The 574,184-nt window shown below is 38.4% G+C and overlaps 14 protein-coding genes and 1 pseudogene across 27 annotated transcripts; 7 read left to right on the top strand and 8 right to left on the bottom strand.

Annotated features, from left to right (window-relative positions):
- Nucleotides 1-141,180: 141,180 nt before the first annotated feature.
- On the bottom strand, nt 141,181-162,125 carry st8sia1 (ST8 alpha-N-acetyl-neuraminide alpha-2,8-sialyltransferase 1). The gene is made up of 5 exons (XM_030150339.1): nt 161,328-162,125; nt 159,274-159,418; nt 155,750-155,859; nt 152,249-152,341; nt 141,181-144,030 (listed from the first exon to the last, which is right to left on the bottom strand). Exons 1-5 carry the CDS (start codon nt 161,504-161,506, stop codon nt 143,550-143,552), a joined length of 1,008 nt encoding a protein of 335 aa, XP_030006199.1. The 5' UTR covers nt 161,507-162,125; the 3' UTR covers nt 141,181-143,549.
- Nucleotides 162,126-167,361: 5,236 nt separating this feature from the next.
- LOC115430368 (E3 ubiquitin-protein ligase TRIM17-like) lies at nt 167,362-169,615 on the bottom strand. The gene is made up of 2 exons (XM_030150352.1): nt 169,502-169,615; nt 167,362-169,008 (listed from the first exon to the last, which is right to left on the bottom strand). The coding sequence occupies exons 1-2, from the start codon at nt 169,584-169,586 to the stop codon at nt 168,464-168,466; spliced, it is 630 nt and encodes a 209-aa protein (XP_030006212.1). The 5' UTR covers nt 169,587-169,615; the 3' UTR covers nt 167,362-168,463.
- A 7,133-nt stretch (nt 169,616-176,748) lies between these two features.
- On the top strand, nt 176,749-180,336 carry LOC115430369 (troponin I, slow skeletal muscle-like). Its single transcript, XM_030150353.1, has 7 exons — nt 176,749-176,854; nt 177,543-177,593; nt 178,040-178,081; nt 178,255-178,386; nt 178,472-178,561; nt 179,569-179,751; nt 179,915-180,336. Exons 2-7 carry the CDS (start codon nt 177,573-177,575, stop codon nt 180,014-180,016), a joined length of 570 nt encoding a protein of 189 aa, XP_030006213.1. The 5' UTR covers nt 176,749-176,854; nt 177,543-177,572; the 3' UTR covers nt 180,017-180,336.
- A 15,056-nt stretch (nt 180,337-195,392) lies between these two features.
- On the top strand, nt 195,393-290,973 carry iqsec3a (IQ motif and Sec7 domain ArfGEF 3a). 2 transcript variants are annotated; one of them, XM_030150317.1, is made up of 14 exons: nt 195,393-196,131; nt 217,336-217,416; nt 242,721-243,384; nt 249,118-250,394; nt 257,763-257,924; nt 266,854-266,976; nt 270,950-271,116; nt 273,008-273,147; nt 278,917-279,042; nt 280,315-280,414; nt 280,780-280,938; nt 282,234-282,323; nt 282,695-282,738; nt 287,423-287,600. In XM_030150317.1, exons 1-14 carry the CDS (start codon nt 195,530-195,532, stop codon nt 287,483-287,485), a joined length of 3,798 nt encoding a protein of 1,265 aa, XP_030006177.1. In that variant the 5' UTR covers nt 195,393-195,529; the 3' UTR covers nt 287,486-287,600. The 2 variants fall into 2 exon arrangements, with proteins under 2 accessions (XP_030006177.1, XP_030006176.1); XM_030150316.1 differs by having other exon boundaries at nt 195,530-196,131; nt 287,406-290,973.
- Nucleotides 290,974-291,128: 155 nt separating this feature from the next.
- On the bottom strand, nt 291,129-306,135 carry slc6a1l (solute carrier family 6 member 1, like). Of its 2 annotated transcripts, none has more exons than XM_030150336.1 (15): nt 305,821-306,135; nt 303,598-303,969; nt 301,961-302,092; nt 301,316-301,416; nt 300,491-300,600; nt 300,223-300,355; nt 296,788-296,922; nt 296,573-296,676; nt 296,333-296,457; nt 295,612-295,724; nt 295,383-295,514; nt 294,904-295,006; nt 294,471-294,571; nt 292,314-292,476; nt 291,129-292,001 (listed from the first exon to the last, which is right to left on the bottom strand). In XM_030150336.1, the coding sequence occupies exons 2-15, from the start codon at nt 303,836-303,838 to the stop codon at nt 291,901-291,903; spliced, it is 1,794 nt and encodes a 597-aa protein (XP_030006196.1). In that variant the 5' UTR covers nt 303,839-303,969; nt 305,821-306,135; the 3' UTR covers nt 291,129-291,900. The 2 variants fall into 2 exon arrangements, with proteins under 2 accessions (XP_030006196.1, XP_030006195.1); XM_030150335.1 differs by having other exon boundaries at nt 291,129-291,996; nt 292,309-292,476; nt 305,821-306,133.
- A 4,125-nt stretch (nt 306,136-310,260) lies between these two features.
- On the bottom strand, nt 310,261-336,066 carry LOC115430358 (sodium- and chloride-dependent betaine transporter-like). Of its 3 annotated transcripts, none has more exons than XM_030150330.1 (16): nt 335,939-336,066; nt 325,180-325,372; nt 324,780-324,914; nt 323,729-323,869; nt 323,483-323,597; nt 323,115-323,165; nt 322,196-322,325; nt 321,468-321,602; nt 316,464-316,567; nt 316,254-316,378; nt 315,001-315,113; nt 314,779-314,916; nt 314,404-314,506; nt 312,749-312,849; nt 311,410-311,559; nt 310,261-311,301 (listed from the first exon to the last, which is right to left on the bottom strand). In XM_030150330.1, exons 2-16 carry the CDS (start codon nt 325,358-325,360, stop codon nt 311,140-311,142), a joined length of 1,884 nt encoding a protein of 627 aa, XP_030006190.1. In that variant the 5' UTR covers nt 325,361-325,372; nt 335,939-336,066; the 3' UTR covers nt 310,261-311,139. The 3 variants fall into 3 exon arrangements, with proteins under 3 accessions (XP_030006190.1, XP_030006191.1, XP_030006192.1); XM_030150331.1 differs by lacking the exon at nt 335,939-336,066 and adding an exon at nt 335,641-335,854; XM_030150332.1 differs by lacking the exon at nt 335,939-336,066 and adding an exon at nt 333,605-333,649.
- LOC115430372 (uncharacterized) lies at nt 330,131-333,169 on the bottom strand (annotated as a pseudogene).
- A 1,459-nt stretch (nt 336,067-337,525) lies between the features above and the next one.
- On the top strand, nt 337,526-348,318 carry parp11 (poly(ADP-ribose) polymerase family member 11). 2 transcript variants are annotated; one of them, XM_030150340.1, is made up of 9 exons: nt 337,526-337,707; nt 337,960-338,084; nt 339,799-339,919; nt 340,079-340,154; nt 342,947-343,019; nt 343,246-343,373; nt 343,715-343,866; nt 343,960-346,417; nt 347,396-347,530. In XM_030150340.1, the coding sequence occupies exons 2-8, from the start codon at nt 337,968-337,970 to the stop codon at nt 344,274-344,276; spliced, it is 984 nt and encodes a 327-aa protein (XP_030006200.1). In that variant the 5' UTR covers nt 337,526-337,707; nt 337,960-337,967; the 3' UTR covers nt 344,277-346,417; nt 347,396-347,530. The 2 variants fall into 2 exon arrangements, with proteins under 2 accessions (XP_030006200.1, XP_030006202.1); XM_030150342.1 differs by lacking the exons at nt 337,526-337,707; nt 337,960-338,084; nt 339,799-339,919; ... (2 more) ...; nt 343,246-343,373; nt 343,715-343,866 and adding exons at nt 347,614-347,765; nt 347,860-348,318 and having other exon boundaries at nt 344,273-345,850; nt 345,942-346,056; nt 346,147-346,216; nt 346,354-346,417; nt 347,396-347,529.
- Nucleotides 348,319-353,065: 4,747 nt separating this feature from the next.
- Nucleotides 353,066-403,855, bottom strand: tmtc2a (transmembrane O-mannosyltransferase targeting cadherins 2a). Its single transcript, XM_030150325.1, has 12 exons — nt 403,484-403,855; nt 378,574-379,189; nt 368,030-368,870; nt 366,247-366,361; nt 365,350-365,435; nt 364,610-364,794; nt 364,300-364,378; nt 363,191-363,312; nt 360,795-360,876; nt 358,851-358,965; nt 357,233-357,296; nt 353,066-354,466 (listed from the first exon to the last, which is right to left on the bottom strand). The coding sequence occupies exons 1-12, from the start codon at nt 403,564-403,566 to the stop codon at nt 354,278-354,280; spliced, it is 2,577 nt and encodes an 858-aa protein (XP_030006185.1). The 5' UTR covers nt 403,567-403,855; the 3' UTR covers nt 353,066-354,277.
- A 10,485-nt stretch (nt 403,856-414,340) lies between these two features.
- mettl25 (methyltransferase like 25) lies at nt 414,341-427,003 on the bottom strand. 2 transcript variants are annotated; one of them, XM_030150334.1, is made up of 11 exons: nt 426,700-427,003; nt 425,440-425,622; nt 425,114-425,214; nt 424,386-424,979; nt 423,936-424,083; nt 419,984-420,078; nt 419,666-419,695; nt 419,057-419,130; nt 417,633-417,801; nt 417,095-417,166; nt 414,341-414,653 (listed from the first exon to the last, which is right to left on the bottom strand). In XM_030150334.1, the coding sequence occupies exons 1-11, from the start codon at nt 426,914-426,916 to the stop codon at nt 414,546-414,548; spliced, it is 1,791 nt and encodes a 596-aa protein (XP_030006194.1). In that variant the 5' UTR covers nt 426,917-427,003; the 3' UTR covers nt 414,341-414,545. The 2 variants fall into 2 exon arrangements, with proteins under 2 accessions (XP_030006194.1, XP_030006193.1); XM_030150333.1 differs by having other exon boundaries at nt 425,114-425,220; nt 426,700-427,002.
- Nucleotides 427,004-427,011: 8 nt separating this feature from the next.
- On the top strand, nt 427,012-430,655 carry ccdc59 (coiled-coil domain containing 59). 2 transcript variants are annotated; one of them, XM_030150349.1, is made up of 4 exons: nt 427,012-427,428; nt 428,725-429,079; nt 429,190-429,301; nt 430,240-430,655. In XM_030150349.1, the coding sequence occupies exons 1-4, from the start codon at nt 427,281-427,283 to the stop codon at nt 430,402-430,404; spliced, it is 780 nt and encodes a 259-aa protein (XP_030006209.1). In that variant the 5' UTR covers nt 427,012-427,280; the 3' UTR covers nt 430,405-430,655. The 2 variants fall into 2 exon arrangements, with proteins under 2 accessions (XP_030006209.1, XP_030006210.1); XM_030150350.1 differs by having other exon boundaries at nt 427,049-427,428; nt 429,193-429,301.
- Nucleotides 430,656-430,694: 39 nt separating this feature from the next.
- cracr2ab (calcium release activated channel regulator 2Ab) lies at nt 430,695-442,742 on the top strand. 2 transcript variants are annotated; one of them, XM_030150327.1, is made up of 18 exons: nt 430,695-431,230; nt 432,116-432,462; nt 433,400-433,511; nt 433,877-434,066; nt 434,213-434,359; nt 435,192-435,282; nt 436,007-436,102; nt 436,478-436,665; nt 436,838-436,909; nt 437,165-437,213; nt 437,319-437,401; nt 437,836-438,424; nt 438,526-438,664; nt 439,083-439,164; nt 439,267-439,381; nt 439,542-439,643; nt 441,215-441,291; nt 441,441-442,742. In XM_030150327.1, the coding sequence occupies exons 2-18, from the start codon at nt 432,307-432,309 to the stop codon at nt 441,526-441,528; spliced, it is 2,376 nt and encodes a 791-aa protein (XP_030006187.1). In that variant the 5' UTR covers nt 430,695-431,230; nt 432,116-432,306; the 3' UTR covers nt 441,529-442,742. The 2 variants fall into 2 exon arrangements, with proteins under 2 accessions (XP_030006187.1, XP_030006186.1); XM_030150326.1 differs by having other exon boundaries at nt 437,743-438,424.
- On the bottom strand, nt 442,396-453,858 carry prmt8b (protein arginine methyltransferase 8b). Of its 2 annotated transcripts, XM_030150338.1 has the most exons (11): nt 453,353-453,858; nt 452,994-453,117; nt 452,151-452,375; nt 450,273-450,428; nt 449,474-449,537; nt 447,924-448,066; nt 447,534-447,621; nt 446,048-446,163; nt 444,280-444,430; nt 443,217-443,338; nt 442,396-443,096 (listed from the first exon to the last, which is right to left on the bottom strand). In XM_030150338.1, the coding sequence occupies exons 2-11, from the start codon at nt 453,060-453,062 to the stop codon at nt 443,013-443,015; spliced, it is 1,218 nt and encodes a 405-aa protein (XP_030006198.1). In that variant the 5' UTR covers nt 453,063-453,117; nt 453,353-453,858; the 3' UTR covers nt 442,396-443,012. The 2 variants fall into 2 exon arrangements, with proteins under 2 accessions (XP_030006198.1, XP_030006197.1); XM_030150337.1 differs by having other exon boundaries at nt 452,994-453,858.
- Nucleotides 453,859-462,722: 8,864 nt separating this feature from the next.
- On the top strand, nt 462,723-479,264 carry tspan11 (tetraspanin 11). 4 transcript variants are annotated; one of them, XM_030150345.1, is made up of 9 exons: nt 462,723-462,850; nt 464,607-464,716; nt 466,291-466,482; nt 470,807-470,881; nt 471,804-471,908; nt 473,710-473,868; nt 474,513-474,599; nt 476,124-476,195; nt 477,594-479,264. In XM_030150345.1, exons 2-9 carry the CDS (start codon nt 464,630-464,632, stop codon nt 477,651-477,653), a joined length of 837 nt encoding a protein of 278 aa, XP_030006205.1. In that variant the 5' UTR covers nt 462,723-462,850; nt 464,607-464,629; the 3' UTR covers nt 477,654-479,264. The 4 variants fall into 4 exon arrangements, with proteins under 4 accessions (XP_030006205.1, XP_030006207.1, XP_030006208.1 ...); XM_030150347.1 differs by having other exon boundaries at nt 476,075-476,195; XM_030150346.1 differs by having other exon boundaries at nt 462,727-462,850; nt 464,613-464,716.
- Nucleotides 479,265-537,793: 58,529 nt separating this feature from the next.
- sema3aa (sema domain, immunoglobulin domain (Ig), short basic domain, secreted, (semaphorin) 3Aa) lies at nt 537,794-568,422 on the top strand. 2 transcript variants are annotated; one of them, XM_030150323.1, is made up of 17 exons: nt 537,794-537,899; nt 549,930-550,090; nt 551,599-551,661; nt 554,547-554,666; nt 556,097-556,187; nt 556,292-556,411; nt 558,316-558,458; nt 558,587-558,701; nt 558,814-558,883; nt 561,246-561,390; nt 561,594-561,813; nt 561,922-562,013; nt 562,156-562,197; nt 562,422-562,579; nt 564,311-564,378; nt 564,464-564,612; nt 565,577-568,422. In XM_030150323.1, exons 1-17 carry the CDS (start codon nt 537,794-537,796, stop codon nt 566,306-566,308), a joined length of 2,595 nt encoding a protein of 864 aa, XP_030006183.1. In that variant the 3' UTR covers nt 566,309-568,422. The 2 variants fall into 2 exon arrangements, with proteins under 2 accessions (XP_030006183.1, XP_030006184.1); XM_030150324.1 differs by lacking the exon at nt 537,794-537,899 and adding an exon at nt 547,157-547,190.
- Nucleotides 568,423-574,184: the final 5,762 nt, after the last annotated feature.

The following is a 574,184-nucleotide window of genomic DNA, read 5'->3' as shown; positions in this document are numbered from 1 at the left end:
ACATGATGCTGATGCCACCTATTTCTCCTTCTCTCTGTTTTTCTAGTCTGTCCATCAGCCTGAAACTCCTTTATCACTCACTGCAGAAGCAAAGGAATGCCTTTGACCACAGTCAGAATGAGGAATGTAGGAACTTTATTTTTTATAGAAAACATTTTGATATTGAGATTATTAATCAACACACACAACACACGATAGACAGCAGACACAACTATAGCAGGTAATATAAAGTCATACTGTTTGCATAAGGTATAGATGGCAAATGGCATTCAAAATATAAATGAATAAAGAAAATAAAGAAACTAAATGAAATAAATGCATGCACACATGCACATACATACACTCCACATTTTAAGCCTTCATGTGTATCAAGAAACAGGGACGGATGTTTGTCATGTCGGTCTTTTATCTAAATATGACATGGAATTTGAATTTCGCCACCATCATTTGTTCAGCTGAATCCACTTAATCTTTGCTTCAATCCAGTTAAATACTTTGGGACTGCTGAAGTGAGAAAGATGAAAATCCGCACACGATGATTCTTTTAGCAACAACTATTTTGGAACAGTACAGTCTTGTGACTCATTTATGGAGAAATTTTTGACTGCAAATCTTTGACTCCTGCCAAATGCATCTTCTTTCTTTATACAAAGAAATAGTGGGTTTAGATCTGTTTTTATAATTTAACTCTCATAACATCATGTCAGAGGTTTTGTTAGGACTTTTAGGATTCTTAAATGCGGGGACCAATTATTCTCCCCACAGCTGTTGTCTGAGCCTTGCTGTTGACTCAGTTTCTTGGTGGAAATTTGCCATATGCTCTGGAGCATCTTGTGAACTACAGTAAATGTCAAGTGTCATTAGGCTTTGTGCATGCTAATGTGTTGTTCGTGTTGTCTGACTACGCTTGACTCAGGGCAAAACTCTCACAAAAGAGGATGTTCACCTCAAAGTAATGTTACTGTTTATTAAAAACACACTCAAAACAGAATCATTATCATCAATTTGACATGAAACACAACAAAAGGTTTTGTCACAGGCGAAGACTGTAGAAAACACAAGGAACAAAAGTTACACAAATGTGTTTGTCACTTTTAAGAATAAAAAACATAGCTTTAGTTGAGTGTGTGTGTGTAGATGTGTGCGTTCATCCCAACATAGAACTTTAATTACTAGGGAAGAGCTATACACACATGAGACAAGATAACTTGACAAATAATTGCAGGTTCAGTCTAAGAGTGTCTAGCAACTGGCACTGCAAGAATGTGTCTGCTGTTCTAAGAGAGGAACTTAGTTGCAGACTCTGCATCTTATCACATTTTGAGATAGCAAGGTGCTGTGAGCAGATGAAGCCATTTACACAAGTAACAGTACACAATGGAAACCTAAAGGGAATGGAAAAAATAAAGCCCAAGCCACAGAAAGATTATCAGCTATTTCCTAAATAATTTTACATAAACACATGACTGTGATGGAACTGCCTAGAGAGATCATGTGTCTCTTCAAGCCAAGACAAGTGGAAAATGCTCCACAATGATGTTTCACTCTTAGTCAACTAACACAAGGGCAAACAGGTCTCTATCAGTAAGGGCACGTATGAATACCACTTCCTTTGGTCAAGTGATCTCTCTACACCAACTTTGTTTCTTGAAAGGACGTTGGATTTTCCACTGGCTCAGCACATTGGCAAAGGGTTAGACATCGAGGGTGGGGGGGGCTTCCTCCTCTGAAGAGGAAGAGGAAAAATTGTGTTGCATACTTTAGAAAAATACTGTTGGTGTTTGTGCTTGATGATGTGTGAGAATTTTCCAATTGCAACTTAATCCGAAGTTCAGTTGTAACCACTTCCCTAATACAACGTATGCATATATTTCTCATTTACACAACACACTTTAGTCCTCATGTAGTTTTATGGGCTGCATTACCAGATTACTAAGAAGTGGACAGTGGATATATCAATCAGACATAGCCAATATTAGTGATGGGTCTGGCACATTGTAATAACAGGTCATTAGTGTGTCACAATTACTGTAATCACATTTTTCCTGAAATCCACAAGAGTCTAAACATTGATTTATGTCTGCTGTAGGAGGCTCCAATTACATGATTAACATTCACACTGTGCTGACTGGCAAAACAAGCACCACACACAGACAGACACACAAATTACACCTATGATGCAGGTAGCTCTACAAGCTTCACAACAGAAGATGTGAAGAGACCTTGTGAAGTAGCAACACAAAGACGCCTTGTGAGATGGAAAGCTGAGTGAGAGGTGCTGGGTGCTGTGGTGGTTATAAGGAGGGGTCTACCTTCACTGAACTGCTCGGAAGAGGCTCGAGCATGTTTGTGTTTCCAACTACCACTGGAATTTACTGCAGGCACTGGTGAAGGCAGTCGCAGAGAGGTGAACGGCCTGCAGGATAAAGGCCAGAGTTGTTGAGAAAAGAGTGATGGAGGGAAATAGAAAAAGGAGGAGGGGAAACAGAGTGCATAAAAGAAAGAGAAAGATTGAGCGAAAGCACAGGCAGACAAGGATTTATTATAAAGAGAAAAGAGTCAGTAAGTGTGAACTGAAATTAGAGTTGGTAAAACAAAAGCTGTGTGTGTGGAAAGACCATGAGTGTGTGTGTGTCTAGGGAGGGAGACAGTGGTCTTACTCAGTCCTAAGCAAGCAGCACTACGATTATCTGTCCAAGTTTCCACTCGCAAACAATAATTCACCTCAAGTGCCCATTGAGGGTAGACTTTGTCAGGGCAGCGACCCACCCAGCCCAATGTGAGGGTGTGTGAGTGGAAGAGCCTGTGTATGGCCGTGGTATGCCTAAACTGTATAAACTTGCATGTGTGGAGACATAGAAGAGCCATAGAAGGGTGTTGGCAAGGTTGGGGGTTGTGCCACTGCCCCTGTAGGACATGTTTTCCATGGTCTGTTTTCCGTCGATATCTCCTGTATTTACATTTGGCTCAGCTTGCTGCAGAGCTGGAAAGTGTATTTCATTCAGGCCAGTGAACATTTACATGTCATAAAATGTAGGGCATATAAATAGTCTTGATTCAGTTACCGCCAAGGCACAGAAACCACCTGAGATTCCACATTTAGACTCATGTAAAACGCTACCATTAGAAGTGGAAACTAAAACATACAGAACAAAAAGATTGCAGAATCAAACACTACTTGTGTGGTTTAACCAGACCAGAATGTTTGTAATACAGAATACATAAAAATTTAACACATTATCAAAGAGAGGAAACTCGTAAGTGCTGTCAGTAAGTGCTGGTTCACTCACTGGCAGAGGTGACTTTGGCTAAATTAGTGGCAACAGGCAGTAATTAAGAATTGTTTTAACTCTACTTAGTTGTTCAGTTAGGCGTGGAGCCCATCAGCCCTATAAATCTGATGTTCTTCCCCCCAAAGTCTGAGCCGTGCCACTGGGGACCAGGCAAAACAATTAATGGCAACTTAATTACAGTGCCGCATCAGATTTTTGCTTTACCCGCAGAATGTGCAGAGAGCGAGAGGCAGATTGAATGTGCTTGCTTTCTCAACCCAATTCAGAGCTAGAGTTGTGTGGCACAGACTGGGCACAGATGGGGCACTGAGGACTAGATCCAATGGGAACTTGGTGCCCTTTACACCCCTTTTCTTCCCTTTCGCATGGGGGCTGTTCCCCTGGGAGTTAAAGAAGGCACAGGGTAGAAGAGAGGCAGAGCCCTAGAGAAGGACCCATGCTTCTTGGTGCTTAACAAACCAAGGGCATGTGTGTACACACTCAAGATATACACAGATAAACATCCAGGCCTGCTGTAGGTAATGGCCTTGACATTTCAATAATACAAATAAGTAGGGTTATGTACAGCCCTAAACAGAAAGTTGGGACAGTATGACAGATGTAAATTAAAAAGAAAGCAGTAATAGTAGTGATATTGAAATGTACTCTGACCTATATTTCATTGTAGACAGGAACACTACATATTTCATATTTTGTCAGGTCAACTTAATTTCATTTGTAAATACACATCCCTTCCTAGCATTCACAACTGCATCATATTCAAGAGAAAGGTGGAACTGGGGCACTTTAGGGTGAGTAAGAGGTTAAAATAATTCACCATCATTATGTTTTGAAACAGGTGATGTAAACAGTGTAATTATGATTTTGTGCAAAAGCAGTACACAGGTCACAAAACCAAAATATTTAATACAGTATTCCAGGTATCATTTTGATTCAGTGTTTGGGGAGAAAAAAATAATACAGTCAAAGCTTTGTTTATTGGAAAAGAAAGCAAATACCAAAAAGTGTAAGATGAAATTAGAGCTGATTAGTCTTCTTTAAGAAAAGGCCATTGTTCATCTGATGAAGATCTACTGAGGTGAAGAGAACGTTTTAAAATGACATTGTTCAAACTGCTATATTTTTCAGCTTTTATTTAAAGCATGAAAAAAAAAGCAATCACAATCAGGTAATATGGAGTGTTTTGGCTTGTTAACCCGACTAAAACAGACAAGGGGTAGGAGACAAAAAGCAAGACTTGAAAAATTCAGTAATAGACACAATGCATAGTAACCACAATCCAATTGTCACTCACCTTCATGAGATTAGTACATTTTGAGGATTTCATCTGTCTTTTCATTTCCTCAAATAAACCTTAGGAAACATGACATCTTGGTCCAGAGAGAAGTTAATGTGGATAAAATCATAGCTCTGCTTGGTTACCAAGCTGTGACCAACCCCATGATTACATGTCATGTCCCCATCATCATAACCACTGGCACACCCCTCACCCATATTTAGAGAAAGTGAGAGTGTGAGAGAAAGAGAGAGGGGCAGATCCAGCATGATCCCACTGTAGCAGATGGATATGTTAGATATGCCTGCTTGGGCTTATGGAGATGCTTAGTGGTAAATGTAATGACCTGTGTGTGTGTAGGTGTGTGTGTGTGTGTGTGTGCGTGTGCGTGTGCGTGTGCGTGTGTGACTGTGTGTGTGCATACCCCTCAATCTACTGTTCCAATTATCCTGGGATCGTCTGGGGAAAACTCACTTTATAATGACTAAACAGCATGACAGTGACAGAGCTAGTTTTAACTTCCATAGTTCTTTATTCTGATAGAAAGGGTACTTTTGACAGTTTTTGGACTAAATAAAGCACCAACACCGCACACTAAGTGGGTTAAAATGGAAAATTAGCTGCTACTTTGGCAAAGAAAATGATAGAGTGGAGAAAATGCTTGTACAAGTGCCCTCTAACAAAAATGTTCAAGGTTGTAACCGACGGTGTCCATGACCACTGCCTGTAGGAGTGTGTAGGAGCATCAGCTGGATAACTAAAATGTAAACAGATGTGTGAAATTTGATGGGTTCAGCTTTTTAGTTTGTGTAAGGATTGCTACGCAACAGATTCACACAAATAGAGCAAGAAGTCTCTGGCCAATCAGAACCAACAAAAACAGTCTTATCAAATGATCACACAAATGCTGGCCTGATTTAATGCAATTCAGTGAGACAGTTTGGTCTACTTAAAAGAACATTAAAAAGAACACACATGAGCCCTGCAAATTAAATGACAGAACATATTGACACAGTTTGATGGGTTGTGCTCAATTCCTGTAGCTCATTACACGCACATGGTACTGTGTGTGTGTGTGTTATGACAAGTCATCTGAAGAAGTGCAATTTCCAGCCTTTGTTTTATTTTTTATTTTTTAATTTGTTTACAGCTGACCTCTTAGAAAGACTGAGTGGAGGAGTGACTGATGTTAAGGCTTTCTTCCGTCCATCTGTTTATCTTCGGCTACTCTAAGATTGCATAATAATCTTCACGCTCAAAACTTTAACCTATTTATCTGTTTCATTTTCCTTTGAAATATTACAAACTCTGAATCTGCTCTTTCTTGCTTTTCAGCCTTGCTTCCCTTGTAGAGTCACAACCTTCAGCTGCTGTCCAGTGGTTTATGGAAACTTTCCTTTCTGTTAGTGTGTCATGTGAAGGGCAAGGCAGGAGTTTCCAGTGCTGTCTGCAGAAAAACACCCATCCCTCCATGGTGTGATGGATCAGGAGCCTAAAGAAAAGAGGGGATGTTTGTCGAAGCTGTTTCGGTGGGCTTCCTGTTTTGACCTGCAGGAGGGTAAGTGTATGGGTGCGTTTGTGTGAATTCAGTTTGGAGGGAGGTGTTTCTGCTAACATTGTGCATGTTCTCCAGTTTTTTTCTTTTCACTATGCCACCTGTGATGTAACAGCTACACCTCATTTCACTAATGAGCAGCACAATGACACAAGTAATAACCAAAATGCTATCTATGAAACAGTGTACAGGCACAGAGCATTAAAGTTGCACTCTGTCATCCTATATCTCCTTGGTATTTTGTTAAATGTTGGCTGGTGCAGTCTATCCATTAGCCTTGACTATGTAAAATTCCACTCAAATCTCCAGTATGTGAGAAACCATAGAAACAGACTGGCCTTTGTTTCTTGCACTTGGGAAAGTGTCCTGTGAGCTGAACTGAGTAATACTGCTGCGGCAGATGACTGGCCCACTCACACACATTCACTGTGGAAGAGAAAATATGAGTGAAAAATGACATTAATAAAAGGTGTGACATTTTGAAGAACTGAAGATGATTTTCCATCAGTTCTTCTTTTCGATAAACTCTCCTTTCCATTTCATCCAGGCAGTGTCTTCTAATAACATTCATGTCACAAACTGACAATTTGTGCTTTGAAGAAAAGTTTGTGCAAATTGTTTTTGTTGGTAAGGTGTCTGCCCTGCACACATTCATCATGTCTCATCCAAAATGTTCTGACATAACATGTCTATTAAATGTCTTTATGTCATGTTTAAGTTAGACAAGTTGGTAGTTAGATGCACTTTTTGGAAATAGACCTTAACCTCATTAAAATGACCAGACTACAAGAAGCCTAGTTGGAGTAGTCTGTATATAGCCTAGTTAAGGGCTACCCTACTTTCGGCTCCAATAGCCCAGTTACAAAAACACCCAGAAGAGTCAGTCTCTCCATGAGAACAGAGTCCAAATAAGTAATGGCAACTCTGAGCTAATGCTGAAGCTACCCTCGTCCTAAAATAAGGAGGAAAGAATTGGGCAGAGTTGTCACAGAGAACCAAAACTGGGATAGGATGTATTACATTAATATTTCAGGCATCTATCTGACAGTTTAATCCTCTGTGACTTACTGACTCTTCCACAAGGACACCTTGACAGGTCATACAGTTGTTAATGAACACTGACTGCAGCTGTCGGGACAAAATCTGTTAAGTTATGAGATGCGATTGCTTAACACGAACTTATCCACATAGTGCAGATGTCTGACTCACTTACTTCTCCTAAAGTTAAAATACGCTGGAATAAAATAATTAAATTAATCCAAAAGATCCTGTTCTATGTCTTGCAGACAAATTGGTAAATTTAGTAGTTTAATTATACTTAAGACTATAATCCATCTTTAACAGTATGACTAAAGTATACTCCTAAAATTTATTACAGAATTTTAAATTCTTTATTAACAGCACATCTAAATGTTTTCAAGGTCTGATTGCAAATATTAGTCAAGACTGTTGATGTGCTCCAGGCTGGAATGAAACATGGGTTCTTTCCAGTTTACTCCCAATGTCAAACAAGTACCTCTCGACTGTCAAATGTGGGGAAGCAGTGACTAAAAACATTCCCCAGAGCAGTAGCATCAAGGAACTCCTTAAAGGGAGAAAAGGACAGAGAGGAGTGATGGTGGTGTCTCTGGTTAAAGGCTGCAAGTCATCATTAGCGTTATTGTCTGGAACTTAACACTGGATGTGCTGCAAGCAGGCGCAAAGCCAGTTTTAGGAGACGCTAATTGCTATCATTATGGATAGTCAGTTTGCTTAAGGTGTAAACTGTGTGGGAAATGGAACCCATCAACTGATAGGAACACCAGGCCAGATATAATAAATGTGAGAGTATTAAATCAACATTGTCATCTTCTTTAGATCGCATTCTCATTTTTCCTTTAGTTATAAGTATTATAACCCCCCCCCCCCCCCCCCCCCCCCCTGCTAAGTTACTGCCCCCTGTATGTTTTCAGTCCTCCACTTCCTCCTCTTGTTTTTTGACTCACTTTCCCATCTTCTCTCTATCTCTCTGAAATGTTGTCCCTGCTCCTCGTTTATGTAGGTCACAGTCCATGGAGATAATAAAGATGCTTCATGGTGGTGGAAGTTTCTGACGGGGCGGCAGCACTGGCAGCGGTGTTAGTAGTGGAAGGGGAGAGCATTGGGAGTGTCGGTTCCGGAGCCATGTGGCATTGTACCTGCTCATCCATAATGGATGAGAGGGAGCAATAATGGATGAGGCTGGTGAGTAACCTGAGGATGCGGTGGGACATGGAGACTTACTTCGGCCTTAGCCTCCTTTTCCTCCTCCTCCTCCTCCTCCTGTTGTCAGCCAACGAGCCTTTCTCAGAAAACACGGAACATGATGCTCACCCGGACACGGACACATTGAAAACAAACATGGGGCACTCAAATAAATCCATATTAGGGAGCCAACAAGCAAGATGACAAGGGATGTATTTTGAGGGAACACATCATTAAAGATGGGAAGGCTGACTAATTGGACACATTTTTTGTTCAAAATATATAAGATTTAGAGCCTCTAATGGTCAGAGTAAACAATTTTACAAAGGATTTCCCTGCCATTATATCCTCATTATATCAAGATGCAGCTCTGAATCCAAACGACCACATTCTGCCGTAAATTGTAGTTGAAATCTCTTCATTACAGTTTAACCACTGTCTTTTTGTGATGATTAACTTTTAAGTGTGTATATGTATTTGTCTTTTTAAATAGAAAAACAATGATAATATATATAATAAGTGACAAAGATTAGAACCGTACAGAAAAAGTGAAACACATGAGCACAGATCCACGTGCAAATCATTCCACAATTATGCATATTGTAAAAAGTCTTTAGAGCATTCAATACAGTTTTGCAAAGAAACATTTTTTTAACCCATTTGTCCCTGTTCTTGTTGGTCTGTCATCTGCCTGAGTGTAGATAATTTACTGTCACCTATTAGGTTTGAGTGTGGACCAGAGTTAATATCTCTGAAACTAAAAATCCCAGAGTGAATAAAACAAACACTGGCTGCAATGAGAGACTTCCACATTTTATGCAACGACTGTAGGTGAGGGTGGGAAATTATTGAGTTGGTCACAATCTCCAACTTCACTGCTAGAGATCACACAATAAACCTTTTATTCATGGTTCTTTTTTTCCCCTTCTAAATTATGTAAGTGTAATGTGAAAAGTACAAATTTAATTTTTGCAGTTGCAATGATAGTAGTTTAAGATAATACAAAACTGTATAAGATTAAAAAAAAATATATATAAAAATCTGGTTAATGATCTATTGATAAAATATAGATGATGTATTCTTCATACTGTAAAAGCCTTCATGATTCAATTCATGAGGCGAAAATGGTACAGTATATAAATCAGTATTCAATTTAGCCATTTAGCTGTTCATAACTTGTACTAGAAGGGATGAATCAGCCTGTGATCCAACAGATAAGTATTAACTGTCCATGATGAGATCTTTGTGTCAGCTGGCCCCCGCAAAGAGGACCACTGTACCCAAACAGCTGCCACTGTCTACACCAGCCCCATAGTTTACTGCAGTCATTCGTAATTCAATACCACAAGGCCTGTCCCACCTTACAGTAGCAATCAATGACCAGCACTTTTTGACAGGCAACACTGCTGTCTGCTGAGTTGAGGGTGACAGATGGGAAACAGGGATGGCACTGTGTGTGTAGGAGGAAGGGTGGGGGGTGGTTAGGGGACTAGTGAACTAGTGAGGCTCATCCACAGTCACACCAACAATGGCAAGCTTAGTCACATACCTGATGGACTGTGAGAAAGAGTGTGCACACATGCAAGCAAGTTAGGGTGACTGACTCAGCGCTGCACTGAGGGTGGGATTCCAAAACAACAGATTTTACTCTCCCTCTTTACCATTCTACACTTGACAGTTTCGTCCCCTCCTCAGCTCCGGCAATGATGTGCCCCATTTATTTAATTAAAGCCCCCTCACTTTTAAGTGTCTGTCGATTGATTTCTGCAGGAACACCAAAGCAGAGGCAATGTCTTTGTGCTGGTGAGTGGGCCAGAAGCTGATGAACCTTTAGGTGTGAAAGTAAAAAGGATTTCCAACATACTTTGTGTGATTACATAGCAAAGCTTTTGGCTGTGGGAGTGTAGGCACAAATCTGCCAGGAAATCGATTATTCACTGGCAGCATTAAACCATGTGAGCATATGAATCATGCGTCAGTCTGAGAGAAATAGGTGTTGTATAGAGTGAGTGGGATTATTAGAATAATGAAAGAGGTAGGAGCAGTAAGCAGATCCCCTGACAGATTAGTAGATAAAACACAAAATGTAACAATGGGACGATCATTCACAAAAAGACTCCAGGGGAAGCCACGTAAGGCATGTGGCCATACACTGTTATGTAGAAAAATAACAAAAAAAAAAAAAAAAAAAAATCACATTTTCAGTGTTAATTAGGTCACCAACATATGTGGAAAGTGAGGGATACAGGAGAACAGAAGGAAAGGTTTTAGAGGTCAAAGGTCAGCTAAAGTGGTCGTTTAAAGCAAATGATACCTTTTGTAGGAAATACAAATTAAGCACAAAGAGCACCTTCATAAATCTAAGAAACTCCTTTCATTGATTTCAACTGAACCCAGAATTCAATGCTTTTGACTACCTGAGTCCTCATTATATATTATGTAACACAAACTCTGATATTTCTAATTCATAGCTTGAAATACTGGCAAAATTACATAGTAGGGAGTTGGCGGCCAGAAAATTGAAGTGAAGTGTCAAAAACTGCAGTAACTTGAATGGTCACTGGGGGCTGGCTCTAAAAGCAAGTCAATCCCCATAAAACCCTCTGATATGTCCCCCACATGGTAATCTTTACAGTAGAAATGAGGAAGTTTACAGCCTGCTACCAAATCATTGTTATGGAGCTAAAGGAGTGGTTGCTGTGATTTTTACAGGTCAGCTGTGTCTGCCATGCTGTGTTAGCTTTGATTGAATTAATTATGCAGTTCAACCCCAGTACATATGAGATGCTCAAGACATTCAGGTAAATATGAGAGTGTAACAGTGCTGACATCATCAGTGCAGTCCAACCACTTAAGCACATACAATTCCATACAATTTTTCTGTGTATCAATGATTTCATGTTATCTTGTAAATAAATAAATAAATAAATAAATAAATAAATAAATAAATACACAGTTTTGTTTTTGCTGGGGCTGTGAAAATGCAAGGTCACGAGATCTCACTTCCATTCAACACCCTAGAATTGCACAGTCTGTGTCATAAATCTTGCTCCCAAGGCATTTCACATTGTGTGACTGCCTGTGAAATACTTCATTAGTACAGGTCAAGGGCATCATGGAATCCAAAATAATGTGGCATCTATCTATCTATCTATCTATCTATCTATCTATCTATCTATCTATCTATCTATCTATCTATCTATCTATCTATCTATCTATCTATCTATCTATCTATCTATCTATCTATCTATCTATCTATCTATCTATCTATCTATCTATCTATCTATCTATCTATCTATCTATCTATCTATCTATCTATCTATCTATCTATCTATCTAATCTGTCTGTCTGTCTGTCTGTCTGTCTGTCCGTCTTTAGTTGTATGTATTTTTTGTGCACATAAATCAGAGTGTGTGGCACTGTTTCTGTGCCTTCACTATAATACAGTAATATAACTTGCACTGTTCACTTCTCCACACCTTCTATTTGATGGTTGTGATCTGTGAAAAATTGAGACAAACTATATTAAATATCTGTCAGATGTTCTAAATAAATGCATTATTTTGAAAAAGTATTCCCTCACTGAAAATAAAATGAAATTGTGTTTCAAAGATTTAAGCACTCAAAATGTGCTTAAACCTTTATTAAATCTTCAGGAAAATAAATATTTGACATCTTCAGTCTGATTAAAAAGGAAGATGAAAAATTCTCCCATCAATTGAATTGGGCATGACACCAGCAAGGTCCCTGTGATTGGATATTTAACTACTGACAGTGATTGATGAGTTATTGTAGACAGAATCCACAAAGGACACCCTGGGGTCGATTTCAACAGAGATGAAAAACCAGTTGGATTGAGGGTTTGCAAGTGTTGGATATTACTCGAGGAAGAAATTCGAACATGGCATCCGTGTTCAAATGAAAATCTTTATGCAGATACAGTATATTCATGGGAAATGACAGCTATCCTCATCTTACAAATGAACACAGAGGACCAGATACACACACACAGATCACACAGCTTTTGAGACCACTAAAACTGTACCAGTGAATAAAAACAAATAGCATGTAATTGACAAAGCACTCTTAAAAGGAGGATTCACAACACATTTTGCTGCAAAACAAATAGTGACATGATGCAGTGCAGTGCAATTTGCAGTATTCATACAATCATCCCTTTTTAATGCAAAAACTGGATTGTAGCAAAGAGCTCCTAATTCACTAAAGACCACCACAAATTATCACTTGCAGTTAGAAAGATACAATTAACCCTTTATAGGGCAAGTGACTATTTTTGGTAATTTCCGCATACATTACAAGACTGTGACAGCAATAGTTCCAGTGAGGACAGTGAGGCAACAATCTCAGGTCCAATGTGGTCTACAGGGTCTGTAAGGTCCACCTCTGCATGAACAGTGAGTGTACCTGCTTTGTTAGGTACCATGAAGTAACTAATGTACTAATGTAAGGAATGATGTTCAAAGGGATAATGTAGATGTGGACAGGGGTCTGGATCAGAACTGATGATGGTCTAATGTTCTAAAAGTGATGTTCTAATGTTCTAAAATGCATGTTCCTTTCACCTTACGTGTGTTTTTGTTGTATTTTTTATATTTACTTCTTAGATCTTTTATTGTCTCTTATGAGTAAGGAACCAAATATGGTAACTTCATTAACCTTGATTTTCTACATAAAAAAATAAATTAAAAAATAGAAAAACTTCACAAAAGCAATAAAATTGTGCTATGTCCTCCAAAAACACACTAAGGTTGAAATTTTGAATTTTAGAGTATTTCTGAGTGCCCTATAAAGGGTTAACGTCTGCAGAAAGCTGGTGTTAAATGCATGAAAACTCTCTCCTCACTCACTTTCTCTCACTTTCTTCATCTCTCTCTTTTTCCTCAAATCTTCAAATGTGTGAGGCCTGGACAATAATGAATAGGTTACTTAATGATCCCAAGGATGAACTCCTCAGTCAGTCATTGGAGTGGGACTGGGGCCAAGCTTGGACTTTCACCTACTAAAAAACTAAATTTAAATGTAAGGACAGTGCTAATGCACAGCAGGCTACTTTATTACAAATACTCTACCTTATAAACTTGGAATCTGAGTGTAAGAGTCATAAAACACACATGAATTACTGTCAGATGCTGATGCACAGTCAATGAGATTTCTGCTGATATGCGTAAATACACAGTCTCTTTGGAGACACTTATAATTTCAGCGGCTGTGTGATGCTACAGTCAGCAAAGTAGATCAGTATTAATACTTCTGCAAAATTTTGGTCAATCACATTTATTGCTGTAGTCTATTTCAATAGATATTTCAGTTGATTATGTTGTCAATACAAAATAATAGTGGAGAAAACAAATACATGAATGGATGTGTGCATCTCTGCTAATTACAGAGACACTTTATAGAGAATTGAGGCTTTTTGCTCTTAGCAGTTTCATTGTGGATAAATCAGAAAATATGGAGAAAAGCCAGACACACTGGGAACAGCTCTGCAGCCTCAACAATACAGACATGAAATAAGGGAAACTTACACTCAGATGGAAATCTTAATGGGTGTATTTGTACTGACATATCTGTCTGGCAGAAGTCATGCTTCTATTAGGAAGAACAGTCCATTTGTTGAGAATTTAGTATTTATACACAGCCTATACATACCGTTTAAGATATGTACCTTAAAATACAAAGGTAGACATGTCAACTGCTGCTTATCCCTACAGGTCATTTCATTTCAGTTGTAAGGGACAGCTTAACAGAGCTCCCTGAGCTTAACTGCTCCCAGCACAGCTACCTTAGCACAGCATCATCATTCACATGCCTCCCCATCCCCCATACAGATGGATTTTACACTGAACAAGTACAGCCAATGGAAATACTTTAAATATGCAAAGGGATGTGCAGTTATTATTGAAATAATGAATTCTACTGAAGCTGAAAGTGTTAAATGTCTGCAATTATCTCACCACCCAAAAAGCTTGCACATGCAGACATTGATGAATACTCATGTAAGGAGTCTTTTGCCAAATTAATTATCAAAGAAAATATGTGATTTGTGTGTATATAGTCATGTGGAGATGAGTAATAAAAGCGGAAACAACAATTAATTAATTATTCTGTGTGAAATATTTTATCCAGTGTGTAATTTTTCACTTTCACTGCGACACTGAAAGTTTCAACAAATGAGTGAAACAGACTGCCTGTGAATTCTAGCTCCCAAATCTCACAAGTTTTCTGACCACAGCAGCATTTTGGTGTTGAACAAAATCACATTCTGAGGCATGAAGCACTGCAGTTTCCGATCTGGTCACATTAGACACATCATCAGAAATGTTTTTATTGTCACCAAATCCTCCAGTTAATTTTCAATATCTAATGTCCTGATGGGATGTGGCTGCATCTGGTAATCCACAATGATGTGATTGGTGAACATCTCAATATAGTGACCTATTTTCTAGTAAGTTAGCAGGGCTGGCATGCTAGCATGGCTTAACTGATCATATAAACCCATGACTGGATGGTCTCTTGTGTTGCAATAAGGTGACTTCTGCTGTGCTATGTGTTTCTAAGTGAGTGAAAGGGTTAAATGCATGTGCTCCCTGTGCTTTGTGAATGTCTGCATGTAAGATATAGTGCGTGCTTGTCACTGTGTGTCTGTTTCCATGTGATGACGTGAAAGACAAACACAGCTTATGGCTTTGAGGATGAAAGTAGCTTGTCCTTTTAGTGTATGCAGGGGTGCCATGGCAACCCAACAGGAAGCAGTGTACCTGTAGAGACAATGTGACCCCTGTGATAAAATCAAAGGTAGCATCACTCTCTTGCAACTCTGCAACTCTTTCTGTCAAGCTCAAATACACCTACACACAGACATGTACAACAGTATTAAAAAATAAATGTAAAAGTTAGGTTAGCTAGGCAAACTATTTTTAACCAAAGAGATTACAACAGTGTCTTTATATGATTACAGGTCTGACAGACCCAGGACAACCCTGGAAAGCAACAGGAGTGTGTACTGTGTCCTCTTCAGGGCACTGATGAAACAAGATAGGGGGCAGTTGTACATACCCTTGAGCACAAAACACTTTATAAATAACAAAGAGACACATGGCTGCTGCTCATTAACATTATCATTCCAGCACACAAGTACGCACACCCAGGGTAACACATAGAGGACATTCAAGATATTAATAACTGTCAACATGCAGACTTATGCAGACAGGGGCAGTTACTGCAAAAAACAAACAAACAAACAAACAAAAAAAAACTTTGTTGACTTAGAATACTAGTCATATTCAGTATGTGTGTTTAAAAATCCACTCTCCACTATAGGTTACAAAATGCTGTTGTGGCAGCTATACTGCACTTGCCTAATGCAAATCCCTTAAACTATTAAGTATATCTAAAAATTAAATGAAAAAAAAAAAAAAGAAAAGAAAAGAAAAGCTTTGGACATTTTAAATACATAGTAAATCAGGCTAGTGTGGTAAATTTCACTAAGCAAGACACTATAGATTTATACAGCAAATTTATAATACAAATAATAGATCTATTTATAAAAGAAAATAATCAACACATTCCTACTCAGAGACACTAGTCGTGAGAAAAAGAGAAATGTTTTATGAAACTACCAAATATCCACAAACTACAATGTTTAAAGATTTTTTTGGTAATATTAAGGAACCACTCAGCCACCTTGTAAAAGGAAGGGGATGCAAGAATATCAAATTTTATGGATGGAAGGTAGAATGGTGATCAGTGTGGATGGGGTGGTGGAAGTGCTCAAGCAGTGAAGATGTCAAAAGATATGACAGAAACAGCTGTGCAAGAGTGTAAAATATTGATATTTCATAAGGATGAACCTGTAGAAATGTATTTTCTGATTAAAAAAAAAAATAGGAACATATACATATACATCAATACTATCATTTCAAATATGTCTGGCTTTGTTTCTTGTAACTACATCATTACCCACAGTAATGCTTCCATTGTTCCTACAGGTTTCTACAAGTTAAATTTAAGACTTTTTAAGACTTTCTAAGACTACTTAGAACAGAATTTAATGCTCATTTTACAGCCTATTTCATGGCCATACTGGCAAAAAAATTTGTGACTCAAAGAGTTTAGGAAAATGTATTCATTTACTCCAACACCATGAGTCATTTCTCACTGGGGGCTGCAATGTTAGTGATAATTGGTTCCTAATTTCAATATAAATTGTCGGCTTGGAACGGGTGGAACAGAGTAGAACATTAATTTTTTTTACACCTTGAACATTTCCCAGACACATTTAAACACAACACAGCCAACACGTTTATGGCAACATAACTTAAGACCTACCATATCAAATTTAATATCTTTTTAAGACTTTTTTAAGGTATTAAATGCAGATTTGTAAATTCAAGACTTTTAAGACTTTTTAAGACCCCATGGGAACCCTGTGTTTCACTCTATTTGATATACACTGCCTTGCCAAAAAAAAAGTCACATATGCAACATTTCACTGCACCACCTTTGGTTTTGATTACAGGAGACATTCACTGGATTCACCTAAGCAACTAGTTCAGATCCTTCAATGGGTAAGTACTGCAGTGGTTAATAATGTTTCAGCTGTAACAGGTTATTTAACTCTAACTGATGCAGTAAGTAGCCTCTCATGTCTCTAATGTCACAAACATTGGACATTGCCAGGATTGATCAAGATCATCAGGCTTATGACAGAATGGTTCAGGGAGAATAAGGCATCATTTTCACACATGGATTAGCCTCCGTAAAGTCCAGACTCTAATTTAAGATGTGGTGAAGACTTGATGCAGCAGTTCGATTCATCATCATTCATCATCAGTAATCATAAATTAATGCAACTATGGATGGAAAAAATGTTATGGACCTTATTGTTACACTACGTAAGCATGATGTGGCACAAAAGATGTCACAGTGAATGTGTCCTGTAATCAAAACCAAAGGTGGTGCAGTGAAATATTGCATGTGCGACTTTTTTTTTTTTTTTTGGGCCAGGTAGAGTATTTCTCTGTTCTTGTCATATGTTGTATTATTTGTTGTTTGCTGCAGGTTACTGTCAGTTAACCAGTCCTTTGTTTTGGGGTAGGTATTCATGTGGGGATTTGCTTGAATCAATGAAAACATTACTGTCACTCGCGCTTTTGTAGGTGAGACGCTAAAGAATGATATGGGGATGCTCTATAAATCTACATCATCCATTTCATTGCCATGAAATTTATGAGATTACCTGACTTAAGTTATTTATATCCCATTAATAAATGCACTGCAGTTACCAAACATATTCTTTCTGGTGAATGTTAGTATCTTAAATTCCTTTCCCTTCCAAAGAAAAATATGCACATTACCAAGTGTGTTTAAGTGTGTGTACAGTAGGTCTGTGGGGGTCTGTCCTGAACTGACCCTGGTTCAGAGATAACATCATTATACTGTGGAGCTGCTACCTCCAACGGCCAGCCTGCCGTTTCCATGGCAACGGACAGGGCCACTCACATTCCACTGTGGCTGCATTACAAAACCTGTGTGTATGAGTGTGCATTTACTCTGTGTTGTCCTAGATATTGCACATGTGGTACGTATCAGCGGTACTATGTATCTGCAGGTAGCTGGATGACTTTGTTAAGACCATTCATTCCTAATGATCAATAAGTCAGCATTCTAAACACTGAATTTTCTGTCTCGTAGGCAGTGTTGTGCAAGTTACTTCCAAACTGTAATTCATTACAAATTACTTGTCACTGTTATTTAAAAGTAATTCCTTACCTTACAATATTACTATGTCAGAATTGTAATGCGTTACATGACTCCTGTATTACTTTTGAGTAACATAAAGACTCTCGTCATAATTGGTATTGCGCAGTAGAACCAATGGCAAATAATAACACCCCCTACCCAAGAGACAGGACAGCCATGGGACACATAAATTTGCGCCTTGAAGTACATGTGGATGGATAGCTCAGTAAGTGACGCTATGGTGTACGTGTTCGAATCCAAGCAGGAATGATTGCCTTTTTTCATTATTTTACATGTTCAAACAGGGGGTGTGGTGCCGAGGACGCCAGTAGATAAATCCACTGTTAATAAAGAAGTCTAACTAGTCATAGAAACATTATCTTACCTTGTCATTGCTGATCACAGGGATCATGCTAACTAGCTTCTGTAAAGCAGGGTTAGGGTTAGTGATGAGCACATGCCCATGTGGACAATGTACTGTCTTCTGCCGTCGTCACCCATTGGCTGAACACCAACAGGACATAGAACTTTCCTGCTGCATTTTTGATTCCTTAAGTTTTCGTCTTGCTGTTTTTTTTTTTTTCCTGATTTTTTTTTTTTTTCTTTTTCATTTGAGCAATTAAATTATGGGTGAAGAGTGTATTGTATCATAAGCATTGTGAAAATTGATTAGCAATGCCTTACACTAATGCGTTACGTAATCCATTTACTGTAATGCATTACTTTTGTAACACGTTACTCCCAACACTTCTCATCGGATGGGGAAAAACATTTTTGTGTGTGCACATTAGAGTCACTTTGACTGTCTAATGGTGTACTGAATAGAAATCTGTATCAATGTAAGTCAATACAGAGCTCTGAGGCAAGAGAGAAAAAAAATTAAAAACACACCAATGCAGTCACAATGTAGCAGCTGGAGTACACAGCACAGATAGCATGTAGTACTTCAATGAATATGGCCTCCTCCCTCTGCGCATTCCTTCTGGCTTCTGATATAAGATTTAAAGGCCATTTTACAAGATGCGGTTCTGACACCAAGCATTTTCCACTCAAAACAATTTTAACCAGGCCTCAAATTAGTGAGAAACCAGCCATAGGTGTATTTGTGTGTGTACAGGGCAAATGAGAACCAGGCCACCATGGGTAATGACTGCTGAAATATTGTGTACCTATTATACACTTGCCTCGGAGTCTTTATGATAGATTTAATTGGAGATACTTCATGTGAGGAATGTGAGTTTGTGTGTGTGTGTGTTTGCAGAAGGTTTTTTTTAAACAGTTGCGGTTATTGATCAGTAATTAACCAAGGCTAAACTGCTGGAAAAGGCTTGTGGGGCCCTGCAAAGTAGAACAATGTTCACTGAGGAAAACAGCAAACGTGAGGTAAGTTAAATACTAACATATTAAACACTGGATATTTAAGTAGGTTAAATAGATTTCATACAGTTACATGACTGTTATATCACTAAAATTGGATCACTGCAAAAAGAAAACTGATCAGTTTCATGTATTGTTACAAATACATGGGCAGGCTTTTGGGGAGTTAGCAAAGCAACAGTGAGAAAAAGTAAGCCGTTAATGATACATGACAATGCATCGCAAAGAACTAAAATAAATTACACTCTTCAGTAACATTTCTCTAACTGAAGTGAATTTGGCATGTTCTTTGACACTGCAGCTGCAAGTAACTCTCCAGCTATGTGTCTGTTTGTTAATGGTGTCAAAGGAGCTCAGGAATCATGGTGGGAGTAGAAAAGCCGTGCCATTTCCTCAACACAAAAGTAAACAAAAGCTGTCTGTGTTCAGTAAGAACAAGGCAGTATGACTGCAAAGCAGCATGGCAGATATGCAGGACTAACAGCTGCAGAGTTATGTTAGTAATGCAGGTTCAACAGCGCACCCTGACAGGTGCCTATACACCAAGGCCCCATCAGGAGCCCACCTGTCATGACAATGTCCCAAATTTCGCATAATTTCTTTAAACCCAGCTGAGTTAACTATTTTGCAAGGTAACACAGAACAATTTTATGGCAGGAAAAAAATCTTGAGTACTTATTCTCATACAGTAACAGCACAAACTGGGTATGTAAACTGCAATTTACTACTGACAAAAACACTTCATTTTACTGTTATAGCTGATGTTAGTCATTCATTTGACCTTGTTCTCATACATAAAAGCGTCACATAAATGCTTTACGACTGTAATTCAAATCATCACAATAGACTGTTCATGTTGAGTATTCATGATTAGAGCTGCATTCAAATATTGCATGATTAGGAAAAAAAAAAAAATATATTCAAGGTTATCTATGTTACAGAGGTTATCTTGACTGACCGTGGACACAAAGAATGAATGTCTGTGCATTGTCATTTTTGCATCAGCTTTGTCTCCATGTACTACATCCTCTCAAAACACTGTAAATAAGCAAGTGATGATTGGTGTGCAAACAAGCAAGCAGCCGGTAGGAAAAAGACACATACCCGGGGTTGGGTAAAAGCCAGGCATGCTGGGATTGATGAGTCTCTGGGTAAACAGATGTCCTTCCACAGCAATGGTGGCAGTGAATATACTGCTTGGTGAGAAAAAAATGTGAGAAAAAAAGTGAGAAAAGAAGACAGGAAGTGAAAAAAAAAATACACATGAGACTTAGGGGCAATGTGTTTCACAGTGAAAGTATAAGTTCACCTCAGCCAGAGTGACCTCAAAAAACACATTTTGGCCTAAACTGTGAGTAATTGAGAGGCATCCAACAGATTATGATGCAAAGATAGTGGATGTATCTCACTGAATAGACCTTTTTTTTTTAATGAAATGTTGATTATTTTGGAAGCAATGCTTTTTTGTCATTGATTAATAATATGGGCAATGTCTGTCATCAAATGATTTTTTAATCAAACTCACCTTTCCAACGATATCAACAAACACATATGTTACTCAGGTGTGACTACTTTACATACTGCTATGTACTTCTGTTCTTTGTAAATTTAGCTATGAAAATATGTTAACACTAATAAATACCTCCTGTGTCATATTTTTTGCCATCTGCGGAACTTTCATAGATTTAGTTTGGAAACTTTACGGTCAGCAGATTTGTGCAGAGACAAGGTTCATGTAAGAAGAAAAAACTGGATAAGAAAAAAACTGCAGTGGATTTTAGATTCAATCTCAGTGGCAGATCTGTGAAGATTCAGCCCGTGGCAATGTCCTGTGGGCCTCCCACACAGCCAGAAGCCAACTAGCTGTGTAGGAGTGAGACAGACTGATTGAAATTCTCCTCAAAGGGCTGCTCGGCCCTTGCTGACATGCAGAGGGTAGACTTCATCCGATTACTTACGAAGAGAAAAAATAAATGAATAACAGGCTGTGTTACATTCACTGGACTATTATATGCTTGTGTTTTACTGACTGGTTCTGAGTAAAATTAAGACAAAGTTTGTATAGTGAGATAACATTGAAGAAGACAAACAAAAAGAAAATAGAGTAGAGGATGATGGGAAAATGCTAATAATTTAGATGAGGTAAGAGCAGTATATTTCAGGAGATTTTTGCTTGGTACTCTAAGTCATTTCAAACAGGAAATGTCCAACCCTGAGCTTATTTTGAAGACGGCTCTGTACTCTAACTTAAAAAAAAAAAAAAAAAAAAAAAAATCTGGTGCTTTTGGCTTTCTGATGGACAAGTCAGTGATTCACTCTTACTCACAGGAAAGGTGTAGCAATGCAGGAAATAGTTTTACAGAAAGCTACAATTTAGCCATAAAAGAATTTCTGTAGCTGTAGCTATAATTTTAATCAAAATTGAATGTAAAATGTGGACAAGAGACGGTGTAAGTGACACAACAGAAGGGAGCTGAAGTGAGAAAACAAATGAAATGAACAGTACATGGAAAACTGAGTTTTGAACATCACTTTTATTATGTTTTATATATCTACATTTCACATTGTAAAGAGGTTGTTTGTTTCAGTAACTCATTTCAGTAAAAGTGATTTCACCATTGTGTAGTGTGCAGTGTACACGGTTTTGAGTGGAGTCAGCCTATGTGAAGGTTTGAAGCATTTAAAGGACTTCTGTTTAAACAGTTTGTAAACATTGAACATAATCTCCTGACATATGTCATAGCAAAAAAGAAAAACTATCAGCTCTCGTCAACATACACTAATTTGCCCAACCTTTGCTGTTTTTGCGCAATGCAATGGAAACACAATGTACTGCAACAGCATGTGTAAAATGGGCTATTTCCTAATTCTGCTTGTTCCGTGGTTCCTGTTACTTTGACTGAGATACCCACTTGGGACTTCTGACTCTCCAAACAACAGTATGAAACAGAGGTTCCTGTCACCCTGAGAACCTCATTAGCTGTGCTAATTATCATCCGTGGATAGTTTATTTGATCTCACAGACTCGATCAAAAGTATTTTTTTTGTGTGCTGTGTACAGTAAGTTCCTCCATCTAACCCAGAGGGAATCATTTTCTATTTTCATCCTTCCAGTTAATTTTTGTGTTCAAATTCTGAGTATAAACACCTTTTATTGGGTCTAGGGAGTTCACAGAGGGCTTCTTATAGAAGTATGGCTTTGATTAGAGCACTGTGTGTGAATGTGAGTGAGAAGGAAGAGGGGGAGATACTGTAGACAGCTGATTCTATCACAGGGTCTACTTCCTCTCCACAGGCTTTCTGCTTCCTGTTGTGTTGCCATGGTGCTGGATACAAAAGAGGACAAGCTACTCTTCTCCAGGAAGCCATAAATAATTGATTGGCAAGTGGCTTAATCAGCCCTGAGGCTGCCTGGCTATTCCACGGCTAATTCCACAGCTGGCTATAAATAACTCATTACGCTAATTATGGTATGTGAGCACACAGCTAGCCTCCGAGCACAAACACAGTCAAGCATGACTACTGTGGGTTCAAATACGGTGTCTGTATGGCAATGTTCAAGTCAGAAAAACTCCATCGGCAGCTTGTTAATGCAGTTCTCCTGCTAAGATGAAGGAGTCAGAGGAGCTGCTTTCACTTGCGCTTGGAAACTTTTTGGACTTCTGTGTCTGCCTTCCTCCTAATTTTTGATGAAGCAATCCTGACATCTTATGTTAACTAAAGATAAACTGCTCAGATCCCCTTATGTTTGACAAAGACAGTGAATGTGATTCTCTGTGACACTGGCCAAGCAGACCTCTCTAACCATGATAGGCATCTCCTACTGTGACTTTGACATATCTCAATACCACTCTCATTTTGATGGAGGCTGTCTTCCAGACAGCCAACGGTGACAAGACTATTCTGATGGCAAAGTAGAAAGAGAAGCACTTAAGAGACCCGGGAGAGGTCTCTGTCCTCTGGGCAAAGCAATAATGACCTTACTGTCTCTGTCTATGTCAATAGAGTCCATCTATTTCAATCACATCTAGACTTCCTGCTAATGACAGGAAGTGCTGATAATGCACAGGAAAGAGTCAAACAGTGCACAGTGAAGGGTGCATTTTGGAGACACTACCAAGTGCAGATGATTTTTCTGCTCCGAAGATATGCCGTACAAAACATGCTGATGTCAACAACTGCATCTGACTGATCGTTAAACATTGTAAGTGACTGAATCAAGAGCACACGTAGAAACAACCGCACACAACCTTTTAGTGCACTTATCTCCTAGGGGCAGAGTGGTCCTTTTTGGAGAGAGATTGAGGACCCTCTATTATAATCTGCTACCACTTATCCAGTCTTCTTCCACAGAATTGCAACTTTGCCTACTTTCCTCTATTCATCCGTTTCTCTTCCTGTTTATTTACAAACACACAATGTTCAACAGAGATTAATTCAAAGATCTTAGGGCAGAATCTCTTGATTCTCCATGAAAGGGCCTGGAACACAGAGTTCTGTGCTGGTTCAAGTTTTTTTTACGGCTCAATATACCTTTGCATTGGCTATAACATTTTTCCATTAAAGCAGTGTATGACTTTCATCACAAATTCTTTTTCAAATTTGTAAAACATCAGTGATAGCCTAATAATCAAATCCATTAGTCTTTCCGTGCTTATACACTTGAATCACTTCCCTCATGGTGAACAACTTTGAAGATGACTCCATTGTAAACACAGTCCGCTTGTTTACATAATAAACTGGAACGTCACAGCTTTTTCACAAATTTTGTCGCAAAGTGCATTGTGGGAATGGGAATTCTGCGCAGCAGGAATTTCACTGTTTCTTTGTGAGTGCTGAACCTAAATATCACCTTTATCTCCATCCACCGACTACATTCATTCTTTATAACAATCCTGGCAGACTGTATAATTTTACGTTGATTTACGTTGGCTTGTTTTCTTGCCGAATCTGTTAGAAACCGCTTTCACTTCCCACACTGCATTTCGCGACAAAATGTCCGAAATGGTCTGAGTGATGTTTCGGTTTGTTATGTAAACAAGCAGACTGTGTTTATGATGGAGTCACCTTTGAAGCTGTTCACCGTGAGGGAAGTGATTAAGGTGCATAAGCAGATTAATGACTAATGACAGACTAATGGATTAGTGATAATTAGGCTAACACTGGGGTTTTACAAATTTGAAAAAGAATTTGTGATGAAAGTCATACGCTGCTTTTAAGTATTTCAAAACAATTACGCACATACTACATATTTTGATGAATTATCTTCTTACATTATCAAATGCATATACTTGAGTGTATTTAATATTACTTGTGGCTATTTCATTACACTGAATAACACTGAAATGACATAATACAATGCTGAATGTATTGTGAATAAAACTTTGAAACACTGATACACATGATTTCTGAGTCCCGGAGAGAATTTAATTCGTAAATGTGGCTTAATGACACAAGACTACTTAGTGATATCATTTTGAGAGAGTCTCTATGGCAAAAGTTACATAATGTGAATTTAAGAAGGCTACTGACCAACATAGCAGGGTAAGTGTTTACACAAATATTTTCCCATAAAGTAAAATACTATATCACTGTGTGAGTATTTATTTTTCTCAAGACATTGTGCTTTTTCTCCCAAACTTTTAACACGGCTTCCCAATCTCAAGGCTGATTTCAACTGACACGAAAGGAACAATGGCGCAAAAACACAACAACACCTTGGTGAAGGGAAGAACAGTGGATGTCACACATGGCAAACATTGTGATACAAAATAAAGTAACAAGACAAAACGGACAGAAAGAGGCAGAAAAGGTATCTATTTACTGAGATGTCCAAGACCAGGACAACTTATACTGATGATGAGGTTCAGTAGCTTGAATGTAGAGATCATCTAGAACCACAATCAATCAATCAACCAATCAATCAATCAATCAATCAATCAATCAATCAATCAATCAATCAATCAATCAATCAATCAATCAATCAATCAAAGTTTATTTATACAGCACTTTACAACAACATAACAAAGACCAGTTTGCTTTACATCTAATAGTTTGATTAAATTATAAGATAGCACAGTTTAATCAAATACCATGAATATGCATAAAACCACAAGACACATCACACAGTGATGAAAAAAGGCCACAGATTAAAACCTAAAAGTGTCTCTGTGCTAAGGGCTAAAAGCTAGTCTAAAGAGGTGTGTCTTTAACCTGGACTTGAACAAGGACAGGTCAGTGAGGACTCGTTAGTCAGGAGGCAGCGAGTTCCACAGTTTTGCAGCAACAGCAAATGCACGATCACCCCATTTGTATTGGGACCTGGGCACATTCAGAACCATCGGAGAGGATGATCAGAGGGCTCTGCTGGGACGGTGAACTGATAAAATCTCCGATAAATAGAGAGGAGCGAGACCATTTAAAGCTTTAAAAACAAACATTAAAATTTTAAAATCAAAGCGATAGCAGACTGGCACTATGCACATTTACCTTTTGAGACCATACCAGACTTTGATCGTCTGAGAGTAAAGAATGTGAACTACTTTGTCCTATTTTTACCTCCACCAAGGAATGATGGAGGTTATGTGTTCATCGGGGTTTGTCTTTATCTGTCTGTCTGTCTGTCTGTTTGTCATTTTGTAAGATAACTCAAAAAGTTATGGACAGATTTGGATGAAATTTTCAGGAAATGTTGATAATGGTACAAGGAACAAATGATTAAATTCTGGTGGTGATGGGGGTGGGGGACTGATCTGCCCTGGCGGAGGTCTGCCCTCTCCGAGTGCTTTTCTAGTTGTTTGTCATATTATTTATACAATCTGTACTTCTACTTATAGTAAAGAATGTGTGTACTTTTGCAACCTCTGACCCTGACCTTACACATTACTAGAACTGGAAAATGTTTTGATTGAAAAAAAAAATCCCTATATTCACTTCTGTCATTCCTTCATGTTAAATCATGACATCGAATCTCTCAAATCATTGCACAAAATTAATGATACTTTTTAAGACATGTTGATCATGCCAGGCCTGTAGATGGCAGTGTAGTGGGACAATCGAATACCATTAACCAATCAGAATCCCGAAAAGAATCACAATGAAATGTCACTTCTGCTATGATCCTATGGAGATGTAGTTTAAAGAATGTAGCATGAAAGCCTTATTTTACATCAAGTAAATACACGAAGATCCTGTTAAGCAGATGTAGCAGGTACTAATTAGCTAAGATGCTAACATTCGCTACCAAACGTCCTTATTTTCTCATTTAATACTTGTAACTTCACTTACCAGCTCCCTCCTTTTCCTCTAAACTATATCATCACATGTGAACTTGGTAGAATATTTCCTTCAAAAAACTGTGATGTCCGTCCGAGAAGCTCTGTTTTCACATTTCCCTCTGTTTATACGCAAACATGAAAACAGAGATTTGCAGAAATGTCCACATTGGCTGGAGTTTTTAGAAACATTTGTTTTCAGTGGGCATGCCCATTGTTGTTGGGTAAACGACAGGCACAGACACAGAGAAAAATCTCTGTTTTCTAAAATCCCCAGCTATGAGTAAACAGCCTCTGTACAAGAAACACTGCATTTGTTGATAATTTCAGCTGACTCTACTGTTGTACTACATTAACATGCATTAATGTGTCAGCTGAAGTGAACTGTGTAGAGAAAGATGTTTTCTTAAAGCAGGCCTGTGAAAAAGTCACTCAGGTACAATATGTCTGTCAGGTGTGAAATTAAGGTGGCAAAGCGCCTACTTATCATCAACACCAACATATGATAATTATGAGGCCTCTCCCAACAGTGTGCCTACTCATGAGGAAGAGGTGCCAGTGAAAACAGGAAAGATGAAACGATAATGACACAAGTAACACAGTATCATTCACACAACTCCCACTTAACCATTGAAATGAGCAGTTTGCACACGTCAACAGCTCTGTGTTAACTTTTAAAATTATTTTGTTGTTTTGATGGCTAACATCTGGCCAAGGGACATCAGTGAACCATTTAACTAAACACTGGCACATTTATGGTATTTCTGAACAACAACAATAAAATGTGGTGCCAGGCACAACAAACCCCGCCCCTCGCATGTATTGTGCTTATTTTGGCATCAATCCAGCTGATGTCATCATGTGCATGCATGTGCTGATGTCAGTATATCAATTGCCTCTATATATGTGCATGTAAATTGAAACAAAATTTATGTTTTTAGAAACATTTTATAGAAATTTCACTGATCATAAGTAAATGGGGGAAAAAAGATTTAAAAACTTCATCAAAAATTTAAACTTTGATCTACTTTTGTAGATCTTCTGGTTTTACTGCTACATACATTTGAAATTTAACCCATTATAAGTAAATGGGGAAAAAAAAAAAGATTTGAAAAATTCATTAAAAATTCTAACTTTGACCTACTTTTCCCAAAATGTAACCGAATCTATTCTGGGTCACTGGCAATCTATAAACCCAATTTGGAATGAATTAAACCAATACTTTTTCTGCTGGAGTGTTAACAAACAAACAAACAAACAAACCAAAAACAATACCCCTTGCCTCCCCTTTAGAGAGCGGGGTAATGATAATAATGATAGGTGTGGTGCAGTGGTTTGCACTGTCACCTCAATTCCAACACCAGCCAGTGAAGGGACCTTTCTGCGTGGAGTTTGTATGTTCTCTGCAAATCATCCAAAGATATACACTGAATAGGTCAATCTAAAATTGTCCATAAGTGTGAATGAGAGAGTGAATGGTTGTTGGTCTCTATATGTGAGCCCTGCAAGAACTGGTGACACATTCAGGGTGAACCCCACCTTCACTAGATGGTAGCTATGATAGGCTCCAACACCCCCAAGGATTAAGCGCTTCAGAAAATGAATTAAATTTAATAATAGTAATAAAAATAATAATGATCATAACACATAGAATAAATGCTAGCCTAGCCTAAAAAGATCATTAAAGTTACATTACCTCACTTTTCCTTTGCATGAAACAACGTGGCTGCAGACAATCATTAAAATGTAAAAGACAGACTAATATAGACAGACCCATTTACAGGAATAGAGCTGGGGTGTTGTACACATTATGTCACTATTATGCTTTTAGTTTAAATAGTAATGATTAAAACATATCAAATAATAATCTGTTTTTTTATTTGATAGTCTAATGCCCTGCCCACACTAATATGGATATTTTTCTACATGGGCTATTTTTTTAGCAAACATTTTGTCCACACAAATGTTTAAAAAAAATGCTGTTTGGTTCATTTCCCAAAGGAGGCTGACCTCAGTCTCCTGCAGGTCATCTGTTGACTTAAACAACTACATATATTTAATGTTTCAGGTGCAGGTTCAACACACAAACTGACAATAGACATGTGTTTTGGGGTTTGTAATGATCTCACATTCCCTTTGTCCTATTTTTAAATGTCTCAGTTTTTGTGACCTAAAATGCCATTAAATGTGGGTGAGGCCCAAATACAGAGGAAAATATCCATTTTGCAAAATATCTGCATCAGTGTTAACAGGGCATAAGATTCCACTTGTGGGGGAAATCAAAATATGGAAATTTCTTATTCAAACTAATCCCCATACCTCCCCAATGACCAAAAAAAAAAATCAATAAATGGTACATGTTACTGATCTTAGTATAGTTTCATTGATTTCCCTCACTGACAGTAAGGGACTTGAAACATTGTAGAAAATAGTACCTTTAATCTGGTTGCACCATTAATATGAAGCTGAACTGCCATGACAGCTGCATCCCATGGACGGACAACAGAAAGAAAAGAAAAAGGAACCACGTCAACACCCCTTCAGCTGACACATTTGAACACATCTTATGGAAAATATCTATTTCCCAGTTATGCTCTTGAAACAATATGACAGACAGACATGCTGACCACTGTATTGCTTATTATGTGCTGGGGGCATGAATAAATAAATACAATAAATAAATGATTTAGCATGTCTTGCGGAGCTCTGCGCTGCAATTATTGCTCATTAATTTTGACCCGACCTAGTATCCTATCTGAAGATATGGAAATGTAGACCAGCTGATGATGTCATTTAGGACTGCAACCACTACTGCCTAAAAAAAAGACAATTATTTTGATAACTGATCACAAGAAAAGTAAAAAGACATAAATCCTTTGCAGCTATAACCAGTTGTCTAATTTTCTGGCCAATTTTTCTTCAGGCAGTAACACATCTTTAGGTTTGGACTGTCATGAAATACACAGTCTGAACACATCGCATTAACCTATAGGAGACTTTTACCTCGTTATACAGGAAATGATTAATAGAGAAAATAATCTGCAGATTAAGCGATAATGGAAATAATTGTTACTTGAAGCCCTGTGGGATTTGTTCAAAGTCACCGAGATTTACATGATCTGATTTATATCATCCGACCAAATTGACATCCAATCTTAGAGCCTTGCCGCTAAAAATATAGCAGCTCTTATATGAAACATGCAAATGGCCTGTCAAAACTGTAGTCGGTGGCCATGATCCCATCATTTTATGCAAAAGAAAAGAAAATGAGCAAGAGGTTGTTGGTGGTAGCTCGAACATTCTGAGACATCCATCACAAGGAATATTTTGAAATGATTTTTTTCCCCCACCTTTTTGTCGGTGTTATAAATGACCCTCTGGTGTATTGGATAGGATGAATAAATCAGGTTGACATATAATGCAATACATGTGTTCTATAAATAGAAAGCAGCGCTGAATGTGTGGTGAGTACAAATAATTATGCAACTATGCTCGACGACCTTATTTCATGACAACCCCTAAGGTTAAACACAGCCGCATGCAAGTTGTAAATAAAGATTAAGTTTCATAGTCAAGTGTGCAGGACGAGTTAACCGCTGGGCATGCATAATGACTGCATCTTACCACTCATCTCTGAAGGAATGACTTCAGCGGTACTTCAGGCCATAAAAATAATTTTGTTTAGAGTTAAAAAAAAAAAACCTGTTTGATGTTTATCAAAAAGAGTACAGAGGAACTTGGGGTTAAGGGAGCTGTATGTAGAAGGTCAAAAATAACCAGCGTGGAAAGGAGGGTGACATGGGTAGAGTTATTTCCTTTTCCTGAGGTCACTGCCAAATATGGTCATGGTGCTAGAAATAGGCATTTTCCAGCTCTTAGCAGTGATTGTACCATCAGTCGTTTGGGTAGAGGTGCATTAAAACATACTGTATTTCCAGTCCAAGAGTGAGTTATTTTTGCCCAAGGCCCATTTCAGTCAGAGTGGGGTCCAAATCACCCATCCTGCTCTGCGGCTGACCACGTCTCCATCTGGCATTACTGCTTCCTTCCCAGGGTGCACGGCAGCACAGAAGATGAGAAGGACTAAAAGGAAAGTGTTTTTAGGAGATGGTGGGTAGAGTTAAAGCTCAGTATTTACTAACACAGTATTTGGTGCTGAAATAGATGTTCAATACAAATGTGGGGTGGGGGTTGGGGGTGCACAGCCACACGTGCCTTAACCTTCTGACCTTTCTCCCTAGTGACAGTTGTTTTCCCTCAGGACTCACGACAGGCTATGTGTGTGTTTGTATGCGTGTGTGTGTGCTGTGACGTAACATAAGCCCTCGCTATGCCCAGATTCTGCACAGCTGGGCTTCTCAGTATTCCAGATTACAATACGTCACTGCTTTGCTCACCCCCCCGCACCGCACACGCTCCAGCACACTCACATCTACTTTCAACACATGCATGCTTACACAAACCAACACCAGTGATGTCATTGAGTTTGCTTGTTTCTTTCCTTCTCGTTCCATCTGCCTTCCGATCTCAGTCTTTCTCATGAATACACATTTCTTTACCTTTGCTCCAGTCAGTTAAGCTCTGCATATTTGCCCAATATCTCCTCCTCATCTTTATTTTATCCCAGATTTTTTTTTTCTTTTGCAAATTTCCCTCTGTCACTGCACCTATTTCTGTCTTTCCTACTAACCCACACAGTTTGCATCAAGCATTGCCAGAATGTAGCAAACCTCAGGCCACATATCAAAACTCTGTATGGGTTATTTGTGCCAAAACCCATTCTGGAAAGGAAAAAAGCCCTAAATTTCAATTAAATTCTATGTTTTGGAAAAAAGGAACGACTTAAAATGTCATCTTTTTACACACTTTTCATTATGCGTGCACAGCTTTTTCACCATTTAGGTCTTCTATACCTGCAACACGTTTGGTATTTTTCAAAATAAAATTATACCCTCATCATTTAGGGTTGCTTTCAACATTCATTCCAAGGTATAATGATGCCTTAGTTTATGTCAGAGTAAGTGAATGAAAGACCTGTGGATATGACACATAAACTAATCCATTAAGTGTAGAAAAGTAGTTAAAAATAGATCAGCTCTTTCCATTGGACAGTTACTGCAGTGATTATTATGTTTCAATTGGTACCAAGTTCTTTAACCCCAACATGCAATGAGTAGCTTCTCATTTCTTAAATAACCATCAGATTGGTCTGTGCTTACTGGAAAAACTCATGTGAGTCCAGATTGACCCTGTTCCAGAGGGATGGGTGCTTCACTTTGAGAAGAAAGGCAGAGTAAATGATTACCCATCATGCCTAGTGCCTATAGTACAAGCCTGTGGGGACAGTATTATGATCTGGGGTTGTTTCTGTTGGTCATGTCTAAGTTCAGCAGGTCCATAAAAGGAGGTCAGCTGGACTGAAAATCAGTGGATTTTTTTTCTTCCCTGGTGGCACATGTATATTCCAAGACGACAACACTGGGATTCAGAAGATTCCAAATGTAAAAGAATGGATGAGGGAGCAGAGGACATCATTTTCACACATGGTTTGACCACCACAGAGTCCAGACCTGAACTCCACTGAGAATCTTTGGGATGAGCTGTAGAGGACTGAATTCACTGGTCCAGCTCTCCTATCATTACTGAACAATTAATGCAACTCTGGATGGAAACAAAAATTTGTCGTTTGAAGCATTGTGATATTAGAATATCTTTTTAATTGATTATTCTGTAAATGGCATGGTATACTGAATGGAATTGGAATGGATTTATCCTGTTTTGTCCTGTCTACTGCTTACTTGCTACCTCAAAAACTAATACTCAAACACAAATGGAAGAGCAGAATTTAAGCTACAAATTCACCCTGTAGAGATTTGCATTGATGTTTCCTGCCCTTTAAATTAACAAAGATGAATGCATGTCCAGGAGTGAAACACACAAATGACACAATCCAATTTCATTCTGTCTTTCTTCTTATCTTTTTTTTTTTTTTTTGTTCACTGTGATGACCATGTGACTCAGACAGCGCATCCTGCTCCTGGACACATCTATTTTCTACAAGATTACGCCAATTTTCTGGAGGATTGTATCAATTTAACCCAGCTAGCTGACTCTCTCACTCTCTCGCTCTCAGCTTGACAAGCCTTCAGTTTGCTGGCAAGGTCATTGTCTACTCCATGTATGTAACCCGTCATTAAATAACTCCTCCTCAAGAGAAGAGAGGACTGAGAAGAGAAAGGAGGAGAAAGATGCTGAGAGGTGTGAAAAGTGGAGACTGGAGGGAAGGAAGTGGGGAGTGGATAAAGATATGGTGGGGAGGAACATGTGAAGAACACACAGTACACAATAATACAGACACACACACATAGGGCATATGTACACACAAGCAGAATTGTTGGCTAAGCTGTGGGCCATGCCAGGGAATGGGATGATAGTGGACTGCGGGGGGTTTGATAGAGGCATTTGGCTGTGCTGATCCCAGTGCATGTGCATGTGTGTGCAAATGTGTGAAAGACAGACAGAACAAGTACATAGACACACATTCATATCATTTGACTATATCCACATGGACATGGTTAGATACAAAATACTACAGTGCACACATGCAAAACAGGCAAACTGACGTACACATACAGGGATACAGATAAGTCCTGCATCATCAGACACACTAGGATTAGATTCCTACTACTGCACATACACAAACAGAAGAGATTACAGTGCCACCACAGCTATCCTTGTGTTTAATGGTTTTCGAGGCATCATGAGAGTATCATCACTGTCAAACCATGATGTCATCTCATCAGTGTAAACCACAGGAACGCATACAGACAAACTGACAGTTGTTTGTGTATGGGATTTTTGCTGAGGTTACAATCAAAACCTGAGGATTTTTTTTTTTTTAAGCAAATGGTTATGCACACAAATGGATGGAATTAGACACAATAATTTCCAAATGTCCATATGCAAAGTCATTTAAATCATGTGAAGCATTAACCATACCTGCATGGGCGATGAGTCTACAAATTACAGGATTTTAAAATCATAGCTCATGGTTTTGCAGTAAGGATTAGTCTACTAAAACACTGGTTTATGTTAGGGAAAGGTCATAGCTCTGTTTAATCCTTCAAGTTAGCCTTGACTAGACCATTTTTACCTCACTCCAACAAAGTGCCCGAAAACAACTGCAAACAGAATGTTTATTTGCCACAAAAGCAAACTCAGTGCAAAGGCACTTCCTGCTGATATATTCATCACTAATTTGATTGTGTTTATTAAAATTTAGCTGGTTTAGAAAACACAGAGGGGACAATCTCCAGATGTAGCCACAGTCACCACACACCTGCCACTATGGTTGCAGCTGCTGCTTTGTGGTCACCGCTTCGTAGATATCTAAGTATTGCTGTAACTATTGTAGAGGGCTATTAATATAGCTGTTACATTACAGTGCTTTGAATATGACTAGCACCACATAAGATAAGAAACATCACTGGTTATTGTAGTGTAAAGCAAAATCTAAGGTCGGAAAGTCCTATTATTCAGGTCCAGGTTTTGTAACTCATAATTCTGTCACTTATAACAGATGCGTCATCATTAAAAGTTCAAGAATAGTTTACATTGAGTTACATCTATAAGTAACCTAAACAGTATAGTGAAACGTCAATAAAGGTATAGCCACAACCATCATAATCACAGCATCAGGAAAGTTCAGTCATAACTGCTACTCCCATTCACAACTACTTCAGAACTAGTCATAAAAGTTAAGTTGCTGTTATCTGAACATTAGCTACAATGACATAAACCTGTTCCGTTACTGACAGTGATCATCGTACACTGTGTTACAGCCTTTCATCACTTCATTAAAAAGGCAGCACTAGCTTGTATTAATTATCAAGCTAAAACTGATATTTTGTCTTGACTATTTTAAGCAAAGTAATCTCAGAAATAATAGAATAAAAATCATAAATGTCTGGTTTAGACCAGATCTAACTGTAAAGTGTCATGAGATAACTTCTGTTATGATGTGACGCTACATAAATAAAATTTGATTGATTGATTGACTGAGAAATAAAATAAAATAAAAACTTTTACAGATTAAGTGTTAAATAAAGTGTTTAGTTTTGATTATAGTATATAAGACAGTCAAAGCACCATATTTTCACTTCATTAAAGATAATCAGAGCGTGTGAGTAAACTAAACTGAGTAGGCTGTATATTTGGCATGCATGCTACTAAACAGCAGCATGCATGCAGGGGTCCAGGTTAACTACCATGAGTCAACACAGAGGCAACCACTCCAACACACTCCAGTGGTTGAACTGTGATAACTGTTTGATTTATGGAGATGCTACTTAAGTTCAGTTATGAGTACACTCCTCATACCTGGAGCAGGCGGTGTGTTACAACAGTGAACGCGTCTGTCTGTACCTATGAAACATTACAAATCCTTAGTTAAAACATCAACTGCCACCTATTTTTTAATTATAACATGACTCACTTGTTATGCAAGTACAGCTTAGTTGTTTTCTTTTCCCTACTTAAAGCCAATGTGTGAGCTGTTTTGAAGTTGAAGTGAAACTCAATGATGGTTGAGTGCATTTGACTTCCTGTTTGCAGTGTGTTTCAGCTGCACAGTAACTGCACAATCTGTTGTTAATGTTGTGGAGTAACAGATTGCACATACAGAAATGCTTATATGCATATAGACACACATTGAACTTAACTATGTAATTATGCTGTACACACATCCCTAAAATACAGGACTGGCAAGTAAATTTAGTCTAACAAATGCAAAGCTTTTTTTCCTCCTCTTTCATCTTCCTCAAATCATCCCTTGGGTTTAGTTGCTAACATTGCTTTACACATACTCACCACCTATCCATAAATACAGACAGGGAAAATGATATCACAACAAGCTGTAGCTGCAGTGACTGCAGGGAGGCTTACATCATTACCTGTCTCAGTGCCATGGCTCATCATGCTGTGCTTGTAGGCTCAGCACAAGTGTTAACGTGTTGCCACGAAACGGTATCGCTGTCGGGACATACAGGGTGGCGAGCCTGTCATGCCCTGACACAGGCGAGCAACTAAACTAAGTGCTGAGTGAGTGGAATGCCAAGGTCCAGTAAGCCCCCAGGGCAATTAGGGAAGGAAGTGGAGATTCTAGCAGAGACCACGTGTGTGTTTTTGTGTGTTTATGAGTAAAAACTGGGAGACACTGCAGGGGTCAAGTGTTCAGTGTAAGCCAAAAGTGTAACCAGCAAACAAAATGGTTCATGTACAGTCAAGACGTCAAGGAAAAAAGACAGCAATTCAATCTAAATACACAAAATTTCCTGTCACTCTCTTACAGAAAACTGCAGTAACACACAGATAGAGTCCACCATGCAAAACAATCACAGGATAAATCTAACCACAGTACATATTTAGGACTAGCAAATCCTTGCACACACATTCATTATTCACATAGGCTTATTACTTCTTTAATGATTTTTCTAGCTTCACCACGAGTTGACGTTTATGGTTTTGAGGGAGATGTCTTATCAGTGACATTCCAACAAGCCTCAGACACACTTTAGGCTTACCACATATTATACATATGTATATTATTCTATATATCATAAATTACAAATATCATCTTGGTAGCCTCAAAGCATGGCAACGTCAGACCTCAGAGTAAGTGCTAAAGACTCATTAAATAACAGAAGGGAGTAATATAACATAGTAATAAAATGCAGTTGAATAATGATAATAGAGATAAGAGTGTCCCAGCAGGCGACTGGTCACCACATTATGTCCACAGTCCAGTCCACATCTCCATTTCAACTTGTGTAATAAATGTAATAATATCAAAAGGAATCTACAACAAAGTAAAACTGCTATACACAATGTTTGAATTATTACTGAACAGTGGACCTTTGAACCAAATAATCCCTTGATGGTCATTAGCATTTTTACACAGATTATGTATGTTAAAATCAGAGCTGTTAATTAACATACAGTTAATAGCTTAATTTACGTCTCATACTAAACACATGTCAAAGAGGATACTTTGATCAAACTTCTGCAGATGTAAAAAGGTTCTGCTAAGTTAAATAAGGTTTGGAAAGTTAAATGAGTTCATGGTTTTGGGTCATAAATTAAGACTCAGCTTCTCCCTTGCCTCACTTTCTGGAGGCCTCGTCAGTCTGCTATGAGTCAACAGCAATTGGAGCAGAGGGATATTATACACATGGTTAACTAGGTCAGTCGGGGACATACTGTAGCTGTCTTGTCAATTCACCATAGGCTATTTCCATACTGATTGGGGTTAACCTTTTGCAAACATCAACACACCCACACAGAGATTAAAACTTAACCAACGCTAACTTCCCACAGCAGTAAAATCTCATGCTTACCATAGATTATTGTTGCTTTCTAAGTTATGAAGATTAAAGCTTGAGCTTTTAAAGGCTTATTGACATAGTGTATTAGCACAACAAGTTTACTTAGCTCTTAGGCTTAGGCTGAACTCACATCCCATCCCCCACAACATTTATCAAAGTTCAAAGGGCACAAAGCAGGTTTTTTTCAATAAACCAACTGCAGATAGATGAGCTGCTAGCTCGCTTCTAACCAGAGGGTCTGAGAGGGGGCGGACAAGGGCAAGTATCTTCAGTCAATTTAGTAAGGAGGCACACTCTGTCAGACTCTGTCTAACCCTCTTATCTTCTTTTACTACACAGTCAAATGTAGAAGCAAAGAGGATTTTTTTAATAGATACAACTTCTAATATATTCTACAGCAATAGCAGTGAACCCTGTGACTTGTGAAGTAAAGCACACTTTGCCCTAAGTCAAGTCACTGCCCTTCCACCTTTGGTCTTTGAGGCACATCAAGCTGTACAACCCCTGCATGAGCCAAAAGCTGGGTCATGCTTATTTGACAATTTCCCTGGCCCTTGATGAACGGTTGATGGTGCAATTTGGAAACTTAATGCCTGTTTATTGCAGGGGAAGGAAACAATTCAGTAAGTGGGATATATTTGATGAGTGAAAGGGATAAGAGATAGTGGAACAGTGGAAACATTTATGTTTATTAATTTTTCTTGGCCAGAGTCCAATAATTAATTATTTTGCCATTGTAAAACCATATCATTGGGCAGTATTGACCTGTAAAGAAGCCAGGAAATTCTGTTAGTGTTTTATAGCTGTGCAAGATCATTTATGACTGCTGTCAAAAAACTTTCTGGGTTAAGGAACTGAAAGAGGAAGCACCTCTCGCTGAGTTATAGTTCCCTTCCTGTTGGTGAGAAAATGCATTTGCTGAAATGCAACATAACCAGAATACAGATTGTGGGCCACAGTAAATCGGTACGAAATAATCTTTAACAGTGGCTGCAGACAGTATCACTGATGTCAAGAATAAGCAACCCTGCGTTAATATTCAGCACAGCATCAGCATATTTGATGATGTTGAGGAGTCTGGCATTAATGTTTAAGCTCATGGATAAATGATTTCACAAAGCAGCTCTGATGCCTGCTGCCCTCTGTGGTTTTCATTTTGGGATCAAGCTTGAGACACCATGTAGGTTATGGCCTGTTTTCTGATTGACTAAGGCAAAACATGCATTATTGTGGCTAACCAGGAACAAGAACAAAAAAAAAAAAAAAAACAGCCACGGTGGGCTAAACACGGGAGAAAATTGTTGACGCACACACCAAACTCCATCCTTGCTTCCAAAGGTGTTTAACACCTTTATTCTATTTCTCATCAGTGCAGAAGCTCTGATTGCTTACAGTCGTCTGTGCAGAGATAATAAGGCAAAGCAAAGTATAGTGTAGCGTAGCGCTCAACAGAAAATTTCTCTCCCAACGCTCACCCCACACCATGTTCAAACCAGCCCAGGAGAACAGGCGAGTGCAATTACAAGTAACCACGGATGATGCACTTACAGTGACACACCCCTCAGCTGAGCACCAATGCAGTATACAGACACAAACCAAAGCCATGAATACAAAAAGGAAACTTATGTATGGCCCCTACATGCATTATAATAGGACAAATAACACAGCATTCACTGCCCCTTAGGTCAGTGTATCTTTTGATAATCGGATTTTCTTTCCAGAAACAAAAGAAAAACTAGTGGTTAATTGAGTTTTATTTTAAAGTAGAGGAATTAAAATTTAATTTCAAGGCGTTTTTCTTTTTCAGTGTAAAAACAGACAAACCAAAAAAAAAAAAAACCTGATTGATTTTCTCTTTCTAATAACAAAAAAGAAAGTTACTACCTGACAGAAATGGAAAAACAGACCAAAAACAAAGAAGGAAAGAGTGCTAATGGTTAGGTCACAAAGATTCTTACGAATGATGGGTTTGTACGAATCTTCCAGTTCATACTGGAAATCTGGAGTTTGTAGACATTCATGGAGGGAGCATGTCTACGATGTCCAGATTTCGTTCCTTGAAATTCAATCTTAATTCCTCTATTTTAAAATGAAAATCAACTAACCACTAATTTTTCTTTTGTTTCTGGAAAGAAAATCCAATTACCAAAACATAAACTGACCCCTTCAGCTCCATGGCAGTAGACACATGACGCAGCATGTAATGAAATATGCCCTCAGTGCTACACTTTCTGTCAAACTGAGGCAGTCCAAATTGTAAAATGGCTGTTGAGAAGAGATTCTTTTGCCAACTACAGTTTGGACAGGTTTGTAGCCAGACCTTGAAATCAATCATCACAGCTGAGTGAGGAGGGGAAGTTAATTCCAGTCGAGGTACAAGCGACAAAGTCTGCTGAAGGATTCACAGTGGGCTGCAAATTGTTTGCACAGGTTTGTGGCCTCGGACCTTGGATTCTGCTGCAATAAGGACAATATTTCAGATTTAGTCCCAAATGCTCTGCAGTGATTTTTCCTGGTCATGCTTTCAGACTACCTTGAATTCTGCTCTAGTAAGGACAATTTTTAACATTCAGTCCCAAAAGCTCAGCTGGGATTTTTTTTTTGCTTTTGGTCATGCTCTATCTTTTCTGATAAATCTCTACTCGCCTTTTTTTGTGGCTGTTAGTAGACAGAAAGAAAATACAAAAAAAACAACAACTGGAAATAGCTTTTTATTCAAATGGACATTTGGGCTCAGAGGCTTTATTACCAATTTACAAGGACCTTCCAGATTTATTTTTCTACTCTCGCCCCTGATTTCCCTGCTGTGTCCCTTGCTCACTCTCTTATACTTCACCCTGCCTGCCCTGCCATATCAGAGCTACTGTTTCTGTTTGCCCTGAAGCGTAGTCACAAATTGACATGCTGAATTCTCAACTGGGACATTAAGCCATGGGGGTCAAGAATACACAAAAAGCTCCTTTATGTCATCTCCCTTTGGAACTTGTTTATATTTATCACAAGGTACATTGGGTGGATTTCACAACAAAGAGCCAATATCCCGCATCTCAATATCTGGCTTCAAGACAAAAAGACAGTCACTGCCACTAATTCTGCATGTTTACACAAAACCATGAAGGCCACCTACAAACTGTGAGGAGATTATCGATTAAAATGGGTATGTCCACCTCCATTCCTATAACCAGTCAGTTTCATTTACATCTCTCACGCTTGTCCTTATGTCACCGCCCCTCACCTGCCTGCAACTTTATAACTGCCGCCTCCTCTACATTATTAATATGTTTTTGAAGGTAATGACTTATTTTTGCAGCAAACAACAGTTGTTACACAGAGGAACAGAATATCTTGAAAAAATGCATCAGTGCCAAATAGTGAAAATATATTGTTGATGTACAGTAGTGTTGAATTTGTATATTGTACAAAGGTATGCACAAGCACAAAGTATTAGGAATATGTGAGAAAGACACATTGATATTATATTTTATGTACATTTTGTCAAACCTATACCCATAATACACATACATACATGCACACGCATACACACACATCTTGTCTTTTCAGGTCAGCTCAGTAGAGAGCACTCTGCGATAATGAGCTGCTCTACTTTCATGACAGATGGAAAATGTGCAGCATGCCGTGCTCTACTCCTCCCTTTCCTTCTCCGCTCCTTCGTTCAACTCGCCCGGCCATCCACCCGACAGCCCAGTTGGTGCCCCAGCACAGTGTTGTATCAAATGATTGGGACGAACCAACGAGAGGAGGAGCTGTGAGTTGAGGCAGTGGAAAAACCTCCTCACCCTTCTCATCAATATTGCAGTATTACCTGGTGAAAGCTAACACCAGCCAACATATTCCATCATGTCATTGGAAGAGAGGATCAGATGCCTTGGCTTGACATGCCAACATTGTTACCTGTACAAATGATGACGCAAAGCTCGCTTCATTATTCATGGTTTTTTAAAAGAAGGTGGAGAAGTTTGAAGCGATTGGAAAGCAGAGGATGTTCAAGAGCCCGATTATCAACAAGTAGGGCATGTCTGTTTTCGTCTGAAAAACTGGGGAGCATCAGAAATGCGAACACGAGCTCCTCCTGGTGCAAGGACATAGACTTTCACATGGATCCCAAAATCGAATGCTAGATGTTTTCCACTGGTGATCAATTCACAAATATTCAGAAATGCCTAAAACAAACAGTCATCCAATCAGCAAATATGTTCCTTGTGTCATAGAAGTACTTATGCCATCCCATATTTTGTTGTGTGACTGAAAGAAGAGTATGTATTTGTGTATATTTACATTTTCAACTCTCCATTAGAATGCGTTCTGGCTTGATGTTCTTCATCCTTTGTTGCTCAGGACCCCCAAGGTAAAAGTACAAATACATGCAGAAAAATATAACTTTGAGAGTAACAGAATAGAATAATGGTCAGAGTTCCTTAAGCACACTACAGACTAAGAAATCCACTCACTGACAGATTTCACCTTATTCTGCATCTAGACAAGTATCAACATGGACTGAAAACATAAACTACAATATAGGGCAAGTGAATTGGTGCCATAAAGCATACCCCAAAAAATCAAGTGACTAAAGAACCTCATGCAATTGTTAAAGTTTTATTATCAAAATACATTTTTGCTTGTTTCATTTTTTTCCCCACAGCATTCTCAAATCTAACACTCAAGCTAATGTTGAATCCCCACTTTCCCCTCTGTTTCTAATTTGTATAGAATCTTCTTGCTCAGATTGGATGAGCATGATCTAATGTTAAACCAGCTGCTGGATGTCAACAAGGCACTGGTGATCTGCAAACAGCACTAACTGCACTGCATCCAACAATGAAAGTAACTTGAGCACAGTGGATTTAAAACAGACACACAATGACAATTTTCTGTTACGAAGAGTGCTCCAATGAGCTCCGGTATCTGTCGCTTATCTCATTGGTCAGTGGGGGAGTGTTGTCATCACAGTAGACTGTGTGCATGTGAGTGTGTGTTTCTGTGCATGTGTAGGAGTGTAACATGGTCTGACTGAGGTCAGGGTTGGTGCACATTTAATCTGCTCTCTGTTTCCAGGCCACTCCAAGGACTTTGACACATTGCTTTTGTATATATTATTCACAAGTGGTCTGAGACTTTCGAATGCCAGTGACCAAGTATGTGAGAGAATATGTAGGTGAAAAAAATTATCTTACAACAGTAGAACATGCCTAATATTCCTCTGAATGTTACTTGCAGCTATAATATCAACCCTGTTGCATAATAGCACAATTTCTACCACATACAAATAGTCATACACACACACACACACACACACACACACACACACACACACACACACACACACACACTACTCCCACTCCAGTTGCACAACCCCTGAATTTTAGGGATAGAATGGCCTGGTTTCATAAGCAGTCTGCTGCCTACTGGCAGCTGTGTTGTCAGATGAGGTCATTACTTGGGGCGGGCCACAAGCATGGGGCATAATGTTGGACCCATTGGTAAAAATCCACTGAGTGTGAATGAGAATGACAGCCAGGGGCAGGCACACAGCTCTGGTGATCCTGCCCGGGGAGGTTGTAAGGCTTTTGTATTGTGTCTGTTCAGAGTCGTGTTACCACGCTGGTGGCGCAGCAAGACACTGAAGTAAATAGAGAACAGAGGAGTTCAATGATGCTTGCGTGGTGGTGCATGCAGGCTGATATTACTATCAGCTTAGTGCCAGCGTAGGGTAAATGGCCTAAATGCTATCGCAAGAGCACAGCTTGTTTACCGTAATGAACCCAACTCCAACTCCACCCCAGCCAACTGCAAAAAGGGTGTTTGTCTATTGAAGCTGGACATCACGAGGGTTATGAATATAAGGCCCACTTACATGCATTTAAATAAATTAATATTAATTTTAACAATTACCAGACACTGACATTTCTGATCTGTCCATCTCTGATATCCACTGCACAAGTTATTCAGAGATCATTTGCTGCCTCTTTAAAAACCTTTTGTCTGCAATCAGTGCATGTAGAGCTGCAAAGTGCTGCTCTCAGCCCAAAGCGCTTACTTCAACATCTGTACCAGAAAACAGCTCCGACTCTTTCCATGAAAGTAAAGATTTAATTTAATGTCATTATTCAACATGTCCCTGAAGAAGACTTCTGCTAATACAGCAGGAGAGTAGAACACTCAAATCGTTTCATCCAGTAGCTAAATCTTCTTTAAATCCCTCTAAACATGAATTTGTGACCAATAGGAAAATGGTTAATATGAGGGGAGTAAAACACCACTCCATCCAATTGTTGAGCACCTCAGTTGTTTACTCAAATCTCTGAAATCCCTCCGTAAATGTTTATTCGGCCAATGTGAGGGCAGCTGCTGCAGTGCACAAGGACGAATGTCTGTCGCTCTGTGGGTCTATGGTGATGTTGTGCTGCATAAGTCTGTGCAATGGCATGCGTGAGACCATTACATCATGGCTAGTCCCTGGCCGGGTTTGAACCATGCACAATCATGTGACCTCCCTTAGACATTTCAGGAGCATGTGCTGAATTGACGATGACTGTTGTGGTGAGACAACTTCCCCCTGGCTATCCCACTGTGTGTCCTAATCCCTTTGTGCAGTCTTGTTTGTTGAAGAAAGTGACCAGAGTATGACAGAGATTTTGAAAGTTAGACTGTTTATCATGCCCCTATTGTGGATCATTTCTGTTTCACCTCTATAACCTCTTGCCAATCCAACCCCTTCACTGTGCACCCCACCAAAGCTGCTTTGAGTTCTTCGCTCTGACATCACCACACCATAGTCATCATCAGTTGGCATGGGCTAAACCACTAGGTGAGTAACGGGGGGGTATTACAAACAAATAGGAGACCTATGGTGCAGCTTTAGCCCAAGCGGAACTCTTACAAACCAGTGAAAGAGTAGGAAATAGTTACTCATCAGTTGGGGATTTTTGTTTCTAACTATTGTTATAAAAAGCTGATTCTTTAATAAAGAAAACATACATCAACAACCCTTGAGCCTGAAATGACTTCTCCAAAAAAGAAATCTCTGCATCAGCAGAGTAAAACTGCCAGCCTCCCTTTGGCTGCCTCTCTATCTTTTTGTTGTGAGTTGTTGTTAAGTGAGAGGTCATGACCTGTGGATCTGTGCTGACATGTGTTAGAGTTAGACACAGAACACAAGATAAAAAGAACGAGACAGAGAGGGTCAAGACTGAAAAGAGGCAAAGTATGTAAGTGTCTCTCAATGAGTCTGCGTGAGAATGTGTTGAAGTGTCAACATGACGGCCCTCAGCCCAGTCTAGGCTCTAGTACCATGATACCATGGCAGTTTGGGACAGGGCCAAAGATGGACAGTGGAAGTTTCCATTTGCACTGCTAAGCCATCTTCTATTAGGCCTCGCATTTGACTTGGGAGTCAGGACCACTGTTTGATGTTTGACATTACGCATTGACTGACTTCACTGTAGTTAAATTCCCAGTAGTTCTTAACCCAGCTATGATGTTGTAGGACAAAAATAAACAAAATATGAATGTACTCAGTGTTCAGAAAGTTAGTTTTGAAGTGTAATAGGTTATTAAAAAATAATGCAAATGTTTTAATTATTTGATGAAAATAAAGCATCATAATATATTTTAAGGTTTAACTTTTTGACAAAGGCCCAACAACTTGGAGGACCGATGTCAGAGTAATGTCAGAGGTCTTTACATATGCATCTGTGCCTGACTAATCATTTGAGAGCTAAAACAGATTTTTTGATAAACTAAAAATGAAAACATTTGGTAAATATCATTGCAGGCAAATGGATGTGACATGTTCACCTCATGTTGCGTGGATGTTAGAACTTATTAAGATAAAACATCCATTCTTTCATTTTCTGAACTACTTGTGGTGGTGCTGGAGCCTATTGTAGCTACCATCAGGCATAGGCAAGGTACACTCTGGATGTGTCATCAGTTCATTGCAGGGCTGGGTAAAATAAATGATTGCAAATGTTTACAAACACTGGTTGACCATCTTCTACAACTACCATGAATGCAGGTGCTCACAAATGTTCACCTACGTCAGTCCACAGCTGGGGAGGCCCACGCAAATACACCGATATCAGGACAGAGCTTGTTCACTCCTTCCTTCATTCCTCCACTATCTGACCTCACAAGGTAGCAGTCGATAAACAAGAGGCTCCAAGTTTCCACTGGACAGGCACATTCTCACACCAACAATCAAGCATATCCTAAATATACAAGAACATTTACTAACACACTGGAGAATATTATTTGGGCTAATGTCTTCACATGAGATGCCAAAAAGAGTGTATTCCTGAAAGCACATGGAAACTATTTCAGCTACAAGGAACTAAAAGCTCTAAATTAAAGCCATCCATACAAACAGATGCAGAGACACAGACTAATATTTAAGATTCATAGATTTTTTTTATTGTCAATTCACTAGATGCACAGAAGAATTGAGATACTTTTTCTCTCTCATCTTGTTAAATGTAATGCATTAAAAAAAAAAAAAAAGAGGTAATAAAAATAGAATATGAAAAAGAATAAATAAGCGGTATGAAGACTAAACTATAACAGAATATAAAGTGTACATGTCAGTCTATTTACAGTAGCAACAGCAGTGCAATACAGTAATGAGTGCAAACAGCAGCAGATAGGGCAATGGTGCAATGTTTGTATCAAGTGCAAAAGACAGTCAGCAGCTAATGTGAGAATATCACAAATGGGAGTCCACTGAGTCTCATGTGCAAAAACAATTGAGATGGAGTTCTTGTGTAAATGAGGAGGTGGGTTACAGTCCGGGGGCAGGGGCCAAAGGGGGAGGTAGTGGACAGACTTCAGCATCCTGACAATCTGATGGACCTGAAAGCTGTTCAACAGTCATGTGGATAAGGCCTGGAGGCTCCGCTACCTTTTCCCTGAAGGCAGGATGCTGAAGAGGGAGTGGGTGAGGTGGGAGGGGAGGGGACGTGTCACTAGCAATGCTGATGGCTCTGCAGGTGATGTGGGTGTGATAAATGTCTCTGAGGGTGGGAGGAGGGACACCGATGATCTTACTGGGTATATTCACTCTGCGTTGCAGTCTTTTGGCAGGAGGCAGTGCAGCCTCCGTACCACACAGTGAAGCAGCCAGTGAGGATGCTCTCACTGCTACCCTGGTAGAAGGAGCACATGATGGGGGGTGGGACTTGTGCTCTCCTTCGTTTGTGGAAAAAGTAGAAGTGTGTTTGAGCCTTCTTGACGAGTGATGCGGTATGATTTTGTGTTGTGTTGGCACTGTCGTTGGTAAGTGGGGGATGTTGTAAGTGTCTTCTCCTCACGTCCACCACAATTTCTTTGGTTTTCCCCACGTTCAACAAGATATTGTTGTCCTTACACCACTGGACCAGTTGTCTCAACACATTTCTGTAGTTGGCGTCATTGTTGTTGGTGATGAGGCCCACCGTAGTCGTATCACCGGCAAACTTGACAATGTGACTGGTGCTGTGGGTTGGTACAGTCGAGGTCAGCAGGGTGAATAGCAATGGGCTGAGCACCCCTGAGGGGCCCCTGTGCTCAGTGTGATGGTCCTCGAGGTATTACTGCTGATCCACACGTTTTGTGGCTTCCCCATGAGAAAGTCCAGCACCCAGTTGCAAAGAGAGGTTTTGAGTCCCAAGTGTCTGAGTTTTTGCATTAACTGCTGGGGGACGATTGTGTTGAATGCTGAATAATATGTACACAAAGATCCTCAAGGACAAATTCATTTCTGTACTATTGTTGTCATGTGGTTGAGAGAACCTTTAACACTGTAGCCTAAACATTAACACCAGCTTTATCAAAGGAAATGGAAAAACATCCACTAGCCCAGTTGTTACAACTATTCCCTAAAGGTCTTTCCCGGATACAGCATGTATCCAACACTAGCTGACATAATGCTGCATTAACAGATCATGTGGATAGATGATTCACATTCCTCCTAGGACACCCTTGGCATGAGATCATTGCAGCTGGGAAGCCCCACTCTGGAAGCCCCTAAAAGTCCCCATAACTTCCCCCATGTGGCTTGACTTTAGCCCCCATTTCAGTGTACTAAGCTGGCACTGGCAGCAGCAGGGCAGTTAAAAATAAACCTCCAGGACGCCACATTAGTCCTGTTGACATATGTCTCCATGGAAACCTGAGATGACAGGTTGTTGGGGGTCAGAGGTTGGATCTTAAGAGAATCATGTGACCTTGGGGAGTGGAGGGGTGCTGGCATTGGAGGGATGGTGCCCAGGAAAAGAGGAGCAGGACACTCAGTCAGAAAGGCAGCTGTAGCTATGACAAGGAAAATCCCCTCAGTGAGAAAGCAACGGCAAGCCTCTCTTACCATCTGTGCCCTCCACTATCAGTCACATGGAAATATTAACATGCCCTTTACAATTGAGCTAAAGTCATTATGTCATTAAGCAAGAGGGGGATTTCATCTGGACTTTTTCAGTTATGTAGAACTCAATAAGGAGGCCATTCTCTCCCCTCATCTTTCATTGATCAATTTTTTGCACGTAAGATATCTGTATGTATGAAATGACTCTGAGAGAAGAAAAATTCTTCAACTAATCAGGCCAAGTAAGCAATAAAATCTTTGTAAATATAAACATCAAAGTTTTGTAATTATGGATGGAAAATGAAACAAAAAACTTACAGGATTTATGATGAAGGGATAAGCCAAGAAGAGGATAGTGGGGAATTTCATTTTTTGGAAGGTTAGATGGAAGGATGAGCTGGGGGGAAACCCTAGGTACTAATGTCTGTCGTTGTTCCACAGCTGCAAACCACCCCCCTTCACCCCCCACCTCATCTCACACACTTTCACACTCCCACCCCAGCCTCCCATACCTTCATCCCCCAACTCATGGATATTTTGAGCATGTGTGGATGACCCTACCACTGGTGTTAAAAGAAGAGAATCACATGTCTGAGTTGTGTAAGGCTTTCACCCCACTGAAACTCAGACTCTTTATTCACAAGATTTCAGTCAGATACACATGTACACGTATTCCATTCTTCACAACAAGGATGTTGATAAATACGTCTGACAGCTCAGTAAACAACCAAACTGTCAAACTATCAATTATAAAACTCTGTTGTTGACTGCTGCCAGATTTCCCTCCACTTCACTTTCAGTGTTAGCAAGAACAAGATCTATTTCTATTGATTTCCTGAAGTTTGTTACGGCAAAGTTATTTGTGGTGGGATTTGTGAGTGTGTGTGTGTGTGTGTGTGTGTGTATGTTGTTGTATTATGTGTACTAAGAGTCAAAGAAGAGAGAATGAATGGAAAAAGGACAGAGTGCTTCAGAGGCTTAGCTTTTATTTGTCCCTCATTTGATAGACTTATTATGCTTTTATCTGAACTGTGCTATATTGAGATGACCAGTGACTATGTATTTTTCCATTACAAACTCACACCAGAGGGCAGCTACGCCAAGCCATGGTGATCCACGTCAAGCTACGGCCAAACACAGCGAAACCCAGTACCACAGTTGTGCTTGTGAGCAAGGCTGAATTTCCCCTTCAGCTGGATCTTATCAATGCAGGAACATATTGTAAGTGATGTGCTGAGAACTGGGGAATCAGAACAATTACATCTCCTAACTTCCTCATAAAACTGTCCGTCTTCAAAAATAATGCCTACCCAAGACAAACATACATACTCTGCAATGAAACCAAAGACTGAAAACAAATGTGTAACAATTCCACATGAAAATAGCTAAAACAGGCGAGGCCATGTGCTATATATTTTGTTGTCTTGTGTGCTAATTTAATCACTGTAATGGCCCATGGTCATTTAGTTGCCAGTTAATGATTTCATATCCCCTTTAGTAACAGAACATTTAGTAACACATTGCAATATCATTAGCATTAAATGACAGGATGTTCCAAAGAAATGGCATTTCATTAAAAAAAAGAAAGAAAAAAATTATATATACATATATATATATATATATATATATATATATATATATATATATATATATATATATATATGTACAGGGTGGGGAAGCAAAATTTACAATGAACATTTAGTTGTTTTTTCTCACCAGGCACTACGTCAGTTGTTTTGAAACCAAACATATACTGATGTCATGATCATACCTAACACTATTATCCATACCTTTTCAGAAACTTTTGCCCATATGAGTAATCAGGAAAGCAAACGTCAAAGAGTGTGTGATTTGCTGAATGCACTCGTCACACCAAAGGAGATTTCAAAAATAGTTGGAGTGTCCATAAAGACTGTTTATAATGTAAAGAAGAGAATGACTATGAGCAAAACTATTACGAGAAAGTCTGGAAGATACTATTAAAGAAGAATGGGAGAAGTTGTCACCCGAATATTTGAGGAACACTTGCGCAAGTTTCAGGAAGCGTGTGAAGGCAGTTATAGAGAAAGAAGGAGGACACATAGAATAAAACCATTTTCTATTATGTCAATTTTCTTGTGGCAAATAAATTCTCATGACTTTCAATAAACTAATTGGTCATACACTGTCTTTCAATCCCTGCCTCAAAATATTGTAAATTTTGCTTCCCCACCCTGTATATATATATATATATATATATATATATATATATATATATATATATATATATATATATATATATATATATATATATATATATATATGGGTGTGTGTTTTAACATACACTACTGTCCTAAGATATGTATTAAAAAATATTATTTATGTTTCTTCTCTTCATCTCACAAATCTAAAACAAACTTAAGTTGATCTCTTCCCAACTTTAAAGTCCTAATAACCACTGTTCTATTCTACAGAACAAAATCAAAACTGGGGCAAAGGAGGTATAAAATTAGTCACATTAGAAAAAGTTTAGGGTGGCAAGAGTTCCCATGTTAATACTTTGAAGGAGATGGTTGAGAATAGAGAGTAGAAATATGTGGTGAATGAGTGGCCCAAGGTGTGAATGACTACAGAGGTCAAAGGTCCTTTAACACTCCAGATCACTTTTTACACACAGTCACACTGACACACTCATTTATGGATCCCTCACTTTTGCAAAGACACTCAACAAACACAGTCTCTGCACACATGCAGAACAGAGACCTTATCAATAATCTCACATGGGATCACAGAAAATGCAAAGAAGACTTAGTGCACAAGATGCACACAGATAATACTACCTTATTCATGTGTTCACAGGAAGCCTACACTGGCTGCTCACGTATGATCTGACTACAACCGAATGGAGGCTTGGCTTGGTTAGATAGTGTAGGAGTTCACCATCCAATTCCCAGCCCACAATAATTGAAAGTGAAAGCTAGGTAAGTAATGTATTGCCGGTGTTCTTGCCCCAAGCAATTATACCCTGGGCTCTAAGGTATGATTAGACAGGCCTACAGAATAAGAGATGTGCACAGGATGCTCCCTCTGTATCCGGAAAGGGGGTGCTTGGGTTTCTCTCACAGTGGACTGTTTCAGTATGGGTGTAGCTTCTCATGTAGCTGAGTTTCCCCATTTACCCCAAACTATAGCCATCAGTCAAACAGGTGAACGTTGTTAAATTAGGTCACCTTGTTGCTTTTTTCTACTGAAAGATTTCTTTGCTCAGACTGGGTTGGTCAGCAGACAGGAATTCAGAGAACTTAGACTGGAGATAAACCTGCTCCTCACCTTTGACCCTTGTACTCCTTCCCCCCGACTCAGAGACTCTGAAGTCTCTGAAGTCTCTTATCTCTCTGAATGGTTACCACCTTACTGAGCCTGGAGTATGTGCAGACTTCTGCAGTGTTTAGGAAATGATAAGAGGTCAGTAGGTATAAATCAAAAGCATGATAGGGCTATTTATGCTTTTATTGTGTACAGAGTACAGACAACACAGCAAAGATGCACAACAGGGAAAAACAGAGCATGGTCACTGCTTCTTTGGGTGGGCTCAATAAGTCTGTTTGAAGGAAATCAGGACAGAGACCTTTAAGGACACAGCTTCCAAGAAAAGGCATATTCAATATATTAAGGGTTTTACTGTGAACAGAAAAAAAAAGAACATTGGTGTGTCTTTAGTATTTTCAAATATCATGTTTCTTTAAAAAAAAAAAATCTCACAAATATCTTGGTGAAGAAGAATACACAATCATTTGGTTCTGGACATGAAGGTGCCTAGTTTCTGATATTTTATGGTCCGGGGGAACAGTCAGTAGAAAATTATTGATATTGCTTTAAAAGTATTTTTGGTAGCAAACTGTTAAATGGAAAAAGACAAGATTACCGTCTGAGGGAGGCAGCATGCAAAAACAAAAGATCATAAATAAATAATGAAAATTGATTAACATGCTGGAAATGGAAATTCTACACAGTGTATCTGATATACAGACTGGTGTTTTTTCCTTTATTCCTTGATGTATTGCTGACAATGACAGTTTTTAATTGTAAACATATACCAGTATTAGCTTGGAGTCTTGCCACATTTGGTACACTACTCACTAACTACAGCATAGTCAGTGTCACATGACAGTTATACGTATATTTACCGTTTTCCTGCACAAAGCTACAGAGAGGTGAAGAACAAACTATGAGTGAGAGAATTAATCATGAGCATTGGTGTCAGGCTTATAGCAGCAGAACTAAGGGATAGTTCAGAGTCATTTGAGCCAACCTTAACTATAAGCTTTATCAAAACTTCTCTCTCAAACTGAAGCTGGCAGCAGATAACACAGATGAGCCTGGTAGCTAAAGGATTTACCTCCTAATTTGGGTCTAGAATATCTAGGAACCTCAAATAAACCTGCACTATGAGATCAAGGTGTTATAGTGGGATAATATGGTACTATGAGATATTTAATATTATAATGGAACGTAGTCATTAAGGGCTTTGTATGTAAGGAAAAGGGTTTTAAATTCTATTTAGATTATTACAGGGAGCCGATGATGAAAAGCTAATATGTGAGAAATATGAGCTCTCTTGATAGTTCCTGTCAGTACACAGCATTTTGGATTAACTAGATTAACTGGAGGCTTTTTAGGGAATTATTGGGACATCCTGATAGGAAGGAATTACAGTAGTCCAGCCTTTAAGTAACAAACACACAGACCAGTTTATAAGCACCACTTTGGAACTGGATGTTCTGAATTATGTCATACTGAGCAGGTGTAAAGAGACATTCCAAAAGATTTGTTTAAGGGTGGGTTGAATGATACGTCCTGGTCAAAAATAAATCAGAACCTCCTCACAGAGACACTGGAGAACATAGCCAATACCACCTAGAGTAACTGATTTTTTTTTTTTTATTTTATGTCAAAATATAATAACTTCAGTTTCATCTGAATTTAGAAGTACATGACAAGTCATCCTGGACTTTCTATCTTGAGGACACCCTTGAAGTTCATTTAAATGATTCATTTGGCCTCACAGATGAATATAGCTGTGTGTCATACACAAAGGCGTAGACTTTGAGGGGGGGTGGGGGGAGGGGGTATGTACTCTCCAGTATTTAGACCAACTACATTTGTTTCCCCCAAATAAAAACATGAAACAGAAGCAGGACTTTTATTTTGACAAAAACACTATAATGCTACAATTATTTCCTCAAATACTGGCAGCACCATAGGAGGTACCAGGCCTTTACTCAAAAGAGGACTGTAGTAGAGCCAGGCTTTTATTTGTAATGAATTCTGTTACTATCAGAAGTAATTGTCATGTTTAGAACAGAGCCTTGTTTAGATTTACTCCTGTTTGTGATGCTAAAGTTTTGCAATACATTTCTCTACAAATATCTAAACACCTAACAAGACAAGTAAGTGAGTCTGGTGTTTGGTGCCTTTCACTAGTTTTATTATTGTTCTACTATGCATTTTAAAACCTGACAGAAAAGATTTTTGAGACCAAAGGTAAAAGATTGAAGTCACTGTGACCTCAGACAACATACAACATAACTCAATGAAAACTCAAAACTCAATGTACACATTGAGTTTTGAACACACTTTCACACACATGCAATAGGATCTAATGATCTAATGCCATTTTATATCCAGAAGGTCAAATGTCAACTTCACTGTGACATGTCTAAGACAATGTCTGAGACAATTGTCTTAGACAATGTCTAAGTAAGAAATCATACGTAATAAACACTTTCTTTTTCTCTGGTGTATTTGCACATGTAGTAAAGATTCATGTTTACACTTCCTTAAATTTGGTAATAGAATTATGAGATAGACCACAGTTGTCAAACATGCGGCCTGGGGGCCAAAACCGGCCCACCAAAGGTTCCAAAGGTTCCAGGCCCGTGGGATGAATTTGCAAAGTGCAAGTTAGGGCATCAAACTAAAAAATAATATCATAATAACCTATAAATAATGACAACACCTATTTTTTCTCTTTGATTTAGTGCAAAAAACATTAAATTATGAAAATATTTACATTTACAAACTATCCTGTAACAATAAAATGTGAATAACCTGAACAAATATGAACAAAGTGAAATGTCTAAAGAAAATTAAGTACAATTTTAACAATATTCTGCCTGGTACTGAAAGTTTTGAAAGAAAATTAAATGCAATTTTAACAATATTCTGCCTGGTACTGAATGTTTTGTGCCTTTGTAGATCAGATCTGTAATGCACATGTAGAAATGATAAGTTGAGGCATAATAATGATAAAATTGTACTTACTTTTCTTAACAAATTTAATTTTTCACGTTATTCACATCCATTTTATTTGGATAGTTTGTAAATGTAAATATTGGCAAAATTGAATGATATTTTTTGCGCTAAAATAATTTGGAGTTGTCATTATTTGTTGGTTATCATGCTATTATTTTACTGGTCCAGCCCACTTCAGATTAAATTGGGCTAAATGTGGCCCCCGTTAGAAAATGAGTTTGACACCCCTGAGTTAGACACTTGTAATTGTTTCTCCCAAACATAGTCCATTAATTTAAGTTCAAATGTTGTTACATACAAAAGAGGGTTTTGAACAAAAATATTAAATATTCAGTTCTCTGAATATCTTGGGTGGTGGATATATTTCTGGATATATTTATTTGTTGCTTGCTTCAACAGAGTTTCAGGAAGACAACAAAACAAAAATCACTTACTAAATCATTTACTAACACAGATTTGGAGTAAGATCTGATATTCAGTAGTCTAGTTTTATGGTCTGTTAGAGTATTAAGTTTTGTTCTGCTCTCATGAATAACTCCTCTTGTGTAGATTTTTGATGTATGTCGTCTAGAAGCAGACAGTCTCCAGGGCTTTTGGGAGTTTTGTGTTATTTGTGAACTTGATGGGAACATCCAGAGTTATTTAGGATGTCAAGTCATAGCCATTCATGATGTAATGACGATGGTAATATTTCCATCCATGATATCACTCTAATATAAGAAGTCAAACATCAAGACTTTAAACAGATTTCTTTGCCAGTTCTCATCTGATTCTGCACTGAGATCACATGGAAAAAAAAAACCTCTCTAAAATATAACAACCAACAATTGTTAATATGTTTTTGTGCATGCATGTGAGTCTGCAGTGAAGTAGGGAACTAACAAATCATCTGGGTTTAAGGGAGATTAAACTGCATTAAGAGACAATGAGATAGAAAAGGACACATGCACCCACACACATAACCACAGCCTGCTGAGGTAACTCCTCTCATTTCACAACCAGAGACTGTTAAATTCAGATACAACACACACAAAAATCAGGGCATGACTATTTCTTAGACTGAAAGTATCTCCGCCGGCGACAGCCCAGCACCGGCCTTTCGGTTATTGTTAAAAATCCCTCTGATTGGTCGGCCTTGCACCAACCCCTGGGGACCTGCAGGGTTGTGAAGATGAGGTGGCTGCTAAGAGACTGAGTCACAACAGGCAGCGCTCTCTGCTTACAATGTCTCCCATGCACACCAGTGACAGTTACATAAAGATTGGAGGACAGATCCAAGCCAAACACATTACACTCATTTCAAAAGTAGTTTGGGTCTGTCAGTGTCTTTATGTCAGAGTATTATGAGTAAATGTAGCTTTAAATAAGCTTTAGGAAAATGCATCCAAATGTGTCAGATCTCCCCCGTACCTCTCCTGATGATAAACTGCATTGACACAATGCACTATGGCTAAAAGACAACCTAAGACAAGAGGACAGGGGTCATCCACACTCAATCAATAGCAGTAAATAAGTCATCTCCTAGCCAAACACAGGCAAAATCTGCAGTTACAAGTGTCGTTCAGCTTTAGAAATCTAGTTTATTCTTGACCTTGGGATGTGTTAGCAAAACAATCTCACCACATATTTGCTTGAGTAGCTGTTTGCAGCTTTCAGTCTTCAATCATATCTCTCCCATGTCAGATGCAGCTGGGTGGTGGTTGTCATTATAATTGTAGATGACACTGTTTGCATATGTATACATATATGATCATTGTGTGGTAAATGGAGGGCATACTAACATAATGCTGTTGCTGTTGTAGTACAAGTTCACATTTCATTAGGAAACTTGTTCAACCCCATTAACTTTTACTCGATCAGTTTTTATAATGGATCACAGACCCAAAAAAATGGTGCAGTTAAAATAAGGTAAAACAATTGGGGTTGTATACTTCTTAATGTCTTGGCTCAGTGCTCTTAATGATGTGGGTATGAAGAGACACAACCATTATCAAAAAAGACTGTCAACTTCAGTTAGAAGGCACGCTCATCCCATTTAGAGGAAAGGGAAAGGGACGGTTACTTTGTATTTGGATGTCTGTTTCAACAAGGAACAGATTCATGATGATTTTAACAAACATAATTTGCCCAAATAAGTATGACTCTCTGAAATCATGATTGTTCACACAATGGAGACTTGCAAATCCTCCAAGCAATAGATGTATACCTGATAACACCTTGATATTATTTACATACAATACACGTGCAGTTCAATAAATTTAACATGACATGGATATATCTTGTTTGTAAATTTTCATCTGATGTGCACTTTAAAGACTATTGCTTGCAGTTCAAAAACTTTTAATTTACCTCACAGTGGCTTGTTACCACTGCCTGGAACAGATTGTTTTAGCTTTGCCTCCCTCTGAAAAGTCCACTTTGTTGAGATAGTTCATCTTCCACAAGATTGAACTACAGTAAAGATTTAAACTGGTAAATATTTTCAACTCCCCTTTTCATTGTGTAACATAACTGTGGGTATGTTTGCCCCTAACGGGCCTACATGTTGGAAACACACCAACTTTTGTGTTGATGTGACCATGTATTTAGTATGTGGGTTTTATGTACAGGGTGGGGAAGCAAAATTTACAATATTTTGAGGCAGGGATTGAAAGACAGTGTATGAATTTACAACAGTTAGTTTATTGAAAGTCATGAGAATTTATTTGCCACAAGAAAACTGACATAATAGAAAATGGTTTTATTCTATGTGTCCTCCTCCTTTCTCAATAACTGCCTTCACACGCTTCCTGAAACTTCCGCAAGTGTTCCTCAAATATTCGGGTGACAACTTCTCCCATTCTTCTTTAATAGTATCTTCCAGATTTTCTCGCAATAGTTTTGTTCATAGTCATTCTCTTCTTTACATTATAAACAGTCTTTATGGACACTCCAACTATTTTTGAAATCTCCTTTGGTGTGACGAGTGCATTCAGCAAATCACACACTCTTTGACGTTTGCTTTCCTGATTACTCATATGGGCAAAAGTTTCTGAAAAGGTATGGATAATAGTGTTAGGTATGATTATGACATCAATGTATGTTTGGTTTCAAAACAATTGACGTAGTGCCTGCTGAGAAAAAACAACTAAATGTTCATTGTAAATTTTGCTTCCCCACCCTGTAGATTGGATGACCATTCACAAACATCTATGATAAGATGATATTAGATGTTCAAAGTAGAAAAACAAAAAAATGTTAAAAAGAAAAACTAAAGATAAAGACATAGCTTTTGTCCGAAAGGGATTGCTTTTACGTTACAACATCATATGTTTCAGAAAATTGCCGTTTAAATGTAATGAGAGCAGAGAGCTAAAATGTTAACCAGTGTTAGTTCTAACCAGTCACAGTATACAGCTTCTCTGAAGTCCATTCAGATGAGCTAACTAAAATGCTGAAGCACAACTTTTAATGTATTTGTTCTAAATGAGATTAGCCCAAACGGTTTTGTTGTCTCTCCCAGTCTCCTTGCAAGATGCAAAGAAGGCACAAACTAAAACACAGAAACACACAAACACACACACATACAGAATGAGCACATAAGTTACACAGTGAAAAGGAGCAAACAGAGTGAAGAAGGCACACTCTTTCTTTCTTACTGGCATTTCCTATTCCTCCCTCCATCCAAACAAGCCTATGGGGTCTGCAATTATGGGAAGGAAACCATGTATTTATAGCTAGGCGAGGATCAACGGCAGAACAACTAGCTGTGTGGCACGGGAGGCGGTTATATTTAACATGCTGTGATGTCAACACGTGGCTGGTACGTTTCCATGGTTTCTCCTCTGAGACAGGGCGGGCACTTTCTTATCAGTGCAGCACAGAGACAGTTGAGATGGAGAAGGAGTGGAAGACAGACACAGACAGACAGACAGACAGACAGACAGATAGGTAGACTGACAGACTGACAGGCTGACAGCCTGACTGAAAGGGCAAGGCTAACAAAAAATAAAGATACTGTTGTGAGGACTTAAATAGGAAGTACACATATTAACATCTCTTCACAATGGGTATTGTTCAGCTGTTTCACAGTATAGACTCTGCATCATCCACTGACCTTGACCTGTCCATATATACAGTCACCATAGGTAGAACTGTATATAGGACTGTATAAACTTCTTTCTTCTCCTCCCTTGTTCATAGCCCACTTCACGTCTTCCACTCACTCCTACTCCTTCCCTCCCTCTGTCTTTTAAGGTTATCTGAGATGCTATCTGCAGCCTGATAAAGGTTAAAGAGGCTTCTAGCTGGCAGCACCTTCAGTCTCCAGCTTGCTCCACATCTCACAGCCTCCACAGTGATAATCCCTTGCCTCATAACTGCACAGTGGATAGTGAGAGAAGAAAAGGCTTCTGCAAGAAAACAACAAGATCTGCAGGCAACTTCAGCTAGCTAGTTTTTTTTTTTTGTTTTTTTTTTAAGTAGGTTTATGTCCAGAGGGTATGGTCACTGTGATGTAGCATTTGAGAAAAACAAATGATATCCTCACTGGATTATGCCAAGAGCGTAAGTAAATTATGAAGTAAATTATGCTGAAAACCAATTTCCCCAGGGTTATAGTCTTAGAATTGCTGAAATGCTAAAACTTGACTCATTGTGCCTGCTGCCACTGCTCCCTATTCTCCAAAAGCTAAAACACACCCTGTCTCTGTAGTGTAAATAGTGATGATGGGAGCGGACAGTGTGATACACACAAGTCTATGCCTACATCAAAGACAACAAAGCTGACTACAGTAATGAACCTAGCACATTAACTCCCTTTAGCCAGATTCAGCTAACAAACCGTTTAGTGTTTGCCCTGTGTGAAATGGCTGTGTGTAACTCACACTCCCCATCCACTGGGCCTACAGTAGGTGTCAAGGCTCATGTCATGCCTGCACATTATGCCTTCTATAATGCCGCAGTGACAGATCCCCAATATTCTGAGCCAAGGCTGTGTTATCTACAATAGCACAGAGGGCTGAGGGTTGGATTTAGCTGGAATGGGCAATAAACTGAGCAGAGGAATGGGAGAGAGAGTAAGGCAGAGAGAGCTTCAGAGAGATGGAAAGGGAAGTAAAACCTTAAAAATGCAGCGATTAGTCAAAGCTCCTTAACTTAACTGGTTTCATTAGCAAGATGCTACAGAGGATGAGAGGTGTCAGAGCTGAAGATGCTCAGGCCAAAGGAGATGCTAAAGTAGCTATAAAACCACGGGAATGGTTTAGGAGACAGGGGATAGCTGTGGCTGTAAAAGGCAGGCAATGGGCACCGTTTTCTTTACTTGTGATGTTTAGGTCCTGCTCTTTACAAAGTGGGTGTAAACAATACAGTTAAAATGTAAGAGTCTTTATTTGTCTGTATATATTTTCCATGACACACATTGAAATTTTACCTCTGCATTTAACCCATCACTCAATAAACATACAGGAACTCACCACACTCTGCAGACTAGGAGTATGTGCCTGGGAGCAAATGGAAGTGGTTAGGAGCCTTGCCTTGCAAATGTTTCAGTGCCTTGCTCAAGGGCACATCAGCCAACAATTCCTCTGCTGGTCTAGGGAACTGAACTGGTGACCTTTCGGTCACAAGTTTATTATCCAACCAGGCCTTGGTTGCCCAATGTACTGTATATTATCACCTATTATTATTATTATTATTATTATTATTATTATTATTATTATTATTATTATTACTACTACTAATAATAATAACAATAATAATAATAATAATAATAATAATAATAATAATGATAATAATAACTCAGGAAAGAGAAAACCATTTCATTTTCTACCAGCTTTGAATTTGTATGAATTTGTCTGCTTTACAATATTGTCTTCTATGGATATCATTCCATTGTCATTCCAAGTCACTGATTTTGATTGGTATTAACATTCAGTTAGCAACACGAAGCTGGTCTTTTTGAATTTTTTATGTTAATCTTGTTTGGGGATGTATTTTCCTTTTCTCTTTCTCTTTCTATATATTTAATGTTATTCTTTCTTTTGTAAAATCCTTCAAATGATGGAAAATATCTGTTCATTCAACATCTCATGATGCAGCTCCACTGGAAAATTAACTTAAATTATCAACAGAAGATCCCACACATTGCTCGTGTGCAGTCTCATATTTTTTTTATTGATAGTGTTAATGTCTGGACTGAAATATTAGTGCTATCAATAAATAAGTGAGACCAAGCAAAAACTAAACCAAACAAAATCTAGAAATAACAGGCTTTTAATTGATTCTGCCCTTGGATTTTACAATTTGATAAAAATAGTAATAAGATTAGATAGTGTTTTAACTGCATCAGTGCTACAGTTGCTTGCTCTGGTTCCTACAGTGTATTGTCCTTTTTGTTTCTGTCTGCATGAGGGGGTGGTTTTATGACAGACAGAAGATATGTCATGAATCATTCTTGTGCAGGTCTGACAAATAGTCAAGATTGATAATGGCAGATTCAAAACATGATGGAAACAGGGTGACATGGAGTTAAAAAAAAAAAAAAAAAGAAAGAAACCCAGCATCACTGACGATCGTGAGAATGTTTTCCTTTCTCCTCATTCTCCTGTCGGCAGTCCACTCCATTTCTATCTATAATCTCCTGCTCAGCCCCAGTGACATGACTCTCACATACTATTACATCACAGACGGTGCTCAGGGTGCGCTCAGAAAGGAGAAACGGGGTGAGGCCAGGAAGGATGGGAATGGCAATTACAGACAGTAGAAGGGGTAAGAAAGAAAATTGAAAGAGGGGTCATGTTAACTATTAATTGTGAGGGGAACAGGTATTTCTGCAGTGAGAAAAATGTTTGGAACACAAAAATGGAAGGAGGAAGGACGGGGAGAAAGAATGACTGAACAACTGAATGACAAAGAAAATCAGGACAAAGATTGGAGAATATAGAGTAGATGTTGGAGAGCAGCCACAGTGAGTGATTCACATCTATTTTCCACCAGCAGGCAAACGAATTGCACTGTCAAAAAGAAAAAAAGTAATCTCAAAATAGTTTTCCCTCATTATGTATGCATGTGCAGCTTTTTCTCACTCTATGAGACAAAGGGCACACATCAAGGGCATTTTATTACCATGCACGTGAGTCCCATGTGCTGTTGCACAAAAATAGATCATAAGTCTTCTCCAATGGAGCTTTGCTTCATCAAAGTGAATCTCTTCTCCATAAAGGCTGATTCCATAAATAAAATGCACTGCTCACTGGAGAACTGGAAATAAAGCAAGTAGGGGAAATGTGAATGAAAATGGTTGAGTGACAGGAACGTGAAGGTCTATTTAGGGATGTTCATGAATAAGCCAATTACGTATTCACAGGAATGATTCAGTTATTCTCTGACCTTTGGATTGACAATGAATAGACACAAAGGAGTAGACAAACAGAAGCCCGAAGTAAACAGGCCTGGGAGAAATATTTTCCTCACCAGCATCTCCTCTACCGCACAAAACAATAACGAAGAGCTGAATTAGTTCATTAGTACGCAATATATATAGAAAATGAAACTGAGCTGCATCTGAGAGAATGGGGAAACAATAATTTAGCTGCAGAAGTTTGTCATCTCACACAGCTCTGAGTTATGTAAGGATGCTCTTAAAGTCAGTGGATAATTGAGCTGATGAGAGTGACATTTGGAGCCCAGAGACGAGGGTGTGGTGTGTGTAAGGGAGGGGTGTGTAGTGGAAAGAGATGTAATTACTTAGTATGTTACAGTGGAGGAGGAGAAGGAGCCAGGCGGAGGAAGTTAGATCGTCATCTTAACTGGTATTAGACAGTGGATTAAAAACAGCCACACAGACAAACATTCACTAGGTCGCTCAAAATACTCCATCTATACTTGGAAAATTTGGACTTTCTGTGGCTACCTGGTGTACCAAATTGGGTACTTTTCCATTCATGCCATTACTATTATTGTTATTATAAATATTTGTCTAGTCTAAAAATGGTCAAAATAGTAGAGCCTATGATGGAAAGTGGCAAACCCCTGACAGGAATGGCAATTAAGGGTGTGATCTCTGTCACAGCTTCTGTTATTTACTGTCTGTCTTTAGAGACAAGATTTTAATTATCATCTGGAAGTGATAATGTAAAATGATTGCACAAACTATGCATAGGCTTCTATTTACTCTTAAACTGTATCATCAGAGGGTCTAAAAATGTACTGGCTGGATGTGAGATTGATTTTGCTATGAAATGGTTTTCAGTCGCTAAAGTCCATTACGCAGTTATACAACTGAACAACATGTCCTAAATAGTTGCCAGCAACCAAAAGCATCTACTGATCTAAAATGTTTAATAACTTTTCTTTAACTAACCCTATCAATACATATAAATAATTCAGGTAAAATGCAGGTTTCATCGTCATCAGATGTTCAGACGCACCATAGTGAATGTGACAAATGACAGAAGTTGTAGATGCTTATTTTTATGTTCAGTTAATGATGTTTAGATGAAAAAGTCTCTTGTTTCCCCCAATTTTCTCTGTTCTTATATAATAATGTTTGAATTTACTTTTCCTGTTTTTTTTTTTTTACTTTTATGAACATCTACATGATCAGTCATCTAAATGCAGGGAAATACCTGATGTTCACTGAAAAGTACAAAATACAGAGGACAATATTACTACCAAGTAATATACAAATTTATTTTTTACAATTCAGGAGAGTACTCATAATTTGAGAGGTTTTGGAGATTTCACATTACCTAAGTTTCAAACCACTTGTAGATGTTGTTGTGTGTCTGTATGTGGAGTGAAACTTTGAAACGGTCTGGATATCCAACACAAGTGATGCCAAAATATTCACTGATTTAAACTGTTCTGTAAACATATGGTCTGGTCCCAGTATAAAGATAGAGGGATAGAGGGTTTTTCCTCACCACTGTCACCAGTCGTAAGTGTTTGCTCCTGGAGGATTCTGTTGGGTTTCTGTAAATTGGCTTAAAATTTGATTTGATTTGATCTATCTCCCCTTTATGTGAAGCACTTTGTAACATGTCGTTTTAAAAAGTTGTAAAACACGTAGACTCAAGGATCTCAGGAAGAGACTGTTGTTCCAAAATTTTTTATATTTGTTCCACCGAAAGTGTACCTTCGCAAAATTAGGAAACGTCTACATGATGGGAAGGACAAAACAGTGTGTCTTTATCTGCCCAGGAGCCCAATAGAATCTAAAGAGCCAGGGTAAAAACCCCAACTGCTGGGAATGGGGGGTGCACTACATTTTAAAAAGGACTTACCACTTGAAGTCGGTGTTGGGGGAACACAACAGGAGAATGAAGAAAAAGTCACCAAGAGAAGGGTTGAGTTTTAAAAAAGTTTAGTCCAGAATCTGGTTTATTAAAACAGCAAACGTTTACAAAAAATCAAAACTTGTGAATTATCAGAGAAGGCAGTTTACCACTAGTTTCTCTATAAAACACACACTTGTCAAAACAAGAAAAAAAAAAGGAGGGACCGCCTCACAGGGAGTCCCCTTCATTACGTTTTATAGTCTTTAGTGACTGTTGGAGACTCCCATTATTCAATGACGTTATTCGTCGTAGGCTTATTATTGGTTAATCATAACACATGGGCAAAACATAACAGTTATACGTCATTTGTTCAGCATTATTTCTAAGAAAAGCTCATAACAAAAGTTCATCTAAGTTCGGCGTGTGCTTTGTATGCCTGTCAATCAACCTTGGTTAGGCATCTAAGCCCAAAAAACCCATAAAATAACTATCTTTCTACATAGTCTAGCTGCAAAGCGATCTAAGTCTCAACACCTGCATTGTTAGGCTAGCATGTCTTGACCATACAAATCCCCTAGTTCATATTCTGTTTTTTCTGCTCTACGCTGTCTTTACCACAGCTACTTTCTAAAGATGTAAAAACAGAGCTTTTAGGTAGAATCTGACCTCTGCTCTGAGTTCATCGCAGGCAGGTGTTAGTTCAGTCAAAACCACACACACACATACGAATCAAACCTGACTGTTCAGTACCTCTTAAAATGAAAATACAAGATATAGTTGGAAAATATAACTCACAATCTAACTTAAGACTTGCAAAAATAAAAAGGCTCTTCAAGCAAAACAACTTTGTAATGTAAAGATTAAGCAGACAACTGATGATGTTACTTTTCCTCTCCTCCATTTTGGTTCATGATGCATGATTTATGACATTCACCTGACATTGTAAAATTTAAAGTCACATTCAACTACCATTTAAAATGATCCATTTAACAAAGTGCTATATAAATAAAGCTTTACTTACTTACTTACTTACTTAATACATATGTTACATCAATATTCTGTCTTACAATGTGAATGTGTGTTTGTTGTTCCTCATCTAGTTGGTATGTGTTGTCCATTACCTTCTGGTATTGTTCTTACCATTGTTGGAGTGTGCTGCCCTTTACTATTAGTGGTATTGTAGTTTTTGTACCATTGTTGGTATGTAATTACTATAATGTAAGTTAATGGTTAATTGTTACCTGTGGTAACACCACCATCAATGTACTTTGTTTCTATTTTTCTTGCACATTTTGGTTACATAATGCAAATACTGTCGAATGAATTTATTCTAATTTGGTATAGGCGTCTTTTGTTCATTGTCCTGGCTTTAAGTCTAAAGATAGGAGTGAGTATTTAAAACGTTATTATGTTAAGGTATTTGATGATGAACAATGGGGGTGGGATTAAATAAGTTTTTCTTCTTCCCACCCCTTTTCAAGTGTAAATGAATGATGTAGAAATTTTTAACTTGCATGTATTCTCTGAATGCTTGAAATAAATGAATGAATGAATGACTGAAGGAAATATTAAAATAAATTATAATAAATTCACTTGGAAGTCTTCACAAAAATAGTTCCTGCTCTTTAAGGGTTAACTAAGTGTGGTAGATGATTGAACATTATCGTTGTATAACATTTTTGACAATGTAAAACGTCATGTTATGGATTAAATGAATTATAGCCAAGCAGACTGAATGGGTGCAGTGAGGAAGAAACGCATGTATTCACTATATTCAAGACGATGATCGGTCTAGCAAACTCTCCTTTCTGTGAAACATAATGATAAAGTCATTGTAAGATGTTCTATTCTTGTTTCCAAGCCTCACATGAAAACGTCAAGTACCATTCAATAACACAGATACGTGCTGTGGCAACAATCCATACAATACAACAGAATATATGGCTGTGCTGATTGGACAAACTGCCCCATGTGTCTCTTCTGTCCCTTATGTGACGTACATGTAAACACTGTAACTTGAGTCACAGCATAGCTAACAGCAATATAAGACCAGGTTATAAAACCAAAACAGTTGTTGTGGAGTGAGACATTTGAAAAGGTATCAAATGTAGGTGAGACGTGACTGAAGCGTTCACTTTTTATTGAGTCCGAGACAAGACATTATCTAAAGCAGGGGTGTCAAACATGTGGTCCATGGGCCAAAAACCGGCCCGGCAAGGGGTCCAATCTGGCCCACGGGATGATTTGCTGGGTGCAAAGAGCAAAGACAAGATACACAACATTATATTACAAGATATTAACAGTCAGTTGTGTTGAAATGTTTTTAGTTCAGGGGCCACATACAGATCATAAGTAGAATAATAGCATAATAACCTATAAATAATGACAACTCCAAATTTTCTTCTTGGTTTTAGTGCGAAAAAAATAATGTTATATTATGAAAATACAATCTACATCTATCCTTTAACAAAAAAATTTGAATACCCTGAACAAATATGAACAACCTGAAATGTCTAAAGAAAATTAAGTGCAATTTTAACAATATTCTGCCTGGTACCAAAAGCTTTTTGAGCCTTTGTAGATCCGATCCATAATGCACATGTATAAATGATTAGCTGATGCAAAATACTGTTAAAACTGCACCTATTTTTCTGAAGTAATGTATGTTTTTTCAGGTTATTCACATTTTTTTGGTGAAAAGATAGGTTGTAATTGTGAATATTTTTATCATTTATAAGTTAAGTTATTCAGAACTTTTTTTTGCACTAAAACAAAGAGAAAAATTTGGAGTTGTCATTATCTATGGGCTATTATTTTAATGATCCGGCCCCCTTCAGATCAAGAAAATGAGTTTGACACCCATGATCTAAAGCATTAGGGAATTTGTTAATTTTACAGTGCAATACAGACAGCAGAGTGGCAGTGTGACTTGTCAAGCCACAAATATTTTTCCAGTACGGTCATTCCCTACTGTTATGTAACTGCTAGTACAATATTCAAGATAAACATCTGCTAAACTGTGTGCCCAGAAATAAATTTTTACCCCACAAGCGGTATTGTGTTTTCTTAGTTCAGCTTGTTTGTTTGCATCTTTGTTTCTTTCATTGTTAACACTCTAGCAGCAAAACTATTGGCTGAATTCATACCAAACTGGGTTTATAGATTGCCAGTGACCCAGAATAGATGTGGTTACATTTTGGGAAAAGTAGGTCAAAGTTCAAATTTTTTTTTTTTTTTTAAATCTTGTTTTTCTCCCATTCACTTATAATGGGTGACATTTCAAATGTCTATAAAACATCAATTTTGTTTCAATTTACTTCAAATTGGCCACATATATAGAGGCAGCTGATATACTGACATCAGCACACGCATAGACATGATGACATTAGCTGGATCGGTGCCAAAATAAGCTACAATACGTGTGAGGGGTGGGGTTTGTTGTGTCTTATGACATTACCTACTGACATTATACTCTTTAATTTAATCATGCAATAAATACATGTATTAATTATGTTAACATGAAAATGATGATATATAGTAGATTTTCTATTATGTTATAATTTGGTAAAAAGAGAAATCTGTCTGGTTTTTTTAATCTATTTGATCTCTACAGTGAATTTCACATTTGAGAAGAAAGCTCCCAATTTAAATACATTAAAAACACTGTCATCTGATCTTTTGCCCAGATCAACTATCCCCTTTTTATAGCAAAGATGAGTCATTACAGGCTCCCTCTCATCCAAACCTGCACTTGATTAATCTTATGCTTCTGCTATAAACATGTAGTATCTAAATTAATTTGCATGCACACAAATATAACACATTTGTGCATGTTAATTTTTTCTGTGTGCAGTATAGTTTGTGCATGACAACACATTATTACACACAACAGCTGGAGGCATGTGGACATACTCTGTTTGCATAAGCCTAACACATATGTGCACATGCTCAAGAACATTCATTTATTTCCCCCCGCAAGCCCTCAAATTGATTTGTCCATTTGATGATGCTTGGTGAAGTGTGAACCCAAGTCATACATAGGCTGTTGCTGCTCTTGGCAAAATGCACACTCATAAGCTTGCACATGACTAGCCATGAAAGTGAAATTCCAGAAGATCTATACTGTTGCTTCATTCATTTATACAAACCATCCTCACTAAAAAGAACACGGTCATCCTCCTAAAGTCCTGGTGATTTATAAATGAACCCCCATGTCTGTGTTTCATGCACTGCATTTTCATGTAATAAGTGAAGGTTTTATACACAAATTTACTGGCATTATACCCTGATCTAATATAAAGGCTCACAACTAATAGGATACTGTTAACAGATGACTGTCGAGCCTGATGAAAGATAGAAAAATTGTTCCTTACAGCTCACTGCAACACATTATTCATCTCATCATTTTTTTTTCTAGATTTTGCCCCTCTGAGGGATTTAACTTCGCAGGTTAAGTGGGTGAGTCTTCTTGCTATACTGTGATATGAGGCACTTGAATTTGCACCCAAAGCTTAAAACTTTAATTTATTATCACCAGCGCAGCCTCTCACAGTTCTCAACCAGGAAAAAAGAAAAGAAATGCAGAGGTCACAAAAAAAAAAAAAAACATCACCCCAAATCACAAAGATGTTGATTCACATGGGACTAATCTATTGCAAAATTACTATGTTGGCTGAAATAGCTCAGGAAATTTGCAGCGGAATTTTTACTTTACAAATTACACACATGGCAGATCACATGGGATTAAGATCACAGACGACTTCCTCAATTATTACAGAAGTACCAGAGGCCCACAGGTAATACTGGTCCTATGAAAATAGGGCTTAAAGCAGAAAGAGAGAGGAAATGGAGGTAAATTTAAGTAAAAGGAGAGACGGTTCCTGGTCTCAGGGAATACACAGAGAACATCTGTAACCACAGCAATAGTTAATGCACACCAAATATGTATGGAACCGTAATAGTCTGTCTGCGAGGGTTTGTGTGTCATTTGCACTTTGAACAACCAAAGGCTTAATGTTAGCAAATAAATCAGTGTCGACATAGGCTTCTGCTGAAGTTTTATGTAGAACACAGCAATTATATCACCTTAAAGCTGTGTATGACTTTTGTCACCAATTTTTCATCAAATCTCTAAAACCTGAGTGATAGCCTAAGTATCATGAATCTGCTAGTCTTTCCGTGATTACGCACCTGAATCTCTTCCCGCATGGTGAACAACTTCAAAGTGTACTCAATACTCATCACCAGCCATCTGTTTGTTTACATACCAAACTGAAATCGAAACCAAACCGCCACCTTTTTGGAATTCCATGCAGCCGCAGCAGCAGGAAGCAGTGAGGCCATATTACGTGTTTGTTGCTGCTGCGGCTGAGTGAAATTCCCATTCCCACAACGCAATTCGTGACAAAATTTCTGAAAAGGCCCGAGTGACGTATCAGTTTGACTGCTTGTGATGGAGTCAGTTTTGAAGTTGTTCACCATGAGGGAAGAGATTCAGGTACATAATCATGGAAAGACTAACGGATTGGTGATACTTAGGCTATACCTTGGGTTTTACAGATTTGATGAAAAATTGGTGACGAAAGTCATACACAGCTTTAAGTAGAGCTCTCATAAATCATTTGGCCAAAATACAAATTTTGGAATGTTGACAAGACCAAAAAAAAAAAAAAAATTGAAAGAAATAAAACACTTCAATTGCAAAATTACATATAAAAGGAAACTTGCTTCCAAAAATAAAACTGTATGAAATGTACCCTAGTGAGGATAAACTAGATTGAGAAGAGGAATGAATGTAATATACAAGTGGTAAAATAAGTAAATTTAATCCACCTTAACAAAAACAGATGGACACACACAAAGCCCTGCATCAGTGACTGGTGAGACTGAGTTGCCTGAGTTTATATTGTTCATTCATTCATTAGGGTTGCAGGGGGTGCTGGAGCCTATCCCAGCTACCGGTGGGCTAAGACGGGGTACATCATGGGTGGGTCGCCACTTCATCGCAGGGCTGACATATACAGATGAACAACCAATCACTCTCACATTCACAACTATAGGCAGTTTTTTTGTTTTTGTTTTTAGATTAACCAATTAACCTGTTAGTGCACGTCTTTGGATGGAGGAAGGAAGCCGGACTACCCAGAGGGAACCCACGCAAACACGGGGAGAACATGCAAACTCCACACAGGAAGGTCCCTGGTTGGAATTGAACCCAGGACCTTCTTGCTGTGAGGCAACAGTGCTATCCACTGCACCTCTTTTATATTGTGTTTTTGCAATTTTCTTTTAACCCTCCAGTATCCGGGTGCGCCTTTTAGGCACACTTTGCACTTTGCATTAAAAAACTTCATATTATTTTTCACAATTTAAATAAGGTTAGAATTCAAAAGCTGTTCATTTCTGCATGATCTTTAAAATTCTGGCAACCAACTAAAATTTGCACATTGTAAACAAAAGAAAATTATAAGACTAGCATCTGTCTCCCAAGTGTGCCTAAAACACACTATTTCTTCCATTATAACCACTGTTTTTGATCCGTAAGCCAATAAGGCATAAATCCTGCTTTTACTGATATCTGGGCTTCACTTGACAGGTGAGGGTCTAAATTAATTTATTAACGTTGTTAATGTTGCTGTTAATTATTGACATATGCCAGGCTGCAAAAATCAAATAATATGTAATCCAATTTTTATGTAGTATTTTGAAAAAAAAAAAAAAAAATTCATATTTTGTGTTTTTTGCATCAAAAAATGTAGTGACATCAGGATGAAAAGAGATTGTTTAAAGGGTTAAAAAAAAAAATCTGAAATGAATGATTATTTGATATGTATGATGATTAGGGCTGACCTTGATTTACAAAAATAAAATCAAATTAGAGCAGAAAAATAAATCAATATATAATATATAATAGTTTGATTTATAGCTGTGCCTTTTCGGCACACTTGGTGACAGATGCTAGTATTTTTGAACATTTGACCCAGTGCCAAAAATAATAATGCAATTTGACCAATGTTGGAGTTAATCATTGACATATGCCAGGCTGCAAAAATCAAATAATATGGGATCCAATTTTTATGTAGTGTGTTGAAAAAAAAAAAAAATTTTGTGTTTATAGCATTTAAAAAAAAGGTTTGTTTACATTACAAAGACAGCATTTAAAGGGTTAAAAAATGTGACAATTATTGAGTATTTGGTATTTTTATTTATAGCTCAAGTTAATGAAATAGAAAAAAGTGTAAAATAATTAAAAACAAACTGTATGAAATTTTTTTTGACATTATTCCACAGGTGTGCCAAAATTGCACACTTGGTGCTTAGTAAAGGCCTTGCTGGACGGGATACCGGAGGGTTAATATTCTAAAAATAGAGAGACAAAGATATGTAGATAAAATTTTAGCAATCGTAAAACTGCATTAAGTCAAAACCCACCCAAAAAGTTACATTAGCATCATGAGTGAGGGCCAGTCAAACACACGTGGACTTCCACAGGCATACTTACAAATGCATTAAGACATGTGTCCCACTCCGCCTTCCTCCTCCATGTCTCAGGGTTAGCAATCTTTTATAAACTATGCACATTCATTGAGATGAAAGGAGGAAAGTCACTGACAAATGATGGAGAGATGTCTGCAGAGTAACAAAAGAAAATACAGTTTTCCAGCATGGTCACTGGTGCATTTGCACTAGCTTGAGGGTACATGTATTGCTCCCATCTCTTAATTTGATTCTGTCAATGTGCAGTCACAAAATAACTGAGAACCTTGGTGGAGTAATGCAGCGTGGCCTCATTGTAACCACAAAAAAATCTTCTTTTTTAAGCTCTGTGACATGAGCACATCATACAGTCTTTTTTTTCTGAAACCACTGTTAGCATGCGTTTCAGTGGAATCAAACCTGAGTTTAGGTGACAGTAGTTCAAAAGGCTGAAAATGGATGTTATACTGTTGGTCCATGTAACTAAAGAAAAAAGAAAAAAAGAAATAGAAAGCTTCACATAATTTCCCACCTCTGCAAACTCATCAGTCCCTGCAGAAAATGTGTGTTTTTAGACTGTCAACACCAAAAATCTATAGAATTTGGTAGATACAGATCAGAAAATCTCTGAAAAGGTGTGGGCTGTGGGGTCCTGAAACTGATTCACAATAGGACAGACACCCTTTCTGCTCCATGATGGAAACCAAAAGCACTAAAAGTACACCGCTGTGAACACGTGTCTCCATGTCATGGTTAGTCAATGCAGGTATAACCACTGGAGTGTATTCAAATACACGTGATATGTCATTCACTGTTGATGAAAACTGGGATGTTCATTTAAAGTTCTGTCCGACACCCACCATAACATTCCTGCAAAAACAGCTACATTTATTATGCGGACAAATAATGCATTTATGTAGTTCTCTTAAGTCTGTGTCTGGTATTTGTCTTTTTTCTCCCTTTTTTTCACACCTTGTTTGCCATTTTCTGTGCTGCTCTTGCTGTTTTCATACCTGTGCACTCATAATGGTCACGCAGACGTAGAAGCTGGGCAGGAGGTAGATGTGAGAACTGAGCGCAGTCAGAACCAATTTTTATCATCTTCTTCAGCATCCCTACTGACATGGCTCTCATTTCCAAACTGTTTCCAATCTCCACCACACAACCACCCGCATGTGGTGCAGGCTCCTTTTAAAATGTAATCTGTTACGGATTACTGAGCACCCGCTTGAGATTTGACCCAGCAATATAATCCTTTGTGTTGATCTAACATAATCTGATTTCTCTCAATTACTTTGTCTCCAAAATACATGGAATATGACGCTAAATGAACATTGTACTCAGGTTATGGATTCATTTAAATAGCAATAGTCTACATTTAAAATTATTGCAGACTGTATACAATGACATACATTCATGAGATGAAACATGATTGTAATCACTAAGTCAAATGTGTCTGTTTGATCCAATATTTTTTTTTACATTTTTACACAAACACTAACGTATTAAAGTGTCCATTTTAATATACTCAGATTACTGTAATCCCAGTACATGTTTTCTGTTATTCATCTTACCTTTACACACATACAAAGACTACCGCTCACACCACAGCCACTCACTGTTTCTCCCCTGCAGTGATGTTTTTATCATCCCTCCTGCACACCAGGAATTGTCTTGAATTCGTTCTCTACTGTGGCTCCTATCTGACAGCCTGACGATCTGAATCACTGCTCTTTATCTCCCCAGGTTTGAGCTCAATCAGAGGAAGACAAAGAGCACCTCTAATCTTATCACTACGACTATAGAGACCCGTATAAAACTCAAGGACATTTAAAGATTTTTACAGAAAGATTCAAGAGCATAAATGTCATTTGGTTTTATCAGAGACAACTATCACATAATGAGAACTGGTTTAATAAGGCATATGTCTACCATATTTGCTCAGATTATAAAAGTGCAATTCACACCCTACAACAAGTTTGCAGACAGACTCGTAGTCTTTATACTTTATCTCAGAAATTTTCACATCAACTAACGCATGCTGTTACACTGTGATAAAACATGAAGTTCATTTTATGTTATCTGAAGCCAGAGGGTAACACAGCCCACATTTTTACTGATTTTACTGATTATGTTGCTATAATATCAGTTTGGGGAAAATTAATTATGACAGCTGTGCAGACATCACAGAGGACCCCCCCCCCAAACTACAAACAAGATTTATTTTACAACACATGATGCTGTGGTTTAACACACACAGAGGCTTTATTATTGTGGATTCTTCACTTTTAATGCAAGATGTTATATAAACACTGCTGTAAGGGTCAAAGCACCAACAGAGTCCGACTTAGTTTTTTCTTAGCTGTGCGCTTTTGTCAACACATTTTGGACTTTTACTGGGTATAAACTAAACACATAAGGACTGATTTTGACCTTTCTGTATTTCAAGTGTAAGCCAATACGTACAGTTCATGGCTTATTATACATCTGATATAAGCTTAAAGGAGTCAAGTCCGGCTGATTAGTCAGTGTAGCTCTGGGAAAAATTCTAGACAGGAATAGAATGGTCAAACAAACCACTTGGCTGGAGCAGCATTCATTCATTAGCCTGAGGGTGAGAGGAATATTTATAGACTTTCAAATACTAATACATATACAATATATAACGTATGCATACACAAAATGACTGCTATGCGTGTCTTGCAACCAGAGGCAGATTAACTATGACTGAACAAGCTGAACTAAACGTGACATAAAAGTATGTTTCAAAACCATTTTAAATCAATTATGTATTATGCATTCATAGATGCAGTTTACAACTGCCTTTAGCATCTGGAAACTAAATTAGAGTGACCTACAAGCAGAAGAGAAATTACATCAGGAGCCATGAGCTGGATGAGTACTGGACATTGAGGCTGCAGATACTGTAAAACCTAAGAATGATGGATGCACCAGAGCTTTATATAGCACCATCATTGTATTGACAACCAGTCCAGGTCTACAATCTATTGATATGAGCGTCAAAGCAGTTTCAGGCCAGATAGGAGTCTATAACAGTGCCCTTGTAACGCAATATGGGAGGCATATCCCTCATTTGTCATGGTAACCAGACTTAGATGAGTTAAATATAGAGGCTTCCGGTTTAGCAGAGGAGGGTTTTAAAATCTATTCTTAGAATTCAGAGCTGGTTTATGCACAGCAGCATGCAGGCTGCCCTCTGATATCAAAGAAGATGATGACATTTCATGAAATCACAATACAGAATGTATATTTGTTATTTTTCCTTTTCAAATGCAAAATAGACAGAGGTAAAATATCATGCTGCATCAATCTACCCCGACAGTTTGAAAATGCACTCTGTAATTACTGTTAAATAGATATAATTAGCATGTCACTCATGCACCCGAAGAATCAAGAATTACTATCATAACATGAAATGTCATATCAAAAACTTGTATCAGACATGCAGCAAAGTAGAGGGCTGAAAATTACACTTTAGAAAAGTTGACAAAATTTCAGGTGTTCATCTCTTAGGCGATGTGCCCTCCTGATTTTATCAATCCTTTAACTTTTCCTCTTGTGCCTCTAAAAGTTAAAGGCTAAGGTTAAGTCACTCTCGTATCCCCATCTGGTTGTTCAGTCATAACATCATTTCCTATTTCCAGGTTCCTTGCTGGACAAAACAGAGTGTTGTGACCTGAGTCCATGAAATACATCCTGTTGTCATTCTATCACTTTCCAAGTGATGATAAAGAGCAGAGGTAGTGGATGAAGTTGAGTGAAGTTACAAGTCTTAACTGATATAGAAAAGACAATGAAGTTAGCTCCTGGTCAAAATTAGCACTCTAGCGAACTAACATTAAAAATTCCCAATGTATCAGCCAAACTGGATCTTTATGGAGTCCCCTGACGTGAAATAGTGCTTTAATTAGATGATTTGCATCTTCACCCTTTGTGTCAGTGGCAGTTTAGGTTAACACACAGCTGAGGGATAAGTGAAGCCATGCTCTTCTGCAAACAGACTATCAGATGAAACAATATGTACACTTAAAATTGTGATCTACTGCAGGTAAAAATTTGCTAAAGTCCACTAACAATTTTATTTCAGATAAACGCAGCGGCTGTGGCTCAGGTGGTAGAGCGGGTCATCCAATGACCGAAGGATTGACGGTTTGAATCCTGGCTCCGACTGTCCACATGTCGAAGTGTCCTTGGGCAAGACACTGAACCCTAAATTGCTCCAAATAGGGTCTGGCAGTGCCCTGCATGGCAGCAGCCGCCCACTGGTGTGTGAGTGGGTGAATGTGAGGCACTTTAGACACCATGGAGATGTATAAAATGCACTATATTAGTTCAGTCCATTTACCATGAATGTGGTCTCTTCTTACTAAAAAATGAGCATTTAGGCTCAGCTTTATAGACTTTTTGGATCCACAAATGAGTTCTCAGGCACCATGACATCAGACACAACAACCATTTCCCCATCCTAATACACACATCACCCAGTATTAACATTAGCATTAACACTTAGCAGACTCAGGCCAGTGAGCTGCTATTGAAGGTGCTCTGAGACCAACCCCTGATCTTCATCCACACCATGGTCATCAGTGACACTGAATTATATATATTGTATACCTGTTTTTGATGGGGGTGGAAACTGGACAGAATGGAGAGAACAGGCACACAACACAGAGAGACCCCAATCCAAATGGGAGTCAAATAAAACCTTCTACCTATGGAAGATGATAGAAAGTTCAGTGTTTAATTTCCATGATCAGCTAATAGATTGATATGAAATTTTTTTGTGTAATATATCGACAGCAATTTGACAAATTGCAGTGAAATTTGCAACAAATACTCTAAAGACTTTGCTGGTACATGCAAAACAAATTTCCCCTTCTCCATCTTAGTATCAACTGCAACATTTAGTGCTATGTAGCAAAAAAGCATGTTATGGTAATGCTGAACTTGGCTAAAACAATGTATGTTAACTTGATTACTTTCACTATGATGTAAATGATTGAAGCCTAGTTTGAAGTGTATTTCTACAGACGATTTCCTATAAAATGGACTGGCAGAATACTAATGACCAATTACAGTGGAGCTGCTAAGAATAGCCAGATCGACCATCAACACCCAATGACAGGTGCAGTGATGAGGAGCTCACCCTTCAACATGGGAACCCACCTACGCACACGCACGCAAACACTGGGGCTCAGGTGTTTCTGAGACTTGCTAACCCACTCGCCATGTGCCATGTGTCTAGTTGTCTCCATTGCCAACAGCACATACACAAACAAGCACAAAGGCTCACGCTCCTGCAGCCTCAAGGCAGGTACATGCAAACCCATACGCATGCATGCAAACATTACACACAGTGACACTATTATCCTCTGGCCTTGGATGCCAAAATGAGTACAGGGGACCAGTACGTGTGTGTGTGTGTGTGTGTCTGTGTGTGTGTGCGTGTGTGTCTGTGAGTATCCGCAGCTTGTGTGTGTTGACAGATGATATGCTTAAAACTGACACCACCCACACTCGCACAACTGACAGCAGGCTTCATCACAACGAGCAGACCTTTGTGAACTTAGACAGTACACAGTGAATCGGGAACAAAACAATTTGTCATGGTCACCTCTTCACACATAAAGCTGTAGTAGAATATCTGTAATGGAAAATGTATTATTATTTTCCATGTCATATATAATTTAACACTTGAACAATTACAAACAGGCTGGATAGGAAGCTCTGTACATGAACAACGCAGTGAATCTTCCTTGTTTGTGTTAAAGACGATTGAATATGTGCATTTATTTATTCATTTATTAATTCATTTATTGCAGCATTTCATCCAATGGCGAACATACACCAAAAATTTGCTAAATAACAGAAGGCCAAACATTTTACAAGCTTATCTTGCAAAGTCCGCCCTTTCTAACAGCATTTTCAGACTATGCTAATGGAATCATCATTCATAAAAGCAGGAGTGTTGAAAAAAGGACATCTCAGGTAAAGCCAAACAGGGGCATTTTTAGTGAAGGCCAGAAATAATAAAAGAACCTGAGATGTATTTCATGTGTGCATGTGTGTCTATGCAGTGGCCTTTGGAGTGGATTAAATAATTTAGTGAATCAAAGCAGCATTATGAGTGTCCCCTGTTTTATTTGATGAAATTGCATTTCATAATCATGGGTGGTGAGATAGTAAATTTAACCTCAAAGCACCAGTGTGAGTCAGTGACCCCTTTTACCTTGGTATTTTATCTCACAGAGTAGAAGACTATTCCTTGATTCACACACATGCATGTTAATATTGCATAATAACACAATCTCTTCCCTCTTTACTCTCAGACTGGTAGTCAAGAATTGTGGCAAACAAAAGGTGGGAACACAAGTTTGACTCAATTAAATGTCACTTCATGACACTTAATTCCTCTCAAAGCCCTCTGTGAATGAATGTGAAAGGAAATGCTTCCCTCTCACACTTGTGTTCTGCCAGGATGTGACATGACTCCTGTATTGTCTGCAATGAAGGCACAATGTCACATTGGTTAAGGCAGTAGCTGTTGGTAGCTAGAGATGTGACGTGCTGGTAATTAGTTTTCCTTGGCATAGAAGCGTAAGGATAGGAGGGGTGCCTCCAAGTTGACAATACCAGCTGTCACTGTGCCAAGCGCTTCAGCTCCAACTCTGTCCCTATCCTCTCTGTTTTCCAGTCTCTCTGTTGAAATACCTTCCCCTTTCAACCTCTCTCTCATTCTCTTTTCTCTACCCCCTCGCAGAGAAAGATGAAAAGGTGATAGAGAAAAATTTACCACATAAGATAGCACATACATGTACGTATTAGATGTGTGGATTAACAATACAAACATCCAAAGCCAGGCTTAACTGCACTGAATATACAAGTACTCAAAACAGCTCTTAAAAAGGGGATCAAACAATGCTTTTTGGGACTGTGGCAAAAGCAGATTTGGTAATGATAACCTTGGTGAGTATTCGCAGGTGCAAATAAACTACAGTACCTGGGAGAATAGCAACAACACAATGTGAACCACAATGCAACAGAGCGGCTCCTTGATGCACTTTTAATAGTTTTTGTACAGCCATATAGTTTCATGGCATATCTACCAAAGGCCCATGTATATCTTGGATAACACTTCGCTCTATATAAGTCTATATCAAGAGAGGCACACAGACAAGTGAAGTATCTGTGGATCATAAGTGTCTGGGTCAAATTTACAGTGTTGTTCCTTTCATCCGCCCAGTATCGTCCCCGCAGACCTGCACAGCTACATTTAATCCTCAGAAGAAATAAGACAGTTGTGACCTTTGATACTAATCCATAATTCCACACAAACTCATTACTAACGTTGGTATAATCTATCTTATTTGAGCCAAAACATTGTGTAAAACACTAAGACAGTGACATAGATAACTGGGAAAGAATGGTGATCGGGTAGAGAAAGACAAAAAGGTTGATCTATTTCAGGACTGGTAATCTGTCTAGAACACACAACGTCAGCGACGCCACATGTGTCTTTACATGTCACCATGACACTGTGAGGGAAATAGCGGTGCACTCAGCAGTGGGGATGAGCTAGAAAGGAAAATAGATCGGAGAAATCAATGGATGTAGGGGCTTTTCTTAGCATGGATTCACTTCACAGACCTGCAGCACACATCGTGGGATGGCCACTATTGTATGTGTGTATGTGTGTGTACTGCATTGGAAAGGCAAACAAATTATGTGTAACAAAGCACATTTTATGCATGCAATAATCTATATTATGCCTCTGGAGTATGTAAAACTACAGGCATTTCTGTACATGAGAGAATTTAGAATCCAGTGACATTACAGTAGAGGTGGAGGACAGTCAGTAGGTGGTCTTAGGTCGATGTGTGTGACAGATGACCCGTGAACCTTTGGTATTCTCACATCAAGAACATCATTGGCAGCACCAGGAGAGAATAAATGCTAAGAATAAAATGTGGAGCAACTCCCCTGGTGCATGGTCTGTGTAGAAAATAGAGCAAATGAACACAGACAGTGGCATTAAACAGAGTGTGACTTTGACAGGGTTAAGATCACCACAGCACACAAATCCTCGAAAGCCATTCTTGCTCCTAAAAGTATTTTTTTTCCTACAAACAATTAACAGTACATTTGGTTGTTCTGTATTCTGTCACAGCTAAATTTTTCTATTATATTTTAGTTCATAAAATAGTAAAAAAAAAAAAAAAAGAGTAGTAAATAGTGGTTACAGCTAAAAGTCTTCTGGTTCTTAGGAGACAGTAATTTTGTCACAAGAGACTTAGTGGATGAGAAGCAACAGCAGAAATACAGGTTTCATCACGGCAGAGGCTTAATGGGTTGAATAGACTCATCTCTATGGGCTGAGCACAAACATGCAAATTTCAGGTTGTGGATCCCAAAAGATGAGTGTCTGTGCCCAAAAAGCCCTTAAGCTTCTTTCAAATGTCTAGCATAAATGCAAGATCAACAATAGATGTTTCTGAATGCTGTTAAAGTGCAGAGTTTTATCAGTTTAGGACTTGGTTGCCCTGTCCTGACCTTTCCTGCCCATAACAATTCATTAGTGTTTTGCTCAATGAGAAGAGGAAAGTTTGAGTCCATTAATAAAGGTGAACTATAGGGTGAATGAGCACTCAAAAGTCTACTGTTAATGGAAGAAACTTTCATTGTGTGCCTGCAGTTACATGGACTCTTCTGTCCTGTGGCTACTTGATTCCCTTCTACTATCTGAAAAACAGACCTTTACAAAGCCACATCTTAGGATCATGAAAATATAAAATACGTTGACATAAAGCAATACTAGACAAAATCAAAGGAGCATTAGACGTCCTATAACTTTTTCTATCAGGTCAAAGACATGCTGTAGCTGTAAGGATTCTGTTTGTCAGAATCCACAATCATAATTCACAATAAGGCAGCTCAAAAAGGAAGGCCGACCACACTGATGTCCAAATCTGTTTAAGCTCATCCAATCCTGGCTGGCTTTCACTGAAGATGAGTGCAATATGAAGAAGTCTTTCACAACACCCCATTTCTCTGTTGGATCTCCCAAAGTACAAGAAAATTATCACAGTCATCCAAACGATAATCCATCTTTTCAGACAATATTCTGTCTGCACACTGCTGACTGTCCCAGAGAACCACTGGCAAATCAAACACTATGAACTCGATCCAAACCAAGCTTCTTAAACAGCCCAGTCATTAGCCACCACAGTTGTTAATTCATGCAGCTCATTTGCATATGGTAATGAGGAGGATGATTAAAAAGTCAAAGAAGGAGTAAGTGCTTATTGCTCTCTGAATGTTCGTGTCACTTCTGAGATTTTGTCATCTCCCTTAGAGCTGAAACTATTCTCTTTTGTGTTCTTTAATAAGAGCGGGTCTCCCTCGAGAGGCAGGCCTCCAGACTGAGCATGCAATCTCAAAAGATTAATGCAATTGTGTAACTATGTTTCTAGTATATGTACAGTATTAGTATTGTGCCTCTGAGAGGCATTTTGTTTCCCACAGATAGCATGGAATATTCAATGAAGCCATCACTAAATCACATGGTTGACAGTGTTAAATTGATTTGGGAGCTGGCTAATGAACAGAACTGGTTTTGTTGTAGAGCCGCATTGGGTTTTATGCCATCAAGCACATTGTCCATTGATCATAATATACCATGTCATAACTGCGCCATAACAACACAGTGTACTGTAGAAAGCTCAAATGTGATGTTCATTTTCTTGAAATGCCCTTAGCATAGTACATTTGTAGAGTTCACATTCACTTTTCCAAGAAAAGCCAAAAATCCCTGCAGGAAAAGCCCGAGATGGTGGGCTATTTGAAATTACCATATGTTTAAATAGGGGACAGTAAATCAAGCTTGTTAAACGTATTCAAAATGCACTTTATCATGACGCATTTTAGAGTGAATGAAAGCCATCTTCCGAATAAAGACAGAGAACTACATTATTCTCAACTCTCTGGAGGGCATGCTGCCTCCCTGCAGTGATGAAAAGATTGTACCTTGGCAAATAATGAAGTGACTTTCTTTTTTAGACTGCTGCCGTCACTCGATTATGCGCTTCTTTTTCAATAGGCGCCTTCTAAAACATCAAATCTAATGCAATGCATGTATCCACCTTGGGTTTGATGGACATGTAGCTTTTTTTTCTATTTAGTATATATTTTGTAGAAAGTCTTTCAAGGTAAATCCAGTTCACTAGTGCCTTACATGACGATAAAGCAGTGCTGTCTTCTTGATCTTTCAAGGGCATTTAGCCAGCTATTGTTGCTATGTTTTGACAAACACCATGTTTTAAAGTGGTTGTCCTCAACACTGATGGTTCATAAGTGAGAATGCTGAAGGATGTAATGTTATACAAACACGACAATTTAGAAAAAAGCCCACTACTTTAAGTCAGCATTTATTAAGAAGTCAGCTGCTGTGATATGTGATCCATTTTATTGATGTTTTTAATTGATTCGGTTGTGTGTTTAGTTACACATGAAAACAGAGTAAACTTTTCTTGCTGACATTCACGACTATCTACAGTTTTGATGGGTGCAGAGTTTAATCTTTCACTGAATGTGTGCTTGAAAACCCTTTTCTCCTTGATATCTACGGTGGCCAGCAAGGGCCAAACACATTGCAATGGCCCAATGCGTCTCAGTCAGAGAAAACAGCTGCAAGTATAGAAATGATGAAAATTCACAAACTCAAACACAAGTCTAAAACAGGTACAAAAAGAGAAACATGGTTCAAAAGAAAAAATGTGCAGCAAGACATAAAAACACATACATAATCATCCAATGCTCTGCAAATAGAGAAATGATACAAAGCACAAAACAATTCAAACCAAGAAAACATCTGCAAATGAAAAGCGCTGCGTAACTAGTCACGACAATGGAAGTGCTCCAAACCTGTAGGGGGCGGTGTCAGCAGAACAACTCAATGCAGAGACACACAGGATGGAGACAGAGACAGAGAACAGCTGACTGAAAGTGTTTCAAACTACAGTGGGAACAAATTGAAGTTACAGCGTAGTGCAGTAATGTGACATTTATTTGATTCTATTCGACACTAGTCTGTTGTCTATAAACTCTGGCTGGCTACAGGTTTGGAGCACTACCACTGTAGTGATGGTTATGCAGCATTTTTCATTTGCAGATGTTTTCTTGGTTTGCATTTATTCTTTATTTGCAGAGCATTTGATGATTATGTATTTGTTTTTGTTTCTTGCAGCGCATTTTTTCATTTGCACCACGTTCCTCTTTTTGTTCCTCTTTTAGACTTGTGTTTGACTCTGTGACTTTCATCGTTTCTGTACTTGCAGCTGTTTTCTCTAACTGAGATGCATTGGGCCGTTGCAGTGTGTTTAGCCCTTATCAGCCACTATAGATATCCCATATCCAGAACTCCCAGTAAAACCAGCTACATCACAAAATAAAAGGGACTGACTTCATGATGTGTTTGTTTGTTACTGGCAGAGAGAAACCTTTCTTTTTCTTCTTGCTCAAGTTCAGGCACAAAAGTAGTTTGCTTAAATTGTTGCTTGCTGAATTGTCTGTGAAAATAAAGGAAAAATGGAAAAGGAGTCGATTTGGTGACATCAAAAATCTGACTCCACTTAAAATCATGGATACCAAGCAACAGAATAAAAATAGAAATATTGCATTACAACAATTTGCTGGAATCGATCATTCATATAAACCTACTGTTTCCATGGGAACAACACTACCCTTGGCAGCATGGCACTGACTGACAGCTGCACACACAAGGTAATAATGGATTGGATTTCTAAAGCCCTTTTCTATTAAGGCATACTGAAAAATAATGGATCCATTATTCAGTCACTCAGACATTCACACTCTGGTGGTTGTAAACTACCTTTGTTAAGGGGCAGGCTGATGGAAGTGTGGCTGCCAATACACACCAACAGCCCACCATCAAACATTCACACGCATTCATGTGAGTGGCACTGCAGGCAAGGTGGGTGAGGTGTCCTGCCCAAGACACAACACATAACTCGGACAGAGTGGGATTCAAACTGCCAACCCTTCAGTTATTGGACGACCCGCTCTACCTCCCGAGCCATGGCCACCTGATATGTGATGAAGTATCATTTAAGAAGCTGTTTTCTACCTCTGTCCTAACACAAATTGATCTGTGATAATACGCCAGCATTGTTTTGTGTCATTAACCAAACAATAAATCAAATGAGCACAAATGTAACAGACTCATGCAGCCGTTTATTGAGCACAGTTTGTGGCGCTTCCATCGATAGCAAAGAGCACCATGCCTCCAACTCTAAACACTCATTTAGACTTTCAGTCCTCAGCCACGGGTGACTTTGCCTCATGCAGAGAACTCAGATGGACCATCAGCCCCCCACTGATGGTCTCATTGTGACTTCAACATCTGAGGAGTACTCACATCCAAAACATCAGCCTGTCTGTTGTGCCAATAAATTGTTCTTTCAAATGGAAAATAAAAGAAGGACCACAACGGACACAAACATTTTTAATCACATAAGATTTAAAACTTGCAACTAGAAATGTATAAATGAAGGTGGTGTGTAGAAGCCAATAACGAAATAACGACCCATAATGTAATAAATTTGCCATTTTAAAAATGTAATAGACCAATAATGTAATAACTGGCCAATAACGTAATAAAAGTCCTGAACCAATAACGTAATAACTTATTACGCTATCGGCTGGTTATTACGCTACTGGCCTGGTAAAAAAAATTCTTTGCAAATGTAATAACTGAGCCAATAACGTAATAATACATTAATATCACTGTATTTAAGTTTAATTTATTAGATATAACTGTGATAAAATCTCTCTCTCTCTCTCTCTCTCTCTCTCTCTCTCTCCATCTATTTCTCCATTTAACGTGATGGTTAAAATGATCTCTAGTCTGCTGCTCCTTAGCTTTCCAAGCTATCTCTGAATGCAGTGGAAGCACACACGTTTACAAACATAGACAATGATATGACGTGAAATATGCATGACATGGAATTCACTCTTGAAGATAGTTATGTTTTTTTCACTGTTAAGGATTTTTTAATTTGCCATAATTGACCACTAGATGGCAGTGGTGTGACACTGACTTTCATCAGTTGTCCAAACTTCCTTTCTTGCACACATGTTGAAAGGTAATCAGTGATCAATTTTCTTTGGTGAACAGTTCATTTTGTTGAAATTCTTGCATATACCATGTACAATCTTATATATTTAGTGCAAGAGGATATAACATTACTGAGAGTGTATTCAGAGTTAACTGGCTATACCTAGTTAACTGCTGGCTAGTTATTAGCATTATTAACCATTACAGTTTGATAATATCAGGGGGTATAAACATTTTTAAAGAAAAGTGTGTATGTATGTGTGTGTATGCGTGTGTGTGTGTGTGTGTGTGTGTGTACATGTGTGCGTGCGTGCATCTGTATCTCTGTGTGTGTTTCAGCTGATGACATCTGGTAAATTTTGTGGAACGGAATGGATAAATTGAATAGACCAAATATGGGACAAACCCTTAAAAATGTTTATACCCCCTGATATTATCAAACTGTAATAGTTAATAATGCTAATAACTAGCCAACAGTTAGCTAGGTATAGTCAGTTAACTTTACACTCTAATAAGGTTATATCCTCTTTACCTAAACATATAAGATTGTGCTTGGTATATGCAAGAATTTCAACAAAATGAACTGTTCACCAAAGAAAATTGATCACTGATTACCTTTCAACATGTGTGCTAGTAAGGAAGAAAGGAAGTTTGGACAACTGAAGAGAGTCAATGTCACACCACTGCCATCTAGTGGTCAATTTTGGGAAATCAAAAAATCCTTAACCCTATAACACCAAACGTATCATATTTGATACATAAGTTTTGAAGCCCTCTACATGATCAGTGTGATTTTTTTCCCTGGAAAAACCTGATGTATACAATCAGATACATGCAATACACAGATAATCCACCAGGGGGAGAAATTCGTTCACCAGAGGCCTTTCCAGTGACACTACAAGACTGTCATTAATGAGGAAGGAGGCACAGGTGGTTTTTGAAGAAGAACTTTGCCAATTTTGAAAAGGTTAAGGTCAGAAAACATTTTTTTTTTTTAACTGAAACATCAATAGGAAGCGTTACTGGGTTGATGCAATGTAAAATTACAAGATATTTCATAATCTATGTTTTAGTAAAACAGTGTTGAAAAAGGTGCATCAAATTTGATACAGCAGATATATGAGGTCATGTAACTCTAAACCAGTCAATTGTAATTTTATTGATTTTCATGCATTTTACATATTATAAAGCAACATACAGTCTTTTTTATTTTTCAAGAATACTATATAAATGTTTAAATGGCATAATTTGGTACATTTCGTGCAAAAAATATAGATATGGGTACTTCTATGAAAGTGGGTTTGTTTTGGTATCTGGCACTTTTCCAGCTTTTTAGACCCAATAATAAAAGAGAAATGTAAACATATTTCCCCCAGAATATACCTCAGATAACTGCACAAAATCCCAAAATTAATGAATTTCTAATAAAATATCGGGACCCAATTTGGGACATGAAAAGCTACCTAGGTGTCATTTTTGATCTGAAAACATGTCTATAAATGGTCTTATACAGACTGTAAATAAAGACACTGTGTTAAATGTGTCGATCCTAGTGGTTTTTCTAATTCAGACATGCAGGTTTTTCATGAATCTCAGTCTCATTCCAGGTTTGGTGTGTAACCCATCGTGTCCACTTGTGTTACATGCAGAACCTGCCCATTTAAACACATGTATATTACGAGGGATATTGCAACAGCAGTCATTTTTATGAAACACTCTGCCTTACATATTTACTTCAATTCTCAAAATGTACATGTAAGAAAACAAAAAGACATTCAAAAAATAGTAGCGCATAATTTTCGTGTCCTTTTTACCGGGTGACATGGATTTTTGTATGCGTGCGTCAAATAAAAATGTATTTTATTTGAAAAATAATTTATTTTATCTCAGTAAATATTTATTTTTTAAAACAGACCCACAGTGCTTCCAACTTGCTTCATAACATTAGTCTACATCTGGTTTGAATTTTTAGCCCCCATGTCCTGTTTTTAGGTCCAGTTTCAGAGAAGCTCCCATATTCAACTTGTTGTATCATAATGAATGATGAGTAGGTGGGTGTTGCCATGGTACCATTGCTAGTAACTTCCTTTTTTTTTTTTTTTTTACTGGTTTTCACTAAAAACTGACCAATTTAGAGGAAAAAATACACAATAACCTGTTTTTGTGTGCGCACGTGTGCTTTTAGATGGCAAAAAAAATACAGTGTTGAAGGAGTGTTGAAAATGATTATGCTATGATTATAATGATATGATTATAAGCTCGCATGTGTACAGTAAGAAATACTGAGTGCACCTCTGTCTGAACAAGGACAGGAACTGTTCTCAGGCCTACCACCATGCAAAATAAAAAGTCTGTGAACCACAAAATTAGTAAAAATAACGGAAATGTTATGTGTTCCATACTTCCACTGCCAGTTCCAATGGTGGATTTCTCATTGCTGCTTGATAGTAGCACTGGAAAATGTTCTTATGTAGGTTTGGAATTACCAATTTGTCAGATATGTTTGTGTTACATTATATTTTTGTTTGTTCAAAAATAATAATATTTGAGCACTGAGACGCAATGTATCAAATATGATACAAACTGAAACTCATACATGGAAATTAGTACTTGAATTTTTATTTATTTATTTTTTCGTTGTTCAGAAGGACCAATAAAGGCTCCAGTTTCAAAGAACTGGAATTTTCTGTCAGTGATTTGATGGTTCAGACTTTACAGGGTTAACAGTGAAAAAAAATTGCTATCTTCAACAGTGAGTTACATGTCATAAATGCCATACATATTTCATATCATACCATTGTCTATGTTTGCAAACGTGCTTCCACTACATTTGGAGATAGCTTGAAAGGCAAAGGAGCAGAAGACAGGACTAGAGATCATTTTAACCATCAAGTTAAATAGACAAATACATGGAGAGAGAGAGAGAGAGAGAGGGAGATTTTATCACAGTTATATCTAATAAATAAAACTTAAATACAGTGATATTAATATATTATTATGTTATTGGCTCAGTTATTACATTTGCAAAGATTTTTTTTTTTTTTTTTTTAATCAGGCCAATAACGTAATAACCTACCGATAATGTAATAAGTTATTATGTTATTGGCCAAAAGTTATTACGTTGTCGATTCAGGGCTTTTATTATGTTATTGGCCAGTTGTTACATTATTGGTCTATTACATTTTAAAAATGGCAAATTTATTACATTATGGGTCATTATTATGTTATTGCCTTCTACATGGTGCATGAAAGCATTTGTGTCCTATCTTTAGCAATCTTGCTTTGAGAGTGGTTGTGCCTGCTATAACTATGACAGATGGATGTGAATATTAATAAAATGTGATCTGAATTCTATTTGCAAAAATAAGCTGCTGCAGTTTTAATTAAAAAATCTCCACCCCTACAGCAAAGATACTGAATTATCATGTATAAAAACACTTTATAACAAACATATAGCAACTGATTTATGTTAAGAAATTGTTAGATTCTGATGAAAAGTAACATTAGAATGTTTAGAATAAAGAGCTCTGAAGTTATGCTAAAGATACTATTGTATTGGATTGTAGAAATGCTCACAGTATCTATTCACACTGATGGGCCAGGGGATTTATGTGACCATTAGAGGGAGTAGTGAATCACTTTACTGGTGAGGTGAATTAACACCTCACCAACCTTTGAGCAAAACCTCAGAGAGGAAGGAGATGGGATGAGAACCATTAAATCAACTTTAAAAGTCAAAGAAAGTGCCAAAGCCACAAAAAATAGAAGCACTGTTGTTGTTTTCACCGGTGGACTCAGCTGTAAATTAAAAGAATAGTGTTTGATGCTGAAATCACAGCGATTTTTTCTACACTGAGGAGTTTGATCTATGGTTCCTACTGAACTGTGACAGTTCTGACCTTGTTTTGATTATTCCAAACAGATCTTTAGTGCAGCTATTGCCAATGAAATCTATACAGAAAACAGAGCTCAATGCATGTGTAGCTGTTAATCTGATATATTTCATTATGTCATATCTGCACATGTAAAAACAAATCGTAGAAAATGGAAGTGACATAGTCAAACGTGAACAGCAGAAAATAATGTGAAGTTTGAGACTACCATCACTACGTATGTACATACTCAGAGAGAAATCTGTTAATGGACTGAAACATCTAAACCAGTGTTCGTCAGTTATCAAGTTTCTGAAGTGCATGTAAACGTGTCAGATCGGATTCCAGTTATCAGATTTTTATGGCCATGTAAATGGGCTCAGTGACTCATCGTGAAGGATATACTACACAGTAGTTCTTGAGTCAGAAACATATTTAGCACTGTGTAGCTGACTTCCCTTATGAGATAATTTACTTAAATGAAGTTTTGCGTAAATAATTGCAGCAGATCGTCTCTGAATTTTAAATATAGCTTAAGCCTGCTTTCTTTTGTGACTTAATTACAAACACATAATGACTGCTGTTTATTATGCATCTATTTTGTCAATTAGCAACATTTAATTATTGTGTGCTAAGATTTTATAGAGCCAACCGGGTGATTGTAGATAGGGAAATTAATGAAAAAGCCTTGACGGGAAAGTGTTCTGGGTGCAATAGAAATGGAAATAAAGCTGAAGAGTGAGAAAACTTTGGCTGGTTTTTCTGGGCAAAGAGTGGACCCATTGTCCGTCCTTTCCCCTTGATGTGTGAGTTCTCATGTTTATTCATTTTGGCATTGTGACCAAGAGGTCAAAAGAGGGGTGTTTACAGAAATTCTCCATTCCCATAAAGCTATGCAGGGAAAAGATGGTATCGTAATAAAAGTTCAAGACCTTCGAGTTATCTTAATCTAAACGCTAATTTTGTAGAGTTTCCATAAAATTGTATAATCTACATTTTGCATTTCATTTCCGGTATGCCTTTGTTTGCATGCCTTAAGCAGTTTGTATAAGCACCTGCACAGCATTTACTGACCTTAAACATTCAATTTTAACAACTAGTGATGTGACCTTTGAGCTTGTAGTTCACAAGTGCAGATCTGAGGCAACACCCCAACAGTTAGGATACAGCACAACAGCCATTGGTTATTTCAAACAAACATCACCCTTGCTTTAGTAGCTATGTCAGCCTTTAACCAGACAGAAAAAGTAAGACACATTCTTCTGATTCTTTTTCTGGATGCTGTAGGGTCCAAATCCTCACACCTTGCCATATGCTTAGCTTCACATTCAATAAACACAGTAGACTGTGACACACACTCAGAGAACCGTCAACTTGTGCAACAGCTATGTGAATCATCTGTCACACCTATATGTCCAGTTAAATACTACATATGCCCAAAGACAAATGACATATCTACAATATCTACACTGACATCATGCACCCTCACGTAGCACCATCTTTCTTCAAATGTCATATGTGAAGTGCCTGCGTCCTAGGGACAATGAGGGGTATAGGGTTTCCTGGCAAGACTTAGCAGCACCCAAACTTAGATCTGACTCCCTAAGGATGTTGGTATGTGTGTGTGTTTCAGTGCGCATTCAACTGTTGATAGGAGGGAGATATACACCAAACAGTAAAATTAGCTTCTTGCCAACAGCCTTTGGCAGTATGTTCCAGTAATATCCTTCAAGTGTTACAAAGGTTAGAATAGCAGGACTACAAACACAGATAGTACATCTAATATTAAAAAAGTGTTTTAAGTTTCACACTTGATTAATATGTGAAGATTTCCACTGCTGGTAAATTCCAGTATTCCTCGCCAGAATTTCTTTTTATTTCATAAGACAGACTTTTAAATCGAGGTATGCAGGGTCTGTTATTACTAATGTAAGCAGATGGGATGGAGAAGGAGACATTAGAAAAAGACTGGCTTCACAGAGCTGTAATGTTCCCAAAAGGTGTGACCAAGATTTCAACCCTCAGATGATTTATATGATGATAATCAAAACCTTTAGGAGAATTATTCCATAGTCTGTTGCCTAAGTCTTGAGCCATCAAAAGGACAGACAAGTCCACCAAGCAAATACACATATATGCAATCTGACATTTTTTTTTTTAGCCATTAAAGCGATCATAGAGTATTTCCAGGTCACTCTCTTCCTTTTAAATACAGTCATTTACTTGATCTTCCAGTTACACTGATCTATCATTGTCACTCCCAAGCTGTCAAAGCACAACCATCAAGAGCCTGAACTTTGTGAAACTGAGGGACTCTAATAGCGGAAATGCAATGTATTCATTGATCATTATAGTTTCATCAGTGTTTGATTACTTGACAATAAGAAAGGCTGTGTATTAGTTACTTTAGATTGAACTGTTTATATCTACAGGGGAAGCTGATCCTCCCACAGCAGCTTAATGACAGCAATTTTCATTTATTAGTTGACAAAATATTAAGGATGGGCATTTTCATGACTTATTTTGGTTTGATATTAAGAGTTGCTAAGTCGTGATGTCATAGTTAGCATGAGTCTGCCTCCCAAAACAAAATAATACCAGCTAAGGTGTAAGTGAACCACAGGTATAACATTACATTTTTAAAAACACAAAGCATTTTTATTTAGATTCAAAACATGAGCCACTCAGGCAGAAACTGTGCAATTCTATGAAGTAAAAACAGACATTTCCTGTCAGCCCCACCTTAAAAATGAATCAGCTAATCCACTTTGACTAATCAACTAAAGCATTATTTGTGCACTTCCCTTCAAATGACTTACATTTCCGCAACATTATTTGTTAAATTAAAGTTTTGTTTTTTTTTCAGTTGTCACCGAAAAAAATCCTATTCTTATTCTATTTAGAGTGTATCTATAGTCACATATCACATATAATATCTAGTCATGTCTGCCTACAAAATACAAAAAAAGACAGCAAAAAAGGGAAAAAGATGTTGATATGAATATGTGTTTATGTTTGCATATTTATGTAAGTGAGAATTCTTAGAGCAAGCAGCAAGCAGGTGAAGAGGTAAACTGAGATAAACAAAACATATACATCAGTGACGAATTAAAACCAACAGAAAGTGTCTTATTAAGGTGTTGGACTACTATGTCTCTCCACAACAGCTTGAATGTACGTTTGGCACTGTTTCTACACGTCTGTGAACTCTGTTGGAGGTATGATCACCCTTCTATTCCCATATTTGGTGTTTGTTTGGTGTCTCAGTTATCTTTGCTTGGGCTGAGATCTGATGGTTGTGAAGGTCATAGTATGTGGATGACATCATTTACTTTATTTATTTTGTTCTTTTATTATATATAGCTACATATTGTATTTTATTTATTTATATGTATATATGAAAGTTGTTTGTTGTGCCTTTTTGTAACTGTATCTATGCTGCTCTCTTGGCCAGGTCAGTGTAAATAAAGGATGTGTATATTCATCTAACCGTTCCCTCAGCTCTCATTCTCAATGGATGAGGAAATTTTCATCCTTGTTTTTCTCATGTGTATGTTTATATCCTGTAGTAAAACACATAGACCTCAATCTATATTTCTACACAGCCTCAGACACACACCTTTAGGAGACAGGCTGTAGTATACCAAACATCAATACGTTTGCAGCACTCTAGGACATTAGTAAAAACATGCATATCACAGCTTAATAAACTGGTACTTCACTACCTGAGGCTTATTGAGCCTTCATCACATAATTGCAGTGTCACAGCCAAAGACACGTCCATGATGGGGAAAAACAAAGTGAGCCACACCAAAGCAAAACAGCCACATAGTGCAACAGACTGGAACAGATCATGGCACTGCAATGTTTTAGCATTGATCTGCGACTGCTGCCCCTTGATGTAAAGGAAAACAAGTCATTACCTAGTGAAGCACATTTAAGAGCACTATATTCCCACATGAATATCAAATGTAGAGACAAAATCTTAGGTTATGACTAATACACTGCAGCAATCCAAATCTTACTAAGTGTATTTTTCTCATTTCTAGTCAAAATATCTCATGACACTTAAAATAAGACATAATCACCTAGATTATTTTCACTTGTTCCATTTGCAGATTTTTTTTTTGCTTAATCAAGATTTTTTTTTTTTTTTTTTGCTTAATTCAAGAAAAAAAATCTGCCAACGGAACAAGTGAAAATTATCTTGGTAAGATTTCTTGAAAAAAGATTTTCAAGATCTATTGTCTAAAAATAAGTTCTTATATCTCACTGAAAAGTTACTCTTTAGGTGATTATGTCTTATTTTAAGCGTGATGAAATATTTTGACTAGAAATGAAAAAAAAAAAAAAAACTTGGTAAGATTTAGGTTTTTGCAGTGTAGTAATTAAAGTTAACATTTTCTTGTCCAGCAAAATTTTTTTAAAAACGATATCATACGTTATGTCCTTAAAGTTACCACACTGAAAGACAACTGCACAGATCAATACAATGTTTTATGGATGAACACATGATTAAACTTCAACCTTTTGCATAACAAACTCAACTTAGTAAGTGACAGACACCAAATTTTCAACCTATGCTTGAATTTATGCAGTAACCTGCTTCTTAGTGGAGATTTAATGACACACCTAAATGTGTAACTCATAACACATACAGATGAAGCTGCGCTATATCGTTTCGCTCATGTATTTAAAAACAATGGCCTACATAAGGTATAGTAGGCTATATATTTTTAATGGTTACACTGAAATGATTAAAATGTACACTATGCATATTTTATTGGACTCTTGCTCCTGGGACATTTTATCACAGTAACAGTTTTGCATTATTTTATCTGTGTTTTATTTTATTTTATAATTTTTCTTTAGCCCATTGCTTTTTTTTTTTTTTTTTTTTTTTTTTTTTTTTACAAAAAGGTGATATAGGCTGCAAGTATAAAGCATGGATTATTGCCACATTTCTATGCATTTACAGAATAAGCTAATTCACAAAACATGTCCTTACATTGGCTTTTAAAATACATTAAACTTTACAACATAAACATAGACTGTACAAAATACAAGCTCAATCGCAGCACCATACAGTACACATACAAACTAAATGACAGTAAATGTGCAATAGAACGCAAAACAGTGAGTTATTTAATATTAAACGTGTGTGACAGCAGGCAGACGCTGACGTAAACTGCAAAGAAATGATCACAATATATATTGCATCCATGTGCTTATGTTACAAGGATGGTTTCAGATGAATGTGTTGATAAAGGAGCAGAGGTAGTTAATTTTTAGCAATACAGGAGCATAAATCAATTTCGGTGCAGGACCTTATTGATTTCAGCAACATGCAGATGTAAATCGTTATTGACTATCTACACCATTTTCATGAAAAAATGAGAGTGTGACCAAAATAGAAATGGCCTCATTTACTGTGCAGACAAGACCACTCTCTATGAGATTTCTATAGCGATACCATGTTTGTTTTTTTCCATTGTGAAAGGCTAAAATGTGAGGAGACTCAGAATCCCAGAAAAGACAAATCAATCAGGAAATGATGGGCATCACTTTTAATGTCTTATGCACAAATGATCTGTTACAAGTCTGTGATTGACTCTGCTGGGGCATTAAAGGTTAATGTTCAGTTGTGTTCATATCAATGGGAGTTGAATTGAAAGACTCACATGCATCAATATTGTGCATGTGTGGTACCTCTAGTATAAGTAGAAGAAATGGAGACCAAAGCAGAGCAGAGGGGTGGGTAGATGTGGTATTAAGGCTGACTTATTGATTTTTCTCTTCCTTTTACTGTGTCTCCTCATCTTGATGAACTAACATCACTGCTCCCTTTTGTCTCCATCAAACACCTCTTCCCTATTGGGATATGAACAGAAACATGCAAAAAGCAGTAGAAAAGCTGGATTGTTCCACGAGATATGAATAAGAGACATTTTCTCCAAATTTTCTGAAATCCTGAGAACAATCTGATGAATCGTTCATCGTCCTCCTTGGCTTTGTGAGTGAGCGGGGGTAGGGGTCTGCACAGAGAGTACTAGGGTTTGATAAAGAGAGCGACAGTGGCTAAAAATAATCCTGTGAGTAGGCTATGTGTGTGTACGTATATATACTGGATTTATGTGTGTGTGTGTGTGTGTGTGTGTGTGTGTGTGTGTGTGTGAGTCCAATCAGTGCCAATCTACACTCCTCCTTTTTTAACTGAACACACACATCCAAATCACATACACAAACACAACCAAACACATCTGAATACCCTTATTAAAATCCCCCACCCTGGCAGAGGCATGCGAGCGCTGATCACACTGACTTTCCTTTCGTTGCTGCCCATGCCTCTCCTCCACAGGGCATTTCACTGTGCTCTCTGAAACTAGAAGAGACAAGCCCCCATGTTCTGACTGGGGGCTGTGGCTTCCAGCTCAGACAGAATTAACCAACTCTCACTCTCGCTTTTTTTCCTCTCCACCCCCGTCCTCTTCTCTCCATCAGTTTGGCTAAACTTAATGAAATTTACTCCACTCAGAGTTCAAATGAGAACATTTACCTGATACTGACTAATGTGACACAGTGACTGCTTTCCTATATGTGTCTCCTGATGACCAGACCTGGTTTCTCTGCCAGGAACTGCACTGATAAAACATTCTCCCTCATAGAGTCCAACATGCCATAGCAGGTGATGTGACATTCAGCCTCTGCCAACAAAGTACAGGAAAGTAAAACAAGCAGAAGATGACATGAGGGATAGTGATTGAGGAGAGAAGAAGAGGGGAATGAATCAGGTGAAATCAGGAGTAAGTGTCAGGGACTCTAAGAGAGATGTGATGTTGAGTCAGAGCACCACCATGTGGAGCGTGTGGACTGCCTGTGGGCTCTCCAGAGCTAAGCAAAGAAAGAGACATGTCATTGATTTTCCACACAGTCAACAAAATGATTTTGCCATGCAGGGTAAATACACAGCCTCCCATAGTAATTTCTCCAAAACACACACATGCACAGTCACACACACATAATCAAATCCCCACAGAGCTCTACCTGGCAACAGCACACAACAAGCAAAACCAAAAACCCTCAATGACTCGGTGTCTATTTATTCATGCGTACTCTCTGTAAAGAATCAAAAATACATATAATGAAAGCTGAGCTACAACTATAATAGCAAGAATCATGCTGCTCTTCAGCAGATCACAAGTAACAGAGCACTGGAAGGAATGTGTTTATGAGCTGCACAGATTAATCAGCATAAATTAAGTCAGCCACAAACCCGAGCCATGTTGAACTACATTTTTAGAGTCTCAACATCGAAATTTTTTTTTCAGCAATAATCCCTGTGTGGGTGGCTGCGCCGGCTAAAGTCACCTATCATGTAGATGCAGCTGTGACGTCCTCAGTTTGATGGAACTGGGACCTTTGTCACAGGGAATTTTGGTACAAGAATTTGGATTTAAAGAAGAAATACTCAGAGATATGATAACAGTAAGGAAAATGTAAACCTTATCTGTGATCACAGACTTTAGTTTTTCTGGAAAAAAAAAAAAAAAAAAAAAAATTGATTCAAATGGCAGTAATATGTTTGCTTGCTTTACTTATTTGCCATGTGCTGTGCTGCTGCTGCTTTAGCTCATGCAATAATATACTGTACTATTCATAACAACTTCCATCTAATTTGTTTTAATTGGTTTAATCAAATATCTTGGATTACTATATCTCAAAGTGAAGTCTGGTCATCGTTTTAAGTCAGGCACAGCACAGGAGTTGTTATACACTTGCCTGATGGGTGACAGAGAGGTGTGTGTTTCTGCGTTTGTGTGTTTTGTAATTGCAGTGCATAGGCCTCATTAGCATTTTAGCAGCAAGCCTGGCGGGGAGGCAGTCTCACAAGATTGGCTAATGACAGAGATGAGAAAATTTACAGAACGGGGTGAGGGTATGAGCTGCTTTCCTTCACAAACACAGGCTTATGCAATGTGTGTGATCTCCCTGTCACTATCCCTTGCCCTCCAACATGCATGAATTTGAACATAAAAAAGACATTTCAGGTAAATGCCACCCTAAGGCAATTAGTGCGAGCAGTACAAATTATCTCTGACTGAAGCCTACAATTTTATTCCCCAAGTACTTTTAATCATTTAATTATAAACATTTTGTCATGAGAAAAAATGCTTTACCTTCATGTGGAATGTGTTGGGATGAAAGTGTACTATGTTAAAACAGAAGAAAAAAAAAAAGAAAAGGGCGACAATAATGTTTTCTTCTACAAATAGTTTGGGTGGAAATGTGTTAATACATCATTAATGAGCTAACAAATCATATCAGAACATATAGCGCCTGTAACAAATCCATATATTGAGTGAGAATATGCAACAAAACAGTATTCGTACTTATTTCCATGTGTCTATTAAAAACAGATGGGTAAAGAAGATAAAAGGACAAAAACAACACTGGAAAAGATGGCTCAGGAGGAGATGGAAAAAAGGGGATACAGACAATGAGGATGGACAAAGCAAGTGGAGATAGTAGTTGAGAGGGCAATGAAAAACATTATCAAGGCTGCATCTACTGGCATTGAGTGAGGTGTCCTTGCTACAGCTTCAAAATGCTTTTAGAAGATAAATTAAATGGACTGAATTTCAGAACCGAAGCTGGAGAGATGAAGGAAGGAACTGCTGGATATAATTAGGGTGAGTCATAACTGTCTGCAGAATAGAGAGGATGAAACAAACACTTGTTCGTCTATATTGTATAACGTACAGGCACTGCTGGATGGGTGGAGCATCTATCTATCTATCTATCTATCTATCTATCTATCTATCTATCTATCTATCTATCTATCTATCTATCTATCTATCTATCTATCTATCTATCTATCTATCTATCTATCTATCTATCTATCTATCTATCTATCTATCTATCTATCTATCTATCTATCTACTTGTGGTAAGTTCAAGGCAAGAAAATGGAACTTAGGTGACACACTTGAGGTGTGAACAACTTCACGAACAGCCCAAAAACAACCTAACGTCTAGAGTGGTTCAATGGTTTCCTAAAGGACACTTTAACCACTGGCTCCTTGACAGATGGTTGCAGTTCTTTACTATTCCTGGATGGAGCACAATTACACTGATGGACGATTTAGGGAAAAATGGAAGGAAAGAAAGATCTGTTTGTTCTGCCTGGGAATGGAAGTTGGAGTGGAAAAAAACTATTTGGGTGGTGGGCTGATACAAACTATTAGCACTGATGGACCAGCAATGACTTAACTGACCATAGATTCAGAATAAATACAGCCCGTGGGGGAAGATTCTTCCAAAGTGTAGGAAGGAAAAGCAGAGGAACAAAATGTCACAGTGTAATAGTTATTTGCAATTCTGTCCATTTCTTGATCAGTAGGAGGCTTAAATTTGAAAAACAGAATTGCACCCACGCGTCCTTGCGTACCGTTAGGTTCATTTGAAAACTGACCTTTTGCAAATGTGGAAAAAGAAATGAGTTGTGACATTCAATTAAACTCATGCCTCCACTTTCAACTGTAATCACTGCCACTTTGGGTAGACAAACATGAGAATGGTTGAAGAGGTTGGTTGTTTATATGCATCTATTTGATCCAGAGATTCATATCATTTATAGAATAATTACGAAAAAGTGATATGGTTGTCATGGGAAACAGACTAGTGAGATGTGAGAGACAGAAAGTGCTGCAACGCAGGGCAATATCAGCCTTGAACAGTGTATTTAATCCAGAACAAATGATCCTCATAAATTGTAAATTAAATCCAAACATGAAGTTGAGAATCTGTTAACTATCATCACACTCCTAATATATTTAGACTTCAATAGACACAAGTCTGGTTTGGTGCTTGCTGTTACTGTAGTTGATTAAAGCTGCCCTGAGATGAATGTGAGAGGTTTATAAGTACAGCAAATGAATCTGCATCTTTCACTTACATGACATTCCAGTAGAAATACACACACAATACTCATGATGTGAACTAATCACAGAGCAGTATAAACTGCCTGAACCTAATCTAACCATGCGGCAGGGGAAACACAAAATGTAAACAGCTGAAATCCACTCAACATAACTCAGCCCAACCCTCGAGCCAGAAAACCTGCTCCTGATTACAACAGGCGAGAAGCCAAGTCATAAAGTGCTAAAGTAAATAATGAGGCCTGCCACCAAACTTGATGACTTTATCATACAAACTGTGATTTTTTTTAACATAATGTGTTGCATTACAACACCAAAAATGAAAAAGTTTTCTGAAAACATTAAGATTATTTAAGAGAATTAACCAATATATTGTAGGGACCTTTTGACAAATTGCTGTTAGAAATTAATTACTGTTCAAAATAAGATTAAGTGGAAACTCGTTCATTTTAAGCAAGAGATATGAAAAGCTTCTCTTTGACCCTGTCTGTTATATCATTAATTGAGGTCAAGTACAATTTGAGGACCTCTGCAGCAGTTTGGGCCCTTGTCTTCTTGTACATTAACACATAAAAGCCTCATAATGTTAAACTGGAGTCAATGAAAGTGTCATTTTAAGTAACAGAAAAATAGTGTGTCTTTTTCATCAGTGTTTTTCCAGCATAGACTTTGAAGGTTTAAAAATATATTATATATTTGACTATATGTACAATAATGAATATGTACATGTGTGCATATTGTGTACTGTTGCCCCATCTGTTTCTGTGTCATATGCTTTTTTGTTGCTGGCAATACTTCAATCTTTCTGCCTGACTCGTCTAACAAGTTGTTAGATACATACAGTAATGTTACATTTACAGCATCAAATTATCAAGGCTGTGGAGGCATTTGTGACTGACTTTGATAGAGATCCAGAATGACAAGTTGACACATTTCTTCTGGAAGAGCTCACAGAACCACAAAAGTCAGGACAAAACAGAACAAATTTAGATGTTGTCATCTAAAGAGAAACGGCAGGGACGTTTTTTTTGACAGGCGCTGTATGAGGGATGATAAGTATAACACCATCTCCAGGTCTGTGACATAGGCAGCATGAATAAGTGAACATGTGTTTTCTGTAGCATTTTAAATTCTACACGTTATGAAGGTTCATCGTCATCCATGAGAAGGCTGTTTGTGTGCTTTGATTCTGTCCCTTTTCAATTTTTCCTTTCACACCTCATCATAAGACAGCGAGACAGTGTGAGTCATCCTTAACTGCAGAGAATTTATCAATTTTCTTCTTTCATTTGTGGTACTGTCACGGCAAAGTGAGCGTGATCAATTCTGCAGCTTTTGTCCTCAAAGCTTTCATTTTCATCTTTAACGGTGTGCTCCTTTTATTTGTCTCATGAACATATGTGCACTGGTGATCACATATGATGAGACACAAGAATAACTTGACTTAACATTATATGCTTTGGTTGTTTTTGTGTGTATGTGTGTGTGTTTGTGTATCTGTCTCTCGATGATTGCACCTTACTGTGTGTGCACTGGGTGACAAATCGCTCACAAGCAGCATGTCCAGCTGCTGGCAATGTTTGAGGAGCAGCCTAATATCATCCTTGGCTCTCTCATCATATTGATCTTCCTCCATTTTATTTAGCTCCTGCCAAAACTCACAGGTCTGTATTGACTGAAGCTTATTACACCTAATTTTACTCAGCCACATGGCAAAGTAACAAAGCAGCTGCCTGTAGGTGGAATCTGCTCAAATGCCTCCAAAACAACCATTTTCATCAAAAGTTATTCAGAAATCTCAAGTGAATACTGAATGAGTTTTCTCTGAGGTAGATGGCTGTTAAATGGACCAAATCCAAAAAGTTTGAAAAGAGGGCACGGAGACAGTTTTAAGGGGGCTATATGTAGTACTTCTACTTTAAAATATTTTTTAAAAAAGACTTCCATTAGAAACAATGGAGTATTTAGAATGAAGAGCTCTAACTTCATGCCAAAGATGCCATTGTATTGGATTGTAGAAATATGAACTGAATCAATTTACACTGATTATCCAGCAGATTTATGTGACCACTAGAGGCAGTAGTGAGTCACTGCAGGTCTCCAATTATAAGCTGATAAGAAGGGATGAGCACAAGGGAGTAGGTTTGATTGATTCTGACATTGGTGGGGACACAAAAGTGCTCCAAGGCAGCACTCCTGAAAGTTGATGTTTTTTTTGCATTTGCGATCATAATTTCACGTCATGTAGAGCTGATCAAACAAGCAAACAATCATAGTCTGTCGGTTCTGGCTATTTTGGCATGCTTGGCAAGATGTGAATTTGGTGCCCCCCCCCCCCCCCCTTTCCCTTAAAAAACACACACATGCACACAAACACACACACACACATATGGGGGGGCACAAAGAGGAGATACATGAAACACGAGAGGAGATGCACAAAGCAGCCAGCAGTAAACCACATAGAAACATAGATAAATCAGATAGAAACATATATAAACCACACAGAAACATATATCAAACAGCCAACTAGCAGTATACCATATAGAAACAGAAATAAATCAGATAGAAACATTTATAAACCAGCCAACTAGCAGTAAACCATACAGAAACATATAAACTACATAGAAACATTTATAAACCAGCCAACCAGCAGTAAACCAGATATAAACATACAGAAACCATATATAAACCACATAGAAACATGTATAAACCAGTTCAGCAGCAGTAAACCACACTTTAGCAGATATGTCATATATCAATCATCTGCAGTTCCATTATTAGCCAACTTTGCTTCATTTCAGTTCAGCTAGCTGTTGCTAGCAACATCAAACGTTTTTTAACATTATAAAAGGTTACATACCTCTATAATTGGATTATTTTTCTGCTTCCTCTTCTCTCCTCTTCTAAACTGTGCAGTTAAGGCCTTGGAAGGCCTTTTCATGGTGATAAACTCTCCATCCTTTACCTGGATGCTTAGTTCTACACCTGTCTGACTGTCATTCAGCTCCACTCTGTCTCTGTCACTCACACACAGTGAGCATCGGTCTGGGAGAGCTCACCTGAGAAATTACAGGGGGGGGGTTGTTGTTTTGGTTTTTTTCCCCTCTCATTTCTTTATTATTAAGACAATGAGAAATTATCATGTTATCAGTTATCAGCCTATGCCACGAACCGGCCCTGCATGCACAGACACGAATACGCATGCAGGCAAACAGACACATGTACAAATGTAAATGTAAATGACACCTCTGATATTCAAATCCATCTAGCTGACGTGGCCCAGGCAGAACAAATGCATATATGTTGACAACTTAAGCTATGCGGCTTTTTTCCTGTCCTGTCCAACTAGCAGATAACTGTAGCTTTTACAAGGAGATGGAGTAACAGTGGGGCCGGCCAATCACATGTACGATAGCAAAACCGCAGAGCCAATCAGAGAGTGATAATTACGTTAGAGGCGGTACTTCTAGCAGAGACTGACTATTAACCCTTTGTGGGCCATAATCATTGACTAAACACTACGGACAGCGGTTGGATTGGTAGGGACAACACAGTAGTGGCTGGATATTGGTAGGGACATGTCCCCTGTGTCCCTACGAAATTCTACGCCCCTGGATGAGCGCCACTTAAACACAAATTTGAGAGACAAAGAAAGCTGTGCTGGAATCGCGGTATTTCTTCTACATGGTTGAGTTTAATTATGATGCTTAAGAAGGTATAAAGTTATCATTTGATTTTTTTTAATCTTTGCTAAATTAGACGTTTGTTGATCTACAGTTCAGACTAAACTGGGACAGTTCTAACCTTGTTTGGATAATTCCAAACAGACTTTAAGTACAGCTGCTGACAACACAAACCATAAACAGAAGTGATTTGCAGTTTTACTGTGGCTATTTTCTGTCTAAAAACAGAGCTAACAGAGCTATAATGTAAACTATCAGCCAATGCAGCATGTGAAGATTGGAAGATTATTTTGACCAAGTGGCAATGAGTTTTTATTTCAAAGAAAAAACTTGATCATACCATAAATGTGTGTAAACAATGATCTTCACAGACTATTCAGTGGCCGATACAGTCTGTGAATACATGTGTGCTCTGGTACATGCCTTCCCTCTGCTGTAGAGAGCCTGGAATATCAATACTTATACTACTACTATACTTTAAAACACTGACATGACATATGATATGATATGATATTTGATATGATATGATTATAAAATGAATGAAGAAAACAGATATTTTAGTGATTTTCTAAAATATAGAATATATATAATGTTATATATAACGTGTCTCATTCATGAGAGAAATGGCCAAAGCACAACCAGTGTGATACTGTTCAGTGTATATGCATGAAAAAATAAATAGATAATAGGTGTGGCAATGAAAACTCTTGTTCTCACAGTGAAAATACAATCCTGCAGCTGCTGAGCTCTGTAGATCTGCAACACAATGGGAACTTTGCAGGATGCCTTTGTAGGATATAGTAAAATACAGTGCCTGGTACCTGTCTTGTCTTTCACAAAGTTTCTGTCACAAGGAATGCCTGTCTTACTGGGCATCATGACAAACAGGTCAAAAGGGCCACCTTAGACACACACACACACACACACACACCTACACACACACACGCACGCACACACACACACACACACACACACACACACAACATAATCTGAACACCAAGTCATAAAACAACAACCCCAGAGAAAACACCTGAGCCCGTACAGAATCAGGGGGTACTTCTCTAATGTTCATGGTTGCTCACATAGTGACTATATCTACTGGCTGGCATCATGAAGCTGGACATGAAATAGTTGGAGTTGACATGCTGTTCAGGTACTAACTCAGCCATCTGTTGTTTACACACTGCTGCCCTTAACAGTATCTGACAATGACACAGCTGTCCCTGCCTCTGCAGTGACAAAGATACTGAGGCACAGGGGGAGCTGTCACTGATCCATTCCTCACTTCTCAGTTTTACTGGTCAAATGAACGCACACTAGTTAAAGGCACTATAAGCAAGTTATGTCATTTTAATCTTATTTGACCATAGTATGTATGATATAGTAAAACATGCATAAACACATATAGCAAAAGATAACAGAAAAATATTTGATCTTTAGTGTAATTCTTCTCTACTAAAAATCTATTTACAGTGCCAAACCTGCCTTTGAAAAAGATTATTTCAAGGGAGACTGATTTCCATTTCTAAAATAATAATGATACTCGTACATTATACTCCTGAACAATGAATTACACCATTATAAGCAATGACGGAATTAGGGCACAATCATCGTCATCTAACCTTCACACTATGCATGTGTACATTATATCTGCTGTATTGTACAATAGTACATTATGTTATTCTTATTGTGGGGGACTATAGAATGCAGCTATTGTGATTATTACCTTTTGTTGGTTGCTGAAGGTTAATAATTATAGTCAGTACAGTATGTGATATTTAGGGTCATCTGGTGGTGAAGTTGCAGTTTGCAACCAACTGAATACTGTCATCCACCCTCATCTACAGAAGCCTCAAAAATGTAGAAATCCCTTATCACAACCAGGTTTGGTTTGATCTGTTTTAGGCTTAGGTGACAGTAATGCTCCTTGACACCAGATGCTACCTGCTATAACATGTCAAAAATGAAGAAGATATAGCTACAGAAATATGGCTGCAACAGGTGGCAGGCTTGCAACCTGTTCCCAGTGTCGATATAAACATCTCATTCTGAGAAAACATAGTGATCCTCATTTTTATATTACATTTCTGCAATTAGAACCTCCTTAATCCATCTAAATCTTGCACACAGTGAATTGGAAATTGGAAATTTTCTACTAATTTTCTACTATTTTCTACTCTAACCCTACATAAACAAAGTGATTAACACTTTTTAATGAATTAACAACACAAATCCTATCCAATGAGATTTCACCTGCTGCAAATATCACTTGTTTTATCATCATAAAAGTAATATTTGTGCAATGTTGTATGTATGGTCACATAATTTGTATTTGACACTGTGTCAGGAAATAAGATTTTAGAAAAAAGGCTTTAGTCTAAATTCTCACCTAAGGGGTCTTTTTATTATATTTTTTTCATGGTCAGACAAAGAAAACCCACTTCTAACTTCTAATTAAAGTTCAAGATGGTTTTCTGCCAAGCTTATATGGCACAAAATCAATCTTAAGGCAGAGCCTAGTGCACCCCATTTACTGTATGTCAGTAAAAGACAGTGTAAATGCAAGTCCATAAGTTGCTCAGCCAGAAAATTACAACAGCTGACAAAAGCATGTCTGAATAGACTATATGTGAATACAGTGTGCAGCCTCTTCTCCTCATCCACATCTTCCAATTACTAACTATCAGCAGCCATGACTGACAGCCTGCCCCTCTGGCCTGGCGACCTGTCAGGACATGAGGTCTGACATGATTTTTCTGCACCAAAGTTAAAATGCAGTCACAAAAGTGTTGACAGTGGATTGTATTTATGTGCAAATGGATGAGTCAGACTCAGCATTTCAGTGTGATAACCACTTAACACAGAACTGAACAAATCCAGAATAATTGTGGGTACCTAAAAAAGCAAAAAACAAAATGCATGGCAAGTTGTGAAACTTGTTTGCATTTCCTACTTTCTAATCTACTTGTGTAACTAATTCTGGATGTACAAAGATTATTGTTGTTCATTAAAATGCCCATGCATATCACTGAAACGCAAGAAAATTAAAAGAGGTCAGAGATATGCTTGTGTTCAGTAGATCAGCAAAAAGGTTATTTAGGTTTCAGAGGAATGTTTGAGCTTCACATGTGCTTGTATATAATTAATTTGGGATGGTATGATTGAATCAGGTCTTCTCTCACTCTCTTGATATACCAGGTTTGTCTGTTTATGTCCTTGACATACTTAGAGGTCTGTTACAGCATGTGGCAAATTCCACCTCTGGACATAGTGTCAGCATCTCTAGTCTCCCTCTCTCTCTCTCTCACACACACATGCACACGCACACACACACACACACACACACACACACACACACACACACACACACACACTTATCTGTACCTGTCCAATTCCCCGAAACTGCTGGGTCAACGGTCATTAATGTCCTCTGCTCAGTCTCTGCAGAGAAGCAATGTGAAATAGGGAGCTGTGGACTGAAATAGATGTGGCACAAACATCCCTCAGTTCCTCGCCTCAGACTATTTTGACTAATGAGCCAGTATGCAGAGGGGTTAATTCCCAAAGGGTGCACAGGGTAACGTCAGTGCCCCCTTCTCCTTGCCCTATTTTTTCTGACTGTGTGCTTATCCGGGTGTGTGGTTAACATGAAATGTTCACCATGAGCTGGAAGCACTTGGTTCATTTGCTTTGAGTTGTAATATGTACCTCTTACTGATGGCTACACCAGGGATTTGGGCACAGTCTTATACATATAAAACCCTTAAATTTCAGGGACAGTTTTTGTTTTTTTTATTTAAGGCAAGTTGATTTGACCCATATAGAGCATCATATTTATATTTGCAGGGTAAAGGGAAAGGACACTTTCCGCCTCTCTAACTTCTATTTCTGAGGTGCCTTTGCACAGGATAATTAAACACATGAGACTGTGTTTGTACTGGGTCATTTCCAGGTGTAAATACGTGCAACTGTGAGCGTGCCACAAAGCATTCTTAGAAAAGATCATTCATGATTAGCAAACACATAGAAATAAGGTCAAAAAAGTCTTGTCTGAAGGTTAGAGAACAGCGATGCAACCCTTTATATTTTTACTGTTTTTATTCCTCTGTAAATGACAAGCGCAAATGACAAGATAAATGTATTAAAAATGTGTTCTTGTTTTTTTCTGTGTGCTCAAAGGTAAGAATGTGGGGGGTCCAGAGGATATTACATATGATTGGCAGTTCGGTCAACATGAGTGTCATCAGGTTGACATGACCACCTGAGTATCCTTTGGGATTTTTCCCTCTTATTTTACGGTGAAGGTCATGGTCACTGCAAACAAGATACAACATTCCTCACCTCTCACCCTTTTTTTCTCATTTCTCAAGAGATATACTGAGTACACTCTTTGAAGACAAACCCTCACATACAGAGCACCCAGAGTTCTTCACATCAGATCTGTAATCCATTTTGTATACACCAAAATCCCCAAATTGACATAAACAAACAGATCAAATGAATACAAACACTAAAATAACCTTTCACAGCCTTCACACTAATTTTGTGTGTCATATTTTGATATAAATGACATGCAAATTACACTGTGGAATATTGTGCCAAAATTATTTAAAACTACTTTGAAATTAAATTCATCAGACCAAGTTGGATGAAAAAATAAAAAATAAAACCGTGAGCATTTATCAGATCACACAAATGTAATCATCCATTTCTGCAGAGTCCTGTGTGCCTCAAGATGGATACTCTGTCAATCTTTCTACTGCCACCTACTGTACATGAAAAGTTTAAAATCCTCCACAATGAGATTCAGAGTTTCCTCAACAGGTAAAACTATCCATAATACCACGAGTTACCCTATTATTTAAATGTGTGTAATTGTGTTGCAAGATATTGCTGAATGAATTTTCTAAAGCCAGAGATATTCAAATCAGGGCACATAAACCACAGCGCTAAGCCTGTTGATGCCCATTTTTACCAATGGGTTTATATAAGTTTATGTGCTTAACACTAATCATTCAGCATGCTGATTACTCACCTACAGCATACTCCCACCACTCCCCAAATTCCGGCTGGAAATCACTTTGAAGAAGTGGAAAAATGCCCGTTTACTGAAATATTTACACTTTAGTCACTTCTCTCAACAAAGGATCTCTGCCAGAAATCTTTCTCATGGGTGCTTAAATTAATGCTGCTTCCTTTGTTTTGATTCATGTAATCTGATTTCTCCAGGGTGCGCCCTGAAGTTCACACCAAAACATTTGCCGTCACAGAGATAGTTATCAGTGGTTGTCAGCAAAGTATTTTGCCTTCATGTGGGGTGTAGAAGGACTTGAAGATGAAGATTACCCCTTAATTCCCTCCACACATACTGTAGCCTGACATTTATCCTTGATGTGTTTTCACACTTTAAGTAGGGCTCTAACTCTCACACACAAACATGTTCATTCACGCACCAGATTCTTTTAACAGTTCCAATTAAAAGGAGGCTGTGTCCAAAGTCCTGTCAGAGCCAAATCCCCACATTTGGCCACTTGCCCCTCTCTTTATGTGACGCCAAGAGCTCAAACTGCCTCCCTAAGATTTTTTTTAATCAAGGTGCAGACTGACAATGGATGTAAATGGCTTCATGAAAAATAAATAAAATAAAACAAGGCATGCAATAATGTCGTTAGAAATGCTGAACCTTAAGTTATTCCCTCTACACATTGATTAATTTGTGCTGGAACTGGGTTTGAGCACTTAGGTCCTCAGATACAGAACTTAATCTCGGCTGTGTCCTCCCCTACACAACTCAAACCCCTCTAAATATTTTCACAAATTTCAAAGTGAAAAGTAATAGACTTATCTTTATATTTTTAACTTTTAAGTGGAATGTATCTTACACGGTCTAAATGTTGATTCAAAGCCATGGTCCCAAAAATCTACCTGTAATGGAGAAAAACTAAAACCATATTGTTGGACTTAAGACAGTATGCATGTCCACTCTTCTTGCAGGAAAGTCTACTCAGTTCTTTCTGTCAGTTCCTGGCAGTTATGAACAAAAAGGTGTTTTGTAAGTACATGATGAGCTTGCATCAAAGGGAATATTTGAATCAAATTCAACAACATAATGCTAAAGTGTTCATGGTGTTTTTTTTGTTTTTTTTTTAATATAATGGGGATGGATAGATTAACAGATGTTCTCATAGAGACGTGCTAAGGAGGAATCTAAAAATGTACAAATGAGATGTTTTGATACTTTCATTTTCAGCTGAAGATTTAATTTGATTCTAATAATATGGAAGTGTGATTTTAGTGTTACAGTAAATTGCATTCTGCTTTGACTCAAAATACAATGTTCTTTCAAGGTCCTTTATGCATTCTTCTAAAATTTAAGCAAATAGGAACCAGCTACTGCACAATTTCTAGAACAATATTCAAATTAATTAGATTGTGTTGTTACAAACTACCGTTTCAAATGGACAGAGGGCAACAGAAGTGAGATGAAGTGATGTCTGGAACAGTAATTGCACCAATAACAAATGATCGATTCTGAGACAGGCCACAGGACCACCCATTAATCAACCAGCAGCAGCCCTGTCAACACACACACACACACACACACACACACACACACACACACACAGTGTACCTTTGAGTGTAATTGCTGCCCATCACACTTGGCAGCTGGACCACAACGCGAGTTCTTTAGATTGACTCATACTGAACCTATATTGAGCCCAGCAGCAATATCGGTGAAGCCGATGAGTCATTCCATAGCCACTACTGCAGCCATTTCTCAAGGCTATCAGCTTCTGCATCAGGCAAGCAGAGATTGAAGGAGAATTAAGATAAGTGCCCTGCAGCCCTTTCCTTTATTCTTCTCCCTTAATAAGACATGGAAGTCATGCTGTTCAGAGGCCCTCAGGGGACTAAACCAGCATCTATAACCCACTATCCTCAACCAGCTTTGCATGATCTTTGTCACAATTAGAATAGGAATGATTTGCTATTGGATGTTTCATTATGTTGCTACACAGGAAACATGAGTCGTTTGTCCCTTCCCACCACGCCGACATGCACATCTAAATAAGTGCCACAGTGTACCCCTTGCTGTAACAAATACCATGCAACATGATCTAAAAATGGACCACAAATAATCAACACCTCTTCCTCTGGTAGGAGCTGAGTCCAACCCTCAGTGGATCTACATTTAATAGACACCAGTGCCACCTTGTGTCATTTTTAAGCATGATTTTTTAGGAGGCTAGAGATAGGTCTTGGAAATACAAGACATACTGATCATGTCATAAGGTTGTGAGGTCAACTCCATTACAGTCCATTTAACAAATGAACATGGTGTTGAGACAGCCCTAGTTTATGCTTTTTTTTTTTTTTTTTTTTAGCTTTTATTGCTTTGCTCTTACAGAAACAGGTCTATTTGGTTCATTCTGGCAATCTTTAATTTAGTTTTCCTCTTCCTATGGATCAATAACGGTAAAAGGAGTTCAGATTACACTTAACTCACTATAAATTTTGTACTTGCAAGATAATTTAGGTTACATATTCTTCCCTGGTTGGCACCGTATTATAATTTAACCACTTTGAACTTCAGGTTATCACTTTTGGCCACAACAGTACCGACCAACTTTCCAGAAAGATCCAAGGACATTCATGGTGAAATGATTAGGACTATTTATCTAAGATTACTGGTTTAACAATGCTCATCTACTATAGCTGCAGTGGAATTCTTGTTCCACACTACTTTGCAAAGAAAGTCACACAAAAGTTTCAGACATCCCAAGCCCTTTTATTGAACAGTAATTCTTCAAACTTCCACCCTCATAGTCATTCCACAATTTAATATTTAAAGTACAATTTAATACATTTTTTTTTTTTTTTTTAATGGTATTTCTGGTATTTCTGATAGATTACCACATAGAACATCATCCAGATTTTAACCCTCGTATCAGTCACAACAGCCAAGAAGTGGCTGTTAAATGTCACCTTTTGCCTTGTGTGGTCTCCAGCTCCAGTGCATCTCAGCCAAACCATGAACAGGGGCAGCGTTGACCTGGAAAATGCTCAGACAACAGTGACTGTGGAAAGCACTTTAGCTGCAATCTACCACTATTGTCTCAAATGACAAAGTTGCACAATGCAATACCTTCCTGAGATCCCAGGTTTACCTGGACTTCACAATCCGTGGCCAGGACAGAGCTTGAGGGGCTTCAGGCTCGTTCCTCTGGAGGCGACGCAGGCTCAGGAGCGCTCCCTACCGGGCGGGCAGCGTCCAATGCGCCGCTGTGAGACAGATGAGAGCCCAACCATGAATCAAGCGACACATTACACCAAATATGAAGTGGGCAACAAAAATAAAAGAGTATAACAGATACAATATTATTCAACACCACATATTTACAATATAACTCTTCACACCTTTACATCTGTCCCTATCGGAAAGTCAGGGTAAGTTTGTCACGGCTTCGTAAACCGGTTCAATCCAGCTACCACAACATGCCGAACTCCGCCTCAAAGTCCCTCTGCTGAAAGGCAAGACAGCTGTGGAAGTCCGAGTCCAGGGCCTTATAAACACTGCCGGGGGACAGGGGCTGGTCGTAAGGGCTTACATGTGCCGGTCCTTCAGTCGAACCCTGGTCAGACCCAGGCTTGTTTCCCTGTTGGTGTCGCAGGTCTTCATACACTTTACTCATCAGATACTGGGTGGTGTTTTCCGGCGCCATTGCCCCAGCTGGATGACTGTGCATACAGGCCAGAGCCGTGTGTTCCCCGTAGACTGGCTGTTGTTCCCCCTCCTTCTCTCCGTCGGTCACATGTTTGGACAGTTTACCCAGCTGGGGCCGTCTGTGCTCCCGGCGGAGGTATTTTCGGACCGTTGTCTTCACCGCGGTGCTCCGCCATAGTTTCAGGGCCTCCTCCTCCGCCGACATACGGACCAACCTCCAGCCAAACTTAGATCCATGTTTCATGGTTGTACGCAGACAGTCTGATTTGACTCGTTTCGGCTGGGTATCCATTGTTTCTCGACACATCGCCGAACAAAAATAATTAAAGGAAAAAAAAGACTCCTGAGTGAATGCCTTTAAATAATCTGGTTTCTTCTCTTTGTCGAATAAGTTAAAACTCTTCTTCAACACATACAAGCATATCAGACGGCTTTAAAAAACACTATCTAAAAAAATTAATAAACAATACGATAGAAACCTATTAAAACTAAAAGAAACTCCTTCTGCACGTCCTCCACGTAGTCAACTCGAAGCAAAAATAAGTTAGTACGTAAGACTCACGTTGCGTTTTAAGACGCAACAAACTCCCACAATGCTCCGCTTTCACAAAGTCATCCGTTCATCTGACTGCTGCCACCTACTGGTGTGGAGGGACAAAAAACTACAAAACTTTTCTTCAGCAGTGGGTATTTGTTACATACCGTATTTCCAGTGGCAAATAGGTAATAGACGTTGCAAGAGCTGTCTAAAAATGTTCTGGAGTCAAAAATAATACGTTCACATGTGAAATGTACAGAAGTTAAAGGGGAAAATTCTATGGTGTTAACTCCATCGAAATTGTGCACAGGCAATATAAAGTAGGCTGCATGAATAGATGTGGTTTTGCAAGATCAGATCAATAGGATAGGAATAAATTACATGAAAAAACAACAACAGCATTTTAAAATAAAATGCAAGCACGGATGTCATTATTATTACTTATTATTATTTATTACTCTAATCACTGTTACTATTGATATTATATATATATATATATATATATATATATATATATATACACACACACACACACACACACACACACACATATATGCATATATAGACTCGACTTTGACTTTACCAACAACAAAGTTGATCTGAAAAAATCTGAAGTCACTAATGCACTAATATATATATATATATACACACACACACACACACACACACACACACACACACACACACACACATATATGCATATATAGACTCGACTTCGACTTTACCGACAACAAAGTTGATCTGAAAAAATCTGAAGTCACTAATGCCCTTATGTATATATATATATATATATATATATATATATATATATATATATATATATATATATGTATGTATGTATGTATGTATGTATGTATGTATGATTACTCGAGACTTTACTAGAGATACAAGCCACTGATATCAAAACAAGGACGCTCCTTACCATGCTTGGAGGGTTCCACCCTAAGTCCAGCATCCTGAAGCTGTATACAAAGCAAAAGGAGGGGGGGCGAGGACTAGTAAATGTCAGAACTACTGTCCAGGAGGAAACGGCAAACCTCCAGGAATATATCAAGAAGATGGTCCCCAATGACCAACTGCTGAGTGAATGCCACAGGCAAAAAAAAGACCAGTAAGGAAGAGAAGCCTGAGGGGCTATCATGGAAGGACAAGCCCCTGCATGGCATGTACCACCGGCAAATTGAGGAAGTGGCTGATAACGAGAAAACAGACCAGTGGCTGGAAAAGGCTGGACTGAAAGACAGCACGGAGCCACTACTCATGACTGCACAAGAACAGGCCCTGAAAACCAGAGCAATAGAGGCTGGGGTCTACCTCACCAGACAAGACCTCAGGTGTAGGCTGTTAGAGAAGCCCCTGAGACAGTGCAGCCCATCACAGCAGGGTGTAAGATACTGGCAGGCAAGGCATACATGGAACGACATAACCAGGTAGTGGGCATAGTGTACAGGAACATCTGTACAGAGTATGGACGGGAGGTCCCAGGGTCCAGATGGGAGACACCCCCGAAGGTGACAGAGAACGAACAGGCTAAGATCCTGTGGGACTTCCAGATCCAGACCGACAAGATGGTGATGTCCAATCAGCCTGACATAGTGGTGGTGGATAAACATCAGAAGACAGTGGTAGTGGTAGATGTAGCAATCCAAAGTGATAGCAACATCAGAAAGAAAGCGCATGAGAAGCTCAAGATGTACCAAGGGCTGGAAGAGGAGACAGAGAAAATGTGGGGTGTGAAGGCAACAGTGGTACCAGTAGTGATGGGGGCACTAGGGGCAGTGACCCCCAAGCTGAGAGGATGGCTCCAGCGGATACCAGGAACAACATCTGAGATCTCTGTCCAGAGCGCAGTCCTAAGCTCCTGCGTAGAACCCTCAGGCTCCCAGGCATCTGGTAGAGAACCTGAGTCTGAAGGAGGCACTGCCCAGGTGGGTGAGAAAAAGATATATATGATTGATTATTTATTATATATGAATATTGATTGATTGATTGATTGATTGATATCTTACAACTACTACTTAGTACAACTATTGTTGATTATTATTATATAATCAATCATATTATTATTATTATTATTATTATTATTATTATTATTATTATTATTATTATTATTATTATTATTATTATTATTATTCTGTGTTGGTTTTCATTAGCCCAGGTCATCATTCTTCTTGGTAGTTTTTCTAGGTTCAGCTGAACTGGTTTCTCTCTTTTGAAATAATAATACACCTTCTCTATGTTTAAGAGTAGGTTAAAAACGTTCCATTTTGATGAATCCTATAGTTAGGGTGGCTCAGGCGGCTCTTAGTTCTGCTGCTATAGGCTTAGACTGCTGGGAGACTCATCTGGATACACTGAACTCTACTCTGCTCCTCCTCCTCTCTGACCTCCTCTTTGCTCCTCTTTCTCCCTGACCTTTTCTCTCCATATTTTCTCTTCTATTTATGCCCCAGTGAATACATGTTACTGACTTGACTTCTTCCCCGGAGTCTCCGTACTTTATCGTCTCACAGGTTTTCCCAGGATCATCACAGGTTTTCCCTGGATCATCTCTGGACCTGCTGCTGTGGTCCTGCCTCTCTCCTGTCTTCATTGTCATCACTCACTTATCCATATAGTTATGATAGTGTTTATTATATAGTTCCATAGATGGTAGAGGTTTCTATTATTTGTACTAACTGTTGTAATAGTAATATATCCACTGTTGTATTTGTAGTAGTAGTATTAACAGTCATGGACCTTTGTTCTGGTTTCTAGTAATTATACTAACATCAGCTGATCTAGTTTTGACAGTTCTAGTTCAGTTATCTGTGCATCAACTGCATCCATGTGTCTCCCCCTACTTCCCCCCTTCTCCCCCTCTCCCCCAGTCTCTCTCTATCTCTGTCACTCTCTCTTTTTCTCCTCCTTCACTCTCTCTCTTTAACCCCAACTGGTCAAGGCAGACAGCCATCCTCCAGGAATCTGGGTCTGCTCCAGGTTTCTGCTGTTAAAAGGAAGTTTTTCTTTCCACTGTCACCAGTCACAAGTGTTTGCTCCTGGAGGATTCTGCTGGGTTTCTGTAAATTGGCTTAGAGTCTGGTTTTGACCAACTCGATATGTAAAGTGTCATAAGATACCTTTTGTTATGATTTGGCACTATGTAAATAAAAATTGATTTGATTTGATTTAATAATAACAATAGTGACAATAATGTTATTATTACTGTTTCTATAGTTGATGTTATTATTATTTTCTTATATTATTTTTTCTTTTAATTCTTCTTGTGGCAGTTATGTCCTGTACATACAGTACTGTGCTACTATTGTAACTTTAATTTCCTGGAATTTCTCTGTGACTTACAGTAATGTATCAGTCAGTTTTCTTCATGCTTACATTATAACTAACTTATATTATAATGATAATTTTTCACATTTTATCTTTTCAGAAGTTTCTTGTTTACATTTGTGCATGTTTGACATCATCTGCAGAGTAATGTAAATGTTTAATATTTTAATTGGGGGTTTATAGTCTTTTCAGTTTATTCATTTTACCATAATTTAAGGGTGCGGTAATGTGTCATAAAGTTGAGAGAATCACTTTTTTTGTTTTGATTTCACATGGTTCAGTGAAATTAGTTCCAGAGGAAAATTCTAATTTGCTTCTTAACTTTAAGCTTTATTGGAATATCTCCTGGGGGGATTTTAAGAGGATTGGAGTATATTTTACTGAGCTCCCGTACCACAGTAGCTTTAAGTAAACGCTTTTAAGTAAACAGCCGAGGGATATTTATTCTCTTTATGTACTGACTAATTTAGGGTTTTTTCTGTTCAGAGAGATTAGAGATTAAAGTGATTTCTTATTAGTTTGGGAAACCTTATGGGACAATATTTATACATGCAAGCTGCCACTGGATGGCAGTCATCCCCCTGATGTTCATATTGCACACACTGAGCAGTGTTCTCCTGGATCACCAGAGGGCACCATGTGGAAAACAGAGTGCTTATTGTGTTTAAAGTACAGAGAGTCTCTTCGGGATGTCTGTTACCCTCATAGTCTTTTATGCAGACACATTATCTTTGACCAGTGGCATCCTCAGTCAGCCTGCATGAGTGTATGAAATGCAATCTGATACATGTATTGATTTAAATGATATTTTACACCCTCCATTCTGTCTTGATTGGATGAGTCTGCTCTTCAGTTCAGCAGGATAAAGCAGCTCTATGGAGACCATCCAGAGACATGCACCAGTAGGTTAATTGGTTCATCTAAACTGCCCATAAGTGTGAATGTGACAGTGATTGGTTGTTAGTCTCTACATGTCCAGGTTGTTATTGAAAATAAGAATCAGTTCTCAACTATTCTCAACTAACTTACCTGGTTAAAAAAAGGTTAAATAAATAAAAAATAAACCGCTCTAAGAGAATGACTGAGCTTCTATTCCTAAATATTTTCATGAGCAAAATGCAGAACTCTTATCGGCGTTGTCCCACAGTTCACCCTGTACTCACTGGAAGGCAGACAGCCAAAGATGAATATCTTTGTGGGGGTTTTAGGAGGATTGGAGTATATTTCACCGAGCACCTCTAACACAGTGCACACTGTCTGCTACATGCTCCTTCCGTTTTCTAATTAGGGCATCAGCTTGGATAGCACAGCCTTGTTCCCAGTGCATGATAATTCATTTCACAGTCTAGACAGCAGACGAGTGTCTTTTTTTGTTCAGTTTCCCATTACTAAAACTGCAGTGAAAGGTTTGTCTTCAAGTGCATCTCTATACCTACAAGTATTTCTTCCTTGAGAAAAAAAGTAACTTGCTTGTTGCTTGAAAATGTTGTCCATGTTGCCCCACTTCCAGCTCACCTGCTGTGTCATCTTCTTTGCTCTTCTGTTTTGCTTTCAGGGATTTTGTCAAAGGTTTCATCCAACAGTGTTGCAAATCATTCTCAACACCAAACAGTGACTGACCTAGAACATTTTACATGAGGTGGCAGAGGAGTGGTCCTGGCAAGGTGCCATGTGAGATTAATATGCATCCATGAAAAAAACACATAAAAATATTAATGAGCTATTTAATGTTATATCATACCCTTTATTAACACATTAACAAAATATTCTAAATGCAAAACAGGATCAAGACCAGTGTCACTGTGTTTTGTTTTTTTGTTTTTTAATTAGTTCAATGATTTCTGTAAAGCCCCGTGAGGTGACTTCATTATGATATTGGGCTCTATAAAGAAAATTGAACTGAATTGAATTGTTCAAACAAAACACAATTATGCAGTTCTTAAAAAGGCAAAGCTAATAGCATAATACCAAAAACAGCTGTGATGTAATATACACATACATTTAATATTGCATTTTTTTATTACAATATTTTGGCATTTTTTGAGCTAAATACTTCAGTTTAGGTCAGTTCAGTTTATTTTGAATATGAAACAAAACAAAGTAATCCTATTTTAGTCCTTAGAAATAAAACAGACTGGAAGAAAACATGAAAAATGTATACATATACAGAAAAACAAAATATCACTTCATTCGCATGTTCGAAAAGGATTTGGAGGAAGTATAATTTATTTAATCCCACCCCTTTTCCACACAACAGTCTATTATTTAGCTTCCTATCAGCATAAGGCTGTATGACAAATCAATTCCTTTAGATCTTTTGTAATTAGTCAGCCTCACTTGTCATTTTCACACACACACACACACACACACGCACGCACGCACACACACACACACACACACACTATAGATAACTGCTGATACATCTAAGTAATAATGAATAAATTGAGTTTATAGACAGGTAACATTATATATCCCATTATTGTGTATTTTTGTTGATGATTGTCTAGATTGTTTTGGGTCATTTGTTCATTTTGTGCATAATTTTTGTACCAGATCAGAGGAGAGAGGCCCCAGGAAAAAGGACCAGTCCAGATGCAGACCAGACACAGATCAGGACCTGATGACATGAACCATGTGTTCAGTTCAGGTCATGTGTTCAGCTGGGTCCATCCATCGGTGGTGGTTTTCCATCAGAAGCACGAGGACCAGACGTCAGTACAAATCCACTTCCTGTCTCCTCAGGACCCACATTTAAAAAATCACATCATGAAATCAACTCTTCCACATCCACACAATGTTTAATGATTCACTCTTGACGTTTCTAGATGTGGGTGTGGATGACATCAGAGGAGACATCAACGATGGACCTGTGGGGGGAGCAGAGACCCCAGACTCTCTTCTTTAAACTCTTAAAGTTGATGAATCACGCACGCTCAGAAACTTTCCTGAAACTTCTCCAAACAGCGTAGCATGCTGCACAGTCCAGCCAATCAGAGACAGAGAAGGGCGGGTCTTGACATGACCATAGTAGGATTCATAATTCCACCAGCAGGTTACCTAAATCAGTTTATCTTTTTTTTCCTCCTTTTTTTCCTTTGTGTAAAAAATCAGAAGCATTGATGTGACTGCATGTGAAAGCAGTCGAATGTGAGAGTCTGAAGCTAAATGCGTTACAGTTGGCAACCGTGATTTATGGAGAATCTGGAGACACCTTTGCAGAGCTGGTTAGTCCAATCTAAGACCAAATAAGCAAGAACCTCCAGTAAAAAACATAGCAGCAAGAATTGGTTTACTTTCCAGCCACATTTTGCTAATATGTTTTTTTTTTTACATTTCAGTTTGTCGTTAGGTACAGCGTTCGTACAGGTGCTTCAAATTCTTCAAAGTGCTTGAATTTCAATGTTGTATTTTCAAGGTCTGAAAAGTGCTTGAATTTTAGTTGAAGTGCTTGAAAGTGCTTGCAATTATAGCCAAAGCTACTTAAAGAGAGGTGATAGATTTTGAAAACTTTATGTTAAAAAAGAAAATTAGCAGGTGTTCTCAGGTCGACTCCAGGTACATTTTTATCTTAATCTATGTCTCGGTGCAAGTGTGTCTGAAGAACGACAAGTGGATTCCCTTTTTTTGGATCTAACTTTGTGTTCTCCTTTAATTTCTAAACTTTTTGCTATTATGAAACATCATTTTACATCTTTATAGCATAATACAATGTACATCATTGTGATAAAAAGTGAAAAAAATGATCATGAGTCTATGTGTTCCTGTAGATATATGTTTGACCCCAGTGATAAGATACTGTGCTGGAAAAATTTTAAAATGACCCTTAAAAGTGCTCGAAAAGTAGTTGAATTTGATCTTGAAAAATGTGTACAAACCCTGTAGATAACTAGAGCAGAGGAAGAGAGACTGTCCACAATTACCCAGCAGGCTCAGGGGCAGTGGCATGTTCATTGTCAGTACAGCTCACAGGGATGAAGAGAAAAAATGAAGCAAAGTTCTTGTTTTACCAGTGGAACCTTTGAGAACAAGAGGCATGTTGAAGGGCAGGAAATCACAGTGGTTGCTTAAGAGATACATGCTTCTGAACACGACACTGACACACTGATGAACGCTGGCCTGGTAGTTCTAGGTCTACCCCGTTTTGTATCAACAGAACAGTTTTTTCCTTCCATGTCAGTGAATGCATAAATGTGCATGACACACAATGTCACACAAACATTTGGTAAGAGGCAGAATATTGTTAAAATTTTAAAGTTTGGGACAAAAATAAGAACATTTTCTACAATATTTCATCTCAGCTTATTATTATCACAATTTACAGATCACATTGAATCTACAAATACACAAAACATTTAGAAACAGGCAGGATATGGTTCAAATTGCACATTTCAGGTTGTTTGTATTTATTTATTTATTTATTTATTTATTTATTTATTTGTATTTTATTGTGAAATGATACTTTGTTCATGTAAATATTTTCATAGTGTAATGTTATTTTTTTTTCCACATTAGACCAAGAAGAGAATTTGTAGTTCTTATTATTTATAGGTTATTATCCTATTATTTTACTTGAGATCATATTGGTCTGTATGTAGAAGTAGGACACCCTTGACTGTTAACATCTTCAAAGTAATTTTTGCACTTTCACTCCGCGGGCTGGATTGGAACTTTTGGCGGGCTGGATTTGGCCCATGGGCTGAGTGTTTGTCACAACCTGGTACTAATTGTGTCAGTTGTCCTGCACTAATGCACCTTTTGTATCACAACCCCTTGTGTCAGACCCCCGTGTATTTCATTCTCACTATACAGTTGTGGAAAAAATTATTAAACCATCAAAAGTCATCAGAAACAATGGTTATGTAATCAAGTACTAACTCCTGTGTGTATCATGTGACTAAAACAGACAAAAAAGAAAAGATGGAATGCCTAAAAGCACTGTTTTTGTCAGTACAGTGCCATAGATATTGATGTAAGAACTGAAGTGATTTTGGTTATTATCAAGAAAACATGGAAAATGGATAGATATCAGCTCTGAAATTAAACTTTTAGCTATTTTGTAGCTATTTTTGTTGTTATCATTATATTTGTCCAAACAAATGTACCTTTAGTTGTACCAGGTATTAAAATGAACCAGAAATTTAAGAAAACAAGGGGTGGTCTAATAATGTTTTTCTGTGACTGTATATGGTCCCTGCTGTATATAGCTGTTAATGACAATAAAGATGATGAGTTCTATTATCTCACATCTACATCGTGAGATTTTTCACAGATATTTATTTCCTTTTATATTTCTTCAGTTTCAGTGAAACTTCTGTTGAAGTTATACCACAAACTAAATATAAATAGCCTCTTGGAATAACTCAGTTAAGCTTTATAGTTTGGTTGCTTCCACAAAAGAGTCAAGTTTTCTGTTTTGCAAAACCATCAGTAATGAAATAGAACTCACTTATCATAAATAACTAATACTCTATTATTTTTGTGTATTTTTGGGTCTTATATGTTAATAAAGTAAAATAAAGTATAAAAGATTATCAGATAATATAGGTGAAAAAGTGCTAGAAAAATTATACCAAATACGGGTATGCTTAACATTTGTAATGTGTTCTATAAAGGCAAAATCGGAAGTATTGAAAGATGCCAAAATAGGTTCAGACCCCTAAAGGTTCAACACCTTCTTTCACTACAAACCACTAGATAAGTGGGTACAAGCCACTCATGAAATGACATGTTCTATAAAATCAACTAAACCTTTGTCTTGGATCTTTTATAAAAACAGAAGAAAAAGATGAAGTTCATGCAGTTCATTGTAGTTACAGTCTCAGGTTAGTGTGGTCATTTTGGCTTTTTGTAGAAGGGTCTCGTCTGGGATCTGGGGTCTCTGCTCCCACCTGCAGGTCCACCGCTGATGTCTCCTCTGATGTCATCTACACCCACATCTAGAAACATCAAGACACAAAAATTAAACACTGTGTGGATGTAGAAGAGTTGATTTCATAGTGTATGGGTCCTGAGGAGACAGGAAGTGGATTTGTACCAACCTCTGGATCTACTGGATCTGATGGAAAATGACCACTGATGAATGAATGGCTCCATCAGGTCTTCTCCTTCACAGAGGATCTCCATCGTTGTTGTCTTTCCTGAAACACAGTCAAAATAAGACCCAGGTTATCCACTGTGACACACACTGACACACAACAAGACAAATGTACAACTGTGGTGGGCATTTCTGATTAGAGACACATCTCCTTCACCCACTCCTCCATCTCCTCCAGCCACTTTTCCTCCATCTCCTTCACCCACTCCTTCTTCATCTCCTTCCTCATCTCTGGCACCTGACAAAAAACAAAACAAAACATTGATGCATGACATGAGCTGTGGGACAAAATGGGATACAACAATAATTGATTTTGATGGTACGGTTATAGTCTGAGGAAAAAAGTAAGTTGCGCAATTATCAGGAGTATGGATGTATAAAATCACATTTGTAATCCCAGGTTTTATTGTATTTTTCCCTAAAACTTTCATTGTTGGTGTTTTTTAAACAATTGCTGCCTTTTAACACACAAATAATACATGAAAATAATAAATAAAAATAATCACAAGTGTATCTCTTTGGCATTAAATATAAACTTTAAAAAAAAATCTCTGCGTTGTTGAGGCTCTACAGTTATAATAATAACAATAGTAATATATTTTATATATCAGCACTTAACAATAAAACTCAAAGACACTTTACAAGATTACTGAGAGTTTTGTAATTGATGAGGAGGATCTGAAAGTGGATACGCTGCTTTATTTGGAGCCGGTGAAGGTGTTGCAGAATGGGTGTAACGCATTACTTTGAGTAACTTGTACTTTGAAGTCTCTTATATCGACTTTTCTTTTTTTGGACACGCTGGCTGTGCATAATTCCCAGTACACATACACACTCACACACATACTCACATCATGTGGGCACATGGACACCGATTCAAACAATAATGTAAATGAAACCTCTGATATTACAATCCTTCTAGCTGACGTGACCCAGGCAGAACAAACAACCGACATTTAAACAACAACTTACAGTGTCAGATTAACATGGTAGACAACTAGCAAACCGGTGTTCAACCTGAATGAGTGACAGCGGGGACAGCCAATCACACAAGAAACAGCAGAGCCAATGGAGGAGCTTGTGGTCGTAACATTGTTTTTGGACGCAAATCATATCTTTCTTATCAAAAATGTGTTATTTTACCGGGCAATGAAAATGTCTCTTTCGAAGTTCTTCCTAACATTAATTACAAGTAGGCCCGTATTTTAGCCTTAGTCTGTAGCTAAAATTTAGTTATGCTAACATAGCTAATGGTAATAGTTTTTATTTTTAAACTGCTGTCCTTACCTGTGCCACAAGATGGAAGCAACGAATGTCAGTGGTCCTCTGGTCCTCTAAACTGGTCCTCGGTGGTGGTGTGTCCTCTACGGTGGTCGCCGGTTCTTGTCGCTGCTTTGTCTTCTTGATGGTATCTGTCAGGTTCAGACCACCTAAATTCAAGGAAAGACACAAGAACACACAGGAGTCAAGTATCTCTTGCTCGCGAGGAGAGTAGTTGACAGAACACTGCTCAGTTACAATGTCCCAACTCACTCTGAGGGTCCTGCCCTTGCTCTCCTCATTTATTTCATTTGGGTGTTCCCTAGTTACATGGGTGTGATTAGTCTGAGGGTTTACGTATTGATCACATTGTTAGTACATGGGTGCATGATTATTTTCCTCTTATTAAATGTCAAAACTGAATCGTCCAGACCAGGGGTCGGCAACCCTGGTCCTACAGAGCCACTATCCTACATGTTTTAGATGTATCCCTCTTCCAACACACCTGATTCAAACGATAAGCCTATCATCACGCTCTGCAGAAGCCCGGTAATGACCATCAGGTGTGTTGGAAGAAGGAAACATCTAAAACATGCAGGATAGTGGCTCTGTAGGACCAGGGTTGCCGACCCCTGGTCCAGACACATCTGTGTAGCCTTTGTGTGAACTTCTGCTTTCGATCAGACGACATGGGTCAACTGGTCTCCAAGGCATGGTCCCCATCTTCCGAGGTGCTTTCACTTCTGCAAAACCTGTAAAAGAACTCTAAGAGCACTTTGCCCTCATTCAACATAGCATATAATAACATCATAAGTATGGCATGAATGTGATAACTTATGTACAATTATTCTAACAGTAGTGCTAGCCAAAAATTCTCTCAAGCTCAAGGGTCAGTCTTTCTCTCTCAAGATTCAAGATTGAAAGGGGACGTTTAAATCCCATCCAAGGTTTATATGCAGGCCACAGTAACCTAGCAACGGTAGATCTCCAGTGAAGTGTTTTTTGTCTATGGTTTTCATATAAAAAAAAAAAAAATCCTTTAAAAATAAACCGTTATTGATACATATTGTGTTATAATGCACCACTCTTCAGCGGAAATGTTTCCTAAATGTTAATTTTTGCTCAAGGACAATAATGAATTTATTGTTAATTAGGTCTATTCAATAAACCTAATAGAACATAACATCAATATGGAAATGGAAATGAATAGACTCTATTCATTTCCATACTGGTGCCCAGCGGGTCAAATGATTAATGAAAAGAAATACTGAAATAATCAGACAGAGACAAATATCCAGATGAATGACAAACTTGTTAGATATATTAGATTTTATGCCCAGTTGTGCCTGTAAAATGGTAAGTAACTGACTATTACACTATTATATTGATCATTTTGGATTCATTTTACTGCTGAAGTGAAGTACTTTAGATGCTATTAGGTTTAGAAGTTACCTTCCTTCATTAGGCCACAACAACATGCTTCAGAAACAGCTCACTAAACTGCTGCTACATTTTATTGTTTTATCATCATTGATCGTGTATGCTGTTATGAAATATGTAATGCACTGATTAAAACAAAAAACACAGATGATTCATTCAAGAGAAACAAAATCTATCAAATCTATGTCTTTTCATCCACAACATACAAATGTATAATATCATATAAACACCAAAGAAGAACTTGATCCTTTCTCTCCGGGAATTCAAAGTCCAAATGAATCCACATATACAGGATTTCTTTACACATCTATACTGACATACGAGAAAAATTAATAAATTAATAAATAAATATATGCATACATCCCTGAAGGTAAAACAAAATGAATACACAATAAAGTAAACAATTAAATAAAACGAACAACAACAGCAATCAAGCAAAACATAACTGAGCATAATGTAGAAATATGAAGCCATTGGTACATTAAGACTGAAAGTGTATTCTTTCATTCTTGGGGAAATGTCTCGCGCCCCCCTCCTCAAATAAAACAAAAAACACAACTCTACACTACAAATTAACAATACAGAAATTTACATATTTAGAGATTCCAAAATTTGAAAAGAAATTTGTGTTTGATTACATATATTTTTCTTTGCAAATTATTGTGTATTATGCAGTATTAAGTCTTACAAAAAAGAGTAGGGGATCTTTAAAAGATGATCATATTTTAACATTCAATACATTTCCAAAATAAGGAATAAACAACATTTTGATGGAAATTGTGCTTTAAAAGATATTAATACAGCTACTACTTTTTGGTAGTTTGAACTGACTAATATTATAACCAATATTCTTCTTTTCCTTTGTTTGGAAATCAAGTCATGATGTCTTGACTGTGCACCATGACATTTTAAATAAGTTATTCTTTTTAGGAGTATTCCTGCAATAAGGCATGATTCTTTGTTTGTTGTTTATTGTTGCAATGAAACCTGCATATCCAAGCATATTACTACCATTATTCATTATTGAAAATTGGTGCTAAGTAACATGAACCTTGTGGAGTCAGTGCATATACTGTAGTACCATTTTGGAATTGTAAGTTATTTCAGCCAAGGTTGTAGCTGTTTGGGTTTTTTTTTTTTTTTTGTTTTGTTTTTTGTTTTTTTTTACTTCTACAAGGCAAAAAGCTGACCATGCTAAAACTGTGTAACTAGGTTTACTATGATGGGAAGCAGTCAGCTGGTTCCAAATTAGGAGGATAAAATAACCATCTTGTATATTATATATAATACTTCTGATAAATATATACCATCACTTGAGTTCAGTGAAGCTTTTTTTCTCTTGTTGCTCTTTTGACATGGAAACCAAAAACAGTCTTTGACACTGTGTCTTTTTTGCAGTGTGTTTGTAAAATTCAAGTAGGTCTGTAAGTGTATTTGCATGGGCTGGTTTGTGCAAGGATTGGGACAGAGCTGTATGAGAGTGATATTTACGGCAGCTGGGCACAGTTCAAGTTTCCTCCGCAGTGCAGTGGCTTTGTAGAGAAAGGGAGAGACAGAGGGAGAGGGAAGGGCAGACGAACCGAGGGAGAGAGAGAGATGACGCTTGGCTTGGCCCTGCTGTGCACCCTAAAAACACATCACTCACTGCACACACACACATACACAACCACCACCCACAGCTTTATCAAGCTTACATTTGTATCATTTGATGTGACTCTGCATGTGTGTGTCTGAGATAAGACTGTACCCACTGACTGATGACGCCCTAAATTCAGCAGGACATGTTTGATGACCTTGAGTGACCTAATCTCACAGAGCAGAAACATGACAAAGTGAATTTAATCTCACGCTTTCCAATTTGCAGGCACTTGAACTTAGTTCATTTTGTTTTTCCATGTCTGTAAGCATCTACCATTAGTCTCTGTGCAAAAATTACTTTTTCTAGGTAGACATCCTCACGAGTCTTAGGTAGCCTATTTATCTACAGACTAGAAAGGTCACCTAAATATCAAAATGAATGATTTATATGATACGCTATCTTAAAAGTCTGGGACAGCATTTTCTGCTGCATTTGGCAGCCACCTAAATGATTTGTACCAACTCTCCCTGCCAGCATTAAGCAGTTTTAATGGAATGAAACACTGACAGAGAGATGTACGGTTTTAAGTAAATAACTTTATAGAGGGCAATCACCACAAACAGTAGCACTGATAAGCAGCCTGACCATTCCAGAAACTGTGGTATAATTGTATCATACACACACACACACACACACACACACACACACACACACACACACACACATACACACACACACACAGTACATTAATCAGTTTTCAGTAATATCTTACTTGGGACATGTTCAATAGTGCTTGCGTTACAACACACTTTTCGCCCATAATTTAATTGCTCAAATGAAAAAACAAAACAAAAAACAGCAAGACCGTGAGACCTTAAGGCAGTGGTTCCCAACCTTTTTTGGCTCATGACCCCATTTTAACATCACAAATTTCTGGTGACCCCAGACATTCAAAACAAAGACTTTTTTTTTTGCTCAAACTAATTTGTTTTTGATCATGTAATAGTTTGCTATACTATGTTGCAAATAAACAATAATTTTAGATGACATTTAGTCTATATAATATATAGTATTATGAACGGAGGCAGAAAAGCCAGGTGTAGATTACTGCACAAAGTGAGAATTTTATTTTCCTTGGTCAGGATATGTACAGTCAGTCCAGCTTGGATTTACAAGGCTGACAATTAATACTGAACAAACAAGAACTCAAATTATGAATTATGAAAGAGCTGCAGCATCTGAAACCGACCACAATGAACATTTGAAAGATAAACAGTACCACAGTGTTTCAGTTTCAGTTTCAGCTTCAGAGTTTGTCATGTCTTTTATGTATTGTGATTGTCTCTGTCAACTCATCATATATTTTTTATTAGTAATTTTTTTTTTTTATCAATTACTTGAAATTTCAGTTGACCCCATTTGAATTCCAGGCAGCCCCACGTGGGGTCCTGACCCCAAGGTTGAAAAACACTGCCTTAAGGAATCAAAAATGCAGCAGGAAAGTTCTATTTCCTGTTGGTGTTCAGCCAATGGGTGAAGATGGCAGAAGACAGTACATTGTCCACATGGGTGTATGCTCATCACTAACCCTAACCCTGCTTTACAGAAGCTAGTTAGCATGATCCCTGTGATCAGCAATGACAAGGCAAGATAACGTTTCTATGACTAGTTAGAATTCTTTATTAACTGTGGATTTATCTACCGGCATCCTCAGCGCTGTGGCCCCTGTTTGAACATGTAAAATAATGAAAAAAAAGCGGGCGTTCCTGCTGGGATTTGAACATCGTAGACTGTAGCGTTATTTACTGAGCTATCCATCCACATGCACAGGGTGGGGAAGCAAAATTTACAATATTTTGAGGCAGGGATTGAAAGACAGTGTATGACCAATTAGTTTATTGAAAGTCACTACAATTTATGTGCCACAAGAAAATTGACATAATAGAAAATGTTTTTATTCTATGTATCCTCCTTCTTTCTCAATAACTGCCTTCACACGCTTCCTGAAACTTGCGCAAGTGTTCCTCAAATATTCGGGTGACAACTTCTCCCATTCTTCTTTAATAGTATCTTCCAGACTTTCTCGTAATAGTTTTGCTCGTAGTCATTCTCTTCTTTACATTATAAACAGTCTTTATGGACACTCCAACTATTTTTGAAATCTCCTTTGGTGTGACGAGTGCATTCAGCAAATCACACACTCTTTGATGTTTGCTTTCCTGATTACTCATATGGGCAAAAGTTTCTGAAAAGGTATGGATAATAGTGTCAGGTATGATTATGACATCAATATATGTTTGGTTTCAAAACAACTGATGTAGTGTCTGCTGAGAAAAAACAACTAAATGTTCATTGTAAATTTTGCTTCCCCACCCTGTACTTCCGGGCACAAATTTATGTGTCCTAAGGCTCTCCTATCATTTGTATTGGGGGTGTGGGGGTGTGGGCTGGGTTCTACAGCACACACGCCATTTATGATGAAAGTATGTATGTAACTCAAAAGTAATACAGGAGTCATGTAATGCATTACAATTCTGACACAGTAATATTGTAAGGTAAGGAATTACTTTTAAATAACAGTAACAAGTAATCTGTAATGTATTAAAGTTTGGAAGTAACTTGCACAACACTGATAATAAGTGAAATACATCAAATGTGCTTTTTTCCAGTTTCAGTGAATATTGAATTTTTGTCATTCTCAGTAAAAATGATGTATAATCTGACAAAAAAATATCAGCTTTTCAGATCACGTTGAGCTGTTTGTACATAGCCATCACTCTATAAATGGGAAAATAAAGTGATCAGTCTACACAATGCAATTCTAGCCAGTCAGCAACAGGGACTTTCATCTTCATGTAATGACAGTTGCAAAAGGTTGGGGCTAGACTGGATCAGCATTAAGCTAGATAGATGCTCTACTTTAGTGTGATTACTTGTTTCACTAGAAGGCTCAGGTACTGTTATTTCACAACTACACGCAACTACACACTACTAAAAAAATAAATATGAATAAAGTGGTCCATTTACATATGCAGGTGCATAGTCATAACCCACCTAAATCTTAAAACACTGAATTTTTAAACAGCCCCTCCGGGAAGATGCGACTTCCTCAAAAACTGTTAACTCTGCAACAAATGTAACAAAGAGAGAAAACAATTTTTGCTAATGTTTTTTTGTTTTAATGTATTAGCTTGTTCAGCCCCTGATTTTCAGTTTTTTTTTTTTTTTGTTTGTTTTTTTACTGTGTATGTCATTTTCAGCAGGTAGGCTGGGAAATGGGTTTAGGGCTTAATAGGTTAATCTTCTCTTCTCTTCTCTTCTCTTCTCTTCTCTTCTCTTCTTACGGTCTATATTTTTTCCTCAGCATTTGGTACCTGTTGCCATGTCAACAGATTATTATCTACACAAGAATATCTCTATCCTCGTGTGTAGAAGCAAAGAGACCTCATCAACACCCCTAGTGTGAATCTCACAGAGAATTCACTCCTCCACCCCATATCTCTGTGTGTGTGTGTGTATGTGTGTGTGTGTGTGTGTGTGTGTGTGTGTGTGTGTGTGTGTGCGTGTGCGTGTGCGTGCGTGTGTGCACATCTAGTAGTTTTGTCCCATTCAATACATCATGTCTTGTGGGGCCCAGAATGATCCCCCATTCCTTACGCCCACTGGCCACCTGCTAAACCAAATGCTTGCTGGGATTTTTCAACCAGACAGACTGAACAGATGATCAGCTCAGACAGTGAATTTACATGCATGTCTGTGTTTCTGATTACATGCCAAAACGGGCTTAAAATACGAGCTTGGGGAAAGCATGTAATTCTGAAAATCTGAATTCTGGGTTAATTTTGCCCTCCACTGGAGATTTTTAGGATGAAACTGTACATTGTGTTCCTGTGTCATGTATGCAGTGTGTGCATGTGTTCTGCTGGTGTGAGATGAATGTAGTCTCTCTGTCTTCACCTCAGTGCGCTGTGACCCTGGCTTTAGCCGGATGTGTCTAATGAGAGCTATAAATATCTTAGAACAGACCTGGCTGGCGCTCACATGACCACAACCTCTGCACACACGTACTTACGTCCCTACACATGAACACATGCACGTATTCCGATCACTCCTCCCACAGAAGATGAGGGGAGAGACAGGGGGAGATAGAGCAAAACAAACAAATTATGAACAAAGCTCTTTGGCAGTCAGTTACAGACCTCTTTCCTGCTCTCCCACCTACTCATCCTCCACTCATGGGCCATTCTTCACCAAACTCTGCAAATGTGTATTACAGATCCAGCATTATGAGTCACAACCACATGTGTAGGAGGCAGATTTTTCTTTTCAATATTTGTGATTGCTGAAAAGTAGGTTAGAAGACTGGACTAAAGGAATAGCCATATTACAATGTTGAAGAACTTATCAATCATCATAAATTGCATCCTAGTTTCACACAAACATATGGCACATCAGTGGCAGCTAGTGAAATTATTTTTTGATGGGGCGCAGGCCGAAGTCTGTTGTGATAATCACTGAGCTATCTAGCTGATTACGGATAGCTCAGTAGTATTACTTACGGACAGTGGTGTAGTGGTCCCTGGAGAAGTAGGTATACTCTCAATTCTTGCCTTAAAAAAAAGTTGTCCAGAAAAAAATGCCCTGTTTTAGAAACAGTCACATGTAAGATTACACTATTTAGCTTACCCAAAAATCCATCAGTAGTATTTGCTCACTATTATAAAATTATCATGACTTGATCAAAGCAGTTTGTGGGTATTACTGGTCACACAAGCAGCTCCATGAATGTAAATGTATTCAACATGAGGCAAACACAGGATAACATTAGCCTGTCATAACGTTAGCCTGTCATAATGTTAGCCTACTCACACAGTTTAACTATTGGCGACAAAATCTCTTCTCCTCTAAATGTGCGGTCATATATGACCAGTAATTTAAAACAGTAACTCATTCTGAAACCACCTTTAAACTTTCCTCCGAATTATGTATTCCATGAAAGTACTGAAGGTTCTCTCGATGTGTCACTCACTTGAAAGACGTTTATTCTGCCTTTCTCATTCGCATTTCCAATAATGGCGCTCCTTTCAATGAGACGTGCAGTCACCTGTCAATCAACTGGGGTGGAAATGGCACCTGAGGTGTCTAGTCGAGTTCCAGAAGTGGCCAGCGCTAGTCAGAGCCCTATAAAGAGAGTTACAAGACGCTTTGATGTCACCACTCCAGTGATCATGTGGTTCATGTAAAACTGAATAGGTCCAAACAAACTAAGCACTCTCATGTTATTCAGACAGACAAACAGCAGTGAACATGGTAAATCTCAAAATAAACTGCACACAACCGCTGTGTCACTATCGTATGTACTGTTGTGTGTTATACTTTTGAGTAATGGGGTTGACCACTGAAAGGACTGCATTTAACACTATGAAAAAATAAATTTTGGGGGGAGAGGTTGGTGTTAGCTTTGGTAGGCTACTTATGTAAGTGGTGCTAGCTTTACAAGTTCATTCATTCTGCAATTGTACTGTACTTGTAAGGAGATGGACAATTTACCATTTGTAAGTTTTACTATTATAGGACTGTGGTCCAAGCAGAAAACAGTGGTTAGCTGTGAACAATGTGTGTCTGCCAAGCTCTGCTCTGATAACACACACAATAAGACATTAACCAGCGGAAAGCATGGTGGCTAACTTAGCATGTTAGCATTAGCACAGATGCTAAACTCATTAAAAACTCAGAATTAGCAAACTTATACTCAACAGAATTCTTATAGGATGAGTTGGATCTTAAAACGCCAAGTGACAGAGGTTTGTCTTCCTTTAACTCATGAATAATAACTTTAATGAACTTTTATTGGCAGAGCTCAGCTCTACAGTAACTCTCCTCCTAATTAGCTCATTACCTCAGCTGACAAACTTAACCAAACACCACCAGGTTCATGAAAACAACTAATAGAACCCACTGATAACAACATTTATACTGTTACCTTATCTTAAAAACTCCATCATTTGCAGTTATAGTGGTTCAGCCTCAACAGCTGGCCAAATCAAGCTAGCTAACTATAGGGCTACAGCTTAAAATCCTACATAAGAGTTGTTTAAGATATAAATGTATGCAAACGCTAACACATACCAAAGAAAACAGAACTTACAACATAAATGTCAGCTAATACAGGAAATACACTTGGTAATTTGAAAGATGACAATCTTATTAACTTAGCGCTGGAATTGCTAGATCAGCTGCAATAGAAATGAATGTGTTCTGATGGCGTTATGTTCAATGTAGGAACTACCGGCCTTGTCAAAACCCAGAAGTAGGTGCATATTTCGTCTGCCATTTTTTACAGTGGGAGTCTATGGAAGTGTCAAGACTCTGATATATATCAAAAATTCTGGTGCTAGTTAATGATATTTTCCTTGGCATGACCTGCCTTACTCTGCCTTTGATTGGCTCATCAGTCCTCATACCTAAAGTTAACCAATCTAATCAGTGAAGGAACTGACTACTAGCCAATTAGAGGCAGAGTAGGGAGGGTCATGGCCTCACCATCCTAGGGGAAAACATGGCCAGTTTGGCTCACAGATACAACTAAATGGTGCGCATCGGGGGGATTTAGAAATGGGTATACTGACTGAAAAATAAGTAGGTATACGTCGTATACCGTCATATACCGTCATATACCGTCGTATACCCTGAACTACACCACTGCTTACAGACCTATTCGCTGATGGCATTTCTAAGAAAGATCTTGATTCTTTATGGGATGTGATGTTTACTTCTGTAGGTGGTGGTTGGGTGCAGTTTTTTGCTCCCCAAAGCTCTCCAATCTCTTGTATTGAAGGGGGGTCCACTGTGCATGCTCCATTTATAACGAGAGTCTATGGAGTTCTCAGGCAGCGCCTCAAACAGAAAACACAAGACTTGACTGTTCATTAAATCACCAAAAACATTTTTAAAATACACAAGAATGGAGATTATACATGGTACTCATGGGTTGTATCATGTATTTTTCATTTATTTAAATATTAATGTTTTTGTAAAAATTATTTTAGATGATTGCTTTCATCTTCTTCATGTGACACAGGTGGGGCGGCGGCCTGGCACCCTCTATTGACGAGCTGCCACTGTGGTACATATTAACAAAAGACCATACTAATTATATCCCTGAAATCGAGTTTCGGGGATATGACGGTTTTACCCCAAACGCCGCCACCAGACGTCCTTTGTGTGAACACAATAACTAGGACAGATTTGGTTGGATTTCTTATCCCTTGATAACCAATATAGGGGACCCCTAGTGGAAGAACCCTATCGATTTCAGCTTTTCTATGAGTATTGTAAGTCATTCAAATGGGGGTGCTTTAGTTGAAAATCTGTTTTTTGGACATAAATCAAGCAATAATAGGCTGATTGAGATCAAATTTGGTCCATATTGATAATTTTATAAATGCCCATTTTCTTGCGACCATCCAGAGTTCGGTCATTTTCATTCACTCGGTGGAGTTTTGTGGGTAAAAATTTGTTCTCTGACCATTATTCTGCCACTATCAGGTCGATGTAGCTCAAATTGAGTTCATATTGATTGCCTAACAATTAGGCCTGTAACGGTACACAAAATTTTCGGTTCGGTGCGTTTTCAGTTTTCAAAGCCACGGTTCGTTTTTTTTCGGTTCAGTACGGGAAGAAAAAAAAACCCTCAAAATGTCTATTAATGCATTTATGAATTTTTAAACATTTTTCCCCCAATTTTTGGAGATAATAGAATAAAAAAAACAGGAATAATATAATTCTGCTGCTACAAATCAAATAGAAAATAAAATAAATTATTAATATTACTAAATGTATTTTAAACATTAGTATTGCTCTTTTCCCTGAAAGGTAGTTTCGAACAAACAAGAAAAATCTAATCACAGTTCTGTCAGTTCACATTCTGCATAAAAATAACAAAAAAAATTCCACATGAAGTGCAACATTAACAAGAGGGTAAACTGGTATTCTGTTGAAACAAACTGAAGAGAAACTTTGACAACACAATGAACCAAATTATTTATTTTAGGACAGAGAACAAACTGTGTTGTGTGCCTGTGTGCACGGGGGATTTATTTATTTATTTATTTTTTGTTGGAGCCGGGAGTAGGGGGGGCGCGCAGTTATATACCTGGGGGTGCGGTCCATAACTAATGTAACGAACGCTGTTGTGAAACGAAAGTGAAACTTTACACACTTTCAACGTTGTATTTATTCCTCTATTATACAGCATGTGTGATAGACAGACAGACAGACAGAGCTAGTGTAAGTGTTTTAGAACTACTGTAGTTCCTAGGGGCCAAACAACGTCTGTCTTATTAACGTCTCTTTCCTCGTTGTTGTCTTTCACCTGAACCTGAACTGATCCAAACCAGACTGTACTGATGGTGGAAGGTCTTCAGTCTCTTCCTTCCAGGTTCACGTCATATTTGTTGTTTTTTTTAACCTTATATCAGCTGCTATTTCATATTTTGGGTCAATGTGTGCGTCATTCCATATGCCCGTGTGAAACTTGCACGGATTTAAAGTTCCACATCGAACGACATCTTTCGTTCCTTTTTCTTTTTCTCATCATACTGTGCCATTTCGGTACAGCTGTGTACCGAACCGAACGGGTGTGTACTGAAACGGTTGAGTTCGGTACGTGTACCGTTACAGGCCTACTAACAATTATTGTGAATAGATTTATATATAGCAGAGGATTGGGGGAGATTTCAGGGGCATACCCTTGCTGTTGACCCCTGACAGCGTAAGCCTCGTTGGAAGACAGAGGGTTTGTTTTCTGCGTGTTCAATTAGGAGATTACAAACAGCAGCATGGTAGCAGAAGCAAAACATTAATTGGCCTGCCATGTTCTGCTGAGTAAAACATTTTCTCCCAATTGATTTCCACCAAAATCTGTTCTAAAGAAAATCAAAGTCTACTTACTAAAACTGCACAGATTTTAAGTGATTCGCAAAGGTCACACGAGATCAGTAATCACGAGAAAGTGCAAGGTCAGGTAAAAAATTGTCACAAGACAGCATGTGACAGGGTGGAATCTATGGCAATAAACCTGAGTCTGTGCCACAACGTGTATAACAAATTTGAGTTTTCTAAGTATTTTTTGATTGTTGTAGATTACATTCCTTTGGATTTTATGCTATTTACAGTGGGAAATGTCCACAGACTGGGAGAGGTACAGATGATTACATGCTTTAGAACTGTTTTAAACCAAAGGCATTGTGGTTACACACTGGTTACACAATACATCCCTCTCCTAGATTAGCCATCATGAAGCCCCTGCAACTCAGTTATGACCTGAACTTGCAGTGACACAAAAACAACATTACTGAAATAATCATCTGCAAAAAAAACTTTTACATTTCTGTCTCTGGCAAATTGTGTTAAAGAGAAAATCAATGTAGTTGGAGTTAATAGACTGAGCCAGATTTTTCAAACTGTTCCTTACTTAATGAAAGGTTTCAGCTTTGACTGATTTTGCCTCATCGTAAAAGCTTAGACTGGGATTTCTGGAATCTAATAATCCAAAATAACCTTGATCCACTGAACAATTCATCTTTTAGACAACGTAATGCTCTACTTAAGAAGCTCACATCACTTTATTTTCATCACTTTAGCTATTGAGTAGAATGTAAGATAAGTTTAATGTGTGAAACAATTAAGCCATCTTCATTATTACAAAAACACAATACTACTCCAATATACAGTGTAAAACACTAGAACTAAGCTCTGGTGCTTGGATGAAAGATAATCCATTGCTGATGAAAGATAACCAATTCTCTGTCCTCTCTGACTTTTAGAGTGCTGCACATTGATTTGTCTGTAAAGATCTCAGACGGGTGTCTGGATTTCTATGTCAATGGCTGCATTTTGTCATCTTCCCTCCAATTACTGGTGCTTTTAACCATATTGATTTTTCTGTTTGCCCAGAGGAAGGTCATACTTCACTTCAATCTAATAAGCACCTCTCATCCATATGCCTATTGCGTCTGCCCACGGCTGGCACCAGGCCAGGTAGTTTACTCTGTTACAGTGCATTCCTGATTCACTTAGCAGTGTGGAAGGGTGGGGTCTAAATGGACCAGGGAGAGGTGGAATACTTGTTTGGTCCATACACATCTTTGTCTTTTTGTTCTCCATGTCTGACTTGTTGAAGTAGCAATAAAAGCACAAGCTGTCCAGACATAATCATCTCCTGAGTCATATAAGGCGACTTAAAAATACCTAAACAGAATAACAATTAGGTCAAGAATGTTCAAGAGAAAAATGCGACAAAGGTTTGAGATGAGTTTGAGCTACATGCTGACCTAGTCCAGCAACTGAACAAGTACTCAAGGCTTGTAAGACGAAACTTGTAAACATGCTTTTTCTATTGACCATAATGTATTACTAAAATAACCTGAGCACAGGTTTAAAAAAAAACAGGTTTCTACAAAGGGTTTTACTCAGTGACTATGAAGAATGGGAATAAATCCTTGTCATTGCTACCAAACATATGTAAACATTAATGAATTAATATAACTAATTAAAAGACTACCCAATTAAATAATGTATTTTGCTCCGTCTTAGCTCAGTATATTTCCTAAGTACATGGGCTCCTTTATTAGGTCAGTCTTTGAATTACTGTCCAAGGCTTCAAGCTGCTAAATCAGCTCATTTCAAAAATGGCCTCAGTTGTACCACAGCCCCTAAATCTCATCTCCTCCCAGCCCTTTCAAATGGACCACATGGGCCATCTCCAAATTACCCTCTGTTCTTTGGAAAACATCCCAGAGGCTTTCTATTTCCCCCGTTGGCTATGTAATACATTATGGATAGGATGGAAAGAAAAATGGCACACCACCAGGGAGGATGTCAGATGACAGAGAACTCAAAGATGGTTTTCTATATTCTTCACAAAAGAAAAAATGTCTCCTCAAAGTGAAAGATTTTCCCTCTCAATATGGACATGTTTTTGTCCATAGAGAGTCAGGCTGACTATGGTCTGGTGGTGACTTAATATACAGAAAAAAGACTAAAAAGCCAGAAGGGTCCAAGACTGTTTGTTGCTATTATGTGGACTTTCTTTTCATCCTTGAGGAGGTGTGGTCTAAATTGGTTTTAATTAAATAGTTTTTTTTAATGATGATGACCTCAAAATTGTTCAATAAGACCTTTACGTATTCAAGTCACAGTCACTCTGATATGATCAGACAGAGATGCAGGACAGTGGTGGAGAACTAATTTAGTTTGTGAACAAAAGAACTTGGTCATATTACAGTGAATACATGGTTGGTCTTTGACTATATTATGTAATGAAGGAATTCTTACACATCGTTGCCATTATGGTTAGGTTGAACCTACATGACCTGCTTTGTGTTGACTAGCGTGTTGACCCGTGGGGATCCACGGGTTCTAGATGTGGTAGTTTTTATGCTGTTGTGTATTTATGCATGCTGTACCACACTTTTCCAGCAGTCACTGCCAAAGTTTTCTGGGTATAACAATGTGATTGTAAGGCTATTGCATTCCAAAATTACTAATATCTCCCAAAATATTAGTCCTATCAACTTGCCGTTTTCACTGGTCTGTTCCTTGACCGAAAATACATAAGTATGCCAAACTACAGCAGTCAGCCCTTTCCAGAGTTTGTGTGAATCCCCAGACACACATACACACACACAGAGGCCACTTGGCTTTTATAATATAGATTACAGTGCTGTATCTGTGTTTATCTGTCTGTCATGTTAAGGGAAAATGTAAAAAGCAGATTAAACATTAAAAGATATGTCCACAATTGTATACCACATGAAATGTTGCAGCACAGGTTTGATTCAGATTCCTTTAACTCTTTTCTGAAAACATTCCTGTGGAGCGCTCACCTCCCACTGCTCTCTCATATTATTCCTCAATAATGTCAACAGTAGGGAGGAGGTTCTAGCGACTAGCCAGTCACATAGCTTTTGGAAGTGCAGCCCCGTGCCCTAATTGGCCCAGGGGGCCTGCTGCTGGATGTAATGAGACCTGACACTGGGCGCCGGTGGGGAAACATGTTTGCGTTTGCATGTCTCAATGGCCACTCTCTCGCTTTCTCTCTTTCTCTCTCACTTTGCATTTACTGGCAGCCAGGGAACTCGGACACAGCCACTGTGTATGGATGTGTGTGACTACGCATCTGAAGGGAATAAGATTAACAAAGCACTACCCCACACTGGACAAAGATACAAGGGACAAACACTAAGAAAAAAGAAAATGTACATGTATATTTTATTTCTTATGTTATTTTGTCTGTTTATTACAGTGAACCCTTCACTACTGCACTATATGCATGTGCAATAGATGTCTTATTGTGCTATATATGCTTGATTTTGTTTTCATTGTAGCATGTTCTTTATTTATGTCGAAGGCTAATATGATAAAAGAAAAAACTCTCAAAGACAATCATTGTGAAGATGTCTGAGATCAGCATGACAGCAGAACTTATTTCTTCTAAGGCTAAATATTTGCACATACATTTCCTTCCGAGTTGTTTTTTGTGTGATATGCTTAGAGTACACCATTGCACTAGTGATGTGACAGCAAGTGGCAAAGCTGATTTTCTTATGAGGGTAGAGAAAGGAATTAAATTTGTTGTCCCTATTTATGGAAATATGGAAAATCTGTTCTACCAATGCTGCTTGTGTGCAAGAAGAAGAAAGGATGGCAGAGCAGAGAAGCCTGTATTTGTCAGGGATGCAGCACGTATTCAAATATATTATCCATAATTCAGCAGCCTTGTCACATATTTTACATGAAAACAGATCCTTCTCTGTTTACAGTGTTGTCAGTGTTGGATGTACCCCAGATTCTTTGACAAAGTCTCTCTCTTATGTGCCGTTGGTTCCAGATTGGCAGAAAAGTAAGGAGGTCTGACTTCAGTTTGAGGAAGAGCCTCTTGTGTGTATCAGTCCAAGTAGCTCTTGATCAATGATAAAGAACAAGTAAAATGCACATCAGTCACAGCCTAGCTCAGATACCTCTGTGATCTGTATTTGATAAGGTTAGCAGGGTTTCACCAGTCACTTCATTATAGAGAGACATGGACAGAACGGCTGGGTCGTATGCTTTTCTGTGGCTGTTTGAAGGACTGGAGTTGATTAGAAAGAAACACAATTTAAAGGAAATACATAAGCTGCTTTCCAAACCCCAATGTTTTAATGGCCAAATATTTGTGCAGGCAGTTGGATGCAACACTGCAGGAATAATTCATGTGAGGGTTTGTGGAAATATGTCTGCAACTCACTACCGACCGGCCTCATGTTGGTTGCTCTTGTAAGAGCCATTACTGATCTATTGAGACATTCTATAGAGTGCTGCAACTTATCAGTGAAACTTACTATCTTACAGCACATCTGACAAATGCACTAATAGGTGAAACTTCCTATGCATAATGTACTTATTTGATTTAACAAAAAATGAAGTTATTACCTTTACTCTACTGTATTAGAAAAATAATTACGAAAATAACATACTTTAATTACATATGCTGACACAGCAATCGTCACTAATAAAATCCAAAATACACTGCAGACTAAAACAGAAGTAAACTCAGTCATAGGTCACACCAGTCTTTCATTCACCTTGTCTACGATCTCCATCATAGACAATGTTGAGCACCCTCTCCACCATACACTGGACAGACAGCGGAACACCTTCTCAAAAAGACTGCTGCAGCTCCGCTGTTGAACAGACAGGTTCAGAAGATCTTTCCTACCACATGCCATAACACTGTACAAAGAACTCACCTCTGTCTGAGGTCTCCGGTCATAAATCCATTCACACTTGAATGTCTTTTGCACATTCCCAGTTGGAATATTTCAACTTGTTTTGCACCTTACAGTTCTATTTCTGCATATTACAGTTATTTTTCAGCACATGACAGTTATTATCGAGACTCTACCCAGATCTTTTATACTTGTAATTTATAGTGTACAGTGTATAGCCTGGTGATTGCTCTTATGTCATATTTCTCTTACTCATGTTTGCTGTGATATTGTATTGTTACTGAATGTATGCCATCTATCTATCTATCTATCTATCTATCTATCTATCTATCTATCTATCTATCTATCTATCTATCTATCTATCTATCTATCTATCTATCTATCTATCTATCTATCTATCTATCTATCTATCTATCTATCTATCTATCTATCTAATTGTTGTATTTCTAATGTAATTAAAAGTCAAATTTAAGTTTTGTATATTTTAGATCAATGGCGGATCGAAACTGGTAGTTCTATCACCTATCACGAGAATCAGTGGAGCCATACGCTATGGGAAAGCAAATAAAAACAAGACTTAGCCAAACAGCCACTCAGTTCCATTTAGCCTTTCATTATAGACTTAAAGGAGGTGATCAGACTGCCCAAAATAGTGTTTATAGTTTGTTCACTGTCCAGTCACAGCAGAACACACATCGCCTACAAACTGTGCTCTTTGCATACAGACATGTTTTGAAACATATTTGTCACATTTTTCAATAAATTAAGAGTTTGATAAGAGATTCACAAGTCTGTAATGAGTAGTCTGTGTGCAATGTAACTAAACATTGCTAATGAATCTTGCTGCAGTCACTAAATGGCAGCAACACAACGTACACAGAATTCCATATTTAGCTTTATGTAGTTTGCATTGTGGTCTAATGCGGGAGTACAACATGCTGAGTGAGTTTTGGATGCACACTATGGAAAAGTAAAAACACTCATCCATATCCAAGAGTTGCTATTATAAGCTTTAATAGTGCAGACGCTGTGTGCATGGGGGAGAAATACAGAGTTTCTTAATCCCACTCAAGTCTGAGTGTTTGCTACTTTGTAAGGGTAGGTTTCTCTGGTGCCAGAAATAGAAAAAAGATTTGGCAAGTGCAGTAAAATGAAGCATGGCTGCCCCTCAGAAACATATACTTGTTTCAAGAAGAAAAAGACTATAAAACTTAAAACAATTTCCCAATGCTAAGCTGTACCTTCATAAGTAATGCAGGATTTATTGAGTGTAAATACATACAGACATACCGACATATCTATTTTCTTCACACAGACCCATATTAAATCTATTACTCTAATATCTCTCTCCACCAGAAAGACAAATTAGGGCCTTGATCATAAATACACCTCATGTGGAGCTGAATGGTCCAGTGCGGAACTCAGGCTGGGAGACAGCTGTACAGCTGACACATCCTTAAAAATTTATGGCCCAGAAAGCAGGCCATGCAGACAGGGTTGAGGCTCCCACTGATCTTGTGCCTTTGGAGTAGAAATATTCCTAAAGTCTACACAAACTACACATACATGGACAGCGACATTCCCATGCACCTGCAGAAAAGGAAGGCATAGGAAATGAAGCCTAGAAAATAAGCTGTGTCTACTTGAATAAAGGCAGATGAATAAGAAGTAATAAAAAGGACATGTGCTCAGTGTTTTTCATAATAAGAAGTGGCTTTATAATACTACCTAAATGCCCAGCATACAGAAACAACACAGAACCGAAACAAAACCACACAGAGGTTGTTCATTATTTTCCTTCCTTTAATGCATTATCGGTGTTTGCCTTGTATGCAGTTGTTCATATTTGTTTCTTTTATTTATCCTTCACAGTTTAATCCAGGTTACATACAAATGTTATTCCATTTTGAACTGCAGCTTTGATTTACATATTTTTTAACATGCTCAGACAGGATCTTTCACATCAGATGACATAAATTAAATTGATAAAGATGGAGGAAGTCAACAGCAAGTTTATCTCTTCCATAATAAATAAATCAGTCAAGGCAAATAAAGTACATTTTGATTTTTGCTGTTTAAAAAAACACAACTTTGGTATTTTATAAAACTTCAGCTTTAAGAAAGGTATTCCTAGTATCAAATTTAGGGGAAAAAAAATTTGCAATTCATTATTTGTATTTGTTTTCACCCAATTTACTGAGCTATAAGTTAAATAGAAGACCACTGTCTAATGTATTTTGGATTACATATATTCGTTAAAACCACTTTATGAAGAAATTCCGGACTGTTATTCAGGTACTATATATATATATATATATATATATATATATATATATATATATATATATATATATATATATATATATATAAAAAAAGACATCCTTCTTTTATCCTCCCACTAGTTAATACACAGACACACAGAGACAACTTGCATTAAAAACAATGCAACAGAACAATTTTTTACATTTAACATAATCCTGTAAAAAGGATCTAAACAAAGAGGCTTTAACCTTAGGTTTCAGTAGTTTCATCACATTAAAACAAATGCAAATGCATGAACTTTGAACCATCGTATATTAAAGTTTTATGTCATCGTATGTCCCCACAGTGAAGACAACTGAGTGAACTTGGCTTAAAGTATATCATTTTTGCTGTGTTCACAAACAATAAGACATCAGCATGATCAGAGCTACAGGACAAATCATTTGACACATACACAGCGGCAGCATTTGCACTGAATTTAATTAGCACATAAAAGTTCAGTGCTTTGCTTAAGGACACCACGACTGATCATTTGGGTATTACAGAGATCAGACATGTGACCTATCCATGACAGAAGTGCAACTAATTGGTCACCCAGAAGTCACGTATACTGGTCTATGATAAATGTGACCATCTGGGCTCCACAGAATAGTGAGGGGAATGGAACACAACACTGCCATTGTGTACAAGTCATGCTTTATTTTGTTCTGTCATGTTTCACTGAACTCATGGTAGCACCGGCAGCTTAGCTTGGTCAAATATGATATTGCCAGTATGTGATACCACAGAAAACACACTGCAGTTGAAATTAATAAATGTTGCCGTGTTTGTCCTCTTGATAGAAAACCTGTTGCTGGAATGTTTAAAAATGTTGCTGATATGCTAGTAGATGTTCTTCTTCTGCTGGATGGTCTCAAACTAAGTACTTGTCAGTTGTCAGAGCATGTGTCAAAAATATTAAAGTAGGCTGCACAGGAAATATAAATAACATGAAGATGTAGCAGGAAGAGAAGAGTACTGATGATTCAAGATCCATTTTTTTCTTTTTTTTCTTTTTTTGTTACAACTGCAGTTTATTTGGACCTGTTGAGCTCAGCGAAATCCATGATTGGCTTGTCAGAGTATATTTTAACAGAATAACTCTGAAGATCTAAAACTAATTGGTGATAGCAGACCGATATTTACCAGGATGGAATGAAGGCATGAATCAGGACATAATGGAAATCTGCGGAGGTTTATATTCATCATGTACCAAAAGCACATATGTACACATTAAAAATCTCATGCTTACTTAAATCCACAGTCATATCTCATTCATTCACAATACTGGGCAGGAGAAAACAAAATAAAGGTGCAAATAAGAAACATCACAATAATTAAAACACGTCTTCATCAAGTTCAATTCCCAGTCTCCCAGAGTCACATGTGCATTTAGACAGCAGATTATTTGGGGAGACATTAGGTTTCGTTTCAGTTTCACTTCATTAACTTGGTCCGACAATGTCTATCTTACATTAAGTTCAATTTAGTAAATTCTGGCTCGTTCATATTTCACATATTGTCTGACAGATTGCCAAGTAAAGCCAAGAAAATCAACACAGACATGAGGATGATCAGCAATAGAAATATCCCTCGTTTCGATGATTCTTTTTGCCTTAGTACATCTTCAAGGCACTAGACCTTATTTGTCGTAACAGAACATCACTAACCTATAGCTAGTGTGTTCTGTACTTTGAAAGACTGACAGGTTATGGTACACTCCATGCACTTCTCCATGCAGAGTCATCCTTTGTTGCGGTATTAACAATATGGCACGGTCACATAAAAAACAAGTACATTGTTTTCCATCCGCAAGGCCTGAAAGTACGAAACTACATGCTTAAATCTGTCGGTCATCTTGGCTTTTAAAGTACACTAGCATGTTGGTTTTTTTTCCCCTTGTGCACAAAAAACAAAAGCAATCACGATTATAAAAAGAACACAGGACATACACTCAATTCTATCTGTACCTCAATGCAAAATGATAACAATAATAATGGCATAAATAATCACAACTTACCTCATAAGGTGTTCACAATGTCAAGAAAGCAAAGTATTCACGGTCACCCTTTAAAATGCCACTTTGTGACATTGAGTAATCAGTCTTTGTTTTACTTCTCTTTATATCAGCCATTTCAGAGCACAAGGACAGTGCAAAGACTGTGAATCAAAGAGACCACTGTTCCCCTTGGCTTGGCACTTGGCAAGTATAGTACAGTTACCAAGAGATGACTTCCAGCAGCCCCTCTTAAGAACTGCAATAGGCTGTTAGTGGGTTGTTTTTTTTAAGGAGCCTGCTTGTGACTTGCGTCTGTTTAAAGGTGAGGTACCTATGTGTGTGTTTTTTGCAGCAACTATTTATTTCTGATTATGTATGCTACTACCTTCTCTTCATGGCCACTGATGAAACAACAACAAAAAAAAAAACATTTCGCATTAATTCCAAAAAAATTACATTTGGCAAAAAAGCAATACACAGACACCAGGGTGTATTTAGTTTCCCTTTTCAGTGAAGGGCTAAGATGCAACTTGGCTAAACATTCTACAGGATATAATTCTTAAGACTCCGTTTCTAATGGCTCCTGCTTTGAACTATAGCTTTATTTGGCACAGAGAATGCCAATCAAGCGCTCGGTTGAAGAAAAGCAGAAGATAATCCTTCATACTGTTACCAGCCAACCCCCACCCTCTCACCCCCTGCCACTTCTTTCCTTTCATTCACTTTCAGTCCTATTCATGCTATGTACCAGAACACCATTATCTCTCCCTTGTTCCTTGTGTTTCGCCAGTCTTTCAATGTGTTTTATTATTCCCTCTGGTTCTCCATTCCTTCTGTCTCTGTTTGACAAAGACCCAGAGGGGGGTTTGGTCCAGCTGCCCCATATGTCAGTCAGATACAGTACTCCGCAGAGAAAAACCACCCGCCAGCCATCCAAGCCCAGACACTCTCACTTTTATTACTTCTAGCTGAGACTTTTCATAACCAAGAGAACTCCCCCAAAAAATACACATTCGTGCACACACATGACTTTTCTGGGTAAGAGATATGGTGGGTTTTGGGAATGTATGAATATCTTACATTGTCTGTATGCCTGCATGTGTCAGAGTGTGTTGTGTCCCTAATGTTGCTGGTCTGGGTGGACATTCTCATGATAATTAAGGATTAGATGGGGGCAAGGACCGCAGGACTATGTGCACACAGATACAGTGCTGGGTCTTTCCGAGGAAATAAACTTCCACCAATGTGTGTCATGACGTCAACTTCCTGCTGCATCACAAACCACATGTCTTCATCTGCGTCCTGTAACGTTAAGTTCAACTGACCACTATCACTCATCTCTACCCTGTTTACCTCCCCCCTTCTTGACCGGGGCAGTGTCCCACCCTCATGCGCAGTGTGCCACTTTTATGCAGGTGCCAAAGCTGGACAAATTCCTCAGGCATGGCGTGGAACCATTTATAGGGCAGGATGTTGTCGTAGTAATGATGACTGACCGGTTGCTCATCCAGGCCGACGGAAAACGGCCAGAAGCCGTAGGCTGTCACTTCCTCACACAGCCCCAAGGCCAGGCTGACCAGGAAGAGCCCTGTGGAGAGGCGCCTCGCATGCACACCGCGGGCCTTCCAAAATTTTCCTACCGTGCGCAGGAATTCAGGATTGGCAAAAAGCATTGTGAGGTTGGAGGAGGTGTCTGCCAGGGCATAATATGCCCGCAGTGATGGGTCAGTGCCAGGCTTCATAGAAAATGCAGGCATGTAGATGTAGCTGGAGCCGTAGACCTTCATACTGTCCACAAAAGCTTTTCTTGACCACAGAAGGTTCTGAAATCTAAGTGACAAAGACAATTGATGTAAGCTACATTGATAATCTTGCAGATAAAGAATTAAGAGGAAACAATTACTGTAAGATCTTATGATATGATGACCATTAGCAGCAACTCCAAATGGTAGCCATTTAGTTGGACTTTGCAGAACTAGGAGCACAAGTTGCAATTCTTTTCTTAATCAATACATACCATTGGTTTGTGTGAGAGATAATAAGTTGGGGTTAAGGCAAGGTTGTTGTCATTAAATGTGGGATTGAGACAGTTCTATCAGTCCTTACGTACTCTCCCTCCCTTCTACATTTTTCAAGAGAAAACACCAGAGAGCCTCTTGTGTCACAACAGTCACACATTTCTAATGAGGAAATTTCATACGAGGAATCGTAACCACTCTCACTTTCTGACCAACATTTGCTGCGAAAGGTTGTAGAATAAACCATAAACTTTAAGCACTTTAAAACTTAAATAAAAAACCATCTTAATAGTCAGGGAGCCAAAGTCTCAAAAATGGGTTGAACCTGACATGGTCTGCCATACTTTTTATTTGTGTTTTTTTGTTGATTTTGATCCTAAGGACCAAAATTTGGAGGGTCTGCTCTGCTGGAAATGTCGCGAAAAAAAATTGTGGCCTTATTAGTGTATGTAGCCCTCATTTTTTGATATAAAATTTTGAAAAATGAAAATTGTCCTTCAATCCTCAGTGAACTGGGTAAGCTGTCAATAAATGCATTCCAGATGCAAAAAACACATATGGCAACAACCTTCAATGAAAAAATTATTCTTAAAACACATTTCTGCATGATTTTGGCTCAATTTAATGCAAAAAAATTAGGCGTTTTCTCACTTTTTTCCAATATTTTCAACTTTACTTCATTGGCAATCAACTATTCACCCAAGTTATGACATCAGCCAATATGCCATTCTTTTCACCAAACAATATACTCATTCCACAGAAAAAATTATAAAAATCCAACCAGAATCAATGGATCTGTGATGATTTCTCTACTAGTTGGCAATACAGGCCTAGAACCTCAATAGAATTTTAAGCTACTCTCAAAATTCCGAAAGACATACTGGATATTTAACGTGGTTGTTAATGTCTACATTATTACAAATCATGGCCTAGGCATCTTTTTAATTTCAACATAACTCTGAGAAATCACTTGAGGTCCATGTACCCTGAGATGTCAATCATTGATAAAACAAACAAAAAAAAAAACACCCCCAGCTCAGATTTAGAAAAGTAATGGCCGTAGCTTAGGAAATAAAAGTCGGCTGATATAATGACAGGTGGAGGCGGAAATAAAAGAACCAGTGAAACTGGAGAAACATAACAGAACATATAAAACACTAATAGTAATAGTAATACACACTAATGCTGTGAATGTACAATTATTTATGAAGTCTTTGAGTCCCTTATTAACCAGCTAAAGCCAGTGTCATGGTTAAGGCCAGAGGCTGTAGTATCCATATCAAGCCGCTCATATTTTATCAGATAACAGTCTGAACCCTGATCCTTTTGGTCTGCAGATATTTACCAACTGCATGGTCATGGAAAACAATCATCCTCGTGAATTTTATTGCCTCAAGTGGGCGGCACCTTGCAGATACTGCTCTGAGGATAAACCTTCACCCTCACCACCTAAGAAGACAGCAAATAAGACTGGCAGGGTAGGTTAAAAAGCATTGTGATAAAAGATGCCCACCCCCACCCTCTAACACACACACGCACACAACCTACTCGGTGAATATGCTGGAAAGATTGCTGTATGGGGCAACTATACTTGTGTTCAGATGAATGAACACAAACACACTGTGGCCGAGTGTGGATGTAAAATGTACTGTAGTTTACAGTTGCAATAAAATGAGTCAACCATTCCAGTAACATGATCTGATTAGATGATAGAGATTAACCCTCAAAGACCTGAACAGCTGCAAGAAAAATGTTCAGCAACTTTTGATTCACTAATCCTATCAATACGTATAAATAATACAACTAAAATGCAGTTTTTCAGCTTTTCATTGTCATCAGTTGTGTTTTTTGGAAGCAGCACTGCAGCACTGATTCATCTGTTAAACCCATGGAGTGTTTGTTGCTTGTTTTTATGATCAGTTAATATATTTTTCTTCAATATTCTCTTTTTTTATATAATAAGCTTTGAATTTAAACATCAACATGATGCATAAGTTAAATGTAGGAAAATACCTGATTGCCACTAAAAATGCAAAGGATATTATTACCATGAATGGTCACAAATCACTTAGAAAAAGGTTGAATGTTTAAAAAAATTAATTTGTAAGTGACCACAAAAACAATTGTATGTCATTATGGGTTACATATTTTTCTTTAAGGGTTAAATATCTTCTTTGATAGATATCCTATCACAATTTAGCAATACTATGGCATGTCTTTGTTTTATATTTTGTTTTGTGTTGGCATATAACCTGCTGTCATGTCCTATTTCTCTGAAGTTTTATTGTGTGGACATGAATAGTTGTGCTTCACTGACATCCAGTTGAATCTCCTGTTAGTCTTGCTGCACCTGTTGGGGTGGGGCAAGTTTCAGCTCAACGGCACTGAAAAATGAATTTCGCTGAGATCAGATTGTCAGTGTAGTTCATCCATGTCCAACAAAAGAGATTCTCACTCCACACTAATGTGAGAAATACATACTGAGCAATTAACAATGAGCTGTTTGATCCACTAATGTACAAACAAGACAAAACCTTAGAGTGAAAAGGTTTAAATCTGTAAACACAATATGCAGTCCAAGAAGGGCTAAGATTTCATGCTTCAAACTAAAATAAAGAAGCAAATTTCTGACTGCGCTTGAAGAAAATGTAAAATCAGATATCTAAATAAGATAATAAAATAATAATAAAAAAAAAAAACATAACAGCACTCAGAGCTCTATTGTTGGTGCATAATAAATACTAGAAGCACTCAGAGAGCGCAGACCTCCGCCAAGGCTGATCAGTGGCCCCCCCCCGTGGGCCCCCCCACCCCCGATCACCACCAAAATTTAATCATTTCTTCCTTATCCCATTTCCAACAAACCCTGAAAATTTCATCCAAATCTGTCCATAACTTTTTGAGTTATGTTGCACACTAACGGACAGACAGACAAACAAACCCTGGCAAAAACATAACCTCCTTGGCGGAGGTAACAAATCCAAATATAACTTTTATGGAGCTGGACTTTGACTTTAACTTTACTGTTTCCTCAATAAACCTTTGGAGATGTTTGACTTTCACACACATATAATACTGGTTTTGCATTGATGAAGATTTCCATAGACTGTCACTGAAACCCTAGTAGTAGTTCAGTAAAAAGAGACGGCTTAATTAAAAAGATTTATTGTTATATGTGTGTGCATCTGCCGTCACTGCTGGTTTCTGTCTTTTCTCTCTTTATTCAACGCAGTTCTGCAATATTAGCCTCCTTAAAGCGCTTTAGAAAAGTGTGTATAGCAGTGACGAAAGGATGTTGGGTCAGTGTTTAGTGGAGTTTCAGTGGATTTATCTCAACTATTTCCATTCTTCTAAGCGTCAAGGTATCTTTACTCATAAATCATCCCAGTAAATAGTCCCAGTATTAGTCAGTAAATTAAAAAAATAATCCAGTATTGACAGTAATCAACATCAGTCATTCAACAACAGCAAATAGACACAATTCTGAGTGAATTACACTGCGTCATTTACAAGGCTCATCACAATAGGAATAACTGACTCTCGGATCCTGTTTGTTCTGCTTCATGGTAGACTGTATTTGTGTGCTGATGTTAATAACAAAAAATCACACCATAATGCAGTGGTTCCCAACCTTTTTTGGCTCGTGACCTCATTTTAACAGCACAAATTTCTGGCAACCCCAGACACTCAAAACAGGGACACTTTTTTGCCAAAATTGATTTGTTTTTGATCATGTAATAGTTTGCTATACTATGTTGCAAACAAATGTTAATTTTAGACGACATTTAGACTATATACTATATATAATGCACCTTTTTGGTGACTCCTTCCCAGTTTCTCTTGGAGATACCTTAACTGTGACTTGTGACTGCGACTGTGTTGAAGCGATGGTAACGCACATGGTCACATGGTTGGGTCAATCAATATATGTCCTCTCAGATATTAAATCCTGCATTTTATTTGAACTTAATTTTTACTAGGAAAAATGTGTGGTGATTTAATTATAATGAAATATATATTGAATTGTTAAACAATATTTTTTATTAGTAATTTTTTTTAATCAATTACTAGAAATTTCAGGTGACCCCACTTGAATTTCAGGCAACCCCACATGGGGTCGCGACCCCAAGGTTGAAAAACACATTGTATTATTAAACAGAAAGTGACCAGTGCCAGAAGGCAAAAGAAAGGGAAGAACAAATTCAGTGAAATAAGACTACATTTCCATAAACACAGTGTCAGCATTAAGTTCTTGTAGACTATTGTTGTGTGGCTTCAGTAAATGTTTATGAGGTGCTATTCAACACCTGTATATATTACCTGGTTATCTATGATCCCTGACATTCACGGATCAATTTCAACACCCTGCTTCTATAACAGTGGGGATTTTTTTGTTGTTTTTTTTACTTTTAGTTAAGATTTTATTGAGGAAGAAGGGCAAAAAATAGACAAGAAGAAGATTATTGCATGGTTATACTCATTGCACATAATTCACATGTGTAGGATCTGTATCACAGCAACAACACAAATACATTTTTTTCTGTAATTATAAATAAATTCAGGCACTTGGGGGTTAAAACTATGGTATTTCTGGTAAATATACATGCGCTGATGTGCTCTCTTACAGATAGTATCAACCTGGTGGTCAAAGTACAGATCACAAACCTAATCAGTCAACCTGAGTTCTAATTCACTAGGATGATGGTTTTTCATGACCCTGCAGTGCGTAAATATCTGCAGACCAAAAGGATCAGGGTTCAGACTGTTATCTGATAAAATATGAGCGGTTTGATATGGATACTACAGCCTCTGGCCTTAACCATGACACTGGCTTTAGCTGGTTAATAAGGGACTCAAAGACTTCATAAATAATTGTACATTCACAGCATTAGTGTGTATTACTATTACTATTAGTGTTTTATATGTTCTGTTATTTTTCTCCAGTTTCACCGGTTCTTTTATTTCCGCCTCCACCTGTCATTACATCAGCCGACTTTTATTTCCTAAGCTATGGCCGTTACTTTTGTAAATCTGAGCTGGGGGCGTTTTTTTTTTGTTTTAATCAATGATTGACATCTCAGGGTACATGGACCTCAAGTGATTTCTCAGAGTTATGTTGAAATTAAAAAGATGCCTAGGCCATGATTTGTAATAATGTAGACATTAACAACCACGTTAAATATCCAGTATGTCTTTCAGAATTTTGAGAGTAGCTTAAAATTCTATTGAGGTTCTGGGCCTGTATTGCCAACTAGTAGATAAATCATCACAGATCCATTGATTCTGGTTGGATTTTTACAATTTTTTCTGTGGAATGAGTATATTGTTTGGTGAAAAGAATGGCATATTGGCTGATGTCATAACTTGGGTGAATAGTTGACTGCCAATGAAGTTAAGTTGAAAATATTGGAAAAAAGTTAGAAAAACGCCTAATTTTTTGCATTAAATTGAGCCAAAATCATGCAGAAATGTGTTTTAAGAATACGTTTTTCATTGAAGGTTGTCACCATATGTTTTTTGCATCTGGAATGCATTTATTTACAACTTACCCAGTCCACTGAGGATTGAAGGAAAATTTTCATCTTTCAAAATTTTATATCAAAAATGAGGGCTACATACACTAATAAGGCCACAGTTTTTTTCGTGATATTTCCAGCAGAGCAGACCCTCCAATTATTGGTCCTTAGGATCAAAATTACCAAAAAACCCCCCACAAATGTTTATGTTTATGTTTACGCATTTGGCAGACGCTTTTTTCCAAAGCGACTTACAGGGGAAAACCAATTAAATCACTCAATCAATCAAATTTTATTTATATAGCGCCAGATCACAAAAAAAATTATCTCTTGACATTTTATATATAGAGTTGGTCAAAACCAGACTCTAAGTCTATTTACAGAAAATAAAAAGTATGGCAGACCGTGTCAGGTTCAACCCATTTTATTGAGCTTTTGATACTTTGGCTCCCTTACTATGAGCACATTAACAACATAATGAAGGCTCGCGCTGTGTGAACCTCCCAGCTGCCTGCAGCGGCAGCGCGAGCGTCCGTTTCCCACAATGCACATCGTGACAAAAAATTCCGAAGATGCCCGAGTGACCTCCTGGTCTGAATGTAAACACATGGGTTTTGTTTATGGTGGATGGCACTACAAAACTGTTCACCGTAATGCAAGAGATTCAGGTGAGTAATCACAGAAAGACTTACAGATTCGTGATACTTAGGCTATGACTGAGGTTTTACAGATTTGATGAAAAATTGGTCACTGAAAGTCTCCAGCACCTTTAACAGTGATGGGAAAAATGCATGGACGGAAATGCATTTCCTTTGTCAAAACCAGAGCAGCGGAAGCATAAGGGCCTGACCAAGCAAGTAACGGAGTGAGAAAGCACTGTGTAGCAATACTAATCATTCCATAGCTGTTTTTAAAAATTAATTTAGCAGCAACCATAATAGCTCAAATTGTAGGTCCAAGCAAGTACTTTAACATGCCATTAAAGAACAACAACAAAATTTTTAATAAAAAAATGAATTTCTCATCATTGACAAAGTAACGGAGTGAGGAAAAATATACAGCAGTTATTCAAGGTCTGGAAAAAATACCAAAAAGTGCTGTTCCTCAAGGAAAGTGCAAATATTTAGTGTACCACACTTTTATATATATTACATATATAGGAGAGTACATTATATCCAAAAATGAAACTGATATCATTTTTACTTTAGTTTTAAAAGTTAAAAAATTCATGGTAATGGAGTGAGAATCCAAAAAAGTAACAGAGTGAGGTGTTTGTTCAATGTGATGCACCAGAATAATAATAATCAAAAATTTTTATAAAGATACTGATAAAATTATCAGTCTTTGGCCACATATGTTTCATTACTATATTTAATACACATCTTTCTGCTGTTTTTTTATAATAAGTAACATTCAAAATCATTATAGTATTTGATTATTATGAAATATAAGATTAGACACAGGCATATATTTTGAACATATTTATTTACACATTGTTATTTACATTTTGAATTTAACCTGTATACATTTATTTACAACCCTCACTGTTCTTCAGTTACACTGTATTCTCATATATTTTCTTATATTTCCAGTTGTAATTCAGGTACAAATTAAATAAACACTGTTTTAGAAAGTAGAGATATATGTCTTTTATGCTGAGAAATCAAAATATTGTTTTAGAGAAAAATGAAACTCACCCTGATGTTCGCTTTGCTTGGCCTTGCCCATAAATACTATTTAATATTCCTATATATGTATCTACTGCAGAAGGGAACACCACTGTAATTCGAGTGGAAGTTTGTCAAAAAGTTTCCCTTCTGTTTTATAAAGAACAGTGTAATGATGAGGCTAAATGATGGATTTTTGAAATCACTGCTAAAATGTTTACAGATGCACATACATACCATGAACCAACGCTTGTATAAGATATAAAAAATAAATATATTGTATGTCACTTTAATTGTTGTTCCTAAAATTTTCAATGGGGCTCTTAAAAAGCTCACATCAATGCAACTCCTTTAATGTAGAGCACTGTTGAACTTGCCAAGCATCATCTACTCTCTTCCTTTAGGATTTTACAAAGGAAATGAGTATCCTGTGGTGTCAGATTAACCCTGAAAGAAGTGAGACAGTGAGGCAGTGCAGGATGAGGAAATATGAATAAAAATTATGAATTCCGGACTAATTTCAGGACATTAAACAACAAAATTTGATGAAGTAAATAGTCAAAAACTAAGTGATGGTGCTCTTACTTAATTTTTGTTCGGTTTTCTATCAGCCCTTTACCTTCCTGTATACATTCATGTGAAGTTCTATATAAACGTTTTTAAGTGCTATATTACATTTTCAATATTTTTTTCTTCAAAATAAGTATCACCAGTATATCCCACAGCCCTGAACAGAACGCCTTTTCTATGCTGAGCTTCTCAAGTATAATGATCTCAAATGAAGTGCACATTTAGATACTCAATAAATGCTATAAAAGATTCTGAAACAGAGTAAACTGTTGGTTACCTTTTCTCGATGATGCTGGGGTTGGCTGTAACTAGATGTGATCTGGTTCCCACATCCTCCACATATTCCTTTGAAAGTGGTGGAAGGTTACATCTATTTAAAAAAAAAAAAAAAAAAAAAACAAGTAAGAAGATGTTGTAATGATCCTGGCCAAGTGCTTTTGTGTCACTGCTGGGTGGACATTGCTACTTAACATTTTAAAGTTGTTTAGATGATCAGTTTAGGATTATCTAAGTAACAATTAAAGGATAATTGTTAATAAGCTTGACCTATACTTCATCAGAGCTGTTTACGTGCAGGAGGAAGAGGAAATGAGAGACATCTGGAAAGGATGCTTCTCCCCTGTTTAATGCACTAAACACTTCTGAAAAATACTATTGTGTGTTTGCTCCACTGTGGACAATCAGGCCTGCTGTGCTTCTTGTTTGGTAAAAGTCTGCTTTTGGTTTGAGTTTTCTCCTTCTCAGTCAACATTCTGCTATCGTCTAAGTCACTCCCTGTGATGTTACCATTTGATGGTTTCATTCCCCGGTCGGTTTCATTAGTTTGGCCCTTTTAGTCATTCAGAACCTGTTCCCTGGGGTGGCTGGACACATGTTACTGTTAATGAAGAAGTTGATGAGGCCGAAAATTGCTCAGCTCCAACCTTGGGATAAATCTGCATACATGATGAGAAACATTTTCTTATTATGACCATGCAGAATGTTTACGTGGTCTTCCTTGTAAAATTATTCTTTTTACACAGTCCATTCCAAACTCATGCATATCTATTTAGATTTATATACACTACTGGTCAAAAGTTTTAGAACACCCCAATTTTTCCAGTTTTGTATTGAAATTCAAGCAGTTCAAAGTGTGTTCCAACACTTCTTTTATGCAGACAGAAGGGGTTGGAAGGAATTCAGAAACACTGGGACACCTGTAGGAGTTGGTAGCACCAACTTTCGAGGCTTGATCAACCTCCATTGCTGCAGAACTGCTTTCAGTTGTTAACCAATTTCTTGTTCGCCTTTTTGTATAACTTTGAAATGTACATTATTTTTCAGGTTTATTTAACCTTACCTTTTTTTTTTTTTTTTTTTTTACCTCTGGCAGTTCACCGCTTACCTTTGTACCATTTGAAGCTGTTCATTGGACTTGAACTGCTTGAATTTCAATACAAAACTGGAAAAATTGGGGTGTTCCAAAACTTTTGACCAGTAGTTTATGTATACAGGGTGGGGAAGCAAAATTTACAATGAACATTTAGTTGTTTTTTCTCAGCAGGCACTAGGTCAATTGTTTTGAAACCAAACATATATTGATGTCATAATCATACCTAACACTATTATCCATACCTTTTCAGAAACTTTTGCCCATATGAGTAATCAGGAAAGCAAACGTCAAAGAGTGTGTGATTGGCTGAATGCACTCGTCACACCAAAGGAGATTTCAAAAATAGTTGGAGTGTCCATAAAGACTGTTTATAATGTAAAGAAGAGAATGACTATGAGCAAAACTATTATGAGAAAGTCTGGAAGATACTATTAAAGAAGAATGGGAGAAGTTGTCTCCCGAATATTTGAGGAACACTTGCGCAAGTTTCAGGAAGCGTGTGAAGGCAGTTATTGAGAAAGAAGGAGGACACATAGAATAAAAACATTTTCTATTGTGTAAATTTTCTTGTGGCAAATAAATTCTCATGACTTTCAATAAACTAACTGGTCATACACTGTCTTTCAATCCCTGCCTCAAAATATTGTAAATTTTGCTTCCCCACCCTGTATACATAGTTTCAAAACCAGATGTTATATTATTTGGAGTCTCTGTTCACTCAAAATCCAGGGTGAGTTAAGAGTCAGGTAGTGATAGGTAAAGTACACCCCGAACATATTACCACACACGCTAAGTTTCTTATTTTTATCAATTTAAACCAGGCCTATAAGTAATGTTAGTAGTAGAATGATACGTGGCCATCCAGACAGAGCTAAGAGGAGTATTTATGGGCACACCTCTGATACAAAACAGGTGCTCAGATGCATGAAAACTGGGTCTTGTGTGCACAGCTCTTTGAGCAATGATATACAGTACTCATAGAGCTTTTAGAGGCCCCTTTCTTAAAGGTAAACTAGCATGGGCATACATATTAGGACAGTGGAATAGGCTGGAAAAAAACTGGATTGCCTTCAAGTTCAGATGAAGGTGCTCTGGAATATTAAAAATCAACAAAGATCTGCAACACTATTCAGGGCAACAAGTCAAAAAGACTTAATTCTTATGGCTGTATCATAATGAAACAGATGAGTGGGTCTTTTTTTAAATTAAGTTTGAATTAAATTAAATTAAATTAAATTTCTGCCTCATAAGCCTTAATAGTGTAAACATCATGACATTCAGTTATTTATAATCTATAAAACACTAATGCTTCGCTGCTAACAATCATATAAAATTCAACTACAGTCGCAAACAACTGCATTTTTTCTGCTCATTTATGTCAATGAGGTAAAGGCTGAATAATTAAGGAGACAGAGACAAAAAAAAGACATAGATGGGGGATGTTTGTGGCGCTTTGAGCAGAGCAGAGAGTTGTCTGAGACTGAGAGAGCAGCAATCTGGATAAAATAAAAATATATTTTTAAAACGCTTTAGTTTAACCATATGTCATTTAAAGGGACACAAACATGTGAGACAATTAATCAAGTGAAAGGATAATGATAATGATCAGACAGGGTTATGAGTTGTGACTAACTGTGACAACCATGCACCAAGCAGCAGAACTGTAACTAAAGATCAGATGTTCTTTTCATTGGTTTTACTGGTGCAGTGTTTAGAATATTCTGTTCCAACTAATTGGGATTTATCTGTTGCAAGTGTATCTAATTGATATATATATACACTATATATATATATCAAATGTCATAACATTTAATTGCCTTTGGCTATTTGTTCTCTCATCATCATATTATTACTATTATTGCTCTCAGCTTTTCTTTGAGTTTTAATTCTCGTCATGCATTTTTCTTCACGTTAAGGGTCTAATCTGACCCTAACAAGCGTGGATTTTAGATTCAATCTTTTCAATACACTGGCTGAGATGTAGAACTCTGTGAGGATTGTTGATTTGTGATGCTCAAACTTACACAAACGCACCTTGCCTGTTTACTTGTTTCAAAAGGAGCACAATTTAAGAACATAATTGAAAAATTATAAGATTATTTTATTTAACCACAACTGGGTTTTATTTTACCTAATGTCTTTTTGCACATGTTTCCTTCCTCTCTTCTTTCTGCCTAGTCCTTTTAGCTTAATCATGCCCAACCTCTTTTCTTTTCTGCCCTTGCTGTTGCCCATTTTTCTTGCGGTCATTCTCTCGTGGCTTCAGTCAACATCAGCTCCAAAAAATCACTGGCAGCCGATGGTGTTTGGTTCTGCTGTTAGACGTGGCTGATCCACATTAGGAGGAGCGGTGAAGCAGTCATATACATGCATGCATTTGCACTTAGAGACTCATGTGTTTCTCACCTCATAATGAAGTCAGCCTGATCAATGTCCCGACCACATTTACTGTGCCGTAGGATGCCGCCGTTGCCCACCACAGCACACTTCTTCAAGGGCAACTGTAAAGGGTTGTCCTGGAAGAATATTATACAATCACTTATCTTGATTTACTCAACTTGGATTCTTGAAATGAGGCAGGTATGTGAGTCATAAAGCACTAGTAAGGCACAAAAAGCAGCTAAAGATCATGAATCAGATTTCACTTCTGGAATCAGTGTATTATATGTGGTGACATAATTCAGTAAAAATAGAGTAGACAGGGTAGACTGCAAACAACATGGATGTACTGCCAAGCAAATATCTGCAAAACTATATGAAAAAACCTAAAAGATATTAAGTCTTCAACAATTATTAAACCTACTATCCTCTTTTCTTTCCTTATATCTTCTTCCTCCACTGTGACCTACATGAAACCCTTTTACAGAAAACAATTAAGGTTGTTAAATAGTATGCTAAAATACTTCGCTTCATGTCTCAAGGACGAGAAATGCCCCTTTTGTCTGCCTCAGCTGCATCGCTTGCAATACACAGACATGGCTTAAGCAAGACATTGGAAACTAGTGTTCTCATTATTCACCTTGGAGTGTGCACACTTGAGAACAGAAACATCCACACAAATGTACATACACACACCACTTTCCCCTCAGGGTCTCTTTTGGACCATGACTGAGGGCTGAGTCAGAGAGGACAATACCCTGCTAACTGCACATCAACCAGTAATGGGACACCTGCAAGCTGGACGGACAACGCTTAAGAGTCACACATAGTCAAACTATCCATGAGGAAGCTTTGTTTAATTCAAATCACTGACGATTTCAGGACTATTTCAGCAGACATTAAATACGTTGTGGGGCTGCAAGTAATGAGCTTTCATAATCAGTTAATTTGTTGGTTGTGCAAACAAGGTTCTGACAACTATAAAGTAATTTTCTGAAAATGCTTGCTTTGCTTTTGTTACAATATCAAAAATATTTAATTTTTAGTAAATAAAAAAGTAGTTATTTAATTCAAGAATTTCCTGTGCTGGTTTCATAGTATCACCTCCTTTGTGGTCTTGGATAATATTCTCTGAAAACATAGACTATCTAAAGGATTTTAAGGCACTATTTCTTATGAAACTGTATTTTAGGATTTTTTCATATCTAAAAGAATAATTCCATGAAGTAATATCAGAAAATTAAGAAAGGGTCGCATGAATTGAGTGCACAGCTCAGTGAACTATATGTATGGGTGCTCTGTTTGAGCCACTGAACTAACCAACAATTAACAGTCAAAGCCCTAATTGGCACATTCCCTGGCAGATGCCCAGATACTGTGGCTGTTGCCAGCTTGGTGTAGCATGGCTGGTTGTCTGTGTTCAGACATGCAATCACAGCACTGGTAATTGAGAGGAGAATGAGTGTGTGCATATGTGTGTGTGAATTTTGACTGTGTCCGTCCCTTCTAACCACTAGTTACCTTCCTTTGGGGGAAACACAAGCACACACAACTGACCACATTATGCACCAGGCTTATAAAGGAAGTCCATCCACACTACTAAAAACAGGACATGCAAGATAGAGACTCACAAAAATAGACAGTATTTCTACAAAGCTGCAGTGCTGGTAAATAGACAGAAAAATTACTCCCAGTAACATCCCGGCAAAGGCAGTATAATGAATAGCTAACATCACATTAAAGGGCAAAGCAAAACACTCTCATTCTGTGCTGAATTTTTCATGAGCAATACAAAAGCTACAGTTTACCTTAAATCAAGTTCACTGAGACTAAAGCAGCAGCTGATACATAAGATGAGAAATACTTGAATTCTACTTCACGAGAACACATATTCATTAAGGCCTTTGCTGGCGAGTCAAGCACATTCATACTGCACTATAGCTCTACCACTCTCTTCATGTTCTCATTTCTTTAGTTATTCATTCTCGCCTCCCCCATCCTTCATGAATGAACATGCTCAGCTCATGGTTGCAAATTAGGGTCAGATATTCATCACATTTGCCAACCAGGATATTAGACTGCACATCTATGGCATCCATAATAGGGCTTCAATCTTGATTATTCGCGAGATGCGCCGCCCCTAGATACAAAAACCACGGCAACAGCACTCACAGAATAGGTTTTCAGTCTGTCCTGTTTCCAAGCACAAAACACAAACACCCTCATCCACACGCACACACACACACACACACACACACACACACACACACACACACATACCCACGCAGAGCCATGGAACCATGTAAAAATAACCCAACAGCCCTAATCTGATATACAGCACATGCACATAAGCATAAATGCACACATGGTCTATTTCTGCTTTCTGTCTGTGAATAATTTGAAGCTATCTTAGACTAGGGAGTAATTTTCCTGTCACAGAAAAAACAATAGAGAACATCCTATTGCACCCCCTTTCATCTGTAGCTATAATCTCAAACCCTGTCTCTATAAAAACTTTCATTAATGGCCTCTGTTTAACTCAAAGTAAAAGTGGAAGATACACGACACGAAAATAAAAGAAGCCAATAGATATTTTGCGCAGTAGCTTCTGCTCGTGAATATTACTGATGTTTGCAGCATTTGCAGAGATGATTTGTTTTAGTATCACAGGGTGAAAAACATAGAAAGAGGTTTAATTTTAAACAGCAAATGGTGAGGACTAAGGTAAAGCAAATGTGTATTTCTGTTGTGGGTGTCAGAATGTGGAATTCTTTGGCAATGGAAGAGAAGAACTGTACAAATATTTTTCAGTTTAAGAGGTTATATAAGGAAAGAATAGAGAAGCTTTATAAAAGCATGTAATGAAATAATTGTACTTATGGATTTTGGATTTGTTTTATTTTCTCTGACTATCATGTAAACTGTTTACTGTAATAGCTGTAACGGCAACTTGTCTGATGTAAGCAGATGTTTCAAGAAAGAGGGAGGTATTATAAGTTTTTTTCATCCTGCTACTTTCCAATCATTTATATTGGAATGAATAAATAACAGAAATGAAATGAAATGAAATTTTGAGGTGTTTTGTTACTACAGCCTGCTCTTCCTCTCACATTTCCACATCTGGGTCTCCTCTCATCACACCGGGACCCCTCTTGTATACCAGACATCCTTCCTTCATCCTTCCAGAGGTCTGCTCTCCAGCCCCTTCCCCGCCCCTTCAGCAGATCAATAACAATCTATGGCCAACCCCAAAGTCTCAAGAGTGTCATATTGCGCTGAGCTGGAGGAAAAATATTTCCTCCATATGGTCTTATTTACTTTTCAAAAACACAGCTGTCTTCAGAAGTCTGAGGCTTGTAGAAGACAAATACACCAACATCTGGCAACAGTGGTCAGATTTACATTGTTTAAAAGATGATTAATCAGTGAGGAAAGAATGTTAACATAACTATTGTTATCAGATAAAGTTGACTCTGATAGAAGGCGATTTCTAATATTGAGTGCAAAAAAACTAAACATTGCTTCCGTATGCGTCCTTTATTAACTCTTACCTGCACAAAGAGAGGATATGTCTCATTGTTGACAGTGTGTGAGTGGTAGAACTCCCCATCATACCAGAGGACTTTGCCAATTGGGGAGTTTTCCTTGGTCACGGCAAACATCCTCCGCGGATCACAGCATTCTGTCAGCAACTTCCTGTTCAGAAAGGATGTTTGAAATAAGTGCCTCTGTTGATCTCTGGACAGCATAACACACATTAAACAGTACGTCTGAGATTCTAGTAAGACACAGGCTAAAATATTTTCCCATTTTAACTTTTTTTTTTTTTTTTTTGCCTATGGGCAGCCAGAACCAGATATGCAATATCCAATTTCTAATAACACCAGAACACTCATGGACGATGTTAATGTCTAAATTAAGTTTGGCTTTAGTAATATTAGCCTCATAACTGAGTCATAAACAACACAAAGGAACTGCTTATCCACTCTGCTGGTGTCTTAAACACTATGAAAATGCATAGAATCCTGTGCTTAAAATGAACTACTGTCAAACCCCACCCCACTGGGACTGGTGTCACCTTCCCTGAATGATCCTAATCACTTTACCTTGAAGAATTGCTTAAGCTTACACAAATCCTCAACTGAATTAGAATTAATAAAGCAATCAAAACTGCCTGAGAGAGACTTAATACCCTCTAGTGATCATGGTTGAAAAGAAACATCTGAAAACCAATGGATGATATGATAGTGGTTGACAATTTAACTAATGCTGAAGTTAATTAGTCTATGAGATACAGGACATTTTGCATGGTTTAGTGATGCATTACTCCCTTTTTACATAGGACCTCCCAGAATCTACATTATCGGTGTCAAACATGCGGCCCGAGGGCCAAATCTGGCCCGCCAAAGGTTCCATTCCGGCCCGTGGGATGAAAGTGCAAAAATTAACCTGAACAGTCCAGGTTGTCAAAAATCCATTTAGTTCAGGTTCCAAATACAGACCAATGTGATCTCCAGTAAAAATAACAACACAATAACCCATAAATAATGACAACAACAAATTTTCTTTGTGAAAAATTATGTGGAAAAAATTTAAGTGAAAAAAATAACATTACACTGTGAAAATATTCACACTTACTTTGGGTGTCTAGAAAAGCGCTATATAAAATCCAATCCATTATTATTATTATTAAAATTGCACTAATTTTTCCAATGAAATTTCTGTTTTTTCCGGCTATTAACATCTTTTCTGTAAAATGTAAATATTTTCATAATTTAACCCTTTCATGCATAAGTCACTCCAGTGGACAGTTCTTCTCCAGCTGTTCTCTTGTATATTCATGGGTTTAGTTGTTTTAGTTCCATATCAGCCATCACAGTGGACACTTACACATCATCTCATATCCTTACATTCATACGATTACTGTAACTTTGCTGTTCTTGATAAACCTGATCTGCACTAACACGTTTGAGTGTAAATCAATTGTTATTTATTGGACAAGAAAGTTTTTTTTTTTTTTTTTTTGCACATTATCTTGATGAAGTGAGGAATTAATAGCATTAGAATATGTTAAAATGTGAGAAGACATCAGATTAGTAGCATTAAACATGTTTTTATTTAATTGTTTTCATATCCCTCTCTCATATTGGGTTTTAAACACATGTTTCTTTACTTCAAAAATTAAATGCATGGATATTTTTGTAACTCCACAGGAAAAAAAAAAACTGGATTGCATTGATTTTTTTCATGCCTAAGGAGGAATAAAAACACTGGAGAAAAAAATCTTGACTAAGGTTCTCACAATGAATATATGAAAGGGTTGTTTTGTTTTTTTTGTTTTTGTACTAAAACAAAAAGAAAAACTTGGATTTGTCATTATTTATAGGTGAAGTCATTATTTTACTGGTCTGACCTGGTTGAGATCAGACTGGGGTAAATATGGCCCCTGAACAAAAATGAGTTAGACACCCCTGATCCACATGAAGGTAAAGTGTGTGTGTGTGTGTGTGTGTGTGGGGGGGGGGGGGGGGGGGAGAAACACCTCTGGCCTCACTTATTGGAAACACAGCTTTACACCTACAGAAAACTGAGCTCTGAGACAAACCTGTACAAATCAATGCCGCTCTGGTTCTTCTGCCATGCCTCTCCGTGCCTCAGTACCTCTTCCACTATTTCTTTATCGCGTGGGAGTCTGTAGCCGGGGAAAATATAGAACCAGCAGAGCACCAGCACGCACAAAGCGGCCCACACCGACAGCTTCCCCCGGTAGCATCGTACCAACATGTTTGTTTGTTTGTTGTTGTTTCTGTTTCTTTTCTTGAATCTTTCTCTGTTGCACGGCTCAAAACAACCGGTGCATGCGCGTCGAAACCGGACGACGCAGGCTCTGTCGGTCGGTTGCAAATCCCCGTTTCATCCCTGGGTGGAGTATGAATGGAGCTCGAAGGTACACTGTCACCCGCTCGGTTGTTTGGCGCATCGGTGTAAAAAATTGGGTTCTTGTGCGTCGGTGAAACCTGGATGTGCACAAACAGGAGCGTCTATCCCTGCAGCAGCTCAGGGTGGTGGTGCAGTGTGGGGGGGTCTGCAGGAATCCGCCTGTCTGCTCTGGGGGCATCACCACCATCGTTAGAGCCTGCGGATTGTGAGAGATCATGCGGGCCCCCTCCCAGCCCGGTGTCCCGCTGCATCCCAGTCCAAAAAGGAGCTTCTCTCTGTGTGTGCGACCCCCCGATCGGCTCCCACCTCTCCCCCCCCTTTGCCCTCCGGTCCTCTCCTCAGGCCTCCGCTCCTCTTATTGCTGCAGGATCTGGGTGCAAGTGAACCGGGCCAGTCCAATTCAGTCTACATCCACCTCCCCCTCTTCCTCCTGTCAACACCCCCTCCGCAGAGACAAAGTGTTTCTTGTGTCCGTGAAGGCGCGTCAATTTTTTCTGGATTATTATAGCTATAAACGGAAGTGAGAAATCTACCAAAATAAAAGCATACTGGACAGAAGCATATTGTTGAGCTGAACACCTGCTCTGTAAAAATGGACAAGGATGCAGTGAAGATACAGGCCAGGGCTGTCAAAGTCATTTTGGTTCAGGGGCCATATTTAGCCCAATTTGATCTCAAGTGGGCCAGACCAGGAAAATATTGACTTAACCCCCTTATCCCGTCCAGCAAGGCCCTTACTAAGCACCAAGTGTGCCTTGTGGAATAATGTCAAAAAAATTTTCATAGAGTTTGTTTTTAATTCTTTTACACTTTTTTCTATTTCATCAACTTGAGCCATAAATAAAAATACCAAATACTCAATAACTGTCACATTTTTTAACCCTTTAAATGCTGTGTTTGTAATGTCAACAAACCATTTTTTGATGCAAAAAACACAAAAAATATTTTTTTTCAATATACTACATAAAAAGTGGATCACATATTATTTGATTTTTGCAGCCTCGCATATGCCAGTGATGAACTCCAACATTGGTTAATTTGCATTATTGTTTTTGGCGCTAGGTTCAATGTTCAAAAATACTAGTATCTGTCACCAAGTGTGCGTAAAATCCACACCTATAAATCAAAGTATTGAATATTATATATTGATTTATTTTTCTGCTCTAATTTGATTTTATTTTTGTAAATCAAGGTCAGCCCTAATCAGACATATCAAATAATCATTCATTTTAGATTTTTCGAACCCTTTAAACGATCTCTTTTCATCATGATGTCACTACATTTTTTGATGCAAAAAACACAAAATAGGCTGTTGTTTTGTTTTGTTTTTTTTCAAAATACTACATAAAAATTGGATTACATATTAATTGATTTTTGCAGCCTGGCATATGTCAATGATTAACAGCAACATTAACAGCATTAATAAATTCATTTAGACCCTCACCTCTCAAATGAAGCCCAGATATCAGTAAAAGCAGGATTTATGCCTTAATGGCTTACGGATCAAAAACAGTGGTTATAATGGAAGAAATAGTGCGTTTTAGGCACACTTGGGAGACAGGTGCTAGTCTTGTAATTTTCTTTTGTTTACAATGTGCACATTTTAGTTGGTGGCCAGAATTTTAAAGATCATGCACAAATGAACAACTTTTGAATTCTAACTTTATTTAAATTGTGAAAAATAATATGAATTTTTTTAACATGAAGTGCAAAGTGTTACTAAAAAGCGCACCCGGATACTGGAGGGTTAATAACCTATAAATAATGACAAATCCAAGTTTTTCTTTTTGTTTTAGTATTTAAAAAAAAACAAATTAAATGATGAAAATATTTACATTTTACAAAAAAGATGTGAATAACCTAAAAAAACAGAAATTTCATTTGAAAAATTAGTGCAATTTTAACAATATTATGCCTCGACTTATTACTTATACATGTACATTACACACAGTGTTACATAAACATTTGGTAACAGGCAGAATATTGTTCAAATTTTGGAGTTTGGAACTAAAATTTGAAAAATTTCTACAGTATTCCATCTCTTATTATTAACACAACTACAGATCATAGTGTATCCATAAATGCTCAAACATTTAGTATCAGGCAGAATATTGTTAAAACTGCACATTTCGGGTTGTTCATCTTTGTTTTTATTTATGTATTTATTTGCATTTTATTGTGAAAGAATAGTTTTGTAAATGTAATTATTTTCACAGTGTAATGTTATTTTTTTCACTTATATTTTTTCCACATAATTTTTCACAAAGAAAATTTGTAGTTTTCATTATTATGGGTAATTGTGTTGTTATTTTTACTTGAGATCACATGGGTCTGTATGTGGAACCTGAACCAAAACGATTTGGACAACCTTGATTGTTCAGGTTAATTTTTGCACTTTCATCCCACGGGCCGGAATGGAACCTGTGGTGGGCCACATTTGGCCCCCAGGCCGCATGTTTGACACCTATGGCATAAGCTGTTTCCAAATGCAATAGCCCTATGTGTTGAGTGAAAACATACATTACAAAACTGTATATTAAGCCTGTTGTAAATGAAGACAATTTAATACACACACACACACACACACACACACACACACACACACATGCACACATCCAGAGCATGCATGTGGTAATAATGTAGTTTTACAGATAACATATATGGGAACACAGCTGATATAGATGCACACCAGTATATCATACTGTATCACACTTGTGGGTTTTATTATTTACAATAGCCTAGATTATCCCTTAATGCTGAGTCTGTTTTAATGACTGATTGTATAGTAAGCCTGTTTTAGTGTTTTTTGTATTAGATTGTAATTGTGTTGAGATATGTATTGTTTTATTGTTTGTAACCTGGGACTACATATTCAAGTTAGCAGTTTCACTAACTGGGAGTATTTTTCAACCTTGGGGTCGGGACCCCACGTGGGGTCACCTGGAATTCAAATGGGGTTGCCTGAAATTTCTTGTAATTGATAAAAATAGAAATAAAAGCTTACTAATAATAAATATATGCTGAGTTCAGAGAGACAATCCCAATACATAAAAGACATGACAAACTGTGAAGCTGAAACTGAAGCACTGTGGTACTGTTTATCTTTCAAATGTTCATTGTGGTCAGTTTCAGATGCTGCAGCTCTTTCATAATTCATAGTTTGAGTTCTTGTTTGTTCAGTATTAATTGTCAGCCTTGTAAATCCAAGCTGGACTGACTGTACATATCCTGACCAAGAAAATCAAATTCTCACTTTGTGCACACACCTGGCTTTTCTGCCTCTGTCCATAATAATATACATTATATAGACTAAATGTCATCCAAAAATTAATGTTCATTTGCAACATAGTATAGCAAACTATAGCATGATCAAAAACTAATTAATTTTAGCAACAAAAAAAAAAAAAGTCTCTGTTTTGAATGTCTGGGGTCACCAGAAATTTGTGACGTTAAAATGGGGTCATGAGCCAAAAAAGGTTGGGAACCACTGAACTATATGAAGAACTTTTCGAAGAGAACTAATGTTTAAGAATCCTTTTGTACTGTATATATTGGTTTGTTTTTGTTTGTATGTTAAGATTGTTGTATGTTCTTGTGGCCTTGTCATTGTATGTTTGATCTTTATCAACTGGAATCTTTGAAATCTACACCTGGCTTTTCTGCCTCCGTCCATAATAATATACATTATATAGACTAAATGTCGTCTAAAACACTGGTCAACAACAAATTTATTGTTTAAGTTTTTTGAGCTGATTTAGGATAATTTTGGTGTGCTGAATCCAAAAATCATATTAATTTTGCTCAATCAGGTCAAGTTTCTGAACTAGGCTACATATTGGCCTTTTAACATTTTTGCTTACATTTATGGGCATTTTCACATCATATGATACAAAATTCTTTCATATTTCTTGCAATAAACGAGTTCTGAAGATTTTACTTTTGCCAATTTATGATTAATGTTTTTTTTAATATTACAGGTGAATGAAATGGCTTCGACTAGAAGATCTTGTAAAAATAAGCCTGACGTATTCTGCTACATCTGCGGTGAATACACCATTGTACCTAACAGGAATCCTGTTAGAAAATGATTTTTTTTCTCTTAAAACCTATTTTGGGTGAGAACTATATAAAAAATCAACTGATAAAGTCACAAAAATGTAATCAATTTTGTGAGAAGATCAAATTTTTCAAAATCAAATTAGCAAAAAAACCTGACCTGATTGAGAAAAACAGATGTCATTTTTGGATTTAGCGGTGCAAAATGGTCCTAATTCAGTTGAAAAAACCTAGACAACTTGCAAAAAACATTTTTTTTGTAACCCAGTGAAATGAATGTTTATTTGCAACATAGTATAGCAAACTATTACATGATCTAAAACAAATACACACACACACACACACACACACGCTGTCAAATACTTCCCTTTTAGTGGAAGGTTTTTATTGTGGTCCTGTGGCCTGAAACGTTCTGAGGTTCCAGTTCCATTAGCTCCTATTTTGGACCAATGACTGAGTTCAAATATTTGATGATATAATCTTTGTGCAACAGGATGTTGCACAAAGCCCTCCAGCGACCAAAGCATCTACTGATCTAAAATGTTCCATAACTTTTAAACCACTAATCCTATCAATATAGACAAATAATTCAGGTAAAATACAGTTCTTCATCTTTTCATGTCCATTAGATATGACCCATCTGGACGTTCAGAGGCTCCGTGGTTACCGTGGAAATGCCATCATTTTCTACAATATTGATTCCCCAGTAAAACACACAGATTTTTTTCACAGTTATCACATGCATAAACTCTTAAGATGCTACTAGTTTGTCCATTTCATGTATGAGGTCTGGGTGATCTGGACATGATGTTCTGTTGAAGTAGATTCACAATCGACAACCTGGATTTATTCATATAAGGCTTTAATCAGGCTGAAGGGGCTTTTTGGGGGGGTTTGACGGTAAAACTCTGCATTTTTGCATTGTTTACAACTAGACTATTACAGTGTTAGATTAAAAAAAGAAGAAACACAAGACAAATCTGTTTAGAGTTTAAGATATATTGAAGTCTTACATTTCACAAAGTAGAAATAATGTGAATATTTCAATTTGTTTCTTAATTTTTTACATGTAAATACATAGTTAAGATATTTGAGCAGAATCATCAAAATCAGTTGAAAGTTTGTGATTTATCAAGTGGATTAATTGGATTTCAACTTCAGTAAATTTAATCAGATTAAATATTTTCATAACTGATGAATCGTTTCAATGTATTTGGTCTTAAATGTGATCGTACAACCTCCATCTGAGCTGATGTGAAAATACAGTGTTTACAATAATTACATGCGTTTATCTATGAACAAATAGAAAACAAACATTTAATATTTAAAGGTTTTTAGCTTACCGGCCAATAGGCTGTAAGCTACTGTTGTCATGCGGCCTCTGGCGGTGGTGGCGGCGGCGTCTGTCGTCCGTTACAAAACTTTCAATCGTCTTCTTCTCCGAAACCACAATTCCAATTGACTTCAAACTTGGTATACAGCTTCTTTATGATGATGTCAACAAAAGTTAGTGAAATTATTTGGATCCGGATCTGATTCTGGATTTGGTGCAACTTTGAAAAATTTCCCCATTATACGAGATAGGAAGTGCTGGTAAGCTACAGGGCCATTGGTCCTATTTTTCTTATTTAAAATGAAGACAGTATATGACTGTATTTATTACAGTTGATGAAGATAATCTTTACTGTCATTGTTATTATTGAATATTGAATCCTCCTGAACACTTCTATCATTTGAATGTATAAAATCAATCACATAATGGAAACACATTCACAATCACAACATATGTAATTAAAGTTAACATTAAAACACCATCATTATCGTATTTAATCACAGTGCATCAGAATCTGTCAAACCAGGATAATTATCACCACAAATGCTAGTATTTCGGTGCATTTGGATACAGATTAATACACGTTCAAACAGTTTACATTGTCGCTAAGTTTAGTGACTTCAGTAAATCAGAGAAAATCTGTCCATTTGATGAATTTCTTACTCAGTGTCGACAGGAGTGATGATCAGAGGAGCAGAATTTTTACCTCCATCATTAAAATATGGACAGAAGAATGGGAGGAGTTTATCATTGAAGCAGCAGCCAATGAAGGAGTAGATGGGAACTGAAGAACCTACGTCATAAAAGGAGACCAGACCCTCCTCATAATCCACAAACACCCCCACCTTCTGAAGACCAGACTTCACAGACAGACGGACAGAAGGATCAGCACAAGCAAAGTACTTGTTTCCATTCCTCAACCAGATGGTCCAGTATCCGTCCTGAGGACTCATTATGATCAGTTTCCTGTCGATGGACTCTCTGGCCACTCCTAAATACCAGTCAGTTTTTCCTTTAACCTGAACTTTGAAGTAAAACCTGCCTGAAGAGAAACTCTGCTTCGCTAAGATACAAGGCCAAAAAGTGAATCTCTGTGGTTTGTCTGGAAGGTTCTTCTTTTCATCACCATCATGAACCTGTTTTCCATCATCAGACAGGATGAGTCTAGGATAAGCTGTATCTGGAACCAGAATCAGATCCACCTCATACTGTTGGACTCTCTTCAGCTCAGCTTCAAACACCTTCTTCATGTCTTCTGTGAGTTTGTCCTCCAGCTGAGACAAAGCTCTCACCACAGTCCCCTCATATGATGGTGGACAGATGCTGACCTTTGTCCAGGTCTTCATGGATGGAGCAGCTTTTCCACATGTGACCCTCTGGACAAAGCGGAGGTGGTCTTCAGAGCCTGAGATCTACTCCACCTCAGTGCTTCTCTTCTCCAGCTCATAGATTTCCTGTTCGAGCTTTTTGATGAAGTCTTCAGCCTTTTCCTTGGTGGTCCTCTGCTTTTCTTGGATCTCCTCAATGAGCTGGTTCAGACTTCTCTGAACAGTCTCCATCAGAGCAGTGTAGACCTTCACACCTTCTGCTGCCTCTCTGTCTGCAGCATTCTTACTGACCTCCACTGACCATTGGATCTCCAGGATCTTCATTTGTCTCTCCAGGATCATCTGCTCAATTTCACCCTCTGTCTTCTTCAGCTCTGCCTTCTGTTCTTTAGGTCTGAACTGAGCCACCATCTCTGAGAATAGAGTGTTGATCTTCAGCTGAGGTTTTGTGTCAAAATCCTCTTTACACATGGGACACTGATATGGGACATTAACCCTCCAGTGTTCAGAGATGCAGGATTTGCAGAAGTTGTGTCCACATGATGTTGTGACTGGATCAGTGAAGACATTCTCACAGATGGAACACAGGAACAGATCTTCAGATCGGACATGACCGGCAGCAGCCATATCTATGGACCAACAGAACAGATACAACACTGAAATATTCGTAATTATATAATCAGTGTTTATCATCGTGTGATCATTTATAATAAGGAGACTCATAAAAGTCCTTTATGGTCTTCATCTAAGTGTGACTGGTCTTCATCTAAGTGTGACTGGTCAGTCACATGACTACAGCAGTGTTTAAAATCCATGACGTCAGTCCAACACTTTGACTTTGAAATGTTCTGGAAGTTCATTAAAGTGTAACTGTAGAAAATGTTAGTGGAAACAAAAGCAGGAAGAGACGTCGAACCGAAGTCCAGACCATCTAAAGGACATGGACTGTAACAATATAGAATCTTTGTAAATCCTGTTGGTTTATCCATGTGGTTCAGTGATAGGAACCATTTCAGGAGAGTTGGTGTGAAATGAATAGAGTTCTATTTGTGTGTTTGGAGTTGAAGTGTGGTGTTCAGTGTGTGTTCAGTGTGTTCTGTGGGTCAGCTCAGTTGGACTCACCGCTGTTTGTCTGAGACTCTGCTGAGAATGGAAACAGATCTGATGAAGTGGGTTTAAGGTTTGTTTGACGGTTCCACAGACACATCTGCAGCTCTGATCACACTGAGAACTTTGACCTTTGCTCTGCTGAATGTGGCTCCACCTCTGATCTGTTTCCTGTTTGATGTTTTGCGTGTATTGAACATTTGTGAACAGGTCAGACAGGACCTGAGTTATGCACACATAAATACACACCCTGCATACACACACACACACACACACACACACGCACTCACACACGCACACACACACACACACACACACACACACACACACACACACACACACACACACACACACACACACACACTTAAAGACTTAAAGACATATCCATATCTGCCTTCCTGTCTCCTTTTAGAACCCTCTCCATATTCATGAGACTCAGTTAAGTGGATTATTTTGGAAGAATCTGAATCAAAGTCCTGTTCTTAATTTCGCTGACTTGACACTAGCTCTTGTGAAACGCCAGTCTCGCTCTGGCCTCCCGCTGGGGTCTGTGATATGAGTTGCTGTCGCCCCCTGCTGGATGTTTCCTGCATGGGCGACACCAAACCCTCAGGCATTAAAAGAACACAGACTGGAGTACCACGCCCTGACTTCAGAGGTCAGGTCTGATAATAAATACAATAAAACCATCCCCGTAAAACACAAATCAAACTGGAGGGTTTTCCTCTGCATCCAGTCAGGATTAGTTTTTATTTAATTTTTTTTTTTTTTTTTTTAATTTTTTGCCAACATAATTTATTGCATACAGCACTTTCGTTGACTGAGTTGTTTTTAACCCTTTCATGCAAAGTGGTCACTACAGTATACAGCTATTCTACATCTGTTCTCTTGTATATTCATGGATTTTGTTGTTTTAGTTCCATATCAGCCAACACAGTGGACGCTTATGCACCATCCCATAATACACTTGACATTCAGACCATTACTGTACCTTTGCTGTTCTTGATAAAAACGATCTGCACCAACATGTTTGAGTGTAAATCACTTATTTGTTAGACACAAAGGGTTTTTTTGCATGTTGTCTTCATGAAGGGAGTAATAATCAGTATTAGAATATGTTAAAATAGGAGAAAACAGTTTTGAAATCAGGTTTGCAGCATTAAAAATGTTTTTATTTCATTGTTTTCATACTACTTTCTTACAGAACAGGAGTATGGCCACTGGACTTTAATCTCAGAATTCTGGCTTTAATCTCAGAATTCTGACTTTTTTTTTCATAATAATAATTAAAAATATGCATGTACTGGACCTTATTTTAATTTATTGTTGTTGTTTTTTTGTTTTTTTTTGTTTTTTGAGTGGCCCTAATCCTCTTCTGTACTTTCTGATATTGGGTATTAAACACATGTTTCTTTACTTCAAAAATTAAATGCTGACTTTTTTCCCTCAGAGTTCTGACCTTTTTTCCTCAGAATTCTGACTTTTTCTCAGAATTCTGACTTTAATCTCAGAATTCTGACTTTTTTTTCTCCATAATAATTATTAAAAATATGCATGTATTGGACCTTATTTTAATTAATTTTTTTTTTTTTTTTTTGTTAGTTTTTTTTTTGAGTGGCCCTAATCCTCTTCTGTACTTTTTGATATTGGGTATTAAACACATGTTTCTTTACTTCGAAAATTAAATGCATGGACATTTTTGTAACTTCATGAAAAATAAATCGATTGCATTGTGTTTTGTTGTTGTTGTTGTTGTTGTTGTTATTTTTTGTTTGTTTGTTTTTCATGTCTAAGGAGGAATAAAAACACTCAAGAAAAAAAAAAAATCTTTACTAAGGTTCTCATAATTCATGCATGAAAGGGTTAAAGTGCTTTATAGCCTAAAGCTGAGCTGAGGTGAAAATACTAAAAATCAGTTCTGTTCTACTCAATTCTGTAAAAGTTTGATAAATATATTTAGAGCAAAAATTCTTGCATGAACGCTGCTGTAGCGCGGAGTAAAGTAAAGCTCTGCTGACCTCATGTGGACACAGTCAGTACTGACACTGTCTTACAGCCCATGGAAGGAAACACAAGGACATTTTTTAGTAATGTGATGCAAGTTGTACTGTCTGTGGAAATACAGTAGGCTGTGCTAAAGTCCCAGGCCAACATTAGGTGTGTTGGTTTATTAAAGTTATAATGTCCACATATATGCACATATTTCTAGTCTCTGTATTAGGATCCACTCTGGATATATGTGAAATATGTACAGCAATAAAAACAAGTTTCAGGAAAAAACAACTTCTGTAAACCAAATTGATAGTATTTAACATGACCTTTCTTTGCACTTAGCATGTCTTTAACCCTTTTGTTCAGACAATATGAGATGCATTGTAGTAATTTTCGGATGTTTATTTATTTATTTATTTATTTATTTATTTATTTAATTTATTTATTTCATGGTTGTGCATTTCATAATTAAACATTCAATAATCATCAAGTAAACAAACATGTACACACCCATGCTTGAAAAGGAGCAGGATGAAGAAAATCTTATATTTCCTGCCCCCTTGTAAATAATAATAACCTTAATGGTTAGCCATACACAACTAGCTATAAAATCATACTGTATAAAGTCGGACAAACCAACTAAATACATCCAAAGATAGTACCAAATGAATACAAAACCAATTTATACCAGGTTTCATTCAACACATGTCAGATGTTTTAACTGTTTGTGCTGCTTTGTGTCATGGGGTCAGAGGTCACACTAAACAATGACTTTAACCTTTAGAACCCATTTAGTTTATTTTTGTGTGTTTTTTAAGGATGTGCAAATATTTCATATATTTTTTTATTGTTATATGTGAAGAAAATAGAATGAAAAATAAATATGTGTGTTCATTTCAACCCTGCAAAAATCCCTGTTTATGAAGGTGGGTTATTCTAAAAGGGAGTAAAATGAAGAGGATTCTGGGCATGGCCATATCAAGTACTGTTGTTGTCCCATTTTCTGTATGATTATATTTGGAACAGAATTAAAATAAGTCAAAAATACAGACCGAATCGCTATTTGTACTGTTTCTTTTCTGTGAACAACAGACAGCTATAGCTGAAACAGTAGCACAGTTTTTCATTGGGCTTGTCAGGATCTCTTCAAAATCAGCTGCAGTCATGGATGCAGGCAGATATAAGGGAATAGCTGAGATATGTGGGCTACTTAGGGCAGTGTCAAGGTTAGACCAGTGGGACCAGGGATGCCATGGTAGACCGCTTGGCTGAAGTCATGTGTCAGCTGCTCTTTGTACCCTGTGTCCAAACAGAGGTGCCACTATGGAGGTCTGAACAAGATCCAAGAAGTTTTAGGAGACAGCTCAGGGCTGGTGTCTAGCAAGACTTGAAAAACTGCATCTTAATGATAACATAATTTCTGATTTTAAACAGATTTCTGGTTTAACTTCATCCAACTAACTTAAGAATAGATAAAAAGCTTTTTATGGTTTTAGGATTCACACAGTTTAAATGTGAAATTGTCCATCTACTATATTTAGGTTAAAAAATGCATTTCATGATGTTAAAGGGGAGTTTCCTTTTAATTCACTTTTTTTTTTTTTTAATTGAGTTTCCTTCAAATTTATATACCAGTGCAAAATATAAAATAGCAATTGTACACTTCTTTTTTTTTTTTTTTTTTTTTTTTTTACAAACATCAATGAACAGATGAACAAAATAACAGGGCATTTTGAATGTCACAAATTAAAACACAAAAATACTGATGAAAATGAAAATGTGCATACTTCTATAGATGAACATATAAATAAATGAAGTAAAAAAAAAAAAAAGAATAAAAAATAAAATAATAATATTATTATATATATATATATTATTATATTAATATTATTATTAATATTATAATACTATTATTATTATTATTAATAATAATAATAATAATAATAATGTTGCACTCCTTTTTTAGGTACAAAGTCATTTGTAGTGATAACATGGACAACTAAGCATCTTGTCATCTCATGGCTTTACTCGTCGGGTCATGATTATTGGTAGATGGATTACAGCAAACAACTGACATAACATGTAATTCTTTAAAGAACAGGTGGGGATAAACTATATGTATGCAGATCCTCCACAAACCACATACCAAGTTTGCCTTGGAGATTAACAGGATAACTATTTTCTTTTCATCTCAAAGGTGCAGAATAAGTTTAGTTGTCAGTTTTAGCACCACGTACAGAGAAGTATAGGGCGGCACAGTGAGCTGTCACCTTCCTATTTATGAAAGCACAAACCGTAGAAAGTGCATTACAAGCAGTTCCCAGATATCAAGGCCTCTCTATTTTTTATATGTATGTGTTTGTGTGGAGACAGAGTTGGGAGTTGGGTTGCATCAGAAATAGCACTCCCACCTGCTGAGGATCACTGAAAAAAATGATGACAGAACATTTGTTGTCCCCGGTGTCTTCCTCCTTTTATTGCTTCTCAGTGCACTCTGAGGTATTGTCCCTTTAGCTCCTGTTTCTGCTCTGTTACAAGAACTTTATATGTCAAAGAGAATATTAACTGTCTGACACACCCCATAAAAACTTTGAGAATAACATCAAACTAACAAGTGTGGGTAAGGCTGGTGGTGTTAGAATTCACAGCCAAGTTTCTATGAGAGTGTTTGCACATTAACAGAGTCATGACAAGTCAGCATGTCATGTCAGACTGCTGCAGACACATGTTGTCATTCCACATCAGTTTTTTAAATCTGTGACAAGATCTTACAAATCACTAAGACCAACGTACAACATAGACTCTTATATATTTCATGTGACTCTTCTGTAAATGTCCTTGCAGTTAATGCTTGGTTTACTAGAAACATCTTAGCACTTGCATCAGCTTTCCAGTGTAAGCCAGTGGAAAGAAAAGAAACTTGACGCTTAGGGTTAAGTGTCAGAACTCAGGCTGAGCTTCACAAACATTCTCTCAAACATTGGTCAGGTCAGCACAAGAAGTTGTTGACAGCTGAAGTAAACACAGTAAGACATTGAAAAATGCAAATAGATAGGGTCTAAAAATCCAAACGGATGGCATCTAAGACCTACAGTATCTGAATATATGCAATATATGTTTATCTTTACCGCTCTATAGGGATTTAAACATTACTGCTCTGCATAATTGAATTTAGAAATGTGTTGAGTGATCTGTGCCTTCGTGAAATTCCTCATCTAAAGTCACACCTGGCTGACAGTAGGGATGTAACGATATGAAAATTTCACATCACGGTTATTGTGAGCAACATTATCACGGTTATCATTATTATCGTGGTATTATTGAAATTGTGCTCAAAATGTTCAAAAAGTACTAATACACACTGAAATAATTTAACCAAGTTGTATTTAAAAATAAAATAAAATAATAGGCACTATGTACTTTCTGTTGGTAGAAACATTCAAATATTAATCCTCAGTGATCTGAGCCTATTTTGTCCGTTTTTCAGTACTTTTAATTTTGCCTTTATATACTATATAAACAAATGTTTACTATACCCATGTTTGGAATCTTTTTTTTTTTTTTCAGCACAACTTCATCTGTATCATCTGCCTGTTATTTTTTTCACTTTAATCTGCTATAAAAACATAAAAGGCCAGAAAACACAAAAAAATATATAAAATCTGATTTGAAAAATGTATGTAATTTATTGCATAAATAACACAAAGATGCTTAAGGAACCTTTTCAAAGACTTTAAAAGTGAATACTGGTTCCAAATATTAGGTATATAAAATTAAAATGGTAATAAATTCAAACTATACTCAAATATTTGACATAAAAGCAGATCTTTACATAGGCATTTTCTCCGGAAAAATGCGGTAATCAAAGACAGTTATTATGATAATTAGAATTTAAACGGTAATACAATCCATCTGCAATTTTACCATGGTTTATTATTATACCGGTAATCGTTACATCCCTAGTTGACAGATTAAAACATGTTTTTTGCCTGTGGATCCTTTAAAATTAAATTACATATTTGGAATAACAAACATTTGCTTTGGCACTTCTACATTTATTTTCCTCTCGGGTATGTGCTGTTTTTCTATTTATAATTTCTTGTTAACAACTGCCAAGCCATTTGCAGAGCATCAGCCATTACAGCTGAGTAACTAATTGTAATAGATACCCAGATGGGTAAGAAACAAGGTCAGAGACTGTTGGAACAAAGTCTTCATCACTTCATCTGGATGTATATAATTCAGCTTGATGTGCACCCCCCCCCATGTTTCAAGTTTTTGGATAAATTCTGACCTAAGAATTTGTCCTGTTATAAACTCCATCAGATAAATCCATCAGGCCTTACTGGCAGCTACTGATAAAGCCTCTTTCCTGCCTCTTGTCTTGGCTCTTTCTCCCTTTTTTCATAAATTACTTCACATTTGTTATTGTTTAAGGCGTTCTTCCTTTTCTCAGTCCGTATCCAGTTTCATAGGAGTTAAACCTCTTATTCCTCCTACTGATCTTATAATGAAGTCAAAGCTCCGAGAGACAAAAACAGAACCACCTCTTGTTGTTTTTAGGCTCACATAACTGCACTAACCAGTGTTTATTGTTTAAACATTTTCATAATAATATCTGTGATTAGAATAGATCAAATGTAGTAGGATCTAATTCCTTTCATTTAACCTTGGTAATGTCAGTGTATACTTTCCCTCTATAATAAATCACTTCAATAACTACCCCTCTCTCTCATACATGATCGTACATAATAGTCTGTGATAAACTCACAGAAAATACCCCCAAATGGTTAGAAATACTAAATAACTGTAGGAAATGATTTTCTAGAATCTGATTTTATGTTTTAACATTGCAACCACATTTATTACAGAGATAATGAAGGTTATATGTGTAGATCGGCCTAAGCTATACTTAGGATCTGATGTGTGCGTTTGCTATGCATTAGGGCTTTGGGTGGGTATTGTAATGATCAACTGCTTTATTTTTTAGAATTTTAATCCTCTCATTTGGGTCATTACTCCTACTCTAACTCTAATCCACTCATGTAATTACTCACACAAGAGAATCTATTCTTGTAACATAGATGCAGTGTTAATATATTTGTGGTTCTCATATAAGAATGTTTAAAATAATATTCCAAGCAAAAGGCAATACATGGGCAATACCATTAAGATAATGCTCATGATTTATTATTACTCTTCAGTGTGTCACAGTGTCAGGGGAGGTGATATTCTGTGCTTGGGCTCATGCCAGCACATTTTAGGGGGCAGACATTAGATATGTTGTGCAGTTGCCACCCAGCTCGCATAAAAGCCACCCATTGTCTTCAGTAGCTGCTGTTTGACTCACTACACCTCCACAGACAACATTCACAGGTAATAATGGGTTTTTTAAATTGTGTTTTAGAATTTAAGTAAGTAAATTGCTAACATTTTTTTTAGTGTGTAATTAATTCTATTCAATATCAAAACAATTTCACTTTGATCAGGTCTCAGTAAATGATATACTGTATTTACAACAGTTTTACTACATGATATATCTGCTATTGTGTTGATTATTATGATAATTTATAGAATTCGTTTATTAGCATTTGACCACACTGAGAAGCAGACATGCGACTTGATTTCTTTTGGTCACACACAGTTGTTGCAGCTGGAGTTTATAAGTTGTCAGTATAAATCAGTTTAAAAAACTGAATATAGTGAATGAAATTGTTCATGTCATATTCTTTAATCCTCTTGTCAAAGGATAGAGAGGATGTGTTCTGGGCAGTGCTTTGATAACTCAGTGTGTCTCAGTTCAACTTGAAACACTAGTATTCACACTTCCCTTTCTCTCATTTACTGTGTTTTTGTAAATATAATGCTTGACATGAGGTGACAATGTAGGTGTTTTCTTCTGTTCCTAAAAGCATTTGTCATATCATTAGTGCTGATGCAATTAACCGTACTAACATGGAGAAAAGTTTTACTTCAATTGCATAGACAATAATTAGTATTTTATTAGTGTAAACCTAATTATTATTGTACATGGGGGATTATCATCTTCATTTATCCCTTTTAGGTGTTGCAGGACCCTGACAGTCCCAGAGCGATGAATCCCAAGGGGGATAAGGTGAGTCAGATGCAATATATTCCACAGTGTTAATCCTCCACACATGGAGAGGGGACACATTGTCCTTATGCACATGGCAAAGATCTGGCAGTGGTTATCAGAGTTGTTATCAGCATCACTGAGAGTTTTCCCCTTGACTTCATCCTAATTATAAAGCATTATCTTTTCACATGGGTGGAAGGCAGTGAGTGCTATTCAATTTGACACACAGGTCTTTCCATACATTACTTTACGCATCATAGTTAATAAAGCATTAAGAAAGTAAGTATTAAATCAAATCCTGAAAAAGACCTTTGTGAAGCTGTCACAGTCACTGGTGGGATCCTCGTGTTATTCTATTGAACTGGACTGTATTTTGTTTTACTAAGGACTTGTTTTCACTTTTGTCCCCTGTGCATAGTGTGTACAGATTTAAAAAATTTAATTACAAATAACTTTATTTACAGCCGAAGTCGAAGATTTCGGCTTCTCGCAAGCTCTCCCTCAAAGTAAGTAGATGTGATAGAGTTTACACAGAATATTTCATTACTTTATATATTATCTGTTACCATTTCTCATATATTAAAGATATTTTTTTCCCATATGTTCACCCATGGGACAAAGTTTACATAACTATATAACAGTGTGTTTCTTTCACTTACTTGAATGTCTGTCCAATCAGATGCTTCTCCTCACAAGAGCTTGTGAGGATTTGGAGAAGGAGAGGCAAGAGAGGGAGGAAGAGAAAGTACGTTATCTAGGAGAAAAGCTGCCACCTTTGCAACTCTCTGGGATGTCTCTGGAAGAGCTGCAAGTAAGTGTCATTAATATAAACAGTTGATGGGCATGATCAATGATCTGTATAAACAAAATGTACAAAATCCTCTGTTCCACCTCAGAATCTATGCAAGCAGCTTCATGCAAAAATTGATGTTGTGGATGAGGAAAGATACGACTGTGAATCCAAAGTGAATAAACACAACAAGGATGTAAGTATTGCAACACCTACCACAAACACTGCTCTTCTTAATTCAGTCAACACTTTGAAATGAAGAATGCAATTTACACAAGAAATAAGAGATTAAAATCTTACAAACAGCCTGTACTGCCTTTATTTACTCTGGGTTTTCTACGCACATAAACCACTGTAATTACAGACTAGAACCAGAACATCATCTATACTCATTAGAAGTTAAGTATTGATTCAGTCTTGCGATGTTCATACTGTTAAAATGCCTTTGTACTTAACCCATAAAGACACAGTGCTACTTTTGTGGCAGGTCCCAAATGAATTTTTCTCTAGATTTAACCTTTCTTAAGTGATTCATCTGCATTTATTATAATTTATTTAACCTTTATTTTACCAGGAAGTCCCTTGAGATGAAATCTCTTTTTCAAGGGAGACCTGAATTTATTATAACCTGCATTTATTATAATACTATCCTCTGTTTGTGTCGTTTAGGTGAAAATCAGGTATTTTCTTATATTTAATTCACTGATCATGTAGATGTTCATAAAAGCTCAGAGTAAAGTTGAGGGTAATTATATCTGAGACAGAGAAAACTGAAAAAAAGTGACTTTTTCAGCAAAGACATCATTAATTGAACATAAACCCAGTGTGTCCACCCACTGCCATTGATCCAGCTCCATGGGTTTTACTGGGGAATCAATGTTGTAGAAGATGACAGTGTTTCCACAGCAACTTCAGAGCCTCTGAACATCCAAACGGGTCATATCTGATGACCATGAAAAGATGACAAACTGTATTTTACACCAATTATTTATATGGATTGATAGGATTAGTGGATGAACAGGTATTAAACATTGTACACTGGTAGATGATTTTTGTTGCCAGTGGTTGTTTGGGTCTTTATGGGTTAAAAGTCAGAACCTCATAATAGCTTTAACACAAGCTCCAGTTGTTGTACTGACTTTGTTTATACTTCTGCTTGTTTCAGATAGATTCAGATGTTCAAATATTCATATATTTTCATAGATCCATGAGCTGAAACTGAAGGTACAGGACCTTGGTGGAAAGTTCAAAAAGCCTGCGCTGAGAAAGGTGAGGGTGTCAGCAGATGAGATGATGAGAGCTCTTCTCGGATCCAAACACAAGGGCTCGATGGACCTCAGAGCCAACCTGAAGTCAGTGAAGAAGGAAGACGTAAAACAGGACAAGGTAGATTGGTTGCAAAGTTTGTAAGAATCTGAATTATTTTCCCAAACAGATGATGTTTATCAGTTTGCATAAAATTCACTGTGAAGAAACACACCACAATCAGGTGTGATTAGAGAGCAGAAACACTGGAGATTGATTTTAATGTTTGTCTTCCGCATCCCAGGTTCTTACTAATGAAGTGGGCGACTGGCGTAAGAATGTGGAGGCCATGTCAGGCATGGAGGGCCGCAAGAAAATGTTCGATACCGGTGGAGCCGCACAGTGAACTACACTGTAAGGAGTCCAGGAAAGGATGAACTCACCCAGCTAATAGTAGGGAAAAAGATTAAGGAAGATGCTCTGGAGAAAACAAACTTTTATTCTCTTAAGGCTAATTGACTTGAAAGCGTAGAATTAAGTATGGTCAGTAGCATGTACTATAACTATATGTCATCTCTACCTCCATTTGTTGGATGGTGACTTTCTATACAATAACTTACTTAAAGCTGTAGGATGAGTAGAGATCCATAGTTTTTTATTACCAAAGGACATTATTGTTTTGTTAGAGAATTACACTGGAATGGAATAAACAGTCTCAGATGCTTGTTTCAGTCTCTGCTTCCATCTTTGATGTTCCATATCTGTACCTGACTTTATCATGTTTCATTTCATTGGCACTCTTTGATTTATGAGGCATGTAAGAGGATGGAAAGCGGCTTAGTTGATGATGGATTAAAAAAGGAAGATGAAGTCCAATGAGGACACACAACAGGTGTTCCTGTACTCAAATTCAACTTCATAATGTTTAAACAGATATAGAAGGTATATCATTTACAGTGTTTGGAGGACAATATAATGTAAAATAAAAAAATATTAAACTAACAGTAAGACATAATATAATGTATTATTTTCAGGATGATAGTGAATTTCCTAAAATACAGATATATTTTTAGGCAAGAAAGGAGCAAATTTACATAAAAATCCATCTTGTTCCAGTAGATTTACTTTGAATTTTAAAGAAAAGAGTCATAGTAGATCCACAACAGTGATGGTAAAATAAAAGTCTCAGACATATGACTTTCTACCAGAGGCTGAAATCAGAATCTTTGCTGAGTATATTTAGCCATGATGTTGTCTTCCATAACTCTTACCCTTGGAAAGCAAAAACCTGAGCTGATAGCTCAGCCCACTAGTATTGTTATCCTACACATTGCATGCATGCGTGTGCTTCTTACTGGGATGATTGGCTGTTGTCACCGTTCCATTGTTATTTAAAGTCCAACTGTAAAACCAACAATAGCCACAAGTTCTGCAGTATACATGTGCATTTCACTTGGTATATATTATGTTTATATAAGCAGGTTATGGTCTGCATATACATACAAATAATTTGTAGCACATTCTCTGGGTTGTTAATGTACAGAGATTGAAATATGGAGAGAAGTCACTTACCTCTCAGTTTGTCAGGTCAGTTTCCGCTTGCAGATTGAGACACAAGCTGATAATAAAAAGTGACCCTATAGACTCAACACCTATGTATCTATATATGGGCACTGATTAGAGCGACCTTCACACAGAACCAAGGTTCCAGATGTGCTATGCAGAGTTCATTTATGTCAACGCGTTTATGTCAACACCACACTGATAGCAAAGGTTGAATTGTCAGAATGCTGGAACACTGTTCAGATGACAGACGGTAGGTGTGGGTTGATGTGACAAACAGCTCAGACTGCAGTGGTTATCAGTGATGGGCCACACAGACTCCAGTCAAACTGTGTTTTGTTCTCAGAGCCACTTGGTGGCAGTCCATCATCAGAGTGGTGCTTAATTTTATATTCACTTTGATTAATAAGTTGCCTTATTCAGTTCTGGAAAAATCAGTAAAGTATCAGGTAATTGTGTAAAAGTATGTGACATGTTTGAAATCATTCAAAAATGACCTGTAATAAACTGAATACTAATTCTATTCCCCATCTGGTAACTTTTGATTTATCTTCACAATGACATTCAGTTAATGCTTAAATCAAACCAATTTCACATTATGAGACTGAATGTTTCATGCAGTTTTTAGGTGTTTACCCACTTGAGGAATTCATGTTATATTTGATGAAATCACTATCACAAACTGCACAGATAATGCTTGTCTTAGGAAGTTAAAGTTTCCATAAAAGTAGTTTCATGATTTAAACCCTTACTCCATACCTTTGTGTTTTATGACTCTTACTCTGCTCTCTTAAAGGAGTAAAGAATCCTTTTTTTTTTTTTTTTTTTTTTTTACACATTTGAAGATGGAAAGAGGGAATCCTGGTAGTAAATAAATACCGATGTGGCTCTAAGGAGTGCCTGTTCATTTAACTCATGGAAAAACCCAAAGGAAAAGAAAAATATGACAACAAACATTGAAGCAGATTATACAGTAAGCAGTGTGTATGTGTGTGGCCTGATTTATAGCCTTATTTTTCACCACACAGCATGAGTAGTGTAGGGCTTATTCAGTGTTGTAGGGATGGGGGGTAGACGATATTGGACTGTATTTGACAATAACAGTGGGTGGTGTGGTGATTAGAGCGGATGCCCTGTGAGGCCCAGACTCCAGTCTTACAACAGCTAATGCTCTGTACGAACGCAAAATGAGTTTCAGCACAGGGACAACCCTCTCTACTTAAAGGCACAATTAATGGAACAAGCAAGAGTTGCTTTATATGACTAATTTCCTTATATGACTAATTTCCTCAGAAGATTTTCTGTAAATTCAGCTGTTTGGATGTAGGAAATAAAAACAGAGCAATGAGTTTATGACAGTTCTGCTGATGGCCAGTAAAGACGCTACGTAGGAAATAATGATCAAAACTGTCATGAGTAATCATTGTACACAACAAAAAAGCCCTGAAGACTGAATACTGTTTATAATTTATAGGTAGCAAAAAATGTTGGATAAGGAGCCTGTCTTGGACTCAAAAAGGTGATTTGTTTGAGCTGGTGTTTGGATTGGGAAATATACACTGAACAAAATTATAAATGTAACACTTTTGTTTTTGCTCCCATTTTTTGAGCTGAACTCAAAGACTTAAGACTTTTTCTCTGTACACAAAAAGCCTATTTCTCTCAAATATTGTTCACAAATCTGTCTAAATCTGAGCACTTCTCCTTTGCTGAGATAATCCATCCACCTCACAGGTGTGGCATATCACGATGCTGATTGGACAGCATGATTATTGTGCAGGTGTGCCTTAGGCTGGCCTCAATAAAAGGCCACTCTAAAATGTGGCGTTTTATCCCACAGCCCAATGTCACAAGTTTTGAGGATGTGTGCAACTGGCATGCCGACTGCAGGAATGTCCACCAGAGCAGTTCCCCATGAACTGAACGTTCATTTCTCTACCATAAGACATCTCCAAAGGTGTTTCAGAGAATTTGGCAGTACATCCAACTGGCCTCACAAACGAAGACCACGTGTAACCACGCCAGCCCAGGACCTCCACATCCAGCATCTTCATCTCCAAGATCACTGGAGACTAGCCATCTGGACACCTGCTGCAGCAATCGGTTTCATAACCAAAGAATTTCTGCACAAACTGTCAGAAACCATTCTCAATTTCTGGAAACTGAAGACATCCCAGTTCTTGCATGGCCAGCATACTCACCGGACATGTCACCCATTGAGCATGGTCCGGATGCTCTGGATCAGCATATACAACAACATGTTCCAGTTCCTGCCAATATCCAGCAACTTCACACAGCCATTGAAGAGGAATGGACCAACATTCCACGGACCCCCCAGTACACCAAAACTGCACATTTTAGAGTGGCGTTTTATTGTGGCCAGCCTAAGGCACACCTGTGCAATTATCCTGCTGTCCAATCAGCATGTTGATATGTCACACCTGAGAGGTGGATGGCAAAGGAAAAGTGCTCACCAACACAGATTTAGGCAGATTTGTGAACAACATTTGAGAGAAATAGGCTTTTTGTGTACATAGAAAAGTCTTAGATCTTTAACCCTTTCATGCATGAATTATGAGAACCTTAATCAGGATTTTTCTCCCTGTTTTTATTCCTCTTTAGTTATGACAAAAACAATGTGGTTGAAAATTTTCTTATGAACCTATTTTTCATGGAAGTTGCAAAAATATCCACTCAGCTGGACCCCATGTGTTTTATATTTGAAGCAAAGAAAAATTTATTTACTGATATATAGTGTGAAAACTATGAATCAAAACATTTCTAATGCTGCTAATCTGTTGTTTTCTCACATTTTAACATACTATAATACTAGTTATTACTCACTTCATGGAGATAATATGCAAAAAAAAGAAAACAACAGACTTTTGTTAATGACAGTCTAATAACAATAACAAACGATTGATTTACACTCAAACATGTTAGTGCAGATCAGATTTATCAAGAACAGCAAAGTTACAGTAATGGTATGAATTGCAGTGTATGAGATGATGCATACGTGTCCACTGTGTTGGCGGATATGAAACTAAAACAACAAAATCCATGAATATATCCTCCTGAGACCTTATAAGTAAACATTTTTGCCATTTTACATTAAATAATTGCCTTAATTGGAAACAGGATGATGCAACAGTTTTTTCAGATACATTTTTTTAATATTTATGTATAATGTCCTTTTCAGTGGACATTTTTTCATTTTTTAAGTAAAGATGTGAAACTCTTGTCCACTACAGAAGACAAAGATGCATTGCTGGGTCTCAGGAGGATATAAGAGAACATCTTTGAATAGCTGTCCACTGTAGTGACCACTATGCATGAAAGGGTTAAGTTCAGCTCATGAAAAATGGGAGTAAAAACAAAAGTGTTGCATTTATATTTTTGTACAGTGTATGTACTGTGACAAACTGGTACCCTTTGGACACTACAGGTCTCTGTCCAGCTTGGTGTTTTGCAGGTGGAGCCCTGCTTCTGAGTTCCTCGTGTGTCAGGTGTGGCTCGTCTATTTAAACGGCATGATGTTCGTTCACTTCTGGTTAATCTCTGATCTGGTCTGCTCCACCCGGGCCTACTCTGTTCTGGTGTTTAGCTGCTCTGCTTGGTCTGATCTGGTTCTCTGGTCTGGCTGTTTGTGTCTAGCACTGACCTTGGTCTTCACTTCACCTGGACGCCACAGCACTGATGACCAGCCGCAGCCTTTTGTGTTTTTTTTTATTTACGTACCCGCACTCACATACACCCATCCATGCATGCCTTACACTACTGACATACTGATGCTTACTGTATTCTGAGTAGCCTTTGTTTTAGTTACAATAAATTACTCTTTGAATTGGTTACCACCTCGTCCGTCTCCACTGTTTTGTCACAGTCTACAGTATGAGCTGGGATGTGACAGTACACTGGAATCAACAATGAACGCCAAAAAATATTAAAAAGCCTTTATTGCAATGCTTTATTTATTTTATTTTATCAGGTAGGTCAATTGAAAACCAGTTCTCATTTACAATTACGACCTGGCTAAGAAGCAGCGCAGTAGGCAGACAAAACAGAAAAAAACAAACAAACAAACAAGTCACAAACAAACCACAATAGTCCTAAAAGAGTGTATAAAAGTACAGTTGAAATACAGTTTTTATAGGTTTAATTTTAGCATGGGGTGATAGTAAAGTCATTTCAGTATTTCTAAAATTGGAGTTCATTGTTGTTTCCTGTGTATTTTTGTTATTTATTGTAAATATCAGCAGTTTCTCGTGAAGTCAGTATCTTGTTACATGTCACCCAGAAAGAGCAGATTCATACCACCACTGAAACTGCAAATCACATGTTTTAAGTAGGTGGTGACAGCAGTTCATGTCACTTCAGACCCGGTCATGAGACTGTTAGATGCTGGTTAAACCTGTGTTGTCCCCATCTGCAGGTCTAGCCCAGCTCTGCTGCAGTGTTTCTGCACACGTCACTGTCAACCTCATGTCACAACTGACATCCTCAGCTCAAGTTGACATTGTCTTTATTGCTCTACAAGCAGCTGTCGGAGAAGACGCTGCAGTTTTATAGCTCTGTGATACTGAGCCGGTCAGTCATGCTCTTCACTTATGTAGGATACTCATTCTAACTGGAGCATTGACCCTTATAATATATGTAGTTAGGACTATGTCATGATGATAACTGGAAGAAGGAGGGAGGCTACTGTTACTTGTTCTGTGTCTGTTAAACTATAGTCTGAGCCAGGTACAGACAGACAGGTTGCAATAGCTGGTCGATTGCGCAGTTTGGCAGCATATATGTTTTGGCAGCTGGTAAGAGGAAAGTGGCAAATCTATATAGACTTAGACCTAATTGAGCAATGAGGGACAGGTGTAGAGGCAGGTGGATCATTTGGTGATTGGCAAGGGTGGTGCTATTCAGTGGATTAGAAAATCCATGGAAAATTCCACAAAGAATACAAAATGAAAAGTGTGGCCTTAACCCTTTCATGCACGAATTATAAAAACCTTAGTCGAGATTTTTTTCCTGAGTGTTTTTATTCCTCTTTAGGCATAAAAAAAATTGCAATTGATTTTTTTTTTTTTTTTTTTTTATGAACCTGTTTTTCATGGAGTTACAAACACGTCCACTCAACTGGACACCATGCGTTTAATATTTGAGGCAAAGAAACATGTATTTAAAACCCATCATCTGAACGTCATATACTGTGTGAAAACTGTTCATTCATTCATTATTTTTGTTTATTTCGAGCATTTACAGAATACATGCAAATTCAAAATTCCAAAATCATTCATCTACACTCGAAAAGGAGTTGGAAGAAGAAAAACTATGAAACAAAAATATTTTCATGCAAATAATCTGGTGTTTTCTCACATTTTAACATACTCTAATACTAGTTATTACTAACTTCATGGAGATAATATGCAAAAAAAAAAAAAAAAAAACTTTTTGATTACAAAAACTGTTAATTATAGTCTAATAACAATTAGCAACTGATTTAAAGCATGTTACTGTAGATCAGGTTTATCAAGAACAGCAAAATTACAGTAACGGTATGAATGTCAACGTATGGGATGAAGCATAAGTGTCCACTGTGTTGTCTGATATGGAACTAAAACAACATAACCTATGAATATACAAGAGAACAGCTGTAGAATAGCTGTCCACTGTAGTGACCACTATGCATGAAAGGGTTAAATAGGGATATATTACAGCTATCAACATGATCAACACAGTCAAATGAAACCATGGCCAAGACCAAGATATTTGTGTTTGTAATGTAAAATGTGTCTCTTATTACATGTTTAAGGGCCCCCATTTATAAGCTGAGGACTGCTTCTGGGGTGTCCTATTACAAAATGTATTTTGTAGGTCAATTACTGATTTTAATAACTGGAATAATTTTGTAATAAATTTTGAATTGAATTGAACTGGCTCCAGTGACCCCCGCAACCCTAGTGAGGATAAAGTGGGTTCAGATAATGAATGAACTGAACTGCTTTTTCTACCACAAGTTCCATTTATGTCTGTGAAAACTCTACAAAGATAATAAAATGTATTTCTGAGAAAGGCTGTGAAGCAGGGGGTGTTTTCCATCTACTCGTACTAACACCGGAATAATCGTTTCATTTATACTGTTTTCCAACATGGCAGGGGAAAGATTTAATGATTTACTTTCCTAATTCCACATTTCCCTGCTGGTTTGGGGCTACACAGTAGTAACCCTCATGCATCATTCTATGTATTTGACCTCTGGGCTTTCACTGTACTAACTAGCTGCTGCATGTGTTCACAGCTTTCTGTGATGATGTGACAAATAAGCCGCTTGAGGTAAATCCTGTTTCTTTTCTAAATTATAGTCTATATTTGGAGGTAATGACACTGAAAAGGAGCTTTAAAAAAGCATTAGACTGGTGGATTCAAGGCTTTAAACAGACAGGAACACACACACACACAAATGCTTTATGCAAACCCCTAGTCAAAAATGTTAATTGGATTCAAAGTGAGGGGTGAACCTCTGTTCAGCCTCAATGAAACATTCACATTCAGCAAATAGAAATGACTGGAAACTAAATGATGAAGACATGCATTTGGTATTCCCTGTGAATGTATTTGAACTGAGTTACTTCACCTCACTTGAACTCACACTAACATAAAGTATTCAGTTTGTATATTCATTCACTCAAGAGTTTTTGTCCAATTATTCTGCATTTGTCTCATTTAAATATCCATACCATTATAGAATGGGTTGGTTGAATATCATTTGGCATATATTCAGGATTAGCATTAAAGAGGAGCTTGTTGCAGCAGAAGACTGAGCCAAGACAGTAAAACTTATTAAATTATTGCAGAATTTAACATTGCTACCTCAATGTCAAAATGCACCAGTCTGAGACTTCATGTTTTTTGCCACTTAATTACAAAATGTGCCACAGTAAGTCACAATTATTTCACACAGCACATGTTTGCTATTTGCAGTGCAGGTTTTATACAGAGCTTTTTTCAATACAAGCAGCCACCTGCTGCTGGTAATGGGATTGATGAGAGCAGTGAGACTGAACTAAATGGCAAAGTGTCTGGCCTTAAAATCAAAACAATCAGCTAAAAAATGTTAAAATGTTCATTTCATATCAAGGGAAACATAGAGGCAGGTGGTTTTTAATTCAGTTCAGGAATACTTATGACAGTTTTCACATTCCACATACCCATTTGAGCTCATCGTTGATAATATAAAAAACATGACTTCTCTTCCTTGCAGCTTAGTTGTGGCTTTTATTTTAACTCACTGAGGTACAACGTTTCATAGAGAATGAACAGGAACATGTTTAGTGAAAAGACTGTGCTCATAATGATGGTTTCAGACCTATTTCATCATCTTTAATGATATTTCACTGCAGGTCAGGTCCCATCCCACCTACCTGTGATGTGCTTTGGTCTTTTCCCATTTTTTAATTTTTTTTTTTTTTTTACATTTACTAGTAAAAAAGAGCATTCATAATCACAGAGGAAAGCATGGGGATGAGCTGCACAATACTGACTGATTGGTCTTAGTTGAAAAGTATATGAAAACAGCTTTTATTGGACTGTTTAAATCGATCAGCTCTGCTATGCTTACTTGTACACAGATGTGTTTATTAGTTTTTAAAGATGATAAAAGCTCAAAAGCATCCAGATTTGTTTCTGTCATTACTTTAGGGTTTTCAGTGTTAAACGCAACACATTATTCATTTATCTGCAGCTAAAGGCTTGTAATTTTACAAACAGACAGGGCATAAATCCAACAGCCAAACTAAATGTGGTGGAGATATGCCTTATAACTACAACAATTCATTTCACACACATTTTATCTCTTTATTTCTCACCATGGGACAATCATATAACACTTACTTTATAGAATGTGCTATGAAAATGCAGTTTCCAAACTTATCACCTCTAACGTTTTAAGCTAATCTACAATAGATACATGTGGCCTCTCTACCTTGTCATGATCGATCGCCACTGAGCCAACAGGGAAGGGGGGTGGGGTGATGGATATTGGTTTTGGACACCACACCAGGCCAGAGGTCAAGAAGATGCATACATTAACAGCTCTCCTTGCTTTAATCAGGTGGAAGGTTTCAAAAGAGCTTCAACTAAATATGAAACTTATTATAACAAGAATACACATCAACTTTACTTTTTAAGGCACCCATGGCCTAGATGGCTGGAGAGTCGGCTTGTGACCAATGCGCCATTGATTCGATTTCCTGGACCGGCGGATAATTACTAGCCGATGTGCCCTTGAGCAAGGCACTTATCCCCCCATTTGGTCCACTGGCACCTGATATGGCGAGTCCACTGCTCCTAGTTTGCAGTGTGTGTTAAAAGCATGATCTAGTGATGGGCTGAAGGCAGAGGACATATTTCGGTGTGGTGCATGTTTATGTGTGTGAACCTAATTGACAAGATAAAGATTCTTCTTCTTTCTAACATCAATTTCCTCCCTCATTTATTTCTTTCTATTCTGGATTTGTCAGAGGTAGAACTAATCTCCAGTTTATGTCAAATATGTGCACATTATGGAAAATCGTGCACATTTTAAACCAACTGTCTCATGTTAGCTTTTACTGATAGCTTCAGTAAAAACTCTCTCTGACAACTACTGCTAAAAATCACAACCTTTCGACTTAGAACACAGAGAAAAACCTGCTCATCTGATCTTATGATACTTGAAGTCTCCCTGGAGTGAGTGTGTGAACAGTCTGTATCAATAAATTATTAATAGCGATGTTGGAATTTTACTAAGATGAAAAACGTCGGAGAAATGGAACCACTGAGGTTGTAGGCCTAGTTTTCATAAACAGCTATGTCTTAGAAGCAGTTTCAGTCATTACATAATCTACTTAGGGGACGCTATCATTTCTTAAATGGGAGGCCTATGTACATTTTCCAGAAATGTGTCACCTCTGATATCACAGGCATGGAAAAAAAAACCCTCACTATTAAAAATACATGTACAAAATCTCGGTCCTGTTTTATAGTACACAATCCACTTCTTGCAGAGCTTAAACTTTGTCTGTTTTCATCCAGTCTTTATCTCTTTGTCCTGCTTGGTGTTGACTTACACTGGAAAATCAATACAGAATGATCACTTTTATCCGCTCTCACCTCAGCAACGAACTTCATAAGAAACGTCTCTGAATTTTTTGTGCTGTTCTATCTGTCATTAGTTATTGAACAAAAGGCCTTAACATTTCAACTCAAGTACCTCATGAAAAAACAAGGCTTACATTCTGTATTAAGACAGCTGGGGACTTTACAAATAATAAACAGCATTTGTTACCAATGGGCTAAACCATTTAAAGTGCTATTTCAAACAGATGCTCTTGGCGTTGATGACTTCCTGACTTGTTCACGTCTGCTCTAGAGTGTCACTAATGAAGTGTAGCTTTGTAAGTAATTAATCTCTACCTGACACTGATTGCTTTATCATATTGTCTGTTCTTATCGCATCTTAATGTCATTAAAGCTCCAAAGTCCTTGACAAAAGTCAGTCTTTTTTTTACTACCTAAACTGCCTTGACTTTTTTGGCATCAAGCAAAAGAAGACAATGACTCATTTTGATTAATCTCATCTTTTTTTAGTGTGTTTTTTCGTTCTATTTTTATGCCAAGGAGGTAGTGATGATACATAAAATATCCATAAGCAATGAGTCATCTCAGGGCATAAAATCGCTCAAATACTAAGTCAAATCGGGTTCACGCATCCAGCAATAAATCCATATTGATGAGAAAAGCTGCCCGAAAAGAGCCCAAGAACAGAGCAGTTTTCTTTTTACTGCAGAGTCTAAAGATTGAGGAAAAGTGACAAATCACTCCAAATGTGATGGTGATCGTGACAATTATGAAGCTATAAGATCAAACTTTTCAGATAGATGTGCCGCTTCTCAGTACTGCTGGCTACTCAAGACAAAAGCAGGAGCCTTTGTCTGTTGTGGTTGCTTCTTTTTGAAAGACAGCTCTCTGTTTCCTCTGTATCTTCCTTTGAGTTCACAAGAGTTCACAGTCTGTATCAAACTCAGCATCAATTCCACTGAATAATGAGATAGAATACAGCTGGTCTACTTTCAGCTTAGCAACAAACTCCAGATACAACTGCACTCTGGGGAGTAAGCCTATATTGATATAACACAGTTTGGAAATCAAAAGTTCTAGAGGAGGATCCGAAGACAGGGCAAAACTTTCACACTGCAAAGTAACTTTCAAACTTCTCTCTTGCATAAGTGAAAATTGTGAACCGGGACTTTGAATGTCAGTGGTTGCACACTTTAAATGTGAACAAATGTAAGCATTCACTGGCATGGTTTTCTAAAGGGCACTTAAGGGTCTCTCATCTCCACGTACTCAGTAACTGAGGTAAATAACTTGCCTATTCTCATCACACAACGTGACTTGTCCTTGTCGTTTCAGACCAAGGACGTGCGACCATCTCAGGTTTCAGCAGCTTCTGTAAGTTAATTGATGTTAAAGGTGGATTGCACTTCCTCCATCAGAGAGTCAATAATAAGTAAGGCTGGACTCTGCAGATGTCACCCCTGCGCCAAAGTCACTGCTGGCATCATTTCCATTTTTACAATCCCCAAACTCATTTTTGGCTCCGTCCAGCCATGTGTCGCTGGTCGGGTGAGCAAGCCATTTTTCACTTCATGCAGCTTGTAAAGCAGCCATATGGAAGGGAAGACCTGGCTGCACCCACATTGGCTCACTACTGTGGTCCTAATATTTCACTGTCTCAAGGTCATACGATATTTATATTTTTCCTCTGAGGTATTTTTAAAAAGTTCCACGAGTTCTTTGGTGTTCTTGTAAAAACTGCTATTAATCACTGCACATTATTGCCACTCCTGTTCTTGGAGAACTTGGCAGTCTGTCATTTGCTTCATTAGACTCTGACACTAATTAACACTAATTTACTCAAGCTGAATGCATGACTCCTTTCAATTTCAACAAATACCTATCTCGAATAAACACTGTTGTGACTGATGAAGGTTTAACAAATGTGTAGGCCTTCTCTTTTTCAGAATCTTGCTCATTTGAATTCTTCACATTCAGACATCATTATTTAGGCCTGTTACACATTTATATTCACGTTAAATAAAGAAGTATAATTCTTGAAAATTTTCACTGCACCAAACCATACTATAGATGCCACAAAAACAAGGCACCATCTATGTGAGATATCACTTTAGTCTGTATCAGGAGGGATCATCTCTGCAAACCCAAAACCCATTTCCTTTTCTTGCGCTGCCTTCATGCTATCTGTGTGGTTGACTTGTTTTTATTTCCCTTTTGGTAAACTCAGAGACACCACTTTGCAAAGTAAAAAGCACCCTCTTTTACTTTAACCAATTTATAGTAATTTATACAGCTATTTGTACATTAGTGTGGGAGGGAAATGTATTTACCCCAAACAGTCTGATTTCTTTGCATACTAAAATGTGGATGAAATGATAAAAATGCTCCAGTTGACCTGCATTTACCTTGTAAAATAATCTACATAAATGAGATTATTTTCATACTTTGCTGCTAAGTGAGCAACATTAGGATGGAGCTATTACATTCTCAGCCATGCCTTTTCCAGCCCTGCGGGGCAACAACCAGAATGACTTGCAATAACGCACAAAGACTTCTGTGTGACAAAAAAGAGCACCAGAAGCGGTAGTTATCACATCACACATCCAGATGGAGAACAGGGATTTGCTGAGCTTCATCTTCTCTAATTCACATGCACATGCTGAAATCACATACATAGTTGTGAAGTGAAGTTCATGAGATTTCATCAAAAATTCTATCTTTTTTTGCTTTTTCATATTGTGTTATTTTCCAGAGAAATTTGAAAATAGAGAAGTGCAAGGTCAAATGAAAAGATGGCAGACATCTTAATGTTGTGGACAGGACTAATAATTGGTTTAGAGGGGTATCAAACATCTGGTCCGTGGGCCAAAACCAGCCCGACAAAGGGTCTGATCTGGCCCATGGGATTAATTACACTGAAGATTCAAGGGTGTCAAGGTTGTTGTAATTCAGATTCCACAAAGCCCAGTTTGATCACAAATAAAATAATAACATAATAACCTACAAATAATGACTACTCCAATGCTTTCCTTTTTGTTTTTTTGTTGTTTTGGTGTGAAAAAAAGTAAAATTACATGATGAAAATGTTTACATTTACAAACTATCTGTTCACAAAAAATTTAAATAATCTAAACAACCATGAACAACCTGACATTTCTTTATAAGAATAAGTGTAATTTTAACAATATTATGACCGTTCCTAAATGTTTTATGCTTTTGTAGATCCTTTGCAATCTTTAAGTTGAAATGTGCATGTGTAGATAAGATGAGGCGTAATATTGTTAAATTGCACATTTCCTTTTTTTTGCATGAAAACAAAGAAAACAGTTGGGAGTTATGTAGTTGGGTGTTTATAAGTTATAATGCTATTATTTTACATAGTCCATAGTTTCCGCTTGAAATTAAATTGTGCTTTATGTGGCCCCTCAACTAAAATGTAATAGTTGAGAGTGGTTTATTTTAATGATTGGAGAGGTTTTATTGTTTTGGAGACAAAATTATTCAGATTTTGTCTAATGTCAAAAACATATAGTTTTTTTTAAAAAAAACTTTATTTCAAAGATTCCAGTTAACAAAGATCAAACATACAATGACAAGGCCACAAGAACATACAACAATCGTAACATACAAACAAAAACAAACCAATATATACAAAAGGATTCTTAAACATTAGTTCTCTTCGAAAAGTTCTTCATATAGTTCAGTGGTTCCCAACCTTTTTTGGCCCATGACCCCATTTTAACATCACAAATTTCTGGTGACCCCAGACATTCAAAACGGAGACTATTGTTTTTGTTGCTAAAATTAATTAGTTTTTGATCATGCTATAGTTTACTATACTATGTTGCAAATAAACGTTAATTTTTGGACGACATTTAGTCTATATAATGTATATTATTATGGACGGAGGCAGAAAAGCCAGGTGTAGATTACTGCACAAAGTAAGAATTTTATTTTCCTTGGTCAGGATATGTACAGTCAGTCCAGCTTGTATTTACAAGGCTGACAATTAATACTGAAGAAACAATAACTCAAACTATGAATTATGAAAGAGCTGCAGCATCTGAAACCGACCACAATGAACATTTGAAAGATAAACAGTACCACAGTGCTTCAGTTTCAGCTTCACAGTTTGTCATGTCTTTTATGGATTGGGATTGTCTGTCAACTGACCATATATTTTTTTGATAATTAAATTTTTTTTTTTTTTTTTTTTTTTTTTAATTTTATCAATTACTAGAAATTTCAGGTGACCCCATTTGAATTCCAGGCGACCCCACGTGGGGTCCCGACCCCAAGGTTGAAAAACACTGATATAGTTTGACAGTTTTATCACATTTGAAAGAGTATATAAGCTTAACGTCAAAAACAGTTTTTTTCTCCAACTTTATTGAAAACATTTAAGTATACAGTACAAAAATTTGAACAAACAACAAGATGTCAAAAGGGAGAAAGCTTTTGAACATATAAGATTGAGAAAATAATGAAAGATACAACGCATAATATACAAATAATAGTATAAAAAAGTAAGTAAATAAAATAATAATAAATAATATATAAATAACAGATCTTACAAATATAAATAAATAAATACAACAGAGAGTTCAGTCAATATTAAATAATTGTTTATAAATAGCCAGGGTGTTACAGCTTTTTTAAAAAATTTATTTATTTATTTATTTTTTTTTATTATGGATAAATTCTAAAGATTTAATATAATTTTCAAATTCCAATAGGAAGATTTTAAAATTTGGGCGTGTTTTAGTATATTTATTTTATGTATATGAAATTTTCCAAATAAGATAAACAAATTTACAAAAAATTCTAAACTGTGAATTTCGTGTTTAAAATATGTAATTACATTTTGGGATGTTATAGTTATCTTATTACTTTTAGATATAACGTCACAAACCTAGTTGACTGTTTCCCATGCGGGTGTTTACATCACTAACCCACTACGGCCCCGCCCCCTCACTCGGCTGATGCTGATCCCCCCCCCTTGCATCAGCACCATTTCTGGTATCCTCCGAGAGAGAGAGAGAGAGAGAGAGAGAGAGAGAGAGAGAGAGGAAGAGAGAGAGAGAGAGAGAGTACCCACCCCCTCCAGATCGTCCAGGCGTCAGTCGGCCGTCACAGCATCTCGGTTACTCACCGACTAGAGGCCCCGTCGACGGATTGCAGCTCCAGAAGCAGCTGAACCAGTCCACAAAGCCGGGTCCAACGGCCACAGCTACACTCAGTGATGGAGAGCCTGCTGGATAATCCAATGAAAGCCGTTCTGTACCTGAAGGAGCTCACCACTATCGTCCAGAACCAGCAAAGCCTCATCCAGACGCAGCGCCAACGCATAGACGAGCTGGAGCGGAAGGTGGAGGACCTGATAGGAGAGAACCGACAGCTGCGGGACCCCCATCACTACGTCCACCAGCCCGCACAGCATCATCACCACCACCATCACCCCACTCACCGCAGCGCCAGTCCCCAGGCGCCGGCCCACCTCCATCAGCACCCGGCCGGCAACAAAGCATCGGCTCACCTCGGCCAGCAGGCTCAGCAGCCTCCACCTCCTCCTCCTCCGGTGCAGCAGCAGCAGCAGCAGCAGCAGCAGCAGCAGCAGATCCCCGGTCTGTCGGCCCAGCCTCAGCATCACCAGACCCCTCCTGCGCCGTCCTCACACCACCCTCAGCAGCTGCAGCTCGTCCCCACCTCTCCGCAGTCGCCCAAAGCGAGCCAAGCCAGTCCGGACTCCGCCGAGGAGGACAAGAGGAGCCCCTGCTGCAAGTCCCTGGTTCCGCAGACTCCCACCACTCTGTGCCGCTCAGTTGGATTGGCCCGGAAAGCGGAGTGAGTATCCAGTTCCAGTTTTTAAGGTTTATTTACAATATTAGGCTGTTTACTTCCAAAACTAAACTAAATCATAGTGTTTATTGATTTGAACTCATTTCCAGGTAACATTCTATTGAAATAGTCGACGCTCCTCTGTTATGAGGTCACATAAAACACTCCTAAATGGCGGAATATGAAATTCACTGACCTAATAGCATGGATATTTATGCAGATCAGGCAGCCTAGCTCATGCACATTTGCTATTCTAAGTATGGAAAATGTGTTTCCACAGAAAACAACGTGATGCTCTGAACAGCTCTGAAGTGTTAGTTGAAATTCCAGACACATTCAAACTGGGAAAAAACTTGCATCTAAACACAAATATACATCAATATATATATATATATATATATATATATATATATATATATATATATATATATATTTTAAAAAGAAAGTAGCCTTCAGTGTGACTGTAACACACACACTGCGATCCCTGCACTGGAATGTAGGCTTCATGATTTCCCTTTCATTACGGACACATCCCTGTGGCTGAGGCTTAATTTTCTGACAGGTAATTCAACCCTCTCATTGTATTTTCACATTATTCACTTGGTTGTCCCCTGTTAAATCAATTGAATGCTTAATGGATATTGATTTTGAGAACCTAGGCTGGCATCTTAACTGGGGTGGTTTGTTAATTCTGCACCAAGGTAGACTGTCACTACTTAGTGGAATGAAGGACTGGGGATAAAGTGTGGGTTTACATATAGATATTTTTAAATATTTTTTGGAGGGGGACAAAAAAGTTTTGTTTAATAATGCACACAGCACTTCAGTTGACTTTATTTTTCCCTTAGGTTTGCTTGTTTTCCTGTGAGGTTTTTCCTTTGCCCTTTTGTCTTAGCCTACGCGCAACAACACTTTGAATGTCGAATGAGTATTTTTAAAATGCATCTGTTTTTAGGCTTGGCTAAGGTAGCGATTTCACAGGTGACAAGAGAGTGTGGCGACATTGTACACACATATTTTAATGCAATCTCCTAAAGGCGTACCACTGACTTTGAAACAACTGTTAACACTTGCACAGCTTCATATCTGAAATCACCTGCAGTGTAAGTTTAATTGTTAGACTGAGGTTTCACATTAAGACACTACCTGAATAATGTTACAATTGGAGGACTATATCAAAGGGCAATGAAAAAAAAAAAAGAATGAAACACCAGGCAGTTACTTTAAATCACCTTACAGCCACTGCAGATGTACTAATAAGGAACTGTGAGCACTAAAACGTAGCATCTCTCTCTCAAAAGTCTGTTATTTATCACTCGTAGTGGATGCTGCGGGTTTTGTCATCAGAATTCCTGTAGTGAGTCTGTCTGTTTGATTGGAAATTGATTTTTGGGCCGTGATAATAATAGGTGCACAGTGCTAGCCATGATGAAATAACCAGGCATTTACGCAGCGCCTCTCCAAGAATCCACACGACGGTTGCCACTTGGAAACCTTTTTATATTAGCCAGTTTGGAAGACATATGACTATAATTGTGTCATGCTAACATTTAAAGATGAAAAACATTCCCCCTATGCCTGTCAGCGGGCATCTGTAATAACAGGTATTTTTGTGTAAATATGTATGTATTTGCTTCATCCATAGTGCGGAATGTTCCTTGCTTCCCACGATCAAGGTCACATGAATTGCCTCTGCTAGAGCAGGACACACACATATGCACACAGTTCCACACACAGCATACCAAGCTGAGCCCCATCTGTTCCACTTGACCGCGTTTGCATTGTTTCTGTTAATCCAGATTGATTCATCATGCCATTAAGATATAATTCCTAAACAGTGCCGGTCAGAAATAGTATACATAAGCACATGAGTAGTAGAAAAAAACCCAAACCCGCTTTCACATGGGTTCACCCAGGCGTGGACAAGCACACATCCACAAGATATGAGTTGTACAAAATAAATGTCAAGAGGGATTCAATAAGTGGGTTCATTTGTGATTTACCAACCATGCCCCCTGACAGTTCTGCAGAATGATGAGCAATGAGAGAGAGAAGGAGAACAGAGAAACATGAGAGAACAAACTGTGTACTATCTTAACTGTAATGTAAGAGCAGTGACACATAGAAGGCAGGGAAAGTTAGTATAATTTCCTCTGAGAACAGTGATCCTGGTCAAACAAGATGCAGTGTCTGTTCTGTCAGTGCTGCAGGAGAGGTGACACATTTTTATTAGTGCAAGGATGACAGAGATTTGTCACAAACTTACCAATAAGGTACAGTATGTGCTATATATGTATGTGTACTTTTATTAGTTTATTAGTGAATGAGTGAGAAAACAATGAAGGTGAAGTGGAAACACTGGAAAGTACTGGATTTCCATCTAGCCCAGGGGTTGGTGACCTTTATAACCTAAAGAGCCATTTTTGTCTCAAAGAAAAAGAAAGAAATCTGACTGGAGCCATGAAAAAAATATTTAAACACATCTACATCTTATCATGAGGTGGCTGCTCTGCTGTAGCCTATTTGTGATTAGTTTGCTATTTAACTTTGTATTTCCATTACAATAACCTCTAGAGACCCAGCAATGCATTTTTGTCCTCTGTAGGGGACAAGAGTTTCACAGCATTACTTAACGCCCCCCCCCCCCCCCCCCCAAAAAAAAAAAAAAAACAAAAAAAAAACAAAAGAAAACAAAAGAAAACAAAAAAAACAAGCACATTCCATTAAAAAAACAAACTAAAAACCGTATCTAAAGAAACTTCCATTATACTGTTTCCAATAAAAACTATTATTTAATGTTAAAAAAACCCAAAAAACTTTACTTTCCTGGGTCTCAGGAGGATAATGCAATGTCTGCTGCATTTCTGAAATCATACAACTACAAGAAAGAAAACATTCAAGATTTGTACCATTTTTTTTAATGATGGACACTATCTCCAAAACATAATTATGTTGTGTAATGGAGAAAAAGCGCAACTTTCATGTATAGTGGCTTACTTACAAACTATGAACAAATGCAAATTGAGCATCTTGAATTGAATTTGGCAAGAAAATATTACATTTTGGTTTTTATACTGTCAAAAAATTATTCAAAGCCTGCACATTTTTGCAGATGGACAAAGTTAGAATAGATTTAGGCCTATAACAGAGTTAAAAAGTAATGACTCATTCAGTTCATTTCAAAATGTTCAGTATGTATTTTGACCAAGGGAGCCATAGAGAGATGCTAAAGAGCCATATGTGGCCCCGGAGCCACAGGTTGCAGACCCCTGATCTAGACCCATGCTTCCCCAATGCAATGGTTATTTCACTTTAAAGGAGGAGAATATCCATTTGCAATTCTTTAAAGGGGTCATATTTTGCTAAATCCACTTTTATTAGTCTTTGGTACATTTATTTGTGTATTTGGACCCTAATAGTTCAAAAAGTTTGAATTTGAACCCTCCAGGTGCTGTAAAGCTATCTTTGTATTCATTTTGACAAAAATGGAGTGGATTTCTACAACCTGTTTTAATTCCTTCTTCATTTGTCAAATCTATAACTAGTTCCATCACAACATTTGCACATATAAGGTCAAGACTTCCAACGAATATTTCTCAGAGTACGACATAATTGTTTATCACCAGCAGCGGTTGTAGTCCATACTGAAAATATGTCCAAACTTCGAGCCGATTACCTAAAATGTTCAGTTGTTGGTTGAACGGGACAGAGCAGCACAGCCAACAACCTGGAGGGGGTGGGGCATGAAGTGGCTCATTTGCATTTAAAGGGCTAGCGCTCAAAACCACCTTTCTGGTGTCATTACTCAGAAATAGGATTGAAGATGGACCTGTGGAGTTGAATTAATGAAGAATTCAGACCCAAGCATAGCATTTACAGTTTATGTAGACCAGGGGTGTCAAACTCATTTTAGTTCAGGGGCCACATTCAGTTAAATTTGATCTGCAGTGGGCCGAACCAGTGAAATAATAACATAATAATATATAAATAATGTCAACTCCAAACTTTTCTCCATATTTTAGAGCCAAAAAAATACATTTACATTATGTCAAGGTTTACATCTACAAACTATCCTTTCAAAAGATGTGAATTACATGAACAAACTGAAAAGATAAGTGTAATTTTAACAATATTCTGCCTCAGTTTATCATTTACACATGTACATTATAACTTACAGATCACAGTGGATCTACAAATACACAAAACATTTAATAACAGACAGAATATTGTTAAAATTGTACTTCTCTTAAGACATTTCAGGTTCACATTTTTTCAGGTTATTCACATTTTTTGCTAAATTAATTTTTGTTTTAGTGTAAATACATGAAAATATTTACATTTACAAAGAGAAAAAACTGGAGTTGTTATTATTTCTTTGTTATTATGATCGTATTTTACTGGTCTGACCCACTTGAGATTAAATTGGTCTGAATGTGGAACCTGAACTAAAATAATTGTTAATATCTTAGTGTAATTTTTGTATTTCACAAATTCATCCCAAGGGCCAGACTGGACCTTTTGGTGGACCGGATTTGGCCCCCGGGCCGCATGTTTGACACCTGTGATGTAGACCATTAATTCCATTTAAAAAAGCAAAATATCACTCCTTTAAGTTAAAAATGAAATGCTCACTTATTCTCATCACTCAATCCTCATCTGCTCCGTAATTTGAAGAATGCAAATCATGGCTATATTTATCTAGAGTGAAAAGCAGCTGAGAAGTTGTTGCCATCTCTGACAGACTTTTACGCCATTATAAGCTCAAACTTCCCAGACTAAGTCGAAAGTGTTGCGATTGTGTTACTCAGTCTGAGAAAGATTCTTAAGGGGCTTGTGTGATCTGAGGGAAGCCTTCAGCAATCCAGTCTACTTGCCTTTCTTCCTCCTCTCTCTGTCAAAAGCGCCTCCCACTCTCTCAGCTTCCATTGTTCATGTTCTCATTTTCACACAATCTTTGACTATTCCCTGCTACAAATGATACCTTTGTCCACCTTTCTCATTACTCATTCTTGTTTCTCGACCGTCCTCCATATCTGTTCTCGCCTTGATCGTAATTCATTTTATGTTCTGGTTTTCCATCCTTCCCTCTTCTGTATTCCCTCCTCTCTTCCACTTTGTCCTTTGCTGTAATTAGTGGTCTTTGCTACAGTAGCCACCTCTGCAGTCCGGATCAGTATTCACATCCATCCTTGAACCATGTGGCTCTATGCTACTTCAGGTTTTTTAAGTGTTTGGTCCACCCTGTCCTTCGGTTGTGTGCCTACACTTGAGGGCAGTCAAGGGTGTGTGTGTGTGTGTGGCAGTGTTAAAATTGGAGCCAGTAAGAGTGACAGTAATCAGTGGAGAAAACGTGGTGTGTTTATGTGTGCAGAGGTGTTCACATGTCTGATAGGCAGCTATCCTGTTGCCTGAGGTGGAAATCCCAGGGTTCTCATATAGCTCCAGGTGCTTCTCTGCTGCTTCCCTGCTTCACTCTCTCACAGATATATAAAGCTCTTGCCCTTACACACAAACACTGATTAGCACACACAAACCCTAACATGCCACATGCCACCTGGCAACCAGCATGTTTTTCCGCATTGGCCCCCAACTCCCTTTGCATACACCATGCCCTCGTTTTCCTCCTACTGGCCTTCTACCAACTGGATCGCTGAATGTATGCCATTTTGTTTGCCATCTCCCGCCTTTGCCTGTCTCCTTCAGGATTAAAGTGGTTATGTATGGATAGCACTTACAGCATGCACACGCATCCACTGTAGCATACATTACCTGGTCGTCCTGCTGAGTGCCTGCTGGATGCTGCAGTCTCTACTTGTTCGGATACTCTCAGATCAATGAGCCTGGAGCTTTTCCAACATAGACTATAACAACTATGCTAACTCTTTAGAGCCATGCTCACCATATCCAAGTGCTTAAAATGAAACCAGACTTTTTTTCTTTTCAATTCATCATGGACTTTTTTTTCTAGTCAACATATTCAGATTTAACTTAGAGGAACAATGCACAATCAACACAAGGTTATCTGCTGATGGAAAATCTGCCTCCCTCAAGAGGAGAGTAGAAATCAACATTATTGCCCGCTACACTGACTTTACAAGTAAGGGTGTTAGAAAATATCGGTTCTGCAATATATCGTGATGTTTAATTTCACAATACTGTATCGATATTAAAAAGGACTGCATCAATATTTTTAGGTATTTATTCAAATGCAGATATGGCGGAGGTTCATTTTTGTTTTTTGGTTTTCTTTATTGTTTATATCTTATTAATTATTATTTAACACTGTTTTATTAAATAATGGTTATTTGAAGCGTCCTAAAAGAACTTTTTACTGTCTGAGAGGAAGATGTTAGGTCCTTTGAAACAAGGAGAATTCAAAAAAATTTGTGATATAGCATTAGATCTTGTTCTGATCAAATAAAAATGTGTTTGGTGTTTGTGCAAATTTCTAGTGTAATTCAATTCTTCCAGGAAATAATCTTAAAAAACAAAAGTATGATATATTGACATATATCGTATCGTGATCCTAGTATTGTGATTTGTATCACATTGCCAGATTCTTGCCGATACACACCCCTATTTACAAGTGACTTCTTGTGGTCTTAAAGTATTCTGTTCTAATTTACAAAGACACAAGTGGAATGACATTGTTATGCTGTTGCAAATCCTCCTGAGTTTGTTACATAATAGTTGACTTCAATACTAAATACTGTTGTTCTTATCTCATCTTCTGCTGATTTCTTTCAGACAGCAATCATTTTCTAGTCTTCACCACCTTCACTATGTGTGGTTGGGTCAATTTAATGAAAAGACCAATACAGATGTTTAAAGAACAAGAGCCAGAAGTTCATTCAGATGCTTATTACCATCATCTTAAATGAGTTATTGGCCTAAATGTACAACAATGTCACAGCAAGCTTGACCTTTGGGCTCTAAATTCCAAATTCTGTTGGATCAAAAAAAACCCAAAAACATTCCTAAAATATTGTAGACAACTTCTGACCCTCTGGATACAAAGTGTCATCATATCACATTATTATATTACACATTTAAGTGAACTCAAAAGATGAACATTACGGTAACCTTTACCCTTGACCCCCCCAAATTGGGATCAGTTCATCGTTAGTTCTGATGAATGTTTGTGCCAAATCTGAAGAAATTCTGTCATGGTCCTGAAATGTCCTGATCATGAAAATCAAAATATATGAAGTCACAGTGACCTTGACCTTTGACCACTTCAACTTTTCTTCACTTTTTTCAAACTGTACAGAGGTATCTTGTGGACGCTTTGAGAAGACCGAAAACACTTATTTCATCTTTGAGTAGCAGTCAAATGGGGGTATATCAGAAAAGTCATATAATTTGTTGGATTCAACTGTAAAAAGAAACTCCACTGTTCTCAGTTAGTGGTAAATCCTTAAATCTAGCAGAAAAAAAAGAAAAACTCACTAATGACAGTTGGTGTGCAATTTATGTCACCTAATTTGTTTCAGAAGACAGCAGAAGGTATGATTTAGAAAAAAGTACAAGGAGGTCTAGGCTTTACTTCTTTCCTCTGTTCCCCTTCACCATCCAGGGCACTATTTCTCAGGGGGTGGAATATCCTTGTCTACTCTCCTTCCCCTCCCCTCAGTCTGAATGGGAATCACGTCTGCTTGGTTATGACAGTGTGGCTTGGCTCTGCTGCAGGAATTCAAATCATGAATATCACATTTGGTGTGTAGTGCTTTTAAATTGCTTCATTTCTCAGAGGATGTAGCTGCTGGGTGATTCCTGACTCCCTGGTAGAATATTAGCTATTTTCATGCACAAGTTGAGCAAGGCAAGAGACAGTCCCTATTGTCAGTAATCCAGCCTTGTGTGTTAATGTGAGTGAGTGTTTGTTTTTGTGTTAGGGTGTTAAGTGTGCATGGTAACTGCTGTTGTAAGGGGATATATGGGCTCAGTTTTGTCGTTTTTCATATACATTTGCATGTGTGGATATGAGAAATGTAATGCATTTAAGATTTTGCTCACCTTCTCTGGTCTGAGGTGTTGGTTTAATTCAATGCACTGAGTAGATCACTATTATTCAATTAAATTATACTCCACCAAGTACACATGAATAATTTAGCTCTGCAAAATGGTGGAGAATTGCAAAGGACAGACTGCTTATATCTAAGAACTGTGTTTAGAAGCACAAAAATAAATTTGAGCTCACATTAATCAACTGAAAATGCTTAGCTAAAAAAATGACAAAACTTCTGATACAGCAAGTATGAAGAATTGTATTCTGTGTATATTCTTAACCTATATTCTTATGAAACCGTAGCCCCCTTAATGCTATGGTTGTTAATTTATTTTGTAGATATGTGTGTTTATCGAGTAGCTGTACTTTGAGAATAAATCTTTTGCTGCACCATTTAGTCATTCATAGATTTTTTGATCAGAAGTACAGCACAAATGTATATGTATACAAAAGTAGCACACAGGCAAAATGATTAAAGAGATTTAAAGAGGGTAGGGTTTAACACTGGAACCCAAATGTTATTACATTTTTCACATAAGTTTACTACACTGCAGATCTTTTTCTTGTGTCCTCTGAGTCCACATTTGCAATTCAATCAAAATGACAAACTTTTGGCTCTTCCCAGATTTATTTTTAAATGTGGCTCCCAGCTGCCTGTCCTCTGTTACTTGGGCAACATGCCAAGGCACTGAATACGCAGATGTGTCGTTATCGCCCTTGACACTTTAGATCATTTGACATCACCCTTCATATGTAAATATTGGACACCCACATTATGTCCCTCCATAGAATACACATTTTTTTCTAAGTTTTGCTGTTAGTGAGGTTACACTAGTACATAGTCAGTCACCCTCTTTATGGTTGGAGGTAAATTATTCACACATCTGATGTATTTCATTTCTTCTTCATGCAAATGAACAGTAGGTTTAATGAGCTATCAGCAGTGTGAGTGCATCATTAGTATGCAATCAACATATTTCAGAATTGTGGCTGAAAATGGGAATCACATTGGGTTGTCATCTGGCTTCACTCAATCTGATTGCATAATATAAGCGGATTTAATAATTTAATAATCAAAGCATGTTTAAAGAATTGCTCTTTTTTTGTTGTCTGATTCTAATTCTGCATAAACATACTGTTTGTTTAGTACTCTGTGTCATTGTAAAAAAGAACATCCTCAGTTTGAGCGCTAATCTCTAACTCCTCTGAATTTTATTTAAAAGATGATATGTGAATGTTAGAATTAGCACTTGATTGAACACTCTCATATAACGTACTGTACATGTAATGTTGTAATGGATGCAATGCATTGCCATCTGTTTTAATGTAATGGTTTTAGTCAGTTTATGAAAATTGCAAGGTTGCAATAAAACAGATGAGATGACCGTAGACCAACATTTGGAAACTGCTCTGAAACTGATGCATAATGCAAGACCATTATTTCAGTCTTTGTCCTTCTCATCGTGGTCTCATTCCTCAATGGTAGATAATGCTTTCATGGTATTCTCATTACCTATTGAGTTTACATACTTTACGGATCAGGAAATCATTCTTTGAGAGAAGTAATAGTATCCAGTTATGGAAAATGTCTCCCCATCTGTTGCAGAGATTTCACCTCATGAAAGCTTAGTGCAGTAAATCCCTCAGCAGACAGTTCTAATTGTTTTTCACCATGTGTACCAGTGTGCATCTGTGTGTCCTAAAGAGGGTCAGCCATGTGGGTAAATGACAGGGTCATGCTGTAATGCCAAGGTTTATTTTATGTAGGTACAGTAATGGCTTCCAATGTGTATTTATGTATTATAGTTTAAATATACATGAGAGATTCCTCAGATAAGCAATGCAACATATGTGATGTATTGTATGTACACTGTCTATTCGGGTTCATTTGTTGTCCAGGGCTTTCTTTTCAGCCTGATTTTCACGTCTATAGTAGCATTGTGTATGTACGCAAACACACACATACATGTACACATATTTTCATGCACAAAGCACACTCTTGCCCAGGGAAATGTCAGGTATGGTTAACTTTACGACCCAGAGTAATGTTCAAAGCCATCCACCTAAGCCTGGGAGGCATTACAGAGCTGATCGGAACAGGCACAGCATGTCCAATTGGCTTTCCTAGTCTTCTCCAGACACCATACAAAGCCTCAACCCTACTGTATTGTGTGTTAAAAAACACACACAGCACACAAGCATATTTGCTACTTTTCTACTTATTTACTCACTGACTATCACTTCAGCATGCAGATACATGTTTGACAGTGGTGTCACACTCTTTTATCCACTTTCCTCCATGTACACCATGTCCATGACAACTGTTGACAGAGGGACTCTGCTTTTAGGTTCCGTACCTGAAAATCCTTGGGCCTCATCTCTGGAGTGCTTAGTGAGAATTTCTTCAAATCTGGTAAAATTGTTAATTGGGATTCAGAGATTAACTGAACTATGGCCATAGAGTTTGTCTGTTAAATAAGCCAAAATATCACTCAGATGTGTAATAGGTTAAAATGCACCATCATACTCTACACAAAAAAATTTCTGGCCATTATCTATTGGTTTGATCTCACTCTTTTCACTTCCTATTCCCAAACATGTGACGAACATTGATATTATTCTGTCAACAACTACAAAAAAGAACAGTCACTAAACTTTTTTACTCAGGACTGCTGCTCAAATATACAGTAGTAGAAGTACCATCCATCCATCCATCCATCCATTATCTTCCACTTTGTCTGGGGCCGGGTCGCGGGGGCAACAATCTAGGCAGGGATGCTCAGACTTCCCTCTCCCCAGACACCTCCTTCAGCTCTTCCAGGGGGACCCCGAGGTGTTCCCAAGCCAGCCGAGAGACATAGTCTCTCCAACGTGTCCTAGGTCTTCTCCGAGGTCTCCTCCTGGTGGGACATGCCCAGAACACCTCCCCAGGGATGTGTCCAGGAGGCATCTGAAACAGATGCCCGAGCCACCTCAGCTGGTTCCTCTATGTGGAGGAGCAGCGGCTCTACTCTGAGCTCCTCCCTGGTGGCTGAGCTCCTCACCCTATCCCTAATGGTGCGCCCAGCCACCCTGCGGAGGAAACTCATTTCGAACGCTTGTATCCAGGATCTTGTCCTTTCAGTCATGACCCAAAGCTCATGACCATAGGTGAGGGTAGGAACGTAGATTGACCGGTAAATTGTGAGCTTTGCCTCTCGGCTCAGCTCCTTCTTCACCACAACTGACCGATACAGCGACTGCATCACCGCAGACGCTGCACCGATCCATCTGTCAATCTCATGCTCCATCCTTCCCTCACTCGTGAACAAGACCCCAAGATACTTGAACACCTCCACGTGGGGCGAAGACTCTCCACCGACTCGGAGAGGGCAAACCACCTCTTTCCGGTCAAAGTAGAAGTACTTGTTTCTGAAACACAACACTAAAGGAACATTTGCATTGTCTCCTCATAGTGATCACATGTTTTAATAAATCTAATAACTGGTGACACACTACCAGATAATGGAAAATTACAACACTCAAGTCTGTAACCTTAATTAACCCACAATGTAGCAATTAGTCATAGATAATACTGTACCTTAACAAGTCAGCACCAGCCAGAATGATGCATAAATAGCCCCATCCCTACACTAAATTAAAAGATATCAACCTGATAAGTGAAAATAAATTAAACTGATCATCATTAGTCTGGGAAATAACTGAAAAAATAGCTTTTTTTAAATTTCTGTTGTAGCATCTGTGATAAAAAAAAAAAAAAAAAAAAAAAAAACCAAAAACAGAAGGCTGACATGGCACAAGAATTAGAGGTACATAAATAACTTAGATAAACAGGTGGTAAACAGAATACACAAGTGGTATCATCATTCAAAATATACAGTAACACAATCTTAGATGGAAAGAGTTCACAGTAGATTAGAAGTGTAATTTGTCCATAACATTGAAGAAAATTGCAATTTTTGTCACATCACCCTGCTCCATCCATATATGTCAATAAAGTGATAACTTCCATTTTTCCAAAAATACATTTAATATATTTAATTAAATTTATTCAGACTGATAACTACATATTTATGAGTCTGGACAGACATGGATGTAAAGTTCACCTTGACTGCTTGTGGAGAATATGGTAATTCTACTTTAGCATATTACTGAAGAAAAGGGTTTGTTTCCCAGTTTTAAATAAAGAATAAATTAATGCAAAATGGAATGCTCCCCTGTAGGCTACAGTTAAACATGAATAATCAGTGTACATCCTTGTGCCCATGTATTAATATGTATGTGCGTGGCCCTCATTTGTGGCATTTATGCAGCATTTTGGTGTGCTATGTGGTGTTGTTTCCATCGTGACCATAAGGGCATCTTGTCCCAGGCACCGTGGTTACATCAGCAGTTCCCGTCTGTCAACCCCCTGACAACAGGATTACATCATCAGGTGCATCGTGCCAAAGGGAGGAGTCAGTGACTCTAGCATGATATCTCTAGAGGCTTGAAATTGGAACAAACCCTAAAAGAAGCAAATGAGATAAGCAGCCCACAAAGCAGGAATGAGTCATATGTGTGGAAACTGGAGTAAAGAAGTCATTGTATGTGGATAGTGTGGTAGAAGAAGTTCTCTTTGTCAAGTATTTTTTTCATGCCCACCTCATCATCTCTTTCCCTTCCTGGTTCTCTTACTTGACATGCCCGTAGAATCTGTTCTTGTTCAAAACATATTTTTTACCTGAGCAGAATGGAACTATCAATCACAAACTTTCAAGACCTGTGCAGTGGTTCTGGCACAGTCTCTGTAATGTATAAATGAAAGTAATTTACTTCAGCCAAGAAATCTATGGCTACTGTTGGAGTAGATGGGATTTTCCTCATCAGTGCAAACTCCGGCTGATATATGACAACCGTGTCAGTTTGATAGCTGTCAAGAATCAGCGTGAAGCATGGAGATATCTGTGAAATTTGACCCACTGCCAAGTCTTCAGCAGATGGCCTGAAGCAACACAGTGTAACGTGGTGCACAATATGATCTGTGAAAAACTCCTCAATAGTGGTGGCCTCAGTTGGAGATTTGATGAAAACAATAGGGGAAATTGCAGGATTTGTGGAAAATGTCCTGTGTTTTATTCTTTGCAACCCTGCTTTTTGCATTTTATAATTGTTATTCTTAAAATGTCTAATAATATGACCTTACATGAGCGTCCACTTTATTCTATTTTGTTCATTCACTAACACGCCCTGAAGTCATGTTGGTTGATGTCATTTTGATGAGGGTGTTATGCTGTTTTGTTTTCTTCTACCAATCGAAAGTAAATCTATGTATCCACCCAGAGGCTATTACCTGTGAAGGAAGATATGATGCATTTGAATCACTCACCAAATTTAAGGTGGCGTTGGTTTTTTAAAGGTACTGAGCCAGCAGTCTACCCTAAACTCCAAAACTACATTTTCAGGGTTGTAAAACTGTATGTAAGCCAAGAAGACAGCCATACTGGGACCATCTTGTTCAGTAGAAATAAATCCAGCTCAGCGTCAGTGTTGAACCCCTTCAGCTGACTGAGATCTTTTTGACAACTGAATTCCAGGAAGTAGTTCGCACTTATTCTTCCCCAAGGCTCAGTTCTCTCCTATTCTGCTTGTTTTTTGTTTTTTCGACCAATCGTCAAAGGTTTCTTTTTTTAAGTTTTATTGAAGGCAGACCAACAGCAGGGAGTTGAGTTGAAGAACAATGAGCAAAATGTCGAAAGCTGAGAAAGAATAACCTCTTTGATTTTGAAGGTCTAGCATGGAAACTTGACATTTGTTTATATTTAAAAGAATTTCTAAGTTTTCCAGTGAAAAAAACCCTTAAGCTCTCTTAAAAGGATGTCTACTTTTGGTCAGATAGAGTTGCAAACTAGGACGGCAAGAATAATGCCATTGGATATAATAAGAGTAAATGGCTTAATCTATGAAAAATCAACTTGTAGCTGGTAATGATAAAGAGAGTGGTTGTCACAAGCTTACATTATGATTCCAAGAGGAAATAGAGGCTTGTTCAGACAGACATAATGTAGCATGGCTGAGCATGAAATTGCAATGGTACATAATTGTATCATATAGTTATAGTATAAAATGCTGCTGTGAAGAAGTAGGCCACAATGAGATTGAAAGAATGAAAATGGAGCTCAAATCTTGCAGTTTTCCTGCAACCAGCCCAGTGAGCATTTTTTTAGGTACCGTATAAAAGAACACAATGTTTTTCCTCCTCCTTTGTTAGGTTTTCTCATGGGAAAATTGGTCGTGCTCTCTCGTCCATCTCTAGCTCTCTCAGTACTGCTTGCAGAAGGCGAGCTAAGCCGCTTGGGACGGCCAAGAGTCCATGCTGACGCAAACCTTTCAAAGATGCTTTTTTTTTTATACCGCTGTGCGTGTTCGCAAAGGCGTGTTTAAGATCATTGGAGTGTTCATGTGAGAGATGTCTGACTAAATTTAAGGATATTTTTTAGTTCATATTCCACTGCACATTCATGTTCAACACATCATTTCCACCTCAGACTGCTATGTACACACCATTACAGAGCACTGTGTGGAGAATTCACTTTTCCCAGAAACTGCTACACCTGTAAGCCTGTAAAACACTGATAAACTAGCACTTAGAGCTACTGCCAATTTTCCAAATGGAAGTGAAGTATTACAAAAACATTTTGAGTGTCTTTGTAAATTTAATGTGATTAGAGTGCCTGTAGTTAAACTGCCATGAGATAGACCGACTTGTGAATGCTTATAGTGTATTAGTTGACCATGGAGTGCTTTGTTCTCTTTTTTTACCTGCATTTTTTTGAGGCATGAATTTTCTTTCATAACCATCAGAGCTTGTTGATTCAAAGCCCATCATCAATAAAAGGCTGTTTCACTCTAAATTGATTGTTTAATAGCAGTCATTTTATTTATTGATTTTTTTTTTTCCCTTTTTCACAGATGTCTCTTGATTTGACCTTGTCATTATGAAGCTTTTATTCCAAAGTGTTGCATCAAAACAAACATCTAAATGAAATAATGAGAACAAGCACAAAAATAATTTTTAAAGTAAGCTGCTGTGTAGCCACAACTGCCTCGGCCATACCACTTTTGTTAATGTTTGCTTCCTTCAAGGTCAAATTTATTTGTATTTACCATGTTTTGCCTTCAGGGGCAGACTCTGATATTCCATATTATGTTATTTCAATGAGAGAACATGTTCAGAGCTATGTTTTTCCCTCACTGCCAAGGAAATGGTTTGTGAAAACTAATCCGTCAATTATTGGGAGCTTTGATCCCCCTCTCCCTCTCTTCCCTTCTCTGGTCCCCTTCTCTGTCCTATGCTTCAAAGTGTATCACTTCAATGTGCACAGATCTTTTCTGCCTTGAGCCGAATTGAACCAGGCGTAGCTCTATTGACACAGTAAAGCTGAATTCAACACAGGGAAGAGCCCATCGACAAACACATTAGACACAAGAAGTTTAAACAAAATACAATGAAACCGTGATGTGCAGATTATACTCTCCCTCAAACAAACCTAGTGTGTAGAAGAGCTTATAAAAGCTTATAGATTTTTTATAGGTGGTATTAGTGAGCTTAGGCCATGACTGAGTCAGTGGTGTGGAAGATCAGAAAGAAGGTCATGTGAGTTCAGTTTAATCTTCAGCACCCACACTGATCAAACAGCATGTGATGTTCAAGGGAGGAGTGCATGTGGATGGGTTAGTGGTTTAACAAATTCTGTTATTCAGATGGGTAGAGAAGAATTTATGTAGTTGCCTCGTAGAGGAAATGTGTGTGTAATCCTAAACATGGAAATAGATAATTGGTGTTGCAGTGAGTGTGTGTGGGTGTGTGTGCATGCATGAGAGAGAAGAGGATGATTAATTAGAAATTCAGGACCACGGAGAGTTCCTATTCTCTCACATCTGTGTGTTTCTAACGTGAACAGGCACATAAAATGCTTTACTTGACTTTTATGTAGGATGAGTTGTATATGGACTAGCTCTGTAGCACGGGTGTGCATTGTAAAGGTTCCATCATAAACCAGAATCAATCATTGTAGAAGACTTGCAAGCTGTTTTTTGAGCAGAAAGTGAGGAGGTAGAGTAAAGCCAGGCAGATAAATTCCAATAGTAATGGAGAGAAAATCACGAGAAGCTGTAGATCAAAGAAGAAAAATGTAGAGAGTTGAGATGAATCAGAAGGAAGGTGGTTTGAAAGGAATAAAAGTTCATCCTCTCTCAACTCCAAAGCACTTTCTTGTGTTTTCCCCCAATGCTCACTTTCACTGTTCCGCTAAGTGTTTGAGGTTTACACTGTTTTGCCCGGTTTGTGTGTATGTCAGGTAAAGCTGTGTATAGATTTGTGCATCGGCTGCAGGTTTAGCATCAAAGGCAGAGGCAGAAGTAACGGAAACTAACCTTGACATACACTGTACCTTCTCGCCAATAATATGCATTGATTGAATTCAGAAGAGCTCTGTTGTCAAAGAAAAGAACACTCAGCAGGTTTTCAGTATCTGCGGTTATCCTGTCAATATGCATTCAGCAGAGAAATGCCCAGGTGGTTTGTATTTACTGTAGCAAAGGTTAGATAAGAGTAGGACTAGCACACTGTCCATCAGGTAAACAGTAAATATCATATAACTTAAGAAAAATAAGCATGACTCATCTCCAAGTTGAGTTTAATACTACTAAACAAATATCACTGAAATTGAACCGTGTCACAATGAAAAGCGATAGGGCTAGGGAATACATTTCACACAGTGAGCACAGTATGCTGCAGACAGCATAAATCTCCAAACCACTGATTTTGTGATTGCTCCAATATATTCAGTTTAAAAGGTATGCAGTTTTTATAATGAACAAAATGTGAGAATTACTGCTTTTTACGGAGTGGTGAGCAGACATTTGCTCTAGAGAATACACAAGTAAAGAAAGTAGGAAGTAAATAAAATGATGGCACAGTTTATCATCTACTATTAACCTGCCTTTTTTTTTTTTTTACCATGTCCTACAAAATATATACTGTTTATCTATGTGAATAAGTAGCTCCACTATTCCCAAAGCTCTCACTAATCTGTCTCAGAGACCGCCTGTGTTCTCGACCTATTAGAAACGACCACAGTGGTGTCATGGTCATTAAGCCAAACACAATTAGAAGAGCCATTAACAATGGGAATTAATTTGCTGTCATACCCTCCCTGCACTGTCTACTACTGTTGCTGTCAGATACTTAGCAACCTCCCTTTAAAGCTCCCTCACTGTTCCTTTCGCCATCCCTTTAGAGAAACAGAGATACCAAAGTCCAGCTAGTGTGAAAAGTGTAACATTAGATAGAGGAACAAGTCCTGTTTGTTAGGTGGTAAACCATTGCACTTCACAAGAGAGGGAAAGAAAAAAAATCGAGTGCTCCCTAGATGCACCACGAGTGGAGACCTTGGATGAGTGCATTAAAGAACATGCAGGTCTCCTTAGTTTCTCTGTCCACCTTCAGAAAAAGGCAGAAGGTCTAAGAGAGAAGAGTGAGGAGACTGACTGCAAGGTAGAAAAGATCAAACGGAAACACAGGACTGATAAGGGATAAAAGGGTGGTTGCGGTTCTTAATGTACTGTAGTATAACTGCTGCTGTACCTTACGTCTCTCCTCTCTATCCTTCTCCGTGTCCAGTTTCCACCGATAAGACCGAGCATATATCATGGTGCTGCCCTTTTTTTTTTTTTTTTACTGCCTGCATCTTCTGACAGCAGGAGTTATTGAGCAAATACCTTTCTTGCGCTGCTCTGTGCCTGTAGCACCATGAACAGGGGGATGGGGAGTCTTGGAGAGTGATGGAAAATCAGTGTAAGAGGGAGAGAGGTAAGGAGTGGGGGAAGGGACATATTCAAAGAAGAGATGGATGAAGACGCCATGTCCGAGTCAAAGAGAGGACATATTATTGGCTAGAGAAAAAAATAAGTGCACTCATACTTTTTCTCATGCGCACACATTAAAATTTGATCTCTCTTCACTTTCTGTGGAATATTTCAGTTTCAGCTTCACATGTTACTGTACTGTCAGTGTCTCTGCAGAATCAGATACGGTAAAATGAATGCATCTTTAATGAATTTGCAATAACGTGTGTATTTTCATAGAGAAATCCAAAGCTATGGAATTGAGAGGAATGTGTCAAGCAATCTCTTGCAAAATTAAAACAAAAAATTTGAAATGCAGAAGTTTTCTTTGACTCTTTTTAAAGTAAAAAAGTAAGAATTTATTTTGCAAACTTGTTTTTTAGCTGAACCACAACATAAGTCACTCATTCATCCAACCTCCATGGTGCTGATGCAGTCAAACTTTGCTCTGTCTGTGTTTTTCTCTGTACTGTTGAACCTGATGTCGAACTGTGTTGAGACTCTAGGTCTTTTTGTGTCGATCTCCACGGTGAGAAAACTTTCAAACTCAGTCTCTCTTTTTCTGTCTCTCTTTCTGTCAGCTGAGCACAGGCTGAATTCAGAGTTGAAAAAGGACATAGTTCCAGCACTTATAGTCCGACTGCTGTACGCGATACTTCGGTTACGATGATCGATGTGTGTTAGATTAGCTGGTTACAAAATCACAATTTCTTTTTATGTCGTGGCTCTGTGACATGACAGACTACGTGTTGCCAGTGCCAGAAAAATTATGTAAATCTAAAAGTCTCTGAGGGAAACTTATGAAGCTCATTCATGGCAAGAGTTGTTATTGTGAAAGCTAAGAATGGATGTGGGGGATTTCAGATGTGCAGCAGCTGACAAAGTGTGAAGCTGTAAAACATGCTGTTCCCAGTTCAGATTAGCCCATTATATTACAACTTTCATGAACAGAAGTTCAGTTCATAATCCTCAGCTACTTAAACAGTGTCAAAAAAACAGAATGATACCTGCAAAGAACTTGTATTGATGCTTCTCTACTCTTCTATACTTTGATACCATTCTTTGGTCACATGAGGAGGACAGTACTGGCTGTTAATAATAGAACTGGATGTAAAGGGTAATGATTTCTTTATTGTGTTTATAGCTGTTGGTAGCAGAGTGCCCTGCTCTGTGTTCCTATTGGCTAATATCTCATAATTGTCAGAACCTGATGTAGACAAATTAGACATACAAGACTTTTGTCAGGGCATGGTGAGGTTTCCCATATGCTGTGTCGGCTGTTGCCCACTATGTCACACCACACAAGATAAAATGATCAATTCCTGATAAAAAAAACAGTACCTTATATCAACCAGATGGAACTGGGCTGACATTGGCTTAGAGCACACATGTTTTATAACCTACAGATGAGATAATTCAAGACTAACACAGCAAGTTTAAAAGGTTCTGTTGTAGTTTAACAATCTATAAAATTTCACTAACATCCTGGCATAAAAGGGTAACATTTCTGGCAGTGGTCTGTAGCAGCTTTTGAGAAAATAAATGAGCACTTATAACATTAAAACTATGAAAACTATCATCTGTCTCAGTGCAGCGTTAGTAGGACTGCTGTAAATCATGCAAAAGCCGCCACTGGCTCATATCCAGGTCTCCTTTATCTTTCAGCCTAACCAACACTGGCCCAGCAATTTTATGCTACCAGGCTAATCCTGAAAGCCTCCCTACAAACAGTTCAGCAACACTGTATCTGTGTTAAGGAAAGTGATGTGAGGCCTTGAGAGGCTGATTTTGAAACATGGGCTCAAGGGTAGACACTGCAGGCTGAGGTTATTGAGGTAAATAATCAAGAAAGGGGTGCTGTCAGGACATCACAAATAAACTCTGACAGAAAGAGATATGCTGGAGAATTCACAAAAAGAAGAAACAGGCAAAACACAAACATGTCAAACAAACAAAAAGCTGTTCACTTACAAAGCATGGTACACAATCTGAGACTGATGACTAGAGAAAGCAGACTGTGGTTGATGACCGTTTTAGGAAGCAGGTGTTCAGGGATAAGACTGGCTTTCTATGTGATGTACTGTAAAGGGACTCACTGTGGACTCCTGGGACTGCAAGATCATGAATCACAAAGGACACTGGAAAAATTTTGCAATGGAGATAAGCAGAATTTATTATATGCAGCTGCATATAGAGATGTACTCAGTGTTCTCAAATTGCATTGAGGTTGCATCAGTGTAGAGACTAACTACTGTTATTAGTTATAAACTATTGAATTTTACAGACAACTTCAGACAAGAGTTGAGTGAGTTTGGGTTTTAAGGGACTTCCCTGCCCTTTCAATACATGGAGAGCCTAAGGCAGAGAGTGTAAGATCAAACCCCTCAAAGAGTAGACCTCAATGACAAGGAAGGCATTTCCACAAATGTATGTAATGTTTATGTAAAAAGCAAAATTAGAAAAAACATCCTGAATTCCACTGGTAGTTTTTGGTATTATTTGCTAAATAGTAAATGTACATAGAAGAAACAGAAACACCTTTTTCAAGTAAATTGTGGTTTGGTGAATCTTAAAATCCCATGATTTATCAGCTGACAGAACATCTGTTTGCCACTTTTTCCCCAGATATTTTTATAAAAATAATATGTCTGAAACAACAGGTCATGATGAGGAGACAAAGTTATTCCTCTATTTTATTCTTGAAAAAAGACATCACAACCATTTTGGATAGAACACAACAACAGAGTGCTCGACTCTAGCCTAGTGTAACACAGTCTATGCCTCTGTCACTCCACAGTGCAGCCTCCAATTACTTTCTCCAAACCACTTCATGGAAATGCATATAATTCACATTTTGGTTTTTGCAACTTTTCAAACATTTATCGCTTTTATCGACATTTTATGGATGCACAACCAGTGATTCTGTTATGCACATCATGAAAAAAATGACCTAATAATAAAATTGCAAAGTCTATTGCAAAGAAAGCAGAAAAGATAACTGTAAGCATAAAGGTAAGCTTTGCACTTAAAATATGGGACCCTGAAGGACATTTACCAATTTGATATGCAGAAGGGAATCACTTGTGCATAAGCTGATGTGGCCACTTATAAAATCAGCTGCTATCAGTGATGTACTGGAGCTTAGATATGGTGGCCTTCACAAACTAAAACTACGCTTGGTTGAATGGATATTGAATGATTTTCCAAAATTCCATGGACACTGTGCTGGAATATAACACTAAGATGTGTAAAATCAATAGAAGGATCTCTTATATTTTCTTTTAATTCTTCTATTTATGCTCTTTTTCCCTCAGAAACCAGACAGTTCTTCATCAGTTCTGTTGCCCAGCCCCAGAGGCCCCAGAGGGGGAGACCTCTACTGCCTGTGTCCCCAGGTAAGATGACTGCATCCTTTTTACACCTGCACAATTCTTTTTTTTTTTTTTTTTTTCAAAAACTTGCTTATTTATTTATTTGTTTATTTATTTATTATTATTATTGTTATTATTATTATTTTATTTTTTACATTTTTTTTTACAGTTAATTTCATTTGCTGTAAGTTTTAATTGCAGCCACTTACCATGCATCCTCTTTATGGCGATGCTGCAGTAGCTACTTTAGGCAACTCAAGAACTACCCCAGCAGCGTTATCTGAGTTGATGTGGTTCTCAATGCTTAAGGCTCTTTAAGGGGGAAATCTGGACTTCCCATCCAAGACAACGAGCAAATACGAAGAGGAGTGCCATAATCTTAAAACAAAAGCCGTCAGTGACATTTACTGAGTGACACCTCACAGTTTCAGCTGGAGTTCGTTACATCGGCTTGGGTTTTGAGTCTTGCGGAGGCTGCAAGATTATTTTCTGACTGAATCCAAGATAGACTGGATGTGATTTGTTATTTTCATAGTGCTAGAGCTTCATTTGTCAGACCATCGAGATAAATCCACTGGAACATAGAAGTAATATCCAAGTCAATCATATCAAGATCCCATTTCCCGGACAGTAATCAAGTCTATGGCAGAATTGAAAATTAAACAATTGGAAAAAATTACATTGAGTTTACCAACCGAAATAGGATGATGACACTGTTATCTTTTATGGTAGATTAGCACAAGATAGCGACAGAACAGTGGCTGGCAAATGGGGTCTTGCAAGTTTCTTGTGTACAAAGACTTGCATTTGGATTTCCAACTCTTTATAAGTTGAGCAATTTAAAGCTCTAATATTAGTATAGTGGTAATTTGCATTTTTTATCCTGAGGGAATATGAAAAGCCAGAAAACAACAATTATAATTAGCTGCTGCAATTACTTTACGTTTGTATGGCTATTAGTTAGCAGGTGGTTTTGAGGGAGCATAACAATTAATATTAAGTGTTGAGTACACCAACAGCATAGAATCAGAAAAGCACAAACAAAAAGAAAACACAGGCAACTTGGTATTATCTTGCCTCTCAAGCCGAATTGACAGCAAAAAAAAAAAAAAAATTCTGTTTGCCCCCTGTTTCTATTACATAATTGCACTCTCCCACCAGAATTTTACTGAAAATCATTGCATTCATCTGGACAAGACCCATCAATAGCAATTAAGCCACCCACCCCTTTGTTTGATATGGACTGCATGTTTCACAGAGTTGTTTTTTTCTGCATTGTCTGCACACGGCAGAAAATAGCAGCAAAACAAACACGTATTAATGGCAAATCATAGCCACCGTGGTGCTGGACTCAATAAGTGGCAAAAGGCTGCAAACCAACAAGCTTTGACACAGTCTCACTTTAAATACCGCAGAGGCTTGTGATGTATTAAATCAGCCACATGGATACACCGAGGGGCTTAAAAATATGAGGAAAGTTGAAAAATTTGCTTTGTTTGCTCCTTTAAAGAACAAAAAAAACTCCTAAAGCTTTGGATGAGATCAGTTGTCAGACGTATATTGTACACATACTCAAAACCCAAGTCTGTTGTCAGAAAAGTCACCTCACACCTCTTAAAGAGTTGAAAATCTGGACAGCGGTTAAAATTGAACAGGAGTGACTTTCATAAGATGAAAGCTGGAGAGGAAACTGGATAGGTAGACAAAAGAGACGGAGACAAAAGACAAGAATCGATCACAGTTCAGCACCTTGAACTTTGCTTGATAGAAAGTGTTTGGTGCTGTTGTGTTGTGTGATTGCTCTGTGCTTTGGGACCATTAGCTAAAGGTACAAACAAAGTGCACAACAGAAGGTCTTTGCTAACATGTCGACCCCTCCAACTCCTCAAAACACCCCCTTCCAATCTGCGAAACAAACCACTTCAAAGCAGGACTCTCTGGGGCTGAGAAAGATAGCAGCTTGTGGTTTTGTCTTTTTTTTTTTTTCTTTCTTTTTGTTCTTGTTGCGTCTATCTCTTTTTTGGAAGCTGTATTCTGTTGTTGATTTCTGTATTTCCGCATTGTTGTCAGTGATTTGTTGATCATTCACTCATGTGGCATCACCAAATCATATCACAGCGACATAACTCCACATAGCACCACACCTCATTGCATCCATTGTCATTCATGTTCACTTCATTTGGGCTTGTCTCTCCACTGTGGTCACATTAAGTATCAATATTACCATGTGAAAAAAGTGTAACTATGCAATGATTACAACAACCATAATGCATTGATGTGTGTAGGGTCTCTCCCATGCTGAAGATTAGTGAACCTTCTTGTTGACACATGTAATGCATCTGTGTTCATGTGAAAAAAAAAAGTTCTTATCATGTTGCATGCTTTGGCTTGGCAGTGATCAGAACATAGCCCCCTGTCTATATGTGTGTGTTAATGTACTGTACATGTGAGTGTGCCAGTGTGTCACGAAATACGGTAGATATACTTCACTTACACACAAGACACTGTGGACACCATTAGGTCTGCGGATCCATAATGATACACTGGTGAAATACACGAGTGAGTTATCATCTTTATTTAAGCCCTGCTGAAAAAAATAGGGCCTCTGAAAGATATTAAAGTTAACCGTTTTTTTTTTTTTTCCACCAAACAAGGACAAATTAACATGTAAAAAGGCCATGTCGCTGCCTCTGTATCTTCTGAATCACCACTCTAGGATCTAATGATGTCGTATTTCACACAGCAAATCTAAAGACTAAGTGCAGTCACTGATATTTCATTTGCACAGCTTCTTTCGTCGAGACTATTTCAAGCCTCTCCGTCACAGGGGTCATCTAGGAAAAGGGCAACGGCATGAGTTTCTGCAAGATCCCAGTGTGCTAATTTGAAGATACACTCGCACTTGGTTTGTTTCTGTCTGCGCCTCAGGAGTTTTATCTGATCAGTTAGGATGTGGGGAAACAAGCCATTAATAACACTGTGTACCTGGGATCATTTAAATGAGGCGAAAGTAGGAGGTTGTGAACTGAAAGGAAGAGTGAGGATTTAACTGTCACACATAATGAGGACCCTATGGAGGCTGGAAACTCACCCTGACTATCTGGTCACTCTCTGCAGGATTTAAGGAGGCACCAGAGGTTTAAACACTACACAGGATTTATGTGTCAGATCTATAATCACTCGGATCAGGCTGATTGTGTGGGATGGCTTCAGACTCTAACTTTTTAGTATGTTACCATCTTCTGCTGCACTGTGCTAAAATCACACTCATTTTTGTTGTTAGTTTTATAGTTCCATAGGGGACCATAGGTTTAGCTTTCTGCTTTGCAGCAAAACTGAGAACTGCTGTGGTCAACACACAGAAACCTAATAAAGGAAAAGAGGGAATTACTAATAGAATATTCCAAAATGGAGAATGGCAATGCAAAAGTATAAATAATGACACTCAGAAAGATGGATGGTGGAAAAGCTGGCAGGTAGAATTTTTTACTTTTTAAAGTCTATTCTATGTGTTTGCATAAGATTTTTTCCTTTAAAACAGCAGAAATATAAATAAATAGGTTTCCCTAGGGAGAGCAGATATGACGCACAGGCACTTTTTTTCCTTTTAAAGGTTTATACATGCACTTTTGAGTTTCTTGTTATACTCAAGCAGCTATATTTTTATTCCAGTAAGTTGCAAGCTGTTGATAATATCTTTAAGGTTCATATTTTTTTGATACTGTTTTTATGTTTGGGATTGCATTGAAGCTATTGAAGTGTTACAGAAAAATCATTGTCTAGTTGCATCACCTATGCACTCATGCTTTGGAACCATAAGTTCTGTGCAAGTGCTGCAGAGTCAATCTGGGGCAATTCTTAAAAAAAAAAACAAACAAAAAAAAAAATGGATGTGCATGTGTTAACACCCACAAATTTAAGACAGGCTGCAGCTTGTCATCTTGAGAAGTGAGTTGTAGTTACTATCATTTGTGCAGCAAGGGAGCAGCTGCTTCCTCAGCTATATTGTCAAGTGAAGTACTCAATGAAATGTTGGCCAGGATCAGAAAGAATTGCCATTTAAAGTTATAATGTCAAAGACGCATTACCTGGCACTGATAGAGAATGATACAGCAAAAACGCCTCAGAGAAAGGGCACAAGTAACTGGATAGATGAAGTCTTATGGAGACTAACTTCATAAAATGCTGTAGTCATTATGTGGATGTGGACAACTTCAGTTAAGGATAACCCCAGTACTAGACTTTACGCTAATTTATCTTACAGAGTGCCAGTAATTAAGTATAATGCAACAAATTAAACACAAAACACTTAATGCTGACTTTCCACGTTTTCACAGTACATCTTCATGAAAAACAGTTCTGTCAAAACAATTACCACTCATAGCTGAGTCAGTCTGGCCACATTCTGTGACGCTGGTAGGATAGTAAACAATCAGTCTTTTTGTCACAGTGTTAAATATAAACAGACCAGTCAGCCTTTGGCAGGTGATGGCGAGTATTTTTGGCAGGATAGTCAAGCCTGTCGGAGCTTCAGCTTCACCTGCCAAGCTGATTGTTTTTCCTAAGCTTCACAAACATCTTTCTCATCATCTGAAACTCCCTTAAATTAGCACTCCTGCTGACAAATGACTTGGACACACATACACATACTGGTACCTTAATGAGGTACGCTATGCTAATTAGCTCATACAATCTGCCATAATGATTTACCTTGTCAGAGAGGAAATTAGTGACCAGGTTCTCGAATCTCATCTACTTTTTGCTGGAGAATTTTTACCATGATGAATATATGACAGTCAAATGACACCTGTGATTCTGTTGAATAATACGTTTACTCATTCTAATGTTAAAGGCGAGACTTGTGTGTAAAATTAGGTTTGTCTGAGTAAATTAGTGCAGAATTGCCCTTTTGAGCCCACAGTGTAATTAAAGCTTAGAACCTTATCTTTTATGATAGGCAATAAAGAGAGCTGCAGTAGAGGTAAAAAAAAAAAATGGATTACACATTGCACCTGGTGAAGCATATGACATTACAGAAATAAAAGGACAACTTATTTGGGTCAGTGCCAAAACAGATTAGAAGTGTCATATTTTTACTATACCCCATTGTCATGAATGTGAATAAAATATCAATAAATGCAAAAACTGGGTAAGATGGGGCTAACACCTTGATCTCTCATAGTAGGGAAAATCATGGTGTTTTCTACTGGAAATTAATTCACCTCTGGACATGGCACAAGTAGACAGCTGTGTCATCTTGCTAAGACAATTTTTCTCTAATTAATCATTAGAATTAATAATAAACTGCACTAATTAGTGGAGTCATGCTGTTTGCCAAATGGAAAGGTGATGTTGGATGGATAAGGACACAGCTGGAAATGCTTTGTCACTTTTGGTAGCAACCGAGACAAATCGAGGTTCTGGCTGTGAGGGGGAGTGGCAGGACTACAGGGACCATGATGCATTGACGCAGAAGGAGGAACTGATAGAATGATTGATCCGTTTTGTTGGAGGACATTCAGGGGCATGATGAAAAAGTATGCCATAATCTTTTTTTAGTCGTTCAAGACTGCTGTGCTGTGTGGCTCCATACATATACCCATTCTTTGCAGGGGTGCGCTTGTTGGAGACATGCAAGATCACCTCTACTTTTGTCCTCACGCCGGCCGACACCCAGTAGTAGTCTTACTTGTGTAGCTGTAAATTAATTTCACACAATATCCCGAGTTATAGTTTGGCAATTATTCCACCTTTTCACCCAACCATTTAATGTTCATCTCTCTCCCTCTCTCTCTCTGCCTCTGTCTCCTTTTCCCTTTTTGTAATCCTGTCGTTTGGTTACCACGCTGCCTCAACTGGAGAAAGTGACCTTGTCGGCATGCTGTTCTGTTGTCATGGGAACAGAGGGCACAGCAGAGAGATGTGCAGTTACAACATATTGGTAACAAGCCACAGTCAGGAGGTTTTAAATACATATAGGGATAAATTAGCAGGGATGAATTTGTAATTATTTCCGAGCCTTTTGTTTCATTTCCCTGCCTTCCAGTTGTCATCTTTCTATTGGCTTAAAGGGTTTTGCCTATTAGCCAATGAGAAGAGCCCTCAATGTCCTCAGGGTTTATCCATTCAGCCGTTGGTTTTGTTCTATCCTGTTCCTTTCAAACACATCCTACGGGATTGTAGTAGAACTAATTCACTCAAAACCTAAAGTCAGCTCTCAGCATTGTGAATGAATGAAAGACGTTGTTAAGGAGAGTGAGTGCTTTGAGTAATTTCTAATTAAAATGATGCTTAGTCAAATTTATTTTCAGCCTAAGGCCTGCCTTATGCAACACACTTACCACAGAGCAGTGACACCAAATCTCCTCATGCTTAGCTATCATGGACATCATTAGCTCATGTAGTCCTAGATAAGACAATGCATAATACGAAAAGAGTGTACAAGTCATGCACCTTATGTCTTAGGCATCTCTGCTGCATCCCTGCACAGTGACACATCAGCTCATCTCTTTAGAAGAACAGCAGTACAGTGTGTGAGCGTAAAATGTTAAAGATCTGAGAGTTTCGCTCTCCGTTCTGCAGCTTATCTCAGCATTGTGAAGCGGGCACAGGCTTTTATTACAAAGGAGATTTAATAAAAGCCCAACATTTTGATGACTTTGCTGCAGCATCTCTTGTGTGTTCAGCAGCTGGTATGTGCATGTGCTGTTAGACTGTGTGTGTCTCATGAATCAGCACTCTTTTAAGTTTGAGCCTATGAATAAATGCCCAGCACTCAGATCTAAGACACATACTATGAAAGGCAAAAGTCAAATTCACTTTGATTGCGATGCACTTTTTATTTTATGTAGTTTGCCACTGTATGAGTCTGAGTTGGTAATATTACTTCAAGTCTTACAAGATCAGTTACAAATACAGTATGGTATGGGCTATATATTACCTCATGCTATATATTAAATGTTTTCTTTCTGCAGAGTGAGACTTAAAACTACATGAAATACTGTATGCAGTTTTTTGCCTGTATTTGGGGATAGTGATCATTTCTGTCCCACACTGCACCATGTTAAACAGTAGTTGGGGTCATTTCAGGGAGGTGACTGACATGTCCCTGGAGGCACTGCTGTTGCCATTATTCCGACACTATTGAAATTTGCCGCAGGCCTATTATGCAGTAATAACCATTCTGTGCTAGCTAGAGTCACTGCTAGAAATAAAACAATGAATGTACATTTTCCATAATGTTTCCCATTTTCTCTGTGTAAAGGAAGGAGATCATTATGGGTAGAAGATCTATTCTTTTTATCACACTTTATGTTTGCAGCCTGAATTCAAAAGCTTTTTATTTGACAAAATTTGAGATGAATTCCATACTCAGACTAGCCAGTTTGTATTAGTTTTACAGAAAAAAGCTTTCACATATACTGGTGAACCTATTTGATAAATAGGCCAGTTGACCTAAGGATCTTTTTCTTTCATGCTATTTCACCCATTAACTCATCCCCTCACGTACACATATGAACGAGCACATACACAAAATGTACCGAGGCTATATGCTCTTTCTTTCTCTTCTTTTGTTCTCTTTGTCTATCTGTCTTTTATAGTCTGCCATCTTATTAGTCTCCATCCTCCCAGGATACCTTTCGTCCCACTCTGTAGGCCATTCAGTACAAAGTCCTGCTGCGATAAAATGTCCCCTGTTTGTAGGTGGGTGCTTGTGTATGCAAGAGAAGGCATGACTCACAGAAAAATAAAGAACATAATGTAGAGATGAATATCTGTTTGTCTTTCTGTTCTATAAGTGTAAATGTGTTCCTGGCCCTCTATGTACATAACCTGGAGCTAAACGAAGTGATAAAACAGCTCTGAACAGCAGGGGGTGCTAATGAAGAGCAGACATGGTGGCAGACAGACATCTGTCTGTCCACAACAGCACATTCTGTCCTGACCTTTCTATTTTTGGTGCCAGACCATGTTTTGACCCTTTCCTTTCAATTACTCATCTCTGCTCTTCCTATTAAACAGTAAAGACCTCAACTGATGCAGTTCTAAAGTTGGAGCATTCTCACCTATGTACTCCTTGCCATATGCTATATGTTATAGTATAAAAAAATGCCACAAAAGCGGACATCTGGTGCCCTACCCATTAGCCCAAGAGGTCGCTGAGGGGGTAGAGTGTGAGCGTGAACAAGCTGCTTCACTCTTCAGCTCTTGGCAGGTAACAGAAAAGGTATAGAAGGTTTAGAAGTAAAGCACATTTATCATTTTTAACTCTATTAATGCTATGGTGTTAATACTTTAAAGAGGACCTATGTAGGCTCACAAAAACACTCCAGCTGATCAGATATTTGATTATTACATTGTTGGAATCCAGGGCCTTTGTGCAGCTAGATACCATGTACTTGCAGGTGCCACAAGTCCAGTTTATAAATAACAACTGCACAAGTGCAGGGGACACAGAAATTCATAGAGACAGAGAAAAATTTGAAGATGTACTCCATTTAAGCTGCACACCTGCTTTACCTCCTAGTCCTGCATGCGCTGAACTAGGTAGCAATCTAATGGGTACAGGTTGTTCCCTACTGTTCTATGTGAAGGGACATTAGGTGTCCCGGGCGTGGGTGACACTGTCAGATTCAGCATACATCACTGGGCAGAGTCCTTGTCCTGACAGCTCTCCGACAGCCTCACGATGGTAGATCAACAAGGAAATGAGCGGAGAGAAGGAGGCGGAGGGAGTGCGGAGTGGGAGGGGAGAAGTGGATGCAAAAAACTGCTGACGAGGCGACGTGCCTCTGCTGCTGCTCGGCTCACTATAATGAGCAATGAGGATGACGAAGAGCAGCGTGAGGGGGAGAGAAAGAAAGAGGGGAGAGAGTGTGGTCAAGATTTAGATAAGAGAACATGAAAAAGAAAGTCAAGGAGGGATTGGTGAGATTTAGTTGAACATATACTGTATGTTTTGGATACTTTGTAGGAAATATGTGTTTGAATCCAGTATATGTACCTACATGGTATACAAAAAAGTTTTAGATTAAAAAAAATAATGAGCATCACAAACCTCCAGACCTTTGAAAACAGATTGAAGTAAGCATTTCAGAGAAAATGACTTTGTACTTTCATGCTTCGTGCAGTGTGCTGCTGTGAGATCAACATTTTTGTTTTGTGATGATTCATCTTTGCTGTGTTATTTCCCTGTGTCAGTTCTGGCCTTGCTTTGAAGAGGTGATGGGTGGTCATAAAGGAGTTACTTGTGAATGTGAATCATCGGTCCAGATTTTCCTCTTTTATCTTGAAACCATGGAGATGGAGTGTGGATTAGACCTTGAGCAATGAAAATGAAACGGGTGAAAAAGGATAACAAGACACCAAGGGCAGATCTTTGTCTTTGCAGTTTCAGCCCTTTATTTACATTGCACTTATTTAATTTAACTTATAAGTAAATGTAACTTGAGTTACTGCTCCTCTCTTGCAGACCAGGTGTCCTTGATTTAGGTTTATCACCCCATTTGTTACTATAAAAGGCATCATTAGTTTGTAACTACAGTAGCCCACTAAGCCTTTTTTGAGATAGACCCGCTGTGACATTACCAGCTCGTGTGAATGTTCTCAAACAGCCCTCCGTCAAAGAGGACAAATGTCAGAGAAAAGATTAAATGTGAAGGTCTACGCAGGCATGGAGGGGTTCTCATTCTGGAAGAAAAACCTTTCACGTTTCACTAAGATGTAATTGAATTTTCCCCCGCCCTCATCGGTCTAGTGATGGGATAGCGTCTCAATGCTTTCTTGTGTGAAGTCAGTGGAAACACAACACTGGCCACTGTCTTTCTTAACTTTATTTTTGTCATAGAATGAACAGAGAGAATTTTTTTCCCTCTTCTCTTAGAAGCAATTTCACCGATGAGGGGAGACTGATTTGGTGTATATAAGAGTGTGTATCTGAGAACAGTGACAGATAATGGAGAATGTGTCAAAGAGTGAGTTGTGTTGCTGAACGCTAGACCATGACTCTCTTGCCTTGACTCCATTTTCACAATAAACAACAATATGTTGTCTTTTAAAGTGAGTAACTCTTAGTGATGGTTACAAATACACCTTTAAGTATAGAGATAAATACTTTTATGTTGTCAATCTGTGCACGTAAACTGTCCTGCAAAACACAACCGCATTGGTTATGTGGTCTAAAGTTTAAAGCAAATGTGGTTAAGTTAATCACACAATAAAATGTGATGTAAAGCATTTATTTGCAGTAATGTAGGTGTATACAGAAGAGGTTTAAACTACGTGGTTTGCATTTAGTATCAGGAGGTAAATGTATTTGATATTCAGAGGTAGGTGGGATAGGCTCCAGCACCCACCGCGACCCTAGTGAGGATAAAGTGGGTTCAGAAGATGAATGAATGAATCAATCAATCAATCAATTTATCCAGAGGGACATTTTTTGACAACTTTCACCATACATGTCTTTTTAGTCCAGGCACAGATTAGGTTTTATTCACTTTTTACCTCAAAAATACATAGTTAAGTTTTGCAGCTGAAGTGATTCTCCCGGACACACAGTGTATATATTAATGAGACTACATGATGTCACAATCCATAAAATGTAAAGGCATATAGCAAATAATATGCAAATACAGAAAATGTGAATACAAATCCATGTTTAATCTGCAGTATAGCTGCAAGTAAACAGTTTAATCATGCTGGAAATCTTGGAAAGGTTTCCATGCTCTGTTTAATTCACCATAATCCTATTTGAAGAGTTTTTACATATCATAGTTATGAAATATAGTTGCCATGCTGACATTTTTACAAGTGATTAAACTGAATTGGCTTAGTATAGGTGGCGTACTACAATGCTTTTAGTCCATTTATCAGATAAGAGTGCATGTCGGTCTCATGGTGCCCCTGAGTTATTGTTTGACAAAGTCTTAATCCCTGCTGAGTTTCTGGCTTTGCTGAGTTTCTTTGTGTGTACGTCAAGCCCTATTCTGGAGTAATACACTGAAGAGCTTACATTGTGTTTTATCAGATGCCAAATGTGCTGCTGTAACCCTTTATCTTTGCTTCAAACAGAGATCAAACTGATTAGTCTGTATATGCTGGGCAGTTTCCACCCCGACTTTGTGATATACACTTGTTTCTCTGACAGAGTGTATGTATGGGTGTGTGTGTGTGTGTGTTTGGGCAATCATCAGAAGACCTTTAAGTTGTTTGGAGGATATTAGCACTAATGGTACTTCTTTTCATATAACACAGACCTGCACAGTGTTATCATAAACATTTCTTCAAGAGAGTCACAAAATTTCTATAGCAGAGTAGCTCCCTCTATATTTACAGCAAATAAAGTAAATATGAGTTTAAACTGTAACCATATAATTTAATTGGGAGGTGAATTTATACCATCTTGTACAAATGTAAAAGCACTTACACCCAATAGATATAATTCTTTATTGCCAGACTTCAAGCAATATAATAAATGCAACATACTCTGGCTGGAAACCAGAAAAAAGTGCAATTAAGGGTATTAAAGTTGTTGTATTAACTGGTGGAGGTGCACTGCTGCCTCATAGCAAGAAAGTCCTGGGTTTGATCTCAGTGAGGATTTGGATGTTTGGATGTTCTGCCTTTGTCTGTGTGGGTTCTCTGCGGTTACTCCGGCGTCTTCAAAATTGTTCAAAGGTGTGAATGTGAGAATGAATGTTTGTTTGAAGTTTTTTTTGTGTTATTTTTCAAAGGGACAGTGCATATTCATAAACACAATATGTGTTAATATGCAAGATTATAGTCAGCTAATTTCCAACAACATAGTTAACATAAAACAGTACAATCCAGTACTTCAGTACATAAAACAGTACAATCCCATGTACTCTAGTCTGTATACGTCAGCCCTGAGATGAACCTGTGGCACATCCACGGTGTACCCCGCCTTCACCCGATGGGAGCTGGGATAGACTCCAGCATCCACGCAGCCCACTGAAGAATTAACCGGTTTTGAAAATGAATGAATATTAACATGGTTGATTATGGGATGGACCTACAGTATATGGAAAAGAATATGCAGGGGCACGGTGTAAAGAAATTTCCATTTACCCTTTTCCATGGATTAATATATTCATAATTTCCCTTCTAGTGTCTTGTAGCATTTTTCACTGTTTGACTCTTTATCTTGCATTTCAAAATATCAATGTAGTCTCTTTTCTCCTCCTCCACTTGTTATGTATGTAAACTTTCAGCATCAGTATAACCTATAGTTTCCTTGCATTCTCCATTAAAGTATTAATTTGTTGTTTTTTTATATAGCTAATCTATTAAACACAAGCTCCAGTCCTGTATTGATAACCCACTCTGACATAATCTACATTTAATTTCCTTGTACTATCTATTAGTCTATTAATGTGTTGTTTTTATATAATCTATTAAATATAAGCCTCAGTCCTGTACTTAGACGTATTTTTTTTTTCATCCTAGTCATTCCTCAACACCTCCCATTTGCAGTATCTTGTCCTGTGTTAATATTCTGGCTAACGTGAGATTTTCATTTCAGTCTAGTTTTTTCTGTGACTAGTCTGTAAGACTTTCATTTCAAAATTTTTTTTTCTGCTATCAAAGTGTCTCAGGTTCTCAGCTGTGAGTCTTAATCTGCGACATCAGAGAAATAGGCAGATATTAAGTGCTCGCAGCTTTAGTTTGGCCACACTTTTCCATCTTCTGAATGTAACTAAAGTCTGAATCTCCCTAGAGCAACAGTTCAAGTGGAAACAGCGTCTATATCCACCTTAATTTGAATAAACTGGATAATTCAAAGAGAAATTTAATTACATTTCAAAGTGTAATATCTATTTGCATGTTCACCTACTTGACTTACAGTCGCTCCCAGGACAGTATGTATCATGGAGGGTGCTGCGGGTGCTTCATCATCTCCCGTTTAATAAATGTACAAGTAATAAAAAAAAGTTATTTCAGTAAAAAGAAAAGTTTTAATCATTGTCAAAAGTTGTGCCCTGGTGAATTTTTTTCCCACTTCGGACAGAAATGTGCAAACCATGGAGCATGTAAACTCTTAAAATGATGAACCTTGGTAAAGTTTTTGCTCAGTATTTCACTGTAGGATCACACACGCTCTTCATGCTTTGATTACACAGGAGCATAGTGTATTATAGAGGTTCAGTATTTTCTAAACTTCTACTCAGTCGACACTTGTGCAGATGTTATCCAAATTAATACCACTCTCAATGTTTGGGCCCCTTATCCACATGTAAACATCATTTAAGGTGGCAAAAACTGACATAAAAGTAAAAATTAGCAAATCTCTCTCTTACAGTTTGCAATTATTATAGAGGAAATAACTCTCAGCAAGGCGGAAGACTTACTCTAAATACTGTTCAAACACTGGTCTTACATATTTTTCTGTACTTCTTAATACTGTTTTCAGTGAATGCAACTTCATATTTTTGTACTTTTTATTTCTTCCCTTTAATCCTTCCTTTTAAAATTACCATTCCTTATGCTGCTGTAACAATGCAAATTTCCCCAATGTGGTACTAATGAAGGATTACCTTATTTTATGTGTATCCATGTGGACACGGAAAACAATGGCATCACACCCCATTTTGTGTGTGTCTTATTGTTTTGTGTAATGAACCTGCACCTGAAATATCAAACACTATGTAAATCAATGCATGACCTGCAGTAGATCAAGGTTGTACTTGACACATACCTTTAGGATCGGCGCTGTCTTTGTCTGCTACATCCAGTATTAACCGTAGTGTCCACAGTTTTAAATCCAAAAGAAATAATGGCTTGTCCAAGGGTTTGTACCACTTTATAGTCATGCTTACTTTGTTATATAAACAGATATTTTGTAAAACAAATGTTGTGTGAAGAAAATATGTTTTGAAGAATATCCATGTTAGCTTTCACAGCAGGGGCTTTTTCATCTCTTTTACTTAATTTGCTTAATTTGCTTTTCATAATTTCTTGAGCAAAGCAAACAGTCACTTCATGTTACTGAAGTTAAACCAAGGCTGGCAACTTTGATCATAACTACGTGTAGTAAACTGTGATGAATAAAACACTTTTCAGACACAATCCTCTTTTTATTCCTATTTATACACATCAGTAATCACCTTTGACCAGGTGTACTGATTACATACTGAGTCCCAGTTACACTTTATCAACCAAGAATAAATCACATGGACAGTCATTTAATGAGAAGAAATTTACTTAACCCATAAAGACCCAAACATCCACCATCGAACAAAATCATCTACTGACCTAAACTGTTTAATACCTGTTGATGTATTAATCCTATCAATACATGTAAATAATTGGTGTCAAATGCAGTTTGTTGTCTTTTCATGGTCATCAGATATGACCCATTTGGACGTTCAGAGGTTCCATAGTGAACGTAGAAACACCGTCATTTTGTACATCATTGGCTCGCCAGTAAAACCCATGGGGTTTGATTAATGACAGTGGATGAACACACTTGGTTTATGTTCAGTTAATGATATATTTGCTGAGAAAGTCACTTTTTCTTCAGTTTTCTCTGTTTCTAATATAATAACCCTCAACTTTAATCTAAGTTTTTATGAACATCTACATGATCAGTAAATTAAATATAGGAAAATACATGATTTACACTGAAAAAAATGCAAAACACAGAGGATAATATTATAATAAATGGTGATAAATCACCTAAGAAAAGGTGAAATAGAAAAACAAAGTCATTCAGGAACTGCCACAGAAGTAACACCAGGTCTTTATGGGTTGAACTTGTAAACTTGTAACAGTGTATAAGAACATACAAGGGCCAGACAGCATTAGTAACACCATGTTTTACATTTCAGATTGTTCCCTAAGCTGATTTTCTCAAGCATTGTGACATATAACATGACATGTTGTTACATGTGTTACAAACTGCCCTGATAATCTTTTTCTGTAGCTCTTAAGCAGATTTAAGATGTTCTCACATAACTGCACATTCATTCTGCCATGCCAGAGTTGATTTGTACTTGTTTAAAGTCATTTGTTTAAAGCAATGTCCAAATTTGCCTCATACAGAGCCTTTTTCATGTGATGCTTGCAGTCTTGAACTTAAAAGGTCTGTGTTGCTTTGAATGAAAACATGACTCCAGTATTGGGAAAGTGCCTGAGGATATTTTCAAATGTGTGCAAGAGGAAGAGAGAGCCAAATAAGGAAAAAAAACTGTTATTTCTCCCTGACGGGCCACATAATAGGCAATTAGCTTGTGAAATCATCAGGGTGGGGGGATGGCTCAGTGGTTTGTTCCACTCACAGTGAGGCAAAGCAGCATCAGCTGAGTCCTTTCTCAAGGCGGTTTTATTCTTGAACACACATTTTCTTTCTGCCTCTTTCTGAGGCCGCCTTAAAAAGTGTAAAAAAAAAAAAAATAGAGTAGAGATTTTTTATTTCTAATGAGATGTGAGTAAGCTTGAAAACTGAAAAAAAAAAAAAAAACTAAATCATGCTTTGCACATAGCAGAGCTCTATATCTAAAAGTACAGTTTATATAGAATTTATTTGCATGAAGATATGTTTCATTTCAGTATATTTAGCCTGGTCCAGAACAATCTCACCATCTTAGACAGTGATTAGTGTTAGTATGTTAGCATATTATCTCCTTTTCAGAGGAGCTGCATAGATCTTATTATTAAATAATACTCTCCAAAGTTTCCTACTCAATTGCAATTTATTGTAAATTTCCCCAGTATCAGTTTGATTAGGATAATTTAATGAGAGCATCTGTTAGCATTAAAAGGGCTTGGTAATGTGTTTATTTACGTCTGTGTGTAGGGATTCTTTTGTGTTTTTACACTGTAGTGTTTGGCTTTAGTCCATGTTAGTTGCAGAGTTTCTGTAATGTGTTGTTTTCCTGTAACTGAAGGAGTAATAATGACATGTGAAGAAGTCTCTGGTTTGGCTTCTGAACTTTGATGTGCAGTGAGTCTGATTTACGCAGAAAGAAATACACTGAGTGTACTGTTGTGGTTCATTATAAAGCTCCAGCACAATAAACTAAGGAAAGCGTGAATGAGTGTGTATCTCATCAGCTGTTGTCAAAACATTGCAATAATATGGTCCAAAAGTATGAAAAAATAAAGAGTTTCTGGTCAGACATCAGCTCAACAAGCCTTCACAGACAGCCTGAGTTTCCAGAAACCACATGAAAACTTGTTATAGTTCGGTTGTAACTCGCATTTAATAAGAGGTGAGAATATTAATAACTGAAATCATGGATTTTGACTGTACCTCAGATGATCTTTTAGCTAGACTGCTTCTGACCTTAAACTTTATTTATTTACAGAAGGCCAAACAAGTTTATATTATCAGATGCATTCTATGGAATTTATAGTTACATACTGTATTTACAGTCATTATTCATATTGAACAGAATCACTCTTCACTGCAAGTACAAACATTATGAATTATTGAATCTATGAAAATCCATAAAAAAAAAAAAAAAATCTAGGTCTGGGTCACAGGGGCAGCAGCCTCAGCAAAGCACCTCCCCAGGGAGGCATCCTCACTAGATGCCTGAACCACCTCAACTGGCTCCTCTCTACATGGAGGACCAGCGCTTGAGTCTGAGTCCACCCCAGATGTCAGAGCTCCTCACCCTATCTCTAAGGCTGAGCCCGGCCACCCTCATATATATATATATATATATATATATATATATATATATATATATATATATATATATATATATATATATATATATATATATATATATATATATATATAATGATTATCTTATTTACTGTGGACCAACTTTGTGATCTTGTCTAATGAATATATGTATTTTCCCAACTTTATACGTCCTGATCTTTACATAATTCATTCTCTGGAAAAAATGTCATTTGGGTCAGCATTTACAAATCTGAAGAAGGTAGCATATTTTGGAGAAGAGATGGTTAATGTCCTGCAGTATTAGTTTCATAGATGATATTCTGTGATACTGAATGTACTTTACAGATGTTGTGGCTGCCATTTTTAGATTTGTTTTGGTGCATCGACAAAGTCCTGCCTTCTTGTTGTGGACGGTTCATATATCCGTACTCTTGGGGAGTGTCAGCCATACATCTGCACTGCAATATCCACTGCCACTGTCTGTCTCACTCTTCTTTTGTTTTATTCTCCTTCCTCTGTCTCTTGCTGTCTCTTTCTCCATTTTACCAACATCCTGGGGCTACAGGTTTTGAAGAGATTCAATCTGAGATCCTGTCTTGCATTTTTCACAAGTCCAACCTGTTTTTATACACTGTGCTGTGTTGTTGCTCCAATGATACTTCATTGACATTGCATGGAAATGCCCTCTGTCAGGATGCACACATTATGTGTATATTAGTTATGTTAGTATGTATAAGCAGTTTTAAACAAATACCCTCATTCAGACTCATTCACTAAAACAAGTAAGTCTGACTACTTTACTGTAGGAAGCAAGAGCCTGTTTCTGCCGTATCCTGTTTTATAGACTTACCTCAAACTGCTCACTCAATGACGCCAACCATTGAACCTGACATTAAAGAACTGAACTGACTGATTCTCTGGCTTTTAGAGACATAACCTGGTCCACAATGATCTCAGTTTTTTCCTGTTGACATGAAGTGTTCAAAATACATTTAAAAATACAGTTTCTTTTGTATCCCAGACACACTCTACTGCTTTCAATATAAATAGTGCCATTTATGAGCCATGTTGTCCATACGAAGTGAACACTGTATTGATTGGCCTCTCCATAACCAATCCATCACTTCAAGATTGATCACATGAGGTGAGCGGAAAGCACAATGTGGGTACCACCTACCATGCACCACTGCACCCCTACTCAAGGAGAATTTCATAGCATAGATTGGGTCTTGCATGGTAAACTCCCACTTTCAGACATCAAGTCATAGGATCTTCCCAGTACAGTATAGTATAGAAGCATCTTTTCCTCTGGGAACAAAGAAAGCATACAGAGGCACTGTAAACTGTGTGACTCATCCAGTTCCTATTTCATGATTTAAACATGTCATGGCTATATTTGTTACACTATAGGATACACTATAGCTTCTGTTAGCGTGGCCAGGAATGGGCTGCTGGCTCTGTGGAGATTACACAACATGCAGAAAGCTTGTTAAATGATTCTTCAGTTCTTTTCTGGACCTTGTTGTTCTCTTTGGAAAGAGAGGGTGGCTCTTAAGGGAGCTGGCTGCAGATGTGAGAGGGTACAGTAGTGTGTTTTCATTTGACCTTGGCCACAGAGGCGCAAAGTCAAGATGCAGGTCGAGATACAGCGACACTCAGGTTATAGAGAGATTCTGCACTGTTAAATTAATAACTTCATTTTAGGCTTTTATCCCACAGATGTGTTTATTTGTTTAATTCTTATTTCAATAGAGTGTATGTGATGTAATTACTAATTAGGTAAATTTGCTTACTTTTGTCTGTAGCAAAATTGCACATTGAACAGATCTGTCTCTTGAATATAGTAATAGATATCAAGACTTTTATTTGCAATTGAAGAAACTAAAGAAACAAATTCAAGTCTGACACTGGCAAATAAAATGCTACTTCTTAAAGAAAAAGGAATAAGTCCATTTGCTGCAGTTGTCAGAATGATGAATTTGTTGTATTTTTCATTTATTAAGAGGGAGTCTCCAAAGTTTTTATTTTGTATTAAAATAAAGATAAGGGACTTTCAGCTCACCTACTTCAGTTCAATCAATTCAAAATTGATTTACCATCAATCTCCAAAAATGCTGCATTCCCATAATGCTACTCTTTTTTACCCCTGAGATCCTTTCTGTCCTTGAGAGCAACCATTAAGCCGTCACTAGGGTTACTTCCTCACATTGATAAATTCCTTAGAAGACATTAACTGCTTTCCGTTACCAGTAAAGTCATCTTCAGTTTCAGTAAATTAGTGAAATTTCCCTTAAGTAGCATATTTATTATGTCTGTATTATAATTGTTGGTTCAGTGGGGTTTTTGGTTATGCATTTGACTTGGAGTTTTGTCTCTGAGCTTCTGTCACCTTCATCCTCTGCGTCATCTTCTCATTTCTAATGCAGCACATTTCACTTCCACACAGTCATACCACATCTCCCTGCAGACAGATCACGCTCACGGTTCACACACATGCACACACACTCCTAAGGATTTCCATCGGGCCTGTCACTCACTATAGGCTAATAATGTTATAATCCAGTTAAAATACACATGATAGGTTCCAGTCAACAGACTATCCCCCTGAATTATTGTAATGAAAACTTTACTAAGATGTGTCTTTTTGCTTTCAAATAAATTCTGCTCTTCAGTGAAAGGTTAAGGTCACTTATTAATATTATGAAGAGGGAAGGGAAGTTATGGATGTACTCCTTGATGCTAATTTGCTGGAAGCTGACATTGTAAATTTACACAGCAAGTTTGTTTTTTGTTTTTTTTCAGTCAGTGTGGGAAGTGAAATTAAAATATTTTGCAGTTTACAGAGGATGACAATGAGGTAATTTTTTTTGTCTATTTCAAGTATACTTTGTATCAACAACATTTATCTTGGCTGTTTTTTCTTGTGATTTAGAATGGCCGGTGTAATATGTATTTTACTCTGGCAATGGCAAAAGGATTATCAGTGTGACCCAACAAAGTGTGCTGAATTAATTTGGTAATTGGACCCAATTTCACACAAATGTGTAGTGGGATAACATGATGAAGTGATGACATTTTACAGTATATCAAAAGGTCAGAAGTCATCTTCAGTGTGATATTTTAATGTTCAGTAAAAAAAATACTTTCTGTCAATTATTGAACACTTCTCTGTGAAAGATAGATAGCATGTTTTTCCACTGGTATCACACATACCACTATAGTGATAACTTCTAATAAGTACTGACAATATGTACCTGATAAAGTCTTCACTTTTTATATTATATGAGTCTGGACAAAACTGTGTATGAGAAGGTGAGAAGCTGCAGCATAGTAACATAATAATGGAACACAAACACACAGACATTTCCTATAAAACACTTCATTTAAAAAATGTTTTTTCTCTGTGGTCTCCCTATATGCTTGAGTTTTCTGCTGTGCATGCAGCAGTAAGTCATGCTTTTCCTGCTTGCAGAGACTATGATGAATTTCAAATACACTCGGGTGATGTATTCAGCAAATTTACTCCACAGATTACCCTCACCATGTGTCAGAAGAAAGAATTATGCTTATTTATGCAGAAGCTTCTGCTCTCCAGTCGCCCTTGTGTTTGGCCTGATGAACTGATTAATTCTTTAACAAAACTATAAGTAATAGATGAACAGGAAAAAGAAAAGGGATTTAATGGAAGTGACAGAAGAGAGATTGCTGGGCTCCTGCTATATTTTAAAAAATGCCAAAAAGCTAGAAAATTAAAAAAAATCTGAATAAGTGCTTTGGAGTGATAACAATCACATGTCTTAGACTGAAAGAAAAGTACTTTCTTTATCCAGAGATGATAACACCAGGCAGCTTCTTCAGGGATCTCATTTGTGATGACTTCTGCTGATGCAGTGTTCCTCACATAATGCCCTCTTCAGCAACTCTTTGGCTGCAGTCCACCAGAGGATAGACCCCTTGACCCCCCCAGTCACAAGGTCCAATATCTCATCTCTGCTCTTGCACACCTCCATGGTGATGATGCAGCACAAGTTGTGTGATCAAGGTTAATGAAAGATGTAGCAGCCAACAGCTACTGTTTCAGATTATAATGATTTCCCTCATAAGGATGTCTGATCCATTGGCAGTTCTAGTGTTAAGACATCAACTACAGAGCAACTTCACAAATTGAGTGCCTAACTGTGTTTGTGCTTACTGATTTGCGGCAAATTCTGTCTAAGAGATAACAAATTTGTCATCATCCCATGTGGGTGACTGCAGAGACTTCTGCTTGTATTTCCTATTTTTTCAACAGTAAATGCAATGATTTATTTGTGTTTTTAAAATAATAAAAGTGCAAAAACCAGTCCTTAATATCTCATCATATGCATACTCTTGCTAGATATAAAACATGGGGAACACAGATATACACATAAGCAGATGAAAGTCATTCATGTGTGTATACTGCACTCAAATGTACTGAGCAGTGGTGTAGTGGGCCCTGGAGAAGTGGGTATGCTATCAATTTGTGCCTTGAAAAAAAAAAAAAAATTCTAAGTCGTCCAGAAAAATGGCTTGTTTTTGAAACAGTGACATGTAAGACTACGCCATGTACTTTACCCAAAAATCTGTCAGTAGTATTTGCTCACTTTTATAAAATGATCATGACTTGATCAGGAGCAGTTTGTAGGTATTACTGGTCACACAAGCAGCTGCATGAATGTAAATGTATTCAATATGAGGCAAACATAGGATAACGTTAGCCTTTTATAACATTTACCTTTCATAACATTAGCCTACTTGCACAGTTTAACTATTGGCGACAAAATCTCTTCTCCTCTAAATGTACAGTCATATGTCCAGTAGTTTAAAACAGTGACTCATTTGGAAACCATCTTAAAACTTACCTCAGAATTACGTATTCCATGAAAGTAGGCACTCTTGATGTGTCACTCAATTGAAAGATATTTATTCTACCTTTCTTGTTCGCATTTCCAATAATCACACATCTTTCAACGAGACATGCAGTGACCTGTCAATCAACTGGGGTAGCACTGACACCGGGAGTGTCCAATCAGGTTCCAGAGGTTGCCAGCGCTACTTAGCAATATTTTCCTCATTATGACCTGCCCTAATCTGCTTCTGATTAGCTCATCGGTCCTTATGCCTAAATTTAACCAATCTAATTAGTGAAGGCAGTGAGTACTAGCTAATTAGAGGCAGAGTAGGGCGGGTCATGGCTTCACTATTCGAGGGGGAAAAAATGGGCAATTTCACTTGCAGATACTACTGAATGGTACTGTTATGGAAAAAATAATACTGTACTAATTCGTCTAAAATAAAGAAGGGTCAGTTCAAGTGATCAGTGTCTTCAAGGAAGAAACTTTATTGGAGCTCCAGTAAAGGGGTACAGATCAGAAAGAGGCTCAGGCTGTCTGTCTGAGAGTCCCAAGAATCATCTGAGTTTCTGTGTCTTATACCAGAGCCAGAGGGACCCAGAACTCAGAGATAAGGCCTCTCTGAGAGTCTGTGAGATCTCAATTTTACCCCCCCCCCAAGTGTCACACTGGTCTGTGGCCTAAACACAACAGATAAGTAAGGTCATAAAAGGTTAAGAATTTACAGGTGTCATAAACTACAAAGAAAGTCATCCACTCTTATGTGGTCTATGCGAAGAGAAAGGGAATAGATGTAAAAGCCTATGTGACAAATAGAATGCATGCAAATATATATAGAATACATGTAACTTCCTCTACAGTACGTATCAGGGGGGATTTAGAAGTGAGTATACCCAATGATGACTGAAAAATAAGTAGGTATACGCCGGTATACTGCCATATACCCTGGACTACACCTAACCCTACTAACCGTCCAATACCACAAAATGACGCAGGTGATTCTTGCAGTTGCAAAGGCTGTACCTACAGAAAGCATTCAGAGTCCCCAGCAGGAGGAATCCCACTCTCTCATGCATCTTGATTCAGTTAATATTAATGTATGTTTCTCTTTTGATGATAAATGATTAGCCTTATTACTTAAAAACAAAACAAAACAAAACTGTATTTTGTTACCCGTATTGGATTGAATGGACTAGATTCATGTTGCACTTGGAGATACCTTACTTTATTAGGATGCTCAGGTGACACACCGCTTACACATTGCAGAGTGCCCACACACATACTTGGACTCACATCATGCTACAGTGCCAGCTTGTTAGTAACCGTGGCAGAAACAGCGGGAGACGTCAGCTGACACTGTAATTATATTCTGGATTGAACGCATGGAGACCACTGCGCTCATCCATCTTTAATACTGACGTATGGAAAAATTAGAGGAGAGAGAAGCAGAATCCAGAGCTCGTCTCCGCCTCGTCAGTCATGTTGACACCTGGAACCGCTCAATCTCCTTACCTGGCGGACGACAGGGTGGCAGACAGTGAAATAGTACGAATGTGTGTGCAAGTGAGATGAGTGGACGGAGAGGATGACAGGAGCTTGACAAAATGGATGAAAGGAGGAAGGATCAGAGAAGTTGATCTGCAGAGCATGAGTGACAGACTTGGAGGTTGGATGAAAGTAAAGCCGACACTGAAGCTGTTTACAATAACTCTTGAGCTGATTCACGTATCCTATACATACCCATGCACAAACACATATATTACTGCATGCTATCAGTAACGGCATGTGTCACCTCTCAAATAATCCCTTTTGAACACCTTATGCAGGTACACAGAGTCTGAAACTTTTTTTAGCTACCTTATCTGACTTTGACTCAAATCCAGCCACACCTAAACTATTGGATGTCAGATTATCTCTCAACTTACAAAGGTGCTGCAGCAAAATGCAAATAGGAAGGACTACATTTAGATTCAGAACAATGGGAAACATTGTGAGCTGAGATGGTAGGCTATGACTCTCAACCTAAAAGAAGTCATCTGTATTTCCAGGCAGGTCTATTTTTTGCACAAGAAAAGCTCACCTGCAGTAGAGTGTAGAAGCAGCAGACTTTATTTCTCCATTTATTATTCATCACTCATACAAGCTCTATTTTAAAAGTAGCAGGCCGAACTATATCCCGTTAAAGATACTTTCTTCTCTTCTTATGTGCTGCCATGTGTGATGAAAATGAGACTCCAGTGGGGGAAGAGAAGGCAGGTGGATTTTGCAACATGGAAATTTTAAAGTTGTGTATGTACAAAAATGAAATAGTTACCTGAACTATAACAGTAAATAAGCATTAGGGATACTTTTTGTCATGTATTGAAAATTTGCTGCCAGAAATACACATGTGCCTTTCTTTGATGTGCATCAGAAGCTCTATTTCATACAGCTTCTTTTTTTCAACTTTAGCTCCTCTGTAGATTTGCGCATTTCAGGTTTCTTCAGAAAAAGAAGTTTGTAGTTGCTATAGGTCTCTATCCTCCCTTTTTGGGTAATCGTGCCACTTTTCTGCATATGCCAGCCAAAGTGTTCTAATTTTTTGCTCACTGACTCAGTCTTATCACCTTGTCCAATAATGAAAAAAAGATTCTTATCTTAATTTTTGTAATAAAATGCCCCACTGTTATCTCAGCAACTGTCACCTAGTGTGTAAACGTGGTGTGAAGAAAACGGATCTTCCAGGAAAGTCTTCCATATAACATGTAGCAACGCTTGTTCAGAGAAGAACAGTAAATTTGTGCATACAGTTATTACACACTTTTCAGTTTTGTCATGGCATTGTATATTCACTGCGTGACTGCACAGAACACCAGCTTCCATAAATGGCTTACTAAACTAAAATTCTGATTTATAACCTGCAGCAATATTTTAATACACTGTACAGTAAGTTAGTTATATAAATCATAGTGTGTTTTCATAAATTAATCATGTTTTTGTGTGTCTTTTTTTTAATCTTTTTTAGAGATTTGTAAGATACTTTTTTCTGCACAATGGCATTAGTTATACCACAGTAACAGTTAAGAGCTTAAATGCAGTCAATCAGAAACTCAGTGCTTTTTCTTATTTGACATTGTTCACATAGATACACAGACGAATAGTGATTAAGCTTGTTTTTATCACAAAGACATGAAAAGAAAAGACACCAAAATCTTGCACAAGAGCGTCAGAAAAAATATCTCTGGGAAAAAGAACGCTTAAAGAAGAGTCTAGATGAACTGCTTCCAAACATAAACAAAGAAACAAAATAAATTTCCACCTTCCTTCCGGGTTGCGCCTCTTGTTGGTGATACACAGTAAAAAGCTGCCACCTCCCACACTAACACTCAGACATGCAACTCTTCACAGATACAGAAGCACAAATACACTCGAGAAGGCATTTGTATTAGTTGCATGACTGTCCCCATGTCTGCGTGTGTGTTGCGTATGCTAGATGTCAATTTAATATTTCCTCACTTTTCTTCTGATTTTACTGAATTACTGTAAACAATGATTTTATTTCCCACTGATGCACACTGTTGTTGTCCGTTCTACTATGCAGCCCAATTTCTTTTGTTTCATTGTCTGTCAGTGTCTAGACAGACAGCAGAGACAGAACAGAGCAGGTAGACAGATCAACTGGCCCTGCAGACAGTGCAGAGTGAGTGAGATCATACAAAAAAGGTCAACTTCTTACCAGTAACCCAGGCAGCCTGGAGAAGAGGTCAGAGCTCACCACGGATGCAGCAGCAACCTCACTCTGCGTTTTCTCCTCCTTTCTGCAGCGATGACCTTTCTCCAGACTCGTCTATGGGGGAGGAAGGGAAGGGAGGAGAGGGTGAGCCGCAGAGTGAGGCCGAGTCACAGCCACAGCCACAACCACATCCACAACAACAACCACAACCACAGCAACAACAAGAAGAGATCCAGCCACAGGTTCAACCACCACCACAGCCCCAGTCTGAGCCCCAGTTTGAGCCCCAGTTGCAACAACAAACTCAATCAGAGCCCCGACCTGAAGCCAAACCTCAGCCGGAAGATGAACCAAAACCACAGACTGCACCAGAGCCAGAGCCTGAGCCTGAACCTGAACCTGAACCTGAACCTGAGCCCCAAATTGAGATCCCAAGTGAGGTACCAGCACAGGATGCATCAACACCTGAGAGCAGAGAGGAGAAGTTGGAGGTGCAGCAAGAGGAGCAGAAGATAGAAGAAGCTGCAGAACCAAAGCGAAAGCAAGAGGGAGTGGAGGCGCAGGCTGACGAGCGTGAGGGTGAGGCCCCACAGGAGGAAGAAGAAGAGGAAGGGGGAGGAGCTAAAGGAGGTGGGGCAGGGAGGAGAGCCAGTCTGCACCATACAGCCTCGCCCTTGAGGGTGCAGCGCAACGGGGCCGGCTCACACTCGGCCACCTCCGACTATGAGCTGTCACTTGACCTCAAAAATAAGCAGGTAGGGTTGTGTTGTTGGGGGTTGGTGTGTTGATTGGGAGAGGGGAGGGGGCCGTAACCTTGAGTGTATCGTACATCTTGTGGTCTGACATGTTTGTGATGTGAGCACTGGTGATCAAAAGCATTAGCGCTGCAAAAACTGCTGCTTTTATTTTTATACTTTACATATTGTGAAATATATGTATATAACTGACAATGAGTTTCCTTTTTCATCATTATCATAAATCACCATTGTCATTGGCATCTTGTCATTTTCACCAGCATCCTAACATTAACGTAACAGTTTCATGTTCACCAAATCTGTATTGTTAAAGTGTGCTTCATGGACACAGTATATAGATTCTCTTATTTCCTCAGGCATTTATTGTACTGCGCTGTTGTTTGTGGGAGTCCAGTGACTAATGTGTTTCAGTTTTAGTTATTACACACTGCATTATTCGGATAATGTATACATGCCCACACATTTCTGGGTATTTTAAGGGAAGGTTGTAGTACTTGTATACCTGTATACAGTATGTGCATGAATGAAAAGCCTTTTTACTTGTTTTATTATGTTATTCAAGAGATTCACTGGGTGATAAAAAACAAACAAACAAAAAAAAAAACACAGAACAGCCTCAGTTTCTCTGTCTGTTAAGGATGAAAGTGATATCTGGTCTCAGCATCTCACAGCCAGTTAAAACTGTTACTGAAGTGGTACTGTATGTCTATGATCTGTATGTTTAAATGCATTTCCATGTTCTCATGTTTTTATCATGTTGCTCATCAGGAACCAAAAAGCCATTACATAATCATCCCTTCATCAAGAACCATCAAACATCCATCATCAATTTGCATTATCATCTATCTAACATCCAACATCCTTCAGTTCATGGATCTACAACCAGGTAAGGCAGCAGAGTCTGAGCCCTGTCTGCAGTAGACATAGCTAAAGTTGTTTAAATTCAGTGAATGCAAAGAAAATTGACAAAAGCAGAAAAATGATGTAGGACTAGAATTACTCTTCCAAGAAACTGGTCACTGAAACACATGTATTTTGGTGAGATGGTCAGTTTTACTTTATTTTGGTCTGTGTCAGCTTCATTTTGCCTCAGTTTTGACTTTATTTCCTCACTCATCACTTCCCTATTTGAGACTGAAGATTCTATCAACCTCAGCCCCTAACCTATATCTGCCTCCCACTTCCATTCTCACTCTTTTAATCTCACGTCTGAAAATCCCCCCTTTCTACTATCTCCCTGTCAACGATGCTGGAGATACGTGATCAGCTAGATTGATCTTCTGTCTGTACAGTGGGGGGTGCTGGGGCCTGATGGATCTACAGATCAATGTCAGGGTAATTGGATCTGCAGGGTGATACCTTGATTTGCTGTAGAAGAACCTCATGGCTTAGTGTTGGAGCATTAACTTACTTCACGTCCCTTGTTTAACCTCCAGAAGCCTTGTCGTCCCCACTCCTGTTCAACCAACATGAGGACTGGTTTCAGTCTAGATCAACTTTAAATTATAATCATTTCTTCTAAGATAGAAGGCTGAACAGATGTACATACATACATTAATATTTTCTGAATCCAATGATTTTTAATTATCAGTATGATTGGTAATGTTATTCTTGTTCAAACAGGGAAAGAAACAATAATCAAAAAACAACAATCATCTTCCACTGTTTGTACTGCCTTAACATTCTTTATTTTAATGAGAAAATATTAGATCTGCCCTACAAGTTTTGACACAAAGGACTCAGTCAAACCTAAGATAGTGTTATCCATATTAACAATCATCAGTTTACATTAAAAGGTTAAAACAATCACTTTAATTAATTTTTTTAATAGGTATGCCTATGTTTCCCATACGACTAGGAGCTCTTTGATCGGATCTGACTGTTGATTTAAACACACAACCAGGTTTTTCAGTCCAGACAAATTTGCTGAAAAATTATTAATCAAATGAAGCATTCTTGAAGGAGTAAGAACTGCAGGTTTAGTCTATATTGACCAGACAGTCTTTTGTTTTGGACACATGATGAAGCGATTGGTGACGAGACTGTCTGACTTTTAATGACTGCTCCAGCTACATACTTGCTGCTAAACTCTGCATGGACAAATGACTTTCCAATCAATCAAAAGGCATTTATCTCCATAAGAAAGTCTGCAGTGAAAAATTAAATGTGGTGACCTATATTCACTTATAATTAAACTTAAAGTTACAAATGGCATACAGGGATGGTTTAGTATTTAAGATATCTGTATAAGGTAAAATAGTGCATTTAATACAACATACTGTACATTTTCTGATGCAAAAAAGCATGTATTAGCAAATGTGATTAATTTGTTCAACAGGTAAGAGCACTAAAAGCATCAGCACCAAGTTTTTGTCAGTTCATTTTTTTTTTTTTAATCTATTCCAGGTTTTTGCGTCAGAATAATTCTTTTAGTAACTACTGACCTTGCACTAATGACTTAAAGGAGATATCACTTAAAGAGATCACATCCTCAGATGACATCATGTCTTTTATTGTCATCTTCATTTTGTAATACAGTCAGCATTAGTTGTGTCCTAGTTTTGCTCTTATATAATCATCTCATTAATCATGCAGCTGTTTCTGTGCTGTAAGACAGTGAGCATGAGCATGAAAGCTAATAATTGCAGCTTTGCATTTTGCCCTCCATTTCTGCAGCATGCGAAACTGAATAATGCGCTGTTTTTCTTAAGGATGCACGTTTAAGGTTGAGATGCATAACACTTACTGAGGTGTGGCTGCGTTGCTAAGCAGAAGCCAACAAGCCATAACTGAATGTTTTTGGCTCTTTTATAATATAATGATATTTATTTCTCTACAGTGATATATCAATCAAAATCACTCAATATCTACACTGTGGGCGATACTTCCAGATAATCTTTAGTTCGGAGACAAATCTGAGTAAGGTTTATAATCATTCCCAGACTAAAACAGAAGAAGCTCCAGTCAAAAAAATCTCCACATATCTAATACGTAACAGTCCAAACCCATCAGTCCTCTCTTTCAGTTGGATTATTAAACTAAATTTCCTTATTCTTTTAAAACTTATTTGAATCCTTTCTTTTTGAATCTTAGGAGATTTTCACTAACCTTTTTGTTCAACTGTATTTAATGTCTTTGACCTTAAATATTTACATTCCCCTTTACCATCCCTCATGTGCCTTTTCGTTTTGGTTATATCGCTCTCTATCTGCTGAAATGTTTATTTCATTATTCATTACACATTTACTTTAATCATGACTGCTGCAGTATCCTGGCATCATTTTACACTGCATTGTTTTGCACCTTTTTTTCCTCATTGTAAAGGGAGGATGGGGTCAGCATGGTGCTGATCTGCCCATCAAAATTGATTTAGAGCCCCTGGTGGAAGAGCAGTGTCATCACTGTTCTCTCAAACCACTGTGTCTCTGGAATAATCTCTCTCCATCAGCGCTTAGTGAAGTGATCAGAGGTAGAACTGACAGTCGGCTAACAGGGGGATTTTCAGCCGTGCCACTCTTGGCTCAGCTATCACTCTCACCACCTCTTGCTTTATCTTACCTTCCTCTCAATACCCCAAGCCACTTGTCATGCCCTACCTCTAGTGGTTTGTCCATCAGTCTTTCTATTTTTTCCCTCTTGCTGCAGATTTCTACATGAATGCCTTTCATTTCCCTGTGGCCTACAGATGGTACTGTAGGCTCATTGTACAGTTGTCAAATCCCAACTCAATCTTCGCTGTAAATCCTGTCTTCTTTTGTTGCTTTCTTTTTACTTTTCATTCTTCCCTCTTCCATCCATCATGTTCTAGTTTGTCCTGGTGCCCATAATTCCATCTGAATGGCAAAGTGTATCAGATACACTCTGATAAAGAAAGCAACGTGACCCAAATGCTTTATTCATCATCCCCCAGCCGGGCTTATGCAGAAGGCAAAACAAACAAGCTCAACTGCCACATTTAATCAAACACAGCCATACTGACGGCCCTTTCTCACTTGCAAGGTCACCTCTGCAGTGGAACTCTGCAGAATGTGTTTCGATAAGGGACACCTTCCTGAGTAATGAGGTCAATCATATTACCTGCACTCCTGTCTGTAAAAAAAACACTACACAAGGTCTGTTTTACAGCACAGTCACTGTGATAAGGCTAACCTTGTCGTTTTAGGATAGACACCGAGCACTGTCAGAGAAGAATGGAGATTAAATAGCAATGAATATTCAGGTCGAGTGTGACCGGACTACAAGAACTGATGGCAGTGTACTCTGAGAAGTCACCATCAGCAGATACAGTAGAGCTCAAACCCAGTGTCCTATTCAGAGGCCACCTTAATATTCTCAGTACGTTTCACTTTGCTCACACAGGCTCTGCAGTGAAATGTAAATGGAGTAGATAAGATGGCTTTTCAGTGTCATTCAACTATTCTGAAGAGCTTTGTGTGTGATTCCTTTCCCCCAATGACAATAGGAGAGGCTGCATCTAGTTGAACTAACCACTTATCACAAATTGCAAACCCTCAAGGCAGTACAAGCCCATCAGCGACCTGGTTGGGTGACTTTGTCCAGGACTGAAGTGAGACGAGGAGAGCGGTTGAAAGACACATTTTGATCCTTCGTCACCACATTAACTATTTGTTCATTTACATTTAACATTTACAAAAAGATATTTTACTTGGGTCAAATTAATCCTCATGTACACATCATCCAGATCTAAGAAGCCAGTTCTCATCCTCCACTGAACACTGAGGGAGGGAACAGTATATACTTCCATTTTCTAAAATTAAATGCTGAGCTGTTTCTAATGTGTGCTTTAAATACATTTCTTTGCAGAATATGTATTTCTTTCTGTTTGTAAAATAGCAAAATGTGTCACCTATTTTTCAAAGCTGAAACTGCCTTTGCTTGATTAAGATGGAAATAAAATTATACTCATTGATTTATTCTGAATGAAAGGATTTCAAAAGATGTGCACTGTGCAGAGTGAGTTAAGAAGATAAGAGCGCTTTCTGGGCACTTCCAAAGATACCCGCAACCTGATTGTTCTGGGAAACTCAAAGAGGCTTCATTTAGTGTTTGAGCTGCTGCCAGATGAGGATGGCTATATTACATCTCTATCTATTTCCCACAGCATTTGAGCAATTTTTCACAGGCAAGATTAATGGCTTGTTCAGTTTCAGATAATTTAAAAGTTGTGTGAAGGACCTCTCTGTGGAATTCACAGATTATGAGTTTTATTTGCTGAGGAAATGAACAGTTTGTCCAAATGCCATGAGTCAGCCCTCTTTAATACAGTGGATTTAACCAAATAGTTACAGTTTCAGTTTACACATTATAAGCCAGGCCCACAAAATACAATTAATCGTCTGAGAATATTATTATTCAAATTAAGGGCCATTTTAGTTCATTTCAGTTCAGTTTGTTTAGATACTTTTGTATTTCCTACCATGGTTACTCCAGCCCTCTGTTGCTGTCCAGCTCACTCATCCACATTCTTTCCACATTTCATCTGCCTTTCTTCAGGCTCCAGTGTCAATCTCATAATTATTCCTCATCATTCTTCCACAGAAAGAAGCGACATAGCACGTATTCTTCCTTATCTCTAATTTAAATAATAAAGAATCCTCTTTAACTTTACAACTGTGTAGCTCTCAAATGTTGATATTTTTCAGTTGTATTGGGATTTGAGAATATACCAACTTATTCTTTTCTTTTTGTATGCCTCTTTTCTCTATTTTGTAGATCGAAATGTTAGAGCACAAATACGGCGGCCACCTCATCTCCCGACGTGCTGCCTGCAAGATCCAGACTGCCTTCCGCCAGTACCAGCTCAGCAAGAACTTTGAGAAGATCCGCAATTCACTGCTGGAGAGTCGTCTGCCTCGACGCATCTCCATGCGCAAGGTCCGTGTGCAAAACACGGAGGGTTTCTCTGCTGAACGGGCCCTGGCTGAAGGCTGCAACTTGGCAGGCATCCCATTGGTGCGCTCACCATCTCTGCCTGCCTCAGTAGGAGGCACCCTGACCGACCTGGAAGACTCATTCACTGAACAGGTTCAGTCACTGGCAAAGTCTATAGATGATGCCCTAAGCAATTGGAGCCTGAAGACCATGTGTTCATTGCAAGAAGGTGGCACTTATCAGTTCAGTGCTGACTCTTTCGGTGCAGCAGCAGCTGCAGCAACTGGGACAGGAGTAAGTGGAGGAGAAAGAGGGAGTACAGGAGATTCGACTGTTCATCAAGTTCCTGTGGACCCAAGTGACTTGTCAAGAAGTGCAAGCAAGTTGATGATGGCATTTCGGGATGTTACAGTGCAGATTGACAGCCAGAACTTCCGGGTTTCATCCTCAGTCATGGAATCTTCTACTTCTGTATCCTTGGGCAGCTGCGCTCAAACTCAAGGAGACTCCATCACCGTCACTTCCACAACAACCAGCTCCACTCCAGTCTCCATTACTCCTGTTCCCTCACAAGAAACCCCTCCTTCCCCTCCAGAGGTCCCAGCTGAACCTATAGACCCTCCACCCCCACCACAAGAACCACCGCCACCACTAGAATTAGAGACAGAAGGAGGCGAGCAGGACGTTGAGTTTCCTGCTCCCCCACCAAGTGAAGAAGAGCTGGAGGAACAACCTCCACTGACCCCCCTGGACAAGATGGCCGCTCCTCAAAGTCCAGAGAAGATTGTGGTGGTTGCCCCACCACCTACAGAATTCCCTCAGGCCCCTCCACCACAAGAGCCTGTACAACTGGGGAGCTCTCCTGTGGTAGAGCCACTGGAGGTAAAGAGGTGCAGCTCTGAGACGGCAGATAATAGCTCAGAGCAGATGAGCAGTAGTAGCACGTCCACAGAGGCACGCTCGACATCCGAAGCTTCCTCCAAGGAGGCTCTGCAGGCTATGATCCTCAGTCTGCCAAGATACCACTGTGAGAATCCCGCCAGCTGTAAGTCGCCCACGTTGTCCACTGATGTGATGCGGAAACGCCTCTACCGCATCGGCCTGAACCTCTTCAATGTGTGAGTTGTCACAGCATTTTTACTATCTAATTTTTACTTCATTAGAATAATTTGATTCTGAGTAATTGGGTGATTGATGATCGAATGTTAAATTACTCAATTTTGAGTCAGTAATTCAATCTACAAAATACCCATCCTTCAGTCTTCACTTTTGTAAATGGCTGAAAATAGGTCTAAAGTTCTGTCTGAATAGAATCCCTTTCAGCAGGGTGTTTTATGGTATTAGGTGTTCATAGTTTTAACTTTCAACTGGAGTCCAGTGTTGAGTGAGACATTTAGTGACATTCTCTCTTAAGATCTCAAATGTATATAACAGCAACAACTAAAGTACACATATATTGATAAAACACTGTAAGGATTAACATTATTGTAAAGATTAAAATAAGAGGACAGTGGTTATGTCAAAAAAGACAGGATGCTATACATATAATAAGGTTTATAAAACAGTCTGTACTTCTCCTTTTGGGGGTAGCCTACCTGAAGGATAATGGGACCTGGGCTCAAACTCAAAGAAAAACATTTTTCCTCACAGTTCCCTATTGTGCTGCAAGAACAAACTGAATAACGCCCCTAAGCACATGTGTCATCCCTCTTCTCAGAAAGACATAGCAGAAGAGTTATGAGTTACTGACCCAGAAAAAAAAGAAAATCCTGATATATAAGAAAAAGGAATAAATAAAAAACATTTTAGTAGCTAGTTAAATAATATTTAGTGATGACCTAAGATTATAGATATAGAAGGACATACTGGAAGTTTTGTGTGTTTAATACAACACTATCAATGACATGTATGCTTCTGCTTGAAATATGATATTCTTAATTGCTTTATCCTCTATGGCTTTACATGTATTCAGAAAAAGAGAAGAAAAGCTCTTTGTCTCGAAACACTTATTTATGTTTTCTGGTTACAGCTTTTCAGTCGTCCGTCTAAATTCAATTCCCTTTATAGACGAGTGAAGAACGACAGTAAAAAAAAAAAAAAAAAAAAAATGCATGTAAGAACCACGCCAGACAGGTGCGAGGTGCTTACATGGCCACAACACATGGAAGGGGAGGTGTTATCATGACAACAACAGTACACAAGGCCAGCCATGACTGAAGGAGTATTGATTTGATGGCACTAAATTCTTATATGTGACATACAAAGTTAATTTTGTTATAGAATGATAAAAACTGCTGCAGCTTTTTGTAAATAAAAACATTTACCATATGCTCTGTTAGCTTTTTACCTTTATTCTGAAGGCCCTAAATCAGCCATATATTCCAATAAATAAAATAAAATTATTTACATATATTCCTAGTTGAGCTCAACCTCCTGATGGAGTAGTTACTTCAAATATAGCTTGCAATACATGAGAGGAGAATCTTTGGAAATAATGGAAACGATCCACAAAGCCTAAAATTCTCATTAGTCATTCTGCTGCAAGATGTAAATGTAATTAAAAGTTCCTTCAGCACTGTGTGAACAACCACCTTGGGAACTGTGTTGAAAAATTTCCTCATATTTCAATCCAAGTTTTTTTCCTGTCTTTGCTCCATCAGCTATTTGTGTGGAAGCTTTCTTTGCTTTCTGAGTTGTGATGAAAAAAAATACACTGGTCCCTTGAGTGCAAAGCCACTAAAAGATTTTGTTAAGATATTGCCCCAATTAAGCCATCTCATACAAATTTAGCAGATTGGAGTTCATAAACACACATTATCTTTTTTGCTCAGTGCCAAGCTCTGAAGCGCAATGAAAGTGCACAATAAAGCCGATTAACTCTGACTCAATGCTGAAGCGTGACACTGGAAACAAGAGGAAGAATGAGCTCTGCATTTTGTGGAAGAATGATGCTGTAGGAATAATAACCAAATGTTATGTTCAAAATAAAGAAAATACAAAATGAAATGAAACCCCTTAAGTAAAGAGTTTCTTAATCTCATTAAAATATTCATAATTACAGAAATTACAAACTAGGCTCATTTTCACATTCTCAATTTGAGTATTATATATTTTATCTATTTGCATTAAAATGGGAGGAATTCTAAATGAACTATTTACCATCTGTGCACAAACGAACAGTCCACACACAGGAATTCTTGTGCAGCTCTCTCTTGGAGTCAAGTAAAAAAGTTAAAAGTCAAAGAAAAAAACACCAAGTCTTAAATAGAAAGTATGAGAATAAAAACAATAAAATAAAAAAAATATGACAAACCATTTATGAATAGTGGCAGATATGGAAACATAACTTTTTTGGGGGATTTTTAAATCAACATCATTACTTAAGAAATCTCCTCAACACAAATGAGCCTCTTATTCTTATATACCATAAATTCAGATCACTTACACTAAAATGACATTGAAATCTCATGTACCAACACCTACAAAGTCCAATCAATACAATATAGACAATCACTTATTTAATATGTATTTCCTCTTTCCTGCAATTCAAACAAATCCACTTTGTTGTTGTCATTCTGAACTGCCAGTTATCTTTTTTTCCTTTGTTAGATTTTATATGTGATATTCCGCAGTATTCTCGTATGTGTCTTTAGAGGGAAAGTGAGACCTATAATCATTGCTAATGATGCTGGGATTGACTGGAACGCTCTGTCACATTTTCGGGAAATGTTCTTGAAATGACAAGTTTCCCTGTATATCAGCAATCCCTTTTTCTCATCCCCCTAATCAAACACCTTGAAAGATAAGCTGACTTTTAATAAATTGGCTACAAGGGAACAGAGAGATAGAATAGCAAAGGAGAGCAAAAAAGTGAGAGGTGGGGGAAGGGCAATCAAGCTTGAGGCTTATTAGTTCCACCAGTTCATATCCTCCCTCTAATACCTGTGCTGGTGTAGCCTTTGCATCTTAAATAGGGCTGTTTGCTTGGGGCTAAAACTTGGATATTGTTTGATCATGCAGACAAACTCATATATACACACAGTGTGTGCGTGTGTGTGGGTGTGTTGGTCTTGCAGCAAGCAGACTATGCATCACTTTAGCAGAGGGAGAGAGACTTGAAGAATAAGAAATGGGAGGGAGCATGTAAATTAATGAGAAAGTCAGAAGTTTGGGTTTATGTTTGTGTTTGTGCAAATGTGACTGTGGGGATCAGAGCAAAAATAGATGATGATGATGCTTGCTGTACTTTTGAAAGATATACTGAGCAATATAAATAGGGTACAAAAGCAGAATAGAGGCACTGAGAGACACTTGAAGCGGTAAAGACTGAAAAGGATGCAAGCTGTAGACTACTTGATAAAGTTTCGACCCTGAGTGAGGATGGAATGACAGGGATTCTGCAGTGTGAAGAGAAAGTCTGTCAAGGACACTGATGTTACTCAAGAGAACTGGCACCCAAAGGGGATGGGCAAAGGCAGGGATGGAGATGTCAGTAGGTGTGACACTAATGACAGATTCTAGAATCCTCCTTTCGTATGCATGACTTCCAATCTTATAATTCCTGATCAGACAGATCCTTAATCCATTTTTCTCTATTTCTCACATTACGCTGTAGTAAAAGCATTGATCAGGCCAGATCATAGTGACACCAGATTGTACATGATGCAAAAAATAGAGCAGCAGCTGAAATTGGTGAGTTAAATAGAAAGCGGCATAAGGATGTGTAGGCAGTGGTGTGAGAGTGTTAGAGAAACAAGTGTAAAATAGAGAGCAGGAGAGGAAGAGAGAAATACATATGCTAAGGAAAGCTAATTAACACAGCAGATGAGCAACGCCTGCTGAACTCCTCACAAGGGATAACGTGGCATCAGGAGGGGACACTCCACAAACATTTTGTGTGGATGTGGGCATGTGCGTGTAGGCTGTTTTTGCATACACAAACTATTTATTAGCATTCTGTCCTTAGCGCTAAATGACCCAGCACATAATTACAAACTCTGAAATCCAGATGGCAAACAGAGGATGTATTTCCACTGAACCCAGCACCTCCATACCATCATCTGCTCTCATTATCTAAAGGAAAGAGCTGCATTTTTCTTACAGTAAACAAATCCAGTGGAAAGAAGACGGCAATAACGAATCAGTTCTATTTGCAGCTATTGCCTATCCCTGTGCAGCAGACTTTAAATTTTTTTTTTTTAATCAAACACCATAAAACAACACCCTTATGCTTTAATTTCTGTATTCTAAAAACAAATACATTGCCTCAAGGAAGAAAGAAGGACCTACCTCACTAAACTCTCCCCTCGGCTGCACTCTCAGCAAAAGCACTTGATGGACAAGAGCAGCGCTTTGTAGTAGCACATCCATATCAGCACAATGATTTGGAGTTTGAAGCATTTACAGTTACACCATCCAATCATGTTCCCACTCAGAAAAAAATGCACAGTGGGCCTAACCAGCCATCAATCTATCACCAGTTAGTAATGAAACAGAAATGTCTGCTTCTAGAGAAATAGGCAACATGGAGTGCTGACAGTTAAGCACTTGTATGGGTCATAAAACACAGGTTGGATGTACTGCCACAGCTGTGCATTCGCAATAAAATAGGCAGCCAGTCAAAGTGGGTATCAAGGTGACGAGCAAGGTTTGTATTTATGATAGGGTGAGAGACCAAGATGATGCAAAAAAAGGACATGCAGCAGAGAGGGCTGAGGAAGAAGGATGTAAAAGATGTTCTAGTAACGTAAAGCAAGAGCAAGTGGATACAGTAGGGCAAAAGCGGGAGTTTTAGTGCATTTATTTATTTATTTTTTTAACTTAAGTAGCGTTGGTGCCTAAACTTACCCAAATTGTGACCAGAAATGAAAAGTAATAAAAAGTAAAAATGAGAAAATGAAATGAAAATGAGTCAGTAAAGTCTAAAAATACCAAATCCTGTATTTTTTTTACTGGTCAGGTGCCCCATTTGGACCACTGATCCATTGATCCATCTACTCCATGTGGAATTTTTCTGTGGATCTTTATAATAGCGCAGCTGGAGTTCCCTAAACTATTTCAGTCAGAAAATGTTTTTATTTTTATTTTTTGGCCCGCCACCACTACCCCGTCATTGGAGGACAACTTTATTTTAAATTTGAATTATTTACAAACAGTCATTACTCCCGAGCAAGGTTATCGTTAATGAAAACTAACGAAATGATGAAAACTAGAATTGGAAAAACATTTTCGTTAACTGAAATGAATAAAAACTATATTTAAAAGAAAAAAACGATAACTAACTGAAAGTGTATTTTGTGCTTACAAAACTAACTAAAACGTATAAAAATTATGGATAAAATTCCCTTCGTTTTCGTCTTTTTCAGTGTCGGATTGATATGAAATCGATTTATTTCCCTCAAGCAATTTTAGCTGTTGGCACCACATGACAGTTAATAGTCCATCACTTCTCATCACTTGTTGTTTAGAGCTGTCTTCTCGTCCCCACCCTACTGGAAACATGGAGAGTAAAGTTGGGAGAAAGCAGAGTCCTGTATGAGATTTATTTGAATATGACGGCGAAGAAGATAAAAGATATGAAAAAACTAAAGCTAAACTAAAACTAAGCATTAAGAAAATAACAAAAAGTAAAAAAAACTAGCAAACCTGCTCTAAAAACTAATTAAAACTAACTTAATTAGAGAAAAAAAAGTCAAAACAAAATTAAACTAAACTATAATGAAAAATCCAAAACTATTATAACCTTGCTCCCAAGTGACCCACCTCCACCCCATCCCTTATACTCTGATAGTCCTAATATTATGAAGTAAGCAATAAACAGATAATATCATGAACAAAACCTGATTGGATAAATTAGACAAAAATGGACAGAACTGGACTGATTGTAAAGACGGATGTGGGCTGGTGGACAGACAGACAAGAAAAAGTATTTCTACTAAAACCCAATGGTCTCTCACTAGAGTTACAAGAACATCTCTGCGTAAATGCATCTTGAATGTTCTGCATCATTTACTCCCATCTCTTTCCCAAACTTCACCTCTTGATCCACTTCTTATTCCAAATAATTATCAACATGTGTGATCCATCTGTTGTTGGATAAACATCAAATGAGTGATATCTGTCACATTCATTTGGCAATATACCACCTTCAGCTGAGAGGGTGAGCTAGAAACTGAGAGTGTGTTGAGACTGTCACAGCAGATGTTTGCAGGAAGGCCAGCCTGTGTTCGTCACCCTCCCCGTGTCCTCACACTTCCATTCCCGCACATCTGCTCTGTCTGGCCTTTTTCCAGCCTCCTCCTTCTATCCTGCCCTTTATCTCCCCTCTCCCCTCCTTTACGTCCCGCCCTTGCCTTAGTAAGCCCATTAGATGCGGTGCACACATTGCTCTGTTACGTAAAGGCTGTGTTTTAAGTACTATATAGAGACGGAGAGCTGTGGCAATGATGCAGCTACCTCCCTAGAGCAACTATTCTCTGTATCTAATAGGGTTATAAATAGTGAAGATATGACTCCCTTGTTCATACATAGTAACATCTGCCATGCAGTCAGCTGAAAACTATCAAGAGGACTTCAGACAAGATCACAGGCGAGAATATGTTTTTAAATCATGATTCATGGAAAGCAATGAGATGTTTAGACAATTTTTTGAAGGCAGCAGCGTGGAACCACACCTCATTACCCTGCCAAATCCTTGTTCACATAGACCTCAGCTTATGTGAGCTTAGGTGTACAAAAAGTATCTACTAGAGGCTTTGTAAGTTTTAGCCAAGACACAATTAAGACACAACTAATGGCAATTAAGGGATGTCTGTAAATCCTAAAACGCATTTTCAAAGATGAAAGTTTGCTACCTATTATATGTCTTAATGCTAATCACTAAAAAACAGCACATTTTAGTTCATTCACAATTTGCCATTCGTTTCATTTTGGTATGTTGTTAAAATATCATTAGAGATGACAGAGGCATCAATCAAAAGGAACATTTTGTAAGTAAATGAATGAAAGATATAAAGGTGGGTCATTATCGCACTAATCTGAGACCTGTTCCAGCTCAGTGTCTAATGCCTCAGAGTTTCTGCATGGAAGCTAAGGCTAAAAAACATCATTATACATCTGGCTTTCCCCTGAATTATGCAGTGAGTTTGTTGTATAATAGTGTTAATGAATGTTGTAATTTCATCCTTAACCTTTAGTCTCCACCCACACCATGCCATGTCAACAACGCACATTAACATAAACCGATAATTCCACTTTGTGTGTGTGTAATTTGCATTTGTGACACACCTATATCTTGCTGTGAATACTATTAGAATAAAACAAATGTATGCAGAACCGCTGCTGTGAATAAAGAGCAAATCATCTACCACAGTCACACAACTATAAGTCGTCAGACATAAACAATAGAACGCACCGATTCCAAGCATTTACATGACGGTGACATTTCTTATTAAGTGTCTCCTATGTCCTTCCTCTCTTTTCCACAGAAACCCTGACAAAGGCCTTCAGTTTCTCATCTCACGAGGCTTCATCCCGGACACACCCATTGGCGTGGCTCATTTCTTGCTACAGAGGAAAGGGCTGAGTCGACAAATGATTGGAGAGTTCCTCGGCAATAGCAAGAAGCACTTCAACAAAGATGTACTTGAGTGAGTAGATGACCCTTACTGTATTTCATGTTTAAGTTTCTGCATTCTTTTACATTATGCCACTGTAATTACTGTAGTTTTCTGGAAATTAAGTGGTCCTTGTCTCCTGCGGGACATGATAAGGAGTTTACTACGCTGGAAATACATTAAGAAAAACCCTGAGATGAACTGGAGACTCATCTAAGGTGTACCCTGCCTTTGCCTGTTGGTTGCTGATATAGGCTCCAGCACCCCTCTGACCCCCACAAGGATTAAGCAGTTTGGAAAATGAATGAACCGAAAGTCTGACGATCCAACAAGCCCTCATTCTTATTCTTCTCAGACAGAATCATAAAAGCTGATGAGATGAAAATAAAATAAAAAACTGTTCCCGTCCTGTCTGTTTCCTTTGTTCTTGTATCACATTAAAATAAAAAGCACATTTTCTGTTAGACAAGAATACTTGTCAAGAAGAAAGATAAACTGATTGATCAATCATCAGATTATATAAATATTTCATAGCTTATCCCAGCAGAATGAGAAATGTGCACCACAAAGTGCTGGCCTTCATCTATGGTTACTGTCATCTTTAAATTAGATCTGCAGTGCAGATCATATGATATTCTCTGTTTGGAGGAAAACAGTGTGCACAGAGGTGTGCTTGGCTACTGGCCATGTGTTTATCATGTTATGCAGCTATAAACCAATTTTCACAGTCACTTGCAGGGACTTGGCTCCCTTATGTAGCCATAAATAAAACCATAAATAATTTTATTTAAAGGTTAAGAGTTGTTAAGAGATGTATATGTATATTTTTCTCTGATTACATTCTGTTACATTGAGCCATCATGTTCATGTTTTTCTGACTACTTTTCTTTGTAGCCAAATTCATCCACGTAAGTTCAGAAAAAAACAGTTTGCATTTCAATGAGCACATTTCTTAAAAATCTGCATTTCACAGTATATTCCTTAAATCTAAATAACAATAAAAGGAGAGAAAACCCAGGAGGCATGAAGAATAAGGACAGATGCCTCCTTAAAGCATTAGTCAACAGATATATGTGTACTCAGTATAAACATGCATACATACACACATGCACATTTGGCTCACATCACCCTTTAAGTTACATTCAAGGTCATTATCCTGATGGATGTCAAACTATAGGGATGTACGTCCCTCCACTGTTATGTCTCTACTTTAACACCTTCCTTATTTTATTGCTGTAATTCTCTTTTTTATGCGATTATATTCTCTACCACTTACACATCACCTTGGGAACAGCAGATCTATGTTCTGTTTTGTACAAGTAACAAACCCAATAACACATCTGTAGTCTTTGTAAGGACAGACATACACAACACAGCACTCCGCAGGGTTATTGACCCCAGGTTGCCCTCATCCTATATGATATATATGTGCTTTCAAGGCTTTAAACTCAGACTAACAGGGGGATATACTGAGTGTAGGTGACGCTGGGATATATATATAGATGTATATTTTGCCTATTTTACCAAACAGCAGCACTTGGAGGTAAAGTGTAGCTGAAGAGCTGCATGATTAGAGAGTGCAGAGTGTGTGTAAGAGCACTTTGGATAAAGTGTTGTCACAGGGGAGTGGGTGAGGGATTTCAGTGTAAGGCAGAAATTGCTCATAGTCACTTATTAAGTCAGAATATGAGAACATCAGAGGGTTGTTTGTGTGTGCGTAAGGGTCGTAGTTACCATCCTGCTTTATTCGTGAATCTTCCTGCGATCCCTTTAAAAGTAAATGTGTCTTATTCTCTTCAAGCATAAACAAGAGTAGTTAAACTGTCTCAAGTCAATTAAGGCAAATTGTGGTTATATATTTAGTTTTCAGGAAATGCAGCACTCAAAGGACTCATTTACTGATGATATAGTGTAGATGTTTAGCAGGAAGAATGAGATTCCTCCTCAGCCTGTCATCTTCTCATTGGCTGCTCAAAATACAGTTCCATCTGGGCTGCTGCTTCTTTTTATTTGTATGTACCTGCCGTCACAGCTTTGTAAACGTACAATATAATCCTTGCAATGCTGACAGATGTGTCTTTCGCTGTCAGGTATTGTAGTGTATACTGATCAGCACTGTGTATGTATGACAGCAGCATGTGAGCCTATGTGTGTGTGTGTGTGTGTGTGTGTGTGCGCGCGCACATGTTTGTATGCCAGCACGCTTGCTGTGTAATGGCATTATTATGTTTGAGCTCTGTATGGAAAAAAGATGGGAGGGCAAAGAGTGGACTGATGCACTCAGGCTATACAGCAGCTCGACGGATGTTACATAAACAAGGAGTGACAGCCAGTGAAGAAAGGAGAATGAGGTGGTGGAGCGAGGAAGTGAGTCATGAACAGGGCGATCAAAGAAGCTCCACAGTCAAGAGTGTTGTTTAAAGGGAGAATCAAGTTAGCTTCACTGTGTTTTGAAAGCTTTACCTTCATTAGCATTGAGCAGAAAGTATGTAAATGCAGTTTCTGGTCGAAGCATGAATAGTAATTAAAAAAGGCCTTATCTAGAAAGTAATAAACCACATGAAAGGCTATCTGTGTGTTAAAAATCTACTTTAATTTCATTTTCAATTATCATTCCACTTTGTACCTAGACAGAACATCTTACATCAAAAAGCATGGAAAACTTTAAACCCTTAAAACTTGTGTTCAAAGTCACCTTTCACTTCAAAACCTCATTTCACCTCCAAATTGCCCACGTTGTATTTATCCCCCCTTGAACTCATTGGGCAGGATATTTTGCTTTTTTAATTAAAGTCATTAAGCTGAGGTTGTCAGGTAATAGGAGGATTTTCTGCTCTGAGGGATTGTGTAAGTGCACATGTGTGTGTGCGTGACCATGGCGTGGAGAAGATAGCCAGTGTGGTCTTATCCCAGGTGTCCGTGTGTGGCTAATACTTGCACTAAGCAGAGTGGGGCCGTGACCAGGGAGCAGATGAGTGAACCTTCCACATCTTTTATCTTGTGTCTCCATCTACAGTGTGTGTTCAACTATCCCACCGCTGGGGGGACTGCCTCAACCATCAAGTTGATGTATTGCTCTCAGTTTTGCTATAAATACCAGAAGGACACTCAGAGAGCACAAAGCAGTAGTCTGCTCTTTTCCTCATACTACATAATTACACACTTACAAACCACAAATTATGTCATATCATTTCCTTTTTGTCAGTTGGTTTGTGTAACTAAAAAGGGAAGGTTCCAAACTTGGCCGTGTCACCTCTGATGAAAATGTCTAACCAGCAATTAAATAGCTTCACCCTTTATAGAATCTGATTCAATATTTCACTGTTTTTGTTATGAGGTGCTATTCAAAACTCTTTCGGAATATATATTCATTACCTGGTCACCTATGATTGCTGATATTCATGGAAGCCCTGTTTCAGTAATGGTTTTATTCATTTCATAACATTGTAGTGATATTTGAATCATTTTTGTTTTATTTGGATTGTCAAGTGGAGGAACTGATCAGTAGCAGCAACAGTAAAATAATCTACAAACCTGAGTCTGGAAAATGTGACAATTATGCCTAATGTCACTAATTTGCATTAGAACTACTGTATTTGCTATATTCAAATCTACTCGAAATAATTTAGCATATACTTGACACTAAATATACAAATGGGTCCGATCAAGCGGTAACACAAGGACACATTTTGTGTTCAACAGTCTGTCATGTAAGCAGAGTAACTTATATGTATGTATTATACATTTTTAAGTACACTCTAAAAAATGATTAATAGGCTCAACATAAAAAAATTGAGGTAACAATTTCCATTAATCTTTTTAAGTTATTTCAACTTGGTAAATTGCTTAAATGCCACAAGACTTCTCTAGTTAAGTAAACACTATTACTTTAGTACAAACAACATGATTTGCTTTTTACTCTATGAGCTTAATTAAGTCGAACCAACTTAATTTTAATTGTGTAAAAACTACTCCATTTAGTTATATTGACTTATTGTTTTACTTTTATTCTACTCAAAAGTGTTCATACAAGTAGTTTCTTTAATTGTTTGAGTTGGTCTAACTTATTTCTGTACATCAGAAGAAATTCCACATGGAAATTCCAGTTATATGAGTGACCCGTTTAATTCTCTGCACAACTAACTTACTAAATGTGTCTGCATGTTAACATCTCAAATGTACATAGTACTATTGTTCGCATGTTCTTGCAGATATCAGTTTATATTTGTTAAGTAGTGAGGAGTTACATCAAGCAATATAATTTAATTAACAATAAACAGGAAAGGCACTGTTTGGCCTATGGCTCTGACTCATGGTGCAGTCCTATAAAAAAAAACAAAAACAAAACAAAACACAAAAAGGCCAATAAACATTAGAATGCACACATTAACTCAAAATTAACACCAACATCACATCCCTGCTGAACCCCTGCAAATAAAAGAACACGTTTTCAACAATATACCCAATACCCACAATGCAATGCAGCAAACACGCGACAATCTATACTACAATTTTAAATTAGAAAGGAGCAAAATGTGTATTATTCAGTCCTTGAATAATTAAAACTACTGTTGCAGAAACAAAGCTAAATTCTATCAAGCCTTAAAGTTTGGTAAAGTTCTGTGCAAAATCATGTTTCTCCTTTTTTTTTCTGTGCTTCCCTCCTTTTCTTGTGGTAGGCGTGGTCTGTCAGCAAAACATGTCCAGGCTCGTCAGCTTTGTACTCAGCTTTTAGAGGAAGCTTACAAGATTTTTAAGCTATACTAACTTAATATATTTCTTTGTTAAGTTAAAGGCAGAAATGTCTGTTCAAAATCAATATGTTATTAAGTTAAGAGTGTTTTCCTTGTTTTTCATTTAGACCAACTTAATAAAATAACTTATCATCTGATTTAAATGTGTACATGTAACAAACTTAATTTTTTTAAGCAGAGAAAGCTCTTGATTTTAAGCTTAACTTACTAACCCCATGAATCATTTTTTAGAGTGTAGGTATTTATAAGCACTTTAACATTATGTATAACAAAATTTGAGGTGATAAAATTTTTAGGTAAAAAATATCAAATTACTGCTCGATAACACGTGGACTCGAAACGGACATACATTTTTTAAGCTTTACACAAACATTCAAAACATGCGGTTCCAGACAGAAGTTGATATCAAGTTGGACAAAACCTTTTAGATATTATGTTCAACTATGCTAAAAATAAATTTTGTAGTAAAATATTGAAAAGTCTGAGAATGTGGTAACTCGTGAACAGGTTGCCATAGTAACACGTAGACAACTCTTTACCAATGTATACATCACCCAAAATGTTGACTTATTTTTTAAAACAAGCCAGATATAATCACAATGCTTTATTTAATGTATTTAATACTAACAGTGTTATTTACAGCTTGTGGTGGTCCATACCGATATAGGTAAATTACAAATAAAGAGTAATTCCTCTGTAACAGTTCACGTATAGTCTTTTTAAATGTGACCAGTATATGAATTCCCAAACTTCATCATTCAGAATTTTAATTTCTCAAAGTAACAGACAGTCTTTTGCATGTCTTTTTGTTAATTTAATGCAGCCTAGCAGAAAGTTTGGAACTTCTCCTGTACTGTGTGAGTGGTATTTTAAAATGGATAACCGAGGTGAATTTAGCTATTTTCAGTAGATAGAATACATATGTGAATGGAACAGACAGAGGTGAAACAGTAAGGATGAGAGGAGTCAAGGTGAAGACAGTGAAGGATTTTAAGTATTTAGGGTAAAGTGTTCAGAGCAGTTGGGGGGATAGGTTGGAGGTGTAGAGAAGAGTGCAGGCAGGGTGGAATGGATGGAGAAAAGTGTCAGGAATGATGTTTGACAAAAGAGCATCTGCAGGAGTTAAAGGAAAGGTGTACAGGAAGGTAGTGAGAACAGTGATGTTATATGGTTTAGAGACAGATGCAGTGACCAAAACACAGGTGCCAGAGTGGAAAATGTTGAGATTTTCTTTGGGAGTGACAAGAATGGATGGGATTAGATATGAGCACATCACAGGGACAGCTCAGGCTGGACATTTTGGGACAAAGTGAGAGAGGGAGTATTGAGAAGCTTCGGACATGTGCAGAGGAGAGGTGGTGAATATACTAGTGGAAGGATGATGGAGATGGAGTTATCAGGCAGGAGGTAAAGAGGAAGAACAAAGAGGAGATTTATGGATGTGGTGAAGGAGGACATGCTGGTAGAAGATGCAGGGGCCAGAGTCAGATGGAAGCAGATGATTTGCTGTGGCGACCCCTAAAGGGAGCAGGTGAAAGCAGTCATAGTAGTTTCAGTGTTATACACTATAGACCACAGGTGTCAAACATGCGGCCCAGGGGCCAAATCTGGCCTGTCAAAGGGTCCAATCCGGCCCATGGGGTGAATTTGTGAAATGCAAAAAATTACACTGAAGATATTAACAATCGATGGTGTCAAAATCATTTTAATTCAGGTTCCACATATAGACACATACAGTCTAACTAGATTTCAAGTGGGTCAGAACCAGTAAAATGTTATCGTAATAACCTATAAATAATGACAACCCCAAATTTTCTTTGTTTTTTTGGTGTAAAAAAGTAAAATTACGTGAAAATGTTTACATTACCAAACTATACTTTTACAAAAAATGTGAATAACCTGAACAAATATGAACAAATGGAAATGTCTTAAGAAAAGTAAATACAATTTTACCAATATTCTGCCTGTTACTAAATGTTTTGTGCAATTGTAATGCACATGTGTAAATGATAAACCGATAAAATGAGGCAGAATATTGTTAAAATTGCACTTCTTTTTCTTAAGACAATTCAAGTTGTTCATGTTATTCAGATTTTCAAGAAAACTTTGCAGACAGAAACCTGATCAGAATATAATTTTCCTTTTTTCACTGTTATTTTACTGGTCTGGCCCACTTTAGCTCACATTGGACTGAATGTGGCCCCTGAACTAAAATGAGTTTGACAACCCTGGTATAGACTTATTGAAGTATGGAGCAAGGTTATAATAGTTTTGGATTTTTAATTATAGTTTAGTTTGAATTAGTTTGACTTTTTTTTTCTCTAATTCAGTTAGTTTTAATTAGTTTTTAGGGCAGGTTTGCTAGTTTTTATTAGTTGTCGTTTTTTTCTGAATGCTTAGTTTTAGTTTAGTTTAGTTTTAGTATTAGTTTTAGTTATTTCATATATTTTATCTTCCTCACCCTCCTATTCAAAGAAATTAGTGAGGTGCGAATCAGCGGGTTACTCTGGACACTTTATTTGGGGGTCGGGTTAGGGTGGCTCATTGACTGAGCAGAGACACAAACACATGTACAGTACAATGTATAAATTCTCTATAGCAGGTTGGGGAGGGTGCGATCCATACACAACGTCACTTACGTGAAAACAGTGCGAAGATGTGCAAAGCGTAAGAGGAGATGCACAAAGCAGCCAGCAGTAAACCAGATAGAAACATACATAACCCAGCTACCCAGCAGTTAAACCAGATAGAAACATATATAAACCAGCTAACCAGCAGTAAACCGCACAGAAACATATATAAACCATATAGAAAGATATATAAACCACTTAAAAACATATATAACCCAGTTCCTCAGCAGTAAACCACACCTTAGCAGATATCACATCTCTTAATCATCTACAGTGCCATTATTAGCCAACTTAGCTTCAGTTCAGTTCAGCTAGCTGTAGCTAGTAACATCAAACATTTTTTAACATTATAACAGGTTCCATACCTCTGTAATTGGATTAGTTTTCATCGTCCTCTTCTCTCCTCTTCTAAACTGTGCAGTTAAGGCCTTGGAGGGTCTTTTCATTGTGATAAACTCTCCAGTCTTTACCTGGATGCTAGTTCAACACTGACTCTGTCATTTAGCTCCGCTCTGTCTCTGTCACTCAGGCACACACACGGTGTGCGAAAAACAAAACAAACAAACAAACAAACAAACAAACAAACAAACAAACAAACAAAAAAACGACCCCACACATCACTAAAGTAAATCCCAGACAGGACTGTGCTGCTTTGTCCCAGCTTTAATTTGTATGTTCCAGGTAAAGTGGGGACCAGAAGACGACTGGAAACCACCAGTGACCAGACATGACAGACGGTGAAGTGTCTTATGGTGCCGCTAGCTAAAACTGCTGGAGTGAAATAAATCAATTTGATATCAATCCGACATTGACAAAGACGAAAACGAAGGGAATTTTGTACATAATTTTTATACGTTTTAGTTAGTTTTGTAAGCTCACAATACAGTTTCAGTTAGTTATCATTTTTTTCTTTTAATTAGAGTTTTTATGTATTTCAGTTAACAAAAATGTCTTTATAATTTTAGTTTTCGTCATTTCGTTCGTTTTTGTTAACGATAATAACCTTGGTATGGAGAGACACTTGTTTCTTTAGCAAGCAAAGAGGACTGATTTATAAGCAAAATGATCTTCCACATATTGTCTTTTCCTCTCAAATCTCTTTTTGGTTGCAAATCTATTCTATTTGGTCGATTAATAAAGAAACAAATGTCTCTCCATGTAGAAGCTCATTGGTGTTCAGCTACACAACAGACTGTATCACTAAATAAATGGGCTTCAAATGACACCACACCTTAAGCTGCCACAAAAATATCTATTCATTTTAGATCTTAAATCCAGCAGGATCATAAGTGCTAGCCTATGGATAGGATGGTAAAAGTCACTATGGAGGTCACATAAGCACTTTGATGGCAGTAGCTTTTGTGTTACTAAACCTAATAAACCTACTAGCCAAATAAACTTCACTACTGTTGTAAATACTATTATACTGATATCAACTAAATGATAGGCAACTTCTAAAATACATAACTTGCTTTATTAAAAAGTGAAGTAAAAAGTAAATCTTATGTTATTCCATTAAAATTAATATTTTCTCTTTTTCTCTGCTTTCCTCTTCATCCATCCCTCACTTCTCAACAGTTGCGTGGTAGATGAGATGGACTTCTCAGGCATGGAGCTGGATGAAGCACTGAGAAAGTTCCAAGCCCACATTCGCGTGCAGGGAGAAGCCCAGAAGGTGGAACGTCTTATTGAGGCCTTCAGGTAACCATGAAAGCATCGATTGTTGTCAGTGATGAGGTTTGTCTTTATTACTCATTCTATCTTGTTCGGATGATTTTTTTTTATTGAAGAAAAAAAGGTGAACTTCAGAAGCATAATGAAACCTTTATAACAAAAACATAGATTATCACCAGGAATTAAAAATAGCATATTAATTTGAATGTTGTATATCCCTTTTATAATGACCGTACATGAAACTAGTGAGATCTGGCCATGTATTAAACAAAAATAGATGCCTTGAAATAGAGAAATGTTATATTATATATCTCTTATGTTTCAGGTTATGCAAAGTAACCCTCATTTGCCCTTTTAGTGCTATTTATTTTCTACAGTAACTTTGAGAATGTTGATATTTGAGTGGGTGTGAAAAGCGGAATGAAATGCCATCACTCAAGAGTTGCCCGTGGGCCAAACCTGTCTTGTGTTGCTTTAAGATGCAACTCACAGCTTTTTTGATCATGAAAAACATCAGGCAGCATCAGGTTTTGACGTGAACTGAGAGGTACAGATGTGAATTTGTGACTTCTCTTTGGAAGAAGTCGGTTTATCTTAAGCACAGATGTGACAACCTAACACAGAATGATGATCCCAGAAAATATAGTAGGATGAAAAAACCTGATCAGACATTTGCAGCCATGCACATGTCATAAACAATTATGGAAGAAGTTGTGAACCATCAGGCTATGTGTACATAAATATATACATGATGGATCTTTTCAGTGCATGTCATGACAACAGTCAAATCACACTGTCCCCTCCCACTACACATGTATACACACTTCTTATTTACTGTCTGCATGGCTTAGATTTTTACAATACAGCCCCATCTGAAAATCCAGGCAGCATGTAATTTCTGGGCACATTTTGCGACAGGCAGACAATTTGTGGTGCAGCTGTGGCACTGTGTGTTAATGCTAACTGTTTGTTGTAGCCCCTCTGGGGTAACAACCACCTGTCACAGTTGTCGAGGTGCCCAATGAGGAGAAAAATGGTGGCATTGTCATAGTCAGTGGGCAGAGAGGTTGGCACTGGTAATGTTGAGACATCAGGCTGGCTTTGCGTGTTATCAGGACCAAAAGGAGGAGGAGGGGCTGAGGAGACACAAGCAGCGAAAAGGAAGGAAGGAAGCAAAGGGAGAAAAGGAACAAGGGAGGAAGGTTTATAAATAACCAGAGTTGCGTAACCGTCACTGCCTCTCTGTGCCTGCCTTCCCTGCTTCTGGGCTTTGATATGCCTCCAAACACACACACACACGCACACACACACACACACACACACACACACACACACACACACACACACAAACACACAAACACAGAAAGAGAGAAATCTCCAAAGTAAGTGAAGGGGATTTGAAGCAGCAGTGAAAAAGAGTGAGGGGAAAAGTGAAAAGCAGCCAGAAGCCTCCGTATCTGCTGTGTCAGTGTACTAATGAATGACCAAATATGAGCTGGTTCCCCATGCTGCAGATAAATTCAGTATATGTTTGTGTCTGTAGTGTAGTGTATTCATCCAGAGGCTCTTATTTACTCATTCAGCATTCACATAATTAAAGCATTTTCCGTGTTTGCACATACTATAGTTATTAGACATAAAATCATTGAATCCATTTATGAAATCACATAAACTTGTCTACGAATCCATCTTCAAAGAGCACATAACAACACTAAACTGGTTTGAATGAATCACCAAATCCCAAATATGAACAATGCCACTTCTGTTGAGTGAGCAGCACCATGTGTTGTTTTAGATTTTCATTTCTGGGCTTTTTTCCCAGTCATTTTTCATCTTTTCCCTAATAGAGAATTACATGGATTGCATAATTAGTGGTTGCTGCCGAGTCATGATTTTGTAGACGTTGAGATCCTAATAAGCAATAATGCCCAGCCCTATTGCATGAAGGATGCCAACAGAGAAGCACTGGCTTAAGGTACACACACATATGAAAAAAACAAGCACATATACACACACACCTGTTTTGACTTTAATAATTTTGCAAAGATTTAACAGATTAAAAAGTGTATGAAAATGTAGGAACCCACTGAAACCTCACAAATATGTGTGTTTTTACTCAATCCCACAGAGGCATTACATTCCAGTCATGCAGCTCAGCAGGTCTGCAAAATGGTGCTACAGCCCTTGCGTGGAAATGATGACTGATTAAAATAACGATTACACCATACACTCCAATACAGAGCCCAAGGGGCCCTCTACACACTCTCATTCTCCTCTGTTCTGTATATGGCTGTCTGTGATTACTCATACACAGTAGATGCTGTAGTGTTGTATTATTCATCCCCTAACCAGGAAGTAGCCTTGGTTTATGCACTTCACAGAAACAGAGAAACAATTTATCTGTCTCCTCTGGGCACTTTCTTAAACACACACACACACAAATGCAAACACCCAAAGTAGGTGTCTACAAACCTGGTGGATTCGTGGTTTCTGTGACTGCACAGCGTAGAGTTATATCAATTCCCCTACTCTTATTTAGGGAAGTTTTTTGGGAACTACATCAAACTCAGCCTAGCCCCTGTCTTGATCTTTGCACAAAAGTGCCTTGGTAAGGGATCTGTTTTTTTTTTTTTTTAAAGTTAATATTTCTTCTCTCTGGCACAAAAACTACTTCTATAAATCCAGGAGCCAAATCTGTCAGTGTCGGAGAAAGTTTAATAATGGCTGAAGACTCGGTGGACTTTTCCAGAATTTAGATAATGTCTTCAAATAAACAACACTCGAATGAAGTTTAATTCCATACAGTTAAGAAAGCACTTAAAACAGTGTAGGTTGAGTCTGGATAAGGGTATATTTTCTCTCTTTTTGCTGAACAAGTATCAGAGTCCTTACACAGTATATATCCTGCAGATGGATGCTGAATAGTATTAATATAAAATATACATTTTAGAAGTGTATATGTGCCATACATTTATGCTTGAACAACAGTATTTGAGAGCAAGTTTGCCAGCAAATGATGAACTCCCCTTTTATATTGTCTGTATTATTTTTAGCATTTTACTGACCATATGGTTTACTAATATATCTATGTATAGTTCTATGCAGAAGTCCGAAGCCAACATTAGGTTTGTTGGTTTAATAAAGTTATAACGACCACACATATGCATTTCTCAATCTCTGTATTAAGATCCAATCTGGATATATGTGAAGTATGAACAGCATTACAAAGTTTCAGGTAAAGAAAACAGCATCTATGAACCAGACATAGCATTTAATGTGACCTCCCTTTGCACTTAATATGCCTTTAAACCTTTTGTTCAGAAAATATGAGATTTATTGCATGAAAATTCTTCCGCCAGATTCATTCAACACGTCGGAGCTTGTCATGGGGTCAGAGGTCACGCTAAATAGTCACTTTAAACTTTTGAACCCATTTGAGTTTTTTGTGTGTCTTATGAGGCTGTGCACATATTTCTTGTATTTTCTTGTTGTATGTCAAGGAAATAGAATGTGTAGCACTGCATATGTCTTTAACTTTTTAATATATTCCTTTATAGACAGTATATTTTGTTAATTTTACTTTTTCTTTAATGTTTTGTTATCCATATAGAAAATTCAGTAAGCATATTGTTGAAAAAGAAGGTACATTAGAGTGTCAAACTGAAAATGTTTTGTTTTGTCATTGTATTGTGACTTCCCTGTCTGTCCTTGCCCAACACTTTTCTAATTCCCGTCCCCGTGTACTAATCATCTCCTGTGACCTCAGCCGTTCTTTTACATTGTCCTCTTTCTATCTCCCTGCCAATCCTCCAAATTTGTGTCCTCTTTCTCAACCCACGTGTGTCATACATCCCTCTTTTTCCCCCTAATCCCTTCCCATTTTCCTTGCACCATCTGTATCTCTCTTTTCTACTTTTTATATTCTGTTTGTACCTACTGATATTTACCAGCTCTTATCACTTCTTTCCTCTGGCTCTTTTTTTTTTTTTTATATCAACAGCCAGCGTTACTGCATGTGTAATCCAGACATAGTGCAGCAGTTTCACAATCCAGACACCATCTTCATTCTGGCTTTTGCCATCATTCTGCTCAACACCGATATGTACAGTCCCAACATCAAGCCTGACCGCAAGATGTTGTTGGAGGACTTCATACGCAATCTTCGAGGTAAGGGACACAGAACAAGACTCCCAGTGGTGCTTAGCAGTAGATCATTTGTATCACCATGTGAAAAAATCTCGTAGAGTCTAACAGAAATTCTTTCATAATGATTTCCTAGTGCACATTCTGCCTGATAAGAAAATATAGTTTAAGCAAACAGTAATACTCTAAAGTCCTCTCTAAATTTATTTTCTCAAGGCACGAGACTCCAGGGGATACAGTGTTCAACAGCATTCGATTTGTAGTCCATCAAACTTCCCTGCATAAATTGCAGTGATAAAAAATAAGTTACATTTCAATCCCTGTCCAACGTGCTTTACACATTCACAACTCACCGTGACAGTGGCAGAAAGCACCTGTAATTCTTGTCTCTCATATGCAGACAGATACTTATTCGCCGGGTGAGGGGAGAAGAGAGGAGTTTTGCTCTCCCTCTCTGCAATCAATCAGGGAACACTGAGGTCGATGCAGAACAACTTTAATAGATTCATCCAGACTGTTCCCCACAATTAAATTAAGTTGGAAAATCAATTTTGGCATCTTATGCAAATTAAAATATGCCACTCTCTCTTGGCCTTTCTATTTGTCTTCTCCTCAGTTTAATGTTTTCTCTCTCTCTCTCTCTACCCTTTCTCTTATCTTGTTTTGCTTTAGATAGAACATTATCCGGTCTGTTTATTCATCTGTCTTTTTGTTTGTTTTTTCTCCGTTTCTCTTTTCTCCTCACTTGTGTCTCTGACAAACCAACAGAAAAATAGTTCATTCAGCTAATTGGCTGAGGTAAAAATGCAATTATCTACAAGAAACCAATAGCAATGAAGACCCACAGAACATTCATTATCTCAATTAAAACAGACTGTCAGTGTCAAAGCTATTCAACAGACAGCCAAGATATTATAAACTAGCTTTCACCATAAATTGATCCAGTCTGTCTGCTCATTGAGAAATGAAAATTTCATTGTCTCAGTTACTGGATCCTTTATTTGCTGGATTGTTTATTTGAGGGGATGATCTCAGATTTGCACAGAGTTTGCTTTAATTTTCCAGTCCTTATGGTGGGCTGGTTATCAAAAGGTCTTGTGACATGCCAGCTTTGCACCCTCAAATGACGAAAACAGGAGAGGACATAGAGGGAGGAGAAGCACAGCTAGAGCTACAGGGAAAACATGGTTAAATAGTGGAAGCGGTGGATCTGAAGAGAGAAATAAAGTGAAAAGTGGCAGAAAATGAGGAAGAGAGACAAAAAGTGCCACTTATTAATCTGACACTTTAGCACACATTTCCCTCTGGTCATCTCCTCTCTCCCTGACTCCATAATGTGCAGCGATGTCTCAGTGGTGGCCCTGGGTGCCTCACTATCACCACCATCACTTTTGGCGGCTTCATTTTCTCCAAACACATCCTGCCCCATTGAAAACTCAATGTACCACACAGAGTGGTACAGCTGCGCAGATATAATGGGGTGCATCTCGAGGGCAACCTTTCCGTCTAATGGCATACAGTCCTACCTGTGATGAAATGCCACAGTCTCGAAAAGCACAGTGTTCCAGACAGAAAATCTTATAAGAGCGAGGCCAGGTGTTAACCTTTCACTTGCCAATTAACCTCCATTCATACTGCCTTCTGTCATTAGCTAATGGAGACAGTGAAAGACAGAAAGTCAAAGAAGGACAGATGAGACTGAAGGGAAGCGTTCATTTTGCTTTGAACATTTTATGCATTAATAAGCAAATCTAACACATAGCTCATTATATACAGTGTAAAGGCAGGAGTATGAGACCTAATAGAGACTACTTTCTCCCATTAACCTGTCACCTCAGATGTTACCACATTAAATACACAGCCACCTGCTTATCTCTTCATGGATATGCCTGTAATTTGTTTGTTTCTGTCATAGGCGTCGATGATGGAGCAGACATCCCCAGAGACATGGTAGTGGGAATATATGAAAGAATACAACAGAGAGAGTTGCGCTCTAATGAAGATCATGTCACCTATGTCTCCAAGGTTGAGCAATCTATCGTAGGCATGAAAACGGTAAGAACACATTCTCTACACTTTTTTTCTAGAGCCTCCACTGCCCTTGGCCATTTTAAAGCTGTAATTTAGAATCACTAAGCAGCAATTGTTACCTCAAAGTGCTCATGGTAACTACCTACAGTTGCGGGAAAAATTATTAGATCTTCAAAACTCTTCAAAAACAATGATTATGCAATCAAGTACTTACTCCTGTGTATATCATGTGACTAAAATAGACAGAAAAGAAAACATGGAATGCCTAAAAGCACTGTTTTTGTCAGTACAATGCCATCGCTATTGATGTAAGAACTTAAGTGATTTTGGTTATTATCTAAAAAACATGGAAAATGGATAGATAACTCTGAAATTAAACTACCATGAGCTATTTTTGCTGTTATCATTATATTTGTCCAAACAAATGTACCTTTAGTTGTACCAGGTATTAAAATGAACAAGAAATTGAAGAAAACAAGGGTGGTCTAATAAATTTTTCCGTGAATGTATACTCACCTAGTGAATGCTAACTTTATGTTTCTGCTGTGTTAGGCTGGGATGTAGTGTTCAGTTGGTTTATCCTAGAGTTCCTGCTGAAAATAAAGACTGCTGATAGAAATGTCAAGGGCAGCTAAAACAAAAATTATTTGTCATTTCTCATAATGTCTTTCATGTTATATGTAGCCTGGTCCAAAAAATGTCTCACACTGTTATATTTATCCTTAGCCTTATTTAGCCTATTGTTTTGATTATGACACATACATGCATTTGCAACAGCATTGTTTTGATAAACTTATACAATATGACAACATTTATTCCCATCAGTTTTTCCCATCACCTAGCCCTGGCCAAGTGAATCAACCCCAGATCATAACACTGCCCCACAGGCTTGTACTATAGGCACTAGGCATGACCTTCTGGAACAATCTGGACTCATCACACCGTCTGACCTTTTTTGATCGAAACACAGTCCAATTCTCCTCTAGCTTGATGGTTGTTTAAGAAATGGTCATCTACTCACTGCATCAGTTTGGGTTAAATAAGTGTTGCCGTTGAAACATATTAATCTTTGCAGTAATTACCTAATTGACGGATCTGAACTATTTGATCAGGTGGGGACTTTTTTTATTGTCCAGGAAGTATATATTGACATTCAATTTTATACTATTATAAACATATTCATTAAATCGCATTTTACACTGAATGCAGACATTCTAACAACCTTCTGAAGAAGTACTGATAAGCATTTCAGATGAGGTTGCAGCAGATATACAAACTGCTGAACTGTTTTTATGTGAATATTATATTATATTATATTATATTATATATCCCTGGAACATAGATTTGTATATATTATGTAGGCTATATATCTATGTTCCTGGGATATTGCTCCAAAATAATCCAAAAGTCAAGATAAAAAATTCATGAATGTGAATGCACACGCTTTTGTAACCTCATGCCAAGTTCTTTAGTCATTATTCAAGGCCTTATCACTATCACCTAGAATTAGTAGCCTTAGTGGAGCCCATTTATTAGCCATTAAATGTCTCATCAGCAGAGCAATCATTACTTCAGGTCATTACACCAGCAAGATACGTCATTAACCACTGCTATCATTAGACTCCTTTTTTTTAACTGTTTAAGGTTAAAAGGCTTGGTCAGCGAACATGGTTTGCACGGTGAAACAGGCAAACCCAGCATTGAAATTTCTCCTCAAACTCCCAGCTTCAGAGTTGAAAATACTGATACACTCAGAACTCTTGTGTAAATTTTTCTGTTTAAAAATTTTTGTCAGACGCAGAGGTAGAAATATTTAGTTAAGTAATTGACAGACTACACTGATTAAAGTGGAGATGCACTGTAGGCGTCTGTACTCGTAGCTCTGAATGCATTGGCAAAGACTTTTTAAAAAGATACTTCTACACGAATCTTATCTGTGCTCCAAAGCCTTGCAAGCCTTTCATAAATTATAGATAAAAGAATGTTTTTCATGGGCCTGGGGTTATCAGACACTTTAGAACATACAGTACTACATCCACAAATGAGCTATATGAAAAAAATCCTTTAAACCACAGTGCATGCAAATGTTAATAAAAAATAAAGGGGTTTAAAAGAACCCTGTTTTTTTAAGCAAGTTGTGACATGCTGCCTGTCATCCATAATATGAATAAACTCTCGGATGATTTCTTAAATCATCTTTTTAATTACTTATAAACCCAATTTTGGTTATATGTATGCTGTTAATAGGCTGACATTGGAAGGATTGCTGGAGTCATTCAAATCCTTTTTTTTTTTTTTTTGGCTGTGCCTTTAAGTGTCTCTTTGTGATGGATGAGTACCCATAGGATGACAGAGAGAGTGCTGTCATAGCCAAAACAATGATGGATTGTTGTGACAGGAAGTGACTGTTCCTGCCATTGGGAGTTGTCTGCCATAAAAAGAAAATGGCTTAAATAAAGTTTCTTTCTTAGAAAAAGCATGTGTCAGTATATACATTATAGATTGGAAACTTCAAAACTGTCATGCTAAGAGAGAATTGCCCACTTGAGAATGATTCCAGACAATGGGTTTCTCTAGAGTTTGAATTACGTGAATATCTGAAGACTTGATAAGTGTGAAGCCACTGTTATCAAATGTTTTCTGCTGTTGCACTTTCCTTAATGTTTAAATGAATATATTGACAACTCTCCCCTGTGTTTCTGAATAATCCCATCAGGAGAGGGCACTCATTTTAGAGGAAGAGGCATTTCACACTAATGATGTCTTTACATGTTTCTGACATTAGTGTAATGAGAAAACAGGCTGGCTGTGGCAAGCTGGGTGGGAGTGTGTATACCCTGCAGTGAAGAGAGATGAGAGAAGGGGGAGCGACACAGGCTGTGTGTACTCACTGCAATGCCAACTGTCCACAGGAAGCAGAGGGAATAAAATGGGACTACATGACATATTTTCATAAACAGATGTTAGTATTTTAACACGAAGAGGGGAATAACGCTACATTTGCTGATTATTATTCATCTGCTGCTGTAGTGGAACATGAAATGTGTGGTGGAACAGAGGGGAAGCAAGTCATAGAAGAATGCGTGTGAGGGGGCAAGGACATGATTAGATCACACTCTGAAGGCATGAGTCTTTTTTCCTGCATAATCTACTTAAATGGGGAAAAGCACTTAAGTCCAAGAGGAGAAGCCCTGTCTGTTTTTTGCAGCTTTGGAAAATTAATCGTTACATTAGTTAATACATTAGATACATATAACCATAATGCTGCCACTATTGTATATACACAAAAAACTGTGTTCTCACCCATCTGGGCGGTGCCTCCTTCAGACTCAGGTCCTCTACCACAGGACTGTGAGCCTGAGGGTTCTGCACAGGATCTTAGCTGTTCCTAGGACTGCGCTCTGGACAGAGATCTCTGATGTTGTTCCTGGTATCCGCTGGAGCCATCCTCTCAGCTTGGGGGGGTCACTGCCCCTAGTGCCCCCATCACTACTGGTACCACTGTTGCCTTCACACCCCACATTTTCTCTGTCTCCTCTTCCAGCCCTTGGTATTTCTCCAGCTTCTCATGCTCTTTCTTCCTGATGTTGCTATCACTTGGGATTGCTACATCTACCACTACCACTGTCTTCTGATGTTTATCCACCACCACTACGTCAGGCTGATTGGACATCACCATCTTGTCGGTCTGGATCTGGAAGTCCCACAGGATCTTAGCCTGTTCATTCTCTGTCACCTTCGGGGGTGTCTCCCATCTGGACCCTGAGACCTCCAGTCCATACTCTGTACAGATGTTCCTGTACACTATGCCCACTACCTGGTTATGCCGTTCCATGTATGCCTTGCCTGCCAGTATCTTACACCCTGCTGTGATGGGCTGGACTGTCTCAGGGGCTTCTCTAACAGCCTACACTTGGGGTCTTGTCTGGTGAGGTAGACCCCGGCCTCTATTACTCTGGTTTTCAGGGCCTGTTCTTGTGCAGTCATGAGTAGTGGCTCTGTGCTGTCTTTCAGTCCAGCCTTTTCCAGCCACTGGTCTGTTTTCTCATTATCAGCCACTTTCTCAATTTGCCGGTGGCACATGCCATGCAAGGGCTTGTCCTTCCATGATAGCCCCTCGGGCTCCTCTTCCTTACTGGGCTTTTATTGCCTGTGCAATTCACTTACCAGTTGGTCATTGGGGACCATTTTCTTGATATATTCTTGGAGGTTTGCCGTTTCCTCCTGGACAGTAGTTCTGACACTTACTAGTCCTCTGCCCCCCTCCTTTCACTTTGTGAACAGCCTCAGGATGCTGGACTTAGGGTGAGCAGGGGGGCAGGGGGTACAGAGCATCTCCTTGATATATGCCGCATCTGATGCTCACCTGTGCAATTGGTTTTGAGTTGGCGTTGTTCCATAGCCTCATCGAGTTCTGGATGAACTCTCTTAGTGTCCTGTTGATGTTCTACAGCTTTAGACACTCCAGTATGCATGTGTGGCATTGAGTCATAGGCTTTCTTGTTGTCAATCCAGGCAGTGCACAGATTGGTGTTCCTCGTCTTACAGTCTCAGGCAGTTTCCCTGTCAACCAGTAGCTGGGGTTTGGCTCCTCTGGTGTTGCTGCCAATTCCTTTCTGTGCTCTGCTCATGTATTGCTCCATGTGCCTACTCATCTTAGCTGCTATGATGCCTGATAGGAGCTTCCATAAGGTGCTGAGGCAGGTTATAGGCTGGTAGTTGGATGGTATTGTTCCCTTGTTGAGGTCCTTCATTATGTAGAGTGGGTTAGCCACTCTGGGTGGTTTCCCAACATTAGCAGCTGGTTCATCTGTGCTGCTAGGCGTTCATGGAATGCAGTCAGCTTCTTAAGCCAGTAGGTGTGAATCATGTGAGGCCCTGGTGCTGTCCAGCTCCTCATTCTGGGAAATCTTGTTTGGATGTCTGCTAGGGTGATGACTACTGGGTCTTGTTCTGGAAGTTGGCTGTGCTCTGCCTGTAAGTCTATCAGCCATTGGGTGTTAGTGTTATGTGTCGCCTCTTTCTCCCAGATACTCTTCCAGTATTGCTTAGTCTCAGCCCTGGGTGGTTCTGTTGTCACCTTGTTACCCTGCCATTGAGAGTAGACCTTAGCTGGGTTGGTGGAGAATACCTTGTTTATTCTCCTTGCTTCTACTTCTTTTGTATACATCTTTAGGTAGGTAGCTAAGGTTGAGAGTCTTTGCAGCAGTCTCCAGTGCCTCAGTTGTGGACATTTTGTTATATTTCTTGGGCAGCTCTTTCCTTAGATTCACACCTTTGCTTAGTTCTGTTAGAAGGCTGACTTCTCTCCGTGTCACCACAATCTTTGGCTCTAGCCTTCTCCTCCATGGGGCAATTTGCTCCTTCTGGCTACTCATGGATTTACTCAGGAATTACTTGGTCATGACTGGTTAAGTTGTAAAAGAAACCCCATAATTCAAAATAACACTCAAAATAAAACCTGCACTTATGTCCATGTTTATGCCTTGTCAAAAATGTGATGTGTACCCTTGAGTGCTTAGTTTTATTTGCTGTTGTAAATAATGCTTTAAGACTCTTAAGACAGTGTCAGATCACTCATTTGTTTCAACATACTGTGTTTAATGGATATTTTGTCCTTGTACTGTACTCCAGACTCTGTAGTACCCAAGCCAAAAGTAATTTATATTAAAAGGTTCTCCATCGTTGACTTCAATACATGTTTTCACAATCTCTTCATCCGTTCTGTTTTGAAAAAACTCAAGCCTTGTCCTCGGCTAATGGAAGTGGGTGGATGTGTTTCTTTGTCTGCAGGTTCTTTCTGTCCCTCACAGGAGATTGGTGTGCTGTAGTCGTCTTTTTGAGGTGACAGATGTCAACAAGGCCCAAAAACAGGCAGCACACCAGAGAGAAGTCTTCCTCTTCAATGATCTAATTGTGGTGAGTATATAAAGACACTTTTTGGACATATTTTGCCTAATCCCCTTTGTTCGTCATTCAAAAATCCTAATTAGAGTTTCAGTGTGATATTTCTACAGTGGCAGTTTCCAACCACTCCAAAACTGTTTCTGTTGCACACATTTGAGCTTTAAAGCTGCTTATTTTGTTGTGACAGCTGCAATGCACCATCTTCTCCTTGGTCCGTGAGCCATTTCTCAGGGGTCCTTCTCTTTTTTTATGTTGCTTCATAACTCAGGTTCTCTCCAACTATGTCTTTTAATAATAGTGTTGCAGTGCCATCAGGAGCAGTGATCTGTCCATTACAGAGCTGCTTGGTGAGCTGCTCCAAGTCGCTGGGTAGTTGAACCACAGCCAGATAATTTGTTGACTTGACCACAAATCATGGGGATTAAAGAAATATCAAAAGTTTAATGTTGGGCATCATTGGTGTAGCTGTTCATGAAGAACTATCGTCAACAAAACAGTTCAAGCGAAAACAGAGGGTGGTTATGTCTTACCTTTCCTTCTGAAACATAAAACCAATCTGTAGCTACAAGAAAAAGGGTTAAAAGGTTGATTTTGAAGTAAGAGGGGAACAAAGTTATCCTCCAACATCTTCGTGGAATTCTGTTCATTTGGAAGTAAAAGTTAATGGTACCATATATTCCACTGAGACATTTTCTCCTGACAGCTTTAAAAGCACATAGAAGCTGTCTTTGAAGAATTTTACTACAAAATGAAAGTGATGGTGACTTTTCTTTGAATTTAGCCTCTGTTCTAGCAGCTTGATCATGTCAAAGCAGTGTTTAAAGTGCCCATGTGATGTATTGGTTTAATACGCCTCGCCTGGTAAATTATGTCACATAGTAGTACCACAAAATAGATCTGCCTCATCTTTCTCTATCTGGAAGGTCATTCAGTGAAAAAGCTCCACAACATCTCGAATATATCCTGATATTAACGTACCAAGGTGTTGTTTTTCATATGAATTGCGTTGCTAGTGCACAGTTTAATGCATTATTTCTTTGAAAGATATAGTGTTCATTAATCATAACACATTTTGCTCTCTTGGTCCTGTTTGATGTCATACTTCAGTGTTCCATGCTCTGTGATATGGAAATATCTAACTCTGAGTCAAAAAACAAGATTTCAGAAATATTTCTTGAGATAAACAGAAGTCATTTAATTAGTTTTTTTGGAATCTGAATATATTAAGGAAAACTCTCACTGTCTATTGTTTCCAGTGATTGCTTTACAATGCTTTGTCTGCAGATCTTGAAGTTATGTCCAAAGAAGAAGAGTTCTGCAGCATACACTTTCTGCAAAGCAATGGGCTTGCTTGGCATGCAGTTCCACCTGTTTGAAAATGAATGTAAGTAATTTTTCATCATTCATTTCAGATCACTAGAATGAAAAAGATGAATATCAATTAAACAATAACATCAATGTAAAAATGGAGTCTATATTAAAATGTGATGTTTTTATTCCCTTTCTTTACATACAACTTTTGCATTCATGGTGGTAGAAATTAATCATACTGGACTTTTTATTTCATTACATTTTAAGCTTGTTTGAAATAGCGTTTTCCTGGAAATCTACATTGGGAGTATTTTTGATACTTTTTTCATTTGACTGTTTTCTGAGGTTATCATCTTAGTAACATTTTGTGAGGAGTGCCATCCTTGAATGTTCTTTTTTTTTCTGCATATACATCTCAGTGTCCTCTTTTTCCCTCAGACTATCCTCATGGCATCACCATTCTCTCACCTTTTGGCTCAGACAAGAAGCAGGTACTTAACTTCTGTGCACAAAGTGCTGAGGAGCTGCTTAAGTTTGTAGAAGACCTGAAGGAATCAATCGCTGAGGTGTCGGAGATGGAGCAGATACGTATCGAGTGTAAGCTTTTTTCAGACACACTCTACTTCTCATAGTCTGATTTACTTTTTTCCATTTGCACTGAAATAATCTTGTTCAATTACTTACTACTTGGGACATCTAGGTTGAATTTGCAGAATTTACCTTTGAAAATTGTTGTAACTACCCAGAGCATTTGAGTCTAACATAAGAATAAAACTAACCTCTTCTGTTTCTATTGACCCAGGTCCACCATCTAATGCATTTATATTTATATATGTTGTGTGTTTGTGGCAGTGCATCGAACAACCAAAGAAGGGTTACATTTCAGACCAAATCAATAATCTCACATTTTGGCAAGAGACAGTGGTTTCTCAGATTCTGTTGAGAATCAGTAGTATACATGAGTCAGAGGTCATCCATTTTCTACTACTTTGTTACTAATATGTAGCAAGAATCATCATATTTCTGCGCAGGTTGAATTTTGTCTTTCCATCGATGTCCTGCAGTTCAAAGAGACAGCAGGAGGGCAGTAAATTGGAAGTGAAAAGAAGTCAGCGTTCCTGAAAGCAAACAGGCATTTGAGTTGTTTGGATTATATGTGCATGTGAGATTGTCAAGAGAATAAGGTTTTGCAACTCGCGTCATGCAGGTGCACCTGGAAAACCTTAGTATTCAGAGTCTAGGTCGTGTCAGTGAGGATCAAAGAAAGCATCCTACTGAGTTTTGACGTATCTGTATTGCCCCTCAGATAGGGAGTGCAACCAGAAACATATGGAGACAGGCAGGGGTTGACAGAAAGAAGTCTGACTCTCTCTAGTGTAGAGTAAAAGGAGTGATAGCTACTGGGCACAAAAATGCGCATGATCAACATAAAAAAAATACTTTTCCTTGGGACAACCTGCAGAATTTGGAAAGAACAGAAAATCGAGCTACAGCAAGTCTAATTTCTCTTCTGGGAGATTAATATTGTTGGCACATAAGTAAACATGAAAGTCTCACCGAGCAGCTTTGCGGTTCTGCATCAAAAATTAGAATGCAGTGCAGCGTTCAAGACAAAACCACATTTAGTCATCATGATTGGAAATGGCATGCAATTACCATCAAGAGTGAAGTTTAATTAGAGAGATGGAGAGTCATATTTAGAGCTTAGAAAAGAAAGCGGGAGGGGAATTGTGCGTGTGTGTATGTGTTTATATTTCCAAAGGCATTTCAATGAAGGTAGAATTAAGCCGGTTAACGCTGTCACTCCCACCCTTCACCATATACCTGTTTGTGTTCCTCCTTCGCTCTCTGACACGATGATGAAGATCTTTTTTGTCTTGTGTTTATGGCAGGGGAGCTGGAAAAACAGCAGGGAGCCAAGGCACACTCAGTAAAGAACGGCACACAGTTAGAGTTGCGTGGCAAACAGGGCTCCCCATCAGGTGTGTGTATGTGCACAGTATCTGTTCAATTTTAAAACACACTGCAGAGATCCTAAATACAATTGTTATACTCAATGTATCGGCAACAAAGAGTTCCACTGCTGTTGAATTAGTCAATATAAGAAGTTTCTACCCTCAAATGTTTAAGTCAAAACATTATCTATACCTTATGGACTAGACATTAACCACATTAAATGTAGTTTAATATAGTATCAAAATATACATTCCCTCCTTCCATTGTACTTATTAACAAAACCCTTTCATAGTCCTGCATTTCTTGTGTTCAATTCAACATTTTAGGATGCAGTAAAAGATAAAGTTATAACACAGACATTTTGCTGCCACCCTTCTTCCACTTTTCATCTCTCCAGGACACCAGGAGGTAGATGACAGAAGTGGACACAATGCAGTAGAGGTAAGTGCTCAGTGACAGGGCTTTGTCCCAAACAGCAGGTAAGTCTGTGAGCTAGTGTAGGAAGATCATTATAAAAGGTAGGATGAGATAGGATCGAACCTCATGATGAGCCATACTGTATCTTTAGAACTAGAGGCGTCAAGCAGAAGTGGGTGAGAGTGCATGAGAGAGCGAGTGCTGCTGGGTAAAGTGCTGTGGGCAAGTAAAGTAACCCAACCAAAGTGAATATTGTATTGAAATAATTCTCTTGTAAAAATTCAAGATGGTGCTTTGGGGGAAGTGAACAAAATCATCAAAATATCTAAGTAATCAGAACCTGTTGTGGTAAAAAAGGAATGTCAGGTTCTGTTATCTTTAATAAATGAACAGGTTTTAATTAATTTCACATGCTCGGAATTTGTTAATTTTAGCACCTTTCAAGGAGCCACAGATAAAAGTAGGTCAAATCGAAGGACACGTGTACAACATTTAGCACTGAGCCCTTAATTAACACAGTAACATGCAGCTGGATAAATGTATCACTCGTCTGACCTGGAGATGTCACCTTGCTTTGCCAGACCACTAGGGGAAACTTTGTGTGACAATTTCACACAAGCAGTAGAATAAGCTGAACTACAGAACCCAGGGGGATTTGCAATTACCATCCTGGAGGCATCAGATGACCTTTCCTGATCCATTTTGTGATAGTATGACCCTGGAGTAGAGGACTGCAGTCAAAAGCAAAATATAAAGGGTCAATTTGACATTCAGTGGCTGTTTAATTCAACACAGCTGACTTTTAACATGTTCAGCTGTAAATCACTGCTTTATTCAGGTGCATAGGGCAGAAGTAATTACTTGCACTTAACACTGGAAGGCATCAGAACTATTTTATTTTCATAAACATAAATGGCCTTGTCATAGAATCACTGTAATTACAGCACAACATTAAGAGACGTTTAAAGACATAAAAATGAAAGAACCCTGTCATTGTGCAGTACAATATCCACTAATTTTATGCATAAGCAGCCTCTCTCCTTTTCAGCAGCCTTTGGGTCCTGATAATAAGCAGCTATGACTAACTTTAATTCAAAACAGCTTGACAACCACTTGCACTTTATAATATGATTTATATATATATATATATATATTAAAGGATGCACTACTTATTACACAAAGAAAAAATACACCAGCCACATGAAAGAGGCACTAAATCAGAAATTAAATTTCTATTTACCCACTTTAATCATCTACCATCTAAACAAGTTTTTTTTTAAGTGTATGTTATCTGTGGCTGACTTGAGGGCTTTACTTCTCCTCTTATTTTTTCACCTCAGGTCAGTCTTCATGGTTGTCTGAGCTACCTTTAACAACAGTGCTCCCCTTTGCCATGCAGCCTACAGTAAATGTCAGTGGCTGGTGGGGAGCCGTTAGCTGTCGAAACACATTTATCTTGGAAACCAGGGGTCAGAAAATCCTGCTTATGCTAGAAACATGAATGTAAGGATGTCTGCCTCCTTTAGCAAGCTTTTAATCACACATGGGTTTATAATTAAGGTATCAACATTCTGATGTGAGGATCTGGCTCAGAATTGTAATGAAAGTGGTTTTAAAATCTTACACAACATAGCCAAAACATCTTTGCAGAGCAAAAGCCAAACAAACAGTAAGCTGTTGAATGTAGTGTGAGCAGGTGCACCCATCAAGCTAATGATCCCCCCACTTTGTCCACCAGCGTCAGAAGGTGAACTATAGCGGATGGGCTCATTAAAGCCAAGTGCTGAAATTTGGCTCCTCACACCATACATGTACAATTTGTGACCAGAAAAAAAAAAGATTGAAAAATAACAATATAAAATGTGTGATGGAAAAAGTGACCTGAACTAATGACTACAGTGTCAGGCCACAAGACTCAGATCAAATTTAATAACTTGTAATTTCTTTTTTTTTTTTTGGCTGCACCAATAGAAGTCACCCTCTTAACTTGCACTCGTCCTTCATAACATTTTTCTTATCATAGCAGCCAATCGACAACCTGGGTTTTGATCAAATACTCCAAAAAATCCTCCTATGATTATTTCTTGGCCACTTTTCCCTGATGTCCATGTAAAACATCATGAGGTCACAGATGTGAAGTATAATTCATAAGGACTTAGGAGAAAATGAGCAATGCTCAGGAAGGCTGACTACACTTACATGTTATGTGGGTCATTTGTGTTTAAATTAGAATGTTCTCAAAATGGATGACAAAAAGCCCTGTTGTCTAATGTGGGCAATAAATGTGAACAAACCTATTGAAAAATCAGACTTCATTATCAAGGTAGAAACAGAAGTTAAAAAGGAAATACAGGCTCGCACTCAGCATTCTATCCACCACTTAGCCCAGGAAACAGTAATATAAATATTCCTGTATTTAACATTTAAGATTTCAAAGATTCGAAGTGTTTATTGTCATGTGTACAGTAAAGAAACAGTACAATGAAAATCTTACTTTGCTGTCCAAACTGAATGCCACGAGAATTTAAGATAAGTATAAAAGTATAAGTATAAAAATTGGAATATAATAATTTAACTTGGAATTTACATAAGCACATTAAAGTGGCATTTAAAAAATTGCATGCAAGAGAAAAAGAGCATATAAATATCATAATATAAACTACTATTACTAAGAGAAAAATATATATTTACATAAATGTACAACATCTGGTAATTATGCAAACTGTCAGAGGTTAATGGCATACAGCACGTGCAAACCTGCCTGAGATAAGTGAGATGTTAATGTGCAAAATTGTCAGAGATAAACAATATGATATATGATAAACAGTATGATATACTGTATAAGGTGCATAAAGTGTCAGACAGAATCAGTATGGTGTAAATATATGTATATTAGGTGCACAAACAGTATCGCAGTTGAAGTGTAGCTACATGTTGAGCTAAAAACATTATCTGGATTAATTTTATATGACACTCACTTAAAATCCAGTTTACAGTTAACTGCTGATTTTATTACGACTGTTGCTGAAGTACCCTAAAATTGTTTAATGATTTTCCCAAAGACTTGCAAAACATTATCTGAGATATACAGTAGCTGGTACCTGGTACCAAATACCTGGCAAAAATAAAGTCTAGGTTATCCTGGAGCATTAACTTTACACTTTACGCTGACAGTAGTGTTATGTCTTGAGTTTAACATATTGTTTAAAGTTCAAAATATGTAAACAAATTCATAATTTAACAGTAAAGAGATGAAAAATGCACATCCTGTCTGTCATGTGTCAGTATGTCCTCGAGTAAAGACCATACTAAAGGAACCATTGAATCACCTTTCCTTAGCATTTAGAGAATTCACCTGGCTTTTACTATGGTTGACCCAAAGATATTTCCAGGTCAATTCACTCACTTAAGGGAAAAAAAAGAATATTTGAACACAACCCTAGTGTAAAAGTGAACTCTTTATAGTGAATGACATTTAATAACCAAAGCCAGTCTTCCTTAGGTCATTTCTGAGTTATTCGTTGTGTTTAGAAATGAAACTTTTGAAAGACAGGACAAAGTCAAAGCAAATCCTTCATTTTTCATCTGAGGTGCTCCAGAACTCAGTGATACTCTAGCTTGAGTATGTGTGCTAACTCATCAAGAGGGGATAGTGGTTAGCAGATTGAATAGGAGCAAATGTTAATGGAGTTATTTCATGAAAGTCATACCAGCTTTTGGAAAAAAAAGAAAAAACAAAACAGAAATGAAACAGTCTTACATTGGATACTTAAATTCAGAATGGAATGTATTACAAATGAATTACTGCAGGGTCTTTTAGGTCTTTGGTAGTTCAAATTTCAAGTACTTTTTATATTGAAATATAGCATCAGTACTATATATCAAAAAAGCCACATCATGTACTTGAGGGGTCAATAATGGGCAATAACATAGCTTAAAGTGAGAAACAATTACCCTTAGCTAGATAGATTCTAATTTATTTGGTGTCAATGGCTTTTGGATCTTTTTCTTCATTTTTGTTAGCAAAAGTAACACTATATAAAATTACTACCTCAAGTATCTAACAAGAACCAAAGGGCGCAATAAAAGAAAAGAGACTAGTTTAGAAGTAATGAAGATAATGTAAAGACTAATTACTTTATGGAGGTTTGCTTTCTGATGCGTGTTGCCTGTGGACGTTTGTGGTTGTCACTCTGCTCACCTCCTCTCCTCCTCTTCTTCCACCTCTCCCTCTTCTTCTTCGTATGACCTCCGTTATATGTTCTGGTCACCCCGACCCCCAAGTCTCCTTGTGTTGGCTGTCACCATAGCACCACACAGTGGTTTGGAAGGGAGACACAGGGGCCCTCAGTGTCCCCTTTGGAACCACCGGGCCCCTTCTGTAGCATTGCACCAAAACTGTTATCCTGTTCCCCACCACTGTCCTCCTGACCCCAGTCACACACTGGTGTTCCCAGCATCCGATCTACACTATTCCCAGTACCTGTGGGGTGGAGGGAGGGGAGTGTGTAGTAGTCACAATAATTGTCCTCCTCCACTGACCCCCAGCACCGAAGCCCCCACGCATGCCCTGTGTGTGTGTAATGTGCGTTCACCACCCCCAAAAAAGAAAAAGAGGGCTTGACGGATTGTAGAGGAGGAACCAGTTTTATAACATTTGATGCTGTTCTCTTGGCTGTTTTCTAAACTAGGTGTCAATTCACAACAGGCTTCAGACGTACCAGCTCAGCAGCAGCACGGCTCGGACTCCCGAGAGCGTGGCCCTTCTTAACCACCGGGGTGAGCTGCTTTTCCAGCAGGGGCCCCAGGGGCTAACCCAGGGGCCGACGCCTCCACCTCAGCACCCGCAACTGCAGTCGGCAGCGAGCACCCCCAGCCACCACCTTCACCTCCAGCAGCACCTTCAGCCCGCTGTCAGCATGGCTGATCTGCGGCCCGAGACACTCATCCAGTGTCAGCAGATCGTCAAGGTCATCATGCTCGACAACAGCGGCCACGGACGCATGGAGGCCTTCCTCAGCCAAACACCCACACACCACCACTACCAGCATCATCACCACAGCCACCACCAGCTCAGTCAGTCAGCCATGTCCACCCCAGTTCGCTCGCCGGACGGCTCCCATGGCAATGATGGCCACCAGCCCCCGCTGCCTCCCCCACCACCGCCTTATAACCACCCTCATCAGTATATACCCCCCGACCCCCGTCTCAGTCTGCACCGGACCCCAAGTGGCTCTCGGAGCATGGTGTAAATAAAATTGAATTAGTATTCTTTCCCTGAAACACATTCGCACACACAGAAAATCCAAAAAACCTCACTACCCCCTCTCTACTTAGTTAATAGTACATAATGTACATATATACATACAAATGAAAGAGCTATAATGAAAAAATAAAATCACACTTATATGCATATATTTAAGAAAAAAATAATAGAAGAAAAATCAAAGTTTTAAAAGAGAAGAGGAGAAATTAAGTGCATATATAAAGTTTTACTTGATTCCACATGTATTTTGAAATATTATGTAGTTTTAACAAATTTCTATAACTTTTTGTCAGTTTTAATTCTTGATAGAGAAAACTCACATACATTCAGTTCCTGGATGAATTCCTTGTAGTTCCAGTATTCACCACCAAAAGCTGAAACACAAATCTGTTAAACATTTTGGATTTTCCCAGTAGTGGATGGACACAATCCAAGGACAGCTCCAGTTCACTTTTCTCATCCCAAAACTCATGCCTACTGTGCTGTATGTGCGCGTGCGTGCATAGTTGACACTGAAATGAAAATGTGCCAAAATACATACACAAGCCTCCACTAAAAACTGACTTCTTTGCACTAACTAAATGCTAGGGCTAGAAGAAAAGAAAACTTCTTTGCTTTTAGAAAATACTCCTCTCACTCACCTCCCTCAAGGAGCACAAAAAAACAAAAACAAACGGATATTTCATCAACACTTATTTCCCTTTTTATGCCGTTGCTGATTTATTTATGTGATGGAGAGCCTTCTTCTCTGGTCCCTTGGATAAAAAACAATGTTGTCCAATAAGCTATGTTTGTCATCTGCTCCTCCATTGTGTTGTGGCTCTCTATCATCTGAAAACAGTCTCACTTAGATGTCACCTTTCATAGATCATTCTACAGCGAAGGACGACAGGAGACAAAGGCAGCCAGTCACACGCTTTGCAAAACCAAAAAGTGAATGACAGCCCAGGATGGTTGTACTGATTGTTGTTTGTCTTTGTTTGTTACTCGTCATATTAAACATTGTTAATGCCTCCCCGAAACTCTTGTACATTCATTCAATGATGGAGGAGGACTTTTTAGAAATGGTCACATGTTCATCACTGTTGCGCTGCTGAAACTGTTCTCTGACTTTTATAAAGAGATCCTGCATTCACATCTGTATAACGTCTATGCGCAACACATTGTGGTTTCATCTGATATTAATGAAATGCATCATTGCTATTTCAGGAAATCACAGAAAATTTCCATGAAGATGATTATGCTACAACTGTGAAACATCAAGATCTGTCTTTTCATTTGTGTGAAGCATTACATCTTTTTCTGTTTTGTCTGCTGAGGGATGCAGCACTCAGCAGTCGGACAACGTATCCACATGCTGTCTCTTTTGTCAGCACAACTCACAGATTTAGTTCAGTTCCTTGTGACTGTTTTCTCTTCCCTAATTCTAACCTTTCAGTCTGACATTTTCAAAAAAAGACTACACGGAATACAGAGGCACACACAGCTTATATTGCAAATGCTGACATTAATGGTATTGCCTGTGCTATTGGCTAGCCTGCTTTAAATAAGAATGGGACAAAAATGAATGCATTATCTGATGTCTTTCTCTTCACCCTAGCCTAGATTGTAAATACCACATTCAAGCAGTGTCGGAAAGGACAAGCAAGCTACCCCCTTCGAAATGCTACTGCCCTGTCAGGCGTCCTTCGCTCTGAAATAGGTCAGTGACTGCCCCAACCTGAATGCCTCCATCTTTTAAACATAAGCCCCACCAGGTACTGTAGAATGGATGTTTGGTTAACTCTGCTCCTATCTGACCCCTATCTATCTGATTTGTTGATTTATAATCACAGAGCCACTGCTGGGAGGTCTCTATCTCATCTGTCTGTCCTTTTCCACTTACGATGTCACTCAGTGGAAAGGCAAAGGTTCCAGAAAAAGTCTGTTTTGCTGCCTGGCAGAGATGTTGAGTGTTTGTGTGCACAAGAAAGTATGTGTGCATGTGACCTGCTCGCACAGCAACAACAGCAGTGCTATAAACAAAGTCAAATCTCTTGTTCATCCCAGTAATTGCTTTTGCTATTACTTCATACCCCAATGAGAAAAAACAGTGCTTTAAAGTGAATGAAGAGATATTATGATTATGTTTTTTGACATTAAACAAAGTTTTGAAGGGTATGTAATAAATTCTTCTTTACTAGATCGATTATTGGATGATGACTGCTAAAGAAAGCGTGTTTGCATTTATTGTTTTAATCAAAATCCAGATATGGGATTCTTTTCTCATGCATGATATCGGTTTATTAGAAGCGTTTGAACCCTGTTTCCCAAAAGTCTTCAACTTTTTTGTGCATGACTGGATTTGTTGGGAGCACACAAGGGGGAGATAAGATTAGCATTGTTATGCTGTAAATGCGACAGAACTGAAAAAAACAAAAAACATAATTTACAATAACAAACACCCTTTCAAACAGAAAATGGATATTTGGGCAAACACATTTCTGTGCCACTCTAAACATAATGCTCAGTGGAAAATTTAAAGCCTCTCCTCTGCCAAACTGTGTCATTTTTTGTTTCTCTGTCTTTCACCACCCACTGTTTATGGTTGCACAGTTTTCCTAGTTGACAATGTGTTAAAGCATTTCGGGAGATCAATATGCTGTGTGTGCAATAAACATGAGCATGAGGCACACTTATGGGTTTACGTTTGATAGAAAATCAATGTAGCATTTTTGGGAACGCCGTATAATATGGAAGTGCAGTCATGACTAACTTTGTTAAAGAAAGTGAAAAGGGCTCTGCTATACCAGTGCACTGCTTTATGAATGACAAGTGGATCTGGGTCTTCAACACTGTGTTTGCTCATGTAGAAACAAAAACGTGGACATATTTCGGGATAGACAGGTGGAAACTGAGTGTAACAGAACCATCACCTTCCTCAGTTGGCTTTGAATTCCTCTGTCTTTGCAGTATATCAACTTGCTATTAAAGATGATTTAAGTCTATTCACCACAATGGTTTCTTTGGTTCTTGGGTTTTAATACACTGAACCTGTTTCATGTTAATTGGGGAGAAGTTATTTTGACTTGTGACCCACATCTTCAGTGAACATGCATGCAAATATAAGAGACAGTTGTTACAGATACTTTTATAGAGTGATGCATTGTTTGTTGTGTACGTTTTTATTGGATTGAAAAATATACAGCAGTGTCAGGGCAAATAATTCATACACATTCCTCAAATTGAACATCTGTAAAGTTTTCCACTTTCTCATCACTATTATCACCCATCATAGGAAAAAATAAAATAAAAAAAACCCCAACACTTTATAATAAAGAAACACACATAACATTTTAATGACACAGTTTGCCCTGTAAACTAATACATCTCAATATTCACATCATTTAAAACTTAAACAATATCCAAAGCTGAGTACATACACAAAAGAATCTATGGTAAATATATATGTGCAGCTTTAATCAAATTCATATCATAGTTGCAAATGTTTTCTGTTTGTGTTTGCAGGTCTGAATAGTCTGTGGATATAATTTACAGTGATATTTACTGCTATTTGGAAAGAAGCCATCATTTTGCTGTATTGTTGGTTCTATAATGTGTAAAGTACAAGAAAATAATCATATTATATATAAATATATACAGTATATATTTATCGTTTGTCAGCTCATTACATTTTTCTAGTAAGTATAAAAACAAAGAATGGTTTTATAGAGCTGCAAAGAAAGTTTAAAAGTAGAATGAAGATTCACAGTCATACTTGCAAGGAAATCTTCTGTTCTCTAAATGCATTACAACTCTAGCTCTCATTTTGTGTCTCTATCTGAGGTGAGGTAAAGTAAAGTACTGTACCAGCTTCTATCTGTCCATCTGGCAGAAGGAGGAAAATGGCAGTCGGATTATTTCAACCTGACTGATCCTGGCTAGACAGGAGCTTCACCCACGCTCCCTGTGTGTGTAAATTCTTCATGCCCTGATGGCTTTTCAACCTCCTGGGCAGTTGTCATCATCTGCCAACGCTGTTCAAGTGGAAAGTAAAGGATAAATCTCAGATTAGCTTAAACCCAGGAATACATTAAGTAGAAGTCAGGTTTTGTAGAATACAACCTGTGTTCTCTTTAAATATGTCCCTTCTTATCTATAACCCTCACACTGAAGTGGGGCTCAGACCAAAACCATATTTTCTGCTTCTTCCTGAATCACTTAAAGGATAAAGACCTCCTGTTTCCTTGCATCATATCTCTGAACTGTTGTGTGTCCACTATTTTTCTTAGTACATGAAACTCTGCAGCTTGAATTAGAATGAGAATGTAGGTGTTTGAGAACTGTACCTGTCTGATGCTTCCTTTGGTGGTGCAGAACATGTAGATGACATAGCCAGGGATCAGAACCATGGAAGACAAAGCCATGAACCATCCAGTCACTTGGCCCCACAGTGGGTACACATATTTCCCCAATGTCAGTGGGGTCATCTCAATGGCACTGAAGGTGAACACCCCCTGAAATATTAAATTGTTACATTCAGTGCATTTGGTTTCTGACCAGTTAAAGGTGTATTCTGTAGGATATCCCTCAATACATCATATCCTTCTAAATGTGGTGAGGAACCCACAGTGGCCTCTAAACGTAAGTAAAAGTCAAGTAAAGTGCAGATTTGCATTGTCTGCTTAATTAGGTTTTTTTCTGTAAATTACATTTCCAGCTCTTTTTGCTAGAAAACAAGACATCTTCCTTGACTGCCACTCGTTAATTTAACATGGATCCAGAATTCAAGTCAGTTCTTTGTGGTCTCTAATACTAGCTGTTACTTCACAGTTAAAACCAGCATTTTTTCATGATACTACTGACTACATTCACAACAGGCAAGATGTTAAACAATGTATGACAACTTCCATCTCCAGTGGCATTGTGTGATATTGTTTTCAGGTGTGTTTGGAGATTATTATTGGATTGCTAAAATGTTACTATAGACAGAAGATGGATTAGTTTGGCTCTAGCATGGAGCAAAGACCCTGGCTCTAAAATGAAGCCAGTGCTGGAGTATGTTAAATTGTAATACCACCAACAGCCACTAGGTGCTCGTTCTAGCAAGCCCTGACTCCCATTGGCTTACATTGAGTTTTTCCTTGTAAAATGCAATAATTTTATCATTTTATTCCAGAAGCCAGTCTAGTCTCATATGTTGTAATTGGAAGATCTAATACGTTTTGCAGATTTAAATTATTACTCCATCAATAAGATTTTATGGTGAATAGAAGACTTTGATTGACAGCTCACTTACCTGCTAAATCAGACTTCAAACACCAGTTTTATAATAATAATAATAATAATAACAATAATAATAATGATGATGATGATGATGACGATGATGATGATGATGATGATGAATAAATTGTTTAAAAAAATACAATAATTTTCATCATAATCATTTCTAGACAGCTCAACTGTAGATGTGACTAATAGGTTACACTAACAAGACCGTAAAATACAAAACAAAACAATAGTTCACATCACAAATCCTCTATTCTCCACTGATTTACAGTCTATGGGATGTGGATTAAATCTTCCACATTGCACCTTTAACCAACTGCAGTCTCAGTTTGACAAGCATTGATTTATTGATTGGACCGCGGAATAAAAGTGGAGGTCAAAGGGTCATTACTTAATTATCATGGATGACAGGGCATTTTCCATCACTGCTCCCACCCTCTGGAACTCATTCCCAAAATCAATCAGAGACTCCTCTTCATTCTCCTCATTATTATTATTATTATTATTATTATTATTATTATTATTATTATTATTATTATTATTATTATTAATATTATTATTATTATTATTATTATTATTATTGCAAATTTACTTATTTTCAGGAGATGGAGTCCTCTACATACAGGTCTGTTGCTGTACTTTTACGATAACATACCACATCTCCCCCCATGTTGCCACCCTATGCAGCTGTACATAATGCACATGCCGCAAACCGCCACTGATTATTGTTATTATAATTATTATAATTATTATTATTATAATTATTATTATTATAATTATTATTATTATTAATAATAATAATAATAATAATAATAATAATGATATTCATTCGTTCATTAAATTCCTCTCAGATTGAACCCATACATCTAGCTGTTTTGCTTATAGCTGCAAACATACTGGACTATGCTCAGTTGTTTTGACAGATAACTTTTTTCCACTTCTGTATCCTCCTCCAATGTTACACTCCCTTTAATGACTATAATAGTAGGATTAAATACATTACAGTGATTTCCCTGAGGGCCTGATGGTGCATGGGATGAAGCAGAAATCACCACATGACATAACAATGACTTCAATCCTTTACCCATTTTCACTGCAGTATCTTGATGGTTTCATAGACACCCATGAGGGGAAAAAGGAAGGACATTTCAGGGTTTAACTGAGGATAACACTTTGTAGGAATTTGTTCTTTAGGGACTTTAAACTGATAACCATTCCCTACCAGGCATATGAGTGGTGTGAAGAACATCCAACAGAGCTTCCACCAGACACATGGCCGGTAGCCAATCATGTCTTCGATGTTCTTATAAAACCTTTCAGCTCCTGTGGCATAAAAACAGAACAAAGACGGAGTCTGTGAAGATAATACATGCAAGAACAAAGCCTCATGGGGTAAAAGACAAAACAAGAATGCTGATTGGACAATGTCTTATCACAGAAAATGGAAGAGATGGATATAATTTCCTGTTGGAAGGCAACAGTATATAAAAATCTACATGAATGATTCAGTCGGTGACTTACAATAACATAATATATTGATGATAACATCTCTTTTTTTCCAATTTTCTTAGTTTGCTTGATGTCTCTTCATCACACACTGAGGTGGTTAGGATAATTAAAAGCATAGAAAAAAAAAAATGAAATTGATTTCCTACCATAGAACCAGGCAATGGAAATAGTTTCAAAGAAGACAAGGAAGAGGAGGCACATCCCACTGGCAGAGTAGTAATCAAACAGCTTGAACACGTACAGACCACCCTGGGAAATTTTAACACACACATCACTTTAGATGCTGAATATTAATAGACCAAGTCTTTATTGAATAAAATATGTATGATGAATGTACACCGCAGGTTGTTGTGAGATCGTTTTGTTATTATGTATAATGCAAGATTGGTTTCCATTCCCTACTGACAGGAAAAATCTGCACAACCGCAGACTTATAACTGTATATGCTGCAGTTTGAGTTTCCTGCAGTGATCGGAAATCCAAATAGCTTGCATGCATAAAAGAGGCACATACAGCAAAATGTGTGGATACACACACTGTCCTAATTCACTGCTTCACATGCAGCTGTGCGTGTGTGGTTAGACATACAGTAGATCATATAACAGAAAAAAACACAAAGATGCACCTGTGTGATGTTGGAGAAGCCAATTATGAAGGAGATGAAACAAACGATGAGGATGAAGACCTTCTTTCTCTTTCTCAACAGCAGGGGATATTCATCCATCAGTGCTGTAATGAAGCCCTCCACTGTACAGAACTGAGGGAAACACACATATACATATAGATCCACAAAATATTTATTTGTAGTAAATGAACTCCTTAAAGATACTACGAAGTAAAAACAAATAACATACCTGACTATCCAGACCTAACATCATGAGCATGGAGAAGAAGAGGATGGCCCATAGGGAGGACATGGGCAGCTGTGTCACAGCCTGAGGATAAGCTAAGAATGCCAGACCTGGGCCTAAAGATTACAAACATATTTCACATTTTACACATTACATTACATTACATGACATTGCACCCATTATACCATATTAACATATCTGAAAGATAAGGATACAGGGTTAGAATAACATCATTTGGTGAATCACATTAGTTTTAAGCCCCCAGAGCTTTCCAAGGCTTATAGAGGTAATGACTGAGGGCAGACCAGTGTGTCTGAGAGAGGTCAAAAGTACAGCCTGTCTTTTCTGTGCTCTTTTCAAAAGATAAATGAGTTACTATTCAAAGAGAGTTTGGAAATATTTGTTTTGATTAAATGACTTGATCAAATAATAACTACATTTATTGCTGTGATGTGAATATGTCCCAAATGAAATTAAAATGGCCTGATAGAAAATGACAACAAACATCAGACATATCAAATAACACTCCAATTTAGAGAAATTATTTGGTCTAATGAACTTAAACTAAATTGAAAACTATTTGAATTTGGTGAATGATTTACATGACAGCAATCACAACTTCAAAACAACACATTACATATTAACTGCACAGAGAAACAGAAGCGCAGCACAAAGTCAATACAAATCAGTAAATTTAACAAAAATCAATATAATACATTTGTACCTGATGCTGCTAATTCCTGAACAGGTTTCTTGGTAATATAAGACATGAAGCCTACGATGGAAAAGATGACAAAGCCTGCAAACATGCTGGTGCAAGAGTTGATGCAGCACACTATGATGGAGTCTCTGAAGAAAGAGGACCAAGAGAGGCTGTTATAGAGTGGATTTTATCTTTTGTAGTAAATGTGATGAGGACGGTATTTAAGTAGACACATAAATACAAATAAGAAAATGTCCTTACTTGTACACGTCATTATTATATGTGTTGTAGCTTCCCAGTGCAATGAGTGAACCCAGGCCCAGTCCATAGGAGAAGAAGATTTGAGTTGCTGCATCCAACCAAACCTGTTACACAACAGATACACATGTGCTTTTATGACTTCACTAATATAATTTCTCTTGTGAACTCATACATCCCCAACTTTCCAGGAAAAGTTAGTGTGAACAATTGTGTACCTCAGATCGAATGAGTTTGTTGAAGTCTGGAGTAACGTAGAAGAGGATCCCATCTATGGCTCCAGGGAGAGTGACTCCTCGGAAAAATAGGATGAATAGCATGAAGTATGGATAGGTAGCTGAAAAGTACACCACCTATGAGAGACAGAGATGAACACACATATGAATGCACTACCAAGGAGCACTGTCGAAATTTGGAAGTAAAATACATCCTTTCAAACTGTATATCTGAATTTGAGATCCATGATGTCAAAATTAATTGAAATCAGCCAAATCAGTCAATCAAAGTTCATATATATATAGCACTTTACAACAACATAAAGATGACCAAAGTGCTATACAGGGTGGGGAAGCAAAATTTACAATATTTTGAGGCAGGGATTGAAAGACAGTGTATGACCAATTAGTTTATTGAAAGTCATGAGAATTTATTTGCCACAAGAAAACTGACATAATAGAAAATGTTTTTATTCTATGTGTCCTCCTTCTTTCTCAATAACTGCCTTCACATGCTTCTTGAAACTTGTGCAAGTGTTCCTCAAATATTCGGGTGACAACTTCTCCCATTCTTCTTTAATAGTATCTTCCAGACTTTCTCGTAATAGTTTTGCTCATAGTCATTCTCTTCTTTACATTATAAACAGTCTTTATGGACACTCCAACTACTTTTGAAATCTCCTTTGGTGTGACAAGTGCATTCAGCAAATCACACACTCTTTGACGTTTCCTTTCCTGATTACTCATATGGGCAAAAGTTTCTGAAAAGGTATGGATAATAGTGTTAGGTATGATTATGACATCAATATATGTTTGGTTTCAAAACAACTGACGTAGTGCCTGCGGAGAAAAAACAACTAAATGTTCATCGTAAATTTTGCTTCCCCACCCTGTACATCTAAAAGCATTATTGAATTATAAGATAACAATAGTTTAATCAAATACTATAAAAAGGCATAAAACAATAAGACATAACACATCGTGATAGAAAAGACCACAGATTTAAAACCTAAGAGTGTCTCAGTGCTAAGGGTTAAAAGCCAGTTTAACCCTTTCATGCATACTGGTCACTACAGTGGACAGGTGTTCTACAGCCTGTTCTCTTATATATTCATGGGTTTTGCTATTTCACTTCCATATCATCCAACACAGTGGACGCTTATGCATCATCCCAAACACTGCAATTCATATCATTACTGTAACTTTGCTGTTCTTGATAAACCTGATCTGCAGTAACATGTTTGAGTGTAAATCAATTGCTAATTAATATTAGACTGTAATTAACAGTTTTCTTAAACAGTTTTTATTTTTTTATTTTTTTTACATGTTATCTCCATGAAGTGAGTAATAACTAATGTTAGAGTGCAATCGTGGAAAAAATTATTAGACCATCAAAAGTCATCAAAAACAATGCTTATGCAATCAGGTACTAACTCCTGTGTGTATCATTTGACTAAAACAGAAAATAAAACATGGAAGGCTAAAAGCACTGTTTTTGTCAGTACAATTCCATAGATATTGATGGAAGAACTGAAGTGATTTTGGTTATTATCAAGAAAAACACGGAAAATGGATAGATATCAGCTCTGAAATTAAACTCTTATGAGCTATTTTTGTTGTTATCATTATATTTGTCCAAACAAATGTAACTTTAGTTGTACCAGGCCTTAAAATGAACAAGAAATTGAAGAAAACAAGGGTGGTCTAATAATTTTTTCTGCGAAATGTGGGAAAACATCAGATTAGCGGCATTAAAATGTTTTTATTTCATAGTTTTCACATAGTATATCACTTTCTAATGTTGGGTTTTAAATACATGTTTCTTTGCTTTTAAAATTAAATGCTTAGAGTCCAGCTGAGTGGACATTTTTGTAACTCCTTGAAAAATAGGTTCATAAAAAGATTTCAATGGCATTGTTTTTTTCATGCCTAAAGAGAAGTAGAATCATTCAAGAAAAAAAATATTGACTACGGTTCTCATGATTCATGCATGACAGGGTTAAACAGGTGTGTCTCAAATGGAGGCACTCTAGTCAGTTTTCAGTCTCTATGGATGCAGGCTGTAGTGCTCCAATGTTATTCATCCTCAGCACCACATAGTTCAGCTCACAATAGTTGAGTAACTGCAGCATAAATGTTCACGATTTTATTCCTGGCTTGAGATAATACTTTCATTACTAAATGTTTTGTTGAATAAGTCATGAGCTGTATGATGCGCCTTCTAAAATGTCTCTCCATGTGGTTCTTGTACAGAATGAAGCTACATCTGATGAGGCCCATTTGGAGCTGTAATTTTTTATTTTGCCAAATTGAAAATATACAAAGCCCCCCATTGTGAATTAGAGCTTGAAAATGTGACAAACAGGAAAAGCTCTCGTTTACATGGGGGTACCATGATTCAATACTGATGAAAATTGCAGTTTCTTGTAGCTGTGGTTAAATACAGTATGTACCTATGTGAAGAAGGGATTTGGGATTTTGTTTTCAAGTTAAGCACATTTCCAAACATCCCAAAGCCATTTTCCCTCAAATAATTAAGACATGTAAAAACCCCAGCTAGCATACAATCCTCAGATAAAAAGTTCTAAACTCTTAAAATATTTTCAGGGTTCCTCTTTGCCACAAAATCTTTCTCCTGCTTTCAGAGTTCAGAGCACTGCCTGCAGTTCCGTAGAATAATGATTATGCTTAATTGGTTATGTCCGTCAAGGCCAGGGCCTAGGAGGAATTCATTTTTTCCCACTACTTTCAGATGCCACACATTAAAATCCAATTATCTCTGGCAGCGAATATGTAAACGCATTTCTGCTCACATACATTGCATCGTCTTGCTGTAATTTTAAAATCCTAAGCAGAGCAGGCATTTTTTTTCCTTTTATATACATCTCTTTGCTTGTGAATGTCAACGTTTGGAACAAAATAATATCTTTCAAACATTTTCTATTTTGTATTAAGTGAAATGTTGAGGAAATTATAGGAGCTAGACAGCACACTGATGGACCTACTTTCCTACTTTCAACTTTTAAAGAAGAATTCTTTCTTATTTTTGTTTGTGAATCTATCAGAGCCTCAACATGAGTGAAAAACCTAATGTCATGTATTCTACTTGGATTCAGTATTCATTCATTATTAAACATAATTTGTAGGAAAAAATATACATATTTAACTTTCTGTTTTCTCCAAGTTCATGGTTTCTCCATTTCATTAATCTCTTTAATTGGTTTCATGCATGATGAGGTAATTCAGCAAACTCAGCAAACAACATCAGTTCAGCCTCCTGGGCAGCACTCTGTCTGTAATGTTTGCATGGTTAAAACCTTAATATGTAAGGGGAAGGGGCTTGGATAAAAGGGACTGTGTTCCATAGTTAAAGCAGTCTGGGGCCAGAGAAATACTGTATAAAAAAGAATAAATAGAAACAGAGGCACAGAATCTGACCTTTCCTGTCCACTCCACTCCTTTCCAGATTGAGAAGTAGACAAGGACCCATGCCAGTGCCAGAGTACCCACTAAGGGCCAACGGAGCTCTCCTGGCTCCTCCAGACCACCTGACAGCTGGTGCATGTTACGTCTATAGGAACAGACAAACACACACTGAATTCAGACATAGATGAGCACAAATACCTTCCAGAAATAGCTCATTTACACTTTCATACACGCACAGACACACTTGTCGCAGGAACAAGTTCACATTTCACTGACTTACTCCCAGAATTCAGTGACAGCGCTGGTCAGATTGGTGGTGTCTGTCAGACTGTAGTTGGAAAAACATTGCTCTGTATTCCAGGGGTTATCACAGCTTTGCCAAGGCAGCTCCTGTACACAAAAATATACACAACAACAACAACAGGATGCAGGAGCAGAAAAAAAATGCTGAAAATTCAGCTGAAAACATTGCTTGTGGCTTTATTCATTTCAGAAAAAGACACAACAACAACATGAACTGAAATCAAATGGGTCATTTCTGCCTTTCTAATACACCCTATTACATTTGGACTCAACTCTCACAGAGACACAATTTTTCAAACTTATTTATCTCCACAGTACTTTTAGACATTGAAGTATTTAAGTACACCACTGTAGATTTGGAGCAGAGGTAAATAAGACACAGACAATCAATGTCTTTTATACAATTAACATGATGGGCAAAAAATAGTGTAAAAGCCAAAGGGATTACGCATACTGTTTTTTTTCTAAAAAAAACCCAAACAAACAAATAAATAAAAAATTAAGCTACAGGAATACAGGTCACATTCTGAAAGCAGCAGCAAGAGATTTAGTAAAGGGAAGCCATAGAAATTTTTAAGAAAGGATGAAAAAGTTTTTTCTCTATACCAGGATATTAACAGTGGAATCTAAAAAAGCTTTGGGTTTTTGTACATCAGGTGATTCATCATAAGCTTTGCTCAAATTTATAGATTCAATAGCCATGAATCAAACTAAGAAAGTTAAAGTACTGCAATGCACACTACTGAAAACGTCTCAGATATTATCTCAGATACTCTTTAAATGTATCCATAATGAAACATACCGAACCAAAGGAGTTGAATAAGTAGTACAGAGCCCAGGCAATGATGATAATGTAATAGATGTTGAGCCAGAAGGACAAAACCACTGCAGCCAAACCAACACCTGAAGAGAGATGAGGTATGGGCTATTTTAACATACAGGATAATGTATGAGCAAAACACCAAAACAAAAAGCACATTTAGCCAGACAGAGAAAAGAAAAGAAGTGTCACTCACTCATCATCACCATCCACACAATTCCTATTTTTTCTCTTTCTATTGTTCATTTGCCCTTAGCTTTGTTTATCAGTTGGCACACTCACTATCAATGTTGATGTTTGTTCTGACAGGAGATAAAATGTGCTTTGGCTCATTGTGCTTGGAGGCAGTTGTATAATTGCTACCATCAAGCACAGCACCAAAAATCATAAATTTAAAACTAAGACGTTGGGAAGTTTTCTCTTGTTGATTTGATTTTTCCTGTAATTTTTGCTAAAAATGTTTCCATGGCTAGAAGTATTTTTAATGACATAGAGAAAGAATTAGATGATTGGGGAAAAAATAGCATAAAGAAGTAGGTGATGTAAGTTGCTACTGACTGATAACATGTAACATAAATTTATAACTTGAAGATGTATGTTTACATATCCTTTGTTTCCATATCTTACCTTTCCACATAGGGATGAGCCTCCACACCCCCAGCCCTCCCACCGAGGTGAATTGTCCCAGAGATGTCTCCAGAAAGAAGAGAGGTATCCCAGCAAACACCAGGGTCATAAAATACGGGATCAGGAAAGCCCCTAACACCACAAATACATAACCAACATGTTTCATTAGATACTGGTACTACTTAAGCACTTATTAAAGTTAGCATACACTTCCCAGCCAAAAACACAGCTGCGACCTGGATTTAACCAAGAAATTGTTCAGATTTTCTACTGCATAATTGCTGTTGTGACAAATATGTTTCAACTACAACATGTTTTTTTTAAAGGAGTGATATTTTGCCTTTTTAAATGGAATTATGCATTTTAAAACATTTCCCTGTGGTCTACTTAAACTGTAAATGCTATGCTTGGGTCTGAATTATTCATTATTAAGATCCATCTTCAACCCTGTTTCTGAGTAATGACACCAGAAAGGTTGTTCTGAGCGCTGGCCCTTTAAATGCAAATGAGCCACTTCATGCCCCACCCCCTCCAGGTTGTTGGCTGTGCTGCTCTGTCCCATTCAACCTATAACTGAACATTCTAGGTAATCAGTTCGAAGTTTGGACATATTTTCAGTATGGACTACAACAGCTGCTGCTGACAAACAATTATGGCATATTCGGAGAAATATTCATCTGAAGTCTTGACGTTATAAGTGCAAATGCCGTGACGTAACTAGTTATAGACTTAACAAATTAAGAAGGAATCAAAATGGGTAGTAGAAATCCACTTGATAGTTTTCCAGCACCTGGAGGGTTCAAATTCAAAGTTTTTGAACTATTACGGTCCCCCAAATACACAAATAAAGGCACCAAAGAGTAATACAAGTGGGTTTAGCAAAATATGACCCTTTAACACTAACTGATGCAGTGAGTAACATTTAATTTCTTAAACCGTTTGTTAAGGAGCCCAAAGATTGGACTGTATTTCAATGGAAAAAGGTCATGTGGTGTGATGAGTCAAGACTGATCCTGTACTAGAGTGATGGTTGCATCAGGGTGAGAAGACGCAAGTGATTACCCATCATGCCTAGTACTGTACAAGCCTGTGGGGGCAGTGTCTGGGGTTGATTCTGTTGGTCAGATCTAGGTTCAGCAATGTCATTTGTCCAAAAATGAGCAGAAAAACAAAAATATACTAAATCACTAGGTTTTTTTCATCTATGGATTTTTTTATTCCCTGTTGACATGTGAAATTCTAACATGACGATGCCAGGGAACATGATTTTCATCATTTTCACACATGGATTGACCAGAACAGAGCCTAGATCTGAACCTCTCTGAGCACCTTTGGGATGTGATGGAGAGGACTTTACTTAACAGCTTTTACTCTCCCAACATTGATACAAGATCTGGTGAAAAGTGATTGCAACCCTGGACAGAAATAAATGCTGTGACAATTATTGTGACATTGCATAATCATTGTGTGGCAAAAACAATCCCTCAGCGAAATGATATCCTGATCAAAGTTAAGGTGACCCAATGAAATACTATGTGCGTGACCTGTTTTTAGACAGGCAGCGGACATTTACATTGTACAGGAATAGTTTAGGAGCTCTGAACTGACTACACCTGTCACCATAGTCACACACTCACCTCCACCGTTCTTGCCACACAGGTAGGGGAACCTCCAGACATTTCCTAAACCAATGGCGTAACCCACACATGACAAGAGGAAATCAAATTTGCCTTTCCAGCTGCCTCTGTCAGGTGGCTCCTCTTTCTGCTTCTTTTTATCCATGGGTGGCACAACAGGATCCAGTTCTTCAAATGGAACTGCCTGTTTGACCTCTGAAGGGGAGTTTAAGTCCACTGTGCTCTGTCCGGTCTTTCCCATGGTGGGACCACCAGGAATAGGAGCCACTAGGTCCTCACAGCCTGTAATGGTTATGTTTTATGCTCTCTTCTGCTGTCCAGTAGAGTCTCTCACAGTGGATCTGGACTGGCTCAGAATGACGTGCAGGAAAGCTGTTGACAGAAATAACAGTTTAGTTTCTTGTGAGATCCTACACTAATTATCTTGATTTTGAATTGCTCATTTTGTTGCATTTGACTATAACAGCAAGGAAATTGCATTGGTCTTGCAATAAAGACTATGCTATAAATCTCTGATGGAATAAAACAAGAGTTCCAGCTGTAAGACTGGCTCTTTCATCTGATTCTGTTCATATAATAGTTGGGTTTAATTTAAGAAGTGTGTTGGATCAGACAGTGCTATGTCTGTTATTTATTCAATATTAATAATTGAAAATATGTTTGAAAGATTGGAATGATCTGGACTCGAATGTAAGTAAAGGAATGGCATTTCCCAAAGGTCTGTGTATGCTTTAGTCACTGGATTTTCTTGTACAAATTAATGGCTGTGTGATTTTTTGTTTTATAACACAAACATCAAAATTGAAATTCAATGCATTTTTCATGGTCAAAAGGCCTTGAGAGAAATTCTAACAATGCTGTGGTATTCATTTTCAGCTTCATAGAAAGAAAATAAAATCACTGGCAAACAGACTTTTAGATTTTCCATATTCTGAGACTAGATGTGAATATTTACAAGGCCAGTGAGTATGTGTTATTTTAAATACCACTTTCTTAACCCCTTAGCCAGCATCAGTAATGTTCTTGTTCCTTTATATAAATGTATGATGAAATACTGCCAATACATGCAGCACTGAATCATCTATTACACAATAAAGGTCTATTTCATCGTTCTTGACCCTTGGCAAACCTCCTCATAATTTTCTTTACAATCCAACAAACAGTTAAACCCCAACTGAAATATACTGAAGACTGACATTACAATGTCAGCACACAGGCTGGCAGGAAGTTATTTGTTTGCAAATATTGACTGACCCAGAACTGTCCAAGTCATTTAATGCCATTGATGGAAGTTTATGTCACACTGTTAGATGGCACATTTCCTGAAAGAATAAATATATTCTCTTCATATCATTGATATTTAAATAGAAAACTCTGCCACCTGCTTTAAACTGAGAAGAGCTTTGGGACTCAACTCATAATCAGCTTTTTCTTTGTGTTCTTAGTTTGTATTTGGCAGATGTTCCTTAAAATCCACTACTTTAGAGTTTCTTGATCCAAAACCTGGAATTTAGAGATTTGGAGATTATAGTTTTCCAAATGTTCTGTCATTTTCACTATTTTATAAATTAACTCCTACTGATATATATTTGATGCAGTTCAGCAGAAGAAAATATCAGACATGAGCACTGTATATTCCCGGTGGACCCACATGACCCTTATGAAATGAATAAAAGGTTCATGTAAAATGGATAACAAGTATAACTAACCTCTGAGATAATTGTATGACACTTTGTTAATCAGTACTGATCAAATTAATTCCCAGCACATTACTGTTATAAAATGTGTCCAGTTCAACGCTATAAAAGATGAATTAACTTCATCTTGGCTGCAGTAGTTTAATATATACATTAGATTGTCCAGGTGAGTGCTGATATCTCCCTTCAGAGTCTTAAAATAACGTGAAACGCATCAGTGATGCTCTTTGATGTCATCTCTATAGATAGAAATAAATCATTGTTTTCTGCCGGCAGAGATTTTTAGATGACGTTGTTCATTCGGTCTTTCATTCAGTTGATTAAATCATAATGATTAATACTATTATTTATACGGTCTATTACAGCCCAGCTTTTGTCAACCTTGTAGTTCACAGGAACATGTCTTGAATCAGAAGTGACTTCTAATCTAATCCACCTGCTTCTGAGCAAATTCAACTGAACTATTTCCTCCTTGAGCGACAGACTAAAGCAGAGATAAAAAGATCGGGCACAGGTTGCATCCTACCTGAGAGATGTTAAAGTCCTTTGTCATGTCATCAGCTTCAGTTCTCCAAATCATCACTTACATCATCAGATCATCACAGATACATGTAGCTTCATCTTTGAATCCAAGCATCCAAAGACTCTTTGTTGATTCAACTGTGGAAATCCTTTAACTGAGGAAAGTCACAAGTCAGTGCCAGGAAAGATGTTTTGACTTTTGCACCTCTCTCTTTACTGTTTACAGTTAAAGGAGGACTTGTGGCTTTTTCTACAGCTGGTATCGAATGGTAGATAATAAAGTTCGACCAGTGTGTCTGCTTTGATTACTGTTCAGTTCTGACTAGTGAGGCCCCTGAGGCCATGGGAGATATATCAATCGCCCAATCACCCAGTTCTGGTGGGGAACTCTTGGGGCAGCAGCAATATCTGTGTGTGTCCGTTGTGTGTGTTGTGATAGCTGAGGTCAGCTCTTGCCAGCACCGTTACCATGGTGTTTCCCAACAGGGAAGGGCCTGATTAGTGAAAGGGCTCTTGGAGTTTTGGAAAATAAAACAGGCAATGACTGCTGGCAAAGACCCTGGAAATATATGACCACAAATGGCAGCATCCACACTCTGTCAAAATCACCCTATATTGTGACATTGTTTTCATCTTCAGTGTCCTCTTTTAAGCATATAATGACCAGAGAACAGATCCAAATGTACGAGATATTTTTGGTCTAGATTTCCCCTTTTTTGCAGAATGAATGTTGTCACTTATTTAAAGGCATCAACAATGAACAGCCAGAGTGATGCGAGGTAGAAGGATTGATACGGTTGACTTCTGGATGTTTGATGAACAAAGGACGCTGACACATTGTACTTCATAACGTATAGTACACAAATACTACAAGGAAATTAAGTCTACACAGAAATACACAGTTTGTTTCTATATTAACTAACCTTTGCCAACACAGAAATCTATCACACCAGGTAAGGACAGCTGAATACTTGTTGATTTGAACAGGGGTGTTATTTTGACATTGAAACTGTTGTACAGTGATTTATTTCTATTGTCTTTTTAATATGTCTCCTAGCAATAAAACAATGTCTCCATTAATACTAATGGAATTAGATATGAGACATGAACGCCTCTTGTTTCTGCCAGGAACATCCCAGCTTTAATATCTGTTTCTGATACTCTATCACCAGTCAATTAGAAAGACTAATGAACATTCCCACAATTCCCTGAAAGCACTAGACCCATATCAGTCGACTGGTGGGTGGCGATGGTTAGAATATAAAGGGTATCAAAAGTGAGAGATTAAATCATATTAGGATCTTAATTATACCGCTAGCAAGTCATTTATATCCAGACCAGCTGACTCATTGCAATCTCTGGTGAAGTTTATTGTCCGTGTGGACCTTTGTGATGATAGCTAGCTGCACTGGAGGTGTCAAAGCTGGTTTCCATCAGTCTGTTTACAGTGTCCCCAATCAATGCAGCCTAATTATGATGCCACAGTGACCACCACCAAGAATAATAGGGAGTGATAAAGTAGAAGACAGAGGCAGCATACAGAAAGCACAGTGTCAGATTTATGTCTGTCACTGGCATTTTAATACCAAGCACAAAATATAATTTTACATATTTGAAACAGAAAAAGACACAGCATCACATGAACCAAACCCAAGATATCTCACTGTGCTCTGCCTTGACTGTTAGGACCATTTTTTTTGTTTATTCTATCATATAGGGACATGCTGTATTGTTACTGTAAGTATGGTGATTTTTATTTGTCCTTACAACTGTTACTTGAATGGGTAAGAATATTTTGATATTTTCTGAATCTGTTTGCCCAGAGATAAACTTTAGCAGCACAGTCATTTGTATGCATAAGCTCTGGTATTGTAACTGCTTAATGAGTGCCTGTAGTGACAGTTTCTCAAAAAGCAGAATAACAGCTCATAGACCATACTTAGAATGAATCAGGTGTGCAAATGTGAACAAGATAAAGTCTTATGTGTAAGTCATGAGAATGAGTATCTTTGAACTTTTTTTTGTTGAGGTATTAGGCATATTAGTTCAAACCACAAAATGTGAATTATGAAACAAACCATCGACAGTTGATGAAAACACTGTGCATTAGGCCTCCTGTGAACATATGCTGTAGTTTGAGACTCATTGTGGGGATCGTATACCCAGAGGCTTACTACTGCATAATTTTTTTTCCCAGTAATGCAGTAGGACAATCTGTGCTGCATAAATTTTAACAGGTTACAGACAAGCAGGATCCAGGTGTACATCAGAGGAAGAATCATTGTGTAAATGAGAAGCTGATGAGAGAAGCAGGGGCAGAGATATTCCCGCAAAGAAAGAGGAAAACGTATAGATGGGAGGCAAAATGAAAACACAGTGAGACATAAATGGGAAAAGTTGATATGCTTCACTATTGCCTGGGTAGATAAGAGGAGGACAAGATAAAAGATACATAGAACCGGGGAAAATAACCGTGAAGGAGATTGTTCCATTTGTGGAGAATGAAAGAAAAAGTGAAAAAGAAAGAACATTAGATAAAGAAGTAAAAGAGGGCATTGAAATGTCTTCATTTACAGTTTGGCTCAGACATGAATGTGGTAGTCTTACATTGGCTTCACTGCACAATGTGCTATTCCTCCCTAAAGATCCATCAATATTCTCATTCCCCATGCCATTCTATCCTCCTCCTATTACCCCTGAGTCATGTTTTATCACTGCATATCTCTGAAATAACCTTTATATCTGCAAAGTCATTGTCCTACATAGTTTAGCCCACGATCTTTTTTCCATAGAACCACAAAACCTCTAAAACACATCAAGGAGAAATGTAATCTGTACCACGATGAGCAATTTGTAAGCTGTTAATGTGATGCCTTTGCTTTCGCCTTCATTAGAGTGCTGTTAAAGACAACTGAGTGATAAGGTCAAACATGCTTGAGGTATTAATTTTACCTTCTCTCATCTTGTCCCTTTTGGGGAGCTGACGCAGTAAACAATAAGTGTGGTTATTAAAATGTGATACTTAAAAGGAAGGTACTGAGTCATAAATATAACAGAGTAATGCATGTCCATGCAGCAGTGTTTTTAATTCCATGTTTTCAGTGAGAGATGAATCTAATAAAGAAACAAAGTGATAAGCTATACCCTCTCTGTGGCCATTAAAAAGCTCAAACTTAGTTTTAAATTAAACATAGTACTAAGGAATGAGTGCAGTTACATCTCCATCTTTTTCTTTCCTGCTCTTGTGCACAAATAAGTTGTTTTCACATCCTGCATTGAGCCTGAATAAAGAGGGGAGACTGTAAACTTTTGGCAAATCAAACTCAGTCAAAGAAACTAAGAGGTGGGAGAGTCATGCAAAAGAAGGGGATTGGCTGGAGGCCACTTGCTTCTCAGAACTTGTAAGCCAGGCAGCCCCTATGAGCCAGATCTCCCCAACCAATCTGTCCACTCCACCTCCACAAGTCAGTCAAAGCATAAATGATTTTGCAAGACATACACACACACACAAATCATGATTCAAACTAAATTAACAAAGCCACTAATCATTTGGGGCTTTTTTTGTTTTTTTACTCCCAGCTTTTGGAAAATATGTGTATCTTTGTTAACTTCAGTTTCCATATTTACAGCAGCCAAATGTTGATTTACACTCCATATTCTTCCTCCCACATTAAACTTAATAGAATCGCCATCCCTCCAGTCCTGAAATATCTTCACAGTTTTTTACAGGCCCATTTTTCATATGTTAATTTTGTCTCCTGCCATGTTGGCATCACTCTTCTCTCTTTCTCTTTGCCTTTTATTAGACAGAATGAAGGAAGGGAATAAGAAGGCAGGATATCATTTGGGGAAGATCCCAGCTCATTAGTGAAGTAAGCTAATGATGCAGCACAATTAACTCAATGTAGCATGCTCAGATTTGCCAGTTAATTACTGAGTGCAAAACCAAAAACACTGAAAGACAAACTGCATGTTTTAAATTTCTATTCATTTTAGCATAAATGTAAACAATCAATTTGCAAAAAGCTGTATTTTTTCAAAGAAGTGTTATATGGTTGCTGTTGATATGGCAGATTGTAAAGTCCTACTGGCCTCTTATTTCACTGACATAACTTATCTATCAGCTGAACTGTTTGTATTCATGGAAGAGAGTGTCAACTGGTTAGTGATTGGTTATGTAAGGGCTGCTGGGTACAGGCTAATTATAAATACTGGAAGTGTTGCACCACTTAACCTATGGTTCTGTATCTGCCCTCAGGCAACAAACAGCCAGAAAGTGAGTCGTCATATTCAGATGAGTATGCTTTATTATTTGAAGACCATTAAACTTTATGAAGACCACAGACAATTCTCTTCTTATTTTCATCCTTATATTTAAAAAAAAAACAGCATTATTTATAAGATTTATGACACAGTTTGAGCCACATGACTTAATGGCTTTTTCACTCTGAGGGTTGGAGTAATTCAGGGTTTAGGTTTACTTTGTGTAGTCAGAGGTGAGATAACTGAGTGGAATTGTGTGTTAATTGAATGCCGGTTCACATTACACAGATGACCGACTTTGTTCAAGTTCAACAATCACACATATCCTGTGACATCACACATGCAATAAGCATATCCTGCTTGTTAATTTTAACCATGAATATGTAACACGTCTTTTTCATGCATTAAAAAAATGGTAGGACAGACACACACACACACACACACACACACGAACACACACACACACAAAATGGGAAAACAGTATTTTTTTTCCCCCCTCAAACCCAATCGAAACAATGCAGACTGTTAGAATCAGTAAGAACCGAACTGAGCAGGTCAGGCTGAGTTTGTATTGAATGTTTATCCTGTTTTTTAGAGATCAATACAGGCAGAAATGGAAGTGCCACAATAATCCACAATATTACTCATACACATTGAGAGTTATACTCACTTAATGCATTATTTAAAAAGAAGATAAAAGATAAAATATCAGTCTAGGTTGGTTGGATAAAGACAAAATAGAACAATGTTAGTAAGTTTTATTTGTGTTCACTAAGTTAAAGAGATATTATAATGTAGAAATGCAGCTACATTATTGCAGGGACTAAAATCTGCCCTGTGTTAATGCTATAAGACAGTTTCAGGAGTATGTATGGTTATACACGTATACAAACAAGTGAGTATGTAAAGTTGGATGTTATGTATTCTATTTTTTGTAACTTTATTTTTAAAACAGAGAAGAACTGACATAAAAAAAGACAACATACATTTTTCTCACAGTTTTCTAGACGATAGAGTCTCTTGCTCATCCTATCACATGCTGTCCTTGCTATAGCTATCATCAGACTGGTTCTTCCATTTCCATCTTCTCGTTGTTCCTCTCCACATTCTTTTTTGGCTGCACCTGTGCCTTAAAGACAATATACTCACACAGTGTGAGCACTGGCTTGTGCGGTTGAGCCTGACGCAAATCACTGGACGGCGTGGTCATGGTTTTGGAATTCTGATTATAAGGAGTAGAATGCAATTAAAGACAGGTATGAAACACTTACAACAAATTATTACACTAAACGATTTTAGAGCTTTTAATAAATTATGCTGTTGGACTTACCTTACACAGTGAGCGAAAAATAAATAATGGGATGCATATCAGTGGTGTGAGGACAAACAAAGCAGCCAATCCACGACCCCAGGGTTCAAGTACATAGCCAGTCATAGGAAAATAAGGCTGCATAGTTGCCAGCTCATACAGGAGAGTAATCTGTCAGACAAAATAAGAAACATAGATCATAAACATTTAAAAAAAAGTGTTCATCTGTTTAAAAAGTGAAAGGCTTTAGGAAACTTAAAGGAGTGATATTTTGCTTTTTAAAATGGAATTATGCATTTTAAAACATTTCCCAGAGGTCTACATCAACTGTAAATGCTATGCTTGGGTCTGAATTCTTCATTAATTCAACTCCACAGGTCCATCTTCAACCCTATTTCGGAGTAATGACACCAGAAAGGTCATTTTGAGTGCTGGCTCTTTAAATGCAAATGACCCACTTCATGCCCCACCCCCTCCAGGTTGTTGGCTGTGCTGCTCTGTCCCGTTCAACCACTTGTGTTTGTTAAAACAACCAACAACTCAAATCAGCTCAAAGTTTGGACATATTTTCAGTATGGACTACAACCGCTCCGCTGACAAACAATTATGGCATACTCGGAGAAATGTTTGTCGAAAGTCTTGATCTTCTATGTGCAAATGTCGTGATGTAACTAATTATAGATGTAACAAATTAAGCAGGAATTAAAACGTATTGTAGAAATCCACTCGATTTTTACCAAAATGAATATAAAGATAGCTTTGCAGCAACTGGAGGGTTCAAATTCAAACTTTTTGAACTATTAGGGTCCAAATGCACAAATAAATGTACCAAAGACTAATAAAAGTGGGTTTAGCAAAATATGACCCCTTTAAGTCCAGTTTGCCAAAGCCTGGACAAAGTCTGGACAGGACTTAAGTTATATGTAACATTAATGGCTTTAGTTGCTCATTCACCATCTCACATTGTGAATATATACTGAATGAATATAATGCTGTTTCTCATAGTATTGATCTTGCCTGCAGTGAAATGTGTTTTCTATATTGTCAGGTAAAGACAGTTTGTCCTCTCATCTCCAATATATAAGCTTAAATATAATCATTCAGGTGGCAAAATAAAACATCAGAGGCACTGAACACAGATGAAAGTCCAGGAGAGAAACAAGATGAGGTAAAGACAAGGGATGATGAATGGCAGCAAGAGACCGGTGCTTACAATGTACATAAAGCATAATGTTATGAGTACAAATGAAAACATGACAGGAAATGTTTATTAACAAACAGAGTAGATGAATCAAACAGAGAAGATGACAGAGCACATGAATCAAATAAGAGAAATGTGACCCAGGTGTGAGTCACTCACCCCACAGATGAGTGGTGTGACAAACAACCAGCAGTACTTCAGCACACGGAATGGTGCATATCCTATCATGTCCTCAATGTTGTCATAGAAACGGTCGGCACCTGCAAAGTCATAGAGATGAATAGTTATTCAATCATAGGGAGTGAGATAGTTTAACATTTTCTGACAAGGAACACAATCAAAGTGCAGGTTCATTGACTGAAAACACACTGATTTTCAAACCTCAGGTCTGTGACATTTAGTGGTATTAAAATGCTGTGTTTATGGGGTAGTGATATAGCTAAATACAACTCTCATACCAACAATAATAGAAAACAAGACTCAGGAAAGTGGGGAGGTTCAAGTGAAGACAAAGTGAAAGACAGTTGTGGTGTGCAAGAGAATAGAAAGGAAAGGTAGTAAAGGAAATGAACAAAAGATAGCTGACTTCCTTGAGCTGTTAAAATGGCAAGGAGAAGAACTATGGAAAGAATGAGAGATATTAAATGATAAGGAGGAAGCCAATGAGGTGTGTAAAGTGAATGACCTGCCATATGATACAACACCCCCCCACTAATCTTTTGTAAATGTGAAATATTAGAATTCATTGTCAAGCTTAGAAGTGTTAGGACAATAAACATGGCTGAGGAATGACAGAGTCATCTACAAAACTAACTACATCAATGTGGAGGAGGAGAATGAGTGCCCTCCTTTAAAACTGGGTGAGTATCACACACACAGCACAGAGCCCACACTTTGAAGAGGAAGAGAGGCCAAAAGGATGCTAAAAAAACTCAAAGTGGAGGAGCACGCAGCTGCAGAAACTGATCAATATCTCACTCTGGATCACTGCACTGGAGAGAATATGTGGCTGAGAAGAGAAAGCAATTGCATGAATGCAAATAAAATTTGTGTCAGCCCTCTCAGCAAATTTGTGTCTATATATGAAACAGTTTTATAAAAGAAATAGGCTTTTAAAAGTACCATCGTAATATAAGTTAGAATGGCTCTGTGTGTTGAAATGAGATATAAAGAAAACTATCAGAGGAAAAGAACTCTCCACCCACACATTATAAATTTACCTGTGACAAATCAGATAATGAAGGTGTAGGAAGTGGTGAGACCTTAGATGATTTATATGAAATGGAAGGAAATGGAAGCTTAAGTTCAGCTTAGTACAAAATGATCTTTGGTGAATTTATGCCCAAAAACTAACAACAACAGCAAAACCACTGGCTTTGTCATCTAAACCTACAGTAGATAACACAAGATGTACTGAAAGCGTAATCTGGAATCTAATCCTGCCATTGCTTCAGTTTTATCACAACATGATTTTTTATTGTTTGATCCCAATTAATCATATTTTTTGTGTAAAAATGACTGATGTTTTAATACAGAGGGATACCACAGATAGATGAGAAACAATATGTTAAATATACTGCTGAAACAAAATCAGACTCTCTCAACTGCACAAGAAGAGACAACATACTATATGTAATAAGAATATAATATGATTCCTTTTGGTGGTGACCACAATTGCAGTGCACTAGTATTGTAATCACTGGCTGGATAACAAACTACATGTAATATACATACATATACATACCAGTGCCAGTTAGCTAAATAGTCAACACTATATTCATTGCAATGATAACAGCTGCATGTCCAAAACTTACCATACACCCAGCCAATGACTACGGTCTCAAAAATGGCAATGAACAGGAGACTGATTGAACTGGAGCCATATGAATCAATAATATAAAAGAACAAGATCCCATTCTGAAACATGAACAAAAGTAAAAACCAAGTTGTGACAACTTTTTCACATGGAGCAGTGTTAGCATATGATTAAAACAGTATTAACCAGTGGTGCCATCCATCCATCCATCCATCCATCCATCATTAACTTTTTTCTGCACCTATATCCTCCACATTCTCAGGGAAAAAGTTGGAGCCCAAAGGGAAACCCTGTTTGCTTTTATAGCAGATTTTGAACATTGTATTATCATCTTAACCCATCAAAGACTATTCTCTTCTTGTGGTTTTCTTACCTGAGTGACGAATGGTAGACCCAACAAGAAGGAGACAACAGCGATGACGAGAACCAAAATCTCTCTTCTGCCAGGCCTTCTCAGAAAATGTGGGAACAGGTCTGTGATCGCTGTGGCCAAACTCTCTACACACACAAACTGTGAGCACACAACTAAGACAGATTAGTGTATTTGTAGATAATGTGATGCTGGCACCCTGCACATAATGCCACACATACGTACATGAGTGTCCAGAGCAAGGAGAAGGATCATTAAAAAAAAGAGCACCAGCCAGAAGGATGAGACAGGAAGTAAGGTCAGAGCCTTTGGGAAAGCTATGAAGGCCAGCCCAAGACCTGTAACCAGAGACACAAGTCCTTTAAAACTACTTTCAATAACTTCATTTGATTTTCATTCATTCACCCTCTGAATCGTTTTTTCCTCGAGAGGGTTGTTGGGGTGCTGGAGCCTATTCCAGCTACGTTTCATATGGGCAAGTATGGGCAATTTACGTTGACCAATTAACCTATTAGTGCACATCTTTGGATGGTGGGAGGAAGCTGGAGTACCCCGAGTGAACCTATGCAAACACAGGGAGAACATGCAAACTCCACACAGAAAGGTTATGCCCCTGTCCCCCACACCAGTCTTTTCTGCCATCTTTACCATATTGTCTATGAAATAAAAGCACCAACATGTACTGAAATAAAATCTGAAACAAACAAAAATAATTCTTTACCCTTAAAGCCCACTATTTTTGTCACAACTCCAAATGACTTTTCTTTGTACTTTATCACCATCTATTATAAAATTATCCTCTGCATTTCAAATTGTTCAGTTTAAATCAGGTATTTTCTTACATTCAATCTACTAATTATGTAGATGTTCATGAAAGCTCAGAATAAATTCAAAAGTTATTTGATCAAATCAGAAAAAAAAAAAAAAAAAATGGAAAAAGTGACTTCAACAAAATATATCATTAACTGAACATAAAAACAAGCATTTACAACCACTGTTGTTTATCAAACTACATGGGTTTTACTAGTGAATCAATGATGCAGAAGATGACAGTGTTTCCACGTTCACTACGGAGCCTCTGAAGTGTCCAAATGGGTCATATCTGAGGACCATGAAAAGATGATAAACTGTATTTTACCTAAATTATTTACATGTATTCACAGGATTAGTGGGTCAACAGTTATTAAACATTTTAGATCAGTAGATGCTTTTGGTGTGATGTTTCCATCTTTATGGGCCAATGTAAAAATGAAAACAAGTCAAATTTGTACACAATTAGTTGGAAAATGTAAAAAAAAATTACAGAGTAAAACACGTGTATCTAATGCCATCTAGTGGAGAGTAGAACTTGTTGCCAGCTGATGAAAACATTCACTGCATCAAAAATAAGTAAGTTTGTTGTTTAAACATTGAAATACCTCACACTGCACTGTTGAGAATAAAATAATCAGACTGGAATAAAATAATAATTTTCTCACCAGAAACAGCAACATCTTCGATTCGTGCACCCAGATCATGAGCCATGAATCCCAATATTGAGAACACAGCAAAGCCAGCGAAGATACTGGTAGCACTGTTCAGACAGCATAATGCCAAACAATCTCTACAACACAAGACAAGTTTGCAGTGTCAAAAATGTGACTGCAAAACAGAAAATGGTAATGAGGTCTATGGGTGAGGATACTCACCTGAAGCAGTTGTTGTTGTATTTGTTGTAGCTTCCCATAGCGGTAAATACACCATGACACACAGCATAGGAGAACAAAACCTCTCTTACTGCATCGCACCATACCTAGAGAGGGTAATACATTTATATTTCAGTAGGATCATGTAAAAACTATGACACTTATTGGATGAGTGGTGCATGGTTCAAGCAATAACCTGTCACATTTTGGAACAGATCTGGAAAAAGATGTGGATCCTGGATATTTTTTCAGTTTTTCTAAACTTATATACTGTATCTTGACAGAGGTATGTGCTCTAATGAGTCTCCCTTGAGTTTCCATGTATCCATGCGCATTCAGATTAACAACTATGGTTAGGTTTTTTTACATGAATGTCTGTCTGCTGCACCCGACCTAACAACATCTGGTGAACATTATACATACTATAGTGCAGTGAGTCTCAGCTGTTACAAGATGGAGTTGGCAGAGCTCCAGAACAAAAGATAGGCCCCTCGTCTAGCCCTGTTGGGTCCGAATTTTTCCCTGCCTCAGGTCAGAAATGGAAACCACAGTGTTTGACAGAAGATCCCCACATTTGACTGAAGACAAAGAGCAAACTGTTGAGTTCTATGAGACAGTTAAGAGATTTTTTTATTTTGCCGTCATCTTGCCTGCTTTCTATAGAGACTCACACACGCAATCTGACACATTAACAAAGAGACACACAGAAAAAACAGACCCCAGATGCATTCCAGCTCTACATTATGACTAACTCCATGGCAAAAACAGACACTCTCATGTTAAACAAGACTCATTAGAAACAGATCTCTGTAAAAAAAAAAACCCATCTGGCATTGCATAACACTGTTCTCGGACCTTTAAGTGCTTTCTCCTGCTTTTGAAATTGCTCCAAAAGAGACTCTCACAGGTCCTCCTAACATGATTACATAGCAGCTTTCTCACGGTGGGTCCCAGCTATGTGAGTTGTTGTTCTTTGGTCTAATCACTCTTACAGGGGCTGGGATATTACATGTGGGACGAACACATTGGATCAATCTCTTCTCTATGTCGTTCAAAAAATGAATTGGCTCAAACTGAGATCATCACTCGGGAATCCAGTCAAACAGACAAAAAACAGATAAGGACAACAAAAACTGACCTGACCATAACACTAGATAATTGTGAATTTTTATGAAAAAAAAAAAAAAAAAACTTCCATGAACTGTAAGCTGCATGTGCTGAAATCAGGAGGAAAATGCCAGAATCTGAAAATACACACCTTCCCTCTACAGCTCTCTTCTTTAGTCCCAAATCAAAAAAGTAAAGTTTTTTTTTTCTGAATCATCCTTTTAGCTTCAGAAAGTTCCTAATAGAGTGAAGTGACCTGGAAGTGTGAGTGTCACCCATGATAAGAGCTGTCTGAGTTCTGTGAATACAAAGGAAAAGAGCGTCAGTGCTTTTAGTATCGTTGTCAGCATTGGATATACTGGACCATCTTTACCCAAGAAATGGAGTGCTGTCCCATAATTCAGTGCAGTGGCACCATCGGACAACCCAACTGTTCATGAAAACAGCAATCACCATGACAGAACACACAATTTTATCCAATGCCAAAACTGTCTAATATGATGAGATGTTTTGTACTTTAAACACTTGGTGTAAAATGTGAAGTTAATGCAGCAGAACATGGTTAGCTTGCATGAGTTAGATCTTCACAGACTGGAGTTAAATCATTGATAATTTTCTGGTTCCATCAGTCACCTTCAAACGCCTTAGTAAAATTAAACGGTGAATTGTGAACTGGATCTTCAGCTGAAATAGAAATTCAAGATTCAAAGCATTTAAAGTCATATGCAGATATGACTATATATATATCCCTGTATAATGAAATTCTTGCATTGCTGTGCACAGAATGGAAAAAAACTATAAATAGATTAAAAAAACAGAATAAAAAACATACAGTGCAATACAGTAAATTGTGCAACTATGTGTGTAAATTAAAGATGTAAACAGGTAAGAATAGTTACATGTAGTGCAAACAATAGTAGCTCATGGTTACAAACTCCTGTTAGCTGTTTGAGTCTGATGACAGTAGGAAAGTAAGGGCTACAAAAAAGACTAAGGCCTCGGTCACAAAGATTCTTAACAATGATGAGTTCATTAGAATCTCCCAGTTTGTATGAAATCTGGAGTTCGTAGACATTCATGGAGGGAGCATTCATTTCTTACAGCCATCTTATGAAGTTGGTACAGCTGCCGTTCAAATTGCAAGAGATACTTGAAACCTCCGTGAGAAAATGACGTGATTTTGTGTCATACAAAGACCGTACAGTTGTCACGTCCTTCGTAAGGGTGCCTTGGGACCTTCCTACGTCATATTCGGCTACTTCATGAATTTTTTTGTCGTAAGGTGGCCATATGGGACCCCTATGTACAACTCACAGCACTCTCAAATCATTGGTAGGAAGATCTTGTGCTGTTTCAGAATATTTACATTGGTATAAACAGTGGCCATGTACTCTAAAAGTCCTGTGTCATGATGATCGCATTCAAGATGGCAATAATGCCCACAACATTGAAATTTCTACAGCTACAGCTGCAAGACAAAGAAGAGGAAGATCAAGCAGTTGTAGCAGGGCATTCTAAAACGCTTAATGTAAAAAAAAAGTAGCTTAATATCTGAGATCAGTGATCAATCATCACCAAAGTTCGTGTGGACATCTCTGGTCATGCCCACTTTCACCTCTGCAAAAATCAAAAGGAAAACCCCAACTTTATGGATGTTGTCCACATTAAGCCTTTTCCTCTCCATAGGAGCACATTATAGAGAAAAAGCTTAACGTAGCTTAATGTCCGAAAACAGCAGTCGATCATCACCAAATTATACATGGACATCTCTATTCATGTCCACTATCACTTCTCGAAAAATCAAAAGGAAAACTCCTATATTATGAGTTAGGGACATTAAGCTACGTTAAGGTTTTGAAGAGGAAAAAGCTTAAGGCAGATGGCACTCATAATATTGGGACATGATTAGAGATGTCCATGCATAATTTGGAAATGATATATATTGCTTTAGGCTGATTTTGCATAGATTTAGCATTTTGATATGATTGTGCTGATTCAGGAATCATATTTACAAAGAGGAATGGACAGGACAATGACCCTGAAAGACTAGTAGAAACACTATATCCTTTATTTACACCAACTTCTGTTCCAACCCTTGAAATCAAGTCAAATTTTTACCGCAATGTTCACGTTTATTTCAGATGATCTTACCAGGAGCAGGAACACACCTCAAACACTACCCTTCCTGTCATATGCCCAACACCTCCCTGCCCTACACTCCAGGTTGTTCTCACTTCCATGCCCTTCCCTAGCTCCCTGTTCTGTTTGTTTTCTTGTCTTTAGGTAACAGGGGGTTAAAACAGCCTGAGAGCTACAGTAAACCCCTAAAGAGGCCTTCCCCACACCGCAGCCTCTCGATCATCTACGTCGCCAGAGTCGCCATCCTGATCATCATCACAAACATCCATTTCAATCTGTTATAAATAAACACAAATTTTATCCATTTGATGTAGTGCTCCTTTTTTGTGAATGCTCTGCATTAAATAGCACAGTAAGAACCAGGGGAAGCATCCAGCATATGTTTACTTTTAGTGCATCTTCAAAACATTACAGTTTCACCATGACTGACCGACATAACGTGTCTAATTTAAGTACAGCTGCATTCTTTCAATACTGCATTCTTTTCAATGCCATATCTCCTCCTGAGTCATACTGGATTCTCCTTTTCATCTTTCCCAAACACTAAGGCATTTTCCACAAAGATCCAGGAAAAGCGATTGGGAAAAGTAGAGAGAAGGATTTTTTTTTGTTTTACTTTTCAGACACACCCTAATAATAAAGACAGATGGAGACCAATGTCCTGACTCTGTTTAAAAAAGAGAAGCCACTTTTTCAAGCTTTTATGTAAAGCCATGGAGTAAAGTCACATATGAGTAATTGCAATTGTCAATCACCTATTCAGCCCCACACCTGAAATTAACAAAAGCATAGCATAGCTTAGCATATTGAATTACAACACGCTGAAAGGTAAAGGTTCATTTTTTGCCCCAATGCCAAAAAACTATCCAGCTCTGCAGCTTTAACACAAATGCAAATATATAGAGGAAGGGGAAATGACCCCATGTGCTTAACGGTGTTACCCTCTGGCTCCTAGACCCCTGTAGCTGCAAATCACTATGTAAAGTGTCAAGAGGAAGACAGTGAAACCCTTTTAAAGCCGTTGTTGCTGACTACAATCAATGCTGTTATTGTGCAACTCATCCGTAATTCACCATCTGTTTCCAAGTGAAGACACACATTACATCTGTGAAGGTTTCTAATTAATTTCAAGCTGCCCTATGGAGGGCACTTTTCCTACTCCTTTGTTTTTTCTATTAATACAAGACAATTTCTTCTTGCCAGATTTGATTATTTGCATTGGCTGATTAGTGGCTTAGTTCCAGTTCAAAAAAGTTACACTGGCTTCTTTTGTTAGGAACATAAAACCTCAAAATGTGTTGAAAATCCACTGTGAACAGCACTGTTCTTTCTGTTCTGCGTTGATGTTGCTGTATACTCAAGGGGAAATCTGTCTTTGGCAAAGTTCTTATTGAAAAGGATCTTGGTATGTTTTCCTTGTAAAGACGCTTAATAAGGCCGGAAACAAGTGTGAAGGCAGAAAAAAAAAGTAGAAGGGAAGAGAAATAAGAAGCGCAGCATATTGTGTTCTTCCTTTTAAACACAGACAGACCTAAAAAAGAAGAAAAGTCACAGGAACTAAAGAAATACATGTTCTAATTTGTTGTGAAGACTGAGCTTGTGTTTGGAAACTGTTTACAGCTAAGTGTCATATGTCTGTGACATTTAGTCAAAATTGCTCTTCTCTGTGTTCTGTTTGTGATATTGTATTCAGAAATAAAAATGATTCTTGTAAAAAAAACAAAAAAAAAACAAAAACATCTGATAAAAATAGTCTCTTACATGTGGATCACCGATCCTGCTGATGTCAGGCATGAAATAATATTTTATTCCTTCCCCAGCTCCTGGAAGTGTCACCCCACGGACAAAGAGGATGAAAAGCAACAGGTAGGGGAATATAGCAGTGAAATGCACCACCTACAATAAAGCACATATTTAGCGTATATTAACACCTCTATGCCTTTACAATTTTACATTATTTATATGTGTAATGCTTTGAATTAGGTCATCTTTGGATGTTTGTGACAACACATACATTTATTACAACACATTTTTAATAACACATGTTCTTTGGTCCTTTTAAAATTATCTTGACAACAAGCAGCGATGTCTGCCAGAGTAGCAAGTACACAAGCGTGACTCTGAATCTGTTTTACAGCACATGAAAATGAACTGTGGGCTGAGAAAATTCAACATGTCACACTGATTAAGTAAAGAAAGCGATGAAGGACAGGAAATTGACTGATAATCATTTTCTGGAATTAGAATTACATAAAATGCATGCATTTGTTTCCAGATCATGTTGTGGATGTAATGATTTTTGATACTGTAGATACTGATGATATTCTGACTGATATACTATCTATAAAGAGTAACACTAAATTATTTCATTTGATCAAATCTTTACCAAATACATATGTAAAAGTAGGTAAAAGGAATGGGAGAGCTAAACACAAAAGCAACTGTAGATTAGGGAACTGTGACATCTATAATATTTGTAAAATACTTGCCTTTCCTATGGATTTGACCCCCTTCCAGATGCAGAAGTAACATATAATCCAGGCAAGGAGGAGGCACAAAGACAGGTCCCAGTTTAAGTTACCAAAGAACCTGTCTCCTGACATTTGTAACACACGATGACTGTAAAGACAAGCAATCATGCAAAAACAAATGCAAGTAATGCATGTTAATAATTAATGTACAGATGTAGAATCCATACAACACTTTTTGTTTACAATGAGAACGAGGTTTAAATCATACTGTAAATAAGCACAACTTCATACTGATGTGTATAAACAGTATGGAAATAATGCTTCAAAGGCATTTCTTCAGTAAATATTTTCAGCTAGATAAAGTTCATATACTGCAAAAAAGGCCAAATTTAATCTTAACAAATGTATACTTGAAAACCTGTCTAAATTTATTTTGGAAAGCTTTTGTTTGTATTTACAAAGATAAGAAGGAGCACATATTGTTTTTATTGAATGCAGGCACTGCAGTGAAATTGTCTGGAACATTTCACAATATGTACTCTCACACCAAATGGGATTATTATCATGTGAAAAGTAACATTCATACTTTGAAATGTCAAGACATGCAAGTAAAAGTCAGAAATCTAATAGACCAGAACTAGAAACAAATTAATATCAAAGTTGGAAGTTTCATTCACTTGAGTGCAGAGCTAGCTCACATTCGTGCTGTGTGTTGTGTTTGGGTGGCCCTGCTTCACCTTTTGTTTTTCACTCATTAACATCACACTCATTCAACAGCTTGACCAAGTAAAGATGGCCTCCTTACATCTGGGAAACATTAGGAGCTTATGATGAGGAATGTTCCACCCAAAGACTAGCACACATGGGAGTGTAACAACAAATGTCAAAGTTTATCATGTATAAATAAGACAAGTGTGTAAGTGTGTGAGTTTCTCACGTCCAGAACTCAGCTTCCGGACTAGACCCCATCAATACTTCAGTTGTATTTCTTGAAAAAGAGAGAAACATGCACAGGTAAAATAACAAACTTCATTGAAAAGATTTCAATCACCGTCACTGTTGTTTTTATTACATTTTTTGTGGATTTACTGGAATACTTTTAAGCTCTTCATTTGTCAAAGTCAGGTAATAAAAAAAACATTATGTCTTAACTTCCTGCTTCAAACAAATAAAACAAAATAGCTATGTCCTACCTTATATATGGAGGACAAGACTAATCCTATGTTTCTTACCATTATCTCATTATGCATCAAATAATTCTTAATCATGACAGTAAAGCAGCTTGATAATAAAGATGTGACTTACATATCACCGATGTCATTGTAATCATATGACGTGAAGTTGTGTAGGAACGACCAGTTGAAGTTGGGGTTAAAGAGATGGGGGTTGGCGTACATGCTTGGACGAGTGTGGCAATTGACTAACAGTTTAGGAAGAAAGCAAAAGAAAATGTGAGTTGCATGTGGTGGTTTTCAAAATGTATTTTAAAGATCCTCTTGACAAAAAAGGGCATGAAAATAGAACATAGTGACAAGCTAAAGAGTGCCTTACAAGTATTCCATGCATTCTCACATGTGGACCATGGCACAGGGCTTTTGAAGGAGCTGATCAGGTATAAAATACCCCAGGCCAAAATGACTATGTAGTAGATGTTCCCATAAGTCACCATCACTTGGGATGCGATGCCCACCCCTGAAAGACACAGATGGTTTTAAGAGTTTCTGTTTGTTGTCATTTTCTGATATAGCAGCTGCTGTCCTGGATGGACTCCCTGTCTCAACAAACATATATGTAACCTGTGTTACAGTTATTTTAAACTTAAACATACACAGTCAGCAGCCAGCACTCATTACAACAATGGTATTTTCACTTACACTTTTTACAGTTTTATAAGGGAGCTACAGTGATGGGAAAATATTAGAACACCTGAAAGATCTGAAAAGAGTGATCTTTTTGCCTCTAAAACATGATTTATTTCCATAATGCTCATGAAACATGCAAATGGTTGCTCTGAACACAACAAATATCAGATGAAGTGAGTCCTACCTTTTTAAATCCACTTTTAACTTTAATGTTTATATAATGAGCAGAATTGACCTTGTACATTCTAAAGAATCACACAGCTGTGCCCCTAAGACTCACCATCACCATTAATTTAACCACATTCCCACCTGACAAAAGAATTTGGCTTCTGTGAGGGAAAATGATTGCGTGACATTGACAGTGAAATATTCTTAACTTGATTTTTGTAATGAAAATGATTTATAATTTCCTTTTGATGGCTCTATTCTATGGTATATAGAGCATAATGATGACTATGTAGATATTTCATCAGATTTATGGGTATTTTAAGGGCCAATTCAAAAACAAAAAACACAGATGAAACCTCTTAAATATGCCAAGTGTTCTAATAATTTTAGGCACCACGGTATATGAGTGCCCCTATGCTCCTGTAGAAGTACTTTGGCAAGGTAACATACACACATCATAAAGTACCTTATAAATTTGAGTTACATTTGAAAAAATATTATTTTACAAGGACAAAACACATGTCTCTGTTTGTCTGATTACTGTGTAATGTATGTTTGAGACATGTGTTTACCCTCAAACATGGGACAAATCTTCTGCCAGGCTGTAATTCCACCCTCACTGGTGTACTGGCCCAGCGCCGTCTCCAGGAAGAAAAGCGGAATGCCACAGAAAAAGAGGAAAAAAAAGTACGGGATGAGGAAGGCACCTGCAAAGAGAGTCAATTTAGGAGTTTTAGTATATGTAATGAAATGCAGTCATTTCATATCCTCCTGAGACGCGGCAATGCATTTTTGTCCTCTGTAGGGGACAAGAGTCTAACAGCTTTACTTTAAAAAAAGAACAAAAATGCTGTCCACTGCAAAGGACATTCCACCAAAAAAAGATATATTTGAAGAAAAACTGTATCATGATGCCGTTTCCAATCAAGGCAATTATTTAATGTAAAGAACGTCAAAAATATTGTGTCCCACCTCCTCCATTCTTATAGCACAAGTAGGGGAAACGCCAAATATTCCCAAGGCCAACAATTTCTCCTGCCATGGTGAGAATGAACTCCCTGTTGTTGGCCCATCTTCCCCTTGATGGGACCTCTTCCTGCTGATGCCGTTTATCTGGCTGGGAGTCACCAACAGTGACTGTTTCCTCACTCATGGTCTCTGAGTCCTTTGTATACACACATAACAAACACAAGAGAAATGAAGATAATGTCAGTCTACATTGCTCTATGGTCCCCTCTATTTAGATATTTGTCAAAAGAAAACAAAACCAACAAACTCCTAATGGCTATTAAATGAGGAAGTGTGGAAAGGATGTTTAAAGAGAAGGGGACGACAGGGCAAGTAGATCTGTAAAGAACAGTAGAGTGGGTAAAATGAGCTTGCCGTTTTATTTATTTAGGTAATCACAGAATAATCGTGTGAACACAAAACAAGAAACTATATTTTACAATCTCCAATCCATCAGAACTTGCATTTCTATGGGGACAGGATTTACCTTCCCATGGAGAATTCACTCTGTCTGCAGTAAATACTGTAGTCTGTATCCAATACGCTGAAGAACTATGTCCCTGAATCCATCAAAACATCCAGTGGGTCATTCTACCACTTTCCATGTGATGAAAAAGTGCAAAGGAAGTGAATAAAGTTCATAAGTGAAGTTACAATTCTGAAACAAATGAGAGAAAATAATCTTTGTCCCTGACAAACATAAACGAGTGGCTAACAAGAGCCTGTTTCCCCTGGATCTGCCAAACCAAAGCTTTACAGAGATTTTGAAAACATTATGACCAGTGGTAAAAGACAAACAAACTAAATAATTATTAGATCCTGTTGTGCCACCATTTACACATGCCATATTTGTTCATTTAAAAGATTAGCAACAAAGTCACCATTTGGTGTAAAGATACTAAAGTAGCAACTAGTTTTGTGTTAATCAGCTCAGTGGACTGTATCTCTTAATTCACGTAACATAGATTAATAACACCAAAATGGACATTACCTTGGTGTATTTCACCTCTGTCTTCAAGAGTTATGTGAAACAAGATTAAAACAGGTGGAGATCACTGCAAGTCTAGTCATTCTGAGGCAGCAGAGACGTGTTGGGCAACTCAAAACAAATTATGGAGAGAGACTTTGTAGTTTTTATATGTTACTACGTACAAGGGTCATTGACGGATAAGACTTTTGAATAGGCCAATTTTTTAAAATAAGGATATATATGACCATTATTCAAACGTTTGGAATGTAATGTACACATACATTTATGCAAAAACCCAAATTGAGAGATTTTAGTGTTTTTAAAGTTGAATTAATAGGACACAGTGTTAAAAAAAGTAATTTGGAGTGACCGAAATTTATCTCAAAATAATATATTTCTTCAACATTACGAATAGTTTAACAAGTATTAGGGGTGTAACGGTGCACTCGTTTGTACCGAACTGCTTTGATACAATACAGAGGTGTACTGAATACATGTAGCCTATGTGAAGAACGCACACACTCGCCTTAAGTTTCCACACAAACCTTGCGCTGCTGCTGAATTCTCAGCACCTCTGTAAACAAAAACAAACACTTTATTCTTAAGCTGGGGTGCCGATAAGAGGGGGTAAACATTAGAACAGAGAGTACAACAGAGGCACAGAAGCCAGGTCGGACGTTCGAAGCATGTTAAAGGCTCCCACAGAGTCGGGTGTACTTGACTCTGCGGACGTCTGTGCGTACTCGAGGCAAACTCAAAGCAGAGGGGACATTTGCCGGACACATCTGCGCAAAGCCCAATTTTTTACGACCAAAGACTCTGTGTATGCATGCTAAGTGTCACACAGTGTAGGATGATGTAAATGTAGGAAATTGTCATGAGAAATGAAGGAAATTGGTACACTCGACTATGAAACCTCAAACTCCACAGACAGAGCGCATGGACAGTGTGGGAGCCATAAGTTTCACTTTCAGTTTTCTTTAGTTACAGAGCGCACCCTGTACATTCCCCTTCACTGGGCTCCTTCACTGTACCGAAAACATATCGAAAATGTATTGAACTGAAGACTGCTGTATCAAAAACGTACCAAACCAAATTTTTTCTGTACCGTTACAATGCCAACAAGTATCAGTAATTAAATAAACAGCTTAAGAAGGACAGGCTTGTGTGCCCTTTCATTTTCTGTAATCCATGATTTTATAAGTTTATTCTATAATGGCAGTGTCTCCCTCGTATTGCAGTTACAACACCCATTTTTGCTCTAAAACCCATAAAACTGATTTAAAATGTGTACAGATAGTATCCACTTAACCATAGTATACCATTGATTAATATGTGAGCCAAACTAATGGATATTCTGTTTTGAATTTAGTACAGTTATTGTCAGTCGTTGGTTACCCCACATGACAGCGGGTCACCCCAAATGAGGAGAAAACCACATGTAGTTAAAAGTCTATCTAAAATGTACACAATACAGTTCAGATGAAAGAAAACTGAACACACTTTTATTCATACATTTCAACAATTCAACATTCAAATGTCACAAATGATAAGAATATAAACATTTAAAAAGTTAAAGTGCAACACACATTACATGCTTCAGGAACTTGTTCAAGAACAAACATTTTACAAATGAAGGAGGGTTAAGTAGCATCACTTTTGTGGACCCTGGTAGTCACATTGGACAGGGATAAACAATTTCAGTTTAAAAGTAAACAGAGTTGTATGTATGGAGTGAAACAAAACTATTTCTAGAGTCAATAAACGTTTAACACCAACATAGATGCATGGATGTGTCACAACCCAGCTCTTAGACTGTTACAAAGATGGAGATGGACGAGGTGGTAAAAAGTCAAACAGTGATTTACATTAACTCAAACGAAACCAAAACAGAATAAAAAGAAACAGATGAAGCCAGTCGAGACGAGCAGGGCCACGTGGCCCAGACCAGAACAGGGCAGGATTCAGACCAAACCAGAGACTGAACAGCCATGCTGTGCTGTTTAAATAGGTGGACCACTTGGGACAGGTGGACACTATCAGAGACTAATGTGGCTCCACCTGCAAAACACAGTGACTCTTTGAGCCCAAAGGGTGTGGGGTCGTCACCCCCCCCCACCCAGAAAAAAAAAAAAAAAAAAAAAAAAAGAAAGGGCCTCACCGTCGTTGTACAGAATGGGTAAATCGTTTAATGGACACAACTCAACAGCAGGAGCAGCAAGTGTAGGTTTGGCCTCCTGCTGTTGCCCCATATAAAGATACAATGACACAATCTTCACTTGTTGGTAAATGTATTTAATGTAGTATTAATGTCCGTGAGAACATAAATAAGTCGGTAGCCCTCATAATGTCCTCTTGTGACTCAGGTGAACATAGGTGAGGACACAGCTGTCGGACAGGCATCAGCAGCTGGCTGTTGGTGGACCACAGGATTGGCTGATGCCAGAGAGGCTGGACAAATCCTACGGAGTGTGACATGAGGGTGGGATGGGACACTCTAAAACGCTTAATGTAAAAAAGCTTAACGGAACTTAATGTCTGAAAACTGCAATCAATCATCACCAATCTCATGGTTTTGATTTTTGGAGAGGCGAAAGGGACATGATTAGAGATGTCCATGCATAATTTGGTGATGACTGATCACTGTTTTCAGACATTAAGCTACGTTAAGCTTTTTTACATCAAGTATTTTAGACTGTCCCACTGGGACTCACTACCCACCTGTTTTGGCCACGCTGTGCTGGTGGGTAACAGTCCTTCGCTTCATGTCCACCTTGACGTCATCAGCTGTTCATGCACAGACAGGAATCCCAAAGGGAATCCCACCTGCAGGCCCCGTTTATACTAATTTGCATATTTAAATGGGGGCGTGGAGAGGGAGGAGTCAGGTACTATAACATATACGGTCAATTCCACGCTGATTGGGATGTATAAAGGAAATGTGCTTGGATTCAGGCGTGTGCTCAGTTTTATTCATCTGGATTTTTTTGGGCGTACAGAGTTTTCTGGATGTAAGCGTACACCAGGTTTCAGTATGAAATCCACACAAGTCTTTATACATGAGGCTCCAGATCACTGCAGGAACTATACAATTGTGAGCCAGGTATAGAACCATTACAGATGTCAATGTACTCGCCACACTGCTCTGACCTTAACCGATTTCTCACACTGAGTGCGAGTGGCTACAGACACTGGAAACACATCAGGCACTTCCTGCACCTTCTGATCAGGTGTTTCAGGGACAGATGGAGAAGTCACAACTGAAGTGGGAGCATCAGCCCACACATGGTCACCAGGCAGATCATTGACAGGGATAATGTGTATGCCTTGAATAGGCAGAGCAGAACGCACGGCCATCTTCACTTCTCCCTCAACCAAACCGCAACTGAACTGCAGTTTATGAACTGGACCAGGTAACACCATCAACCCCATTCCCTGAATCAGAAAATAATCCCCAGTGACTGTACAGTTAGAAAATGGCATCACAGAGTCGACAATAAATGAATGAGATACACCAGTGTCGCGCGCACCAGTTGCGACTTTCACTGGAATCTGAACATCACTGCCTACTAGAGACACATGACCATCTGACAGAAACACAAAAAAATCAGACAGCTCTAAACTGCCATTATCGACAGATTCCACATTACCACAGGGCGAGATACAAGAGGAATCACTGAACTGATTAAAACAGACAGCATCCACGCCAGAATATCTCAGAGAATATACATATTTAAATGGAGCGGCCAGGACCACGGGATTAACATGTGCACTTTTACCAGACTTAATGGCCAGGTTACCAGGTGAAAGTTTGAAATACTGTTAAAATGATACATCTTCTGATGCTAAGCCAGGGCACATCATCAGTGATGTATCCTGAGGTCATTGGGTGTTTCGGGTCTCTCAAACATCAGACACCCTCACTCAGGCAACCCTACCGAGGTTGATCAGGCCTCAGCATGTGCCCTGGCAGCTCACCCACGGATTGGCTCTCTTTATCCAGAGCCATCTAGAGGCTTTCTCTGCCGCCTCTGTGCTATTCGATATGGCTCTCCTCCTCCTTACGCCTGTGATGCTGAGTACAGTGCAGGCCCTGCAGAGAGACTGACCTGCAAAGCCTCTGCACCCTACTTCCACAGGCAAGCACCTGGCTTTCCAGCCTTGTCTGTGGCAGTCGCTGACCAAGTCCTGATACTTGTCCCGCTTGCACTCGGATGCCTCCTCCATCCGCTCCTCCCATGGCACCGTTAACTCCAGCATTACAACGTTCTTTGTTGTCTCTGACACCAAAATGATGTCAGGTCTAAGGGTGGTCTTGGCTACATGCTGGGGGAACTTCAGTTGCCTGCCTAGGTCAACTGACAGCTGCCAGTCCTGTGCAGTGTTGAGAAGCCCTGATGTTTCAGAGGCTGTTCTTGGCTTCTCTCCCGCTCTAATGAAGCTAATGGTCTGCTTCCTGGGTTGGGCCCACTGACAGGTGGCAACAGCGCAACAAATGGTGTCTGCCATGGTCTTAAGCACCTGGTCATGCCAGCGGTAATGGCCTTCTCCAGGAGCTTTTGGGAAGCAACTCAAGATGTGCTCGAGGGTCCCCCTCCTCTGGCAAAGGGGGCATGATGTTGATTCAGCCAGCCCCCAGCAGTGCAGGTTGGATGAGCTGGGGAGAAGGTCGTAGATGGCCTGGACAAGGAACTTGATGTGGTGTGGCTCTGCTCGCCAGAGGTCAGTCCAAGTGATCTTTCTCTCCCCAGCTTGTTCCCCTCTGGTCCAGGCACCCTGCTGTCTCATCCCCACAGGTCTACTGGACTGCTCCTCCTCCACAGCTGCTCTCACCTCACTCTGGACCAGTTGCCTTCGCTCCTTCCCCTGTCCTTTGTCATAGCGGGGGACTGTAATGGCTCCCAGCCCTTCCTCTGGCTACAGTCCCCACCAAGACACCATGGCCCAAATGGGATTCTGCTTGGTCCACTGCTACCTCCACTTTCCATTTCCTTCCGGTCTTGACTGCTACCCCTTCCCCCAAGACTTTCGGGTCCACCAATTCCCGCAGCTGCAGCACCTCTCTCACTCACAAGACCTTGAACTCCTCCTCAGTGGATTTGAGGGGGAGTGATAGTTTTCAGCTGTTTACATAGAGAGCAATGTTGCTCAAGCTCCGTGGTAGGCCCAGCCATCTTCTCACGTAGTGGCTGACTCTTCTCTCCAGGTCTGTAATAGTGGAGATCAGGAACTCATAGAGGTGCAGGGGTCACAGGATCCCAGGCAGAATCCCATGCTGGTAAATCCACACTTTGAATTTTCCTGGTAGGCCTGTCCTGTCAATGCTCTTCAGCCAACCCTCTAACTCCTCGCAGGTGTTCTTAATGGAAGCTCTATCTCTGAGGCTGCTGTCAAAGAGCTACCCAAAGAGTCCTCACAGGCTTCTCAGAGATGTTGGGGATAGGTGTTCCTGACAAAGAAAACTGGAACTTCTCAGCCACTGTGCCCTTCTTTAGGACCAAGGATCTTGACTTTGTTGGCTTGAAAGACATGCTAGCCCAACCCATCACCCTCTCAAGCCCACTCAAGATCCATCTTGCTCCAGGCACAGACTCAGTGGTCACTGTCAGGCCGTCCATGAAGGCACGGATCAGTGGTTGTCACGTCCCAGACCTGGACTTAGGGCCTCTGCACTCTGGCTTAGTGGATTTTACCAGCATGTTCATTGTCGCAGCAAACAAGATAACTGAGATGGTGCAGCCTGTGTTGATTCCCACCTCTAGCCAGTGCCACTCGGATGTTATTGGCCCTGCTGAGACTCTCAGGCTGAGCTGGCTGTAATAATCATAAATGAGGTTTATGTTTATGTTTATGTGTTTATGTTTACGCATTTGGCAGACGCTTTTTCCAAAGCGACTTACAGGGGAAAACCAATTAAATCACTCAATCAATCAAATTTTATTTATATAGCGCCAGATCACAAAAAAGGTCTTTTACTGTGGCTGGAACATGATGCCTCTCCAGAGTCGCTGACACCAGCTTGTGGGGCATTGAGCCATAGGCACTGGCCAGATCTAACCAGAGCACTACCAGGTCTCCCTTGTTCTCCCTTGCTTCTCTAAGGAGCTGTGTGACCACACCTGTGTGCTCTACGCACCACGGCACACCAGGGACTCTGCCTTTCTGCACAGAAGTGTCAATGTACCCATTCTTGAGAAAGAAGTCCGCCAGCCGCTTAGCAACAATGCTGAAGAAAATCTTCCCCTCCACACTGAGCAATGATATAATTCTAAACTGGCTGATCTCCTTGGAGTCCTCCTCTTTAGGGATCAACACTCCCTCAGCGAATCCCCACTGTTGTGCCGTTTTCCTTCTTCACCATATAACCTTGAAGATCTTCCAAAGCCGGTGCAGCAACCTGGGACAGTGCTTGTAGACCTTGTAGGAAGTTCCGGTTGGTCCTGGTGCAGACCTGGGCCCAGCTTTCTTCACCACATGCTGGACTTCTTTCAGGAGTGGTTCCCTCAGATTGAAGGACTCCACCAGCTCTGGTGGTCTTATCACAACGGCACACTGTCCTAGGTCTTGGTCTCTGGTGGGGTCACTGAAGATGTTGTGGAGGTATTGGTCGACTTCTTCCTCTGAGTAGTTTAGATGTCCACTACGTCTCTGCTCAAGGACTTCTCTGGTGAAAGCAAAGGGGTTGTTAATGAAGGCAGTGCGTTTCCAAGCCCTTTCTCTGCACTGCCTCCTATGATACTCTGATCTGTGCAGGATAAGGAGCTTCTTCCTGTGCATGGCCCAGAGCTCTGCTAGAGGTACTCGCTCTTCTTGCCTCCTTGTGCTGTCTGGTCAAAGCCTTCAGCTCTCTCCTGAAGTTGTGTATTTTAACTGCCTGCTGGTTCTTGACACAGGGCTGCCTTGCTCCCCTTTCCTCCTCAGCTCCAAACCTCTCTACAGCCATGCTCACTATAATGGTTGTCATAGTTTGCAGTCTCCTCTCTACGTCACCTTTGGCTGTTGCCTCCAACACTGCGTCCACCCCCTCAACAAACCTCTGCCACTCTGCTGTTTTTGAGGCTTGAGGCCACTTGATCCTCCTCTTCTCAGGCAGCCTGCTCGAAGGGACTGCTGATCCCACTTGGAGGCTCTGGACTCTGTGGGGTGATTCTGGGCCCTGCTCCTCCTCTGTCACACCAGGCACTAGACCTGTGCATTGTGGTGGTTGTGATCACTCCTTGCATTTTGTCTTTGTTTGGTGGATCTTTAGACCTCTCTCATTCTTGCAGATCTTTCCACAAAAACAACACTCTGTACTCGTCAACCTTTGTCCATTGCTGTTGTTCGTTAACCTTGTATCTGTCCCACTGGGGTGCTCACCCCCCCCCCCTCTCAAATATATAAGATATGCTGCATGTAATCTAGAGTGTTTTTTTTTACCTTTCTCTTTTCCTGGCAAAATATTCTGCCCTTGCTGCAGGATCTGAGTTGTGTGTTCTGCTATAGCGAGCTGTCTTCTCTTTGCTTGTTAATGGTGCCATCTAGAAATTAGGGTAAACTAATTAAACATGACCAATACATATACAGCTACCTAAATGGAATTTCATGCTATACAATTTTTACATTTCTCTTATAAGATTGTACAATAATCAAAAATAAATGTTTAATCCTAAATAGGAAAGTAAAATGACTGAATTTAGAAAAAATATGTTAAAGTATACAAAGAGTTATGCTTAAACAATGAACTTTATGCATATAGATCATGTATAAAACATAAATATACAGACTCTACAAATACAGGACATATATCTATCATGTAAAACATTCAGCAGTGGTCACCCCACATGATAAATAATACAGGCTAACCATTAGCTACAGAAAACCTAGCTAGCAACTTCTTATGACATGTCACAATCAAATTTATCATCAAAATATAGCTTTGCAGATCAAACTTATTATTCGCAATTTTGGGGTGGTCGCCATACATGATATCCAAAAGTGGGTAGTACATTACAGCAGTTAAAAAGCGGATTTATTTGCAAATATGAGAAAAACTTACTAACCTTCCAGATGTTTCACTGGGTCCCTCAGATGTGTCTGGTGAATGCAATATCCTGTTCTTGAGGTGGTTTCAAAATAAAAGTCCCAAAATTGTGTTTTCTAGATGGTCACTCCGGATGATATTTCATGAAATGAACATATTCGGACAACATTCGTTTGTATTTTATGATGGAAATATATGTGCAAATGCTTCATAATGTTGTCAATGAATGCAAAACATGCTAGAAATTATGCCAAATAGGGCAAGGGATATATTTTAATTGAGTTAAAGTGATTTTAAACTGGTTGTCCAAATAGAAGTCAAGACGGTCACCCAAATGATGTTTTGACACTTCAGATAGCAGAAAAATCACCAATAACTAAAATGTTTGGAGACGTTAGAGTGGGTCAATATATGCGGAAGATATAAGACATACATGCTATCTTTTTATGTATTTTTTGTTTTTTTCCAACAGAAAAAATTAAGTTGGATAGAAAAAGTAGGCGTCACATCATTGACCCATAATCACAGTCTAATGCTTGGATAGTTGGATATAACAAACTGCGACTTTCTTGACATGTGGAGTTATCACTTAAACTGACAAACATCATATGCAAAAATGATGGCATAATTCATTCTTTTTTCTTTTTTTTTTTTTTTTTAAATAAAGCCCCATGGGCAAATCAGAAGGGGTGGAACTTCAGCTCTCTATAGTTCCCCATGATATAAAATAAGGCTTTTATGTGGTGTACATTTTCATACTTAGAGTTTCATTTGTCAGTCATTTATTTGTACTGTCAATTTCAGCAGAGGGTTAATAAACTAATAATTTATGTCAACACACAGTTGAGCACAAAGTAAAGTAATACACTGCTATAAATAGACCAGGGACATAAACAGTGCTTAAAACATTTAAAATCACAATATATCGAAGGTTAAACATTGGTGATGGAAACTTGCATATATCAAAATACATCAAATACAAAATTAAGAAGTAACATTAAACACAGACTATTGACTGAATCCATGATGTCACACTTAACTAGAGAACAAGCAAGATCATTTAACTCTAACCCTCGTTATGCACTGGGCTGACTTTTGTTTTTTGTTCTATGTGTGTATTTTTGATAAGTTAATGATCTAAAACAACAATAAATATGATAGATGTAGTACCTTGCTCTAATTTCAATAGGTATATGACACCCTGAGGTATGTATAGTAATAATTATTTCCAAAATATTACACTTCTATTGTGCAGCTAAATCATCAGATGGAAAACGTGTCTCTTTTCCTTTAGACATGACTGTAGGGAAAAGCTGCATAGATCACGCATGTCCCACCTGATATAAACCTGTGATCAGAAATAAAACACGTTCTGCTCACGCACTAAACTTTTAACATTATAAAGGAAAAAGCATCTGTCCTTGTTACTCACTTGGAATTTTTCGGGAATCCGATTCGTTACTATCCTAGGAGAAAGAAGCCCCTTATGTTGTATACATAAGTATTAAATAATTGCAGTTTTATTTCGAATGGTAATTGTAAAATATATAATCTTTCGACTTTAAGATGGACTATGTACTACAAACGACTTGTGTTGAGCGCTAATGGCAAACACATTGCATCAATAGACTGCACAAGATGCCATGTAGAGAATTATTCAAGTTTACACGATTAACTTGAGCTCGCGTTACTTGTTCCAAGCAGCCTAATAATCTGAATGCACCACTCACCCGTGAGTTTGCAGGATAAAAATTCCTTGACTGACCGATGGAGATTTGAAGAAAAGCTCTGTTCTTCCTAAGGGTGTGTCTTGGAGTACATGGTCCAGAACGATACCCCACACTCTGACTCTAAACAAATGAACCCACCCCCCTCCATCCCCTCCACGCACATGATCTGCAGCAATGCCTTCATAAAACAGGCTTTTCTTTTCTTTTCCTTTTTTTTTTTCACATTAAATAACTGCCTTGATTAGAAACAGCATATTGCAATATTTTTCCCCAGATTTTTAATATGTATGTATTTATTTATTTATTTTTGTGGAATGTTTTTTTTATAGTGGACAGGCTTTTTTCTTTTCTTTTTTTGTAAAGCTGTGAAACTCTTGTCCACAGCAGAGAACAAAAATGCAATAAAACATTTAAGTAAAACATAGGCTGTTACAAGAGGTCTAGAACTGAACGTACTTAGCAGCAAACGGTAATATTTGTTTTATATTTATTGTATATTTATTTACATTTAATGTGAAATGAATTTCATTTTGAGAGTACCTTGGACGTGTTGTTTATTAATATTTTAATTTTTTTTTTTCAACATTTGATATATTTTTAACCCTTTCATGCATAGTGGTCGCTCCAGTGGACAGCTATTCAAAGCTGTTCTCTTGTATATTCATGGATTTTGTTGTTTTAGTTCCATATCATCCCACGTAGTGGACAGTAATGCATCATCTCATACACTGACATTCATATTATTACTGTAACTGTGCTGTTCTTGATAAACCTTATCTGCAGTAACATGTTTGGGTGTAAATCAATTGCTGATTGTCATTAGACTGTAATTAACAGTTTTGTTTTGTTTTGTTTTTTACTTTTTTTTTTTTTTTTTTTTTTGCCTATTATCTCCATGAAGTGAGCAAAAACTACTACTACTACTACTACTACTACTACTACTACTAATAATAATAATAATAATGATAATAATAATAATAATAACAACAACAACAATAATAATAATAATAATAATAATAATAATAATAATAATAATAATAATAATACATTGTATTTGTATGGCACTTGTCATGGTACTCAAAGACAATTTACATACAGCTTAACTAGTATTCAGAGTATGTTAAAATATATGAATATGTTAAAAATGTTTTTACTTCATAGTTTTCACATAGTATATCAGTAAATACACGTTGCTTTGTTTCAAAAATTAAACGCATGGTATCCATCTGAGTCGACATTTTGCAACTCTATGAAAAATAATTTGAAAAAAAAAAAAAAAACAACTAATCGCATTATTTTTTTCATGCCTAAAGAGGAATAAAAACAGGACATAATTCATGCATGAAAGGGTTAATATATGAAATATATTTATATGTCCCCGGTCCAAAGAGCAGCACTTTCTTTGAGTCCAGAAACCGCTCTTTCGTCCAAATTTGTGATTATATATTACTGCTTGTCATTAGTTTCATTGCAAATTTTGAAATGAGGAAGGTCTAGTTTTCTGACAGCAATGCTCCGTTGTGTGCTCTGCCTGACAGACCTGACTCAGGGCAGGGTTACTCTAAGACGTAGAGATTGGCGCATGGACGTATGATGTGTGACGAACCCGGAAATAAAAGTAAACAACGCTCAGAATGACGAAAACGTTATGTAGCGTTAGTCTCCTTTTCTCACTTTGAGTCTGTGATTTCTCCAACTTTATTGATAATGCACGAAGAATAAGTATTTCGATAAGGATAGGGACTGCGTTTGAGGCAGGCTGAAAACTGGTAAGACCCCGTAGAGTGTAGAAAAGTCGGGTGCGGCAGTGGCTAATCATACTGTAGCTAGCTAGATATGGCAGTTTTCTGAATTGTTTGAATTTGTTTATTGAATGAAATGCCCTCACGACCATAGCATAAAAACAGCACCTTGGCGTTAGGTTTGTCTGACGAATAAATTCGAATCTTGTTCCTCTTTTCATAACATCCTACTTGCGATTTGCTAAAGAGTCTTCGTGTCTGTTCACTTATTGATTCCAGATTTAGCTATGTTAGCCATCAGATCATCAGAGGAGGAGTCCACTGAGATGGAGGAGATGGACACCTCAGAACCCAACTGGTGCTGGTTCTACTTGGCTGAATGTGGAGTGTGGCATATGTTTGAGGTAGCTCACATGACACAACTTTTACATATCACAATACACTGTGTAGGTTCCGCCCATTGCCCCTCCCTCAACCAAACACAACTTAGTTTACAAGTTTTACCAAAAGATAGTGAAAGTAGTGTCAAAGACAAGCAATTCTGTGGCTGACCGCAGTTATTTTTTAGTCTATGGTTGATACAAAGCTGACATCAGAAACTGTAAATTCTAGACCATCATAGTCATTTTACATCATTGGCCTGGGTAATATATTGAATTAATTAATCAATTTTTACTAACAAAAATTGTGAATCACAAAATCAAGATTAGTGCTCTTTCTGAAGATCTTTCTTGAGTACCCAAATTCCATCATATGTGTTTGTCACAGTTTATTTATTTATTCAATATTAGTCTACCAGGGATACTTTATTGTACTGATTTTTTTTTTTTAAACAAATAATGCACATACTGCTTTCATTGATTTTACTCATAAACATTTAGGACTATAGATTTAGTTAAGGAATGTGTTTTTGAATTTTGTTTTATCAGTTTATTTAGAAAGAAACAAATGTGTAACACTGAAAATAGAGCTGAGTAGTATGGCCAAAAAATGTTATCTCAATTTTCTTTCAGTGTTGTGGACAGTATACAATTATAATTGATTAATTTCTTGTTATATGAACTGAAGCCAAAACATGTCTCTAAATCACACTTTCTTTCCTGAGACTATATTTAACCATATCTGACTTGAGAAAGAAATTCCCAATTAATATATTACAATATGTAAACAGGTTGCATTTGGAATTTCTGTTGAGCAAGAAAGGTCTTCAGGTCTGATGTAGGCATTTTTCACAATTTTCAGAGAGCAAAACCTTGATTATGTTACACCCCGGCCTAGGGGTTCACCAGGGTGAATATAATATGCTCACTTTTGTCCCCTCCCAGCTCCCAAGCACACACGTCAGTCAAAACTAAAATTCACAATATTTATTGTTTTTTTTTGTTTTTTTTTTAACCCAACTAAAGGAGGGTTAGGGGAGGGTGCGGCTAAAACAACAAACAAAATATCTTCTGTGGAGTTCAAACTAAATTACCTACTCAAAATAAATGCAAGAAATAAAACTCAAAAAACTAACCTGAACTCCCTAACCAAAAACAGGAGAAAACGAGAAAACAAAAGAGCCGGCCTCCCCTACCAGAAAAAGGTTCAATTTACACAAAACTATTTACAACTCTGTACAATCAAATTATTACACGAGCACATGAAGACTGATGGTCACACACGCAGGAACACAGGGTTGAGAGCTGGCAGGAGGCAAGAGAGAGAACGAATGGAAGCTCCAGGGCCATTTTTAAAGGGGCCGGGCAATCACCCTCCACCAATCAGCGTCCTGCAACACAAACAGACACAAAAGGGCACAGCACACCTACAGGATGGGGGAGAACACACACACTAAACAGAAAACACATATACGTATACATATAAATAGACAAATTATGACCCAGGGTCATAACAATTAATCAAACTAATTTAATATTTGGTCCAGCCCACACTAAAACTACATTATCCGACTCTACAGTATCATATGATAGTAAAAGAAAATTAGCAAATGCTCCAACCAAGGTAATAGTTGCTTTTTTGTTTTTATCATAATAGTTATGTTACATTAATACCTGATAGATCAGTTCATTATATTTTTTCCCTCTCCATATGTCTAATATGTTTTTTCCTATTTAGATTGATCCCAGTGCAGCATGCTCTGTGACCAGTGCTCAAATTGAGCAATGCTACAACAGAAACCAACGAGGTGTAATGGAGTTCTATACTGCCAAGTATACATACAGGCTGGATTTTTCAGGTGAGGTAGAGCGAGAACCAATATTTCATGACTTTGTAAAATTATAAGTAAAAGGCCAATATTCAATAGATTTAACCAGGTAATGAAAGCCTTCAAGATCTGTTTAATCTCTTTGTGAGCGTTGCTTGTGTCACTAATCTTTAACAATTTTCCTGCCAGTTATGCGGCAGATAAATGTAACAACGGGGAAGCAACGGCCAATCAAACGCTCTCTTCATTCTGCAACTGGCTTCAGGTAAAATTTGAGTTTAAAGTCCACAAATCAAAATTATTCTTGATATCACTTGCCACCATATAATTTTGGAAATATATCAGAAGAGGCAGTATGATATAGATGCAAGACGTCTTATTTGCCTTTATGGTTTTATTTTATTATGGGACATCCAGTTGTCAGTGTCTGTGAAGTATTCCAATAAGGTGTCAATTGTGTCATTGTGCCAATTCACTGGGTGAAAGAGAAGTACAATAGTTGTATGTCATTTGCATAATTCTGATATAACACATTTTTCTAAATTAGTTGGGCTTAGGGAAACAAATACAAATTAAATATGGGCTAATTTTCTGCAAGGTACAATAAAAGTATATTACAGCTTCTATCTATCTATCTGTCCGTCCGTCCGTCTATCTATAGGCCCTTTCCCACCAAAAGGCCCAGGAACTTTATTACCAGGAACTTATTTACCAGGAACTTTGTGAGGTAAAAAAAAAGTTCCTGGTAACTGCGTTTTCACCGCACCCAAAAGTTCAGGGTAATTTATTCAAATCAGGTTGATGATGTATGAGGAAGCAGTAAAAGAAACTGTAGTCCAGTTCATGTAGATTCACAAACTAACCTCTAGTTCAATAAAATGACACACTACTTTAAGTGGACGGGTTGGGTTTAACATTTTACTGGTTGTTGAATCACTTAATCCATGTGGAATACATTTTAAATGAAGTTAACCATCATTACACATCCTTAATTTGTATTTAAAAATGGTAGAACATGTATTTTCAACTTCTCATTCCTTAAACTAAATCACATCTAACTTTCAGTGTGATGGATGGTTCTGTTTCATTTCTGTTGTTTTACAGATATAGTCCAGGTTCAACCGTAAAGTCAGACAGATTTACTCAAATGCCTGCACTTAATTCAACTGCATATTACTGATAAAAGTACTTATACTCATATTTTGATGCCTTGTAAATGAACAGACAGTATTAGGTTAGATTTTTTTTTTTCATTAAAAATTGAAACAAAATAAAGGTGCCTTGAGATTAAAAGGGAAATAAACATGTCTGAAAGGTTCAGGCTTTTGGACCAGGGTCTGGACCAGCTAGTCCAGGACACCCGGTCTGGAACTCCATGGTCCTGGTCCCTTTTTCGCTTTCCTACAGGAAAAGTAATAAATATGTTAAAATGAATCACAGAACACATGATGACAAATTCCTACCAGTGTGATGTGACATGTCAGATGTCTGACCTGGGCTGTTGTAAACAGCAGTAGACGATGGATGAGCGCACAAACGAGCCACAGGTTCGGAAAAAGAGGCGAGTCCGTCCGGTCCATTTCAGGTGGAAATCACAAAACATACAGAATAAATCAGTGTTCTGCTCGCGGTGACAACACGAGTACATCCAGTTCTGTGATTTAGGTTTAGGGTCAGACTGTTGACCAGTTAGCATTAGGTTAACTGGACTTCACTTTGGACTAAACAGCTGATGCCGCCGACTTCTGTTACAGTAGTGAACCAACTAAACAGTGAATATTTCTGTCATATACATACCATTGGTTTGTTCGACAGTCGGATCCACTGCGACCGTTGTGGTCATTTAGTTTATTTTAATCCCGCATAAGTTTCTTCTTCTTTTCTCATATTTCTTTAGGTTTGTGTCTTATATTTGGCTCCGACAGCTTTTACTCGCTCGTTTCGTGTCGGCGATTCAAAGTCCGTTTGAATTTCCTCGTCCGTCCACTTGTTGTAGCTTCTCTTTTGGTCCATTTTCCGAATTATCAAAATACAAAGCTTGTGGAAATTAAATGCATTAAATATTGGCGGTGAACAGAATGCGGAAATGCTGCCAGTCTAGTCCACCACTCAGCCTTCTGCAGCACATAGCTCCGCCCCTTAAAGTTCCTGGTAATCTGGAAAGTACTACCTCTGTACCAGGAACTTCTTCGGGGTAAATTCGGGGCCGGGGGAGGGTCAGTTACCAGGGTAATTTTCGGTGGAAACGCACCAGGAACTTTGAAAGTTCAGGGTAATACAGAAAGTTCCTGCAAAAGTTCCTGCGGTGGGAAAGGGCCTTATCTATCTATCTATCTATCTATCTATCTATCTATCTATCTATCTATCTATCTATCTATCTATCTATCTATCTATCTATCTATCTATCTATCTATCTATCTATCTATCTATCTATCTGTCTGTCTGTCTGTCTGTCTGTCTGTCTGTCTGTCTGTCTGTCTAAAAAGTTGTTGGGTGCTGATGCCAAACCACCTCTCAGGTCTGTCAAATAAAATATCAAAACAACTGTGTCAAAAGATGGGTTCAGATCCAATAATTTTTAAATGGATACTTTACCTATGTCTTTACTTATTCCTTATTCCTTCCCTTTGTCTGTACATATTCTGAAATAATTAGTAACTGTAAATAACTGGGTGCTATGGGTGGGATGATACCTATATTAATTAGGATCTTGTACTTAGTTGGTGAATTACTGGTCTGTTAATAAGTTTAAAAACAACCTTTTCAATGATTTTGTTCATAGCAGGAGTTTGTTGATGGCTCTGTAATTGTTAATAATTAAATCATAATCTAAAGATACCTGAAAGAGTATGTCATGGAATTCAACAATAAGGGTGCCATTGCTTTTGGTGGTTGATAGACTATGATCAATATGACAGGAGTTGGGAATATCTGTTTCAATGCCAGATGCTGAGAACGTGTATATTCTGCAAAAATAAGAAACAATTAAAATATCTGTCTTTTTCATACTTTTGCTCTCTGCCTTTGTGCTCTGCTCTTATTTCTGTTTTTTATCAGGTTCATTTGTGATAATCTTGCCTTGCCTGTTCCCTGTCACTGGGAAAGAATTAATACTGATGAGCCCTATCAGGTGAGAAAATTTTGATTTTTTTTGCTTAATTTGCTGCAGACATGCATCATAAATCACAGTATTTATCCCTATTGTTATTGTATGTCAGCATCAGTATCCTGTACCTTTGACATTGTATGCAGTCTAATCTGTGCTAATGTGCTACATGCGTGTATATGAGGGAAACACAGCTCTGCTTTCTATTATGTTAACCTCACCTTTCACACATCTGACTGTTGTGTTGTAGCTCATCCAGCTTGGTAGAGACACCTATGAGTTCAAAGAAGTAGCCAGACTTTATGAACGGACCATGGATCATCCAGTCAAATCTATACAGCGGATTCAGAACCTGGATTTGTGGGAGTTCTTCTGCAGGTAGAAAATGATTGACATTTCTTTAGTTGGGTATCTTATTGTGACAGACTCTGAGATGGCGAGATTTAGGTTGTTACTGAAATGACTTTTATCAGATGTTGAGTAGGAAAATTAAATGTTTTGAACTTTCATCACAGGGAAAACATTAAGAGGCCATTACACCAGGGTTTAATCAACATTTTTATGAGAATTAATTTTGCTCCAAACCACATTGATTCTGTCACTAGCTCATTGAAGTCATAGTTTTAAACACATGCCTGTAGTGCATTGTCATGGCTTAAAAATACACTTACTCAGTAACAGCTGTGTGTAATGCTCTCATCCCTTGGTTTTCCCATTAGGAAGAAAACTCAATTGCGAAAAGTGAAGCGCACGCTGGATATTGAGGAGCGAATGCTGTTTCATGGCACAGGACACAGCAATATACAAGCTATATGTACATTTAACTTTGACTGGCGACTGACTGGAAGCCATGGCGATGTCTATGGCAAAGGTAGATGTGTCTGTGTTGTGATGTGACATCTTGAGAGAAATTGCTTCACTTAAAATGTCAGGTTTTAACACATCCTCCATACCTCCCCTGCAGGAAGCTACTTTGCCAGGGATGCCAAATACTCCAGTAAATTCTGTCACACCACTGGGAAGCACAACACCACCTTACAGAGACATGGACTTGCCCCGCCTATATTTGCCAGTGAACCGCCGTATAAGACAATGTTCCTGGCCAGAGTGCTCGTTGGAGAATATACTGTTGGTCATCCTATGTACTGCAGACCCCCCTCTAAGGATGCCAGCTTCACCAACTTTTACGACAGCTGTGTGGATGATATGGCCAATCCAAAGATTTATGTGATATTTGACAGTAATCAGATTTACCCTGAATATCTAATAGAGTTCTACTGATTCCTCATCAAAGTAGTGATGTACTCCTTTTTTTCTAGGCCGGAAATGGAAATATTTAGCATCATCATCATTTGACAGGAAAAAAATTGGAAAAAAGAAGCATTGAAAGGGGCCTTTGTTTTGCTGTTCACTTCAGTCCAGTGCCTAACTGGAGCATGGGTCATCATCTAAAGTGCCTTTGGGGAATGTGGAAGACCATGAATAAGACTTGTGTACATTATACTGCACAGTCTAAGACGGGACTTGTAGTTAGAATGTTTTTGGGACATAAATGATCTGCTTTCCCTTGTATCAGTCTTTGTGGCAGTTTTGTATTTAATGCAAATTCTGTGCTTGCTTTGTCAGTGTCAGTGCACACTTTAAAGTAAAAGTGGCACTAGGAGTCTGTAGATTGCAGGAAATGTCCTGCCATTGGCCACATGATGACCTTTACATTTAATGTGCCATGCTTGGGCTTGTTCATGTAGACGTATGGTAGTTACAATAGATAAAACCAAAAACCACAACATGTTCCTGCTTAGCTGCTTAGCACCATGCTAGTTAGTGGCATAAATATCTGTCTGTACCTAGTACAATGTGTTATGGAAACATAGAATTTTTTGTTTTTTATTTAAAAAAAAAAAAAAAAACGCTTCTACCTCTGCATTTTTTTAACCATGCATTAGTGCACTTTACTCCTTTCTATGAAAGGGTTTGTAACTGTGTCACAATGACACAAAGTTGTGATGTCTTGTTATCTCGTGGTTGTTGAGCAATATGTTTCTGTGTATCTTTACTTACTTTACAGTGACTTAACTCTTCAAAAAATACTTGACAATGACTGAAGTTACATTTTGTATCACTTTGCAACAAAATCCATCAGATGCCAAAATAAAATCCCCACCTGCTGTCATATTTCTTAAATGAACACCCAGGTTCTCTTGGGACCTGCTGTGAGTTCACCAGAAAATAGAGAATGTAGCCAGCACATGTACAGTACTGTAATCAAAATAAATCACTAAAAGAAAAACTGTGTCGGTATGTTGAAATGGTTGAATGAGTGTTTTGTGAAGTTCAAAGAAAAGAATTCAGTTTTACATTTTGCCACCAGGTGGTGGAACAGCACAAGGGAACACCAGCGTCTTGTGCTTTTTCTGAGAAGGCACAATTGGAATTTGAGGGAAAAAAAACTTGAAGTTACTTCTGCCATGTCTATGTGATCCTGAGAGATACATGTCCCAACTACAACATACACTATGTAATTAACTGTTCAACAAGCTTTTGTTATTCATCACAGAACTATTACTGAGGGTTGTGCCTGCATGTTGAATGAGAAAGGCCAACCCACCCCAGAGGTGTGGCTATGAGTAGGAGTGATTTTATGTAAGTCATCAAGTGATTCCCTTGTAATAGATACCTAAGCATATCAGCCAACCTATACTTCAGTTTATAGCAGTTATTATAGTGTAATTTATTGAATGTCAGACTCTGTATCGACACTGTGGTGTAATAATGAAGTGGAGTACATGGACACATCTGACTTCCCATGGAGCTGGTATTATCTGGAAGACTGTGGAAGGTGGCACAGATTTGAGGTAAACTGCACTGAGTATTTATCAATTACAAGCAAAAAGTCAGACAAAGCTGTATGTACTGGTAACTTCTTGCTTTCTGTCAATTATACAGGATGACCCAGACAACCCTCTTGAGAGTGAGGACATTGAAAGATATTACTTAATAAACTCAAAAGGGACTCTAAATGTATCTTCATTCAACTGTCACATCTGTATTGATTTCTCAGGTATTTATTATAGGCTCCATTAATTTTGTTTCCAGAAAGTCCTTATTTACTGTAGGGTAATAAGTCGAGTTAACTTATGTTCTTGTACAGCCATGTTACAGATTAAAACTGACACAGGAAGGCAAAGAAGAATCCAAAGAAGCTACAATGTTGAGAGAAGGTGAAATGAAGATCATAATATATACTCTGTATAACATATTATTACATGTAGTTCATATTTAAAAGGGAGTTGAAGTTATGTCAGTCTTGAGTGTGGTTTTCTGTGAAATGAAAGTGAAACTGATGAACATGTCATAGCTGTTCCTGCTTCAGCGCCGCACCTGTGTTCTGGGAAACAGTGGATCCCAAACATCCATATCAGGTGAGAGCTATAGAAATTAAATCATTCACTGGCACTAAAGGCAATCTAGTATTTGGGTGCTTCTATGAAACTGGTAGCTGAAACCAGGACATAGGGTTGAGGTTGGGACCAATGTTATGAAGCGAATTTGGACGCAATTTGGGTCTATTTTAAAAAAAAATATTTATTGAGATAAAAGAGAAACTATTTTTCAGGTAAAACACATTTTTATATTTTGCACTATATTTAATACAAAAATATGCACGTAACATGGTAAAAAGGATAATGAAAATTATGTGCTACTACTTTTTTGAATATCTCTTTATTCTCTCACAGGTGCATTTTGGGAATTGAATTAATTATGGAAGGAAGAGTGTTTCACAAAAATAACCACTGTTGCAAAAACATTCGCAATTTATATGTTTAAATGGGCAGGTTCTGCATGTAACATCTGTGAACACGATGGGTTACACACAAAACCTGGAATGAGACTGCCAATTCATGAAAAACCCACATGTCTGGAGTAGGAGAACCACTAGGATCATCAAATTTAACACAGTCTTTTTTCATACATATATATATATATATATATATATATATATACATATATATATATATACATATATATATATATGTACTATTTCAAGCCATGTGGTCCAGATAAAATGCACTGACACCTTGTCTTTTCCTGTCCCAATTCTGGTCCTATTTTGGCCCCAGTATTTGATTAAAAATTCCTTAATTTTGGGATGGCTCAGAGCAAGTGTATTTTTTTTATTTTTTATTTTTTTTTGTATTTATCTGACGTCATCATTAGGTACATCCTGGGGGGGAAATATGTCTAATTTTTTCTTTCATTATTGGGTCTAAAAAAGCTGGCAAAGTGCCAGGCACCAAAATAAACCCAGTTTCACAGAAGCACCTTTTTATTTTGAATATTTAGACTTTCACTGTTTCTATGCTCCCATATATTTAAAGTCCACTTCATTTGTTCTTCAGTTAATCCTTCTGAATGAAGCCAGTCCCGAGTATCAAACTGTTGCACATTATGTGAAAGGGGAAGGGCTGTTAGACAGATCCATTATATCCATAAATAGGATCCAGAATTTGGACCTTTGGGAGATTTATTGTAGGTAAGTAACACAATGAGTTAGACCCTACTTATTCTTTTCTGTGTTTTGGTTCTTTGTAGTCAAACCACACTTATTTTATTATAGGAAAAAGAAGCATTTAATGAGGATTCAAGGTGTCAAACACATTGAAGAGAGAAGAGTCTTTCATGGGACCAAAATGAAAAATGTAGACAGCATTTGCAAGTACAACTTTGACTTAAGATTGGCTGGACATAATGGCCACGTGTATGGAAAAGGTATGTGAGATATGTGAGATGATGAACCTTCAAAAAAGTGCAGTGCTGTATGTGTTATTAATGTAACCCTGTTTATGACTTTGTTTTTATTTAGGAATATATTTTGCAAGACATGCAGCCTACGCTGACAACTACAGTGAAAGCAGCACAGATCCACTGCCACTGTATGGCAGGCAGACACAAGTTCTACCAGGTCAGCGAACAAAAGTAATATTTTTGGCTCGGGTGATGATTGGAAGATCAACTGTTGGACAAAAACGTTTTGTCACACCTGATGACGGAAAAATTGATCGTACTTGTGACAGCTGTGTGGATGATATCAACAATCCCAACATTTTTGTTGTTTTTGATCCAAATCAAATATATCCAGAGTATTTGATCCAGTACAGATGACAGCGAAACATAACCTGGAGCAAGTGCTATATTAGTGTCGACCATGAACTACCTTTTTAGAGAATAGATTGCTCATGTTTTGGAGGATTTTTTATTTATTTATATTACACATAGGAATATTTTTAAATCCATGATAATAAAAAAGAAATTTTGCAGTTGATTCTGTCTTCCTTCATTAAAAAAACAAATCCCATATCTGCAGTTACATTCAGTATGTTGTTTTCCACATCCATTTATCCATAATACATCTTTTTGAAGGAAAAAGAAAAAGAAAGAAAACACAGAATGTCTAAAAAAAAAACTGTATGTATCATAACTCACACATGTTTTTTGTTAGTTTTGTTTCAGTTTTAGTTACATAATATATTTTTTATGTGTTATATCAGAATATGTAACAGACTCACAGGGTTTTGTTAGGCTTTATTTATTGTTTACAGAATATATAGAACCTGTAACTAATGAGTTAATGGACAGTGCATTCACATACCACACCCCAGTCAGAGCCATTAAAAACAGGTTTTGTCACTTTTATTAAACAAATACATCCGCAGTGACAATTGATCAGATGATACCCAGTAATGTACCATAAATAAAATAAACATTACAAACATATATGAGTTAATATGTGAAAATAGTGTTGACTCTTTCCCTCAGTACTACTCTCTCTTAGGTGTAACACACAGAAATTGCTTTAATTGTTTATTACGTGTATTAAAATGGGGTTTGGAGGAATGAACTGAAGCCAAATGTAGTTAAGAAAACCTTTCAGCAGAGGTCACTGTCTGCTTTGTGAACATTTAAAGCTCAGTGGTTGAACTCTTGGCACACAGAAGCACTGGCTGGTCCACATTATATTTGGCATTTTCAACTGGCACATTTTTGACATTACTTCTGCACAAAACTCAGCCCTTCAGACTCTTTCCGTTATTCAGCAGCTCATCAAAAATAATTCTAAAAACCCAGCAGTCAGCCCATTAGCACCATCATCCTGAATTAGCTGGGCTGAAAGCCAGGGTTTCACATAATACAACAGAGGGTGGGCCCAAATGAAGATACCAAGGGAGGGGCTCTTTTTTTGTACAGATTAAATGCTGGGCTTGAATGGATGATTCACATGGCACAGAACCAACAGAATTCTGATGAAAATTATTTGCATCTGGTTCTGACTTCAACTGTTTACCAAGTTTAGTTTCCCATTTGGTTTAGATGTGCTTTTTAATTTTAATCTAACATTTTCTCATGCATATCTTGTACAACAGAAATCTTCCACCCTTTCTCTAACCCATAAAGACCCAGCGCTACTTTTATGTCACTTCCCAAATGATTTTTTTCTCTACATTTAACATTTCTTAAGTGATTTATCACCATTTATTGCAATATTATCCTCTTTACTTTGTGGTTTTCCAGTAAAAAATCATGTATTTTTCTATATTTGATGTACTGATCATGTAGATGCTTTCAAAAGTTCAGATTAAAGTTGGAAGTTATTATTACAGAAATGGAGAAAACCAAAGAAAAAGTGTTTTTTCAGTAAAATCTCTCATTAACTGAACATAAACCCAGTGTCTCCGTCCACTGTCATCGATCCAACTCCATGGGTTTTACTGATGAATCAATGTTGTAGAAGATGACGGTGTTTCCACGGTAGCTACAGAGCCTCTGAACATCCAAATGGGTCATATCTGATGACCATGAAAAGATGACAAACTGCATTTTACACCAATTATTTACATGCATTGATAAGATTAGTGGATCAACAGGGATTAAACAGTTTAGATCAGTGGATGGTTTTGGTCACTGGTGAATGTTTGGGTCTTTATAGGTTAATTTGATTTAGTAGTTTTGCATGTGTTGCTTCCCCTGCTAGAGGTAATATTTGACAAATATAAAATACCCAGAGCCATTAGGTGTTAATACCTTCCTATTGAACACAGCTCTCAATTAACTGGAAAGTAGTAGAGTTTAAGTTCAGCTAAAAGTGCAGTCTGTCTTCACTTAAGATAAAGATTTTATTATTTGACCAATGACCACATGGCCATAGTCTTTTGAACAGAACAGAGTATTTCCTCCATTGCATTAATGGTCAACACCACAGGAAGAAGATAAAAAGGGTTATCAAAGTTCTTCCCTGTTAAGTGTCAAGTTAGAGTGACCTGGGAAGTATTGAGTACAGACTGTAATGTTATTAGGAATGTCCAATCAATGCCTTACAATAAAAATGTCACTGTTAAATTAATGTAGAAAATATAATGTATTTATTTTTAATAAATAGAATGGGGCCAGAATTAATTTTATACATTTCACAACCAGCAACCAATGACCTAATTTCCTCTGAATGTGAGATATATTTGTCAAGTGTTATATTTAATCTTTTGAATTATTCAAAATCATATGTTTGGTGAATTTTAAGACTGTAACAATACAATATTTGATCATATTGAAGAGTAAAACAAAGTACACTTCATGGTCAAAAGAAGTCTCATACTCTCATGTTTTGTTGGAGCACCTTATTTCCATCTAGAGTTGCATTAATCTTTAACCATGGCACTGTGGTCATGATGGGAGAGTCAAACCACTGTGTAAAGTCTTCTCCAGCACATTCTCAATGTGGTTCAGGTCTGGACCAAGGTTATTATCATTAACGAAAACTAACGAAATGATGAAAACTAGAATTGTAAAAACATTTTCGTTAACTGAAATAAATAAAAACTATAATTAAAAGATAAAAAATGATAACTAACAGAAACTGTATTGTGTACTTACAAAACTAACTAAAACGGATAAAAATTATGGATAAAATTCCCTTCGTTTTCGTCTTTGTCAATGTCGGATTGATATGAAATTGATTTATTTCCCTCAAGCAATTTTATCTGCTGGCACCATAGGATAATTAAGGGTCCGTCACTTGTGGTCACTTGTGGTTTACAGTCGTCTTCTGGGCCCCACTCTACCTGGAAATATGGAGACTAAAGTAGGGAGAAAGCAGCAGAGTCCTGTCTGGGATTTATTTGAATACGACGGAGAAGAAGAGAAAAGATACGACAAACCTAAAACTGAACGAAAACTAAGCATTTAGAAAAAAATGAAAACTAATAAAAACTAGCAAACCTGCTCTAAAAACAAATTAAAACTAACTGAATTAGAGAAAAAAAAAAGTCCAAACTAAATTAAACTAAACTATAATGAAAAATCCAAAACTATTAGAACCTTGGTCTGGACTCTGTGGTGTCCAATCCATGTGTGAAAATAATGTCTCATGCTGCCTGAACCACTCTTTCACAATTTGACCCGGATGAATCCCAGCACTGTCAGCTTGGAATATACCTGTGTCATCAGCAAAGAACACACCCACTGATGACAAAACCTGGTCCTTCAGTATATTCAGGTTCAACTGACCTCATTTTTTAGACACATGATGTTGCTGAACCCGGACCTGACCAACTGAACTAACCCTAGATCATACCACTGCCCCCACAGGCTTGTACTGTAGGCACTAGACATGATGGGTAATCACTTCATCTGTCTCTCTTTTCACCCTGATGCACTCATCATTCTGGAACAGGGTCAATCTGAATTCATCAGACCGCATGACCTTTTCCATCCATCCACAGATTACCATCACTGATGTGTGATTTTCTTAAGGCTATACATTGTGTGGAATGGTATTTGGAAATAAGTTTGTTGTAAATAAAATGAGTCAGGTTGAAAAAACAGTAGATTCACATATTAGTGTAGCAGATGGTGTATCATTTTCTTTCTATGCAAAACAAGCACATTCTTGATTCAGTGTTACTATTATTATGTAACAAAATATGTCATTGCAAATGTTTGCTGCATATTAAAGGTTCAAAACTGGGGCTCTTGCAACTCAGTAAGTGAGTCAAGTTGTACATCTCCTTAAATATTTACAGCTTGTGTATGCTCACTGCCTGATAAGAGCTTAGAGGTGCTTTGATGCCTGATCAAATGATATGAACATGTTGAATCTGTAAAAAATCTAATTAGTGGATCCAGCAGCAGGTTCTTCTTTACTGTGTAACATTTCCACATTTTAATCACAGAAAAATGTATGCCTTATCATTTTATACAGCCTTAAAAAACAAAGATGATCTTCCCAGCACATATTCAGTACCTTTAGTATTAAATGAATTGATTGACTGAGTAGTCATCTGTAGGTTTTGGGAGAGTAAATGTAGCTCTGAACCACTCTTCTTATCGGCTAAATTTGCTGCTTGTTCACACATTAACATCATGATATACTGTACTTTAGCTTTGTGAAGTCCTCTGTGTGCTTGCTGGTTTATGCCTCTCTTACAGCTGGTATAATGTCTGCTGACAGTTGATTTTACATGCTACAAGGCTGCATCAGCCCACTTGCAGTATTGCATTGGTATCAGTCATAAATTTCGTTTTTGTAATGGCCTCTCATACTTTATTTAGTTTCAAACTTTCTGGGATGTTGGTTTTAATTTCAGTTGCTTTACTGCAGACTTGAAACCATATATAAGACTGACTTTATCGAATTATACTCAAGTCAAGAAACTAAAGCCCATTTTATTATTTCACTCTCCAGTCCCCTCATGTGGTAGAAGATCACAGCCACATGTTAAATATGAACATGCTATATCCTCATGAGACCCTTTCTTGCATTAAATTGCCTTGGGTGACAGAACAATTTTTTTCAAATACTTTTTTTATTTATATTTAATGGAATGTTCTTTTCAGTGAACAACTTCATAAAAAAAAAAAAAAAAAAAAAAAAAAAAAAAGCTGTGAAACTGCCCCCAATGTACAAAAATGCATTGCTTGGTCTCAGGAGGATATCCAAGTATATATCCATTTCTAAAGGACTGGCTCTAGGTATTTATATTGTTATTTGATAAAGATCTCAGATGGTATCACACAGCTGAGAGCAAAAGTCATGTTTTTATTATGGAAAAAGGTTCACTTCTCTTTACAAAACACAACACTTTTTTCAGCTACACATTTTCTATAACTTAACCCAACATCACAATCATTGAAAAATGTCTAACATCTCACTTCATTTTTTTTTTTTTTTTTTGCCAACGTCTCTCTGTGTCACAAACCATTTCTGTGACAGGAATCACAACCTGATGTCCCTGAGCAGAGAGAAAAAATACATATATGAGAAAACATTTTAATGTAATTGTTGTGGTGTTGTCTAATGTAGCCCATCTATCTAAATCCATCTGAGAAATGACAGACAGTGAGATAACATGACATAGAAATGGCACAGTGTTGGAATTTTCACTTAAAATAATAACATATTAATAAATTAAATTTAATTATTTGATCACATGAAATGAAACATCTTTGACACAAAAAACACAATACATAAGTGAAAATAGTTCTTGCTTGGCACTAGAGGCATAAAGTCTCAGTACAAGCTTTGGCACCGCTGAGAAGTTTTCTTTTTTTTACAATCACAAATATGTGAATCTGAATCCCATCAGGTCAGGATACTCTTCAGTGACTTGGACAGAAAGATGTGAACTGCTGTTAATAATGATTTAACCTTTTCTTTTTGAGCGATGTTCTGTACAGCACTGTAATAAGGAGAGGTACCTGAAGATGTCTATGCACTGGCATGCTTATGACGGAATTGTGCATTTGCTGTGTTCAGAGAAAAAAATAAAGGCTCGATCACCCTGAGGCTATTTAATCAGGGATTTCATTCAGAACAAATGTCAGCAAACATAACAAAAGGTAATCCAATAGTGATCTCAGCAATGCTGATGCCCATTTGATTAAATTATAATTACAATATTTTTGCTACATCCTCATTTATATAAAATGTTTCTCACTAAATCTTTGTCACTGGATTTTTATTCATTTGGACTTTTTGGGTATTTGTGTTTGACTTCAGTGTCTTATTTAATAATTTCTCAATAAAAGTGACCACAGTTTTAGTTGTTCGATCCACCATTCAGTTGTGGTGATGAAATAAAGTTGGGTAGTCTCTTAAACCTTCCAGTTCCAAACATGCCAAGCATCACAAGCCACACTTCTGAAGAAACAGTCTTTTCCTGCGTTGTCCACAGAGCTGCCTGCTGACAGAACACTGCAGAAGCAACTCCCATGCTTCAACGGTTTCCCTTCTACATCCCGAGCCCTTGGCGAGTCCTGAGGCCCTGCCTCTCCATGATGTTCCACAATTTGCGCAGGTTGGACTGGGTAATGACATCATCAGGTTTTAGCTGAAGTGCACGCAGGTAGTTGGCCTCTGCTTCAGGGAGTTTTCCATTCAGGTGAAGAATTGCACCCAGGTTCATCAGAGCAGCTGGGTACTAGAAGAAGATGACAAAATAGAGAGAAGTGTCAAAAAACTTGAAAAGGAGATGGAGAGGTGCATGATGGCCTAACAACAGGACCTTGTGAGGTATGACGGTTTCATATTACAGGATTACTGCCCTTGTGGCAACTGTGGCAACCTTGAATTTATTTATCTGGACAAACTATTTTTATTTTGTCCGTCTGGGACACACAATTGACACAGAGAATTATGTGTGAGATAAACAAATTGTAGAGAGCCTGCCAGGTTTTTATGGTGCATTAAAGAAAGGGCTCCGGTGAAATTTACTTAAACTTAAGAAAACCAAATAGTCTCTAACTTAAATTGGTTCTAATGCAATTTCACAGTAGCAGGCAGAGACAAAAGCAAAAGTGTCTCCTTCCACAAACAGGTAGCACACAGTGTAAGTGTGTGTGGGCCAGTGCATTTTTTATTACACGATGATGTCTTTGAGGAGTCTTACTTAATAAAATACTATCTTTTGAAGTGCCAAAGTGAAACCATCTGGCCGCGAATAACGTGCTAGTCATAAAAAAATCTACAAAATCCAGGTCATAAGCATGACTCTTCACAAGCCATAACTAACAAACACACCCAAATCTCATCCTAAAGTCGTCTGTACCTCATCCCCCAGACCTGGCCTTATGCCCAGGCCCAAGTCCTCACTGCATGACATATGGTTAGCAACTTGGCAACTAGTTCACAGACTTTTTCTCCACAAACACACAACTGTTAGTTTCTCCTTAACTCTGTGACTCTCGTTTATATTCCACTTCTCCGGTGATAGTATACTGGGAGTTCAAGCTTGTTTTTCTCACTCAGTGTAACAAATGGACACTTACAAAGCTGGAATATTTCATGCAGTGGCATGGAAGATGCAGAAAATAAATTAAGTAGTGCTGTTTTACAGCAAGATGAGCTGCACTGCAGTACAACCACCCTTTTGAGTTTGTGTTTTTTTCCACCCAATGCAACAAATCAATATATCAAGCAGCTACATTTTTAAGTGCTCACAAAGATGCTCTGCTTTTCGTACCATGCAGGAACCATGAAAGGAGCCAAGACATACAAAGCTAGATAAATGAGGGTCATTCTAAACAACTGGGTGATATGTAACACATAGTCTGGGCTAAATTACACCAGGGACCAGGGCATATTAGAAATGGATCCCAGTATACAAGTGTTCTGCATACACAGGAAGGCAGACAGAGAGTAAGCCAGTAAGTCCTTTTTTTGACTGAAGCAGATTTGTGGAATAAAGGTTTATAATTCCTACACAGGGATAAAGTACCTATAAGCTCTACCTTCAGCAAATTACACAGATACAGTGCAGTTTTCAAAGCATTTCTTTTAATCATTGGCTAAAGCAGCATTTAGCCATTATCATGCCATCTTAAACTCTTGCTATTTTTTTTTATGTATTTTTTTTCCCTGTGGCCAAGTAAAAACATTCAGACAACATTACAAGAAGGAGGATTCCATTTTGTGGGCAAACCCTTTCTTTCTTTCTTTCTTTCTTTCTTTCTTTCTTTCTTTCTTTCTTTCTTTCTTATGTGAGATTGTTCTAACATCCTTTTTCATTATCAGGAAGCAAAAGTATTTACAGTAGCTGCAGAAGTCAGATAATAACCAGCTTGTACAGCAAATACGCATGGCTTTTCTGCTCTATGTACAGTTTTCTATCTTCAGGTGAAGCACTATCCAAGGGGTGTAAATAAATCATTCTCTCTGGTGTGCAAAACAAAAAAGGCACACAGGGATTACTTTTCATAGCACGTAGTACCACTATTGAATCTTTCATGATCTGCTAAAGCTATTGGATTAAGCTGATATTTCTGAGACTGTCATTCACTAAGCAGACGTGTGCAGGAAAATGTCAGACACAAGAGGTGGTTCACACATGATAAATGACAAGAGAAGCCTCCACACATCCGAATAAGCAGATGAAGGGTTTCAGATTGAATTATAATGGCAACATGTCTGTTTTTAACACAAAGAAACAGGCTATACACATTGTTTTCAATATTATTAATTGCAACAGACAAACAGTATTAGTCTACTTGATTTATTTAGCTTTTAGCGGGATATAAACAGTCAGACCTTATCTGAAATAGGAAGTTATACAGGACCCTGCAAATGTGGCAATATAATACTGGTTGCTTCATTGTAAGGTATGAAGATGAAAGCCAAACCCTTTCGCATGAGTGAACTGGCAACATAAGTTAGAGAGCAGATCTCTAACAGACAAACATGACAAAAGACTGCAGGAAGCACCCTGTAGGTACCTCTGACTCTAAATTACCTTTCCTAGACTAGCTCATGCACCCTTTTCCTTTGAAGTGACTGATTGATGCTCGGCAGAAATAGGATATAATACCCCCAACTTCCTCAACCGCATGTGCTGACACTGAGGGACATGATATCCCACAAGGCTCTGTGTATTTAAGTACACTGTGATAATCAAGTATTTCTGTAATAGCTGAACGTGTGAGTTGAATGTGAGACGACGGGAGCCAAAGCTGTCTTTTCTCTTTGGGGTTTTTGTGTTTGTATAAGCACATGGAGGCGCCAGTCCATAGCGATAAACAAAACGGTTTGTTTTTTATATTCAGTGCCATCGGGGGACTTTTCTATTTTCAGCACAGCAGTGCTATAGCATAATGTCCCAAATATAGCATGCTGTCAATTGAATTAACATTGCAGACGTGTGTGTATTTCCATTGACAGCTACTGTAAAAGCCCCATGATTACAGGTACTTACATCTGGTCTGAGGCTGGCTGCTCGCTCATACTGCCGCTCTGCTGCCTCATTCAGACTGGCCTGTCTGAAGAAGAAAAAGAAGAAATACATGGAATGACAAAAATAAGAGAGTGAATCACTTACACAAATTTTATTATGGCAGTGAAATTATTATATGAAGGACTGTGATTTGTGTTTTAATCTAAAAGAGCTTCAACGATAGCAACTTTTACTCTTTTTTTCAATTAATATATATGCCAAATTGGTAAATACACAGTTATTACATAAACTGAACATTGCCTAAATAGTCAATTGTTGGTGTAAAAGGCATAATGATAAACAAATGAACTTTTACTTCATACTATGAATAACCATTAATTTTGCCCATTGTACTTTCATTAGAGCTTGATGAAAAACAGATGAGGAAAATCTAGGTTTTTGTTAATGCTGGAAGCGCTTCACCCACCGCTCATCCTTTACATGGTACAGCTGAGCACATAAAATCACAGGTTTATATGTTCATTCTTATCCAAAGAACATGAACCAGACATTGGTGTGCCAGAGTTAATAAAGTAAAGGAAACCATTCTTTCCTGACATGGTAATTAATATTTATAAGACTGAAACTGAAGTAAAACGCGCTCTGAAAATACTGACCACATTTTATCCAAGTTCACTCAAGTTCAAAAGTAACTATCGCAGTCATCATCTTAAAGTGTTCTCTCTTCAGTTTTGTTTTGTTTGGTCAAGTGGTAGATAATCCGTGTAGTGCAGAGGGCAGATAAACATTAATAGGATGTTTCAATGTGAATAAAGGGAAGTGGTATTATAGTTCAATCCTTTCCTAAGATGTGACTGTAAAGCAGGTCAGATCATTAATATAAATGTGATTATAGTTCAATACTTGCAGAAGAAACAAGCCAAGCTGTCTATCTCACCTCTTTTATCAGTAGTTCAACTTTTAAATCCTGCCAATGAACGTTATTATAGCTCAGCCTAATCCTAATCGGTTTTGGATTTATGTTTCAGTCAGACTCATCTGAAAATAACCAGTCAGTCCAGAATATGGTTGAATGATCTGTCAATTAGATTTACTCCTCACTTTTTCAAAAGCAGACCTCAGCCAACCCTGAGACTTTTAACTTTTTTACAAATCCTCTGTGGGTTTGTATTGAGATGGATGCTTGAGAGCAATAATGACTTTTCCAGATATGTAGAGCAAAAAGGATTTAAAGCACTTTGTTCCAATATTTTCTTGAGTTGCTGGGAGTGGTGGACATTTGAAATCCCTTTTGACACATTTTAAGACTTATTTGCTGCCAGGGCACATACTTGCCAAAGTTTAGAAGAAAATTCTCTGATGGCTTCTTTACAAGCCAGACTGAAACATCACAATGATAGACTGAAACTGTACTGGTGTTCATATATGTAATACATAACTGCTTCTATGTCAGCTGCTTATATAGAAGAAGCATTTACAACTTTATAACACTAGTAAGTTATATTGCAAATGCGGTCAATTTTAACATTTCTTGAACTATGTACTCATGATCATGTGTTTTCATTGCCGCAGGGAAACTCCAGTTGTAAGTATTTCAAATTGATTTTTAGTGTTGTTGTAGGTCAGCAGTTTCGCAAACCTGAGCATGTGAGCAGCACTGAAGACCACATCAAACTCTGAGCTGTCCAGTTCTGCTGCTCTCTCTGCCATCTCTGCTGCCTCACCAAGACGAGACTGCTCCAGCAGGAACTGACCTGACAAAGGGGGGGCGAAACAGGAAATACACTTATTCCCATGAATGTAGTTTAACTTCTCACCTTTGTTGCTGAGAAATTTATGTAAAAGTGGAGGAAAGTTTTGTGGAAGATGGATTGAAGTGGAATTGAAGGCACAAACAGCACAGGGAAGCAATGACAGACAGTGATACAGATTGACCAGGAAACAAAGGAAGATGAATGGAGGCAGTGAAAGGGATGAACGCCAAAGGAAATGTGACAGGAAAGCTAAGACAGCAAAAGAAAACTGAGAGTGAATGAGTGAGGGATTGTTGTTTTGCTCGGTTGCGTCTCAGAACACAGATGAGTCGAAGGCATTTCATGCATTTTCCTGTGGGAGTCTGGCCACCTGGTGCAGCACCCACAAGTGCCTGCTTCAGTACCTATATATTAACAGGCAGACAGGCTGCAGATGTGACTGTATGTAGGAAGAGGGAAATGTGGAAAGGCTCTGTTGAGGCAAGAGTACATATTTTCAACTGGCTTTTGAAAGACAAAAACTGCTGTTTCCTGACAGACTACGCTGCATCTCAAAACAAGACTTCTCATTTAACCCAACATCTTTAAATATTGGGTTAAATGAGAAACAGTTTGTAGTAAAATGTGTTTCTGCGAACAATGGCAGGAAAGGGGGGCCTTGTCTTTGTTATCTGGTTAATCTGATTCCTGTGAGATTTCACCCCATGTCCTCACTTTCTTGTTCTCTGTCATACAAAGTACAATCATAAGCATGCGTCTGTTTGTATTTATATGTGTATGAAACTGCTGTTATACAGTGTGGACAGATACTCATCAGTCCTTACACACACACACTTGGAGCTCATCCAGGGAAAGACCGATATAGGCTGGGACTAGCTCAGAAAAACATCACCTATAGCAAGAGGTTACAAGATAACACTGATTAAACTAAAGAGCAAGATAGGCACAGAGGCAATCGAGAATGTCAGAAAGGGAAATAGTCTAGTCCAAAGACAGCAACGCACCCCTTGTCAGGCACTAAACTAAACTCAAACCCCAAGATATCCAGTGCAGAGAAAGCACCAGAAGGAATAGAGACAGATAAGGAAGAAGAGAATAGGACAACACACAATGGCGCTTTCAGTGAGGCTGGACAGTTTTCATTTCCTATCAATATCCTGGAGATAGTTCCATGGAGCAGCAGGGAGCATGTTCCTCCAAACTGATATGAAATGCTGTATTAGGAGCTACATAACCAGAATGTGGCGTCGTGTTTTTACCTCCAGGCTACAAATGCCAAACAATGTCCACTGATCCTATCACCTAGTTAAGATAAATGTAGTGTACATGCCTGTTTGAATGTGTATTTGTACCATCTGCAAAACCTCAGAGCTCCAGCACTACTGATCACCAGACGTAAACTAAATAACAGTACATTTCAACAAATAAACTGAACATTGTCTGCAATTACTTTTCAGAGACACTTAAACTATTTGCTCTTTGTTTTGACACTTGAAGGTTACATAAACTGAGATCCAAGAGACTTGCTTGATGTTTTTATGACTTCTGGACTGGCAGTGGCACTTGAAAGTTCAGCATTTAAAGGTTGTAGTATAATTACTGTCCTAAGTAAAGCTAACTGCAGTAAAGCCTCATCATTACGGTAAAGCCTGTGAGCGCTACATGGCAGCAGTTTGGAGAATAAGCAGTCATGCATGTTTGAGTTTGGTGCATCTGACTTCAAATGATGTTCCTCTTTTAACCCACAGACATTTTTAAGAACAGGTCCACACTTTTAATGTCACTGTTGGGTTTTTCATATAACAGACCTATGAAGTATTTCGTCTTACCATAGTGCATGTAGCAGTTTCCTTTTGTGGGGTCTAGTTGAATCGCTCTTAGATAGTACCTCTCTGCTTCAGTCTTCTGCCCCTGAAGGAGGAGAGAAATTCTTGATAATGCATTGATGATTTAGTTGCCATTTTTGTTTTGTTACGATGCATCAAGACCTAAAACTGAGATATAAGTGTAACTATTCAATAATAAGCCAAGGATTCCAAGAAAAAAATCAAGGAAAATTTGTAAGACCAGTGATCCCCAGTTTGAGTAAGCCACATAACATTGAGTCTGGAAAATATCGGAAGATGAATTACACAAATGTTTGTGAGCATGGACTTGCAAACAAACTGAGGAGGATATCATTTCTTTTGGCATGAAGCTCTATCTCTCCACCTCCTTTGTTTCATGCTTCAGTAGTGATTGCTACCATATTGCCAAAGGACTTGACATGCAATAAGAAATGAGAAGACTGGGCATATTAGACATGCTTCATTACCTTCATCATGTGCCTACAATAACTTTGGATGAGTGAGAAAATATAGACCCTAGAAAGCTTATTTCATATTTTCTCTGGCTCTCCTTTTTTTACATTCAATTAACCCTTTTGTCTGAGGCTGTCCATCAGAACTGACAGTAGAGTGTTTGCATTCACTTGGGATGACTTAAATAGCAGCCAAAGATTTGTTTCTGTTCATTTCATACTTTGTTGTTTCAAATTTATATTTAAATATTTAAATATCTGTTCTTAGTTATTACTGAAAGACAGCAGTTAGCGTTTATGATATATATCTGACTTTAAAAACAAAAAATCAGGTGAACATTTACTGTCAAAAAGTGCCAGTAAATGCTGCAGCATGTGTCTGACACATGCTGGTGCTCTAATATCACATTTTTGACTTGGCAATAAATTAGGTAAATTAGGGACATCAGGATTTGCATTTGTTTGCTTCTAGGGGAAGTATTTTTCTTTCAAATATGAGCATCTGTGAATGGGCAGAGACAATTAAATTAGTTTTGATCTGTTTATGCTCCCGTCTCTAAAATTGAAGTACAGCGTGACTTTGAAGATCTTTGAATGCAACAAATATCTTAAGTTTCAGAGGAAAACAACCATTCAGCACACGTTAGGGTGAACCACAGTACAAGACTTTAGTATGACCTTTTCTCTCCATGTCTGTATTATCATTTGACTCTAGTAGGACGGCCAAAATGTTGCCGATGGAATGATTCAATAAGGAAGCAATGTAATTGCATTATAAGCCTGTCCACTGGCCCATTGTCCAAGGTCCATCCAATCTCCTGTTCCTTAAGCCCCGGAGTGGAGGGGGCCCACCTTATGTGTCAGGGCCCTGAATGAATCTGCCCTGAGCCTGAGGGAGCACAGCAGATGTCCAGCGACCCTGGGTGACTAATCTAAACCTGTGCTTTGCTTTAGATGTGTAATTGTGTGTGCTATTTACATCATCAAATCTTTCAAAGCAAAATATCAAAATTAAAGTATACTCTAAAGTTTGCTACTGTAAGCATGAACTAAGTAGGTCTGAAAGGGCACTGCAGGTTGTTTGTGACTTTTACTTAGCGCCGGAGGCTCTGGAGGGAGAGAGGTCAAACATGTCTAGAGGTCACATGGGCACACACGGTTCAACTCACACTTCCAAACTTAAGTCAGCTGCGAACACAACTGTTGTCACAAATGGGGTTGTAAGAGCACAGGCTCTATGGATTTTTCAGCAAAAGAAAAAAAAGAAATCCAAGAAAACATTTGGGTAGTTGTGCAAACTGTGCCCTTGAAGTCTTCTCACCCTCACTTGTACAGATACACACAGCAAGAGGTGGAAAAACACACACAGTCTGGAACTCATCCAATCACAGAGGGATACCTTTCATCCACATCAAACAGCCCATGTTTGTGACCTTCAGATACAAATTTATGCAGCTACTAGATAGCTATTTTTCAGCTATTTGGTATCAGTACTTAGGGTCAAGTCACACTCTACATATCATTCCATTCATTTGCCGTAATTCCTCCAGACTTCACATTGCTTTGGATCTCATCCAATTTCAGTAGAGGTCAAACATGATATTCACGAATGCATCACAGGCCCTTTGGCTGACTTCTGATCGGGAAGAAGAGTTTGTTCAGTGTGCACCTGTGAGAAGCAGAAGCTCACACCTCATACGAATTATCTCAGTTCTTAAGGCTCTGCAGAGGGATCGACAGGATGAGTCCACCTAGCACCATCGTTCCATAAAATCACTCAATATGCATTATTCATCACTTCACTTTGCCACTCCAGGACTCATTTAATTACACTCAGCCTAATAGTTAACCACTGCAATCATTATTTAGATAACGCTTTGACTTGCCTCATGCCTGGTTTGTGGATGTGTATGTATTTGGACTCACAATGATGGATAGCAGTTTGCCATAAGTGAGGTGGGCAGGGATATGGTCGGGCTTGGCCCTGAGAGACTCTCTGTACCAGTGACCTGCTTCCTCCAGCTTGTTCAGCCTCATGTAGGCCTCTCCTGGAACAGAACAAAGGCCAGGGTTCAGTAATATTAGCATGCAGTGTCAGGGATGATACTAAAAAAAATATCCAAAAGGTCAGCATTGCTCATGCAATACCTCAGAGAAGTTTAATGAGGAACACACTGTATTAGGAATAATAATTTAGCTTGCAACAATATAAGATTCTGTTTGAACAAGTTTGTATGAACTTATTAATGGTCCCTGAGGTTCAAATGATGAGCTGATGACATCAGTATCCTCTGGACATCACACTAATGCATCCATTCAATTCCTCCATCCAACTGAATAAACACCCTTCATATTGTCATTCAGACCATCCGAAGAGTTTCTGCAGACATCACACTGCAATTTCTGTCACAATGAGATTCCAATAATGTAATTAGTGTTATAATAACAAAGAGGCAGATGTGATTTATTAAAGAGATTAGCTTTAATCCTTTTCTCCAGGACACACTTCTACACAAGGCCTGTGGACACATTTAAGAGCTGTTGGGATTAAACAGGTGGCTCCAGCCTGTTTGAGTTTTAATGGAATTACTTTGTCAATTTCTTTTATTAAGGTCAAAACTCATAAAGTAAATATAAAACAAACCAACTAAACACAAGCCTAACTATACAGCTTTCATATTCTGTTAAGGTAAAGTCAAGTATATTTACTGATTTATGTTATCTCCTCTATACTGTATATGACTGATTCCTACATTACAAATAGGTATAGATGGGTAGTAATTTATTGTGTTGTTTCTAGCCTCCATGCAAATAAAACATACCAAAAGAACTTTGTCTTTGTTCCTGTATTTCATGAATAAAACCAAAAAGCTTAAATCAACTATTATATCAAACCAAAGACCTACTCAGAAATTAAAGACATCATTATATAGTAACCAGTAAAACAGAAAATGGGCTTCAACTTCAATCTCACCTAAATCACATACGAAGCAATAATAAGGACCAGGGTGAGGCAGGCTACAACAGTAACTTACCCATCATGTTGAAAAGGCTGTGTGGTGCAAACTGTCTGGGCATTTTCTGTACTGCTTCCCTATAAATAGACAAGGCCTCCTGGAGTGGAAGAAAAAAGGTGATTTAGCAAGTTTAACTTTTGTTTCTTATCAGCACTATGCAGGCCTGGTAACTGATGGATCCTTATTTTGTAAAAAAAACAAACAAAAAAAAAAACAAAAACAAAGAAACAAAAAAACAAAAAAAAACACCCTCCTTATTCTGTGTATAGTAACGTCTTAGTGTTAAACTGTGAGTTTACATTAGGTGTATTTATTTAAATAAACTAACCTCCTGCTGGCCCTGTTCATGGAGCAATTTTCCTAAATTGTACAGGCAGCTGGTGACAGAGCTCTTGTGAGCATGGGGGTCCTTCAAGTTCTCATCGGGAATGTCAGCACAAGTCAAGAAGGTGCGTTTAGCTTCTTCCAGATTGCCTTGGTTCATTAGGATGATACCTGTATTCAGATAGGCAGCTGTGGGAGAGACAGGGGGTATACACAGATGAGGACAGTCTGGAAGATACATCATACATACAACCAAAGGGGGATGAAGTCAAATATATATTTAAGCAAATGTAAAAAAAAAAAAAAAAAAAAAAATGTTAGCTATGGTGAAAAAAATAAAACTGAGGTATGGCAGAAGACTGTCATAATACCCAATCAAGATGAAAAAAAAAAAAAAATCTGTCCTATCTCATGAAAATGTCCTTGACCAGAGCCTGTTACAGTAAAAGATGGGGCCTCATCACACATGTGAGCAGTCAAGTGTGAGATTGAAACTCATCCTTTTACTGTTCTACTGAATTACACCAATATGGGATTTAAAAGACCACATGGCTAAAGAACATCTAATTCAGTATAAAAATTGACACTTGCACCCTTAGCTCACGTTTTATTCAGCCAAAGAGAAAGTTTTCCGATTTGTGTGTCACATATTAACATCTTAATTGCTGATAACTGGCCTTTTAATCACGTGCGCTTCAGTCATAATGAATTATATTAAGGCATAATTCATTTCTTCTCACTCACATGCCAGTGTGGGCCGACTTGCAATGGCCAGTTTGTAATAATGCAGTGCCTCAGAAAAACGGTCATTCTCCTGAAGCAGCAAACCCCTGTTATAGAAAAAAACAAAAAACAAACAGAGGATTAGTCTTTTTTCTTTAATATCTGTCAAGGTAAAGTAAGCTATGACCAAAATTATGGTGTGCCAAAGTGATGAGGAGACTTTGGCTGGAATCAAGGTAATAAAAATATAATAAAACGCTTTGGCAGCTTTTGTATCTTTTACTCAATATTGCAATGCTTTACCCAATAAATGCAACCATCCATCACTTTCAAATAGCACCTCCGTTGTAAAGAATGCACAAACATCATTTTGGTTTTCCCCTCTCCCTGTGTTGCTTTGCCAACTTCCTGACACCCGTAACTTGAGAGGGAACAGAGAAGTTGGTAGAAAAACAGTGTCAGCATAAGAGCTAGAGACATGGGTCTGCTATGAGGTTTTGGCACCTCTGACACCTCAAGTTGCAGGGTTGGAAGTGGCTTTTGTGTTCTGCCACAGGGCCCATGAAACCACAACTAATCAAATCAGCAGCAGAAGGTACAAAGAGCCACCAGGGACACACAAAGTTACCTTTTTATAAATTCTTGCATCATACCTTGCTTTGCGCCTCACTTGCTCCTTTTGTCCTCTATTAGATCTATTTTTGTTTTTGCTGTCTTTTGGTTCTTGTCACTCACTCTCTCTCTGTCTTTATGCCTCAGCCCTTCTCCCATTTCCATTTCTCTGTCTATTTTCTCTCCTTTCTTGTTCTGCTACGGTAATCTCAAGTGATGGATGGGAGGGATTTCTACTCGTCTGTGTCAAGATGTTGCAAACAGGAGGAGGAGGAGGAGGAGGAGGAGAGCATCTTTAACACTCACAGGTTATACAGCATGTCAGCCATGTTTCCTCGGTAATGCAGAGCGTTTCTGTACGCCTTTTCTGCCTCCACCATCTTGCCCTGGTTCTTCAGTACGTTCCCCAAGTTACCCCAGGCTAAAGGAGACACGTGTCAGTCAGAAGAGAGTGAAACGATACAATGTTAGCGAAATATTAAAACAATGCTTTTGATTTAATATTGTCATTCATTAATTGAACACAAAAAAACCCAAAAAACTGTTATTTAAAGACATAATATGTACAGATCTCCACTGAATGTCTAATGCTTCCTCTTGGCTAAATACACAACAATGGGAGGAACGGAGATTGAATGAACTCGACAATTTTAGTGGCATTAGTAAGAACAAACTAGTGTATCAGAGAACTAAACGTTGGTGGTTGGTCCATACAGGTCCTTAAGATTACATTAAGAAGATCTATTAAAACCTATATATAAAGTATATCTGAGACAAAAATATATTTGACTTATTTTAATGTAATACTCAACGTGTAGCTCATGTAAACATTTACTGAGGTTGTTTTTAACTTTACTTAATTTCTGTGTGAACATTTACCTTCTGTTCTGCAGGGCGCTGATAAAATTCTTGTGTATGTGGTTCATAAAAGTTTTTTCAGAACAGGTAGTTTTCCTCTCGTTGAAGGATTAAAGATTAATCTGGAGTCGTTAATTTCTTTGTCATGTAGCCAGTCACATTTATTTATTTATTTTATTTATTTTTTCATGTGATTGGATATTTTTCGCTGGTTTGTGAAGTTGTCTTGAGTAAAAGACAGATACTTTCAGGAATCCTGAAGGAACACAAAGCAGATACTTAACCTGTGCAGGTAACAGTTTAGTCCTGTCCAGTCTGTTACACTTAAAACACCACCTTGCCATTTGGAGCCCAGTAATCATAATGTAGCGCTCCATTTGGGTAGGTGGTCTGTGATCTAGAGGTTAGGTTATGGTGTTGCCACCAAGGAAACAAGGGTTTGAATCCTGTGGAGCATTAAGGTTTTACTCTTTTTTCTCATTTGTCATTGAGAAAAAAACACATTAAAATGCAAATGGTTTTGAAGAGATTTACGTGTGATTTTTGAGTTGGGAGATTATAACCTAATTATAACCTAATACGACTGTATGAGGAAAGAGAGTCACATAATGGCATCAAATTTGGAAATGTATAGAATTAAATCTATGTGTTTGCCTTCTGTTCAGAAAAACTGAACTTGGCATGTATACTGTACATAAATTAAAGGAGTGATGCTTTTCTTTTTTTGAATGGAATTATCAATTTTAGGGCATTTCCCTGTGGTCTACATAAACTGTAAATGCTAAAAAAAAAAATGCAAGTGGACTTCGGTCAAACATTACAAAGAAAGGCTTATAACAAGAATTATCAGATGACTGAAACATTAATACCCCCCACCCCACCCCCTTTGTTCAGGATCAGCCGTCAAGAGAAATAAAACATTGTCCTAATTGTTTCGAAGTGGTTATGTTCTAAATCTATGGTAACCGAAAGAGGGATTATTACTGTATGAGTCTGTACAATGGGTTTTTATTTGAGGAAAATTGAACATATTATGCCTTTAAAATAAGAAATTAGCGCTCATGTTTAGAAAGAATCCTCTTTTACCCTTTCGAGCACTTTACATCAGAGAAACTAAACAAACCTAACTCATTTACCTCTGGTTTCAACAGTCTTTGTTATGGTGCGATGTGAGTATTAAGTGGCTACACTTGAGCCTAGTGATGACACTTTTTGATCTTTTTTGTTTTACCTTTAGCAGGGTTTACAGTGATCCCAGACTTGTAGAGGTTCTCCTCATTGCTCCAGTCCCTGTTTCTTTGAATAGTTTTGAGTCCATTCAGCAGAACTAGTCCTGCGCAAAGACATAAAATTAAGGCCTTGTTGCCACTAGTCCTCAGTCTGACATATAAGACTCTTGCACCTGTAGCAACCAGTAAGCAAAAGCCTATACTAGGAATGTATAGTACCCTCTCTGCAATTACAAATCCTACATAAAAGAAGAGATTGGTCGCTGGAAGGAATGGTAATGATAGGATGCATAATGAGAAGAGTACAAGGTTTTCTGTTGGAGGCAGAGATGTCCATTGAGGGCACTGGTGAAGTCCAGCTGACCCGTTCAGGGTGGTCTTTGGCGGCCCCTGCTCGGAGTTTATGTTATGGTTTGTGTCAGCGGCATGGTAGCCATTTCCATTTGTGATTGATTTCCCATTCGTGACCTGGGCTTTCCCATTGGTCTCCTTAACTTTGGATGCAGGGCCATAGAGACCAAAAAGAGCCAAAAGGATAAATCCACCATAAAAGGCAACAGTGTGAAGGTTCCTCCAGTCAGCCAGAGACCTGACCAAGGGCACAGCGTCCATGGACCAATCAAAGCTGAGTTTGTCAGGGCAGAGGAGGAGCCAGGTGTTGGCGGCAGGCAGGTAGAGGAATGTTAGTGTTCGAGTGAGAAAATGAGATGAGTCAGCTGCAGGGTTGTCAGAGTTAGAGAAGTTGGGAGGCTTATTGCCCATCCAGTAAAGGCGAGCTGACAGCAGAATCACTCCCCAGGAAGCCAGCGCACCGAGACTCAGCAAAACACTGATGTTCTTTTTCTGAAAGAGAAAAAAAAATACACTGAAGGAAAAAACCTAAATCAACATTTCTATTCACAGGCGCTTGTTTAACACCACAATATTTTGTCTCTCTTCCAGAGCAAGTAAAATTGTTTCTTTTAGGCAGATCATTTTAATTCCTGTTATTCAAGACTCACACTGCAGGAACAATAGTCTAATATGTATTTATCTCAGTATGAACTATAAAAGTTGGATTTCAATATCCATCTTTGCTAAAAACATTCATTATTCCACTGCTGTTTATAAAGAGAAACTACAGTACATACTGCTGTCTCTGGAATGTTTTTGATAGCTTCCTGGAACATAAACCATGCTCACATACAATTATGCACTGCTCTATAGCATTGACATAGTTCTTCAAATTAAAATGCACCAAAGCCAAAAACAACATCATTCTGTTTATATGGAGAAAATGTGAAATATGACATACCCAAACTGTTGAAAGACACATTTGGATTTAGGCAGCTATGTCACTTTCAGTCAGCAGCTGTTTTTTTTAAATGGAATATTCCAGCTGGTGAAATATGTATTATGAGTATGACATATGGTTTGCCAGTAAATTTTTAAACAGACAAGACAAGAACTTTTATTGAGGATAACAGGGGAAATCAAGTCCAAAATCAAAAATGGAGAAAACAGTGCTTTGATAGAAGATACCATGGTGAGATACTGTATGCTTTTAGCACTTTCCATAAATTCGTAATCCAAGCACCCTCCATTTCTGACCCAGTTGGGGTCAACTTTGAAGTAAATTTGTAGCTTGAGGAGCTTTCCTCTAATTCTTTTCTTGTTGCCTGACTGGGTTCCAGTGAGTGTGACTGGTAATCAGCTTAGGACTCACTATGTTGGTATGTAGATGCTGTTTACATCTCATAAGAGTATTATTTCTGTAGCATGATCACCATTAGGTCCTCTGTCACGCAACACCTTTAACACCTAAACTGTCACAAGCCAAAACCTAAACTCACTGCAACCCAAACTAAACAGTTCTTTTACACGCATATTAAAAATAGCACAAGCTCAAAATGAACTTAATGGGTATATTGATGCACTGTTAGAACAAATTGCAGAGAACATCTGATGAAGGACAATTTCTTTACAGAATCAGGGGAAAGTCATTTTGATCAAATTAGGTTCAAATCCAGAAATCTGAACTATGTGATACACCCCAGAGCCAAAGCATAACTCATTTCAGTTGCCTGACAATGGTCTGGATAGATGTCTGCAAGTCTGCAGTATGAGTTACAGTTGTTTGGACATGACAAGGTTGTATGATCACATCCCTGACCTCTTGACAGTTTATCACCGGTGTTTTACATGCAGCTGACATAGTGAGTGACAAGGAGAAAAGGATGAGGTGTGGCTGCAAAAGCAATGACTAGAACAGTTTTCATTTTCTGTCTGACAGATGCTGTCATGTGTGATTTATGCACAAGTTGATTTTGATGTGAGGCTTTCTGAAATCAATTACTAGTTAAATCTGATTTAGCAGTGTTCTTATGCCAGGATTAAGAAAATCAGATTTCATTACTTCAGGAAAACCATGATTACTGGAATGTAGTATAAGAAATGGCTTACTGACAAAGACAGCTTGGTTTAGTCTTAAAAATATGCATTCTAGTCACTTTTTATTTATCCAGTGGACTAACGATGACATAACATTGTGAGTGAAGATTGTTAGGATATTCCTCACCTCCTATTTTGTGACCTAATTTATTATTTCTGAGCGCCAGTGTAATATGAACTTTATTTGAACCTCTCCGGGGGGAAATAGAACTGTTTGTGCAGTATGTGTGTACACCTCTGAGTGTACTTGTGTGTGCTGTAAGGGTTGTTTATACAGTGGTTTATGTATTGGTGTTGAAATGGTTGTGTTATCATCTCTGGTATAAGCGATAGTTGCAATTACAGGCCTCATTATTCAAAGCATTCATCCAGTGTTTTATGACGCGTTTACATACTTCTGTAGTAATTCAAAGTTTCGGTGTAATCGGCTCTGAATGCATTGCAAATACAGATATCATCTGATTTAACACTCGTATGGAGCAAGGAACCATCTTCCATTTGTCATGTTTTGGACTGCAGCATGCTTGATTAAATTCATGTGTTATCCATAACAAACTTATAGAGGGATTAGAATAAGCGGTTTAACGTTGACTCGCCTGATCAACTGGCTCCAGTTCAGTTGTTGATTCCTTCAGATCAAAAGTGTAAAAGCATGATCCCTGAGGAGGTTAGCTGAGGCAGGAAATGTAACTAGTTAAAGACAGTCACTTAGGAACTAGTTCAATGAGTTCAACATTTTGGATCACTCTCAGATACAGTGAGAAACAGAAAGTGGAAAAAAAATTGGATATTGATTTAGAACACTGAAAGGTGGTACACAAAGGATAAGAGAGAGTGCCTTTTACACAAAAGGGGGATGTGCTTATTGATGGATGAGCCTATATTGCCTGTCAAGGGAGGAAACTGTCTGAGAAATCCAATTTTGCTTGGTATCAGAAGATAAGCCAATTCCAGTAACAGAGTCATTTGTGGTATTTAGGTGAATGAGCTTCATTTTACCCCTCACTGCCTTGTCTATTTCTAAATTGTTCCTTAATTGACTTCCCGATCAATCACACGCAAGTCGTACTGCAGAGCATGGTTGGTTTTGCTTTGCAATGATGTATGAATTTACAAACACAGCAGAAAATATCTACCATTTTCAAACTAATACAAACTTTCTAAGACTGTTTTTTAGAAGAAAAACAGATGAAGTTGGCTATTGGAGTAAACTTTTTGTATTGTGTGTGTAGTTCTTGTCTCTTATAAGAGCAGTGACCAGTACGCCTCCAACATGGCATGACCCTTCCTCTCCCTTAAAACAAAACTGCTGTGGTCAGTTGAAAATGGTACCTCAATAACCAATACTGCCCTTTAACAACAGAATCATTCCCTCTATACTACACCCTCTAATTGCTCTGAAAACTCTTTTATCCTCTCTACTAAGCTGTTGATTTATTGACTTTCCAAACAGTTCCATCTCAGCTTGCCAATCTATGGTCAGAAGAATATTTGCAGCACACTATCCTGACAAATAGTCTTCACTGTTGGCTGCTTTTTGCCTTTGCGGTGAAGTAGAAATCAAAGACTTTCCATTGTTATACTCGTAGGGCAGTATTAAAATAAATCACTGCCATAAAGTGAGCATCTGTAGCTCTCACTGGTAGTCCTGAAATTTAGAGAGCATGTTAAAAATGTAACTGCCCTCAAACTATTCATGAATATTTAAGTTCTAGCAAGAAAATGCAGGCATACAAGAGGCCTAACGTATGAATGTCACCCTTACTATCTGTCCTGCTTGTTTTCAAAGCCTGTTAATATTTATTCAAGTTAATTATTTCAGTATTATTTATGGACCTTACTAATACTATATTAGGGTTAATGATGATGTCTGTCAAACTGAAAACATGAACTGGCGGTAAAACTGAATAGGAAGTAGCTAGCAAGTTTGTTCCCTGTTTTATCCATGAGTCATACTAAAGTCTTCTTTGTTCACTAATGCCAAACACAACCTGTAAGTTCTAACACATAAGCTAAATGTTATGCCAGTGTATAATTGTGGCATTATTTTGATAAGTTTCAACCCTGTAAAATGTCAGAAACATCTTTAATTTTAGCATTACCATGAAGTTCTACTATTAGCACACACCACTAGCCTATCCAGTTAGCATTAGCATATTAGCATTGTATGCAGTCACTCTCTGAAAGCTAAGAGTGTTTGGCTGTTTAAAACCCCTTTAGCCCTATCGGCCCACCCGCGGGCCTAAAAAAATTATATTAATATTCATCTACTATAAAAATATAATAAATCAGGACAATGGATGTTTTTTTCAACTTTTGCTCAAAGTTTAGGCCCTAATATTAATAAAAGTACATCAAAAGTGTATTTTAGTGTGAACATTTAATGTTCAAACATGATTTTTAATCTTTGTGGGGTGAAATATATGTTATTAAAAATCTCCGACTTGAACAATTAATTTATGCATATCATCGTCAATCCAGCTGAAAAAAAACAGACGAGGATAAAAAATTCTAATTTCTCTTTTAGTTTGTTACAGTTCACTCAGGCATAGTAATACATACAGTATTTTAGACAGTGGGAATAGATTCTGTGAGGTCTGTAAATGTCCATAGACACCAAGAACATCCATATGAACCTTATTATTGTGAAGTAATTCTTCATTTACTTTGGGTATGTCTTTTTAGGTGTTTTTCCCCTGAAAATATGGTCAGGGTTAAACAGGTTAAGTAAATGACCCACTATATTGACATTTCATTGGTATAATTTTGCGTTTTTCTGATGCTATTCCAACGCTATTCATGCCGTTGACTGACACAATAAAGTTCATGCATGGGAGCTTAGATGCAGAAGCAGTGAAGGCAGAGTATTACCACTTTCTGTAAATCTACTGGAGTTCTAACTTACGTGACAGATATTTTGCATCTCTACGCAGGCCATATACTGAGAAAATTACCTTATTAAGTTATGTGTATAATACAGCTTACAGTCACTTGGCAACTTTACCGGTATTGTGTGACCAAGCTCATTTTCAGATTGGGGAAGGACTATCTACTTAAATCAATACTTCCTGGTAAATACTGCTTTGCTAACTTGTAAACTAATTCTGATTTAGTCAGGAGTCTAATGGGTGAAATATTTTGTTTGATCAATTATAAACTTAATAACTTTCATAAATACACTAACGTTGACACTTCACATCATCCAATTCCTAAATGTACAATCTGGCACTGTAAACAGAACACATAAATAACACAGGAATCTGTTTTTAAAAGAGGATTTGTTTAAATTTCGCTATTTTCAGTACTTTTACTGCTTTTCCTGGCTGGATTTCTTTAGAACTAACACTAGATGATTGATTGAACTTCATGAAAACTGTGTATCCATGAAGGATGGCTGGCATAATCCGCAGCCAACTGTCAAACACAATATCTGGCTTACTCCAAGTCTTTGAACCTAACGCTCTTTTACATATCTCCTCCACTTTGGATCCTCATTTGGAAATTCAACGTCAATTTCTGTGGCTACTTTTTATGCTTTCACTCTTGAATTAGCCCTTCTCTCATTCTCTCCATACTTAAACATATTAGGCTCATAAGCCATCTTTCAACAGTGTCATTCATTATTAGCTCTGCTTTTATTAATTCCAGAAGTGTGTGGTCTGCATGTTGACACTGTAGCATGCAGAGTGTTTAAAACACATCTGAAGTAACAGTGGGAAACGGCTGACTTCATATGTGCACTGTTTAAAGCAGCTGTAGACTGACGCAACACAGCGAGGGAACAAACTTCTCAACTTTTCTTGTTAAAGTCATGTCCAATTTGAACTGCTCGTAACTCTTTCCAGTATGAGTTGATTCTTTGTGTGTTTTATTCTATTGCTTCTTTAAAAAACCCAATTAACCTATTTATTGCAGTGCTTTGAAATCTATTTTAGGACATATTAAACCTGATTATGATAAAATCAAGCATATATTATCCATAATATCCAATCTATCATCGCTAATCACCCTTTAAAATATTTTACAAAGGGACATTTATTATATTTAAAGGAAAAATCTTACATTAAAGTTGAGAGAGCACCTATATCACTCCACTGTGGAGCAATTCTTTTTCAGTTTCATAAACATGGAAAGGCCTTCAAAGTTTTAGACAGATTGTTTGTAAAGAACACATCTAACAGTGCTCATATTTGATAAATTACCAGTAACATGCTAAATTGTGATGAAAGGTACAATGAGGCATGCATCCAGCTCTTTTTTCAGCTCTCTAATGTCTTTTGGATTCTGCTGACTTGGTGCAACTCACCCAAGTCATCAGACAGCACCACGGATGGCATTGAAAGCCCTGACTTTGATAGAGTGACCTAATTACCCCACACTACTCTCCATGAAAGCCTTGCTGCTGTTCGCACAAAGACGAGTAATGAGATGGGTCGTAGGTTGAAGTCTTGCACACTGTCCATGAGGATAGGTGATCAAAGCCGGGATGCCAGCGGTGTTAATTTGACATTTACACAGCTTCTTGTCTCAGTACTGTAGGGACATCAGTGTCAGCAAGGCTTACACAACAGAGGGATTCTTGTTGCTCATGAAGAGACGTTATGCATCTGATTTAGCTTAATTAGCCCAAATTTATCTCTGACTTAGTTACTCAAAAGACTTTCATACAGTTGTGCTTAAAGCCAACTAGTACCCACTTAAGTGCAAATTGCAAGCACAATAAATATGTTTATATGTCCCAGATGGAACAAAGATGCACTGCATTTGACTTTACAGCATGTTAAAGGGTTTAAGCTAAATAATATCCATGCTGTAGAACTTGCAACAGAGGGCATCATTTCACAGTTGAATGCTTCTGCTACAGGATAATTGGCACAACATTCATCAAACAGTCAGCTGGCTACACTGGACCAAATCTGCACGCCTCTAGTGCTCATTGAGACAAATGAGGAGGAGTGGTCCATATGACTTTAATTGCACACTGGTAAGGATGATATGAAACCCCTTATTTTCCATGTGCCTCAAGTAAAATGCTATCTGTCATCTTTCATTTTGCAAACTGATGTTTCAGAGCAAATATCCAAATGTGTGGAATGTGGAGGATTAGAAGGAGCACAAAATAGTCTTCCTAATTAATCCTTTTTTTTTCTTTTTTTAAGGAAGTGCATTTCATTTCATACCTTTGATTATGGTAATTTAATTCCAGACTTTAAAAGGTATCATCACTGGCATCTTTCTAAAAATTCAGTTGCCTAAAATCTGTGCTCAACTTTGCGTGATTTGCATACTAAGGTTTATCAGTTTACCTAAAGTTCAACAGGAAGACTGATTTATTTTCCTTTCATAATACACACAATAACACAATGGTCCATCCAGGTGATTTCAGGATGTGTGTTTTGTCTGTACTCAGCTTGTCAAGTAAGAAAAAATACAGATGTGTCCTTACAATGACTGCATATCAGACTGATTTCACCTTCATAGCAGAATGCTGGGCTAACTCCACAGCTCCCTTTGTCTTCATCTATTACCTTCCAGCTCTACCTATTTCCTACCTTGTCTCATTTGAAATCTCATCTCAGTCTGATTAGGGAGTTAATAGGATGAGAAATGGAGTTCTGGCCAAACCACATCTGTCCCCTCTACTGCACAGTAGCTGATTTGCATTTCCTTATTGTTTGTGTTTGCAGTGAGGTAACAGCCTGGTAATGTGAAGAGGAGATTTATTTATTTTTTGCTTCACTGTGTGAAGAAAAAAAAAAAACGTATCCGACAGAAAATGTCACAAGGTGCTTGAATTGTGTATTGCTCACAGAATTTCTACCTATATGGTCACCATCCAATACAATAGCAATTTACTGAGGCTCAGCAGTAGTGTGATACAGGAGAAGTCATGTTTTCCATGTGTAATGTACCTTTTGGACACACTGAGTGAGAAAGACCAAGAACAGATAAAGGAAAGGAAGTGACAGCATAGTTTCCCTCTCTGTCGCCTATTCTCTCTTGATATCATTCTCTCCTTTGTGTTCCCATGCGTCATGAGACGTCTGGCTCATAATCGAGGAAATGATTGCCCCCGTGGCTGCCCTGGCACGTAACGAGCTCCCTGCCAAGATAACCGTGACCGGGGCAAAAGTGGAGGGCATTTCTGGATTGATAAATGAACCAGATGTGCTGGCGGTGGTGGCGGACAGTGCTGGGAGGGCTGGCACCAGGACCTGATGGCTGGCACTGGGATGGTGGCAGGAGCTATTGTGTCTGGGCAGGGAGGCTAAGTCTGCTGGTGCTATCACTACTTCCCCATGTGATAAATGCACAGGGAAATGTGATTTTTCATTACAGATTATGACAGGCACTGAGGGTGATGAAATCTTTGACATTGTAATGCAACAGACTGGAACTCTGGAACAAGTAATACTCTAAGTCTTGTAGGTTGTGGTTTCATATGTGACACTTTGTCTCTAGTTTTTTTTTTTATTTATTTAGGGGCAGATGGAGTTGCTCAATAATCAAATAAATGCTCACTTTAAGAAATAACTTTTAGGAAACAGTGCAGCTGTTAATCAGTGTTTTTTTTTTTGGGTGGGGGGTAGTTTTTTGCTGATACAGTGCTCTAGGCGTTGAAGCCTTCACACTAAATGGATGTGTACAATGTGATGTTGCCAGTTTTTCAAATATATTGTATGTACCTTCCATTTCAACAGTAGCTGTAATCCCAAAGGCTTGAAAATGGTAGAATAAAATAACACATAACCTTATACCTACGTAAGGGAAAACTGTTTATGAAAACTGTTCATGACTATTTATTTTCTGTTACTCCAGCAGTCGACGAATAACACAGACTTACTGCTGCATAGCTAGTCTAGCAGGGTTTACAAGTAGCTGAATGGATACAGTCAGGCAGGTGCACATAACCTCACAAGTCCTTCCCATGAAGCACCACAGGGACAGAAATCATTCCAGCTCTCCTTTACTCTCTCCCTCTGGGCTGCATCTCACTGCAAACCCTCTAATAACAGTTCAGGGTTATCACTTTGCCATAAATGATTACTGAAGAAGCCCTCTCACAGGGATGACAAAGCCTTTTACAGGTAGAACACATTTCCATTTGGATGCAGTACATACTCATTTTCCTAAAAAAGTTTGCTAAAGTTCATGTTCTTGATGTACTACTCAGCGTTACATCACAGACATAACAGCAAACACAGGTATTTATAGATGTTTCTGCAAGAAGAAACTGCTATAAACAGATCCTTGTGCATGCACGCATATCCAGAGCAGTCTGTCCTTGCTCAGTAAACCCAAGGGGACTTTTTATTACTCTATTTATGCATTTTACAAGTGTCATTATGTTGACTAAGGAGCAGTTTCTATAATCCAATGTAGAGTGACTGTGCAAAGAGGCTTTCCAGCCAAACACTGACGCCTATAATCAGATGAGATGCTGCGTCCTGCCTGTCCTCCTTAAATAACTTGAGTTTTCCAGGGGAAAATGTAGACCTGCAGAGGAAGCTAAAAGTGTGTGTACATCTGTGTACGTCTATGTATTTTTTTTTTTTTTTTTAGATCTTATTGGACCATTCAAACACACCATCCACTATAGTTTGTCATTTTTCAGGATATATGGTTTGTGACCTTAAAAAACAACTCACTCAAGATTAGCTTTTCCTATTTGACCTCTTTTCCATTAATACACATGCAGAGTATACTGCAGTTGAGATCCTAATCTAGATTAGCTTGCTTTGTGTATCTGTTTACTGCAGCAGACTGAGGAAGGTGGCAGTGTTATGAGGACATGGAAAACATCCCCTCTGCCTACGTTTTTTCCTGTTTAGCAGATGACAAATGAGAAAAGCTTACTCTTCATGCACCAACTGTGTGGCTTGCGCGGGCAAACAGCTTTCCTAATTACTCTCCTAATGAAACGCAAACAGTATGTGACACATGCAATTTCCACATAAACTAGACAATGTGAGGTGCACAAAACAAACCATACAGGAACCGCTAACAGCTGGCTGGCTGGTTTGCCTCTGAGGGAAGGAAGAGGAAACTAGATATGCACAGGCACCCAAGTAGTAACTTGTGAGCCCACTGGCCCCAGCAGCATGCATTCATTTACCTTTCCAAGCAGAAGGAGAAATGTTTGGCGAAATCGGAGTCTGTGGAAAACGAAGAGGTCATACACAGCCGACACAGCCAGCACTGTCACCCCCTGTTCCTTCCACAGCATACTGGCTGCAGCACACCACAGACTCCCAAACAGCCAACCCCAACACCCGGTGAGTGGGCTGCTACCACAGCGCCTGGCATGGAAGGACCCGCGTGGGTCCCCACGAAGTCCACAGTGTCTCACATAGCAGAAAAGAGACAGCAGGAAGAACAACGCAGCGCCGACATCCGCCCTCCCCACCACGCCGGCAACTGCTTCAGTGTGCACTGGATGAGAGGCAAAAAGAAGGCCAGCCAGCAGGCTCCAGGGTCCTCCACCCAACATCGGCCGACTGAATGCTGTGAAAAGGGCTGTGACGAGTGCATGCAGTGCCACGTTCAGCAGGTGGTAGCCCCAGGGACGAAGGCCGTGTAGGGTGTAGTTGAGGCGGAAAGACAGGGTGCAAAGAGGACGAAAGGATTTGTGGCTGCCACTGTGAGTCAGTAGGGTTCCCCAGAAGTCATCATACAGGATGTTGGTCCATGGAGTCTCAGGGAGAAGATCCTGGTTGGTCTTGATGGCTCGGCTGGAAGACAGAAAATTGCAGTTTGAGTCATTTATGCTATAATTCTCCAAAGGGCCCTCTCTCACTGTAATTTGTTATGTTTTTACTTCAGTAACACCAATCTTATTCTCATAAGACACTATGTGTTGAGATAGTTTAGGTATGGCTGAAGGTACTATTACACTGTGTGTTAAGGATGTTTTTTTGCTGTTTTTTAAAAATCATTTTAAATACACAACATGGAATTTCTGCTGCTAGTAGTGGCAATAAAGCTGTAGATGATATTGTTAAATATAGTGGGATTGTGGGAGTTATTGTGAGGGTTATCATCACCACTGCAATGAAAGTCTGATGTGACTCAGGTAGAAATTATGTTTACAGAAAGGCTTATGTATCCAAGTTTTACTCACAGTGCATTTAGTGAGATTTTCAAATCCATGTTATGTAATTTCATTCTAATAAAATAGGTGAAAATAAGTTTAAATGTTTATATTAGTAAAGGGGACATGATGTCACTGAAAGGTAACCAAATGAAACATTTATACTCCATAAAACTCGAGATATTTTGTATAAATTTTATATAAGGCATGTAAAATGTATATGAAAGGTCCAGTAAGTTTAAGAAATGTGATGTTTTATACCTTTAAAGACATATTTGTGAGATTTTAATTGTGGGATGTACGCTTATTTATTGGGGGAAAGATTTTCCACTTTAATGATGATCTTGTCCTGAATCAAATTTATTATAGAATACATTATGACACTAAATGTAATAAATTGCCCACAGAATGTGTGATGAACTGCCAAGATACCTGCACATTGTTACTATAAAAATCACAGCGTACATATGTCACCCGTACCTGAGCACATACATGAGCAGGTGGTTTCACACCCCCGAGGCGGCTGCGGACTCCCTTAATTAGTGAATCATTACTGGGGACACCAGATACTGTATGTTCGTGTAAACTCACGGACTGAAACAAATGAGCCTCGCTGCAGGGATTAAAAGTGATGAATGGGGTGGCAGCTACAACTCAGAACAGAGTGGGAGAAACACCCAAAACACAAATCTAAAAAATGTGAAAATGTGAATGAGTGCAAAATTATTAGTAAATAAAAATAGTGCTGTGTGCAAGGATACAAATGAACACAGAACATGTGTCACAAAGGTGAAAGAAAAGGGATCATTTTACTTTGAGACTAGTGCTTTCCACATATTGTGAATATACTGTAAAGGGGTTGTACTGCAGTTGCACAGTTCATTAAACTTGTGTTATGTTTAATACTTTAAACACTTCAAACCTATTTCAGCAAAGTGAATAACTGTGGGAATCATAATAAAGATTAAAAGAACCATTCAACACCACTCCAACCTGATGTATATTATAGTACATATTTAATTCTACATTAAATTACTCTGAAAAAGTCAGTAAGTCTTTATCTTATTCATTCACTTTTAATTAAAAATCAAGTATAGTGAATAAAACACTGTTGTCTATTTGCCTTTTCTTCTCAGATCCTTGTTTTTCTTCTTCTTCTTCTTCTTTTTTAAATGTTCTACTAATGTTGGACTGAGATTGAGAAGAAAATTCCTCAATTTCCTGAGGGTTCTGCCCAAAGGATCAATAAAGTTCTATCTAATCTAATCTAATCTAATCTAATCTAATCTAATCTAATCTAATCTAATCTAATCTTTAAAAATCCAGGTATAACCATGTGAAAAATGAAAATGTGACAGTTTGCAAAGGCTTATTTGTAAAGAGTTTTCTGTGTTGCAAAGATAAACTTGTTTCTAATATAGAGGCACAGTACTAAAAAGAAGCAGATTATACAAACTGTATATAGCCATGTGTATTATCACTAACGACGAGGGTAGCAAGAAGTGCTAATGACTTGCTAAAAGGGGATTTTTAAAAACTACACTTGGCTATAGTCAGTGAGATCTTATGACCAACTGACTCAAACAGAAGAAACCTATATTACTCTAAAACTGGCCCCTGATCAGTGTAATGCAGTAAAGTAATGAGTTAGTTGATTGCATACAAGAGGAACAACATCGAGTTTTATCCTTGTCCAGTGATTTGTAAAAGATCACATTTCATCCTGGTTTTCTCCTGTAGGTACATGCATAGTTGTCTTAAATGTACAAGCTTCTTATCAATAAGAAGGATTTGATCCTAACTGTCCGTTCTCTCTCAGGGTTCGATTACAATTAACCGTACCATTAACACTGTTTCTGTAGGGAAGCGAGCAGCGTCAGGGGGCCAGCCAAGGACTTCCTTTGTCTACAGACTGTAACTTAGAGTGAAAAAAGAAAAAGAGGGGGAGACAGACTGAGCTGGAAGCCTGTATTGTGCATGAGAGCAAGTGAGGTAAAATCAGATAAAAATGTAAAATTTAAGAATAAAATAATCATGTCACAGGGGCCTATGGATCCAGTGTTGAAGTGATAACTACTCTAAACTTTAATCCTAATTTGAATATATATATATACTTTTTCCTTACAGCCCTGTCATCGCATGAGCTATAGTAAATTCCTCCATTTCCCAGGATTGTTCTTGGTCAGAGGAAAGCTAGTGTGTGTTTCTCAGGCTCTGACTTCAAACAACCAGAGTGGAATTATATTCCGGTATTTCTAAGGACCAGTTACATTACATCATTGAGTTTACAAACCCCTTCCTATTTCACTGGACAGCTGTTCCTCTGTGAGCTATTATTTATAGTTTTATAGTCCAGCTACAGTAAAATGCATGAAACAAGGATGGGAGGACTCTGAATACAGCAAAACATTTTGAAATGTAATCATTATCAAAACTGAGGGTTTTATTGATTGTGTGTTTCCATTAAGTGAAATATCTTGAGAATATATAAAAATATGACATCTCACGTTACCACACTGACTCTATATAGTCCCCCAAATGCACATAAAAGATCTGGATTCATTTTTGGGACAGAATAAATATCGTGTCCATCATAAAATCCTACTGTGGCCATGTTTTGCACTTCACTGTCCCCTCAGGCAATTAAAACACAGTATCAAATCCAAACATGGTTAGATTCATCTTCTCCCAGTTCCCTCGTGTCACTTGGCATGTCTCAATACTCTCTGGTGATAAATAATTTAAATATTCAAATCAGCACAAACCACTCATCTCCCTCCCTGTCCCTGCCTCAAAGGATGAAAAGAATGCATTAACCATGAGGGTTTGAGGAGTGCTCATATGTACTGTGTGTGTGAGAGTTGTGTACAAACACGTATGTGTGTGTACATACAAGGACTACATAGAATACATATGACTGATATCTACATGCAAGGAACGCTGCCTTTGTTTGTGAGTGTGTGTGCATGTATGAGTGTAGGACACTGCAGACTGTGCTGATGGCTTCATTGAGGCCTGCCACAGCAGCAGTGCAGATAGAGTGGTCTCCCGTAGTGATTGCTCTTACAGAGGGAGTCTTTTGTATTCAGCCACCGTATGTGGGGCAGGCAGGCAGGCAGCGGGGCACTCTATTCACAATCCTCAAAGTACAGGACGGGTTTGGGTCTTTTCAATTTTCTTCTTTTTTGTGGGGGGAGGTAAAATTGAGGGGATTTCTATCAGGGGATGAAAAGCAACATTAGTGGGTAGGGATTTCTTTTTTCTTTTTTTTTTTCCCTCCAAGGTCCATTTGCAAAGGGGTGAGGTCTTCTTTCACCTGTCTACTGTTTCTGCTTCTTATACAGAGAAAATTCTACTTCATTCAGTGTTTGGGCATGTGTCTTTTCAATATGCAAATGTAGTACTCCCAAACAGTGATCTCACCACCAGTGATTTGCTTTTTCACTGAAAAAAAATGGTGGCTCTGTCCACAAATGCACAGTAGGCCTCTTTTAGAGGCATTATGCCACTGAGTGAGTATAAAGAAAATGCAAATATAATAAACATACATTCTCTTTTTAACCCTATTTTACGGGGAGCAGACTCAAGCTGCAAGCATCACAGTTATTTGCAATATAATTATAAGGAAGCAAAAACAAGCAGTTTGTATATCTAAATCTATTTGGATCACATTTTCATTTCAGTATTTGTCTGTATTTGAGAATTCAAGATGATCACCAACAAATAATGCACTAGGTGTGTTCAGAGCTATTTCAAGCCTAAAATACACAAAAACATCCCATTATTGTAAAACATTACCCAATAATCCCATAATAATTCAGCAGTGTAAGATAAATCTGTATTTCAGACTCACTAGAATAAGACTAAAGTGAGTTTGGGTGGGACTGGTGTGTGTTCTGGCTGTCCATGTTTCATGGCCACATTATTGCAGAAGATCTAAACCTCTTAACGAAATGCATTAGGCTATTTACTCTACATGTCTATCATTCCCGTCCCTGGCGATTACTCTCCTAATAAACTTTCACAGGGTGATCATGAGGTGATCTTTCCTCTTTGTCAGTTACAGGCTTGAACCAGAATCTACATCATGTAAAAAGTTGTTTCCTTAATTGCATCCTTGTAAAGTAGTTTAAACATTTTCAGATGAAGTCCTCTGCAGTACTTTATAGTCTCTCCCTCTCTCTGTGGTCTGACTGAGTAAATTAAAGATTCCTATTTTGTGTGCTTGAAAGAAAAGCAAAATTTACTGTTACAAAACACCATACTTCAGTCTATTTTAAATGTTTGGGCTCTTGGCTGGCCTGACTGCAGCATGTGTACTGTCCTGTCCACTCTTCTACTAAACATCTGTTGTATAAACTGCCACCACTGAACCTAATCAGGACTGGCTGAATTATAACCTTTGGCTGCAGGCTGCATCCTTCTGCTCCTGACAGCAGTAATGAGATGGATTATCCAAATCATCATATAACAACAAGGTTAAGAGATACTTATCTGGACATTATATCATGGTTATCATCACTACTTTGTTCTTTTTAACTTTTTTTTTCCTCTTTCATTTGTTTCTTTAAAATGAGGTTCATAATTCTGCTTTATGTCCCTCTTTCTCAGATGCCCCTTATCCATCTCCTTCCCTTCATTTGTCACCTTCACATTCCTTTCCTGGTTTGTTAATAACTGCCTGTGATCCAGTCGACTTCTGTGGTACTAAGCCCCCTTCCATACCCTTTGTCTGGCCAATGTCTAATAAATTTCCTGCTCCTTACTGAACAATCACAGTACTAATTAAACACACAGACAGAAAGCTGCAGCACACAGTCCTCTTCACACAATGCTAATCTAGGGCTGGCACACCACTGAAGTAGACATACAACTGATGCTGTTGGTTTTGAGCGGCAATAACAGGAACACGCCTGATCAGGGCTCCATGAGGAGAAGAAGAATCAATTCAAAACACAATAGGACATGGTTGGACCTGGAGCCACTACAGAACCATACTAACACAGGGTGTTTACTTTTTGACACAGGTACTCGCAGTAAAATTTCCTTGATTCATCGTGTTTCAAACCAGATTCCAGGCCTCTACTTTGTGTAATGACTGCGATCTTGTATATTATAAAGCAGATTGTAGAGCATGACAAAATCTTGGTCTGGTCTGAATTAGTTGTCAGATTCAGTGATATCAGTTTGAGAACCCTGTCAAAAATTACAAGATCTAAAAGAAGAAAAGGCAACAATTTCAGCAATTAGTTAGTCTCTTTTTTCAAAGACACTAAGCATTTTCTGGTTCAAGCTTCTACAATGAAATGCTTTGCAGCTTTTGTGTTTTTTCCATTACAAATAAACACAAGAGTGTTACTCAAATGAATCAAGAAGTATAAAGACATCATGTTAGATTCTATGATGATAAAACTTCAGCAATAAGTGAAATTTTCAGGCCCATAAATAATCACTCGCTGCAGCTCTTATATGGATAGTGAAGATGAATGTAAACTTAATGAGGCGTGTAGTCTAGTTTATCTCTGCTGTGTCGATAACAAAGCATCAATTAATGGCTCATCTTGCTTGTCAAAAACTAGTGCTTGGTAATTTATTGACAATATATCAAACAGATCAATTTTTAACTCGAGTTCTCAGAATGATTTGCATTACCTAAGGCTCTCATCTCATCCTCTACCAGTTATTGATTTCAACTTCATTCAGATTCAGTCCTGCGAGCATCAGAAGTGCGATAAAGGGCAGTGTATTAAAAAGAGATGGGGAAAGTGTATGTGTGGGTGGGTGTCACAGTCCAGATCACCCCTGTGTTAATCCAAGGCTAACAGGATTAGAAAGCGATCATAGAGAGCACAGAGTTTATGAGACATGCACAGAGGTCGAGGTCAAGACGTAATCTATTTAAAGTTTTCACTTAAGAACACACAGTCACACTACATATTATATAGTGACATAATATGATCTATACAATATAGTGTCCTGATTCCATGTGGTGCACAGTTGGCAGGAAAACACTGCTGAGCTGTGGCTCTGTTCCCAACAGTCACCACAGCTGCTTGAGGCTAAAAATCCCACAAACTGCACCTCAGTGGTCATTCCGGCAGGGAATTGTATTGTTAAAGACCACATGAGATAAGTGAACACGTGTAGATGGTGATCTGTTCTCACTCTTTTTTTTTTTTTATTTCAGAGGTAACCATCAATCACAGTGCATGGCTGAACAATTATGCATGAGCCCATTATGCTGCTGACTGGGTCTGAGTGAATCATTCATTGGCTGATTATTCGCAGTTATAATCCTGCTGGTATGTGGCCAGACCAAGATGATGATGATAAAAGAGTAAGATGTCAAGGGAGAGGGACAGTTCTCCTGACCAATAATAATGATGCATTTCCTTAATCCAATCAATTTCCTCTGGCCAAAGGTTGTGTTATATTATTTAAAGAAAATACTTAAATGCTTTGATAGAATATTTCCTTTTTTATCAACTCTTTGTCTTTGTTTACATTGTGTATCTGCAGGCTTTTAGGTCAGGAAATGAACATTAAGGGTGTGTTCAAACATCATGCGTCAACGGCAACACTTGCAGAACAATACCTCGGCCAGAAGTGGCACCGCTACTTTCCCACACTCCATCCTATGTCAAACTGGCACGAATATGGGAGGAGAGGGAAAATGCATGAATGTACTGATAGCATTCATAAACTCTGTCATAGTGGCAGTGGCCAAGTCTTGAAAGATTTATGCTTAGCTTTGCAGAGGCTCTCTCTTTTCAGGGGTGTGTAAGACTTTTGACATTAATTTTGCAGATTTTATGCCAGCTCAGGCGCAATTATTTGTTGCTTTCCATCATTTGAAATGTGTGAACAGTGATAAAGTAATGCTGGATGGTGTTCAGCATAGCTGGGTACTGATGACATGAAAAAAAAGGAAACTGGCAAGATTTTCATCATATATATTACTGAAAATAAACCTGAGACACAAAGGATGAACCTTACTTTGTATTCAAGGCAGTAACCTACATTTTTCTCTCCTGCTCAGTTCACTGGATTTATCTTTTCATTGATTAAAAATAGCCCATCTTGCAGCTCCCAGCAATCTTCCTTTGGGTATACAATAAATAACTAAGGAAAACTCTGATAGTTTGGTGAAGTTGGTTAAATTTATTTTAATTCGTAATGGAAAGATTAAGAGAAAACACAATCGATCACACAAAGATTTATATTTGATTGGGTGATATAATGCATAAAAGTATGCAATGACTTTGGGTAGTTCCATTAGCATGAATTCCTACAAATACTCTGAATTGTGAGCATACTGTAAATGCACATTCATAAACACCAGGTACACACATTTACACTTGCAGAAACCTGCACACAAGTTGGCAAAAACACCATCTGACACACATCAAGGAAAACTACCAAAAATGTTTTTCACAGCAATGCTCCAAAAGAGCAAATACCTTCAAGAAAGACTGCAGATAATTACAAACATTGTTATGTTTCACTCACATCAATATGTAACTCAAGTCCAACTGAGTAGTATACATATTCATCATGAATACTTATGAACTGAATTTCTTTGATCAAAGCATTAACATTTCTAAATAGTCAGACTTGATCATTGAAGTCCAGCTGTTTTAGCTTCATCATCAGGCAGGCTCAACAGTCAACCCATACCTTATTAAGATAAAGTCTCCTCTACACACTCAGCCTACCCAAGCAGCCAATCAGAAGAAACAGATTTCTTCCGGGGGCTCCCAGCTTCAAAGGGGCTATAAGGCTAAGCAGCAGGAAGTTGGTTGTCTCTTTTGTCAAGCAATGCTCTTGCTTTCATGTTGCGTTGCCAGTTTCCTGTTTAGCTGAGCAACTAATTCTCAATAGTCCAGGGTTAACTTGTAGGACTAAAATGTGACTGTGCAGTGAATGCACCATGACTTTGAACCTGACTTGAAATAATGACTGATAAATGAATGAGAATTATGGCTGGCCTTATGATAGTGCTAAATAGGACAGAGCAATCTCAGATCATGATCAATCTTAATTTGTAATATGATTTAATTTTTAGAGGTATTGTATAAATCATGTCATTGAAAAATAAATAACGGTGCTTTGAAAAAGTTTTTAACAGGCGCATTTATCAGTAAAATGACAGTATTTTACACAGACCCTAGCACACAGACACTGCACTAATCAGTTAATTTGTAGCATTAATGTCGCTAGCAAAGGTCGTTCAACTAGTGAGTTTATTTCAGTCTGTTTGTAGCAATACTACTAAAGTAGTATAATTTGTAGCGTTTGTGTAAAGTCTTGGTTTGCTGCTGCTGAAGAAATAGTGAGAAGGAATTACCTTAGGTCTGTGGCCTGCAGGTCAGACGTCTAAACTCTGACATGAAGTGAGTCTACAGTGATGCTTAGAGTTGTGTTAGAGTGTAAAAACGTTTTGGCCTATTGAGAAACTTCGGCAGAATAAATTAGGTCACCACAATCTAGGTAATTAATGGAAACACTGCAGCTGTATGTACAAGAAAGTGCCAACTAGCATTTACTTCATCTAGATATTGACAATATTGTAGTAATGTCAGTCTAAAATGATGCAAAAAGGCTGAGTTTATAGTCCAGCAAGACCAACAAAAGGCCATAACACACAACCTAAACCTCCAGACACCCCTAGTATTGAGCAAATCTTCATTATGCTAGTCTAAAAACTAGAAAGCTCTCTATCACTAATTTAATGGGGGAAAACCAAAACGAGTTGAGATGGCCAATTCAGACGCTGGCTTCTGTCAAAATGTTAATGTGTTGTATTACGCATGTCAACATGTCACTGTGAATGCATGAAACCACTATAGGGAGTTCTGAGTCACTCTGCTGGCCTCCAATGGCATGGAAAATGAATGCCAATGAGGATGTGATCTGTAAGAAATAACCTTCAGACTCAAAGAAAGTTGCTGCTGTTGTTATAAACGGAGATAAGTTAACAGCTATATTGTAACAATGAGCATCACCCTGATGCAGTCTATGGAGACGTAGAATTAATCTGTTGGAGTTGTTTGGTAGCTGTGGGTGTATTCCGTTACATGACATCCAGCTGTTGAGAGTTTGGAATATCAGTACTACATAAAACCCATTTAAAAGAAAACAAGTGGTGCCAGGCACAACAAACCCCACCCCTTGCACGTATTGTAGCTTTCTTTTGGCATTGATTCAGCTGATGTCATCATGTCTATGCATGTTCTGATGTCAGGATATCAATTGCTTCAATATGTGCAACTTGCACTACGTTTAAACAAAATTTATGTTTTTATAGACATTTGAAATTTCACCCATTATAAGTAAATGAAAGAAGAAAAAAAGATTTTAAAAATTCAAAAAAAATCTGAACTTTGACCTCCTTTTCCCAAAATGTAACCACATCTATTCAGGGTCACTGGCAATCTATAAACCCAATTTGGTATGAATTCAACCAATAGTTTTGCTGCTACAGACATGTGAAATATTGGCCATTATAAGAAAATGAAAAAAAAAAAAAAAAAAAAAAAAGATTTAAGAAACTGGTTAAAAAATCTAAACTTTGACCTACTTTTACTACCCCTTGTCTCCCCTTCGGGAGGTGATAAATTAGGTGCGATTCAGTTCCAGCAGATACTTCAAGTAAAATTGACTTGTAACAACATTTCTGGATGTTCTTATCCAGTCAGTTACAATCTAGAAAAAAACACAAGAACCACACAGAAAGTGTTCGACAAAGCAGAGCATGCAATTGCTTATTAATTGAAGTTGCAAACTAATTGTGTCCCAGTTTACTCACCAAACTTACACCAACCTTTACAAAAAATGAGAAATAACAAATATATGCTTGTTGGGAAATAAGGCAATTTGCTTCTCAACCAGATACCAGTCCTTTGTCTGTGCACTAAGAATTGCGCTACTGTAGAGTCAGGAGATTATTTTAGATTAGCTTAGTCTGGCTGAAGTGTCCAAAGTTCACTATGTGTAACACTGAAGCTCACATTATATCCTCTTTGTAATCACTGTTTACACAAACAGAAATTTACCAACAACTCGGTGACAAATACTCCATTGTGAGCATTAAGTTGACTGATCTTGATGTAGAGTCGTGTTAGCACTGTGAGGCTGTCAGGCACCCTGCAGAAACCAGGAAGTGACTATGGATGGCCTCTTTCACTTTTTCATTGAGATGCATTCCTCATGCCCCTCAGTTTACATTCAGACTCCTCATGTAACTCCAGTTCAGTCCTTCCCCCAAATGTAAATATCCCTTTAAATTCACAGGGTGTGATTCTCATCTATTTTTCAGCAGATTGATTTAACTAGTCTCTATGTCCAACTAAGTAATTGATTGATCATTTCCCATTAGCTGGTCACACAAAACAGAGGTGATCTGACAACAATGCTACCACTGCTGCCTCAGCTAAAAAGAAAGCTGAACCCACTACAACGTTTCCTCAGTGGTGATGTCAATAAAACACTGTGATGAATCCTTAGACACACTGGGGGACTGCTATGGGAAATCAATGGTTAATATATCTTATACTTTACTCTCCCCTAGGGGCATAAATATAGTAGGGCTTGGAGAGGAGTGGACTAGGTTGGATTCTAAGGTGTTCAAACCTTATATCTATGACTGCAGAATTGAGTTTTGATGAGATGGGTATGGTGATTTATCCAACAGCTGTCACAGGAGTTTGTCAAAGCAAATTTAACAAGACCTGCAACAACTGCAGCAGTTGTACAATAAAAAGGCAAATGTGTTAATGCAATTCAGTTGAAATCTATTGGAGATTGAGGAGTGGAATGTGTAAGAGTTCAGTTGCCTCTTAACAACAAATTACAGTTTCACAACCCTATGAACACCCATAAGACCACCAGGAGTTCTTTTGCAAAAGGCCTGTTATATAAATTCTTCTCCTATACAGTACAGCACATGAAGATTGTGGCCATTAATGTGAAATTTATAGGTATTTGAGAACATCTCACCCAATAAATATGCTGTATGCCTACAATATTGGACCGTGGCTAACAACATTCCCACATAGAAACATGTTTAAATCAGCCAACGTCCAGGAGCGCTGGATGCTGAGACTTTTATTGGGTTTCTAAAATCCTTGGCTTTCTCACATATTCAGCTCTTATCAGTAAAAGCGTGGCCAACTTTAACACCCTCCATCCATCCCACCAGAGGGATGGAGCCAGAATACCACCTCCAGCATATTACAAGAGAACAGCCAATCACTCAGTCCAAATTGTGCTTCTACTTTGGTGTTGCAGTTAATTACAGCCTCTGACTGTAGACGGGTAATTAGGGTGGCCTCTCCAAGTCGCCTGTACACACAGTGATAAATGTGATGCTTGATTAAAAAACAGACAGAGTGTTACACTCAGACTTAGCCAAATAATACATAAATCACAGCTGTACAAGCTGTGGTGGTATGATTTAAAATGCCAAGCAGATGTTTTTTTTTTTTCTTCCCTTTACTATCAAACAAAATTAACTAATAACAAAACTTGTCTTCTTCATATATTATTCTGAGGTTACTGTTTCGACTTTTACTTTAGTTGGAATCACAACACGTGACCAGGCCTTTCTTTTAACACCAGGTACAATTCCCTTTTCCCTTACCTCTTCAATTCATTTTACCCTCTGTTTCCACAATCAATTCCACTGGCCTACTTCCAAAGAGCTGCTGGTGGTGGCACAATGACCTATAAAAATATGCACCTCTAGCCACCTAAACTCATCATTATGGGAGCCCTCTCCATACTTGAATTATAATGTAGACTTGAACACCAGGGACAAACACACAGCCTGGCATTGATTTTTTCTCTGCAGGGAATAGCTGAAAGTTGATGGGTTGTGAAGAGTTATATCCCTGAAAGGACTGCCAATGTTCGCCATTGTCTTTTCACCTCAGTCCAGCTGTATAATTTGCATGCCTACATGCTTCAATTCACACACACACAGACACGCACACACACAGAAAGAGCACCAGGTGTTGACATACAGCATCAGCGTCCTTTCTAGGGAGTTGCAGGCCTGCTCTACAGAATTCACTTGAACCTTAGAAGTGTCCAACTAGATTTATTGTGCATTTAAATTTCTATTCCCTAATCTGCTCCAGAAATTTCAGACCCTGAGAGCTATAGAACTGAAATGTTCAGCTCTCCTTAGACTTGTTTTTCCATGAATTGGCACATAGGACTCAAGTGAAGAGCACTTTTACTGTTGTCTCAACAAATGTGAATCTATGTTTTATAGAAGACGTCTGTTAGAACTTCTGTTCAAACTCTGGTGTACCTTAGAGAAACCAGATCGCTTATGACCTACTGCAGAGATTATAATAAGGACAATTTTAATTGCTGATGACAAATCACGAAGCCAGTGGAGGATCTGAGTGCTGCATTGCTGCCAATGGAGCAGCTGGAGAAACAAAGCTGCATTCTGTTTCTGCTCAAAAGCCTTCTGTCTCTGATTAGAAAAAAATCACTTTAATGCTTCATCAGAATTGGATTGTAATCCGGTCACAAATTAAAAAATGCAGATTTGAAAATGTAAAGGATTTGTTCTTGTATATTGTGTGTAAAGAATGGTTGAGTTGAAGCAAAACACAAAAGATCCCATAGCATCACGTTGTAGAGCAGCACAGCTTTGACAGTTTTCAGTGGTCAGTTTCACATTCAGCACTGGTAATGGCCAGTATGCTTCACTAACAGACCGTACAGCAGTGTATCCAATCCAGAATAGGCCCTCCTTTCTTCTGCCGTGACCAGTTGTCACATTCCAGCATTAGTGAAAGAGAAACGGCAGCTATAGAGGGGTACCATGGGGGCCAACCCCGACCAAATCTGTCTTCTTTTCAAGGATGCGTGCTAATTATCTAAGATCTTTTCAAATTCTGATCTGTGATCTGTTAAACACGGTTAGTACAACGAAACCATTTGCCTTAAGTCCATTTTTTCATTGGAACCCATGAAGTCCTCCAGAAAGTGTAAACCCCATCCATTTGACCCTTAACATAGTTCATAGCATAAGTCAGGTAAGGTGTGTAGGAGCTATTTTAATTAAATGTCACCTTAAGACTAAGTGCTGATACAAATCCTATCAATGGGTCAAAGGAAATAAAGGCCATAATTATATCCTATGGATTATGAGTGTAACAGAAACCAGATTTATAATAAAATATGTCAGATGCACTTCCCTGCAGGAGGTTTAATATAATCTAAGACTGTCAAACTATCAACAGGAGTTCCAAAATATATGGCTCTGTTTAAAATGCTGCAGGAAACTCCATTATAAAACCATAAAATGCATCATATAACATCATAAAACTACAATGCCCCCCTCTGAAATGGACTGCAGCAACAAGCAGACATGATGTCACACTACAACATCATGACATTTGCATGTAAGACCAGGTTTCAACAGACTCTAGCCTAGTTCTTATTTTTGTTTTTTTATTCAAGATACAGATATAAATCACAGCTGTATGTGATGGAAAGAATGTGTTGTTTCCACTATTGAGAGAAATGACATGAGGTTTAGCTCTGCAACTGCAATGTGAGAACAGTCAATGTGTTGAGCAAAGACACTATGAGGCCATCTCACTGGAAAACAAAGTATGCACCTCCACACATACATAAAAGGGTTCCAGGATGGGTAGATTCCTGCACAAACATCTGTGTGCGACTGGGATGTCACATGGCGTGTTCTTGTGCTGACAATGCTATCAGTGAGTAGATGCTGCAGGAAAAAAATAGAGCGAGGGCCACTGAGTGTAGATTAAATTGTTGGTGTCAGGCGCCTCAGTAATGGATCGACTGGATGTGGTATCACGGTAATGAGCATGCTATGGGAGAAAATATCTGTGTGGATTTTTTTGATGAAATTCCCCCAGTGTGGTGGATGAGCCAGTACCATCACACACAATGATGACTTCTAATCCGCTTGCTCACCGTGTCTGTGGAGGAAAGATATGTATCTACAGGACAGGCCAATGCCTTTGGATGTTCACAAATTCACGTGAAAAAGAATAATTGATTTCCTAGGATACAGAATTTCTTTTAGGCAGAGGGCAAAAAATCAAAGTATTGACAAATTCCTAGTTCCCTGCTGTGTGTTTCTTATTAAAATCCAAGTATAAATACACCAAAGAGCTCACACAAACTGGCCATGCTCATATCAAAAGCCCACATACATAATTCATTGGTCTCCAGCACACTACAGATTAGAAAACAGATAATAATAATAATAATAATAAAAACCAAAAGAGTAAACTGCAAAGGAGATAACTCCGCAGTGTGGGTGGATGCCCCTGAAATACATCAAAAGTAAATTACAGGTTTGTCACAACCTATCATAAAAACACTGCGTACAGCCTTTCCCATAGCCATTGATCCATGAATATCAAAATGATGGTGCAAAACAAATTACATTCTGCAGAAAGATAAATTCAGAGTCTGGTTTATCTTGAGCTGACTGTGGCAGGAAAACAACCATTATCAAATGCATATTTCTCCCATTTATCAAGGCCTTCCACAGACCTGCCATGTTTACGTGAACAGCACTTTACCTTATCTCAAGAAAGCTCAGAGTACCTGCAAAACCAGTCACTGATACCAATGTGAGACTAGGTCTGTAGCAACTAGTTCAATTCACCTCCATTAGAAGGGTGAGTGGACTATTGAACGATACTTACAAAGGCAGTGGATCAAAATGGGGAAATTGGCTTAAATGTTTCCTGACCCTGCCTCGATAATTGGGAAGGATAGTTAGCTTGAAGGAGGACGTGCTTTATGGTTTTAAACAACAATAAAGGCCTTCCATGTGTGCCAAGCCTGAATGAATCAGATTGTTGATTGGACAGGAAATCATGTACCACAAAAATCAAAAACTATATAGTGAAGCAGAAAATTACAATCTGCAATCCATCTTAGTGCAGCTTGGTAGCAACCTAGCCAGATTCCTTATTTTTTCTTTAACCACAATGACAATTCCTTCTATTTCGGTCTATCTAAACCATTCACTTTCCTCTCCTTCATTACACAACTTGTGTCATCACTCCTCCAAATAGCCTTCCATTGTGCCACTACACAGCTAAACTGAGACTTCCACATTTTCTCTCAAGTATTCTCTGCTGTTCTCCTCTTTTAGACGCTTATCAGGAGGAAACAGGAAAAGGAGAAAGGCTATCTCCATCCCTAGAGTAAATTGTCGGGATGGGGATGAAATATGAACATACTAAATGGCCTCCAAACATTTAGAAGTTCAGCACGAGAGCAGAATTCAGACTGATGACAAAGAATTTATTAGACTGATATCTGTAACTTTTTGATTTATATACAAATGGAGTATGATAAGTCCCTGCAGGCCCTATTTTCAGTAAATTCCATTAAAACATCTCTGATATGAAGCTACTACAACTGCAGCCAAATAAACTGTTGCCAATTTAAGCAAAAAAAAAAAAAAAAAAAATTCAAGCACATTCACATCTATGAATGAACCCAAGAGTAAAGGTAGTGTGACTGTCATTAGATCCCTCCAGAACCTTAAATCTGTGAAGCCATCACATCAACTCTTTCAGTCTACCCTTCTCAGGTTTTTACGATGTGAGAAGCTCAAACTGATTTCCCCCCACACAGGGCGCTCCACAGTTCGCCCTGTTCTGACCCATGGAGCCTAATGGATATTAGTATATTTTACAAGAGTTAGCTCGAGTAGCCATGCATGAAAAAAGGAAAGAGTATGCACAGTGTTCAGCTGTGGTTCAGTGCCAAGGCTGCTGAGCTAATGAATCTCTATTGGTTTTGTCAAGCGCTTGGCACTTGGAATTATAATTAAGGCACAGCACAGCCTCTGTATACCATGCTTAGATGAATGGAAGTTTACTGCAACTCACATGGCTCAGTGATTTTTATCCTTGTCTTATTACAGCTATTTTTAAAGGAAAAAATGGCAAAAGAAAATCATTTATTTTCCATGCATTTCTCATGACACCTTGTAAGAAACATTGTATCATATTATGTTAACAGAGCCTGGTTAAAAATGTGGAGCATTTCCCATCAATGTGTGGATGTGTGGAAAATACTAAATATTTTCATTATAATGTAATCTACTTATTATTTTGGCAATTTTAGAATTTCCATTAGCCACAGATAGCATATTTTAGTTTAGGTGTTTTTCATTTAACTGTAAATCTCAATCCCAATACCACAGTATAACATTTTATATTAAATACAACAAAAAACAATGCATACTCACATCTTACTTGGAAAAAAAGAAGAAAAAGACTGTAGAAGCTTTAGTTTATAAAGTAATTGTGTATAGAGCATTCAGGTTCTCATCAAGGACAGGGGTGGAATGCATAAAAAGGCAAAAAGGTCCTATTGTTAAAAAATAATCATCATTGTTCTTAAAGGAAGTAATGCAAAAATACAACAGCCAAAATCAAGCATGAGGCACTTTTATACTAACCTGATAATTTAGCAATGCTGTGTCTTTTCTTAAATTGCATGTGTCAGTTTTCTATAAATCTAAAAAAAAAAAAAAAAAAAGCATTTTCTTGCATCTGAGATCCTCAACTGCAAACTGAAGAAGTAAACAAAGCAGCATCTGCAAGGTGCTGTAATATGTTGTTTTCTGTACCCCAGCCCTTCTGATTTACAATCTAGCACAACCTTCTACCACCTGCACACACTCAGTTCACAGATCATATGAACTAGAGGCATGAGAGCAGAGCTTGTTCCATCAACTCACCCATTTAAGCCATTAACTGCTGACAGCTTCACCATCACCAGAGAAAAGCTGTCAGTGCACACAGAATACCTACACACCTCTACACAGAAAAAAATAAACCACTTTGATTCTGAGGAAGTGGATGATGACATTGAGACTCACTTTACACTGTTAGTCAAAGTCAAAAATGATGCAGGCTGTAGTGAAATTGTGAAACCTGAGCACTTTGTAAAGTGAGACAAAAAAAAAAAAACACATACACGTTTAATTTCTGTTCTGACAGCTGTTCTGGGCTACAGACAGGAAAATTCACAGTCACTGAAAGCTGATATTCAATGGCTATTGATTACAAAAGGTACAGAGGGTAACTGCTTATGATCGTGGGATCCCCAGATTGGTTTTGGTTTTATATTACGCCACAACTGCTGTAAGTTGTTTCAGAAGTCCACCTTGTAGTTTAAAGAAGGAAAGTGGATGCAGCTTCTAAGTGTAATCTAATGCCGCAAAAGAGTGCTTTGCTTACAAAGTGAGTTTACTGCACTGTGGTAGAAATTCAACCCCAGGCTGCAGAGGCTGTGAAGGGTCTCGGTTGGTGAAGAGCATGATGAACATGCATGTGGTTGACCTGATAGGAATCTTGTGAGATTATGATTTCACCACTTTATCTGTGGTTCAGAAAATTTCATCCTTCCAAAATCTACCATGGGTGTTTCATGGCAAATCTACATCTTTGGCATGTGAACCCTCAAGGGTGCTGGCGACCTTATAAGACCAGTTATCCATGGATACCAGTGTTTTGAGATCCACATATGGTACGTATGCAGGAAGGGTTGTGGGACTGAGGTTTGGCGGTCATGTCTTGGCAGACGGGTGGGTCGGCTGCGGCCTAAGAAGCAAAAAAGGCCAGCCAAAGGTTAGCAGCGACATAAAACGGGATCATGCATCGTTGGGACTTAACGGGACATGGAGGGACAACCTAAAAATAAACAAGTCTATCTATTCCCAATGTCTGTGGACTGATTCTGGAGGACAGGGTAGGATGAAGCATTACCTATCAGGCCATCTACGTAAAATATGAAGTGCAAAGAGACAAGTGAGGAATTCCCAAAAGCTGTTGAGTCGATTGTGTATAAAATGTAAAGTGAAGACGTTACACTATCATCCGTTTTGGATGTGCAGATGACTGGGACATAATAGATAGTAGAAAATGTAAAACGAAAGACAAGTTTAAAGATGCCTGTTAAACTTCAATTTCTGACCATTTCCTAATATTTTTTCTTCACAACTGGGTGAAAACTTTGTAAAAACGATGCAGACACAAGTAACTGCATCCGCCTCACCCTTTGTATCACTGTAGATGCCAAACAGCAGGAAGACAGAGAAGGAGAAAACCTCAAACATTCAGCTTGTTGAAAAGTTCTTGTTGGCAGACCTTCCAACTTCACATAAAAGTGTTGTTTACCAATGAAAACACATTTATAACTTTTTTTTCCCATTTTAAGACAGCATTTTTTCATGCCAATATACTGTGAATATTAAGAACAATTAATGCCACATTTTCCTGCTGCTTTAAGAATTCATAAACTGAAGCACATCCCAGCAAAGGGAGATAGATTTCAGTATTATATCCTCTGTCTCCAGCACTACTGCCATTTCTTTTCATTAACAGTGAACCGGACACATTAAAAAACCATAGTGAAATTCTAATTCACCCCATTCAGCACACTGGGTTCTTCAAGCCCTCATCTGTGGCTTTAAGGCAGTTTGAAAGCCACAACATCTGCAACTTTGACCACAAAGTGCTTATGTGAATTAAATCTGCTAGTAATCAAGATGAGACTCTGCTCTCACTTTCCTATGATTTTGAGTGATTGGCAAGGCAGTCCATCCTAAATCCCGCAAAAACAAGACATCAATGGCAAAACTCTTTTTATGGCCAATGAGTCAAAACATATGTTAATGTTTAAATACACTGAGATAATACAGAATATGGTGTCATAACACCAGAAAAGCCTTCTTTCACCACTAAACCACACTTTTCATGAGGTTAGCCTGTTTCTTCTTGAAAACACATAATCCTTTATGTACGCAAATCTGGTTAAAAGCCTCTTGCCTCAAAACCATCTTGGATTACTGTTCGTAAACACTTTTTTCATCAGTTTTCTTCACCGCATTGTTCAATTTAATTTTTTACTTGTCTTCAGGCGATGTTTTTGACTCGATTCTAAAATGCTTACAATGACAAATTCCTCCTGACACACACTGTTTTGCGTCAAACATATTACTTTCTGTGCATACAACTCCAAATGACACTCAGAAGGAGGGAACAAGACACTTTACCCACTCATTTCATTAGCCCACTTTTTCTCCCAATATTTATCTGCTCCAAGCCTTATATAATGTATCTTAAACAGCGTAAATGCAATTAGGGCACATATTTTAGGTAATTATTCCACAAGAGGCACAGAATTTCCAGGCAACATTCACTACAGCAGGACAGAAGCTGAACACACATAGGTTCCAACCTATGAAAGATAATAATTATAGACTATTAACAAAAGCAGAGGTGATTCAGAGAGCATGTGGGTCCTTTTGTTCGAACACAATAAAATACATGGATCAGTTGTAGCAGCTGATTATTGTTAGGCTGACATAATCCTATTGTATGAACTTCAACACTTTGACTTTGGAATAAGAAAAAAGGGTTTGAAAGCGTGAACAAAGTCTTTGGCCGATACCACCGTGTCATACTCACCGATGGCAAGTTATGATTAAGTGATTATGTGTTTATGTGAGTTCAGTAATGTTACATGGATTACAACTTGGAATTCAGTCATAACAGTTAGTTATTATAATATTACTTAATGACTGAGGCTATTAGTCACAGGTATTTTAGGGTTTTATTTATTTTCTCTTAGCAGAAGCTGGATAGTGGGTTGATAACAGGTTTGCCAACACACCAATTATCTCTCCTCTTCAGCAACTATCTTGAGAAAAAAAAAGGTGACAAATGTAGTTGCTTTTTGGATATATTTCAGCTTCTCTTCCTTAAAGAGAGTCACAAATGTTCCTCAGTAAATGTGTCTCTGGCAGTGTTGCCAACTACCTCCAGTGAATAAAACAAATAACTACTTAGCAAACATCTTAAGTGTTAAGTTTAGTGTCTTTATGTATTCTTTTGTACTCCTTACCTTCATTTTTCTCTTATATTCATGGTATGTATATTTACGTGATTTTATGCTGTTGTCTGTGTTAACTGCCTGCTTATGTACGGATCAGATTACAGTGTTGCAACATAACTCCATTATGTGTTTACTATTACAGCACAACACAGCATGACGACCCGAGATTAATTTCCCTGTTGTGACAATAAAGTATATTTTAAATTTCATCTTAACCTTCTAAAATTCATAACACATCATGATACAATCAATAAAGGCAGAAGCAAATAAACTAGTCGAGACACTATGATGAAAACTGTCCTTCTATATTAAACTGATTAATTTACCACCCTCTTCTTACAGTGTAAATTTCCACATACTGCCTGATGTTTTTCCCACTGAAAAACTCTAAGGGTTAAATAACACAAGCATAATTAATCCACACATAGACACGCTTACACTAAAAACGCTTAAGTCTGAATGACGATGAAAGAGCATTTCTTATAGACAGTCCCATACTGATGCATTTATTGGTCAACCTCAGAAACCAAGCTAGAGAACTAACAGATGTTGCAACTGACAGACTCTGTGATCTACTTTTCAATTTGGCGCTTCATTTTTTAGTCACTACTTTGTGTCACCTCTGTGTCATTTATGCGGCATGTTTAATTGGAAGGTATTTTATACAGAGAACTTTACATTGCTCACAAAGGGGACGTGCCAGTCAGTAAAATCCAAACCTCACCAAACCCAGCCCTTCAGCCAGAGATTAAAGTGTTTTGGTCTTTCGAAACAAAGAGGGAAGATGTTTTCACTGAATCCCCAGTGGGACCATTATTCATTTCTGAGCTGTGCTGAGGGACTGTGACGTGATTGGGGTCACAGATGTTAAGATACGCGACTCAGAATGCTGAAAGCCACTTAGGATGCATTCTATTTCACGATGCCGCTTTGTTTAACTCGTGTCCTGCTTCACTTGTCTTCTAGTCTCCCTAGATAAAGACATCCATAAAGACATCTCGTCAGAAGGTATCGTTAAAAACCAATATATCTGAAATGTCACTATCATAGTGAGCCTCATTTGTTAACATGTCAAAAGCCCTGATGATGAGCATTCAAAAAAGAGTTCAAAGGTTACGGTAAATATATTTCCCAATCTACGAACACATTCCTGCAGCTATTAATCTGAGAGCTTGTTCAAGTATAAGCAGCGGCAATGTGAAGAGCTTGTTTAAAATGATTACAAAGGTTTCAGATCACGTTTTCCTTCTGGTTTGGCTACAACGCTTGACAGTAAACCATCAGATTGAGCCGTGATTTTTTTTTCCCCCTGAACAGAAATGGTCTGGCTGAAGTCCTCTCCCAGCTCCCGTAAAACTTAGTCATTTCACACGCAGACTTTTCATTGGGATTAGCATTGGCCAAGAGCGTGTTTGGCCGAGCCCTGAGCGGTGCCCAGGAAAAACACTTGACATGATTAAAAAAGCAGAGTTTGGCCAGACCATCCCTACAAGTCAGAGTGCCTAGACATAGAAAAATTATCTGCTTCACCATCTTGTCTACCACTAAGAGTACAGCATGTGACAGTCAACAAGAATTAAATTAGAGGGTGAAAGGTCAGATAAGACTGTCTCAACATAACCGTACATCTTTGATAGGCAAATCTATAAAGATCATTTGTTACAATCAAAACAAAGCCACACCAGAAAGATTAGAGCGGCTGCTATCCACCATCTCATGCCTTAACCTTCTGGTCATAACTCTTTTCTGACTCCCAAGGGAAGAATCACAGAGCACACAACTCTTGACCCCAAGAGAGGACACTATTTGATGAACAACCAGGAAGGTCAGACCTCTGATTGGTATTCAGCCTCCTCCATCTAAGAGCGTTGAACCACAACGCCAGTGTCTGTCCCCCAGAGTGTAAATTATCACTGTGACTTTGATAGATACACAGCATCAGTGGATACTGAACTTTCACTGGGAGGATGGAGTGTATGCGTAGGTTGAAGCGGCCAGGGCAGAGCCACCCGGTAATCTGTCACCAGTTGGGTTTTTTGACAGCCTCACACTGTCACGGTCACATGTACAGACGAGGCTGATAGATGAATAACCGCTGGGTGCTTTACAGGGATTCTTGGAGAGGTGCGATGTAACTGGAGACAGCATTCGGAGCTCATTTCTACCGCCACTTTGTTTCTCTCCTTTCTTTCCCCAATATATCTAGTCTTCCTTCACCTCTACACACACTCTGTCTCAGACACAGCACGCAGGGGTCACTTCTTGTGATGAAAAGTAAAGTGGGGGATTTGACCTTTAAAGGGTGTCTGGAGATACTTGCCAGACAGGAACCAGTAACTTAACAGTGGACGAAAGGGAGGCGACCTGTTCTCTGCCATTCTTTAAATCCACAGAGAAATGTACCACATACTTAACATACTTTTACCCATATGATTTAATATATGATAATGAAAGAGTCATTATTAACAGTTCAGACTGTTTACAACCATTTCTGAACAATATTTCAGAGGCAATGAAGAACTATAAAAGCAGGGTATGTGGTTGTGCAATTTTCAGCACATTTTTTAGTGTAAAATAAATGAGTAAAATGAGACATTTTGTTTCTAGACAATCATGTAATGCACAGGTGTCAAACATGCGGACTGGGGGCCAAATCCGGCCCGCTAAAGGGTTCAATCTGGCCCCTGGGATGAATTTGTGAAATGCAAAAATTACACTAAAGATATTAACAATCACGGATGTTAAAGTAATTTTAAGTCATTTCAATCTAAAGTGGATCAGACCAGTAAAATACTCTCATAATAATAAATAAATAAATAATGAAAACTGTAATTTTTTTTGTCTTTTTTTTGTGTAAAAAAGTTAAATTACACAAAAATGTTTATATTTACAGACTAGCCTTTTACAAAAAATATGAATAACCTGAACAAATACAAACAACCTGAAATGTCTTAATAATATTCTCCCTGTTATTTAATGTTTTGTGTATTTGTAGATCCTCTGTGATCTTTAAGTTGTGATTCTTTTGTATAAATGATAAACTAAGGCGTAATATTCTTAACATTGCACTTATTTTACTTAAGAATTTTCAGGTTGTTCCTATTTGTTCATGTTATGTTTAAGTACAATTTGTAGATTTAAACATTTTCACTACAGAATTTTACTTTTTTCACTCAAAAGTTCTTAACCTATGATTTATATTATTTTATTAGTCCGGCCCACTTTCTATCATATTAAGCTGAATGTGGCCCCTGAAGTAAAATGAGTTTGACACCCCTGATGTAATGTATTTTCTGAGCAGACATTTTTTTCTAACGATGACAACAACATAAGTCATCCTTTGTCCATCTTCTCCTTTACAGTCTACACACATGGTTAGATGTTTTCTCTAAATAACCCTTCATAATATGATATTGTTGATATGTTTACTCAGCTGTTTACAAAATTAAACTCCTGGTTTAAATTAGATCTATTCCCCTGAGTACACTGTTACAACAGGCATCGACACAAAGAGCATCTGAGGCGCTTCATGTGCGCAGCAGGCGATGGGACCCAGGCTGCTCTCACATGTTGAACTTCAGCCCTTCTGCTCTGTCTGTTATGATAGGAGGCATGTGTTGTTCCTATGGCCAGTTAGTGTGCATATGTTTACAAATGAGGATCACAAATTACTTTCCCCTTAGATAATAACGTCAATGTTATTAAGCAAATGAAACTCCATAATTGTCATTTAAGAGCAGTTTAAGTTGCAGGAATAGGATGTTTAAGTCAGATCTTGCTGTGATTTTGCATCCAGGGTTCAGTTGACTCCCATCTTTTCTCCCTGTCTTTGTTCCTTTGACTGCAGCCTACAAATAAGCAGTGATTTATGACAGACTACGGACAAAAGCACATGCAAACAAGCGGGCAGGCGCAACGACCCATCCCACACTGCTTCCGTGCGGATGACAAGTGGAGGAGCGGATGGTGATGTTGGCTGTGCTGTTGAAAGACGAAAACCTACCTGTCATCGTAGCAGAAATCTGCGTCCAGCGTGTTCAGATAGAGACCCACAGCCACGGCGGTGCATACCAGCTCCGTGATCATCTCTCAAAAGCAAAGTGGGAGAGGAACTGGGAATAGAAATGATTGGAATCAGGTTTCCTCTGTCAAGTCTCTGTGTTATTGTGCTCTCAATTCAGCCGCTCGGCAGCACGGCTCTCCAGACAACGCAGGGCATTTCCCATGGTAAACAAAGTGTGTCAAACTTTGCCATATTCCCTCTAACCCATTGCGTTCAGAGGTGGGTCTGGGGTGTTTGGATGTGAAGCTACCACCGGCTCTGGTTTGGAGCTGTGCGCATTTCTGTGCTGCCGCGTCTTCGGTGTGCGCATCTCTGTGCTCAGGCACTGGTGAGAGCGGAGCAAGGAGACGCATGTGGTTTTCTGTGAGACGGAGCATGCGCAGTGAGACCCACAATGAAAGGGGAAGAAGTGGTTGGTGATAGAAGTAATAGTATTTTTTATGCATTGCTGAAAGACTTGAATAGGTCAGTTTATTTGACCTAATTCTGTAATCCAACATTTATATTTTAACCTTTCGTGGTGATTTCAGGAAACAGTTATTCAGCTCAAAGAAAACAACGGGAGCACGTGCGGTAATTAATATGGTGACCTATATTTGATTTATCAAGTTAGGTCATGGTAAAAGTGGACAAACTGCAAAAAATAAAACTAAATGAACGGGATGAAGACAAAAGCATTATCTAAACAATATTAATTCAAAACTCTATTGAAATTTACGGTGGCCCAGAGGTGCAACAGGCCAAAAAGTTATCCACTAGATGAAAAAAATTATCTACTACCAGAAAAAAAAGAGAACAGCCTAAAAAAATTATCCACTAGATGAAAAAAATTATCTACTACAAGAAAAAAAAGAGAACAGCCTAAAAAAATTATCCACGAGATGAAAAAAATTATCTACTACAAGAAAAAAAAAGAGAACAGCCTAAAAAAATTATCCACGAGATGAAAAAATTATCTACTACAAGAAAAAAAAAAAGAGAAAAACAGCCCAAAAAAGTTATCCACTATAAGGAAAAAAAAAGAGAACAGCCTAAAAAAATTATCCACTAGACAAAAAAATTATCTACTGCAAGAAAAAAAGAGAACAGCCTAAAAAAATTATCCACTATAAGAAAAAAAGAGAACAGCCCAAAAAAAATTATCCACTAGATGAAAAAAAAAATCCCCTATAAGAAAGAAAAGAGACCAGCCAAAAAAATTATCCACTAAAAGAAAAAAAAAAAGAGAACAGGCAAAAAAAAATTATCTACTAGCCCAAAAAATTATTCACTATAAGAAAAAAAAAAGAACAGGTGAAAAAAATTATCTACTATGAGAAAAAAAAAAGAGAGCAGCCCAAAAAAATATCCACTATAAGAAAAAAAAAACATCATCCACCTTTTCAATTACGGGGGCGCTGTTTACCCGAAAGGTGCCTTGCTTTAAAATTAAGGCCACCACAAAAAATAAAAGGATAGGCTGAAAAATTTTAAGGCTTTCGGCTAATGTGGCTAATGCTAAGGAAGTACCCCACCGGAAGTGGAGGTCGTGCGCTAAAAAATAAAGTTATTTTAAAATATAGATATTTCCATTAATATAGTTTGCAAAGCAGTTAAATGATTAAATACGGTTCCAGTGTCTGCTCAAGGTTAGGCATGGGCGTTAAATGGTTAAGGTTAGGGTTAGGGTATGGTTGGGGTTAGTTTTCAGTGGTAAATGGCCCTTGTGTGCACTGTGTGAAGGTTCGTTGCTAAGCTAATGCTAACGCGAAAAGTTGACGGCAACTTTGTGAACTACCAGTGCGAGTAAACAATTGTGTGATTACGGTGTTGAATTGTTCAACTGCGTGACATTCAATATCATTTTTGATGAATATTCGCTACAAGAAGTTCTAAAATTTTTTTATTTTGAGAGGAGGAGAAGAGGAGCTTCCTGTGGAGCTCCACTATCATGGCATCGCCCATTTGTTGAGAGACAGCGAGTGCATATTGCGGCACCGACACCTGGTGCCGTGGCACCTCGGCTGGTGCCGCGAGGTACCGTGGCACCTCGGCTGGTGCGGCACCACGGTTGATGCCGCGAGGTGCCGTGGCACCTCGGCTGGTGCCGCGACGTACCGCGGTACCACGGCTCGGTGCCAGGTACCCCAGCACGGCACCGCGTACCATGGCTCAGTACCACAGCTCAGCTCGTTGCCAGGTGCCGAGGCACTGCGGTACCACAGCACACATCTTTATCTCCACAAAATGTCCTTCTTGATCTAGTGTTAGTGAAGACACTCCGTTTGAGTTGAGGAGGAGAGGTCTACCTGCAAACAAATGGGCGATGCCATGATAGTGGAGCTCCACAGGAAGCTCCTCTTCTCCTCCTCTCAAAATAAAATAACACAAAGTTGCCGTCAACTTTTCGCGTTAGCATTAGCTTAGCAACGAACCTTCACACAGTGCACACAAGGGCCATTTACCACTGAAAACTAACCCCAACCATACCCTAACCCTAACCTTAACCATTTAACCTTGAGCAGACACTGGAACCGTATTTAATCATTTAACTGCTTTGCAAACTATATTAATGGAAATATCTATATTTTAAAATAACTTTATTTTTTAGCGCATGACCTCCACTTCCGGTGGGGTACTTCCTTGGCATTAGCCACATTAGCCGAAAGCCTTAAAATTTTTCAGCCTATCCTTTTATTTTTTGTGGTGGTCTTAATTTTAAAGCAAGACACCTTTCGGGTAAACAGCGCCCCCGTAATTGAAAAGGTGGACGATGTTTTTTTTTTTTTTTCTTATAGTGGATATTTTTTTGGGCTGCTCTCTTTTTTTTTCTCATAGTAGATAAATTTTTTCATCTGTTCTTTTTTTTTTTCTTATAGTGAATAATTTTTTGGGCTAGTAGATAATTTTTTTTTGCCTGTTCTCTTTTTTTTTCTTTTAGTGGATAATTTTTTTGGCTGGTCTCTTTTTTTTCTTATAGGGGATTTTTTTTTTTCATCTAGTGGATAATTTTTTTTGGGCTGTTCTCTTTTTTTTTCTTACAGTGGATAATTTTTTTTGGGCTGTTCTCTTTTTTTTCTTGTAGTAGATAATTTTTTTCATCTAGTGAAATAATTTTTTTAGGCTGTTCTCTTTTTTTTTTCTTGTAGTAGATAATTTTTTTTGTCTAGTGGATAATTTTTGGCCTGTTGCACCTCTGGGCCACCGTAGAAATTAGACACCGTGTTGGATTTATTTTTGTTTCCTCTATGTTTACATTTCCAAGCAATTTCGCACAAAGATGTAAAAATTATGTTTATCTTACTGAAAATTGACCTCTACAGGGAAAAAGATGAAGACTTAATGCAGGCTGGTTGAGTCTAATACACAGAATAATAGAATATATGAGACATTTCTTTCACTGAAAAGTAATATTTGCACAGTGTCTCTGAGCATGCACAGTGAGCCCCACAATGAAAGGGGAAGAGGTGGTTGGTGATAGAAGTAATAGTATTTTTATGCATTGCTGAAAGACTTGAATAGGTCAGTTTATTTGGCCTAATTCTGTAATCCAACATTTATATTTTAACCTTTCATGGTGATTTCAGGAAACAGCGATTCAGCTCAAAGAAAACAATGAGAGCACGTGCTGTAATTAATGTAGATGGTGACCTATATTTGATTTATCAAGTTAGGTCATGGTAAAAGTGGACAAACTGCAAAAAATGAAACTAAATGAACGGGATGAAGACAAAAGCATTATCTAAACAATATTAATTCAAAAATCTATTGAAATTAGACACCGTGTTGGATTTATTTTGTTTCCTCTATGTTTACATTTCCAAGCAATTTCGCACAAAGATGTAAAAAATTATGTTTATCTTACTGAAAATTGACCTCTACAGGGAAAAAGATGAAGACTTAATGCAGGCTGGTTGAGTCTAATACACAGAATAATTGAATATATGAGACATTTCTTTCACTGAAAAGTAATATTTGCACAGTGTCTCTGAGCATGCACAGTGAGCCCCACAATGAAAGGGGAAGAGGTGGTTGGTGATAGAAGTAATAGTATTTTTATGCATTGCTGAAAGACTTGAATAGGTCAGTTTATTGGCCTAATTCTGTAATCCAACAATTATATTTTAACCTTTCATGGTGATTTCAGGAAACAGTGATTCAGCTCAAAGAAAACAATGAGAGCACGTGCTGTAATTAATGTAGATGGTGACCTATATTTGATTTATCAAGTTAGGTCATGGTAAAAGTGGACAAACTGCAAAAAAATAAAACTAAATGAATGGGATGAAGACAAAAGCATTATCTAAACCAGGGCTTTCAAACTCATTTTAGTTCAGGGGCCACATACGGCCTAATATGATATATAATGAGCCAGACCAGTAAAATAATAGGATAAGAACTTATACATACTATCAACTCCAAAGTTTTCTCTATGTTTTTGAGTGAAAAAAGTTAGAGTTCATATGAAAATGTTCACATCTACGGACTGTACTTGAACATATCATAAACAAATGTGAACAACCTGAAATTCTTGAGAAAACTAAGTGCAATTTTAACAATATTGCACCATAGTTTATCATTTATACATATGCATCACAACATACAGATCACAGTGGATCTACAAATACACAAAACAGTTAGTAACAGGCAGAATATTGGTACAATTCCACATACTTATCTTAAGACATTTCAGGCTGTTCTTATTTGTTCAGGTTATTCACATGTTTTGTAAAAGGCTAATCTGTAAATGTAAACATTTTTGTTTAATTTTACTTTGTTTACACTGAAAAAAAGAGAAAAAATAGCTTTTTGATTATTTATAGGTTATTATGATAGTATTTTACTGGTCTGACCCACTTCAGATGGAATTGACCTAAAATAATTTTAACATCCTTGACTGTTAATATCTTCAGTGTAATTTTTGCATTTCACAAATTCATCTCAAGGGCCGGATTGGACCCTTTGGCAGGCCAGATTTGGCCCCCGGGCCGCATGTTTGACACCTGTGATCTGAACAATATTGATACAAAAATCCATTAAAATTAGACACTGTGTTGGATTTATTTTGTTTCCTCTATGTTTGTATTTCCAAGCAATTTCACATAGATGTAAAAATCATGTTGATCTAACTGAAAATTGACCTCTACAGGGAAAAAGATGAAGACTTAATGCAGGCTGGTTGAGTCTAATGCACAGAATAATTGAATATATGAGAGATTTCTTTCACTGAAAAGTAATATTTGTACAGTGTCTTGGCACACATAGTAATCTCTTAAAGATGGAGGAGATTATTGCCTTTAAAGTCAAACATTTACTGTAGTTGCCACATAGACTCATACATCCACTGACTTTCAGGCTTTTATGTTCAACTTTGAACTACTCCCTCATGCAAAACCACACATTACTCAGATAACCTATATGAAGACCACATCCAGTAACATGAGAAAGAAAACAACTGGCAAATGCAGTTGGCAGCTTATGTTTAATGTTCAGTTTATATTTAAAGCTGCGGTGTCCTGCAGAACAGCTGAGATGGGACTACTGCTGTGGCTGCTGCAGGTATCACATTATCTCATTCTACTCCCAAATTAAAAATATTGATTAATTTGCTATACACTCACCCCTGCTGTCTCTACAGAGAGAGGGGGCTGAACTCACATAGTAAGAGTGATTAATGAACTTGTGCACTTCACCCTATGGTGAAAGTGCACATGGATGTCTGGTTGTCATACACCAGCATTAGTTTGGAAACGTACAGGCTGGTCCCGCTGACTACCAGCTGGACCAAAGCCTGTCCCACAGCCGGAGCTCCGAGTGGATAAATCCAGAGAAGAGCAGCAGAGAAAGAAAAACAGATGGTTGGATGAGGATGTATAGAGTTTGTGAGCATTGGCTAACAATGGGTGGGACAGTGATAGAGCGTTACAGGTCAAGGTTAGAAAGTCATTTGTAACAGTGACATTCAGTGGCTCTAATTCATAACAAGACTTGACCTCTACCTCATGGAACCTGTTGGACTGTTTAGGGACTCAGACTGTCTATGTTTTTGTTCCTGACACATTTTGGTACACTTCCTCTTCCATTGCATTTGTCAGTGTCTAAGGGTGACGGATGACTGTCTGTGTTTGGCCTGGAAAAGACACAATCTCTTTCACAGTTCATCTGCACAGCAGCAAAACCTTTTGTTGGATTTGTTGCGCTGTGATGGCATTTATATAGTAAAACTGTCACAACACAAGCATATATGCACTTACACAGGTGAAAGCATTTAATACACAGTCTACAAGATGAACACTGCACCCTCACTCTGCCCCATGGGGACAAGGGGTGCTCTGTCTTGTAGCTGGCATAAGTGATTAAGGGATTAGCTAAAGGAAAGAAGAAAAAAACATTCCTGTTGCGTATAAACAGGCCTAAGGCAAGAAAATAAAACATTACAAGAGAAGTGTTTACTCATTCTGACTGATTACATGCTATGTCCCCACCTTTAGGGACTGGAATGAATATATTGCTTGCTGTTGAGGTGTAAACAGGCAACCGTGGTGAATAAAAGCCTCCTGTGTTTGTCTGAGATACAGGTCAAAAGGCTATTTGAGGAGTTTTCTTGATGAACATTTGGAAGAAGTCTCATCTGGCTTGAACAGAAGCCAAAAAGACAATCATGGAGTTGCATGCAGTGTTTGTTCTTCTCATCTCCACACCTCAAAAATAAAGTCTAAATATTTGTCACATTTGATGAATGCATTTTCTTCCTCATTTCCTAATTGGTTTCTTCTGTTTTGGGCCATGACAATCATTAGGGTTTTCAATGTAAACAACATTTTGTTTTTCCTTTCTATGAGTCAAATGCTTGAAAACTTTACTTTCATCTTCTCTGTTGAGACCATCAGTATGGTTTAAATATGGATTAAAATGTATACATACTCCAACAGATGGTTCAGCTTTTAGTGGAATTATGCAGTGAGTAGCAGGTTATTATGCAGAACTCCCAAATGGTGTGATTTTATGATATTTTCAATATTTTAAAACAAACTATCTCCATCAATGGAGTCCTGGAAAGATTTCCTCTCTCCTTTAAACCATACAAACATGACTAATGGCAATTTCCTTCATGCTATTTACTCCGGAACTACTGCTTCTTCACCCCAGTAGATAAACATCACACAGGAAACAGATAATCAAAGCTGGAACAGTCTGTCTGGGGCCCCGCTTTCACAGAAATAGCATGCCCATGGTATTAATACCAACATTAATGTTCAACATCCTAAAATCAGGATCTCAATCAAATCCACCCTGGTTTGTGGAACATGTGCAAGGGTGTCGCCTCTTTTATTGTGGTCAGAAAGATCAGAATTTTGCCTGCAGAAAAAAGAGGCATTGAGGGTGTTGTTACTAAATTAAGACTGATGAGTGTTTGTTATTCTACTACATTTAGCACTGTTAGACCACACTAATGATGTGATGCACTACAATAAGGTCAGTGGGTTGTAAATATTTCAGCAAAGAGAATGAAGGAAAACAGACTGGTGTGGTAAAAAAATAAACTAAATTAATTATAATTAAAAAATAAGTAAAATGCTTGGTTGCAGTACATGTGAGGACAGGCTTTCTGTGAGAGATGAGCCTGTAAGACGACCTTAAATTTAATATACACTTCCTGAGTCAATTTCTAAAACTCTAACCATGGTCTTAAAACTAAATTATCATAAAAGACAGTAAACCAAGGTGCTAATCCTACAAATATAGTAATATCTTTTCTATGTCATATCTATTGAAGATTGCATTCAACACCAACCTGTATATTTAATTGCGACAAATGCACTCTTCACTGTGTGAGGCTTTTTTTTCTATGATTTATCTATGATTCTTAAATCATAACTTCTTTCAGATTTGTACTGAATCATGATTTGTATCAGTTTTCACTATCACAAACAGTGCACAAGAGCTGAATGAATATTTGGCAAGAATACACACACATACACGCATATACACACACACACACACACACACACACACACACACACACACACACACATCTATATATTTGAAGCAATACATTTCTTTTCTGGGTACATTAGAAAATGCAGCTGCAGTGTTGGATAGAAGACTAAACCCTTCCTTTATTGTGATTTTCTTCGAGCTCCAGTCAACAACATTTCTATGACTCTATTCTCTGTTGTGGCAGATGTTTTAGATTGATCTAATTTGATATTAATCTGGATATCTTTCCCAAAGAAGGGGCCACATTAATGGAAAATATGAATCAGCAACAGCTCAAGTGCTTCTTCAACATGACACTGTTTGAAGCTCAGAGTAGAGTTACCATTTACAAAGCTTGACATGCCTGTTTACACTTCATGGATACATCTGTGACAGGTGTAAAATGCATTTTTGTTCACATGCCTCTACAGAGAACAAATGACTGGATAAATGACTTGAAGCATTAACAGCAATTTTAATCTAAAACAAGCAGTGTGTGCCTATCGCTCATGCCAAATCCCTTCTTTCTCACAAGCAGGGTATCTGGCAGAGTAATGTAAACTGTGACAGGAGCGGCATGATGCTGGCAGTCAGGTCCACTTCCTAGCTGCACCCATTCACAATACTGTCAAATGGCCGTCTGCCCAGTCCTAAAAATCCCCTGTTACACAGTTAAAACAGGACAACATGATGATTATGCTCAGATGGAAGTCATCAGCGGACATTTAGGAAGTGGACAGAAAAGTGAAGGTGGAGTAATATAATGTGCACACACATGAAAAGTTTTTCTCCTGTTCTTTTCTGTATTTTCAGAATGTGTCGATCCTTGATGAAGTGCCATTTTCCTTCCACTTTGTAACCTATCATTATATTAAGTTCATTAATTAAAAATCAAAGTCTTTAGTGGTTCCCCATTCAAATAACAGTCCAAACACAACATTCATCCAACATTACTGGATGGAATTAGGTCTTCAAATTGCGGATGTGGTTCCTGTTCCTGAGAATAACTCTCAGCCGTGATGATGTTGGAAACCTGTGAGCTTATTTTTCCAATTAGAAGGAAGGAACTTGTATCATGTTCAAACACCATCGTGAGAAACAGTGATTCTAGTGAAGAGACAAAAGGGTTTTCCTCACTCCCCTCACTTCCCTTCTACTTCCTCTCATTTCTACCTTGTATTATGACACCTATAAAGACAGGAATGCCTTGCATGATTTCCCATGCAGACTATTTCTGTCTCTTCGTCTTCATCACATCCTGAGACTGTTTTCGTGTCGCAAGTTAAAGTGCAAAGTCAGGAAACGATCACTTAGCCCTCCACTAGGTAGAGCTTCTGCTGTTCTCTTTCCGACAAGTTTCCATGTTTGTGTGCGGTGTAAGCAGGCCTTTTATGATGACATTTGTCTTCCCCTCTATGTGGGCACATTAAAGTAGGTATGCCAGGATGTGTTTATATATACATACAGTATGTGCACAAACATGCGTGCAAGCAACAAAGACAGAACGATGGGTTGAAAGGACGTGAGTCACTCCACCACAACAAAACCCACCGACACTCATATCCCAAGACAAGTATGCATGCTTGTATTCTGTGTGTCAGTCCAGTTTGGCCTCTAGAGGAGTCTGTCAGTGCGAAACATGGTGCTAGGTCCAAACATGGTCCAGACACAGCAGAGAGCCTCGCCATCTGTCTTTATCCAGATAAAAATAAAAGCTCCGGAGCACAGTTTACCACAGCAACGTTGACAGACCTATGGATGGCCTACAGATGTGCAGGCAGCTGCAGCTACAGTGACAAATAATCACACCAGAGGAAGATATGATGAGGAAAAATGATTTGTACCAGCACTGGTTTGTTTCAGACTGAATTTTTCTAATGCTATATAACGGATGTTCCTGTGAGATGGTTGTTCTTGTTGAGCTTGATGCAACGCTGGTCGCAAATACAATTGCATCTGCTGGAAATGTTCCAATTCAGGTTATCACTGGAAAAAATCCCCCTCTAAAAAAAAATTAATCCAAGATATTTTGCTTGAATTAGGAAAAAAAAAAAAAATCTGCCAATGGAACAAGTTAAAATTATCTTGGTAAGATTTCTTTAAATAAGATTTTCAAGATGTATTGTCTAAAAATAAGTTCTTATATCTCACTGAGAAGTTATTCTTTAGGTGATTATGTCTTATTTTTAGTGTGATGAGATATTTTGACTAGAAATGAGAAAAATACACTTGGTAAGATTTTGATTTTTTCCAGTGCATACACATACTGCACAATAATGGAATAAATAAAGTTCTATAACCCTCTGTTATATTTGAAAACAAAGGAGTAAGTTAATTTGCTGATTAAAAAATCCAAAAGTGAACTCTTTGCAAATATTTAAATCCATCCCTACCCTCAGATAACTTTATGGTTTGGGCCATTTCCTGTCTTACGTTTCTGTCTGTTTTATTGATATTATCAGTGTATATAACTCATGTGTGTACTCAGGTCTATATTTGTTTTCAAATGAGATTTATTAAATGGCAGAAGACAGAAAAACAGAGGTAAAGATTAAAAAGAAGTCAAGAGTACCCCTTGCCCTGTCTACCTTCTTCCCTGTAACCTCTGGTTTGTGAACCTAGAAATGGACTTTCCAGACCTGCGCAATTTAACAGATTCAAGTCTCCCTAAATCCCACAATGCCCCTCGCTCCCTGAACAGCCCTTAAAAAACTAGAGTTCTCTCACGACTCACTCTGAAACAAAGACAAAAGGCTGGGACAAATACAGTTCAACTGAAGGACTGACAGGGTTTCCAGGTGTTCTGAGCATGTGTTGTCCTTCAAGAAGAACGCATCATAAAAAGAAAGGATTTATTTTTCAGTCAAAGATGAAAAATGTTTAAAGTGATACAAACCTTCCATCAATAAATTAGAACATTTAGAGGGAGCATATACAGACATAATAAAATCACTTCCAAAGTATAACAGCTGATACTGTCTTGCATAATCACGGACAATCACCAGCCCTCAATCATTACACTGTAATCATGTGTATAAGTTCATCAGCTTGTTATTCTGTCTCCATTAGTCTTGAGACCGATGACAGCGTAGCATCTCGGCGACAGCAGGGGATCAAAGAGTTGTACCAGTGCAGAGTATGATACATCCTCCTGCAGGAAAAGGCATACATCCATGAATAAAAAAAATACACAGCAGGTTCTCATCAAAACACATGGATATAAAATGTATACTTCTCCTCCCAGTTTGGCTTTGTGACTCTTTTGGCATCTTTTGTTATTATGATGTTCTGGCTATTAAAACCTTCTCTACTGAATCCAGTGAAGATGACCATCTGTAAAAATATTGTGTCAGGTGGACTCCTTTTTTGATGGTTATCTGCATACTTTAAATTTATTTTTTCTAATTAAAAAAAAAAAACCACACACTACACTTACCTTATTAGTATTTCAACATTTACTATCTCCCAAAGTGCTTGTTACATGTAAAAAAAAAAAATGTTGATTGTTAATTTAATTATCTTCTTTGTTTTACTTTTCAGCAGCCTTAACACCCACATTGAAATACAGTATATATTTCATTGTTCAATAAGAGCACCGGTTGCTTACCAGCATTGGCAAAAGCAGCCTTGGTCACTATGGAAACACAAAAATCTACAGCATGTTTGTAGTCGTAGCTCTTGTTCGGAATTTCTACAACCCGATCTCTCTGTGTTTATATACTTTCAGCTGAACATGCTTTAGCACACTTATCATCACATGGATCACATTCACATCCATCCATCACCTCCTCTTTTTCCCTTTCGCTGCTCCTCGAGGGAGAGCTTTTCCATACTGACCAGCACCCTTAGCACTGTACCTTTTGATTACACGACCCTATTTAGGAAGTCCATCTGACATACAATCACACACGTAATCAGGACTTCAAAGCTTTTGGCTCCAGCACATCTCATCGCCGTGAGTCAGACCAAAGATTAGCGTGTTATGTTTGGAAGCAGAGGACGCTAAATTACAAGCCATCTTTAATTCAGCCAACACCTATATTATTGTCAGTGGCCTGAAAAAAGGTTTCCTGGTTTGAGTTGAGATTTTTGTCATCTGGGACTAAATCCTAAAATCCCAATCAACAGGCTGTACAAGTGAATCATGAAGATGAGTTCAGCGGTAAAAGGAGATCTGATGGGTCCCGAGGGTCCCTGAGCCGTTAGTTACAGTTACTGTAAAGTGTGACAGCATTGGCTGCAATGTATGAACCACTTTTCTGTTCCATTTACACTTCTGTAGTTTAGAATCAGTTGAGTTTTTGTTTGTGGTTTCATTCTCACTTTTCATTGTAATCATGAGGCTGTTTAAGTAAAAGTTGAAAACAATGCATTTTACTCTTAATCTTAACAATTTCTTACAATTTGTTCTATACATTATTTCTACCTCAAGTTCAATTACTTAATTTCCAAAAATAACAATACATACCTTTTACATTTTAACTTTTAAATATGGTAGAAAATGAAAATCAAAGTCTAATTTAGTCCACATTTAATTACTAACTTAAAACCAGTGTAAAAGATGAACTAGTAATATAAGATGGTATGAAGTGCACATATGCTAATATTACTACATAATGTGTGTGTTAGGATGGATGAAACACAGATTGGATTCCCCTATGTGGATAATACACTGAGTTAACCTAACACAGCGGTCAACCTTTTTTGGCTCGTGACCCCATTTTAACATCACAAATTTCTGGCAACCCCAGACATTCAAAATGGAGACATTTTTTTGGCTGAAATTAATTTGTTTTTGATCATGTAATAGTTTGCTATACTATGTTGCAAATAAACATTAATTTAGACATTTAGTCTATATAATGTATATTATTATGGACGGAAGCAGAAAAGCCAGGTGTAGATTACTGCACAAAGTGAGAATTGGATTTTCCTTGGTCAGGATATGTACAGTCAGTCCAGCTCGTATTTATAAGGCTGACAAGTAATACTGAACAAACAATAACTCAAACTATGAATTATGAAAGAGCTGCAGCATCTGAAACCGACCACAATGAACATTTGAAAGATAAACAGTACCACAGTGCTTCAGTTTCAGCTTCAGAGTTTGTCATGTCTTTTATGTATTGGGATTGTCTCTCTCAACTCATCATATATATTTTTATTAGTAGATTTTTTTTTTTTATTTTTATCAATTACTAGAAATTTCAAGTGACCCCATTTAAACTCCAGGTGACCCCACATGGGGTCCCGACCCCAAGGTTGAAAAACAATGAGCTAACAGCATATTTTTATATTAGTTTTTGTTGTTTAAAATTTACTGGATGCCCAATTTTAAATAAAACAATAAAAATACAAAAATACATATACTTTCACATCTTATTCTTTAAAATTGGTCATGTTCACAGCATGTTCAGGGTGTACCCCACCCCCAGACACCAGCCCCCAATGGTTACGGTAAACACAATAACATGTAACTATGCCCGTTTTAAATTTGGATCTTTCTTCTAATTATGTCCATTTAATATATGGTCATGTTAGTGAGTTTCAATGCTTTTATTTTGACAGTCAAGGAGTCTACACTGATCGTACCTGTTCTTTCAGGTAGCAGAGGCGATCAAGGAGAAGCAGACCTTCAATACAGGGAGCCAGGGTCACCTTCAACTGTACATGAGAAAAAGTCTTTAAGTAACATTAATATATTTAATATATATGAGTGTATGGTCTCAGCCAGTCTGTACGTAGTTTGAACTAAATAGAGCAGTTGTTCTACAGTCCAAACTCAAACACCCACCATGACTTATGTCTTCCCAGTAGCTGGTGGGTGATCCCCAAAAACCATTTTGCTGTTTTATATCATAACGGCAAACTGGTATGTTGGTTGACACCGCAATTAGTGGCCTCAGCTGAAACCAAAGATTGGTTTTCTTCCCATTCTGTACAATCATTACTGCATTATTTTCCCTGCAGACTACAATGACCTCACTTAATGGTGTGCAGTTCACAGTGTTATACATCCAATTTAACAAAGGAAAATCTTTAACACAAAATAGAGCTTGAACAGGTTGGGAAGCCTGGGAGCTCAGCCTTGGTCAATTATAGTGCCTGAAAAACTGCAGTTGGAACTCACCATATTAAAGGCGTGCATCTCACTCATTCGTGGTCTGTAAGTGTCATAGTAATCCTGGATGGCACTGTCAGAAAGCTTGGCTCCGTCCAGTTCGAGTCTGTGCAAAGCTCTGCGCACGTAGTCCACAAATGACTTAGCCTTGGAGTAGACATTCCCAACTCGCTTTTCGCTGTGGAACAGACACACAAACATATATACAAACTGCCAATAGGCTTACAGTACTGCCCATTTTCTCAGCTCAGACTGAATTCCTGAACGTGTTATTTCTGCCAAAAAAAAGAAATAACCACTATCATATCATTTAGTCTCTTGCATTTCCATCTTTTAAACACTTTTTAAAAGGAATCCACAGTGATGAACAGGCCTTCCTTAAAGAAAACTAATAGATATTCAATTCCAATCTGATGGTGGTTATTGAAGTGAAGGTCAGTCATTCCCCTGTGTCTTTATTTGCACAAAGAACATTTGAAGAAATCTTGTGTAATTCCACTTCTTTCAGCTCTGTAATTCAGTTTATTTAAACTAAAAATTAAAGTCTCACTCATTTGGAATATAAAAATAACCACAGCAAATGAACCCAAGAAATAAATGTTTTATGGGTATAGACAGACACGTTTGGACTTTAAAGAGCCAGCAATTAGTCATGCTTGGAAAGCATCGCAAAACAAACTGAACCACGGCAGGACCCCGGTCTGACTGATGCTCACATATTCTCCGCTGTCGTCATGTTTTTCACTACTACAACTAAAACCAGAGCTGTAACTAAAATTTATTTTCATTTAAACATATCTGTTGATTATTCTTTGGATGAACAGGTTTGTCTGCAAATATCATAACATACATTAAAATCTATCCAAGGGGACATCTTTAAATTGCTTATTTTGTCCGACCAGCAAGGTGGATTTCAGAATTAAAATGGGAAAAAAATCAACACCCTGAAGAAAGTGCGTGCCAACACGCGTTGGTGTGTTTTTAACTCCTGCTCCAGAGAATTCATCTACGGGCCCTCATGAAATAAAGGCTTTTCACAATTTCTAATTTTTCCAACCGAGTGCCTGGATTTTTGTCTTTTTTCTATTGTTCATGCCCTCTCCATGAGCACCTCTGATTTGTCCAGTACCAGTGGCTCCCTGTGAAATTGTGTTTTTGTCTATTAGGAAAAAACATGTTTGGCATCTTTGCTCGATAATTTCCTGTTGCAGTTGTTCATGGCTCACTTGTAACCAAAACAAACCAGAAACAATACATGTGCCTTTCTGATTCAGAGACAAGAGAGTTAAAGAACAGTCACCCTTTAGACTGTGGAATATGAACAATGTGATATAACATTTACCCTTTTAATGCACAATGGTGGGAAAAATGTTAGATGCTTGTCTCCTGTGTGTTTTTTAGGATCCAGACAAATACAAATCACAGTATTTTACCTTTTAAAACAGCTGTAATGGTCCCTTAGAATAACGTGAAGAACTGCCCGATAGAACAGAGACTCCATCTGAATCTGTTAATACAAACAAAGATATGTATTTGGTTCAACGAAGAGAGAAAAAAAGTGTGCATGAAAATTTTGATAAATATTTTTGACACTTTCCAAGACTGACGCACAACTAGCAAGCAATCAAGGCTGCTTTTGAATTCACATCTCAGCTCCAACAAGTAATCAATCTCGCTGTGATTGCATTAATATTTATAAACATTCCGTATTAATGGCTGCTGGTATCGTGTATCAGTTTTGGCCCGGAGCTCCAAACTCCACATTTCAAATAAATACACTGTAGTCAATCACACACTCAAAACAAAATCAGAATTAATGGGCTGATTGTTTGAATGCATGACAGAGATGCACAATGGAGATAATACTGAGTGACTGAACTCATCTAAACGTGTTTTCTTCCAGTCTGAAATACAATGATGGATTTGATTTCAATTGTTGTAAAGTGATGACAGTTTACACTAAACTATCAAACTGAATTTTTGGGTGGTAATGATTATTAATTCATGATAGTGACTACAATTACAAGACATGTCTTACTTACCCCTTGGCCGACTGAAACCCTCTCCAGCGCCTGTTTTGAGAAAAAAAACTGTGATTAATTGCCTGTAGGACACAACATTTCTAAAAACCTAAGCTGTAGTTACCTCAGACACCTCATGAAAAAACTCATTAAAAAGACGATTTCAGCCAGATGCCCTGCTTATGAGCTCCAGTAAATAATGACTGTTTACTGTGAATTCATTACCGGGGCTTTCATTGTGCCATCCCACACAACAGCCATCACAATGTGAAGAGAAGATTCATGCAGAAAACATGCTGCTCTGTGCATATATTTTTTTGGGATGTCATTGACGCTCACCAAACATGCAGACATCCTGGCGTTTCTGCCACAAAACCAGGACTGGTCACGGAGGTACTGACTCAGAGGGAAACCATGTATAGCCTGCAAATGGTCTGCAGTGAAAAAAAAAGAGATAACCTCATCAAAAACTTTGATTTGTTTATGGGGAGGTTTTCAAATATTCGCAGTCAGCTAAATAATTGGACTGATTTTGGTTTCTAATCACAAAATTCTATCCACTTATTTTCACAAAAAGGAAATGAAAACATAGATGACAACTGACAAGTGTTAACAAGTTGTTTTAGTAATTAACATCAATTTATTGTAAGATAAATGAAGATACAGCTCCTAGACACTATCTTCATCTTGGCGTGATCAAATTAATCCCATTTAAAAAACTGATACCGACAGTTTGTCAGAAATCCCATACCATCGTACTACATACAAAAAATATTTACTAGCGCTCAGCATACTTTTGTATAAATACACAGTAGAATGTGTTTTTCCAGACATACTGCTCAGGGTGTGAATCCATGTCACTTCCTAAAATTTTCCCTACCAGTAGGGGGCAGGTAACCATGGTAACTAACCCATCTCACCTCCACCGGCCCGCGTGCCATACTACAGACTATGCTGGAAATTGTGAGATACTACAGACTGTGGTAATATTCATAATACTACGGATTGTACCACCATCTGTGTAATATAACAGGCTACTGGCTAGTGTCCTGTGTTTGCCTTCTGCCCATTCTTTCCACGACTGCATTGCATTATGGGATATTTACTCTGGAGAAGTGTGCGGAGTTTGCAAACTATAATATTTACCCAGAAATTGTTCGCAGTTCACAAACTATTAGTTTTATCCTATGGTGTTGGACATTATAAAAACATACTGTTACAGCCTGTTAATTAGCATGTTAGTATGGAATGTTGGACACCACCCAAGACTTCATTGTACAACATATGGTCCTTTTCTACCAGGAACTAGAGGGAATCTTTTATTTGGACATGAACAATTGGAAAGTACTGATGCATTTAGTAACCTATACTGTAATCCCATCCAAAAATCAATTTATACAATCTCAATTTGTGTCCAGGAAGGACTCCCCTCCCAACTGTTTCTTGAACTTTAAATCTATATTTGACTGCTGTGTCATTAATAATGAACAGCATCTGCAGAAACACACATCTTCTAATTAGCCTGTGACACTGAGCCTGATGCGATGCAGACAAAGCCGACCGCTGGCACTGACCTTCACACTCTGCACATCCAAACCTTCCAACACTGATTTAGTGCAAACACCAACTCACAGCAACACAAGATGCTCTGCCCAGTGCAGGCTTTTCTATGATTTCTTGTTGCAGAATTTGTCTCAACCCAGGTCCACTTCAGACCATCAGTATCATGAGTCCTTATTCAGTTCTAAGTAGATATGTTCACATCAGTTCTGATTCTAGATTCACCCGTGATCAGAAGAAGTCTCCAGTAAAACTCTGTGTACAAATACTGCCTGAGGAGGAAATGTGACGTCAGGTATTTTCAGTTAAATGTACTCAAGTATCAGTAGTAACAGTAGTATCATCTCATACAGAATGACTCTTTTTCAACTGTTTTAAAGGAGTCATATTTTGCTAAACCCACTTTTTTAGTCTTTGATACATTTAGTTGTGTATTTGGACCCTAATAGTTCAAAAAGTTTGAATTCGAACCCTCCAGGTGCTGCAAAGCTATCTTTATACTCATTTTGGCAAAAATCAAGTAGATTTCTACAACCCCTTTTAATTCCTGCTTAATTTGTAAGCACTATAACTAGTTATGTCACAACATTTGCACATATAAAGTCAAGACTTCCGACGAACATTTCTCAGAATACACCATAATTGTTTGTCAGCAGCAGCGGTTGTAGTCCATACTGAAAATATGTCCAAACTTCGAGCCAGTTACCTAAAATGTTCAGTTGTTGGTTAAACAGGACAGAGCAGCACAGCCAACAACCTGGAGGAGGTGGGGTGTGAAGTGGCTCATTTGCATTTAAAGGGCCAGCGCTCAAAACCACCTTTCTGGTGTCATTACTCAGAAATAGGGTTGAAGGTGAACCTGTGGAGTTGAATTAATGAAGAATTCAGACCCAAGCATAGCATTTACAATTTATGTAGACCTCAGGGAAATGTTTTAAAATGCATAATTCCATTTTAAAAAAGCAAAATATCACCCCTTTAACACTTGCAGTTGGAATATGTACAACTCTCCTCCAGCCCTGGCAGTTATACCACAAACAGATTCCCTGTGGGGAAGTTCTGAGTGCGATTACTTGACAGCCTGCCATCCTTTTTGTGTCATTTCTAAAAGGGTCAGTGACCAAGGCCAGGGCACAGTGAATCCAGAAGGATACAGTCAAAAGAAGTAATAATAACATGTACAGCTGGGACCGGATAGGCTCTCACAAAGTGCTCCGGATGCACTAACATGTTAGCAATCGGGTTACCTTCCCTTCTGCATGCTGTACGGCTTACACACAGGGGCCCTCTGAGGCAATTAAAAACCTCCCTCTGGAGGATGCGTTACAGTACCTTCACACTGATGTTTACAGTAATCGGCTTCATCTTGTTGCACAGAGCATTTGGTCATGTTGATATTTGTCAGAGGTCAAACATTGACATAGCCAAGCATAACCACTGCCATTCATTACGTCAAATGTTTCCTATTCTTACGTATATTTGTAAATACTTTATAGTAGTTGCAGACCTTAGACGCCTTCATCCACTCATGTCAGTGTACTTGTTGTCTCTGTGGGTAAACACCACCAGATTGGATTTTCGACTCCATATAAGGTAGAAAAAATTAAAGCTGCATTAAAGAAATTACAGAATTCATAAATGACCAAGAATAACTGCCTTTAATTGTGAAGCTTTTCAGCTCTTTCATACTTTAGCTCCTTTTAGGGTGAGGTAGGCCACCGCAGGAGTTGGCCTGCATCCCAGACTGCACTGCATCGCCAACAGGGCACAGACAGCGTGTTAGTGTGTGTGAGAGTGAACGTCTTTGTTCACTTCTTAAAAGATGGATTTTGAGACACAAGTATGGAGAGGATAGTTGGTATGACCGGGATGTTTTCAATCAGCTGTCATGATATTATTTTCCACTCTTGGCTGATGTTAAGATGAGCCCTGGCAACGTATGGGTCAAAGGTCATGCTGTTAACAACATATGACGCGTTACTGAGCGCAAACTGACTGCAGCAAGGCCTCTTTCTTACAGATACTTGAAGGCTACAGTCACAGCCTGAGGACACATGTAGGCGATTTCATACTTCATAAACTGAGTAGTAAAGGAGTGAAATCACAGATATATGGAACGGGAATGATATTGGTCTATTCCGCCTGCTGGCAACCTCAACTGTTTGTCGAGGTTAGAATTAGCATGGACAGCCTCCTCAGTGTGGCTAACTAACTAAAAGTGAAATCCTGCTCGTCTAAGATGAAATATGACACATAAATTATAGAATCAATCACTTTCAACTGGTTCTTTTCTCAATTAAAAGGTCAGAAAATCTCATTTTCAGCAGCCTTAAACAGTCATCCTAAATCCATAAATCCAGTCTAATGGCTCTAACAGCATGTTTCTGAGCTCAACTCAATCTCCAGAAGGGTAAGTTGGCCAAGCAGCCGTCTCCAATCTCTCAACGGAACATTTGACTTGTTTACTATAAAATATGAATACAAGTGTTTATGAAAGGATGGGAGGATGATATTTCATTGCAGATTAGATCACAGTGACAAAGTGGATGCTGCAGGTGTTTGTGTTATAACTGGGGGAGTATGTGAGTGAATAAAAAGAGGAAAGAAAGGACTAAAAAGACAGACTGACAGCTCTGTGGAAAAAATAGAAGCAGAGTTGTAAGTTGGAACTCAAAGTGTGACAGAACAAACACACTAATCCACCCTGGGTGTGCTCTGAGTGTGCTGTTACCCTGTACTGAAGGGTCAAACTCTTCAGACAGCAGGTGATAGCAGCAGCCCACACTGCAGACTGCGGCCAGCTCTGGTTTAGCCACAAACATCCTCAGAGTGCTGGGAGCCAAGTCGCCACAAGTGTGCAGGCCAACCATGACTGCAGCCTGGAATTTAGAGAGCAGAGAAGTGGAGAAGGAGGAGAGGAGATCGATGGGAGAATTTATTGATGATGACGCCCTGCAGATTTGGCACTGTAATAACATCCCACCCTCACTCCAGTAATGCAAAGTCCAGCTGCTGTGACAGACTTGTAATTTTAGGAGCAGCTGTGGGAATGTTGCTTTGCTACCATACAACTGGCCTCCTATCTACACCAACAGCACCACAACTTCTTACAGTTGAACCATTTTCAACACTGACTTCTTTTTTTTTTTTTTTTTTTTTTTTAAACTTTGGATCTGCTCACCTCCAGCTCGTTGATGAGTTCTCGGAGCTCAGTTTCAGCGGTAACGTAAGATGTGAGGGGTGAAAACACGGCGCTGGCCCTGCTGGTTCTGCTCTGAGCTTTTCTCTCCAGGTTCTCCCGCTTCCTTTTTTCCTTTTCCTCTGCACTCAGTTGGCTAGGGGAAACTCTGGAGGACGTAGACTGTATTACATCCAGTGATAATGCACTGAGAAACAGATCCTCTGGCTCTGAATGCCCTTCTATTACAGAGTTCGCATCTGACAAACCGATTAACACTGGCGATGGCACCTTTTCTTCCTCTTCCTCCTCCGCCCTATGTGACACATTTTCCGCTCCAACGCCATCTAAAACATCCCCTTCTCCATTCAATCCAGTCTTTATTTCTACAGGCTCCTGTTGACGTGTGGCTTCTTCCTGTGCTCTTGTTGCCTTTCTATGTTTTTGGTATGCCCTGGAGAACTTTTTCAACTTCCTGTTCCTCTCCTGGGCTCCGTGGGTGTTGGTACTGGAGGAGTCAATGCCGTAGACCTGAAGGCCAAACTGCAGAGACAGGAAAGAGCTAAGGTAGCCCTTTCCTGAACCCACATCTATCACCTGCATGGGAGAGAAAACATGTTTTGCTTGAAGCGGGTGACACCAACTATGAGTATTAATTTAATGCTGTTATTTAGACTCAAAATGTAATCTGATTATTGCTCTAAAAGTAATCTCTTCAAACATTATTTTACCTGTTTGACTCCACAGTGTTGGGCTAGACAGGACACCACCTCAGACATGGACTGGACTTCATGGGATTTCTTAGAGTTCATAAATTCATCTGGCTCAAGAACTGTACCTGAGTTACACAGAACAAGAGTCCACTGATGTTAAAACAATGACATGAGGTATAAGCCTGTGTTGTGCATTTAAGAAGGTCCATAATGTCATGACAGCACAAACACTAGAATCATGCTTTGTTCACTGGACGAGTTATAGTCCCATTTCAAGTGAACAATCCTTGAATAGTTTCCAATGCTCATCAAACAATGCACTCAGACTGTTCATGCATCCCTACCTATGCTTGCTGGTGGAGCTCCCGGATCAAGACTGATTTTTCTGACAGCGTGCATTAGCTCATCTCTGCTTAAACAGATTCCAAGACCTGCTAGAGAGTGTGCCTTGGCAGCCTGCAGCAGCTCATGGGTATCAATCAGTCGGTGTGTGTCGTTGCAAAAGCCAAATGTGGTCCCAGATTGCTCTGTGTTGAGAAGCAGACATTTAAACTTGGATAAAATACACAAAAATGTAATGAAATGTAGAGAAGTATTCAAGACTGGGGGTGTTCCTTTTTATTTGCAAATAATGCTCATATTAACCAAGATGAATATACATGGATTTTGGTTCAAACTGTATCATATTAAGAGTAAGTAATGGCGATGTAACGATTACCGGTATAATGATAAACCGCGGTAAAATTGCAGATGGTTAGTATTACCGTTTAAATTCTAATTATCATGATAACCGTGTTTGATTATTGCACATTTAGGGGAAAAAACCCTATGTAAAGATATGCTTTTATGTCAAATATTTGAGTATAGTTTTAATTTATTAGAATTTTGATTTTATGTACCTAATATTTGGAACCAATATTCACTTTTAAAGTCTTTGAAAAGGTTCGTTAAGCATCTTTGTGTTATTTATGCAATAAATTATATAAATTTTCAAATCGAATTTTATATTTTTTGTGTGTTTTCTGGCCTTTTATGTTGATATAGTAGGTTAAAGTGAAGAAATATTAGACAGATGATATAGATGAAGTTGTGCTGAAAAAAAGATACCAAACATGGGTATCGTAACCATTTGTTTATATAGTATATAAAGGCAAAATCAAAAGTACTGGAAAAAACAGCCAAAATAGGCTCAGACCACTAAGGGTTAATATTTGAATGTTTCTGCCAACAGAAAGTACATATTGCCTATTATTTTATTTTATTTTTTTGTTTGTTTGTTTTTCAAAAAAAGTGGGTTAAATTATTTCAGTGTGTGTATTTGTACTTTTTCAACATCTTGAGCACAATTTCAACAATACCGCGATAATAATGATAACCGTGATAATTTTGGTCACAATAACCGTGATATGAAATTTTCATATCGTTATGTCCCTTGTAAGTAATGCCTGACATGTTATAATTCATTGTTTATACCCGACTTATATTTATTAGTGCATCTATATTAGTTACCAGTAAGAATTTTATATAATGACTTTAGAAAGTTGCACATGAATTGGTATAATATTAAGGATATTCTTGTTTTCCTTTCTTATGGTGATACTTACTTGATCCTTTGAGCTCTGGCTCCCTCTGGTGGCCACTAGCTGAAGTAACAGCTGACAGCACTTCCTCTGGCGACACTGCCATGAACCGGTTCCACACGTCGTGGGTGTAAAACTCCACAGTGTGAGCATTAGCAATACTCAGGGTTATTGCCAGAAACCTCTTAACTTCATCTATCTGTCGCTGAATTTCCACGAGGCTGCATGAGGAGGGTATCATAGTAAAAGGCGTCTTATTGCAGACCTGAGTGAGGCATGTGAGAAGTCGTTCACTGCTGATCTGTCTCTAGGCATAAGCAGTCGAAAATATTCAGCGATGCTCTTAGTATAAAATATACATTCACTTAAAGTATAATATATCAGCAAGCGGAAGTAGTCTTTTAGGTGTGTCAAATATGGTACATTTTTGTGTGAAAGAAGAAGACAAATATATAAAAATGTGAAAACCATTACATGCATCCAGTGCTCTGTTATCTATTTGATACGTCTGACTCTATTACGTCATCAACATGCGCTCTGGTTTATAACTGGAAACAACGTGAGACTTGTAAACATTTCACTTTTTCACTTAAGAATTTTGTGAAATGGCACCGACTGATCAAAAAAAGAAAAATAAGACGTTTACACAGAAAGATAGCCGCTGGAATAAATCAAGAAATGCTGGAGGTGTTGTCAAAAAGAAGAGAAAATGGGTCCCTGAGAATAAACTTTTCGAAGGCAGCATTAAAGAAGGTAAATAATCTTTCTGTTAAGAGTAGAATAAGATGACGATAACGCTAGATGTAATCAATTATCGGCAGTTAAAGGTTGTACTTTTTTTCTAACGACAAGCATCAACTTCTACCCACAATTCTTACAAGTTTTGAGATGCCATTTTTCCACATATTTATGGATTCTGTGATTCGACATAAAAGCTCATGGCGTGTGTTAACCCCACAAACGTAATAAATAGCAAACGTTATAGAATTGGCAGTTTTTAACGTAATAATCCCACGAATGTAATAAATTTCCCACGAATGTAATAACAGTCGCCTACCACAAAACATAATACCTCATTTTCCCACAGTTTGCTCCTATCCTCTCCATTGTTATCATAATCATATCCAGACATTTTATTTACATGGTTCAAACATAGGCTTCTATTAAACTTAATGAAAATAAATAACATCCAGTTCATACTGAAGCCTTTATAATAAAACCTTTACAACATTTTTGCCCATTCTGTTTTGTTCCTCCACTTGTATTTGTAATTAAACACCTATTAATCTGCAATTAGTACCATATGGTGTAACTGCAACATTTGATTATTCTAAGAAGGCAAGTATCCAAAGTACAAGAATAAATGGGAAAAAATGAAAGATGAATGAAGATGCATGAATTACTTAAATGTCTGTGATGTACTAATTTATTACATTTGTGGGAAGTTATTACAATTTTGAAAGTGAACATTTTGCCATCCCACAAATGTAATAAATACCTACAACAGTACTAGCTAATTATTACTGAACTCTAAAGCAACAAAGTGGAAGTGCTGTTGGGTCTTCTTGGTGATTATCCACAGGTGCTCTTTGGAAACTTGTGGTGTGTCTTACAATTTGGAGTAAAAAAAAAAAAATCTGCAGTAGCATACAAGATTTCAAAAAATATTCCAAGGCACACAGTAGGATTTGAGTACCACTGGTGAAAAAACCTCTGATGAAGAGCAGAGGTTGCAACGTGTTGGTTGTATTTTAAATGATTGCCATGGAGTTATAAAGGTATTTTATTTTTGCACAAATCCTACAGTGTGCCTTGGAATATTTTTTTAATCTTGTATTCTAATGCGGATTTTTTTTTTTTTTTTACTCCAAATTGTACTAATTATTGAATTTGTGGGAAATGAGGTATTGCGTTTGCGGTTGGCAACTGTTATTACTTTTTTTAGGAAAGTTATTACATTTGTTGGATTGTTACGGTAAAAGCTGCAAATGTTTATTACGTTTGTGGGGAGTTATTACATTTGTGGAGTTAACAGTGTGTTTCTTGCAGGACAAGGATTTGCTTTTAAGAGAAAGGAGAAAGTTAGGCATGAGTACAACAAGATCCTTCGGAAGGAGAGGAAGAAAAATCCAGAGTCCAAAACACTGTACAAGGAAGAGTACCCCGAACATCTCAAGCATCTATACATGGCTGAGGCAGAGAAACTGAAAAACGAGGCGTGGACCAACAGAGTGAACAGGAGTAAGCTCAGAATGAAAGGACAGATGAAAATACCTGACATGGATGATACTGCATCACAGACTGATCTACACCCAGAAGGTGCTGGTGGATCTGAGCAGACAGATTCTGCCTCTGGGAATCCTGAACAGACAGAAAAGTCAGAAAAAGGAGGAGAAGAGTTGAGGTGAAAAAGATTTCTAAACAACAATTGTCCATGATAAAATGGCTGTAATGGCATGTTTCATGTTCATATTGGAAAATGCAAAATTATCTCGCTTTATGTTCTTTTTTTAATAGCCTTCCAATGAGCAACCGCATGAGGAAGAAGATGCTGAAGAAGACATCCTACCAGAAGACAAAAGAGGAATTTGAGAGAGTCAGAGAAAAACGGAGACAAAAGAAAGAGGTTAGGATAAAGAAATGTATTTAGCTACCATAGTCCAATTTAAATGTGTTTTTCCTCACAGTCCTGGTCAAGAAAGCAGCAACAATTAGTTTCACATTGAATAAAATCACATGTAATACACACACACACACACACACATATATGTATATATATACACACACACATATATATATATATATATATATATATATATACACACACACACACACACATATATATATATATATGTGTGTGTGTGTGTGTGTATATATATATATATATATATATATATATATATATATATATATATATGTATGTATATATAAAAATATATATAAAATAAAGGTAACAAGATAAATAGTAAAATAGGACAAAAAGAGAACCATAGAAAGTAAGCACAGATAGCGGACAGATAGCTAATTTAGTAAAGCTACGGTCTACAATGCGGGAGATCAGGGTTCCAATCCCAGCAAGAGCAGTTATATTCCCTCAATTTCCTGAGAGCTCTGCACAAGGGATCAATAAAGTTCTGTCTAATCTAACCTAAACAAAGGTATACAGATCATACCAGCAATATTCATTCCTCATGCCCTTCATTAAAGTTTATATCTAGCAGCAACTTTTAATCATAACAGTTTATATTATACCTTTTTTAAAAGGAGTTTTACAAAGTGGGTGTTCGGAGTGTAAAGCTGTATTGTAGCTCCTTCCACACTGAGGCTGCGTTAAAAGACAGAGAAGGCAGTTTTGCTTTGCTGAGTTCTCCCTGGGAACATTTAGAAGAATTAGAGCAGTGGACCCAGTGTTATAGTTATTAAAAAGGTAGTTTACTACCTTAGGTACTTTAACAATGATGCAGACCTTAGCTTGACCAGATTTCAAAACAAACTGAAGTGTAAGTTGCTGTGGGCATTGGGCTTTTGTGCTTTATTATTATTATTATTTTTTTTTGCTTTCAGGAGTACCTCAAGAACAAGCAGCAGAAGGAGGAGGCCATTCAGAAATACAAACAGAAAAAGATGGAGACGTTTCAGATGCTCAGCAAAAAGACCAAGAAAGGACAGCCTAATCTGAACCTTCAAATGGAGTATTTGCTCCAGAAGATTCAGAGAACTGACAAATAACTCTTAAGTTCAGTCAAATGGTCATGGGTGAATGGAGAAAGAATGGAAATCCCTGTATTTAACTCTTGATAATACAAACCAGAATGCAATTACATGCGGTGCATCAAGATTGTTTTGATCATTCTTTTGAGCTTTGTGTGATACTCTTGGTTGTCAATGAGAGATCAGTTTAATTCGGATTATTTCAGGCCACAAGATGGCACTGTGAGATCTCAGAGACAGAAGAATATCATGGTTGTATAGAATTTAACATCTTTTATTATTATTATTATTATTTTTATTTTTTTTTTTTTTCGATAAATATACCTGAAAAGTGTTGCTATTTTTGAGACTGTGACAAAAGTCACATTTAAGTAATTCCATCATTTATCTAATTTTCTACTAATTGGTTCTCCATAACAGTCCATTAGTTTTGTTTAATCTTCAAAATTACTTGAAAATCTGTAATTTCCTCAGCACCCTTTGTTACTGCAAAGCTGTTTTGATGCCTTTTACAGTCTAATAAAACTATTGAGGGTAAAACCATTAACATTTCAGATAATAGTGGTCTGCAGTCTGCTGTTGTCACTGTTGCAGTGGACATATGTTGCATACATGAGGCTTTGTTTAAGAGTGATCCCCCTGCAGCCCCTCTCAGCGTGTGAGCAGCGTCTGGACGCAGGCTGAAAAGCCTCAGGCTGCTTCCTCATGACATCACATGGTTGCAGAATGACTTGTCTAACATTCGTCTGTGAGGCAAGACTTCCTAAACACACAGTGTGATCACCACTCTTGATACTGAAAGCAGGAAAAGGCTCATGTTTCTTGTCATTGTGTTTTGCAAAAGGTAAGACATCTTTCGCATCTTAACTTGTTTAAAGGGCTAAATTGCAAAGTTTGTTAAAGTTTGTTTTTTGGTAAAACTGATAGAACTACACAAGGTTTTTTGTATATTTTGTAAAGGAATAGCCAGTAAGTCAAAAATATTCTTATTTCTCATGAGTGTAACTTTTTTTCATGTGTAGTGATACATTTTCTTCATACAGAATGTGATCAACTGAATAGAAGGAGTTTGTGAACATAATGGCTAGGGTCACGTCTATGTTTTGGTTATCTTTTTGTGCTGCTGCTGTTGTCAGTCTTATCACTATAGCTTTTTCTGTAGTGGAGACAAGCAAGTTATTCTTGGCACTTGTTGCTTATCAGACAATTATCTGTATTTTTTACACTCCACATAGTGTTTGTTATATATTTAGTCTGTGACAGATTACATAAACAAATTGTACTCCAACTTTTCACTGAGCAGACAAGACAGTCCTTCAAAACTATGGCTTAGTCTTCAGGTCAGGATGAAGTTGTGAAACAAGAAACCACAGTGAGTGCAGAGATGGAAATATTACAGCTATGAATTCATCTATGACTTTGTCTCTTGTAAAGGCTGTTACAGTCTTGCAGGCATTATGCTGTCATGTGTTCTGTATGGAAGGGGTATTAGGATAATCCTTAACACTATGTTTACATACCATTGCAAGATGCTTGTTCTTGGCTCATTAAAATAGGGAAGTAGTGTAGGGCCGTAACAAGTTAGGTACTGTTGCATTAATGTTCAGATTATGTATGTAACCAGGTATTTTTTCCAATACTCCCTGAGGTTTTCTCTAAGAGATATTGAACACTCTAGTTTTAGTATAATGCTTTACTTGTGTTTTTTTTTTCTGTTTTTGTCTCCTAGGAGCCTGTCACACCAAACCACAGTTCAGTAGATCTATCAGCTAAGTGATCAGTGATTTCATTATTTGATGAACTTCATTTTTTGTTGTCATGGTGACAGTAAGAGCCTCAAAGCAAAGGGCTGATAAGAGGGCCTGATTATAAAATACACTACACCGTGAGTCCATAAAGTGTCCTTAAAAAGTCCCAGACATGGAGGAGGAGGTGAGCCGGGTGAATGGCTTCAGACAAAACCCAGTGAGGAGGGGCTCTGACTGGGGTCGCATCACCCTCTTGGACAAGACCAAGGAGTTCTTCCAGATCTGTGATGTGGAAGGAAAAGGCTTCATCACTCGCACTGATATGAGGGTTAGAGGAAGAGCTTATTTCAGTGTGTTGAGGAAGTGACTGATAATATGTTTTTCAAGCCTGCACGCTATGGGAGCTCCACAAGCCCACTTTATCAGGAGCGTATTAATGACATTATATAGTATAAAAACGATTTCACTTTTTAGACACACTCAAAACTAATTTTTTAGTTTTTAAATGCATGGATGATCAGCAGACGTGTTAAGCCTTTGCTTTGGAGAACAACAGGTTAAGGGGACATGCTTTTACCTGTGGCATAATGTAGCGCAGTGCTGCTTTAATAACAGTGAATATCAAGCTGGAAGCACTTAGTGTCACTGTTTGCGCTTTTGCTCAATTCTCAGCTTTTTAATGTCATGCCACTATTATTAAAGAAGCACTCCTCCCACTCAGCGCACTCAAGTGGACGGTGAAGTGGTGCAGTAGCACCATTGATGGAAATGTTTATGAGTATAGGTTCAGCTATGAGGGTTTGTCCCCAAGAGATCGCACACACATCCATGTAGTGGGTGAAATGAAAATCACAGCCAGGAACAATACATGTACAACCTCTTAAAAAAGACTAACAGTGTCCTGGCTGTGTTGTTGGTTAATGAGAACAGGCTTCAAGAGCATTCAAGCTTTTGTTGCTGTTTTTTGTGTTGAGGTTTTCCAAGAAAAGGTCTGCACAGTGACACACTATAATACAGTCACTTTGTAATAGTGGACTTTAGTTTTAACAGAACACAACTAGACATGCAAGTTTTTTGTTTTTTTTTTAGCATTTATTTATTTAGACATTTTTGTACAATATCATATTGGGCACTTGTATCATTTTCTTTTCGTCTAACTGCATTCAGCTATTTTTCATATTATATTTATAGCTCATAAATTAATGATGCAGGTCAGCTTTTTTACAGCAGTGCTTAAATGTCCTGTGTTTATCTTTTCCTGGCAGAGGCTTCACAGTGAGCTGCCTCTGTCTGCAGAGGAGCTGGAGGATGTGTTTGACTCTCTGGATACAGATCACACCGGTTACCTCACACTGGAGGCATTTTCCTCGGGATTTAGTAGGCTTCCCTCCGTCAGATGGGCTTGAGCTTGCATCATGCTACTCTGAACTTAAGTTTAAATAGTACATTGACTAACAAATGCAACAAGTGGTTAACAAATCTAAGATAATAACAGCTCTTCCTGTTAATTATTTTGTGTCTTAAACTCTTAAATGCTTGAAATTCTGTATATATTTGTCATAATGCAGTGCTTAAACAGTATATTATGACTGCATGCTGTCAATCTGGCCTGCTTGTTAACTGTGTTTTTTAACCACTCCTATATTTTAGTAGCTTTTTCTTCACAATGCTAGCACACATACACAAGTTTACATGCAGGCTAAAATAATTTCCAATCTAAAAATGATCCTGCCATCTCTCAGGTTTGTTCCTGCATGGCCGGAGGATCTCTGTGACTGATGACCAGAATATACCACCTGGTCCCAGCCTTAGGGCCAAAGAAGCCCTTTATCAGAGTCAATGGGAGGCAAAGTTGGCAGTAGTAGAAGATGAGGAGGAGAGGCACTTCTGTATGCTGCTGGACAGCCTGGGGGCCAGTAATGTGTTTGAGGAGTGAGTGTAATCACTGCAAACCCAGAAGCACATATTGTCTCTTGATGGGTTTTACATGTTCTTGACTTGAATGACTTGACTCAATTTTGGGTTCATTTACCTGACAATTTCCTCTGTCAACATTTCCCGGCTCTTCCTTGCTCCAGTCCAGGCGAAGTGCGCAGTCTGTGGACTCAGCTGAGAAGAGATGAGCCTCACCTCTTGTCCAACTTTGAGGAGTTCTTGGCCCGGGTCACGCACCAGATCAAGGAAGCCCACCAGGAGAAGAAGGAAATGGAAAGTGCCCTCCAGAGGTAGAAAGACTTATTTAATATCTGCTTTTACTCACATCACATTCAATTAAGGAGGGACGAACAGGGACTGCATCGTAGGTTTAAAAAGTTGGATTTCTCAATTGGTTCCCGCACTTAAAGCCTTTTAAGCACTGCACTTTCAGACCACATAAACAAAATGTTCTGCTCATTCATTAAGCACCCAAAGAATCAGTGACATAACAGTGGAACTTTGGTGTGTGTTTATACATTACTATCCCATGCTGGGCCTACAACCTGAGAATGTTTGCACGGATTTACATGTAATTCTCTATAGCACAACCTCTTTATCCGTGTCAAATGACCATTAATCTGGATTCATACTGTGAGATCAGACCACCCTCTGCTGGTGTGGAAATATATTTATGCTCTAAATAATGGGACGTGGGAGGCTGTTCGAGGGGTATTATTATGTTGATCATATATTTAATCTGTTTCTGCCTGTTATATACAGAGTAACACATTGGTGAACAATTGCTCATGTCAGTACACACAGTAAAACAAATTTCATTGTAGAGTTTTTAATATGCATATGCTAGTTTTCACATGGCACCACATGTATGTGTTGTTCTTCTAGACATTAGGAGTTGGCTGCTTAACAATTGAGGGATATATAAATACCATAGAGAATTGTTTTGTTTTTGAAGCTCAGTTTCTAAATGTGTGTTAAAGTATTCATATGTAAATGTAAACCGTGATAATAGCTCAACTATAGGGTCAAGATGGACAGCAATGCCTTTCCAGATGTAACAGTTATGTCACATTTTTTCACTTTGCCATTAACCATAAATTCTTGTTCTGTTCTTCATGACAGGAAGGCTGCGACACACGACAGTGAGATTCGTCATTTATATGAAGAGATGGAGGCACAAATCAAAACTGAGAAAGACAGGTTGCTCCTAAAGGTACAGTGAGTAAATCAATGCAAAGCATAATTTTGCATGTTCTGACCTTTAACCCATAAAGACCCAGTGCTACTTTTGTGGCACTTCTCAAATAAATTTTTCTCTATATTTAACATTTCTTAAGTGATTTATCACCATTTATTGTAATACTCTCCTCTTTAGTCTGAGTTGTTTCAGTTTAAATAATTTATTTTCCTATAGTTAATTCATTGATCATGTAGATGTTCATTAAACCTTAGAGGAAATTCAAAGGTTATTATATCAGAAACAGAGAAAACTGAAGAAAAATTGTCTTTTTCAGTAAAATATATCATTAATTGAACATAAACCAAGTGTGTTCATCCACTGTCATTGATCAAACTCCATGGGTTTTATTGGTGAATCAATGTTGTAGAAGATGACAGTGTTTCCACGTTCACTACGGAGTCTCTAAATGTCCAAATGGGTCGTATCTAATGACCATGAGAAGACAATAAACTGAATTTTACACCAGTTATTTACATGTATTGATAGGATCAGTGGATCAACAGGTATTAAACATTTTACATCAGTAGATGGTTTTGGTCGATGGTGGCTGTTTGGGTCTTTATGGGTTAAGAATAGAATTATTAGCTACTGATGTCAGAGAAAAAAATTACTTTCTTTATTCATTAATATTTTGTCCTAATCCTACACTAACTCTTTAGTTCCTTCACCTTAAGCCTTTTTTCAAATGCCCATTCAGGACTCTGAACGCCTTCAAGTGCGCAGTCAGGATCTCGAGCTTAAACTCTTTTCAAAGGAAAGAGAGCTGGAACAACTTTTCCAGAAGCAGAAAAGGGTGAGTGAATATGTATATTCCATCCGAGGACACTCAGTGATACAATGTATTTGCATTTTAATGTTTTTCTGCAACTGATAAAGTAGACAATGCTTGGTGCAGCTAATGCTTATTGGTTTTAAATGATATGACAAATGATCCAGAATGATTAGAAGTTACATAACTCAGCTAAATAGCAAAATAAAAGGAAATGTTAATCTGTCAAATGTGGTGCATACCACCGTATACTGTTACTAACAAAGAATAGGCCACATAATGTGCATGTCATCATGTGTATTACTGAAGGGTTGTGGTTTTGATCCTTGACAATCCTCTTCTCTACTACCCACATTCACCATTACGCAGTTGTATTCATGCACATTTTTCCCTCTGTAGTTAGAGCTCCAGTGTCGTGAGCTGAGCAGTGAGAAGCAGGAGAGCCACGTGGAGAATGTCAAGTTGAAGATGACCAATGATGAGCTGTCCAGAGCATTGGACAGCACCAGCCAGGAGCTTGGGCTCGCTCAGGAACAGCTGGCCATACTGCAAGAGCAGGCTGCCCGCCTGCACCAAGAGAAAGAAATGTGGGTATACACATTTACTACACATAGATTTATAACAACATATCCATTATTTTAGATTTTTTAAAAAAAATATTATTTATTATCAAGACATTTAATCTGAAACAGCAAAATTATTTTTCTAGTTGTAGTAGAATGGGAATTGAGACTGTGTCTTATGTCTGTCTTGTTTCAGGGAAATGTACAGAGTAACTGAAGGACTACAGAGAGAAAAACAAAGTCTCATGAAGCAGCTAGATCTTCTCAGGTACACTGATGCCATCCCATTAGTCCTAAGACTGGTGTCACGGATGGTAACTCTAAGTTGCTGTTTTTTAATCTTTTCTGGGAGCACACTTCAGTAAGTCCTGGGCAAAGTTCCACCTGCTACCAAATTAAATTAAAGGATTTGAAAAGCTCCATGTGATACAGATATGAAAGGCTTTATATTCTTTCAAGTACTTTTTCCATGTTAGATTCTGCTTTTTTCTCTGCTTTTAATTTCCCTTTTCAATGTTCCCAGAGAAATGAATAAACATTTAAAGGATGAACGAGACATATGTTGTGGTGTTGTAAGTATGAATTTTCTGTGAACTGCACTGCAGCAGTATACACCGACACCATAAACTAATTGACTGAAAAAACTGTCTAACTCATCTTTTTTTTGTTTAAACAAGCCTCGAACGTCACTCAGAAAGAAGCAGAAGCAGAGAGCTGGACTTGCCAATATATTTGATGACACCAGCCAGCCGACAAGAAGGTGATTCATTTATAATCTAAATACACTTGAACACAAATCATTGCTGTCAGATTCTCACCTGTGAGACAGGGAAGAATTTTTTGTTCTGTATGTGGAAAAATCACATTTTAAGAAGGAAAACAGAGGATATCTGATTCTACACACTTAACAACAATCAACTCTGTTAAGATCTTATTTCAGATAAAACTAAAATCTGATGGCACACCATCAGTCCATTTTGTTACCAACCACTGACTGATTTGGCCACTATATATTTATATATATACACATATATATATATATTTTTTTTTATCCAAGTGAAGTTAATTTCAGTATATCCTCTGTTTCTCCTGTTTCCAAAGAACACCACTGTTGGTGGATGGGTCCTATCAGTCTCTGGAGGCCTTGCCTATAGAGCACCTTCAAATCGTGTTTGTTGGTTCCTCCTCCTCTAGTGAGGATGACACAGCCACTGCCTCAGCTACAACGGCCAGCACCCCAGCATGCCAGCAGCGTCCTACGGTGAAGAAGAACACTGGTTTAGCCAATGGATATGCCAATCCTGCTCCATCCACTGTGCGAGATGTAAAGACAAAGGCAAGAAAACTACCTAGCAAGATGACCAACCCTCAGAGGTTCACTGGGAAAGACAGAGACAGAGCAAAAAAAGTAGAAAAAGAAAGAATGACACGTGTAGAGGATGAGGTCTTGGATGCCCCTCCAGATGGGTGGCCACTCCGTCGAGTGATCTCAATTGAAGAGGACCACCTACCACACCTACTCCAAGGGGGGCCTCAACTCCTACTACATCAGCTCAGTGAGGAGGAAGATGAGGGGGATGAGGAAGAGGAGGAAGAAGAAGAAGAAGCACAAAGTGACATTGAATCTAGTGTTGTTGTGGCAACCGACCTATCAGCCACCCCTCCCTCCAGGCAAAGCCCCATGCAAACAGATGCCACTCAGGCGAGGAAATCTCTGTTTAGCTGGACAAAGATGACACCCATGTCTCCTCGAGGACAGCCAGTTGGAAAAGAGACTCAGCATGTATGTTTGGAATGCTGAATTTTGAAGACAAATGGAAATAGATTAACATTAATTTCTTTTCCTTACTCTGTCTCTCTTCCTCTGTCTGTTTTCCTCATCAGAAGGCAAAAGAAAACACATTACTGGCCCCAGATCGTTTGTTTAAGGTGGTCCTTGTCGGTAACTCCAGCGTAGGCAAGACATCCTTGTTACGCTCCTTCTGTGAGGGCCGTTTCCACCCCTCCACCACTGCTACTGTGGGTGAGAAGAAAGACATTGCTATAGTATAGTACTGTATATGCACCTGGAAATGATCGTAAATAAAATATCTAGGGTTGTATTCACAAATCCAAATGATGTGTGTGCATGTGTGTTTGTGGATGCTGACACAAAAGATTGGTGGGTGACTTAGGATCACATGAAAAGGCTTCTGTAGTCACACTGCCTGTCTAAGAACCCTGGCACACATTGTACTTCAGATTATGTCACTTTTGATGTATTTCCCTCTTGCTTTCATCTTTCCCAATCCTCACTTGAGCCGTGTTATCTCCACTTCATTCTCTCCTTCTTCTCAGAAATGAAGCACTGTGGAAGCATGCGTCACTCCCCTAGTGGTCATTTATATCACTTTTTCACTGTGAAAATATGCTGAACTTAATGTAGTGTTTCCTGATTGTAGGTATTGACTACAGCGTTAAGACATTAACTCTTGACAATATGCAGGTAGCCATGCAGTTGTGGGATACAGCAGGTCAAGAGAGGTAAGTAGCCTTATCATTATATTTGATAAATATGATACTGTGTTCTGTATACATGTATTAATAGGTTGACATACTGACATCTAAATCCTGTAACCAACACAGGTACCGCAGCATAACAAAGCAGTTTTTTCGCAAGGCAGACGGTGTGGTGTTGATGTACGATGTCACAGTGGAGGAAAGTTTCAAGGCTGTTCGACCTTGGCTTACCAATGTACAGGTCTGACCTTTGACTTTCACAGACACTGTTTCCTCAATAAAGATGTTCAGCGTGACTTTTAGTAATACCACTCATAACATTAGACATTTGTCTGTTCTACCAACAGGGCAAATATGGACTTGAATCTCTTAAATATTATCCTGTCATTTGGTTTTATCAGGAAGCTGCAGGAGAAGGGATCCCTATCCTCCTGCTGGGCAACAAAATGGACATGGATGGAGACAGGCAGGTGTCATTCAAAGAGGCTGAACTCCTAGCTTTTGTAAGTTTATGTTAACAATCTATAACAGTCTTCATGTATTTTTTTGTATATAACATTTAAAATGGAACCTTGTCCAAATATTTTCTGTCTGAAGTATCCTGTGGCCTTCATTGTTTTGTTGCTGTTGTTATGCCTGTCAAGTTATTCATGTTAACCTTAACTTGCATCTTATTTATATGTGACTGATTACTTAGTATGTCATAAAACAATGAAAAGATCCCACCAGTTCTTAGACATCCTTAAAATATACATAACATCTTATTTTTACGCAGTTTATGTGTGTCTATGGTTAGTAATGAACCTCCTACCTTCTCATTCCGTATGTAGTGAGTAACAGTCACTAAGTTCATCTGTGAGTGGCTTTTACATTTCGGGAAAAATGACACCCTCCTGTAAACCAATAATATATCTGCTGCCAGGCTTACAAGTCCCATCATAGACTAAACTATAAAAGCAACTATAAAAATCTAAATTAATGAATGACTGTGCATCACATCAGCACACCCTTAGGGGTAATTTTACCTCACATTCTATTAAATTATGACTAACAAGTGATAAAAATGGTGATGTAATGTTTCTACATGATAAATCACATGCATCAATCACTCGCACACATTACGTCACCAAATACATGTATACACACTTATATTTATGTCCTCTATTCACACACTTCTTCAACCTTCATTTATTCCAAAAGTTTGACTCATGCCTGGTTACAGTCATTAATATAAGATTGGACAGCAGCCATTTTTGGGATGGGTTTATAGAAGGATCAATCATAACAAGTGCAGTAAAGCGTATCAAAATGTATTGCTCATACTTTTATAAATGTTCAGCATCACTATCCTATCCTTGTTGATTAATTGTAGTGTTCTTTGATCCCAAAATAGCAAAAATAATCTCCAGCTCTGCAACTTTCTAGTACAGTGTTTTTCAACCTTGGGGTCATGAGCCCACATGGGGTCATCTGGAATTCAAATGGGGTCGCCTGAAATTTCTTGCAATTGTTAAAAATTTTTTAAAAAGGCTGCAGTGACGTGTGCAGGCTCAGCTGTCCCATTAAATATGGTGAGATGAGAGAGACAATCACAATAAAGACATGATAAACTGTGAAGCTGAAACTGAAGCACTGTGGTACTGTTTATCTTTCATATGTTCATTGTGGTCGGTTTCAGATGCTGCAGCTCTTTCATAATTCATAGTTTGAGTTATTGTTTGTTCAGCATTAATTGTCAGTCTTGTAAATACAAGCTGGACTGACTGTACATATCCTGACCAAGGAAAATAAAATACTCACTTGGTGCAGTAATCTAGACCTGGATTTTCTGCCTCCATCCATAATAATATACATTATATAGACTAAATGTCGTCTAAAATTAATGTTTGTTTGCAACATAGTATAGCAAACTATTACATGATCAAAAAAAAAATTTAGCCAAAAAATGTCTCCATTTTCAATGTCTGGGGTCGCCAGAAATTTGTGATGTTAAAATGGGGTCATGAGCCAAAAAAGGTTGGGAACCACTGTTCTTGTAGTTTGTCTGATATCTTTATATGTGTATGTTATATAGGAAAACAAGGTGATGTTTTTTGAGGTCAGTGCCTACACAGGAAACAATGTGACAGAGTCCTTGACACACCTGGCCAGGTAAGAACATTACTGTCTGCATAAAAGAATAATGGCTGCCAAAAGCCAACAATACACACACTTTAGTCACTTAAATGTAAAGGTCAATTGTTGGTTAAGACTTATGGCTTATGCAGCATTTTTCTCTCTCCGTCGCTGTCTTCATGCAGAGTGTTAATGGAGCAGGAGGACAAAGTGAGAGACACAACAGTTATCCTCAGTGCTCAACCCATCAAGAAGAAAGCATGCTGCAAATAAAGAGACACTGATGGACAAAAACTTCAATGGTGGAAAAAATCTACTTGTATATGCAATCAACGTGGCTCTAGATCTTTTTTGGACAGTGGACGTGCAGCATTTGAGACAACATGGAAATCACTCCTGGACTTCTGGTTGCATTAGCAGAAAAGACACCTTACTACTGATTGAAATAGTGTCTTTAAATGAGCATTTTTCTACAGAAATTCCTATTAAAGTGGACATAAACGACTCTGTTGCTCACATAAACATTAAAAGTACGTATGAAGCTCATAGAAATTATTTTAACGGTGCTTCAAAATTTCCTGTATATAACATTGTGCTGTCTAATCACATTGGTGCTTTCTATAGGATATAGAATAACACATTCTAAATTGCATCCATTCATCCATCCATCCATTTTCTACTGCTTATCTGGGGCCGGGTCATGGAAGCAACAGTCTAAGCAGGGATGCCCAGACTTCCCTCTCCACAGACACCTCCTCTAGATCTTCCGAGGGGACCCTGAGGTGTTCCCAGGCCAGCCGAGAGACGTAGTCTCTGCAGCGCGTCCTAAGTTTTCCCCGAGGCCTCCTCCCAGCGCCTAAATTCTAAATTAATGATGAATATGAATGAAAACAATACCTTTCTGATATGTAGATTAGCTTTATTTATTTGCTTTTGTCTAGTGTAGTGTTGCCATGTTTTAATGTTGTTACTGAAATCATTTCTTTGGAATTCAACAAATAAAAACTATTTTAAATGGAGTTCATATTAGAAAAATGTGATTTGCTCTTTGCTTTGGAAATCTTTGATGGTTTATTATCATCATGTCTAACTATACTCACATTCTTTGATCATCTGATTCCCTAAACAACGTGATACATGACATATTGCATTGTATTTGTTACTGTTCTGAGGCATTGTTCTGTTTTATTCTGGCACCAGTTGTTCTTCATCATCTTCAATTAAACACATAAATAAAATTACATGTCACATCTCTCTGTGAGGCATAAAACGTTCACATGCAAATAATAATAAAATAAAACACAGTTATTACTGCACTCTCAACACAATTATACAGCACACACCAAATCTTAACAAATGGCTGAAGGAAAGACAGTTAATGACTGTGCTGTAACCATCTCAACAACACACTGACCAAAGCTTCAGTTAGCTGCACGGACAATAGAAATACTCTGAAATGCTGTTCTTGTTACTCAAAATAACATTTCATGAAACTAGTGAAAAAAAAAAAATCAAGTTCATTTAGGATGTTACATTCAACGATGTGCCCCAGTCAATCAAGTTGGTACAGGAGATGGCACTATTGCTGATAGATACTCTATGTCATCATTCAGGTGCTGGCAAGGAGGCATCCAGTGCAATGCCTCTGATCACCCACGCTGGCTACCTGGAATTCTTGTTGGAGAGCCTGTGCCCTCCCCCTCTTCAGGTGTGTCCAGAGGGGCTGAGGGAAGGTCCGCACTGTGTCATCTTTGTCACTAACGCATTTTGTAGTCATGGGAAATTGCAGCTTCACATAGTTGCCCTTTAAAGTCGAGTTCAAGGGTAAACTCCAGGTCACGCTACAGAGAATAAAATAAAACAAAAATGCATTAGACTTTCACTTTCTAAATAAATTCCAAGCTAAAATAGTAAAGCTTTCACACAACCAAATCTAAATTGAAGACTTTCATGTGTCTTACCACATTCTTCTCATTGGGCCTGACAGCTATACTGCCAAAGATCTCCTCTCCCTTCTTGACAGTCAAATAGTCCTCTAAGTAAAACACCGTCTGCTTCCAGTGTGTACTGGGAGCATCTGGAGCTGAGGTAGAGTGTGGAGGAGTGATTGTTGAAAAATAATGAACATTAAAGAAAAATGAAAGTACAGAAGGCAAAAAATAAATGAACAGAAGACAGGCAATGAGGCCAAATGCAGAAAAAAGAGGGGGAACAATGGGAGCATGGGAAATACAATAATAAGATTTGGTTCAGCTGGGCACTTAACTACCTCAGGCATGTTAACATGGAAGAAATTTAACTGCAAAGTTGTTGAAATTTACTCACCCAGTGGGAGAAATACAGAGGCTGATGCTCAGCCCTAGGCCCAACAGACTGCCAAACATAGAACCTCCTCTACACAATATTATGTAAGCTCAAGATGCATGAATGCATTATCATAAGCTTACATAACAGCTTAGCTACTCTCTCTATAACAGGCATCCTCAATACTGTGTTAGCAGAAGTGCTTGGTGAGAAATGCTGGGTGCAGTCTCAGCAGACTCGTGTGACACCAGCAGAGTGTAGCCAAGAGCTAAGCTGCTGAGGTGCAGTCGCTCCCTTTTAAGAGATCGTAGATCAGTATTCACAAAGTTTGTGCTCAAGGGTTGAAGAAGAAATCTGAAAAACTTAATTGATCTTTTTCTACAGTGAGGGAGCAAATAATAAAAACTAAACTTAAAGTTATCCTTTGTCATGTACTTTAATATGTTTGTACATTTGTGACGTACTTGTTGGACATCAACCCTTAAAAGAACAACACGTTTCCTACCTTGCTTCTAAGTTCTCACTGAACCTACATTAAACTGAAAAATTACCAGTTATTTCTTTTTAGTGCAAGCTCTCAATTTTATGTGGAATGAAACACTCTAACAATATGGTGTAAGATACTATGTATGCAAAGATATTATAGTGTAAGACTTTTTTTTTGCTTATGGGAAATTTTGAGGGGCATTTGAACATGAAAATGCTCTATTCCAGGCTCACCAGTGGAGAAGCCAGTCTTCTTATGACACTTGGTGAACTCAATGTTGAAATAGGTCACCAAGGCATGGATATAATCGTTACGCTGGACCTGCAGGCAGAAGGCTGAGGTGAAAGATAGGTCCTCTGGCTTCACAGTGTAGATGTCCACTTCCTGAAAGAGTAAATACATAAATAAATAAATAAATAAATATTAAACTTCTTTTAAGAGTTTTCATTCTTTTACATTAATGTTAATACCTTCACGTCAAACAGCAGTCCACCAAATCACACCAAATGCGCAAAACACTATCTAAGCTGGCTATCTCAGACACACAAAGAGTGTGTGTATATGTCAGTTGTTTTTGATTATTCACCATGATTCTTGTGCATGTGTGAGTGCATGTGTGTGAAAGCCCACAGGTTGAATCACGGCTGGCGCATGAAGCTTGCTCACAGTACACATGCTGTGTGGGTGTCCTCCATCCAGTTTACAAGTGAGTGAGGTTGTGTGTTTGGGTGTGCGTGAATTGGTGAACACAGCTCCTATGTGTTTATTCACATCTATATATAAGCACCACTTTATGAATATATCCACAAATTTAAGCTTTGCATTTTGTAACCTGCCAAAAATCCCAGGTGGGTCCAAAATAACACGATAGCAGGTGTGTTTCTGTTTTGCATGTAAATGATATTGTATTTAAAAGCAACGGGATGGATTTTACACTGCAACCTCTTCATCTTGACTACAGATCACTATGGCATGTGGTGTAAGCATGACAGATTGTGATTTAACACCTCTGTCCTTTCCAATGATACCAGGCCAGTATCATATACAGCAAATTGTAGGAGGAGAGAAAATGCTCCCCCTGAAGCGAGTGTGTAATCGTAGCCTGTGAGGTATGAGTGGTGGTTTGAGAAGGGAGAAGTGGCTATTTGAAGAGAGAAAGATGTGAAAGATGAGAATGGAATGATGTATGGATGGATGTATGGATGGATGCTGGATTTTTAGACTACCACATGACAAACTAGAAACTAATCAAAAATTTACTGAATACTCTCCCCCTTGAACACAAAAGAAGGGTGAGTGCTGACTGAAGTGGCAGAGAGCCCATTTCTTTCCCACTGGTGACTCACTACTTCCCTGTGTGTGACATTTCACCAAAACAAAAAGGGAAAAACATAGTGAGCCACTCATATTCACTACTATGAACTGAGATTTTTTTTTAAAAGATATGTATCACAGAATGAAGGATATGATAAAGTGAGTGATTAAGAAGGAAAGAGTGAAGAATGAGAGAAAGCGAATGAAATGACACGAGAGAGAGAGAGTGATGACAAAACAGATATCGGATACTCCAAATAGAAAGAAACCTGATATGGAGCAGACAGTAGGCACACTGAAAAAGAAAAAAGCAATGAAAGGGGAGGTAGAAGTAGAAGGGCAAACAAAAAAAAGCTATCAACTCCCTGAATGCTCTCATCCTCTGTTCATTTGTGAAAGTAAAGCCATTGTTGTGTCTTAAAGAATGGAAACACAGATGCTATTACAGCCCTTCAAAAACTTCTATTATGTACTAGAAAACACTATCAACAGAGAGTGAATTTCCAGAGGCAGAAGGATTGATCTTGGACTGTTTGGAAAAATTCATGTACTCTTTGACAGAGCAAAGAAGATGAAAAACTTCTCATGTGAGTGTGTGCTTCATGTAAATTGCAAGGCATGACATCAGGATAAAATAAGGAGGTACATTCACACTGATATTCTATGTATGTATGTATCTGTACTCACCTTTAAAAGGCAAGAATTAGTCACCACCTGCTTCGGATCTACCACATCCACCAAAGGTTCTTTGATGGCTACATTGCGAATGCAGCTCATGTCGAATCCATATACATTTTCCCACCCTGTATAAACACAAATATGAATACCTCTGAAATATAACACCCACGTGAATATCACATGCACACAGTTCATGTATTCTGCATTTTAACTTTCCCCATTTTCATTCACTGAGTTCTCTTTGCTCCTGCTGAGCTGTCACTGCACAAAAAACAAACAAAAAAAAAGTAAAACAGGTAGCAGAGAAAATACAACAGCATGCTTAACCCTGCCAGGAAGAACAGTTCTGCTCTTTTGCTGTCTTTCTGTCTATCCAGACCCTCTGTGGAGAAAGACAAGCCCTCCTGAAAATAGACTTCTGACACCACCTCCACCTCCTCCATGTCTGGCAGGCTTTTATTATAATTTGGGCTGAAAACACACTGGGCATGCTTTTCCTCCTCCATTCCCTCTGTCCCTCACTCCACCTTGCTTTGTCATTGGGCCAAACACTAAGTCTGTACAATGAGGAGGTGGAATATGCCACAAATGCAGAAAGAAACCAAAAATAACAGAACAAGGATTTGGGTAGACTGAATTCTTTTGGGTTTGTATGCACCTCTAAGCACATCTACATACAACTGAACAGAGAAGACCACCTGTGAACTAAAGGCAAACACAGCAGGAGTTGTTGACCCAGATTCTACATTTCCCTGTGTGCCTGGCACCTTTCTTATTGGAGCCTTGATCTGGATCACAAGGTTAAAGACTAAGCACTCCAGCTGTGACAGTTATTCGAACACACAGAGTAACTTTAAAGCAGAAAAAAAAAAATGCAGTGTAGGACAAAGCACTAGGCTCTAATAATAGAAAGGAGTGGGGGGTGTCGGTTGTAGCTACATGTGAAAAATAAAAATATTGTGATTTCACAGTAAAGTAGACCTAGAAAATTTGGATATACAATGTCATTGCAGTTTCTTCACTTGTGGCCAAAAATGTGTTTTACAAAGTCACTGTGACCTTGACCTTTGACCCACTGAAATGTTTGTCAAATCTGAAGAATTTCCTAATGGTGCTCCTGAGTTACAAACTGATAACCTGAAAATATAATGTTTCCAACTCCAGCTGTCACCATCATGAAGGCATTAAAAGCATTGTTGCTCCATGTACAGTGCTAACAGAAAAATAATATGTTACATGACAAGGTTGTATATCTTCCATGAGTGGAAAATTCATTATAATCAGGTTTATAAAATATCTCATATTCCAAAAAAAACATGAGTCACAGCTTAGAAGTGACAAGAATGCTGGTTTATATGTGACATGAGCTGGATTTCATTTTATCTGTAGAGAGGCCATAAATTATTCACAGCTAAGAAGGAGACAGTCACAGTAAAAAGCAGTAACTTAGCAAAATGTGAAAGTGAACATCAACAACTCTGGAGTAATTACTTACAATGAATCTTGAAGTCCTTGTATTGCCTGTCCTCGATAGCTACCACATACAGAGCTGCTCTGTCAGGGAACATCAAGCCTCCAGGTTTCTGAATATAAGAAAAGGTTTGGGTATCAATGAGCAGAGGCACACACCAAAGCCATCTATCATCTTAATTGTTCAAACACCTGGGCATGTAATATTAGATCGCATGTGCTAACTTTAAAGCCTACAGGCAGCCACTGCGGTTAGAAAACCAGAACATTCATGTATGACCTCAGCATCTGGACAGCAGAAACATGCACAGGAGGGTACAGTAAATCCCCTACTTCATCACTGTCTGGTGTGTTTATATGTCAAAAGCCTTATTTGTCCAGCGGGCCAAACAAGCCTCCAGTAACACCATCATACCAGCCACTTGTCCCTGGCAAAGATAACGGTGTTGAGCATGGACTCATAGAAGAGGCAATAGCCCATCCACTCTGAGATGATAATGTCCACCTTCTCCACAGGCAGCTCCACCTCTTCCACCTTGCCCTTGAAGATGGTAATGACTGTGAGAGACACAAAACAGCAGGTGACAAATGACTTCATGGCACCTTTGTCGCATTGATGACAAGCAAACAATGATCCTATACTCGGATGACTTTATTTTCACGTCTTGGGATTGCTGTAAATTATCACATCTTAATTACTTTGCTCATGTGTGCCTCAAGGATTTATGCAGGTTTTGTAGAGTTTATTTTCTTTGGTCTCTGTGACCTGTGATATGGAGACAAGATAAGACTCAAAGAATAAAATGAAAAAGTAATTTGTGACAATGTCATCAACGATGATAACTGCTAAGTAATAAGTAAAGTGTAATCGGTGTAAAATAAATCCTAATATGGTGATGTAAGACATGAAGAGGAGGGGCTTGATAAGAGCTGCCAAAGGAATTCAATACAGTACAGTATAAACATAGCAATAGATTATTACACACATTCACTACAACTAATGGAGAAAAACCCTGACAAGGCTTCTCCAATCAAATGTTGCACAGGACAGCTTTCATGCCCAATATGTAACTTAACTATTCAAAGCCTAGAGTATTACTTAAGTATACAAAGACAAATGCTGAAAATTAAGTGGAAATGGTAATGAAGTATGTTATTTCTGTTACTTTCATCCAGATTTTCTTATAGAGCTGAATGGAGATGATTATCATGATTATGCAAAATAAGTATGCTTATAATTGATGCTGTAATAAAAGTGACAGATCAAATCTTGATCTCTCTGAAGGATATATTTAATAATGACAAGCTCCCTGAAAACTATCATATCTGAAAGAAATCAGTCATTTGAGAATAAATATTGAAATAAAAATGATCTGATTGACTTGAAAAATATCCCATCAAATAAAACAGTCCATCAGATTCCATGGCTGAAACTGCACAGTCTATTGTTAACAGTAATGGTCTGTTGTATAAAATGAGACCGTAGAATGTTATCATTGACCAATCAGAATAGAGAAATCCCCAAATCTGTGTAATGAAAAAAAAAAAAAATTATAATATAACATAATAAACATCTGCTGTTATTATGTTATTTGTGTGTATCTATACTAATGCATGATACTAATGCATACAAATTAAATAAGAAAAAGTATAATGTCAAATGTACAGGGTGTGAAACCCACCATCTGTTGCCAGTGCTCCATTTGTGAAGTTCAAGGAGGCATTTTACAATGGTAATCAGACCACTGAGGGAATTCTGATTGATAGCAGAGATTATGATTATTTGACATCAGAGGCGAGCTGCCAGTTAACCATCAGAACTGTGACTAATACTGCTGGGTGTGACGGTAATGATGGAAGTATGCAGATTTTTCACACTACTTCTTATCCAGATGTCATCCCACTGTGTATCCATACAGATGGAGGGAGGATTGATGCAGGAGGTGGAACATCGCTTCAACTTACCATTGTGCAGGTGATTTGACTTGATTATCTTCTCTGAATATTCTGATATACTTGAGCATTCAATCTGTAGGCACAGGAAGGAAACACAGATCTCATTGGGATATTTTCTGGATCTAATGGATAGCTCAGATGTCATGTCTCTACACTTGGAACCTCTAAAACAAACCACAATGTAAAATCTAAATAAAAACATTAGTTGCGATGTAACTCTGTGCATACATTAATCTTGTTTTTGTTACCATTTCCCTTCCCATATTCAGAAGGTTAACCTTTTGAGTAATATTTGAAGGGCAAATTTAATCAGACCCGGCTAATCCATCTAAACACTCATGTCCCTGATCGCTCATCTCTAATGCTGTGCCACATTACGACTAATACATCATTTGGCTGTCTTCTCCATGAGATCCATAAATGTAATGCAGACCATGAATCATACATATTGCTCCTAATGCAGAACATGTGAGCAGGACTTGAAGTCCTTCTCCGGGGGGAACCAGATTTCTCTTCAGTATGTGTGCAAGATTGTCTGAGAGAGATTGCCAGGTTCTGGAAAGACCAGCAGAGGCTGATCCTTAAAAAGAATCTTAAAAACATGGCATGTGAATGTGTGAATACTGCATTTCTGTTATATGTGATGAAAGAATAAACCACAGCAGAACCAGATTCAATAGTATATTGCAATACTAAAATACTCTCTTTCTCATTAACATTTCAATAAAACTGATGGATCTAAATGAGAAAAACATGGAATGAAACAAAATATTTATTTGTGACTAATGGGTGCATCTATTTGTCTCACCCCATACACATGTTTGGCACCAGCATTGGCAGCAAACATTGAAAGGATCCCTGTGCCACTGCCAACATCCAAGACGATCTTATCCTTAAACACATGCTTGTTGTGGTACATGGCGTTCCTGTAGGTGAGCGTCCGAACCTCATCTTTTAACATCTCCTGTTCAGATTGGAGACAAAACAGATTTAATGTAATTGTAGTGTCACTTCACTTGCATGCAAAGCACTATACACAACACTATGCTCAACTCACACAGACTACCAAAAGAAGAGTATGATTCATACAAAATCCGAGATAAAATACTTATGTTACGTAATGGACTTGCAAAGGTGTATCATTCATTATGCTAAGTATCTTGGCATGTGAATACATACGTGTTGTGTATTATGGGGTAGAATGGGAGCTATTTAGGCCAAAAAACCTTTGTAACGGTGGCAGAGCTTCTCGAAATAGACAGGAGTACAACACAAAGCCTTTGGGAGCCACCTGATATCCATCTCCCTGAGCCCATTCACACATCCCACTTTCCTTCTTTCTTGCTTTCCACTCTCCTAATCAGGACACTGTCTTTGTCTGCAAGTAGACAAAAACCTGACCCACATACTAAATATGGACACTATTTAAAAAGGTCTATATGTCCCCAATATTTTCTACCACCCCATCACAGATCAAGGTTATTAACTTTATAACAGTATTTCACGTTCATTCATGAGTGGTTCAGTGTAAATGACGGACACAGATCATATTTGCTTGTGAAGTGCAAAACAGTCTATTGCCATGCATCTACTTTCTCTAGTGCTAGCTGGTAATGGAAAAAGCCATCTCTTTTGTCAGCCAAGCAACTCTTACAGGTAACTTTCCATTTCTGAGGCATATTCACAAAAAATTGTAAATTGAAGATTACAGTTACTTTTTATGATTGACTTCTGAGAGGTCCTACACACATTTTGATTATTCATAGAAATACAAAGATATTACATGCACTATAATGTGGGAACCAGCCTACACAGCTCCAGGAGCCTGAAACTAAAAATGATCTTCCTTATAAAATTTTACAAATGAATTTTTCCTAATCTGAACTTGTTGTATGCCTGTCTTGAAATGTCTATATGATGCCTTTATTGACAAGTCACCTGCATTTGTCTCCTTTTCTTTTACACACCTGATTAAAACCTAGCTAAACATACATTCTTGGTCAGTAAGTTTGCTTGTCTCATTGAAACTGAATAAGAATCACTTAGTTGCATTTTATTCCATGAATAAAATGCATTCTTGATTCTACACTGGACAGAAAAAGATGCAACATTTGTAAAAACAAATAAATAAATAAATAAATAAATAAAAATAAAAATAATAATAATAATAATAATAATAATAATAATAATAATAATAGTAAAATATAAATAAATAAATAAAATACAAAATAAATAAAGATGTAAGGGATTCTCATATTTTTATGTTGTTTAGTGCCATGATTTGTTGAACCTCTGTTTATACAGAAATCTGAAGCCAATGTGGTAGCAGATACTGATATTATTTTTGGTATTTCACAATGTACCTTGCAACATAGTTTTGCTTTACATGCCATTTTGCAATGTCTGGTTTGCTCTTATTCAAAGGCTTACACGATGAAGTAAATTGAATCCAATGGTTATGGCAAGAAAATCCTATCTTTGCCAGAAAGAAGATTCTGTATCTCTACCAGAAGCTAATAAGTTGGTCCTCAGTGTAAATCTGCCATGGTGTGGGCTTTTGACATATTCCTCTGACTGGCTGCCACACTAACAGGACGGAAACTGCTTGGCAAGTCAAGGAGCATCAAGGTTAGACAGACCAGGAGAGATTAATGCCATTGTTTTACTCTGGCCTCAGGCTGCATACCTCATGGATGCCAAAGTGGGCATAGGAGTCAAAGTAGTAGTCCCGTGATGTCATTTCCTCTGGGCTGATGAACTTGGCAATTTTGCCTCTACCAGCACAGGTGGCCAGAGCTGCTACATGAGGTGTATGGGGGACACAGGGCACATGGTGGGTAGTAGGCACTGGTTTGGGCAGTGGGGAGGGCTGAGCAGACTGAGACAGAGGGGATGTAACAGGCTGCTGCCGCTGTATGAAAAAAGGACAAACTGTATCAGAAACAAGAAATTACAGACAGGTAAATCTAAAAGCAAAAGACTGTGTTGCATGGAAGGCAGTTACAGAACTCCTAGTTTCATTTGGATTGTTCGGGCATGTCTGTTTAACACAAAATTAATGCACCATAAGCTAGACAATGTTAAGCAGTAATAACTTCATTAAAATAGCCATTTTATTTGCCTAGACTGGAGTGGAGATGTTCAGTCAAGGAGGAATAGTAATATAGTGATGAAAGATCCCGGTTCCATTTCAGCACCAGGGACAGCGAAGACAGCTACGTTTAATACGCGCATGCATCAAATGCTCATCACTCCAGCTGAACTGCAAATCATCTCCATGCACTATCCCCTTAATTCCAAGGACAGCAGTCTACATATATCCCCTCTTGTATCTGCAGGACGATGGGAACTGCACTTTCTCCTGCTTGTACGCTACCAGTGCAATATACATTCCGAATGTAGTTGCGAGCGGGAAAAAAAGAAACCAAACCAAATGATATGCAAGTCAAATTCGTTGTCACCATTGAAAAACCAGACTGAATGTCCCGGTCCTGTTGTGACCGGGTACAGGACATCACAAGGTCCCTACCTCCGAGCTGTCCGCCTCCGCCATCTTCCGCCGTAGCAGCAAACAACGCGACGAATGCCTCAGTCCCATGAGAGCCGACGAGATTTAGGCTACAACTCTTTAAAGTGTACGGATAGTCTGAAATCTAAATAAAAAACGTATCAAAAATCACACGATGCCTCCGATTATATGAGAATATGTAAAGATGGCAGTCATAGTGGGAAACATTGGTTGGTATCACGGTTTGGACCTCCTTAAATAAATCCCCCCAGAAAAGTTGTTAAATGGATTTTCAAGAGGTGGACTGTCCAATAATCCATACTGTAATTGTCATACAGGTTGTTTTAGAAGAACTCAGGCTGACTCGAAAATCTACTGACTGGAGAGACGGTGAACGACTGAAGGGTTGTAGGTTTGATCCCAGCAGGAGTCTATATCCATTAACACCAAGACGCACTGTGTAGGTGTCCTTTCGCAATACCCGGAGCGCCTACCTGCTCGCTCATTTTAAATATCTGGATAAGAGATCTGGTCCGATCGCCCACGATCAAAACAGGCACCCAGCTGCGCACTAGAAACAAAACTCCAGATCACATAAAAAGCTTGAACAAATGCTGCTTCGTCCGTTTGAAACATGACATCTATCACTTCTGTGCCAAGCAGAGCGAAAGTCGCGCAATTCCCATTACGCGCGCCGTGTAAAGTCCTTTGCGAAATCCTGTTGGGTTTCCAGGAGATAAAGTTAAAAGGCTCCCAAACTGTACATGTGTATGGTGTACGCACTGCCACAAGGACGACATAAATTGTCGTGGCGAAGATATAAAGTGGAAAAGGAAAAATTAAAAGATAAGAAAAGAAATAAATGTCTGCTTCACAGACGACATTTTCACGCCCAACGTTTCCACAAGAACTGAAACACTGGCTCTAACAAACACTGAGCATCGTAGTCCCTCGCTTACATAACACAGGTGTTGTGAAGGAAAAACTTGGCTCTAGGTTCTCATGGATATAGGGTATGTCATTTATCAACTTGCTGATTGATAGAAAAATTCTGAGACACGAGACAGAGTCGCTGGATTCTGGAATGAAAAGATTTTACTTGGATGCAGCAGCAGTTAACTGACTAACACAAAGAAATATAGATTCTTATAGAGAATAAAGAATGATACACTCATTGGTTCATGATTCTAAACAGTGTGATGTATGTGTGTGGTGACTAAGTTCATTAACTATAGCCAAATAAAGTAAATGACATCTATAGGTTGACCTGTTTTTACTAAACATGGTGTTGCATCAATATTTCAAACTGAATGTGCACTGAGAATGAACCCTACAGTTAAGAAATAACAGATAAGCTAATAAAACACCGTTCAGCACTGGGGTATGAGTGATCATACTACAACATGAATGATGTGCACAGGATAATAGTAGGCGTATAAAAATGAGTAGATAAAAAAATAACATAAAATCATAATCCAGTCCAATCCACTTTTATTTGTATAGCACATTTTATCAACACATAGTCTCCAAAGTGCTGCACAGAGTCCAAATTAGCACTAATTGCAAAAAAAAAAAAAAAGTCATAGTTCAAATTCTGTTGAGAGTTCAGTTGTATATTGAATGTACTGAAATAACTTTCTGTAGGCTAGATATAACTTCACATACATCCCAGTCAGTGAAGTCACAGCAGGTACGTTTCAGAGTTTTCATGGGCCATCGAAGGCAAACACTTACTGTGTTATCTGTGACTGTAGTTGCACAACCTGATTACACCTTTAATCCATGAATGCCCATTCTTAGCCCCCACCCCCATGACTTTCCCAACATGTCTTGTCTTGGTATTTCCAGATTTCAACTCATGGCCTTTCACTTGTTTTGTATTTTGAAACTCACCACAATATAACACCTTCATATCAGCACTATGCACTGCCTTCTGCCTGAGTGGGCACATGCCAATATTTTTTCTTTTTTGTTTTTGTAATGCCGTATATTACGTTGGATCATTGTTAATAGTAGCAGGTTGAACTCCGTTGCATGTACCGCTGGCTATTTTTTCCCATACTGCATCAAAACATGCAGAATTTATGTACTTTAAAAACATTCCGCATTCCGAGGCATTTGTTGTAAAAATGGCTTGTGTCCCATCAGTGAAAGACAAAACACAATGAAACACATTATGTTTTAGTTACTGTTGTGGATGAGCTCCATCATTGGTACTTAAGAACATCAGCCCACTCATCACACTCAAGGATAATGTGTGCATCCACTCTACCTCACACATCCACAAGCCAGTGTGGGAGCACATAGGCAGAAGTCAGGAGGGGAAGCAGTGGGCAGATTACTAGTGATTGACTTGGTATACTTTACAAGGCTAATAACGGCTGAGAAAGTATTTAGTTTACGTTTTCTCTTAACTTATACGATGTGAAACAAGGTTCACTCATAATTACCTACAGCTTTGGCTTTGCAGTTACAGTTTTGTTGACATATTTGTAACAAGTTCAGTTCCATCTATATACATGTCTTCATGCAAGACAGAAAGTCTCCTCAGAGGTGTTGGTTTTTACTTCTCTGGTGAAGCAGCAATTGATTGGGTGAAATGTGTACAAGCACTGCTGGCTTGTAAGAGTGTACAAAACAATTGTTTATTATTATTATTATTATTATTATTATTATTATTATTATTATTATTATACTATTTCAGAATATAAATCTTTCTTTTCAACATAAAGCTATTAAACATTTCTATATACAGTATGCTATATCTTTATGACCAATAGAGTGCCACAAGTTATTACACAAAAATGATCTAAGCTGCTCTATAATTTCTAACAATATTGACATATTATGGTTACGTTAAATTTAAAGGAAAAGAGCTAATTTATCTATAGTAATAGATGGGCAAAATTAGTAGCTGTAGTTGACATTTTCACACATCTTCCCTTTAAAAGGAGAAAAGTTTCTCCCTGAAATGGTAATTTATGAACAGACCTATAGCATTTAATCTATTCATTTTATGGGTCAGCAAATAAATAGATGTGACATTTAGAATACACATCACAGAAAGAAACCACTTCCACCATATCCACCTTCTCAAGCTTTTCTTTCAGAATGACTTGATCAGAGGAGTTTTTCTATGCACCATATTTTCTCTAGCTGGCCCAAAGACCCAACCACCATCTGCAACAGACGCAGTAGATTCTCTCACCATCCCAATAAATCTAATTATATTTTCCTTTACATGTACCTCATAGCACACTCTCCCTGATGTCACACCCTCATTTGCCAAATCTGACATAGACATCAAATCTCTTTGAATCTGGAAGGTTCTGGCTTGTGGACAATGTCACGACTTCCTTTCAGTTCTGGCCCTGACAAGGTCGTCATTGTCAAGGTCAAGTCCACTGTTTGTTCCCTGATTGTCTTTATTTGTACCTCTAGACTAAGGTCTTACATTTTCCCTCAAATGTGTTTCCTATCACAATTCATCCAGTCTTTTTTTAAAGCAAAGTCAAGGATGAGAAATTCTGTAGAAAACTTTGGTCTGTGATTTAACTTATCAGATTTTTTGAGGAATATTTTAATTACAATCTTTTTACTTTGTTGCACCCTGAATCTGACTCAATTAAACAAGTTCAGTCTTGTGTATCTGAAAAGATGAGATTCAGTCAGTGAAGACCCAGACTGGATTCCTCAACTTTCTCTGTTGAGATCAGTAATCCATTGAGATCTTTTTAAATTTTCTTTCTTAGATTTCACTGCTCTACTTTTCTTTTTTTCTTTCTTTCTTTTTTTTTGAAATTGTCTGCCTCAGAGATTGAGATGAACACAATGAATTAGAAAACAAATGACAAAAGCTCCTGTTTTCAGTGTATATGATTGTTGTCACAGGGTCATATTGGCTTACGTACATTTATACAACAGTTTTAGAAATCTTCCACTCGAAACAACCTGAAAGTGAATATATTGCAATTTGGATCTTGTAACTCTGACACAAACATTCATTTTTAGTAAAAACCCATTCTCACATTAATTCTCAGAATATCACAATTTGTCCCAAGACTATATCTTGAAACCACAGCCAACAAACATATTTGACCTAATTTTTCTTTATTAGCCTAGTAAATCAAAGTTGGTAAAGTTTCACCAGCTGTTCTCTGGAGGTATTTCATTTGTAGACCAGTGATAGCATCATCATTTCTATTGTTACTGCAAGATAACTGTTGTCTTTTACATTTTTTTTTTCTTTTTCAGGATTGATTCATTTGTAGCTCTGACGCTCTGCGCCTCTCAGGCTCAAGGTGTTGTTTACAGAGAGCGGCTACTGAACACACCAGGCAGGATTCTACTGCTTTGGTTTTAGCCTCGGGACAAATATCACAGGGAGTATCTGCCTTTTCACTCATCTTGGAGCCTGAAGCTGTGATTTCGCCTGTTTCACTCCAGAGCCTCCGTGCTATTCCACTCATCCGTAGACGCTGCAGAGTAGACGCCCCTTTCCCTCCAACACTTCCTGGTTACATTTTAACTCTTTTGATTCCGTTGAGGCAGCAGCTGTTGTTACCTTCAATATGTGGTCCTTTCTTATACTCAGGTTCAGGTTACTTTATTTATACCCATATGTAGATTTGTTTTACAGTTAAATGATGACGACATCCTTTCGATATTTCTCAAAACACAACATGTAACATGAAACCAAAACATGAGTTGACATGATACAAAATTGCTCCCAGTTCCATCAATCAGAACATAAAACATAGATATATTTCTATTTGATGTGTCTTTGTCAGTATATTTTAAATACGGACATGCAACACACACTGAAACTAAACCTCTGTACTGTATGTAACCCATCACTAGCTGAACACACTGCAGACTGGGAACAGTGGGCTACCATTTAATATACCGAGGAGCATATGGGAGGGGGGTTAAGTGCCTTGCTCAAGGGCTCAACAGCCAACAATTTCTCTGCCAGCCCGGGGAATCAAACTGATCACAAGCCAGTTCTCCAACCTAATCACTTAGCCTTAGTTAGCTACTGTTGCTACACATGACAAGCTTTGACACTTCATGACATTTCTATGTAGTTGTTAATGTTGTCAAAGACACTGTCTAATAATAATAATAATAATAATAATAATAATAATAATAATAATAATAATAATAATAATAATAAAGACACAGTCTATCAGAAACGTATGAACATTTCTGTGATAACAGAAGAGAGGGACCCAGAAAGGAATAGAGGAGCTATGTTCATAATATTGTGTTAATCTGATCAACAGAAACTTTAAGATAACTTAAGTAACGTTAGCTTGTTTAGCATCCACTTGTTCTTGGTTGTTAGCAAACAAAGACAGTTGAGCATGTTTTTTTCTTTTAAGTTAATAAAATCAATTTTAAGTTAGTTGGTTGTGTATCATTTGAGGTTGGAAAAAAATGTGGTGCATGCACACAATATAGTTTGTAAGTGTCTATGGTCAGTAATTGACCTCCAACATTCTCAGTCACTCTGTATAAAGTAAATAACATGGTTACTAATGATCATCTATGAATGGCTTTTAGCTGTGGACAAGAGACTAACACCACCAGCCTCTAACCATAAAATATATCTGCTGTCAGACTTACAAGATCCATCACAGATAATATAACACTCATAAAAATATAACTAATGAATGACAGTGTATAATGTTAGTGTGTCCTCATGAGCACTTTCAGCTGCCATTCTATTAAATTACGACTTCAGTGATAAAAATGCTGATATAATATATCTAGCATACATTAAACACTGACACACTTGTAACTAAAAATATAAAAGTTTATATCTATGATCTCCATTTATGCACCACTTAGGTCTTAACTTGTTCTGAAAGCTTCACAGGCCTCCAGACTGCCAGTGCCAGTGGTGTTTTTAGTTATGTACAAAAATGATGCTTTATCAGTGCTACTGCAATTCATTGCAAAACATTTTTTTACAGTTGCAAATGCCTGTTCCACAGCTGATGTCCAAAAGAACCTCTATCTTTTACTCAGATTATTAGTAAGTAGTGGTGCAGTGGGTAGCACTCGTGTTTCACAGTAAGAAGGTCCAGGGTTCGATTCCAACACCAGTCGATGGGGGGGTGGGACCTTTCTGTGTGGAGTTTGCATGTTCTCCCCATGTCTGCATAGGTTCTGTCCGGGTGATTGAGTGATTGTGATGATGTGTCTCTATATTTCAGCCCTGTGATGAACTGGTGGCATGTCCAGGGTGTACCCCACCTTCGCCCATAAGTAGCTGGGATAGGCTCCAGCAACCCCCGAGACCCTAGTGAGGATAAAGCAGGTTCAGAAAATGAATGAATGAATATTCTTACTTTCTTAATCCATTTTAATCCACTCTATATTCCTGATGATCCTTTACTTAAGTCATCATTTCACTTCATTTTCTTCATTTTGTGAATCTTTATTTAAAGCCATTCTGTCTTGAGGTCAGACACAACAGGACAGAAAAATAGCTCATTTATCTATATATATCTATATATATCTATATATATCTATATATATCTATATATATATATATATATATATATATATATATATATATATATATATATATATATATATATATATATAGATAGATAGATAGATAGATAGATAGATAGATAGATAGAGAGATAGATATAGATATAGATAGATATAGATATATAGATATAGATAGATATAGATATAAATGTATATATATATATATATATATATATATATATATATATATATATATATATATATTTTTTTTTTTTTTTTTTTTTTTGTATTTATTTATTTTTTTACATTTACAGGGCACCAGCAGGAGTAAAACCTCTTTTTCAGCTTCAGTTTTTAATTTCAAAATAATTACTTTGCATATCCAGCTTTGACCAGATAATTGCTTACACATTTTTTTATTTGTTTTAATTAAGTAGAGAATTTACAAAGTCACATCCCCAACATGTTTTGAAATTGTTAAAATGAAACAAAAGTCACTTGAGGCATTGAATCAGCATTTGAATTTTCTCTGTTTACTCATTACTTTCACACATTCTAATCATGTTTCATCTCCAGTATTTCACAAATTTCATCAGGGGACAAACACACAGTTGTCGGCCTAACTCGACAGGCTCATTTCCAAGTAAACAGATGTTAAAACTTGGTAAACACAATGCGGAATTTAAATTAATGGAAACATAACACTGTGGTATCAAGTGCAATTGTATCAGTCTGTTGTTTTTGTCAGTTGTTGTACATCACTTTCTCTGCTTCACTAATACAAACCCACACACACCAGTACTCATCATGTGTGATTTTTTTTTTTTTTTTAAATGCATTTGACCCTTAATTAGAGCCTTAATCATTTGACTTCCATGCTTGGCCATGCTGCTCTCCAAAGTGCTGAGGGAGCAAGTATTAGAGAGCTTAGCAGGCTACAATGCATCAGAGGAGATTTTAACTATCTACCGCAGTATGAAATTGGACAGAGTGCCACTGGCTTGGCATAGAAATTAGTTACTTGGTAAAAAAAAAAAAAAAAAAAGATATTTTCGTCCATTTCTCCGGTGTGTCACTTGAAGTATAATATGAAAAAGTTAATTCAGATGCCCTTCACGCATTTATGCACCCAGTGAGTGTTTACAGATATTGTTATGTCATTTTTTTGGTTTCATGACATTTATTGGTGAATTTTACCTGATTGATAACATCCTCTCCTAAGTAATGTTGTTTTGGTAGACTGGTTGTCTCCAGTGCAGGTGACCACTGCACAGTTTCTTGCCCTGCAGCCACTCATCTACTCCTAATGGCTTATTTGATTACTGTAGTGGAAAAAGAGGCAAATGCATAAGAGTGTGTTTGGCACAGGAAGTCTTACTGTGATAAAGAATCATGGTTACATTAAAAAGTCACTGAGTAGATTGGCTGAACAGGATTTTAAAGCACCAGACGGACAGAGTCCAGTGGATAATATCACATTTTACATTTTTACATTACAATGACCACCAAGATGAATATTTTTGTCCTTATTTCCTATTATATTCACTTGTCTTTTACAAATATTTTCTGTGAACATAAGGATTGCAGTCATGTTGACGCTGTTCACTGATGAATTTACCAATTTAGAAAAGAAAAATCTGACAACTTTATCACTTCATACTAGTAACCACAGTACTTGATCAACTACTCGAATTATTCCAAATCCTCCCAGCTCAGAGCTTTGGAAAACTTCTTTTTCTATTAAGGGATGAATGTCAAGACATAATTTTATTTTGAAAAAAAAAAAAAAAAACTCTATAAAGATATTTTACTGTTACAAAAGACACACGTTGCTATTTTATGCAAAATTCTGTATAGAGGTGTCAGTCATGGATATCACTCGTATGGCTAATTTTTCTGTCTTTAACAACTTAGTTCCTGTTACAAACCATCTTTTTAGGTTACCTTTATGTTTTAGTGTGCGTTAAATGTGAATTTGTTTTGTATGTGAATTGTTACTTGCTGCCAGTTTGATCAGGACTTCCTTGATGGGACTTTCCTGGATAAATGTATATTAAATTTTCTAAAAGTCAACTTTAGAAATCTCCACATCATTTTTAACATCCTCTAACACAGGTTTTTTTTTTTGCTTTGAAAAATACATTTAATAAGTCATCATGTACCGAATACAAAATGAATAATGAGAATTAATGCTGAAATATAAAACACAATAAATACATTCATATAATAGTTTTATTGTCAATCATCTCGTTTAGGCTTTGGTAACATTTCAAGAACATTTATTTTATATCATTCAAAATGAGTTTATTTGAGTAGCTATAAGTAATTATTTTTTGTTGATGAAAGGTTCATTTATTAATTAATGACCAATTTGTTTATTTTTCTTATTAAAGAAAGAGGGCACTTTTCAGTTTATATTTTACACACAACATTTCCTGATTTTTTAGCTTTTATTTTTCATATTTTACAGTAAAATATATGTTGTTTGTTTACAAAGTTTTGAAAATATAAACAGACACTTGGCACAGAACTAAATTTTAACCGACATTTTTTTATTCAAAAATGCTAAAGTAAGAGCTGGGGGTACTTGGCTAAAAAAGTATATTTCTAACATACTCCCATAAAGTGCTATAGCACTAGACCAAAAGGATTGACACACAAAGTTTGCGCCATGGTAGCTGTGGTTTGAGCTTTTCCCTTGTTTTTATCTGTGTTTATTCATGCCAGCGTGAAATTCTTGAAGCTGGGCTGTGCAGTTACATTGTAACCAAGGTTATGCTGTTAATGGCAGGTGGTATTCAGAAGCAGCAGCTTTATTTCCTTCTAGCTGCTCGTTGACCCTTTCCACAGGTTCACGCTGGCGTTGCCTTTAAGGACTGTTACAGAAATGGTCTTAATGAAAGCCACCTGTGGATCTTATGCTCTAAATATTGTGTAAACTTTAATAATTCTGATTTTTACATAATTATAGGTAACAGCAATATATACTGTCTGTTTAAAATATTTGCAGATAAACGGTTCATTTTTATCACAAATCACTAATTAATAACCGATTATAAGATGTCGTTGACCAAAAAATGCGGTGTCCAGTTGAGGTAACCCATTTGATTTATATAAGAGGTGGCTTCTTTAAGTTTCAGCTGTAAGTTCTTCAGAAAACATACAGTATATAAAAAATAAATAATGACATAACGTTCAGCAGTTGGAAAATTCGAGCTGCACCTGAAGGCACCACTGACACAAACCTGCAGCCGGACAGCTTGGAAGCAACAAGGCTGGCTGGAGTACACGTCTGCTGCTGCAGTGCTCTGGAGCCACATTTGACCGGCAAAGCATCAAACCAAGGTTATTTTTCCGTACTGAAGGTTGCTTTGGTGAGTAAATTTTCCGTTTTGAGTCAAAAATGTTAGTTTCTGCCTACGTAGACAAGTGGAATCGGTTAAACTTTGTCCCGGGCAGCAACTACGCAGGTGGGGACATGTTTTTTTTTGTTTTTTTTTCCAGGATGGCTAACCGTTACTCCCCATCTGGAGGAAAGCGCTAGCAAAAAAGTTTAATAGCATTCCTATGACATTTCATCTATTCACTTTATATATTATGGGCTATTTGCACCTCTATAGGGAAACACTTATGGTTAAAGTCCGAAATTTTCAAGGTGGGCGTCACTTATCTTTTCTTTTTATTATCTTCTTCCACCACATACCTGGACGAACCGGAGTCATGAGCGAACCCACCGAAGCCGAAAAACACTAGATTAGCTTCTCCTAAATATGAAGATCTTCGGTTTTATACGTATTTATGTGACGGTAATTAAAAAGGCGTGGCTGTTGTCCGTCAGTGAGAGGCCTTACTCAACACGTGTTTGAGAGAGAAAAAAACACAAGTTTATCTTCATGGTTTTTTTTTTTGTTTGTTTTTTTGCATCTGTACATGGTTCTTATTATAGTAGTCTATGGAATACCTGGTACACTTAAAGTCTGTGTTAACCCACATAAACAGAATCAGGACATGAATGAACTGAATGGAAGAGTGTAGTATAAAGTCTAGCCGTTGGGTTGTATTTGTCCAGAGTTTCACTGTGTTTGTATTTCTGAGCCTTCTGCAGTGCAGCAGTGATCCACTAAGTTCTGAATCGTCCCTTTATTTTGGATAAGTCTCAAAATATTTTTTTTTAACTGCTTTTTCATGAATGAGTAATTTTATACGTAAAGTGTAATTTAGTAACTGTGAATACCTGAAAATAACTTTCTACACATGCTTTATGAGGGACAGATCTTGAAACATGGGCTAAAAATCCAAACCTATCTCCATGGCAGACTTGATGTCTCTAGTTGGGTGTTATGCAGCTTAATGGATAATGCATGAACTCAGTTGTTGATAAGATTACTTGTTTTCAGCCTAGTGCAGAAAGTGTAATAATCCAGACTTTATGTCTTGACTGTTGAGATGTGTGAGTGAGTGCAGAACAGCAAACCAGCTATTTACCACTGACACCTAATGGATGTTATATTTATGGACCTAAATGGTACACAACCTGTGTCCTTTTAACTACAGCACTGAAAGGGTGTGATGAATTAATGAGTCCAACATTTATGGTCTGTTCCGCTATATGAATAATTAATGTTTATAGTTTGTGGACACAACAAGAGAAGATGATCTTGTGAACTTAGGTTTGCTTTGCTCAGTATGTATTGTAGTGTACTGCTTCAGGCAGAAACTTTGATTGGCAATGATTTATAAGAGGCAGATAAAAAGGAAGAATCAAAACTAACATAACAGTGCTGCAGATGTCAAAATGTAAAGAGACCCATCCCCCCGAAAAAAACAACCACATGCTGAAAGGCCTTTGTAAGATGACATCTTCTGAATGTGTTTTTTCAGCCTTTAGCAATCCATTAGTAAGGAGATGTCATTTATCATCATTAAGACAAAGAAAAGGAGCAAATCTTCTCATTAGTTGAAATCCATCAGTGTTAAGACTTCTTTCTTTCTTTCTTTCTTTCTTTCTTTCTTTCTTTCTTTCTTTCTTTCTTTCTTTCTTTCTTTCTTTCTTTCTTTCTTTCTTTCTTTCCTCCCTCCCTCCCTCCCTCCCTCCCTCCCTTCCTTCCTTCCTTCCTGACAAATCTCCAGTTTCAGAGTTGAACCAAAAGAAGATGTCTGCGGTTTACAAAGATGACCAGGAGGACTGGATGACAGTGTGTCTGAAGTACCTGCTCTTTGTTTTCAACTTTCTCTTCTGGGTAAGTGGCCCTAAGTACACAAAGATTAAAGTTCACAGTGAAAACATCTTGTTTTGAATTTGAATTAAAACCATAATCATAGGTTATAAAAAGTCTAACTAATTTAGGCTATAGTACTGACATTGTCATAGTGTTTGTGGTAATGTAAATGACTGATTAGTACATTTTTCTAGAAATTTTGAGGTAAATGGCAAATTATTGTAGTGGCAGACAGACATTAGGAGGAAGGAGCCATGTTGAAAAAGAGGTTCAGAGAGGGTTCTGACTCTAAAAAGGCTGAGCTATGGACTCGGCCCAAAGTGAATCATAGATTATTTAGGGCTTGTCAGTGTACGATGTGGGATAATGGATCAAATTCACTCTCTGGCACTGCACTTTAGGTTACTGCAGGTTGTTGCTAAAACTGAACACTCTTACGGCAACACTGAACGCCATCTGGGGGTCACTTTGGCACATTTTACAGCCTGAGAAAATGTGTGTAGGGTTTCAAGTGAGATTAAGCGTTATCTTTAAGCTCATGCTGATGGTCTGTCACCACCTTTCAACTCATCTCCGAGGGAAACGCATCACTTCCTTTTCTTTTCTATCACTTATCTTCTGTTCTGTTTGACCCAACCAATCTCACCTCACTGGAAGTCCTTTGTTCTACTGCAACATTGTAACATGAATGACTCTGAGAAGTTGTACATATTGTGCCAGGCCCTAGTTTGGCCAACACTGTCCTCCAGCTTGTTTTATTACAGACTGTTTGACTTTTCAGAGTTGTGCACTCAAGCTAGGTTTCAATATTCACATCTGTTTTTGGATTGTGTTGATGAAAAATTGTTATATTTATTACCTTATTTACTTGGATTGTATAATGTGTTTATAAAATGGAATCCTAAATCTCCCTCAGGACACTTGTATCCATGTTGTGCTTTTTCAGTTGGGTATGTGCTTCTTTGACTTTGTTACATATTAAGGAAGTGGATGGGTGGATGAAGGGGAGAGCCTCTTTTGGGGCATTTCCTATTTGTCTCATCTGAAACTGATGAGAGGAACTGATTTAGACAACACCCTGGGCTGTCATATGAGATTGTTTGCAAGGAAGCATCCTGATTTAACCTCTGAAATCCCACTGCGTCTCTTTTATTTCCTGTATTCTTTCTGTTTCTTTTTTTTTCTTTCTCTATTATTTCTAGTCCCTTATGCTCATTTTTCCTTCCTCCCACTTACGCTTAATGTTTTCACTTTTCTATTTCTGTGACTCCTACAATGGTATTGAACTCACATCCTTTTTACCACATCCTGTCCAGTACTGTGCTCTACTGTAATGTCTTTTATTTGTCTTGGGTCAAGATTGAATTTACCAGTGTTATGTGTTCTCTTTCCCTGTTCCTCTCATTTTTAGCTTTTTCTGTCCTCATTTTCAGACATTTATTACCATGTTTTTGTCTTTGTAATGTTATATTCTGTTCCCTAGTCCTTCTGTTTGCCTTTCACCTTTTTCTGTAACATATACAAAAGTAGTATCTCTCTTTTTTTTTTTTCACCATTCTCTACTTCTGTCTTTTCCCTCCATCCCTCTACTTCAGATGGGTGGAGCAGCTGTTTTGGGTGTAGGAGTGTGGACACTGGTGGAGAAGAGTGACTACTTAAGTCTCCTGGCATCCAGCACTTTTGCAGTCTCAGCATACATCCTCATCCTGGCAGGTGGCCTGGTGGTGGTTACAGGCTTCTTAGGCTGTTGTGCAGTCATCCGGGAGCAGAGGAGCTGCCTGTCAATGGTAAGAAAGAAAGCCTTTTTGTGATGCTTACCTTTGCATTTCTGTTTGGACAAAATTGTGTGAGCATTACAGTATTCAATGTAAATGCAATGTCAGTCATACTGCATGCAAATGTGGACATTTTAAATCAGATTGAATTCTCTGTTTACATAAAAACACACAGCAAATATGTCCTCATATTGATGTCTTCAAATTAGTAACGTAAACAGTCTTACACAGTCAGACTTTATCAGATTTAAGTGCTACAGTGTTTTTCTGGGTTCATATCAATATTGATCAAGTAAAGTATGTGCAGTAAAATTTAAATCTTGTGAAGGTTTAGAGTACCTACAGCATAACATTTGAAATCCCTTTAAAGCTGACAGAAAAATTAAATGAAACAGTCTAAGCTTCTTTTTTGATTTTATATTATATGCTATAAAAGCCAGGTGTGCATGCATGTATGTGTGTTTGCTTTATAACTGACAAACTGGACAGAGCTAGCCTTTGCCTTTTGGAGTTCTTATGTATTTTGGGTCAAGGATCAGACTGGCGAAGACTGCTTATACTGATATGACCAATACTTTTTGAGTTATTAGTTGTTTTTAAAATTACAATGGGCTTACAGGCGGCCCTTGGAGGAGTCCATTCACAGCCACAACCGGGGGGGGCTGGATCCGGATCAACGGAACCACTGGGACGTGACGGGAGAACCGGGTCTGGCTGTGGTCAGACACTAACAAGGTTGGTCTGGTTCTTACTGCGGCCTGGTTCCACTCCACTGGTGCCTGGTCAGACCCGGCCCGTTAACGTCCCCCTCCAGAACACCCCCCCTCGTCGTAACATGGTGACATACTGTTCTGCGCAGACTCCAATCAGACAGACCAGAGTTCAGCAGATCCCAACACAGGACGGCAGTGACTTGCAATAAACAGTCATGTTCAGTACTGTGTAAAAGTCTTAGGGCTCATTTATGCTCTACTTTAAAGATGCAGACGGATATGGTCAGAGTGTTCTGTCTGTCCCCTGCATACATTATGTGCGTAATTCTGTCCGTTTTCCGGGAGCTTGTGGATGCATACCTGGACGGACGAAACAGAGCAATACCACCGGGAACAGTGGAGGCAGTGTTGAGATTTGAACAGAATAATTTCCATAAATAGCGGCTTTCAAAGAGTGACTGTGTAAGTTAGTGAAAAACTACTGACATATTTATGACACCTACCCTTCTGAATATTAACATTAGTATCCACATTAGTAAAACTTCCTCTGTCGTTGCCATGTTTGTTATTATTGACTTTCTTCTTCTTCTCCTCAAGAAACTTTACTCTTCTTCATGGTATTCGGCCAGTATGGTAATTAAGAGCGGTGCCCTCTGGTGGATTGATTGAGAAATGCTCATTCCAATGTACAAGATGCATGGAAGTATGAAGGCAGTGACGGATTACAGCGTTAAAAATGGACGTACCTATTTACGTATGTAAAGCGAGCATAAATAAGCCAAAATGAGGACCATTGTATTTTTTCCTAATCTATGTGTTACACTAGTAAGTTTAGCTCAGGTCCCCATTTTATCGACTACTGCTTCTAGAACTCGTGGAGTCCCATGGATGTCAACGCACTTGTGTGTGTGTGTGTGTGTATGTATGTATACTGTATAATGTCTTCAACCCTTTTTTAACCTTTGCTGATTACTTTTGTCATTGATTTTAAATTAATAATCTCATTAATTAAAATTACATTAACTGAAAAATGTTAAATTATTAAGTTATGGCATTTCATTTTTAAGGTCTTCAGAATTTTGCACAGGCGCAGTAACAGACAGCCACATAGTGTCCCTGTTACCGTGGTAATGAACTTTGTCTTCTGCTTGTATACTGTTTGAAGCTCTGCTTCACCTCATGGATGCCTTATGTTCTGTCAGTGATAACTTTTACTCCACCAAGGTCCCAGTCCTCAGGTTATTATTCACCCCCTGACAAATAGGATGTTTAATGTAAGAGCTGGCATGGAGAATCTGAGCAGACTCGAAATAAGCCTGGACCGGTTTCTGTCACTGTAATAAACATACAGACTGACACAGAGCACCCTTTATAACTCACATAGGGATTATCTCATTTCAATTTTGTCCATGGAAATAATGTTTTATGTTTTACAAAAGATTAACCATATAAATGGTATTGGGTGAGGAGCTGCACGGCTTACTGTAAAACTAAATGTTGTGTTCCAACTAATGATAATTACTCATTTAAAACAGCAAACATAAGTAATGTTTATGCTCAGTTTATCTCATTGAGATGGGTGATTTCTCTGTTGCAGCTGTGGCTCTCAGAGTTTCAGAAGCTGCTGGTTCAGGATCTGGTTCAGTTGTGCTTTTTGTGTACAAGCATGCATACATGTGTCTATACTGTAAAATGTAGTAGTGTGGTTAGTTTCACTTTCATCGCTGTACATTTCAAGGTAAACAGTGAACTCCACATTCATCCCACAATTAAGTTACATTATTATTAGGTGAGATGGTAAAGTGGTATAAGATGGTAAAGTAAGACTTGATTAAATTCATCACAATATTTTTTGCTAATTGTAAGACTTTATTTAACACTACCATAGTCTGTATCATTGATGGGAAAAGTTTATCTTTAACCAATCACATAATGCTGTGGGCACTGTGACAGGGACCAGAGCAGTGACACTTGACAGAGAGTGGAAGATGCAGAGTTGAGTCAAGCCTTTTCTCCAGTGGTGGTACAGCACTAAAGCAGTGTGGACAAAGGTCTGTTTATGTGAGACTAATACTGCGTCATGAACTCTGTAAATAAAAATACCATGTAGGCATCATCGCTGATGGTTCACACTACTTACGTACCTGTGTTGTCATTTTATAATGAGAAGCTTGATGGTTGCCCTCTGAAATCTTCACTTTCTCTGCACAACTCCACCACAATGCAACATGGAACTCATTGATGCTTTCCCTGGACTAAGGTCTATCACTGGATGCTGACAAATGGCGCTGACAGGGCCCTTACTGTCCTCATTATTTTACAGAGACGGGGCCCAGTGGGAGAGAAGCAGGCGGGAGGTGAACGTTGACTGCTGCAGGACTATTTATAGGTCTATCCATCTCTGTTGATAGATGGAGCAATGGAGAGAAAGGAGCTTGCAGGAGCAAAGAGATGGTTGGACAGAGTTTGTAGTTTGTTGTGTATTGTTGTTTGAATACAGACAGTACTGATGACATGGATAGTTTTGTTTAGGTTTGAGAGATTGAGTGTTGCCACCATACGAACTCACCTATAAAAGTGGTGAAGGTAGAATTTCCATGGGCAGCAGGCACCTAGAGACGTTAGTGTCGAAATTGTAACCAACAGAAGCACAGCAGTCTTTAATTCATAATTACTGTGATAACTTAGGATATGAGTTAACATTTGTTTAAGTGTCTAAAATATTAATGTTCTGGATCACAATTCCCTACAGGTGTTTTTTTTTTTTTTTTTTTTTTTCTGTTCACTTTGTTTCCAGCATTATAAAGGGTGCGGAGTAGCATCTGTCTCTCAGTAATGGCTGTGAGCAAAGCCAAGCTGTTGCTGCTTTCAGACTGTTACCTTCCTTGCTGTGACAGGTGGGCCTAATGAGTTGGATGTGTTTTGGTCTTAAATGGCCTGTGCTTGTCTTGGGCATATGAACAGTTCTATAAACAATCAAAAGGTTATGCTTGTGCTATATGAGTCTCTGAAAGCTGTTGTTTTTATCTTGCTCATGTCTCACTTGTCTCCGACCACTTTTAAATGTGTGGGTGATCTGTTCGCTGCTTTACATAATTATGCTCTGGATTTCAGCCAAAGCTACAGCCATCATGAAAGACAAATCTTATCAAATTCATCTAGTCCATTTTTCACTTGTGTGTTCAATTTAAACTACTTAAATGGCCTTGCTTTAATGTCTGATTTGTTTTTTTTCCCTGACGTTAATCCACAGGTAATGCTAAATATTGTATTTGCCTAAATATAGCGCTGCTAAGACAATGTTTAATGAGATTATGCTGTGTAGAGGAATTTGGAAAACCCCATAAAATTTGCCCTGAAGGACCCAGATTTTACAGCCTGTCACATTGTTTCCTGGTTGTTTCTTTTTATGCAGTGTTGTCAACTGCTTCAGAAGTGATAGATGCGGTACAGCGACATTTGATACAAGTTATTGAGCCATCATGAGTGAGAGCAGCTTTCCCAAATGAGTAGGCTCAGCTGACAACTGTTCTGATGACTGTGGTGCTGAATGATCTGGATCAAACAGGGTATTTTATCCAACTTAATCAGCCTGCTTATGGTCTCTTGTTTCACTTCCACAGTATTTCTTCTGTCTGCTGTTGATATTCTTGATTGAACTGGTGGCTGGAGTACTGGCCTATGTGTATTACCAGAGGGTACGTAATCACTGCTTAGTATTATTATTATTATTATTATTATTATTATTATTATTATTATTATTATTATTATTACAAGTTACTTGTTGTGTGGGGTAGTGCTTGTTGCTGTCTCTTTTGTGTCCACATAGCATTTTATTTAAGAGTGCTCCTGTCCATATGTCCTTATGACACACCTTATATAAAAATATTCTAAGATTTTCATAAAATCTGCAACTTCACCTGAACACACCTGAAAACGGAAATGAAACAAATAAAGAAAAGGAACTCTTTCTCTTTTTAAATGATCATTATGATTTTTTTTTTAAACAAAGGTTTTCCTTAAAGTAGTGAGAAATCTACAATAAAAATGTGATCCTCTTTATTTTGTGGATTATTTGTTACATACTTTGAACAATAAGTGTCTGCGTTTTATCTAACTCACAGTTTTTATGATCTTCTTATCTCAAAAACATCTGCCTGTCAGTCAGCAGGGACTGCAAAGATCACTGTACTATCTTAAGGCGAGCTCAGTGATTTATCATAGTGGAAAAGAGCTCAGCATAGGACAGAACCACTTAAAAGATAAGGACTCTCATCCTCTCTGACTGTGTTTCTTCTTGTCTTCTCTGAGTGTGTGTGGACGCACTGGAACGTGCACATGCCAAAGCTATATTTAAAATCTGTTTTGTAACTTTGTTATGCATGTTTTTTAATCATAGCACTTGCAAATGTGTGACTTGGCCCATCTGTTTTGCTCCAAATTGTTTCTCCCATTGTTTCAGTTTTGTCAAGATTAGTCCTTACTTTTTCTTCTTTATCTCTTATTTATTTATGTGTTGTCTGTGTAATGAACAAAGAAATGTACCGGTTATGATATCATGTTTTATTTCTGAAAAGCACTCATAATGTGTTTCTTCTTTCTTCCTCTTTTCATTCACAGCTGAGTGAGGAGTTGAAGCAGCATCTGAATCAGACTATGACAGAGAACTATGCTCAGCCAGGGAAGGATGCAATCACATTTGCTGTGGACAGACTACAACAGGATGTATGAACTATTTTAAAATATTGCTTTATAGATATAGTGTACATTCATTCACCAATTATATTCATGAATAGAATAGAATAGAATAGAATAGAATAGAATAGAATAAATCTTTATTGTCCCTTTCACAGGAACAGTGAAAATCAGTTTAGCAGCTCTGTTCTGTTTAGCAGCAAAACATTTAGTGCAAAAAGACTGTATTCAAATATCACACAAAATACTAGAAATGTAGGCATGTGCAAAATGCTACAGGATAAAATATTAAATATACATATACTATTAAAGTACTATAAAAACTACTGAGATATACAAAAGTTAACTGTACACTACAGATGAGAAATATGTACAACAGATAAGGATATATACAGGTAATACAGGATATATACAGTTGAGATTAGGAGAACCAGGTGCATGTGTTACGGCTATTTCACTGAGGTAGGGTAAGTTTTGCACTGTTCATTAGACTGGGAGGGGCAGTTGTTCAGTCAGTAAAACTGTGCTCAAGTCTGTTTGTTCTAGTCCTGAATCTCCTTCCGGAGGGGAGGCGGGAGGAGGGGGGTCAGTCCAGGGTGTGAGGGGTCTGTGATTATTTTTCTGGCTTTCTGCTGGAGTCTGCCAGTGTAGATGTTTCCGAAGGGGGGTAGTGTTGTCCCAATCACCTACTCTGCTGCTCTCACGACTTGCTGCAGGTCCTTCCTGTCTTCTGCAGTACAGCAGCTGAACCACACTGTTCATCAGTAGGTCAGGAGGCTCTTGATGGTGGAGCAGTAAAAGTTGGTTAACAGGGGACGGGGCAGGTGGGCCTGGGGGAGCTTCCTGAAAAAATACAGTCTTTGTTATGCCTTCCCCACCTGGTGAGAGATGTTCGTGGACCAGGTGAGGTCAGCTGAGATGTGGACTCCAAGAAACTTAGAACTCTCCATCATCTCTACCTCCTCTCTGTCAATGTAAAGGGGGGGTGGGGGAATCTCCTGAAGTCCATTACCATCTCCTTTGTCTTAGATGTATTTAGGTCCAGGTTATACATGGTATGTTTGGGTTAGGTAATACATATTATCATTTATTTCCCTGTAGAGTATTGATAAAAGGAATTTCCCTTGTATTATTTAGCATTTGCTTAGAGTGATCCTCCAAAAGTTACTAGTGAAGTAGCCAGAAGTAATTTTTTTTTTTTTCTGTGAATATTTCCATGAATGGAATGTCACAACTTTCAGTGCAGCTGTTCCCAGTTTGCATCAAGAACATAGTTTTGGCAAAATGAATCTGATTTGAAGTTTGAGAACTGAAGCATTTTTCACCAAATTGTCACAACCCGGCTCATAGACTGTGACACAGTGGAGACGGACGAGGTGGTAACCAATTCAAAATAGTAATTTATTGTTACTAAAACAAAGGCAACTCAGAATATGGTGAGCCTCATTATATCAGTAGTGTAAGGAATGTAAATACGGGTGTGTAAAGACAAGGGCAGCTGCTGGTCATCAGTGCTGTGGTGTCCAGGTGAAGAGAAAGACCAGAGACCAAAGCAGAGGAGCCAAACACCAGAACAGAGTAGGGCTGGAAGACCAGAGCAGAGAGACTGAACAGCAAGGTCGTGCCACTTAAATAGACGAGCCGGACCTGACACTGGTGGTACTGATCTGCATTACTCCGCCTGGAAGACGTGAAACTGCAGACAAAGACCGCCAGTGCCCGAACGGTGCCAGGTCGTCACAAAAGGAAGACTTTAACCTGGAGTTTTTTTGATTCAGTGCCACATGAGCTGAACATTTCCCCCTCTCTTTTTTTTTTTTTTTGTTTTCAGTTCAAGTGTTGTGCCAGCAACAACTCTCATGACTGGTTGCAGAGTGTATACATTTTGTCAGAGCAGGCAGAAGGCAGAATGGTGCCCGACAGTTGCTGTAAGACCATCACCCCTTACTGTGGCCGAAGAGACCACCCCTCCAATATCTACAAGGTGGAGGTGAGTAACAGACACATTTCAGTTAAATAAGAAGTGCTTGTAAGCTGTATTGTACTTTTTTAGCATCTTTAATGAGCTATTCTGTTTATTTTTGTTTACCATAATGTTTTTTTAGTGTTATAATTAAACATAGGACACTTAAAGTGCATCAACACTGAATTACCAGAATGTTTTACCAGTCATTCCTTGTTGACAGAAAACCTTGATATTTCCCTTGCACATATTTTATGGTCTTGAGGTGACATAGGGAGCAGCACACAAAACAACACTGCTTTTGAAACTTCTCTTTGATTGAATGTCAATGAATTCTCTGGAAATGAATAAAAGATGAGGTTTTGAACTCTTATCCATGCTGCACAGGTGAAGTTTTCCTACCTTGTGTCAAACGTTTCATGTCATTGTCTTATCAGTCTGAGCACTACCTACTTCACACTGCCTATGCCATGCACAGAGGTGTAAACGTCTGAACACACCACTCAAATTATTAATTACTGAATATTTTTTAATTATTGTGCTTTCTGTTTTCGCTCTTCATTGCTGCAGCAGTTTAGATTTTAGCCATGAAGAGATGCAGAAAGCAAAGAGGTTTGAGAGTGTTCAGGTGTGTGTAATTTAATTTTAACATGGAGCATTTGACTGTGCAGGGTGGTTGCATCACTAAGCTGGAACAGTTTCTGGCTGACCACCTGCTGATCATTGGTGCTGTAGGAATAGGAGTGGCCTGTCTGCAGGTGAGTAAAAAGACAAAGAATTAAAGATGTTTGATGATGGAACAGAATACTCTTATGTTTTCATCTGGACTCCCGCAATTTATTTAAGCTGGATTTTTAAAATACTGTTTTTTTTAACATGTTAAGTGTCATTCTGACCTTACATGACACAAATGGATAAGCTACAGTTTTTCCATAACAGAAAATGTACAATCACTGTGAAAGAACATCTAATTGGACATTTCTTTTCATCTTCCCCTTGCCTTTCAAATCATCATAATCTTATTTTGTTCTTTCCTTTTATTCGATTTGTCCAGAAATGAGATGGGCTCAAGCATTTAAGCCTTACAGAGATCATAAATACACATCAGGGTGTTTCTTCCACAGTTCTGTGCAGACTATCATCCTTCTTCCAGCTATTTCTCAGTGGTGAGCAAAAAAATTGACCAAGGAAACCCGGCCCAGTTCTTTGAAGTGAATTATGCATTTTCCCATGTCCACCATTTTGATTTCTGTTCAGGTTCAGTTTATTCAGATTTTAATGCTTTGATATATCTCCTGGTATGAAAATCTAATGCTTGGGCCCTGTCATCTAATGTAGCCTTACACTACTTATGATTTGCTATTAATTATCTAGATACCCTAGTCTTATGTGTTCTGCCACAGTTTAATGCTGAACTGAAAATTCACTTTTCTTAAACTCATATATGTTAAAATGTACTGAGATTGTGTAGTACTGTAGAGATTAAAGAAATACTATATGTTTTGACACTCTTACTAGCTAACACCATTATAGTTACAAACTAATCATGAAGGTTTTTGGTGTTTAAAATACTATATTCACATCAGTACTTGATCCAGAGGATGGACATCTTAAACCACAATGTGGTAAATAGGTTTATATGTTTTTTTGTTGTTTTTTTTTTTTTTAATGAAACTGCGTTGACTGTGTAAAATCAATAAATTGAAAATAACTATTGAAGATTTGTACTGTATTGTAAGTTTATGTTGTTAAACTTGACACTTTAGAAACATATTATTCAGGAATTCATAATAATCAAAGGTTGGATCAACAGATTAAAGAACTCCTTTAACTCTGATCCCTAATGCTGTTGCCCATATTGATGTGGGAAGTTTATATTCACTTGGCTATGCTGAAGGTATAAATTAAGTTCATAGAACGTACCTGCAAAATACAAAAATCCATGTGAACTGATTTACTTTGACTTATGGTAACAGAGTTCTGCCTAATTATGCATACTGCATGTTTGTTTTCAATCAGCTCTTTAATCTAAATCAAAGCTTTTGTCTTTAGCAGCTGTTTGCATTTGTGTTGTTTCTCTGTCTGGTAACCAAAATACATTTGTAAGATGGTAAAATCTTTTTGTTTTTCTCTTGTGGCATAAACTACGTCTTTGTCTTGTTTACCGTACTAACTTGTCAATGGTGCATTGTACTGTGTGTGTTTTACGTGCATCTGTGTGGTGTCACTGTAGCTGGCCGGGGCAGTCTTGACAGCCTGTTTTATCTATCTGCTCTATAAAGAAGAGGAAGAGGACTTCGGTGCATTGTAATAAGCTAAAGCAACTTTGTGGTTTAATCACCTGGAGAGACAAGGTTGGAGGGTATTATGGGAATGTAACATACTTGCATGTTTGGTGGCTATATGTATGCTCAAGAGCTTATTTGTCCTGTTATATGATCTTTGCTGAAGCATGCACCTGACTGGCTTTGGCTCCATGTTGCAGATGCTATTCTGCATGTTGTGATAATGGGCTGTAAAACTGACCAAAAAATTACCGCTTTGAAGTCAAACACATCATGAATGCCTTGAGTAAATGTCTCTCCACAAGGATGTTGATGGAAGTTATGCTTTGTGTCTTCATACTAAAATGTTTTTTATCAAGACACAAAGCATCATCATACATCCCTAAAGACTTTTTTGGATTCATTGTTTTACTTTATTTAATTGTGATATATATTCTTTTTTTTCCTGAAATTTATGTGGTGAAAATGTATCTTGTACTTCCATTATTTTATCAGGACACCTTGTACATTAGAGTTTTGCTAAAGCATTAGTGTTGTTGCCATAGCTACTTGCAGCCTGAAGAGATTCAAATGTTGAATGGAGGTGTATTTTGGGTGGCTTGTAAGATACCAGCACACCTACCAGGAACATATATTTACTTGGACTGTGGTAAAAAGAACACTTTCTAAAAATATCCTATCAAAGCTCTTAAATATCAATATTCCCCACAGTTTGGCTTCGCAAAAACTGAGAATCATTCTCTATTCTTGCCTTATTATCCATCTGAGTCGAAATGTTACTTGCTTCCTTGCTCTGTTGTGGACATTGACACTGAGGTGGGAGTGGCAAAGAAGGAAAAACTGCCCGAAGAGAAATTGTGATGAGTCAATACACAATGTCAACTTGCTCGATAAGGCTTTCTCAGAGGGCTTTTATAGACTCAGAGATTGAATCTGGGCCCTTGCCTGTTTATCCATCATGCCTGTCAGGCCCAGTGGCTGAGTTCAATATCTGTTCAGCTGTTTTGTACTTGATTCTTGGACTTTTTTTCTATTGCAAGAGTACCCTCATAAATCATGCCATTTAGATTGCTTGTAGGTTCTACACATACCTTGTATCCACTTACCCCAGAGCAAGCTTAAGTGACTTATTTTAAGGGATTTGTTTCAGTTTACAGTTTGTTTTAATCCATATGATTCACAACAGTGATATTAAGTTTAGGAATACAAAACAACAAAATATGATTGTGCATGAACCTGCTTCTTGTCCCCATTACAGCACTGCTTTTTTTATTTGCTTGTATGTGCACTCATTTTGCTGCAATAATTACTGCTTTACATCTTCATAGTAAACATTTTCATGTTATTCGTACATTAATCGTCCCTCACCTGGTTAACATCAAATACCTTTCTTACCTCACAGCCAGTAGTGTTTAGTCTTCCATGGTGGCTGAGCAGCACTTTGTGATCAAACACTTCTGTTTTCAGATTTGTGGGATGGTGTTTACCTGTTGCTTGTACAGGAGGATCAAGATGGACCCTTACTGAGCACCCCAAGCCACAAACACATCACCCTGAACTGAGAGTGGAGCAGAGACCTGCTGATGCCTAACTTCAACTACTGAATCTTGATCTCTGGCCTGGTCATCAACATTGCATGTACTGACATATTCCAGGTCACAAATGTTGCAGTGAAAAGGAAAATGTGCCACTAACAAAAAGGTTCTTTTCTTACAGAATTCTCTTTATTTGACCTTTTTAGTGAACTTTTTTCCAGATATTCTAGCCAATTGTGATCTAGGACTGGACTTTTCAGTGCCTTACATTCTTGTTTAATCAGAACAAGAGGAAGAGAGACAATTAAAATAGCGTTTTATTCTGTTGCACTTAATGATGGTTGATTTATGTGCTCACTGTCAGTGGTTTTGGTCAATTTACTTTCCCCACGAAATGAGTAATTGGATGAAGATCATGTCACTAGTTAACAAAGGTAATTTATAGTTTTATTTTCTTCAAACAGTGTACCTGTATTCCAGTTCTTCTAGAGATAATTTAGCTTAGAAATGTCATTTAAACGTGCCGAACATTTTAATGTCAGTTAATGCACTTTAATAAATGACAGCAAATGAATCCTAGTTTATAATCTAGACATTTGTGGCTTTATATATCTGTAATAAGCTAAATGTTAAACTATATTGTGTGTAAATATACTAAAATGAAGATAAAGTTAATAGCAGTATCTTCATGAAAACTCTAGATAAGGGAAAATAATTTCCTGAGATGGGTGTCAGTATCTTGAAATAATGACCCCATCTAGTGGTTGGAATTAGTCAATTACTGCACCATGTATGGTACTCGTATACACTGCTTTTCTCTCGCCACATTTTTTTTTTTTTTAATTTGACATCAATATTGTGATGCATCAATCACAATGTAAGATGGTTAATTCAACATTATTGCGAGTCATTTCAGTCTTACTGTGCAGGAATAGCCAAAGAAAGCAAGGACTTGTCTTCACTGCTTAATTTATCACTTTCTGTTGTCTCTAACAGCCATTGCTTCTACAGGATTCAGTAGTGTTACAAGCGACTTAAATGATTATTTTACTCTAGAAGTGATTAAATATTAATTGAGACATTCCACTGTAATCTGCTGGAGTTTGCTACTCATTGCTCCAGGAGTTCTTGTTCATGAATTAGACATTCTAGGATTTGTGAGTATTTTTTCTTCCTGTCTGACAAATGAAGGGTTTCTATGGAAATATTTGATGATGAGATAATGATATATACATTGGTGTGTGCTTAAACTACTGACTAGAAGTCAAAATATTGATATAAACCACAAAATAAACTGACAAATATTGTTATATTCAGATATTGTGTATACTTTTGTGAAATATTAACATGTTCTTTGGACAGGTAACTCTACTGTTACTGTTTGGCATTGGTTTAATGATTATCATCACTGGCGTGTTCTATAAAATTAAATTATTTGTATTTGACTCAAAATCTAAATATTTTGTCCAAGGTCATTGCACCCTTTGATGAAGTCTTACAGGTTGTTTATCAGTCTGGAAACCACTAGAGGGAGACAAAGATTTTCCAGTTGAGTGGTGTACAAAGAATTCCATGAATTATGGAAGTAAAACATACTGACCCAGTTTGGTGTCACCTGACGTAACATTCATTGATAATAGGGGATGACTGACTGTTGTTGTCTTGTTTGTAAGGATTTAGTTGAAATACTAAGTGGTTTCATGGAAACTGGGCAAAGGGGATTACACCTGTTTTATGTAACTGCATTCATTTTATATTATGTTACTAGTATGGATTGAGGTGTATACACTGTCAGTGGTGATAAAACCCTACACTACCACTTGTAGAGTATCACTGTAGCAGTGGTAATGGAAAGTAACATTTCTTGAACTGATCATATTAACCTTTGAGCAGTGCCAGCCGATTACACATGCTTTCATTTTGCTCATAAGTAATTATATAAAATACTAAGCAGATCTCTAAATAATAGTTGTGTTAAACAAGCAGCTTTTCAGACTGGTGCTAGATAATGAGAATTTGAGTGCAATCCCAGGTTGAGGTTGGGCACATTGCCATGCAACATGTGGGCCTAAATAAGTGAACATTGTGAAAAATACTCCTCACATGTGGGGTGTCCTGTAATTCTTCACTGGAAAATGGTGTGTATGGTGTTTTCCCAGTTTAAACAACATGTGTTCATGACACAGCGGTAATGCAGTTTTGTGTGGTTTTAGGATCTTGTTGAGGGACAGGTTCTATATATTAAACACCGCCATGCACATAAATTGTTAGTACATTATTGTTTGTGCTATATTGCAGCCATATGACCCAACTATTTGTCTTTGAGGCACAGCTTTTCCCTTTTTCTTTGTTTCCCTTTTGGCTCCAGATTACTTACACGACACTATACTAGTTCAGAGTGATTTATCATTGTCACCCATTTAGGAATAAGGGCAAAAAGTTTTAAAAGAGTTTGGATGTACTTCAACGTTTTTGGCTTCAGTGAACCTACATAATGTCAGTCCCTTTGTCTTCATCAGCTATAGGAGGATGGCTCTCATTTCCTGCAGATGTCACACACACTACAATGCAGAAAAGGGTATACTGATACTGACGAGATAAAAACACACGCAGAACTCTGAGGTCGTGCACATTAGCATGTGGTTTGTACGCCTTGCCAGAAGAGACCCATGAATTGGGAGCAGCTGGAGATTCACCACTCCCATGTGTGGAGGTCTTCTTAAGTCACAAGTAGACACACATTCTTTCTTACACACTTTATCTTCACATTGTAGCCACAGGGATGATATTTCACTGGGACAGCTCAAGAAGTTACTTTAGAACACATGTTGGAATATCCATTTATCTCTTAACTATGAACTTGTGTGAATACAATCTCTCACATATGTACCTGCAGATTTACTTAGAGGAGAAAGCATTCCAGGACAGACACAATTAAATGAACAGCTCTAACTTCTAAACACTTTTTGCTTTTATACTCATATATGTAGTTCTGTTTGAACTGTGTGTCTCCTCTTGCATGTCTGTGTTTTAAACGTTTAAGTTATTGGTTTTCTTTGTCTAGAAGGTCCTTGTTGAGCTCTCATAAAATGCATTCTGGCACAACATGGCTATTGTGTCAGGAAATGCACCTGTGTTCAATAAGTGCAGAAAAACATCAGGCCTCAGTTGTGGTGATCGAATAGTGTGATGCCTATGGCATGAAAGATGTGTGGGAAGGACTGTCGCGTATTATGTGCTGAATTTAACAAGTCTGATGGTGAACACTGAATGAAGTGCCTGAAGTCTGGTTTGGGGTTTCATTGTGTCAGCATGGGTTTCAAACCTGCCTCTTGTCTTCATGTCTGCGTTGACTTTGGCAGGACAATGAGTATGTTGTCTTGAACTGAAACTGTCAGTTTGTCTAGGGATTGTTTTTGTCTGGTCATTGTAACTGACTAGACTTTGCCTGAAGCAATGGGAGCATGCAGACAAAATAATGTAAATATTTCATAAAGAAGGACAAAGGAAAAATAAAATCCACCACAATAGCAGACACTACTCCAAAGGTGTCACAGATTTGCCAGGGGTCTGGCAATGCACTTCAAAGCAAGATGAAAGACGTCTCACACGTCAAAAAAGCCAAATTGTGTGTGCACAAGCTCCAGGTGCACTGAGAATAACACAAAAGTTGGACAGTACTTTGGCCTTTTCAGTAAATCCTACCTCACCTTTATGCCAACACAGTAACAGACAGATGTTGTCCATAGCAGCCATGATACAGCTGCGGACCATAGAGAAGCTCCAGCAGAATGAGCTAACTTTATGCCTAGCTCTTCCTTCTTTCTTATGGACACATGTAAACTCTTTGAGAGTTGCATAAGTCTGATTTAGTCATTGTGCATTGGGTTGCTCCAAAGTAGAACTACTTCTGTGTCAACCCTGTAAATCTGAGGTGACCTTGCATTCTGACTCAACTCTCAACAACTTTGGATCTGTCCTGTAACACATTATCTGTGGCTGTAAATGTGTTTGACATATTTCTACAGGGTTCAGAGATTTTGGGAAAGAGATGCTGTGTTTCATAACCATAGCGCTGGACATCAAGATAAAGAAGCCTCCAGACCTGCATGCAAACTATAAGTTATAATAGTTAATGTATTTGAATGCTCATTGGGTTGTGGGTTTTCAGAGAACTGCTCTTTAAGTCGCTGCTCTTTAAACATTTTGCATTTGGGGTGTTTTTTTTTCCTGACTGACAATACTGCCACAACTTTAAATGATGAGTGCAGCTTGTTAAACTCACAGGCTCAAACATGTTGCCCAAGCCTGTGAATTTAATTTCTGGCTTTTCTGAAACTTCTGGGCAATAGACTGCTCAAAGGTTTTAGGGTTGTGTTTTGACATAACACAACTTAGAAACTTCAGCAGATAGTATGTTTTTCCGAGTTCTAAATAGATGCAGAATGTGAAAAGCATTGACTTGACACTAACTTGACTTGGCATTGTGTTGGCTGTGTAGTCAGTTCAAAGAGTAAACGCCAAAATTGTAACATTTGTATTGAGAGTAATGTATGCCTACCCAACACCCTCAAATGTTTCACAGTCACGTCTCGGTGCCCATACAGTTGAAAAAGCTGTGGTTTTTGTGTGTGTTTGACTGTGTATGTGGGAGGGTCTTTGTCCATGGGAGAGTGAGTTTAGATGGAAACAGAACTTCAGAAAGTGTTTCAAGACGGAATTTTAAAAGCCTGCTGTCTGATAATGATGATGAGCGTCAAGTTGATGAGCGTATTGATTGATATCAAACAGATGGTGGGGGGGAAGGTTACACAACCAGAATGTAATGGATTGTACTTCCAACACAGGTAACAGAGCAGTACCAGGTGAAACGATGATAAAGTAGAATTTTGTTTACAAAATGAAAGAGAGTGGGATGTGTGTCCATGTACGCTGCGTGAGACTTGCGGAATGGCAAGAAGTCTCAGTGATGTCTTATTGTGTACTGACCAGTATCAACCATTTTGATGTATACTGACAGTTTAGATTAGCCTGCTTACATATTGAGGTTTGTATATCAGTGTGTTTGTGTAACACCCATTCTTTGTACTGAATAGATTGTTGTGATTTGTGGGATGTGATCAGATTTGCTTACACTACGCTCAAACTTGACGGACTTGTTTCCCAGCGTGAGTAAGTGTCTGGTAGGTCAAAAGAGCAGGTTTCAAAGTGATGGATGTTGTGTTGCTTATATGTGGTAAAGCTCACCAACAAGGCTATGGAATTCAAAGCTTTGAGTATGTGAGAAGTGCAGGACTTTAACATGGCTCCATAGGCATCCACTGATGGTGGTGTTACACTGTAATTTATATGGGCCAAGTGGTGTTTCTGTTTAAACTGAGGGTTGGAGTCTGTAAACTTTTACAAGCTGACTGTAGTCTGTTTCTACACCCTCAGTAATGCAGATGCAAAAAATACTCTTTGGACTTAAAAAAGACTTTTGCTTGAACCGCATGTCCTAATTGAACAGCTTTCTAGTGATTAGTGTATATGATAAAGGATGGCACTACATGTATATGCTTGAAAGAGTTGTATGATATCTCTAATATAGAGATGTAAAAAACATGACTGACAGTCATTTGGAAATGAAGCGCAGCGATGTTGGTTTAAACACACAGTGCTGTGAGCTGGAAAAGATAAGACTATTGTATAAAAAAACAGATTAGTCTGTCAACCTGTGTTTGTTTATGCCAGAAGATGAATAGGGCAGGAAGAAGCGGATATGATATTTGGAGCGAGAGTGTATTTATCATGTGCAAAGAAAAAGGGGGGCATAGAAACAAAATAGCGTGAGAGGAAGTTTTACTTCTCCCACTGAGATTGATGGCATGGAGGAGAGCATGGGAGCGACCTTGACTTGGTCATGACAGTGGCGTGAGCTCAGAGAAAGAAGTGGAGAGGTTATGGAGCATTTGTAATCACTACACTGGCCCTCAAGTGCCCTTCAGGAAATAAACACTTAAACATGAGGCACAGTGTCATAACAGTGAATAGCCTTGAGAGTTAAGATAGAGGCAGTGAAAGCAGATGGCACATTGGCAGAAAATAAGTGAAAAATTTACTTATACAATGTACCAAGTCAAAATAGATTTTATAAATGAACACAAATAGAACTTGGAAGTCCATTTATTTCACAAAGCTGACAGCTTTGTTGAATGGTGTATTATATAGCCCCCGACAACTTGTCCACTTCATCTAAAAATGTTGCTGTTCATTGCTCATTGAATAAGACAGCACTTCAGCATTTTGCAGAATGTTTTTCCAACGTATGTCGTTACCTATATCAGTCATTATTGTATGAATTTCCCTACATTCTTTGTTATAGAGAAGAGGTAAAGGCTCAGCAACATGTGGATTTCCTCTGGCCTTGGCTCACCAGGAATTGATGTGTTTACCAGAACTGATGCTCTAATTGGCACTTTCACAGGAGCAGTGCACTTGAGGTATTCTTTCTATTTTAGCCTTGATATGAGTGTAATTTTGATGTTTATGGTTCTGTAACTGAAGTCTGGAAACATAAACAGCACATATCACGGCTGTATGATAATGTTTATGCTTGCAAGTCTTGAAGCATCAACCTTAATTTTCTGTTTTGCTAAAAGAAGGTGCATGTCAGGCTTTAAGGTGTGCAGATGTACATCTTACATCTGGATAACACTGGCAAGGATGAAAAGTGTCTCCATTCATCAGGATTTATCCAGTGAACATGAGTTTGAGAGTTGTACTTGTCAGTCTTGGCAACCGCTGCATCCCATCTGTGAAACATATCTGCAACAAAAATAATTATAAGCTGATCTTGTCATATAAACAAGAGTAGTTTAGGTTCAGGTTTTTCCATGTAAAGTAGGTTTCCTGTAGGAAATCTCTAGTTTGCATGTATGAAGAAATTCAGTACCCTTGATACACTATTGCGGAGCAGTCTATAGCTTTGAGTTTACCCACCTGGTAATTTGGCCAGCAAAGAAAAAGTCTGCTATCCTTCAGCTACATGCACTATTTAGTTTTATAAATGTGAGTAAAATCAGCACAGCAAACACTCTACTAGTGATCCTAAAACAACAGTGTTTCGCCTGAAAGTTATTTTAGTCTGAGATTAAATAAATAGTGTTGGTTTTTGTATGTAAACTGTCTTAAAGGTAGGTTACTTGTCTAAGGAGACCTAAATTGAAATTCTTTTCCCATATCCATTCTTTATCCTCTCCATTTCTCTGCATGTAGGATAAATATTATTTCACTGAAGGTAAGGAGCAAATGAGGAACAGCTAACACTTTGTGCACGCTATTGGTAAGTAGTAAACTCGAATAAAGCGCATTAAAGATTTCGCAACTCCATGTATTTTGAAGTCAGCTCATTTTCTTCTTCCTCTTCAGGTGAATTCTAGACTACACGGTAAAATGATTTATTGGTGACAGCTTGAATTTTGAGTGCGGTTTGGTGTTCAGACAGTTGAACAGACACTGGTAAGCTGTTTTCTACTGTGTAGCAAGGAAAGTTTCACCAATACCATGACCACAAGTGTGTAGCTGTGTGTGTATGTATGCAAAAAGCTACACACACACGCATACGAATTGTGGATGACTTGATGATTATGCCATCTCTGTCTCTGTTACACACATACACACACCTTTTTTCCTCTGTCAGATTAGGATCCATTCTGCTCATAGAACAGTTAGGACTGTCTCTGACACACATGCCTCGCATTACTCCTGGCGTCTTCCTAGTCAGATGTATACATTTGAGTGTGTGGGCTTTATCCATTTATGTATGTGTTTGGATGAGACATGTATCCCATGAGAATCCAATTTGCTTCAGTGGTACTTACATGGTACTTACATTAGAGTGCTGGTTAAAGTCTTCTCAAACAGTAAAGTAACTGGACCAGTATGAAATGACACTGGAGAATGGAGTTTAACCTTGATGTGATTCTCCTCTTATCCACCAGATGGACTCGGTGATCTAAATGCCTATTTTGGCACTGTAAAGGCAGACATCCTAGTCCATTCTAGTCACCCTCCTTGTGTAAACCTTCACCCTGGACTGTCTGCTGATGCCTGTAAAGATAGAGCGCATTGGGAGAGTGTTTCAAATCATACCAGCAGTTATCCCCAGTAATATAAGCTGTTTTAAGATCATTTCTCTGTTCAAATGAAGCAGTTTGCAGTACTCATTTCCCAATCTTGAACTGTCGCCACAATATTTATTGTGCTCATTTATAGTGCTTGGAGAATGCAGTGTGGAAAATGAAAATAGTCATGTGGTTATGAATAAGTAATTATGTTTTTTACACAAGGAACAAACACAGAAACAGATGCAGGGGGCAAGTTCACATGGGCACTATAACAATCACCATGGAGACCAGGATTTAAGTGTGTTTGTGTGTGCATGCCTGTTTGGTGTGCACATGCGTGTGCGGGCTCATGTGTGATGTTTTACAAAGCCTGGCCAATGCCTGTTACAGAAGTGTCTCTCTGTGTAAGGATGAACATGCCTCCATTTGGCGAGCTAAATCGGCCATGTCCTTCTCTGGCCAACTGGTGTTGTGTGATGATAGAAGAACACTGGTGAGGAGAAAAACAGGGTAGGTGTTAGTGAGCATCACAGAGGCATAGAAATGTGATCTGAAGGCAGTATTGTCTTTATTAATATAAAAAAAAAAAAAACTGTTCTCCAAATGTGAATTTTACTTTTTTTGTCACAATCAGAACCGAAGCTTTAGCATTATTATTATACATTGAGTCTACTTTATATTATGTTGTAATATATGTCTAACAAACACATCTCAGTATTGACACACTTCCATTTTAATTCAGTATAACCACTGTATGCCTCTTGAGACAAAGAGTCACCGATTTCTGCCGGTGCTCATTATGCAATCCTAAGCTTTGATAATTCCTCCAGTGCACCGTTTAATTAGAAACACATGGCCCTGAGATCGCAGAGGAGTACAGAGCTTCTAATGTCTATACAGCCTGCACCATGAGTAATTGTTTCTCCCTCGCTAGTGCCGAGCCATTTTTTAACCTGCTGACAGCCAGCAAGCAGGAGGAGGAGAAAAGGGGGAAGGAGAGGGAGATAAAGGAGAGAACAGAAGAGAGATTTGAGATAAGAATTAGTCAATATGTGAGTTTTTATTGTTAGTATTTGGCTACAGATGAAGGTTAGAAAAGGATGTGAGGAGCAAGAAGCACAGGCAAAGGTTGTGGATGACGAGGCCAGTTATATCCCCATTTTTCTTGCCTTTTTTGTGCTCTCTCCTCTCAGCCAGGAGTTGTTAAGAGTGAGGGAGGTCCCAGGTGAGCTAGAGACCAATGGAGGCTGACATCATGACAGGACACTTCATCAAAACCTGCAGAGGCTGTTTGGATACCTGCCCGGGCTAAGGAAGCACTGTTATAGCTTCTCCTATATACTGCTAGGCAGTGCGGGAACTCCAGGACCGGATATGGAGATTGTTTTAGGTGTAGTAATGTGTAAATGTACAGCATGTGCCTGACTAAGTGACTGAATATGCAGCTCATTTATTTATTTATTTTTTTTACTTAAACCAATTGGGGATGTTATGTAGACATTTTTTTTCCATTAGTTGTAACCCAGTTTTGTTTTTTTCTTTCGTAATCAATTTGCTGCCATTGATGCCTTTTTGTTTATGTATTGTGTGTTTTTTCTTAAAATTTTCCTGTAGTCACATGTACGCCATATAAACAGCACTTCTTTAATTTATGATATGGTTGCTATCTATGGGATTTGACTGAAAAACATGACTTCCTGTTGAGCTCTACTAAACTGTGACAATTGTTTTCTGTTTTATAGACAAATCGTAAAAAGCATCTCTGACAGTGATCGTTAGTGGTAGCCTCTGATGGCATTATTTAAAAGAATCAATGTCATAAAACAAGATAATATAATCCTCTGTATATATGAGAACACATTTCCTTCAAAGGCTTTTATGGGTGTGTTGGGGAGAGACTGTTTTGCATTCATCCTTGTGTCAAAATTTTCCCACACTCTGTCCATGCCTATCTTCTCTTTGGCATATGTCAGTCATGCCTGGTCAGCGGGTGCTTCCCTGCTGGGAGGTGTGTTAACTGAATTTGGATACCCACAGCTGTTCACAGCCATTTTAGACAGACAGAGGTTTTAAAAGAAAACAGAGGAGAGCAGAATTTACTTGTAATTTTGAGTCCCAAAGTCACTAGCTTGTCCTTGTTGGCTCCTCTCTTTCTCTCTGTCTCTCACTGTGCCCTGTCCAGAATAACCATTAGCAACTGTGGTTGGAATCCCAGCTCACATGACTCAAACCCTCCACTGTGGGAGCTAACTGTTTGGCACCTGGCACTGTTTGGTGCTCATGGGTTGGTGATGTCACCGATCCGGGGCCCCATCGTTGTCGTCAGGAGCCAGGCTCCGGGCTGATGTCACAAAACTGGCATGTCGTGAGCTAGAGCCAGTGACGGACAGCTTGGTGTGTTTGTATGGCACAGATGGTTGGGGAACGGGGTGGAGGGGGACTTGGGTGCCAGAATGGAAGGTGGCAAAGACATGTCTTATCGAGTGGTGCCACATGCAGGCTCTGATGTGCCATTGTGACAGGACGCTTTTCTCCCTTTCATCTAATTTTGTCTCCTATTGTCTATTTTTTCCCTTTTGTTCTCCCTCTCATTCTTCTCAAAGTCATTAATTAATTTCCCTTTGGCCTATGCCTTCTTTTTTTTTTTTCTTTGCTCATTCTTGCTTGTTCATTGTCTTTCTTTATCTTCCACCTTGGTTTGCTATCTTTTCTCTATCTCTTTCAATTTGGTAGTCTGTTTGTGGTGGTTTATCTTAGCCTCACATCAGTACTCTCATTTAGCTCTTTCCTGCACTTGTCTCCTCCATTTCTAATTGGAATGCTTTTTAATCCCTCTTTGTTTGTCTCTAGCTTCCTCATGCGTTGTTTCCTTCTCTCCCTCTCTTCCTCTCTCCTTCCCTCCATCCCTCCTATTATTCTTTGTCGGGGATTGTGTCTTTTTCTCCTTTGTGTGCTCTGACAGGCCTCTTCCTCTCATTGATAGTGATGGCAGGCTCAACTCTACTCCATAATGCTGCTGATATTTTTCCCACTGGAGACCCCACTGTTGCTGCTGTTGCACTCCCCTACAACCGAAAAAAAAAAAAAAAAAGGACAGAGACACCCCTCCTCCCTGCCTCCCCATCCATACTTCTCTGTTTCCTCTAGCTCTGCCAAGCTTCTACCATTCAGCAGGGGAGCAGTTCAACAAGACTGGTTTGTTTTGGAGAGTCACTGGGCCCCAGCTTCATAGAGATTAATGCTTAGACAGACTGTAATGACATTTATGAGGCATTGAGATGAAGAGGAAATGGTACAGAGTTCTCCTGTTGGTTCAAATGTGACTGTGTTCACCACCATTTCACAGAGAAACCTGTAGAGAGACAGAATGATGCACAAAGTGTTTTTTTTTTGTGAGGGTGCGAAAGAGAAAAAGAGGCCACACATGTGTACTGTATATGCATGATGAAATCCTCACTCAAAGCGAGCAACTCCCTCACATTTGCCACCTCAGCATCACTCGGTGACAGGCTAGTGATCATTCTGATTGATGGCAACAAACTTGGAGTCAGTTGAGTGTTAAAGTAACTTAATCAAATAATTTATCCCTCAGCCATTTTTCCAGAGTAAACATCATCAATATGTTCTGAATATTGACCTAGCCACACACACATGCCCAACATTCATGACTGCATCAATAAATGTCTCCAATTCTATCCACCTTCAGCACAATAATGAACATTACTCCATCTCTGTAATAGTGCATTAACTCTGTCCTGCACACTAGCATGTACCACACACTCCTACAAAGAGTTTGAGGGGAGAAGTTATCAATATAGAGCTAAATTAGAATGGATTTGAAGGGAATTGGAACATGCACATTGGTCTGTCTCCTTGCTGAGGTCCAACACTCTTCATAGCCTTGTGATCAATGGGGCTGAGACTGTGTAGCCAAGCTGCCATCCATTCTCATTACTGACACCGTTGTCCACTGCTGTTGCTGCTTTCACTGTATTGCCTGCCAGAGGCTGGGTGACTGTCTGCAGCAGACAACTATCAGAGCTGTTGCTGGAGCAGATTTGTTACAGTGTTGAAGGGAGGCTTAAAGTTGCCGTGTTCTCAGCTGAGGTTGTGTTTTCATTGTGCGTCCTTTGGCTGCACTGAGAATGTTTTCAGCAAATTATGATGAACTGATGTAGGTGTGTCGGCAGGAGTATTGCAGTATATCAAAATTTTCCTTGCGCTAACAGTAGTCACATTCACATTATGTCTGTCTAGTTTATGGGTGATAAGTAGTAACCTCACATTCTGCCATATATGTCTCCATTCAGTTGTTGCATTGTATTCCTGAAAATGAGAGCTAGAGTGAATGTGAAGGACAGGTCATGCAGTTTCATCCACAACATGCGAGTAGCATGTACATGTATGGTTCAGCTTTAGTTTCCTTTTGTGTTTCTGCTGTGAAGTCCTGTGGAGTTCAGATTATCATCAGGCTTTCCATAACTAACATTCCTTTGTCTTTGAAGTTGTCTGAAGTAAGCAGAGTCCCACTGATTGAATTCTGTTTCCCAGCGATTTCATGAAGTCATTTGTGTTACATGGTGAGTAATTGCTCACAGTGTACACATGCATGCACTTCCACATACAGACATTTGTATAAATGTACAAACTCCAACCACACATAGGAATATATGGATACACATTTACAGCATAAACAGCTATATGCACATGAATCATGGCTTGCTGATATTCAGAAACAGACAAAACACAAGCATTTGCACGTGTGCACGGATGCATAACACTTAGTCTGCCTGGTCTGTTGAGCTTCTGAGGGAACATGTTGGAATGCAAGATACATCTTGTCATGTTTTAATTGAATTATTGTGGAATTGTAAATATCCGTGCTTATTTGTCTTGGTTGAGTTACGTATTCATCACAATTATGTCAAATAAAATCCCCACTCAGTTTTCTACAAACAGCTCCATTGTGAGTTGGAAGCCTTTAGAGGCAAAGGGATCAGGATAATTAGACTGAAAGAGTAAATTATTTTTCTACAAACACACCAGAGTGCTGTTGTCATTTATGAAGCTAATTGTTATGGGGGGAAGAGACCTACTACTTGGGTACAAGAAGCCTTTTGTTTTACTGTGTTGTCTTGTGTCATCAAACACAGACTTGTTTAAACAGCCAGAGACATTTGATTGTAGTTTAAGAGCACTAGTATGACATATGGCTTGGTCCTAAGGGCTTTGTGGGTAATGCAGACATGCCAGAGGCTGTGGGAATTGCCAGTTGGGAATGTTCAACACTGACATATCCTTCTCTAAAAAACTTCCCTTTATTTAGGCGAGAACACCCTTGTGTGGGAGACCTATATATGTTGGTGTGACCTTTGAAGCACAACTTGTGTGGTGATTCATATCTTATCTGTGCTGCACCTGTGAAGAGGGCCAATATCATTACTCACCCAAGAGAAAAAGGAAGTAATGAAATCTTGCATCTGTCCGCTCTAACAAAACAAAGCACTTGCCACACAAACATAATATCATATTGTGTTGTCATGTAAATATTTTCAAGTAATCCAACAGTTCGTTTTTTGTTATTCTCAAGCGAATTGTTAAGAGAGTAGGCCTCTGAGGCAACAATGAGCGTGAAAGGTGATATCGATTTTGATGAATGCCAAATGTGCACTGCTGGAAATAGGAGCAATTTCACAAGAGCTGAGGGCTGCATTAAAGCATCGTGCGTTTTCGGTTTCAACCAGTGTTCATTTGGGAAGCGTTGCATTCATTTCATTTGTCCCAATGTGTTGTGTCATAGACAGGGCAGGTTACTGATGACTGTGGTAGTGGAGCAGTATTCCATCATGGCTGACGGATGTGACAGTAATGCAGACTGTAGCTGCTAATGGGACCGCCGGGACTTTCTGCTGTGTGCGACATCAATCAGGGTCCTCAGCATGCTCACTCAAATGGCCCTCTTCACTCACTCAACACATAGCAGATGTCCCACTGTGATCCTCCAGCACACGTATAAATAATGCCAAATGAATGTTAATGACAGTGTTCTGTAGCTTTGGCAAAACAAATTCCCATTGTGGCTACAAATGGCTGCAAGGTGTTGGGTGTGTTCTTGCATTCAGCCTTTAGTATGCCTTTACAATTTCTGACATTTATCAGGTCGAATAGGTGACCTTTATTTGTTTTTGACAAAGCTCAGTGTTACAGTATTACAGTAAGCAGAGGTTCCTAACATGCACAGTATGTCTGTTCTTGTTTCAGCTGTACCATGCTCTGGTGGTGCACAAAAACATATATTCTATTGGAAATCTCATACATTGTTCTGCACTAATTAAAACTGAATTTATTACAGAATGATCAGTTGTGAATGCATTACCTTTGGCATTTTTATTTTTCAGTTTGTAATTCAACTCGTGTATCTCTTTTTCTATAATAGGTAGGTAATTTTATTATTACTATTAGGTGATATTTGGGCACCTAGATGGTACTGTGCAAATGGTGTGAAAGGTGTAAAATATTGCCAAAAATCTTCCAGCACGAGCACAACTGAAGAGCTTTTGTTCTCTGGGGCAACAAGGAGCTGGCAAGAAGTGTATTCATTAAGCCTGTTAGACCATGTGTGAAATCGAGCACATCATATTACCCAGTTTTTATGAATGAAGACTGTAAAAATCAAAACACATATTGGTTCTTTTACATCTTACAGTAAATATAAAAACTTTTCTATTATGGAAAAAGTTACTTAATACTTATTTATCCTCATTTGTGTTTGATGCCTATTGACCTGGTTGTGGTGAAGCACATGTTTTGCTTTAGCTAACCTTACTGCATTGTTCCAGCAAAGGACAGGGCTTGTCTTTGCTTCTCCCAAGGGTCCCTGAAAGCCATAAAACAACTCACCTTCATGAAGGATCCAGGAAGTTCTTCAGAGTTGAGATGTCACTTTATTATTTCTCTTTTATCGTGTCCCTCTGGCCAGGTGCTGAATCGACACACCAGTGTCTTGTGGAGCGGAGCATCGATCCTTCCTCCAGTCAGCACGTCCTCAGGGGGAGATGGAGAGAGGGAGGAGAGTGATATGCTTAGGGCAGCATAGCCCCCTCTTGTACCAAAAATGCTGAGACAGAGAAGAGATGCGCTGATCTGTGTAAGATACACTACTGAACGCTGCATGATGGACACAACAGATTGTAACCTTTTGGCAAAGTTTCAGGATGTGAAGAGCTTCGGTGAGAACAGCTTTTGAACTTGTGTGTTTGTAATTCCACTTCATAGGAAGGTGTAAAAAAAATATTCTTTCCATCCAGATGCTGCATCTTTCTACTGCCCTGTTTATGCACAGTGATTATGAGGTTTATTCAAGCACTACCTGTTTTCCGTGTTAAATCAGATTTTCCTTATTCTAATACTGTTATATCATTTCCACCCTTGAAGATTTCTATTGTTGCTATTGTTTCAATGTACCTGAATTTCCTCCATTTCTCAGTGGCACCTGCTAGATTAAAGCCCCATGATCACACTGCCATCATTTCTGTCCCCTTCACCCCAATAGTGTAGGCTGTAATCACCCTGAGGATGGGGTAATTAGGGCCACTGTAGGGTAATTACCAGAGCTTGAGTTGTTTAATTATGGCCTTTTCTGAAGCTGTCTGATGGCAGTGACAGTAGAGGCACCACTCACTGATGGAGTGATTTCATCCTCTTGACTGTGGCAGCAAGTGAGGGACAGGGAGAGAAAGAGGAGACACAGCAACAGAATGAGTGTGTGTGTGTGTGTGTGTGTGTGTGTGTGTGGGTGGGGGGGGGGTGGGGGGGGGGGGGGGGGGGGGGGGGGCAGAGTATGAGTTATATTCAGTGAGGGGTAGGGGCAAAAAGATCCTGAAATGATAAATGCACATGTCTGTGATGGTGAGGAGAAGCAAGGGCAAAGCAAAATTAATTTATGTACAGAAGACCACATGTGTGATTTATTTCAACAGTTTCATTTGTTTTTCTTAGGCTTCACATGATTTATCAAGGCACTCATAACTGGGCAACATCAGCAAAAAAAAAAGGGAGAATAGTTGAAATAGTGCAGTGCTTTGTGTCAGTTAGGTCTAGGCCATCTGTCCAAAAGATCATATGATGATCTGTGGAGGTAGACTCATGATCCATGATCTTAATCACAATTTGCTCACTTTGTTTAAAATGTAGCTGTCTTATAACCAAACTAGAACCTTTCCTAACTCTTCACTTTCAGTGGTTTAGGCCAGGTATTATCGCTTTTTGTTGTAATTTGACTAGAAACTCCTTAGTGTTGCATCACTTTGGATTACATTATAACAGTATCGACACTATCTACATGAAGTAAACACTGTTGACATTTTCCTGTACATACAACTGCTGTGTTTTGATTAATTACCTGAATGTGGTGACCTAATTTGTTCTGCCAGAGCTTTATAATGAATCAAAAATTATTTTTTCACACTAGCATAACTCTTAAGCATCTGTATAAATCAGACTCACTGCAAGTTAGAGTTCAGAAGCTGGACCCGCTACTGACAGAGTCACAGTAATTCATCATCATCATTCTTCAGCAGCTGCAAAACAATAGAGTAACAGATGACATCAGCTTTAACTATGACATGGATTGGAGTTATTCTTAGGCAACTTTAACAATTTGTAATGAAGAACTGAAAATTAAGATGTCACTCAGTTTTCTAGAAATGCCAGTGTTGATGTGCTCTGTCATATATATTTTTAAAATTTAAAAGCCATGTGATTTGAGATGGTTAAGCAGCAGGGGGCAACACAACAAATAGAGCTGCCATTTGCAGTGCAACAGATTCCAGTTTAAGAGCACACACATGAACGTAACTGAGAGAAAGAGGGCCTCCCTTTCGTCTCCACCAACAGGCCATGATGTCTTTGGACAGCCATCTTGGGCTCAGACAGTAAAAGACCTGTGGACCTGAAGATTTTCAGGGCAAAGGTCGAGGGGGTCAATCCCCAAACTAGGGGAAAAGAATTCACCCAGGCAGCCTGACATTCTCCCAACTGGAAAGATGACTCTGTCTGCATAGTGTCTCAGACCACTCTGAAAATAGTGAGTGGTGAGAAGTTTCTCACCACCCCCACACCATAATTCTCTAATCCTAACCAGAGTTAGATACACATTAAAGCCATGTACTGAAATTTTGACCAAAACAAAAGGTCATCGACCGTAGGATGACATAACGGTGTTTGATTTTGCTGGACTGGGAGTTTGTAATTCAGGTCAGATAACCCAGCATTTCAATCCAATGTGGTACACATTTGAAAGGTCTGCTGGACACATTTGCATGCATGTTTAGTAAACATCAACCTCCGCAAATCTTTGAGCTTTATGACTGGTGATTGAAGGCCTCTTTGATGGTGCAATGACCTGTTAAATCTTTGTTCAGATTCCAAAGTTGCATGTGAGCTGTGTTTGTATTTCCACTTTACCAGACACACATAACTCAGACCACCCGATGAAGATGTAAGTACAGAAAATATTTCCTGTCAGATGCTGATTCAAAGTGGCCCTTTGACTTCTTGAACTTTAACACTCATATCTGGAATACTAGGTTTAGTGACATCTTTTTGACCAGGCTACCTGATGTTGGTTGCAGGAAGCGTTCATATATGCAACATTTTAGCAGAAGCAGGTTGTAACTCTCCTCCTTTCTGAGACACATGTTCTGTATTTTAATCTTCAAACAGATGAGTTAAAGTTATTGTGAACAGTGCACATGTGATATACAATCTTTCTGTAAAATATTTGGCATGTTGCTCAGCAGATGTGGCAACGGAAGTCCGTTGCGTAGGAATAGTGATAGATGAATGACAGTCAGGCAGAGAATTACGTCTGCCTGAAGACAAGGGTGCCTGACTGTGGCAGCTCACTGTAAAAACCTCAAGACCTTAAACCCATCACCCATCCATCTCATTGAGTTTTTTATTTGTTTTCAGAGCGTGTGCATTAACACTCTGTGAATGTCAGTCAGATGGAACCAACGGTCATATGAATGTAAAACGAGGAGACACCAAAGGCTGTTGGGAAGTGCTATTTCCAGACAACCTCGCCCTCCCTGATAGTTTATGATCCAGGGTCGGATTGACATCCTCAAACATCTTTGACATGCTGCTGCTCACTATCACTGTCACCAACTCAACTAATGCTTCTTCAAGATTGTGGAGATGTTATAATATAACCAGATAACATCAATTTTGGCCCAGTTTTGAGTGGTGGGTTCAGTAATTTATAGATTTGCACCCATGAGGATTATTTCAGAGTACAGATGCATGATATTGTAGGCCTATAGACAAACTTTCTGTCATGGTTTTGCAATCACATTCTTGTGAAGGTTTATCCATATGTTTTGGATTACCTCTGATGTGTTTTCCATGTGTCGGATCCTCCCATAAATTAATGAAGATGCAGGCTTTGAATATCTTGGATTTTATTAACTTCCTTTGCAGTGTAAAGTTAAGTTGAAAACAGTTAAAAAGTCATTTGGTGTTGTGTGCTTTGATTGGCTGAAGATTGATTGCACAACATGTAATTAGCTGCTCCAAGTATAATTACTCTTTCAGTGTCAAAGTTCCCATACAGAAATAACTCCTCTGGATTTAGACTGCATCTCTTTTGCCAACATGTTCGTTGCTTACGTATGGTCACCTGGCAGATTACTCACTGTTCAATACCTCGTTGCTGTCTCATGGGAATTAAAAAAAACATAGAGCTTTTGAAATGATTTCATAGCATTTGAAAGGAACGGAACAACTTCATATTGGTGACCTTCTACAGTTCCTGCTATCTCCTGCATCCGTCTGTGAGTCTTCTCTCCAATTAGTGAGAGAAAAACAACCTAACTCAGAGAACTGAGACAAATCCAATCGTCGGCTGAAAGAAAGCAGCTGCGGTGTTTGATCTCTGCAGGCAACAGTATAAAGAATCCTTGCAGAAATGCGTTATCTTCAGAGTAGAATGCAGCCTTACCACCTCCACCTCAGTGACCTTGTCATTTGGCTCTCCATCTTATCAGAGGAGGGAGTGATGTCAGCACTCATCCCTTTTCACCATAACAAGGGATGAAACCAGACTCTCCTGCAGCCAGTCAGTTAGAAATAATTAAAGTGGAGGCTCAGTGATTTAACAGGAGACCACAAATCGATAATAGCCTGTAGTGTGAAGACTGAAAATGCTGGGTAGGTTTTTGTAAAAAAATAAAAATATAATAAATAAACCTCTCCATGGATTCTGATGTGTTTCCAGCGTCACATGAGGGTCAGTGTAATGCAGTTGGCTGCCAAAGCCTGGTTTTTAATTGGCTCCCTTGTGTTGATCATTGGACTGTTCTCTCCTAGACTCCTGAAGCAGCAATACAGTGCTACTGCCTTGTTGCCTATTAAAACTGACAGTTTAGCATCCATCACTTAATGTGTCGAATTTCCTATCCCCCTGTCTGAGGGAGGACTCAGAAAGTCCGGCTGCTCTACTTTGTCTTGTTATTTCTGCTTTCTAGTCCTTTTGTTTAAGCTGTATGGATGTATGCAGAATAGCATTAACCCCATACTCTAGTGACTGTCAATCAACACAGTGCCCGTCCTTTGTGCATCACGTCACTTTTACCCAACGCCTTTAGCTGAGATGAAAAAGCCACCTGACCCCTTTTAAAGCAGAGTTCCACTTGTAGCTCTGTGATCGCTCTACCATTTGTACCCTTCCCCATGGTTGGGGTTTACCCCCGCATTTCATGGCTTCAGACACTCTCACTGAGATCAAACTCCTAAAGTCATGACCCCCTGCTGGGACTCCCTCTGAAAGTGCTAATGACCCTTTTTGTCTCGGGAGAAGCCAGGTCTTCTTCTCCTGTGTCTGTGTCCCTCAAACTCAGACTCCACGTTGACTTTATAGTGATTACTTTGCCACTTGTGCCCTACTCATATGACCTTAACTGCCTGAAGGATTGAGGGCGGTTGAACTTTCACTGTAGGTCAGTTTCTTTGGTGGGAGGAAGCTGCTGGTCTGGTTTTGTGAGGAACATTCGGGGTAAACACCTGCTGACTTGCTGGTGACACAAGTGTTGACATGCTAGTGCACATATCAAATAGACTAGATTTCTGTGTTGCAACTTTTTCATGTTTTTCTAGAGTTCTTCAATAATATTTCATGTGCCAGGTTGATATATCCACAAGGACACCATCGGCAGGAGGGCTATTAAATATCACTGCTGTTAATGTTCACAACCTGAAAATAAATAAAATATTCTGTGTAAATCCATTTTAAATCACAACATGACAAAAGACCAGCTGTGTCATTTCCATCTGGCCATGTTTCAGTAACACAAACTATGTAAGGAATCTGATATGAGAGCTGTGGTTATGTATCCGGTGTTTTGCAGTGATGTGTCTTTCCTCTATGTCAGCGGTTAGGATCGCACAGAGATCATCTGAACTGTGATGATGCTTTCCTGGGTTCAAACCAACTTTACATTATCCACGAGACTTGATTTTGTTGCCCTCCACCCCCTCCTCTTGAGGCCTCACATTACCATGAGCCCACAAAGTAATTTGTAGACAGATAATTTCAATGACCTCTGACAGCAACTACACATTGTTCGCTGTAGTCCTTGTTTGGCAGAATTACTCTCAGGGGTTGAGCTTGTTGCTAGTTTAGGGAAGCTGGCAAGAAGGTCTGAGTAGCCCAATTAGTGGTTTTGGCAGATGGGCCAGAGGATCAGTGTTAGTGGAGCGCAGTAATGTGCTTCATGTTTTTACATCTACAAAGAAGCAGGACAGCCAATGAAAATTGGATACACTTTTTAAAATAAAATTTGTGCTCTTTTTTTAATACTCTAATGAAACGGTTTACTCTGCAGATTTTTGCCTTTGCTGTTAGTCTTTTGGAGGATAATTGCCACAAAGACCTAGGATCACCAAAAAATCAAGCCAGAATCAGACAAAAATTATTTATAACTCAAATTATCTGGAGACTACTCGTCCCTTTCTCATCTGTAAAAATCTTAAAATGTGAAAACTGTCTTTACACATACCCTCAGCAACACACTTAAAGGCTTTCTGTTTTTTCTTTTAATAAAACAGGTATTCTTGACTACTGTACATATAATGGGTTTTTTTTGGGGTTTTTTCTCAAGAAAGCAGTTGTATCGGTATGGAAAGAAACAAAAGTAAGATGCTTGCAATAATAATATATTCTTTGTTGACTTTTTTTTTCTTCTATAGACCACTATAGTCCATATATTCAGCAACATTTTTGTGGATGTTTTTATATGTGGGCAAAGCTGCCCACATTTCAGCCAGTCATTTCTTTTTATCACTCTCTCAGCTTAGTTAAACAGTCACATCACAGTCAGTTTAAACTTGTAATGTATCCACAATGAGCATATAGGCTTTATTTTCAGCATTGAAATCGTATGGGGAAAAAAATCTAAAAGCCTTTGACTGGGGTATGTTTTGGCATATTCCCTGATTTTATAGCAAAAGGCCACTTGTGAATGAGTCAAACCCACTCTGAGGGGGGCGTGTGTGTGTGTGTGTGTGTGTGTGTGGGGGGGGGGGGGGGTGTCATTGCTGCTCTAGTACCTGTGAGAAAACCACTCACTGTACTCTAAGTCTCCAGTCTGATTAGTCAAGGGTTTGGACTTAGCACTCAGAATACTTGTGGTTTTCAATTTAAAGCCTTGACATGCATCCAAATAATCTTGTGGTGTCCTCAAAATAGCTTCTCTGCTTGGTGAAATCTGGTATGTAAAAGCAAAAATGTCAAATGGTTGATTTCATGCCCTTTGTCTGATTAACCAGTCAGAGTTGGTGATGAGCCATGGGAAAAGTAAACACTTCTCTTTACAATGAAACCTCTGAGAGCCAAATCCTGTAGATGGCTTCCTCTTGTCAGGATGTTTTAATTAAATCTCAATTAAAAAAATTTTCGGTGTTGATAAAATACACATTACAGTTGTTTAGGTTGATGTTGTCATATTGAAAGTATACACTATCAACAAAACTTTTATTCCAACACTGTTTTGTGACTGTGGATAGATGTGTAAATTAGAACACAGTAGAAAACTGACACAAAGTGAATACTATCCAACTGTAGATGTGCTGTTGTTCTTAGAGGTTATGTTTCTTTATAGTAAATTAAGCTCATCTGTACAGCTGTGACGATACTGTTTTAACCCTTATACCCTCTTAAAAAAAAAAAACAAAAAAAAACAACCTCTGCCAATACCTCAACCTCAACCAATATTTTTTCTTGCTTTTTAAAAAATATATATACCTGACATTTTTACTGTATTTTACCAGTTTCAACCATTTTCCATTGTAGGCAGATGCATGAAATTCTTGAATTTTTTTCTGTTATATTATGGGGCCATATGACCATCAGAGAGGGCTCAAACGCGATTGATGATTTTATAGCAGTTTTTTTGTGCGTGTACATTTTTGTCCATGAGGGTGGCCAGAGGGTGCAAAATGCATCATGGGAAAATAAGACATCTAAGAGTAAAAGACCTTCCTTCCTTGCCAAGGAGGAGGGTCTAAGGTTGGGGGACGCCTCGGACATTAACCCATTTCCTTCATCTACTGTTTCTTTGACTGTTGTTTATTTTCATATTCAACTAATTCTGTAAAACCCTGTGAGGCAACCTTATTGTGATATAGGGCTCTACAAATAAAATTGAATTGAATTGAATTTCAAAAATATAACTAAAAACAAACGTTTCTGCCAAATTTTATGCCAAAAGCTGCAACACAGTCAAAAAAAAGAGAAATATGGACAAAAATGCTTGAGGGGGACCTAAGGGTTAAGGAATAAGGTGCATTAAATAGTTTAATCAACACACAAATGACATAACCAGTCCTGCTTTGCAGGGTAAATCACAAGTAAATATTCTCTTTACAGTTGTCACAGTAGTAAATCAGTGTTATGAATTAAAGGTGCAATGTGAAAGGCTGTCTAGTGTAAAAGGCCTAAAACATCTGAATGGTCTCAAAAGGTCTTGAAAAGTCTGTTTTGAACAACTGTACATGGTGAACCAGAGGAAAGTGGGCCATGCCGAGTCAGAGGCACCAAAAACACAAAACAACGATTCCTATTTTTAAGTAAATTGAATACACGAATGAAACAAGATTCTAAATATTTTATCATGTTTACAAATAATGCCTTATGAATTGTATATGATATACATTTAATGGTTAATAATGATACTGTTGATCAAATATAAAAATATTCTTGTTTGGTAGTTTGTTGCTCTTAGCAGTAGACAGCTCCCTTCACAGCTGGAATCGATAGACTTTTCCAAGGAATGCAATACATGAATAGATAATTATAGTCACAATGGCATAAAAAGAAAGCCAATGAGTTGCAAGTGTTCCGTAATTACTCTTTAGCATGTGAAAATAAGTGCCTGCAGTGCCGATTCTAGTGTTGTGAGTGTTGGTGTTAAAGGAGCTGGTAATGCCCGCAGAGTCACCGCTAGCTCTGAAACAAAACTAGGTTACAGGCTTATAATGTGAGGAAGAGCTGCTGAAGTGACAATACTGTATTCTACCAACACAGAGACAAGAATTTAATCTGACTAATTAATGCTACTCTTCTGTTTCAGTCACATTTATTTTGAGATTACTTTTTAGGTCTCAAGTTCATGTCCAAATGATACCCATTGAAATTCAGTGCACTGGAGTAAAAGATATCTGGACTAAGATAGTGAAAGCTTTTTTTTTTTTTTTGGCTCTTTGGTTGAATAGAAAATTGGTCAAATGTGCATCCTCATTTGACAGAAAGCTCTTCCGTGCTCCAAAGGAGGTGAATCAGAGTTGAGGGATGAGGTAGAGCTGAACAATATGCCGTTAGTCATCTAAAATCCCCCATGTGTAACTAACCATAGGTGGTAATGAATGCAGTAATTGGATTTTTTTTTTTTTTCATAGAATCAATGCCATGTATCTGTTTTGTTTTACATATGACGGAAAGAAAGGGTGTCAGCTAAACACACAGACATGGAAGTCTGATTCTTCCAAGTGTTTTCATGATGCAATGCACCAACCTGAGCATGACGGCCAAGTGTAGCCACAGGAATCCATTACTGAGCAGGAAAGGCTGATTTTAGACACGGGTGTGTGATGCATAGATGAAAAATAACCTTTTAGAAGCCATGCATGTTATCCTCTGGGACTTACTCCACGCCTCCTTTGTGTGTGTGCTGGATATTGTTAGCAAAAAGAATCAAAACCCAATTTAGTGCCTGAATTGTTTTCCTTCAGCGGAGCCAGTCTTTCCTGTAGGTATATGGGTTCAATTTTTAAGAGTAGAGGCCCTTGTTGTGTAGTGGCTGTGTCATAGCCATACAGCATTATACCAGATCTCCTAGGGGACACTGATTGAGTTTGAAATAGGGCAGGTCAGCCTCAAGGTATCTGAGTGGGTCTAATAGACCAGCAGGAGCCTCCCCTCCTGAGGGCGACACTGGCTAGCAGGGGTTACCTCGGGGTCATGTTTATTCAGTCTATCTCGGAGTGTGCCGAAAACCATGTGATTTCTTCTTGTCCCCCTTAGCCCATTCACCTTTTTTGTCTCCAATCCTGACTGACCATGAGCCAGGCTCAGGCCACATCTGGATGCAATTCCATTTTAAGCTGACGCTGAAAAATCTAGCTGAAATTCTTCAGGCAGGGGAAACCAGGAAGATTTTAATATAACCAAAATGGAAGGAAGATGAAATTGTAATTGCAACTGGTCTTTATTTTTTTATTTATTTTTTTCTGTGCTCAATGGTGTCTGTCTGCCTTAAATGATTGCTTGTACTGTGGGCTGTCAAACCCGTGGATTTAGACAAATGTGACATATTTATATGGATATTCGTAGCCTTGTGGGATTAGGCGGAGGGAGCATAGTTTCATATTTGAGGCCTGTTTAAAATGGACAGTCACATTTCATTAAATCGAACCAGATTTTGGAATACCTGCCAATAGTTAACCACACTCTGGTTGAGTGATGCAATGGGGAAAGAGACCCTGTACATGAGAAACAAAATATGGCACTGAATGTATGGCAGAAAAAGAATAAGGTGAGAGGGCTGAATAGTTTTTTGTGCAGCAATCTGGACTGTGGCCCATCTACCATGCTCAATACAATAAAAGCAGTGTGTCCTTAAACAAGACTTGGTTCTGGTCTGCAGTGTAAGGTCAGCCACAGCCTATTAGGCAGCAAGGATCACATTTTAGCAATAGTTGGAAGACATCTAGACTTAAATATGCAATTATGCTCACCATTAAACATCTGAAGCACTCCATACACACTGAATCTAGCAGTTACTTTTAGCACTGTTTACAATTTCTAATAGATCTTATATTTTACTCAAGTTTAGATCAGTATATACAATATTAAGTAATATTTGAAATAAGGATTGACAAAATAAAATTGCAAACCATAACACTTTCAACTATTACTATTAAGGCTCTTAATTCACATATTACAGAGAAAAAGGAAAATTAGAGTAGGTAAACATTGAAATGCCACTCAGAAAAGGCTCTCACAATCAGCGCCTCAGTAAAGGTTATCTTCTGCCTGAAATAAGATGGAAGTACGCAACAAAGTCTGACTCATTGTTTTTATGCTAAGATTAATGATTGAATTTTTAACATGAATTTTTATTGTTTTGCCCTAGTTGTATTTCTACCCTGCAAATACACAGACAAATGAAATACACTGTTGTCTTTCCAGTCTATTTTTCAGCTATTATTATGCTATTAACCAACTTTATCCTCAGTCAGATGTATTTAGAATTACCTCATGACTGGCTGATTTGGGTTCCCAATAGGATTTCAACTCATGCCAAGTTACTTTGACTTCAAGTCTGAAACTATGTTCAACAAGCCCACACAGGAGCCTGTACCTGCTAGGCTGTTGATTTGCACTGATGGGCTGCAGACCCTCCGTGTTGAACTGAAAAGTATAAGAATGCAGTTTCTATTTATTTTTGATACAGACTGATCTAAGGTAAAGTCATTCCTCTATGAAATGAGCATATGCTGACACCTGTCATGTCCTGCCATGATGAGAACTTATCAACAAAGAATAAGAAGCATGTGCATTTACAAATATTATCTCAAAAAAGTGTTCCAGGGACTCTTTAGTTTTATTCCTGAGTGTGCACATTTCAGTACCAGATTCAGTGCAGTGTCTGTGTGTTCTTTCATGCATAGGTTTGCACTTGTGGATTTGTACAGTATAAAACCAGGACAGCAGTGGTCAAACCTCAGTTGTCTCCTGGGATTTGCAAGGTATCGTATTTAGGTTTTGTGATCCGGTGTAAGACGCTGACTGACCCGCCGAGACAGCAGTAAAATAAAAACCAGCTGGGAAACGTCACCCACTGTTTACTGATATTTATCTGAGGCTTAGACTGATTATATGAACACTACCAAAGAATGGTGGGCTGGTGATGGAGAACGAGTCAGTGAGAGAAAAGGCTCCAACAGGAAGGATTGGTGAAGTAATCCGTGAAAATAAAGTAAGTATGGGAGGGAAAAAGGCTGACAGATGAGGAGAAAGATTTAATACAGGTGACAGACATTAAATGGTTACTATAGCCCAAACAGTTGTAGCTTATGTTTTATTTGCTGATATAAGATATCCTTCACGGAGAGTTTTTTTTACCACATACAATTGCAACAAGGGTAAATGGAATTTTGTTTTACAAGCATTTCCAACGAAATGACTTCCAGTGAAAACTGTTGACAGTGTGGTGTCTGTGAATTATAAAAGGAAGTGAGACATTGTTTATAAAAACACAGGCTGCTGTTAGAAGTCATGCTGATTTTTTCAGTTCTTAAGGCAGTTTTCCTTTCTGGTTTTTCTAGCTGACAGCAGATTATGTCACAAACATATTTTACAGTCTCAAGCAAACAAGATATAATCTGTCTTGAATTCAGGGTAAATCTATCTGTTGACACCAACTAACACTTCAGCATACAGCAGCAAATCTTTGATTAGAAGCAATACAGAGTTGATGGTGCATGCTGGGATGCCTTATCCACAGGCCTCCTCAGCCTCATCCTCTCATCAGATCATGGGCAGAAAGGTCAGGGGTTCTCCCCGCCTTCCCTGTCCTGTTCAGACCTCAGTATTATCAGCTCTGTCAGATCCACAGACAGCAGAGGTCTGGGACCCTCTTCCTGACCTGCCCATCAGCTCCCACAGGAATTCCACTAATGAGGCACTATGGGGAACAGATGCAGAGAGGGCAGCCTGGGCAAAAACAACCTGCCACAGTCACTTAATGATCACGCACACGGTTATGTCACTGAGGTTTTCAGGACGGCTTCTTTGTCCACATGTGTGCAAGACTGTGTGAAAGACTGATTATGTTTTTGTCTGTTTTTGTGAATATTCTTACCATGTGTGTAGCTAAATAAACAACGCTGTGTGGAAATTGTTTTTCACTCATCCACATTTTGAGTTCTAATTCTCTAATGGCTTAAATTATTTTTACCTCCGCCAAGGACGTTATGTTTTTGCCAGGGTTTGTTTGTTTGTTTGTCTGTTTGTTTGTCTGTCCGTTAGTGTGCAACATAACTCAAAAAGTTATGGACAGATTTGGATGAAATTTTCAGGGTTTGTTGGAAATGGGATAAGGAAGAAATGATTAAATTTTGGTGGTGATCGGGGGTGGGGGGGCCCACGGGGGGCGCCACTGATCAGCCTTGGCGGAGGTCTGCGCTCTCCGAGTGCTTCTAGTTTTCTATTCCTTTACACCAGTTTCATAAACTAACATATTTCTTTGTAAATTCTTGTCCTCATTTATGAATGTACTGAGGCATTTTGTTTCAAGTATTTTTATGGAAGAGGGTGCACACAGCATATGTGGCCACACTTTGCATTCCTCATACCTGACTTTCATTTCTGTACATACAGTATCAGGAGAGATGCTCTCAGCATCTGGTATGTAATTTCAGAGTGGGCTGTGCCTTCTAGAACACTCTATCCATCCTTTCCGACAGATGAAGCGGTTTGTTATTACAGTACGGAAGTAATATCAGATGTGATGTGTCCACACGCCAACAATAATGCCCAGAACATGCCTTGAATCACACATGGTCACTGTATACTCTGTGCAAATGTGCTCTGCCTGCCCTTGGGGAATGTACTTGTCCTGATCCTCTGGGGTTTCAGGCCTTGCCTTCACTCAATGCTGTAAATGTTAGGACATGTTTGTGTTTGTGCAATTGGTGCTTGGTGTGTACTCCAATGCCCTGTGTTGTTTGCATCAATTGTGGTTGGACAGGATTAAAGGGCCAGTTCATAAAAACACGAGACGGCTGCCAAGAACAAACAAGAATGAAAGGAGTGGAAGTTGTGCCAAGTCCTCACAGACTATAAGGAGTCTTTGAGAAGTAAAACTCTTATGTAATTAGCATAGTTTAACTTTATTTGTGTCTTCTTGGTCAGTCTTCTTCTTGATCAGAATTTATTGTAATAAAGTATGACTGCGCTCATATCAAATATGTTTCTCTAGGATCATCATGCATCAAGGGGATGTTGAGGAAGGGAGGAGTTTGGTCGGACAAAGGAGGCAGCATATCTGCTCCAGATGTGTGTTGACACACTGTCAAGTTGTTTGATCAGGTATCACATAGACCAGCCTCTTTTTCTGTCTGCGTCCATTTGCTCTGTGTCTTATGTACTAACTTGATCTCTTTCCTTTTTTACTTGCCTTTGCCCTCCATCTTCTTACAGTGGGAGACTTTTAATGTCAACCTTGTAAGGCCTATTTGGGCCTGTCCAAAAGAGAAAGATGATCCAGACAATGGAAATGAGCACATACCAGCTGTTGGTAGTGATCAGCTCACACTTACCTCAGTTCCAGCTTGGACCACAGATTAAATACAAACCAGAAACCCCATGCTAAATGCATCTGGATGCTGATTCCTTTTCATGAGATTCTGAATCGCCTTTGGCACAGTATCAGCAGAGGCCCCACTTTCATGTACATATTGAGATTTATGAAGTTCCAGCACATGATAAAAGTTGATTCATAGATTTCAACAGATACAGATTGTGAAATGTATACAATGGTTGAATTTAGAAATAATCCTTAGGAATGGCTTGGTTCCCTGTCTGTCTTTTTTCACCATCACCAGATTTATAATATATTTTACACAAATATTTTTTCCCATAGTTTTTTAGGCATTGGAAAATTTAACACCTTTCTAATAACATCCAGGTTTAACTCGATGGCTATTTCAGTAGTTTATCTGTTTCTTCTTTAACAGCACAGTTTATGTGTCTAGACACATTCATAATGGTTTGCAGTGCCGTCTATTTGCAACTAGTATTAGCGCTTTCCTGGCAGGAAGCAAGACTTGAAATGCCAGTTCAACAGTGTGGCACAATGAAATCAACCCGAAGCAAATGGGCCCACCCAAATCTAAACAGTTTCACTGTGTGAAAATGAGTATGTAATACAGAAGGTGGTCTGTGGGGCTGATGAGTAAATATTTCCCAGGGGAAAGCAAGGATGAGGAATCGGGCTTGGATGACTAGAAACTCAATAAGACAAATTTTCTAATCACTGCTTAACTTGCACAAACATGTCAAGTCCCCTGTGATTAGCCTTTTGCAAAATCCTTCGAGTGAGACCTTGATGCATGACAACCCATAGGCATCTTCTCAACATGCCCAATCAGCACCTTTGAATTGGGACTTGCCAGTCTTTAAGGATTTTTAACTGCCCTGTAATCATATTGATTGGCCTTCGGTTTGAGAGGCTATATTGATTAAATCATAAATAAGAAACAAATCTTAGTAAGAGGAATTACTCAACAAACAGTTACTGAATTTAAGTATTTGAAGGGGGTGGTGAAATCGCCATGAACTTAGCAGAGGATTGACCTGAGGGCTAGAGCGACTGACTTTAAAACTATAATCTCTATACCAAGGTGCTGTTGGGGTCAGCTCCTTGATTAAATAATCGAAGATTCACCGGGAGGAAATAAGAGAATCATTTGAAAGGGATTGGGTTATCTAAGTAGAAAATTACACTATTGATTTTCATTAAAGTGCTTGGCCTCATGTTAGGGTGAATTCATTGAGAGAAGTTCTCTAGGTTGTTCTGTTACTCACATTCTGTCTTTCTCTCCCACTCTCATGTGCTTCTGGCTCTGTCTCTTTTCATAGCAGCTCATAGTTTAGCAAGATAGTAAATGGCAAAAGCATACTCTCCATCACATGTTACAGGTGAATGCAGCATTCACAGCTATGTCATAAGCCTTTTCTGGTAAAGCTCTTCTGTCTGAGAATATTATCAGACTACCTGCTTAAGGCTGTGAACTTCAAAGGCCTGACTTGCATTCCTGTGTTTTTTTGAGTATATCTGTGTCTATGAACGCTCCCACCTCTGCGTCCGGTTTCATGTTTCTGTCCATTATGAAACCTCTCCCACAGTTGAGCATGAATGACACGACAGTTCTAATGCAAGGTTACTTATACTGAAACTCTGGTTGAGAAGCCAGATCAGATGTCAGCAAGTCATAGACTGCACACGTTAAAGGCTTGAAATGTCATTGTACAGTTGGGCAGATTATTATCAAAGACATGCTCATAACATAAAGGGCTATTACAAATACAATGCCCTCTGTGTTTTCACCTGCCTGTACTTCTTTCCTTTAAAGAAATATCAGTTTCACAGCCAGTTCACTTTGTGTGCATTTTATACTGGGCTACAGGGACAGTTGCAGCTGAAGGCAATGAAGCATTTTTTTTCTGGATGAAATCTATATTTCTCCATCTTGCATGTGATATTTAGTACAGATGGATAAAGGCTGTTATGTGTTCTAGCTTAACCCCAGTAACCCGTGTTTCCTCACAAATACCAATAATTGAACTGAAGTCAAGCTGAGTGACCTCTTTAGCAGAATGATGAAACAGCACCTCCTGACCTTTGGGACTGTTCAAGTCATCTCTTTTACCATTGCAGCACGCAGGGTGTAAGTCATAATGTCAGGGTCTCTAAGCCTGGATCCACTACAGATAAACCATTCCTCTTAAACCCATTGACCTCAGCACTAATACAGGTAAAACACTGGTGAAACCAGTATTGAGGCAGCCTTGGTTGTAAGTATTAAGAAGAGAGCAAGGCAAACAGAAAACTGCTTGGCTGGGGCATGGGAATCAATGGCTTGGTGGACAGAAGGCCAATGCAATCAGGGAGCAAAATAAAGCGGACTCAAAGCCTGCTGAGCCAGCACCAGTGCAGAGCGAGAGAGTCATTTGGAACTGGGTGCCTTCTACTTGTCCTCTGGGCAGCAAACACTCTTCTGCAAACACAACAAAGCTACAAGCATTACACGCATTACTACAAGCATTACATTTTCTCTCACACTTAATCTCCATCACACACATGCGGCACACACATTCCTCTCTATTCAGCACTCACACCACTATACTCTGGCTGTATTCATTAATAAGAGTCCCTGAGACAGAGATGGATGAATTCCATTTTGATTTCCATGCACTTTTATTTGAGGAAAAATGGCTGCAGCAGAAGTACGTTTTTTAAATAAATGTTTGTGTTGTTCTAAGAAGTGCTGTTAAAGTGAAAAACACTGAGGTATTTGCAGGTTGAGGTCACTTGGACCGGTAATTTCTGTCCTTATAAGCATATGTGTGATTAGAGTGGTTGTGTGTTTGTTTGCCTGCTGTTTACGTACGTAGGTTTTTATGGCGAAGTGTGTGTTTATGTTTGCAATGCATTGCACTTTGCAGTGGCTTGTGAAAAGGGGTGACACAACTCTACCAGATTTCCAGGTTCACTTATAAACATCAGCACATGGAAGTTGCAGCTGCACGTTACCACCTCAACACAAAAATACTGAAATCTTAACATAGGCGCCTGACAGTGTTATTCATTTCATATAAGGCCTCAGCCTCTGACATGTTGATTTTCTCTGGGAGATTTCATTTAGGGGTGGTCCAGTCGCATGTTGTGAGGTCACTACTTTTATTCACTTCCAATGAAAGCATGGGTGGTGTGGTTATTGTAGACCACAGACAGTAGTGACTGTAAGATCAGTCAAAGACTAAACAGGTCTCATTGCAGAACAGGCAAATACTGGCTCCTCTGGTTGGAATAATACACGACTGTTTTCTTTGTGAGATCTCCACTGGCTGGCCAACGTGCTGGCATGCTGTTTTCCTGTCAAGCCTCGGTTGAGGTCTCTGTCCTCTGGCTCCATTGTGTATTCAGCCTCATCTGTGAGAACAGCAGGCATTTTTCATGAGCTGTATTCACTGCAGACATTCAATGTGTGCATGAGTACATGACCTTAAAAATTTGCATCCATGGTAGAATAATATATCTGTGTATTGCGGGACAAGTCTGACCCTGGCAGGAAGACCCATTGTTGTTTTGACATTTTTTTTTGCGGAAATTGAAATTTATGAGAGAGAGTTCCAAGTCAGATAACCTATAGTGATAGCAATCATCTGTTTCTAATTTTAACCTGAATAACATTTTCCTCACATTTGACATGTTTGCAAAAGGAACTGAGGGCACTGACCGATTCTCTGTGTTCTTCATTTATCATTTTATGCCATTTTCAATTCAACTCTATTCTGTCTGGTGACTGACCAAATAAGTATTTCTAAGTAATTATACTGGCAATATTAATGTGCCGTTAGCTTAAAATGCATAAAACTATTACAATTTTACTATGTAAAATAATGTAATGCAGATTGCAGATTAAATGATTTCAACACAATATTATAACTATTAAAATATGTTTTCTAATGACCTTTTAGTTTTATTTTCTTCTGTCTGTTTAAATATTTCTGTGGTAAGTGAGATATATTTTCTTCTTGCTTCTGATTTGTGAAAATAAGAGAAAACTTGTCTGAAATAGTTGTTGATTTAAATGTGAACTCTGGCTCATGCTCAGACAAATTCTCCACATGTGAGTGGATGACATACAAGTTCTTTCTTATCCATATTTTAGCAGGGTATATTTGTAAATCTAGACTAAACTGTTTAAGCGTCTTATAAATCTCATAATGGAGAATAATGAATAAAGTGCTCATAGAGGTTTTAGTGGCTAAGCTACACAGACAGTGTGTGAGAACGTGTGTGTGCATGTGGGGTTGGATGACCGACTGGGCAATGAGAAAGCACATTGTGGTAACGCCACTCAGGTCAAACTGTCTCATGGGACTGGAAGTGGAAAGTGAATGCTGCCAGTTTGGACATTGGGCTATGACAACTGCTCTCAGCAGCATCTCATCTGACAGACCTATTAGTACTGACGCCAACACACATGCACAGAAACAGCAGACAGGCACACAAGAGTGTAAACACAGAGTACAGTAGAAAGAAATAATGCTTTGAAGCAAAGTTTAAGCAAAAATCCTACATCTGTTCTCCCCTCATAACTTGTATTGTACATGCTGTGGACTTGGAGGTACGGACGTCACCAGTAGGCAGTGACGGGTACATTTCACATGGTGCCTCCTTAAACACATCACAAACCTCGGACCACAGGGTGAGAGACATTTGTGTTTCATTTCCGCTCATGTACTATTTGCCAACAACTACCTCTTCCCCACAAAGAGGAAATTGAAACATTGAGTCCCTGCGATTATCCAAAATATAATTATTTTTAACTGATGTAGAATATTGAGAATGGTCACTCTAATTTGAGGTATAATTTGGTTTCATGAGGACAGCATAAATTAAGAAATATCTGGTTACATGACCCAAAATAGCTCACAACATAGTGCAGTTAGCTAAAATTGTCCGTGGCGCTTTGAAATCTTGGTTTTACCCACCGTATTTCTTGTGACATCGAGGGAGGAGTGTTTGGCAGCACAGCCAAGGGTTAGACAAGTTCCAGCCCTTTTGTTTTTTTCTTGCCCTGATTTGATTTTGAGCAGTTGTTACTGTAATGATTTAAGTCAAATATTGCAATGCCAGAGGCCGCAGAGAATTCACCATGTTAATCATTTATAGTATTGCAAACAGACACCAAGTGGTAAGAAGGCTGCTACTTGGAAACTCACTTATAGGCTAATGATGGAAGCAGTTTATAGATTTCAAAGTCACTTAGTTTTATTTGTGCCCAGGCCTCTCTGAATTCCTGCAAGTGTGTTGCATTCAATTGCATTTGGTAATGTGAAATTCCTTGTGGATTAAATTTGGATTTGGGGTATTTATGCTGAGATCAACTTGTTTGTTGAATGTTTACTACTGAGTATATGATTAATATGTTCAGTTTTCTGTTTTTCATATTTTGTTTAAGTTATGTCTTTGAAGTTGTGTTTCAGGTTTCATTCCAACGGCATTGCGTCAACTATTTGTGATCATTTTCCTATTTCTGGACTGTTTGATCAGAGGTCTTGATTTGTGCCGCCTCGCTCTCAATCATCTTTTCTGGCTTTGAATCGTCTGGCTGATGTTGTTGCTCAGACACCCAGGTGTTTCTCATCAGTTCCAAAAGAGAGAGTTTACTACTCACCTAAACCTTTCCATACGAAGAGGTGCCCTTTTTCCTCTGCTCAGGTTTCAGCTCACTGGCACTGATGAACCTTGAACAGAAAATTTGGCTACTTTAGACCTGGAGTTTGGTTTAAAGAAAAAAATCTCTGCTAGAGAGCATGGTAAATTAGAACATATTTATAAAGAAAGCATTTGACTATTTGAATCGAAGATCGCAAATAATCAGCTCCAACACTAACTAAACACACGAAATATTAGGCAACATTCACACTGCAGGTCTTAATTCTCAACTCTTTTTTTTTTTTTTTTTTTTTTGCTGAAATTAAATTTTTTTTCATGGAACACATTATAATTTCAATGCATCTGCCATCAGACTCATGTGTGAACAGTCTATGGCCCTGAAGTGACCAGCATTTGCAGAAGACGACGTGATGTCACACAAACAGCACACTGTGTTTATGGGTGGAAATATGGATCTTGTCGGGTTCTACCTCCTCAAGCTAAAAATTGTGACATCTATCGCATTTCAGTGATGTAAACATCAGATGAAATGCGACCTGACTGTTCAGACTGATGTGGCATTACAAAACATCAGATATGTATCCCATTTAGGACCAGATATGAAAGTGGGCTGGGTCTGATTAGTAAAAATCTGATTTGTGCTGTTCAGACATAAAAAACTCAGATATGGCTCTGATATGTGCAAAAATGTGTGAACATAGCCTTTACATTACATTTGCATATACTGTAGATGTTCATTTTTTTATGTAATATATATAATTCAGCCTTACAGGAATAGTTCTGTTCCAAACTAAATCAATCTGTTTGTGTATCAAAACAAGTCACAGGCTATATATTCATTTTCCTGCCATATGTTTTGAAGCTGAATCAATGCGCCATATGTTATAATAGTTAGTAGCCACCTGTCAGTAAAACACTGCTACATATTGTGAGAGAGGGCACTCAGCCTTCACAGGGGCCACCGGCCAGTACTTCAGGCTATTACAAAGCCTGGCTGAATTCACGCCTCTCCGTTTAACAGGCCTTGGCCCCAGTTTTAGGGAAACCGGCCCGTCCTTTTCATTGGTGCACCTGGAACAATTTTATTTGCTGTGGCTGGAAATATTCAAGGTGCAAGGAGAGGGGACACTCAGGGAGCCGTAGTGGAATGAGTCTGCTGGCTTATATTGTCCTGAGCTACGCCAGAGCATTTTTCATCACTTCCCCCAAACAGAATTTTATTTTGCTCAATATAGTTGTTACACTGACAGTCTGAGCAGCTCTAAATAGACTGGGTATTATGAGTGAGTTTTCTTTTTTTGGATCCGTCACATAGGTCAGTCATAGGTGAAATATTGTGTCCGTCCTTTTTTAATTGATGTGAATCCAGGATGAAATATCCGCTGCATGCTGAGTCAGGATTTTGGGATATATTTTCTACTTATTGTCCTTGTCTTTTTTCCCAGCTCCCACACAGGTCGCCATCAAAACCTCAGGCAGTTTCTTACAAGTTCCTCAGCCTACCGTGTTACTCATTTTATTTTTCCCTTAATTGTTCTAAACATACTTTTTTGCAAACCACATACTCTTGAGAAATCACTGGCCAAGCAATGGCATGGCCGGCAGTCTTGAAACTCGCTGCATTTGCGTGCACACGCTCACACAAAAGTACACTCACGCACACATCTGGTTTCAGTTTCAAATGCCTTTCCTTATATATTTTCCCCGTTCATCCTCACACACACAATAGTCTTTTTATCCCTTCTAAATCGGGCTCTGCTCAACCACAGCCACGGCATCCAAATAGGCCAATGAATCGCAACATGTCATCAGTATAATTAAGCCATTTAGTACAGAGAGCTGAATGTGTCATGCCTTTCGTAGAATGCCTACCACTTCCTCTTATAGATCAGGTAAAGTATTTTAGTTGTTTTTTATGAAAGGCAGGGAGGAAAGTAAAAAGTCGTTTGTGGCTATGGCATTTTGCAAAAGGCAATTACCATCAATCATGTGGAAGTCTGTGTCAAGGTAGCCTGGAGTTGATTTCTGTATCATAGGGACAGAGTTTTGACAATGACATAGGATCCTTTATTGGCTGTGAGCAGGAATGCAGAAGATGAAAGATCCTATTGGACCTAATGGGGGCCATGGTCTCAAATGTAATGCATGGCCATTGACTATCATTATGTCCTTGAAAAGCCAATGAACTGCTGTAGGACACGGACCATTATAAGTCCTTAGAACACAGCTCATACCCTCCATCTAAACACATTTAATTATACCGTATCCCTTTGGTAATAAGCAAAGACTCTTTGAGAGGACAAACATGCTATTGAGTAAAATTAGGTTCATTTTAACAAGTACACGTGACAAACACAAAAGAACAATCTGTCAGTGTAACCAGATCTAGCTTTCCTTCCTAAACCATCTCCTGTTTCTCATCTGTCATATTTTTTCTTTGCAGCTGTAGTGTAAACACAAGAAGTGACCGTACGCACATTGTAATCACCTGTTTCCAAGTATCTTCCTGTGAACGCTCATAGTCCCAGTGAAGGGAATTGACAGATCCCACTTCTGTTTTTCCCGCCCTCAGCACACAGCATTCCAGAGCTCCACAGAGGTGTCGGCTAATTAGTCACCTGACCTCTGAGGTTAAAGGTTGCTGGTGCACCCAGCCTCAGGGGAACTCGGTGATATTTTAAGGAGTTTTGATTGTGGATACTTAAAACAGAGAAATACCCTCAAGGCTCTGAAAACCATTCAGAGTGCATTACCTGGGTCACAAAATGACAGGTGATGGGTATCAAGATGGAGCTGTTGGTTTTTTTGACCCCTGATGCTCTGCTCCCCTGGTGCTCTCAGGTAAGGGGAAAAGATTGCGGTTGATGATGCTAGGGTAAAAGAGTAGTCCTTCAAAAGCTGACCTGCAATGGTTGCTTCAGGCTTGATGTGGGAATTGCAGCATGTTCCCTGTCTGGGCTGGAGAGGCCCAAAGGACGAAGGAGATAATGACTTCCCAGTACCTACAGCCTAATCTCTCCTTTCTTTAATGTAAGGATAGTGTGACGTTTAATTCAACATATTAAAGTGATACCACTGTAAGGTCAGGTTTGTTTATAACACCAAAAAATCACATACACTACATTAAGTTATGTAATATTTGTGCAACTGCAATATTCCATGAAGCAAGTATAAAGCAAGCCTTTAATGTCATATAAATATGTTCATTTTTTGTGTCTCGTCATTACTCACCCGGTAAGCACATATAAACAACACACTCATGCAGACATGGCTGGTTTTGATAATACCTTTTAAATATGTTCTTTTTAAAATTCTGCTTTATTCACATCTCCCTTCTCTTTCTAACTCTATGTCTCTCACTATGGTATGAATCATGTCTATAATCACCATTTCTTGCAAAAATAACAACTGCACTAAATATTGATACAATTTTAAGAGAAAATTGCAAAAAAAAAAAAAAAAACCTAAACAAAGCAAAAAACACAAAGAATATTTAGTGGAACTCTGCATGGACGGGGGAGTCACAGGGTTCACAGAAATGTCTCACTTTCAAAGGCCCAGGAAAACAAAGTCAGTGATAAAGTAAGAGAAAAACAGGTGTGATACAGGCGGAAAAAAACAGTCATAACCCTTAAACATGGAAATGTCATTTACAAGCCCTGGTCTCTTCATTATAGATCACAGCCTGTATATCTTCTCCTCCTTTGACAGGTGATACATGACATGCATAAGTCCATGACATTCCTTCCCAGCGCTCTCCCACTGTATCTTACTGGCCACCCAGGTAGAATATGTAGCTGTACATATTAGAGGTCTTTGAATGAATTTTGGCCTAAGGGTGTTTGAACATAGTGCAGTTGACCTGCCATGCCATTAAACTCACTGATTCTCCATGAACTGCTTTAAGGTAGACTGAGTTACTCAAGCCTATTGCAATGCATATGGCTTTTTGCACATATTAACTCTGTATTTCAAACAAAAAAAAATTTTTCAGGACTTCGCTGTTGACTCACTCATGAAACATTTGAAACATAGATTCATCTCAGTTATGTGCAAATTGAAGCCAGTTAGGAAACCTGTCTCACTCACTGCCTGGATATAAAAGTCCATGGTGTGCTGAGACCACAGTTTTGGAGGTGGCAATGTTGTGTGGGGTTGGGGTTGAAAAATAGGAAGAAAAAAAAATATTCCCAGTCACCATTGTAGTGCTGCTGCATCCTTGGTAAGTGTCCTTGTGTGTTGCTGCAGCTCTGGTCTTCGAGTACTGACCGCAGTGCAGTACATTGTTTTATTTTCCTTTGTTTGCAAAATGTTTTTGGCCGTTGTCCTTCCGCTTAATTAATCATCTGACATAAAAACAAAATGGGAACAAAGTGAATAATTAGGGCTTCAGGTAATTCAGAATTATTAACAAGTTTTACTACCATGATTCATTACTCTTATCAATATACCATGTGTTGCTGGGGAGTCTTTGTTTGCTAGTGTATGGAATATTGAATTTGTCCTGATCTGTTTTAAGCCATAAATATGTTTTACCCCTGTTCTATGCTGTAACCCCGGGGTTTGCCTCCCACTGTTTCTAAACCCATGTTTTAACTAGTGCTGTTATTGCACAGTGAGCAGAATCAGTAGGAGGTTTACAGAGTGTGTAAAGCATTAGGAGGCCACACAGACAGTAATAAGTCTGCTCAGTCCTGACTGATAGGTCCACTTTATTACAACAGCCACAGAGTGCTGGAGTCCCCTCAAGGGACACATACCTATCTGCATGATGGATAGAAATTTTAGTCACAACAGAGCCCCTGTACGCTTAGGGGGAAAAGTTTTTACTTTTATTGAGAACAAGTTTAGAAAAGCACTATTTGGCCAGTATGTGAACAATTAAAGTATGAGTGTGAAGTCAGAAGTTGAAGCTGATAAGATATTGCAGATTTAGTGAAGACAGGTTTTGCAGGGCTGTTTGTTTCCTCTGAGGATTCGAGTGAATAAGCTCCACTGTGCACAGAGGCCGGGCAGTTAGGAAGTTTGGAAAGTGTGAAAGTAAGTTGAAGGTGTTAAGTTGTCAAACAGCCATCAGGCAGCAGGGTGGATGTAATGAGTGTGCAGTGTGTGTATGGACATATGTGTTTTTTTGTGTATGTGTGTGACCACAGAGTATTTTTGATTTTGTGGTTTGTGAGGTTGTGGTGTTGTAAACGTTTGGTCCTTTCTGTCCTTATCCTTTTGCTTTCTGTATTCTTTATACTACTGATGCATAGTCACATAGGTGAATCAGTCCCGCATTTTCATGGATGAAGAACAAAATACATAGCTTACTGAACACGGCGAATCAGTCCTGACTATGTTACTGGAGATGCACATGTTCAGTAATCCCTGCATAAGAAGGATCAATGAATGCAATTACAGGTCGTGCTAAACTTAATTTCCTGCTTTCTTACAGTGGCTTATGGTACATCAATACCAGAAAGAGCATCCTTCTACACAACAGTGACTTTGTTGTGATTGTTTTTGAGGTCCTTGAATGGAGGTCATAGTTGTCTTTGAATATCGACACCGGAGAATGTTTGGAAACATGACTTATTGATTCATATTAGGTTGTTAGGTTTATAAAAGTCCACCACTGATGGATGGTTGTGCTTGAGTTTAAAACATGTCAGGTTGCCTGATGGATGTTTGGCCAGAGTTGCATGTCAGTATTGATAGGCAGGGATTGAGGGATTCTGTGCTAAAACATGCGTGTGTATTGATCTGTTGATGCAGATGAAACCAGCGCATGGGTCATAGTGGGCCCTCAGGGGCCACGGATGTGTTTCTGTGAATGTCAGCCAAGGTTGGATCCACTGATTTTGCTGTGTGTGCGATGCTGCCTCGAGGCTGCCTCTTGAATTTCCCAAATGTTTCTACCACACTCTCCATCAGCTTATATGGTCAGTTCCAGAATTGGGTAGTAAATTTAATGTTACTCTATTCATGTGTCATGGCATTAAGCCACACCATGATAAATTTGTGGAGTAATTTTATCACAATGTTAAATTCTCTCAAATGTGTCTAAATTAAACCACTAAAACGCAGTTACATTATGCACATAGTTTATGAATTGTTAGAACAGTGGTAAGCCGCACAGTTTTCAGACCAATGTTTCTGACTTTGCTTATGTTGGCCAAAAACACCAAAACAATAGAATAGTAAATAATAGTTGTCAGTAGAAAAGCATAACGTAAATAAAAGAGAGGGGGCAATGAGACCAGAGGGGATTTTTCTTGTGGGCTGTTTAGAATAAAGGCATTTCTCCTTGACTTTTACAAACACCTTGGACTGTTTCTTGATTTATGATCACCTCGCAGTGAAAAGAGGTTTGCGTTCAGAAGGAAGGTTGACTCAAAACACAGTTTTCAGAGTTCCTGTTCCTTCTCTTGGAAGGCATGCAGGAAAAGTAGGTTTAAATAGGTGTTTATTAATTCTGAAATATTTTTTTTTATGTTGGCTTGTATGTATTTTGGATAGATTTTACAGGTTAAGCAAATTTTAATTCAGCTCTGCAGCCTTGTAACAACAATTGAGGCAGTAACACCTGTCACACCAAACCATTACTATCAGCATTTGAAATCTAAGCATGGTGTAGATTTTCCCTGATATTTGTCCAATAATTGCTAACAGAATAATCCTTGTCACTAATGTTACGGTTATTATATTATTTTTGTCACTATATGGCAATTAATCTTATCTAGACAATCCTCAAGGCGATGCATTTTGTCAGATATCGTCATTTGATCCTGGTGATCTCACTGTCCAGCCTGTCATCGCCTGATAGCAAAGGTTAATACACTTTCCACTGAGTGGAGTTCCTGTTTGGATAGCATGTACAACATGCTGTGGTGATATGGCTGATATTGTGACTGTGTGTTTTTGTTAAAATAGCGGTGCTGTTCAACACTACCTACCTAATCCTGCCATAGAGTACTTTTCTGCTCAGGCTCATTTTCCACTTAAAACTTTTAGTACGGCTCCACTGTGTATTACTGCATAGTTGACCTGGAAACCTGGACCGTGTCATATTTAATACATCTGGGTATCACGGTGAGTTAACCTTTCGACTCGACAACAGTGTGTGTTCGTACTATTTCATTTTCCGGCGGGAGAGAGAGAGAGAGAGAGAGAGAGAGAGAGAGAGAGAGAGAGAAGGCGCAGTCCCGTGGACCTCTCTCATCCTCACACCTCCACCCACTATAAAGAAGAAAGGGAGGGAGGCAGAGAGAAAGTGCAGCGGTGGCTCACATGTCTTCATGGCTGTCCAACAGTAAATTAAAACGAGGAGCAATTTCCTGAGGCCCAATTAGCAGAAAATTGGTCCTGTCTGTTGGAGTGACTCCCCTGGGAGGAGGGAGAGGTGGAGGCTTTTGCTGAGCGTAAGAGATATAGGTAAACTTTGCATAGACTGTCACATGACAGTGTGTGAATTATTGAACTGACAAGCAAAATAGATCTAATATAAAATTAAACTCAGATCAGTTCTATGTATTTTTATGTTATCAAAGTTTTTAACCCTTTCATGCATAGTGGTCACTACAGTGGACAGTTGTTCAAAGGTGTTCTCTTGTATATTCATGGATTTTGTTGTTTTAGTTCCATATCAGCCAACACAGTGGACACTTATCCATCATCTCATACACTGTAATTCATACCATTACTGTAACTTTTCTGTTCCAGATAAACCTGATCTGCATTAACATGTTTGGATGTAAAAAAACAAAAAACAAAAAAAAAACCTGCTAATTGTTATTAGACTGTAATTAACAGGGTTTTTTTTTGTTGCTTTTTTAAACAAAAAGTTGTTTTTTTGCATATTATCTCCATGAAGTGAGTAATAACTAGTAATAGAGTATGTTAAAATATGATAAAACATCAGATTAGCAGCATTAAACACGTTTTTATTTCATAATTTTCACACAGTATATAAGTAAATACATGTTTTTTTGTGTCTAAAATTAAACACATGGTGTCCAGGTGAGTGGACATTTTTGTAACTCCATGAAAAATAGGTTCATAAAAAAAATTCAATCGCATTTTTTTTTTTTGGGGGGGTGTGTCATGCACTAAGAGGAATGAAAATCACTCGGGGGGGGGGGGGGTCTTAATTATGGTTCTCATAATTCATGCATGAAAGGGTTAATGTTAATGTTTTAGGTTTCATCACTCCAATGATTTAAAACAATAACATACTATATAAGTGTGTAAAATAGTTGAGTGAAAAACTGCCGAGCTTAAATTGAACAATAATGGAGAATTGATAACACAGGCATCACAGTGATGGATGTTAGTTTTCGGATGAGGTTCAGTGCCCCCACAAGTAATACGTCGCATGTGCAATCTCGAAATCAATTCAGATGCATTGTTTCACCGGAGGCTTTGACTATCGATGACAGTGATGGTGGACTTCAGCAGACACAGGACACAGGCAGGCAGCGAACTGGGTCAATGTCAGTCCTAGTTCGGGATCGACCTGCCTCAAACAGCCATCACTCAGTGTTAATGGAACTCCCTGATCGATACAGAACAGAAACGTGTCAGTACACCAGAACTCATCAACCCTGCTAGAGCCATTTTCCAATGCAGCCACTGATGGATTTATTGTTCTTTGTCTGGTAATTAACAAAACATTTATTTGAGCTTTTATACTGCAGTTTAATCTAAGGGGGAAAAAGTTGGCATTAGTTCTCATCATAAATCTTGCTCTCTGCCTTTCCTGTTGTATAAGCAAATGTGGTTTGACTTTTCCTCAGCACAGAGGTGGGAAACATCTTTTACAGTTTCACATAATTACAATAGGCAAAGAGATAAACCCCTGAAACTCCTGACACATTGCTTCGTAGCATTCCTAGACTAGGTTCCATTACTAATCTCCACTAAATAAATTTAAGATTAAAAAGACTGTTTCACTTATTTAATCTCCTAATATAAATGTTTGTACATTAATAAGAACTGGAAGCTTAAAGACTTGTTTTTCTTGAAGAAGAGTTCTACATTTTTTAGACATCACAGCCCTGAGAGACATGCATAACTTCCACTCTGTAGCCCTGGATCACCCTCTTGGTTCATTCATCCTCCTCCATGAAATTAAATAAATGATGGCCTGTCTCTGTTAATGCAATTCATCTTTTCAAAAAAACCATAGCAGCCCTCTCTGGACTAAATTATCATGTTCTCCTAAAATATGATCCGGTCTTGATGACCAAGAGGGAGAAAAGAAGATTTTTCACTTACAGAAAACCAAAAATTAAACTTTTTAATTGGACATTTTGAACACCAGCATATTAATATTCCTTGCCGAAGTATTTCACATTTTTTGAACCAATATCCTCTTCAGTAAACTTGGACTAAAGTTTTAATGAAAATGATGTAATCTAACTTACTAATTATACATGCATTCAAGTATTGTTTAGTTTTACTGTGAATGTAGGACAAAACATTACATGTGTGTCTCTACGGATCCAACAAAGAGACTAGGACATAGCGATCCAGTATTGTCTGCGTCCCTGTTGTTCCTTGCTGATAAGATTCAGCTCCGTCTACTCATCCATCTAATTATCTGTCTACCTGCCTGCCTCTGTCCATCGCCACCCTGCTGTATTGTTATCCAATTCAGGCAGGACAAACATGACTTGCTGACCTCTGGCCATTAGAGACCTTTCAAGCAAAAAGCAAAGTGTGACCCTCTTTACCTGTAGCGCTCAGGGTCAGTGAACACCACTGTTTCAATGCAACATGCTATTGCATCATTTGAAACAAGCATACTGGCAATTTGCTCTTGCCAGGTTTCGTAGCCTCAATACAGAGTCAACTATGACTTCCAGGAACACAATAGGAAGATAAACCCAACTGAAACCAATTGAAAGCTTACCCTCCTTTACACATCTCTTAACATTAGGCTGAAGCTTCTTTTGCACTTGGGGGTTAATATATAATCACTCACTCAAGAGTTTCCTCTGAGATCTCAAAGACTACAGACAGGGCTTGACCTGGATTTTTGAAAAGCTCTAACTCCAGGCAACAGTCTAACTGTTCAGGGATATCAGTCCTTATCATCTTCCTTTTTTTCTAAGTAGGATCACTTACTTTGGTAAAAGCTCTGGCTTGTTACAATAGGCCTTATTCTCTTGGTGATTGAGGTGAAGCTTTATGCTATAGCCCTTGATGCATAGGAAGGTAATTTCATGGCTCCTTCCTGCAGACACGAATCAGACACAGCGCTCTATTATCAAGCCCTGGGTATTAGCCTTCTAGGTAGGGGATAGAGGTGGAGGGGATATTAAACCGCAAAGTGTGTGTATGTGTGTGTGAGAGAGTTGGCAAAAAACAAAAAAAACGTGAGTATATGTGGTCTTCGTGAAGCTATATAAAGGGGTTGGAGGGCAGGGGGGCTTCTCAAGCAGTGCTGTGCATGATGTATCATGTTGCCGACTGTGTGGCTGCTGCCATCACATTAAAGAACAAAGGGGTGTTTATGTCAAGCCTGACTGATTTGGTTTTTATTAATGTCTTACCTCCCTTTCTCCCCCACAACCATCAGCTTCCACACATCACTCCCCTTCCCCCATTAAATGATATCCACACAGTGCTTTCAAGACCACACTGATTTCTTTTGCACTTCTCTCCCACCCTTCAACAGACATATATATACACACACACACACACACACACCCACACACACATGCATGGTTCTCGCCCAAATCCTGTCTCAGCTGGGGCCTCTTTGAAACGTGCCATGTATTCTTCCTGAGTGGATGAAGCGCACAGGCAGACATTCATTCCCACTCGAGTTCCTTTTTCTTCCCCCAAGCCATTTACACGGTGGAAAAGGTTAATTGCTTGAAACACCAGCGGTGTTATTTCAGCTGATTCCAGAAGCATTGGATTTGATATTAAACAGACTAGAGATTACTGTGATGATAACAAACTGTGCCAACGGATTATTTGTACATGTGAAGGGGATATGTTCTAATTCTTGCAATACGTTTCAGAGGTAACTTAAGAAAAAAGACGCAAAGAATAAAGCTTCTTAATGTTTTCTTTGTATTTTAGATTCACTGCATTACATACAAAAACAGGGAGAAAGATCCCTCAAATCACCACTAAACTTATAAGACTTATAAGACTTCTAATCATTTTGGTTCAGTCTGCTTTACTCTCAGCTGTCCACACCCATGAGTGATGGGCCCATGTGCAGAGTGCTGCACTAATCCCTTATGACCATATTGTGAACAGTGTTGTCACCCCATGAAGACCATTAGCATCATAGCTGCAGGTAACCAGTTGCTACAGCTTTGGGTCAGCGCAGGGCTTATTTTGAGGTAGCAGGAGCCCGGAAGAAAGAAAGATGGAGATCAAAGTGGGGATTTTAAAACAGAGCAAGATTGACTGGAAGAAACATCTAACTTGACAAAGCAGAGAGTTGTTGTGAAAGAAGGACAATGATTTATAGTATTGCTTTGATCAGTTATCAGTTTTCTTTTTCCTGTGTTTATGGTGTACTTACCAGGGGAATCACTTATGCTGCATCCTAATTAAACACAATGGAAAAGAAGTTCACATAACAAAACCATAATTTAATATCAAACATTAAATTAACATTATTTTGACCAACTTACTTGAATATAGCAGTTAATATGATAATTTTTGCAGCTGCAGTATATCCTCCATTTGTTTATGAAATTGAATTGTGTCCAGTACTACCCTCAAATTTAGTGTTATACATTTCTTTTTAACCCAGATTGTGTTGTGTTATGTCATTCTGCAAAAACAAACCATTAAAACTTACATTTTAGCTTCTAAAAAATGACAACATGCTTTACTATATGAATGTGTGTGTGAGTGTGATGCTGTGAATACTCAAACACATTAAATGTAAATGGCGTCAGAGAGGCTAGCGTCGTCAAACAAATTATACAAAGAGAGGTACCTTGTGCTCTCACAGACTTTACAGTGATTGAGCTTGAGAGGCAGAGTATGGCATTCTTTAAACACACTGTGTTTTGGGAGAGGTGGTGTATTCAAACACATTACGGATAAGAGAGATGGGGGTCGTGTAGCAAAATGCATTACAGAGTCAGAGAGGTTGAAGGAGTGCAACATTTCTAAACACATTATGCTGGAGCGGCAATGGCATGCTTAAACAGAGTGTTGATGGAGAGCGGGGAGAGAGAGGGTCAAGAGAGTTTCTGTTTTATTTCGGTGAGGTGTGTGTGCTTTGTCTACGCTTTGAGTGCTGACTGAGTTTTGACATCATCTCAGCCTAGGTACACAAACTTAACAGAGTGATTGGTCTCACCTAAAGCATACTTGAGGGTTTATTGGCACACTCCTGGACCGACAAAAGCACACATATGTACAGACACACAGTCATAGATGCAAATGTGAATGTTGTCGCAAATTTACATAGACAAACTGACTTTTTTTTTTATCTTGAGGGGTCCACTAAACCGAGCAGTAGAATCACTCCCAGATCTACACTTCTGACCCTGCCGATAAAGCCTGTCATGAAAGATTAAGCTCAGATCCGAAAAAACACTTCAAGACATGTTCACCCATACTTTATCTTGGCACTGTGTCCAGCCCAATTAACCTTACAAGCAGGCCCTTTTTTCCTGTTACCAGCTCGAAAGCAGCAGGGGTACCTCATCCCTGGCATTTTTCTCCACTTGGCAACAGAACACCTTGAACTCAGAAAAATGCAGAAAATGCTCTCTTCTGTTCCTTTGGCCGCACTCAGGTTGAATCTTTTCAATTAGCCAGTTTGACTTTGCATGGCTAATTAAGTCTTCATCCTTGACGAGCTGTCTGACTTCTTCTCCAAGCCTCTTATTGGGGGCTTACAGCCCCACAGGGGCCACTGGCCAGACGGATTGTTGTCCAGCTGGAATGGGATTAGCAGCGCGCCAGGGGCCTGAGGCCCACAGTCCCTGAGCTTTTGTTTGAATCTGAAGTGTCGAGTTGGAAGGGGTGAAGCAGGGAGAGAGGATTGAGGTAATCCCCTCCTCTTCAGCAATGCTCCCCAGAGGAGCGAATCCCCAGAAAACCACTGAACACTGTGGACCACCAACCACCACCGGACCCACTATTTACCCATTGCACCTCAGCAGGTAGAACACCCGCCAACTCCCTAACCCCACCCCTACCCCAACCTCTCGCACACAGCTTGGAATATTGTATGTTCTGAGGGGTAATGCTTAGCGGCTGTTATCCAAATATGTTCTTTGACCAAGCGTAAAATATAGGAATTGTCTGGTAGGATTAAAGGCTTCACACTGTGGCACAGCAGGTTTTGAAATAAGTGTGTTACATTGAGCACAACCAGATTATCTAAATAATCATTTATAGAATTAAGTAACAATTACAATAATTTTAACCTGAAAATCAAATTTCCAAGAAAACATAAAATATTTTAGTGGTAAAACAAAAACTAGACGAAAACCTGCCCCTGCACACTTTATTAAATGTTACATGTTTAAATGTAAAGTTGTTTTTTAATTAACTCTGGAGGTGCAGACTCAGGACTTAAGACAAAAGTGTATAAGGAGTCAGATCATTTTAATAATTAACAGTCTGTGAGTGTAGGAATAGACTAATCTGACTGTCAAGAGTCGACAAACACACCTGTGGCATGCAGCTGTTAGCAAACTTGTCATTGCTGCCAAGTGTATACAGTATGATTACACACTGTAAGGTACATGTAATAATAGACAATTCAAAAAGTAGGCATTTTGTCAAAAGACATGTCTTGCTTTGTGATGTAGGTTTTGCCTACATATTTGTCCTGACAATTGTTGTTTTAAAGTAATCCTACATATAGAACATGAAGACATGTTAATCACAAACAGCTTAGCTGCAGAGGTAAAGCTGTCAGGTTTGGAAAAACCTGCAACAAAGAAGACAGTGAGTGGTTTGTTTTAAAAACCTCCACCCTTTTTAAGGATTAGGGAAGAGGAAAAAGGCAGAAATCTGTAAATTGACAAAATCAGGTTTTACAGGTAGAAAATAGTTTGTATTTTCTGCTTGAGGTTGAATGAGGTGTTTGTTGGATTTAATCCCTGTTAGTCAGATAATAGGTTTAAATTTGTTATTGAGCATTCCTTGGATTGACACCTATTTTATGTGTATTGTTTGCATTGCTAAGTTTTATCATTGAGTGCAAATACACAGTAAGGCTGTAGTGTGACCTTTCCTCTCTCATGGTGCACCTGTGCCCATGAGTCAGCCTCAGCATTAAGCCAATACCAACAGGCTGTCTTTCATCGCAGTGTGACAGAAGCACATGAGATTAGAACAGAATCCACCAAAAACAACCACACTGAGCTGAGGGATAATCCAGAGCCCAAACATCAGAGGGAAACAGACGGACACTGCCTCATCTATCATCCAACAAGAATCCACCCCGAAGAAAAACACAGGGGCGAGATGCGCCGGCATTGTCCAACCTCACTGGCACAGGAAAAACAGGATGTGATGAGTTTCTATGCCTGAGGTGACTGGTGAACCATAGTGCCACCAGCATGGAAACAGTGGCTCAGTTATTCCTGTAAAAAAAAAATAAATAAAAGTTTTTGTTGGCATGTAGAGCCAGACAAGTGTGCAAAAACTTGAGCTAAGGGCAGCTTTATCAATGAAATGGGCCCTGATGTGAGGCTCTAAATAGGCTGTTAGCTTTAGGGCTTTATTTTTCTATATGTTGACTGTGGTTGAAGAAACAGATGTACTACCAGTGCACCATTATGTGCCATTCACTCTGTGAATGATATGGTCTCTTACACTAAGAGTACATCTTATTTTACAGCCATCACAATGACTACTTCAAAGGTGTGATTCAGTTCCACACCACTTGCAGTACGTCTGTTTGAGACACTTAATACATTGGTATCAACTTAATCTTTTCTTTTTAACATCAAGCAACAACCTACGACAAAGCGAACACCCCCTGCCAATGTACAGTATCTTTTGCGCTCTCTATTGAAATGCAAGATGGTACAGTGAGTGTCTCTGCCAGTGCATGCTCTTTTGTGTATGTGTGTGTCTGAGAATGTGTGTAACAAGCTTCCCAAGCCCAGTTCTCACCAGCAGGACCAGAGGCTGTTTTTAAAGCTGCATTTCTTGCGTCAGTTCCCTGAGACGTCAGGACTGACGGGTCAGAGAAAAGGAGCCTCCGACCGAAGAGGAATGAGACTGATCCTTTGCCAGACAGCCTCAGCTGGGGGCCACCATCCACTTGATTTTCATAACAAGTCTCCACCCCCAACACCCACTGTCCACCCTCCCCACAATCATTTCTGGATGCGTACTGATAATGGAATTTCTGGGGAACTGTCCAAACAGATTGTTCTGTGTTACAGTGTGCACAGTGTGTTTTGTTTTGGAAATTGCACAAATCAGGATTATTTCATTAGATGGGTATCAGTTGCTGCTGCCTTGTCAGCATTTTAACAGGAAAACCTAAGTCTATTTGTGACATGAAACAAACCACCGCTCAATATTTGCCTTGTAAATTAATTGTGTTTCGATCTTTTCGCCTGTTTTACCAGAAGTATTTTGTTCTCAGGCCCCAGAAGGACTGTGCTGTGCTGGTCAAATGGGACGTCCAAATGACACAGTTAACTATTTATTTTTACAAGGCCTATTGTAGAGAAACAAACTGCTGACATCTGTATTGAAGTAAATCCTGTCTTCTGTCGTCAAAAGAAGTCCTCAAAAGTCTCTATCATCATTTTTCCTGATCTTTGAATAGTGTTTTTTTCTAACTCATGAAGACATTCTTTAAAGACATTTATTATAGGACAGTAAAGAGTAATGGGGTGTTTCATTTGCCATAATGAAACCTAATCACCCTGTGGACAGTGCTTTGAATCCATCTGTCCAGTGGTTTAATAGTCCAAGTTGAGCTGTGGTACAAAATGGCTTTTGGTCTGCAGGCTTTTAGGGAGAGAGCTTAAAGGAAGGGATTCCTTTACATCTTAAAGGATTGAAGTGTGTGAATGATGAGATGAGAAGCTGGAGTCTGACTGTTTTCCCTTGGGAAAAGACGGATTCTGACAGATGTTTGTTGAAAATTAAAGAGTAAATATGACAGCTAATCCTAGAGAAATGTTAGATCACAACAGTGTTAAAGTTTCAGCTGTGTGAATATTTCTTCTTTCTTGAACATCCCTTTCACTTACTTACCATGTGAGGGTGAAACATAATTGGTCACCTAGGAGGTTTAAGTGGAGCTGCTTTGATGGAGTCATTTAGTTGCACCGCTTTGCATTTCATCACTTATGTCTGTCAATTATACTTGATTTACAAGGTATCTAAGGGACAGTGAATGTGAAGCATCAATTTGTGAGTGGGTGATTGCACTAGAGAGAAAGAAGATGGCAGGATATATCATTCATTAACATGGCAGGCTGTCCTTCAATTATCCCTTGTCGAATTGGAGTGAGTCATTTCAGTCATTACTCTTATCGGGGATGACCTCTCTCAGGTATAGTGAGAGTCTGCATGAATACACCGGCTTGTGTGATTGTATGAGGAGGTACATAACCACTTCAGAAGCCTGGGAGTTTTTTACTGACGTATTGTGCTTCAAGTACAGGTGGGACTCATCGCTCAGCATAGCAGCCTGTCAGAAGTCTGTGTTTACACAGATGGTTTGTATTCACCCTGGGCCCTATATGAATGCTGTAAAGCAGCAGACTACGATGACTTTGTCTACATAGAGTAATGAATAGAGAGTATATGGCAGTTTTGTTCTCAGGGTTACATGACACAGGATCTAATAAAAAGCTGAAGGCGACAGACATGAAGCACTTCCTTCAGAACCGAACAAAAAAGGTTGTCTGAAGTTCGCAGAGGTTGCATTATGAGCCCTAATGTATTTAAACTGATAATATTGTGCTAAAGGCTTTTGGTGCAGGCTGGGGCAATAAATAAAATAGAAGGTAATTACTGCATGTTGTTAGAAATGTGCAGCTGTAACTTTATTTAGGGATAAGATCTTTTATCTGGTGGAAAAACAAGGAGAAGTAATGGGAGATGATGACGTTTAGTGCCAGTCGAGCAGGACCCCTGTGTATCTATGATGAGTTTTCTTCTCTTGATAAAGCACAGAAATGTTTTCCCTTGGTGTGGAAGTGTTATCCTGTTCACACAGCTGGGGCTAATCATTGTGGAGAAATATGTGGCAGTTGAGTCACCCACATGCCACAACACATCTACTATATGAAAAGAAGACATTCAGCAACCATGCTAAAATACATAATTTTATTTTCAGACAGCTTTCACTGAATTCATATGGTTGTGATCAATGTCGAGCTTGTTTCTCAAAAAATCTATTGTTCTCATACATCATTTGAGAAGCAGTAATTTTCTCCAGTTTTTACATAACTTGAGCTTTACACCCTGAATCACTGAACTGCTTCTTCTCCTACTCATAAAATGTAGTTACCTGACTTTTTCTATCAGTTATCACAAAAATAAACAAGGATACATCGGATACATCACATATTCGGTTCATTCTTGCAAAAGAGTGGAAATGTTTCTTTGGTAATTCTTAGTCATGTGTGTCAGAGTCAGTGAGTGGTGATGTTTTTTGCATAATTCATATTCGTCCATATATCATAACAAGTGACTAACGTGACTGAATGAAATGTTGAAAGAGTCATCTGTCATGCTGTTCATCCTAGTGAGAAATAATTAAATTATTGAGTAATGTATCCCAAATGAAGCAACTCTAGATGATTAAATGATTGACGTTTAATCCACTGAGTCATAGTCAATGTATTTTTAATTATTAGTCTTTTAAAAAATAAAAAAGCAGTCACGGCTGTAGCAAAAACACTGTGACAGCTAAAATCCCTCAGCTAAGTTTTCTGTTGAAGTCTGTTAAGCAAGTCGGATAAGTATTACATAAAAAGGGTTGAGATGTTTACAGAGAGATATAAGTGCCATTTCCTCACATGGAATTTTAGGATGACCAAAGAAAAAATCCCAGCTGACCATTGCCCCTTGTTCAGCAGTATGATGCAGCTGGAATCATCTCTCTATCTGTCTGTCTGTCTACATCTCCTTATTTAACACACATATTCTTGGAAGTGAATGTGAGCCATATTAAATCTGACTCCTCTGCCGAGCGGTAATGTGAGCGCCTGACGTTAGTTTTATATGTTTCACAAGCGTGTAAATATTTAATAGAAAAGCGGGATGGAGTGCTGTGTCACTGTTCCTGTCCCGTCAGCCAGACACACAAACGTACAGACAGAAACACTATGAGAATTTCTTCCTGACAGGAGAAATTTATTAAGCAGTGAGAAGATTCATTTGCTAGATTTATTCTTAACTATATTTTGCAGTCGCATTAGTTTAGTGTCACAGTTGGGGTCTTGGATCATGTGACACAGACATGAATATACAAGCTGTTTACAGTTAGAGAAGATGTTAGTTGGTATAGATGTTGATTCCATAACTTGATATGTATGAAACATGATGGCAAATAGCAGCATTCCAAACTACAGACGTCTCTTTGGGGGGTCTGTTTGGTATTTTGTTACTGTAATCTGAATGCTGTCTGAGGCATGGTGGAGTTCAGATATTATTATATATCTCTTGTATAAATTTCCACCCTCCTTTTTATGTCTGACAGGCTGAAACAAATTGTGCATTAACTCAACACTGATTTTAAGCTTTTAGCGTAAGTAATTGAAGTTACTTTTTGTGGTTTATTATTTAATGTCCCAGGTCAAATATGACTGGGCTTTTATAATATGTCACTTCCATCTTTATTTTTTCCTTCACTCCCTGTCAGGTCTGTATGTATTTTGAATAAAAACTAGACCTGTCAAAATTAATGTGTTAACGCAGATTAATCCATCATCATGATTAATCTGATTAAAAATTTTAGCACAAATAACCCATCTGCTGCACAGAATGACTCTGAACGTCTCTGCCAATGCATTTGGGTCAGTTTGTCCAAGTAGAGTTAGTGCTGCGCATGCGCAAATGGGCAGTTGATCCAATAGTGACAGGCAACCGAACCAACCCATAAAGATGGAAGACGCTAAACAGCACGTTGGCCCTCAGGATGGAAATATGAGGACAAAAAAACCCAAGATGGAACAGTTGTTTTAAGTTGTTTTGTTGAAACTGTTGAAGGTGTTTAATAAACATGTTAAGTGCATATATATTCCCTTCTTTTTTGACTCTCTTTGCTCATGCAAAATGAAACACCATTAATATTGATTAAAAAATGAATGATATTTAATTGTGATTAATCAAAATTAATCCACAGCAACCCTGCGAGTAATCTGATTTAAAATCGTTTGACAGCACTAATAAAAACAAAATATTGCCTCAGAGTAATATCTTGAGAATTGCTTTTAAGCAAAATCGCCAGAAAAGTGACTAGTATCTTGTAAAAAAAAAAAAAAAAGAAAAAAGGAAATTCTTGTGTTCTGTGATATTACCTTTCACTTTTGTTTGGTTTGAATTTGGATATCGCAGCTCATACCATGTTGGCCATCTTTTTACTTTTTTTTTTTTCCTAAGATTTTATAATTACTTCTTTTCAACAATAGAAAAAAACTAACAGGTGAAGTAATTATACATACATTTTTGTAAAGTGGATTCTTTCGAGTTTATAAGCTCCCTGACTTTGTTGTATAGAGGACATAATGAGCTTTTCTGTTCCCAGGCAAACCCTAGATTTAAGCCCTGCCTGAAACCCCCATTCACAAAATGTGTGCTCTGCATTAACATATACATACACTTAAAAAGAATCCTTGAGATTTTGGATTAGTCCACCCCTCTTTCTCTTCAAGATCTCTTTCCGCCTCAGTAGCGCTTCATGATGAGCTTCATTTGGACTCCAACGTCTCAGGAGTCTTTCATCTCAGTCTGAAATCACTCAGGCATTCATATGCATCGTCATACGTGTTGTTCTGTTACTCTTATTTAGAGAAAGTATTTGTTTATATGTAGTTTGTTTTAGTATAATTTACATCACAAGAAGAGTTTATATCTCTGCTCTGGACTTGGTTATGTTGTTATTCAACAAGTGTACACCAGCTGATGTCAGACAAAACAACTCCTACGTTCTCCTCCCCCACATGAACGTCAGCAACAGGTTTCTTCAGGAAATGATCAGATTTTATGAATCAGTGTTACACTTCAGTTACATTTCCTCACTTCCCGTAAATGGTTCCTGATCTGCGTTGTACCACCATCATCATATGTACAGAGTGGACACATCTGTGTGAGCCAAAGCTCCACAGGAGACTTCCGTCACCAGAAGATGGATGGAAATGTATCAGCAATGAATAAATACACTCAACAACTTCCCTCCATCTCTCCCTCATTGCACCAGATGTTACAGATTGGTACTGTTTTCTCTTCCATTGTGCAATGTGGTTCCACTTTTGTTTATTTATCCTCTCATTCCCGCACTTGCCTTGAGTGGATGCGGAAACTGGATGTGCACGCATGGAACTGTGTGTATGTATGTGTAGGTGGAGGAGCTCGCTAAAAGAGATTACACAAGCCCTGTCATGCACTCGAAGGCACTGTGTGACCCCATTGTAAACCTGGGGGCTGAACTGTGACCTTTGGAGAAGCAATGAAATGGAGGGAAACCTCCCATTTCCCTCCGCCGGGGTTTGGAAGCTCTCTGGTTTTAGAGGAAGAATTGTTAATGAGCTCTAGAATGGATTTTTAATGAATCCACCACTTTGAAGAGTGAGACCAGGGCGAAAAGAGCAAGCAAGAGCAGAAACAGGTGTCAGTACTTGACTGGACAGAGGAAATAAGGAAACTATTTTAAGTTAGATTTCTGTTATGATTTTTATGTCATGAAAATGAGGTCTCAAGCCTTTGTTTATGTGACTACCAGACCCTCAATCCAGATGTCTTTTCAGTTAAAGTTATCTCTTTGTCAGAATTTTAGAAACATTAGAAGCCCTGATTTGACACTTTCACATGCAAACTGAGACATACTTTATGCTTCATATACTGTGATATATAGTTCAATGTGTAGCTCTCACAGAGACAGACAGGTTTACAGAGTTTCAATAATGATTGCCTACACAGATGTTTTTTTCTTTTCTGTTTCTTTCCCATGCCCACATGTTCAGGTAAATGTTTAATTGTGACAAGACCACTTGTGCAACCGGTGATATATTAGGTATTTTTTATAGCTGAATTTGAAAAAGTCCAGAGTTTCACCGTTATCTCCCACACCTCTTATCCTCCCTTTAGCAATAAATGATGTCAATACACTTCACCCATGTGGTAATCTTTTACTGTTTCATTTTCCCACTTGTCAACTGTTACTGCCTCTTTTATGGCGTCATATGATCCCCTATCCTCATCCATTTGCCATAGCCAGTCAAATACGTAGTTTCAGGGTCTTAGTAAGCAGTTCACCATCACACAAAAGGAAGTGCATCTCTGTGATTACACCCAATTTTTGCTACTGTTTTTCCTCTGTCCCTCCTGCCACCTTTCCTGACAATCTGTGCTTCCTGGGCACGTCATTTTGCTGAGTAAGGGGTTGTTGTGTGACCTCCTGTGTTGTAGAGTAGGAGGTGGGGTTTGGAAACAGGAAGCAAGTGGGAAGAGGAACTCCTGTTGCACAGAGGAAGTGATGGTTATTCAGACCTTGAACTTTTTCACATCGACACAGTGATTAGTTATACCGTGCTAGCAGTGGCAATGGCCTGAGGAACACTGTGTTATAAAGGATATGAATAAGATGGTTTGAAGGCATGTGCTAAAGAAGGTCAAAGGTCAAAGGGTAGTGTGTGCAAAGCACAGGGTGGGACATTTCCGATGTTCTCTGTAAAACTGACACTGGGGTTATGTTACTGTAATCATTTTTTTCTTAACACACACAGGCACACACAGAACATTAACAGCGTTTTTCATGCCACCGCATGAAGATACACCATCATATCAGTAACAGCACATTGACACTTGCCACACACACACATACACACACACATACACAGATCTGAAGCCTATCCACTATCCTCCGTGTCCTCACAAGCAGGGTGTCTCGTGTTCACTTCTATTTTTACCGGCAGGCGCTGAAAGCCTCTTGAAGCTCCTTGTCAATGGGCATCTCATTCCAGCGCCAACAGCGTGTCACCATTTATTAAGTCGTCATTACTCAGGGCCGTTCCGGCTGCTGGGGTGCCTGGGGTGTCACAAATAGATCAGCAAGGATAGGTTGGACTGTTGCTGCACTCCCTAAAGGGCAACCCATAAAGGCGTGTTCCAGCACATCTCACTCCACCGGTGAAGATCGATGCAGGTAGCCTGGCTGCCATTAGTTTGACTAATGCAGATAAATGGGAAGGAGGTGGCTGATCAGGGCAGAGGAAAGAGGCAGAGGTCGATGAAGAGAGGCTGAGTGAGAGAACAGAGTACTTTCACATGTCTGTCCGCACATCTTTTTGTTTTGGGTAAACAGTTAAAAAGGTTGTTTAGACTAAAGGGGTGATGAGATACGAGGCTGCGGACACCACGGCTGTGGAAGTGAATATACAATGGAAGACATGGATACATTTAAGGATACCGCAGAATTTACTAAAGAGGCAAAGTGTTGAACCAGATTATCGAAAACGCTTCATTTTCTTCTTTATAAGTCTATTTTGAACGTGTTTCCTTCATATCTTCAAATCTGTCAAACAAGTGTGGGCAGTTACAGTCTTCAGTCCCAGGACTGTGTCTCACTATGGTCTCAAACAGCTTCAACTGAACCAGGAAAAAGGGCAGTGAAAGATGACTGTTTTCTTTCCTTGGAGCTAAGAGCAAACTGACTTGAAAGTTAGAGAACTTGTGTCAGTGGGAGGCAGGGATATATATTTTGCTTTATCTGATTTGTTACAGTTATTTATTTGTACCTTAAACTGTTCTTTGCAATTTCTTTTTTTTTTTTTTTTATCCTTAAATTTAAATTGTATGATGCATATGTTTATATATGTATACTTGTGTGGCTTCAACCTTGTCTGAAACTTTAACTGTGGTGCTGCCCGTCTTGGCCAAGATGATAAAAGATATTCTTAATCTCAACAAGTCTTTCCTGGTTAAATAAAGTAAACAGACAATTTTATGGTTAAATCACACATTAAGTACAAATATAAAAAAAATACTGATTTTAAAAATGATTAAGAGTACCTTACTCACCACCTCAGAACATTTTGATAATCTAAGTTATTGCAACAATAACTTCAAAACAGTAAAGCACAGCTGGGAGTGCTGGGATATGAGGGTGCCCTTATATCACATACTCCCAGCACTCTATATATCAGCCCAATTCTCAGGTTGTTTTTCTTTCGGGGTCTCGAGGTTTGTGAGTTGACACATCAGCACTCCTGTTTATCAAAGCTTTTATCACCTCACCACTTCTATGTCAGCCTGTGAGAGGAAGCAGGGGGTGCCCGCTCACACACACACTCACAAACACCTGCAGGGGCTAGCGGGGGTCTGGGGGGAGGAGGGCAGCGTTGTTGTTGACCCGCCGTGCTGATGTGAATGACTTTAACAGAGACAGGATCTGTCCTAGACTACACAGGTTAACTACCAGCATGTGTTCTCCTTAACTGGCAGGTTTCCTCTGGATAAGCCACGAACACACTCAAAAAGCCATACTCTCTCTGGGAAAACTCTGTACTGTAATTTATGTACAATATTAATCATAACTCTCATGGTACATAAATAAATATTCTGAAAAGCAAAACAAATGTGGAAAGTGTATATGGACACAATTTTAACAATAGATCTTTTTAGATCACTTCAATGTTGCTGAAGTCATATAAAAACTGCCTGGTCCAATTTAATATCTGTCATCCTTTCCCAGGTCTATGAGAGTTTTGTCATCCAAACCCACTTAAACCACTTCATAAATTCAGCCCAAGGATCCTGAAACATGTTATTATCTCAAGTACAATCTGCAACGAGATCCATCATTTTATTCACCTGTGGTGCAGACTGTAAAAACTGTATTTTATGCTTTAATCCAGAAAAAACAGTTTTCACGCTGGTTCATATATCCATCTGTGCTGAAAATATGAACCTGCTATTTCATATATTCACCAAAAGTGATAATGCAGCTATAAAGATTTATCCAACAATCTGTCCACACCTAAAGCCTGATGTGTTCACTTCTCGTCGAATACAAACATTTTTCTGAAACCTCTTCTTGAACAAAATTCCTAGCATTTTACTATTGGAAATGTGATTCACATCAAATGAAATAAAATATAAATAAAATACAGAGGTGAACTTCAAGGAAAACAAGGGCTTAATGTTTTGCTGGACAGGCAGACAGAGTAAGTTTAGGTGAATATGAGCCCAGTGAATTAAAGATGTTTTAAAGGGACTGTTTAAAAAACTCAAACAAAGGCAGAAAGTAGTGAAAAGTTCATGATCTTTGTTAGACTTAAATCCTCCCACTCTGAATTTATTGAAAACCACTGGTACAGACAGAGTGTTGGTGTTCTGCCTCAGGATATACAACTGCAAATCAACTGAGATATTAAATCCAGCATCTGTATGTTGGAGTTTTTCCTGAGCTACAAAGCACTGTTTTTAATTCACCATTATTATTGCCAGTTTATCACAAGATTGACTCGCATATCCACGTGTTTGTGCCTTCAGGGTTTTCCTCTTAGAAGCAGATAGGAGTACAGAAATGCAACTCTGGATGAAATGAGTCTTAAGAGAATTAGAAAAAAGGAAATGAATGACTAACAACAACGGAAATAAGGGCAGAACAGACAATAGTATAAAAACGTGCTGTAGGATACTTCCTAACCACTAAACTGGTTTCATCGTTTGCTCTCAAGTCATCCCGCCCCCCTCGCTCTCTTCAGCGCTCTATTTCTCTCTCTTTCTCTCTCTCAGCTGCTCTTCCTCCCCTCCCCTCTCTTCTCGTGGATGGTCTGGCTCTCTCACTCTTTCTCTCTCTCTCTCTCTCGCAGTCTGGTGGAGCCGCACACAAGGATTAGAGGGTTGCTGTGAGTGTCTGCTCAAAGAGAAGAAGCCAGAAGACAGAAAGAGATAAAATAAAATAAAAACAAAAGGATAGCCTTAGTATTGTGGATAAGGGATCTAATTTAAGTTACCTTTCCATAGGTTCTACCTCACATCTCATTCACACCAAAGCCAGCACCCTATTGCTGAGTCTTCACCTGGGGGAGGACAGATAAACCAAGGGACTACACAGCCTGGACCTCCACACAGGGAGCCATGTGAGCAGCACCACTCCACCCACTTCACACAACAGAAGTCCCCCCACTGTCTGCACTCTGAGCTGGGGAGCAAAAGAGGATTTTTTTCCCCGTCCCTGGAACCTCCACTTTCAGGGTTTGCGTGGAGGGACTCGACGTATCCCAGAGGGAGACACTCATCTCGGGGCACTGCTTGGAGTGTGAGTGCCCCCTGGTCTGGAGGCCAGCCAGCAGCACTCCAGCACCATGGATTACCTGTTGGGGATTGTAGTGCTGCTGTGCGGGGTGGTGCAGCTGGGAAGAGGAGTTGAGCCCAAGCACAACGTACCCAGGCTAAAGCTGTCATACAAGGGTAAGCCCATTCTCTGCTTTTCCCTGACTACAGGATATATGGGACTTTGGTGGTTACTGGTGCTTTTAATGTAGACGAGCTTGTCCAGTAGTTTGTTTGTTTTTTTTTCTTGCCTGTGGGGGCTCTTTTCTTTTCAGTCTTTCTGTCTTATTCTGAGAATCCCTTTTTTCTCCTCTATTTCTATAAATCCATGTATGCCTCTGTTCCTCTCATTCACAGGCTCTCTTGGTCAGTATACAGCATCTAACTCTCTCTTCACCCTCTGTATTCCTCTCTCCCATTAACTCACTCCTTCCTTACTTACTTAGTCTGCCTGTCTCTCAGAATTCACTATTCTCCTTATAAATAGTCAGATTGGTTCCATATGCTGAGGAAGGGCGCTTGCCTGAAGTTAAATGTATATATTGGCCCCTGTACCAATTTTCCCCTTGTGCTGTCCCCTTTTGCTAGTACTGTACAGCCCTGTTAAGTGCTCTGAACAGGCAGTAGAGCCTCTGTTTTAATGGCTCCTGTCCCAAAACTCTTAAAAAAAAGGGGGGGAGATCTGCTTCATTTATGACAGAGCCATTCTTTACAGGGCCACGCAGGTTCCCCGACTTCTAATTACCGTATATGAAATGGCCCCACCAGTTGGAGAGTTTTGTTTAATCCAGAACTACATATGTATTGATTTATGCCTGTGCTGCGATTTTGCACTGGAAGAGAATGAGAGGGAGTTACAGTACGAGTGTCTTTTTATATCATGCACGTGTAAGTTTTTGACGTATACAGCAAACATGTTATTCTCTCTGCTTCTGTGTTATTTTGAGGGGAGACTGCGGAGCGCCGGTTCTTCCTCTCCTCCTCCCTCACTCTTTCGCTCTCTCTGTCTCGTCTCCTCTCTCACACCCTACACTAAATCAGGCTCTTTGTAATAGCAGACTTTTCATCTCAGCTAGAAATAACTGGTAACATTTTTGGCATATTTTGGGAAGTTTTTTTGCCTTTTAATGTCAGTGAGGGAGGCCATTGTGGTTCTTTGTCCTAAAACATGACCGAAAGTATATGGCTGGGAGTGTGGTCTTTCAATTCTTTATTTTAGTCTCAATTCTCTCATAAAACATGCCCTCTGTAAATTTATGAACAGGCTGATTTGCCCATCATTTGGCAGCTGAGAACATGAGCATGTGGCTGAAGGTCGCCTTGTATCTTTGACTGTCCCCCAAAGCTTAGGTTCCTTGGATAATTTTAACCCACATTGAGGGAAAATCACATTTTAGTCTTGAAGAGGGTGAATATGATGTTTGTCACCCTAATTGGTTTTCTATCTTTAGCCAACTCATTTGGTATAACTTATGTTTAGAGGCTAGCTATATGACATGTTTTATTCTTTATATGGAGTGCAAGTTGTAATTTTGGTATGGTATGTTTTCACCCTTTTAACTTCCAAGAGTCTGGTAGTTGTCTGTGTTTGATTCACAATCTAAGATATTGGAGGTACATTTGCACATTCCTGTCTATTGTAACATTTTATAACTTTGTGCCCTGATGGCGCCGTGCTTTGGTGCGGTTTGCATGTCATGATGTCCGCTTTTAAAGGGTGATGACACACATTTACCATCTGATCACAATAAATCTGGAAAGAATCATAGCTGAACTTACCTGCTCAAAGTCATAAATCCCTTGGGCTCCATCATGTCAGTTCACACGAAGCTGAGCCTCTAGGCATGATGGGAAAATGTCAGCCATTCTTTAAACAGCCATCTGTTTAAAGAATGTGAATATAGTTCCCTCCTGCCCCCTTTTGTGATCCTCTTCACTGTTCAGTCTGACAAGTGAACATGTTGCTGACAACAATACGAGACAAGAAATATGTCATCAAGCGTCAAATTCTCTATGACTGTGCGAGTGATGGATGTACATCCTCAAAACAATCCCAGAGAGCAGGTCTGTTTGGGAAGTTTAGCCTGTCATGATAGATGTAGTTTTGTTGATGTGCATTTGTAAAAAGTACATCAAAGCCTCTGTCTTTATGCCTGTACGTGTGTGCGTGTGTGTGCGTATGTGTGTGTGTGTATGTGTGTGTGTGTGTGTGTGTGAATGTTCTTGCCACATCTTGGTGTGAGGACTCAACACCCTTTCTTGTGATTTCCTCTCTTTATACTGTAAGCGTTGTCTCATTGTGCAAGTGTGTGTGTGTGTGTGTGTGTGTGTGTTTTATCGAGGTAAAATGTGTCATGTCTGGCATGCATTCATAATTAAACACCTGGTTTGGTCTGTATTTCCATAAGTGCTGAAAACCTGCGTCTTTTATTTTATTGTGTGTGAGCAGCCTTGTGAGAACATTTGAGTCAATGTTTCTACAATTATGTGTGATTGAGTTGTGATGTTGCATGCATGTGTATTCATGCTATTGTGTCAGTGAACATGCAGTGTACAGTGAGCTGCTGTCTTTGTGTATCACTGCTTGCCACTGTCTGTGTCTCAGTGCTGGAGGGGCCCACAGGTGTTTGATGGCTCTCTTGATGCCTGTCAGGGGACGATTCGCCGTTAACACCCACACTGTGACGGATGGAAAGAGGAAGGGAGGATGGAGGCATAGTGGGAGCAATAGAGGGAGGGACGAGATTTGCTTTAATGAAGGAAAAGCTGGCAGACACATAGTAGACAACGCATAAGGAAAGGAGGCTGGTCGTTAAGTAAAGTGTCACTCATCCCCTCTCACTGTGCGAAGCCGGCATAGTAATTAAGTCAAATAAACCAAAAGGAGGAATCCTCCTGGGAAAGACAGTCAACCAAGCACTGAGTGAAAGAGTGGGCTAGGCCCTTGAGTGGGACAAGCACATAAGCATGAGTGAGAGACTGAGGCCCTGGAGTAGGACAGCGGCGAGGCTTGTGAATTCAGGCAGCTGAGCATGCGAGCAGGGTCCCATGAAATCATTCTCAAATGAGTGCTGATGACACGCCTCCAGGGACAGATATAGTCAGACAAAGTGAGTGACTTTCTTCTCGTGGAAGGGACAGCCAAATGACTGCAGAGTGAGCAGTTTGAGAGGTAAAATGACTGAGGAATGGAAGCAGGTAGATAAAATGACCTCTCATGGGAGAGCTGGCGAAGCAACTGCAGAGTAAATGATTTCCCAGTGGGGTCAGTTAGGCATTCAGCATGAGGGATCTGGCTTCATGGGGACAGAACGATGATCACAGGAGTTAATGATTTTCTCTTCTCCTTGAGACTAAAATAGCACTTACTTTCCTCACCATGACTAGTAACATAAGGAGAGGAAGGCACACGATGAAACTCAAGTCTAAGAGTAAAATAATCTTGCTTAGCGAAGATATTACCCATGTTAATGTCATTTCATCAAATGATGATACTTAAATGACCAATCAATATCAGTATTTTAATTAGTATTAGCAAACCAAAAGGCAATCTGATGAACTGTTAAAAAGGAGTTACTAGAACCTGTAATCACCTAGCAAAGTTAACACACGTATTAAAAAGATTATTTTAGATGGTGGTGTCTGAGTATTGGTCAGTGCTGGCTTTCAGTGCCTGGTGTTATCTGCAATATATAATCTATATAAAATGCAGGCAGAAAATAATGATACACCACAATGGATCGATACATACCTGCACACAATCACATTCCAAAACAGCACACTCTCATACTGTAAGTAGCAATCAGGAAGAACACTGACCCCTAAAGGTCAATCAATGAACCCACAGTACACGCAGAATACAATGAGAGCCACAGAGCTGCAAAACTGACCCTGTTGTGATCCCTGAGGAGAGTGGCAGTGAGCGGCATTGTGAAAGTTTAAAAGGCTCATTAAAGGACCTGATAATTACCCAAGGTCCTGTTAATTATGGAGCCGTATGACTGCATGACCTTTTAATGCACCCCCCTTTGCTGGTTAAATGGGTGGAACTGAGGAAGAAAGACAGAATGAGACTGAGAAAGAGACAGACAATCTGGAATTGGCTTGCAACCCTTCAAAATAGACACTCGATGTGGAACCGCACTCAACGCAGTCTGGCCCCATAATAAGCCTGTCTGTGAGTGAGTGTGTTCATATGAGTGGGTGTGCCTGCCTATGAAAATATGTACTGTTTGTATGTTTGTGGGTGTTTGCATGTGTGCTGGGTTATCAGTGTGTTTTTTTTCTACTCATTCTTCTGTATGTGAGTAAGCATCTGACTAAACGTGAGTATTCCTCTCTCTCGCTCTCTGTTTCTCTCTTTGTTGTATCTGACCATTCTGTGGGCTGGGGCTGACAGAGCGGATGTAGATAATTATAAGGTGTTCTTCCAACGCGCCAACTCTGGAGATGTCTGCCTCCATCGCTCTCTCTCTCTCATCGTTCTTTTCCTTCTGCCCCCTTTTCCCCCTCCTGCGGCTCAGTCGCTTCTCAAGGAACCACAACACCGCAGACCCTAAGTACATCTTAAAGTAGGCTGTGTGTGTGTGTTTGTAATTTTTTTTTTTTTTTTGGTTGCTTTTCCTGTCTCTTTGATTGCAGCTCAGTTGATACATATCTTTTGGCTATCCTTCTTTTCAACTCTATTTGGACACACACAGAACTGCCCTCATTGCTGCTCCCACACAACGGCATTCCAACAGTATAAACCAGTGTTTTGCAGTGGCTTGTTTTTCAGCTAAGCCCATATGTTATATTTGAATATATTAAATTTCCTTACACTGAGTCACATACCAGACCGCAGTGTTTGGTAAGATCCCAACACCCTAGTCCACAAGTTGATAGATGGTATAATGAATTGTGCACAAGTGTGTATTTGTGCTGACATGCATTGCCCTGCAGATAATTGCACGATGACACAACCGCACTTACAAAACAAAAACCCATTCATCAAGTCATTGAAATCGGTGTCACGTGGTTTTATTGTCATTTATCGCAATTTTACAACTGTAGTGAAGGTTTGCAGTGCTGCATATTTGACGCATTATCTAAAAATGTTTCATGGCTATTATTCATGTAAGTCGTTACAAACAACCCTGGAATGCAGCTATTGAAGCGGGTTATCATTACCGCAAATTGCAAAACAAGCCAGCACAATTTGTAAGTTTTATGACTTTTTCAATTGTATGTGTTTGTCATTTACTTTTTGTGATACAGTGTACTTGGAAAGTCATGTATTTCCCCAGCATACAGAAAACATTCCCTAAATTCATCTCTCTTTGCTTTATTTTTTTATTTTTTATTTTTTTAGCTTAAATTAATGAACCTTCAAAGGTGTTTTTTTGACGTGTGCTCACAGGTAAGAGTAGAAAATAGTGTCAGTGCTTTTTGCTCAAAGATGAACGTGCATGCTCACTACATTTACGCTTATAGATTAATGTACATTTTTGTCTGTGTGTACATAAGCACTGTAAGGACATGCACACAGGAAAACTATCCTGTGTCTTTGCATCTGTGTTTGGGATATAGGCTTGGGTTACAGTGTTGTGCAGATTGCTGAACTGTGGGTATGAATGGGTCCTGCCACCTGCTAAGTCTTGTCAGTCAGATGGAGAGAGGGTGCACCATTCAATCTGAACAGAGTCGTGTTACAAATGAGGGGGACATCTTTGCAGAAACACAGACGGAAGGACTGACAGATACACAGATGAAGAAAAGAAGTGGCAGACAAATAGAAATGTGAAACTGACAGTGGAGAATGTTCTGATTTTTGCACAGGAATGACATTACTGAGGCTGGCTTAGATGCTGTTAACGATTTTATTCCAACTATTCCTATTGCTTTAAATGCCACACTTTAAGGTCATTTTAAATACCAGTCTCCTAAGTTCTCAATAATTTAAGACTCATTTTGCTTGTGTGATTTCTTTCTTTCTTTCTTTCTTTCTTTCTTTCTTTCTTTCTTTCTTTCTGTCTTTCTTTCTTTCTTTCTTTACAGATTACATATGGAGCATGAAATTAAAAAGAGTAAAGATTCTGAAGTAACTGTGATAGATTTATTTTGCCAAATTAGCACATAAATTGTAGATTTTACTTATTTTTACTGTTGATCAATAATTTCCTTTTTGATCAGTCACATTCACGAGTATAAATTAATTACATGAACTGCAGACATTATTACATGGTATCCAATTTTATTACACAAGCCTCGAATAACGCTGTACAGAGCTAAAATGTGCATCTGTGCCTGTGGATCCATGTTGTATTAAATGTGTATGCTGTCACAGTTTGCCTGGGACACATTCAGATCTGTAGCCTTGCCTCATTAATTCCTAATAAAATGGCAGAGCTGACATTCAGCTACACCGTACAGCTGACAGGCTGCACTAACAGGCAGTGGCTCCAGACATGACCACGCTAACCACAGCCTGGTTCCTCTCAAAGTCGATCCATCAAACTGCCCGGCGATTGCACTGTCTGTGTCTCTCGGCACAGCTTCGGAGCAGAGTGATGTTGTGATTTTATGAATGTCCATGTGCATGGATACACACGGCCCATTATACCTCTTTGTTCTTATTTAAATAAGTTTCTGTTGGTGACTGCATTTGCATACAAAAGTCAATGCACATATTTGCAAGTGTGCCCCAGTCTGTATGTGTTTTTCTTAAATGAAATAAGAACCAGAGAGACTAAGAAGCCTTGTTATACCATGAGTATTTAGTGGTGTGTGAGTGGGCTTTCTGTGGTAGGCATGGCCAGGCCTCGAGCCGTCTGTGGTCACAAAGCTGGTGGAAAACCACTTTCTGTGGTCCAGCCATCCAATGACAGGAGGAGACACACACTAATGAAATGGTTCCATATTCAACCGCTTTTGTTGTATATGATTTTTTTTTTTTTTTGTGCCTCTTTGCTCATGTTTCTTCCTTAGTTTGCTGTCATTATCCTTGATTTCTGTGTTTCTGTGTCTGTCTTTCAGTCTGTTGCTCTCTCTGCTTTTCTTCTCCTGTCAACTCTCTCAGTATACTCTACTCTTATATTCTGTATCCTTCCTCACTCTCTGTCTGTCTCTCTCAAGGGAAAAGAGGAATGTCTTTGCGGTGACAAGGAAGTCTAGTAGTTGGGTTGAGTGAGACGAATGGTGCTGTGTGGTAAAATTCATCACATACTTAGACTAGTCCTATAGATTCTAATGTGGTTTGAGCCATGCTTACTTTTTTACAATACATATCCTACAGTTGTGCATGGACTGAGTTATATTCATGGGACAAAATGTGACATTAAAATGTCCCTTAACATACAGTAGTTGCCCATAAATTATTGCTATGAGTCACACTGGCTGAAAATTAAGTTTCTATTTCAAGTTTTCTACTTCAATATGGCTTCAACTGCAAACTTGTCACATATTTAGCTTGGTAGTAATGAATAATCAATCCACAAACACCTTGTTCATGCTCACATTTGCAACCCTTTTTGTTTCAAACACACATGGGAGCTTTTCTTATTCACAGAGTTCACAGCACCACGTGTACAGGCAGCACATTTCCTGTCAGAACTGTCACTCAGCTGCACCTGAATGAGAAATCCATTGGCTCAGGTTGTTTTATAGGGACAGTCACCATGGAAACCAACCCACACCTGCTACTGTGCTTAGAAAGAGAGAGAAAGGAAGGGAGAAAGAGGGAGGGGAGGTGAACTTTTGAGGTATGTGTGTGGATATCCTTGAGCTTAGGATAATATTTGAACACTTTGTTAAGCAAAGCTCTCAGCAAATTTCCATGGGGTGGTTGTCTCGTCTTTTTTCTGACACCTGTGTTTTGTGGCAAAGGCCATCATGAGAGCAGCAAAATGCACACCGCGCCACACACAGAGAAAAAAGAAAGACTTGGAGGCAGTGTTGGGAAAGGCAGAGAGATTGACATGCCAAACCAAACCACTGGAGATATTACAGTACTGTATGTCTTGCTTTTCTAAAGCTAGCCTTGTATTTGAAAGATAAACATGTGTAATTCTCTAGGCCAGTTCCTTTTGAGCTGCCATTTTCTTTTCATTCCTGTCATTGGAGTTGTTCTTTTGTTGTAGACATAGACTTAAACACTGACAAAACACAGAAACACACCTATGTGGTTGTAAGTCTCACTTCCACTGTTAACGACAAAGAGAAGACAAAGCAGTGTTTACAACCAAGTGTTTAATGTATTCACTGTATATATATGAACCAGAGATGCACTTGAAAAGTGTTGCATTAGTTTAATGGAATATTATCCATCTGTTGAATCTCAGTCAAGTGTTTTCCTCATCAGGCAACGCTTTTATGTTGCATGTCATTCAAATACACACTCACCCCACTGAGCGTACACAATTCAGATAAACATAATTTAATGCCCTGTCGCCTTTCTTTTATACGGTTTCATTATTCTACTATTGCGTAGCATGTAGGCGTCTAAAATGCCTGCCTGTTTGGAGGATGGGGGAGTGAAGAGTACTTCACACACAATTGCACTTGAATTTTGAATGTAATTCTTATTCTTTTTTTTTTTTAATGCTGGGGCCTTTTAAGACAAGAGCCAGGTTATTTTCCATAATGAAACATGATAGAGAGAGTAATTATAATTCATTTGAATTATTTGCTTGAATTTACCAGTTTTAAATGGCTTCCTTGAAATGTGGTGTATGTATATAAAGTGAATATTTAATGAATGCATACATATATAATCAGCCCAGGACATACATACTGTCAATGTGTAGATAAGTATAAATAACATAGGATAAACAAAAACATGTTTGATTAATTCATGTGTTATCATTAAGCTGAATATTAATACATGGTGCAAAATGATATATTGACACAGCTGTGTCTATGTATTTGCATTTGTGTGTGTATGCAGGTAGACATGTGTTTGCATGTATGTAGTGCGTTGTTTGCATAGGCCAGTAGATCTGTATGTGTGTACTTAAAAGACAAAATGTGTCATTGAAAAAGAGCAGAGAGTGTGTGTAACAGGAGAATGTGAGATGGATGTGGTATTGCAGACAGAATGCAGTATATAGCTGCATGTGAATGCACATGCACACATGCATATATGCATTTAAATGTCTGAGTCCATGGGTTAGTGCAGGCAGGCTGTATGTGGTGTGGTGAGGACCGAGTGCAGCATGTATATGTGCACACACATACATGAGTGTGTCTGAGTGTATCCGTGGTGTTGGTGTGTGTTTCAGGGGTCCGAGGCCAGGGAATGTGTTAGAGGTGGAAGCTGCTGAGTGCGCTCACTGTTCCACTGGTTCATGCTGCATAAGCAGAAACACTGATTGGATTACAACTTGGTTTGGGAAGAGGTGTGTGCGTTGTGTGTGTATGTTAAGGGAGAATTGATGCGCTGTAAACATGTAGGTCAATATTAATACTTATATGTCAGTGTATGGTGTGGTAGGTGAGCTTTTTTGAATTTTAAAAGCGAGGCAAAGCATTGTGAGTTCCTGCTGTACCAGCTTAGTGTGTGTATTTATCTGTGCATGTTCTCCAGATATGTCTATGCGTGTCCTTTGCCTGGTTGCTATTTTTTTATACAAGCTGTACGGTGCACTGTGTATGTGACTGTGCTCCAGTTTCCAAACGAGCGTGTCTGTGTTTAGATTGGAGGTCCTTAGGTGCTCACGCCCCAGTTCCCCCAAATCTCCAAACCACAGTTGATTCTTGCTCAGATAAAGCCTCTCTCTGTGTGTTTGTATGCGTGAGCTCTTTGTCAGAGATCACCACGTGTTGAAATATATGTGTGTTTTCTTTCTTTGGCCCATCTGGGGGAAACCTTTCGTGACGGACCTCGGAGGCTGTAACATTCTCTGGCTTTTGGGTTCAGCTCTCACTTTCAGATGATACAGTGTCACATATAAAGCCAAGACAGCAGTGAAGAGGAGTTGAGAAAAATCTCAAAGTAAAACAGAAAAGGAGACACCAGATATTGTTGTTTGTCCTCTGGTTTATTGTTTTTTCTGTTTTTAGTTTATCTTTCTGTCTCTCTATCTGTAAATCTTAACACCGTTTTTAGTCTTGTAACACACTATGATTTCGAAATATGAGGTAGTATGTAACACTTTTGGTTTTCGGTTATATTTCTATCTATATGCCTACCTTGGCTTTCTGCCATATTTCCGTTACTTCATAGCTGACATATAAGACCTCCTGTGGCGATCTGTGGACTGGAAATCACATTTCCTTACTTCCTGTCTCTGACTTTGATTCATTCACTGAGAAAATCGGTTATCAAATTGGCTGCCACATGACAGCAAAAGGGTTCTGACGTCAAATCCTTTTTCTAATATTTAATTCCTTGACATTGTAATGTGACTATAGAGATGCTTTACTGTGCATGTGTATACTAATATGCATGCCAGGTTGTTGGAATGGCCAGTCTAGAAGAAGAAAAAAAATACCTACACACACAAACATACACACACACACACACACACACTGAAACCCACACACATACGCTCAACCCATCTGTGGTACAGTACAAAATCTCACACACACATCCACAGACCTCCATTCATGCCCACATCCACCCACTCCATTTCCTTAGCCTCAAACTTATCCTAACCCAAAATACAACTGACGCAGATGAGCTGCGACCGTCTTTATTAGGTGACGACCACCCCCTCTCACAGTCCTCATCCACCCCACTCGTACTGGGTACACAGAGATGGTTGACACACCGCTTCCTCCATATCCCCTTCCTTCAATCCCTTCTTTTATGTAGACACAGATGTCCAAGATCTTACACACTGTGAGTGGGCGCAGATGGCTCCTATAGCAGCCCGTCAATCAGAGCTTTGTGGAGAGAGCAGGGTGATCACAGACCACTACACTGCATGCGTGTGTGTGTGTGTGTGTGTGTATGGGGGGGGGGGGGGGTATTTACGCATTGAATATACTGTACATATTTGTGCGTGTATGTCTGCTTGTGGCCGTCTGCTTTTTTATTCTCTATGTCTGTGTGTGTCCACGCTGGTGACACTGATGATGATGGACGATGTTGTGTGAAAGTGAAGCTGATGTATTAAAAGCCTGTACCTAGGTGAGAATAGAAACACATGTTCTATTTAGAGTGGATCAGCAAGAGCCAGATGGTTGATGGATTTATTTAATTTGATTTTATTTGTATTTAAGTAATAGCAACCAAATGTGACAACTGTTATTTGATCATTTAAGAGCAACATTAACTGTAACTGATGTCTGCTAAAGATATTATTAGAGGTGGGTGGTAAACTTTGAGTTGATGAATTTGAACATTGCCTTAAATCTGGTTAAAACCATAGTTTAAAATGACATGCAAATGTTAGTGCTAGTACTATTTTTCTTATGCATCATAAAAGGTGAAATACATGTGTTTGTGTTAACATTTACAAGAAATATGTTAACTTTGTCCTCAGATTTGAGTTAATATAATACTTTTGGTCATGTGAAAGTGTTGATGAAACTCATCTTTGGTGATTAAACATTAACTGATTACAAGTCTGCCTCGAGACTTGTACATTTTCATTTCGCTTATGTGCACATTGTATTATAAAGCACCTACATTGCACCTGAGTGGAACATTGTGTAGATGTACATATGCAGTCACTCACTCTTAAATGTTAATTTACATAATAAACCATTTACAGCTAAATGCCACTTACACCCACTCATGCTTACACACAGTGTCTCCTCTGGCCCTGACTCCATATGAATTATTTAACCAATCACACGGATGAACAGTCTGAACTGTGTCCCTGATTGGGACATGCTGCGTTCACTTTGAATGTCTCACGCTATACCTGACAAACCTGACATGTGTCTGCATGTAAGACTGGGCAAAATGATGTGTGGATAAAGAATAAAAGAAATCATGTAAAGATTTCTTTTTTCATACAAACAGGCGAAGACAAGCAAACTCTTTTCCTAAACCAACATGTAGTAGTGTAAACACATTTTAATATAGAGATATTCAGCAAAGCTCCCAGACTACAGTCGAGTCTGGGATGAGATTAAATGATCAGTGTCCTAATCTCTTGACTTTTATTCTTTTGTCAGACTTTTACACACATCCGTCACTCACTAATTCTGTTCATCTGTTCTATTTTTGTTCGTTTCCAGAGATGTTAGAGTCTAGTAACCTCGTTACCTTCAATGGCTTGGCCAACAGTTCAAGTTACGACACTTTCCTATTGGATGAGGAGCGAGGGAGACTACTGGTCGGTGCTGAAGACCACATCTTCTCATTTGACCTTGTCAACATTAACAGAGACCACAAACAGGTAACAACTCTCCTCTCCTCTCCTCTCCTCTCCTCTCCTCTCCTCTCCTCTCCTCTCCTCTCCTCTCCTCTCCTCTCCTCTCCTCTCCTCTCCTCTCCTCTCCTCTCCTCTCCTCTCCTCTCCTCTCCTCCTCTCCTCTCCTCTCCTCTCCTCTCCTCTCCTCTCCTCTCCTCTCCTCTCCTCTCCTCTCCTCTCCTCTCCTCTCCTCTCCTCTATTTCTGGAGTCCATTATACCATCTTTTCCTTACTCTTTTCATCCCTCCTTTCACTGTCTGTCTTGGTCCAGACAGGGCCGTCCATAATTTCATTACTCCACCTGGACTAGGTTAACTGTTCTTTTATCTGATTCGGCTGCTATCACAGACACGCTAGACTGACACACTCTTGCCTCGAGGCTGCATGGAGCTGAACAGTGGAGTGCAAATGCTGATGAATATATAGTCAATGCAGAAGGAGAAATAGAGTGTGTCTCAGAATTCATTTTGCCCTTGGCTTGGATGTGTGCTTCTGTTTTACTTTTTTTACTCTTTTGTTCTGATCTTTGCATCATTATAAGATAAAGGCCAAAAAGTGGTGATTAAGCAAATTTAATGCAATTACCCTGCAACTCATATTCCCAAGAGAAGAAAACTCAGCTGATCTAAAGAGGTGATGAAGTCTGGAAAAAGAATGAGGACTCTATATGCATGTGTGTGCATCCATGCACACATCTGAATGCATTGTATGGGCATGGATGTGCATACATTCCCCCATCTATCCACATCTGTGTGGCCACCGGCAAGGAATGAGTTCAATCACACCCAAATTTGGAGATTATAATCATTCACTTACTCATTACAACTATTACATGCACAGTCATACACACCATGTGTATTTATACTTCATGTGTCACCAGGGGCTACAGATGGGTTTACCTTGAGAACAACACAAAGCTATTATTTATTTGACAATGAATCCTGTCTGTTTCAAAACGAAATAAAACCATATGCTCACAATTTAAACAGTAAAAAAAAAAAAGATCTTAAATTTTTAAATATCAAAATTTGAGATTTTTAAACAGTAATAAAAATATATACACACACACACACACACACATATATATATATATACATATATATATATATATATATATATATATATATATATATATATATGTATATATACATAAATACATTTTATTATATTACTAGTACTACATTTTTTCACAAAAATTGAATAAAGGTTTTCTTCTGAATTTAGTTTAAACTTTACCTCAACTCTTCTTTCACTCCATTGTTACATAAAGTGACATTTCCTTATTCATATGTGATCTAAAGAATGTTAAAGGGAAAAAAAGAAGTGAGTAACAAAATATGACAAACCAAAACTCACTCTCCTGTAATTCTAAATTTTACCATCTCATGACTCACTGCACTGACTCACTGAATTTTTGTTTCATGAAACAACATTTATATTTCTCCTCTCCTCTTCCTGAACAGTGTGATTTTGTCTCTGTTTCATTTGCACAGATTGCGTGGCCTGCCACCCCCTCAAAAAGGGACGAATGCAAGTGGGCAGGAAAAGACCTTGGGGTAAGTCCACGCTCATTAAGACCTCATCAATTTGAGCTCAGGCTTAAAATTCTTGCTGATATTTGTATCCACATTATAGGGCTGTACTATGTAATCTACATTGTTTTATTATCCAACCACATTTAACAGTTTGTACCACCACAGCAGTGTAGAAGTAGTCTCTGGAGGGAGGGAGACTGACACAACATACTGAAACACACTGTCCAACAGATGTTCGGTCACAGTAATGACGTACTCTAGAGGTTATTTGTCGCTGCGATGTACACTTTTCGCTGGGAGTATGTTTGTGCATGTGCTGCAGATTGTGCGCATGTGTGCATATTTATGTGGGAGTGGTATTGTTTGAATTCTCCTTATCTGCCATGAACTGTTAGCTCACATGTGCAATTCTGTGCTACTTTGCTGAACACATAATATATGTGTTGGGCTTTGTTTGTGTGCATAGTAATGTTAGTGTGTACTGTCATTGTGTTACTGTTTGGTTAGGCCATAGTCTATCTGATCTTAATTTCATGGCTCAATGAGTCTGGAGTGCAGCGGGTCCAGGGTTTTAGGATTATCCTGAATTACATAGTTCTTTTGTATCACAGAGGCTCCACTAACCCAGCTTTTTTGGACTTTGCACTCGCAAAGTCACAACCACTTACACAGTGGAAAGAGAGTGTGTTCTGGCAGCACAGAATCACACAAAACACAATGATGAGGTATTTGCGTGCTGTGAAAATGTTTACCCTTGAAAATGAGGCGGTGAGAGCAGAGACAGAGTGCAGCACAGAGAAACCTTGATTAGGACATTACTAAAGCATTCAGAGCTCCCAAAGTGATGCATTTCTCCAAACCACAATTTATAGCCACAGAACAAATGTAACAGCTGCCCCCCCTTCCTCCAAAATGCCTGATGGCTGTATCACTCTGCTTGGCAAGACGAGTGTGTAACATGGCCCAGGTTGTTGCATTTGATTCAGTCAATAAAAGCTTAAGATACTAGAATGGGGATTTACATTTTCATTGAAGCGCCTAATGCCATTTCCAATTGTTCGCATATTGAGGGAAAAATACAAATCTAAGGTTATACATTTCCAATGCATTTTCCATATTAGTTTAGAGACCTCGGCACAAACTTAATATTCACTGAGTTCAACCAAATAAATACAAATCTGTCCACACATTTCTGCCTTGGAAAGTCATCATTAATATCAGGTCCAAAGAGAGTCATTAATCCTATCCAATAATGAGTCATTTATCCTCTGTGGGTGCTGAGGTTTTCATATAATGACATGGTTTGTGATCAGGGAAACCATTTTTCACCTCAGGGCAAGACAGGGCTGCATGTTGGAGTGGCCTGCATAACTAACGTCTGTCAGTGTTTAGGTGCAACCTACCTACCACGTAGCTAATGAGTCTAAGTTGAGGACAGCCGTGTAAAATCTTAAACAGAACTGACATCGGGGTGGATGAAAGGAGTTGGTGAAACGCATATAACAAGGGCGTGAGAATGATGTGGGGAGGACATGCGCTGCAGTTGTTTAACAGAAGGAAACACACAGGGTAAAGACATTAAGTCACACAATCGAATGGACACACAGACGTACAGGCTTGAGGTCAGCCACAAGACATCGTGCAATCCATTTAATCTTCCTCTGTGAACTCAGTAATAATCCTGTGGCTAAAGTGTGCTAACTTTGTTGGAACAGTAGGTTAATGATGCACAGCTGAAAGGTGTGAAGGCCCGAGTAAACCCCATCCACTCTGAAACAGCCAGCAATGAAAAACAACAGACTGTAGTTAAATAAAATTATATGAAGGGTCATTACTGTTGAGGAGAAACAGGCAGACCGGAAACATGAGTTCCTCCCTTTTTAAAATGAAGCAGGGAATTCATTTTTTTGGGGGGAAAAAAAAAAACCTCGCCGAGATCCCAGAGTCAATTTTCAAGTTACACTGGAAAATATCATCAGTCCGAATGAAGTTCAGTGAAACCTCCTATCCGTTTATGTGTCACATGAGGGACATCATCAAGGCTTCACGCTGAAATTTCTGGAAAGCCTGAGGAGATACACATGTTGAAGGCAGAGAGAAGGAAGGATAATTTGGCTGTCTGCATATGATGTGATGTGTGTGTGTTGTGTTTCCAAATCCCTGAGCAAATGTGTACTTATTTGTTAGGTGGATATTGGGGATGTATTTATAATTAGGCAAACCCTAGCCTAATCTCTTAAACACATGTGCCCGAATCATCTCCTCTGGGCTGCTAATAACCCTCCTACATTAACCAATCCTGTTGATTAGCACTCTAATAAACAGTCTCACACCACTGGGACTATCAACATGTGCTGTAGCGCCAACCCAAATAGCCTCAGTAAATTCAAACATGTGGATCATTAAAGATCTGAGGTATATTTGCCTGATCTGCCTTACAGGTGGGATTTCCTTGATAGTGGCTCAGTTTCATAGGTCATTTCCAACCCAACTGGAAAGTCCCTGCTCATAATGGAATTCCATCAGAACTTCTCTATTTTCTCTTATTCCCTGCTTTCAATTAGTCTGTATTTTCATTTAAATCACTGCAGAGCTTTTCTCTATTAAAAATGTCAACATAATTTTCATAAAGGATAAAACCTGATTTATCCAGTATGATATGAGGGAGGGAATTGATACTCTGGAGAATTATACCAACATTTGCAAGCTCTTTCACAGAAAAAAAAATAGGTTTCAAATGGTTTTCATGCCAAAATAATATACTATGCTGGTAGGATTACTACATAAATAAAGGAACAGGTATTGCGTATAACAGTGAATATAAATCTCTTTGCCAGCTGTTAGTCTCACTTTATAAAATTATTCAGTGGTTGCGGTTTTGATTTTCCTTCTCATTTCTTTTCCAGAAAGAGTGTTCCAACTTTATCCGAGTCCTGCAACCGTACAACCAGACCCACCTGTACATTTGTGGCACAGGAGCCTTCCATCCCATCTGTGCTTATCTGGAAATGGGCAAGAGGGCAGAGGTAAGACATGGGTCCTGCTGTACATGCTGCTTTGCCAAATGTTGAGGTTTAATCAGTTATATATATGCAGAAGGTAATTTAAGTCTGAGCTGAGCATTCAGTATAGAGCTGTGAAAAGTGACCAGTGTTATAGCAGTGTTTTTCTACTTTGGGGTCAGGAGCCCATGTAGGGTTGCCAGGAATTCAAATGGGGTCACCTGAAATTTCTAGTAATTGATAAAAATAAAAATTTACTAAAAATAAAATATTTGGTGAGTTGATAGAGACAGTCGCAATACATAAAAGACATGACAAACTGTGAAGCTGAAACTGAAGCACTGTGGTACTGTTTATCTTTCAAATGTTCATTGTGGTCGGTTTCAGATGCTGCAGCTCTTTCATAATTCATAGTTTGAGTTCTTGTTTGTTCAGTATTAATTGTCAGCCTTGTAAATACAAGCTGGACTGACTGTACATATCCTGACCAAGGAAAATAAAATTCTCACTTTGTGCAGTAATCTACACCTGGCGTTTCTGCCTCCGTCCATAATAATATACATTATATAGACTAAATGTCATCTAAAATTAATGTTGATTTACAACATAGTATAGCAAACTATTACATGATCAAAAACAAATTAATTTCAGCCAAAAAAAAAGTCTCCGTTTTGAATGTCTCAGGTCACCAGAAATTTGTGATGTTAAAATAGGGTCATGAGCCAAAAGAGGTTGGGAACTACTGGTTATAGTGAGCAAATAACAGACAAAGTCTACTTAAACAAATCTGGGTCCAGCAACTGTTTCGGCAATCCGATCCCCCTCGGACACATCCAGATACACACACATTGTTCTGTCAAGCACAGCAGTATTCTTTGTGTTCATTGATCTACCTATTCATCCGTGTTTTCTTTTATGTGAAGTCTAAAAAAAAAACAGCCACTACATGGTTCGACTTTAACCATCGGAAATTGAACAACCTCTCCCTTACATTAAAGTTTAATCAGTCATCTTGATAAAGGTCTACAGGTTAATCAATGTACCAGCATGGGCTCTGCAGTCTGACAAAGCGGAGGGGAATGAGTGTTTGCACCATGTAGGCTTTCTACATAAAACACTGCACATATTCACCTAAATTTAAAATAGTGTTGTCAGGAATAGATTAAAAAGACTTTTAAAAAACCTCCTCCTGCATCTATTCTTCCTATATCTTGTGATGTATGTTTTTTTTCTGCCTGATCCTAATTTATACCGGATTATTTTATTATTTTACATACAGTAGTCATAGGTCCAAGGCAGAATAACCTCCACTACCAGGTGTGATGGATCTTTTTTAAGATAATGTTATGACCACATCTCATACCATAAAAGGAGAATATGTTGTAAAGTGAAACAGAAGCTAAAAAAGTACCATTCATTGGCTTCACTTTGAACTTTGACCTTTTCCTCTGCAGGACAACATCTTTCGGCTGGCTCAACATTTTGAGAACGGCCGCGGGAAAAGCCCCTATGACCCCAAAATGCTCTCTGCCTCGCTTCTGATCGGTGAGTTTGATCTCCGCCTTGATTAGTTCCAGGAAGAACACATTTACTTCAGAACAAATTGTCTGACTGGTCATTTGTTCCTAACTTTACTTTCTCACTGGCAGATGGAGAGCTGTACTCTGGCACATCTGCTGATTTCATGGGACGGGACTTTGCTATTTTCCGTACTCTGGGAGATCATCATCCAATCCGAACAGAGCAACATGATTCAAGATGGCTGAATGGTAAAATGAATAATTTAATCCAGAAAACATTATCATTTTGAACACAGATGATCTATATTTTTTATTATTTAAAAGAAATACTTTTCCTTTAAAGAACATCTGTTAAAGTTACTACGATACAAAAACTAGGCAACCTTTTTTCTATACTTCCAAATACCAATCAAACTTTACCACTAAAGTAAAGTAGAACACACACTTTACATAAACCTTACATTTTTCGAGGAAGCAAACTGCAAGCACTGGCTAGTTTTGGAGAAAGAATACTGTTGACATATTTAACAGACATACAGGCATTAAATTCTCTCACAGGCCTCCAGCCTCCAATCATTTCCGTTTCTGTGCAGACATCAGATATCAGAGCCCATTCACAGAGTCTATGGATTTGCCTGTGCTAGTAAGATTAGCTCAGCATTGAGGGTTATTGACTGTTCAGTCTGTCTGGCTATCTTTCGGCACCGCTGAGGACTTAGGGAACCACAAAAGGTCAGTTTGAACCTTTCCCCTCAAGCTGTGCCATCCTTTTCCCCCTCTTTCCCACAGAACTAATCCACTCTCAGCTGTTTTCCTATAGTGGAGTCAAATTCCTCATAGTCGGCCTCCCCCTTCCCCCAGCACCATCAAAACACAAATACTGGTCTTTGCAGTGCTGATTACTATGTCATATTAATAAAGAGCGTTTTAAAAAGGAGAAGCCATTGTTAGCATGGTAATCCCCATCAATCTTTCACCTTCTTCATACAAATACGTCGAGGATTGTGTCCATTTGGCCCGGAAAAATCCAACTCCTTCCCCACAGAGGGGAGGATTGTAATTGCACGGATTACTGGGATAGGGATATTCTATTGAGCCTTTATCAACGAGGTTACATGGTACTCAATGTAACAAGAGAGAGACTTGGGAATGAATCCTTAACAGTAATTGATTCTGAAATGAAAAGGATTTAGGGTTTGCCAGTCCTGATTCGTGGCATTTATTTACACGTTTTTTCACCTTTTAATTCTCCCTCAATTAACATGAAGGTTGGATTAAATCTCCGCTGAATAAAGTGGCCTTTTGTCAGTTGTTAAATGTAATGAATTGCATGACCTCTGTGGTTGCTGACACTGGCAACCGGCTGTTTTTGTATGCAAGTGTATGCACGGTTGACTTTATAAATGTGTAGTTTTAATGGGACATATTCACAATAGAGGTATGAAGCATGTGTGGGGTGCACATTATTCATTCCAGAGGTCTCGCACCAGCACAGTGCTTATAAATCTGCTTCCCACTTTGGCCCCACTCTCCCTTTTCACAGCTACTCTATATCCTAAACGGCTATAGAGGAGTAACATGGCACTGCTTGTTTCTCTCCAACTAACCCCTGTAGCTTTTAGACACAGGCTCATTTTACGCGTGGTGACGCCTCAGTGACTGCAACCATTTTTCCTCAGTCCTTATGCCCCGTCACTTCAGAGATATCTCAGCCTAAGGCCTCTGTCCATTCGTTTAGCTTTGATTTCCTCCCGCTCTCTAAGATAAATTTATTCAAGTGTTACCCGGGACAATCAGAGCCATGTGTGCTTGTAAGGATGTGGTCTGGAGACAGGGGTTATGTGGGATTTGGATTTGGAGCACCCAGTTGGGGCGAAGTCAGATACTGTAACACAAGGGTGTAAAGTAAATAGCTGTTATTACTGAGCCGTGACTGGAGAATATCATGAGGGATTGATTTTGGAGGTGTAAAACGGGGGTGAAAGGACTGTCATTGGGACAGAGGGAGGGTCAGAAAATCGCATTTATGTAGATGTGTAGGTCATGCGGTTTGTGTTTATGCATCTGTGACTGAACAAACCTTGGCTGTTATTCACTCTACTGTGTGCTCTGCAGTGTTTTTCTGCTTTATTAATTTTTCTATTTTTCTCTAGACCCCAGATTCATCGGCGTACACTTGATTCCGGAGAGTGACAACCCCGAGGATGATAAGATCTTCCTGTTTTTCAAAGAGAACGCCATGGATGGAGAGCACACTGGCAAGGCTACCATCGCTAGGATAGGACAACTGTGTAAGGTAACAACACACACAAACCAAATTATTGACACATTTTACTCTTAAGCAATGTAAAATATGAATGTTTAGTCAGAAAGAGTTGCTACAAGTAGGTAGATGTGCAAGCTTACTGAGATGTGTCACTGCAGAATGACAATGGAGGCCACAGAAGTCTCGTAAACAAGTGGACCACTTTCCTCAAGGCCCGGCTGATGTGTTCTGTACCCGGAGTCAACGGCATTGACACACACTTCGATGAGCTACGTAAGTGTGCGGTCTTTTAATCATAAGTGCTTGTATGGGAAGAAAAAGTTGACCACACATAGACACAACGAGCATAACCTCACCTTCACCCAAACTTGTTTTATATTTTCAGAGGACGTGTTTCTTATGAGCGCCAAGGACCCAAAGAACCCACTCATCTATGCTGTATTCACCACATCCAGGTACAATCCAGTCCAGATCTTTTCATGATGACCTCCAAATGTGCATGCACACGGGCTCCGATTCTCAAATAGCTTGAAGAATATTGACTGTGACAGATGTTGGTAGTATCAGATTTGTTTTGTTGATTTGTTGCTAGGAGATCAAAAGGAGCTAATATGTATTCAAGGGTCAACTGTTCTGGACAAGTTATTTCCTCTGTATCTGAAAAACACATACTCCTCAGATTTCCTTTCTTTTCACATCCTTTATCCAATCCCCTTATCTGTAATTTCCTAACCATTTTAAATGACATGGCAGGATGCGAGCGACCAAGCGTAACCCCCATCATATTCCCAGACAGTGCTCTCCATCCAGTAATCCACTTACAGGTGTCTCATGGTTGCTTTCTTTCATACGCTACCCCTCCCCACGTCTCACTTCTCATATTGGAGATTGCTTTTAGCCGATTTCCCCCCATTCCTTGCTACCTGTCCCGCTTTTCATTGAAATCTTGGCAGAAGCTTGTAGGGAAATCAGATTATGGAACAGGAGGGAGTGAGAGAAACACGATATTCGCTCAGCAGGAACTCGCATCATCCCCCCAGGCCGCCGCCCCAGCTTTGAATAGGGTTTCCAGAGGCCGGGTGTGGTTGTATTCAAGCATGCAGAGAGGTGAAGGCATGGGGCAAGGCAGATAAGTGAGCTGAAATGGCACAGATGGTGGCACTTCATGATGATGATGAATTTGTATTTAGGCTGCAAAGGGGTGGGGTGAGACCGTTTTGTGTCCAGTAGTGTCTCTGAACTGCCTTGTGCTTTGAATGGAGGACAAACACTTCACCATCAATCACCACTAATGATAAGACAGTCTGAATAGAACAGCAACACGAGTGAACGCATACTGATAGACGCCCTGCATCGCTGGGTCTCAGCTTTCTAGAAAATATTCAGACCTGGTGCACAGCAGTAGGCGTACACTTACACACCCACATATGTGCCCGCGTGCACGCACATATACACATGCACGCTTTAAAATTCAATTATGGGGCATTGAGGAATTAGAGTGGTTTAATTGGTTTTCTAAGTGGCCGGTTTTCAGAGATGAATAGAGCAGAGATTCAGAGGGACCAGCTTTTAATATCACTGCTTAATGAGGCACAAAGAAGCTGCCACGGACAGATCAGTGTTTGATTGTGCTGTTGTTTGTGTGTATGTGTTTTTGTCATGAGGCTGACTGAATTTGTGCGCCTCTCTCTTTCTGTGACACTCTGTGTATCGGCACAAGCACATGTTCCTTTTCCTTAAGCATAGATATCGGAGTGTTTTTTTTTTTTTTTAAGGCCCTGGAGTTAATTGAATTTCTCTGTAATTAACATTTTGCTAATCCATTCATCTTCCGTGCTTTGGTGAGTCCTGTCAGCTGTGTGTATGCCAACCACATCCCTAATTAGTCTAATACAACTTCCCATAGCAGTCAGCAAGACAAAGGACGTTCCAAATCTTATTGAAGCATTTGGTTCCTGCAAATGCAAAAGAGATTTGCTGTCCAAAACAAAATCTGCCATCTGTATGAAGTGACACTTGGAAAATTAATGGCTGAACTTGAGATTATTTTTTTTCTAACATTTAACCTTGAAGCAGATAATTACAATGCATAAAATTAAAAAATACAGACTCTCTTTGTGTGGCCAGAGGTTAATAGACTGATGGCACTTTAAACTGAAAATAGCCATCATACTTTGTCATAATCTCAATATTTTAATAACTCTTGTGGAATACACTGTTTATCTTGGAATATTCCAGTGGAACTCCCAAATTCTTCACTTTAATGAGTCACAGCTCAAATTGCTGTCTTCTGAATGACCTGGGATAGAGTACAAATTGAAAGACAATACACATCATATCCTATTTTTTGCATGATTGATTGACCTTGCCTGGTTTGGTCCTTGTCTGGCTAGTAAAAGCAAAATCTATCCACCCATCTGGCTCAAGCAACCGCTCCCAAAAATATTGGAGGGGATTTCAAATATACTCTGAACCAGGTCTTCTGTTTTGTTGGTTGTGTGCCCAAATTCCTGTCTGTTCTCAGGAGGCTGGAAGCAATCAGAGAAAAGTTCCAATCTGTCATTCCATACTTAGGTAATGACAACCTTGCACCCCTCTGTCTTTGTGCGATGAAGGGTCATTTTGTTGTCTTTCTGCAGTATTTCACAAGCTCCTAATCCCTGTCTTGTGTGACCGATTATTTAAGAATCCTCTTTGTTTATCTCTGTCATCCTTTATTTCACCGCCCTCTTGCTCCCGCCCTTAAAATCTTTTTTCATCTGACACTCCTTTTTCCTTCTCTTTCTGCTCTATTCATTTCCTTCTCTTCTTCAACAGTAACATCTTTAAAGGCTCAGCAGTGTGCATGTACAATATGGCAGACATCAGGAGGGTGTTTCTGGGTCCCTATGCCCACCGAGACGGACCAAATTACCAGTGGGTGCCTTTTCAAGGGAGAGTGCCCTACCCTCGCCCTGGCACTGTGAGTCATTTGGAAATTATACACAAATACCACACATTTAGAGATAATTAAATCAGACAAGTAAATAGAATACACATAACACTGCCTCATATTCATGAGAATGTTACTTTTTAATAAATTATTGAATAAAATACAAAAGGAGCTTTAAATATGTACAGATAATTATCTAAAACATATTTTTTCCATTTTTGCCTTAATTTCAGTGCCCAAGTAAGACATTTGGAGGCTTCGACTCCACTAAAGACCTACCAGATGACGTCATCACCTTCGCCCGTGGTCATCCAGCCATGTACAACCCGGTTCACCCAATAGGGGGGCATCCCATCATGGTGCGAACAGATGTAGACTACCAGTTCTCCCAGTTGGTTGTGGACAGAGTTGAGGCAGAGGATGGACAATATGATGTCATGTTCATCGGCACAGGTACACAAAGCCACGTGTCCAAGTGTCTGTGTTTCATTGTTTGTTTGTTTTTTAAGGTATATTTTTGACAAATAGCTAACACTTGTATTGCTTTCTTTTGTCTTTTAGACATGGGCACAGTGCTGAAGGTGGTAACAATCCCCAGAGAAAGCTGGCACGACCTGGAAGAGGTGGTACTGGAAGAGATGACTGTCTTTAGGGTATGCATTGAGAATAGTGATTCAATCATGAAGCCAAGGTCCTATAAAAATGAATAGTTTATATTCAAATTAAATGTACTCCGTAAAATTGGCATGACGTCCATAGATGTAGTGGTTAACATACTATATTTGTTTTGTGCAGGAGCCCACTCCCATTACTGCTATGGAGCTGTCCACAAAGCAGGTAAAGACTTATACTCACACATAATTTCTTTAAAGTTGCTGACAAGGGTCAAGAAAACAAGAACTTTTCTGGGCGTTTTAATGCAAATCAGTCTACCAAAACAAAGATATATAATGTGCCTTTTGGGAATCAAACCCGCAACCACATTGTCTTACAAGAACTCTACTCGAGCCACTCAGAACATTCAGATTTTATGTTTTTGCTCTTTCTTTTGGCTCCTACAGCAACAGCTGTACCTTGGCTCAGCCCTGGGTGTATCACAGATGTCTTTACACCGTTGTGAGGTATATGGGAAAGCTTGTGCTGAGTGCTGCCTGGCCAGAGATCCTTATTGCGCCTGGGACGGCACAGAATGCTCAAGATACTTTCCTACTGCCAAGAGGTAGGACTGCATAGCAAACAAATGCTCCTCTTTAACCTTTATTTATCCTCAGAGGGGTTGCTGAGGTTATATGCTTCTTTTCAACAACATTGTGTCTTTGTATTTATGCCATCACATGCAGTCACACCTGGGAGTTATCAGTACACCTGGCTTTAAAGCAGATTGTTATAAATGCTTTGCTCAAGGGCATCTCAGTATACAACCTTGTTTCTCTGACCTCAGATCCCCAACAGCTTGCGAATCCAAAACATGTACACAGATGCAGGATAGCTGCCAAAAGATGGAAGTAATCTGGAGTAAGAATATTACAGAGACATAAAACAGTAATTAAATGTGCATGCACACACTCGTACACACAGACACAGTTTGAATTCCAAGAAGTACTATCCAGCAACGTGGGTTAGAGCTCCTGCCAAAAACAGTTGTTCTCTGTTGAGATCCTGTCACCCTACAGCCAACACGCACACACACATGCATATATAAAGAGATACATGTGAATATACATGCACACACACGCCAAATTATAGCCAACAGGAGCTGTCTGACCACGTCACCTCACAGCAAAGAGGTATGAACATACACACCCTCAAATTACCCTCTACTGTATCCAGCGGGATTAGGCTGACCACTGCAGCCCCCACATGCACACACACAGACAAAGCACTCCTCCCCTGCATCTCATTCATCCAGAACTTCTCACACCAGCACAAGTGGGCCAGTGGGTATACTCGATCTTGGCAGGGTTACTGGGAAGGTGGCACACCCCATGGTTAAGGCCAGGACCGGCTCCTCTCAGCTCTCCTCTACACTCCAAATATTTTCTCTCCCGCATTCTCCCGGAATGAGAACCAGACTCTCTGCCCTGCACATGCTCCGATGGCCAAAAAGACAGGAATTTTAGCCCAGGAAAAGCGCACAAGAGAGACATGTGTGAGGAAGAGACACAAAGGCGAATGTCTACATGTGTCACACTCAGACATAACAGAATGAAAAGCAGAGTAAAAGCGAAAAAAAAAATCAAAGAAGAGAATTCACACATACACACACACACACACACACACACTCACACACACACACACTGACAGACCAATCGAATTTCTTTACCATTTAATTCCATCTGTTTCCTTTTTACCTACACTCATTCTACTACTTACCTCCCCCCTCACCTCACCTTTGGCTTACCCCACCTCTCCCAGCTTTGATTTTTATAGCCCCTGTCAAAGACTTTAATGCCATGATGACAATTAGGACCAGGGGAGACATATTTGCAGTTAGTCAGTAAAGCCAGGATATGAAAAAGCCTTTGCAGTAAAAAGCCAAATGACATAGTGGACATTGTTACTACAGGGACAAAAAGAACTTAGCATTTTAAGGGCAAAGCAGAACTGTATGTGTTTCATTATATCAGAGGGTAGGTTGATTTTTCTTCAATTCTGCCAGAGTTTTGTTGTTTTTATCACCCATGTGTTTTAACAGTGGAGTCAAGGTTCAATAAATACCCTTAAGTGAAAGTGATGGTGGTATAACATTGAGTAACATTGCCCCCTAGTGGTTGAAAATAGCTATCACAGACAGCAAGTATATTATGTCAGTACAGTCTGGAATATAATGTAGAACATGTGTTGCTTACATTGTAAATACACCGAAGTATGTGTTTTGTTATGATAGGTCTGTGGATGGATGTTTTTTTCTGACATTAAATTTCACCCCAACAATCTGGTCTCTTCACAGGCGAACCAGAAGACAGGACATCAGAAACGGAGATCCACTCTCTCAGTGTTCAGACCTTCAGCATCATGGTACTTTCTTGATTGTACAAATACACAAATACTCTCTTTAAAATTGCTATGCAGTTGTCATTCCTCTATCTTTGTGTTTGAGTAGACGACGTGGATGGTTTAGGAGGCAGCGTGGAAGACAGGAGTGTATTCGGTGTCGAGAACAGCAGTATGTTTCTGGAATGTAGCCCTAAGTCTCAGAGAGCACTCATCTACTGGCAACTGCAGAGGCCGAATGATGATCGCAAACATGAGGTGTGTAGTTTTGATAAGAAATATTTTAAAATTGTGAAATATGTGGATTAAACTCACATTTGAGCTCTTCTATTTATTTAACTTGGTCACTGGAGGTACAAGCTAAACTCTCTGCCAAAGGCTCCACCTCTCCTGCTCTGTACTGTCATCTAATTACCTAAGACCCTTTTGACTTCTGACCTCTTCCCCAAAAGGTGAAAACCTTTGGGTGTGGATGTTTTGACTAACTTGTGACCTTATGATGTAAGCTATTATTTTACCCAAGTTTCTACATGGCTTCTTTTGTCTAAGTGGGTGTTCATGGTATATTATTTCAGGCACAGATGAGACGCTGAAAGTTCAGGTTGCATTGTAGCTATTGTAACAGAAAAGCTTTCATTATTTGAATTAAAAATCAAACAGCGTTTTTCAAAAGCATGAAAAATGAATAAAAATTGCTGTGAACAGTGAAACATAAATTCAAAGAAATATAACTGCATATTAAAACTTTGTTTTCATTTTCACCCTCGAACCAAATTTAAATAGAATGTCAATTAATTTTATAAAATGTAATATACTTTTCAATAAAATGTTTCTGTGCAGTGTGGGACCTTTACCTTCATTCTTACATTCAGGTTTTCCTATAGCTGAAAAACTTCAATAAAACACTAAATTAAACTAAAAATAAACTAAACTACTCAATTCCTCATAATAAATAAGCTAAATAAAACTACATAAACACATTTAATCTAACTAACAAACAATTATGATTTGTGATGTAAGGCTTCTCAATGAATAAGTTATATTTTGTCTGAAAGGGTTTTTTATTATTTACCTTTGAAAAGTGGACTGTCCCCTCAAGACATGATTAATATAGTACATAATTAGATACTTGCAGAAATTCTAGGTCTTACCCCCTATTGTCTTTTTTCTAATATAATGCTCCTTATTAATCCCTTTTATTTATTTATTTATTTATTTCCAGATCAAGCTTGACGACAGAGTGCTTCGAACTGATCAGGGCTTGCTGATTCGTAGTCTGACCCAGTCAGATGTAGGTATCTACCACTGCCAGGCTGTTGAGCATGGTTTTATCCAGCCGTTGCTGCGCCTCAACCTCCAGGTCATCCCCACACAGAGACTGGGTGATATCTTACCAGGATTTCCTGGTATAGGAGGCGGGGTAGGTCCTTCAGCCAAGCACAGGCTTTGGTACAGAGATTTTCTTTCCCTTTTGGACCACCCGGACCTCAACAGCGTAGAGGAGTTTTGTGATCGAGTTTGGAAGAAAGAGCGCAAACAGAAGAGGGTGAAGACGCCCAACGGCAACGGTCAGGGTAAACCTGACGGCACCAACAATCCCAACCCCTTATTAAGGCCTAAAGCTTTGGCTCCCACCGCCCAGAAACAGCAAGCTGGTCCACCACAGAGTAGGCCGTGGCTCCAAGCTGGAGCTCCAACAGCCGAAGGGCCACCACAGACCCAGAATACCCAGAAAGGCCCACAAAAGTTAAGTATGTTAAGTAGCCAGGCTCCTAAGAACAACCAGAAAACACAAAATGGCCAAAAGGGGCAGGCCAACCTGGCTGGTTCTCAGGTTGTAGGAGGGTCACGGGTGAGCAGCCAGCAAACAGCCAAGTGGAGACGGATGCAGGAAAACAAGAAGGGACGCAACAGGAGGACCCATGAGCTTCAAAGACCTCCGCGTAGCGTGTGAAGAAAAGCACAGAAATGCACACATTAAACCTTATCTGTACACACACAAGCACAAATCCATGCATCCACACATGTAAACACAAACACATTCTATAGTTGTGTATCCAATGTATGATTCAGTGACCTCTCCATTAGTGCAGCCAGAACATGAACCCATGAAAACAGCGAACACAGTTTTTAGGTAAAGACCAACTGCACTCATCTAATGACAATAAAGCTCTCATTAAAAGATGCATACACAAAGAAAACCTGTGAAGAGGACAATGATTGAAAGAGGACTGAAAAACTGGAATGCATACTGTAAATGTGTGAGGATATGGCTGGTTGCCTGGGATACCGCCTTGCAGCCACTTAAACCTCCTGTACATAAGCTACTAAAAAAAGACTGGGACAAACAGTTTAGTGAGGTGTTCATACAGTAGACAGTGGTGAGCAGATGGACTTAAGATGCTGAGAGGACAGTTCTGGAAACATTAATAAATACATGGACTTTTTATGGAAGCAGAAATGATACATCCACTGAAATCTGTCCTCTTTGACCTGAGCATGTGAACTGCAAATTAGCATACATGGAATGGATTAAAACTCTTATTTTAATGAACTGTTTGAAGAGAAAAGAACCTTCCATCTAGTCTTTCAAGTCATTTGAGTGATGACAGAGCAACAACAGCACCCTTAAAGGAGGACAAGAGAAGGGTTGCCATTGACGTCTAGTTGAGGTCTACACAGCTTGCACCGGTGGCCCTCATGTTGTGTAGAAAACAAGTACAACATTATTACATGCAAAACTGCAAAGTCATGGTGCAAAGAAAATGCTTCATCATAACCCTCTCTACCTGAAGCAGGGAAAGCATTGTGCATGTTGTTGTCAATCAATGTTTTAATAAGCTAGTTATTTTATTGATTCTAGAGGCTTTTTTTACACCCTACCTAAAAATAAATGTTACATTTTTCTTTTATATTTCCTTTCCTTTCCAATCCACTGCTTCAATTTTGGGGCAAAATACAAGCAACATCGTAGTTTCATTGTGCATTATCCCTTCTACTCCTGAGGATTTTGTGTAAGTTATTATGCTGTTGCTTTTTCTGGGATTTACAGAACATGGGCACGAATTCCAGTTGTAGGCTAAATGCTAAAAAACCCAGTCTGAAATAGACTGCCAGTCGTTTTGTGTACATATATACAATAAACTTATCTCTCTGTGTATATACAGTACATATACAGTACAAGAACACCACTGTATTATTATTATTTATTGCTCATTGTTTTGTGAAAGGGTTGCATTTATTTTTGATATTATGGTATTTTTGGCTCATCGGTATATTGGAGAATCAATGGCAACAGCAACTAAGAAAAAAAATTGATGGACCAACAAGCTGATTTTGTGTCAAGAAGTTCATTTTTGCAGATAAAAGGGATGAAAATTGAGTTTAGATGCACAAGTACAGGGGTTTGTGACATTAGCCAAACTTTTTAGATCCCACCAACGATAAGCACAATTTTGTCTGTTTTCCAAATTATTTCAACACTTCTTCCATTCTTCCAAGTCCATCCATCATGTCTCTCATTCACCCAGTAGCCATTATGTGTAAGATAATTCCCCAAACTGAAAAACATTAGCTGTGAATCTCTGTAATAGTGGAGAAAAATGTAAAACCTAGTCTGAGGAGAAGACACGTTATACTGCATGTGAATGCTACCTACAGTAAGTGCATCTTTTTTATTGTCTCTTTAAGTGTTTTGTGTGAAAGGTAAAGTTCCCTTAAAGCAAGGTGTGAATTACTTTTGTCCTTTTGCCAAAACAGTGATATTAACAACTCATGATACTCTTGCCAAAGCTGGGATCCACGCTCCCTAATCTTGATTCAGCGATGATACCCACTCTACCCCCCCTCCTCCCCCCATCCCCTAAAACAGTACACGACAAGAGAAATGTGTCAGTGCAATAAATTAGAGCATAATAGTGTACCAAAACTCAGCGTTTGGTGTGTCCCTCTTTTCGGTCTCTCCGTCAAAGTTAGAAAAGTGAGAGAGCTGAAAGTTACCACTGCTGTAACACAGTTCTTTCTGGCATGCATTCAGTTGTCTAAATAAACATCTCCGTTACAAAACAAGTCTTGTTGTTGTTCTCATTTCATTTAGAACTTTATGCACATGCCATCCTGAGCTACTTCCTAACGCTTTTAAATGACAACTTTGTGTTTGCTGTTGTTGTGACAGAGCAGCATGCAATATTGCTGAAACTTCACATCAGTTCTAGTCTGAATAACATACTATAACCTGGAGTTTTAATTTGTATATTGCAGTATTAATATGTAAATGTGTGTAAGAGGAATTTTAACAGATGTAAGTATTATAAACTAAGTAAAACAGAGCTCAATTTCTGTTTCTATCGCATTCTATTCTAGTCGTTAGTTATCGCATATTTTTACCTTCCTAAAATAATTGCCCAGTTTTTTGCCTAAATCATGAAATACAAATTTTCTGAAAATGTTTTTGTTTCCTGAAAAATCTGGAAAAATGACACAGGCAATTTTAAGAAGGTGATGATATACTGTATACCACAGGTGTCAAACATGTGGCCCGGGGGCCAAATCCAGCCCGCCAAAGGGTCCAATCCGGCCTGTGGGATGAATTTGTAAAATGCAAAAATTACATTGAACTCAAGTTCTACATACAGACCAATTAGATCTCAACTGGGCCAGACCAGTAAAATAGAGTGATGATAATCCATAAATAATGACAACTGCAGATTTTATCTTTGTTTTAATGTAAAAAAGTAAAATTACATGAAAATGTTTACATTAACAAACTATCCTTTTACAAAAAATGTGAATAACCTGAAATGTCTTAAGAGAAGTGAATGCAATTTTACCAATATTCTGCCTGTTACTAAATGTTTTGTGCATTTGTAATTGTAATGTAAGTTGTAATGCACACGTGTAAATGAAAAATTGAGTCTGAGACTGAGTTGTTTTTGTTAAAATTGCTCTTGTTTATCTTAAGACATTTCAAGTTCAAGTTTCAAGTTCCTGTTATTCATTTTTAAGGAAACGTTGTAGATGTAAATATTATCATCATGTAATTTTCCTTTTCCACTGTTATTATTTGGCTGGTCCAGCCCACTGGAGATCATACTGGGGTGAATGTGGCCCCTGAACTAAAATGAGCTTGACACCCCTGCTGTATATGTAACCAATATAAAAGACTGTGATAGTGCTCATGAAGAACCACAAGAGGTCAGTGTTGTGTAACTTCCTTTGCAGCCAGCAACTCAAAACATGCTCAGGGTGCTATGGTGAAATCCTTTGACATCTTAGCATGTAGTAATACTTTTACAGGAATATTTTTCACTCAAAGTTAGCTGTGAAGGCCTCTTGCCTGTAGTGCTGCTGTGTCCCTGTGTGTGGACATGAACATCAGTTGAAGTGTTCAAGTGTTCCCTTGCCTTTAAGTTTCACACATGCAATGAGTTTGCTTTTGCTGTTACCATGGCTACTGTCCTTGAATGTCCTGTGTGAGGATGTGTGTGTCTGTCTGCTTCTTGCAAAACACACATTTTCAGCTGTAGACTAGGGATGTCTTGACCATTATATTGGAGGGTTTTATTACTGCGTCCTTCGCTGTAGGGCAGCTTCTCTACAGTCTGAAATGCTTTCTTTTTTATGTCTCCTTCTCAGAGCTAAGTCCTACTCGGTTAAATATAATTTGATTGTTTAGTCATATTTTTTAATGTTGTGGCAGAGTCAATGCCACGGGCTGTTACAGGATATATAGACCATTAACACTCATAATGGTAAAATAGAATTGAGGACATTTCATCTAAGTTTTATCTCAATTTGTCCTGTATTTATTGTAAATTTAGGGGTGAAGTCAGAATTGATTCACCTTTGCACAGTTGTAGTTGTAGTAGGAAACACAAAAACGTGTGTATGTGAAGTTATATGGTATATACGGGGTGGGGAAGCAAAATTTACAATGAACATTTAGTTGTTTTTTCTCAGCAGGCACTAGGTCAAGTGTTTTGAAACCAAACATATATTGATGTCATAATCATACCTAACACTATTATCCATACCTTTTCAGAAACTTTTGCCCATATGAGTAATCAGGAAAGCAAACGTCAAAGAGTGTGTGATTTGCTGAATGCACTCGTCACACCAAAGGAGATTTCAAAAAGAGTTGGAGCGTCCATAAAGACTGTTTATAATGTAAAGAAGAGAATGACTATGAGCAAAACTATTACGAGAAAGTCTGGAAGATACTATTAAAGAAGAATGGGAGAAGTTGTTACCCGAATATTTGAGGAACACTTGCGCAAGTTTCAGGAAGCGTGTGAAGGCAGTTATTGAGAAAGAAGGAGGACACATAGAATAAAAACATTTTCTATTATGTAAATTTTCTTGTGGCAAATAAATTCTCATGACTTTCAATAAACTAATTAGTCATATACTGTCTTTCAATCCCTGCCTCAAAATATTGTACATTTTGCTTCCCCACCCTGTACATAACCAAAGGTCCTCACAATTCTTGAAAGTGGGCTCTGTTCACAAGCTGTGACTCATTCCTTCTCATCCAGGAGCGAACCCAACAGACTGTGGGAATTCAGGTCTGTGGGCAAGGAGAGAGGAGGGGATTTAGGTCAATGGCAGACCACCACCAGAGGTCTGCTGAACAACTACATAGATTGCATTATACATTAAGTACATCCTGCCCTCACAACTGTCATGTTTAAATATGTTCCATCTCTACTCTCTCTATGTCATTTTTTTCCTGTTTCCTTTCATTTCTCTCTCATCGCTCTCAATCTCTCCTCACTTCCTTGCTTCTTTTGTAAGCTCTCAGCTGCTCACTTGTCTCCCTCTGGCTGATGTTAAAAGATCTTTAAAGCTCTGAACCCTGATTTGCCCACTTTATCGCCCTGCAGTTAAACAGAGTGAGCCACTGGGAAAAGCAGTGACACATAAGATGTTCATGAACCGTCATTTGGCCGATGTTGTGAGTATATAAAAGCATACAGCTGTTGATAATGTAGGTGGGTTTCACTGTTGTACAAGAAAATGTCACGTGCCTTGCAGAAATCTTCAAGCGATCCCATAATTAGGAACCCTGCAGGTGAGTGGCATCTGCTGCTGAAACCATGGCAACTGGGGAGGCATCTACTGTAATACAGAGCAGCTCTCCTTGATGATAGATGACACTCGCCATCAAGACTGAACACTACTGAACCTCATTGTGCTTGGCAGGTTCAACTTTCTTTTCTTACACCTCCACTATTTGCAAATTACATTTTGTAAGCAGCATAATTTCCGTGATTTGGTATTAACTATTTAAATTAACGACACTTTCTTTCATCAGCTACTGTAAATTAAACAAAATTCAAATTAGGACTTTTAATTCAGCCTAGGAGTAATGAGGCGTTATGTTATACTGTGTTAATTTTTATTGCACCGTATTGTTTTTGTTGTAAATGTAGGTTTCACTACATTAACATTCAGCAGACAGATGTAACATTAATATGGCTACAGTTAGACTGCCAAAGTTACATTCCCATTACATCTCAACACACTTTTATTTGCAGTAAAATAAATGCTACATGGTTTGTTTACCTTTACCTTTCAGACACTAATCACAGACTCCAACCAAGCGCTTTGTCTATCTGCTCACACATTCCTGAGTGTGTGAGTACATATACAGTGCCATCTGGGAAAGATATTTCCCTGTCTGTTGTTAAGAAACCATGATTTATGTCTCTGATCCCACCTCCTCATCACTAGGCTACAAGATTATGAGTCATAAACAGAGGACCTTACACATCTGCACATGTGGCGGCAAAGATAAAAATGAACTTACACACAAGAGCATAAAGGTACATGTGTGTAGATGTATGTATGTATACACACAGACGGCAGTTTGACCTCATACACTCCTCATTCACTGATTGCTTAGGATTGATGAGGTGATCAATGACCTATTCTTGTTCATCTCCGGAGAGAATACTGATTCACACTGGACTGCAAGGTTACATTCGAGGACTTGATATATCAAGTGCAGCAAAGCTTTCTAGTCTGCGCATCACCTTAGCAACACTACAATGAGACAAGGAAAAGGATTTTATTAAAGCTGTAACAGTATTTGGGAAATTGCCGAAGGCCAGCGGAGGCAGTGGGAAATGTGGAGATGTGGACATGTGTTTGTATGTACAGGCACACATTTGATTTTCCTTTCAGCGTGACTCATCTGTGTTTAGCCTCACCAAACTCAAGGGAAGAGCGGTGACGTCACCAGATATGACGCACTACCCTAACAACAGGTGTGTGTTGTTAATGATTCATGAGCTGTGGAGGTGAGGCTGAACTGAATGGTACTCAGACATATTACTTGAATATGTTTCTCCTCTGCTTTTCTTTTCAAAGTGTATTCTTTACTTACTCTAGAGGACTCCCATTGCAGTCTCACTCCCTCACTACTGATGAATCAGTAGTTTAGATGTCAGCTGCTGTCAATTGATGTACAGGAAGTGGGATGTGGAGTGAGAATGGGAGATGTGAGGAGGACAGATGCATAGTAAGGAGGGCAAGACAGATTAAAGAATGAATCTTCCTTTTGAGAGTTTTTTTTTCCTGCAATCCTACATCTAGTAACCGTCAGAACAACACTATTTGTTTGTATTTACTAATTAAATATTCAGGCAAAAACCCACATTTGACCTGAAGTAAATATTTATGAATTCAGATTACCTTCTGTTTAAGACACACCAGTTTTCAGTTGTCAGGAAATACCGTGCGATTCCATTCCTGGCTGCAGCTTCAGTGAAACACGCAGTAGAAAACCTGTTAATTAACACAAGCAGAATCTACTGCACAGACAGAAATGACTGCTATACTCACAGGAATTCAAACTTCCAAGGAGCAAGACATCAGAGTGCTGTCACACTGTGTGACTGATCTCTGGGAAATACAGAAAAAGCTCACTAGAAGGAGCTCCAAGAAGCAACTGAGCACAAAGTGGAAATGGTATATGCAGGAATGTTACTATATCTCCCAGGTGTTACTTTTAGGATCTATGATTACAGATGTATCTGTTGACCAGTTGTTTTCCTCTGGTGTCACTTTACTGTTTGCCCTGCATTTACAAGGAGACTGTGCGGTTGTTACATCAATCAGCCACTGGGTTAGTGGCTTTGCAGATTGACTTCCAGACTGGTTAATCCTATTAACAGTTCAGTTACCAGTTACAGTGTCCTTCCTCTGCCCTTCACCCCAGCGCCATAACACACATGTTGACAGACACTGATTTAGTCTTGATTTTCATTTGAAATGTTATAACACTGGATTTCTTCTAGCTATCTTGATAAGCGGGAGAAACAAATGAGAAGACTATGATCATGATCCTGTACTGACTCCTCCTTTTAAATCCATATTAGTCATGGCAACGGCAAGCAGATGAGGACAGGTGACATTGAACGGGAAGATTGTTAAGCTCCCGCAAAACTCAAGCACAGAATGTGTGATTTATATCTTTAGGCATGACGGCTAAGATTTTACACAATATATGCTATGTAAGAGTACGTCTTCAGCTTACAAAATATTAATTCAAGCTTTTCTGCAGTTTGATGCACTTGTCTGGGTGCTCAAGCTTTTGTATTTGTGCTGCTATGTGAAACAAAAGGACTTATATAACTCTAATATTGTGTCAAGTGTCTGAATCAGACCGTTTTGTATGTCTTCAGGGAGTGAGGAACATTGTTCACAATGAATTTGGCGGAAAAGAAACTTGGCTCTACATGCAGTGAAATAAATATACCTATTTCTCCAATTCTGCAGTGCATTTATGCATATTTGCTGAATTATTTAGCCATTCATTTTCTTTACTT

Source organism: Sphaeramia orbicularis, chromosome 12 (assembly GCF_902148855.1).
Source record: "Sphaeramia orbicularis chromosome 12, fSphaOr1.1, whole genome shotgun sequence".
In the NCBI taxonomy this organism is placed as follows: Eukaryota; Metazoa; Chordata; class Actinopteri; order Kurtiformes; family Apogonidae; genus Sphaeramia; species Sphaeramia orbicularis.
This window is presented reverse-complemented; position numbering and strand designations above follow the sequence as displayed.

Bases quoted from the DNA above. Each gene is read 5' to 3' on its own strand.
- LOC115430368 (XM_030150352.1), bottom strand. From the start codon at position 169,586: ATGTGTCTGTGGAACCGTCAAACAAACCTTAAACCCACTTCATCAGAT. The intron at 169,009-169,501 runs GTGAGTCCAACT...GTTGGTCCATAG, and splicing joins AGAGTCTCAGACAAACAGCG to ATATGGCTGCTGCCGGTCAT.
- prmt8b (XM_030150337.1), bottom strand. From the start codon at position 453,062: ATGGGACTGAGGCATTCGTCGCGTTGTTTGCTGCTACGGCGGAAGATG. The intron at 444,431-446,047 runs GTGAGTACAGAT...TTACTCTTTCAG, and splicing joins CTAATTCTTGCCTTTTAAAG to GAAGTGGACATCTACACTGT. The intron at 443,097-443,216 runs GTAAGACACATG...TATTCTCTGTAG, and splicing joins GGCCCAATGAGAAGAATGTG to CGTGACCTGGAGTTTACCCT.
- LOC115430369 (XM_030150353.1), top strand. From the start codon at position 177,573: ATGAATCCCAAGGGGGATAAG. The intron at 178,387-178,471 runs GTAAGTGTCATT...GTTCCACCTCAG, and splicing joins TGTCTCTGGAAGAGCTGCAA to AATCTATGCAAGCAGCTTCA. The intron at 178,562-179,568 runs GTAAGTATTGCA...ATATTTTCATAG, and splicing joins TGAATAAACACAACAAGGAT to ATCCATGAGCTGAAACTGAA.
- st8sia1 (XM_030150339.1), bottom strand. From the start codon at position 161,506: ATGTTGGTACGATGCTACCGGGGGAAGCTGTCGGTGTGGGCCGCTTTG. The intron at 159,419-161,327 runs GTTTGTCTCAGA...CTTTCTGAACAG, and splicing joins AGCGGCATTGATTTGTACAG to GAAGTTGCTGACAGAATGCT. The intron at 152,342-155,749 runs GTGAGAAACACA...TTTTTTAAATAG, and splicing joins CAGGCTGACTTCATTATGAG to ATGTAACCTTCCACCACTTT.
- iqsec3a (XM_030150316.1), top strand. From the start codon at position 195,530: ATGGAGAGCCTGCTGGATAATCCAATGAAAGCCGTTCTGTACCTGAAG. The intron at 279,043-280,314 runs GTGAGTATATAA...CTTTGTCTGCAG, and splicing joins TCTTCAATGATCTAATTGTG to ATCTTGAAGTTATGTCCAAA. The intron at 282,324-282,694 runs GTGTGTGTATGT...TCATCTCTCCAG, and splicing joins CAAACAGGGCTCCCCATCAG to GACACCAGGAGGTAGATGAC.
- slc6a1l (XM_030150336.1), bottom strand. From the start codon at position 303,838: ATGGGAAAGACCGGACAGAGCACAGTGGACTTAAACTCCCCTTCAGAG. The intron at 296,677-296,787 runs GTACACAATTGT...GTTGTGTAACAG, and splicing joins ACAAACTCATTCGATCTGAG to GTTTGGTTGGATGCAGCAAC. The intron at 294,572-294,903 runs GTAGGAAATCAA...TTTATGCCACAG, and splicing joins TTCCATTGCCTGGTTCTATG to GAGCTGAAAGGTTTTATAAG.
- LOC115430358 (XM_030150330.1), bottom strand. From the start codon at position 325,360: ATGAGTGAGGAAACAGTCACTGTTGGTGACTCCCAGCCAGATAAACGG. The intron at 322,326-323,114 runs GTGAGAAACTCA...TTGTCTTTACAG, and splicing joins CCGGAAGCTGAGTTCTGGAC to TCATCGTGTGTTACAAATGT. The intron at 314,917-315,000 runs GTACGTATGTGT...GTGTGCTCACAG, and splicing joins TCCTTGCTCTGGACACTCAT to TTTGTGTGTGTAGAGAGTTT.
- mettl25 (XM_030150333.1), bottom strand. From the start codon at position 426,916: ATGATACCCTCCTCATGCAGCCTCGTGGAAATTCAGCGACAGATAGAT. The intron at 417,802-419,056 runs GTAAAATACTGT...TCTGTTCCACAG, and splicing joins CATTACAGCTGTTTTAAAAG to CGAAAAGCGAGTTGGGAATG. The intron at 414,654-417,094 runs GTACGATCAGTG...CTTTTCCTGCAG, and splicing joins TCTGCTACCTGAAAGAACAG to GAGGATGTATCATACTCTGC.
- cracr2ab (XM_030150326.1), top strand. From the start codon at position 432,307: ATGGAGGAGGAGGTGAGCCGGGTGAATGGCTTCAGACAAAACCCAGTG. The intron at 436,103-436,477 runs GTGAGTGAATAT...TTCCCTCTGTAG, and splicing joins TTTTCCAGAAGCAGAAAAGG to TTAGAGCTCCAGTGTCGTGA. The intron at 439,644-441,214 runs GTAAGTTTATGT...TATGTTATATAG, and splicing joins AGGCTGAACTCCTAGCTTTT to GAAAACAAGGTGATGTTTTT.
- ccdc59 (XM_030150349.1), top strand. From the start codon at position 427,281: ATGGCACCGACTGATCAAAAAAAGAAAAATAAGACGTTTACACAGAAA. The intron at 427,429-428,724 runs GTAAATAATCTT...TGTTTCTTGCAG, and splicing joins CGAAGGCAGCATTAAAGAAG to GACAAGGATTTGCTTTTAAG. The intron at 429,302-430,239 runs GTTAGGATAAAG...TTTTGCTTTCAG, and splicing joins AACGGAGACAAAAGAAAGAG to GAGTACCTCAAGAACAAGCA.
- sema3aa (XM_030150323.1), top strand. From the start codon at position 537,794: ATGGATTACCTGTTGGGGATTGTAGTGCTGCTGTGCGGGGTGGTGCAG. The intron at 556,412-558,315 runs GTAAAATGAATA...ATTTTTCTCTAG, and splicing joins TGATTCAAGATGGCTGAATG to ACCCCAGATTCATCGGCGTA. The intron at 562,198-562,421 runs GTAAAGACTTAT...TGGCTCCTACAG, and splicing joins TGGAGCTGTCCACAAAGCAG to CAACAGCTGTACCTTGGCTC.
- tspan11 (XM_030150345.1), top strand. From the start codon at position 464,630: ATGTCTGCGGTTTACAAAGATGACCAGGAGGACTGGATGACAGTGTGT. The intron at 466,483-470,806 runs GTAAGAAAGAAA...TCACTTCCACAG, and splicing joins AGAGGAGCTGCCTGTCAATG to TATTTCTTCTGTCTGCTGTT. The intron at 476,196-477,593 runs GTTGGAGGGTAT...TTCTGTTTTCAG, and splicing joins TAATCACCTGGAGAGACAAG to ATTTGTGGGATGGTGTTTAC.
- parp11 (XM_030150340.1), top strand. From the start codon at position 337,968: ATGTTAGCCATCAGATCATCAGAGGAGGAGTCCACTGAGATGGAGGAG. The intron at 338,085-339,798 runs GTAGCTCACATG...TTTCCTATTTAG, and splicing joins GAGTGTGGCATATGTTTGAG to ATTGATCCCAGTGCAGCATG. The intron at 340,155-342,946 runs GTAAAATTTGAG...GTTTTTTATCAG, and splicing joins CATTCTGCAACTGGCTTCAG to GTTCATTTGTGATAATCTTG.
- tmtc2a (XM_030150325.1), bottom strand. From the start codon at position 403,566: ATGATCACGGAGCTGGTATGCACCGCCGTGGCTGTGGGTCTCTATCTG. The intron at 379,190-403,483 runs GTAGGTTTTCGT...TCTGTCTTCCAG, and splicing joins GATTTCTGCTACGATGACAG to CCGAGCCATCAAGACCAACC. The intron at 354,467-357,232 runs GTAAGTACCTGT...ATCTTCTTCTAG, and splicing joins CAGCCAGCCTCAGACCAGAT to TACCCAGCTGCTCTGATGAA.